The 484,581-nt window shown below is 40.1% G+C and overlaps 10 protein-coding genes across 15 annotated transcripts; 4 read left to right on the top strand and 6 right to left on the bottom strand.

Moving 5' to 3' along the window:
* Positions 1 to 38,710: 38,710 nt before the first annotated feature.
* LOC124142326 (programmed cell death protein 6-like) lies at positions 38,711 to 49,815 on the bottom strand. The gene is made up of 7 exons (XM_046510743.2): positions 49,684 to 49,815; positions 47,306 to 47,629; positions 46,412 to 46,539; positions 44,960 to 45,034; positions 43,789 to 43,863; positions 42,333 to 42,501; positions 38,711 to 39,935 (listed from the first exon to the last, which is right to left on the bottom strand). Exons 1-7 carry the CDS (start codon positions 49,714 to 49,716, stop codon positions 39,891 to 39,893), a joined length of 849 nt encoding a protein of 282 aa, XP_046366699.1. The 5' UTR covers positions 49,717 to 49,815; the 3' UTR covers positions 38,711 to 39,890.
* Positions 49,816 to 70,526: 20,711 nt separating this feature from the next.
* On the bottom strand, positions 70,527 to 80,021 carry LOC124142327 (H/ACA ribonucleoprotein complex non-core subunit NAF1-like). Its single transcript, XM_046510744.2, has 10 exons — positions 79,892 to 80,021; positions 78,904 to 79,598; positions 77,792 to 77,870; positions 77,549 to 77,642; positions 76,902 to 76,984; positions 74,565 to 74,725; positions 74,254 to 74,305; positions 73,828 to 73,964; positions 73,022 to 73,050; positions 70,527 to 72,539 (listed from the first exon to the last, which is right to left on the bottom strand). Exons 2-10 carry the CDS (start codon positions 79,557 to 79,559, stop codon positions 71,890 to 71,892), a joined length of 1,941 nt encoding a protein of 646 aa, XP_046366700.2. The 5' UTR covers positions 79,560 to 79,598; positions 79,892 to 80,021; the 3' UTR covers positions 70,527 to 71,889.
* Positions 80,022 to 80,236: 215 nt separating this feature from the next.
* On the top strand, positions 80,237 to 90,943 carry LOC124142328 (mitochondrial import inner membrane translocase subunit Tim23-like). Its single transcript, XM_046510745.2, has 7 exons — positions 80,237 to 80,407; positions 83,764 to 83,831; positions 84,997 to 85,093; positions 85,558 to 85,645; positions 87,490 to 87,548; positions 87,791 to 87,901; positions 88,462 to 90,943. The coding sequence occupies exons 1-7, from the start codon at positions 80,335 to 80,337 to the stop codon at positions 88,569 to 88,571; spliced, it is 606 nt and encodes a 201-aa protein (XP_046366701.1). The 5' UTR covers positions 80,237 to 80,334; the 3' UTR covers positions 88,572 to 90,943.
* Positions 90,944 to 101,638: 10,695 nt separating this feature from the next.
* On the bottom strand, positions 101,639 to 252,211 carry LOC124142332 (caspase-3-like). 2 transcript variants are annotated; one of them, XM_046510749.2, is made up of 6 exons: positions 252,089 to 252,211; positions 240,356 to 240,404; positions 131,713 to 131,960; positions 111,947 to 112,122; positions 104,365 to 104,518; positions 101,639 to 102,893 (listed from the first exon to the last, which is right to left on the bottom strand). In XM_046510749.2, exons 1-6 carry the CDS (start codon positions 252,138 to 252,140, stop codon positions 102,646 to 102,648), a joined length of 927 nt encoding a protein of 308 aa, XP_046366705.2. In that variant the 5' UTR covers positions 252,141 to 252,211; the 3' UTR covers positions 101,639 to 102,645. The 2 variants fall into 2 exon arrangements, with proteins under 2 accessions (XP_046366705.2, XP_046366704.2); XM_046510748.2 differs by lacking the exon at positions 252,089 to 252,211 and adding an exon at positions 240,501 to 241,763.
* Positions 252,212 to 255,621: 3,410 nt separating this feature from the next.
* LOC124142333 (E3 ubiquitin-protein ligase RBBP6-like) lies at positions 255,622 to 282,386 on the bottom strand. The gene is made up of 18 exons (XM_046510751.2): positions 281,705 to 282,386; positions 279,096 to 279,198; positions 277,991 to 278,021; positions 270,133 to 270,183; positions 268,569 to 268,657; positions 268,119 to 268,221; positions 266,648 to 266,790; positions 266,246 to 266,421; positions 265,303 to 265,861; positions 264,865 to 264,943; positions 264,669 to 264,723; positions 264,036 to 264,150; positions 263,014 to 263,216; positions 261,889 to 262,048; positions 261,358 to 261,468; positions 260,108 to 260,821; positions 258,276 to 259,529; positions 255,622 to 257,597 (listed from the first exon to the last, which is right to left on the bottom strand). The coding sequence occupies exons 1-18, from the start codon at positions 281,868 to 281,870 to the stop codon at positions 256,700 to 256,702; spliced, it is 5,010 nt and encodes a 1,669-aa protein (XP_046366707.2). The 5' UTR covers positions 281,871 to 282,386; the 3' UTR covers positions 255,622 to 256,699.
* A 569-nt stretch (positions 282,387 to 282,955) lies between these two features.
* Positions 282,956 to 358,872, top strand: LOC124142337 (probable helicase with zinc finger domain). 3 transcript variants are annotated; one of them, XM_046510755.2, is made up of 24 exons: positions 282,956 to 283,095; positions 295,584 to 295,766; positions 301,769 to 301,805; positions 315,003 to 315,124; positions 321,867 to 321,929; positions 327,568 to 327,751; positions 329,445 to 329,619; positions 330,658 to 330,856; positions 332,112 to 332,219; positions 334,074 to 334,253; positions 335,610 to 335,809; positions 336,004 to 336,180; positions 336,597 to 336,825; positions 337,477 to 337,587; positions 338,843 to 338,964; positions 339,645 to 339,851; positions 344,116 to 344,369; positions 346,840 to 346,958; positions 347,571 to 347,864; positions 348,012 to 348,119; positions 348,484 to 348,559; positions 349,056 to 349,251; positions 349,999 to 350,284; positions 354,890 to 358,872. In XM_046510755.2, the coding sequence occupies exons 2-24, from the start codon at positions 295,638 to 295,640 to the stop codon at positions 356,261 to 356,263; spliced, it is 4,950 nt and encodes a 1,649-aa protein (XP_046366711.2). In that variant the 5' UTR covers positions 282,956 to 283,095; positions 295,584 to 295,637; the 3' UTR covers positions 356,264 to 358,872. The 3 variants fall into 3 exon arrangements, with proteins under 3 accessions (XP_046366711.2, XP_046366712.2, XP_046366713.2); XM_046510756.2 differs by having other exon boundaries at positions 282,956 to 283,099; XM_046510757.2 differs by lacking the exons at positions 282,956 to 283,095; positions 295,584 to 295,766; positions 301,769 to 301,805 and adding an exon at positions 307,865 to 308,005.
* An 11,140-nt stretch (positions 358,873 to 370,012) lies between these two features.
* Positions 370,013 to 372,461, bottom strand: LOC124142340. The gene is made up of 2 exons (XM_046510759.2): positions 372,287 to 372,461; positions 370,013 to 371,771 (listed from the first exon to the last, which is right to left on the bottom strand). Exons 1-2 carry the CDS (start codon positions 372,454 to 372,456, stop codon positions 371,462 to 371,464), a joined length of 480 nt encoding a protein of 159 aa, XP_046366715.2. The 5' UTR covers positions 372,457 to 372,461; the 3' UTR covers positions 370,013 to 371,461.
* Positions 372,462 to 374,157: 1,696 nt separating this feature from the next.
* Positions 374,158 to 411,710, top strand: LOC124142341 (tetraspanin-5-like). The gene is made up of 8 exons (XM_046510760.2): positions 374,158 to 374,428; positions 392,270 to 392,464; positions 395,657 to 395,731; positions 396,533 to 396,631; positions 397,481 to 397,597; positions 398,543 to 398,593; positions 399,116 to 399,232; positions 404,019 to 411,710. The coding sequence occupies exons 1-8, from the start codon at positions 374,330 to 374,332 to the stop codon at positions 404,085 to 404,087; spliced, it is 822 nt and encodes a 273-aa protein (XP_046366716.1). The 5' UTR covers positions 374,158 to 374,329; the 3' UTR covers positions 404,088 to 411,710.
* An 18,004-nt stretch (positions 411,711 to 429,714) lies between these two features.
* LOC124142342 (glutamate dehydrogenase, mitochondrial-like) lies at positions 429,715 to 456,987 on the top strand. 2 transcript variants are annotated; one of them, XM_046510763.2, is made up of 12 exons: positions 429,715 to 430,229; positions 430,697 to 430,897; positions 431,525 to 431,611; positions 436,085 to 436,173; positions 436,445 to 436,543; positions 437,466 to 437,603; positions 437,950 to 438,087; positions 448,948 to 449,028; positions 449,658 to 449,781; positions 450,354 to 450,451; positions 450,772 to 450,834; positions 456,502 to 456,987. In XM_046510763.2, the coding sequence occupies exons 1-12, from the start codon at positions 429,836 to 429,838 to the stop codon at positions 456,619 to 456,621; spliced, it is 1,632 nt and encodes a 543-aa protein (XP_046366719.1). In that variant the 5' UTR covers positions 429,715 to 429,835; the 3' UTR covers positions 456,622 to 456,987. The 2 variants fall into 2 exon arrangements, with proteins under 2 accessions (XP_046366719.1, XP_046366717.1); XM_046510761.2 differs by lacking the exon at positions 431,525 to 431,611 and adding an exon at positions 431,370 to 431,456.
* A 661-nt stretch (positions 456,988 to 457,648) lies between these two features.
* On the bottom strand, positions 457,649 to 481,687 carry LOC124142344 (50S ribosomal protein L1-like). Of its 2 annotated transcripts, none has more exons than XM_048392725.1 (9): positions 481,552 to 481,687; positions 478,628 to 478,793; positions 476,476 to 476,692; positions 475,844 to 475,933; positions 464,787 to 464,858; positions 463,729 to 463,849; positions 463,246 to 463,358; positions 461,596 to 461,677; positions 457,649 to 460,773 (listed from the first exon to the last, which is right to left on the bottom strand). In XM_048392725.1, exons 1-9 carry the CDS (start codon positions 481,592 to 481,594, stop codon positions 460,616 to 460,618), a joined length of 1,062 nt encoding a protein of 353 aa, XP_048248682.1. In that variant the 5' UTR covers positions 481,595 to 481,687; the 3' UTR covers positions 457,649 to 460,615. The 2 variants fall into 2 exon arrangements, with proteins under 2 accessions (XP_048248682.1, XP_048248683.1); XM_048392726.1 differs by lacking the exon at positions 481,552 to 481,687 and adding an exon at positions 481,037 to 481,067.
* Positions 481,688 to 484,581: the final 2,894 nt, after the last annotated feature.

Here is a 484,581-nt window from a genome sequence, read left to right as displayed (position 1 = left end):
TCTATCACGTTGCGGAATTTTTTTTTTATTCGAATAAGGATGAAAATTGCCATTAGTGACGTTACACAACCCCGAGATTTGAGATACAGCCGACACACACTCAAGTGGATGTAACACATATATCTGTTAGTGTATATAGGGAGTTTTCATACGTGGGCTTGGTTCTGAGTGAATGAATGTTATTTAAACCCCCAAAGCATAAAGAAGCAATATTCCAGCTATATATCACGGCGACCTGTAAATAATCGAGGTTGGTACAGACAAACCAGTGATTGATAACATGAGCTACGCCGAAGGCCGTCGGGTTACAATGCCAGGCAACCAACCACGTCACCGAGCCTGACGACCCGAGCTACTTCAGTCGCCTCTTACACTTCCGTGGGTTGGGTATTATTAATAAATACAAAAGATAATGGCACCCTGGATTTTTCGTGCGATTTTGTACAAACTATTCAAGAAGAGCTGATACACGTTTGGTCATCTGGAAAATCCCCACCCACATACATATCATTTAGTGAGCATGGGACGATGCACTCGCCGTCTTTGAGCCGAAGCCCTATTACGTGATGTACCCAGGCAATATTACGCTCAGCCCACTCTGTCGCGATGTACTCAGGTAATATTATGCTCACACTCTCTCCACTGTGATGACCAATCTATTTCAGCCATATCTACCGCCTGTATCAACACAGACAGTCGACAAATGACGTCACACTGGCACTGACGTTACCATGACTTAACAGATCAGATCAACTTTCCTTGATCAACAAATGAACTGTTTAATATGATTGTGTAGGCGGCTGATGCCTGGGTATTTGCCATACGTACACCTGCATGTGACCATGATCTCTCCCGGAGTAAGCTTGTAAACCAACCGTCCGTCCGTCGCACCTGCTAATGATTATCTTCCTACGCTGTATATTTATGTAGACAATAACAACAAAAGCATATTTACAGTTCGTTTGTAAATGTTTGTCGATCTAGATGCCATGGTTAGGATGGCGTGGCTCATCTAACACGACAACGCTGTTTTGTATTTGTTGTTTCCTGGTTTCGAATTGATTAATGGCGGCAATAACAAGAAATGATGGATATATACAGTTCAAATAACTGTTAGAGATCAGGCGGGCTACTACTACTACTACTACTACTACTACTACTACTACTTACCCGTGAGGGGACACGGGTGGCCCAGTCGTCTAAGGCGCCGCGATTCGCTGTGCAGAGTTGCGTCTCTGGGGCACGCCAGAAACCTATGATTGTGGGTTCGAAGTGGTAAACGCCTGAGACCTGCATCACCTCGGGCTTTCCTCCCACATTAAGCTGACACGCCGCGATATAACTGGAATATTTTTAAAAGCGTCGTTAATCCCAACTCACTCACTCACTCACTTACCCGTGAGGATCCGGGTTATTATTGGTTTTCAGCAACCCATGCTTGAAAGAGGCGACTAACGGGCTCGTTGTCAGGCTCGCTGATTTGGTTGAGGCATGTCATCGTATCCCAGCTGCGTAGATCGATGCTCATGATGTCAATCACTGGATTGTCTGGTCAAGACTCGATAGTTATAGACCGCCGTCGTGTAACCGGAATATTGCTAAGTGCGACATCAAAAACAAACAAATAACACCAAACTACTACTACTACTACTACTACTACTACTACTACTACTACTAGAATCAATTAAGAAAAAAAGAAAAAAGTTACCGGAAAAAAATGTTACACACAAAATAATTACGGAAAGAACGTCACAGAAAAAATGTTACAGAATATAAAAAATGATCTCACATTTAATACAACACTTTGTGTACCACTTTCACACATTTTAAATGGCATTGTGAATGTACAGGGGTTTTGTTTATAAGTTGTTGAGAGAAATATCTTTCAATTTGTAATACATTTGTAATCATAAGGTATAATATTTCGGTATATTAGAATGACATGATTAGAAATCAAATCAGGGAATATTTGATGTTATGTGTGAACAATGAACTTTGAATATTGTGACTTGGACGAACTGTGAAATATGTTAATGTACGGTGATATATATACTGTTTATATATAACACATTCTCTCTCTCTCTCTCTCTCTCTCTCTCTCTCTCTCTCTCTCTCTCTCTCTCTCTCTACATATATATATATATATATACACACACACTGTTTATGGCATATATATATATATATATATATATATATATATATATATATATATATATATATATATATATATATATATAGCACCGTACATTGACCAAACTTGTATAACAGCATATTTCACAGTCCAAGTCACAATATTCAAAGTTCATTGTTCACACATAAAATCTAATATTCCCTGATACATATATAACACATTCTATATCCAATAAAATGCTATAAACAGTGTGAGTTTGTAACCTTTTTCCTGCAACTCTTTTTCCTACACAAATCTGAAACATTTATTCCGTAACTTTTTTTCCTGCAGCCTTTTTTCGGTCACCTATAGGACCAGCGTCATTTGTCTAAACTGTTCACCATCATGCTGATTTCGTGAATGATCATGATGATCATCATCATCGTCGTTGTCGTCATCTTGAAACCATATATCTATATACATCTATGCGTAATTCAGCCCGGTATACGCTATGCATGCTTCATTAAAACACTGCGTAATACGACCTAATCAAACCATACTGTAACATGACACACTCTTTTTCTACCATTTCTAAAGCGACATTGCGTTAACCAAAGACACAACATCATTATTCAATAACATGTTTACTTTCTACCCTGGGTGTACCAATGTACCAAGGCCAAGCAGTTGTACATATGTCTTCAAGTATAACTATTCACTCCCGTCACTCAGGTGGAAGGTTAGATGACTAACCGACGTTCGGCGACAACAAAGCAGTTGTGTCATTAGATATGTTGGTACCTGTTGTGCGAACGGCATTAGATAAGACGCGCTCTCTTTGATGTGTCCTTTAGGCACATTAGCATTTATTGTTACAATTATGACTTTACATCAGGGTTTACCGTGTGTAGTTGATGGATCTACATCGTTAAGATAAGTATAATGCTAGCAGCGGCCATGTCCCCCAGTGCTGTAGTCGACTGATAACGCCTCGCAGCCACAGGATCATCACGTCATGCACGAATCTGTTTCATCTCGCTCGTATGTTCTCTGTGATCTCATTGAAATGGGAGAACTGTTTCAAAAAAGGGTTTAGTCCGGAACAACCATTGAATGGACGCGTATCTCTTTTGGCGTGCACTGCCCGACCTCAGTTAATGATGTTGTGTCACATTAGTTTGTCTTACTCTTCTCAACTATATATACCTGCATGCTCACGTTGAATGATAAAGTCGCAGATCGGAGAATATACGGATATCTATGCTTTAAGAATTCATTTTTATTTTTATTCCATTGAATTAATTTTATTAATTATTTTATTCATTTCTGAAAGGTTTATGACACTTAACTGAATATGGGATTTATGGTAATTGAATAGCAAGCACCTGTATTTCTATGTTTTTAAACCAGTGTAAATAACATGTCATATTTGTACACTTTTTACTGAAAAACAACCTTTGTTATTGCCAATTTCTACCACCTGCCTCGGAGATCGGCCGCGACTGGGCACCTCGTGTTTTCTGTCATGATGCCTAGACTGGCCACCGCTTGTCTTCCGTCATGTTACTTCAGATGTATGTTTTATTCATGAACATGCAACACTGACACATTAATGAATAATGTTTTCCTTTCTGATATAAAATTCTTCTACTTAATAATGTACCAACGACCCTATTAAGATTTTACTGAGTAACAATTTCATGCGATATTTATTCTTCTAGCTTTAAGCCATGTCGATAAATGCACAAACATCAAAGATTAAGATTTTATTGAATAACCATTTTATGCCATATTCTTCTTCAACCCTAAATCCACGTGGATATAATCTTCACAAACATTTGAGATTAAGATTTTATTGAAAAACCATTTGCATGTCGAATTCCTTTTCTAAGAAACCTTAGCCACGTCGACATGATCTACACGTTTTGAGACATTTTTTTATATTAGGGCCCGACTATTCTGAGAAACTGATATTTGGCAATTAGAATATTCATTAACTGACTAATTTATCGTATATATAAGATTACCTAAACTGTGAACATAGTGGGTTTTGAACATTGAATCACAGTGCAAGGGCTGCCAATTGACCCGAAACAAGTGACCTACTAAAAACGAGGCCACTTGAATAGTGCAATGATATACTCTGCAAAATAAGAAACGCAAAAGCCATTTCAGATGTATATTTTATATATCATATAAATAATCAACAGATGGTAACTTATTGTTCAAAACTGGCACGCATCATTCTCACTGAGCCAGATTCCATATGATACACATGTAACAGTAGATTTTCAAGGTGAAGGTCATCTGTTTTCACTATCTTGTATGGCACGCGCGCGCGTGCGTGCGTGCGTTCGTGCATATGTGTGGGTGGGTGAAATGTTTCCACATACAAACGCAACCTGCATGGGCGTGTTAGTTATGTTCGGTGTAAATTTAGAAGTATTTTTGGCATTTTGTGTGATTCGGTCGAATTACTCGACTGCAGTTTTACAGATAAACGCTAACTCGTCAACGTGGAGAGCGAATGGGTAAATATCACGGTCAACAGTATTCCAGCTATATCAAGGCGGCCAGTCAGTATAGCCTCCAGTACTATTCGCAGAAAATGTCACTTTTTCTAGAAGGATCTTGTGATCTTTGTGATAAAACTTTCAGCAGGGCAGTCACGTGCGGTCAGCAGACATTCCAGAGATCCTCCCCATTGCGATGCTGCAAAAGGTAACGTACTATAAACAAACAAACAAACCTGTCCAGCCCGTAAAAGAGGAACTAATATAAGTGTGCACAACAAACATATTGTATTCCCTCAAACAATCTACAATGTGTTAAATGTACCTGGTGTCTAATGGACTGTTACAGGCACCGTCTGTGAGCAGAACAGAGATGTGCGTTCTGAGAGAAGACAGTCTTATTTACCAAATAATTTATATATACAAAATAACAAATAAGATCCAAACGGATCCCAGAACAATCCTGGAGCTGAGGCAATCTAGACTTGCCCCATCATTGGATTTGAGATGGCTCCAACTTTAATTTATCCTCTAGGGGCCGGGAGACAAACTATAAAGAGCTGAGGAAGGGGTAAGAGATTCTTGATTTTCACATACTTCCTTTGATTTTCATAGAGGAGTATTATCATGTCAGTTCGGGAAATGTGTTGGCAAGGGGGGAGATAACGCGCATCGTGACAAGCGTCACCCCTCAAAACCCATATGACACTGCACATGAAAGATGGTCGCCCCACTGTAACTAAAATATGTTGACATTTTCCTGTATGAGACGCGTACGAAAATGAACCCTGTACGCTAAGTGCATTTTATATCATTTAAATATTGTAATGCAGTAGAAGGGCTGGGGCAACGAAATAAGATTACTTAATATTCACATTCTTTCTACGGTGAACCCTAGGAGTATTATCATGTTTGCACGTGGTTGTTTGAATGAGCCTCTATCCATGCTTTCGGCCATGGTAATAAACTCCGTATACATATCGTTGTTTTAAGCCTTCAGCTACTGACACTGAAGTCCGTGTAACGACGGATGGGTTTCAGCGTGACACTATCAGTAAACTCCGCAGCGGTACTTTGCCTGTAGAAACAGAAATAGGGAGTTCCTCCCGTCCTGTAGTTCCACTAGAGAACATATTGGTAACTCTGTACAAGCAATACCATCGAGAAGTTCTGTCAGCAGTGTATTCCTATTAGTTTAGTGTACATATCTTATATCTCGGAACATGCCTGAAAACACAGCTGTACCGTCTTCAATCGATTATCATACATTATACACTTCTTTCAAGAGTAATCAAGTAATGTCAATACCGATTAATCATTTTAATGGATTTTGTGTACAAATATATTTGTCTTGCGGCTCAGTTTAATGTTTTGTTTATAATCTCAGACAATGATCGTTAACAGCTGTTGTTTCCAATCGATTAAGACACACGATATACATGCTATTTGCAAGAGTAATCAATGAGTCAATACCAATTAATCATTCTGATTTAGTATCAGATATGTTTCCCTGCGAATCAAAAATATATTTCATGGTTTGTTCCTAAAACTATATTTGCCGCAGATCAGGGGAAGCGTTAATGCTAACTTTATTTACACTACACTTGTCCATTCAACACAGATGACGCCCGTGAAGATCCGGGGTAGAATAGATCTTCAGCAACCCATGCTTGTCGTAAAAGGCGACTATCATTTGTGACCAACTCGTGTTATTCCGGGACAAGCCGAATAGCGACTCGTGCCCCTCTCATGACCATTTTTGCGACCGGGTTCCGTCTTAGCGCAAACGGGCATACCTAAAACAATTGTCAACTCGCCGCGTAATGGTTCACATATATTTCCCCCATAGATTATATATATTTCAAATGTAATTTAAAGCACATCGGGACATGCGAAGTTATACAGTATGATTGAACACCTTTAACTGTGCAAGACATGTAAAATCAAAAATTATTTCTGAGGGATTCTTTGACGAAGAACTTGAAGTCATACGCGCATTCTGATTGGTTTGTCGTATTTACGCACATAACATTCATCGATAGGGGGACGAGTCTTCTTGCAGGTTACGGAAAGGGGCGAGTGGTGACGAATGAGGCGACTATGTTTAGCGTAAGAAGCGACTAACGGGATCAGGTGGTCAGGCTCGCTGACTTGGTTGATGCAAGTCAACGTATCCCAATTGCGTGGACCTATGCTCATGATATCAATCACTGGATTGTCTGGTCTAGACTGGATTATTAACAGACAGCCGTCATATAATAGGAATATTGTCTTATTGCTGAGAGTGGCGTTAAACAACAAACAAACAACGCAATGGGATGATCAGTCGTAAAGGGTTAGGCATACCCCGTTCACATGCACAACATTTACTCACGTAAGTAATTTTACACGTGTGTAACTATACATACGTGTGTACATGTAATTTTACTATGCGTCCACATGAAAATCAACTTAGGTGTGTAAATAAAGCATGTAAATTGTGTAAGGCACACATATTCGCCAGTCTGTTCACGACTTTCAACACAAAACAGGTGGTCTTCCAATCAAAGTTGAATGAGAAGAGAATTACAACACCGAAAATTTTCGCGTAAAGCAACATGTGTTAGATTTAATTTGTACACAAAGTTTTGACTCCTTGAAACCAAAAGAAAACACCGTCCGCTCAACTTTGTATATACGCATACAAGTTGGCAACTGTTTGCAATTTGTTTGGTGTTGGCAAAAGAACAGATATTAATTAGATCATCCTCTTACGTTGACATGAACGTCCACAACATATACACGTACGCAAATTTACATTTACATTTGCACCTGCTCCAGACATGATGCAAATTTCCAAATACATGCACACACATGAGTAAACGCGTTCACGTGACAAGTATACTCACGTATGTATTTCTACACACGTATGCACATATACACATATATGTATAGAGGCGCATGTGAACTCAGTATGTACTCAAAAATGGGGAAAGAAGTAGCTTCAAAACGTCGTTATGCACCTGCAAAAAAAGAAGTTGTTCTCCAACAGGTTGAGGATAAATGTTACGACTTTTTAACATATTTCCAGTTTCAGGAAATGAGTTGGGAATGAGGGAGATAACGCGCATCGTGACAAGCGTCACCCTTAAACAACCCATATGACACTGTACATGAAAGATGGGTGCCCCACTGTAACTAAACTGTGTTGACATTTACCTGTATGGAAATGAACCCTTTATTTTTAGTGCATGTTAATTAAATATTATACAAAAATTCAGCGGCGGATCCGGGGTTGTGGTGTGCGTGCGTGTGCGTGTGTGTTTGTGAGGTAGTCATGTGTGTACGTGTGTGTTTGTGAGGTAGTCATGTGTGTACGTGTGTGTTTGTGAGGTAGTCATGTGTGTACGTGTGTGTTTGTGAGGTAGTCATGTGTGTACGTGTGTGTTTGTGAGGTAGTCATGTGTGTGCGTGTGTATTTGTGAGGTAGTCATGTGTGTACGTGTGTGTTTGTGAGGTAGTCATGTGTGTACGTGTGTGTTTGTGAGGTAGTCATGTGTGTACGTGTGTGTTTGTGAGGTAGTCATGTGTGTGCGTGTGTATTTGTGAGGTAGTCATGTGTGTACGTGTGTGTTTGTGAGGTAGTCATGTGTGTACGTGTGTGTTTGTGAGGTAGTCATGTGTGTGCGTGTGTATTTGTGAGGTAGTCATGTGTGTGCGTGTGTATTTGTGAGGTAATCATGTGTGTACGTGTGTGTTTGTGCGTATGTGTGTTAGGCGTGCGTGCGTGTGTACGTTTTTGTTAGATGTGTGTGTGTGTGTGTGTGTGTGTGTGTGTGTGGGGGGGGGGGGGGGGGGGGGGGGGGGGGGGGGGCGCGTCTGGACCCACCTGGATCCGCCACTCTATTAGAAATTAATAATATATTCCCTACCCTACGAGGCCTATTTTAACAGCAAAGTGATAGGTGTGTTTGGTCGTTCGCCTTCATCTGTCTGTTTGTGAGACAGAAATACCCAACCTCACAGTACTTCTTAATCTAAATGTTTGTGGAGTATCGATGATTAGCTGTGACATTCCCCCGACCAGAGCAAGCCGATTCGTGTCAATAAACTGTCCCCTTCAGTACAGGGAAGTCTCGGTGATTCCTTTAATCTGTTTGAAGTGAAGGTACAAGAGCCGACCGCCAGTGGCGGACACGCACAGCTATCGCCTGCCGCACGATAACGCACACGTGGGGACGGCAACCTATGTCTTTCATGTTCGACCCCGTTACCCTCCCCTGTATCCCCCTGAAACCAGGTCCCGATTAAACTCCCCGTCCCACCCCTGTGATCTCCGCTTCTCGCCCTCCCCCCGGCCACCATTGTCAAGTTGCTAAGGGTCGGGTAACAATATCAAGGTTTAAATGAATACATATCATATTTGTCAAAAGATAAACGTCTTTGAGGAGGCAGAAATCAAATAAGACAGCGCGGTGTCAATTTCAAAAGTAAACACAGACGATGAAGCTAGACAATAGCGCTAGCTGTGGCTTTCCCTTGGGGTGCTGATATATACATGCGAAGGAGCAAACAGTTCGCAGGGTTGCAGCGCGGGCTGGATTTCAATAACAAATAGTTTAGATTAAATATGGATAGGTTAGAATTCAGATAGAATGATTTCTTAAAGTGTTTATTTTTCTAGATAAAGGTAATTGTATAGCAAGACGGTTGAATTTCAGGACTCGGCCATGCTCCCCCATTAAGGGATATACGGTGGGCGAAAGAATGAGTTAAACTAACATATAGCGTATGGATTCCTTTAGTACAAACTACATTTCTCTCCTCTAATATAAACTTAAAACAAATAATTTACCTGATGCTGATGTGACCCATATATCAATGTTGTTCCATGCCATACTTTATATCTAAATATCGTTAAGAAATGCATCAAAATCTGTCGTGGTTAGAAATATATGCGTAGGGATCGGTCGGAATGCGGTTTACAGTGAAATAAAGGAATGACATTACTACATTCGTGTTTGCAGCCGGGGGTACTATTTAACGGAAAACAAACCGAGTGATAACATAATTTTCCCTATGGTAACGGAATAAACCGAGTAATATCGGAATAAAAAACGGAATAAACCGAGTGGCAACGGAAAAAACGGAGTGGTAACATATTAAACCGAATGATAACGGAATAAACCGAGTGGATACGGAATAAACCGAGTGGACCATAATGTCCCTAATGCAGCATGTAAAGGTTATCTTCAGGTATGTTCCATCCAACCCTGCTTACAGAAACAGTAAGCCACTATGAATACATCAGTACGTTCAACATCGGAGTCTCTATCGATTGGCCCTTTAACATATTCAAATCATATCACTTACTTCTGTAAGTGTGACACTCTTCTTTGGCTATTTCTCGAAGGTGACATATCAAAGACACCACCTTACATGATATTAACCATCAGCCTCTGGTGTTGCTTTTGTTTTGTGCGTGGAAATGGAGCTTCTCTGATATCAGAAGCTTTCTTTCCTTAATAACAAACGCCGTATTCTGATCCAACGCTTTGTACCTGTCGCTCAGTGTGCTTGAGGGTCGCGGCATTCTATGTGATGAAGTTCGAGAACTTAAGGTTGTGGGGGATCTTCTTTATCAGTGCCTGTGTCTGTGGGTACTTATAATCCTACATCAACGCCTCTGTATCACTGTGGTCATCCGTGTTTACTAATCAATACAAATGTATGTGCGTCATAACCGGACTCCATGCTGAGTGAATAGATGGTTGTTAAAAAGTGGCGACTGTGGCGTATGTTCATTATTTACAGGTTGCAGCGTTAAACAACAAACAACAAATAACAAACAAACATTGTGTCATTGTCAATATGGGAGTCCTTCGTCCAGGCCATTGTCCTGCCGCCTCCTTGTCAGAGACAAGAGGAGGTAACCCCTGTGTTACTTGTAATACTCACCATTGATCATCACACATTGAACTAAAGACATGTGAATATCCTATTAACCGGTGTACCCCTTAGGGATTCCTGGTTTAGAATAGGGCCCCAGTTGGTCGTGAGAGGCGAGCTAATGGGTGTCTGCCTCGGTGACTTGGTGGGTTCACTGTGAGTCATCGTCCCCGAACAGGGTGGATTGTTACAATATCAATCACTGGATTGTCTGCTCCAGACTCAGATATTAACAGCCCGTGGTCATATAGCTAGAATATTACGGCGTTAAACAAACCAACAATTTATACGTTGTAAGTGTTACCAACAATTTATACGTTGTAAGTGTGGAGACTCCTCGTATACGTTTGTTTGTTGTTTAACGCCCCACTCAGCAATATTCCAGCTATATGACGGCGGTCTGTAAATAATCGAGTCTGGACCAGATAATCGAGTGATTTACATCATGAGCATAGATACACTAACGGGATCGGGTGGTCAGGATAGCTGACTTGATCGATGCATGTCATCGTATTCCCGAATGTGTGGATCCATGCTCATGATGTCAATCACTGGATTGTCTGGCCCAGACTCGAATATTTAAAGACCGCCGTCATATAGCCGGAATGCTGAGTGCGGCGTTAAACAACAAACAAAACAAACAAATCATAGAGGATACACGCTCAATTGCTTTCTTCGGCGGACATTCAGTGACATACGGCGATATGGTCCAGTGGACTTTAATCAGTGTATTCCCACCACACTTCACCAGTGATCTTACTCATTGTCTGGTGATCCTTGCTGCGGGACAGCGCCATTGACAAGCCTCTGGTCCCATCTGCCCAGTTTAGGATTGGTATTATTTCACTGCCATGACTGTCACGCTCTGGAAAATGTTGATCTCGAAGTGAACGGCCTTTCTCTGCTAATCTTTGAGGTGGACAATAACCAGTTCTGGCAGGTTTGGTTCAAGTAATTCGAAAGAAAAGTAACAAAACACGTTCCTTAAATACGATATCTCTGTTAAGAACAGAGTCCATTGTACGATTCCGACATGTATTTATGAATCACTATCAAATAGTGCGTTTGCGGAAAGATGAGCGTATCCTGCCGGTGGCACCTGTCACAAACACATGCAAAGGCAAGTCAATTGTTCACCAGAAAGAATACGGGAAATATGGTACAGGTCAAAACAGGGACATCCTGCACGGATCCCTTTTACAAAGCAATACGAGTGGTAGGACAATAGCATATCCACAATGAAGCGTAAATCTTTAAGGACCCCCTTCTGCTAAACTTCTCTTCTCGACACGACCGACGGACCTCCCGTACCCGTCCTCAAATACAGACTTACGACAATCGCAACGTTAAGATGACTTTCTGGAACTAGGCCGAGCTGATCTACGTCTTTGGACGTCCTGCTGACCTCGACCTTTGCTCGCGACAGGTGCTACCGGTGTGGCAGGACAGATACGCCCGTTTCGCGAAGACCTGGTGTCATCATTGTCAGTGAACAAAGATTCTCAAGTATTATCTCTGAATTTGTCGCTCCCATTTATCAGGGATTGTGTTTCTTTCTTGATACATTGTGTAAGTGCAGTAAAAAGAAAAGACGCAACTTGTTCATTCAATGGATGCGTGACACCAATCATTTAAATGTCACATATCAGAGATTTAACGTGTATTATGCTCGAAAAGGATCGCTTAATACATTAATTATAATTAATATATGATATTTATGATACGGAAATTACTTGGCTAATAATCTCTATACCCTCTATACCGGACGTCAGTTGGAAGGTAAGGTCATGTTCTTCAATACAACAAAAACGTTATCGCTATGCATGTATACGCTCAAGACGTCATAGCGTGACGACCACCGGAAGTGACCTCAATTAGTTCTTCCTTTTGTCTGTGTGTCGCCTTCTGTGTATTATGTCTCCTTCAAAAGAATACGGGTAGGATACACAAACGTCACGTTTGATTGTATCAGAGAACATTGTCCATCTACCCTTTTAATCATCAAATGACATTATTTCCATAAACGTTCCATACTCACATCACACAAACAAGTTCAAAGATGAAAAAGACGTCGGTTAAGCCCAGCGCCACTGAGGCTACAAACCACTTATCCAGCTCTGAATTGAAACTGTCTGTTTTCAACAAAACATGCGTCACACATCAAAAGCACATTATTTTCCTCTCTGAGTATGTTGTCCCAAATGACAGAATATTCACACTTCGTTAGAATACATACAACGCTTTATCACACTAAGTGTACATCTACTGTGCGGGCTTGACACCCAATCACCTACATCAAAGCTTGCCACAAATGAAACAGAATAGTTAAATGGAGCTTAATAGTAAAATATTTTTTTCAATTCCATCCTACATCAAAAAGTATTTGAAAATCATAAAAATACATATCAAAGGGCGAAAAAAATGAGATACTGCTTTTATTTATTTAGAATAAAACGGGATAAATATGTTTCCCACATCCACATGTATCCTCATTGTATACCTACACCGACTGCCACCTTGAAGAAATCGCATGATTTTCTTCAAAGAATTCTCGTTCCAAGCCTTTTGATAGTATATTAATGGTGTGAAAACGGCGTTATCAAAGTTTTGTCATTAAGCGGAACGTAAAATTACCGCGGATTGTTCTTTGAAGTTAATACAGGGCGTCAGCTTGCACGGAGTATTCCCTTTGTGTCGGACGAAGCATGCTGGGATATGGTGATCAACCCTGAATCAAACGATCCATCAGACAGACAGTTGCTTTGATGTACCGACAGATCAATTTGACGGGAACGTGTCCCACAGGAGCCCCATTCGATACCAGTAGCGTGTATATTGAATACTGCAGACATGACATCGGTGATTCAAATCATGGTTTGCCGGAGTAGCGTTGTGTTGGCAAACAAATGGGCTGTGAAGTTGATACAAACAGGTATATCAATGAGGGACAATACTGTTATGATGTGATAAGCACATCATATTTGTTTGTTTATTTGTTAGTAAAGCCGCAATATCCCAGCTATACGATGGTTGGCATAATCGAGGTTAGAGTGACAATCCAGTGACTGACATCATGAACATTCACGCAATTGGGATGAGATGACATGCAATCAACGACGTGCATGAGCCTGACCCCCCCCCCCCCCCCCCCCCCCCCCCCCAATGCGTGAAGACCAGTTCTGGTTTTCCCCACCGTGATATTGCTACAATACTGCAAAAGACGTGTAAAAAAAATAACTCACGCACATAAAATGGTACATACATAAAAATGATGTAGAGCCACCAATATACAATTATGAAACGTGATAACAGACTAAATGAATATACAATAAAACATATTTATACATATGGTAAATGATTTCTATGTTGGTATAAGAAAGATATAGTTTCAGATGTTGCCTGTATCACACCTCGTACATGACTTGCCCATGTAGGGGCGAACGGGTAGCCTAGTGGTTAAAGCGTTTGCCGAAAACACGGGTTCGATTCCCGACATGGGTACAATGTGTGAAGCCCATTTCTGGTGTCCCCCCGCCGTGATATTGCTGGAATATTGCTAAAAGCGGCATACAGCCATACTCACTCACTCACTCACTTGCCCATGTAACATTGACCGACAATGTTACACCAAGGTGTTTTGAATATTTTCTTTCACTAAGGTTTGACGTTGAAAAGATTACGTTCCGGGGACACAATATCACGAACTTTACCAGCCATTTCTTTATGTATATTTCTACATGTGGAGCAGCATCGCCGATAGACGTCTCCTCAGAAAAACAACAACCCATCTAATCATGTTTGACAGGGTATTAGCTAAATAATGTATATACACCAGAAATAGAAATGGTCCCAAGACAGAACCATGACATATATAGTTAGATGATTTTGTTTCTTTAAGAGAGACACCACATCTTAGTATCTGACATGCGACGTTGATAGATTGACGAATGTAAACAGAAATATACGTTATTCTCGTGTGAGTGAGATAATATTTAGAAATGGACAGTACAATAGGTAGACTTCTGGATAAACGAAGCTCTTCTGTCAATAGCCCATAAACTGGTGACTGGAAAAAAAACAGGTACAAACTTACATATTTGGGTAGAAAACAAGTTAATATTCCTTGAGTTGATTTACCAAGTAAGCAACTTTCTAATCATGTTGGTTGATTTGTTGTTTAAACGCCGCACTCAGCAATATTCCAGCTATATGACGGCGGTCTGTAAATAATCGAGTCTGGGCCAGACAATCCAGTGATTGATATCATGACCATCGATCCACGCAATGGGGATACGACGACATGCATGAACCAAGTCGGTAAGCCTGACCACCCGATTCCGTTAAATCGCCTCTTACGACAAGCATAGTCGCTTCTAATCATATATCCTTATGTACACAAATACATTAACTTAACGATTACTTACAAATCGAAAGGCTACTCTCAGCAATATATAAACAGAACACCTGTGCATGCAAAGTCCCATTTAAACTGAGTGAGTCTTACACAAACTGTTATATTGAAATAGGAGACAAATTATGTTTTTATGAAAAAATAAATCTTTTGACTTTTATTTCCGTAACGTTTTGTGTGGGGTTTTATCTTTCTAAAATCCGTGAACAATGACACCGTAAACATTCCAACAACTTAACCGTCAAATCAAGAACCACAGAGCTTGTTGGGTCTACTTGGGATTACGTGCTGGCCGGATTCGTAAATATGTATTTGTCATGTGTCATGCATGCAGTTATGATGTGTCTACACATGATGCATGAATCCTTCCCAGCATTCCTCGCGTATTCAGGAAGGATTAATGTGCCCACCTAGCCGCAGGTGGGGCGCCGAAGTGAAAACAGCACAGGATATTCGGTTTTGCATTAGGAGTGCTGTAAGTCAGCGTTTGAAGTTAATACTATTACATACTGTATAATTCATGTTTGTGTACAGTGGCACAAGTAGAGCCGGATTGACCAGCATAATCCCCGGGGATGTACTCAGAACTAGTACAACCCTATAGCTTTCTATTACTTTTATCTTTACAAGTATATGTGTATTTCTACCTTCAGGACATGTCGAATGTTCTAAGACTCTGCGCTCGAAATTAATCTAACTTTATTACCGTAATGAGCGTTTGTCAAAGTGAAATTCTCCAGACAAACGCAGATTAAGGCAATGTTCGTGATCACTCTTGTCATTCCGTGACAAACCGAAGGGCTTACGGAAAGATGCGAGTGGTGACGAATGGCTATTCTGGCCATCACTTGAAACTGGTATTCGCAATTACAGTGAGAGCGCATGACGTCTTGAACTTTTCAACTTTCGGCTCTGATTCCAAAGTTCATTGTCTCCATTTATTTAATTATAATCATTGATTGTGTTTTTCACGACAGATTAAATAAATGTACCGCATTAGAAGTTGTCACATTGAGTTAATAAAACAAGACTATGGAAAGATCGCATCCCAAAAAGATATAAATTGAGCCGAATGTGCATTCTGTGGTGATACAATCATTGTCATTATCAGCGCGCACCGGCCAGAAAAAAAAAGATGTTTGACAATTGAACGTACTCCGATTTTTTTGAGCAGTGTTCGGTTGAATGAATACATCTTGAAACAGTTTAATTTCGAGAATGACATAATGATCTTGAAATTGTCCGCTATTGTGCTTGTTTGGTTTTGGTTTTCCTCTGAAGTCAGATGTTTTCAAATTATGTAACGGCGCTGTGTGGGTTTTAACGTCGTGTGTGTGGTGCGTGCGTGCGTGCGTGCGTGCGTGCGTGCGAATCGTCCCATAAAGAATCGAGTCTGGGCCTGATAAACCAGTGGTTGACGTAATGAACAACGTGGCACCCCTTCGGATTAAGACACGCAGTCATATATAGTCACCGAGTCTGACCACCCGATCCAGTCTAGTCACCTCTTAGGAAAAGGATCTATAGCTGAGTGGGCATATTGTAACAAGGACCCCACGGGGTTTTAATGTCATTGTTAAAAAGGTTTTCAAAAATATTTTGACCATTTGTTTCGGGAATTGTATTTGACCAGAAAAACTAAGGACCGCTAAACAATAAATATAATTGATCTGGTCTTGATCAAAACATCAAGGCAATAGGTATTTCCAAAATATATATACGTATATACATCCCTAATATATTTCAAGTACTGTGCATTACACACTTATACATACTTACCTTCCAAAAACATTAAAATGGGCGGCGATAATTAATAACTATTTCTACGCCAAACAATACGACCAACCGCAGCACCCGTTTCTGTCACGTTACGATTTTCATTGGTCCGTTTGAACTTTGTCGAAGACCGTTCCCGGCAGCTGTTGGTGATTTTCCAGCGTGGCCAGGTAGCGAAGGGAGATGGGGGGGAGGGGTGTTCGGAAGTGTTAACGAACCTTCCCTTGTTTGCAGGGCAGGGGGAAAGGAAAAGGGGGCACGCGCAACGTTCTGTAGTTTAACACGTAAGTGTCATTCATGCAGAAGTAAGACTCAGCTTTTTCCTTTCATATATCGAGACTAAATTCAAATGGCCACAGGATTGCCATGGAATACATTAATCATATATTCATGAAATAAAATATTAATTGATTGGTTCACATTTTAGTCGTATCAAAGAGTTGGGGAATTAATTACCCGTATCTGATGACCTGCAGGGGTGATGGTGATAAAGATAGTTTTAATTTAGCGGTTTTAATTACATGTTTGGGTCGGGAGATCATTAATATGATTTTGTATATTTTGATGTATAAAATCACGTATGTTTTATTCTACACATGTAAACGAGAATTTAATATATTGATAGGAATTAGAACATCTTGAAAAAATCACGCTTGTTTTTTTCTGGACAAGGAAACACGAGTGAGTGAGTGAGTGAGTATGATTTTACGCCGCTTTTAGCAATATTCCAGCAATATCACGGCGGGGGACACCAGAAATGGGCTTCACACATTGTACCCATGTCGGGATTCGAACACGGGTCTTCGGCGTGACGAGCGAACGCTTTAACCACTAGGCTACCCGACCGCCCCCAAGGAAACACGAAATTTAATATAATTAATATGATTTGTGTACACAACTGCTTTGTTTATAAACGTAAACAGCAATATCACGGCGGGGGACACCAGAAATAGGCTTCACACATTGTACCCATGTCGGGATTCGAACACGGGTCTTCGGCGTGACGAGCGAACGCTTTAACCACTAGGCTACCCGACCGCCCCCAAGGAAACACGAAATTTAATATAATTAATATGATTTGTGTACACAACTGCTTTGTTTATAAACGTAAACAAGACTTTAAATAGTAATCATTGAATTGACCCGTAAATTGTACAGAATGTAGTATTTCGCTGTTGTACTACAAACCGATACAAAGCCACGCCGTATTATCACAACGTTTAGTCCTAAATTGAAGGGGATGAATTCACATTGACGGTAAATTTAAAAGTCGGTTGATGTGGGTAACGGGGAGTGGGGAAACACGTCCTCTTGATATCAGTATTTAAAAAGCGTGCAGGACCGAGATACCGGCTCACGGGGTACAAAGTGGGATTAAGAACCCTGACATTCTGGCGAGTTCTTTAACAAATCTTAATCTGATAAGATCCCACACAAACAACCAAACACATATTTGTGAGGCTGTAAGTGTTGATGTTCATTTCCCATACAGACCTAGCAACCGTACACGTACGACAAATATTTCCACACGGCCGTGTCGAGTGTGCCGTCGGCTGGGGGGCTGGATACCGTGGGATAACGCGCTGTAGTACCAACATTGCACCGCAAGGCAAACACACCACACGTTCACACCAGGCAGTTAAATCATGAGGTCAAATCCAGGGGTGGACAGTGTAATTGATAGTTTATATATAAGTGATCTTTAGATATAATTTTTTTATAAATTCAGTATAAAAATTCATACATGTGATCTTTAGATAGTTTTTTTTTTTTTTATAAATTCAGTAATAAAATCATCAGAGTGAGTGTGTATGTTTTACGCCGATTTGTGCTATATTCAGCAATATCACGGCGGGGGACAACAGAAAAGAATCGAACCCAGCCCTTCGATGGTTAACCCCGGGCTGTGCCACCGCCCCACCCTCAGTGTAGATATTCTTGCTATTTTACGCTATTCCCTTCTCATCCGCGACAAGCCTCAGCGTTTTAAACTTTTATTGACTCGCATTGGTATATTTGACATCACAAGACACTCAGGCGTGATTCTCTACATGTCGCTTAGATTCTTAACAGATTCAAAAACAGCGATGGACAGCTTGGAAGGAACATCTGTTGTTCGGTGTTTATCAAAGGAATGTCGAGATTCGGTTTCTCACCAGCGTTTAATGTCGAAATAAATAGATTCTGTCTAATAGCGATACAGTGTCGACATTCTATAAAGTAATGAAAGCAGTTTTCTGTTTGTGATCCACGTGGACAGGAAAAATGATGACAGGTTTATGAAATAAATAAGAAGTCAAGCTGCCGCATGAACATGATAGTCAACTGCCAGAGTTGTAAACCAACCTGGTACCGAGACGACAGGCTGTTAATAGCCTACCTATAGGTAAACCATTTCCGGTCTGATTCAGAGGCGCATTGGACGAATGCGTTCAAGCGTGACTGAGGAGATATTTAGTTATGATCATTAAGTGAATTTTTTTTTTCTTTACTGGTTAGTTTCTGTCAGATAAAACGTTGCATATTTTTGGAAGGAATTTTATACTTCCGGGTTTGTCCTGTTTTGTGTTTGTTTGTTATTTAACGCCTCACTCAGCAATATTCCAGCTATATGACGGCGGTCTGTAAATAATCGAGTCTGGACCACACAATCCAGTGATTGATATCATGAGCATCGATCCACGCAATTGCAGGGATCGATGACATGCATCAACCAAGTCAGCGAGCCTGACCACCCGATCCCGTTAGTCACCTCTTACGACAAGCACAGTCGCCTTTTACGGCAAGCATGGGTTGCTGAAGACCTACTCTACCCCGGCTCTTCACGGGCCTTGTCTTTCTGTACTTGTGTAGGTTTGCCTCAAACATAGGGATAGTGGTCCTTGTCATGCGTTGTTCTGTTCGTATTTTTACTGTTTACTTAAGTGTCAATAATTCAGGGTTCGAATCCCAGATTTATCCTGATTATGACTTGGTTCGTCAACAACTTGCCTGGGGTTTAACTGAAGCAGCAGACGTCAAAAACCTACATCGTCCCAGGTGTTCCGCCCGCTCCTAGGTGATATAACTAAAGGGACGTTACACTCACTCACTCACTCACTCACCACCTACTTGATGCCACTTTGAGTAAAAGCTCAGTAATATCACGGTGAGCCAGTTTTAAGCTCACAAAATGTAACATTACTTAAAGTACTATTAACCGGAAATAAAGTAAACCCCTGTGACGTGTTCGATTCTAAAAGATTTGGTACCTCTCATCGGGATACAACGTTCACCCATCACTGACTGGATACCCGGTAGTAGGAGATGATATTGTGTATGCATTCTGTAACATTAAACAGTCGGCTTTGGAAACATCGGACAAAAATAATCCCTGACAATTCAAAATAAATACGCGTTAATCCTCCGACCGTGGCACTAGTTGTCATGCGCTTTGAGATTGCTTCTGTGTGGACCGCTGTGATGTTTCTACCCTAGAGACTCCGGGGTGAATTAGTTCTCACAGTATACGTGTTGAGTGAGTGAGTGAGTGAGTGAGTGAGTGAGAGAGTTTGGATTCAAATATACTTGACAATCAATAGGATTGGCAAAAAAGTCCCACGAGCTTACTCGACTCTTTTCTTTTCAAAAGTACGAAATAATCAATATATTAAACCATGCAGTCAATAATATTACTTACAAAAAACATCACAGGAGACAAAAGGATGAACAAGTTAAATCATTTTTCTGACAGAATAGTATTATGTACAGCTTTAAAATGAATGCATTGTGTGTAGATGTGTGTTCGGGTGAGTGAGGTTTAACGTCTGTTATGTTTGTAACACAGTTTATCCCTGCCAATGAGTGTTGGCCAATTTATTTAGATATCACATCTCACTGAAGACACCCACACACACAAATCCTCGGGTATTATGAGTGCGTCGTCAACGACAACAGAAGGCTACATTCCGTCATCTACAAAGACAACACAACGGTAGAAATAAGCCTGCTATTTCTTTTGAAGGAATTTTAGGAACGAGGGTTTATCAAGATGCTATCAAGACACGCGTCGTTGCTTTAAACACATTAACTTTCTCTCATTTCATAAGTTTTAAGGGCCGTTTAATACAGTGGAAAAATCCTGTAATGAAAGCTAAAACATATTTCCTCCACATCTAAAAACATCAATAGCCTTCATGTAAAAAATCAAACACTCGTCAAAGTATTATGGCTTTTCTTGCCTTTTTTGATTGATGCTTTGATATAATCTTAATTGATTTGATGTACTTGTTTTTGCTTCATCTCAAACGGTCTTGAGTCCTAGGGCTTCTAAGTATGTATTCACGGCACTTTGACCAGAAAGTTAGAGTCCACTGTTTCCGTTCTGATAACCTACAAGGGCATGTAAGCAGCATGTACCCAAAATACCATACAAATCCTCAGATCCCGTATCAAAAGGACTTCAAAGGTCTTAATACTTTGTGGCAATAGTCGGCAGAAATCCGCAATATACACAAAGACACTTATCCAATTAAGAGCTTGATTTTTCACGCTCGTTTTCTGTGACTTAGGCCTCGGGAGGAATGAGCGACGAGTTGAGAACAGCTTTTGAAGTGACTCTTTACGAAAATGGCGGGGATCTTTGCTTCCGGCGAATTTCTGTATTTGTGATCCGCCATGTTGTCCCGTTCGACCAGACCCAATCATATCTTATGCTCTGGTTATCAAAGCAAGCACTCCACTTTAATCTTATTCACTTTGACTCTGAGGCCCATCTTAAAACGGCCATAAAACTGCTTTTGGTTGAAACACGTAGCAAGGAACGTTTTGTACAGCCAGCACGACCCAAACGTTGCGTTCAGCAGATGTCATCTTGCTTGAAGCTGGGGTGTAATTTGTTTTTATTCACGTAAAAGAATAACTTCAAATGAATTTATTTAAAACTCCTCTACAGAACCCGTCTTTGAACGTAAGAGACTCAGAAACAAAGAGAGTGATTCACCGTTTTCATCATTGTCCTCGGACGGGGTCGACTTCATTAGACGCTTGATAATCAGCCGATGTTTGTGTCTTTAATAAATCAGTCTTTGACAACAAAATTAAATTTGATCAAAGGCAATCAGACGTTTATCTTTCGATTATCAGAGAAAATTGTGTTACCATCCATGATGACAGTTTTCTACGATGATAATACAAAGCCCAATTTTCTTTCTTCTCCAAAACCTACCAGGGGGTCATCGATTTCATGGGCTCCCCACAGCGTCTACCAGTACACGGGCTCTGAGGCAGGGTTGTAATCTATTCATTATCGGCGGTTGGGCCAGTATTATTCAAAATTAAGATTTAATATTTAATGACGCATAGCGCTGCGAGTTTTATTATTGTGTATGAAAACATTGTCAAATAAAATATTTGACAAAGTTATTGTGAGATACTAATAGGGGGTAATACATAGGGGTTAGAGTCAGACAATCGGGAAATAACGACAGCTTAATACAGACTGTACGTGCCTTTTGATCTCCGGCCAGAACAAACCGCAGCTTTATTGGTATAATTATGTAGCAGGCAGGCCGGCAACCAGAGGCAATGTCCGGATGAATAAGGGTGCTTATTTGGTTTATTTCTGGCATAACTATTATTACACAAATAGATGGATGTGTGTAGAGTGGGGTTGAGGAGTATATAAATTTAGCTTAGCGTTACACAACTCACAAAATATTGATAAGGAGAACCCGATGTAACACAGATGTGATTTTCCAGGGGATGTATGAAAACTATGGCTACTTCAGTGCTGTTTGTTTATAAAGCAACGAACATTTACAAGAAATTTCGTAATTTGTTGGTACATTAATAAATAGTATGTTTTACGTTGTTGTTTTATTTCCGAATTATATAAAAATGATATATATAATCATAAATATTGACATAGATATAGGGCTAATTAATAAAACCCAGATGAATTGATGGCATATGAATGACAGAGTGCGCCTTCTCGCCGAGTTTCCTTCTCGTGACGTCACCTCACAGCTGTCAAAATATTTCGTAACTGACACAAGTAGCTTGTCTCATCTTACATCCGGTCGTAATGATAAACACAAGAAACATGATGTTACGGTGTCTCAGCTTTGAAGTTGATAAACAATAACAACATCAAGGTGAAGGTCAGGAACTTGTAGTTTCAGAGCGAGGATAATGGGTATCGTTAGCCCCAGACCGGAAGTCCCTACATAACGTGGAATAAAGAAGGGGGCGAAACCTGCAAAATGATTATTATTCCACAGACGAGATTTGTTTTTTAAGAAATTAGTCGCGGGGAAATTAGGACGAGCCTGGACAGCGATGTCTTACTAATCTAAAACAGGAACTTCCGTTATTATTAACTACATTATCGTCATATGCCGGAGATATGTCCGATACGACGTTAAATCTCACCATGGACGTGTATTATACAAGTCCGTGATCTCACTAACTGTATTAATCATACCGACGATGAGGGTGGCGAAGAAGATGACCATGTAGACGACGGTGACGCTGAAAATGACGGTGGCGATGGCGATAAAGATGACGATGACGACGATGAAGAAAAAGACGGTGACGCTGAAGACGACGACGATTTAGATGACTGCGGCGATGAAGATTACGGTTACGCTGAAGATGACCATGAAGATGACGGTGATGAGGTATATAAAAATTATAACACATCCTGTAAACGAAATAACTATCGGTGACAGGGTGTGTTATAATCTGTATGATAGTCATCGTACTGTCATCGTCGAAATAACGAGTTTGGTTTAAATATAACCATAAAAATTACAAGAATGCAAAAATCGAATGAATTCATTAGCGTTAGCGAGGGTGTTTGGTGTAGATTATACACCTAGGAAACAGTTAAGCACTACGTCTACATTTTCAATGCATTATGAATTGTTGCGTGTCTTTGGAAATATCCACATATCCCATTGATGCCAAATATCCAAGAACCCACCGGCATGACGTACAGGAACACTGTGAGTTCCTTGTGATGGTCGCAAGGCCGGGGTCCTATATGATGCTATGAAGCAGGAAGCAACGACTGGAAGGGTCGTCATAAAAACTATTGCCGTGGACCAGTTACAAAACTTGTAATTTGATAACCGATACCGGAATCTAAATTTCAATACGAGTAAACAAAAACAAATGTGATTCGTCAAAATACAAATACGATACGATTTATTTTTAAGTTAGTATTTTAAATGGAATATATGATTAGTGTTGCTAAAATAATTTCAGGTGTATTTTTGACGCTTGGGCCTGCGATTGGTTCATCTGGTTCCAGCTAGGCAAAGTTAAACTAACACTTAGTCACTGTAAATCAATAATTTTATGGAAATAAAAAAACAACCGATTTAAATTCAAAAGGAGTCTGGGAAAATCTTTTATTCAGGAAATAGCAACGTCAGAATATTAAATTACTAATTTACTTGCTAAATGAAACGTTGTACAAGTATTATTTTATACTTATCTTTAATACTTATCAATGTTATATTCTATTTTTACTTTTATCATGTCCATACATGCCTTTTTCATTTTATTGTAGAACACTTTGTGTCTGTCTGTCTGTGTCTGAACGCAAGTCTGTGATAGATGGTCGGGTGTCTGAAAGCAAGTCTGTGATAGATGGTCGGGTGTCTGAAGGCAGGTCTGTGATAGATGGTCGGGTGTATGAACGCAGGTCTGTGATAGATGGTCGGGTGTCTGAAAGCAAGTCTGTAATAGATGGCCGGGTGTCTGAAGGCAGGTCTGTGATAGATGGTCGGGTGTCTGAACGCAGGTCTGTGATAGATGGTCGGGTGTCTGAAGGCAGATCTGTGATAGATGGTCGGGTGTATGAACGCACGTCTGTGATAGATGGTCGGGTGTCTGAAAGCAAGTCTGTGATAGATGGCCGGGTGTCTGAAGGCAGGTCTGTGATAGATGGTCGGGTGTCTGAACGCAGGTCTGTGATAGATGGTCGGGTGTCTGAAGGCAGGTCTGTGATAGATGGTCGGGTGTCTGAACGCACGTCTATGATAGATGGTCAGGTGTCTGAACGCAGATCTGTGATAGATGGTCGGGTGTCTGAACGCAGGTCTGTGATAGATGATCGGGTGTCTGAAAGCAGGTCTGTGATAGATGGCGATGTGTCTGAACGCAGGTCTGTGATAGATGGTCGGGTGTCTGAAGGCAGGTCTGTGATAGATGGTCGGGTGTCTGAACGCAGACCTATGATAGATGGTCGGGTGTCTGAACGCAGACCTATGATAGATGGTCGGGTGTCCGAACGCAGGTCTGTGATAGATGGCGATGTGTCTGAACGCAGGTCTGTGATTGATAGGCTTAGTGTCTGAAAACGTGTGTGTATGGAAGCGAGTCTGAATACAAGATATATGCAGGTGTGTATGACAGAATGTCTTAATACGAGCTATATGCTGATCTCATTAAAATCCGATCGTAGTTCTCGTTACCGCTGAACAAAGATCTGAGGACATCCTAGTACAGGTCACCTCAGAACGGTATATATGCAGGTGTGCATGACAGGCCCCGATGAAGTATCACGTCGCACGTGTGCATGTAATCCCCGTGACTGTCCCAGGCTGACAGCTTTACCATAGTTTCAATATTCACCCAACCCTGCTGTATATAGCCCGTATCAGTTCATACCGTGTCCATCACCGATACGTCCAACCTGCTTATACAAGCCGATATATCGACCGGTCCTTGGCTGCAGCTGCTGTGAGGGCAGTAATTAGAGGTAATACGACCTAGCCTCTCTGCGTGGTGAAAACAAACAAACGCTTTCCTTTGTTGGTTGAACAGTGTACATCCAATACACCACAATGGCGAATACCTTCAATCTGATATGTATTATAAGGGTAAGGACTTTCATACCTGGCATGACGAAAGCGGTGGAATATATCAACAGAATATAAACGAAAAAAATTATGAAGGTAATTTATTGGACCGACTGAAGTCATGGACGGGATAAATCATCTGTCAGGATATTGTTTGAAGACATTTCTACAGAGAGTTTCTAATTATCAAGTAAAGCAATGATCAAAACAAGCAACAAACGTATCGATTACACAGCCCACCTAATGACGCCAGTCACGGTATGACCACACGGGCAGCGCAGCACACGTCCATCAACACAGTGCACATCAATAGTACATACAGATGTATTGACTGTCCATGGAGTACAGTACACAGATGTATTGACTGTCCATGGAGTACAGTACACACAGATGTTTTGACTGTCCATGGAGTACAGTACACAGATGTATTGACTGTCCATGGAGTACAGTACACACAGATGTATTGACTGTCAATGGAGTACAGTACACAGATGTATTGACTGTCGATGGAGTACAGTACACACAACTGTATTGACTGTCCATGGAGTACAGTACACAGATGTATTGACTGTCCATGGAGTACAGTACACACAGATGTATTCACTGTCCATGGAGTACAGTACACACAGATGTATTCACTGTCCATGGAGTACAGTACACAAATGTATTGACTGTCCATGGAGTACATTACACACAGATGTATTGACTGTCCATGGAGTACAGTACACACAGATGTATTCACTGTCCATGGGGTACAGTACACACAGATGTATTGACTGTCCATGGAGTACAGTACACACATATGTATTGACTGTCCATGGAGTACAGTACACACAGATGTATTCACTGTCCATGGAGTACAGTACACACAGATGTATTCACTGTCCATGGAGTACAGTACATACAGATGTATTCACTGTCCATGGAGTACAGTACACAAATGTATTGACTGTCCATGGAGTACATTACACACAGATGTATTGACTGTCCATGGAGTACAGTTCACACAGATGTATTCACTGTCCATGGAGTACAGTACATACAGATGTATTGACTGTCCATGGTGTACAGTACACAGATGTATTGACAGTCCATGGGGTACAGTACACAGATGTATTGACTGTCCATGGAGTACAGTACACATAGATGTATTGACTGTCCATGGAGTACAGTACACAGATGTATTGACTATCCATGGAGTACAGTACACATAGATGTATTGACTGTCCATGGGGTACAGTACACAGATGTATTCACTGTCCATGGAGTACAGTACACACAGATGTATTGACTGTCCATGGAGTACAGAAACCATAGATGTATTGACTGTTCATGGAGTACAGTACACATAGATGTATTCACTGTCCATGGAGTACAGTACACACAGATGTAATGACTGTTCATGGAATACAGTACACACAGGTGTATTCACTGTCCCTGGAGTACAGTACACAGATGTATTCACTGTCCATGGAGTACAGTACACACAGATGTATTGACTGTTCATTGAGTACAGTACACACAGATGTATAGACTGTCCATGGGGTACAGTACACAGATGTATTCACTGTCCATGGAGTACAGTACACACAGATGTATTTACTGTCCATGTACAGTACACACAGATGTATTGACTGTCCATAGAGTACAGTACACACAGATATATTGACTGTCCATGGGGTACAGTACACACAGATGTATTGACTGTCCATAGAGTACAGTACACACAGATATATTGACTGTCCATGGAGTACAGTACACACAGATGTATTCACTGTCCATGGGGTACAGTACACAGATGTATTGACTGTCCATGGAGTACAGTACACACAGATGTATTGACTGTCCATGGAGTACAGTACACACAGATGTATTCGCTGTCCATGGAGTACAGTACACACAGATGTATTGACTGCCCATGGAGTACATTACACAGAGTTATTCACTGTTCATGGAGTACATTACACAGAGTTATTCACTGTTCATGGAGTACAGTACACAGATATATTGACTGTCCATGGAGTACAGTACACACAGATGTATTCACTGTCCATGGAGTACAGTACACACAGATGTATTCACTGTCCATGGGGTACAGTACACAGATGTATTGACTGTCCATGGAGTACAGTACACACAGATGTATTGACTGTCCATGGAGTACAGTACACACAGATGTATTCGCTGTCCATGGAGTACAGTACACACAGATGTATTGACTGCCCATGGAGTACATGACACAGAGTTATTCACTGTTCATGGAGTACAGTACACAGATATATTGACTGTCCATGGAGTACAGTACACACAGATGTATTCACTGTCCATGGAGTACAGTACACACAGATGTATTCACTGTCAATGGAGTACGGTAGACATAGATGTATTGACTGTTCATGGAGTACAGTACACATAGATGTATTCACTGTCCATGGAGTACAGTACACACAGATGTAATGACTGTTCATGGAATACAGTACACACAGATGTATTCACTGTCCCTGGAGTACAGTACACAGATGTATTCACTGTCCATGGAGTACAGTACACACAGATGTATTGACTGTTCATTGAGTACAGTACACACAGATGTATAGACTGTCCATGGGGTACAGTACACAGATGTATTCACTGTCCATGGAGTACAGTACACACAGATGTATTTACTGTCCATGTACAGTACACACAGATGTATTGACTGTCCATAGAGTACAGTACACACAGATATATTGACTGTCCATGGGGTACAGTACACACAGATGTATTCACTGTCCATGGAGTACAGTACACACAGATGTATTCACTGTCCATGGGGTACAGTACACAGATGTATTGACTGTCCATGGAGTACAGTACACACAGATGTATTGACTGTCCATGGAGTACAGTACACACAGATGTATTCGCTGTCCATGGAGTACAGTACACACAGATGTATTGACTGCCCATGGAGTACATTACACAGAGTTATTCACTGTTCATGGAGTACAGTACACAGATATATTGACTGTCCATGGAGTACAGTACACACAGATGTATTCACTGTCCATGGAGTACAGTACACACAGATGTATTCACTGTCAATGGAGTACGGTAGACATAGATGTATTGACTGTCCATGGAGTACAGTACACACAGATGTATTCACTGTCCATAGAGTACAGTACACACAGATGTATTGACTGTCCATGTGGTACAGTACACAGATGTATTCACTGTCCATGGAGTACAGTACACACAGATGTATTCACTGTCCATGGAGTACAGTACACACATATGTATTCACTGTCCATGGGGTACAGTACACAGATGTATTGACTGTCCATGGGGTACAGGACACAGATGTATTCACTGTCCATGGAGTACAGTACATATAGATGTATTGACTGTCCATGGAGTACAGTACACAGATGTATTCACTGTCCATGGAGTACAGTACACATAGATGTATTGACTGTCCATGGGGTACAGTACACAGATGTATTCACTGTCCATGGAGTACAGTACACACAGATGTATTGACTGTCCATGGTGTACAGTACACACAGATGTATTCACTGTCCATGGAGTACAGTACACACAGATGTATTGACTGTCCATGGAGTACAGTACACAGATGTATTGACTGTCCATGGAGTACAGTACACACAGATGTATTGACTGTCCATGGAGTACAGTACACACAGATGTATTCACTGTCCATGGAGTACAGTACACACAGATGTATTGACTGTCCATGGAGTACAGTACACAGATGTATTGACTGTCCATGGAGAACAGTACACAGATGTATTGACTGTCCATGGAGTACAGTACACACAGATGTATTGACTGTCCATGGAGTATAGTACACAGATGTATTCACTGTCCATGGAGTACAGCACACAGACCCAGCTCACTCCCACACCACGCATGTCACTACCTATTAATATTGTCTTCCAAAGGGTAGGGTGGCACAGTTTCTGAAACGCCGAAATTCGCTGTGCAAAGTTACGTCCCTTGGGCACGCCAGAAATCAGTGATCATGGGTTCGAATCCCGGTTCGCCCCGATTATGTTTCTAGGTTGTCAGCACCATACCCGTGCTGGTGGGTCTCACCGAAGTGGTAAACGTCCTGCAAAGACCTGCACCACTTCGGGCTTCCCTCCCACATTAAGCTGACACGCCGTGAAATATTGAAATATTGTTCAAAGCGACGTTAAATCCTACTAGCTCATTCCTAGGAGAAACGCCATTCAAGCATGTCAGTTTACCATATATTCTACTCAAAAGATTCATCCGTTTCTTTCATATTACAATAGTTAATCTGTTACATGGCCTGTTTTCAAAAAAAGACAATTTCAAAACAGATGATTAATTTGTTGTGGCCTTGCGATCACAAACACCATCATTAAATTCACCTGCACTGTCAGCATGTCGCTGGGTATATCAGGCCCTTCTTTCAATGAGTAATACTCACGCATGCCTATTCCACCCTAAACGCACTAGCTGACCCGTGACGTACAAACAATAGCCTCATCAAGCCGTGTAAATCACCGATGTCAGGGTACTGGCTTGAACGCTGAGGCGGTGTAGGAAAAGCAGTTATCATTAACTTTCTTGGTGTCGTACTAACACAACTCTCTTATCTACAGATCATAAACGTGGTTAACATTATTTCACGAAATGTGAAGTGTTTGTTTGTTACAAGAAGTCGTTTACACATTGTAGGAATGCTAATAAATGAAAGTGTGACCTAACCAATCACTTTAAGCGAGAACTACGTCATCAATTAAAATAATGATTGAGTATATAGATGACCCACACGCACGAACACACCATCACATACACACGTACACACACATGCACCGCTTAAGCAAAGCCGTATCATTGTGGATTCCCGTGTTGTACTCACGCGGGGGTCGAACCCAACTGACCATCGTGCCGAGCGAGTACACCAACCATTTGGCTAGCCGATCTATCAAGGACCCTGTAGCAAAGAATGTGTTGACGACAAGGAGATGCATTAATCAATTAACACCGGTATTTGTTTTCCTCAGGTGTGTTTGAGTGTTTCTGTGTGGCCCAGGTGAATAGAATGGCAACCTTGAAAGTTGTCACCCGAGCTAATGATCACAAGACCGCTTCAGTCAGAGCCCTGCGATCGCTTTGTGAAAAAGGGCCTAGTCTTCGCTTGCCCCATAATCGAAGACGTGACATCGTATATGGTGCATGAATCCTTCTGGTACAGGTGTACACATTTCTCCTTGCGCAAAATATTACTTTCAACAATAAGCATAGTTTTAGTAGTCATTCACATAGAAAAAATTAAGGAGCAACACCTCATTTACAAACACATATTACTGAAAAGAAGTAGAGGACCACCCGATTCTTTCATATTACTATAGTTAATGGGTCATGCCAAAGCAGATTAGTTATAGTTATATGAGGTGAGGTGAAATTGGGTTTAACGTCGCGTCCAAGATTATTGCACTTATATAGCGACGTGCATGCACGTGTGTGTGTGTGTGTGGCTGCTTGTACTAGTCCGGACTGATGCCGATTTATAGTGCTCGCTCACTGAGATACCATGCCGCAGTTTAACATGAATACCCCACTCAGACACAGTATACTGACTCCGAGCCGACCAGTCCTTGTTTTAGCCCCTTAATGCCGAGCGCCAGGCAGGGTAACAACAAGTACAATCTTTTAACGTCTTTTTGTATGACGCGGCCCGGGATCGAACCCTGGACCTTCCGCTCTCCGGGCGGACGCTCTACCACAAGACCACGGAGGCGGTCCTATAGTAATATGAAAGAATCGGGTGGCCCTTAACTTCCTTTTAGCTGTATATAGTGACATAGTACAGTTCACGAGACATATATTATATAGGTTTGGGAGATGAGTGAGTGGGTGTTTCTACCTCGCTATCAGCATTGTCCAAGTCATACCACGAGGAATTGGTGAGTATTGTTTTGCGCCGGTTTGAGTAAAATTCTAGCAACGACGGGGGACACTAGAAATGGACCTCACACATGGTACCCATGTGGGGAATCGAACCTCGATCTTCGGTGTGACGAGCGAACACTTTAACCACTAGGCTACCCCATCGCCCCATGGGGAATGACACCAACAATCACCATCACACGTGATTCATGTTGGGAATCGAACCTCGATCTTTGGTGTGACGAGCGAACACTTTAACCACTAGGCTACCCGACCGCCCCATGGGGAATGACACCAACAATTACCATCACACATCATTCATGTTGGGAATCGAACCCAGGCCTTCAGTGTAATGAGCCGACGTTACCGGAAGCATTGATGGTGGTTAAAATGAAATACGTTGAAAATACCAGAACATTTGAAACATGGTCTGACATCGTCTCCTTTAAGCTCATTGACGTGTTAGTTTGCTTTTCAGACAACTCACCATGCAAGAAATCAAAGCTTCTTTGCGGGTTTATTGACAGTCGTTTATCAGCGTCATGAACGCATTTAGGCCCCTCGTGTTATTTTAGGTCTCACTCCTCGTATATTTCCGTAAAATATGTTTAATTCACATGCTGCTTAGGCCTATACAAACTACCGTCAGTGAGGGCGAGGTTTCTCGTCTAGATTCTAGTGTTTCACACGTTTGTGTACAATATGTATTAAACTGACTCGCGGGGAGATCTGTTGTCTTGTTTCAGTGTAAATGTCACTGTGTCTGTGCTTAAACTAAACGTTTGAGCAAGGATCGATTAAATGTGTCCTTCGCGCCGTTTGTTAATAGCGTCATAGAAACTTCGCCTTTTTTTAAAAAACGACATACTTTCCTTGCTTATTGTGAATCTTACTCAAACATCTTTAAGGGTCAAGGTCTTAAACTTCATTAACCGTCATCTAGAACAATGTCATAATAGTCCCTGGGTCCTGTCGAAAGGTGAAGTTAAATGGGGTTTAACGTCGCGTTCAAGGTTATTACACTTATTTAGGGACGTGCTTGCTCGTGTGTGTGTGTGCGCGTGCATGCGTGCGTGTGTGTGCGTGCGCGCGGCTTGTACTAGTGGGGACTGATGCCGATTTTATAGTGCCAGCCCACTGAGATACAATGCCGCAGTTTAACATGAATACCCCACTTAAACACAGTATACTGACTCCGAGCCGACCAGTCCTTGTTTTAGCCCCTAACGCCGAGCGTCAGGCAGGGTAACAAGTACCATCTTTTAACGTCTTTTGTATGACGCGGCCGGGGATCGAAACCTCGACCTTCCGCTCTCGGGACAGACGCTCTACCACTTGACCACGAACGCGGTAGTCCTGCCGAAAAACAACAACCCCGTTCTAATAGTACAGTTCTATGGGTAATCCTATCTTAAGGTATAAAAGTCGTATCCCTTTTTTTCGCTTTGTGTAAAAGAACCTTGTCGTAATTGGTTACTTCAAGAATCTGAATATTAAACCTGAAAATTTGACTTAAGTTACTCAATTAATGGAAGACATACCTAAACATTTTAACGGCCGTTTCGAGTGAACCTTCAGTACAGTGGGGTGGGAGCAGGGAGCCGACAATCTGATGACTGACAGTGTGAGTACCGACCGCGTCCTCCTCCTTCCGAGTAAACTGTTGTAGGAGTGAGTGAGTATGGTTTTAAGCCGCTTTTAGCAATATTCCAGCAATATCACGGCGGGAGATACCAGAACTGGGCTTCACACATTGTACCCATGTGAGGAATCGAACCCGGGTCTTCGGCGTGACGAGCGAACGCTTTAACCACTAGGCTACCCGACCGCCCCTGTTGTAGGAACTTGACAACCAGCATATACAGAAGGGCGCTACATTCCAAGTGTTCTGCATTAAAGCTTAACAGCTAACAAATAATAAGACCTAAATTGTAGATTTTACGTGCGCATTAGTCACTACGCCAGTGTATGCATGTTTTTGTGCAATATTATATTACCAACGCATGGTCCTGGTATGATTAGGGAACACCACTCTGCATAGTACCATGCAGACAACTCTGTTGTAAGACCTTGTGTCATAAAATTAGAGCAACAAAACTATCAATAAATTGCATATATCGACAAACGTGATAGGAAATTATCTGTTTAATCTCAATATAATGAGAACATGGTGAGCATTTATTTATACATGATCACAAATCAATTTGTAAAAAAACCCAAACGAAAACAAGAACATTTCCATGTATGTGATATAGATAAAGATGTAATGATGTAATTAACAACAAACATACCTGTGAGATGCCCCAACAGAGGACTGGTCTCCAAGCAAGTCTACCTATCTACTGGACTAGTAGCAGTCTCCTTTCAAAAATCCTTCAAAAAATCTTAGTCATATTTCATTTTTCAACAATGATGTGTTTTTCTGACTGCATCTAAAACCTAGGGAAATATTTAGAACTTTTTGAAACAATATTTCAAAAGTTGTTAGCAGTTTGTTTCATTGTCTTAATTACCACCAAACCTCCTTTCAATTTTGTTAAATACAATAGAGACTGCTCCAGTCTACCTGGCTACCCTCCCTTGGCTACTATCCCACTTCTACCAACTACCACTGATTATAAAATAGTTTTTCTGTACAAAACAAACTGGCATCCTTGTAGCTTTATTAGATCAGACCTCTGACTGTTTGCTGAAACAGGTGTGTTAACAGGGTACTCTGTACTGTAGGTTATTAAGAGTGAGTGAGTGAGTGAGTTGGGTTTAACGCCGCTTTTAACAGTATTCCAGTTATATCACGGCATGTCAGCTTAATGTGGGAGGAAAGCCCGAAGTGATGCGAGTATCAGACGTTTGCCACTTCGGTGAAACCCCTGAGCACGGGTATGGTGCTGACAAACACAATCGGGGCGAACCGGGATTCGAACCCACAATCATAGGTTTCTGGCGTGCCCAAGGGACGCAACTCTGCACAGCGAATCACGGCGCCTTAGACGACTGGGCCCCCGTAGGTTATTACGAAATAATAATTCAAACAATATATCTCATCTAGAACACTGTCACACTTGCTAGTAAAACACAAATAAGAAAACATAGCTAGTACTATGCTGTATGTCTGGGTTAAAACGACATGGGAGGGTAGTGACTGAAGATTATCAAGCTCTCTGGGCAGTGTAACAAGCAGGATGAGACTTGCTTGTCTGAACATGATGACTTGGAAGATCGGAAAAAGAACACAATCCAGCGAGTAGAGAACATGACAACACTGGTTAGGATAAAGGTGGACAACAACATTACTGTGTATCACATATACTTCAGAGGGAAACTCTACGGCTACAAAGTGGGATAACATGCTGCTATACTTATGATGTAAAGAAAACATGTTTAGGAATGATTTTAGAGTACAAATATCTAGTAACCTCATCTACTGTACAGTTCATAAACTGCAACTGTTGCAAAAAGACCTTAGGGCTGTGACTAGTATAAGCCTATGTTAAAGTCTGGGAGTTACGACCATCTTAGCACTAAGATCACTTTATGGAATGAGGCCCTGGGTCTTGCTCCATAAAGAGGTCCCAGTGCTAGGATGGACGTAACTCACATAATTTGATACTGACTTATGATGTTCATAGCATTAGGATCGCTTTGTGGAACAAGGCTTCAACTCTTCAACCAACTAGTTTAACCATCCCCATTATTATTAACCTGTTTTCACACTTCACCAACAGACAGGCAAACCCTAGCATGAGTTAAGTAGAGCCATGCCCTGTAACAGGAGTTTCCTACTTGTCGTAACCCCAGGGGACCGTTCCACAAAGCTATCGTAGTGCTAAGGTGATCATAACCACCATACTTTAACATATACTTACGACTGTCATTGTGCTACGATCACTTTCCAGAATGGGGCCCTGGTCGATTCTGGCATTCAAAACCCACAATCATCTGATCATGGCAAACCTAGGGGATGCAACTCTCCACAGCAAATTGCATGGAGGTACATGACTGGCTCAGTCAATAACCTTACCTGTAACTGAAACTAGTTTAGTTTTCTAAGGAAATCAAACGACGAAGGCAAAGACACAAAAATTAAGTAACAGTATTGGTTTGTTGATTTTTGTAACCTGTAAGAACAAGTGAATGAGTCATAGAGTTCAGTTTCACAATTCTCCTGGATGAATGGATGAGTAGATTAGAGCAGACAATCAAATCTAAATTACCATATTCGACGTAATAGGCGCCCGGGCGCTCTCAAAGTTAGAAATAGGGGGCTCTTATTAAAATATAATTTTGGTGTGAAAAAAAACAGAGTGGAAAGATCGTAAGTTGAAATGAAACAAAAGAAAAGTCTGTGCGTATTATACAGGACAAAAAAATTAATTGCCCATAATTACGGGTGCATTAACACACGAGTGCGCATTATACATGAATAAATAAGTCTTGTGTACATTGATCAATCGGAAGGGGTACTAATTGGGATTGTTCACTTCTAATATATCAGCAAATATCGCCGTGGGCGTTTATTAGAGCGGGATGCTAATTACGTCGAATACTGCAATGTGACTGTGACTGTGACTGAAAGAAGTGATTACTCTGAGGGAAAAAAACCATGATGACATGATTTAATCACACAAAAATAATAACTATCGTATTTGCCATAAAATGCACCCTGGTTGCAGGGAAAATTGAATGGAAATTGAAAATTGTGCATATTACAACTATACACAACAAGTTAATTTGTTTTCAGGGATCAAGCCGTACTGAAGAAATGTATTTCAAACGGGGATGTATTTGATAATACCTACAAGGCAGTTATATACCCTTTCTGTGATGCTGTTGCAGATAAAGAAAATATACTGTACACAAAATAACAAGGACTGTCAGTTAAATTTTTGGCTTAAGTAGGGGGACTTAAAAAGAATACAGACACATTGGTCCAGCAGTTGGTCAGAGGTGCTTGCTGGAGCAGGATGCTCAATACTGCGAAGTAGGTTCAATTCCTTTATTTACAAGCCCAAATTGACTCAACTCAACACATCAACTTGGTGATAAAGTTAACAACAATATTTCTTGAACAATTGTTGACAATGTCTTTGTCAACTTGACTCACTTATTAAAACACATGTTCTCATTTCTTGTGGAATAATGGCAAACTGGAAATGAAGAAAATCCTTTCATACATTTGTGTTACACAATTTTTCTTGCATCATAAACAATCAAAACACAACCAATGCATAAAATAGTCCCGTAATGTCATCCTTAGACAAGCATACTGCAGACTGATCAGGAACAATTTCTACAAAGTATATATAAAGGTTACTGACACCTTAGCGGGCACTTGTCTGTTACAAATACAAAGTAGCCAAACCAACAGCAGACAGAAGTAACAGAACTTTAACATAGGTTTAAGCAAACAACACAAAAACAAGCACAACACATATATTTGGAGTGTAGATATTTCATTAAAATACAATTAATGTACAACAAGCAAGATGAAAGTAAAGCCCACAGGTGAACTACAAGATTAGCTGAGAACCTTAAGTGTCTTTGGTACAACAGAGTGTGTGATAAATTCAATATACCATCCCTGATGAATTCACCAAATACAAGTGACCCAAACTGTTGATTTAACACAATACAGTATTTACAGTCACACTGCATACACAGACAATATGAAAAAGTTATAGTAAAAAAAATCACAAGATTAAATCACGTTATTACAACCATTCTAACATTTCCAGACAAAGATCTCTCACAAGTAGAATACCTCATTACAGATGAGTGAGTAATTTGGTTGAAAGCTGCTTCCAACAGTAGTTAAGTCAAGATGCAGCATGTTGACTTGTTGTCAGGGGAAAGACTGAAGTGATGTAGGTCTCAGATGTTAACTACTTTGGCGACGCCCCCATGCATGGGTATAATGCTGGCAAACCTAAACATATTTGGGCAATTCTGTGATTCGGACCGGTGATCATAGGTTTTTGGCAGGCCTAAGGGAAGTAACTCTGTACATCAATATTCTGCACCCAAACTAATGGGACTCCAATGCCCCTACCATGTTTGTTTGTTTGTTTGTTTTTGTTTAATGCCGAAATATTCCAGCTAAATGATGGTGGTCTGTAAATAATCGAGTCTGGAGCAGACAATCCAGTGATTGACACCATGAGCAACTGGGATGCAAAGACATGCATCAACCAAGTCAGCGAGCCTTACCAGCCAATCTCATTTAGTCACCTCTTACAAGCATAGTTGCCTTTTACGGCAAGCATGGGTTGGTGCAGATCTATTCCACCTCAGATCTTCACGGGGCATGATAGATGAAATATCATTTACATTGTAATGGTAGAATGGCCACAAATTGTCACAGTGTGACACACTAGCTGCTTTAGTGTTGAGCCTTGCAAGACTCTGTGCAGGGATTATAAACATATGACTGCCAATATCCTCTGTTGGATATTGACAAAGTTCCTTTTAATTATTACTTTGTTTACTGATCCGCAATCGCCAAATTACACAAATGTGGAATGAATGAATTTTTTACGACATGCATTTTAACTCATCTGTTCACAAATTTCAGTGGTAACATAAGATTGTTAAAAGGGAAGTAACTCCTTTACTTGTCTTTCCAATAAACACTCATAACAGCACGACTCTTTAATTTCATTTATTCAAAATTCAAATCGATGGACATTACCTATATAAGATCTCTTCCTAAAGATATTTTAAAATTTATTTATATTTGTACTGATACCAAACTGAGTATAAACAAAAGAAGCCAAATTGTTATGTCAATAACATTATTTTGCATGCATTGTACCTGTTTTTACTGCTATATAAACAAGATGAAATATCTTCTTTTTTTTTAAATTAAAAGAAATTATGGTTTTACAGTTTTAGTACATATTGGTACAAAAAATATACAGTTATCTGTTTTACGAGGAACAGACATCTTGATGTATTTCTCAACACTCACATGTAACAAGACTTGAAGAGGGTATCTGCAAACACTAAGGCTGGAGATCACACACCTCTTAACCATGTGTCAATGTTAACATCTTTCAACAATTAGCCAAATCTTCAATTGTTCCTGTCCTGAGGTCGTCACAAATGTTGTATTGTAAATCACTGATACCTGTGTTTATAATCAGAAACATTATATACTTCTCAGAAGAAGTCAGAGGATGACAGATTAACGACAGTAATATGAAAGAATAGGGTATGTTTAATTTCTTTTGAGTAGTTTACCATAGGTCGTATGTGAAAGGTTATTTGAGGCAGGTCCGTGACACTCGTTAGTCCAGTTCAGAGTGTAAGGTACCCTCATTTACAAAAGACATGTACCAGAACCCGCTTCCACACAGGGTATTAACAAATCTGTGTAACCCACCAATCATAAGGAAGATGAGCCAACAGCTAATCACGTGTTGCCCAAACGAATCTAGAACAATTTTCTCCCGAACCCATTTTCTCCATTGGTACACCAAACAAAATCTTCATTTACAGCATGTAGTGTAGGAATTCATTCACAGGCTCTAGCGCAGCTAACTGAACTGCATGTAGTGTGTAGGAATTCATTCACAGGCTTTAGCGCAGCTAACTGAACTGCATGTAGTGTAGGGATTCATACACAGGCTCTAGCGCAGCTAACTGAACTGCATGTAGTGTAGGAATTCATTCACAGGCTCTAGCGCAGCTAACTGAACTGCATGTAGTGTGTAGGAATTCATTCACAGGCTCTAGCGCAGCTAACTGAACTGCATGTAGTGTAGGAATTCATTCACAGGCTCTAGCGCAGCTAACTGAACTGCATGTAGTGTAGGGATTCATTCACAGGCTCTAGCGCAGCTAACTGAACTGCATGTAGTGTAGGAATTCATTCACAGGCTCTAGCGCAGCTAACTGAACTGCATGTAGTGTGTAGGAATTCATTCACAGGCTCTAGCGCAGCTAACTGAACTGCATGTAGTGTAGGAATTCATTCACAGGCTCTAGCGCAGCTAACTGAACTGCATGTAGTGTGTAGGAATTCATTCACAGGCTCTAGCGCAGCTAACTGAACTGCATGTAGTGTAGGGATTCATTCACAGGCTCTAGCACAGCTAACTGAACTGTTCCAAAAGCACTACATTTAAAACAGCATGTCGTGATGGAATTCTTACAAAAATATGCAGCACGTTGCTGGATCTTGAAAAAGATTCGGACAACATGGCTGCTGATATGTGTCCTGTTGAGCTTTGTTGCAAATAGGACTTGTCTACTTCATTGAGGATGAGCAGTGGTGGCCAGGGTGAGAACATTTGTCCATCTTTGACGCGGATGGAGGAGGACTTCTTGTTGGACAGGGACATCTTGTGCAGGTTGAGCAATTCACAGACTTGTTTGGATTAATTCAGTCTTAACAGTGTGTTGTCCAGCACCATTTCCAAGAACTGAAAATAAGTAAGAATTTTCAACATGAGTGAATGAGTTGGATTATCAACGTGAGTGAATGAGTCAGATTATCAACATGAGTGAATGAGTTGGATTATCAACGTGAGTGAATGAGTCTGATTATCAACGTGAGTGAATGAGTCGGATTATCAACGTGAGTGAATGAGTCGGATTATCAACGTGAGTGAATGAGTCAGATTATCAACGTGAGTAAATGAGTCGGATTATCAACATGAGTGAATGAGTTGGATTATCAACATGAGTGAATGAGTCGGATTATCAACATGAGTGAATGACTCGGATTATCAACGTGAGTGAATGAGTCGGATTATCAACATGAGTGAATGAATCGGGTTATCAACATGAGTGAATGAGTCAGATTATCAACATGAGTGAATGAGTTGGATAATCAACGTGAGTGAATGAGTCGGATTATCAACATGAGTGAATGAGTCGGATTATCAACATGAGTGAATGAGTCGGATTATCAACGTGAGTGAATGAGTCGGATTATCAACATGAGTGAATGAGTCGGATTATCAACATGAGTGAATAAGTTGGATAATCAACGTGAGTGAATGAGTCGGTGACAGAGAAGGAAGTTGGGTTCTACGTGCGCAGTGGTCAAGTCAAAATGTCACGTCGCTTCAACAATACCTCAACAAGAACAAGCTACATAGTTATATAAACTACATATAGTAGAACTGTAAGGCAAATTCCACAGATTGAATATAAACAGTGGAACACACCAAACAGTACATCCAGTACATGACTGTGTGACAGCTTAGACAGGGATAGGACCAAGCACCAAGCAGGGATAGCAGGCTAGCACACACAAACTTTGTTAATGTTAAGGTAAACTAAGGGCTCGTAGAATTTCACACATTTTAGGGAGGTACGGCTATGTGATGTCACTCTGGGGAGAACTCAGGGTTGCAACTCCACACAGGGAACTGAGGTGGCTTAGACAACTGCGTCACCTGTGCCCCATTAGTTTGTTTGTTTGTTTGTTTATTTGTTGTTTAATGCCGCACTCAGCAATATTCCATGATGGCAGTCTATAAATAATCAAGTCTGGACTAGACAATCCAGTGATTGACATCATGAGCATCGATCTACGCAATTGGGATATGATGACATGCATCAACCAAGTCAGCGAGCCTGAACACCCGATGGAATATTGCTGAGTGTGTTAAACAACAAACAACACACCCAGGCAGCGTTACTGTCACAAAGTGCCCAGTGTTTGAAATAGCATTCTGTCTGTACTACAGTAGCCACAAACAACAGACAGACCAGAATAATTCATTTTATTATTATTTTGTGATATTTTCTTCATTTAAATGTCTCAATCTCCATCTGAATTTGATATGTTAGTTGTAAATTAAATTGTATTGAATATTACTTTGATAAGAGATTGTGGTATATCACCATATAACCTGAACGTGGGCTGAAAGGCCTCTATCCCAGCTGTGTGTACACTACTTGGACTACACATTACCTAAGCCTTGTCCCCCTCTGACATATGGCCTCATAACATGTGTCAGGCTATGATTGGTGAATGGGGAAACTTAAAATTCCAGTCATTCCTGCAAATATTTCCATGCTCACCAACACAACCCCTTCAAACATTCTTACAGTACATCAGGCTTCAGCTAATTATCTGTATGCCACTTGCCACTCTACCACCTGTTGTTGTCAATGTTAATCTGCTGTTTATCACAACCTATCATCATACTAGGTTGTAGTCAGTCCAGCTTGATAAGGGTGTACAAGTCTATATCGAAATGTGGTACACGCCATAAACCAGAAGTGGTAATGCATGAAGTTATACATTAACTAATAGACCCTCAAACATGCAGCCCTGCCCAAATATGTCAGACAGAATCAAGGCATGTAAGTCTGTGGCTTAATCTAACACCTAAACTGCACTATAATTAGGGCTGGCTATCAATATAGATAATAGAGATCGACAATAGCCAACGAAATATCGGTCAATTATCAATAAATACCGGAGAAGTAACTTTAAGCAATATGCAAGAAAGTCCCGAAAGAAATCAACATGTTTCACGCCACTAGTGAGCAGTGACTCATTTATGCATCGATAACTTTGTGGACATTTGAGATATTACAAAAACAGTTGCAACTCGACAATTGACATTATTGACAATAACAAGTCTGTTTCGGTAAATCTAATCTATATTTCATCACAATATCATATCAATTTCATATCGATAATCGTTAATATTTCTTTCCATTAACGATAATACTGATTATCGATCTTTTTAGCCAGCCCTAATAATAATCCGTCAAGTGCATAACTGTAAGACCAGCATAGAGCTGTGGCGCCATCTTTATGATGACTATGACCCTGACAGCAACAAGGAGGTACTTACTTCTTCGTAATTGATGTTGATAATTCCTTGCTGTTGTGTATCCTTCACTCTGAACTTATCTGTCAATGTTTTCAACATCACACACGTTTGAATGAAATCATCAAAGTTTATGCTCCGAATTCCCTTTCTGTCAAACACACGAATAACCATATCACAGAAACTTGGGGACCTGAAACAGCAAAAAAAATACATCAATAAATACTAGAAGTGTTCAACATATCTGGAATCACCTTGGGAATCAATACAATCCGACATGAAGCCGATAAACAGGCGACCATCAGCATAAGCATCGTTTGCCTCTCACTGTGATGAAGCTCATCAGTTAAACTAAACAAAAGCTCATCGCTTTTAAACCCTATTTCGACAACTAAAGACAAGTTAAAGAACACCCGATTTTTTCATCCCCCACATCTCCAGGGCTTGCATTTCGGAAAACCTACACTAAAATTACTGCCCTTGATTTTCAGTTTGGTTAAGCTACAGGAAGTTACAACAATGTCTCCAGGCTTCAAACATGTGTAAGCAGGCCTGACACATCTTCCCGAAGCAAGGGAGATAACTGACCATAAAAGTCTAGTTTCCACTCTCGCCGAACTAGGCTGGAATTCCGGAGTTACAGTTTGGCTGGACTAACGAGTCTATGCATAGTGCAATCAAAATCGCGTAACAAACTAGACATCCGGTTCGTAAACAACATGTACTTTAGCATGCGGACGTCTGTCGACTGCAGGATTTGTAAAGCATGTGTACCGTCAACTGGGCATCGACAGATATTTTGCAAATCATTCATGTTTTTGATAAAGGTGCGCAAGTGATTTGATGCACTTCACAGGGTAAGACCTGCTTTAGATAGATGTTGCTTATCAATCAGATCGTCTTCACTGGGCGCCGCCAATTTGTTTGAAGCAAATGCAAGCGACATGAGCATTGGAATCTTATTGGTCAATAGAAGGGACATAGAAGGGACACAACTCGTAATAGCCACTGGTGGTGCTACAATAGAGCCTGGAAACTCCAGCCTAGTTTGGCAAGGGTGGAAACTTGACTTTTATAATCAGTTAACGCCCTTGCCTAGGGAGATGGCCTGACAGAGAGAACTGAAGATATGCAGTAGCCACCCTTAAAGTTGACAGGGTCATGGTCACACAGGGCACTACAGCTATGTACCCCAAGTACCTCAACCATGAGGCATCCAGGTAGAGTATAGGTCCCCTGCAATCTATGCCTGAGACTAAATGGATCAGGTCATCAGGCTCATTGGCTTGGTTAGGGCGAGGATTGATGTTCATAATATCACTGCATTGTCTGGTCAGACAGACCACCATCATATCTGGACTATTGCTGAGTGCAGTGTTAAACCCCCCCAAACTTGGTCCCTTTCTGTACACTGAAAATGTGATCCTAACCAGAATTGGGATACATAAATGTACTCATGATGACATAAGGAAATACTCACAAATTATAACCAAATGTGCGGAATGCATTGCTCAACTCCTGGGCATCGATGTTTCCAGAACGGTCAGTGTCAAAGCTGAAAAGAAAGTGTTTCACAATTAGTGTAAAGAGGTCACCAGCTACTGTAGTTAGAGCAACCCTGTCACAATGGCAGTTACACGCTTCTAGGGCTGGAACCCTTCACCAGGGTATCCATGCATAGCAATGCTTTGTGTCTCAACAAGACTTTTGTCAAATGTAGTTATCTCAATCTGTGCCAAAAACTTCTAAGTCTTGTAGTCTCTTGGCATCATTTTCGTTAGATTATAAACTAACCAGATCTGTTTTTTTCGAAACTTGTGTTTGGGACAATTGGCTTTTTTTATGGTATGTGGAAGAGTTACGTCTTTCATGGTAAATATAATTGAGTCTAATTTGTCATGATTATTAGGCTTAAATATAAAAGAATTGGTTCTCAGGCAATGGCTTTTGAAAATATTTTTGTTGTTGTTGTTCAAACTAGTCAAACATTGTCAACTATCACAATGTTTATCTATCACAACATTACTGTCGAAATGTGAGATGAGACATTGTAATTTTACAGCTCTACAAACCTTCAGAATCAAAAGCCACAAAAGAGATCAGTAGTGGATACACGATGCTCATAACTCCATTGGTCGATTACATACACAACATATCATTGGTCGATCACATACACAACATGTCATTGGTCGATCACATAGACAACATATCATTGGTCGATCACATACACAACATGTCATTGGTCGATCACATAGACAACATATCATTGGTCGATCACATACACAACATATCATTGGTCGATCACATAGACAACATGTCATTGGTCGATCACATACACAACATGTCATTGGTCGATCACATACACAACATATCATTGGTCGATCACATACACAACATATCATTGGTCGATCACATACACAACATGTCATTGGTCGATCACATACACAACATATCATTGGTCGATCACATACACAACATATTATTGGTCGATCACATACACAACATGTCATTGGTCGATCACATACACAACATATCATTGGTCGATCACAGCAGTGAATTTGGGGATCACAGGTAATAACAGGAATGTACTAGATCATTATCATTCATGACAAGTTTTTTCAGAACTCAACACAACAACAAAGAATATATACCCATCAAAACAGTTCTTCCAATCTTGAATATATTTCCACAAGGCTGAAAATTCCCCCACATCGATTGTGCCACTCCTGAAACAGAAGTGAACATGTGTGTGAGTGTGGGTGTCATCCTACACGGCACATTTTGAGAGAGTTCCGCCATAGAGACATTTCAGCTGTATTTATGAAGGAGAGACGCCTGGGTGACCTGACACAGGTTGTAGGTGTGTTAAAGTCGGGACTATTCTCCACAATTCTTATCATGTTCAGTCACAGCCTAGACTTTGAAGTTGGTTCCATGACTAGAATTGTGTGATGAGGGTACATCAGGGATTCATCTAGGATTCAAAATTAAGTGCCCCTTCAAACAAATGTCATAATAATAATAAAAATTGGAATTTTTTTAAAATTCTTATATTCTTACATTCAGAGGTATTTTAACATTGTATTATGAGATGCATTCAATGTAATATTATAAAACTATGCATGTTATACCTCTTTATTGGTCCTGCTATCAGTGAAATACAGGTTTCCTCTACAAAGCCATACAATTAGTCGTTGGTTATTTCAGAAGTGGGACATTAATACACCAATTTGGGTCAGGTGAGCTAATCCAAAGTAAATCATTTCTTGTATCACTGATTCATAGACTATTGACTGCACTTCCAAGTGTAAAGTGAGGGGCTCGAGTCAGTGACCGCTCAAAACAGTATTTCAGTTCCATCCCCAAATGATCATGGCAAGACCAAAGTAATGCAAGACAAAGACGTTTATGTTATTCGTGAAACAAATGAGCACATGTATACAAACATTATCCTAATTAGGGCTAAGTCAGGATTTGAACCAACTGTTGAATGATAAAACTTATTTGTTAATACATATAACGAGACCTCGCGAGAGAAAGACTCCATTTCAAGATCTCAATGCCCAGCAAGTGCAAGAGTTCGATGTAGCTTGCTTGGGTAACTTGAGACAGGTAAGTAATGTTCAGTGTGTTGGTATATGTGACGCAACGGGGGCAGGTTGCTGGGGAATGACTGTAAGATGTAAGTCTGGTTCAGAGTGCTGCTGTGTGTGCATATTTGTTTGTCTGTTGCTTAACGCTGGACGAAGCAATAATCCAGATATATGACGGCGGTCTGTAAATAATCGAGTCTGGACCAGACAGTCCAGTGACTGACATCATGAGCATCGATGACAAGCATCAACCAATTCAGCGAACCTGACCACCCGATCCTGTTAGTCGCCTCTTACAACAAGCATAGTTGCCTTTTACGGCAAGTAAGGGGTGCTGAAGGTGTGTGCATGTACATGTCCATTATCGAATATAACCAAATAAACAACATTGACTGAAGACATCCTTGTGTCATCTCTGGGCATTATTCCAATCTAACACAAATATTAGCAGATCCTGGCATAACTCAGGGTCAGGCATGCAGTCGTGTGTGCCCCCATGCCCTGTAGTACCTGTCTTTGTCAAACATCCCTATCATGAGTCTACAGGTCTCGCTGTTGAAGGGGGACCAGTTTCCATTCATCAGTGCCTGTTGAAGTTCCTTTGAGTTGATGGTGCCCGATCGGTCCTGGTCCACTGCCTGGTGAAACAAAGTCATGTGGAATGCAGTCTACAGGGATTGTAACAAGTGCTGAAATCATCTGACATCTATCACTGGTTAGATTACAGTCTACAGGGATTGTAACAAGTGCTCAAATAATCTTACATCCATCACTGGTTAGATTACAGTCTACAGACAGGGTAACAAGTGCTGAAATCATCTTACATCCATCACTGGTTAGATTACAGGTGTCCGCCGCCATGATATTGCTGGAATATTGCTAAAAGCGGTTAAACAATCCAACTGACTGACTGACTCATTGGTTATTACATCAACATGGATAAGTGGACATATCTTTTGTTGTTGTTGTAATACCACAGCCAGCAAAAATTCCAGCAATAGCAAAGACGCTTGAAAGAAATCGAGTCCTGGTTACACAAACAAGTGATTAATATTATGAGCAACATTGCACTGTCAGGTATGGTGACCCAAATCCTGAGTACGCTGCCTAAATCAGTTTGATGCACTGCAAAGAGTGAGTGAGTATGGTTTTACGCCACTTTTAGCAATATTCCGGGGGACACCAGATATGGGCTCCACACATTGTACCCATGTGAGGAGTATGTATGTTATATTATTTCTTACATGTTTCCAGACAGGTTACACAGAACATGGGTAACACATTAAAGTTACTAATAATTACCCGATTGAATGATAAGAACAAACTTTTATTGTGGAATAATCACCTCATAAAGCTTGATACAGAACAACGTAACCTCAAATTGATTTTTAAACAACAACCTACCTGAAACCAGCTCCACATTTCCTGACTTATTCCTGGGGGTGGGGCAGGTGCCCCATATCCCCGACCATAGCCTGCTGTCTGAGGGGCTCCATAACCTTGTGGGGCCCCATACGATGGGGGAGCACCACCAGGTCTTTGTTGGTAACCTCCTCCATACTGCTGATCAAACTGCTGTTGTTGCTGTCCATATTGTTGCTGAGGGGGTTGGCCATATTGTTGCTGAGGGGGTTGACCATAAGCCTGATTGTACTGTCCAGGCTGGCTATACTGGGGACTCTGTTGAGGTTGCTGCTGGTAATATCCAGCCCCAGTGCCATAGCCTCCCTTAAAGTATATATACAGATAATGCAATATTCAATCTTCAAACAAAAATTCAACTGTTTGAAAGACATATATGCAAAAGACACTGCTCTATACTTAAAACTCATTACATAATGTCATACTGTATAATATTTGTCAGTCTGACCAAGCAAAAACAGCCTTCTATGTATCATTTGTCCTCCTGGCCATGAACATGATGAGATCTAATTTTATAAATTGACCTGACCCGTGAAATTCTGGGTAAAGAATAGGACTTCAGCAACCCATGCTTGCCATTCAGGCAACTATGCTTGTGGTAAGAGCTGACAAACGGGATGGGGTGGTTAGGCTCGTAACTTGATTGATGCATGTCATCGTATACCTATTGCTTAAATTGCATCTTCCCGAGGCAAGGGAGTTAACTGACTATAGTCCAGTTTCCACCTTTGCCGTACTCGGCTGGAATTATGGAGTTATATTTGGGCTGGACTAACGTGTCTATGCATAGTCCAATCAAAATCGTGTGATTTGATCGATTATCAAGATTTATATTGTAATAAAACGGGTCACCCCTTTTCAATCATTAGGGTTAGGTACCCGTTTAGTGGCTATTAGATTACCCGAATTCTGTCCTAAACCCTTGGATCCCCTTTACGATCAATCATCCCTTCACTATCATTAGGGTTCGGTAAATCTACCCGTTTAGTTTCTATTATAGATTCTATAGCGGCTCCTAATATTCTTCACACAAAAACATCGAGTAAAAAAAATGAAATGGTTTTGTGTCAAATACTTTGGCTACTGGAAACTGTCTTGGAACATTCACACAAGCCACTTTCACCGGCTACATTTTTTCAGTACTGATTCAAAAGCGAACTCACCGTTGTGTCGTCACTAGCCATGCACATGCCTCCCTCGTTCCTTACTATTATCCACATCATCCTTACAGTGTTCCCTACCACACTTTTCTGTCTCAAAATCCACCTGACAAATTATTAAATAACACGTCATTCATGTGTACTCGCGAGTTCGACGTCTGACGCCTGGAGCCATTTTCAGTTCGCGCCATATCGGATCATTCCTCGCCACTCGGTATCTTGTAGATTACGGAATGGGAAGAGTGTGTCAAATGGCATCGGGATCATTTGTGGTGTCGATAGACTAAAGTCACGAGACACCATGCCTACCCGTAACCTTCGTAAGGGTTCGTCACCTATTCGACCCTTTTCGTTCAGTTCTGTAACGTCGTAGACATGACTAGGTAAATTTGCAATTTGTTTCACAGTGTGGACGTAGCTCAGTCAGTTAGCTGTCGGGCTAATAATCCGAAGGTCGCGAGTTCGCGTCCGACGGATTCTCACAAAAACTGTGTGCTTGTCTTTGAGACATGTGACCTACGGCAGAGACCGTCCTCACGAGAAGTTGTGGTACTGTATTCTAAAGGTGCTCTGAACATAGCTTTTGGTCCTGGCCATTTGATGTATATATGCTGTATATAAGCTTGTATTGTTATAACGAACTATGGCTATATTGAACTAAAATCAGTGGTGCCTTTGAGTTCGTTATGACTGTAGTTAGTTTAAGAAGTCAATCTGTTGCTGTTACTGGGCTACAAATGAAGGATAACTTCTGATACATGTACTAATTACTAGGTTCTGACCAACACTGACATAACATGTGATCTGGCAAGACGTCACATGTTTAATTTGTTTTGAAATGCAGTCTTACTCAATAATCATTATACTCCACTATCTGGTTTCACATCATCAGGTCCTAATCATAGGCTATACGCCAAGTCATTTTCGTTATAAATGTCATCAGCCTATCTGACAATGACATGTCACCATGATTACGTTTAAAATAGGTCTTACGTAAAAATAAAAGTAAAAATATTATTATCCGTTAACGAGGCAGATAATTACACCTTAGTATACACCTTACTGAGTAAAGCAATAAGAAGAAAACAAACAGTAATAATTCCTGGGAAATAAACAAGGTCCACTTCCAAGACAGGTTCAGAGGATATCGGACAGTTAGAAACTTCCCAACGAGAACATCAGCTATATTACGTCACTCACATATCCCTGCTGCGGTGGACCTCCCCAAGACATACTTGTTATCCGTCCAAACAAAGTTACACTGGCTAGATAATGACTAACACGTTCGCTTTAGTTGCAACACATAGGTCACTTGACTCTGACAAGCGCCATTACAAGGGGAACTAACTCGTTTGAAGTTGAATTTCTATACCACTAAACATGCTACATCATTCCACATAAAATTGACATATAAGAGTCAAATGGATAAAATCAATGAAACCACTAACAGTAACTCCATACACATAATATATTCAAAATACTACCTACAGAAATACGCTAATTTGAAGGATATGGACGAAAAGGGAATCTTGGATGAGTTCTCATGAAACAGAATCCAAAATGGAAAGTTTCAATAGGGATGTTAAACAGATTCTACAAAATATTCGGATAACAAAAATACAACAATATGAACTTCTCACCATTGACATTGATCATACATCACACTTGCAGAAGACGCTTTTTTTAAAATAAAAGAATAATTTAATTTTTTTGTAGAAAAGACACATGGATTACAAATGAAACATAAATAGACAAACAATAATATGAATCAAATTAAATCAGGGAGAAATCTTAAGTAAAACAGACTTTGTGCAACTTAATCAGTCTGAACTAAACTATAATAGAGAGAATGGAAAAACTAAGATCGAGGGATAGGGATGCGCGTTCGGCACAGGGAAACTAGTACCTTTTTTCTTTCTTTCACAAAACGGGCACGGGCTGGAGACGGTTATCAACGTAGAGCTTATCTACAACGATGTGAGCTCTCTTTTTGTCAGCTCTTGTAACTTTCATCAGGGGCATAAGACATTTCTCCTATAATCTGTGACTTCCCCCGGGAACTGTTCTGAGATTACATATGGTGTACCGGCCAGCATTTTACCGCATCTCTTCACTGCCGTCTCGTTCCTTTGTTAACAAGAGTTTGGCGATAATCCGCCGAGGTTTGACTTCACCCGTGTATTCATGGGTACGTCTCCTATCTATTCTAAGAACTCGCTTAAAATGTAAGTTCTCACTGTCAAATTTAAGCTGTTTTTCAATAAAGTCTCTCAGAACCTTCTCTGTGTCCTCAATTTCAAAGCGTTGATCATTTTGCCCTCGTACCGGGGATGGACTTTCAGGGATATTGGAAAAGATCAGGTTATCGCGCATCAATCGGCACTGTTGATCGATAAGGGATTCTTTCAAAGAAAGATTATGTAATTTCAGATCATCTAGAGCACTGGTCTTTTCTTAGACTAACATATAGTCTCTGAAATGGACATATCGTACAGAAAAAAACAGTTGTTCAGTTATCTTAATAAAAATCTAATAAAAAGGGAGCCCAGTGATTCTCTTCATTTTCAGCCTGATACTGCAGTAATCTAGACTTGCCAAACATTATAGACTTGCATGGGCTGTAGTTGATATAAATGTATCAGGGTCTGTAAGACAGACTAGTCTTTTCTTTAAATACAGAAATGTCATGTTTTCAATGTCAACATTCCACTCGTCGAATGTATCGCTTCTGTACTTTGTACTAGCTTCTAGACCCCTCACGTCATCTAGCAAGTTATCCAAAGCTTGAACTTTAAGTTCGACTGCATGTACATGTAGCCCACCTGTGGGTAGCCTCCGCTCACTCGTGTGGAGTTATTCACGTGTGTGTGGAGGACACCTTGCGTTGGCGTGGAGGTCATATTTGCTTGCGCAATATTTTGTTGCATGTTGCACTACTTGTATATTGGCGGAGGTTTGTGCCCCGATCCACCCCCTTTACACTGGCGTCACGCTCAGTAAGGTACAGCACTTTCCCCTCTCATCCTCTGTAACTAGCATGTGGTATCCCGAACACATTTGAGTCTTACTTGTGCTTGGAAAAGGCTACAAGTAGACACACGTGTAGGTTCAAGATGATGCTTCGTTTGTGTTATCAGTAAGTATTTACGAAGTGACAGTTAGTGGGGCTATTTCTAGGTACTGTCGCTACATCTACCAGATGGAACTACTCAGTCCAAGTGGGGTTTCCAAAGGGATTGAGTTGGAAACGTAATTTCGCTATTCTTAGACGCCAAATTCAACTAAAGATGCATCTAAATAATACATAAATACGGATTAAGTTGGGCTTTTGTTGCCGTTGCTAGGGATTGATCTGTGTTGTTGAGTGTAGTTTCAACATCTAAAGCAGTCTAAACTAAACCACAACAGACAGAATAGAAATGGGTCTAAACTAAGATCGCAACTCGATCCCTGACCGGAATAATGAAGAGCAACTTCAAAAAATGAAAAGCAGGAGTTCCTAAACGGCCTGGAACAGAATGATGCGGTTGCCATACAGGTGTATCAGTGACGTCGACAATGGAACAACGTCACTGCTCTTTGTGTTCCATACTCTGGTGACATCACAGACAAATTACGTCAACAATGAGCTGACGTCAGAGACATCAGTCAATCTGCAGTGTAGGCGACAGGCGGACTTATGGGCCGACGTGTTGCTTTAGGGAGCAACTACACGAGCAGGTAATGACGGGATAGGGGTGAGCGTTCGGCACAGGGAAACTAGTACTCTTTTCTTTCTTTCACAAAACATTACAATGATATGTTCATAATTTTCAACAAGGCCGACATGTTTATAAAGTTCCAGGTGCACACACGACAGATGCCTGTGTATAATGTTGAATGATATGCCCCCGTTGTTTTGTAAATGAAACATGTCTTGGGTAAGTTTCTGATCATGAGAAACCCATGTTCTGTTGAGAGTCGCGTTTTGGAAATGTGTTAGGTTGTGAATGTATTAACTGTACTTAGTCTGGTGTTTGTATCGTGTTGATATTTCTAGACATTCTGAATTGGCAGGGGGCGGCCGTTGAACACAGGCTAATGTGTTTTATAAGCACTGACTACCGTCCCACCTGATTGGATGGTGTATCCAAGGATGTGGTTGTGTACTGTATTCAACAGGAATTACTACTTGTATATTGGCGGAGGTTTGTGCCCCGATCCACCCCCTTTACACTGGCGTCACGCTCAGTAAGGTACAACACTTTCCCCTCTCATCCTCTGTAACTAGCATGTGGTATCCCGAACACATTTGAGTCTTACTTGTGCTTGGAAAAGGCTACAAGTAGACACACGTGTAGGTTCAAGATGATGCTTCGTTTGTGTTATCAGTAAGTATTTACGAAGTGACAGTTAGTGGGGCTATTTCTAGGTACTGTCGCTACATCTACCAGATGGAACTACTCAGTCCAAGTGGGTTTTCAAAGGGATTGAGTTGGAAACGTAATTTCGCTATTCTTAGACGCCAAATTCAACTAAAGATGCATCTAAATAATACATAAATACGGATTAAGTTGGGCTTTTGTTGCCGTTGCTAGGGATTGATCTGTGTTGTTGAGTGTAGTTTCAACATCTAAAGCAGTCTAAACTAAACCACAACAGACAGAATAGAAATGGGTCTAAACTAAGATCGCAACTCGATCCCTGACCGGAATAATGAAGAGCAACTTCAAAAAATGAAAAGCAGGAGTTCCTAAACGGCCTGGAACAGAATGATGCGGTTGCCATACAGGTGTATCAGTGACGTCGACAATGGAACAACGTCACTGCTCTTTGTGTTCCATACTCTGGTGACATCACAGACAAATTACGTCAACAATGAGCTGACGTCAGAGACAATCAGTCAATCTGCAGTGTAGGCGACCGGCGGACTTGTGGGCCGACGTATTGCTTTAGGGAGCAACTAAACGAGCAGGTAATGACGGGATAGGGGTGAGCGTTCGGCACAGGGAAACTAGTACTCTTTTCTTTCTTTCACAAAACATTACAATGATATTTTCATAATTTTCAACAAGGCCGACAATGTTTTAAAGTTCCACGTGCACACACGACAGATGCCTGTGTATAATGTTGAATGATATCCCCCCGTTGTTTTGTAAATGAAACATGTCTTGGGTAAGTTTCTGATCATGAGAAACCTATGTTCTGTTGAGAGTCGCGTTTTGGAAATATGTTAGCTTGTGAATGTATTAACTGTACTTAGTCTGGTGTTTGTATCGTGTTGATATTTCTAGACATTCTGAATTGGCAGGGGGCGGCCGTTGAACACAGGCTTATGTGTTTTATAAGCACTGACTACCGTCCCACCTGATTGGATGGTGTATCCAAGGATGTGGTTGTGTACTGTATTCAACAGGAATTACTACTTGTATGTTGGCGGAGGTTTGTGCCCCGATCCACCCCCTTTACACTGGCGTCACGCTCAGTAAGGTACAGCGCTTTGCCCTCTCATCCTTTGTAACTAGCATGTGGTATCCCGAACACATTTGAGTCTCACTTGTGCTTGGAAAAGGCTACAAGTAGACACACGTGTAGGTTCAAGATGATGCTTCGTTTGTGTTATCAGTAAGTATTTACGAAGTGACAGTTAGTGGGGCTATTTCTAGGTACTGTCGCTACATTTACCAGATGGAACTACTCAGTCCAAGTGGGGTTTCCAAAGGGATTGAGTTGGAAACGTAATTTCGCTATTCTTAGACGCCAAATTCAACTAAAGATGCATCTAAATAATACATAAATACGGATTAAGTTGGGCTTTCGTTGCCGTTGCTAGGGATTGATCTGTGTTGTTGAGTGTAGTTTCAACATCTAAAGCAGTCTAAACTAAACCACAACACACAGAATAGAAATGGGTCTAAACTAAGATCGCAACTCGATCCCTGACCGGAATAATGAAGAGCAACTTCAAAAAATGAAAAGCAGGAGTTCCTAAACGGCCTGGAACAGAATGATGCGGTTGCCATACAGGTGTATCAGTGACGTCGACAATGGAACAACGTCACTGCTCTTTGTGTTTCATACTCTGGTGACATCACAGACAAATTACGTCAACAATGAGCTGACGTCAGAGACAATCAGTCAATCTGCAGTGTAGGCGACCGGCGGACTTGTGGGCCGACGTGTTGCTTTAGGGAGCAACTAAACGAGCAGGTAATGACGGGATAGGGGTGAGCGTTCGGCACAGGGAAACTAGTACTCTTTTCTTTCTTTCACAAAACATTACAATGATATTTTCATAATTTTCAACAAGGCCGACATGTTATAAAGTTCCACGTGCACACACGACAGATGCCTGTGTATAATGTTGAATGATATCCCCCCCGTTGTTTTGTAAATGAAACATGTCTTGGGTAAGTTTCTGATCATGAGAAACCTATGTTCTGTTGAGAGTCGCGTTTTGGAAATTTGTTAGCTTGTGAATGTATTAACTGTACTTAGTCTGGTGTTTGTATCGTGTTGATATTTCTAGACATTCTGAATTGGCAGGGGGCGGCCGTTGAACACAGGCTAATGTGTTTTATAAGCACTGACTACCGTCCCACCTGATTGGATGGTGTATCCAAGGATGTGGTTGTGTACTGTATTCAACAGGAATTACTACTTGTATATTGGCGGAGGTTTGTGCCCCGATCCACCCCCTTTACACTGGCGTCACGCTCAGTAAGGTACAGCACTTCCCCCTCTCATCCTCTGTAACTAGCATGTGGTATCCCGAACACATTTGAGTCTCACTTGTGCTTGGAAAAGGCTACAAGTAGACACACGTGTAGGTTCAAGATGATGCTTCGTTTGTGTTATCGGTAAGTATTTACGAAGTGACAGTTAGTGGGGCTATTTCTAGGTACTGTTGCTACATTTACCAGATGGAACTACTCAGTCCAAGTGGGGTTTCAAAGGGATTGAGTTGGAAACGTACTTTCGCTATTCTTAGACGCCAAATTCAACTAAAGATGCATCTAAATAATAGATAAATACGGATTAAGTTGGGCTTTCGTTGCCGTTGCTAGGGATTGATCTGTGTTGTTGAGTGTAGTTTCAACATCTAAAGCAGTCTAAACTAAACCACAACACACAGAATAGAAATGGGTCTAAACTAAGATCGCAACTCGATCCCTGACCGGAATAATGAAGAGCAACTTCAAAAAATGAAAAGCAGGAGTTCCTAAACGGCCTGGAACAGAATGATGCGGTTGCCATACAGGTGTATCAGTGACGTCGACAATGGAACAACGTCACTGCTCTTTGTGTTTCATACTCTGGTGACATCACAGACAAATTACGTCAACAATGAGCTGACGTCAGAGACAATCAGTCAATCTGCAGTGTAGGCGACCGGCGGACTTGTGGGCCGACGTGTTGCTTTAGGGAGCAACTAAACGAGCAGGTAATGACGGGATAGGGGTGAGCGTTCGGCACAGGGAAACTAGTACTCTTTTCTTTCTTTCACAAAACATTACAATGATATTTTCATAATTTTCAACAAGGCCGACATGTTATAAAGTTCCACGTGCACACGACAGATGCCTGTGTATAATGTTGAATGATATCCCCCCGTTGTTTTGTAAATGAAACATGTCTTGGGTAAGTTTCTGATCATGAGAAACCTATGTTCTGTTGAGAGTCGCGTTTTGGAAATGTGTTAGCTTGTGAATGTATTAACTGTACTTAGTCTGGTGTTTGTATCGTGTTGATATTTCTAGACATTCTGAATTGGCAGGGGGCGGCCGTTGAACACAGGCTAATGTGTTTTATAAGCACTGACTACCGTCCCACCTGATTGGATGGTGTATCCAAGGATGTGGTTGTGTACTGTATTCAACAGGAATTACTACTTGTATATTGGCGGAGGTTTGTGCCCCGATCCACCCCCTTTACACTGGCGTCACGCTCAGTAAGGTACAGCACTTTCCCCTCTCATCCTCTGTAACTAGCATGTGGTATCCCGAACACATTTGAGTCTCACTTGTGCTTGGAAAAGGCTACAAGTAGACACACGTGTAGGTTCAAGATGATGCTTCGTTTGTGTTATCAGTAAGTATTTAGGAAGTGACAGTGAGTGGGGCTATTTCAAGGTACTGTCGCCACATCTACCAGATGGAACTACTCAGTCCAAGTGGGCTTTTCAAAGGGATTGAGTTGGAAACGTACTTTCGCTATTCTTAGACGCCAAATTCAACTAAAGATGCATCTAAATAATACATAAATACGGATTAAGCTGGGCTTTCGTTGCCGTTGCTAGGGATTGATCTGTGTTGTTGAGTGTAGTTTCAACATCTAAAGCAGTCTAAACTAAACCACAACACACAGAATAGAAATGGGTCTAAACTAAGATCGCAACGCGATCCCTGACCGGAATAATGAAGAGCAACTTCAAAAAATGAAAAGCAGGAGTTCCTAAACGGCCTGGAACAGAATGATGCGGTTGCCATACAGGTGTATCAGTGACGTCGACAATGGAACAACGTCACTGCTCTTTGTGTTTCATACTCTGGTGACATCACAGACAAATTACGTCAACAATGAGCTGACGTCAGAGACAATCAGTCAATCTGCAGTGTAGGCGACCGGCGGACTTGTGGGCCGACGTGTTGCTTTAGGGAGCAACTAAACGAGCAGGTAATGACGGGATAGGGGTGAGCGTTCGGCACAGGGAAACTAGTACTCTTTTCTTTCTTTCACAAAACATTACAATGATATTTTCATAATTTTCAACAAGGCCGACATGTTATAAAGTTCCACGTGCACACGACAGATGCCTGTGTATAATGTTGAATGATATCCCCCCGTTGTTTTGTAAATGAAACATGTCTTGGGTAAGTTTCTGATCATGAGAAACCTATGTTCTGTTGAGAGTCGCGTTTTGGAAATGTGTTAGCTTGTGAATGTATTAACTGTACTTAGTCTGGTGTTTGTATCGTGTTGATATTTCTAGACATTCTGAATTGGCAGGGGGCGGCCGTTGAACACAGGCTAATGTGTTTTATAAGCACTGACTACCGTCCCACCTGATTGGATGGTGTATCCAAGGATGTGGTTGTGTACTGTATTCAACAGGAATTACTACTTGTATATTGGCGGAGGTTTGTGCCCCGATCCACCCCCTTTACACTGGCGTCACGCTCAGTAAGGTACAGCACTTTCCCCTCTCATCCTCTGTAACTAGCATGTGGTATCCCGAACACATTTGAGTCTCACTTGTGCTTGGAAAAGGCTACAAGTAGACACACGTGTAGGTTCAAGATGATGCTTCGTTTGTGTTATCAGTAAGTATTTAGGAAGTGACAGTGAGTGGGGCTATTTCAAGGTACTGTCGCCACATCTACCAGATGGAACTACTCAGTCCAAGTGGGCTTTTCAAAGGGATTGAGTTGGAAACGTACTTTCGCTATTCTTAGACGCCAAATTCAACTCAAGATGCATCTAAATAATACATAAATACGGATTAAGCTGGGCTTTCGTTGCCGTTGCTAGGGATTGATCTGTGTTGTTGAGTGTAGTTTCAACATCTAAAGCAGTCTAAACTAAACCACAACACACAGAATAGAAATGGGTCTAAACTAAGATCGCAACTCGATCCCTGACCGGAATAATGAAGAGCAACTTCAAAAAATGAAAAGCAGGAGTTCCTAAACGGCCTGGAACAGAATGATGCGGTTGCCATACAGGTGTATCAGTGACGTCGACAATGGAACAACGTCACTGCTCTTTGTGTTTCATACTCTGGTGACATCACAGACAAATTACGTCAACAATGAGCTGACGTCAGAGACAATCAGTCAATCTGCAGTGTAGGCGACCGGCGGACTTGTGGGCCGACGTGTTGCTTTAGGGAGCAACTAAACGAGCAGGTAATGACGGGATAGGGGTGAGCGTTCGGCACAGGGAAACTAGTACTCTTTTCTTTCTTTCACAAAACATAACAATGATATTTTCATAATTTTCAACAAGGCCGACATGTTATAAAGTTCCACGTGCACACACGACAGATGCCTGTGTATAATGTTGAATGATATCCCCCCGTTGTTTTGTAAATGAAACATGTCTTGGGTAAGTTTCTGATCATGAGAAACCTATGTTCTGTTGAGAGTCGCGTTTTGGAAATGTGTTAGCTTGTGAATGTATTAACTGTACTTAGTCTGGTGTTTGTATCGTGTTGATATTTCTAGACATTCTGAATTGGCAGGGGGCGGCCGTTGAACACAGGCTAATGTGTTTTATAAGCACTGACTACCGTCCCACCTGATTGGATGGTGTATCCAAGGATGTGGTTGTGTACTGTATTCAACAGGAATTACTACTTGTATATTGGCGGAGGTTTGTGCCCCGATCCACCCCCTTTACACTGGCGTCACGCTCAGTAAGGTACAGCGCTTTGCCCTCTCATCCTTTGTAACTAGCATGTGGTATCCCGAACACATTTGAGTCTTACTTGTGCTTGGAAAAGGCTACAAGTAGACACACGTGTAGGTTCAAGATGATGCTTCGTTTGTGTTATCAGTAAGTATTTACGAAGTGACAGTTAGTGGGGCTATTTCTAGGTACTGTCGCTACATTTACCAGATGGAACTACTCAGTCCAAGTGGGGTTTCCAAAGGGATTGAGTTGGAAACGTACTTTCGCCATTCTTAGACGCCAAATTCAACTAAAGATGCATCTAAATAATAGATAAATACGGATTAAGTTGGGCTTTCGTTGCCGTTGCTAGGGATTGATCTGTGTTGTTGAGTGTAGTTTCAACATCTAAAGCAGTCTAAACTAAACCACAACACACAGAATAGAAATGGGTCTAAACTAAGATCGCAACTCGATCCCTGACCGGAATAATGAAGAGCAACTTCAAAAAATGAAAAGCAGGAGTTCCTAAACGGCCTGGAACAGAATGATGCGGTTGCCATACAGGTGTATCAGTGACGTCGACAATGGAACAACGTCACTGCTCTTTGTGTTTCATACTCTGGTGACATCACAGACAAATTACGTCAACAATGAGCTGACGTCAGAGACAATCAGTCAATCTGCAGTGTAGGCGACAGGCGGACTTGTGGGCCGACGTGTTGCTTTAGGGAGCAACTAAACGAGCAGGTAATGACGGGATAGGGGTGAGCGTTCGGCACAGGGAAACTAGTACTCTTTTCTTTCTTTCACAAAACATTACAATGATATTTTCATAATTTTCAACAAGGCCGACATGTTATAAAGTTCCACGTGCACACACGACAGATGCCTGTGTATAATGTTGAATGATATCCCCCCGTTGTTTTGTAAATGAAACATGTCTTGGGTAAGTTTCTGATCATGAGAAACCTATGTTCTGTTGAGAGTCGCGTTTTGGAAATTTGTTAGCTTGTGAATGTATTAACTGTACTTAGTCTGGTGTTTGTATCGTGTTGATATTTCTAGACATTCTGAATTGGCAGGGGGCGGCCGTTGAACACAGGCTAATGTGTTTTATAAGCACTGACTACCGTCCCACCTGATTGGATGGTGTATCCAAGGATGTGGTTGTGTACTGTATTCAACAGGAATTACTACTTGTATATTGGCGGAGGTTTGTGCCCCGATCCACCCCCTTTACACTGGCGTCACGCTCAGTAAGGTACAGCACTTTCCCCTCTCATCCTCTGTAACTAGCATGTGGTATCCCGAACACATTTGAGTCTCACTTGTGCTTGGAAAAGGCTACAAGTAGACACACGTGTAGGTTCAAGATGATGCTTCGTTTGTGTTATCAGTAAGTATTTAGGAAGTGACAGTGAGTGGGGCTATTTCAAGGTACTGTCGCCACATCTACCAGATGGAACTACTCAGTCCAAGTGGGCTTTTCAAAGGGATTGAGTTGGAAACGTACTTTCGCTATTCTTAGACGCCAAATTCAACTAAAGATGCATCTAAATAATACATAAATACGGATTAAGCTGGGCTTTCGTTGCCGTTGCTAGGGATTGATCTGTGTTGTTGAGTGTAGTTTCAACATCTAAAGCAGTCTAAACTAAACCACAACACACAGAATAGAAATGGGTCTAAACTAAGATCGCAACTCGATCCCTGACCGGAATAATGAAGAGCAACTTCAAAAAATGAAAAGCAGGAGTTCCTAAACGGCCTGGAACAGAATGATGCGGTTGCCATACAGGTGTATCAGTGACGTCGACAATGGAACAACGTCACTGCTCTTTGTGTTTCATACTCTGGTGACATCACAGACAAATTACGTCAACAATGAGCTGACGTCAGAGACAATCAGTTAATCTGCAGTGTAGGCGACCGGCGGACTTGTGGGCCGACGTGTTGCTTTAGGGAGCAACTAAACGAGCAGGTAATGACGGGATAGGGGTGAGCGTTCGGCACAGGGAAACTAGTACTCTTTTCTTTCTTTCACAAAACATTACAATGATATTTTCATAATTTTCAACAAGGCCGACATGTTATAAAGTTCCACGTGCACACACGACAGATGCCTGTGTATAATGTTGAATGATATCCCCCCGTTGTTTTGTAAATGAAACATGTCTTGGGTAAGTTTCTGATCATGAGAAACCTATGTTCTGTTGAGAGTCGCGTTTTGGAAATTTGTTAGCTTGTGAATGTATTAACTGTACTTAGTCTGGTGTTTGTATCGTGTTGATATTTCTAGACATTCTGAATTGGCAGGGGGCGGCCGTTGAACACAGGCTAATGTGTTTTATAAGCACTGACTACCGTCCCACCTGATTGGATGGTGTATCCAAGGATGTGGTTGTGTACTGTATTCAACAGGAATTACTACTTGTATATTGGCGGAGGTTTGTGCCCCGATCCACCCCCTTTACACTGGCGTCACGCTCAGTAAGGTACAGCACTTTCCCCTCTCATCCTCTGTAACTAGCATGTGGTATCCCGAACACATTTGAGTCTCACTTGTGCTTGGAAAAGGCTACAAGTAGACACACGTGTAGGTTCAAGATGATGCTTCGTTTGTGTTATCAGTAAGTATTTAGGAAGTGACAGTGAGTGGGGCTATTTCAAGGTACTGTCGCCACATCTACCAGATGGAACTACTCAGTCCAAGTGGGCTTTTCAAAGGGATTGAGTTGGAAACGTACTTTCGCTATTCTTAGACGCCAAATTCAACTAAAGATGCATCTAAATAATAGATAAATACGGATTAAGTTGGGCTTTCGTTGCCGTTGCTAGGGATTGATCTGTGTTGTTGAGTGTAGTTTCAACATCTAAAGCAGTCTAAACTAAACCACAACAGACAGAATGGAAATGGGTCTAAACTAAGATCGCAACTCGATCACTGACCGGAATAATGAAGAGCAACTTCAAAAAATGAAAAGCAGGAGTTCCTAAACGGCCTGGAACAGAATGATGCGGTTGCCATACAGGTGTATCAGTGACGTCGACAATGGAACAACGTCACTGCTCTTTGTGTTCCATACTCTGGTGACATCACAGACAAATTACGTCAACAATGAGCTGACGTCAGAGACAATCAGTCAATCTGCAGTGTAGGCGACCGGCGGACTTGTGGGCCGACGTGTTGCTTTAGGGAGCAACTAAACGAGCAGGTAATGACGGGATAGGGGTGAGCGTTCGGCACAGGGAAACTAGTACTCTTTTCTTTCTTTCACAAAACATTACAATGATAATTTCATAATTTTCAACAAGGCCGACATGTTATAAAGTTCCACGTGCACACACGACAGATGCCTGTGTATAATGTTGAATGATATGCCCCCGTTGTTTTGTAAATGAAACATGTCTTGGGTAAGTTTCTGATCATGAGAAACCTATGTTCTGTTGAGAGTCGCGTTTTGGAAATGTGTTAGCTTGTAATGTATTAACTGTACTTAGTCTGGTGTTTGTATCGTGTTGATATTTCTAGACATTCTGAATTGGCAGGGGGCGGCCGTTGAACACAGGCTTATGTGTTTTATAAGCACTGACTACCGTCCCACCTGATTGGATGGTGTATCCAAGGATGTGGTTGTGTACTGTATTCAACAGGAATTACTACTTGTATATTGGCGGAGGTTTGTGCCCCGATCCACCCCCTTTACACTGGCGTCACGCTCAGTAAGGTACAGCACTTTCCCCTCTCATCCTCTGTAACTAGCATGTGGTATCCCGAACACATTTGAGTCTCACTTGTGCTTGGAAAAGGCTACAAGTAGACACACGTGTAGGTTCAAGATGATGCTTCGTTTGTGTTATCAGTAAGTATTTACGAAGTGACAGTTAGTGGGGGTATTTCTAGGTACTGTTGCTACATTTACCAGATGGAACTACTCAGTCCAAGTGGGGTTTCAAAGGGATTGAGTTGGAAACGTACTTTCGCTATTCTTAGACGCCAAATTCAACTAAAGATGCATCTAAATAATAGATAAATACGGATTAAGTTGGGCTTTCGTTGCCGTTGCTAGGGATTGATCTGTGTTGTTGAGTGTAGTTTCAACATCTAAAGCAGTCTAAACTAAACCACAACACACAGAATAGAAATGGGTCTAAACTAAGATCGCAACTCGATCCCTGACCGGAATAATGAAGAGCAACTTTAAAAAATGAAAAGCAGGAGTTCCTAAACGGCCTGGAACAGAATGATGCAGGGGCCATACAGGTGTATCAGTGACGTCGACAATGGAACAACGTCACTGCTCTTTGTGTTTCATACTCTGGTGACATCACAGACAAATTACGTCAACAATGAGCTGACGTCAGAGACAATCAGTCAATCTGCAGTGTAGGCGACCGGCGGACTTGTGGGCCGACGTGTTGCTTTAGGGAGCAACTAAACGAGCAGGTAATGACGGGATAGGGGTGAGCGTTCGGCACAGGGAAACTAGTACTCTTTTCTTTCTTTCACAAAACATTACAATGATAATTTCATAATTTTCAACAAGGCCGACATGTTATAAAGTTCCACGTGCACACACGACAGATGCCTGTGTATAATGTTGAATGATATCCCCCCCGTTGTTTTGTAAATGAAACATGTCTTGGGTAAGTTTCTGATCATGAGAAACCTATGTTCTGTTGAGAGTCGCGTTTTGGAAATGTGTTAGCTTGTGAATGTATTAACTGTACTTAGTCTGGTGTTTGTATCGTGTTGATATTTCTAGACATTCTGAATTGGCAGGGGGCGGCCGTTGAACACAGGCTAATGTGTTTTATAAGCACTGACTACCGTCCCACCTGATTGGATGGTGTATCCAAGGATGTGGTTATGTACTGTATTCAACAGGAATTACTACTTGTATATTGGCGGAGGTTTGTGCCCCGATCCACCCCCTTTACAATGGCTTCACGCTCAGTAAGGTACAGCACTTTCCCCTCTCATCCTCTGTAACTAGCATGTGGTATCCCGAACACATTTGAGTCTCACTTGTGCTTGGAAAAGGCTACAAGTAGACACACGTGTAGGTTCAAGATGATGCTTCGTTTGTGTTATCAGTAAGTATTTAGGAAGTGACAGTTAGTGGGGCTATTTCAAGGTACTGTCGCCACATCTACCAGATGGAACTACTCAGTCCAAGTGGGCTTTTCAAAGGGATTGAGTTGGAAACGTACTTTCGCTATACTTAGACGCCAAATTCAACTAAAGATGCATCTAAATAATAGATAAATACGGATTAAGTTGGGCTTTCGTTGCCGTTGCTAGGGATTGATCTGTGTTGTTGAGTGTAGTTTCAACATCTAAAGCAGTCTAAACTAAACCACAACACACAGAATAGAAATGGGTCTAAACTAAGATCGCAACTCGATCCCTGACCGGAATAATGAAGAGCAACTTCAAAAAATGAAGAGCAGGAGTTCCTAAACGGCCTGGAACAGAATGATGCGGTTGCCATACAGGTGTATCAGTGACGTCGACAATGGAACAACGTCACTGCTCTTTGTGTTTCATACTCTGGTGACATCACAGACAAATTACGTCAACAATGAGCTGACGTCAGAGACAATCAGTCAATCTGCAGTGTAGGCGACCGGCGGACTTGTGGGCCGACGTGTTGCTTTAGGGAGCAACTAAACGAGCAGGTAATGACGGGATAGGGGTGAGCGTTCGGCACAGGGAAACTAGTACTCTTTTCTTTCTTTCACAAAACATTACAATGATATGTTCATAATTTTCAACAAGGCCGACATGTTATAAAGTTCCACGTGCACACGACAGATGCCTGTGTATAATGTTGAATGATATGCCCCCGTTGTTTTGTAAATGAAACATGTCTTGGGTAAGTTTCTGATCATGAGAAACCTATGTTCTGTTGAGAGTCGCGTTTTGGAAATGTGTTAGCTTGTAATGTATTAACTGTACTTAGTCTGGTGTTTGTATCGTGTTGATACTTCTAGACATTCTGAATTGGCAGGGGGCGGCCGTTGAACACAGGCTAATGTGTTTTATAAGCACTGACTACCGTCCCACCTGATTGGATGGTGTATCCAAGGATGTGGTTGTGTACTGTATTCAACAGGAATTACTACTTGTATATTGGCGGAGGTTTGTGCCCCGATCCACCCCCTTTACACTGGCGTCACGCTCAGTAAGGTACAGCACTTTCCCCTCTCATCCTCTGTAACTAGCATGTGGTATCCCGAACACATTTGAATCTCACTTGTGCTTGGAAAAGGCTACAAGTAGACACACGTGTAGGTTCAAGATGATGCTTCGTTTGTGTTATCAGTAAGTATTTACGAAGTGACAGTTAGTGGGGCTATTTCTAGGTACTGTTGCTACATTTACCAGATGGAACTACTCAGTCCAAGTGGGGTTTCAAAGGGATTGAGTTGGAAACGTACTTTCGCTATTCTTAGACGCCAAATTCAACTAAAGATGCATCTAAATAATAGATAAATACGGATTAAGTTGGGCTTTCGTTGCCGTTGCTAGGGATTGATCTGTGTTGTTGAGTGTAGTTTCAACATCTAAAGCAGTCTAAACTAAACCACAACACACAGAATGGAAATGGGTCTAAACTAAGATCGCAACTCGATCCCTGACCCGAATAATGAAGAGCAACTTCAAAAAATGAAAAGCAGGAGTTCCTAAACGGCCTGGAACAGAATGATGCGGTTGCCATACAGGTGTATCAGTGACGTCGACAATGGAACAACGTCACTGCTCTTTGTGTTTCATACTCTGGTGACATCACAGACAAATTACGTCAACAATGAGCTGACGTCAGAGACAATCAGTCAATCTGCAGTGTAGGCGACCGGCGGACTTGTGGGCCGACGTGTTGCTTTAGGGAGCAACTAAACGAGCAGGTAATGACGGGATAGGGGTGAGCGTTCGGCACAGGGAAACTAGTACTCTTTTCTTTCTTTCACAAAACATTACAATGATATGTTCATAATTTTCAACAAGGCCGACATGTTATAAAGTTCCACGTGCACACGACAGATGCCTGTGTATAATGTTGAATGATATGCCCCCGTTGTTTTGTAAATGAAACATGTCTTGGGTAAGTTTCTGATCATGAGAAACCTATGTTCTGTTGAGAGTCGCGTTTTGGAAATGTGTTAGCTTGTAATGTATTAACTGTACTTAGTCTGGTGTTTGTATCGTGTTGATATTTCTAGACATTCTGAATTGGCAGGGGGCGGCCGTTGAACACAGGCTTATGTGTTTTATAAGCACTGACTACCGTCCCACCTGATTGGATGGTGTATCCAAGGATGTGGTTGTGTACTGTATTCAACAGGAATTACTACTTGTATATTGGCGGAGGTTTGTGCCCCGATCCACCCCCTTTACACTGGCGTCACGCTCAGTAAGGTACAGCACTTTCCCCTCTCATCCTCTGTAACTAGCATGTGGTATCCCGAACACATTTGAGTCTCACTTGTGCTTGGAAAAGGCTACAAGTAGACACACGTGTAGGTTCAAGATGATGCTTCGTTTGTGTTATCAGTAAGTATTTAGGAAGTGACAGTTAGTGGGGCTATTTCAAGGTACTGTCGCTACATCTACCAGATGGAACTACTCAGTCCAAGTGGGCTTTTCAAAGGGATTGAGTTGGAAACGTACTTTCGCTATTCTTAGACGCCAAATTCAACTAAAGATGCATCTAAATAATAGATAAATACGGATTAAGTTGGGCTTTCGTTGCCGTTGCTAGGGATTGATCTGTGTTGTTGAGTGTAGTTTCAGCATCTAAAGCAGTCTCAACTAAACCACAACAGACAGAATGGAAATGGGTCTAAACTAAGATCGCAACTCGATCACTGACCCGAATAATGAAGAGCAACTTCAAAAGATGAAAAGCAGGAGTTCCTAAACGGCCTGGATCAGAATGATGCGGTTGCCATACAGGTGTATCAGTGACGTCGACAATGGAACAACGTCACTGCTCTTTGTGTTCCATACTCTGGTGACATCACAGACAAATTACGTCAAGAATGAGCGAAAATGCTACACTGTGTAAAATATGTATTTTGCTTTGTTTACATTTCAAACAAGTGCAGTTTTTCGAGCACAGCGTTCGTTTTCACACCTAACATATTTTGCTTGATTTCATCCATCCACTTTGTATTGGTGACAAAGACCATTGGTCATTTGATTCTAAAATGTATGAGGAATTCAAGGATGTGTGTATGGCAGCTAAGTTTGAAATATACACGACGTTACAGGCGCCTCATAACCGGTGTACCTGAAACGTGATTTTGTAAACACTAGCCAATATGGCGGAAAGTTCACAAAGATCTGTGTTGTTGAGTGTAGTTTCAACATCTAAAGCAGTATCAACTAAACCACAACAGACAGAATGGAAATGGGTCTAAACTAAGATCGCAACTCGATCACTGACCCGAATAAGGAAGAGCAACTTCAAAAGATGAAAAGCAGGAGTTCCTAAACGGCCTGGAACAGAATGATGCGGTTGCCATACAGGTGTATCAGTGACGTCGACAATGGAACAACGTCACTGCTCTTTGTGTTCCATACTCTGGGGACATCACGGACAAATTACGTCAACAATGAGCTGACGTCAGAGACAATCAGTCAATCTGCAGTGTAGGCGACCGGCGGACTTGTGGGCCGACGTGTTGCTTTAGGGAGCAACTACACGAGCAGGTAATGACGGGATAGGGGTGAGCGTTCGGCACAGGGAAACTAGTACTCTTTTCTTTCTATCACAAAACATTACAATGATATGTTCATAATTTTCAACATGGCCGACATGTTCTGTTGAGAGTCGCGTTTTGGAAATGTGTTAGCTTGTGAATATATTAACTGTACTTAGTCTGGTGTTTGTATCGTGTTGATATTTCTAGTCATTCTGGATTGACAGGGGCGGCCGTTGAACACAGGCTAATGTGTTTTATAAGCACTGACTACCGTCCCACCTGATTGGATGGTGTATCCAAGGATGTGGTTGTGTACTGTATTCAACAGGAATTACTACTTGTATATTGGTGGAGGTTTGTGCCCCGATCCACCCCCTTTACACTGGCGTCACGCTCAGTAAGGTACAGCACCTTCCCCTCTCATCCTCTGTAACTAGCATGTGGTATCCCGAACACATTTGAGTCTTACTTGTGCTTGGAAAAGGCTACAAGTAGACACACGTGTAGGTTCAAGATGATGCTTCGTTTGTGTTATCAGTAAGTATTTACGAAGTGACAGTTAGTGGGGGCTATTTCTAGGTACTGTCGCTACATCTACCAGATGGAACTACTCAGTCCAAGTGGGGTTTTCAAAGGGATTGAGTTGGAAACGTAATTTCGCTATTCTTAGACGCCAAATTCAACTAAAGATGCATCTAAATAATACATAAATGCGGATTAAGTTGGGCTTTCGTTGCCGTTGCTAGGGATTGATCTGTGTTGTTGGGTGAAGTTTGAACATCTAAAGCAGTCTCAACTAAACCACAACACACAGAATGGAAATGGGTCTAAACTAAGATCGCAACTCGATCCCTGACCGGAATAATGAAGAGCAACTTGAAAAGATGAAAAGCAGGAGTTCCTAAACGGCCTGGAACAGAATGATGCGGTTGCCATACAGGTGTATCAGTGACGTCGACAATGGAACAAGGTCACTGCTCTTTGTGTTCCATACTCTGGTGACATCACAGACAAATTACGTCAACAATGAGCTGACGTCAGAGACAATCAGTCAATCTGCAGTGTAGGCGACCGGCGGACTTGTGGGCCGACGTATTGCTTTAGGGAGCAACTACACGAGCAGGTAATGACGGGATAGGGGTGAGCGTTCGACACAGGGAAACTAGTACTCTATTCTTTCCTTCACAAAACATTACAATGATATTTTCATAATTTTCAACAAGGCCGACATGTTATAAAGTTCCACGTGCACACACGAGAGATGCCTGTGTATAATGTTGAATGATATCCCCCCGTTGTTTTGTAAATGAAACATGTCTTGGGTAAGTTTCTGATCATGAGAAACCTATGTTCTGTTGAGAGTCGCGTTTTGGAAATGTGTTAGCTTGTAATGTATTAACTGTACTTAGTCTGGTGTTTGTATCGTGTTGATACTTCTAGACATTCTGAATTGGCAGGGGGCGGCCGTTGAACACAGGCTTATGTGTTTTATAAGCACTGACTACCGTCCCACCTGATTGGATGGTGTATCCAAGGATGTGGTTGTGTACTGTATTCAACAGGAATTACTACTTGTATATTGGCGGAGGTTTGTGCCCCGATCCACCCCCTTTACACTGGCGTCACGCTCAGTAAGGTACAGCACTTTCCCCTCTCATCCTCTGTAACTAGCATGTGCTATCCCGAACACATCTGAGTCTCACTTGTGCTTGGAAAAGTAGACACACGTGTAGGTTCAAGATGATGCTTCGTTTGTGTCATCAGTATATTATTTACGAAGTGACAGTCAGTGGGGGCTATTTCTAGGTACTGACGCTACATCTGCCAGATGGAACTACTCAGTCCAAGTGGGGTTTTCAAAGGGATTGAGTTGGAAACGTACTTTCGCTATTCTTAGACGCCCATTATCATGCCAATTCAACTAAAGATGCATCTAAATAATACATAAATACGGATTAAGTTGGGCTTTCATTGCCGTTGCTAGGGATTGATCTGTGTTGTTGAGTGTAGTTTCAACATCTAAAACAGTCTAAACTAAACCACAACAGACAGAATGGAAATGGGTCTAAACTAAGATCGCAACTCAATCCCTGACCCGAATAATGAAGAGCAACTTCAAAAGATGAAAAAAAGGAGTTCCTAAACAGCCTGGAACAGAATGATGCAGTTGCCATACATCGACAATGGAACAACGTCACTGCTCTTTGTGTTCCATACTCTGGTGACATCACAGACAAATTACGTCAACAATGAGCTGACGTCAGAGACAATCAGTCAATCTGCAGTGTAGGCGGCCGGCGGACTTGTCTGTTTCATATTCCAGAAACAGAAAAGCAACAATTCATTTATGACATATATCTGTATTTCATATTCTTTACATGACACATAAAACAATAAAATTCATTTTGAAAAGCACATACACATATGATACACAATAAAACACAAAAGAATTGGTTTCGAGGTATTTTCTTTGGGAGTTGACCTCATTACAAGTCACTGAACCACAACATGTCCCAGAAGCCCTGTATTCCTGCTTTTGGACTATTTTCAAATGGAAAAGAAGAATTAGTTTTTGCCATATTGCTCGAACTTGACATAATGTTGATGTTCATGAACAAGTTGGTAACACAGTTGTAAATCCTACTCATCTAACATAACTGAAGTTCAGTATGTACACAACGCTTCAATACAATAAAATAATGGAGAATAACGAAATAATGCATTTCACTGTTACACTGTTCCAGGTAACACAGCCTATGAAATCATTGACATCTCTCTCTAGGACATCGGCAGTATTTATGAACAGCAAATAGTTCCTAAAGGAAATAGAATATTTGTTTTACATTTGAAGTATCAACTTCTTCCTAGTGAGTGAGTGAGTGAGTGAGTGAGTGAGTGGGTGAGTGGGTGGGTGGGTGGGTGGTTGGTTGGTTTTACGCCGCTTTTAGCAATATTCCAGCAATATCACGGCGGGGGACACCAGAAATGGGCTTCACACATTGTACCCATGTCGGGAATCGAACCCGGGTCTTCTGCGTGACGAGCGAACGCTTTAACCACTAGGCTACCTGACCGCACCCCCTGATGTGGAGAACAAACAGGGCCCGGAAGTCAGTCACACCAGCTAGAAGAAGCTTTATAATAAGTTTCGTGTTAAGCGTTTATTCACTAGTGCCACATTTTATGTTTATTTCATATCTTAATCAAGATATTAAAGTGTTATCTCCGGTCGCTAGGCAGCGCAACCAGCTGAAGTCAAAGTCTCGTGAGACTCAACGAAATCTCACCATTCTCCATTACCAGCTTGGTACAGATACAGTGTGTTACTTTGCACAGAGATTTTTTCGTGGTATTTATATAGTGTTTCATTCAACGACGAGTTATCTGGCTCCTGTTTATTTGTATGTGTGTTTATCAAACTGAGACCATGTGCTGATGTAACAAAAATTTACTTCGGGATAATAAAGTTATCTTTATCTTAGGTTTTGTCGGCACACAGTACTGAGTAAGCGAGTTTGGTTTGAACACATATTTCAGTTACATCTTTGCTTGATGGCCTGGTGATGGAGATGTTGGACCTTTACCACTTTGGTGAAACCCACTGGCAATGGAATGTTGCAGACAATCCCAAAACATAAATAGGGCGATTTGGGATTTGAACCTATTATCATAGGTTTCTGGCTTGCCCAAGGGCACTCTGCATAGAGATCTTCCCGCACCTAGGACGACATCATTGCAACAAAGGAAGAAAGAAGTGGTGCCTTAAACCACCCTACCAAAATATGATCCACAACGTTTTCAGTGAACCATGACAGTCCTAAATAATACAATATCATCAGTCAACAATGCCATTAATATCTTGTTGGAATCAAGAAATGCTTAACTTTTCAATGCCTGTAAGTCCAATAATAACCAAACTTAGACAAATCACAAGAGCAGGTAACTAAAACTAAACAAACTACACTATTAAATTGGTCTCTTTTCTGAGATATTTGTGAATTGACCCAAAGGATACAAAAAACACATTTTCAATATTCAAAAGTCATATGTGATAACTGTGATATACACTAATATACAAGACACCTGTGTCCAATGACACCTAACACTGAAACAATGTCCTGTGTCCTGATGGGCCACCAATGCTGGCCACGATTGTTTCAGGGTTGAAAATCCAGCAATACACCCTGCTGAACACAATGGCCCCTGAGAGTGCTGCCTTATTGGACCAGCACTACCACCCCCCTGGGCTACCTGCTGAACCTTGCTGTCTCCGACCCTGGTGGCCTCTGCAGTCACCTGCTGCAGCTCATCGGATCAGCACTACCACCTCCCGGGGGGCCCCCCGCTGAACCTTGCGGCCCCAGGCCCTGATGGCCTCTGGGGGTACCCACCACCCATTGGACCAGCAGAAAACTGTGGCTGTCCTCCAAATGTTGACCTTGAGTTTGGTGGTCTGATCATTGTGTATGGACCACCATTGTGATCTGAGTTCTGCATGAGTCTTGTATCAACAATAGGACTATTAAATCCAGTATGTCCTTGTGAAAAACCATCTGAATGACCTTGAAATGGACCACCTCTAAAGTTGTGGCTTTGGAAGCCACGATTTGACAGATGACCTTGGTGGTCCATGTGTTGATTTTGACCTTGAAGACCCCCAAAATGAGGTCCCCGCGGCTGACTCTGGAACTGAGGCGGGAAGTGAGGTCCACCAGACTGTCTGTTACCTCCCCTGCCTCCCCGGAAATTGGGTGGCGAGATGAAAGGTCGGGAAGAATGACCCCTTGGCCCAAACGGTCTCATCTGAGGTTGCCATTCATCATTTTGAGAAGACATCCATGTTTCCTGGGGCTTTTGAGGCCAGTTACTGCCGTCACTGGGAGGCCAGCTGTCCATCTGCTTCGGAGGCCAGCTATGTCCCCCTCGCCCTCCTCTCTGATTAGTCGTCTTCGAATGTCCTCGAGTTGAATCTGGCCAAACAACAAACACATGGTGTGTAATTCATGTTAAGTTTAAACTTTCATAACGGTGTCTTCCACTGCCATATTACCATACATCTAGACCAACAGCACTAGGGGAACTGATTTCTTTTACTTCTTTTTAGAACCGTGAAGATCTGGGGTAGAAAAGGTCTTCAGCAACCCATCCTTGCCGTAAAAAGCGACCATGCTTGTCGCAAGAGGCGACTAATGGGATCAGGGAGTCAGACTCGCTGACTTGCTTGATGCATATCATCGTATCCCAATTGCATGGATTGATGCTCATGATGTCAATCACTGGAATGTTTGGTCCAGACTTGATTATTTACAGACCACCGTCATATAGCTTGAATATTGCTGACTGAGGCATTAAACAACAATCAAAACAAAACAAAATATATCTTTAAATCCTAATTTCTGTGAACTTTTGTAACATAAGAGTATGACAGAGATATAATTGTTAATAGCCTTACCTTGATTGATTCCATTTCCACCTTCACCCCTGAAACAAAAAACAAACAAGAATGGTTTTACCACACAGGAAAGGTTAAAAAAACAAATTTCCAAATTTCCAGTCATCATTATTTGATAGCGACCTGTATATAGTATCATCATTACTTAATGAATCTGGCCTGTCTGATTGGCCATTCACTGTCCTGTAAAAACCCATACAAACTGGCAGGTAGAGACATCACGATGTCATCTATGTCATGTGACATCTCCGCCATCACAGTTGTTCAATGTCACACTTAAAGTTACCACGCTGAAACTCTGATGGGGGGGGGGGGGGGGGGGGGGGGGGACTCGAGATTGATATTATGTCACATGAAATTAATTCACTTAAAACATGTCTTGCAACTAATGAACTCATAATGATTGATTCATTGCTTGAATCACTTGGTTTAGTCTTGTGGTGAACACACCCATTGAGCCTGTACCCCCAATAGTGACACATGCAACTAATAATCCAGCTGTAACTGAGGAAGTGAGTTGGGTTTAACACTGCTTTGAACAGTATTCTAGTCATATCACGACGTGTCAGTTCAGTGTAGGAGGAAAGACCGAAGGATGCAGGTCTCAGACGTTTGTGAAAGCCACGAGAACGGGTATGGTGCTGACATAGGAACATAATCGGGGCGAACTGGGAATTCGAACCCACGATCACAGGCTTCTGGCTTGCCCAAGGGACACAACTCTGCTGACTTGGCCACCTGTGCCCCCTCCAGCTTGAAACAGACATTTGTATACTTCATCATCTAGCTACATCCTTCACCATTACCTCATCTTCTTCTTCCTGTTGTTGCGAGGCTTCTTATTGGCAGACTGGTCATCAGCATTGCTCTCTTCAGGAACCGTTTTGTTGCGATTCTTGGACTTCACCCTCTTCTCATCTTCATCATCGGAGAATTCCATACACTACGGAGTAGAATAGACGAACACATACCATCAGTAGACTGACACGCAGACCACAACATGCACATTTCTAGAAACAATCACAGAACATACAACTTGTTTTGTCCTTCTAAGACAAGTTGTCATAGCGACACAAGGTTTGAAACCTTTGTAAGTGATAGTAACTAACTGATCAAATCCCCAGTTAGAATTTTCCAAGGTAACCTTGTGCCTTGCTACACATAATTTGTGTTGCTATCATATCAACAAACATATCAGCAAATGTCACCATGGCAACTAAATAAGTACTTACCCAAGATGGTGGCTCATTGTTGTTTTCCCATGATGCATCAGATCCTTTGATTCTGAGAAACAAAAGAACAGAGGTCAATGATTTGAATTGAACTTTAAACACTATTATATCACATCTTCTCAGTTTAAAGTAGTAGAAACATTGACAGACCAAAGTTCACAATAAACAAACAGATTCTGGTATGTCTAATGTATCCAGACAATCCTAACTGGTCCAATCTACCGACAACCTGGTAAACACACAATCTTGAGTTCAATTTCCGCAGGGATACTGATGGCGGACAATCTGCGGGTCCTTGTCCTAAAACTCACTTCTTCAGCTGCTCCACAAACACAAACTGGGTGTACTCCTGTTCTTTGGGGGCGCAGTAGATGCCCATCCCTGCGACAATGTTCCTGTCGGTGATGTCCTCTGTGGTGTTGAATCTTACTGAGTAAAATGGAGAGGCCACTGCACCAAATACTTCAAATATCTGAAACACAAACAGAAAATCGCATCAAATAACTGAAAAAAATACTGAGTCAAACACTCAAAAGTTAAAAGTCAACACAGTTGTATCAGGGCAATCCTCATGTTAAAGTCTGGGAATTGCTTGGAGAAGCATGATTATTTCTGTTACATCACGACATGTGGAAGGAGTATTTCTGTTATATCACAGTGTCAGCTTGATGGGGCCTCTTTACAACTTTGGTGGGTATGGTGCTGACAAATCTATTATCATTAGCAGGGCAAATCTTGGATCCTAACTAGTCACAGAACCATGAACACCTAAGGGTCATGGGATCATGCACACCCAAGGATCACAGGATCATGAACACCTAAGGATCACAGGATCATGAATACCTAAGTGTCATACACACCCAAGGATCACAGAATCATGCACACCCAAGGATCACAGGATCATGAAGACCTAAGGATCACAGGATCATGAATACCTAAGTGTCATACACACCCAAGGATCACAGAATCATGCACACCCAAGGATCACAGGATCATGAAGACATAGGGTCATGAACATCTAAGGGTCATAGGGTCATGAACACCTAAGGGTCACAGAATCATGCACACCCAAGGATCACAGGATCATGAACACCTAAGGATCACAGGATCATGAATACCTAAGTGTCATACACACCCAAGGATCACAGAATCATGCACACCCAAGGATCACAGGATCATGAACACCTAAGGATCACAGGATCATGAATACCTAAGGGTCATAGGGCCATGCACACCCAAGGATCACAGGATCATTAATGCCTAAGGATCACAGGATCAGGAATACCTAAGTGTCATACACACCCAAGGATCACAGAGTCATGCACACCCAAGGATCACAGGATCATGAATACCTAAGGATCACAGGATCATGAAAACCTCAGGGTCATAGGGCCATGCACACCAAAGGATCACAGGATCATTAATACCTAAGGATCACAGGATCATGAATACCTAAGGATCACAGGATCATGAATACTTAAGGATCACAGGATCATGAATACCTAAGGGTCATAGGGCCATGCACACCTAAGGATCACAGGATCATTAATACCTAAGGATCACAGGATCATGAATACCTAAGGATCACAGGATCATGAATACCTAAGGGTCACAGGATCATGAATACTTAAGGATCACAGGATCATGAATACCTATGGATCACAGGATCATGAATACCTAAGGGTCATAGGGCCATGCACACCTAAGGATCACAGGATCATTAATACCTAAGGATCACTGGATCATGAATACCTAAGGATCACAGGATCATGAATACCTAAGGGTCACAGGATCATGATTACTTAAGGATCACAGGATCATGAATACCTAAGGATCACAGGATCATGAATACCTAAGGGTCATAGGGTCATGAATACCCAAGGATCACAGGATCATGAATACCTAAGGATCACAGGATCATGAATACCTAAGGGTCATAGGGCCATGCACACCTAAGGGTCATAGGGCCATGCACACCCAAGGATCACAGGATCATGAATACTTAAGGATCACAGGATCATGAATACCTATGGATCACAGGATCATGAATACCTAAGGGTCATAGGGCCATGCACACCTAAGGATCACAGGATCATGATTACTTAAGGATCACAGGATCATGAATACCTAAGGGTCACAGGATCATGATTACTTAAGGATCACAGGATCATGAATACCTAAGGGTCACAGGGTCATGAATACCTAAGGATCACAGGATCATGAATACCTAAGGGTCACAGGATCATGATTACTTAAGTATCAAAGGATCATGAATACCTAAGGATCACTGGATCATGAATACCTAGGGATCACAGGATCATGAATACCTAAGGGTCACAGGATCATGATTACTTAAGGATCACAGGATCATGCTTACCTAAGGATCACAGGATCATGAATACCTAAGGATCACAGGATCATGAATACCTAAGGATCACAGGATCATGAATACCTAAGGGTCATAGGGTAAAACACATCTCAGGGTCATAGGGTCATGGACACCTAAGGGTTGCAGGTCTGCACAGGGAATTGCGCTAGGGTATGTGTTCTCAACTGCTCAATTAGAAGAACACAGTTTATGTCATTACAAAATTCAGATTAAAAAATGCAACTCATAAATAGCATCTGTAGATTTATCCTATTCTCACCTTCCCAAATGCCTCCCTCTTTTCATTGAACAGCACTGTTTCCTCATTCAGAGCAGGGACGTCCTTGCTGGCTTGAATGATGGCTGATACCAACATGACATAAGAATCGGAGTTATGGCACAATAGTTGATTACCATGATTGCTAGTAGTGGTACGATACACCAATCGTGATTTTTCACTTCTCGATACAAGTATCGATCACAATTGCCCACTAAGTTAAAAGTATCGATTCTTAGCTTAAATGTATTCTTTAATAAATGTTACACTAAAAACTAATTACAAGTGAAAATGAGTAGTGAAAACGTCAATATTTTCATCCATTGCACCATACTTGACAATGCCAATAGTAAATTGTTAGTGTGCCAGGTATTTGGCAAGCCTGTCTATGAAAAAGATGGCTTACGCATCAACGATATGAGTATGTACAAGTAATGATAAGTGTTGGATCGTGAGCAAGATATCGTGATATGTATCGGACCACACAGTTGGTGTATCGTCCCAGCCCTAAAGATTGCAGTGATCAGGTACAATACAATAATTACCGATACATAAACTGTTTCATTACACAGGTGTTATCATTGTTACCTGAACTCTTTACAAATGTACATAGAAAAAATTACAAAATCTGTATTGTCGAATTCACTAACCTAGAACGCCAACTATTCCAGAGACCTTTCCAATTTCCTGCATCTCCACAGTCTCATCCACAGAAATCTTCAGTTCCTCCAAGGGGGGTAACTCCTGCAACAAAACAGCACCTGGCAAATTGATTTGACGGCAGCATAGTCATGGTGATAGCAATCCACACACATGCAATACCAATTACAGTGTCATAATTTTAGAAGTGATTCAAACAAACATGAGCAAGAACTGGACTTATGAAAGCTCACCTCTGGGTAGAGTTCCCCTCGTGTTCGGATGCCATCAAAAGCTTTCTTCTTCTTTCCTGGTTTTTCTTCTTCTTCTTCCCTGTTGATAAAGGCCGAAATTGAAACACAGTAAAACACATAGCTTGCGTAGTGAACACATCTAGTGTGTCTAGAGAGACAATATAAGTTGTAGCAGTGACACGAGGGGTACACATGGTACATGTGGTTTTATGCATCCCACCTTTAGGTTTTATACCACAAGCTGTTTTCAAGACATTTCCGCTCTCAAATTTTCAGTTCTGACAATAAATGATTCTTTCCTTAATCAAGCAGTGTTTTCAATATTTTTGGGGACAGATTTCAACCAAAACATTTCAAAAAAATTACTCATTGCTAATTTTGCACCTTTGGCAATTTATTTGATCCGGCTTGTAGCGCATCTGAATTATGAAGCTACAAGAAAACAAGAGTTATTACTATCCCATGATCCCCCGCCATGGGGCGCTTCAGAATTTGAGGTATTTTCCCCAAAGCTGATTTTCTAAATTCATGCACTGCAAACAGGATGCACAAAATCTAAAGCATGGAGAAAGGGAGGGTAAGAGGGAAAAACAGGGAAAAACACAAAAGTTGGGTATTTTTTACAGAAATACCAAAACATCAAAACACCAGTTCAGCAGTGTTATATAAATATGTAAGTTTTGTATTAAAATTAAATATGAAGTATTACATGGTTTCATGAGTTCTGTTTCGGAAACGAAATGTGGCGGAAGAACTGCATCCATTTCTATATCCCCCTCTCGCTTTGTAGCTTGTGATAATAGTTGTGGCCATGCATTAATTCGGATTTGATACACCAAAGGTGGGACCATTGATACAAAGTTTCAGCTCTATAGGCCTTTCAGTTTCGAGGGAGGTGTTGAAAATGAGAAAGTTAACAGCGAACGGTCAAGGTGCCATGACATAAAGCTCACTTGACTTTCATACAGGTGAGCTAGAAATTTAGGACAAAACACCTGTGTAGACATGGTACAAGTAAAAAAATGTAGTCATTTATCAGCACATATCCAAAACATACATCAGCCTTTGTTCCTACTGATGCCTGCACCTTCAACTTTTAAAATAGTTCCTACCTGTCGGACACAGATTCATGTTTTGGCTCCTCCAGATCTGAGCCTGACGTTGTGGAAGTGCTGCTGTCGCTGTCGTTGCTGGAGTCCGCCTCATCTCCACTGGAGTCCTCGTCAACACGGTAGGCCATGGGCACCTTTACCTGCTTTGTCTTACGTGACCTGTCCTCTCTTATGATTATCTCTGTTTGTGTTATTGCTTCTATCTCCATTTTCCCATTTTCTTTCTTTTCCTCTTTATTTGTCTCTTCTTCGTCTTTCAGGCTGGTTTTCCCAGTGTCACATATCACATCAGGTTTACTATCTAAGCTGAAGTCATTCTGCTGTGTAACTACTTTATCCAGATTGACATCAGTAGGATGTGTATCATCTGCCTTATCATTTTCTGAAACTGCGCTGATCTTATCATCCTTAGGAATATCTCTACTCTCGCCATTCCCATCAACACCATTATAACTGTTTTTTATCAGTACGTTCTTTTCAATACTATCTGTTGATTCAGAAACTGTCATGTCCTCTGCTGGAGTGTCATCTTCAATCTTGTTATGGGTGGCTTCCTGTTCTGTGTTCTCACCAGCAGACACTGTCATCTCGGTCTTCACTACAGGATCAGCTGAAGCAACCTCCATGGCAACTGGACTTTCCTTTTCCTCAGACATTTCTGAAGTGAATATTCATTAACCCTCTTCTATCTGAAACTGTCGAATTAGTAAATATGGTAAACGAATTGAAAAACTGCCCGAAAACTAACCCCCATTTAATATAGGCAGTGTTATGGTCGTAATATATTGACTAAATGATCAAAACATATTGTTTTGCTGATTGAGAGAACCAACGGTGTCGTATATCACCATCTAAAAGTGGCGTCCACATTTACTCAACCTGGACTAGCTCACCACCGATCAATTCCTTGTATCATCATCTAACGAAACCAAAGTTTTTCAATTGACAGTTATGCAACGACGCTCGGCGGAAGGAACAGAGCACAAACCTTTGTATGTTAACAACCAGGGATTAGATTATTAGATCGTATGGGTTTCTTTTCTGGTTCTTCTCTGGTTCTGCTCTTTCGTTATTTTGATCAACCATGTGCTCCGAAGTGACCCGGGGTCAACCGGAAGTTATCGTATTGTTCGCTCATTAACTCTGAATGTGTATATTTATTCTTGTGATAGATCAACTCAATTTTCTTACTATATGATATATGAAAATATGTATAAAATAACCATTTTGCTTTTATTTCGTGTAATAAACAAATACTAGGTGTGTGTCTATAGATGATTCCTAAAAGCGCTAAGCTTGGTGCGCGAACCAACTGCGGGACCAGTTTACTCAAGGTCGTCACGCAGACGCATTTCTCAAACTTCCGGCGTGTTACATGTGCCTGTGAATGTCATCAGGAGAACAAGGTCTTAATACCCTCACCCTTTCAGAATGGATCCGCAAAAAGGACGATCGAGTATATTTTCTCCCTACTCTTCTAATGACCCGAGCATGAATGTACCAGGTATATACGTCTTTTGTTAATCTATCAGATTATTACCTCTCAACCTTCATGATGTTGCATGATGAAAGTCAATTCATGAGTAAAGTTGATTGCCATGGCATTTGTTGAGCAGTGTAGGACAGGGCTGGGACGAGTAACTCGGGAACTCGGGTCGGGTGGGTCACAAGTAGGACCCGGATACCCACTGGACTACTGGGACCCGTGGTTAGATACAATGACATTAAAAGTCGCTTATGTTTGGGTAGGGTTTGGGGATTGAGTACCCGGGTCGTAAATATGGACTCATCCAGCCCTAGGAGGACAACACAAAACTTTCGGGGATTTGATTATATCGGGTCGGAGATAACGTTAGATCGTTGTAATCTAGATGTTACTATGACATAACCAGCTGAATACTTGTTATGATCGCATAGAGTAATTGTAAATTGTGACAGCAGTGTGCAAAAAGAGGAACACTGAGGAGTATAAGGAGTCTGAGTGGGGTATTCATGTTAAACTGCAGCATAGTGTCTTGGTGGGCTAGCACTACAAAATCGGCATTAGTCCAGACTACCAGTAGTACAATCAGCCACATGCACTAGTGCATGCACGTCGCTATATAAGGGCAATTTTTAATGTGACGTTCCGTGTGCGAAATACGCTACAGTCGGAAAGCGCACGTTAAATCTTCTATATCAGTCAGTCAGAATGTGACGTGTAATCCCATTTCACCTCACCTCACTTAAAGGGGCACTGATCTAACGCAATTGCCCGGGACTGGTTGTTGCCTTTGTTATTGTTTTTTCCCAGTGAGTACCCGGATGTATAGCAGACATCTAGACTAGTTCGCGACCTCTGCTGCGCCATTCGTAAGCGCATTAGTCACTTTTATGGGTAGTAATAAGGGCGTATGGTCACATTGATCAACAAAATGAAATACAGTTTTCGAGATAATAAAGAAATGTAGGTATCTTTGTGAGTAGCATCGGTAATGGTGACGAAGTTTTGATAAGTCACTTGCTTGGTAATTTTGCGATTTTTGTTTACACTATTTTGACTTGCAACACAAAGTATATATTTCACCTGAGCATATGCTTTTTTATAGTGTGTATATTTTTTTACTGTCAAATGTGTAACACATTTATTAAACGTCTAAATATTCAGTTATTTTATAAAGTGACTGAAAAACATTTCCATCTGTATTATTATGACAACGAATTCCAAACATTTTGATGTTTAATGTCATCACCAAGAGACTGAAAATGTAACGTTGAAAAGTACATTTCTAAGTTGTTTGGCTTTTAATCCTACATAATAATCTGTTGTGATGTGTGTAGGCCCTTTTGATCGTCTTGATCAATCTGGACAGATTTTTTAGTCAAAATGACTGAAATATTTACACATTTTATAAATTGCCTGAGAGAATCAAAGGAAAAGACCTGTGACAACGACTATCGCGCATTGAAGAATTTCCCAACCAAGACGTAGAGAAACAAGAACGAATCGGTTCAAATGAAGGTCTGGAAAACAAAATGCAGATATCATAATTACAACCTACCAAATTTATGTGTATAAGTTTTAGGCAGCTTCCTTGTTCGAGGAATGTATCCGTGAATATCCACACAAAGGAACAATATCCCACTCGTCTGCAGCTGTACAAAGAAACTTATTCGATGTCACGTGTCTCAGTAACAATCAAATATTTTAAAAGATATATATCGTTTCGGGATATTATAACCCGTGTTCATTTCTCAACTGATCGCTTGGATTGTTTCAGGTGTTTTACATAGGTGTCAAGTCTCAATGGTCGGCTGAGAAAGCCCACGTGACAACTATTTTCATAGCGTCCACGGTTCCTAAAAATTCCATTGAGTGATAGATAACAATGATCAATCAATCAACGTATTATCAGTTAACCCTTTGAACAAAGTATGTTGTTTTTACATCGGCACTTCGCGTCATGATATGAGTGTATTCCCTTTGTTTTAGTAAACCTAGACATGTAAACACTCACTCTTGACATATCCACTGTGCAAGATAACAGTGATTAATCAATCAACGTATTTTCTGTTAATCCTTTGATGACTAGGAACGATCCGTTGATTTACAAAAAAAAGTAAATCAACTGATCATTCATCTCTTGCTGGATTGCCACGTGCATATTACATAACACACATTTCACCTCACTTCAAACCTGGATTTAGATTGAATAATTACCCCAGACACAATAAATGCCAAATGGGAACCTTTGTCAGGTAATATAAGTGGTGCTACCACTAATTGTACCTGTAATAAATTCATTAACTGAGCATCAAGTGAATGACGACAAATACACAAGTGTAGGGTTATACGAGAAAACGTGGATGACAACAAGGGAGTAGTAATCGTAATATCGACGCAAGCCGAAATCCGAAAATGCATTCACTGCATGGATACTGTTTTTAGTATTAAACTATAACCATCTGGGGTATTTCCAAATGACGACATCCGATGAGCTCCCTTGTTCTTTTTGTCTGTTTGTTTAGGCTGAAGAAATGAATTAACATGCGCCCTTTGTCGAAATCTTTATAGATCACAGTTAACCAATCAGTGTTCAAAAATGCGTAAAACAAATATTGCCTCCAGCCTTCAAGTTTATTTAGCTGTCCTTGCAGACGGTACCCCAGTCTCTGGTCACGCTCAGTTGCGTTGCGTATCATCCGGGTACTCACGGGGGAAAAACAATAACAAAGGCAACAACCAGTCCGTTAGATCAGTGCCCCTTTAATGTTCATATTGGGAACTGTCTAAATCAATGGGAACCCCAAAACAAATTGGACCCCCATTTATGTAAGTCAAGGCTAAACCCTAATGTATGTTTGAAATGTATAATGAATGACTCTATGGGGTTTATATTCAATGAAAAGTGTTCAGTAGGGTTTTGCGCGATGCACAGATCTTGAGATTTGACGCAGAAAAGAATATACTGCAACCCGAGAGGTGCACAATAATATTCATTGTTCCAACATCCAGAGCAGTTATGGGTGTCAAAATGTACAATAAACTACACCATTTCATTACTTTACAGGACCCTCATATTGTCTGCAAGGACCCTTAAAATTAGTATTAATTTATTATTAGCTGTTGGCAAAATACATTTTCAATCAAAATATTGTACTGTCAGTATCTCACTGTCAATCACATAATATTTATTAGAAGCAGAGACAATGAAATTAGTTCATGGTTCATTTGGACAAATGTTTGAAGAACTGTTTATGTAACTTTTGTAACATAACTAGTCTCAAGATTGGAGGACTGATGACCATGTCTATGTATAACCCTGTATTTGCCTTGTTCTATCTTGTGTAATCACTTGTTCACCATGTTCACATCCACAGTGACTGCTGGTGCTGCAGGATCCATCATGTCACCGTATCTCAACATTGACCCCTCATATATTGGCTCGGTGAGTGGCTGACCTCCATGTATTGACAGACCTCATCTTGTACATGTTGTATGAAGCCCATTATTTATTATGTTCATGTATGTGTAATATATGTGTGATATATGTGTGATATATGTGTAATATATGTGTGATATATGTGTGATATATGTGTGATATATGTGTGATATATGTGTAATATATGTGTTATTATATATGTAATATATGTGTGAGTTTTTCCTAATGTTCAGTCATATTAGATGATGTTTCAAATATGAGAACATAACTGGTAACCTTGGTTACTGATAAAGTTGACCAACTTTTAACAGTAAAAATTGTTATTGAACTATACTAGTTTATCTTTACTTTGTCAAGTGTCCAGCCTTAGAAATTCTTTATTTTCAAGACTAGTTCAAATGACTTGATAGATTGTCTTTATTTCCGGTATTGAAGATACATTATATAAGATAGATACATGAATATAGATTAAAACTAAACAAAGTAGTTACATGTCAACCCGTGAAGATTCTGGGGTAGAATAGGTCTTCAGCAACCCATGCTTGCCGTAAGAGGTGACTATGCTTGTCGTAAAAGGCGACTAACGGGATCGGGTGGTCAAGGTCACTGACTTGGTTGATGCATGTCATCGGTCCCAAATGCGTGGATTGATACTCATGATATCAATCACTGGATTGTCTTGTACAAACTCCATTATTTACAGACTGCCGTCATATAGCTGGAATATTGCTGAGTGCGGTGTTAAACAACAAACCAACCAACCAAGTTACATGTCATAGTGAAGGGGGTATGAACAAATGCTGCCACGTATTATTGAACAAGACAAAGATGATTACTATGTTTAATTTTTTTGTATGTTTCCTCAGTTTGATTATAAAATTGAAACATTGAGATCCGATTCAGAATTATGGAGCCCTTAAGTGCTTCTAATCATTGCGGACTTCCTTCATTTGGTTTTTACTTGTCCTCAGCACAATTTAGTAGTTTCAGGCTAGTGGACCAGCATGAATTTCAATGGCTGGTGTCCATGACACAGGTGTAATCCACTTGTTTGTTAACACCATATGGATTAATGTGCCTTGATGTCAGCAAGGGAACTTTTGTTCATGTCGTCAGTGTGTCAGTAACAGCATATATTGGCATGTAATAGTTGAATCTGTTCAAACTTTAGGGAGGCGATGGAGACTTCATATTCCCAGAAGGGGCCAACAGACAGCGAGGCCGACTGGAGCTGTCATTTTCTCAGATTGGCGGTTCTGTCTTCGCAGGTACTGCATAAACATGTTTCAGAAAATATTTGTCCCTTTTACAAATGTTTCCTATCAAAGTCTTTTCAAAATGATATTTCAGTTTTATTGCTTGAATTCACTATGTACTTTCTGGTTTCCTTTTTTCGTCATTCCATGATATGTGGTGCCTTGGCACAGGATCGACAGTTGAATAAATAATTCAGTAATTAAATATCATTTGAGAAACTGTATGGTCTTCATTTTCAATTTGTGAAATATTTGCAAAATAATATTTTTCAGAACTCTGGTGTAGCAAATTAAGGGGAGACCACTCATTTCCATATCAGTGTTCAGTTCTATATCATTACATATACTCCCCGTATTCCTGCAAATCTGCTTACATTAATGTTTTGTATTACATGAGTTTGCCCTTGATCAACATGATTCAGCAGGAAAATTCCATGATTGCCAAATAGTTTGACACGCTGTTTCTTTCTTGTCAGGTGCAGCCGTCGGTGGTATGAATGGGGTTCTGACAGGGTATCGGGAAACCCGTGCCGCACAGTTGACAGGAGCAGTGAGGAGAACACAGTCAGTACATCTTTCCTCATACATTTTCATGAACCAGTGGAGGGGCACATGTGACAAGTAGTGGTATATGGTGTTTCTTTCCATGCCAGAATCTACTAATGTTTGTTTGAGTTCTAGATGACCCATCTCCTGGTCTAGTGGTAGAGCATCCACCCAGAGAGCGGAAGGTCCAGGGTTCAATTCCCGGCCGCCTCATACCAAAAGATGTTAAAAGATGGTACTTGTTACTCTGTCTGGGTCTCGGCATTGAGGGGCTATAACAAGGACTGGTCGGCTCAGAGTCAGTATACTGTGTCTGAGTAGGGAAGTCATGTGGTATCTCAGTGGGCTAGCACTATAAATCGGCATCAGTCCGCACTAGTACAAGCAGCCACACACACATACGCACATGCAGGCACATCGCTATGTATAAGTACAATAATCTTGGACAAGACGTTAAACCCCATTTCAGCTTGAGTCCTAGATGCGGCTCTCATACTGATCTTTATCTGACAGCACCATATCCCTGGTTATTTGATCTGAGGGTGCCTGACAGGTAAATGCAGTGATCCCCATGGGGATACTGGGTTAGAATTGGTCCCAACTAACCTATGCTTGTTATAATAGATGACCAATAGGGTGGTCAGGCTGATTGACTTGGTGGATTGCATGTCATCGTACCCCAACAGCACTGATTGTTGCTCACAATATCAATCATTGGATTTTCTGGGCCAGACTCAATTATTTACAGGATGACAGCATATAGCTGACAGAGTGCTGATTGTGGTGTTAAACAACAAACACGCAAATACGTGTAGCGATTTGACTGAAATAGTACTTTTCAACATGTAATAGTACTTTTCAACATGTTACTTTTCAACATGTTCAAGGTTGAGGGCATTGGTTGCCCAGTCCTCGAAGGGGCAGGGCGATGGGGTAGCCTAGTGGTTAAAACATTCACTCGTCACGCTGAAGACCCAACCGGGTTAGATTCCCCACATGGGTACAATGTGTGAAGCCCATTTCTGGTGGCCCCTGCAGCGACATTGCTGGGATACTGCTAAAAGTAGTGTAAAACCATATTCACTCTCTTACCCCCTCAAAGGCGCAACTGTTCAGGGTTGCATCCCTTAGGTATGCCAGGATCATATAACCATGGTTTCAAATCCCAGAGTTGCCCTGATCATGATCCTTGGTTTGTCACCATCATGACACCAGTGCTTGAAACCCATGATGATCTGGGGTAGCATAGGTCTTCAGCAACCCATGCTTGCAGTAAAAGGCAACTATGCTTGTCGTAAGAGGCGACTAACAGGTTGGGGTGGTCAGGCTCGCTGACTTGGTTAATGCATGTCATCGTATCCCAGTAGTGTAGATTGATGCTAATGATATCAATCACTGGATTGTCTGGTCCAGACTCGATTATTTACATATGGCCATCATGTAGCAGGAACATTGCTGAGTGTGTTATTGGAGTTGGCGTTAAACAGACAATCAAACAAACAGCAAATCTGTGCTTGTAAATTTCTCCAAAGTGAAATCACTTTGTAGTTTCCTCATACATGTAGTTAAAATGCCAAAACGTAACTGAAATGCTGTTCAAAGAAAATTAAACCCAAATCACAATGAACAAAAGATTAGATTCAATTTGTGGTGCCGTCCGATGGAAGAGCTCTTAAAATCATCAGTTTGGTAGTTGCAAATCTTGGAAGACTATGTTGAGTGAAACTGTACATGTCTCTGCTGGTATATCAAGTTGTAATGTTATTTTGTAATCTGCAAGTGTAGAGATCTCAATTTTTGTTCTATATTATCAAATGAATTATGGCCAGTGCTGTAATCGTGATGTACACTGTCTTTTACAGAATGCTGAACTTCATCACCAAACAAGGAGCTTCATCTGCCCAAACTCTGGGGGTTGTAGGTAAATAACTAAAATAATATGTTATGTCGTAGTTGTTTTTTAAACAGTATGAATTGATCAGTAATGATAATGCTACCCGAAAATAAATTATTGGGTACCCTGACGTTAATGGGTAAATAAATTGTTCCATTTTCCCATATAATATTCAGGTGTTCTATTATTAACTGTAAGCATTTCCCTCCTATGTCTGACCTTAACATCTATCTACACTGACCTTGACCTCTATCTCTCTGTGTCACCAGCTCTGATGTACAGTATATTTGGCGTGGTGTTGTCCACAAGTCGGGGTGTAGATGATGAACTCAACACAGTAGTAGCAGGCACTGCCACTGGCTTCCTGTACAAAAGCTCAGGTAGGGAATGTTGGGTAAACTGAGTCATGTTCCAATGCAACTTGCGACCCGTGAAGATCCGGGAGAGAATAGGTCTTCAGCAACATATGCTTGCCATAAAAGGTGACTATGCTTGTCGTAAAAGGTGACCAACAGAATCGTATTCCATTGCGTGGATCAATGCTCATGTTTTCAATCACTGGATTGTGTGGTCCAGACATGATTACAGACCACCTTCATATAGCTGGAATATTGCTGAGTGCGGCATTAAACAACAAACAAACAATGCATCTTTCAGAATCATATCATATAGTGTCTTACAGACTTAGTGGTTAGAATGTGAGGTATATAACTAACCAGATAATATGTCTTCAAAGGATGGCTTAGGAGATAAGTATTATGAATGTGTAGAGTTGTTCTGTTGTTATGGTGTATTTGATGCCTGGAGATTTCATTTGGTAAACTTTTGGAGCCTCAATGCTCAATAACAGCTGTGATATTGCTAGCAGTGGCATACATCATACACTTGCAGAATGGATTGCTTTGATCCGGAGTTGACTTAGTGACTGACTGTGTTTCAGCGGGCTGGAAGAAGTGTGTACGTGGAGGAGCAATAGGCCTGACCCTGTCTGTGGCTTACGTCTTGTTCACCAGCAGAGATCGACTCAAGTCTGTCATGGGCAGAGATTAATTTATGACTTGTCAGTGTGACTGATTAAGAGAGTGAGTGTGGGGTCATGCATTGCACATACTAGGGCTGTAATCATGTAATGATAACGACATGATGCGTCCCAGGATAGTATGTTGGTGACATTGGTACACACTGTTAAAGTAAAGAACTTGCCAGTTGGTGCTGAGCCTTGTAAATGTGTAACACAAGCTGAAAGCCAGGAACAAGACATAAAAGAGAGTGCCAACAAGGGAGGCCCCCCGAGGATCAAACAGCCAGAAATGAAATAGTCATTGCATCTAGGCAGCTGGACCCTGTTCCACATTGTTGCGCTAAGGTGATCGTAACTCCCATACTTAAACATAGACTTACGACTGTCGTAGCGCTACAATCGTTTTGTGGAACAGGCTCCTGGTTTGTAGCTGCTAAACTGGATGTCAACACCAAGAGACTTATCTGGAAGCATTTCAGAGAAGTCAAATAATTGGAAATGTTTTGACAATACTCTACCCAAAGAGAAGGCATTTATGATTCCTCTTCACACCATGGAGCATTTACTTGCAGTGTTCAGAATTAAGCATGAACGTGAAGGGGTCCTTGTCTTAGTGTTAAAAATGTAGTTGGATCCTAAGTTCCAGTACTAAAGCAGCAGACGTCAAGGATCCCAGGACCCCTCTTCGTTGTGGAACACTGACTTGCATAGGAGGAAATGTTAAGTTTTGTCAATTCATGGCATACCGGGGCCCAGAGTATGCTGATTGCAGCCCTATGATGAGTCTGTGTGTGTGAGTGTGTGAGAGACCGAGCTTGTGTGTGTGACTGTGTGAGAGACGGAGCTTGTGTGTGTGACTGTGTGAGAGACGGAGCTTGTGTGTGAGAGACAGAGCTTGTGTGTGTGACTGTGTGAGAGACGGAGCTTGTGTGTGTGAGTGTGTGAGAGACAGAGCTTGTGTGTGAGGCTGTGTAAGAGACAGAGTTTGTGTGTGCATGTTTATATAGAAATTGTGTAAGGATCGTGAATCCTAAGTGGTTGATGCCAGTGATGTTTGTGGAGGAATGCAGATGTGTGTATGACAGGATATGAAGGTGTAAAAGTGTTTTAGTATACCAGGATCATTGCCAGTAATGCATTCATCAAGATCATACGTGTGGGAGACATGGCTGATGGTGTGTAGCATGGGGAAGACACGCTGAGAACTCTACTGAGCAGCACCAAACTCTACTGAAGGAGAGTCTGATTACATTTCTAGTGTAAATAAAATATATAAGAAAAACATCAGTCTGCAACTTCAGTCATGTGGTAATATTTGTTTGGTCAAGTACGCACGTCAAGTATAATGATAGTCCATACCGGTATGTGGAACAGTTAAATCTACTGAAGAATGAAGCCAGGAGACAAATCCAGGCCAGTTAGACTCAAAGTGTTTGGCACAGACTTAAACATTCTGATCATGCTTACCATCATGTGTCACTTTTGTGTTGTTCCAATTGTAAATCTTCGTAGCCATGGTAACATGACAACATCCTTTTCTGGATGTTGGGGTAATTTCCAAAGTTTGAATTTGAAGGAAACCAAAAACTTTTCATTTCCAGGTAAATTTGAATAGTGAATATTCCAGTTGGAACTTCCTTGATATTTTGAATATACATCCTTGGAATTCACTATGTTTCTTATTTTGCCATGTGTATTGTAGTATATTTGGACATATACTTGCAGTTACTGTGAGTGATGTTGGTTAGAGGAGACAGTTTGTTAATGTCATTGAGTGTTTGTTTGTTTGTTTGTTGTGTGTTTTAGATAATATGAACATACCAAGATCAATAAACCTATATAAGAATCAACTGTTAGCTTTCTGCAAGTTTTTCCATGCTTGGTGACTTTTATTATCAGTGTAATGTGATTAATCGTGTTGATGAGAACGTTCTCCAAGTAATTCTCAGTGAAGCTGTTTCCAAAACCAGAGCCCACATGCACAACACGATCTCAACACAAGGAGTTTCTTAACTACCACAGCACTAAGATCTATTTGTAGAACAAGGCACTGGAGTCTCATGACTAATTAATAAAGTAAACATGTTATTCTAAAAATTCTATGTGAGCTGTCAATTACATTTCAAACATCCAAGTCTATTCTTTTAGAAAATTTATGAAAGTACTGATTACTGAAATTTGTTTTGCAAAATGAAAGACTGCCTACTTGTTTGGTTGTATGTTCAAGTAAACATAGTCTTCATAAGCTGATGTCCATTATATGATCTAAGGGTACTAAGTCAGTTTCTTAGACCATGGTTTGAACAGGAACCCATGGCTAATATGGACGTTTTACGAAGATGACCCATGTGTGTGATGAAACTGTACATAGTTATATAAAATAAACGATGTCAAATATGAAGAAAGAGTTGTCTTATTCTTCTGTAGTTGTGTATCCCTACTTTTTGTCACATGACAAACCGGAACATGCAGCGCCCGTTTCCAGCCCACCTTGACATCCTTAATGAGAAGTTATATGTTGTGTGGGGGTGGTTGGGTAGCCAAGTGGTTAAAGTGTTCACTCCTCAAGCCAAAGACCTGGGTTTGATTCCCAAAAAGGGTTCAATGTGTGAAGCCCATTTCTGGTGTCCCCACTGTGTTAGTGCTGAAATATTGCTAAAGGCAGTGTAAAACAATACTCACTCACTATATGTTGTGACTTCATCTAACATGACACCCCAAAGCTGTCAATTTTTGGCATTAATTCTTATAACATCTTGTCCAAGTCTTCTGAACATGTCAATATCATTTTCACATGACATGTTCTACATATAGCTAGCTCCAATTAAGGAAACTTTCATTTTGAAAAATTACCCAGATTCTCGCGTCAGACAGCTCTTTACCTGCATGGGTGGCACCGGTGGCCCAATCGTTAAAGGTGCTGCAACTAGCTGTGCAGAGTTGGGCATGCCAGAAACCTATGATTGTGGGTTTGAATCTCGGTTCACCTTAATGTATGTTTCTAGGTTTGCCAGCACCATGTCCATGCTCGTGGATTTAACCAAAGTGGTAAACATGACCTGCATCACTTGGGACTTTCCTCTGAGGACATGTGGGAGGTAAAGGGTGAGTGAGTTGGGTTTAACACCGCTTTTAACATTATTCCAGTTACATCACAGCGTGTCAGCTTAATGTGAGAGACAAGCCAGAAGGGATGCAGGTCTCAGACGTTTACCACTTCGGTGAAATCCACGAGCATAGGTAAGGTGCTGACAAACCTAGAAACATAATCGGGGCGGGATTCGAACCAACAATCATAGGTTTCTGGCATGTCCAAGGGACACAACTCTGCACAGCAAATTGCGGTGTCTAAGATGACTGGGACATCAATGCCCCCTATATACAGTAATAGGCTAAAGACAACATGTTGAACAACATGTCAAAAGTGATAGAGAGGACTTTTGTCCATCCCTCATGAGCATGATTCATACCCAGAAAGCATTTTATTATTAGACTTCTTCTATATATTCTATATTCTATATTTCTTTTTTCTCCCCAGACTGCACTTTATTTTTTCAAAATGAAACACAAAACATGATGCCTCTGAAGCAAGTAGTCAGGACCGAAGAACCAATTTGTTTTTGTTTCTTAGCCTAATGTCAATGAAGCCATGCCATCATGTCTGACGACCTATGCCCCAAGCTTAGCATGGCGTCTTCTATGTTGGCAGTCCATTTAACATTATCTTCGGTTGACTGCAAACTCAAATCCCTGTTGCCTATACATCCATCACTCGTCTCTGTTCACCTGCACAGACCATGCAGGGAGCATCCATTGTTTCAAACTACCCTCCCAAATCGGGTGACATTAACTCGGCTGACTGAAACCAGCTGACAGCTGACTGATGGGGGGGCTGTTTACAGACGGACTCGTCTCGCGGTCTGATGCTCATGTCCACTCCAGATTAAAAGGGAGATTAGGATGCCGTCTCGTCTCATTTACACTAAGGGTCAATCATTTGATATTCTGTTTGAAACTGTTCCCGAAAATGCTAGGAAAAAATCATTTGTCCTCCAGAGACCTGTGAAGATCTGGGGTAGAATAGGTCATTAGCAACCCATGCTTGCCGTAAAAAGCGACTGCTTGTCGTAAGAGGCGACGAATGTGATCGGGTGGTCAGACCTGCTGACTGGGTTGATGGATGTCATCGTATCCCAATTGCATGAATAGATGCTCATCATGTCAATCACTGGATTATCTGGTCCAGACTTTATTATTTACAGACCACTGTCATATAGCTAGAATATTGCTGAGTGTGGCGTTAAACAAATAAACAAACAAACAGGACAGTGAATGGCCAAAGTGGTCAAATGTAACTGTCATATTCGGGATAAAACATTCCAAGTAAAGTAGTTCCTAGATTATGTAAATAATAAGAAAAAGTTGTCCCTTTCAAAGGCTGGCCTGCTTGTAGTGTCCGCTTATCTAGACTTGACTAGTATGAGGATAGAATTACTACACATCCATGGACACTCCAGTCAGACCAGACCACCTTGGTGGGTGGCCCATCCATCTTTGCAACAAACATTAGTTTTTGTATACTTTATTTACCATTTGCATGGGTAAAAACAAATGAATCAAGAATACAATGGTGTATAAATGGTGTATAGAAACTACACGACTAAACACTGATGACACATATGTGTATAATATATCTGGATGTCTAGAGCAACCAAACAAACTGTCCAGCTGGGATAAATGTACATATCAGGAAATAATGTGTGACTCAAATATAACTATATAAAAAAAGTTAAGAACCAAACATTTCTTTCATATAACAGATTAAGTATCATTATATGAAAGAATCAGGTTGTCCTTAACTTCTTATGAACAGTATAGAACACAAGTGAAGCCAGTTTTCACTAATTTTAGAAATAGAACCACTAGACACTGTAGCTCACTAGCACATGGTTGTAACTTCAGTATAATAAATATTGAAAGACTGAATTCTACAAAACAATAAATTAAGGCTAATTTAACTAAGCGAGTAAGAACCTATATACAACACAATGAAGGGTATGACTTCAGAAATACAAATTATATACACAGTCGTACATTGACAGAAATATGACCAAGATGTCAAAAAATATAGGACAACACCCCATTGCATAAGCTTAGTGTTGTCTTGGTCCTGGTGTGCTGACATGTACATAGCTACACAGTTACACACATCTGCGTTGACCTAATAAACTAAAGTAAAACAAGGCTCATTGTATGAATAAGGAAAGGATAAAGAGAACAGACTAAGGGTTTTTATATACCAGGAATGTACAAGGAAGCTAAAACAATTTGATTCCCTTGTTGAATTGTGTCCTGTCAAATAGCCATGGACACCCCCAACATTCTCACAACAAACAGTTGCAGGGCCAAGGGTTGGCTTGTTTGGATAAGGGAAACCAACAGTCTGACATGGCTACAAATCAAACAAAGGCCATTTCAATAGTTTTATTTGTTGGATCACATATCATGCTGCCCGTAGAAAATCATCCCCAATGCTGATATCCTGTCTAACCTGATAGTATGACCACCTCCATGGGCCAGTGGATAGAGCGTCTGCCTGGAGAGCAGACTGGTGGTTCGATCCATGCCATACCGGGGTCTTCAACAACCCATGCTTGCCTTAAAAGGCGACTATGCTTGTCATAAGAGGCGACTAACGGGATCAGGTGGTCAGGCTCACTGACTTGGTTGATGCATGTCATCGTTTCCCAATTGTGTTGATCGATGCTCATGATATCAATCACTGGATTGTCTGATCCGACTTGATTATTTAAAGACTACCGTCATATAGCTGGAATACAGCTGAGTGCGGCATTAAAACAAACATACCAAAACCCCTTAAAATATGGTACTTGTTGTTACCCTGGCAGATGGGGATAAAACAGGACTAGACTGGTGAGTAGGGTGAGTGGGGTATCCATGTTAAACTGTGACACTGTATCTCAGTGTGATAGCTGTGTTAAACCGGCTTTAGCTCAGACTAGTACAAGCTGCCACACACACACACACACACATACAAGCACATCACAATTTAAGTGTAATAATCTTGAACGCAACAGTAAACCTCATTTCACATCACCCAGTTTTATAAAAAATTTTAGCCAAAGTGATCACCAGTAGTTGCAGAATAATAAATTAAGTCATTTCCATTTCCCTGATGAACATACTTTGCTCAAATTAACTAACACATTTAAAAGAGATTGAAAATCAAAGTTCCTATAGTTTTTTCAACATCTCTGACTTTGGCAGCAAAAAATATGTGATCCAACAAACATATAAATAATGAAAAATGATGGGACAACACAAACAAATGTTATGGCAAATAATATTTCAACAGCCAATCAGGTCTTACATCTGCTTCTTCACATGAGAAAAAGGCCCCTGTTTAGGTCAGAGAAACTTGGTATACTGTACATGTATTCAGTTTCTCAAACATCATGTTGTGCATCCTTCAATCACAGGCACTTAAAAAGTGTTAAAATCCACCAAAAGCCTCTCAAAATCTCAACCGCATCAAATACCACTGAACAGGCAAGCATCCTTGTGGAGATATCTTCAACCATGTCTTTATAAATCTCACATTTTCTGCCTACAATTCCAAATACTGAACCAATTACTTTCAACTTAATGTTGATCAATATAAATGTTAATCCTATCAAAACCCATGAAGATGCGGGTTAAAAAAGGTCTTCAGCAACCCATGCTTGCTGTAACAGGTGACTGTGCTTGTCGTAAGAGGTGACTTACGGGATCAGGTGGTCAGTCTCGTAAGAGGTGACTAACAGGATATGTCATCTTATCCCAATTGCGAAGATCAATTCTTATGATATCAATCACTTGATTGTCTGGTCCACTCATTATTTACAGCCGTCATATAGCTGGAATATTTCTGAGTGCGGCATTATACAACAAACAAACAAACATAATCCTATCAATATCCCAAGACCTACGGGCTTTCCTTCCAGAAATGCAGTGATAGTGTTTCCTTCATGGCCTCTTTCTGAGCATATTACAGAACTTCAGTTATCATTTGGACCATAAAAGGATAAACTGAGTAATTGTGGGTGTTTACATGAGCTTTGATCTGTTTGCTAAGTTAAGTGTTGGGTTCCTTTTGCCCATTGCTAATCTCCTATCAGCGCCAATAATCAGTTGTTAAGTTTCCACCTTTGTCATATTTTCTTGTTCTTACAGATACATATAAATGTTCTCTGCATCATAGCATTTATTCACCTGATGAAGGAGTTAATATCCACTCCTAAACGTTGTGTTCCTCATAATGAAGAGGTTGACATCCATAAATTCTCTTCTGTAAGTGTATCTTATTGTTTCACAATGATTGTAACTGTTTGATATTGTTTCAGTTGAGAATCGGTAGACGCTCATTGCATTGTGTTTGGACAGTGATCATTCTTCAAGAGATGCTAGTGTGGTGTGTAAATTTCCGGTCTGGCATACTGCAGACGGTGATAGTATGTTATAGAAACTTCTGAAATGTTCTAGTGCCACTAGACTTTTGAGGGCACTGTGTAGAACTTTCCATTAGCTAGTTGGGTTATAGCATGTTTAACTATCTCTCATGGATTTCATCACATCTGAACCAGCTTTCATGTGAGGATGGCGTACATCCCTGATTCCCTGCCTAGGCCATCTCGGAAGCTTGACCACTGTTGCTGCTGGGTGAATATACAATCAAGTCTCGTTAATCCAACTCTCAGGAACCTGACAATCGGCTTTATCCGACACTACTGAGGGGAACCTATTAAATCAGTGCTATTTAGACCCGTTAGTCCGACAGTCTCGCACTCCGACTCCAACACACCTAATTTGCAACGAATTACTGAAATCACTCATTAATCAGTCTCGTTAATCCGACACAGTGATCAGCGTACTGCGTGGTCATCTGCCCGTGAGTACACAGCCTGTGTTTTGATGCGAGACGAGTCGACTGGTAGCTGCATATTACAACGGCAGCAAAGATAAACTTGCTTAACAATAAACAATTAATGTTTTAAATAAAGAAAACAGGATTAATCACATGCTTTGAATACCTCAATCTCATTAAAATCAGAAACAAGTTCTTGCTATCGCCGAGGACATCCCATTACAGATCACGTCAGAACAACCTTTCGCGAACTATGCCCGACCAATGAAATGACACAGGAAGTCAACGTTAGCCACTTAGAAAGCAGCTTTCTTAAGCTTTGCGGTACCAGTTTTAAACTTGTGACTTCCATTCCAGACTATTTTTTAAAAGTATTTTGAATAAGTCTTCCAGTCCGTAACAGTTGTTTTGTGTTAAGCTTTAGAAGTTGCATGATTAGAAAACATTCCGCTAACAATGTCACATAACAATATGTTATTTTTATATTACGTGTTTACGTAGTTGTCCGATTTTCGATCACGAACGTTGATACTACTTAATTACACGTTAATCCGACATAAACATATGCAACCAACAATGTCAGATTAACGGGACTTGCCTGTATATATATTATCACTGACTCTTGCGATCATCACTGTATTTGTGTATTTAATACTGACCACTGTCATCATATTATAAATTGCCATTGAATATTGTGCTGCACTCCATTATTTACTGCCATTGTAATTGCTGTGCAGTAATTTGTATTGATTTGTAAACTTAGTGAATTATGTATGTACATTTGTTGATTGTATACCACTTGTTGGTTGTTTGTTGGTTTCACACTAAGTTCATACAGATTTCTGGGTTAACATATTGTTTTAGTTTGGGAATTGACACGTAACACTAGATATATGAAATATTCATTGCCCTTATCATAAAGTACGAGTGTAGATATATGAAATATTCATTGCCCTTATAAAAGTGGGAGTGGAGATATATGAAATAGTCATTGCCCTTATCAGGATAGTGGGAGTGAAGATATATGAAATAGTCATTGCCTTATCATATTAGTGGGAGTGTAGATATATGAAATAGTCATTGGCCTTATCATGATAGTGGGAGTGAAGATATATGAAATAGTCATTGGCCTTATCATGATAGTGGGAGTGTAGATATATGATATAGTCATTGCCCTTATCAGGATAGTGGGAGTGTAGATATATGAAATAGTCATTGGCCTTATCATGATAGTGGGAGTGAAGATATATGAAATATTCATTGGCCTTATCATGATAGTGGGAGTGTAGATATATGAAATAGTCCTTGCCCTTATCAGGATAGTGGGAGTGTAGATATATGAAATAGTCATTGGCCTTATCATGATAGTGGGAGTGAAGATATATGAAATATTCATTGGCCTTATCATGATAGTGGGAGTGTAGATATATGAAATATTCCTTTTGATTCTGCTATTACTCCTGCACAGAGCGTCAGTGGTTTCACCATATACTCAATAGGAAACATTTGGCAACGCAGGTGAGGAGAGAGTGGGTTTAATACAGTATTTCAGTCATATCACAGCATGTCTCCTTCATGTGAGAGTTAAGCCTGAAGTGATGCAGGTCACCACTTTGGTGCTGACAAACCTAGAAACTAGGGCTGGGACGAGTCCAAATTTACTACCCGGGTACCCACCACACTATTACCCGACCCTACCCGGGTACCCACTATAGACTTGGGTGTAAAATGTCTGACTGGGAGTTGTTTGGCCGTATCCCTGGTAAAATGTATTGAGATACACGTATAAAACGATCTGGTCATGCGTACACTGAAGTTGACCGAAGGTTTATCTTTATTCAAACCTATAAAGGTCAGAAGGAAAGGGTGCATAGTCAGAAAGAAATGCGAACTTTAGTGACTTGTAGTGTAACCATAGAGTTGTAGATATTTTTGTCATAAAACAATATATCGGGTGACTAACCACGGGTCCGGGTCATAAAACAATATATCGGGTGACTAACCATGGGTCCGGGTCATAAAACAATATATCGGGTGACTAACCACGGGTCCGGGTCATAAAACAATATATTGGGTGACTAACCACGGTTCCGGGTCATAAAACAATATATCGGGTGACTAACCACGGGTCCGGGTGCCCATGTCCTACTCAGTACCCACCCGACCCGAGTACCAGAGTTACCCAACCCAATCCTACTTAGAAACACAATCTGGGATTCAAACCCACTACCACAGGTTTCAACAAGGTGGCTGTGTTTTATGGTCACTGCATCATATCAGCTGATGGACAAACAACGTCCCAAATGAATTCAGACACTTAAACAATGTGTCAGACGCCCAAATCATACTAATTCCTCATCAATACACTATCTTCCTCCATGACGATACATATGACACTGACATTGATCCTTAAACTTACAATAAAACATGGCCCGATATGGCCATCTTAACATGTGGGGCAACTTGGACCATATATAGATGGATATAAACAATAGCAAAGTGATGAAAGTGATAATCAATCTGTTTCATGAGATAATATATTATTCAAAACTGCAAGAAAACACTATTTCATTTCTGAAAAGTGAGTACTAAAATCCATAATACAGAAGACCAGACAAAAAAGTGTTTTTTTTTAAATGGTTAAAGTATGGGTATAGTATAACTGGTCTTTCTTTATTATATATTTGCCCAAGTCAGACACCCAATATATTTTTGTCCACTGAATTGAACCGTGGGCCAAAGGGCCCAAAAGTGCAACTTTGTTCTGGGGTGTTAACAAGAGTTACCTCCCTTCTCCTTTACCATCATGTATTTTGTGTGACAGACCTGGGAACTATTGTGTCCAGAACAGTTTGGTCATGTTTTGTGCCTCAATAGTCCTCTTGGTTGTAGTGAACAAATGGTTAGGTGACATTTCCAACAATACCATAGAATCCAAGTCATGAATCTCTTGACAAACAAATTGAAGAAAAACAATGATCTGGTCATGAATATCACAAGAAGAGATGCATCCATTTAATAATAATTTGTTCACTTTTCATCCATCATGTACATGTTTCTCCCCAAGCTCCCACCATGGGAATAGTGTTTGTGTGTTTGAGGGTCGGTGCTGCACATTTACTGGAGTGGGGAACAGCTGGAGATTGTGCTGCATGGCTTTTACTGAAAAACATCCTCTGCATGAACATCACTTTTTCTCTGATCATTCCAAGCTATATATACATATACACACTACTCAAAAGAAGTGAAAGAATACCCAATTGTTTCATGACTATAGTTAATCTGACATGACAGAATGACTATAGTCATATGAAAAATTGGGTGCTCTTTAACTTCTTTTGAGTAGTATAGGTGAATGTCTTAAATATCAAAAAGTAAATTAAGACGCTACTTTACCATGACCTTTAATCCTCAGGGATGTGAAATCTCTGCAGAAACGCGGAAAATCGCGTTTTTTAAAACAGTAGTCCTCGGAAAAAATCATCTTCCGCGTAATTTTTTTTAAAAAAACACTCCGAAAAATATGATCTAAAACCGGACAATTGCCACGGATTGTCCTGTTTTCGATCAGAGCTTTCACCAGCATAGGTTTTCGGACATCATACGTTTTCTGTCACGAATACTTGCACTATAACGTGGGGTGTGGCGTCACACAGAAATTGTAAATACTCAGAGTCAGCTGATGGCTTGTTTTTAAGATAAAGTTGTCTTTTAGCCTGTAAGTGAATGAGATGTTTTACAGTTGTTCATGTGATAAGCGAGAAAACTATGAATGTTTCTTCAGCATCCAAAACCCCATGTCATGGGGATATATGTTGTATTAATGTCTTATGTTTGCAATGGAGTTTTGTTTTCTTCACCAAAAGGTAAGTAAGTACAAGGTAAGTTTTTTTCAATATGCTTCAACATGGGGAAAGGGTCAGACATTGCACGCTTGTGACAGTTGTCCTTGTGTCTGGGGGATGGGGGTTGAAGTTTATGGCAGTATTGCTCCCAGACCTGGCGGGTAGCCAGGTGCGCGAAAGCTATGCCCAATTTTTTAAAAGTACTGATTTAACTTCGAAATTTTACTGCATCTGCCATCTTGTTTATTTGACTTATTGACTTTAGCCATTGACTTATTACATTTCTTGGTGTAAATGTTGTCCAAACTGCACGAAATTGCTTAAAATGCAAACAAATGTTTTAAAAATTTCTGGGGGGGCATGCCCCCAAACCCCCTAGACTTTTCCTCTTTTTTCGGGAAAACCTGCTCACATCCCTGAATCCTAAATGTGACATTTTTCAAACAACTTGTTCTGCATCCAACCTTCCCCAAAGATAAAGTAACCAATTAAATATACCTACAGATAATAATAATAATAATAATAATAATAATAATAATAATAGGTTATATATTTTGCACATATTTCCAAACCACTCAGCATGCTCAGGGGTATATGCTCAAATCACAAGTAATTCTTAAGTTGATCAGTAGCTGCTGGAGTTACACACCATCGTCCACACTAGGGAAATACGGTGCCGGATGCAGTGTTATCACTGTATAATCAACCTTAATATCCCTATGTGAAAGGCATGCTGTAGATAAGGCTGATTTACCAGTGCACAGCGATACCAACCTCTATGATGAGATACACGATATGTTCCCCTCTGTACTTAGTTTAGCATATATATTGGTATATTATATATATTACCTTGTATCATGACCATTTATCAAAATGGAAATTTTGATACAAAGACAGGGTTTGCAGATTTTTGTTATATCAAAATTATGCAATATTTCCAAAAATAGTGTATCTAGATACATAATGTATTCTGCTGACAGTGAGATTTTGTGCTGCAGGTGCTCCTCAACCCAAACACATTTACTGTTTCACTGATAGCCAACATCAGAGAAAGAAAGGCTTACAAACTGAAAGACATCACAATTTCTCCATTGAGTCCCTTCTAACCCTGCCTCAAGAATATCGGTAGCGAGGGAGTTACGCTTAACACCCCTTTGAACAGTATTCCACTTCGACAACTCAAAAGAAGTTGAGGACCACATGATTCTTTCATATTCCTATAATTAATTTTGTCATGCCATGACAGATTAACTATAGAAATATGAGTGAGTGAGTTAAGATTTAACGTCACATCGGCAGTATTTCAGCCATATCGTGACAATATAGAAATATGAAAGAATCAAGTGGTCCTTTACTTCTTTTGAGTAGTATATAGTGTCAGCTTGATAGTGAAGAGGTGATGCAGGTCTTCAACGTTTAATACTTTGGTGAAACCAACGAGTAGGGTATGGTCCATAAGTAAACCATGATCGTAAGTTTCACCAAAGAAAGGCAACTCTATACAGAAAACAGTGGCGCTGTGGATGACCTGGCCACCCATGTCCCCATGTCTGAAGTTGATGCAAATCAAACATAATCCCTATCATCCTTCAGCTAAAACCCACAAGGCTTGTAATTATTCTTTGGCATTGATCACCCAGATACCCAGATGTACTTCATGTGACCTCTGGTGACCTTGACCTCCAACGGAAGTCAGCCACAATCAGACCCGTCCCCACATACCATCGATGCCCGGTGATGTAACAATCCAATCAGAAAATATCATGTTGCATCACAACTTGCTTGGTCACTATCTTTATTTGATGCCTAATTGATAAAGACCTCAAATGTCAACTTGTCATATGCCAGACACATTACTAGGTGCATATTTCTATTTATACTACTTAACAGAAGAACAACACCTGAATTGTTTGTGTGTCTGTCATTATTCTGTCATGACCATGGCAGATTAACTGTAGTCATGTGAAAAAATCAGGTGTTGTTTAACTTCTTTTGAGTAGTATATATAAGTGCTTTAAGTTTAACCTCTCTGAACATGTAGTGAGCATGTGGTACACCAAACAAAGTGATCGTGGTGGTGTTTTACATAGAGCTAATACCTATTACCAATAAATCAATCATGTGGTATTACAGTGTTAAAATCATTCTTTGCTGTTGAATTAATAAAATTCAACATGAATATAAAACAATCAGCTCTTCAAAAATTGATTTGTTTAAAATAAGTCATCTGTAACTCTTGCAGCCAGATAAGGCTAATACAGGGTCACCATTTCCATGGCAACATTGTGCTGAATATTCAACTGTAAAAGCAGAGCACCATCAATGGAGATGTCTTCATCTGATGTCCTGTTTCTTGTGTCGAAAAAAAACGTATCGAGTCAGCATGGAAACAACACAGGGCATTTGTTTCATCTTGTCCGTAAATTCACGGTCCGTGCAGGACGCAAACTCGTACGCAACAATCCTGTTGACATGTGTGAGCATGTGGAGTAGCTCCATCTTCAGGCCATAGTTCTCCAGCACGATGCACAGGGCCTGTATGAACCACGAGCCGTCCTGGTTGTTCCTCCACGAATAGTACCCTGAAACATTCGGAGAGGGGACTTTTTATAAGTCTAACACAAATAAAATATATTGGCATTATTAAGTACAAACATTGACTCCTTAATTTCTTTTTTTTTTTGTCTATACAAATATTTTGTAAATGTGGGTTCAAATGAAACTAACAACTTTTGTTTCTGTGAAATAATTACAGTAATACAAAAAATTAAGAAAAAACCTTGCAGTACAAAGAAACATTACACATTCTATTATACATTGGCTTGTTTTCTCTTTCACCCTACCAACCAGAATTAAGAATAACCTGTGCTCATCATAAATAAGAAAAAGGCATTAAAATGGTAAGGCCTTTTTTCCCAAATTTTTTATTTATTTATTTTTAATCTGACAATCAAGTGTATAAAAAACAGATTTTTTTTATCTCAGCTTGGGAGTAACTGATTATCAAGCACACCACTGGGCTACTGGTTCATTATTTAAAGCTATCATGTGTGGCTAGATGAACACTGTGTATCCCTGGAGTTATTTCCAACACCTTTCATCTCTAAATGCAATAATTAATTCAGATATCTCATTCTTTGCTATAGCAATGTGGGCCAGCCCAAATGTAAAATTAAAGCATTTGAAATCATGACATGCACGGGTGGCCCAGTCATTTCAGGCGTCGCAATTTGCTGTGCAGAGTTGCATCCCTTGGGCTTGCCAGATACATACGATTGTGGTTTCAAATAGAAGTTCGCCCTGATTATGTTTGATCAGCACCTTACCGATGCTCGTGGGTCTCACCAAAGTCCTAAACATCAGCTCGGGCTTTAAATTCCGCTCACATGAAAGTGACACTGTTCAAAGCAGTGTTAAACCCAACTCACTTTCTCATACCAAAGATGTGAAGAGATGGTATTTGTTGTTACCCAGCCTGACGCGCAGCATTAAGGTACTAAAACAAGGACTGACCGTCTTAGAGTCTGCATTGTAAAACTGCGGCATGGTGTTTGCCTGTCTCACGGAAGGCCAGGGTTCAGTACCCGACTCACACACTCACAGTCCCTTCTGACCAAGGCAAGACCAAATCAAAGGGAAGATAAACTGATCAAAAACAATGCCACCATAGCAATAAAGCCTATTAAACCAAACCTGCTTCCAAACACCTTGCACAAGTGCAGACACAGCCTTGTGGGAAAGGGGATGCACTTAACATACAAACTGCTAGCACATAATTTTAGGAAACAATTTGCATTTGTTAGCCAAAAATTAGTCAATTAACCGTTACATTTGTTCAAAACATGTATCCAACATGTCTCCAAATGATTTAGTTTTTCGTCAACATGATTAGTATGGTTCAAAGTAGGGGGTGGAAGAAGCACCCAGCTCTCGATCTGCTTGCTACTTATAGTCAATCCTTGTAATCTCGCACTAAGTTATCTGAAAAAGTGCATGTTGGGAAGTTAAACTTTTCATCTTCCAATGGCTCCATCTATCTCCAACATTTTGTACCTGGTACTGTTGAATATGCGAACAAGAAGTCAGCTTCAATGGGAATCTTGCGTATGCTGACACTGTTCGCGGCATCCATTTCATCCTCGTCTTTAGATGACAGGCTTGAGTCGGACACGTCCACTCCATAATCCATCTTCGTACCTCGGCAAGCCTGGAGGAGACAACATTCTATACCCTTGTGCCAAACTGGTTTTAATCATGTAAAAAATGGAATATGTCATCTTTCTTCTGTACAAAGACATATCGTGTGTGTTATGAATACCGTTAGCATGGTTAGTCTTGTATCTACAGGACCTAATTAGAGCTTTTGATGTTCCAAAAGGAAAAAAAACAATATATGTTTGGTTTAAAAGTTTGCCAATGTATCAATCAATTTGAAAAACAAGTTTGATTTTTTAATTTTTTTATATAAAAGTAAAAGTATTTGTGAAGCAATATATTTCCAAACATCATGCTTTTTTTACTTTTCTGTTTACTTTTAGAGAAACAACATTTTAGGTTATTGAAAGACAATAAATAATTAACAGTGAGTAAGTATGGTTTTACACCACTTTTAGCAATATTCCAGTAATTTGATGACAGGGGACACCAGTAATGAGCTTCACACATTGTACCCTTCTTGAGGAATTGAATCCCGGTGTTCAGCGTGACGAGTGAACACTTTAACCCCTCATCTGCCCCACCACCCTTCACACATTTACATCTACTGGACACTGTATTCTCATCAGTTTCTGCAAGAAATCCAAGAAAGTGACTTTTGTCTTTTGTTTTCCACAATAGTTTTCACATATTGTAAAACAGCTCCACAGTCCTAATAAATGTAACAGTAAAAGTAATGATGTTTCCAGCCTACAGTAGCTCTCAGTAGTTGTACAAAGATCACCCTAAGTTCAGTCTTTTGTTTGGAATTTGTTATCAAAATAAAACAGATGGACATATTTTTCAGTCAATTTGTAAAATAACTGAATATTCCGGCGTTTAATATATTTACTAAGTGAAAATTTTGCACATTTTGACTTTAAAGATATAAACATGATAAAATAAGCAATGCTCAGGAGAAATATTTACTTTGTGTTGCAAGTCAAAATAGTGTCAATAAAAAATCGTACAATTACCAAGCAAGTGACTTATCAAAACTTCGTCACCAATGCCACCCACAAAGATACCTACATTTCCTTATTATTTCCAAAACTGTATTTCATTTTGTTGAACAATGTGACCATATGCCCTTATACTTAAATAAAAGTGACAAATGCGCTTACAAATTGCGCAGCACAGGTCGCGAACTAGTCTAGGTTTCTGCTATATCATCCGGGTACTCACGGAAAAAACAATAACAAAGGCAACAACCAGTCCCAGGGAATTGCTTTAGATCAGTGCCCCTTTAATTGATTTACCCAGAAAAAATGGCAATTTTGCATTTTAATTGTCCTTGGAAAATAAAAACATTCACCAGAAGTAAAATGTTCACTCCCCATTGTATTGTGACGGACTTCACAGTGTTGGCTTGTATTGACATCAATGATTAGTCAACCAGCAGAGAGAGTAAGGCAATCGTGTGCACTTAGTGCCAAATCTTGGTCATTGATGAACTCTGTTAAACCCAATTGATTTGGTTCAAAAAGGACAAATTAGTGATTAGGAAATTATTGGTAAATCTATCATGAAATTACGTCCAGCAGCTGATGTCTCCCAAAAAGCTGAGACAAGTCAAGGTCATCTGGTCGGAAAGTAACATGAGAGTTCTTCTGAGAGTGTGACATGGTGTGGGGTGGGTTGGCATGGTGTGGGGTGGGGTGGCATGATGTTGGGTGGGTCGGCATGGTGTGGGGTGTGGTGGCATGGTGTGGGGTGTGGTGGCATGGTGTGGGGTGGGTTGGCATGGTGTGGGGTGTGGTGGCATGGTGTGGGGTGGGTTGGCATGGTGTGGGGTGTGGTGGCATGGTGTGGGGTGTGGTGACATGGTGTGGGGTGGGTTGGCATGGTGTGGGGTGTGGTGACATGGTGTGGGGTGTGGTGGCATGGTGTGGGGTGGGTCAGCATGGTGTGGGGTGTGGTGGCACGGTGTGGGGTGGGTTGGCATGGTGGGGGGGGGTGGTGGCATGGTGTGGGATGGGTCAGCATGGTGTGGGGTGGGTTGGCATGGTGTGGGGTGGGGTGGCATGGTGTGGGGTGGGGTGGCATGGTGTGGGGTAGCTTTGGGCATGTGACATTTGACAGAAACTTTTTCTTTATTCAAACATATGAGAGTCAGAAGGAATGTGAACATTAGTGACTTGTAGTGTAGCCATGAAGTTCTAGACTGACTGCGTGACTGTATGGGTATATGTATGTCATATGTTTGCATGTGCATGTATGCATGCGTGACTGTATGGGTATATGTATGTCACGTGCTTGCGTGTGCATGTATGTGTGACGGTATGGGTATATGTATGTCACGTGCTTGCGTGTGCATGTATGCGTGACTGTATGGGTATACGTATGTCATGTGCTTGTTTGTGCATGCATGCATACTTGTGACTGTATGGGTATATGTATGTCATGTGCTTGCGTGTGCATGCATGCATACTTGTGACTGTATGGGTATACGTATGTCATGTGCTTGCGTGTGCATGCATGCATGCATGACTGTATGGGTATACGTATGTCATGTGCTTGCGTGTGCATGCATACATGCGTGACTGTATGGGTATACGTATGTCATGTGCTTGCGTGTGCATGCATGCGTGACTGTATGGGTATATGTATGTCATGTGCTTGCGTGTGCATGTATGCGTGACTGTATGGGTATACGTATGTCATGTGCTTGTTTGTGCATGCATGCATACTTGTGACTGTATGGGTATATGTATGTCATGTGCTTGCGTGTGCATGCTTGCATGCGTGACTGTATGGGTATACGTATGTCATGTGCTTGCGTGTGCATGCATGCATGCATGCGTGACTGTATGGGTATATGTATGTCATGTGCTTGCGTGTGCATGCATGCATGACTGTATGGGTATACGTATGTCATGTGCTTGCGTGTGCATGCTTGTGTGACTGTATGGGTATATGTATGTCATGTGCTTGCGTGTGCATGCATGCGTGACTGTATGGGTATACGTATGTCATGTGCTTGTGTGTGCATGTATGCGTGACTGTATGGGTATACGTATGTCATGTGCTTGCGTGTGCATGCATGCATGACTGTATGGGTATACGTATGTCATGTGCTTGCGTGTGCATGCTTGTGTGACTGTATGGGTATATGTATGTCATGTGCTTGCGTGTGCATGCATGCGTGACTGTATGGGTATACGTATGTCATGTGCTTGCGTGTGCATGTATGCGTGACTGTATGGGTATACGTATGTCATGTGCTTGCGTGTGCATGCATGCATACTTGTGACTGTGTGTTAGAGTGTTGGATGCTTGCACTGTATGGGAAAGTACTTGAACACCATGTGTGTCAGCATGTATTTAGTGGTATCTGTCTGAAATGATTACATTGTTAACCTGTGTATGCTGTCATGTTTTTTTGCATCTGTCTCTCCTAACCTGGTGGGTGGCATGTGTACAACTTGTTTGCTCTTGGATTATGTACTGACAAATGGTGAGACATTAATTAACTATTTTGTGCTTGTACTTCTAGTGCTTCCATCCCCTGATGAATTAGTTTTGTACAACATTTCCAGGTGTTTATGACCGAAACCAGACACAAGCTATCAGCAAATCAATCATCTAAGACGTGCCGAATCTTTTCATGTGAATACAATATGTCAAAACTAACATCCATCATCTGAGACCATTGCAAGATTCAGTTACCTGATGGCCCCACACCAACTTCTTGTCTTATTTTACAGAAAATCTACAGTAAATTTTGATTAAAGTCTTGGATGACCAGTGTTTAACTGAAAAATTGTGTTATTGTTTTGGATATTTAGTTCACTTCAGTTAACTATTGTCATAGCAAACAAGGGACCGCTAATTTTAAGTAGTTATAACCATAGTTCGTTATAAGCATATGTACAACATACACGTATATACAGAAAATGGACGGGGCCAAGAAACAGTTCGTTATACCCCGGTATCCATCAGTTCATTATAAGCGTGGTCTTTATAAACGTAGTTTACTGTATTAGGTAAAGAAATTACCTTCTTAATAATATTATTAATTTATTTTATGACTTTATTTCTTTTTGAGGGTACCTTAATGATATTATTCATAGTTGCTGATCTTGTTGGTGTGTGACTTTCTCAGTCCGTCGCCTATCAACATGATCAACACTGTGTTGTTCCTATCGTTGTTTGCCCATACCCAATATGCCTCGTGCTGAGCATGTGAATACTGTGGCTGTTCTAAATCCAGATATCTAATTAACACTTCCCAGACCATGAGACTAGGGCTTTGTTTTCATTTGGTATTGGTTTACTAGAGCAAAGTCAATTGTACAAACAATCATTTAGAGTAATGAGGTTATCAACACACCTCCACAAGACATGACATAACCAATGAACCAAGTCACTGAGGACCACCTCCCTGGTCCAGTGGAGACAGCACCTGCCCAGAGAGTGAGGTCGGGGTTCCATCCCTGGTTGTTTCAAACCAAATGACGTTAAAAGATGGTACTTGTTGTTACCCTGCCTGGCGCTCGGAGTTAAGGGGATAAAACAGGACTGGTCAGCTTGAGGTCACCTCTCACCTCACCAAGGCACCGAGAGATTTTGTGTCTAACAGTGCTTTTAACAGTTTTTCATCTATATAATGACAGTCATTGTTTTAACATGCCAAACAGCCTAAAGATGCAAATCCCGAATGAGACTCAACCCAGAAAAATATGAGAATCTGTACTTTACTAAGAAAGTGTTATCCCAAATATAACATTTGTTATGTTAAACCTAAAGATACAGTTGATGAATGCTCTAGTAAGACTTCAGAAACAATATTGACTTACAAAAACATTATGCCCAACATTACATAAATAAAGTCTTTGATAGGCATTTAGAAGTTGGGAGAACATGAATACATGACACTTTTTTATAGATAGCAACTTCTTTTATTCTTTATACAACATTTCAAAGCTACGTCTTGAAACGTCATATGTAGAATAAAAGAAGTTGATATCCATAACAAAGTGTCATGTATTCATGACGTAAATACATGAAACATTTATTGATAATAATTTTTTTATCATTTTCATTGTTTGTAATGACATTTCAAGGAAAAAAAGTGTGCACTATACTCAACAAAATATGGTTCTTCTTGCCCATTCATTGGGTGAATCATTATAAGCTACCTTTTTAATGATACAATACATTGGGAATCTAAATCTAAAAGGTTTCAAACTGACATATTCTATTCAGTCAGTTGTGGATTATTTCTGATAGTCACCAAAAATTCAAACCACAACAATGGGACACAATTCTGCGTAGCAAGTTGCAGTGATACACACACGTTCCCCCTTTCTCAAACTGACAATATTTAACACTTGCAAAGTCGTGAATAGATTCCAAGGTCAAATTCCGAATATGCTTGTTGCAAGTTGATGACCCTGCTTGAAGTATTAGCCTGAATATAGCTGGTAATTGTATTAAGATGCTGCAAACAGCACACGTCCACAGTTGCGGTAATGGATGGCCAACATTCAGACACACACGGGACTTCATTATGCAGACCCACGTACAGAAGATAACTTTTGTGGCCCAGAACAGTGGGACATCGAAGACAAAGTGTCTGGTGTGCAGACAATTGGCATGACCAAAGGGAGACATATCTTACGTGTTATTCAGTATTTCATACAAGTGATAGGGCTATTAATACCAGAATGTGCCATACAACCGAGAAATATGCTGAGCAAGTTTTCACCTGGGTCACTTCATGAATATGGAGACTGAGGAAGAATTATATTCTCTGTATAATGTCTGTCAAAAAAACAGGTTTGCTTAAGGAAACATGTCAGACATGGTTACTATCTTTGAGTTGTTATCGTCAGTGCTAAAGAGTGAGTGAGTGAGTGAGTGAGTGAGTATGGTTTTACGCCGCTTTTAGCAATATTCCAGCAATATCACGGCGGGGGACACCAGAAATGGGCTTCACACATTGTACCCATGTCGGGAATCGAACCCGGGTCTTCGGCATGACGAGCGAACGCTTTAACCACTAGGCTACCCGACCGCCCCCACTGCTAAAGAGTAGAATGTGTATCATGGAACCACAAGCCATTGTCCATAGCTTTGATGTGTATTATTCCAGGGCTCTCCAACCAAATGTTTAACACATCAAATAAGTCCAAATCAATTTTATTTTTGTGTTCTACAAATGAATTAGGTCAATACATAATGATTGCGACAGGTTTGAAATTTATTCAACAAAAATAATCAATGTAAAATTAATAACATGAGAATTCTGGTAATTGTTTTTAAAATTTTACTTGTGTGCGTGTGTGTGTGCATGTGTTTGTTAGTATGCATATTACAGGTCACTGGACATTATAAATACATGGAAATATACCACAGTGCTGTTATGAGTTACCTAGTCCTATCCTTGTCTTTTCACTAAATATGAACCAGAAACAGATGTAAGTAGGCAGGAACCAGAATTGTTTATTCATAAGTTTCACGTACCAACATGCACCTGGTCTGTAAAGTTGATTGATCAAGGTGACAAGTTGAATAATCTCACAAATCTACTTGGGGAGACATTAGCATCCTGAAGTCTGCACAGCCAAGACAAATGGTGTTTAAGGCAGCATCTCCTCATCCACCAAAGTGAAGGATATACAGTCTGCTGCACAATGTGGCTGCGCAAGCAGTTTAGTTTACACAGTCTGTCATACACTGACAAAGTCCTCACAATATTACCTCCGGGAGAAAGACAGGAAGCCATCAGTGGATGCCGTTTATTGGTTTTGTTTTATTGAAAGGCGCTTACTTCATGTGGGACCATACACAAGCATGCTCGGCAAACACACCACAGAGCAAAGACCATTTGCATTCACTGATGAGACTTGTGTTAAGTAGGCTCAGGCCAATTTTTTTCTTGTTTTATTGACGAGTCTGCCTTTATTTGCAAAAATATAATTATGATAATAAAATGCCATCTATGGTTGAAAATATGCTTGACACCTCCACTTACTCATTTTCTTAAGACTTTTTGTGAGAAAATTAAATTATTTTATCAACTTATTTGCCATAAACTATTAAATCATATAAGGAAAGAGGTTGTATTTTTTCGTAGGGTTGGGTAGCTATCTCTGTGGTAACACAGACCCTTATGACCATATATCCAAATACCCATTATGATCATGTGGGGCACCTGTTTTCTTAGCAGCCTCTTAATATCTTAAGTAAGAACTGGGCTTCTCAATGAAGCGGAGCACTTGAGTCTACCAAATCTATATATCGACCTCAGCAAAAAGATTAAGATTTCTTCTCTGACTGGGTGCCTGTCCCCCTTGACCTAATATGGTATTACCAACTTGCAGGAAGTAGTTTAGGTTTATCCACATCGATGAGTGGGGGGGGCATGGCATCCTCTAGATCCACCTATCCTAAAACGGGCCAATGGGATCTCTTGACCTGATATGATAATACCAACCTGCAGAAAGAAAAGCTTGGGTTTTCCAACAAGAGATGGGCACCTGTCTCCCTTGAACGGCATAACTAGGAGCTCAAGGGAAATGTAACCGTCAGTGGCGTACACTCGGCCTTCCAGTCCATGACTCAATATGGCGCACCCAAAACAGTCTGCGTTCGAGTGATCATAGGCTGCAGCTGAAAACAGAATCAGTCCGATGGTTAAGCAAGAATGAAATCATGTACTGGATAGAGCAAGGACTCAGGGCAAGTGTTATTGACCTTTCACTTGCCCACAAACAAAATTCACTTGCAAATTGATTATCCTAAACTTTCCTTGGCCCCATGAGGTACAAAGTCATCAACTGGGGTCTATGTAGTCTTGCTGTTGCTTGAGGGACGTTAAAAGCTCATATCATGTACATAACTGAAAGGGGCATGCAATTATATGGTCACATAAAAATACGTAAATTGTAAGTGAGGGGCGAACAACCAATCTTTTTTGCAGTTTTTCCATAAACTGAACAAATTTAGGCTACATCTAACAACAGACTACTGTTTTCTGATCAGCTGAAAAAGAACTGGTGGGTCTTATTTACAACCTATGACAATGTCACTGATTTCTTACTGTTGTCTCCATTTTCCCGTTAAATAAGGAGTCTGTCAACATACAAAATGTATATATTTATAAGAATTGACTTCAATATGTTTTTGCATTTATGGAGTTATATTGAAGTCAGTTCTAAAATGAATGTTCTGAATGAAGCACTCAATCTCTCCAAAACCATGGATTTGTTCTCTCTATTTGTTTATCCCACCCACCCACCCTGTTGTCCTTAATTACTGGTTGTTCAAGCTTCGCAGTTGTCAATTTGGTGGAACGATACTGGAGCATTATGTTTGTACATAATGATGTCATCATGAATAAAATGTTGAGGATGGGCAGGGTGCTGGTGGACTGCATTACAAGTTACATTTGGCGTTTTTGAATACATCCCAAATTATAAATTATATATGTTAGGGTTGCCCGCTTTACAGCAGGAACCTATTTATCAATTCTGCTTTACAGCAGATGGCTTAGTGTCCGCTTTTCAGGGGTTGGTCAGCTTGGCAACAATAGTTGCCCTCGCTCATTATTTGGCAATGGTACTTGCCTGGCATAGCAACATGGGTTGCTTGGCAACAGTAGTTGCAGGGCAGCAGATGCTGTATTGGTAAGCAACATGGGTTGCTTGGCAACGATAGTTGCAGGGCAGCAGAGGCTGCATTGGTAAGCAACATTGGTTGCTTGGCAATGGTAGTTGCAGGGCAGCAGATGCTGCATTGGTAAGCAACATGGGTTGCTTGGCAACGGTAGTTGCAGGGCAGCAGATGCTGCATTGGTAAGCAACAGCGGGTGCTGCATTAGGGTTCCCTTAACAGGCGTTAAGCTCATTTTCTGCAGTCCACCGGTACCTCCACATCTGCGACCATTTCATCCAAATAAATTCTCTTGTCTTAATTTCAAGTTCCATTATCATGCACTGAATATGGGCAAGTATGAATGAACTTGTCCAACCTGTAAATACTACAGAACACTGACAGAGGGTACTCAGACATCTTCCTGAGGCAAAGGAGTTAACTGACTATAAAAGCCCAATTTCCACCCTTGATGAACTAGGCAGGAATTTCGTGGCTTGATCATAGTGCCACCAGTGGCTATTACGAGTTATGTACCTTCTATTGTATGTACCCTCCTATTGACCAATCAGATTCAATCTCTCATGTCACTTGCATTTCCTTCAAACAAAATGGCGGCGCCCAGTCAAGACAATCTAATCAATAATAAAGATCTATATTGTAACATTACGTTCCATACCCTGTGAAGTGAATCAAATCACTTGAGCACCTTTATTAAAAACATGAAAAAATTGCAAAATATCTGTCGACGCCCAGTTGGTGGTACACATGCTTTGCAAATCCTGCAGTCAACTGAAATCAGCAAGTTGAAATCCATGTCATTCGTTATGCAATTTTGATTGGACTATGCATAGACTTGTTAGTCCAAACAAAATGTAACTCCCGAATTCCAGCCTTGTTGCGCAAAGGTGGACACTGGACTTTTACAGTCAGTTATCTCCCTTGCCTCGGAAGATGAGGGTGACTGAGTTGGGTTTAACACCGCTTTTAACAGTATTCCAGTTATATCGCGGCGTGTCAGCTTAATGTGGGAGGAAAGCCCGAAGTGATGCAGGTCTCAGACGTTTACCACTTCGGTGAAACCCACGAGCACGGGTATGGTGCTGACAAACCTAAAAACATAATCGGGGCGAACCGGGATTCGAACCCACAATCATAGGTTTCTGGCATGCCCAAGGGATGCAACTCTGCACAGCGAATCGCGGCGCCTTAGACGACTAGGCCATAAGTGCCCCCTGGAAGATGAGGGTAACGGTAATATCCGAAACCCTGCATTCCAGTAGAAATATATCAGCCTTGTGGGTCTTGGTGGTGTAACAACAGGGCAGATGGGAATCCAGATGTGTAGCTGACAGCACACTAAAGTACTCACGGAAATGAAAAAAACCTGTTTTTTCGATCTCAGATTTTAAATAAATGCAGTTAATATACAAAATATAAAAATATTCAAACAACTCAATTAGTACTAATTGGGCCTTGGCACAAATACAGCGTAGCAAAGGTTTTTATGTCTTTTTACATGTAAAAGTGTGTAAAAATATGAACAAAACAGACTATTGTGAAACTGAGCATAACTAGGTGTTAGTAGATCAAGGTGAATGTCCATGACATATGACACCTTGACGACAGGTGAAAACAGGTGCTTGAAACCCACGTGCATGTGATTTGTCAGTGGTTAGTGACTTGTGAGTGGCATTGTGGGATTGTGAATCATCGTCAAAATATCAGAACGTAAAAGTAACATATTCCCTTCTCATTATTATTATGTACATAAACATAGCTGTTATTTTTATTGTTGTTTTGATAACTTTTTTTCCAAGCTAATTTGCATATGTTCACAAACAAGTGTTGACTGCTGTGATGCTGAATACTCTTACCCCTGCTAAATCATTTTCTTTGTGTGTCAATCTGAATTTCTGTTTCATTAGAACTATCATTTATTTGAAATAGTAGTTCAAAGTTTGCTATGATTGAATAGCCAAAGACATAAACCAAAAGTATAAACATTACTACATTTGGGGTTAGACGGCAAATTTCAAGATTCTTGTCACTGGTGGTAGTGATGTTACCTAGTGTGGAACGAAAGTGGGAAGGAGCTTGACTAGCAGGCTGTGATGGGTGGAAGCAATGAACACATGTACCCAATTTCATCAATGATATGCCACACAATCATCTATAAGTTAATCGCACCCAAGACACTACCTTTTCTCTTCCATGTCTACCACCTATGTCAGAACAATGACAACATGAGTTATCTCCCCTGGCAAGGTACTCGAGCACATCACAGAGGACTCAAGCTATCATGGGCTTCCCCAAAGAGGATAGCGTCCAGGCCCTGCATCAGTGCTGGCTCTCCTCCCACATCATCAGCTGACATGCTGTGATATAACTACAGAAACCCTACCTGTGCTCGAGAACCTGTTGGAGGCTCAATAATGCAGTGTTAAATAAGAGTCAAGCAATTATTCACTCATCTTCACAAGGTCATTGTCATATTTCCAAGAATCGGACATTATCAAATCTGAATTTCGCAGTATCGACCGACACCATTGATACATTGTTGCAATAGGTCAGTGACTTATTAGCAATCTGCAATATTGACAACTGTCTTATGACTGGCCTGTCAAACTAGCAGAAGATTCATCTGGTATTCCTCATAAAGTGCATTTGTTGGGTACTATCTTCCATACAATTTGTTTGTTTGTTGTTTAACGTCGCACTCAGCAATATTCCAGCTATATGACGGTGGTCTGTAAATAATCGAGTGATCGGACAATCCAGTGATTGACATCATGAGCACTGATCCACGCATTTGAGATACGATGACATGCATGAACTAAGTCAGCGAGCCTGACCACCCGATCCCGTTAGTCGCCTTTTATGGCAAGCATAGGTTGCTGAAGACCTATTCTAACCCATATGTGGCTATGATAAACATGATAAAATCAGGAGTAGTATTTGTGCTTCGATTTGAACACAAAATGGGGAAGGTGAGTAGCTGAGTTCAACTGAGAGAGAGTTTCACCCCGAAGGACTGTAGCATATGAAAGATCTTTGTCCAGAGGTCTTGAAATTGCCACTTGGAACAGAGGGTTTATCCATGGATCACCGATTCCTGACTCGGTTGTGCTTCCCCACCAACTCCAGTGAACAGGCTGGGCACATGGGCATTCCAAGGAATAAGACCACCAGTGAGTGAGTGAGTGAGTGAGTGAGTGAGTGAGTGAGTGAGTGAGTGAGTGAGTGAGTGAGTGAGTGAGTGAGTGAGTGAGTGAGTGAGTGAGTGAGTGAGTGAGTGAGTGAGTGAGTGAGTGAGTGAGTGAGTGAGTGAGTGAGTGAGTGAGTGAGTGAGTGAGTGAGTGAGTGAGTGAGTGAGTGAGTGAGTGAGTGAGTGAGTGAGTGAGTGAGTGAGTGAGTGAGTGAGTGAGTGAGTGAGTGAGTGAGTGAGTGAGTGAGTGAGTGAGTGAGTGAGTGAGTGAGTGAGTGAGTGAGTGAGTGAGTGAGTGAGTGAGTGAGTGAGTGAGTGAGTGAGTGAGTGAGTGAGTGAGTGAGTGAGTGAGTGAGTGAGTGAGTGAGTGAGTGAGTGAGTGAGTGAGTGAGTGAGTGAGTGAGTGAGTGAGTGAGTGAGTGAGTGAGTGAGTGAGTGAGTGAGTGAGTGAGTGAGTGAGTGAGTGAGTGAGTGAGTGAGTGAGTGAGTGAGTGAGTGAGTGAGTGAGTGAGTGAGTGAGTGAGTGAGTGAGTGAGTGAGTGAGTGAGTGAGTGAGTGAGTGAGTGAGTGAGTGAGTGAGTGAGTTTAACGCTGCTTTGAACAGTGAGTTTAACGCTGCTTTGAACAGTATTTCTGTGTGTCAGCTTGATTTGGGAGGAAGGCCCAAAGTGATACAGGTCTCAAACAAAAAAATGTAATACCATGTTGATAAAACCCACGGGCACGGGTATTGTGCTGACAAACCTAAAAATAGAATTTTGGCCAACCAGGATTCAAATACACAATTACAGGTTACTGCGCGCCTAAAGGACGACACTCTGCACAGGGATTGCTGCAGGGTAGACTGGGCCACCCCTGCCCCCTACAAGAACAAATAACCAACATTTATATATGACTGAGGTGATATTATTATTCAATATGTACTCTGATAGAACAGTCATAATTCACCATGACAAATGCTGTTCTTTAGCATAACAGACCAATTAAGATAATTTCACTGACAAATTCAAAAGGAAATAGGTTCTGTCAGAATGCAGATTCACCCTTCCTGTGGTTAAACAAGTGCCTATGACATGCAACAAGAACAAAAAGAAACTTTTAACATAAATTTTTCAGTCTGAATGACATCAGTTTTTATAGGACAATTTTGCAATCTGGTTCTGAATCAAAATGAACAAAACAATTCAAGAGAAAGAGGTAGTTAATTCAAGATTGAAATAGGAACAAGCCATTGTTTTTCTAGATTATTTCGACATTTTGTGATAGATTGCAACTGAATGCCAAGACACCCAAGCAGAAGATATAATGTCCATTCATTATGTTTCAAGAGCAAATGAAAGAAAGCAAGTGAGATTACGTCTCTGATACTTTATTCCCTAAATTTATTTAATGAAATAGAATAATCACATTTGACAGTCGTAAGTCATTAAATATCAAGGTACCATATTTCCTCCATAAGATGCTGAACCTCCAATACACACCAGGTCCCTAATTGATGCGGGTCAGACACTCTGTCCAATAAACAGAAGACAGGCATCCAATACACACCAGGTCTCTAATTGATGCGGGTCAGACACTCTGTCCAATAAACAGAAGACAGGCATCTGTTAGACACCAGGTCTCTAATACTGGGACATGCTGGCAATTAATAATGGCCGTTTCCTGCAAATGTAAACTTTGTACGACTGTAGAATATGGGATTCGGTACGGTAGTGAGTTGCCACTGTGCCAGCATTCAACAGAATTTAAGCGGGGCCTTTAATACATGCCGGCCTTTAATAGACACCAGGTCAACGGTTTGTGCAAAATTAATAGATGCCCGGGCATCCAATAGAGGAAATATAGTAACATTATTTCCATTCTACCATGAGTGAATAACAGAGGTCACTCCATCAATTTTAGCAATAACCCATCCCATCAATATCAAGGCGAGTCTCACGGAGAACATACACAGTATCAACGTCAGGAACAGCACGGAGGTTGGATTGTGACAAGCAAGTTTGAGCCGCCTGACGATACCCTGACAAAATGTTTGACATGGGTGACTCAGTCGTCCAAGGCACCTCAATTAGCTCTACAGATTAGCCTCCCCTGATCCAGTGAATTGTGAACCCAGGTTCACCTTATGTTTTTGAGTTTGTTTGCTCGTGGGTTTCATCAAAGTCGTAAACGTCTGGAACCAGCATCCCTTTAGCCTGTCTTCCCCCATACTGTGATAATACTGTTCAAAGCAAAATTCATTCACTTGACCAACGGAACTGTTTGGTTGGTTGGTTGGTTGGTTGGTTCGTTGTTTAACGCCGCACTCAGCAATATTCCTGCTATATGACAGCGGTCTGTAAATAATCGAGTCTGGAGCAGACAATCCAGTGATTAATATCATGAGCATCGATCCACGCAATATGGGATAGATGACATGCATCAACCAAGTCAGCAGGCCTGACCACGCAATCACCTTTTAGTCGCATAGTCGCCTTTTACAGCAAGCATGGGTTGCTGACGACCTATTCTAACCCGGATCTTCACGGGTCGATCTGTTTGGTGGTATCACTTACAAATATATGGAATATATGTGATTACTCGACATCAATATAGCACATATAAATAAATAAAAAAATAAAAAAATAAATAAATAAATAAATAAATAATATAATGACAAAAAAAGGCAAAAAAGTGAGTAGGCTGACTAATACCCATGACTTCCACTTATTGAAATCAAGCATTGCACTGCACCTCGCCTATTAGTATAAAAAGTGTTCCTTAAATTTAAAAAGAATCCATGTAGTAGTTCTAGACTTATAGGCCATACGAATGATGAAGTAATAAAAAAAGTTCCAAGTTCAAAACATGTAAAAAATTCATATTTTCTCAAAAGATCAACATATCTAAAGCACACTTTGCACTGTACATCTTCTACTAGTATGGAAATTGTTCTCTAAATGTGAAAAGAATCCATGCAGTAGTTTTTAAGTTATAGGTCACACACAAAAATGCCCTTGGAAGGACGGACAGATGGACGGATGGAATTCCTTGGTTTGTAGAACTATAGGTCAGGGTATAATAAATCAGGCTCCTAAAAAGAAAAGAAGCAAACTGTGTAGTGTTTAGTTCTGAAGTCGACATCACAATGTCTTACAGAGGTTTTTCTAGCTATATCACAGTGTCATGTCAATAATCCAGTCTTGACAAGGCAAACCTGTGGTGGACATTTAGAACAACGTCCATACTGTAAGTGTAACTGACCAATCATATACGCAATAAACCAAGACACACAGCCTGACCTCTCAAACCAATGTAGCCCCTGCATCTTACAAAAAGCAAATACAGGCCTGATAACCCAGGTACCCTTTATGTAGCAATGGCTGCAGTAATTCTGACATCCCATTATCATTGCGATTAAGTAAATGTGATCCTCCCCTAATTTCAGCCGTTCTACCTTTGTAGCTTCATATATGGTGTCAGCAGCTAGTCTTCATCAACGCAGTCAGCTGATAGGTACCCCCACAATGGCATCAGGCCTCATCACCATCAGCCAGCACTAAAGAGACTACTGGTAGCATCAGAATCGCCAAGCATCACTGCTTTGATGGTTTCAGATAACATGCTGTGATGAGCTTGCATTCACTAATTCGTACATGGAGTTTTAATGGTCATAAAGGGCTAAACACTCATATCATACCATATACCAAATGAAAGATACCACATTCATAATTATACACCCAGGGTACATAAAATGTTTTCAAAGGGAGTGAATCAGTGATTGTTACTTAATGCTGCACACATCAAAATTCAAGCTAAATCACAGCAAGCTGTAATTAATTGAGTCTGCACCCAAAAATATCACCTCATCATATAGGGTCATGGGTGGCCCAGTCGTCTAAGGTGCCGCGATTCGCTGTGCAGAGTTGCGTCCCTTGGGCACGCCAGAAACCTATGATTGTGGGTTCAAATCCCAGTTTGCCCCGATAATGTTTCCAGGTTTGTCAGCACCATACCCATGCTCGTGGGTTACACCGAGGTATAAACGTCTGAGACCTGCATCACTTTGGACTTTCCTCCCACATTAAGCTGACACGCCGTGATATAACTGGAATACTGTTAGAAGCAGTGTTAAACCCAACTCACTCACTTAGCTCATCATGCTTGGAACGATTCCACTAGGGCCTTGGTCCTGGTGAGCTACAATCTATAATAAACGCTTTGTAATCACTCGAGGTGATGCTGCCAATGTTCTATTCTCAGACAATATGATTACTGTTTCTACTTCTCTCCTTTCAATCAGCTTTAGCAGGGAGGATTTTTTGTTTTTTCAAAACTTGCAGACTTTCAACGAAGCAACCTTTGACAATATGTCCTGTGACATTAATAATTGCACTTTAACTTCCATCAGTGTCAACGGAAACATGCGAAGAACTGACTTCTATGAAGAATGTTCCTGATTGATAGGTCATCTATAATTGTCCCAAGTGTGCAAGAAAACAGCTTGAGAATGATGAAAATATCAAAAGCGTGCAGAAATTCTTCAGAGGTGATTTACACACCTGCTGTGGCTGTTGTATGGGCTGTCATGTCGGCTATGGCTTGCGATGTATCCATTTTGATCCCACACAATCTCATTACAAGCCTAACTCATCCTGAATAGCTCTGAAGGTCATATCTAATCCAATACAACTGCAGCTCTTTGCTCAAGGAGCTCAATGGGCTCCGAACAAACCAAATTACGATCATCCCCTACTTGGTATTCTCAGACCAGATTTTTCCCAAACCAAATAAGGGTGTCTTCAATTATTATGTCTGATGCATTCAGCACCTACATTCTATAATAATATCTGGCTAATTGCGATGTAAGCAGGATCAGAATGGCACTGAAGTCATGAAAATAGGAACGTGACACAGAACATGCCACGAGGAGAAGAAGTGTTCAGAAATTAAGGGGATAATGTCCTGGGTCCCTCAAAGTCTTCTCCTAAGGTATCTGAATTTAGGACCCCAAATCGTTTACTTTTAACATTAGGGTTATGACATATACCCTTTGACTTTCATGCTGAATTTTGAAAACTGAGACTGAAAATTAAGAGCTTAAGGTTTAGGTCCTGGGTCCCTAAGGTCTTCTAAGGTATCGGAATCTTGTTCAATGAAATCTGAAACTTTTAGCATTATGGTTATGACAAGGACCCCTTCTCTTTCATGATAACATTGAACACTGAGACTGATATACATTTCTGGCTTTCTACATAGCTAGTTGAGGCATAAAGAATAAAAGATTTCTTAGCTGTAGGTGAGAGATGCTTGACACAATATTCAGTAATGATACAGCTTCACAAAGTGTTACATTTCGGAAATATAATCTTTGTCTTGTGAGTGACATGTAAATGCACTTGTCACAGTGCAACACCAACACCTGATTTGTCTTGTTGCACTCTCAGAGTATTCCTGACACTTCATACCAAATCTTTTATTCCCCCTTTGAACTGATTTTCGGATTTACGGCCAGCACGACATCATGGTTTTCCTGGATGTTTTCTCTGCACCACACAGACATATATATCAGCCAAGTTGGAACGTGATACAGCTGTCCAGACATACTCAGTGACAATACAACTAATTTCACCCATTCAGATAATGTGTTTTTACAAAGTCTCGCTTTGAGCCTGCCACAACAAATGTCAGTCTCTGCTTTGTCCCTGCTAATCACATAACAATGCCATTTCTCAAAGACAATAGACAAAACATGACACAATGTGACCATTGTTATCCACTGAAGACAAGCACCCTGGATTGAACCACCATTACAGTCAGACAAAAGGTAATGGCAGCTTTGTTGGTAATCCATTGTCTCTAAGTCCCTCCATGTTGCCCAAATCTTTGGAGAAAGTTGGCAGCTCATGAATGATTCAACGGGTAGCAGACGGTCTATTTTAATGGTACAACATAAATCTGACATCCCAGGTCCAGCCTGGGACAAGACAGAAATGAAAAGGGTTTCCTGCGTGTTGCAAGATGTCTTCTGAATCCTAACAGTGAGTGAATGAATTGTGTTTTATGCCCTACCGGGTTTCTCATCAGTTCATTTTCTGGGACCGATTTTCTACCAAAATGTCCTAAAGATCTTTTTTAACATGTGGTAATGATTTGAAGTCCCATCAAAATTTGACCCAAATCATGAAATTTTCACCCAAATTACTGCCTACACATTATGACCTGGACAATGTCTCAGCAGTCTCACAGGCAGATCCTGCGTGGATGCAGCGTGTTTGCAGCCCCTTTTTTCACAATAAGTAAAAGGTCAACCAATGATGTGGTTTATGTTGTCTTGTGACTAGGGTATAGTGGGCATCCTCCTTTTTCAAAACGCTGCAGGCGACTATGCTTGTCATAAGAGGCGACTAACGGGATCGGGTGGTCAGGCCCACTGACTTGGTTGATGCATGTCATCATATCCAAATTGCGTCTATCGATGCTCATGATGTCAATCACTAGATTGTCTGGTCCAGACTCTATTATTTACAGACGTTAAACAACAAACAAAACAAAATAACAATGCTGGAACCACCCTTGCAGCTGCCTCTATTCTGAAGATGAAGATATTCCCTGGCAAATCGATGTAGCTGGAATAATGCTCAATGCGGCGTTAAACAACAAACAAACGAACAAGCAAAGTTCAAAATGGTGGATCTGCTATTGAATCTGCAAAGTCACTAATGTCTAGGGCTGAAAGATCCACTGGGACAAGATGGTTATCTCCTCTCAATATGATGAACGGTTGATATCATGCATGGGGGCGGTAGGGTAGCCTCATGGTTAAAGCATTTGCTTGTCACGCTGAATGTCCAGGTTCATTTCTCTATATGGGTACAACGTTTGAAGTTCATTTCTGGTGGCCCCTGTCATGATATTGCTAAGATATTGCTAAAAGCAGTGTAGAAAAAAAAACTCATTCACTCACAATGCCTGGTGTGAAACTGGTCAATCTGAATCTGACACTCGCCTTGAATGATTAAACAACAGACAACTACGTTCAGTAAACGATTTGATCACATAATGATTCGTTCAAATCAACTCCTGTGTCAAGAGTCGCTACATGGCTGAAATAATGCCAATGCGACGTTAAATTGTTAACTCACTCACTGTGTCAAAATGGTTCTTTTTATGCTGGGAACTAGTACAATATTAAAGAAAATTATTATGTCATGAAGACAGTGTTAGAAATTAAGGGCGGTTCTTAAAGTACTCTAATGTAGCATTTGAACGCTCTTATTTTCTTGTTTTTAACAATACAATTATGACAAGGATCCCTGAAATATATTTTTTTACTTTGATCACTGGGAATTTTATGCTAAAAAAATTGACAAATAACTATATATTTAGTAATCTGCTTATGAATTCCACTATCTATTCATATGTAACGCCTTTGTAAAATGGGAGATCTAAATATATCCCATCTCATTATTATGAATGTCCCAACCAGTATAAATACAAGAAACTTGTGAACTAGAAATGTTTCCATGATAAAACAACCTGTGTACATTTATTGCAATTGTACATTATGCTATTAGACCTAAATGTACAACACCATCACCATTCTCAACATATGCTCGTGTACCACCACTGGTGGTAATTGGAGAACAAGGAATTCAACTGAATTGTTAATCAGAACTTGAAAGCTCTTGCATTAACCACCAGAAAATAAGATTGATTTTCATGACAAATTACATGTACTCCAACATTCATCATTGTATACAAATATTTGACGAAGTATCACAGTACACCAAACCTTTGCCTGCAACACACTGACCAACAGGTTTGATAAATTAATGCAAGCACACTGGCAAAATACACGAACAAGGGCACTTTTCTTTCCTACTGGACTGTATTTGCCTTAATGACACAACAGTGATAACACAGACTTGCCATAGTGATATGCAGTCATTTTGCTAGAGACACATTATCAAACGTTATCAACCTTTTCCAATCATTATCATTATCAAATTTGAAAATTATCATCAGGACAGTTTGGATGTCCTAGAAACTGAACTGACCTGAGACCCTGGATATGACATGGACTTGCCCACATGTGGCGCATGTCTGGACAATAAGACCTCAAGTTCCTAAACAGAGAATCTTGAATCTTATACAGACTTGCCGTTGTGACATGACAGGCAGGACAAAATAGCTGAATATTACCCATAGGAACACAGATATTGGGGAAATTAGTTTGAGCAAATCTCTTTGAGCATAATATTATTTTCTTCCCACTGATTAGCTAGTTCATGGCAATTGTCCCATCGTTAGTTTTATGTAACAATGTTCAAACAACAGACTGACAGCTGATGTCTCCACATGTGATCTGGAAACACACTTTTTCTAGATTTTCTCAGAAAAAGTCCAACACACAGCTCAGAATTATGGATTACAAGTCCTCAGGAAATAATGCAGAAATAATCCACTTGGGACATATAATCTGTAGCGCCTCACAGCAATTGTTTATTCTCCAACTATACTCCCCCCAAATGCTTCTTTACATGAAAATTCAATGGATATGTTGAGACCAAGGTCTGAACAACTCTATCATTGTCACATGAATAGAACATTAAATACATAGTGTCAACGCCAGAGTACAACCAGTCATCAATTATCTGCCTAAACAGATTCCAGTAGGTGTAAAAGGCAAAACAGCCAGTAAAATTAAATGAAAGGATCTTAACACAATATGAATAAAATATATAATATGGATATTAAAACCACATTCAATATACAAGAGGGACCTTGTGGAAGCTAGGATCTTTTTCTACTGTGACATCATAAAGAAAGTGTTTGATGCCAATTTACTTCCGTAAAAAATGCCATTTATGTTGACTGTACAAATACATCGTCTTCTTTGCTCCTGTTAGTTCATAATGTAATAAAAACATTACTTTAAATTCAATTTAGCATACATGTTTACTTTCGGTTGATCAGACATTATTTCTAAAACCTGCGGCAATTATTACCTAACAATTTATTTAGATTAGATCTAAATGTAAAATAATCCCTACAACTGCTGTCAGTGGCAACAAAACAACTAGGCTATCATTCCGATTTCCTGTCGCACAGACAGTCACGTTTGAAGCAATGAATCTCTGGAATAAATATGAATTGAAGCTTGCCGATTGTATTTTTGTGTTCCTAAGATAATGTAGTTATAAAAAATAACAAGAAGTCAAAATGTGTTTTTTCACCCATGAGGACCCTTATCTCATGGTGGGTCATGTATTTTAGATTTCTCTACCAAAGGCCATAGAGAGTAGCAACACATTACCCTTTTCTTTAGATCATCACTGACACAATATTCACTTGACATCTTTAGCATTCATAAACTTGATGCATCCTGACTATATTACTACACCTATGAGATGGCTATGTGAATGTGATCAAGTCTACAAGCATGAGAGATTGTAAACTGAACCATCCTGCACCAATCAATACAGTATTCAAGCAATGCAATATTCTGCCTGTGTAATACGGCCAATATTCTGCCCCTGTTATATATGACCAATATTCATGTATTCAATGGATCTTGAGGAACAATCTTTCCACATATACTGCAACACTGTTGTTATGCGTCTCACAGAGTGTATAATGAGCAAAGAATAAAGAAAGGAAAAAGGTTTCGACTGATACTGTAGCTCACCTTTCAAAAACAGATTGTCAAATTGTCCAAGATATGCATTTCAATTTCCACAGTAAATACACAGGGAATTTGTTGCTTCCATTTTGTTTTGACTGTGTCTTTCCAAGCTGATCTGATCAAAATATGTTAGGCATTTATTATTTCCATGACAGAATTATTATACCAAATTAATTACATCAGCCTTTTGGTATTATTTGAACTTTGTTTTGTATGATTCATGGCAGGTTTAGAAGCGATACCAGTACATAAATGGAAAGGAGCATAATTTACAAACTGTATATAAAATTGATTATGTTTTACAATGTAGATATGCAAAACCATGCACATCACAACCTTCATGATTGAAGATGATACTCGACTAGTTATTACCTAGTTGATATTTGTTTATATCGCTCCACACCTACAGAAATATGGTCCAAGGAGACCATCAGTTTTCTAAGAAATCTGGAGAAAAGAGAACATGTTTTCAGTACTATGTTGATATAGACATTCTGAAGCCTTTAAGGTTTTCATACTCGTATCTGATTTCTGTTGTAAATATTGGTTCCACATTGTAAATATTGGGACACCTTCAACATGAGACATATCACAGACACTCAATAATCGACACATGAATACACCTTGAACCCCAGATATATAACAGGTGCTCAATAGGATAAAAAGATGGGTATTGCTGGCCAACTATGTTGCTGTGTTACACCTTACTCTTAACAAATGGCCGTGTTAGGTTGTCTTGGAAATAAATATGTCTTCCTTCAGTCATTGTAATGAAAGTTTGCAAAATAATTCTCACTAGGATAACGCCCTAAGTCAGTGGAGCCAACTAGAACTGTTGTGCATGTGTAACAATAGCAAAGCATTAGATTAACAGGGATGATCCTTAAATCTGGCCTGCCGCCATGCTTGATCCCACCCTACAGCATAAGGCTTCACTACATTGGTCATGTCCAGACAAGCCCATTATTTCCTGTCAATTGTACATTTCCATTTTTTCATATCACAAAGGCCAACATAATGCTATTAGGTCAACAGACAGAATGTCTTAGGGGTATACAATCAGTAGAAGCACCAAGTGTAAAAGACGATCAGGAACTACTGGATGATACAAGGTCGTACAAGGTCGTCATAATATTCCCAGAAAGTGTTCGTGTATGCTTGTTTGTTTCTTTGTTTGTCATTTAACGCAGCACTCTGCAATATGCCAGCTATATGAGGGTGGTCTGTACATAATCGAGTCAGGACCAAACAATATAGTGATTGACATCATGAGCATCAATCTACACAACTGGGATAAGATGACATGCATCAATAAAGTCAGCAAGCCTGACCACCCGATTCCGTTAGTTGCCTGTTACGGCAAGAATGGGTTGCTGAAGACTTATTCTTCCAGGTCGCAAGTGTTTGTAACAGGGGAGACTGCATCATTCAGAAAACTGTCGTCTAAAGCGCTGCACTTCAATTTGCAGTGTTGCATCCCTTGGGCATGCCAGAAACCTATGATTGTGGGATCGAATCCTGGTTTGCCCCGATTATGTTTCTAGGTTTGTCAGCACCATACCTGTGCTGGTGGGTTTCACCAAAGTGGTAAACGTTTGGGACCTGCATCACTTCTTGCTTTCCTCCCTCATCAAGCTGTCTGATATAACTGGAATACTGTTGAAAGCAGCGTTAAACCCAACCCACTCACTCACTCATTCACTCACTCAGAACATTCAGTTTGCATCTGTGAAAATGGGAGCCATACAACTTATACAAATTCACAACAGATTTTTTTCAGGACATCCAGCTTTCCCCACGAACAATACAATTTGGGGGGGCTAAACACCTGAGGACAAACCACTTTTTTCTATTTGTTTCTGGAACAAATTATTAAAAAAATATAAAAGCATGCCTCATCCCAAAAAACATTTTTAATTTGAAGTTTACACGATATACGGCTTTTCCATTGGATGAGAGGTCAGTCACATGACCTCGAAATTGACGTTCATAAGTGTGGACACACCAGAAACCTATGATTGTGGGTTCGAATCCCGGTTCGCCCCGATTATGTTTCTAGGTTTGTCAACCGAAGTGGTAAACGTCTAAGACCTGCATCACTTTGGGCTTTCCTCCCACATTAAGCTGACACGCCGCGATATAACTGGAGTAATGTTAAAAGCGGCGTTAAACCCAACTCACTCACTCACTCACTCACTCACTGATCATTTAGAACCTTTATTCTTGGTCTCTGCGTTTCAGTATACATTGAGAAATGTCAGAGAGGGTGACTGCATGATTGTTCACGAATATCCTTGCTACGGCCCATCCTAATGAACAAACGAAGAAATGCACATCTAAACTATCGTAGTATTGACTCGATCCGTGCCTAGGCTGACATTGACCGTCTCCAGCAATCTATGAATTTACCTTTGTGTCTGTTTGACACATCTTTATTCACCTTTCAATGATTGGCCAGTTGATCAATGATGACTAACACATGTAACCGCCACAGGTTCATTAACAACTTCGTAAATCTCTCCCGTCACGTTTATCGTGTCGGCCATTTTGACGTCTTGTACTTAATGTAAATGTATTACGACGCGCCGTCATTGTGACTGACGTACTGAGGTAGTTCTTTACAGACCTTTCTCATCTAATGAGGATATGATTTGAACACATGTGCTGCCTAAGATGTTTCTGAAGAGCAAGTTGTGCATCCATGTGCCCATGTCACCTCTCTTTTTGAGGAAGTATTTTACTCCGCGACATAGTTGGTTGTTGTATGGCTGTCAATGTAAACATGAAGTCACACATACTAAATAAAATTGTGTTTAGATCTTGGCCTACACCCTTTGATGTAAGAAATTGTGATAAAAAATTAGAAGAATTGACTTTCACTATGTGTGAGTTCATTGGAGTATGAACCTTCATAGAGTGAGGGCCAAACATTGTATGAACGTCGTCGCAAGCTCTGACGTTCATACAGTTTGGCCCTCACTCTATGAAGGTTCATACTCCAATGAACTCACACAAAGTGAAGGTCAATTCTTAAGTACATTAAATGGTCACCCCTTATCTATACCAACATTAATATTATAGTTGAAACAGTCCACATCCTTCATAACCAAACAAAGAGAGTGTTGGCATATTGCTCCAGTCAGCAATACCCTTCAGATTTCCTGATGACATTACTCCTGCCTCCCTTGTTTCCCCCCATCTGAAACACCTCCGAGGAACTAATGAATAGCCGGGCCTACAAGTCCTCACCATGTTTTTACGTAAATGCAAAAGCCCTTCACACATTAACGCCACTATCTTAAAACACTCTGCTTGTGTGGCATTAGTTCAGCTCCTCTGCACGTAGAAGTGGGCTATTTGTGTAATTATGGACTGTCACATCCAGTCAGGATAATTACCACAAATATATGATACTATAACAGCTGCCTACTGGAAATAATATCTTCAGTTAACGTTTGCTACTCTTTGAAGTGAGCAAACAGTACAAACAACGTCAGGACAAATTCTCATAACAATTCTTAGTTGACTGACAATGCAATTTTGGCCTGATGAAGGATCAATGTCATTGCTTTGAAGCTAATGCTGTAACAGCCTGAGCAAAATGCAATCATGTCAGACAAATAGTCCCGCATTGAGCTGGGTTTTCAGAAATATTTATATAACCATAAGGTCTCTTTATACTCAATTTACGTTTTCATCAAAACCATTGAAACGTAAATCAGAAAAAAATAATAACTAGATATTACTTTAGGTGTTTATACCTAAACCATATACATAGTTTGTTTTATTGTAAGGATACTTCACAGGACATAAATATTTCTTTAAGATCATTATTGTTCCCTTCCACACACAAACAAGTCTGATTGAACAAGAAAGTAATGATTATTAAGTACTCTGTTGTGGTAACCACTTATTCTATCAGATTTAAATAGAATCTTGTGCCAGCAAGCACCTGCTTCTGGTCCTGTGCCAAATAAAAAACACAAAGTTGAAGTGCTTTTTACAAATAAAGCCACATACATACTTTTCTGAATGGTTTGAAAGTAGGTCCTGAGAGAAAGTGTAAGTTCAAATTGAATTGTTTGATATGCATTACTTAGAAGTTGACGGATGACAAAGTAGATACAATTTATGGATAACAACTTCTTTGGTATTACTGTAAAGGTGACATTTCGCTATAGATCCTTATACCATTGTCAAGCAAAACAGTCTTGCTTAACAACAATTTAAGGATCTATACCGAAACGTCGCTTATACAATAATTAAAGAAGTTTTAATCCATAAATTGTATCTACTAAGTTCAAATTGCATTACAAAACACTAGAACAGCATGACAACCACTGATTATTAACACAATTACCCCACTCAGACATAGTGTGATGACTCTGAGCTCACAGGTCCTTGTTTTATCCCCTTAATGCTCAATGCTAGGCAGGGTAACAACAAGTACCATCTTTAAACATCTTCCGACATGAAGTGGCAGAGGATCGAGGGGTTTAACATGGAAACCCCACTCAGACATAGTGTGATGAACCATCGACCTCTATTCCAGTCAGACACTCTATCCACGAGACCACAAAGGTGGTCCACATCTGAAATGTCCTGAACAGTGCACTATTGAATGTGACACTGCAAGGTAGTCAAGTTTGGCAAGTTAAGATCATGGCGTTGTCAGTAAAACTTCATGATATATAATCATGGGATAAGGTATATTTTTGTTTCTGAGTCTGTTAAAATTCTTCACATATCACAAAAATCACAAACATACGAAGCGTATAAACGTGTTTCATTGTGAATCATGTCTTCGACAACTACTCTAGAAAGTGTCACTGTTTAGTAACACAGATTTACCAGAACACATAACCCTATGGAGTGATCTCATGCTGTAGGCCTGAAGGAAGAACACTACTCTGTGCAGAATCCTGAGATAGACTCAGGCATCACCATCAATAAATGAACCCAATCATGGCAGGAAAATGCAAAGTCTCAATTAGGTCAGGATGGACAAAGATTTATCTCCCTTCTCACTGAGACATGGCTTATACATGGCTGGGTGAATGGTAGTTGTATGGTAAATGGTACCTGTTATTTGTATTAAGAAGCAGTAAAACGCAAGAGCTGCATAGATAAATGAAGTCAGTGAAAATTGGTCTTTTTAATGAGGGATTTGCCTGATATTTAAGATTTAAAGTTGAATAAATGTTCTTGGTTGTTCATTTGTTTCAGTTTTTTTGTGGAAATGGTAATGCAAATGCTCATGGCATTCACTGCTCCAGCCACTTTTTGTCTTAAGGAAATTCCAAAGTGACACAATTGATAGTTTCTGATACGATTTTCAATGCAAAGTATCAATAAACAAGGATCTTGTCAATAAATTGTCTCAAACAGAAAAATCTTCAGGTTCCAACACCTAAACAAAGACATGTATTCTGAAATAAGACTGACTTAAACAATGAATCTTAAATCAAAATAACTCTGATTTCGAAGTTTAAATGGACAAATCAGAAGATATTTCATTAAAGTGTACCTTCCACTTTTTTTTAATCCTCTGTGTAATGTAATTTGTTTTCTGATCCTATTATCTGGCATTACATTAAGCCGATTGACACGCTCCTGCCATCCGGTAAATTAGGATATATTGCAGTAAAAGCCCAAACAATGATTCATGTCCATCAGTCATCTGATTAATCAACAAGAATATGCTTAACACAAGATTCAAAGATTCAACACTCACCATCATACATTAGAGTCGAAATTCTTGATCTGTTGACGTCATCATACCTCTTGACCTCAAAACCTAAATCTTGGAAGCGTTCCTCTAGTCTCTCGGCATCCACATCAGTTCCCTCCCTTGTCTGCTGGCCAGTGTTGGGGTGGAAGTTCTTGTTGTTGATAATTAGGAACAGGCCTCGACGTTTGTAGTTGAAGTTGTATTCATTTGGCTCTGATGGAGCACCTGGACGAACATTTTTCTTTTCTCCACTGAAAAGAACAAAGATTATTCCATACAACTGACAGAAAAAGAATATGCAATGATGACTAAATGGGCTTACATGGAATGCACACCATCATGAGTAGTTGAAGAAGAAATTAGGCATTGATACATCTAAATCCAGAAAAATGCTCAGAGGCACTTAGTCATATACGCTTTTGAAGAGGAATGCCTCCATTCGTTCACCTTTCGCTGCTTGTTATCCATAAAATTGTGTCTACCTTGTAACTCTGTTTCGATTGCTCTTTGGTATAACAGATGATATCTTCAAATAGGATTTTAATGATTTGTTTTTCTTATATGAAACATTATCCTGCTGGAACCTTGTTTTCAAATCTGGAAACCTCATCCATTTGTATTTCTGTCTGTGGTTAGATTTAATGACTTAGTAATCTAGTTTTAGCTGACAACTGTTGGCATTGTTCTTTGGAGTAATATATGATATCTTCAAACAGGATCATGTGTTAGATTTGTTTTTCGATATGAAACATTACTTATTTAAAACCCTGTTTCCAAATCTGGAAACGTCATCCATTTGTATTTCTATACGTGTGGTTGGATCAAAAGACAATGACACCGATTCAGCATTGGATACTGGCAGGCCACTTAGTTGCAGCTCACAAATCCCATCAAAAGCCATAAATGTCTCCTTAACCCAAATGTGCAAAAAGTGACTTCTTCCTCACAAATTCCCTAAATTCACTTACACATCATTCAACAAAATCCATTGACAAGATGTCGCAACCCAAACTTTATCTAATGTTCCCTATTTGTGTAGCCTTAGCCAAAATATGCGTAAATCAATGGTCCACAGGTCATGCCAAATAAATCCCAAATTGACTTTGACACAAACTTTATCAAATGCTCCCTATTTGCGTAGCCTTAAGGGAACGACCATTTGATATTCTGTGGTGGGGGAAAACTGGGATTTTTTGCTTAAAAGTATTTGTCCTTATGTTTTACCCTCACAAATAAATCATACACTGGACATGTTGTGAAATCTAATGCAATGTCACTCAAAACAAAATAATTGTATGATTTGAAGCACTGACTGAAAAGTCTCAATCCCCCAAGAATATTAAATGTCCTTAACCCAAATATGAACATGTAACTCGGTGGTCCATAGGTGTGGATGGCAATTAAAATGGATCTATGTACATGAATATGGCTTATTACATCCCAGATCAATACATGACTGTAGCTAGGGGCTTGTGGCAGTAGTCGGATATCTAATCACCTGCCAGGACAGGGGCTGCGTGAGGGTATCATCGTTAACACATTAGCTGCCACAACGTGAACGCCTTCATGTATGCATTGATCTATTTACATTCTGGCATGGGAGGCAGCACCCAGGCCCTCCACCAACAAGTTGTCAGGAATAGTCCTTCTGCTGTATTGGCTTCAAATATTGCATAGATCTTATGTATCAAACCTTGTATACCATAGCAATATATCATATAGATCTTATGTATTAAACCTTGTATACCATAGCAATATATTATATAGATCTTATGTATTAAACCTTATATACCATAGCAATATATTATATAGATCTTATGTATCAAACCTTGTATACCATAGCAATATATCATATAGATCTTATGTATTAAACCTTATATACCATAGCAATATATTATATAGATCTTATGTATCAAACCTTGTATACCATAGCAATATATCATATAGATCTTATGTATTAAACCTTGTATACCATAGCAATATATTATATAGTTTTTATGTATTAAACCTTGTATACCATAGCAATACATTATATAGATCTTATGTATTAAACCTTGTATACCATAGCAATATATTATATAGATCTTATGTATTAAACCTTGTATGACATAGCAATATATTATATAGATCTTATGTATTAAACCTTGTATGCGATAGCAATATATTATATAGATCTTATGTATTAAACCTTGTATGCCATAGCAATATATTATATAGATCTTATGTATTAAACCTTGTATACCATAGCAATATATTATATAGATCTTATGTGTTAAACCTTGTTTACCATAGCAATATATTACATAGATCTCATGTATTAAACCTTGTATGCCATAGCAATATATTACATAGATCTTATGTATTAAACCTTGTATACCATAGCAATAATTGAACATGGCCCACCGAATTCCATCCATGGATAGACACTTCTGAATGCATCTGCAAGTGTTTGAACACAACAGATTTGTAATGAATAGGCTATTGAGCAGAGAGCGAGAATTTAGGCTCCTTTGTCGCAGTATCATGGCAGGGTCATCGAGAATTAGCTTCCCATAGTGTACCCACAAGGGAATCAGAATCATTTGTGGCAAATGGATCCATTCAAGCATATACATGGACAGTGCTGATAAACAGCCCGGCGTGCAGGGATCCCAACAACCCAAACTAGGACTTCTTCTTGCTTGTCTCAGCTAAGAATATTCACCAACCAGCATATGTGTTTGATAAAAGATACACTGCTGGTCAGGAAGGGATAGATTCTCGTAAGGAAGGGGTAGGTATTGTTCAGAAAGGGGTAGATTCTCGTCTGGAAATGGTAGAAACTGGTCAGATACGGATAGATTCTCGTCAGGAAGGGGAAGAAACTGGTCAGGTAGGGATAGATTCTCATCAGGAAGTGGCAGAAACTGGTCCGGTAGGGATAGATTCTCGTCAGGAATGAGTAGAAACTGGTCAGGTAGGGATACTTTCTCATCTGGAAGAGACAGATACTGGTCAGGAAGGGGCAGATACTGGTCAGGAAGGGCAGGAAGGGGCAGATACTGGTCAGGAAGGGGCAGATACTGGTCAGGAAGGGGCAGATACAGGTCAGGAAGGGCAGGAAGGGGCAGATACTGGTCAGGAAGGGGCAGATACTGGTCAGGAAGGGGCAGATACTGGTCAGGAAGGGGCAGATACTGGTCAGGAAGGGCAGGAAGGGGCAGATACTGGTCAAGAAGGGCAGGAAGGGGCAGATACTGGTCAGGAAGGGGCAGATACTGGTCAGGAAGGGCAGGAAGGGGCAGATACTAGTCAGGAAGGGGCAGATACTGGTCAGGAAGGGGCAGATACTGGTCAGGAAGGGGCAGATACTGGTCAGGAAGGGGCAGATACTGGTCAGGAAGGGGCAGATACAGGTCAGGAAGGGCAGGAAGGGGCAGATACTGGTCAGGAAGGGGCAGATACTGGTCAGGAAGGGGCAGATACTGGTCAGGAAGGGGCAGATACTGGTCAGGAAGGGCAGGAAGGGGCAGATCCTGGTCAAGAAGGGCAGGAAGGGGCAGATACTGGTCAGGAAGGGGCAGATACTGGTCAGGAAGGGGCAGATACAGGTCAGGAAGGGCAGGAAGGGGCAGATACTGGTCAAGAAGGGCAGGAAGGGGCAGATACTGGTCAGGAAGGGGCAGACACTGGTCAGGAAGGGCAGGAAGGGGCAGATACTAGTCAGGAAGGGGCAGATACTGGTCTGGAAGGGGCAGATACTGGTCAGGAAGGGGCAGATACTGGTCAGGAAGTGGCAGATACTGGTCAGGATGGGGCAGATACTGGTCAGGAAGGGGTAGATCAGGATTCGAAATGGGTAGATTGTCATGATTTCCAAGATGATAACCCTGAGATAGATGGTCCCAGGCAAGGGAGGATTAAATTCTACTGGCCACTTGCAAAATATCCCCATGGGCAGATATATTTTCATGAGGAAGAAGTAGATTCTTAAAATCTCCCACTTAATGTCATTTGAAATGTGAGCGATTATTTTATTTGTTTCTACAATACCAGAGAAAAATAGACTACCAAAGCCCTTCATCACAAACATCACAGCACTGCCTGACCCATGGGGAATCTTCAAAGGATCACACTTTCAGAATCAAATTAAAAAAAAAGGTCGACGAGCTAAAAAAGAATTGGCAACTTGTAAGGAACTTTTATTTGAGTCTACTCTTTGTTCATCTCTCCAGGGAAAAGCTATCAGACAAGGGCTTCACTGAGGGAAATAGAACAGCACTTCACATGACAATGTTATTTACCATGTGACAGATTCTGCTTAAACTGTTGAAATAAGCTTCCTCATAACAATCAGTGAGTGAGTGAGTGAGTGAGTGAGTGGGTGAGTGGGTGGGAGCGTGTGTAAGTAAGGGAATGAGTGAGTGGGTGGTTGGGTTGGGTGGTTGGTTGGGTTGGAGCATGTATGAGTAAGGGAATGAGTGAGTGAGTGGGCAAGTGAGTGAGTGGGTGAGTGTGTAAGTAAAGGAATGAGTGAGTGAGGGGGTTGGTGGGTGGTTGGGTTGTTGGGTGAGTGAGTGGGTTTGGGTGAGTGAGAGAGTGAGTGGGTAGATTCTGGTCAAGAAGAGATAGAATATAGTCAGAAAGGGGTAGATTCAGTAGGTAGGTGAGTGAGTGAGTTTGGGTGAGTGAGAGAGTGAGTGGGTAGATTCTGGTCAAGAAGAGATAGAATATAGTTAGAAAGGGGTGGATTCAGTAGGTAGGTGAGTGAGTGAGTTTGGGTGAGTGAGAGAGTGAGTGGGTAGATTCTGGTCAAGAAGAGATAGAATATAGTCAGAAAGAGGTAGATTCAGTAGGTAGGTGAGTGAGTGAGTTTGGGTGAGTGAGAGAGTGAGTGGGTAGATTCTGGTCAAGAAGAGATAGAATATAGTTAGAAAGGGGTGGATTCAGTAGGTAGGTGAGTGAGTTTGGGTGAGTGAGAGTGAATACATGAATGAGTAAGTGGGTGAGACAGCGAGTAAGGGAGTGAGGGAGGGAATGATTTTTGTGTACGTGAGTGAGTGAGCAAGGGAGTGAGGGAATGATTGTTTACGTGAGGGAGACAATCAGTGGATGGATAGAATTACTAACAGTCTTATTTATTTTGCAATCAACAAAAACAAACTTGTACACAAGTTTGGAATCAATCCTGGACTCAGCCCACCCATGAACACGCACATGAACCACTGGACTATCTCTCCCTTTCCATTAACATCTTCACAGTACAGACAAGTCAGACAGCTCCTCTAAACATTCTTGAACATATGATCGTGAAGATTGATAGCATTTTCCTATCACTATTCTTCCGGACATTTCAAGTGCAATGCAATCCTTAGAAACATGGCTGAAAAAGCAAACTGAAGGAAACAACCACTAATGGCTGTCTGTAATATAACTCAAATGAAAAACATAAGCTAAGAGCTTAATCTAATAACTCAGTCAGCTGCAATGATCAATTATTTTCAGATAATATCAATTTAGAAATCACTTTTCTTGAAGGCTGATTTGAAAATAACATGCAATTTTTTTCACGGACATGTATCAGGCTAATGAATATTTGTGAAATGTTGAAAAAACAAAACAAAAATATTGTTACCAGAGGCAACAAATTCTATGGAGTCAATTTTGCACAAATGGGAAATATAACTTTTATCACACGTTAAGAAATGCCCTCACAATAGTGTGTCCAGGGTTTGACAGTCCAGATATTACATGCTTTATTTCTTTAACAACACAATTCTGTCACACAAATGGATTGTCTGTGAGTACCAAGAGATGAAAACGGTGAGTTCATCTCCGATGAATCCATCTCAAGGTCAGGCAGTGTTTATCCCCAACCATCAATACTTGAGAGGAGGACGAGGGAAATGATTCATAGCGGATTTCTGACAGCCAGTCAGTCACTGCACTGAATACTTGATTAAAAAGTTTTGAAGGAAACATACGTTTCATAAACAACAAATAGGCCAAACAGATTAGATGGTGATTTATTGATGAAATTCTTCCTTGTTTAGTGACAGTGATTCAGTCTAATGTTTGAACTCATCAAATTTTTGATTGAATTCATATTGATAATTGTACTGCATTCTTCTATGAAACACCTTGCAAAGTCGAATCCTATGCAGTAGCACAGCAGAGATGGCAAATCAAGAACTCAAACCTATTTGTATCACATGCATTAAAAACGTTTAACCTTTGAATTTTTTTTTAAAATTTTGCTTTGATGTCCAAGCCCAAGAAATGCTAACTGACAGAAGTTTTAACGTGGATTACATGGTGGGTTTACACAAAGTCTTTAATGTAATTGACCAATCAAATTTAAAAGTCACTGCAAATACATGCTTTCACGACTTTGAAAATCAATAATCCTGGGTCACATAAGTATTACAATTCATTGGAAACATTTTCAAAGTCCTATGGCTATTCTTGGTTATACTCTCCATATTCGTCAAATATTCCAGGAGATACTGGGTCATGTGACTCATTACAATCATAACTGGCAATTTCGGAATGGAAATTGGATGGACAAGATGACAGCGGAGTATGGATACTGTGATAAACTGCCAGGCAAAAGAAAGTATACGCTCGTGTTTGTTTGATGGTGGCTATCAGTGAAACAAGAATTGGTAATTTGATGGTGGTGTATTTCATATGGGTATCATAGGCGATATTACATGGGTCATGTCACTGAGTATCTCACAAAAGGGGACTGTTTTCAGACAAGTAGCCTTTGTAATGTTATCTATCATATCCAATTTTCAAGTGTATACTTTTTTTTGCCCGGCAGTTTATCTTTGTTTGTTGTTTTTTATGCCACAGCCACACCAATATTCTAGTTAAATCATGGTGACCTATAAAATAACAGATTTGACAAACTAGTGATTGATATCATGAGCAATCAACTAATCCATAAGCAAACCGGTATGTTACTGGGTAGTACATTGACTATATCCTATAGCACACTAGGGTTCCAACAAATAAATGTCAAGAAATCTCTGCCAAAACCAGTCGATTTTTACGATTCCGACTACATCATGAGTATGTGTTTATGAATCACCATCAAATAGTGACTACACCAGGCATTTGTGAAAAGGCTTGCATACCCCATCCCATCGATGGAACCTGCCACATACACACGCAAAGGCAAGCCAACTATTCACTCAAAAGAACACGAGACTACATGGCACAAGCCAAAACGGGGAACAGCATCTGACACCAACTCAGTCACCGCTGTGCCAAACCCGGAAATGTCCCCAACACGACTCCACGAAACCCCTCGTAAGAATAGGTCATAATTACTAGGGCTGACATGATACATCAGTGCACCTGTTCATCATGAGTTTTCATGCAACGATATGATACACGATGCATTTTTCTGTATCGATACAAGACAATACACTTGCTAAAACAAATTACTTACTCGTTTAATGACATATGTTGTAATTAGCGTTTCAATTTCACTACAGAAAATAGTCGCTACGAACATGTCTCTGCAGCTACTTTTTCCTTTTCATCCTGCTCTGAAATATTTATAGTCAAGAAGTTTCAATGCGATGTGATGTAAATATGTGTATCACGATACTCATGTACCGTGACCATGCTGTATCATTTCACCCCTCATAAATACCTCATTTATTATTGTTGGACAGAACCATAGAACAGGAATCTGATGGACAACATGGCTGTACACATGCGTAATATATAAACGGGTGATCACCAAGGAAAATCAACTCTTTACATGTGCAGTTAATTGTTGTTCGCTGCTCACCCCATCAGTCACTGGTTTGCCCGGTCTAAGCCAACTACAAACAGTTGTATTTATGACCTTGTAACTGTTGAGGTGTTAACTGGACAATAGTATCTACAATGTGCATCGAAATACCTCATGCACTTCTTAACAGACTGTATGTGGAATATAATGTTCACCAATGAGAATTCTCCTGTGTCAAGGTCATATAATTATATCCCCAGGTGCTACCAAGGTCACAAACCAGCTCGGTTTCTCATACAGGGCAACTTAATGTTTTGTTTGTTTTTTGTTTGTTGTTTAACGCCGCACTTAGCAATATTTCAGTTATATGATGGCAGTCTGTAAATAATCGAGTCTGGACCAGACAATCCAGTGATTGACACCATGAGCATCGATCCACGCAATTGGGATACGATGACATGCATCAACCAAGTGAGCGATCCTGACCACCCGATCCCGTTAGTCGCCTCTTACGACAAGCATAGTCGCCTTTTATGGCAAGCATGGGTTGCTGAAGACCTATTCTACCCTGGGTCTTCACGGGGGAGACAAGCATGGGTTGCTGAAGACCTATTCTACCCTGGGTCTTCACAGGTTGCAACTTAATGGATCAGGTGGTCAGTCTTGGTAGCTTAGTCAATTGCATGTCATCGTACCCTAATTGTTTGGATCGTTGCTCATAATATCAATCACTGTCTGGTGTCTGTCATCAAATAACAGAAATGTTGCTGAGTGTGACATTTAACAACACACTGTTAACACGTAACAATTACGATATAACTTGAGAACACGATCAGCTGAACAACAATCTATTGATGAACAAGTCTCTCTGTTGTTACACTCATGCAGCAAGTCCATTCACTGAAAGACTGTTTGGGACTAAAGTGTCCATCAGTTTGTTGGACCTGAGCAATCTCAATTACCATTTATTTATACCCGATCTGTGAGCAAGGGTCAGGAAACCTGCCAGCAGCATGATAAGGGTCGAACTTGTCGTAATTGCTCACAATTAAAGCCATGAAATATTGATGTTATTGACTGCCGGTAATCACAGCCCAACCTGGCTTTTTGTGTGTCCTTTACATAAACCCGATCTTATGGTGAATATTGACCCTAGCGCACCGAGTGGGATCTCGACAAGGTCATCAGATAGGCCCACACTAAAGGGGGAGCCCCCTGTCTCAGTTTACATAGGGAGTGTTCCTTGACACATCCTGCAGTACATCTGACGCAGGCATGAAGCTCCTCATACTGCAGCTGAGGAATGTATTGTTGTTCAGATGAATCGGTAAACTTAAAATCTAACGGTTGATGGTGCAGGGAGGTTGATCAGACTGCAGATCACACTGAAGGACACACCATATGCCGCAGTTACATGTGTTGAAGATTGATAATGGCAACATGGCTTGCTGTGAGGACGTTCATGAATGTCTTGATTATTACTGTAAATCTTGAAATGAACCAAGTGTGAATTAAATGCAAAAACTGAGTGGTCTTTGTTCGTATTGATGAAACTTTGCATTTATGTCCCCAAAATGACTATAAACAATAAGATGGCACACACGGCGAGGGGTCAGCAGTCATATGAATTTGGAGATGCATTAATTTCAAGATTTACAGTATTTAAATATTTCTTTTAACAGTTTAAGTTTCATGCTGAGTAATTAATGAAAGTGGCTGTGAGAAAATCAATTACTTTTCAGCATATAACATGTCTGTTTCTGAAAAATTTCAGTCCTCTCCATGAGTGAGTAATGCTACTTGGAACAGTATTTCAGTTATATCACAGCATGCCAACTTGCTGTGGTCCAAAAGCTCGAAATAAAGCAGGTGTTAGGCTTCTACCACTTGGTGAAACTCATGAGCACGGGTATGGTGCTGATAAAACCTCTACATGAAGATAGTACGGGTTTTAAAAAAACAAGCATTTCTAAATTTGAAGTCAGTGGAAATGTGACACAAATTTTCCTTCCGGTCAAATCATCACAAAAATTAACATCTGAGTCCTCAAAAGCCTCGTTCAGATTTATTTGTTCCTACGAATACCTAAAGATCAACTCATCAAACGGCAGTACAATTAGACTTCCTCATTGTCCCCTGCTGACCAGATAAGAATGGTCACCATTAAACTAAACCTATGACACTTAAACTCTGGCGCTTCAGATCCCAGGGGTCTCATCCAGTGGCTGCGTCTCTCACAGATACGAGGAAACTCTACTGGAATGGTTGTTGATGACGTTAACCTTCGATGCATATCAGTTTTCTCAATATTGGTTTACTGAGCACGAAATATTGCATCTTTATTGCAAATAATATATGCGATTCCCATTGGATGTAGAAGGGTATGGATGCTGGGATGATTGAAACAAATACAATTTTGAAACATGTATGTAGGGTTTATTTGACATTTCTGTTCTGATACAAAATTCACTCAATGTTCGGAATGTTCGGAATGTCCATGTCAGAACTGTCTTCACTTCATCACTAAGTTCTGTTTCAAAAACAGAAATTCCCATCAATAACAAGCACAATGCATCATCCATATTTTGTACTACAATTATACTTGTTGTCCCGAAAGTGGTCACCATGGTACCTCCATGTCTAGGACAGCCAAAATCTGTAATGGAGATCTACATCCAGAATCAACAGCTTCAAGTGATTTCTCTGACTGAAACCATGTCATGGTTGAAGTATAATTTCTCCATACCTTTGCATAATCACATATAGTTACGTTAGTTTTACTTGTTTAAAATCCTCGTGCAGAGTGGCCAGTGTATACCAGGCTAAGAATCAACTGCAAGAACAATAGCATGACGTCATAGAGGCTAAAATTACCGAGAAGACTTACAAAACATAGACCAAGATAAATCTTCGACGAGCTCATCCTACTTCATAGCTGTTGTCGGATTGATGTGTTAGTCACAAATACTATGTTCGGATGTTCGGCAAAGTTCAGATCTAAAGCACAAGTTGATTTCATGTTTTTTTAGTTCCGATGTATGAACATAATAGAAATGCATTGTAGCTCATGGTGTGTGTGTGTGTGTGTGGGGGGGGGAGCAGGTAGCCTTGTTTGCTTGTTGTTTAACGACGCACTCAGCAATATTCCAGCTATTGGACAGCGGTCTGTAAATAATCAAGTCAGGACCAGACAATGCGGTGATTGACTTCTAACTACACAAATGAGATACAATAACATGCATAAACCAAGTCAGTGAGCCTGACCATCCCATCCAATTAGTCGCCTCTCACGACAAACATGGGATACTGAAGACCAATTCTAAATCTTCATGGTAGCCTTGTGATTAAATCAGTTGCCTGTCTGCCTTTCAGTCCCCCGAGGATATATGGACCTCTGTGACCCTTGTTCAAGGTGACAGAAACTACTCACTAACTCAAAGCGATATGCCAACTAAGCTACAATTCGTATGTCATTGACTACGGCCCTGGCAGAAATGGATAGCCAACTGCTCGACACACTTACCCTATCGTTGAAAACTGTTCCTCAACAGTTTTGTCGGTTAAGAATGGCTTTTATACATGTCTTTGTTCGACTGGTTGAAGTTATTTTTGCTACCTCTGAAGAAAGGGTTCACTTTGAAGACACTGATACAGTACTAAAGGTGCTCTTTCTTTCACAGTGCCTATCATTGTCTGTGGCTGTTGTAGAGACTTGTCAGTGGTCAAAGGCATTGAGTTTTGTAAGTGTATAGTTCTTGTCTAGAAGTACTGGTTACCGTTCTTTGAATAGTGAGATGGGGGAATAGTATTTTGACTGACCGATACTCGTGTTTCAACACTATTTGTTTGTTTGTTGTTTAATGCCGCACTCAGCACTATTCCAGCTATTTGACGGCAGTGTGTAAATAATTGAGTCAGGACCAGACAATCCAGTGATTGACGTCATGAGCATTGTTTCATTACTAATACAACTATTTATGTTTATAGTATTCTTTCATGATTTCTGTATATCACAATAACATGATTTACTGAAACATCTTTAGACATGTTTGTTTGTTGTTCAAAATTGTGGATTTGAACCCACACTGCCAGAGTGAGACACCTAATTGTTTGTTCATAGCTATCGGCCATGTTTGCTGTGCCAAAATACACTGGTAAGATGGGTATGTGATCCAGACAACCAGTTGTCAGACTTTCATTTTTGTGGAAGCCTCGGTGGCTGAGTGGGTTAGATTGCTGACTTTGTGTGCTGGCTATTAGGTGCCTCACTCTGGCAGTGTGGGTTCGAATCCCGGACGGGACTCAACCCGCAAAAAGTACTACAATCTGTACTTTAATAAGAAAGTGTTATCCCTACCATAACATTTGTTACATTTGACCACTTTCTAAATGGCATTGTGTGTTCATCGCAAGTACACATAATCAGGAGTAGCTTTGAAAGAGCCAAGGGTCATATCCTTTGAACTCATTGTGTTACGACCATATCATTGACACAGATCAGCATTTAAGAACATAAACTGAAGATATATTAAAAATGAATTATCAAGGTCTGCAGGGGGTCTGGGCAGAGATCACCAGGAAGCAACATCAATCAGTGACAGTCAATCAAGGGGAAACTGACAGCGCTGGGCTCCCCAAGTCTTCTACTGCAGGGCCATGGCTGGAATATTGGATCTTTAAAGAAATGTTCCCCAAATCCCTATTGGCAAAATGGTCCTCATTTACCCAGTGGTTAACTTGTTGAATCAATACAACTGTTTACTGGAGCACTGTGCTGTAAATGCCACCATTAAATATCATATATCATTCTGTGGTCTCAATAGTCTTGTTGATCTTCTAGAATTCCCCATATGAAAATGATGTCACTATTCACTTGCATCCCAATTCCCATACAAATCCCAATGTCAATATAGCCATTATTACCCTTCTAACCTCACAAAACCATGTAGACAACTATATCAGTAACAACGCACAATCTGTTCTCATTAGCCAATGGCAATGGTTTTTAAAACTGATAATAAAATTGTTACGAGCCCCTCAAAATATCATCTTTGTAATATCAGTGTTAATATACAATTCTCCAGACTACAATGATGACATTCATCAACCTGAAAAGAACCATTAACTACAAAACATTTTGACTAATTGTATAACCCAATTAAAAGTCATGTCAAGTTTGTTACCAATTGTTCTGACAACCAAAATGAGTCATTTTGAAAGTCCTTGTCAAACAAAATGAAGAGGTAGATGAGCAAGAACCCTCTCAATAAAGCTGCCATTACGTTGAGGGGCCTGATGTCGGCTGACAACAGCCTAGTGACTGAGCAAATGAAGTAAACTGAGTCAGTGGTGGTGCACAACAATTGCCCCTCCTGTCACTGTGGCAACAGCCTGTCACCAGAAGCCATCAAATGCATGGTCAGGCTCCTTCAGTTGGTTGGGAAAAGAACTGTTGTTACGACAAGGACCTAGTGGAGAGTTGTTTTAACACAAGCACCTGTTCCACAAACTGAAGCAGTAACTATTGGGCTTGAGTGAGTGTGTAGATGTATGGCACATTTAGCAATTCTGCAGTGATATCACAACTAGAGGCACCAAGAATTGGTAGAGTTGGTCCTGTGTGTGATGTGCTAACACACCTCCCGCTGGGCTACCTCTATCTTTCCCTACAGATTGCGTGGTTCATGCTCCAACAAATTCCACCACTGGTCAAGCTTGAGCATCACTAGGCACATTAAACCTAAAACAATGGTTCTTGAATACACTTTAATTTTATTCCTGTGTACAAAACAAAAGTCAAACTTGACACGACATGAGTTTGGTGAATTATCCAAAATTCAGCATATTGAAAAAATGACTAGGGATCACTTAATCATTTAAAGGTCAATGGATTTAAGGGGTTTGAATATTTATAACCTACCTTGAATTATGCATTATTGTTTCCAATAATATAAAACATGGTAAAATAACCCTTGGCTACCATTAGCTCTGAAGTTCATTTGACAGCCATAACCTTTTCTTACTGGGCAGAATATTGCTCTTTGCTATTTAAAGACCTATTTGCATAGTCATAATGCAACTTCCATGATGCTCTGAAGAACACCTCTATTAACTTTGATGATAAGAGAAGACCAACTCTGATAAGAGAAGAACTTCAATGATAAGAGAAGAACTTCAATGATAAGGGAATACCTACAAACTTTGATAAGAGAAGACCAACTCTGATAAGAGAAGAACTTCAATGATAAGAGAATACCAACTTTGATAAGAGAAGAACTTCAATGATAAGAGAATACCAACTTTGATAAGAGAAGAACTTCAATGATAAGACAATACCTACCAACTTTGATAAGAGAAGACCAACTCTGATAAGAGAAAAACTTCAATGATAAGAGAATACCAACTTTGATGATAAGAAAAGACCAATTCTGATGATAAGAGAAGACCAACTTTGGTAAGAGAAGAACTTCAATGATAAGAGAATACCAACTTTGATGATAAGAAAATACCAACTTTGATAAGAGAAGAACTTCAATGATAAGAGAAAACCAACTTTGATGATAAGAGAATACCAACTTTGATGATAAGAGAATACCAACTTCAATGATAAGAGAATACCAACTTTGATGATAAGAAAATACCAACTTTGATAAGAGAAGAACTTCAATGATAAGAGAATACCAACTTTGATAAGAGAAGAACTTCAATGATAAGAGAATACCAACTTTGATGATAAGAGAAGACCAACTTTGATGATAAGAGAAGACCAACTTCAATGATAAGAGAAGACCAACTTTGATGATAAGAGAATATCAACTTTGATAAGAGAAGAACTTCTATGATAAGAGAATACCAACTTTGATAAGAGAAGAACTTCAATGATAAGAGAATACCAACTTTGATAAGAGAAGAACTTCAATGATAAGAGAATACCAACTTTGATGATAAGAGAAGACCAACTTTGATAAGAGAAGACCAGCTTCAATGATAAGAGAAGACCAACTTTGATGATAAGAGAAGACCAACTTTGATAAGAGAAGAACTTCTATGATAAGAGAATACCAACTTTGATGATAAGAGAAGACGAATTTTGATAATAAGAGAAGACCAACTTCATTGATAAGAGAATACCAACTTTGATGATAAGAGAATACCAACTTTGATGATAAGAGAAGACCAGCTGTGATGATTAGAGAAGAACTTCAATGATAAGAGAAGACCAACTTTGATGTTAAGAGATGAACTTCAATGATAAGAGAATACCAACTTTGATGATATAAGAGAAGACGAACTTTGATAATAAGAGAAGACCAACTTCATTGATAAGAGAATACCAACTTTGATGATAAGAGAATACCAACTTTGATGATAAGAGAAGACCAGCTGTGATGATTAGAGAAGAACTTCAATGATAAGAGAAGACCAACTTTGATGTTAAGAGATGAACTTCAATGATAAGAGAATACCAACTTTGATGATATAAGAGAAGACGAACTTTGATAATAAGAGAAGACCAACTTCATTGATAAGAGAATACCAACTTTGATGATAAGAGAATACCAACTTTGATGATAAGAGAAGACCAGCTGTGATGATTAGAGAAGAACTTCAATGATAAGAGAAGACCAACTTTGATGTTAAGAGAAGAACTTCAATGATAAGAGAAGACCAACTTTGATGTTAAGAGAAGAACTTCAATGATAAGAGAAGACCAGCTGTGATGATTAGAGAAGAACTTCAATGATAAGAGAAGACCAACTTTGATGTTAAGAGAAGAACTTCAATGATAAAAGAATACCAACTTTGATAAGAGAAGAGCTTCTGATGGTTCTTCCCCCAGCATAAAGACATTACTGTGAGCATGTAACACCGGAAACACCATGTCAACAAATCCCTACTGAAGTTCGCAAATTAATCATGTAATTACACTGTCTGGTTATAAAAAGTGTTCATTGAATATCTGGACTTATTATCTCAAATTTCAAATTTGTATCAACAGAGTTTAATTGTTATGATGTGTTCGTTTCCCTGAATTCGTTGAAGAGATACGATGTAACTTTGTTCTGCAGAGGACAAACACGTTTTTATTGCAAATGTAGGGATTGTGTATGCACTGGTGACGTGCTTCATTCAGATTAGCATTATAGATGGGGTATATAAATTAGCATAGATTTTAAGGGCTTGTACAGGGGGGTTGCCTTATAGGTGGGGTTGCTTTATAGAGGGTGATATATGGTATCACACAAATATCCCCCTAAATATTCATGATCTCTAATTTTTTTGCTCCGTGTATAATAGATAGTGCTACCATTGTGATAAAACAATCTGATCTGATAAATATGCAAGAACTACTTTTAATAAGCTTCAATGATGCCTACTTGATCAATAAACTTGACAAATGTTCCCAGCCAGTCTACATAACAAACACACACACACACACACACACACACACACACACACACACACACACACACACAGGGATGTCTGAAATGACTTGGTGCTATAAAGAAAGGATTATCCGCTCTATCTTTGTGTTTATATTTTACTAAAGTGTCCATGACTCAGTTTATATTATACGCATATAATGATAAGTTTATTATTTTAAGAATTGTCAAAGTCAAAGCTTGCACAGTAAAAATATGGTTTTGATTCCTAGTATATCATATTTATGATGCAGAAAACAAACTCGGCTAATAATCAGAAAGTGACCGTCAGATTGTGTTTTCTAAGCATGCGACCTTGAAAAGGTCAACTTGTGGTTTCCAAATGACAGTTACAGGCTGTACTGCTGATTCCGTCAAAATCATTGTCTGTCTCTCGCTTCATTTTGACAAACATTTTAAACGGAAGAGACCTTCCACATCCTATGGGAAGTACTGCCATACAATCTCGGACATCTACTTGACATTCCAGAAATTTCTTTTGCTCGGTTTTTAACTTTTGAATAGAGATCTTTGTCAAAACAAATTCCAAGCATTACTGTATGAGCCGGGAGTGGTAGTCGCCATTTTGAAACAAATGCTGTAAGGCTTGAGAAAGCTGCTTTCTGTTTGGCTGAAGTCCACTTCTTGTTAATCATTTCATTGTTGGTCAATGTTCGCGAAAAGTCGTTCTGATGTGACCGAACTGGGATGTCCTCAGATCTTTGTTTAGCAGTAGGACTGATTATAGGTGTATTTCATCAAAGATGTATATTGATATATATATATACATACGTCTTTGATTTCATCAACAAAAGAAACACGGTAACACACATAATAATCTTACTTTGGGACAAGGAAATGTTATGGGTGTTTGGTAGTGAGGCTACAAGCCATGAAAATATAATGATAAATTGATCATGGCCTAATAAATTATTAATCCGAATAGCTGATCTAGTGCAGGTGAACAAATACTTGTTTGTTGTTAAACGTGACATTCAGTAATATTCTCGCTATATGATGGTGGTCTGTCAATAATAGGGTTTGGACCAGACAATCTCGTTATTGAAATCATGAGCATCGATCCATGCATTAGGGCCACATTGGTCATAATAGGTCAATTCAGGGCAAAGGTCAATCAATGAAATCAGTTCGCTTCCTCTGCAGATGTTCATGAGAGTTTTTTCCCGCAATAGTATTTTGTTAGCATTATGATTGTTATAAGGGATGGGTATTGGGGGGTTAAAGTGTATATCCATATTTGATGATGCACAAGGCCCTACTGTGGCCTAAAGTTCTAAAGTTTGAATGCAGAAGCAAATTGAAACACCATTGTATGAATAGAAGTGATGCTGGTACAACATAATGTTTACTCATTTAATAAATACGAACAGATGCGTGCTGACTGTATGCACGCTCCGGGTATTTGGCAAGTGTATGACATTAAACACAGATAAAAATCACTATTTGAAATCATCCAATATACCAAGCTTTTAAAAATGATATTGTGATACGTATCATGGAAAGAATGAACATCAGTTTACCAATATACCAATAATGCTGTGCACCCTTAATCGTTACATACAGTTACAAAAAGAAACATTTGTATGTAAATGAGTTGAACTTGAATAACTTTGATAACAAGAGAGTTAGCGTTTACAATGCTTGAAACAGTATCACCATTATTTCATGGCATTTCAGCTTAATGTGGGAGGAGTGCTCAGATGCAGCTCATAAACTTTTATCACTTGATGAAACACATGACCACAGGTATGGTGGTTACAAACCAATTATCATGAAACACAATCAGCAGATCATGGCATGATAAAGGGACATAACTCTGCACTGCAAATCACAGTAAATCATTTATTGGCCAAAAACAAAGTATTTCAATATTACATTAACACCCTGAAGACCGGTCTGCATAACAATAATGACACAAGAGTAGGGTAACTAGTCAATCTGTTTGCATGATTGAGTAAAAATAGTATTAGTGTCAAGAATTGACCTCAGCCTCCTCACAATGTCAACGTTTTTCTCATGAGGAATACATAATAAAGAAGTTGACATCCATAAATTCTCTTGCTTATGCGTATCACTTCTAAATGCCATTCAAGGACAAAATTGCTCCATACCAAATTGCACAGATGAATGCAAATAGATCTGTGCTTGATATCTGGTTCAAGTAGTCAACTAAACTGTTCCCATATTGGATTAGAAAGCTGTCACAGTCACACATTGACTACATAGAAGGCTGAGAAGCAACTGAAGTGAGCTACCTCAACAATAGCTCAGAGCATCAACCTCCGAGTACGTGCAAAACCAAAGAAAGACAGTCAGACCCAATCAGGAACATTCAAATGTAATGGCTGAAGTAACCATTGTTGAAAGGTAGAATGTGCTTGGTAAGCCACAAAACAGCGTTCCCATTTTGGTCAAATCCTCCTTAATTCTGGCTGCTACTGATCTGGACTGGGCCATTCATTAGCAGCTTTATCGCCATTATTTCAGCTGCCTATTTACAACACGATACACCAACCATCTGGTAATTGAATTTTGATTCCTCCAATTCTGCTTATGTCTGATGTTGGTGTTTGAGCGATCAATCAGAGAGTAACTTGAGGTTGGCAATACCGAGGCACAAATTGTCCAGTCCTTGCTGGATGGGACACTCACCAATGTAAGTATTACTGTATAATGATGCCAGCCTTCGTAGATGGATTGGACATTGACCACATGCAAAACTTTAACGACTGTCCCTGTTAAACATTATGTCCCTGAAGGGTACTAAGCCTTATCACGACTTGGCCTACATTAAAACAGATGAATTGTCTGTCATGGTTTCTGCTGTGTTGGTCTGCCTCTTAATGTTTGTTGGTTGGGTACGGCCGCACTTGGCAATAGTCCAGCTATATGATAGCAGCGTGGAAATAATCAAACCTGACCAAACCAGTGTTTGATATTATGCACAACAATTCACCACCCTACCCATTATCACATGTATAGATTGCTGGGAAGCAATTCTAACCCGAAAATCTAACTAATAGGTCACTTAGTCTTCATGTACAAACATACTGGTATATCAACTATACTAGTATCAACCTAATGAACACATGTTTAACAGAGCCGTGAAGATCTGGGGTAGAATAGGTCTTCAGCAACCAGGCCACAAGCATATCAGGCCACTATGCTTGTAGTAACTGGCAACTAATGGGATCGGGTGGTCAGGTTTGCTGACTTGGTTGATGCATGTCCTCGTATCCCAATCTCGTGGATCGATGCTTATGAAATCAATCACTTGATTATCTGGTCCAGACTTTATTATTTACAGACCACTGTCATATAGCTGAAATATTGCTGAGAGCGGCGTGAAACAACAAACAAACATGTTTAACAAAGTGATCGATGGTTGAATGAGTTACATGTTCCTCCAGTCATACCCGGTGATGGTTGTCACGGGCAAGCAACTGCTACACATGGCACTTCCAATACACATTGGTGAACTTAGTAAAAGACTTTTAGATAGTTGGATTCACATGAAACCCAATTTGAATCAAAGGAACTCATTGATTAATACTACAATTCATAAACTAGGTACATCTGGCATATAATTGGTTCTCCCTTTAAACTATATTTCACCAAGATTATGATCAAACGATCTTGACCTACACACAACACAGGAGCCACGTTGGCCTTGAGGCAGGCACACTTCCATCTCACATTCGGCTAGATCTGAAGACTTAGTTGCTCACGTATTATGCACAATATTTTCCCAACCAGGATATATTTGTGTGAGTATTAAATATAAAGTTTCTCTTAATGCTAGATAAAAGAATTATAAGAACCCTGTTTTGAGAATTCAATTTTCATTGTTATAGTTAGAGAAGCAGGTCGAGGGGGCCATTGTGGGAGTAGTCTGGAAAGAATTTTGCGCATGTGTGTAAAGAAGTGTAGGCAGACGTTGCGATCGCCAGACAAGTGCCCTTGGTGGCAAGTGGGGACACTCTCTGTATAAAGGGGAGATAACTCAACTTGGTAGGTTAGACAGGAGAGACAGGCGAGGCACAGGGCAAAGCCAAGAGGTTAATGTGCTCACCAGTCATGATGAAAACTCATGGGTTTTATCCCCTCATGGGCAAAATTTGTTGGTACTTCTTGGCCTCCCTGCTGTGATATTGCTGCCATGATGCTATTTATAACATAAAGAGCTGCATAACAATCCATTCATTCCCATTGTGATATTAGACATGACTCCCCTGCTGGAAACATCACAAATACATTGCACAGTACTTTGTAACAGAATGAGTAAGACCTCCTTTTGGACTGTTTCCAACATACGGTTTCATGTTGTATCAAGTCGGCAATAAAATGACCCAGCCGTTGCACTCCCATTGCTGTAAGCTTTAAAAGATCCCTTTATTGTATGGGAGAAACATCATCTTTTGTCCTATGACATTAGTTGTGGAAATAAACATCACAGGTCATGGTTTCAATTTGCATGTCAAGTGCTTAGAAACTCCTAGAGGATTATTTTCATTTACAGATAATTGCACCAGTGTCCCTGATCGTGCAGCCTTCATCTTATTCCAAGCTCCCAGAGCATTATGTAAAGGGATTGCGAGACTAGGTGTGCAGTCTGTCTGCATGTAGCATGACGTCATTCAGCTTTTATCATGTTTTTACTTTTTTGTCCAAAAAAATATCGTGAAAATAAGTGATTAATCATTTGTCTAGAACATGCTATTTTAACCCTGCCATGATGGATGGTTCTCTTTCTGAATCCATCACACAATAAGAATTTCATTTTTCATCTTGAAAAAAACAAAATTTTATGATTTTCCAAAACAGTTTGTCACAGCAGGGATCATTCATAAAATATTTCACTTCTAGTTTCAGAAGAAATGTGGAAATTGCAAAAGTTAACAATTGAAGACCGGACTGACAGACAGACAACCAGATGACTGACAGCACACAACAAAAGCTCACTTGACTATCAGTCATGTGATCTAGAAAGTCCATGCGCCCTCTCCCAGAACACAAAGGTGTGTGACTGAGATGGGTTTAACCGTTATTTTGTTACATGATGATTTGTCTGTTTTAAGTGTGGACAGAAAGGCCAAATGAACCAGGTGTCTCACCACTTTGGCAATTTTGCAAGAATACTTTTCTAATTCATTTCAATTCATATTCTAAAGACACCGTGAGAACCTCCCCTGTTGTAGGGCAGTCTGCAACAAATACAGCAATTGCAGAAACATTTGCAGAAAATGTACTTTACCACTGAATTGCAGAAAAATTGTGGAATTTGTGTTATTTATTGATCAATATATCAATTATGGTTATTTTCCAGCTTTTCTATCAAATTTTGCACTCAAACACTTAACAAGCAATTCAAACATACAAAACATAAATCCTACAACAAAACCAAATTTGAAATAAATAATCACATTTAAACGTTCTTGTGGTATTATGAGTACATAAGCTTTGTTTATAGCTAATACCAGTGACACTATGCATATTCATAATAACTGTATATAATGACAGTTTGTAGAATTATTTTATTTTGGATTTGGAATCAGGTTTTCGAAAAGTGAGTTGGTATTAAAAGGAAACCAACCTCCATGTTTGAAAGTATTGAAATATTGTAATTACAACCACCAAAAGTTTTACGGATTATATCAGGCAGTAGTTGTCTTGTACAAGGAATGTATCCGTCAATATCCACATAAAGGAACAATATCCCATTCATCTGAATCTTGTTCCATGTCATGAGTCTTTGTAACGATCTAATATTTTAAAATATATACTGGTATGGCGTTTCAGGATATTACAACAGTTCGTCCCTTAACTGATCACAAAAGTTTGTTTCACATCTTTCAGGCGTTCATGATGTCCCCGGCTCTTTAGAAAAAATCCATTGAGTTAAATAACAATGAGCAATCAACCAACATTTACCAACTAATCCTTTGAACAAAGTATGTCTTTGCATTGGCACTTCATACCCAGATATGGGTGTATTCCGTCTGCTTTAGTAAACCTACATATATAACCACTTACTTTTGACAAATAACAAGCGATTAATCAATCAACATATCTGTAAATCCTTTGATCAATGTTTTCTGCAACTCAACTGACCATTCCTCTCTTGGTGCATATAACATAAAATGTACAGACTTGGATCAATAACCCAATCTTGGATTAAATAATTACCCCAGACACGAGAAATGCCAAGTGCAAACCACAGATTGCTTCATATCCTTGACACCATCAGAGGCAGGGGTGAATGTTGTTGAGATATTTTGCAGTCTTTGTCAGGTAATCTGAGCAGTTCTACCACTAATTCTACCTGTAGTAAAGTCATTCACTGAGCACCAAGTGAATGACGACAAATACACAGGTGTAGATTTTACCATGAAACATGGATGACAAGAAGGGAGTAGTAATTGTTGTATTAGTACTATTATTATCAATTTGTTTGAAACATAAGGGTCATGTCTGTTTTGAGTATTTGAGCTGAATTTTATTTTTGCAAAAATAATACATAGACATATTTGCCATAAACTAAACTCATAATTGTACATACACATCTCCACTCGCAGGTGAAAGGTTATATAAGCATCATCCCATCAAATGCGAGGATTCAGAGGGATTCCCCCTCAATGTCAACGAGGTCCTCCAATTGCTCCCCTCGCTGGTCCGAAGCCCAGTTTGTTGGGTCGCTGACGCTAATTGGCATCCGGTGATTATGGGGGCTAATCAAAACAGTGCCGGCTAGCCGACTAAGAGTTGGAGCATTGTATCCCTTTAATGTATGCAGGGGAAATGGCTATGCTTTGACCCCCAGAATTCACCGCAGAATTTTGTAATTTTAGCCGCAGAGTTTTAATAATTTGAGCACAGAATTAGTCTGGCACTGGTAGGGCAACTCTTCTACTCCAACAAGTATCAACACAATGACATATTCAGAAATAGCACACCAACCAAACTGCCCCACATATATCCATTCATGTTTTTCTATAAATGTAAATGTGATATCTCTCAGTACTTGACCAAAGAGTCTTCAGTAGTCAGCACTCGATACAGTTGTAAACTGGATGCAACCACAACCACCACAATCAAGGACCATGGCTACTGGTACCAGTCAGCAACCACCTCATGACAATGTGCTACTTTTACACAGACCATTGGCCTTTCCAGTCTGTCTTGTCAGATGAAACTTTTCTCAAGCTTGTAAGCATTGTGATGAACTATCTACTAGGAAGGATAGGTTTCTTTTGAAGCTTTAGTGCCAATTTCTTGCTACGAGGCTAATTGTGAAATACAGCTGTTCCATACAATTGTGTATAGGTTGATGCATGTGGTCGTGGTCTTTTTTTGGCATCGGTATAGTAAACCCTGGATAGCCTACACATTTAAAATCTTTTACTGCAGTGCGGTCTAAGCTGAAACAGTAAAGTATGTGTTGCCGATAGGGTCACTCTCGATCCATCTACCATCGCAATGTACACTGGGGGCACAACGAAATATCGAGCTGTACCCAGATTCCATTGCCGTATCGTTTTGTTCCATATCAGACCATATCACAATGTACCCTGATGTCTGTTCCCGTTTAGCAGCACAAGGTCAACCTGCTTTATGGCATTAGGAGAGATAACTCTTGACTCAAGGTCAAAGTTGGACTTATCGCAAGTCCCTTCCTAACGTATTCTGTTGGAAAAGACATTGGTATAGTATTTAAATACACAGTTCTTCTTGGGGAATATGTGGAGGAGTGGGAGCGTCCATGTTGTTGAATGCCATAAACCATACTTATGACATAGACGACCACAAGATGTCCAAAATTGGGGCACACTTTGATATTCGGTGATCCCTCGCTACAACGCTACCTTCGGGGTCTACCTTCGGGGTCCAAATAAATGATGAGCGTTATAGATGATCAGCGGTTTAGTTTAACAAAGGTTGAGTCGTAGGTGGTAGATGACCAACAGAACAGTATACATGCTCTGCCTACCTAACATGATCTAACACGATCTATGTTGCACATTTGAGAGTGTCAAAAAAGATTAGAATAGAACCGTAGTCCTGGTACAAAATGACATGGTGACGAAAAGCTGGGTGCAACTCAATATATCGCTTTGTACATTTGGATGGAAAACCAATGAAGGGTGACCTGATCTCGTGGCCCACCAGTTCAGTGCCTGGTCCTCTGCAACACATCACGATTCAACAGAGGTCAATATTTAGCCAGTTTCCACTTGCATACAGTTTGGGTAAAAACAGAAGAGGGTATGACAAAGAAACGTGAAACATGCCTTGGAAGTGAACAAGGTTTTCAGAGCAGAAACTAACACCCCTGCAATCTAAACATGTAACACAGCCTTGAAGAGTGAGTTAGTGTGTGATTCAACATGAACATAGGCCTAGGGTATGACAAAGAATATGAAACACTACCATGGAGAGTGAGTTAGTGTGTGATTCAACATGAACATAGTCCTAGGGTATGACAAAGAATATGAAACACTACCATGGAGAGTGAGTTAGTGTGTGATTCAACATGAACATAGTCCTAGTGTGTGACAAAGAATATGAAACACTACCATGGAGAGTGAGTTAGTGTGTGATTCAACATGAACATAGTCCTAGGGTATGACAAAGAATATGAAACACTACCATGGAGAGTGAGTTACCGTGTAATTCAACATGAACATAGGCCTAGGGTTTGACAAAGAATATGAAACACTACCATGGAGAGTGAGTTAGTGTGTGATTCAACATGAACATAGTCCGAGGGTATGACAAAGAATATGAAACACTACCATGGAGAGTGAGTTAGTGTATGATTCAACATGAACAAAGGCCTAGGGTATGACAAAGAATATGAAACACTACCATGGAGAGTGAGTTAGTGTGTGATTCAACATGAACAAAGGCCTAGGGTATGACAAAGAATATGAAACACTACCATGGAGAGTGAGTTAGTGTGTGATTCAACATGAACATAGGCCTAGGGTATGACAAAGAATATGAAACACTACCATGGAGAGTGAGTTAGTGTGTGATTCAACATGAACATAGTCCTAGGGTATGACAAAGAATATGAAACACTACCATGGAGAGTGAGTTAGTGTGTGATTCAACATGAACAAAGGCCTAGGGTATGACAAAGAATATGAAACACTACCATGGAGAGTGAGTTAGTGTGTGATTCAACATGAACATAGTCCTAGGGTATGACAAAGAATATGAAACACTACCATGGAGAGTGAGTTAGTGTGTAATTCAACATGAACATAGGCCTAGGGTATGACAAAGAATATGAAACACTACCATGGAGAGTGAGTTAGTGTGTGATTCAACATGAACAAAGGCCTAGGGTATGACAAAGAATATGAAACACTACCATGGAGAGTGAGTTAGTGTGTGATTCAACATGAACATAGGCCTAGGGTATGACAAAGAATATGAAACACTACCATGGAGAGAGAGTTAGTGTATGATTCAACATGAACATAGTCCTAGGGTATGACAAAGAATATGAAACACTACCATGGAGAGCGAGTTAGTGTGTGATTCAACATGAACATAGTCCCAGGGTATGACAAAGAATATGAAACACTACCATGGAGAGTGAGTTAGTGTGTGATTCAACATGAACATAGGCCTAGGGTATGACAAAGAATATGAAACACTACCATGGAGAGTGAGTTAGTGTGTGATTCAACATGAACATAGTCCGAGGGTATGACAAAGAATATGAAACACTACCATGGAGAGCGAGTTAGTGTGTGATTCAACATGAACATAGGCCTAGGGTTTGACAAAGAATATGAAACACTACCATGGAGAGTGAGTTAGTGTGTGATTCAACATGAACATAGTCCGAGGGTATGACAAAGAATATGAAACACTACCATGGAGAGTGAGTTAGTGTATGATTCAACATGAACAAAGGCCTAGGGTATGACAAAGAATATGAAACACTACCATGGAGAGTGAGTTAGTGTGTGATTCAACATGAACAAAGACCTAGGGTATGCCAAAGAATATGAAACACTACCATGGAGAGTGAGTTAGTGTGTGATTCAACATGAACATAGGCCTAGGGTATGACAAAGAATATGAAACACTACCATGGAGAGTGAGTTAGTGTGTGATTCAACATGAACAAAGGCCTAGGGTATGACAAAGAATATGAAACACTACCATGGAGAGTGAGTTAGTGTGTGATTCAACATGAACATAGGCCTAGGGTATGACAAAGAATATGAAACACTACCATGGAGAGTGAGTTAGTGTGTGATTCAACATGAACAAAGGCCTAGGGTATGACAAAGAATATGAAACACTACCATGGAGAGTGAGTTAGTGTGTGATTCAACATGAACATAGTCCTAGGGTATGACAAAGAATATGAAACACTACCATGGAGAGTGAGTTAGTGTGTAATTCAACATGAACATAGGCCTAGGGTATGACAAAGAATATGAAACACTACCATGGAGAGTGAGTTCGTGTGTGATTCAACATGAACAAAGGCCTAGGGTATGACAAAGAATATGAAACACTACCATGGAGAGTGAGTGAGTAAATGTGTGAATTTACTTGACTACAGAAGCTAGCAGTACAGCAATACATTTATATATGTAACTTTGCTTGCAGAGCGAAATACTGGGCCACTGGTGCATAATACATATACACCGACTGGGTTGAAAAATACTTGGTTTTACTTTAGAGAGTTTCATGAAACATATTTCAGTTTATTACCTATTGGGTTTGAAATAACCGAGTTCATAAATATTGTATGTGAACAAGTGTAAATATCCCTTCACGCACACAAGTGTATTGTTGACGTCATTTGAATCTTATCGTGACAAGAGGTCGGAATGATTGAAGTTTGTTGACGTCATTAGGCCATTGTGGTTTTCTGAGACAGCAGTTGTGATCAATGCATTTTTCTAATGGTAAACCCATAAATACAAGTAAATTAGTAAAGAAACTATTACACTCTCATGTGTGACATAGTCATTTTATGAAACTTGCGTAAGAATTCAATGTTACCCTCGATATCACTCATGAAAAGCAAGAATTCTGACATTTGTTTCGTAAAATCAGTATGACACACGTTTGCTTAATAATTTCTATATATGTATGTTACCTTAAGGTCAGTGTGGTGTTGAGTTAAATCCGCGATGGCCCCTAAACATGATGCTGTGATGCCCGCTGCCCATGCTGCCTGACATTACGACGATCCATATGTCAGTGTGGTAATTCCCACGCAGGGCATCTCAACAAAACACTTTAGTCTACATATATCTACCTATAAATAATAATCCAATACAGAAATAACCTCAGAGTCAGATACGTGATATTATATACTGATGAGTATAGACACTGCAGCATACGTAAGTTAGGCATTATGTATACATGACGTTAAGGAATATTTTGGATAAAATCTTTTTGCATTAATAGCAAATTTAATACATAAAATGCAAACCACTACAATTAAATCTTCACATTCTGAGCAAACTTGAAGGTTCTTTTTTTTTCTTCTCAATAGACCACCTCCGTGGTCTTGTGGTAGAGCGTCCGCCCGGAGAGCGGAAGGTCCAGGGTTCGATCCCCGGCCGTGTCATACCAAAAGACGTTAAAAGATGGTACTTGTTGTTACCCTGTCTGGCGCTCGGCATTAAGGGGCTAAAACAAGGACTGGTCGGCTCGGAGTCAGTATACAGTGTCTGAGTGGGGTATTCATGTTAAACTGGTGCATGGTATCTCAGTGAGCTAGCACTATAAATCAGCATCAGTCCGGACTAGTACAAGCAGCCACACAAACACACACACGTACATGCACGTCGCTATATAAGTGCAAAAATCTTGGACGCGACGTTAAACCCAATTTCACCTCACCTTCTTCTCAATATGTTTTGGTTCAGACGGACAAAAGAAAAGTTTTAGAAGTCAATAGTCTATTTCAGATATCAGGTTACTTGTGTGTGTGTGTGCTCCTAAATTCAAATTTTATTACACATTTAAGTGTGAAAGACTGAGTTTTCTGAAGTAGAGAAGTGAACATAACATTTGATATTTCACTGCAGTGAACATAGCACTTTAGTGGAACTATTGTCATACAAGAGTTACCTCTCCACAAATTGTCTCCCTGTATCATAGGGTCTAGCCTGTACACAAACTGTTGACTTCATGTCGCTTCTTGCTGTTTATTATTCTCTTGTAAAAGTTTGGGTACGAACTGTAAAGTTCTCATTCAACTTGTCAAAAACTTGTAAAGCGCCATTTTTGTTACTAGACCTGCGTGTATTCTTTCGCTTACAACAACTGTCTCATAGATTTCAAAATTTCTTCTTTTGAAGTTGATTTTGTTTTCATGTACATTATCATATGGAAATGTATGATTAAGAATGTTATTGACTTCAAATATTTTCATAACTAGACCATGTGATATAACTAGACCGCAGTGGCAATACGGAACTACTATATACGCATGTGTGATAACTAGACCATGTGAGATAACGAGACCGCAGTGGCAATACGGAAATACCATATACGCATGTGTGATAACTAGACCATGTGATACAACTAGACCGCAGTGGCAATACGGAAATACCATATACGCATGTGTGATAACTAGACCACTGCAGTAATACAGAGCTACTAAAGGGACTCATCCGTATTGATTGCTAGATAGCTCCACTGGAACTACTCCAAAACACACAGGAACTTGTACAAGGGTAAAATCAACATTATCCACAGTCGACTACTATTGGGGCTGCAAGTCAAAGAACTGCTTGTCAAAGGCCACAGCAGACAGTGTAAGTCTGCCAATATCCTGAAGGGAAACTCATTGAAAGTCACATGGTGCAAAACTCAATATATAGACTTAGCCACTTGTAGGCTTTCAGTCCGATATGAGAGTGGTTAACATTTTCACAGGACGTCTTTCTCCTTTCATGTCAAATAAAGGAGATTTGCTCCAATGAGAGAAACTAAATGACTTGTATTGAACCATATTTGAATCCATCATTTCAAAGGATTAGCAACTACTTTTTTCCTTGAATAACCTCAAAAAGACAGCATTAAAATAAAGTCTGCTATATCTCTACTTTGCTGCTACTATTGAGGAATACTTAATCAAGTCCATTCATTCTTAAAACACCATGGTAGGCCAAGTGGTCTAAGGTGCCACAAATTGATATGCAGAGTTGTGTCCCTTGATAGTGCCAGGGTCTGTTCCCGATTCTTTCCATTAGTTTCTTAGTACCATCAATATAATCATTCGTTCCATTCAAGTGGTGTTGCTTTGAGCTTTGCTTACATATAAAGTGTACTCTCAGGCATTGGCTCAAATATATATATGTGTACCATCTCTGAAATATATTGCTCCAAGGTGTTGACAATAGACTGTCATCTAAGTTATAGAAATCAAGTCAACTTCTGGAGAGAGGGTTTTCCATGATGAATGTGAGTGCCATGTATAGATGAGGAGTAACCAATGACACCTCTCTATGCCATCTGTGGTGTCAGCTCTTTTGACTGCACAGTTTTGAGGAATAAATATTCTCAAAACATTTGTTAGAACTGAAAATCATTTTCAGCTGTAAACTAAATTTCCACCATTAAATAATTGTGAAATAAAAAACCCTAACTTTTTAGAATGAATACAGTTGAAAATGTAAAAAATAGTTCCACAGCTCTTTAGCTCACATGGATGTGGAGTCAATGGATAAAAATGTCAACAAAGAGCCACTCAAAGTTGTTGTCAGCACTGACATTCAAATCGTGGCACCCATATTGAAAATTGGATTCAAACCTCTTGGATACCTTGGGGTGTCATCATGACATGTACCAAGCACAGGAAGTTTCAGCTTCATGGTCCAGTGATTTCTGAGAAGAAACTGTCTACAACCTGCGAGGCACAACAAACAATAGATAAACGGGCTGTGACATAACATCACTTGACTTTCAGTCAGGCGAGCTGGAAAACTAACATTCCGTAGACAACATTGCATGTGCTCACTTTCAAACACAACAGATTCAGATCAGATGAAAATAGCTCCAGAAGACCAAACCGATTTGTGGGATCAAGGGAGTAATATTTCTCAAAGGATAAAAAGACATTCAGGAACTAAGACATGCAGTAATACTGCAGGTCAACAGCAATAACTGGCTATGGAATTACAATTTTCTGTCAAAGGGAATTATTTGCCTAAAATCCAGACACTTCATTGTGCATTGATGGCCTTCTCCGAGGCCGATATCCCCACCAGTTTGTGTTCTACTAGTGTTATTCTAAAATTATTCCACATAATTTGCAATTTCCTTTCACTGGCTGCGTGAGTAGCAAATTGCCCAATAAGTTCCTCATAATGACGCATTGTGCAAATTTGATACTTAATCAATCAGTGAACATGCTATTTTGAATATGTTTCATCAGATGTCAAAATGGGAGAATTAGTGTAGTAATTCTATAACACATAGCGGGTCTTTTTGTGTCGTATTATAGATTGTGACCATTACGGTTATGCTCTGGCTCTCTGTATCCATGGAACATGTAAGCATAATAGTTACTCTTGGGAAAAGCTACAGCGTTTATCAATCTCAGGAGACAGAGAGGAAAAAGACTATAATTTTGCTGAAAGAGGTTTATTTCAAAGTGATTTTATGGATTTCCATCTTAATGTCTGTAGCAATTAATGTTCGGTCATGTACAAAACACAACATTATGACAAAAGAGGCCCAAGTTGCTGAGGACAACTCTGCCTGTTTGGGGAACATATTTGATGAGCTAGCTGTGCACGATAGCATTTTATACCATGCCCTGATAACAGAAACTGTAGAGGGGGTGGGTGATGGTGATGGTGATGGTGTGATAAATGTTCCCCCCACATTTGGGGAACTACGTCTCACTGCAGCAGCCAGCCAAAGTACTGCTGCCTTTAGTAAAACTGTTTTATCAGCAATGTTTTAGTCAAACAGTGACGGTTATTTACACCAAATTTAAACTTTTTTTACCTTGTTTTTCTTGAGAATATCTTGTTTTCTTCAATCATAATATTCACAACCACAGACAGTCTAGACACTTCACAACCACAGACAGTCTAGACACTTCACAACCACAGACATTCTAGGCACTTCACAACCACGGACATTCTAGACACTTCACAACCACGGACATTCTAGACACTTCACAACCACGGACAGTTTAGACACTTCACAACCACGGACATTCTAGACACTTCACAACCACGGACATTCTAGACACTTCACAACCACGGACATTCTAGACACTTCACAACCACGGACATTCTAGACACTTCACAACCACGGACATTCTAGACACTTCACAACCATGGACATTCTAGACACTTCACAACCACAGACATTCTAGACACTTCACAACCATGGACATTCTAGACACTTCACAACCACAGACATTCTAGACACTTCACAACCATGGACATTCTAGACACTTCACAACCACAGATATTCTAGACACTTCACAACCATGGACATTCTAGACACTTCACAACCACGGACATTCTAGACACTTCACAACCACGGACATTCTAGACACTTCACAACCACGGACATTCTAGACACTTCACAACCACGGACATTCTAGACACTTCACAACCACAGACAGTCTAGACACTTCACAACCACAGACATTCTAGACACTTCACAACCACGGACATTCTAGACACTTCACAACCACCGACAGTCTAGACACTTCACAACAACGGACATTCTAGACACTTCACAACCACGGACATTCTAGACACTTCACAACCATGGACATTCTAGACACTTCACAACCACGGACATTCTAGACACTTCACAACCACGGACATTCTAGACACTTCACAACCACGGACATTCTAGACACTTCACAACCACGGACATTCTAGACACTTCACAACCACTGACATTCTAGACACTTCACAACCACGGACATTCTAGACACTTCACAACCACAGACATTCTAGACACTTCACAACCACGGACATTCTAGACACTTCACAACCACGGACATTCTAGACACTTCACAACCATGGACATTCTAGACACTTCACAACCACGGACATTCTAGACACTTCACAACCACGGACATTCTAGACACTTCACAACCACGGACAGTCTAGACACTTCACAACCAAGGACAGTCCAGACACTTTACAACCACCGACATTCTAGACACTTCACAACCACAGACAGTCTAGACACTTCACAACCACGGACAGTCTAGACACTTCACAACCAAGGACATTCTAGACACTTCACAACCACAGACAGTCTAGACACTTCACAACCACGGACAGTCTAGACACTTCACAACCAAGGACAGACTAGACACTTCACAACCACGGACATTCTAGACACTTCAGATCCATATTGGTGGAAGGTACTGTGCACATGCATTAAAAGATATGACTAAACAAAAACAAAAATTTCTATTCTTAAAGGGGCATCTGCGGTATCGACTACCGCACTCTAGTAGGTGGAGCTTATACGACTGATCTGACAGGTCAATATGCCGTCATGATAACACACAAATTTCATTCGTAATTGTGTAAAAGGGGGACATCATGTAGACACCCACCTACAGTCAAGTCCCGTTAATCCGACATGGTTGGTTGCATATGATTATGTTGGATTAACAAGTATGTCGGATAAACAAAATAAGGTAGTATAAACGTTGGTGATCGAAAATTGGACAACTACAGGATAGATAACAATACGAACACGTAGGAAAATGAAAAATGAAATATTCATATTGTTCTGTTACATTGTCAGCTGAATATGTTTTCTAATCATGCAACCACTAAAGTTGAACACAAAACTACTGTTACGGACCGTATGACTGATTCAAAATTGACTGATTTTTAAACCATAGTCTGGAATGGAAGTTGCTAATTTGAAACTAGTGCCGCAATGCTCAAGAAAGCTGCTTTCTTAGTGGCTAATGTCGACTTCCTGTAAGTAATTTCATTGGTCGGTCAAAGTTCGCAAAAGGTCGTTCTGATGTGACCTGTAATGGGAGGTCCTCAGTGGTAGCGAGAACTTGTATCCGAGTTAAATGAGATTGAGGTAATCTAGGCATGTGATTAATCCTGTTGTTGTTTTTAAAGCAGTAATTGTTTATTGTTAAGCAAGTTTATCTTTGCAGCTGTTGTAATATGCAGCTACCAGCCGATTCGTCTCGCATCAAAACACGGGGCTGTGTACTCGCAGGCAGATGATCACGGAGTACGCTGATCACTGTGTCGGATTAAGAGACTGATTAATAAGTGATTTCAGCAATTCGTTGCAAATTAGATGTGTCGGAGTCGGAGTGCGAGACTGTCGGATTAACGGGTCTAAACAGCACTGATTAAATCGGTTCCCATCATTTGTGTCTGATAAAGCCGATTGTCGGATAACGAGTGTCGGATTAACGAGACTTGACTGTATGTGGGCCGTTTGACAAGGATGTAAGTTTTAATGGTAATAATTATTCATCAAACGATAACAAAACTTTTCAACAAACGCGTAGGTCCTTGGTTTCAAAGCCTACCTGCAATGTCGTCTTCACATCTTCATAAAATGAAACTGCGGAATGATGATTCATTAGACACAGTCCAACACAAAAAATATAGTTATGCGCTATTCTCTGGACGAGAACGAAATACATTTGTCATGATGAATAAGAGCAGTGTAATTGAACAAAACACCATAATATTTATCACTGCACCAATCGTAATCCTGTGGTGTACGGTATATCTGCATTTCTCACAATATATACAGCAATCAGTGATTTCAACAATGTTTTTTTTCTTTTTTCGTCTTGCCTTCATTACTTTGACTCTTGGATGACAACAATCGTGTAAAAAAACTTGGTAATTGTCAAAAATATTCAAGCGATGAGAGCAGTATTTTGTCATTTCCATCACTGCCCAGGAGCAATGTGTTTGAGTAAAGTCACACTTGTCTGAAAGCTCCTCATGCTGAAGTCACTCGATCGGTGAAACTTGGCGAAAGTCCCAGTGACCAAGATTCCCTGCTGATTGGCATGCCAAGTGTCATTTGCATAAGGCCATTCATATTTTTTGCATGAGTTTCTCCCCTCAAGCATCAACTAACTAGAGAGCCGGCGGACGAAATAAAATATATTACTTATTAAAAAATGTCTTTCAATAATTGTGTAAGTTATTTTATGACATTTTAAAAAACATTTAAAACACTTCGTACTAGAATCTAGTCTATGAGTAAAATTTATGATTTAGAACGTGTCACTTTGCTTCGGAAACACATTTTTAATAAACAACTGAAGAAACATAAAGTTGACCTGGTTCTTTTATGCCAGTGCAATGATAGATCAAGTAGTATTTCTTTTATTAGATCGGTGCACAATTTTCCACAGTGGCAGGAAAAATTGAGACACGAAAACTTGATATTATTTCACGTCGGAATGGAGATAAAACGCGGACAGCCTCACACACTTCGAAACAATGTTCAGATAAATATTTGTTCACATTAATTCTGCCATGTGCATGAACACGGATTTCAACATTTTTTACATCAAGATTATTCAGGTCGCTGGCTACACAGATCATCCTCTCTTGTAAACTACTTCGGCATGAACTTATGTTTGGTCTGAAGCTCAAAACAACAATGTTTCTCTCAGATGCATTTTTTTCTCCATCCATGATGAGCATCTGTCATAATGTCAATGCATTGACAATCTTCCTGGTCAGTTTATTTCAACAATGTAATACACACAGCCTCATTCACGGTGTCATCATGAGATTCAAATTCCTTCCAAATACCCATCCACGTGATCAGGGTTACAACCTTGGGATGAATTAATGAATTGATTCACATTTTTAGAAAAGAAATGTTTTCATGAATACCATTATTAAAAAACATCCTGTACATGGTACTGTTTTACTGCACTGCGGATTTATTTTATTACTTTCTAAAAAAAATTGTTTCCCCCCTTCTGACAACGTGATCTCCTAGCAACCACGCCCTATGAGCGCAACCGAGTTGGGTGCTCTCAAGAACTTTGCAAGTTCGCTTGTCTTCAATATGAGCAACAAAAAGTTTTTGTGTGACGCTTAAATTGACAGAGTAGTTCGAAATGATCAGGGGAGCCTGTCATTTTAATTTTGACATTGATGGCTTTATCATGGAGAAAGTTCCAATTCAAGATTACATCATTCCGACTGACAACTCAAATCAAGTGCAACAGAAACTTTGACAAATTCAACGCTGATTCTTAGGTTTAGTGAATCAGTGTCACAGCGGGATTTCATTGTGGAAGCAGATGTCTGTTCACATTTCTTTTGTCAAACATGCGTGACACAGCATAGGGAATGGTGCAGCCACCATGTTGCAGAAATTTAAAAAAGAGTGCTACAATTACTTCTGGGCTAGCTAAATAGACGAAGTGTTTGGAGTGATCGTAGATACTCGGACTTGAAGAAACGGATATTAAACGTTGCAGCAGATGAAGGCTTGGTGTGGACTAAACGGGAAAGGGATCCCAGATCGTATTTTAAAACTTGTTCGCAAAGTGTATCCAAATCCCCCGAACAAAAAATACATTGGACAAATGTGCATCTAATGATCAAACTCAGTTTTGTGTGTGAAAATTCTGTGAAAGAAAAGGAAATCAGTTATCAGTTGCTTATGTGCATTGTTATGTTGATATACGTGACATATTCATATATTGTAGTCAAGCTAAGAAATATTGGCGCAACTTCTGGTGCTTCAAATTAGGCCCCTTCCTAAACACTAGTTGAAAAATCTGTGTAATAATGTAAGCTTTATAAATATAATCTGATTATTGTGTGGTATAGATCTAACTGTTGAATGCAAATGGCCAGAACTATACAAATATCTGTATTTTTCGGATTGAACTGAAAGAATCTTGTCGTAAATTTCGTATTTATGTATCGTTACTGTTACATTAGCCGAAACTGTTGTTCTGCTTCTGTTCTGCCGTAAAAATAAACAACACAATACACTTTGAAAACAAATGCATTGAATGTGTCACATGTACACATGAATATGTGCTTTGCTATTTATAGCACAATCGTAAATAAGTTCCGCCCATGGGGATTGATGCAGACACGATCCATTCGATTTTTTATAATAAAACTACAGAAAATATATTGACTTATTTCTAGATATGGAGCCATTTGTGGTATCCAGGGTTTGCCATTCAAGTTGATACGAAGTCTGACGGTCAATGGTTTTCAAAAACTTTCTCCCAACACCCGGTTGTGTTTACTAGTTGGTCACTGTTCGAAACTGAAACACCGCCACCTTGCGGGCTATTTATAGTCAGGGTGGGGCTTTAAACAAATCCATCTTTATCATTTCTAAGCTTACGTTGTGATACAGTGATGTTTCTGACAATGATGAAAAGATTTAACCTTAATTATACAAAAACATCCTCATAATGAGATACTGCCATGAGCTATGCTATGTGTTACTTGTTTCTCTACAGTCAGTATTACCTTAACTTAGAAAAACCAGACATGCTTGTTACTGACACAGGTTGCAATCTCCATATTAAGTAATTTCGCCCATGATCAAAACCAGACAATCTCACAGCTGCCATGTTAAGTCAACCCATCAGTTTCAGATGGGAATATCTACACCCAGATAAACGCAAGAAGAGTCGATATATGTAAACTTTAGGCAGATAAACAAGTTGTTTCTGAACAGCACATTCCAACTCTATTAGTTTGCAGACGATATAAAGTACAGATAGTTACAGGAAGTAGTTATACAGCAGTTGTGATGCTGTATTCATGGACGTCATGACAGACATCATACAACAGGGCATTCCAAGGTAGAAGGGTTCCCCCCTACCATACTTACCTTGGAGATAAGGATCAACCACTGGTTTAACTTGAACCCGAATTATTAACAGGCCACCACCCACCATCGCACCCACACATCCCGTCCCACCAACCCAACCCATCCAACCCAAATACCCACCCACCCAACCCAACCCAACCCACTCACTCACTCACTCACCCACTCACTCACTCACCCACTCACTCACTCACTCACTCACTCACTCACTCAACATGCAACACTTTTCTATTACTAACGTAGTATAAAGTAGCATAAAATGTAATGTGTCACTAAAAAACAGATTCCAAATGATAAATGTAACCTCTCAACAACTCCCTAAATAATAGCACATACCACGTCAAAATGAGAATTTATTCTCAGATATAAATGAAGAGCTTGAAACAGTAACTACAGAAAATGTCACAAGTTGGAAGGAGGCGGAATTGTAAATCACGTTAAGAGGAGACTGTAAAACTACCTCTCTGACAACAATATTCCACAAACCCTTCCCATACACAAAATTGAGCCATTTACTGTCCAGTTTATCAATCACTGATCAATATTGCACGGAATGTCCAAGATGGCTGCCACAAGGCCACGTTATCAATGGTTGTACTAAGGCTTGCCATCGATGTAAACCACACAAAACAATAATGAATAGGACTCTGACCTGACTAGCAAATGATTTTTACTTCATAAATCACCTTCAGAAAAACCCCTGACAAGGTTCTGCATAAACGATGGATTAGAACACATGTCCCAAAATATCTTCTTTTTGATGCTGTTAAAAGGGCAACAAATTGATTATGTTTGTAAGAAGCCTGACATTCTTTACTTCCCATGTACTTTTAAACTTTCATTGCAAGATCACCTCTCTTGCTTTCAAATGTGTTCAGAAGTTTCTTAGATATTTTAAAAACAGAAACTGCGGTCAATGCAGCATAGTTGAATATGGGGCAACTAAATGAGAATTTTTATCTTGATTTCCAAAAATTGAATTTATTCAAGCATTCTCCATAAAAGGAGAAAAAAAATGCAAAGGGCTTCAATAACACAACAAGCACTTTGGCATCAAGAGTACAGCAATATTCAAAACACCATATGAATAGAAAAAAGTGCTGTATGAGGTTGGGAGAGGAATATCTGACACCCGGACACAAGAGGCATACTTGAATTAATTCTTGTTTCATATTCTTATTTCAATTTCTATTTTCAAAACCTTGAATTAAATATTTTAAAATACCAAAACAGAAATTTAAAATCGATTTCAAAACTATTGGCTACAAACATGAACCAAAGTTAACATAAAGTTCTATAAAAATGAATAAATAGTTGCATCAGAAAAATAACAGTAGTTATTATTTAGAAGATACACGTCAGTTTTGCAGATGTTTTTTAGTATTTGATGCCAAGAATTTCAGTATTTGCCTGTGGTGCAAAATGTCATTATTGAATTTGACTTTTTTAAACTGATAATCTGCCATCAAATATAAGATTCAAGCTGCAGATTAACAAATCTGAGTTTCAAGGTGGCGATTATATCCTAAAAAGTGTCCTCTCCCAAGGCCTTCTGAGTTTTGAAGATTTGTAAATGTTTTGTTTCCAAATGAAATAACTGGAGCAACAACACAGTGACAACGTCACAGATTTTCATTTGCCCATCTGCTCTGACAGCATGATATGGATTCTTGGGCACTTGGAAAATGTATTTTTTTTGTGGGGGGAAGAGTTGGAGCTTATTAAAAAAGTGTCAAATATGGCAGTGACATGCACTTAACTCTGCTGAGTTTACTGTCATATACACAAGGACATATGGGCTGTCATGTAGATTTTCAGGCTTTATTCCAGGGGCTTAGACAGATTACTTACAGATTGGTCTTGAAGTTGATCAAGGGCACTGATTGGAGCTGGCTAACAAAAGGGTGAGAATGGGGTGGCACCATGGTTTAGAAAAAGACAGAGAATGCTGTTCCATAATGAAGACCTTACATACTTTAGACTTTACACGAAATCAATGGAAAATGCAATGTTCAGGTATACTGCAGTATTTGGGTCCCCAAACTGGAACGAGTGTTTTTATGTTTTTCCGGAATTGTCGAATAAAACACATTCAACGCATGCAAACTTTGTTGTTTACAGTTGAAGCAAGAGGATTTACAGGCGACCATTTTTTTTACCAAATACTAACGAGATTTTAAGTAAAAAACGAAGGATAAAGGGGGTGGATTTGCTCAAATACATCGCACTACGTAAGTTCATTCATGTATGCAGTTGAATGTTCATAGAATATTTCCTTAAGCACTCAAATAAAAAGATCCCTTGGGGCGTTGAATTCCTGTTCGGGTTCTTCAGGTTCTGATTCTAAGAGATCTGCTGACCCATCCAAATAATTTTCTTGTTGATTTTCTTTTTCAGATATTATTTTGACAGTACACATGGCTGATGAACTTAAGAAACTGAATAAAAGGATCAATTAAACAACTGAAATATTCAACAAGACAACTATCGTACATGGAGGTTATCATGGTTGTGTGTTTGGGGGATGGTTAAAATCCTGTATTAGGAATAAACAAGGCTTGTTAAATACATTTACCATCCCCCAAACACAAGCATGATAACCTCCTGGAATGTGCGCATTATATATATATTACGTCAGAAGGTAAATGATGTATCATTCGGACAGTGAGAGTGGCCAATATAGTTCCAACTGAAACCTGTTTCTTATACAGTGGCCTGACTACATACATGCAAAACAACAATTGCCAACATAATTGTTCCTACTTGCCTTTCGCAGCAATCCATCGGTCTGTCTGAAAGGGCTACTACCCTTTATGAAAGGGAAGCTACTCTAACCATAGTCTATGAAATGTCATAGTCACAGTCAGACATTGTTGACAGTTGGTCTGTCCTGTCATAACATTACGAAGTGCAGTCAGATGTACACACAGTGACAAAACAAAACAAGGTATAACAATTCGAACATATTTCAGCAAAATCCAACTGTTTTAATTTGTGGAAAGGCTCCAAGCCTCAGAGGTCTACAGGCACAGATATGGAAACTGATCCCTCATAAAATTGTTTCACAATTTATATCTCCAAAGTTGCCAAAACTTGTAAAATGCCTTCGCTACGTCACAGAAGGCATTGATTTTCAGTATATTAGGCTATACGTTTGATAATGATAGTAATTATCCAAGTAGTTTCTATGGATACCTGATGGTTAATTCTGACTCGATCGACGAATGACAAGGGTGACGCCATAATTGTTTATAAACACCGAAAGTAGTCCCTACTTGACCTTTCATATTTGCATCTCTATCCGCATATGACCCCAATAGATATCTTTTTTATCCGTTGGCTCTATCCTGCCGAGAAATCTACCTAATATATGATTAATTCCTATATTCGTGCCATACCTAGGCAAAGATGCCTAAACTGTTCTCCAAGTTGATTCTATTTTACTTGTACAAGACCCTGTTTCTCAATTTATAAATTCTACACTACACAGTCATAAGCCTTCCAACAGTCCGAATGAATTATTGATTCCGGTTTAATCCAACTTTTGATAATTGGGACCATCTACTCTCCTCCCCATGTGAAACTTCCTTTTCCCAAATTTGGACTCATATATTTCTACTTCTACCCCTGGTCCCCCCCACCCAAGCTTCATTTTCTTGTTCCACAATTTCCAAACAAACCTCCCTGCAAACATTATACCAATCAACCAAAGTGTGATCAGAACCAAGTTTCAACTAAACTTTAACAAAATCTTCTCTAGAATTGTAAACCAGGATGAACGCTTCACTGACTTTACTGTTGTCCCTCCTGCTAATCACACCATTCTCACACTTACAGCAAGGCCCTCTGTCCTATCACACCTACATCCTCTAACCAGTCCCAAAATCTCACCTTATCCCTGCACATTTCATACAAATCATCATTCATAATCCTACTGTCAGACATTCTTGAAAAGTTATCAAAATTACTGAGAAAATCGACAAATAATGAAAGACTAACCAGCATGGAAGTACTATGAGCGTAGTGGCGTCCACATAAGGAATGTCACATGATCAGACATGTGGTGTATTATGTCATTTATGTCCCGCCCACAAACAACACGAATACGACACCCCGAGAATACAGATTCACTTTCTATCATAAAACGGCCCTCATAGGGGCGCAGTCTTAGACCATACCTTTTACATCCACTCAATTTTACAGTCGTTTTGGCTAAAAAATGCCTCCTAACGGATTTCAGCGTTTATATATAAGGGAAGCTGCCCTTAAGGAAACCGCCAAAGTGGGGACCCAAATACTGCAGCAGACCCCAATTTTCAAATGAACATTTGCTATTGGTGGAAGTTGGACCAGTTAAAATTGAGCATGTTTGACATTTAAGTTTATTTAACAATATGACAACAGTTCCACTCCAGCATCATTAACAGTGAAGCAAGAAAAACACCCTGTGAAGATCCGCGTTAGAAATGGTCCTTAGAAACCCATGCCTGTTGAAAGGTGCGACCATGCATGTCGTAAGAGGCAACTAACGGGATCAGGTGGTCAGGCTCACTGACTTGGTTGATGCATGTCATTGTATCGCAGTTGTGTAGATCGATGCTCATGATGTCAGTCATTGAATTGCCTTGTCCAAACTCGATTATTTACAGACCGCTGTCATATAGCTGGAATATTGCTGAGTGCTGCGTTAAACAACAAACAAACAATAAACACACCTGATTTGCTTTCCTGCCTCATCCAATGCACCATCATGATCATGCACATCCTTTGACAAATGGCAAAACTCAAATTACTTCTGTCTGCCTTCCTGAGACAGTTTATAATAGATAGACCGGTTTTCAGCTAGCCAATATTACAGCAAGAATGACACTTGCTACAGGATCAAAGGGCAAAGATCAACTATGGACCGACTAGTTTGAAATAATGTTGATACAACGTACTCAGGAGACAGATTTCTCTCCAGTAAATGCCAATGGGAGGCTATTAGCATAGAGACACCATTATAGTGGAAGTTAAATGAATTGTTCAGGCTGTAATGGTGTTAGTTTGGTCAGATGAAGTGTGCATCAATGACTGAATTCACTCAATGGCATCCACTGACACAGCACTTCTGTGAGCTTCTTACGGACAATGTCTGATTATTGTATGGTTCTCCCAAGTGGACAGCATGTCTTGTTGGGTATTTTGGCAATGAGAAATAAATTGGCTTATTGAGACAAAATATCTTCCATGCAAAATAAACTGGTTTGTTCATATAATTTTGGCAGACACATAAACTTTTATCAGAAAACAAAAACAAAACCTATTTCCAATGTGAAAGAAGAGCTGTGTTCTAATATCTAGTTCAATTTAATCAGAAAAGGGTTTTCTTCAGCTTGTTTTCAGTGTACATATATACATTTATGCCTTACCAAACTCTTTTAAGAAACTTTCCATTTGCAAGGCAAAGTTTGGTTTGCAAATTATGTACGCTTGAGGAGGAACTACGGTGCTGCTGGGGTTGTGGTACTGATGTTTTATTGAAAGATTTGATTAGATTACGGCACACTTGCCATATAAGGAACGGGGTGATAGCAGAATCTATGCATTAAAAATAACCTGAATCTTTACACTGACACCACTCTGATGTTCACTTCCAGCACCTTAAAAAACACAGATCTAATGTAATTACTCTACCTGATAGGAACAAAGAAACCAAGGGTGCTGGAGCTCACCTGCTCCAAACTGTATTCGTTTTACTTCGAAGGAAGATGCAATATTGTACAGACACAAACTCTTTGATTCTATATGCATTGAAATACTTACCAAGCTGGCACTTAGACTCTGTAGTATCAGTGAAGACAACATTGACAAAGATTTTAACTTTAGTATTCTATTCAAAAAGTTGAAATCCTGTCTTCATTCAAACACTGCTTCATTTGACACAGTTCCTTCATATTTAAAGGAGCTTTGATGACAGAAATGTAGCAAGTAGCAAAATCTTCTACTTTTGCCAAAGTTGAGTATCAATCAAGTTGCCTATCAACTTGAAAGTACATATCGTCATGGTATTTGGGGACGTGGGCGGCCCAGTCGCCTAAGGGGATGCAGTTGCAGTGTATTGACCAGGATTACATCTTTCATCAAGCTTAATTGCTGAAATGTAACTGAAATAGGGTTCAAAGGGACACAAAACCAAATTTACTCACTTACTCAAAATTCAAATCATAATTTTCTATTTCAACAATTAAATATTCAATTTTATTCCATTGGAGTCTCCTCATTGTCAGGAACAGTAACAATTTCAACTCAATCCAACTGGCAGTTCTGGAGAAGGCCAACACTAAAAGATAGCATAGGTTATTTTTCTGATCAAAACAATTGTTGTACATATTTCCAGAAGAGCATTAACAACTAATTTTCATTTCATTTATTATTTCCAAATAAGTAACTACTGCATATCTGAAGCACATACATGTTATCTCAGGGCTGGCTGGTTCCCTGGTGAATAAAACATTACATACTTAATTACCTGAGTATCTGACAGCACATCAACCCTACCTGTGAAAGACAGGTGCTTCTTTTTCTTTTAATTTAACTCCTTTTTCTTCAATGAATACTAAATGAGAAAAGAAAGATTCAATCGCATGTTTCAATTTTAACTGCTGGCTTAGAACCCAAGTGTGGTATCCACTGTCTGTACTTTTAGCCACACCTGTATTACCTGTTTACATTGTGGAGGGATGCATCTTAAAGAGGTATTACTTTATTTGTCAATAGTGACTGACTGACTTACTCATAATGTCTATTTGAAAAGTATTTTAGTTATATATCTTTTTAATGCTTGAGGAGAGTAATACACAGTGCAATCGATCTTAGAACACAATTTCATTTCAAGTTTCATTTCTACAAACAAAAGTTGCCAAGTTAATTAACCAGTAAATCAGGCAGTACCCTTATTGCATCACATGTCAGCTTCATTATTATGGAAATCCAGAAGTGACACCAAATACTAGACAAGAAGCATTGCCTTACCAAATCAAAATTGGTCCCCAGCAACTCATGCTGAGGTGACTGACTTACTGGATTGGTGGTCAGATTCGGGGACTTGATAGTTGCATGTCATTGTGACCCAATGGCATGAACTGTTGCTCATAATATCAATCAGTGGACTTTCTGGGCCAGACTAATATCTTCAGGCCACCACCCTATAACTGGCATATTGCTGCATGTGGCATTAAAAAACAAACACTGCATACACGCACATATACACACACACGTGCACACACTATCTAACTTGGCCCACACTGGGGGGTCCTCCTTGCCATGACCCACTTTCAACTACGCATGGACTAACACCTACAGATTGGAATTAATTTTTGTCTCTCAGCTCATTTCCTGAAGAGCTTCAGCCAGATCACTATCTACACAATCCAATTTCCCAGAATGCAAGTGCTGCAGATTGCGATCAGCTTCACATAAAGGCAATCACAATAAACACAAATGCAAAATAGAAGTGTTTGCAAGGAAGGTTTTCAACACGTTATGACGGGGAGATTGACACATAATCTCTTCAGTCATGATAGAAAGAGGACACAAAATAATGTGATCTCATTATCAACTATGTGGTATAAACATCAATACTGTGGTATATAAGTCACACATCAAATTAAATCCGACAAATGTTCAAAAAACACAATTTGATATGTCCACTGAAAATTATCAGGAGTCCATATCATCAGAGTTTGCATGAAATCTGCAGCAGTTGTAACCTTTAAAGCTCCAATGTAGAAATGTTTATTTTCACATCAGATTGGATTTTTTTTCTGGGTAATTGTTCTACATTTTCTTACAAGCATTAATTTCAAGTTTGTCCAATATGGGCATGTGAAATATCACGCCATTGTCATACTCACAGATTGGGATTGCAGAATATTTTTATTTTATTTTAATTTTTTAGAAGGAAAAGCTCAATTTTTCATTTCGCATGACAGATCTATCGAACAAACTATTTCTTAATCATGTTCAGTTTTTTTTGTATCAAATTTGTAGCACTATGATGAAGTGTCTGTTTCAATATCCTGGCATTAAAGCTGAGAAAGACGAGACTCTGGCTACACGATAATAATATCTTAATGATCATGTACAGCAAACCATCATACTTTTTGGAAGTTGTTAAAGAGAAATTGATTACAATTTGGAAAAGTAATATGCTTTCCTCCACGGTGCACCTATCGCTGCGGAATCTGTTCCCACTCCAACAATGTCACGTGCTGTATTGATCCCTGACAAACACTAAACATAAACTGCCACACAGGAGATAAACCAGCGTACAACCTCCACGGACATTCTGTCAACATAATAGCAAATGGATGAGCTCCACATGTCACACATTAAAGTTTTATTGAGCTTCATCACGGTTTATTTCTTGATGAATCTGACACAATTCAACAGTATTGTAGAATTTACGAGTTTCAGATTCTGGCAAAAACTTTCAATGAAATGATCTGAATGATTCAATGAAAAGGGATGTATGTAAAAAATGCTCTGGTTAGTCTAGTCATAGATACATGGCATATTTCGAATCGGTGGTAGATCTTGGCAAAGCATGTCTTCCAATGTTTGGGTAAGATGAAGGGAAATGGGCTTGAACATCGCGTGCAAGATTATTGCACTTATATAGCGACGTGCATGCCCATGTGTGTGTGTGGCTGCTTGTACTAGTCCTGACTAATGCCGATTTTTAGTGCTAGCCCATCGAGATACCATGTCGCAGTTTAACATGAATACCCCATTCAGACACAGTATACACCGAGCCGACCAGTCCTTATTTTAGCCTCTTAATGCCGAGTGCCAGACATGCAGGGTAACAACAAGTACCATTTTTTAATGTCTTTTGGTATGACACGGCTGGGGATCCTTATTTGTATTCTGTAGACCTTATTTGTAACTGGGCAAATACTGTAGGTTTGGATCGGCAAAAATGGTTTTAACCACAATTGTACAAAATGAATTTTGACCCTGTCCTAATGTAAAAGAAATTTTAATCTGAAACAACAGCCACTACCCCAAGATAGATAATTTATCAAAAAAGTAATTCAACTTGTTAGCAGCTTGGTCACACAACAAAATGAAAACTTGTTCAGCTTCGATAAATTTCCATCCCATCTGTAGTTTTTATGTGCCGACACATCTGGATCTTCGGAAAGAAGTCATCCTTATTTGATTTCCAACCATCTTCCACAAGTCACATCAGATGCATGATGCCCACATTTTCAGCAAAATTAATTGATGCTCAAGTGATACTATAAGAAACATGGCCAATTGTATAATGAATACACTTAAGTGTTTACAGTCACAGAATTCAGGTCAAGTTCCAATATTGATTACAGCGTCATTGACAGCACACCTGCTCCACCGGCCTTCAAGAAACATTGACAGTCAAAAGACGCCGAAAATTTGAAAAGTGCTTTATCTCAATGGCCAAAAAACCAACTTTGCATGAATGCTTGCTCTCACAAACCTTCCCCTCAGGGCCAGTAAATGTCACAGATATAAAACACAAAAACATCTTTTACATTTTGGGGTTTGGGTTGGAGTGGGGGAAAGTTCAGAAGTGGTAAGACTTTAGTAGAACAGTTCATTAATGTGAAAACATTCTCAGAGGTGAACGCCCGAAAATCTGAATTTCACTTCGCAAATATGATATAGGCATCTTCATCTAGAAGACCCAGAACTAAATCAGTAAGATGCCATCTTGCTATTGTTCTTGCAGTTGACTTAGAGCAGGGAATTCACTGGCCAAACAAGTAAAACTAAAACAACTATAGTTCATTATGCAAAATTATAGCAAAATGGTTGAGAAATTATGTATCAACCAAAACACTAAAGTCGGAGAAATCACTCAAAACTGTTGATTCCAAAAATAGAACTAACTTGGATTATCTGGATAATGAATGCCAAGTATGGCTATCTGGATAATGAATGCCAAGTATGGCTATCTGGATAATGAATGCCAAGTATGGCTATCTGGATAATGAATGCCAAGTATGGCTATCTGGATAATGAATGCCAAGTATGGCTATCTGGATAATGAATGCCAAGTATGGCTATCTGAATAATGAATGCCAAGTATGGCTATCTGGATAATAAATGCCAAGTATGGCTATCTGGATAATGAATGCCAAGTATGGCTATCTGGATAATGAATGCCAAGTATGGCTATCTGGATAATGAATGCCAAGTATGGCTATCTGGATAATGAATGCCAAGTATGGCTATCTGGATAATGAATGCCAAGTATGGCTATCTGGATAATGAATGCCAAGTATGGCTATCTGGATAATGAATGCCAAGTATGGCCATCTGGATAATGAATGCCAAGTATGGCTATCTGGATAATGAATGCCAAGTATGGCTATCTGGATAATGAATGCCAAGTATGGCTATCTGGATAATGAATGCCAAGTATGGCTATCTGGATAATGGATGCCAAGTATGGCTATCTGGATAATGAATGCCAAGTATGGCAGTCTGCAGATGACAAAGGAAGGGAGGCAGATCAGAGAAATGTGCCATAGAGGCACAGACATCGGGAAATAAGGCTGGCAAAAAAGAGCAATAATCAGAATTATCATCGATGGGAAGAAATATTAACGATTATTGATATGAAAATTGTGTCATTGAGAATATCTTACATAAACTATTGTGATGAAATAAAATTTAGAATAACAGAAACAGACTTGTAATTGTCAATAATGGCAATTGCTGAAATATGTTGATTTCTTTCGGAACTTTTCCTGAGTACTTGTTCAAAGTTACTTCTTCGTTATTTATCGATAATTGATCGATATTTAGTTAACGATTATCAATCTCGATGATCTGTATCGATAGCCAGCCCTATCTGGAAATGCAACAAGGTCAAACGTTTTCACAAACTGTAACAGTGTTGGGATGAAGAGAAGCAGATGCCGAAATGCAACACCAAAGTCAATATTTGTGTTTTCCGTGGCTTACAGTTTACATGAAGGCAGCATTAAAACATAACAAAGTACAATTGCATTCATTTTGAAGGATCAAAAAGAAAAGAAAATGTTTGGTTGGAAGTAAAAGAGGAGGGCAGGAAACAAAAGTCCAAACTTTCAATCCACAATACTGCTTTGAGTGAATAGAGTTATACCAACACTGAATACTTCCCCCTTTGCAAATATAGTCATTCCTATTCCCGAACATTTGATATTCTGAGGGGGTGCCTCACCAGGGCGTCTTCGCTTTATTAAAAAAATCTGTTCTTGATATTCCTGGAAGATAGTCATTTGTCATTTCACAAAAACTGAAAAATAATGTGTTGCAGTTCCCCAAAGCTTGTTTAGCAAAGAGCAATCTTAAACAAATATTCCAGGTCCCCCCAGAATATAGAATGATGGGGCCCTTAACCTAAAACATCTATCTTAGTCAATGAAAGATATCTATTAACAATGCCGTGGACATGAGCCATATATTCTCACAGAGTGGGAGCGGTTCTCTAGAGTAAACACTAGTTCCACCAGAGACGACAAGAGCCATTAAGAGTGCATATCCCTTAATTATCTGTCAGGAACAACACCGGAGACATTTTGTTCAAGTCTAAAACACTACGTTATCCACTTGTCTTGAGGTTTGAGAAACTAGGGCAAGAAATGGTGAGGTTGCTATGTCATCCAATCCAATAATTCCCGACCCGTGAAGATCCAGGTTAGAAATGGTCTTCAGCAACCCATGCCTGTCATATGAATCGACTACGAGATCGGGTGGTAAGGGTCACTGACTTGGTTGATGCATGTCATCGTATCCCAATTGCGTGTCTGGTCCAGACTCAATTATATACAAACTGCCGTCATATAGCTTGAATATTGCTGAGTGCGGTGTTAAACAACAAACTAACATTTGTTATTAAGATATGATTATTAAGATGAGTGTTTAGGTAAAACATTACATAACACTCATTCAGAATCCACCCTTAACAGTTCATGCTGTTTGTTTATTGTTTAGCGACACACTCACTAATATAGCAGCTATGAGACGGCGGTCTGTAAATGATCAAGTCTGGACTAGACAATGCAGTGATTGACATCATGAGCATTGATCTATGCATGATACGATGCATCAATCAAGACAGCAAGCCTGACCACCCAATCCAATTAGTTGCCTCTTACGACAAGCATGGGTTGCTGAAGACCAACTCTAAACCAGGTATGCACTAGTCTCCCAACAGTACATGCATTAAAGTCAACTATAACGTCACTGATCTCAGCCCTTTTGAAATAATATGTAATGTAGTCAGATTAATCTGTAGATCTTAGGAAACAACTAGCATCAAATTTACATTATTCTTAACGAGAAAATTCCAATTTGAAGACTACTTTACTACTACAAGATCCAAGCAAAAAGAAGCTGACAAAGGATAACAGACAACGAGTGACGATATGACCTTCCGTGTGCAAACAGTATCAGTTACTTGTCCTATCTTCCCCTCCGTAATGACTCCCACAAGCTTAATCCTCATGTGGTTAAAGTAATCCTCTCCTATAATGCTATTTGTCATTACTGTCACTAGTGCAATGCTACTTGTCATACGACTGTGGCTAGTAAGCCTTGGTTCAAACACAGATTGGCATACACAGTGCAATTATAACATTGTTGCTACCGTTACGGCATGTTAGGCTTACCCTTTCTGTGAACACCTGGTGTCATCAACTGATTTTCAGTGATCAATTCATATAATTTTCACCACTATTTCGCCTTTTAAGCCAAATGGATAACAGCAGATAATCGAGACTGACTATTCTCTCTCTTTGCTGTTTTATATTTCAGTATAACATAATCCTTGTCAACTGACCTTGTTCAAGGGTGACCAGAATTTTTTTTACAGATTTGGGTAGGAAAAAAAGTTACTTTGAAAAAAGGAAAACACATTAATAGGGTAAAAGTAAATTAATGATTCTGTAAATGTTTTGACAGCCAGCGAAGTCATTGCAGAAATCAACTGGTGAACATCAACTAAATAAGCATCTTTCTAATCAGTGAATCCTTATCAACAAATATAAATTAACCTTAAGATTAATTACAAATTGAAACATAAACAAAACACCAGTGCATTCAAAATATGTGAAAGTGTCACACAAATTGTAATACAATGGTCCCTCGACTTAACGCTCCTCGATGTACCGCTACTCCGGATGCACCGCGGGGTAAACCATGGCTCCCAAAAATGCATGAAGAATTTTCCCCTAAAAGCGTGTTAAAGCGCGTTAATGGTATATCGAGGGTTCACTGTATTAACATTTGAGACAAATTATTATTTTCCATAACTTTAATTTATATCTGTAACCTTTTTTCTGCAACTTTTGTTTCCTCTAACTTTTCTTCTTAAAATCACTTCAAACACGTCCAGGATAGCTGCAAAGCATGGCTAGATATTGCGAGTTATTGCACAAACATTTCCATTCCCACTAAATTCCTTGTTTTGAAAGGTATGTTTTACTTTGAACAACATGTGTTTTCAAATGATTATTGTGAGAAAGTTTATTCTTTAGCTGTACATTCACAAATGTAGCCATCTCCAACGCCCATTTATATTATTCTGTGTAACAAGTGTTCCTCATATACACACACTGTCTGTATCAGTTAATGGGCAGATCCAGAGAGGGATTTTTTTATATTTTTGACCCCTCCCTCTTAAAAATGCTGGAGGGGCAGTTGGGTAGCCAAGTGGTTAAAGCGTTCGCTCGTCACGCCGAAGACTCGTGTTTGATTCCCGACATGGGTACAATGTGTGTAGCCCATTTCTGGTGTCCCTCGCCGTGATATTGCTGGTATATTGCTAAAAGCGGTGAAAACATCACTCACTCACTCACTCACTCACTCACTAAAAATGCTGGATCCGCCCTTGACACTGCCTCTATTCTGAAGATGAAGGCATTCCCTGGAAGATCAATTTTCTAAGTGTGTCTCTTCTAAATGTTTATTCAGAACCAAAAACCTTATTTCAGACAGTTTATGAGCCAACTTTTAGAATTAATAAAGTAATCTGTTACAGAAATGAGGTAGCAACATGTTTCGCTTACTATTCTTGGAGTATGAGTAAATAACGAGAATGAACAAAAACAAAAGCAGTGCTGCGAATAAAAATAGGGCACCCAATGAAAACGTGGGATTCACCACATGTTGATAATATGACTGTACACATGAAACCAGCCTGAACTTGACTTGATCTAACATCATCCAAATGGCCACACCTAAGGAGACATGTTCCACAAACACCAGTTTTGCACAGGTTTTTGTGTAAATTTGTGATATAAAGTTATCAGGCATCATCTGAATCCGCCAAACACCCCACATGACAGTGTGAAAACGGAAACTTCCTTTCCAAAGTGATTACATGAGAACTCATTATTCGTATCTGATCCACAGCCCCGGACACTAATTTTGTGTTTGCACTGGAAGAAAACGAGGTCTGCATCATAAAACTGAACTGAGAGATTAATCTTCAGTCAAAGAATAATACAAGTAACAGATTTCAGAAGCCAATGGTAAGGAATAATTGAAAGTGCATTATTTCCCTTCAATACGTGTGAAATAAATCATGATAATCAGTAACATTACCTCTGATGAATAAAAACTCTCGTAAATCCTTGCAATGATTAATCTTAATATCAAATACTTCATCAGGAAATATTTACAGCACAATCCCCCAAACGAAGAAAGAAAAACCCATTACTATTCCCACATATTTCTAATTAGATCTGATCGAGTTTCCGACAGATGAGGTGACATATTATCCCAAGCTGTTCCGTCAATGACATAAAACCCTCTCTACAAACATCCATTATTAGAAAGTGTTTCGGATTTTTGCAACTTCAAAGGGAAAACAATATTCAGTTGGATCTTAAACATACACATGTCATTTTGCCTATCTGAGTCTGTCATGCCTGTAATAAGAGCCTTGGCAGAGGACGTGATTCAGTCTCTGGCACTGACAAGTCCCATCTCCATTTGGTGGTATGGCCATTTATCTGGCCATTCTTCTGTTAGCTATGGGTGCCATTACCATATAATAACCCTCTAACATGGTCCTGATTAGAGATGTGGCCAGACTTAGCGAGAAAAGGGAGCATGATGAAACATATTGGGTATGCGTCATCCAGAGGGGTATTATAAAACTATCAGATGACAGTCTCGGACTGTGTTTGGGGGACACAAACGTAATGCTTCGACTGTTGTAGGTCTGGCATTATGAAACTATCAGATGACAGTCTCGGACTGTGTTCGTGGGAAACAAACGTTATGCTTCGACTGTTGTAGGTCTGGCATTATGAAACTATCAGATGACAGTCTCGGACTGTGTTTGGGGAAAACAAACGTAATGCTTCGACTGTTGTAGGTCTGGCATTATGAAACTATCAGATGACAGTCTCGGACTGTGTTTGGGGAAAACAAAAGTAATGCTTCGACTGTTGTAGGTCTGGCATTATGAAACTATCAGATGACAGTCTCGGACTGTGTTTGGGGGAAACAAACGTAATGCTTCGACTGTTGTAGGTCTGGTATTATGAAACTATCAGATGACAGTCTCGGACTGTGTTTGGGGGACACAAACGTAATGCTTCGACTGTTGTAGGTCTGGTATTATGAAACTATCAGATGACAGTCTCGGACTGTGTTTGGGGGAAACAAACGTAATGCTTCGACTGTTGTAGGTCTGGTATTATGAAACTATCAGATGACAGTCTCGGACTGTGTTTGGGGGAAACAAACGTAATGCTTCGACTGTTGTAGGTCTGGCATTATGAAACTATCAGATGACAGTCTCGGACTGTGTTTGGGGGAAACAAACGTAATGCTTCGACTGTTGTAGGTCTGGTATTATGAAACTATCAGATGACAGTCTCGGACTGTGTTTGGGGGAAACAAACGTAATGCTTCGACTGTTGTAGGTCTGGTATTATGAAACTATCAGATGACAGTCTCGGACTGTGTTTGAGGGACACAAACGTAATGCTTCGACTGTTGTAGGTCTGGCATTATGAAACTATCAGATGACAGTCTCGGACTGTGTTTGGGGGAAACAAACGTAATGCTTCGACTGTTGTAGGTCTGGCATTATGAAACTATCAGATGACAGTCTCGGACTGTGTTTGGGGGAAACAAACGTAATGCTTCGACTGTTGTAGGTCTAAGTGAAATCGAGGGCTGACACTTGCAGTGAAACAGGGACCAATGGGTTAGTTATTGCTGAGTCACTTACAGGGATGATTGCATTTGTAATAGAGTTGTCTCCCTTACTTACAGCCTGAGGCCCTGATTGCGGCTGAGGAATTGACAGATAATGATTGAACCACACTATAACAGGAACACCCAAAGCTAGTCTTAGATAATAAATAGATCAAGAATGATGAAATCAAATTCAAGATTGATATGAAAGCTAGGTTACAATCAGGTAAATAAATATAATGTGGCTAGAATACAGAATACCAGACACCTTCCGCCATATTGGAGAGGAATGTGCAAGAGCTCCTTCTTTTGTAACAGTTTCTGAGGTTTTTTTAGATGCTTTGCTAAAATAACAGGGGGTTTGCTCCCATCACAACAACTTGAAACAAATGCCATCAAAGGAAATGTCAATTTAGTTTCCAAAATTACTGGAAAATGTGAGTTTGTTGAAATGTTTCCTCAATGAATGTCACTGATGACATTGCACGACATTTTGGAACTTCTATGATCGAGTAATATTTCTATGCTGATAGACAGTTTACAATGTTCATAAATTTCTTTGATTTTTCAATTTTGAGGTTAAATCATATCAACCAATACAAGCGCAAACGGAGCAACTATTTCTGCTCTTTTTCCTATTTTGTAAAAATTTATAGCCACGCTATCACACGCTGCAATATAAGCATCATCAAACAGTCAGGGTAGATAAACATCCGGTATTCTGTAGGTGTACCTGTAATTGGAGACCCGCGAAGATCCGGGTACAACAAGCACAGTCACCTTTTACGGCAAGCATGGGTTGCTGAAGACCAATCCTAACCCCGGATGTTCATGGGTATGACCTGCACGAAACCTGGCATTGGATTACCTTGTTTGTGGAGATATTTGTTATCTACCTCATTGTTTCTACCCACGTACAGTGAACCTGACAGGAAAATAAACCCTATGTGCTCAGGTGAAGGTCACTTTATTAATGTAAACAAGCGAAATTCAGAAGATTAACAAGAAACTTATTAATAAGATAATCAAGGCACTTTGGAAAAGATAAAACCTTTCCCACTCACTCATCTGTAGATCTTTTTGGGGAGGTTGGCTGTGAATTAGAAAAAAATTGATTTGGGACCAGGAATGGTTCACTGATTCATGTCTTAGATATCCTATAAGGGACAACCGGGAGGAAGGGTCGGGAAAGGGGGTTGGGATTTTTTTAAATGGTTTCACACAAAAATTAATTAAACTGATCGCTGGAAAAGGCGGTTGTCTTGAATTTGTTTTACAAAAGTGCTGTGAAAATAAGTGCTGAGAACCTTCTTTCAGAGGAAATAATTGTATGTTCGGAAGTAGTGACAGAAAAATGATTGGAAACTCCCAGGCCCCCTCCAGGATATGATGGTTACTCCCATATACAGTCAATCACAGGACTATGTAACAAATATTCTACACCAATTAACTCGCAGACAAGGCCTCGTCTGCGAGTTTCTTGCCACAGAATATCAGTTACATGGACCTGTGATTCAAAGTATGCCCAAGGTGGTCGTGTTGCCTTCTGTTTAAAATGTTCGCTCGTCACCCCGAAGACCCAGGTTCGATTCCCGACATGGGTGCAATGTGTAAAGCACATTTCTGGTGTTTCCCGTCATGATATTATTGGAATATTGCTCAAAATGGCATAAAACCGTACTCACTCACTCACTCACTCAAAATATGTCGAAATTCGGATGGTACATCTATGTTTTCATACAAATACTCACGTGAGGCCTCATTTCAACTTGCCATATTCAGCATGCATTTCTTCATACAAAAAAACCCAGGTAGAAAAGGCATTTTCGGTTCAAGAGAAATACACAATTTGACCGAAAAAGGATCACCAATTACTTACAAACATATAATGAATCCATATTACATACATCAATCAGTAATGGGCCAATCACTGATTACTCCAGAAAGGGATCAAAGGATCGTTTCTTTGATAAGAAATGGACATTTGGATGCTCATTGTTGGACAGACGGGGGCTCACATGCCACAACATGATCATCTCACAGTACTCTCACCATGAATGCATTAAATCACCATGTTGCTCTGGCTATCAGTATTACAGTGATGGTTGGTGTGGAAGGTCTCAGCATGGGTACTGGAGCTCACCTGAGCTGAACAGACATTTAGCACTGACAATGCTTAACTGTGACAACTATCATACCGCCTCCGTCATCAGTCCTCTGGAGAGAGGACAGGGAATAATAAGGGCCATTAGCGGCCCACTTCAAATATAAAAGCATGCAAACCCTGTGGGCAACATAAGACAAGTGTCACCCCTTGTCCTTTGTAATCATTTAAAAAACATTGCTACTGTAAAATTGAATGTGGTGACTTGAACACAAGATTGATAATTCCCCACACCTTTGCAAATGGGACTTGAAAGAAGTTAATTAAAATATCCAATAGAATTTTTTTTTCCATTTCAGGAGGACCTTCAAAAGACATTAAAAAATAGTAGTATGAAAGAACTGAGGTGCTTAACTTTTTTGGAATAGTATAAAAAGGGAACGAATCAGGTGGTCCTAAGTGTTTCTGAGTAGTGAATATGACAGCATGTCAGCTCTACAAGGGAGGACAGTCCTCAGTGACAAACGTGGTAGACCTTCATGACACTGAGTACAAACTCAGACATGGTGCAGAGAGACCAAGATTCCTCACCAGGGGGAATCAGGGGTTTGACTTGTGAATCCTGACATAGCAAATAACAGCATCCGTTCATTTCAGTCTCAGAAGTGAAGTTCAGTTCAAGGGGCATCCTCTTTCAATGAAGATATATTTCAGACAATAAAATGAAATGAACATATCGATGAAAACACTTTATCCATGATATTGCTATTTTCCCAAGCATAACCACTTCACTTTGAAGTTACACCCAACATCATATGCAGAATGGAGTGATTCCCATCACAGCATCACGACAGCATTAGAGATCAAAACAGATACACAATTCATTGACGTTCTCAGCTAACACTAAGCACTAAGGAGCATAATATACGTACTGATGATTTCAGCCGTTTCATCAAGTTAGACGGTCATTATCCTGGACAACCAATCATGTGACAGCCACAGGATCGATAATAGTGATATGTCCGGGACTGATAGGATTATGATTTACCTAATCTGCTCTCAATGCCCAGCTACAGGTCAGAGCTTACAACACATGGACTGGAAAACATGCAGGCTCTTTGTCAAGCACCTTCAGATCTTCCTCTACTGAATGTAATCAGATAGGATGATTTTGTAGGTAATCTGCTATCAATGCCTGGCTACAAGCTAGCTGATGCTAAAATAGATCCCAAAACAAACTGTATCATCTTTAGATCTCGGACTCTGCGAACTCCCTCCAAACGTTTTGTTAGAGAATGAAGGGGAAGAAAACACCTGGGTTCCTTGTCAGTGTCCTTCAGATCTTCCTCCAGGGACATTTTTCTCAGAATGGGTCATATTACATTATTCAAGGATAGAAAAACATCAGTTTCTTTGTCAGTCGCCTTCAGATCTTCCTCCAAGTGACCTCGCTTAGAGTTGATTGTGTTCTGCCCTGACAACACATGAATACTTCAGTAACCATGATCAGGGTGTCTAGGGGCCGTGGGGTTGTCCAGTGGTTGAAGCGTTCGCTCGTCATGCTGAAAAACGTCACGATCCCCACATGGGCACAATGTGTGAAGCTCATTTCTGGTGTCCACAACCATGATATTGCTGGAATATTGCTAAAAGCAGCGAACCCAACTCACTCACTCACTCACTCACTGTATACACCAGGAGTCCGTTAACAGCGTAGTTTAAGTCAGGTTATTGCCTAATCACCAAATTAACTGCATAATGTACAAAAAGTGAAAAAAGTGTAAAAAACAGCGTAAAACCAAACTCACTCACTCACTCACTCATGGTGTCTTGTTGATGAATCTGACTGATAAGATCTTCATTTGGCTAACCCCGGATCCATATATACAGTGATGGTAGTGCCACGGTTATCTAAACTCCCATGCACTATGTTCTTATAGCCATAGCACTACAATTACTTTATGCAAGGGGGGCACTGGTGGTTGCAGTGAGCCATGCTGAGCTGCGTCCCTAAGGCATGCCGAAATCTATAATTGTGGGTTCAAATCCTCGTTTGCCCTGATTATTTTTCTAGGTTAGTCAGCACCATCCAATGTGGTGGGTTTCACCAAATTAGTAAATGTCTCACACCTGATTCACATCAGGCTTTCATCCCACATCAAGCTGACATGCCATGATATAACTGGAATACTGTTCAAAGCAGCACTAAAACCAACTCACTCACTCACTCAATAATATGTGAAACAATCTGTATATTGCACTGAAAGGCTTTCACTAGGCTGAACTGCAATGATTTCAGAATAGTCGCCTACAAAGAAGAGATATGCATTTGGCAGGGGAGAGTAATGGAAGGTCAGGTGAGGTGAGGTGAAATTGGGTTTAACGTCGCGTCCAAGATTATTGCACTTACATAGCGACGTGCATGCATGCACGTGTGTGTGTGTGTGTGTGTGTGTGTGTGCGTGTGCGTGCGCGTGTGTGTGTGTCTGTGTGTGTGGCGGCTTGTACTAGTCCGGACTGATGCCGATTTATAGTGCTAGCACACTGAGATACCATGCCGCAGTTTAACATGAATACCTCACTCAGACACAGTATACTGACTCCGAGCCAACCAGTCTTTGTTTGAGCCCCTTAATGCCGAGCGCCAGGCAGGGTAACAACAAGCACCATCTTTTAACGTCTTTTGGTATGACGCGGCCGGGATCGAACCCCGGACCTTCCGCTCTCCGGGCGGACGCTCTACCACTAGACCACGGAGGCGGTCTCTCATCACTTCACTGAAGTATGGGAGGTGTCATGCTAATTCATCGTTGCACTAGGCCATGAGTGATGTAATTCTAATTAAAACACATCTGTGACATCATTTTATTGTTTGAGCACCCAGGAGAGGACAGCTGGTTGTGTTCTCTGCAGCTGATGCACATGTGCTAAGCTCTGTCACAAACTGATCTTTTCAATGCAAGGTACATGCCTCTTTAGGATATTATGTCCAAGTGTAAGAGTAGGCATGTGTATCAAGTAGGGGAATATCCTCTTAACTCACCATTCCTTAAAAATAATGCAACCACCTCACAGTAAACTTGCCAGACAGTTGGCATCATTTGAATGTTAACCAGTATTCAATTAACCTTTAACAGCTTGAATGCACCACAGTATTTGATTACCCCAGACCATGCAGACATGTATTTAGAATCTGTCAGTTTTATTGTACTGATAAGTTTGACCTCTGATGCTGACACAACAGAGCTGATAGTTACAAAGGCCAGATGAAGCAGAGATCTGAAGCCAGACCCAAGAAAGCAACTGTGCAGTATCATTTAGTTAGGAGAGACAACACTACAACTACAAGATACAATACATTTAAATAAATTGATTTGTTTTTAATACTGGTATACTGACTGTGGTCTATCGTGGTCAACCCTGGTCGATTTCTTGCCTTGGTAAACAGTGGTGTCATTTGTCAATGGTAAACTGCTATTTACCTGACATGGCTGTCTGTTGTGCTAAACCAGATACACTACACCATGTATAAAAATTGATGACTTTGAACAAATAAAGTAAATTAAACCAACAAACCGATAACCACAATCATAAAAAATTTCTTTTAAAAGCAGAGTTCATTGTACAATTTCCACTAAATCATACGTTTGTGTTCCTGAATCACTACTCCTCGTTGCGAATAGCTGCAAAATTGCTGATTTAGCAATTTTCACTCACTCACTTATGAATCACTATCAAATACTGAGATAACTGTGTGTATGAACACATGCAAAGTCAAGTCAATTGTTAAATGTCCTCCACATGTCTGACATATAACTTTTTGAAAGCTTTACTGAGGCCATTAAGTTGTAACTCTGATCAAACAACCCATGAGCAAGAGTCGAATGATGCCCTTTGAAATCTTTGTGGAAAGTGCCGGCTTGATTGTACTTCAAATGTTGTGAAATGTTGACACCAAAGGCTGGAGCTGATGGAATATTGCTCTACAAAAAGGGAAAATTAGACGATTGGAAAGCTGACATCATCCTTCTTGTCATACAGCCTTGTGGAGAGTTTCTTACCACTCACATTCTGTATGCATAGATCTCAGCAGGAAACAGCTGAGGCAGTTTCACTGGTCCCTTTTATTTCTAGTTCATGTTGGTAAATCAGTTGTAAGGAATTGGCTGTTTGACTATTATTGAACGATATCAGATCATTGATATTACTGAAGTTAAGTTTTTTGAGTTACGCTCCAGAAACGAACGCTCCAGAAACGAACACCACCCTTATAGAACCTAAGTCCAACTTGTTGCCATGGAAACGTAAAAAATAAAAATTTCAAAAATTCCTAAATAGCAAAAGGCACAACTTCACCACTTTAGTAATATAAATGCAAAGTTTGATGAAGAAATATTTAACGATTTTCGAGTTTTGCTCCGGAAATGATTCAGACAGACAGACGGACGGACGGACGGACGGACATGCCCATAGCTATATCCCCCCGCATTATATGCCAGGGGGATAAAAAGGCGACTGTACTTATCGTAAGAGGCAACTAAAGGGATCAGATGGTCAGGCTTGGTTGATGCATGTCATTGTATCCCTATTGCATGGTTCGATGTTCATGATATCTATCATTGGATTGTCTGGTCCAGACTTGATTAATTACAGACCGCCATCACATAGCTGGAATAATGCTGAGAGAGGCGTTAAACAACAAACAAACAATCCAACCTGTTTCCCTCCCCTCTTCCCCCATAACAGTACCTCCAACATGTGTAATACATACCATTAAAACAACCACCTGAGACCATACCTCACCAATTCTGAATTGTTTTTGCAAGACAACATGTACCAATCAACAATTGCTAAGGACCACACATTTGACTAAAGATGGCTGTTTTGGTCCTAAGCAAATTTTGAGTAGTATACATTCAAGCCAAAACAACAGATAAATCAGTGATGACTTGAGCACCAATTAGTATACTGTAGCCATTACTGTAGCTTCATACTAGGAGTACTGTAGCTTAAGGCTACAATAGCTGTTGGATTGTCTTCCCGAAGATAAACAGGCCCCTGTATGGCGGTGCAGTTGAGTGAGTCCAGCCTTTGCTATGTGACAGACAGGACTTCCAGTCCAAGAACCCAAGAACTCGTTCAACCACACGCTCAGATTCACAGACATTATGGTATCAATAATTAAACAATGACAGAAAATGGAAAATAGAAACGGAAAATTGCTAGGTCCATAGCAACATGTTCAGTCAGTCAGAATGTGGAGATAGCAGCCTGTAGGGCCTTCTTTCACATAACAAGCACCTGCTGCTGTGAGCGACCCAAAACTCATTTCAATCATGGATCCTGCTTCTTAAAAGTTTTCCTTTTTTTATTTTGCTGACTGTATAAACAGTTGGGTTCGAAACTGCACTGTAAGGTTTATTTGCAACTCACTTAAACAGATTGCCAAAAGAAGTAAGAAAATGTGTTTGATGTCTGTGGCTGAATGTTGTTTTCATGCTGCAATTATACAACAATATGACAGCTGGGCCAGGAAGAACCAGTGAATGATAGCATGAGCAACTATCCACACTTTGTACATACAATACCACATAAACAAAACAGTCAATTTAATTCAGGCCAAATCGTACAGTTTGCACATACATCCAAAGCAGCTCTCATGGATGATGAGTCAAGAGCAATGAGGCCTGGCTTGGGAGTGAGGTCTGTCCACGTGTGCCTGTGTGTGTATAAAATACCGTACATCACTGTCTATAAAGCGACCCCTCATATAAGACGACCTCCCTGTACAAGCCTTCAAAATCCATCCTAATTTATATACCCCGTCTATAAAGCTAATCCGAATGAAGCACGTCACCACACATACACAATCCCACATTTGCAATAAAAACATGTTTGTTTTCTGCAAAAAGTTTTTACACCGTTTCCCTTTAGCGATCAGGGAAACGAACAGTTCATAACAATTAAACTTTCTTCACTACAAATTTACAATTTGAGTTTTAAAAATCCCACTAGACATGATCATTTACTAATTAAATTGTATTTCCTGTTCTGATAGACATTGTTTTATAGGCAGATATTAAGATTACCGTGTGTATTTTGTCGTAAACGAAGCCGGATGTAGCAATCAGCTGTACACACATTTCTCGGAATCTACCAGTGATTTGGTTCATAATTACCCAATAATATAACTAATAAGAATTTTGCTACAATAATCAAAAGAATTGAATCTGAAACTATTATTTTATTCAGAACAATTTAATCAAATATTATGTTATTTTAGATGTATTTTACTGTATATATTTGAAATAAATGAATAACCATAAGCGTAGCACTTTGGTACAGCTGATCGCTATTGCTGGATATTTTTTTCATATGGAACAATTTGACCAAACACTGTGCGATGCTTCCGTGCTTTACTTTGACAAATAATAGTCAAACTACAACAAATATGACTTTCAGTGAGTCAAAGTATGGCATTTATGACATATATATCCATTCTCTATCCACTAAAGTTTGTTTCAAGGCGTCAATAGCGGTAATATGACCGTGGTTGCTGTAAATAACGGCGAGTTGTGCGATCTTCTGATCACTTCACATACCATTTTTCCGAAATGAAAATAAACAATATTAAAAGAAATTTTGAATAAAATTAATAAGATAGATTACAAAGGTAAGTCCAGATATATAATTAACTGTTTTTATAACCAGATGTTACGGATTTGTTGACATGGTATTTCCGGTGTTACGTGCTCACAGTTATGTCTGTGTTGGGGGAAAAAACATCAAAACTCTTCAACCCTGTGTTTAAGATGACCCCCCTTGAAAGCCCCCTCATTCGAGGTATGAAAAACTTGCCTTATACACAGTGATATACGGTAATGTTGTATAAACCACAATCTCTACTCTTGCCCTTATCACTCCCAAGAGCTCTACACCTACCTCCTGCATATATAAGAATTTGCATAAACAATGCATCTTGTTCCTTTGTCCTTTGTCATGTAGAGGGGTGAAAAACAAGATCTTTCAGTCACACTATCGTCTTTTGTATTGAAAGTTTTAACTGAACCGAATTGGAATACCATGAGGACAATACTGCTGGAAAAAACATTTGACATTTTACAGTAATTCCCCATCCATTCCCCATCCACATTTCAACAGCGTACACAAGTGTGGTACCCTGTCAGAGAATTGTACTCTTACACATCGGTAGTCGATGCTGTTTTTTTTAAAATAAAAATAAATATCCCAATGCACCTTGTAACTTAACGCTGTTATAGTGTGATTTTGCGATAGAGCAATGTAAGCATTGATCAGGGAGGGAAGGTATACAGGAACCTTCATCTGACCAGTATGTACTCCAGGAAATGATAAGTCTTTCCCCAAAGATGCTGAGAACATTTGATAGAATGTTGCATACTCGGCTGTCCCTCATACCATCCACAGAGAGCTAACAGAAGGCTGCCGATGGTTGCCTTTAGTATCACGCACCATCTATTTGTGTGCACGGTTCAGTCATCTGCACCACACAAAAAGAGATTGATAGTTAACTCCTTTCAAGCGGTTTCTCAAAAATTGATCTACTTATTAATCATGCCATCTGCTCCATGGCATGGCCAGGGTGTGTGGACACTGCCAGGAGCTTCATCTTTAACACTTTCAGCACATAACGTAAGTCCATGACAATGTGAAAAACCGGGGAATTACATTTTTATATTGATTTTCACTGGGGATAAAAGAGAGAAAATATATATTTGGTTCTGTATAAGAACATCATTACAAAAACAGTTTTGAACTTAACAGTTCCAAAGCATGACACATGATAGGATCACTTTGTCAATATAAACTACATTTAGGTCGTCTTAGAGAGCTATGTGCTCCAGGGAAGCGTAAGTCAGAATGTGGGTTTTGTTCTCTGTGACAACTGGTAATTTCCTGCTCATAAGTCAACGTGAAAACTATTTGTATAGGAACCACCAAAATCGTTATAAACTGGAAAGCAGGTTTGTGCCCCCCAAATATATATGTAACAGCCTTGCATTAGATAAGTAAAGGACTTAAGTTACTTTATTTGTCATTATACTCAAGCTTTGTCAGCAAGGGCATTTTCTATGCTCTGGTTATATGACAGATCTTGAGGTCTTGAGGTAAGGCTTGACATCTCCCTATCACATATATCAGTCTTACATTTCTTTTCCAGAAGAAGTCTTTATCTCTGTATTTGTGTGTTTCAGAAAAGTCCCTGGAGGCTGGAAATGCCCCTCACAGCCAATTCCATGAAGTGATGTTCGAGCTTCAACAGACAATGTTAAAGTATGGGAATTACGATCGTCTGAGCCTGCATTGTGGAACAGGGACTAGTACAGTGAGATCATAAGGTGCCAATACTCACATAACTATGGAGGAAACAATTCACTGATGTCTTCACGCATCACAATATTAAGTCAGTGAAACCCTGTTAGTTCAGAACCATGCACTGCTAGTTTGGAGCCATGCACAGTTAGTTAGGAACCATGAACCATGCTTTGAGTCCTGACCATATTAGTTTGGAACCATGCACTGTTAGTTCGGAGCCATGCACAGTTAGTTCGGAGCCATGCACAGTTAGTTAGGAACCATGTACTTAGTCCTGACCGTGTTAGTTCGGAACCATGCACTGTTATATCGGAATCATGCACTTAGTCCTGACCGTGTTAGTTCGGAACCATGCACTGTTAGTTCGGAGCCATGTACAGTTAGTTAGGAACCATGCACTTAGTCCTGACCGTGTTAGTTCGGAACCATGCACTGTTACTTCGGAATCATGCACTTAGTCCTGACAGTGTTAGTTAGGAACCATGCACTTAGTCCTGATCATGTTAGTTTGGAGCCATGCACTGTTAGTTTGGGGCCATGATCTGTTAGTTAGGAGCAATGCACTGTTAGTTTGGGGCCATGATCTGTTAGTTTGGAGCAATGCACTGTTAGTTTGGAGCCATGCACTTAGTCCTCAGCGTGTTAGTTTGGAGCAATGCACTGTTAGTTTGGAGCAATGCACTGTTTGGAGCAATGCACTGTTAGTTTGGAGCAATGCACTGTTAGTTTGGAGCCATGCACTTAGTCCTGAGCATGTTAGTTTGGAGCCATGCACTGTTAGTTTGGAGCCATGTACTGAGTCCTGAGCATGTTAGTTCGCAAATTCGATGAAATGATCTAATTTGTATTCCGGGGATCATAAATGGTTCAAATTTATTGTGATTTTGTCAGATCAAAATTGAGTCATTTGGCTGTATTCTTTAACACAGTCAGTAACATACACAGGTGAAAAATTAATAATACATGATTACATATTCCCACATGATAGGGAATAAATGATGATATCAAATATTGATAATATTACTTTTACTGAATATACAAAATTAGCAAACTTATAAAGAGGCTGACTTTATCTTCCAGATGTGGGAGAAACAGACGATTGTATTGTTATACATATTACATGAATATTTCCAGTCAGCATGAAACTTGTCATCAGTCTCTATCACATGATAGTACACAATACTTTTCCAATCAATCATGATAGTATTTGCAAGTAGTTATCACAGCTGGGTGAATTTAATTGATTAATTCATATGCTGAGAAGAATTTCCAGGGCCTCAGTGAGACATTGACACATATTGGATACTCTGTATCTCCTCAGTCGTCTTGTTATGTGATGATACCTCTCATATTGTCTTGTACATAATTCATATGGATGTTATACAATGTATCTTTAATGACAAGAGTGAGTGAGGGATCTGGTTTTAACACTACTTTGTACAGGAAAGAGAAAATAAAAATAAATATTCATTTTCATTTTTTTGGCAAAAGATCTGTCACCCCCCCAAGAAATGCATAATGTTAAAACAATACAACAATTCATAAACTTCCATGATAAGAATATAAATTATTATTCACCAATAACCTGTTAATGAAATAAAAAAATTATAACATTCAATGTACATGTACACGGTGGGTGGGTGTGGGGAGGGGGAGGGATGAGATCAGGGGTGGATCACCAAAAAATATGATATGACAGTTTCTTGTGAGGCTTTTAATAACTACATGTACTACATTTATTTAAAAAAGGGTCATGTAAAATATGCATATTTTATACTTTGTCATTAGACTAGATAAATCCGTATCTTATAAATTGCAGCCTTCCAGTGTTTGGGCCGAAACGTATGTTGCAGGATGTCTGTACAGTCCATTATGCCACGATAGGGAAATCATTACAAGAAAAACAAACCGGCGAAAAACATAGTGAATTTTCTTTACGTTTTATCCCAGATTGGTTGCTCTCTCAAAAAAAAGTACCCGTGTTCTGAAAACTAAATTTTCATTCTTTTAATGATCTAGTTGTCCTCTCAACAAAGCATGCTGACAAGGATACAGATAAAAAAATCTTAGTTGGTAGAAAACCAAGTGGTGTTTGAAAACTTAAATCAAATCTGCTGGCACTACTAATTTGTCAGGCCTAGTCCACCTTTAATTAAAGACACAAAAGAGTATCGGTGCTGTAACAGGATCAGAATCATGATTGCACTTATTCAACTCGAAGGCTTCAAATCAATGGATCATATCCATAATTACCATGATTACAAATAAGTATTATTCATGTGCAAGTAAATAGCTGTCCTAATGCCAAGAGTGTTATCACAGCCTTTGTCATGAATGTGATCACATGTCATCACGGTAGTGGTTGTATGGACTTCAGTTGCCACACATCTGAACGCATCAGTGAAGAAACCACACAAGGACTTTCATAATAGGCTGCCAATCAATAGGCAACATGATCAACTTAATTAGGAGTTGCTATGGGTGTATAATTACTGCCTATGTTCTCTAATTCATGTAGATTACCATGCTTAGCCAAATACTTATTAATTAAAACCCATTCGGAGATTGTCAATGAACTTCTTAGTCACCAATATGGACCTCTTTAGGTCTTACAATAGTGCATGCACACACTACAACAATATACAGTCATGATACACGTGTATTGAACAAACATGCAATACAAACTCATATCAAATATGGTAAGCACACAAAATATACACATTTTGAATAAACACACAATAAAATCTCATATTGAATATAGTAAAGACACAAAATATAAGCATATTGAAAAACACATAACACACTAACACAACATTTCTGCATCTAACACATACTATGTTTAACTAAATATTCACACTAATGTTACGTTTAACTAAGTATTCACACTAATGTTACATTTAACTATGTATTCACACTAATGTTAAGTTGAACTAAGTATTCACACTAATGTTAAGTTTAACTAAGTATTCACACTAATGTTACATTTAACTATGTATTCACACTAATGTTAAGTTTAACTAAGTATTCACACTAATGTTAAGTTTAACTAAGTATTCACACTAATGTTAAGTTTAACTAAGTATTCACACTAATGTTAAGTTTAACTATGTATTCACACTAATGTTACATTTAACTAAGTATTCACACTAATGTTAAGTTTAACTAAGTATTCACACTAATGTTACATTTAACTAAGTATTCACACTAATGTTAAGTTTAACTAAGTATTCACACTAATGTTACATTTAACTAAGTATTCACACTAATGTTAAGTTTAACTAAGTATTCACACTAATGTTAAGTTTAACTAAGTATTCACACTAATGTTCCATTTAACTAAGTATTCACACTAATGTTCCATTTAACTAAGTATTCACACTAATGTTAAGTTTAACTAAGTATTCACACTAATGTTAAGTTGAACTAAGTATTCACACTAATGTTAAGTTGAACTAAGTATTCACACTAATGTTAAGTTGAACTAAGTATTCACACTAATGTTCCATTTAACTAAGTATTCACACTAATGTTAAGTTTAACTAAGTATTCACACTAATGTTAAGTTTAACTAAGTATTCACACTAATGTTACATTTAACTATGTATTCACACTAATGTTAAGTTTAACTAAGTATTCACACTAATGTTAAGTTTAACTATGTATTCACACTAATGTTACATTTAACTAAGTATTCACACTAATGTTAAGTTTAACTAAGTATTCACACTAATGTTACATTTAACTAAATATTCACACTAATGTTAAGTTTAACTAAGTATTCACACTAATGTTACATTTAACTAAGTATTCACACTAATGTTAAGTTTAACTAAGTATTCACACTAATGTTAAGTTTAACTAAGTATTCACACTAATGTTAAGTTTAACTAAGTATTCACACTAATGTTCCATTTAACTAAGTATTCACACTAATGTTAAGTTTAACTAAGTATTCACACTAATGTTAAGTTTAACTAAGTATTCACACTAATGTTAAGTTTAACTAAGTATTCACACTAATGTTACATTTAACTAAGTATTCACACTAATGTTAAGTTTAACTAAGTATTCACACTAATGTTCCATTTAACTAAGTATTCACACTAATGTTAAGTTTAACTAAGTATTCACACTAATGTTACATTTAACTAAGTATTCACACTAATGTTAAGTTTAACTAAGTATTCACACTAATGTTAAGTTTAACTAAGTATTCACACTAATGTTAAGTTTAACTAAGTATTCACACTAATGTTAAGTTTAACTAAGTATTCACACTAATGTTCCATTTAACTAAGTATTCACACTAATGTTCCATTTAACTAAGTATTCACACTAATGTTAAGTTGAACTAAGTATTCACACTAATGTTAAGTTGAACTAAGTATTCACACTAATGTTAAGTTGAACTAAGTATTCACACTAATGTTCCATTTAACTAAGTATTCACACTAATGTTCCATTTAACTATGTATTCACACTAATGTTCCATTTAACTAAGTATTCACACTAATGTTAAGTTGAACTAAGTATTCACACTAATGTTAAGTTGAACTAAGTATTCACACTAATGTTCCATTTAACTAAGTATTCACACTAATGTTAAGTTTAACTAAGTATTCACACTAATGTTAAGTTTAACTAAGTATTCACACTAATGTTCCATTTAACTAAGTATTCACACTTATGTTCCATTTAACTAAGTATTCACACTAATGTTCCATTTAACTAAGTATTCACACTAATGTTAAGTTTAACTAAGTATTCACACTAATGTTAAGTTTAACTAAGTATTCACACTAATGTTAAGTTTAACTAAGTATTCACACTAATGTTAAGTTTAACTAAGTATTCACACTAATGTTAAGTTTAACTAAGTATTCACACTAATGTTCCATTTAACTAAGTATTCACACTAATGTTCCATTTAACTAAGTATTCACACTAATGTTAAGTTTAACTAAGTATTCACACTAATGTTAAGTTTAACTAAGTATTCACACTAATGTTAAGTTTAACTAAGTATTCACACTAATGTTAAGTTTAACTAAGTATTCACACTAATGTTAAGTTTAACTAAGTATTCACACTAATGTTCCATTTAACTAAGTATTCACACTAATGTTAAGTTTAACTATGTATTCACACTAATGTTACATTTAACTAAGTATTCACACTAATGTTAAGTTTAACTAAGTATTCACACTAATGTTAAGTTTAACTAAGTATTCACACTAATGTTAAGTTTAACTAAGTATTCACACTAATGTTCCATTTAACTAAGTATTCACACTAATGTTAAGTTTAACTAAGTATTCACACTAATGTTAAGTTTAACTAAGTATTCACACTAATGTTAAGTTGAACTAAGTATTCACACTAATGTTAAGTTTAACTAAGTATTCACACTAATGTTACATTTAACTATGTATTCACACTAATGTTAAGTTTAACTAAGTATTCACACTAATGTTAAGTTTAACTAAGTATTCACACTAATGTTAAGTTTCACTAAGTATTCACAGTAATGTTAAGTTTAACTAAATATTCACACTAATGTTAAGTTTACTAAGTATTCACACTAATAATAAGTTGAACTAAGTATTCACACTAACGTTAAGTTAAAAAATGTCAAGATACCAAATAATAATCAAACCCCTAGGTAAAACACATAACCAAAAGCTTACCGACAGCTCTGTTACTGAAATACAGTTATCACAGTATTGCGATAGTTTGATGTGTACCTTTACCATCCTTACAGTATAAATAATTGTAATATTCTACAATGTGACATGGTTACTTGGGACGTTGTTTAGCATAAGGAAGGTACCCCTGATTATTGTTGGGCATAAATTTATGAAACATTTGCCAATAGGATCCCAAAACATATCAAGAACAATGTATTGTGGATCAAGACTAATGGAATATTTAATGATTAACAATATCACTTATATTTTTCACATCTACACTATCGATAGTGTCGTGTGACATAAATGTCAACTATAGTAAATATGACTTGGCTGCAAATCGATGTCATGGACAATTGCGATGCATTCCTAATTCAATTAATCCTTACACCCATGCTCACATATATAGAAACTAACTCCCCATGTACTACATCATGGCCGAACTTACTGCTCATCATGCATTATGGTGGCCATCTTGAATATCTGGGTGGCACATTTTTTTCCTTAGTTACCAAAGGCGACTGACTGTGCAAATTTCTTTGCTTGCAAAACCATTTCAACAAGAGTTACAAATATGAATACCCTTACGGCATAGATTTTTAAGTTCACATATTGCCAGTGAAACGTCCTAGAATGAGTTGTTAGATCACAGAAATGATGAAATGGTTTGCCATTTGCTTCAATGTAAAATTGTTTCATCTTGAACATTTCATTTGATTGAAGTTTTAATTATTCATCTTCTCATATTTGCTGAAATTAGCAATGAATATAAATGAGAAAAGACAGCAATTGCGGTAAACCCCTACAGGCTGCAATAATGAGTGCAATCTTCATGTTGGCATAAAACTTTATCTCAACAACTTTTTACAAGCTAATAAGTATTATTCATACCAAAGAGATTCTGACAAATCTATTTCTTGAAGATTCAGATATGTCTATGACAAAGTATTATAGAATGGCACAAAATGGTGAGAACTGTTATTATTTCAGCCTTTTATTTGTATACTCTGACTCTGTAGGAATCAGCAGGAATAGGAATGTTCTTTTAAAAGAACACTGCAAGCTGGCCGGGGATCTTGGGAACTATATCATCTATGAGTATATGGTAATACCATCAATCACAAGTGACCCATGATGTAAAAAAAATATACAGAATTTCACGGATCTGGGGAAAATTCTCATAAAAGAATCAGGATACACCCTTGATATATGGTCATGTGTCATAACAAATATGTACTGCTTGCTCAGCACGACTGATAGTAGTCATGGAGTGAGTGAGTGAGTTGGGTTTAACGCCGCTTTTAACAGTATTCCAGTTATATCACGGTGTGTCAGCTTAAAGGGCAAGTTCACACGGAAATTAACCTATTTTTCTTGTTCTTTTTCCACATTAAAAGTGTTAACCTAGAAGTGTCATAGACAAAAATATAAAAATATCACAATTAATTAACATATTTTTCGCATTAAAACGATTTATATTTTTCACATTTACCAAGTGTTCTATTTCCACAACAAAAACACCATGGCTTATGCCCCTTGCAATATGACGTCATTGGTGCCAATTGATAAACATTATGACGTCATCATGCTTTGTTAGAGCCGCTTCACGTGGTGTAGGTCTAGGTGTGTGATTCTAGCGTCTCAGATGCCAGCCAGCATAGTGTTAAGCTGAGTCACCACTGCGCCGGAGTGTGTCGTAGGCCATGTTGTTTTACCGCAAACTGGTACTTGATATCTTTTGCGTTGAGAATAGACAGGGACCCAGTTGAATTGGCACCAATTACGTCATAATCTAAGGGGGATAACTCAGGCCTGTTTAGCTCGAAAAACGAAGGCCTCATAACGGCATATCATTTTCACACTATTGTGAGCTTCCTACTTTCACTGTGAAAAAAATGAGTGTATATTTTCAAACACAGATACTAATTAATTCTAAAATTGCGTTTTGTTTAGAAAAAGAAAGAAAGTGATTTTTGCGTGTACACTTCCCCTTTAATGTGGGAGGAAAGCCCGAAGTGATGCAGGTCGCAGACGTTTACCACTTTGGTGAATGGGTATGGTGCACGGGTATGGTGCTGACAAACCTAGAAACATAATCGGGACGAACCAGGATTCGAACCCACAATCATAGGTTTCTGGCGTGCCCATGGGACGCAACTCTGCACAGCGAATCGCGGCGCCTTAGACAACTGGGCCATCCGTGCCCCCAGTAGTCATGGAAGGGTGAAGGTAATGTTATAACAGCAACATTCAAGCCATATCACGGAGGCCTGTAAATAATCACATCCTGGCCAGACAAGCTAGTGGGTGATACCATGATCAACAATCCATTCTGTCTGGACACAATGACACACAATCAGCCAGATGACACATTGCAACCAACAAAGCCTCATTTCACAACAAGCAACATTCAAGCCATATAACAATAATAATAATAATTAAAAAATTAAAAAACAACAACAAATAAACTTTCATGCCATATCACAGAATAATCACATCCTGTGGTTCTATCTGTCCAGATCACACATTGCAACCAACGAACCCTTGTTTCCTAACAAGCATGGGGTCCCAGGGGCTTAAGTTGCTAACAAACTCCACACAAGAACTGTACCAAACGTGTAAAGTAAATTATACCAGAGATCTATGTACACTCCTGAGGAACACATCCCAACACATACCCTCCCCCTTCTCGCATACCCCAACTCCCCCACCCCACCCCCCATCACAATGTAAACCCAACCCCTAAAGATGTAGTTTCAGCATCAAACCAGATTAAAACTGTACTTGACAGATGTACAGATGTGTGAACAGACAACACATCACGACGTAAGCTCAATTTACCGGAAACCTTATATTTTATTCAGATGATCCAATACTATTGCATTAAGAATGTCAACACATTCTCACTTCTACTGTTTAAACACCATTAGTCAAAAGCCTTAGTGAGGAAACAAATTAATATATTTGGTATTGCTCTGTTTGCTGCACACTTCATAATGAAGTTTATTACTACTCCACAGCATGGAATACTCCAGATAATTCAAACTATGAGGCTACTAATTGAGAAATAGATGGAACTGAAAATCACTTGCAGGGATCGATTTCCCGATATCCAAGCTGCACCAGTGCAGGTAAAACATTGCTAGTGCAGGTAACTTTATTGCCAGGTTGCAACATTCCAGGTAACATTGCTCACCACAGCAGTTGTACTTGATAAAAGTGGAAAACTGAATTCTTTTATAACTTGCTGCAAATCTTTGCAAACCCAGGAAACAAAAGTTCATGAAATTAGTGAAATGCACAGGAGTTCTGAATGCAGTGAACTTGCAGAACTAATTCTTCACAATTACCACTAGAACAGTCACTCATGAGGTTACAATCACATCAAACATATACTTTGAAGCTTCTTTTTAAGGTTGTGTACTGTACAGCATGATGTGAAAAGCCATATACAGATTTACCCAAAATAAAATACAGCAGCACATTCTCAAGTTTATGTTCTCTTTCAATTTATTTAATATTCAAAATACAGTGTTAGACTGGTGCAGCCAACATTTTGGTGGTGCAACCTTATTAGTTCACTTGGTTGCACCTGGTGCAGGTGGTAAGACAGAATGAAATCATACCATGACTTAATAACCCTGACAGTGGTACAGGAGACCACCTTTTGCATTGAGAAGAAGCATAAATCCTGGTATTTGCATCTTTTTTATTTTTCAAAACTCAAATGCAATTGAAAAACATTATCGGCTGATTTCTAACTTTTGACAGATGCATCTGACAAACCAAGTACCACACTGGTGTTGGTTTGCATTAGCTATTACACCTACTTTGCATGTAAACAGTAATCAACAAACAGCTGCATAGCTAATAGATTGTAATTTAATGAATGACAAAACAATATACAAAAGTACTTTTTTTTTCAGGACCCCCATACCTCTACAGCTGTCACTCCTTCCAGCTGAGAAACATCTAAAGCTTGAACACATGAAACCTAGAGTGTATTCTACATCCAATCATCCATACAATCATAATCTATATCTCAAAATACAGACTCATTTCATATCTTAATCATAAGACAGGTAAACAATTTCAAATTCAGAAAACTGACTATTTCTCAAAACAATCACAAACTTCTTGTTATGCCCCTTTTGAACTGGGGTAACAGGTGCCTGTTTTAAATAATATAGACATTTTAGTATAAAAGAATTACACCATTATTCTCACCTTGAATGGCGAAGGATATAAGGAAGGTCAGAATTCATCTAGAGCAGTGGCTATATCCTGTTGCACGAAAATATCAACACTGTCACCTGTTGCACAGCAAGCACCTGTCAGCCATATATGCAAACATCCAGTCCCACAATACAAAGCTTCACAGAAACACAGAACTACATGGCCTTTCTTTATGCATATCTGAAGCCAATATATTCTGTCAACGATGTGTCCTCTGACAGGTTTCCCCACCTTCAGATCCTCAGAGATTCCTCTCAACAGGACGAACACTGGTCATGTGACAACTCCCGTATACAACAATCACAGCATTGGACTTTAAGTCATACTGCATTCAGTCATGGTCAGAGAGTGTCCTGTAGGAGTGGGGCTGTTAGAACATCATGGGGTATTGAGGAGGCATGGAGTGTTGTGTGATGAATCTGCAGCTGATATGATCATGTTTATATACAGTTACATCCCACAGGGAGGACATGATGAAGAACCTGATCATCTGCTTCCTTCCTTCGACAGATTTTAGCGGCACATCTCAGCGAGAGACTCCCACTGACTATCACTTATTGACCAGTTAAAAGGGGTGTGGCTTGCTTACTACAGCACTGTACAGGAACATTAGCGAGGCGACTGTCAGAGAATCAACAATACCCACGTGGTCTCGAGGACTCGGCAATTTTAGTCAAGCCAGACTTGTACACTCTTGGTACCACAGTACAGAGCCTGTGTGCCAGCTTTCTGCTGAACTTGTTGACGAGAGGGTTGGTGTATGATTGAATGCTAGCGCCATGATTTAATTAGCTTTCTGATGGCCACCCACCGGAGACGATGCTGGTCGATGGGAAGACTGTCACACACCACAGATCAATCAAATCATAAACAGGCTGCCCTGACTAAATTGATATTCAATACTTTCGACTCTTTTTAGAGAAAACATTAATATTTGTACTTCATTATGTCCATAAATAAATTGTGAAACTGATGTTTGAAGAAACCTCTCACCTTTGAGTAAGGCCCTAAGGTATCAATTCTGCTTCATTTCATTGCTGACAGACTGCAGATGTCTTTCTGCGTGAAACTGGTAATCAAACACTATTATTTTTCTAAACAATGCCTCATTGGTTGGATATTTTATGCCATTGGCAGTGTTAATGATTTCATTAGAGAGAGATAAAACAACTTTCATATGAAGCATTCCTGTCAAGGTATCGTGCCCAATCAATATTGAAAACATTCTCAACTCATCAGCAGCAACATGGACAATATTATGCCAATTGTGATGAGAAGGGGATTTTATTGTGTGAAACTATCACAGCCATTAATCCTCCAGCTATTTTCAGTCAGTTTATAGTAAAAAAGTTATAAATACTTCCAGGCGACACCTTGTGGACAATAAACAATACCATAATTTCACTTAAGTTCTTGACATCATTCCTGGTGTCGGGTGATTTTGTCTGACTGTATTTGGAGCGTTGGGGTAGCCTCATAAAAGGTAACCTCAAAGCCTTTAGATTAAAGCCTTCACTTTAAAGGCCCGGGTTCGATTCCCCACATGGGTACAATGTGTGAATCCCTTTTCTGGTGTCCCCCGACGTGATATTGCTGGAATATTGCTTATATCCTTATTGATATTCTTAGTACAGTACATGCTAAATATCAGCCAATCATTGACAGTTTGTCAGTCCTGTTATAACACTGAGCTTTATAATTGAGAACATTTAAAATACTGACACTAAAACAAACCTGAAATTCACATAATAGACCATTAGTTATCAGCTTGCCTTTGGTCATACTCTCTGATGTTAAATTACTAATTACTGCTGCTTCACGCAATTCCGATTCCGACACATGTAATCAATACAATAGCACATCTCTCGGTTCACCAGCACACAGAGGCCCTCTGTGGAGATTGGCTGACATAATACACATTAAAAGCCTTCTACCCCATTAACTCTGAAAGCAAAAACCTCAATCCCAGAAATTATACCGTTTAAATATCTGTGATGGCAGACCAAAGCCATATCAGTAAGTGCTCAAGATGGTGCCATTTATGAGATGCAAAGAAATCATTTTCCCTGTACTCTCCCCGTACATAATGATGCTGTGGGAGTGGCATGTTTGTTTTGTTGTGTGTTGTTAAACACCACACGAAGCAATAAGCAAAAGGGTAGCTTGTATAGACCAGTCAGGAACAGACAATCCAGTGATTGATAGTAACGGTATGCTGTATTAACGGTATATCGGTAAATTGAAGTTTGTTCTTTCCATGATACATATCACAATATCATTTTTTCATGCTCGAGATATCGGGTGATGTCAAATAGCGATTTGGTAACGTTAATTTCTTACCAAATGCCTTCGCTGCCTGGCAGCATGCATCCGGGGCCCCAAGACGGCTGCGTATTTATTAACTGAGGAAACATTATGTTGTACCAGCATCTTGTTTTGTTCCATTTATGAACTTCAATTCATACCTTAATGTTTCAAATTGCTGCTGAATTTCTTTTTATAATTATACAATAAATGGTGATACATATCGCAATACAGCCTTGTGCATCGCAAAATATTGTGATACACTTTAAACCTCCAATACCCATCCCTAATTGAAAGATATAATGAGCAACGAGCCATGCTGTTGGGGCATAGGGACATGGCATCAGGGGTGGTCGGGTAGCCTAGTGGTTAAAGCGTCAGCTCTTCACGCCGAAGACCAGGGTTCGATTCCCTACATGGATACCATGTGTCCCCCGATGTGATATTGCTGGAATATTGCTTAAAGGGGAGTAAAACCATACTCACTCACCCACTGACATGGCATCATCCAAGTCAGTGAGCCTGATCACAGATCCAATTGGTTGCCTCTTAGACCTGCAGGTTATCCTAACCTGGGTTCCACACAGGTTATCGAGTGAGTGAGAGTAGCATTTTACTGCATTAGTAATATATCACCTGGATATAAATGCAGCCTGGACCAGACAAACCAGTAACTGGAGGCACGAGCAGTGATCCATGCCATCAGGTATGGTGAACATAATCAGCCAAGTGATCCCGCCCACTCCTATCTGAGTTGGCATGACATACTTCCACTCATATTAGCAAACTATTCTTCCCAGCTGGGTCATTGACTGGAAAGTATAGTATCGATAAATCAACTCAAAAGTATCACGATACATCAATATCAGTCAATAACAAAATTAGCTATTCTGTATATATATAGATAAAAACACTTTCTAGACCTTCAAATTAAATGCTAAATATGAACTCGGCTCATTAAATGTGGATTATCGGCCTACTTATTGTCCAACATCAACCGTGGTAATTTTAACAAATATAAATGATTTTGTGGCATTCATTTATCAATTTAGTATCAATATCAATAAATTTGTTTCGATACACTATTGACATTAAAAATATAATGATATATTGATATTGCGATATAAGAAGACATTCCTAAGTATTCCCCAGAATATATTATTCATGATATTACTGGGCTTGTGTGTTTGGGGGAATCGGTGGAGGCATGGTCACCCATGGGTGTATAAACTGTTTCCTGACCCTCACAACACTTTTTATTCACCCCAAAGAATAACAGATTTTTCCATCATTTCTTATTACAACTCTCTCTTCTTCATTTTACATAAAGAATGAAGAAAATATTTTCTTGAAAATAGTCCTTAATATAATGGATTATGGAACTTCAAACAAAAGCCCATCACTACTGAGTGATATAAATATCCCTTCCCTAGAACATACACACTGCAATATTTGGGTCAGAACGAAAGTACACCTGAACATTTACACATTAATAATGGAAAACAAGAGCCAAGAATATCACTATCACTTCTTCAATGAAGTCATGTAGATAAAGGTCAAAAGTGAAGTAGGTAAGTATTTCCTCATGACTTCCCAAATTTCCTCTCCATTATTTGGACAAAAATCATATTAATGTATGTATAGAACCTGTTATCTCAAAACATTCCAACAAATACTGATATTCAAATTTAAATATTGAAATCTGAACCACTACAAAAAATGTGTCCTGCGCACACAGATGAAAAAGAGATTTAACAAAGGCCTATTATTTTATTTAAATGTCGGCCAGGGAATAATTGGAGATATTTGAAGGTTAACATACTTTATTTATCACACTAGCCCATGTTATAAATGTTCTTTTCAACTGCTACAGGGTACATACATTATGGTAAAAACCCACTAAGTATTACAGTGTGTTGAAATATGGGGAATATATAATATTTATTGGTTCTATAATCAACTAATCTCATGAATCCACTAAAAAAGAGACTGGTCAGCATTATACATATATATCTCCCTTGTACTCCCCAAATGTGTTTAAAAAACATCCAAATAAGGAGGCTCTCTTTGGTGTATTGACTCTTAAGAAGGAAAACAGAACTGCACCAATAAAGAGCTCCATTAATTGTAGCTGATTTCCATATCTCTGCATCAAACTGACAAACTGGAAGTTTGACACACTTCTGACACATAGTGTTACAGCCATTATGCCGGAACGGCGCTTCGGGGTGTTATTATTCTATGAGGTCAAAATGAATTTCCTAGGTGAAGCCTTCATGAATGATAGCCTGACTTCCAGCGGAGAATCATCAGACGAACACTGACCATGTTTACTGACACAGTAGGAAACAAGACAACCAATTTATCAGGGTAAATCATGAGTAATATACTAGGCCAAAATGAAAACTGATTTATATGCAGCCGAATCTCCAAGAAAGTGCAAATTTAGGCTATGATAATATATCTTATTTCTTCACAGTGATTTTCTCAGTGTGAAGCTTGAATAATGTCAACCAATCTCTGATACTGAGAAAAAGCTGCTGATTTCCGGAATATCATGGCGATGAAAGGAGGACACTTTGATAGGTGTTCTAAAGTCTTTATTGTGACGGTTATGTCAATAACATATATTTGTCTTTCATGTTGTCTCAGACAACATTTCAAAGATATTGAATTCATCAACTGTGGCATCAAAGGATAAACTGTTCATTTCAAAAGAAAGTATTTAGCTTGAAGTTGATAAAGGATGTTCAGCATGAAGGCAAATTATGTGTGATCAAGTAATGATGTTTAACACTGCAGTCTCGAACTGGTATGGTGTATTTGTGTCGAGTGATGTCTACGTGAAGATCCGGGATAGAATAGATCTTCAGCAACCCATGCTTGCCGTAAAAGGCAACTATGCTTGTTGTAAAAGGCGACTAACCGGATCGGGTGGTCAGGCTCGCTGACTTGGTTGATGCATGTCATTGATCCCAATTGCGTGGATCGATGCTCATGATATTAATCACTGGATTGTCTGCCCCAGACTCGATTATTTACAGACCGCCGTCATATAGCTGGAATATTGCTGAGTGCGGCGTTAAACAACAAACCAACCAATCTCAAGAATGCTGTCACCGGCGAGATCAGAAACTGGTAGAGATACATGATCAGTTATATCATATATTGGCACACTGAGAGATTACATAAGAAACTGACACTATGTAGAGTCAATGTTTTACATTACATGCCTGTGTTATGCAGAGTGATAACATCCCAGTGCCAGCACTCTGCAGGGTGATGATAATGGTTACATCCCATATCAGCACTCTGCAGAGTGGTGCGAATGATTACATCCCATATCAGCACTCAATCTGCAGAGTGATGCGAATGGTTACATCCCATATCAGCACTCGGCAGGGTGATGTGAATGGTTACATCCCATATCAGCACTCTGCAGAGTGGTGCGAATGGTTACAACCCATATCAGCACTCTGCAGAGTGGTGTGAATGGTTACATCCCATATCAGCACTCTGCAGAGTGGCACGAATGGTTACATCCCATATCAGCACTCTGCAGAGTGGTGCGAATGGGGTGCGAATGGTTACATCCCATATCAGCACTCTGCAGAGTGGTGTGAATGGTTACATCCCATATCAGCACTCTGCAGAGTGGTGCGAATGGTTACATCCCATATCAGCCCTCAGCAGAGTGGTGTGAATGGGGTGCGAATGGGGTGCGAATGGTTACATCCCATATCAGCACTCTGCAGAGTGGTGTGAATGGTTACATCCCATATCAGCACTCTGCAGAGTGGTGCGAATGGTTACAACCCATATCAGCACTCTGCAGAGTGGTGTGAATGGTTACATCCCATATCAGCCCTCAGCAGAGTGGTGTGAATGGTTACAACCCATATCAGCACTCTGCAGAGTGGTGTGAATGGTTACATCCCATATCAGCACTCTGCAGAGTGGTGCGAATGGTTACATTCCATATCAGCACTCTGCATCAATGACATTAATGGAATTGTTGATTTAGACATTTACTTTTAACCAACATGTGGCACAACCAAATCACAAATAAAATGAAACAGGCAGATGATCTGGTAATTATTTATTCATACTGGCCTAATGAAGTAGATAGTTATCTTATGATTTCCAAGATAACCAGGGTTTGGCAAAACAAATAAGGTATTATGTTTCTGGTCCCTGTTCGCCTCATTTTTAACCACCCATGTCAAACTTTGTATTTTCCGATATTTAACCAAGGGCAGATAACCCTAACCTGCTTTATTAAAAATGGCGCACAATGCATGTGCAGGTTTGTGTGTTTGTTAAGAGGAGTGGTAGATCATAAGACCTTTTGGATTTGTCAAGTTCACTCAAATGAACATATATTTTATTCGAAGTGAATAGGGCATTCTAGAGAATACGACGATGGTAAAATTTACATCAGTTAGTGAATCATTCAAGTGAAATAGAAAAAAAAGAAGCCATGTTGCCATGTCATTTTCAGCCAAACCAACAGACAAGAAACATATACTTTTTGTCTGGCCTAAGCAGCAAGACAATATTCCTGCTGCACTCTGTGTATTGATACAGCCCATGTTGTAAGGCAAGTAGCATCCACCAAGAGTCGCCTCATGTCCATTTCTCCCATTAATACCTACTGTTACCACTAATTATACAAGAAATTGAACCATCAGATACTTTGGGCCAATTTCGTTCCACTTTATTCCAAGCCTTACACTAGAATCAATAAGGAAGACAATAGTTAAAGTCAGTATCAATAATTCTAAGCCCGGCCAACTTTATAACGTTATTATGTGTACTTGAATACAACCTTAAAGGGGATTTACCTACACTGTCTGTGCCCAGTTAATGCTCGAGTCGTCTGGTGGGTTAATGACAGAGAAAACCATGTCAGCTGTCAGTGGTGATGAAGCTATCGTTGCCTCCTGATCCAGACAGTTCCATCCTTAAATAAAATTGGGGCAGTGGGGCATCCCAGTGGTTTAAGCATTTGCTTATCATGATGAAGGTCTGGGTTCTATTTTCAACATGGGTAAAATGTACTAGGACCATTTCTGGTGACTCCCACGGTGATATTATTTTGTTTGTTTGTTGTTTAATGCCACAATATTCTACCTATATGACTATGGTCTGTAAATAACAAAGTCTGGACCAGGCAATCCAGTGATTGACATCATGAGCATCCACCCACGCAACTGGGATGCGATGACAGGCATCAACCTAGTAAGCGAGCCTGACCACCCCATCCTGTTTATCGCCTCTTACAACAAGCATAATCACCTTTTACAGCAAGCATGGGTTGCTGAAGATCTATTTTACCCTGGATCTTCATTGATATTATTAAAAGTAGAGTAAAACCAGACTCACTCACTCACTCACTAAAATAAACGTGGACACTACTAGGATATGCTGTCTGAAATCTCAGTTTAATCTAGAGTTGTTCAAATAAAGTAGATGACATTATTTGTCTTCAGTCATACATGAACATTTTCAGATTTGTGGCATTATGTGGAGGAGTTGACATCTGGGAATTTCATTGAAACTGACCAGGATTCCCATTGTTTGATGATATTGATAAATTCAAATGATATATCCACTTACTTGCACACAGAAATTCGAAACCACATGTTTATTGGCATATGTAATTGATAAAAACATTTTCAGCAATTTAGCATTCTTCAAAATTCACTTTGTAATGCAGTTACATCAGTGAATAACGGCTGACAGCGCCTGCTTTCATGGAAACTGAACCAATGAAGAAAAAAGAGAGGCTGCAGTGAATGGTTTCTTGTCACGTTTGAATGCAACAATGTATATAATGAGAACATTCATGCTGTTTTGCCCAAAATCATACATATCTCATCCCGTGGATCAGAAAAATAATATCTAACAAAAGAGTAGAAAATGATGGGTGCGGCTTGTGGGCGAAGATCCCTCAAAACAAAATGGCCAAATGACATGACTATAAAATTGATGACAATTGTATGTAGGAAAATTAGAACGAATTGTCTACTTGAGACGAGGCTAACATGGTATCTGGCAATAAAAAGCATTAACATTTGATATAACCTATACTGTATATTGATAAACAATCTTTTTCTCTAAAGTCTCTGAAATGTTGTGGTTGTCGTGGCAGCAGGTGATGTTATGTTTCAGTCTCAAATCTATACTTGCATTTGTCAATAATGGATGCAGTGTGAAGCCTCATCTACTCCAGCTTGTGAATGCGTGAGTGAGCGAGTAGGACACTTTTTTGCTACATTTGTTGTTTAATGCCTCACTCAAAAATATTCCAGCTATATGACAATGGTCTGTGAATAACAAAGTCTCGACCAGACAATCCAGTAATTGATATCATGAGAATCAATCCACACAACTGGAATACAATGACATGCACCAACCAAGTCAGCGAGCCTGACCACCCGATCTCATTAGTCGCCTCATACGACAAAGATAGTTGCCTCTTACGACAAGCATGGGTTGCTGAATACCTATTCCACCCCCAATGTTCATGGGCCTGGGTCAGACAATCCAGTGATTGATATCATGAGAATCAATCCACGCAATTGGGATAGGATGACATGCACCAACCAAGTCAGTGAGCCTGACCACCCGATCCCGTCAGTCGCCTCTTACGGCAAGGATAGTTGCCTCTTACGACAAGCATGGGTTGCTGAATAGCTATTCTACCCCTGATGTTCATGGGTGTGAATATGGAGTGAGTGAGTGGGTATGGAGTGAGAGATTATCAAATGAAATGAAAAAGAAATCTTTGAAAACAATCACTGAAGCAAACAAGTAATCACTGAAGCAATCTGAAGGAGGACTATGACCAGCTGCCCATTCAGTGTAGGTCTAGACGTTGTAATCAGAGCAATATTTAACCTCAAAGCAAAGCAAAATTTTATTTCCTTGCACAAAAAATAGACAACAGGAAACTCTGATGGTAACAGACAAGCTGACTTTGTTCGAAAAAATATACTGAATATCATCAATGTTTTGTTCAACAACAAAGATGTATACGGTACTTTATTTGCCGGTCCACAGGGACTGGCAGTCACATGAATTACTGGTCTAAGCCAAATTTTACCGGTAAAAAACTGGTAATTACCGGTAAACGGGAACACTGCTACTATGAACTCACTTAGCAATAATCCCCACACCTATGCAAACTTTCCCTGTTTATATTTGGCTTCATGTCCCATTGGCTTCCACCTATGTGTTCTCTGTCCATGTTGTGGCAGTATTATCCTTCTGTTGTCATTACTTACTCATGTTATCCCACTCATGTATGCAATTGTTGTAACTGTTATTCCTCTTCTGTTAATCCCCCCAGGCCGCAAAGTTGCAACTAAAACGGTTGCCAATTCAGCCTAAATTTCAATTTGTCTACTGTCTAAAATTCAGAGGTAGCAAAATAACTGTGACATGTTTTACAGCGTTAGTTTGTCGTAAGAAGACTTAATTAACCAACAACACATCAGCTGATCCAGAGTAGCATTTACTTCTCAAAGCACATGGTAGGAACAGAGTTACTTCCCTTGTCACCGTACATAACAATTATGCACGCTTATCATAAATACGCCACAATTACTACCTTGAAAAATATCTTGTGGCAACTAAATTCTATTGCTTCACATTTGAAGACACAAAAATAAATAATAGCTGATTGTGGAAAACATGTCTGCTAATAATTGGACTTGCGTATAATACCTCCTAAAGTTGACTAAGAACAGAAATGCATAAATATTAATGTAATTAGTATTTTATTTCAGTTTACAATGTTCAATGGATAAGTAATGGAGAAACCATGACACCGAAGGAATGGTTTGTCTAACTTATAAACCGCTATCCATTAATCTATGTCATTTTTGGAGCTTATATTTACGTGGTATAGGGGTCGCAAATAAGCGCTGTATAACGAGACACGCTTTATAACAGTTGTTATCGCGGGCCGCTGCGCAGACTGCACGTGCAGAAGAGGGCTGTACGTGCAGAAACAACCGCGTGCGTCGTACCACATGGCATTGTGTCGTTGACTGTTCACAAGAGAGGAGGTCTGACGATGACGATATTTTCCTTACTCAAAGTAAGTTAATTGATGAAAATTCTGCAGAAAAGGATGAGGATGACTTTTGTTTCCGTGCAATTGTAAAACCTGGGGAGCAATTGTAAAACCTGAGGAGCATTTGTAAAACCTGCTGAGTGGTCTTACTACAAAAGAAAGGTCGTCTGGGAGATGGTTACAACACCATGATAGGTTTATAAGCAAGGATATACCTAATCAATCAAGTCACATAAATTGCATCATTGTTTGAGTCACAAATAACAAACATCAAGTACAGTATCCACTAATATACAATTTCAAGACTAGTGCAAGACTTATACACATTATATTTAGTTAATTGATAAATGATAATTTCAAATGCTTTTGGCTACCTACAATATTGGCTTGACTTCTTGATTTTTCCACTGACAGCCCAGTGATTGACATCATAAGAATCGATTCACGCAATTGGGATACGATGACATGCACCAACCAAGTCAGCGAGCCTATTCTAACCCATTACCAATGGGGTGACAAGCAATAGAGTGCTGGGGACCTATTCTAACCCAGGACCCACTGTGTGACAAGCAATAGAGTGCTGGGGACCTATTCTAACCCAGGACCCACTGTGTGACAAGCAATAGAGTGCTGGGGACCTATTCTAACCCAGGACCCACTGTGTGACAAGCAATAGAGTGCTGGGGACCTATTCTAACCCAGGACCCACTGTGTGACAAGCAATAGAGTGCTGGGGACCTATTTTAACCCAGGACCCACTGTGTGACAAGCAATAGAGTGCTGGGGACCTATTCTAACCCAGGACCCACTGTGTGACAAGCAATAGAGTGCTGGGGACCTATTCTAACCCAGGACCCACTGTGTGACAAGCAATAGAGTGCTGGGGACCTATTCTAACCCAGGACCCACTGTGTGACAAGCAATAGAGTGCTGGGGACCTATTCTAACCCTGGTCCCACAGTGTGACAAGCAATAGAGTGCTGGGGACCTATTCTAACCCAGGACCCACTGTGTGACAAGCAATAGAGTGCTGGGGACCTATTCTAACCCAGGACCCACAGTGTGACAAGCAATAGAGTGCTGGGGACCTATTCTAACCCAGGACCCACTGTGTGACAAGCAATAGAGTGCTGGGGACCTATTCTAACCCAGGACCCATGGGGTGACAAGCAATAGAGTGCTGGGGACCTATTCTAACCCTGGTCCCACAGTGTGACAAGCAATAGAGTGCTGGGGACCTATTCTAACCCAGGACCCACTGTGTGACAAGCAATAGAGTGCTGGGGACCTATTCTAACCTGGATCCCCACAGGTGATTAACAGCACAATGATTAAGGGTATTTCTTGAACTCGTATTGCTGCAACAACAACATGAATTGTTTGAAGCCAACCCAGCTTGAGCCCCAGCACTGACACAGAACTCTCCACGTCCTCTGTCAGCAAACACTGAGACTCTGACCAGTCACGTTCTCACAACAATCTATTGATTGATTCTTCAATTGCATAGTGATTTAACTAAAGAGATTTCTCCAAGGGAAAAAAAATCAAGTCAATTTGGAGAGGTGAAATTGAAAAATGATCCATTGGAGGCAAGTGTATCTAAGTTGTCTAAAGGAAACTGTCATAAAATAAGCCAATCACTGGCTTTAGCGCCCTGCTCATGTGTTTGTCGGTCATACTGGACGTGACTGCCAGAACGGTGGAAGTCATCAACCTGTCTGGACCAGATAAATGGGTCCAGTGAAACCTCGAAACAAGATTATGTTGCAGATTTACAAGTCCACAATCGCAAAATCATGAGCTTGTCATTGCTGGGACAGCAGCAATCTCACAAATAGTTAAATTGATGTGTCAGGCAGTCGAATTTACCCTCAAAACGTTAAAAAATCATTGAGTCAGCAAGTATCGAGGGAATTTGGTGACAGATCAGAAAGACAGGGAGAACGTCCAATCACTCTCTTATCATCAACACCAGATCAGTCAAGTGTCACATTAACACAGCTGGGATGAATATTAGCAAAATCAAGCAGCCAAGGCATTGTGCCTCCCTCGTTAATGTACATTTAAAGCAATACATACAGGCTACGTCGTATGAAGCGATGTTGTACGTAGTGGACCTGGCTCACTCGTTAATGTACATTTAAAGCAATACATACAGGCCATGTTGTATGAAGCGATGTTGTACGTAGTTGACCTGGCTCACTCGTTAATGTACATTTAAAGCAATACATACAGGCTACGTCGTATGAAGTGATGTTGTACGTAGTGGACCTGGCTCACTCGTTAATGTACATTTATAGCAATACATACAGGCCATGTTGTATGAAGCGATGTTGTACGTAGTTGACCTGGCTCACTCGTTAATGTACATTTAAAGCAATACATACAGGCTACGTCGTATGAAGCGATGTTGTACGTAGTGGACCTGGCTCACTCGTTAATGTACATTTAAAGCAATACATACCGGCCATGGTTGTATGAAGCGATGTTGTACGGAGTGGACCTGGCTCACTCGTTAATGTACATTAAAAGCAATACATACCGGCCATGTTGTATGAAGCGATGTTGTACGTAGTGGACCTCTTGATTTAGTTTCAAAAATTGTATATGTGATATTTTCACTATAGATAAAGATGCCTTGAAATGCATTCATAGACATAATATAGAAATTAATGTTAGAGAAATGTGGTCAATTTAATGTGAGAGGACCATATTGCAACAGTGTTAACATTACATTTTGTGACAGCAATAAAAGTGTGTTGGGCAACATCTATTAGGATAAACTATTGATACAAAATGTCCTGACTTTACACACAAACAAGAATCAGACAATCGAGTTCTAGCCATGTCATGTTCTAAATTTCAAATGACAAATTTTTAATAATTCTTTGAGTAAGTCACTAATGACCATGTATGTTGCAACAATGTAACGTAATGTACAATGTAGGTTTATAATTGTGGGACAGTGTTGCCACAAGCTCAGTCTAGACAACTACAAGCTGCTGGACACAGCTAACTAAACATCTGAAGGGGCTTCAAAGGAAATGTCAATACCACAATATGAGAGGGCTTACCCCCAGCTAGGGCAAAGGCAAGAGCCAATAAAGGTCACAACTTAAAAAAATCTGACAGACTCAGCAGGGTCTAACTCTGGTAATGACCTGTGAAGATCCGGGGTAGAATAGGTCTTCAGCAACCCATGTTTGCCATAAAAGGCGATTAGGCTTGCCATAAGAAGCGACTGACATGCTGATTTGGTTGATGCATGTCATAGTATCCAAAGTATGTGGATTGATGCTCATGATGTCAATCACAGGATTGTCTGGTCCAGACTCAATTATTTACAGACCACTGTCATATAGCTGGAATATTGCTGAGTGCGGCATTAAATATCAAACAAACAAACAAACAATGAGAAGAAAATATAGATATAAATACAAGACGTCAATCCCTGACAACAAACCAGTCCTGATTATCCGCTTAAGCAGATTCCACAGGGTGCAAAAGGCAAAACAGTGGTGAAAATTATATGAATGGATCACTGAAATCATTGATGACACCAGAGGTTCGTGAAAATGGAAGCGGAAATTTGAAAAGAAAGCTTAGAAAAACACAATTACAGTTTTAAGCAAAAAAAAAACCACATAGGTGGTAACAAGATTTTCAAAAGTAAATTTCCTGCACTGCTACATGAACATAAAGTCTACATGATAAAGCGTCACAAAATGGTTTCTTTCCACGGCGGCATGGCCGCCATGGTATATTTGAAATAGTTCTGTAAAAAGTCTGGGGGCACATGGTGGTTTATGGGTAATTGTACAGGAAATTTGTGCATTTCAAACTTTGTCTTTGACAGTTCAGTTTTGGTGCATGTGTTTTACACATTACCATGACGTTGTTCAGTTTTGTTTTTTAATGAAACCCTAAATTCATAAAACGTGATAGAAAATTCTTGCCACAATAATGACCCTGAATAGTCCACCACACTTATTCCACGGGGTTCCAACAACGTAAATGAACTCAGTAGGGGAGGTAACCGCATATGAAGCAAAAACAATAGTGAAACTGTAACATATAAAAGTGTAACTAGTTAACGAATATTACATTCAAACGAGTATTATTTTTTGTTCTAAATGTATCTGTGTTGATATGACATTCTGACTTCTTTTTCTATTTGTAATAGTTTTCTCAAACATCTATGGAACTTATTGGTAATTGAAATATGGCCTTATGGGTAACTGAATATAAATATAAATTGTCAATGCAAGAGAAAAAGTACATAACACGTCAGAGTTGGTCTCGTAGATCTAGTTCTCAAAATAATCCATATGTTAGTTGTTCAGTTTTAGTTTCATTTAAACTCAGAAATGCATGACATATGTCAGGAAGATTACCACAATACTGAGAGGGAGGCAGTGAGTGAGGCTGCCAACCCCATCTTGGTACGCGGGTATATTTAGAGGGTATTCGGGACTCAGCAGACTGGTATGTGGTATGTGGTATGCATATAAAATAACAAAAACAATACGTAAAACATCCCTTTTTATATTTTATATTTTCAGTATTCTTTTTAGTAACTCAACTAGGAATATGTTCTATAGGTTTTCGTCTGTTTCCGGCATGCACTTTACTTATTCGTGGCCGACTTGTGTCATTCCAGGTACAAGACATGCCCTTCTCAAGGTTTGCATCTCAGCATATGAACATGACATCTACTTCAAACAAGAAGGATAATTCATATTCTTCCCCCGTCTTACAGAAATATGTCGGGGTTATAGCAGCACGTGCTTATTCCTGTTGCCAAAGTATTGAACCTCACTGACATAATTATAGATTCTATAATTTTGAAACAGCATAATATCTGGCAAGCAATAACACTCATTCATTCTTTGCTGTCATGACTCACATCAAGATATTACTAATTTTTTTTCAATAATTCCTTTACTCAGAATAACAACAGGTCCACTAGCCATTGGCACACACCCATGACATTCACTCCTTAAGACTTAACATACTGAAACCAATTGATTTGCCTTCAATCTAAACCAGACACCAATACTTCACCGACCTTTCTTTCCATCTGAAAAAAAATATTACTTTCCTAACAACTGATAATACTAAAAAGCTAAACAACTTAACAATTCTTCCACTTGAACAACAAGAGGTCAGAATGTCTCACATACTGTATTCAACGTAATAAGCACCCAGGGCGCTCTCAAAATTAGAAATAGGGGGTTCTTATTAGAGTATTATTTTGGTGAGAAAAAAAAACAGAGTTGAAAGATCGTAAATTTTGTGGGTTATGCTGACAGCCTGAAATGTTTATATATGACAGATATTTTTTTCCAGAATTTAATTGCCCATAATTAAGGGTGCATAAAATACATGAGTGGGTATTATACATGAATAAATAAGTCTTGTGTACATTGATCAATCAGAAGGGGTGCTATTTGGGATTGTTCACTAGCCAATATATTAGCAAATATCACCGTGGGCGCTTATTAGAGCGGGGCGCTTATTACGTCAAATGCGGTACTTCCTGGACCAGCAACTCAAGAAACACAGCATGAATTACAACCAGAAAAGTGAGCATCATATTACTGACAAATATGACTGTGATTAACAGTGATGGATTATTCTGCCCCCTGGTCCCAGAAGACGGCTCAACACGCATACTGCGATTAAATAAATGGGTGCTTCAGTTGGGTGAGTGTCAGTTGTGAGCGACATATTTAGGGTAAGTTGACAATCTGATGAATGATCAAACAGAAAGTCAACTGCAATCAAGCAGAAAATATGATTTAACTATAAACCATAGTTCAAGCTTAGATGAAGGTGAAGGGTAGTCTTCCGGAGTTGGGATCTAACTGTGACATGATGGTTTGAGAAATGACTTTCACTTTGTGCGATTTAATAGGGGTATTAACCTTCATAGAGTAAGGGTCAAATTTAATGAACATCGGAGCTTGCAACGGCATTCATACAATGTCTGGCCCCTAAGGCAAATTTGTCGATCGTACGCTTTTGAAAATCAGTTTTGTAGTCTTGTGACCATCCTCCCAATATAAAAGCTGTATATTGTGCAAACTTCACATTAACAAATTAAATATGTTTATTTAAATCAATCGACAACTTATGAAAAAGAACTGGTATGAAAATTGGCCACTGATATTGAAAACTAACAATAGCAAACTACAATGTAAGGAAGAGATAATGCTGTATCACTGGCAATATTCATTCTGTTTGTTGTACTGGTGTTTAGTATGCAAATCTTAACCTGATTCTTAATTGATTAAATTGATAACGACTAACTAAGATTTTCTGTCTAAAAAAAGTCATAAATATCATCAAATGTGAAGGATTATGAGCAGAAATGGGATATGTTGTCGAGTGACGACTTGTAACTAATACCATGGATACATCTTAGCACCAGGTTTACACATAGGATAAGGGCCAGTCATGTCAGTGCAACTAATTAAGGCATTTTGTAAATCAATACCAATACTGACAAGCTGTGGAGTGCGAAAAAAAAGGTTGTTGAAGCTGCTGTAAAATCCCAGATCCTAGTTTCTCATCAGTGTTAACATTTAAGTAAGAGTGCCAGAGTTATCTATCTTGGTGTCACCATAAACTCCTCAACACCACAGGTGTGTGTGTGTGTGTGTTGTTAAACACTCCACTCACCAATATTCCAGCAATATCACAGCGGCCAGTAAATAACTGAGTCTGGACCTGACAATCCAGTGATTAATATTATGAGTAACGGTCCACGTCATCAGGGTATGTTGACAGGCCATCATCCAAGTCACCTGACTCCCCAATTCATTTAGTCGCCTCTTACAACCAGCATAGCTTGCTAGAGACCAATTCTAACCCAAAATCCCCACAGGGTCCCAAGTTAGTCACCTTTTACAACTAGCAGTGGGTTGCTGGGTAGAAGTTGCACAAAATATCAATTATGTATTCATCAAATATACAAAAACTCTTCGGTTGTTGTCAAGTTAGAGTTGACCACCTATTATTTGAATGAAATAACTTCTCAGTGTATCTTGTGATTGTGATCGGGGTGGGAGATGGTGGATGAGAGGGAGGGCACGTCTAGTGTCTTATTTAACTACATACTACAAAGGTGCATCATGCAGATACAGTATTTGGTTTTGTTTTGTTTGTTTGTTGTTTAACGCTGTAACACAGCAATATTCCAGCTATATGACGGCGGTCTGTAAATAATAAATAAATAAATCCAGTGATTGACAGCATGAGCATCGATCCACACAAATGGGATGCAATGACATGTATCAACCAAGTCAGCAAGACAGACCACCCAATCCCGTGAGTCACCTCTTACGGCAAGCATAGTGCTAATACCTTACCAGTGCTCCAAAATGGAATCTTCACAGCGTTGCATGGCTGGTATAGAGTGTGATAAATAGAGGCTATTGGCTTTTATTGTCCAATAATACAATGTTTTTTCGCATTGAGTAACCTGACAACAGTGATATTTTCATGAGTGGCACAGCAACTGTCCTCACATTTTCAGGTCACAGTATTTATGGTGCATTTCTAACACATCTTAGTCACTGAGGCAGTTTTTCTGGGTGTTTTTATTTCACTTGAACAAAAAGTCAATATCAGATTTTGAGACAAATGTAGTATTTCATCCCTAAATACACAACAAAATATGTTATTCTTGTACAAAGACATTTTGCAGATCATTTTGAAGTGAATGAATATTGTTTTACTTCACCTGTAAATAATCCTGAGCCATGCAATATCAGTTGTGTCATGGCAGCCATTAAATTATCCTGGGCCATGCAATATCAGCTGTATCAATGGCAGCCATTAAAAAATCCTGAGCCATGCAATATCAGCTGAATCATGGCAGCCATTAAATAATCCTGAGCCATGCATTATCAGCTATGTCATGGCAGTCATGAAATAATCCTGAGCCATGCAATATCAGCTATATCACGGCAGCCATTAAGTAATCCTGGGCCATGCAATATCAGCTGTATCATGGCAGCCATTAAATAATCCTGAGCCATGCAATATCAACTGAATCACGGCAGCCACTAAATAATCCTGAGCCATGCAATATCAGCTGAATCACGGCAGCCATTAAATAATCCTGGGCCATGCAATATCAGCTGTATCAATGGCAGCCATTAAAAAATCCTGAGCCATGCAATATCAGCTGAATCACGGCAGCCATTAAATAATCCTGAGCCATGCAATATTGACTGAATTAGGGCAGCCATTAAATAATCCTGAGCCTTGCATTATCAGCTGTATCATGGCAGTCATGAAATAATCCTGAAACATGCAATATCAGCTGAATCACGGCAGCCATTAAATAATCCTGGGCCATGCAATATCTGCTGTATCAATGGCATCCATTAAATAATCCTGAGCCATGCAATATCGACTGAATCAGGGCAGCCATTAAATAATCCTAAGCCATGCATTATCAGCTGTATCATGGCTGTCATGAAATAATCCTGAGCCATGCAATATCAGCTATATCACGGCTGCCATTAAATAATCCTGGGCCATGCAATATCAGCTGTATCAATGGCAGCCATTAAATAATCCTGAGCCATGCAATATGAACTGAATCACGGCAGCCACTCAATAATCCTGAGCCATGCAATATCAGCTGAATCATGGCAGCCATTAAAAAATCCTGAGCCATGCAATATCAGCTGAATCACGGCAGCCATTAAATAATCCTGAGCCATGCAATATTGACTGAATTAGGGCAGCCATTAAATAATCCTGAGCCTTGCATTATCAGCTGTATCATGGCAGTCATGAAATAATCCTGAGCCATGCAATATCAGCTGAATCACGGCAGCCATTAAATAATCCTGGGCCATGCAATATCAGCTGTATCAATGGCATCCATTAAATAATCCTGAGCCATGCAATATCGACTGAATCAGGGCAGCCATTAAATAATCCTAAGCCATGCATTATCAGCTGTATCATGGCTGTCATGAAATAATCCTGAGCCATGCAATATCAGCTATATCACGGCTGCCATTAAATAATCCTGGGCCATGCAATATCAGCTGTATCAATGGCAGCCATTAAATAATCCTGGGCCATGCAATATGAACTGAATCACGGCAGCCACTAAATAATCCTGAGCCATGCAATATCAGCTGAATCATGGCAGCCATTAGATAATCCTGGGCCATGCAATATCAGCTGAATCACGGCAGCCATTAGATAATCCTGGGCCATGCAATATCAGCTGAATCATGGCAGCCATTAAATAATCCTAAGCCATGCAATATCAGCTACCGTATTTTCTTGAGTATAGTGCGCACCAATGTATAATGCGCACCCCCCTCTAGCGGATTCAATATTTTGGGGAAAAAAAAAATTCAAATACCAAGCGCAGAAAAAAATTACACTGTACCCCTTTAGCGAAGTCCGGCAAACGAAAGGGTGATGAGAAACTTGGTCAGTACAAATTCGAAATTTGAGATAAAAAATCCCCAGACATGTTGATTTACCGTTTAAATTGTATTTTTTGTTCTGCTAGGCATTGTTTTATATCCAGGGATTAAGATTACCTTGTGTATTTTCTCGTAAACTAAGCCGGACACAGCAATCAGCTGTACTCACATTTTCTTGGAATCTACCGGTGATTTGGTCAAGACACACCCAATGATATAACTTTACAGGATTTTAATGCAAGGATCGGCAAAAATTGTATCTGAAACTATCTTTTTTATCAGGAATAATATATTCCAATATCTTGTTAATTTAGATGCAGCTTTTACTAAACATATTTTAAATAATGATAACCCTAAGCAAAGCAGCTGATCGCTATTGCCGGGTAATATTTTTTACATGGAACCAGTCTGACCAGTCACCGTCAAGGCTCCCGTGCACGTGATCGCGCGATCGCGAGAATTACATGTTGACATAGAATTGTCCAACAAAAACAAATATGACTTTTAACGAGTCACAGTATGGCATTTATTATATATGTATCCATTCTCTGTCAACTAAAGTTCGTTTCAAAGCGTCAATAGCGGTAATCTGACTGTGGTTGCTGTTAATAACGGTGAGTTGTGCTATCTTCCGATCGCTTCACACACAATTTCGCCAAAATTAATTAAAACAATGTTAAAAGGAATTTTGAATAAAATTAATAAAAAAAGGTACAAACATAAGTCCAGATATACAAAGAACACTTTTTATAGCCAGACAGTGTAATTACATGACTAATTTGCGTACTTCAGTATGGATTTGTTGACATGGTATTTCCGGTGTTATGTCCTCGTGGTAATGTCTTTCCATGGGGGACAAAAACATCAAAACTCATTATCAGCTGTATCATGGCAGCCATTAAATTATCCTGGGCCATGCAATATCAGCTGTATCAATGGCAGCCATTAAATAATCCTGAGCCATGCAATATCAGCTGAATCACGGCAGCCATTAAATAATCCTGAGCCATGCAATATTGACTGAATTAGGGCAGCCATTAAATAATCCTGAGCCTTGCATTTTCAGCTGTATCATGGCAGTCATGAAATAATCCTGAAACATGCAATATCAGCTGAATCACGGCAGCCATTAAATAATCCTGGGCCATGCAATATCTGCTGTATCAATGGCATCCATTAAATAATCCTGAGCCATGCAATATCGACTGAATCAGGGCAGCCATTAAATAATCCTAAGCCATGCATTATCAGCTGTATCATGGCTGTCATGAAATAATCCTGAGCCATGCAATATCAGCTATATCACGGCTGCCATTAAATAATCCTGGGCCATGCAATATCAGCTGTATCAATGGCAGCCATTAAATAATCCTGAGCCATGCAATATGAACTGAATCACGGCAGCCACTCAATAATCCTGAGCCATGCAATATCAGCTGAATCACGGCAGCCATTAAATAATCCTGAGCCATGCAATATTGACTGAATTAGGGCAGCCATTAAATAATCCTGAGCCTTGCATTATCAGCTGTATCATGGCAGTCATGAAATAATCCTGAGCCATGCAATATCAGCTGAATCACGGCAGCCATTAAATAATCCTGGGCCATGCAATATCAGCTGTATCAATGGCATCCATTAAATAATCCTGAGCCATGCAATATCGACTGAATCAGGGCAGCCATTAAATAATCCTAAGCCATGCATTATCAGCTGTATCATGGCTGTCATGAAATAATCCTGAGCCATGCAATATCAGCTATATCACGGCTGCCATTAAATAATCCTGGGCCATGCAATATCAGCTGTATCAATGGCAGCCATTAAATAATCCTGAGCCATGCAATATGAACTGAATCACGGCAGCCACTAAATAATCCTGAGCCATGCAATATCAGCTGAATCATGGCAGCCATTAGATAATCCTGGGCCATGCAATATCAGCTGAATCACGGCAGCCATTAGATAATCCTGGGCCATGCAATATCAGCTGAATCATGGCAGCCATTAAATAATCCTAAGCCATGCAATATCAGCTACCGTATTTTCTTGAGTATAGTGCGCACCAATGTATAATGCGCACCCCCCTCTAGCGGATTCAATATTTTGGGAAAAAAAAAAATTCAAATACCAAGCGCAGAAAAAAATTACACTGTACCCCTTTAGCGAAGTCCGGCAAACGAAAGGGTGATGAGAAACTTGGTCAGTACAAATTCGAAATTTGAGATAAAAAATCCCCAGACATGTTGATTTACCGTTTAAATTGTATTTTTTGTTCTGCTAGGCATTGTTTTATATCCAGGGATTAAGATTACCTTGTGTATTTTCTCGTAAACTAAGCCGGACACAGCAATCAGCTGTACTCACATTTTCTTGGAATCTACCGGTGATTTGGTCAAGACACACCCAATGATATAACTTTACAGGATTTTAATGCAAGGATCGGCAAAAATTGTATCTGAAACTATCTTTTTTATCAGGAATAATATATTCCAATATCTTGTTAATTTAGATGCAGCTTTTACTAAACATATTTAAAATAATAATAACCCTAAGCAAAGCAGCTGATCGCTATTGCCGGGTAATATTTTTTACATGGAACCAGTCTGACCAGTCACCGTCAAGGCTCCCGTGCACGTGATCGCGCGATCGCGAGAATTACATGTTGACATAGAATTGTCCAACAAAAACAAATATGACTTTTAACGAGTCACAGTATGGCATTTATTATATATGTATCCATTCTCTGTCAACTAAAGTTCGTTTCAAAGCGTCAATAGCGGTAATCTGACTGTGGTTGCTGTTAATAACGGTGAGTTGTGCTATCTTCCGATCACTTCACACACAATTTCGCCAAAATTAATTAAAACAATGTTAAAAGGAATTTTGAATAAAATTAATAAAAAAAGGTACAAACATAAGTCCAGATATACAAAGAACACTTTTTATAGCCAGACAGTGTAATTACATGACTAATTTGCGTACTTCAGTATGGATTTGTTGACATGGTATTTCCGGTGTTATGTCCTCGTGGTAATGTCTTTCCATGGGGGACAAAAACATCAAAACTCATTAATTAGTGTTTAATGCGTATAAATAATCATGGGTCATGCAATATCAGCTGTATCATGGCAGCCATTAAATTATCCTGGGCCATGCAATATCAGCTGTATCATGGCAGCCATTAAATTATCCTGGGCCATGCAATATCAGCTGAATCATGGCAGCCATTAAATAATCCTGGGCCATGCAATATCAGCTGAATCATGGCAGCCATTAAATAATCCTGGGCCATGCAATATCAGCTGAATCATGGCAGCCATTAAATTATCCTGGGCCATGCAATATCAGCTGTATCATGGGAGCCATTAAATAATCCTGGGCCATGCAATATCAGCTGAATCATGGCAGCCATTAAATAATCCTGGGCCATGCAATATCAGCTGTATCATGGCAGCCATTAAATTATCCTGGGCCATGCAATATCAGCTGAATCATGGCAGCCATTAAATAATCCTGGGCCATGCAATATCAGCTGTATCATGGCAACCATTAAATTATCCTGGGCCATGCAATATCAGCTGTATCATGGGAGCCATTAAATAATCATTGGTCATAGAATATCAGCTATATCGCGGCAGCCTGTAAATAAACTGAGCCATGCAGACCAGTGATTGATACCATGAGCAACAATTCAGACTGACACATATCCAGGTCACACCGTGTGACCACCAAATCCTTGTGGCCGTCATGACTGACAGCAGCAAAGCAGACACAGGTGAAAGTGATAAACTCCTTGTGACTCAAGGTCACTGACAAACATCCACAGAAATTCTGCAACAGAACTAAACAAGATTCCAACCATAACTTGTAGCAATTTGGAATATCTGAGATAATTTGTGTCTAGAAATCTTATCATTATCAGCATGGCTGATTGTATCATCTTAAATAATAAGGGTTTTTCATTTAACTAAAATATTTATCCATGACATAAGCTTATGACATAAAAACATATATGTCATACCAAAATGACTTAAGTATGCAAAATATATAATGGGAAACAACTTTCCCCCCTGTTGCACAGGAAGTGGTGTTTATACAAACAACAGAACAACATGTAATCCTTCCCTCATGTTCTAGCTGGAAACAATGTTTTAATAGATAAAGGGGGGTAATACAGTGTTAACAGTGTTGCCAAATTGCTACTATTACCAGATGATTAAAGAACCATAGTATCAAAGTATATCATCTTATTACTTCATTGCATCTGTAACAATGCCTGTAGCAGTGTCAGTATCTAGGTTTAATTACTGTGAATTTGAAAAATGTCACAATAAGTTTTGCTTCATCATATAGGCAGAATTTGGTAAAAATATTGAATTGACTATAATAATACACCTAGTCATGAATACGTCCAAGGTCAGGTTGTGTTATGTGTCATGATGCAACATATTAAACATACTCACAGCTAAAAGTTATTTTGACAAACAAAAAACTAAGATAATCGGTCAAAAACTGTTACTGCCGTGGATGAAATCATATCATCTGGAAAGAAAATTTCTAAAGGCACGGTCCATTCCGTACGGTCCATATGAAGAACGCTCCTGTCGCATGAAAGTACCTGGTCATGCCATGTAAGGCAGTTCAGAGGAAAGTTTACACCGTCTGTAGTGACTGTGTCCAATGTTGGAGGATTTGGCAGACACTGCAAACATCACTCCTTTCATCCCAGACATGTTTGATTGGTGATAGAATCTTACAGACTAGGGTACCATATTGTTACGTTGTTCTGAGTCAGATACTGCTGCACAAATATAGCAACATGTAGTCCCCTGCTCCACGTCTGATGTCAAGACTGGACATCTGGTCAGGTGTCTCGCACTGATGCTGTGGTCTAGTGGTAGAGCATCAGCCCACAGAGCGGACGGTCTGGGGTTTGATTCCCTGCCACGTCAGACCAAAAGATGTTCCAAGATGGTACTTGTTGGCATTATGGGGCTAAAACAAGGACTGGTCAGCTCGGAGTCAGTATACTGTGTCTGAGTGAGGTATTCATGTTAAACTGCGACATGGTATCTCAGTGGACTAGCACTATAAAATAATCATCAGTCCAGACAAGTACAAGCAGCCACACACACACACGTGCGACTCGTGAAGATCCGGGGTAGAATAGGTCTTCAGCAACCCATGCTTGCTGTAAAAGACGACTATGCTTGTCGTAAGAGGCGACTTATGGGATCGGGTGGTCAGGCTCGCTGACTTGGTTGATGCATGTCAATAACCCAATTGCGGGGATTAATGTGCATGATGTCTATCACTGGATCGCCTGGTCCAGACTCGATTATATACAGACCGCCGTCATATGGCTAGAATATTGCTAAGTGCGGCATTAAACATCAAACAAACAAACACACACATGCATGCACTTCCCTATATAAGTGCAATAATCTTAAACTCGACGTAAAACCCCATTTCATGGCACATGTAGATTCATTGATGTCACTGGACTGTCGTCTCAAATACAGCTCTGTACAGTATGAGTTGTGAGACCTGCTGTCTTGAACCTGTGTCAAAGATGCGTGGTTGGATTCCATATGGATGTTGACTTGAAGTGCAATGTCCCACTGCAAAGTGCCAGATTCAAGCATTACTATGGCTCGCCATCTCTCATTTTCATTTAGGTGCGAAATTTCATCAAAACAATCCAAAGTGGTGTCTTTCTGAACTTTGCAGTTCCAAGGGAAAAATATGAAGCTGTTTCAACCAAAAGCAACATCTGTGTTTCTTCAAGCTTTTTCATAAACATTTTTTGGGCACGCGTGACCCAGTCGTCTAAGGCACCGCGATTCACTGTGCAGAGTTATGCCCCTTGGGCACGCCAGTAGCCTATGATTGTGGGTTCGAATACCGGTTCTCCCCAGTTATGTTTCTAGGTTTGTCAGCACCATACCCGTGCTCGTGGGTTTCACTGAAGTTGTAAACATCTGAGAACTGCATCACTTCGGGCTTTCCTCCCTCATTAAGCTGACACGCCGTGATATACCTGGAATACTGTTAAAAGCGGCCTTAAACCCAACTCCCTCACTCAGAAATGTTTTCCCTGTTTCAACCCACAAAATTCATATGAAGCAACAGAAACTGTTAAAGTACTCAAGGAAATGAAAAAAAAACTGTTTTGCTGGATTTAATAATCGACACAAAGCATTACGTAGATGTAAATACGAAATAACAAAACAACTGGAAAAGTATTAGTCTGGATTTGCTAGTTTTATCTCAGTGCTCAATACAAAATGTACTTTACAGGAGGTAATTTGTAGGCACTTTCAACATTCAAAAATAAAACTAAGTCCAAATTGACATGGCAGAAACATGCTATAGGCATTATGCAAATTAGCCTGGAAAAAAGTTATCAAAACAACAATAAAAATAACAGCTATGTTTATGTACATAATAATAATGACATGTAAGTTGTTGTTTGAGAAGGGAATATGTTACTTTAACATTCTGATATTTTGAGGATGATTCACTATCCCACAATGCCACTCACAAATCACTAACCACTGACAAATCACATGCACGTGGGTTTCAATCACCTGTTTTCACCTGTCGTCAAGGTGTCATAGGTCATGGACATTCACCTTGATCTACTAACACCTGGTTATGCTCAGTTTCACAATAGTCTGTTTTGTTCATATTTTTACACACTTTTACTTGTAAAAAGACATAAAAAACCTTTGATACGCTGTATTTGTGCCAAGGCCCAATTAGAACTAATTGAGTTGTTTGAATATTTATATATTTTGTATATTAACTGCATATATTTAAAATCTGAGATCGAAAAAACTTTTTTTTTCATTTCCGTGAGTACTTTAGTATGAGAACATGTTACTGTATAACAAATGGAAAAAAAATTGGAAAATGGATACAACTTTAGCAATTCTCTCTGTTAACAAATGTTCTCTCTGTAAGTTACCCTCTGTATATGTTGAAGCAGATGGCCTGTGTACAAAGGTTGTTGTCAGGACTGTCTCATAAAACTCATCCTAAAACGTCTTTGATCTCTGATTGACAACAAATCAATACTTGACACATGTACACACTGGAAACTAACTCCTACAGCTTTATGTATCAAATATTAGCTTGCTTGCCTTGCTTCCACAAGGAGGTCAATTGGTGCTCTAACCTGGAATGACCATGGGGTACAATCCATCCATCCATCCATCCTTCCATCCATCTTTCCATCCATCCATCCATCCATCTATCCATTTAGTCTTTCCCTTTAAAGCAACTGACACAAGAAACTCCATACCACACAAAATCAATAATACAGATCTACAAAAACATACTTACAAATATTTTTACTTTTATTTCAACCAACCCATAAGAATTAGTTACCAGAAATCCATAAAACATACAATGAGAAAGTATTGCCCAAGCATCAAGCAAGTCATTCATCAAGCAAGTCATTCATCAAGCAACTCATTCATCAAGCAAGTCATTCATCAAGCATCACTCATACTTGAAACACATCCACTTTCTATTGAGCATCAGACAAAGATTGTTTTCAATTCTGGAGGATTATTTTTGTTGGTCGCACAGTGAGTGAGTGAGTGAGTATGTTTTACGCCGCTTTTAGCAATATTCCAGCAATAAAACGGCGGGGAGTTGGTCGCACAGAGTTACATAACCTTGTCTTGCATTAGATATGTGTTTCCCATGTAACTGTCTACTAGTTGTGTTGCGATTCACTAGTACGCCGGTGTATCGTCGACAAACTTTGCACGCTACGATACCCGAGACACTTAATTTGGCATCAGTTCACATTTAACCCCACATTGATTGTCCTTGTTGATCTCGCATCGATTTCAATTTGCAAGTACAAACTTTTTTTTCATTCCTAATAACTTCCTTGGTTATCTTTTGATTATAAACCGGCCTGATAACAAGACTGACAAGCTTTTCCTTGCTGCCTGTCATAATACAATACATAAACTTATTTGTTTTGGTATTTTATTTTTATAAAGAATCGTTGACTTGACTCAGTGTCATGTTGATGGGTCAATTGTCCTCCTTTACCTTCATAAATTAGTCTATAGACTCTATTCTCCGTTTAATGACCAGGTTTTCTGCACAAAATGTTGTATATGAAGTATCAAGATATGTATCGTATTGTGGCTCCTGTATCACGATATGTATCATATCGTGCGACACCTGATTCATGACATCCCTACTTATTAGTGTAACTGTCTCAATAATGTAGCTAGAGGCATGGGAGTGTCTGTGTTAAAGTTGTAATTCCCTGGGCCATAAATATAATATCAATGAGTCACCCAAACATTTCAACCAATGCATCGAAAAAGTTTGATAGGCTATTCAGATTGAATCTTAAAGTATCCCCAATTAAATGGGTCTGCCTAATAATCACCTCCAAAAGCATTTGTTGATGATGATGATGATGATGATGACGATGATGATGAAAATGATGATGATTATGATGAGCAATTTCACTATATCATAATTAAAGCCTAAGTAGTTTAGCTATAAATAATCAAGTCTGAACCAAACAATCCCGTGATTGCTATAATCACCTGCATTCCACACCATCAAGGTATGATGACGTGTAATTGACTACACCTGATCCATTTAGTTACACAACATGTAAGTAACGTGTCAATTATCCCAGCTGTCTGTAGATCTTATTTCATATTCTGCCATTCCAGCGGTTTGATTCCAGTTCCAGTGGCAGTTCTTAATTATGATAAGCATATGGTACTGGGACCTACTTTATTCCCTACAAGACAAACCCTTGGACAAAATGAATATACAAAAGTCATTACATATACATTAACTTTAATTTGTGATAGGATAAGGTATGATAAATTTCTCATGCATTAACATTTACATAACATAAAACACATCCCAGCTAACTGCATAACAATATATTACACCTTCCTATAGGTTCCGGTGTTAAACGTGTTAACTGTTACACTAAACTTACCACAGCAAACTGCATAGCAACTGCTTATACATCCCTGCACATTGCCCGTGTCAAATAACTAACATCCTAAGTTCCAACATAACCACGGCCTATTATCTACCCTTGGATATAACTCCCATCATACAAAAATCTACCTTCTGCCATGCCACAGGTTATCACATTTATCATCCTAGGGTGTTATTGGGTATAAAGCCTTCTAAATCTTCTACATCCAGCCTGGTTTGCAATATTGGTTAAGTGCCATAGCTATGTTTGGACATAAACTTGTGGACCACCACAGTGATCTGGCCACCAATCACACTGCATTTTTATCCACAGTAACCAATGGGAATTGGCAAGGTTTCACAGATGGAGGGGTATATGATCCACATGTAATTGAAACAATGTTGCACTATTCAGACTGTGTTACACAGGTTACACTTCATCACCATTGTTCATAAATTCATGATAAGCACTGAAAGATTTTATCTCATACAGCTCTCATGTCTAGGAAAAGAGTGCAAATAAACCAAGAAATTCTATTTTGCATGTCATGGGCTATAATTATTTACTGAGCTCTTCAACAACGACAAAAATGGCAGGCATACTGACACAAGAATTACTCATGTACACAAAGCCTAAACATCTTATCACAAACATAGTGAGGAACCCAAAGGCATATTTCCATTCTTAGAGAGCAACCATATTGTTTAACATTTAGGAGCTCAATTATTCTTAAAACTACAATCAGGTGTAACATCAGGTGTTCAATTATGTTTTATAAAAAAAAAAATCCTCCTGAAAATCAAATGTCATCATTTCTTCTTTAGGAAACACATTTCCAAATTTTAAAGTCCTGTTCACCAGTATAATCAATGAGTATATGGGTAAGACAATGTAAAAATATCGACAGAAAATTGCATTTTAGCGAAAATGGCAAATAAACTTTATGCATGACCTTCACTGTGACTTTGAACTTATACATAGGACACTCCTTTTCCAGATAAGCTGACCAGCAGCAGCCACGACAACTTTGTAACGATTAACTGAACATTCGGTGCAATGTGATATTCCCCACCCGTGCTCCTCCTTACAACTGAGAATTGTATTGTGTCACAACCTGACTATTGAGAATTGTATTGCATCACAACCTGACTATTGAGAATTGTATTGCATCACAACCTGACTATTGAGAATTGTATTGCATCACAACCTGACTATTGAGAATTGTATTGCATCACAACCTGACTATTGAGAATTGTATTGCATCACAACCTGACTATTGAGAATTGTATTGCATCACAACCTTACAGTTGAGAATTGTATTGCATCACAACCTGACTATTGAGAATTGTATTGCATCACAACCTCGACTAGACAAAAGTCTGTAAACATTTGGAGCGGCAAGGAAACGTTTAGACATACAGAACACTGATCAGTCATCAGTTGATCTTCTAACAAGTCCAGGGGAAATAACATCAATTTGCAAAACCCAGAACGCAACAAGGCTGCGGGGATGGACAACATATTTTATGAACATCTTCGATATGGTGGAAAATACCTTACAAAGTGTTTGTCAGAACTCTTTAACCTCGTTATTACATCTGGATACATTCCTGCCCAATGGAAAAGGGGCACTATCATTCCGATATTCAAGGGAGGCAACAAGTCTCGCGTGTTACCGGATTCCTATCAAGGTGTAACCCTATTGCCGTTATATACAAGGTATTTGAAGTCATTGTAAGCAGAAGAATCCCACAGCTCACCAACAGTAAATCCTTTCCATGTATACAACAATGTGGTTTCCAGAAAGGCGTTTCCTCCAGTGACACCTACTTTATTGTACAAGAATCAATACTTCATTATAAAGAGCGATCGGACGTCATCAACGTAGCCTTCCTAGACAGTTCAAAAGCGTTTATACAAGCTGTATCATCTTGGAATCCCAGATGCACTGTGGAGGATATTTGACAATAGCTACAAGTTCCTCGAGAGCAGCGTCCTTGTTAATAACACAAGATCATACTGGTTTCCGTTATCAAGAGGTGTTCGGCAAGGAAGCGTCCTGTCGGCAAAACTCTACCTGCTATACATAGATGAACTGTTACAGAAACTGTCCACCAGCAAACTTGGTGTAGTGATCTTGGATATCCATGTAATGGCACCCACTCAAGCGGACGATATAGCAATTGTTAGTCCAGTATCAGCAAATCTGCAGAAGATGGTGACCATCTGTGAAAGATATAGTTCAGACTGGCGGTTTACTTTCTCTCCCTCCAAGAGCCAGATTGTCAGATATAGTGACAGAAAAGCAGCTGCTTCTAGTGTTGTACTCTATGGACGCGATATCCCAGTGACAAATGAGCTTAAGCCCGTTGGTATTATATTGAACTCTGAATTTAACTCATGGGAGAGAACTCTGGAGAGCTGCTCGAAGATGAAAGCATCAGCCATGGCACTCGTCAAATCGGGACTGCATGAACGCGCTCTAAACCCCATGACAAGTTTAAAACTTATTAAGGCAGTTTGTATTCCAAAGGCTATGTTTGGGTGTGAACTCTGGTCGATGATTTCTAAGGCAGAAATTCTGGCTTTAGAAAGAGCACAGAGGTCCAAAATGGCACAGGGACTTCCACGTCATACTAGGTCTGACATAGTTAATGCTCTTCTCGGCTGGCTCCCCATAGAATCATTTATCAACATCAGGAAGCTATTCTTTCTTGGCCACCTCTGTAATTGTTCTAATCATCTGCTTTCTAAGAAGGTTTTTATGACTCGTATCTCCATGTATATACATAAGTGTTCATCCACAAGTATGGGCTTTGTCCCAGACATATGTCGCATCCTCCACCAGTATTCATTGTACTGTCATCTGGAGGCATTTCTTAGTTCCGGTACATTCCTGGAACGGAATATATGGAAAAGAACAGTCAAAGAAGCCGTGAATACTTTTGAAGTACGAGCATGGCGGGAAAGACTTTCATCAGACCCTGACACTGTGCACTTTAAGAGTATTCATCCGGATGTGACCCAACACGTGGCGTGGAGGATAGCTAGAGACTATCCTGAGCTAAAGGCAGCTGCCTGTTTTGTTGTCCACATGTGTGCGATGTGGAGACCGGGGAAATTACATGGTACCTGTACACATTGTGGTATTAACTACCATGACTTAATGAGTCACGTACTGTGCCACTGTGTGAGTAAGGAAACAATAAGAGAGAACTTATGGTGTGACATTGTGTGTAAAGGTCCGTTGACATCAGCGTTGAACTCCACAGCAAATCAGACTATGATCTTGTAGCTTGTTTGCTGTCCTGTAAGCCACCTTTGGATACTGATCCAGATACCAGTCGCTCTTACTCACGAAGTGTAATTCGAGGACTCTACCGTTTTCAATATATGGACGGAATTTACTAAGAAAATCCGTTACCACAGTGGTATATGGTGGTATTCTCTGACAATGTAATTATTGTCATGTAATTATCTTTAATATTATACCTTGTAACTCTCCTATGGAGGATTAAAAGTATATATATATATATATATATATATATATATAATGAAACAATTTATGAATAATTAACAAGTTATGCTGAAACAAACTGGTTCCTAACTTAGTTGTGAAATCAGTAAATGACCACACAAGACCAATGAATAATTGACAAGTTATACTGAAACAAATCAATGGATAATTAACAAGTTATACTGAAACAAACTGGTTCCTACAGAACTAAGTTGTGAAATCAGTAAATGACCACACAAGACCAATGAATAATTGACAAGTTATACTGAAACAAATCAATGGATAATTAACAAGTTATACTGACACAAACTGGTTCCTACAGAACTAAGTTGTGACATCAGTAAATGACCACACAAGATCAATGAATAATTAACAAGTTATACTGAAACAAATCAATGGATAATTAACAAGTTATACTGAAACAAACTGGTTCCTACAGAACTAAGTTGTGACATCAGTAAATGACCACACAAGATCAATGAATAATTAACAAGTCATACTACAACACAGTTTTAGGTTTACAGTTACAAAGGCAATACAAGGGGTCGTGTAAGTGGCAGCAGTCCTCTAGATGAGCCAGATTTAAGTCACTGTCAAATGTTACAGGCAGTCTCTGTTCTTGAATCCGGAATAGTGTTGTAAGCTGGCAAGAATTTGGTGTTTTCAGATATGTATCCATTCACACTAACCAAGTAGACAAGATGCAAGACAAGTTGTAAAAGGGTTCGAATCGCCCTTGTGTCGCGAGGTTCTGTCATTTTTTCTAGAAACGGTCCCATCACAAAACTTCTCAAATGATAAGTCTGTCATGCTCAAGTTTACTCATGGCAGATCACTCACTGCCAAATACTGCTAAAATCTTGCTTCAACAGCACTCAACATTTTACAAACGCTTCAATCTCTACTGCCAGATAACACAGTCCTTTGAGTTTGTTTCAGTGTGCCAGTCCTCTAAGTTGACTATTTGCAATCTAATGGTACAGCACACGTTTTTGAAGAACATGTTTGATAATTGAAAAGATCACATTTAATAATGTGTGTACAATTTGGAATTGTTTACCAAAACACACACTAGCAGACAAAAACATCAAACTTCTGAACCACACAGCTACAATTTTCTCTCCCTACATGCTGATATGTGGCACTCCATAAGCCTGCAGGTGACACATTAATAACAAAGTGGTTCTCATTACTGTTCTAACTGCGGTCCTTGCACACGTGTGGCAGTGACTAATCCCGAAGCCTTTTTCAGCAGAAATGCAGGGCTCAGTTTGTCTCCTTTCAAACTATTGTTTGAATGAACATAACAAGACTTAAAGAGAAAACAAGACATTCTTTTATAATCTTAGTGTTGATGTTATTGTGCTGGTGTGTTCGTGTGCGCTAGTGTTCATGTGTGCTAGTGTTAGTGTGTGCGTGTTAGTGTGTCCCTCGTCATTACAGTGCTGGAACATTGCTAAAAGCAGCGTAAAACAATACTCACTCATTCATTAGGTCAATAAAGTGAACATTTCCTGGAAAAACATCATTCACACCATCTCCGTTGTCACTCAATAACATGCCTTTACCTGTCATTGATATTCTTCATGTAATAATCAATCAGGGGCATGCATACATGGGCTTCACAATGAAACATAGTTGTCATGTCTCATCAGACACATGACATGTACCGTATTCGACGTAATAAGCGCCCCGCTCTAATAAGCTACCACGGCAATATTTGCCAATATATTGGCTAGTGAACAATCCCAATTAGCACCCTTCCGACTGATCAATGTACACAATTCGTGTTCATTTATTCGTGTATAATACGCACCCGTGTGTTATATGCACCCTTAATTACGGGCAATTAAATTCTGGAAAAATATATCTGTCATGTATAATACGCACAGACTTTTCTTTTGTATCATTTCAGGCTGTCAGCAGAAACCATAAAATTTACGATCTTTCGACTCTTTCACTGAAACTATATTCTAATAACAGCCCCCAATTTCTAATTTTAAGAGCGCCCTGGGCGCTTATTACGTCGAATACGATAATTGTTTAGCTAAATGCAAGCAGCTGTTCCTCTGTTTTCAGCAGACATTTTAGTCAGATAGGAATCAGAGAGAATTTCTTTTACTGCAAACTTTCAATCTGTAGGCCATGTTGGCAAGTTGGGTTTAACATGGCTTTAAACTGTGTTTCTGTTCTGTCATGACGTATCAGCTTCAACAATACAGATCCAAACAAAGCACTACAACTCTAATAGATCAAAGGGTTAACCAGCCAGACTACTGATCACCTTACAAAATACGTATTTGCCGTATTAAGTGCCCTGCTCCAATAAGCACCCACAGACCTACTTCTATTCCAGTCTGTAAGTACTCTTTGTAAGTGCCCCAGTATAAGGCTGAAACTTTACATGACAGTCCATATTTCTTGTGCATATTGCAGATGTTTACAGAAACATCAGCGTAGAAGTGTCATATAACTCTCTGTCTAGAAACTATTATCTAAAAAGTCTTAGTTTGAACTGATATTGTTCATTCCCACTCAATCTCTGAAAATAAATTTAACTTATTGTGTATGGTTTTAATACGCACCACGATTTGTCAATTTTCTAATCGCCTGGGGCAAATACATTACATGAACAAGCAGACAAATCTTACCTGACTGTGGACAAGGTAGTATGAGACCCATATTTGTCGGATTGTAAATCTGAAACACAACAGAGGATAACGTTAATGTTAAATGAGTTACTATTAAAAATATAAATGTTTTGAAAGACAAAATCAATAAAAGACAAACACTTACAATAATCCCAACGAGGAGCACTATGATCCCGAGGCTCTGGCAGAATCTCTTGTGACCGAGATATTTTTGGCTTAACACGTTTAGGATCTTTTTTTCGACCTAAACGACTTTTAGAGCTGGCTTTGCTATCCTTACTTGGACCCACATCATTTTGAGTTTTACTTGACTTGACTTGAGACTTTGTGGGGTTATCCTTTATTCGATCTACCTCCTTCCTCGTTTTATTTGACCGTTCTTGAGGATGTGCTTGATTAGCCCTTGTTCGATCCACACTATCTCGACTCCTGTTTGGCAGTTCTTGAGAATGTGATGCACTATCTGATTTTTTATGGAATTCCCCTCGGCTGTGACTTGACCTGTCTTTAGATTTGATCGTGCTGTTCCCAACTCGATGCAAATCATCTCGGCTTTGAGTTTCACGGTCGTGTATATATGGCATGGAAACCCTGATCACATCATCGCGACTTCGACTTAAGTAAGCATGATCTCTGAGATTTCCATCTCTGTTTCTTCCAACGCGATCTCTGGAGCCAGATCTACGATGTTGTACTGCATCCTCTCCTTTCCACCGTTCTGGAGTGGAATCATTGTAACGCAGAGGCACACGGTCGTACATCTGTGGCGTACGATCTCGAGGTCTGGATCCTCTGTGTTCTGATCTCCGTAACCTCTCACCGGATGTATAATCATCACTACTACTTGTATAAGACTGCAGAGCTATAATCTCAGGTCTTCGCAATTTTAAATGGTTCATGCTTGGAATCTGATCTGATGTTTGAGACGAGGTGTAATCGTCACTGCTACTGTATGTCTGTGGTAATATCCGATGTGTCCGCCGGGACTTATCATTGTACGAAGTTGGTATCCGATCTTTTGCACGAGATGATGTGTAATCATCACTGCTACTGTAGGCTGACGGTAACCTGTCAATAGTCTCATATGAGTGATCTCGGGATCTACTACCCTTTCGAGAATGTACATCCTGGTCTCGAGGTTGTGAGTCTTTGTCCCGAGACTTTGATCTGTGTTCACGAAACCTTGGGCTATGGTCTCTATTCCTTGAACCATGGTCTCGTGATCTGTCTTCCTGGTATCGCCCTCCACTAGCTCTGTTACTCATTATTGAGTACCTCTTGTTTAACAATCCCTTACATTCCAACCTGTTTCACTCCCTTGTCTTGAACAAACACTTGTCTGTGTAATACGGCAGATATCAACCTGCATGATGTGCTGTAAGCATTATGCTTGCAGTGTAAGAATATAGGTATCTCATAGAGCTGGTAACACATGGCACACACCAAATATCATTTCTATTCAAATTGTCAAGGCCATATTGGATAGTTTTATGTTTCATGACCGTATGCAAGCATACATGAAAATCGTGTATCTGAGATATTGATATTTTATGTAGGTCAAAAATGAATTCCATTAGGAAAGAATTAAACACTAACAGCTTGTTCTCATAATCATAAAAAAATATTTAAAAATAAAAACTATATTTTCACACTTTATCTGGAAAGATTATATCTATTATAACAAATTTGTATGTTTGTTTTAGTGCTAAAAATTCAAACATCTTAAATTCCATATTAACCTCAAAGAATAAAAAATTACAATTTTCAATCTTTTATTCAAAACTAAAATACAAATTTGTATTTTTGTTCTAATGCTAAAGTTTCAAACATCTTAAAACACATAAAACAGCTTCTGTAAAAGGAAGTGATTATTGACATTAAATATTAATATAATATGGTTTTCTCATATGTCAGCGAATGTGAACGCACGTATTCCACAAAATTCATTTTGTATTGACACACTGTTAATGAATAAGGGTTGTACCTTCTAAGTCACCATACACTTGCACTATAAATTGAAATGCTGCAGAGAGACTTAATGACACTCCCTGACTGAGCCACAAAGGCCAGCAACATTTCAGGAAAATGTCAATGTCGCACAATCATAATTCCGCTATTTATCATGGTTGGTGTTTAAGTATTGTATCCACATCTGTCAATACTGTGTATAATATCCTGAATAGCCGAGGAGATCAATTTGTCAATATGGCCATCAAACATTTGATTGACACTTCAAAGATGGCAAATCATGCTATTGATAAATTAATAGATAAAAAACAAAACATGCGTACACTTTAGCATTACAGGTCCATTGGATTTTTAATAAATGTTCACTGCCTCAAAAGACTATACTGACATGATGTTCGACATGCAGCTCACCTGGACTTGTCAATTGTCTCATATCATTGTATCACAGATGTTTACAAAATGGTTCAGTCGTTAAAGATACTTGACCGAAAAGGGATTTTCAATACAGCTATCATGGCAGTTCATACAAAACTTTTGTATAACATTGGATAGTTCCCAAATGCACAATGCCATCAACTATTACAAAGAATAATTCTGAATTTTATGAATAACACATGAGCGTATTCAATCTTATTTTCAAGGCTTGTTAATTTCCATTAACATAATTATCATAATGATCCGCCACACACAGTGCTGATTCTCACTCCACAGTTATGAACATTAGGCCAAACCAACTTAATTACTTGTTTTACAATTTGTCATCCAAAAAACACAAAGGAAGGAGAAAATATTTAACTAAAAATCACTTTTTGACAACAACAAAAACACAGGAAAAATCTTATACTACAAAGTATTTTCTTGTGTAAAATATGAAGTAGGATTCATTGGTTTGGTTGAAAAATTCTTTTTTGTGTAAACTGCACCCAAAAAAATTGTTTTAGTGAATCTTTGCTCAGCAAGTGGGAGAGAAAATTGTATGTGTGATTTCCTGATAGAATATTGTTGGAACAGCACTAAGCCCCCCACACATGTGATGATGCAGTTATCATGATATAACATTTATACCACCGGTAAGTTTTCCTATAATAATTAGATCCACATCAAGTGCTTTTAAGAGTTATCATGGTGTAATATTTATACATCATTTCATATAATTATAGTTTAGCAAGTAATACTTATCATCAGGTAAAATGTACCTATAAAATATCAGTAGTTTCAGTTATAGCTTTTTAGATAGATGCTAGCCTAAGGTAACGGGAGCGCATCTCCTAGACATACTATTCAATAAGACAAGAGTTATGTCTACATAGTTTAATAGATTTGAAGTTTTTAGATAAATGCTAGCCTAAGGTATGAAGATCCACTCTCCCAGACAACAGATAGGGAGTATGGCAAGCCGTTTTCACATTTATTACGGAATTACAGATATCTTCAATTGTTTTAAAGATATCTTGAATTGAATTGAAGATATCTTGAATGGAATTGAAGATATCTTAAATGCAGATAATTGTAGATATCAAAAAATAATTAAAGATATCTTAAAGGCATTTCTGATATCCATATTACAATTACTGATATCTTACAATGTTACGATGTTATCAACAAATTAGTTTGTGATATCTCTAAATGTATTTAAGATATCATTAAACAATTACCATTCTAGTGTACATAAATATATTAGAAATAAATTCAAGATATCTTAAATTCAATTCAAGATATCTTGAAATAAGTTATACATATCCACAAATGCATTACAGATATCTTAAATTCAATTAGAGATATCTTTAATTCAATTAGGCAGCTGTGTTATACACAGTTAGATGTCCAAGTAGCACCAAGATAGAAGGCAGGCAGCTGTGTTATACAGAGTGAGATGTCCAAGGAGCACCAAAATAGCAGGCAGGCAGCTGTGTTATACAGAGTTGGATGTCCAAGTAGCACCAAGATAGCAGGCAGGCAGCTGTGTTATACACAGTTAGATGTCCAAGTAGCACCAAGATAGCAGGCAGGCAGCTGTGTTATACAGAGTGAGATGTCCACATAGCACCAAAATAGCAGACAGGCAGCTGTGTTATACACAGTTGGATGTCCAAGTAGCACCAAGATAGCAGGCAGCCAGCTGTGTTATACACAGTTAGATGTCCAAGTAGCACCAAGATAGCAGGCAGGCAGCTGTGTTATACACAGTTAGATGTCCAAGGAGCACCAAGATAGCAGGCATGCAGCTGTGTTATACAGAGTTAGATGTCCACATAGCACCAAGATAGCAGGCAGGCAGCTGTGTTATACAGAGTTAGATGTCCACATAGCACCAAGATAGCAGGCAGGCAGCTGTGTTATACAGAGTTAGATGTCCAAGGAGCACCAAGATAGCAGGCAGGCAGCTGTGTTATACACAGTTAGATGTCCAAGTAGCACCAAGATAGCAGGCAGGCAGCTGTGTTATACACAGTTAGATGTCCAAGTAGCACCAAGGCAGCAGGCAGGCAGCTGTGTTATACACAGTTAGATGTCCAAGTAGCACCAAGACAGCAGGCAGGCAGCTGTGTTATACACAGTTAGATGTCCAAGGAGCACCAAGATAGCAGGCAGGCAGCTGTGTTATACAGAGTTAGATGTCCAAGTAGCACCAAGATAGCAGGCAGGCAGCTGTGTTATACACAGTTAGATGTCCAAGTAGCACCAAGACAGCAGGCAGGCAGCTGTGTTATACACAGTTAGATGTCCAAGGAGCACCAAGATAGCAGGCAGGCAGCTGTGTTATACAGAGTTAGTTGTCCAAGGAGCACCAAGATAGCAGGCAGGCAGCTGTTTTATACACAGTTAGATGTCCAAGTAGCACCAAGACAGCAGGCAGGCAGCTGTGTTATACACAGTTAGATGTCCAAGGAGCACCAAGATAGCAGGCAGGCAGCTGTGTTATACACAGTTAGATGTCCAAGTAGCACCAAGATAGCAGGCAGGCAGCTGTGTTATACAGAGTTAGATGTCAGAGTAGCACCAAGACAGCAGGCAGGCAGCTGTGTTATACACAGTTAGATGTCCAAGGAGCACCAAGATAGCAGGCAGGCAGCTGTTTTATACACAGTTAGATGTCCAAGTAGCACCAAGATAGCAGGCAGGCAGCTGTGTTATACACAGTTAGATGTCCAAGGAGCACCAAGATAGCAGGCAGGCAGCTGTGTTATACAGAGTAAGATGTCCAAGTAGCACCAAGATAGCAGGCAGGCAGCTGTGTTATACACAGTTAGATGTCCAAGTAGCACCAAGACAGCAGGCGGGCAGCTGTGTTATACAGAGTTAGATGTCCAAGGAGCACCAAGACAGCAGGCAGGCAGCTGTGTTATACACAGTTAGATGTCCAAGGAGCACCAAGATAGCAGGCAGGCAGCTGTGTTATACAGAGTGAGATGTCCAAGTAGCACCAAGATAGCAGGCAGGCAGCTGTTTTATACACAGTTAGATGTCCACATAGCACCAAGATAGCAGGCAGGCAGCTGTTTTATACACAGTTAGTTGTGGGAAAAGCACCAAGACAGCAGGCAGGCAGCTGTGTTATACACAGTTAGATGTCCAAGTAGCACCAAGATAGCAGGCAGGCAGCTGTGTTATACAGAGTTAGATGTCTAAGGAGCACCAAGACAGCAGGCAGGCAGCTGTGTTATACACAGTTAGATGTCCAAGTAGCACCAAGACAGCAGGCAGGCAGCTGTTTTATACACAGTTAGATGTCCAAGTAGCACCAAGACAGCAGGCAGGCAGCCGTTTTATACACAGTTAGATGTCCAAGTAGCACCAAGATAGCAGGCAGGCAGCTGTGTTATACACAGTTAGATGTCCAAGTAGCACCAAGACAGCAGGCAGGCAGCTGTGTTATACAGAGTTAGATGTCCAAGGAGCACCAGGATAGCAGGCAGGCAGCTGTGTTATACACAGTTAGATGTCCAAGTAGCACCAAGATAGCAGGCAGGCAGCTGTGTTATACACAGTTAGATGTCCAAGTAGCACCAAGATAGCAGGCAGGCAGCTGTTTTATACACAGTTAGTTGTGGGAAAAGCACCAAGACAGCAGGCAGGCAGCTGTGTTATACACAGTTAGATGTCCAAGTAGCACCAAGATAGCAGGCAGGCAGCTGTGTTATACAGAGTTAGATGTCTAAGGAGCACCAAGATAGCAGGCAGGCAGCTGTGTTATACACAGTTAGATGTCCAAGTAGCACCAAGATAGCAGGCAGGCAGCTGTTTTATACACAGTTAGATGTCCAAGTAGCACCAAGATAGCAGGCAGGCAGCTGTTTTATACACAGTTAGATGTCCAAGTAGCACCAAGATAGCAGGCAGGCAGCTGTGTTATACACAGTTAGATGTCCAAGTAGCACCAAGACAGCAGGCAGGCAGCTGTGTTATACAGAGTTAGATGTCCAAGGAGCACCAGGATAGCAGGCAGGCAGCTGTGTTATACACAGTTAGATGTCCAAGGAGCACCAAGACAGCAGGCAGGCAGCTGTTTTATACACAGTTAGATGTCCAAGTAGCACCAAGATAGCAGGCAGGCAGCTGTTTTATACACAGTTAGATGTCCAAGTAGCACCAAGATAGCAGGCAGGCAGCTGTGTTATACACAGTTAGATGTCCAAGTAGCACCAAGATAGCAGGCAGGCAGCTGTGTTATACACAGTTAGATGTCCAAGTAGCACCTGGATAGCAGGCAGGCAGCTGTTTTATACAGAGTTACTTGTGGGAAAAGCACCAAGATAGCAGGCAGGCAGCTGTGTTATACAGAGTTGGATGTCCAAGTAGCACCAAGATAGCAGGCAGGCAGCTGTTTTATACACAGTTAGATGTCCAAGGAGCACCAAGACAGCAGGCAGGCAGCTGTTTTATACACAGTTAGATGTCCAAGTAGCACCAAAATAGCAGGCAGGCAGCTGTGTTATACACAGTTAGATGTCCAAGTAGCACCAAGACAGCAGGCAGGCAGCTGTGTTATACACAGTTAGATGTCCAAGTAGCACCAAGATAGCAGGCAGGCAGCTGTGTTATACAGAGTTAGTTGTGGGAAAAGCACCAAGATAGCAGGCAGGCAGCTGTGTTATACACAGTTAGATGTCCAAGGAGCACCAAGACAGCAGGCAGGCAGCTGTTTTATACACAGTTAGATGTCCAAGTAGCACCAAAATAGCAGGCAGGCAGCTGTGTTATACCCAGTTAGATGTCCAAGTAGCACCAAGACAGCAGGCAGGCAGCTGTGTTATACACAGTTAGATGTCCAAGTAGCACCAAGATAGCAGGCAGGCAGCTGTGTTATACACAGTTAGATGTCCAAGTAGCACCAAGATAGCAGGCAGGCAGCTGTGTTATACACAGTTAGATGTCCAAGTAGCACCAAGATAGCAGGCAGGCAGCTGTGTTATACACAGTTAGATGTCCAAGTAGCACCAAGATAGCAGGCAGGCAGCTGTTTTATACACAGTTAGATGTCCAAGTAGCACCAAGATAGCAGGCAGGCAGCTGTGTTATACACAGTTAGATGTCCAAGTAGCACCAAGATAGCAGACAGGCAGCTGTGTTATACACAGTTAGATGTCCAAGTAGCACCAAGATAGCAGGCAGGCAGCTGTGTTATACACAGTTAGATGTCCAAGTAGCACCAGGATAGCAGGCAGGCAGCTGTTTTATACAGAGTTACTTGTGGGAAAAGCACCAAGATAGCAGGCAGGCAGCTGTGTTATACACAGTTAGATGTCCAAGTAGCACCAAGATAGCAGACAGGCAGCTGTGTTATACACAGTTAGATGTCCAAGTAGCACCAAGATAGCAGGCAGGCAGCTGTGTTATACACAGTTAGATGTCCAAGTAGCACCAGGATAGCAGGCAGGCAGCTGTTTTATACAGAGTTACTTGTGGGAAAAGCACCAAGATAGCAGGCAGGCAGCTGTGTTATACACAGTTAGATGTCCAAGTAGCACCAAGATAGCAGGCAGGCAGCTGTGTTATACACAGTTAGATGTCCAAGTAGCACCAAGATAGCAGGCAGGCAGCTGTGTTATACACAGTTAGATGTCCAAGGAGCACCAAGATAGCAGGCACACAGCTGTGTTATACAGAGTGTTTTAGTGATTCTGTGATCAAAAACACTGCAATGGATTGCAGTCAAGTTTTTAAATGCTTTCTTTGTTGTCTCCAACTGCCATGACAGCTGTCTGCACATCTACCGCAGTCTGTACAATGTCATACATTGCTCATGCACATGTCATTGATTGGGAAGTATTAATAAATACACTTACAATGATCACAATTTAATAAAAACATCAACCTTTCATAGCAGACAGCTCCACTGACATTACTTCAAGACAGACTACAAGGGCGAATCCAGCATTTTGTAATGGGAGGGGTCCAAAACATCAAAATCCTCTCAGTCAATTTTACTGCCTACAACATACCACATTCTGGTTTTCAAAACTGTGGAGTCTGGACCCCCTGGACCCACCTCTGGATCCACCGATGGACTACATGACTATGCTTTAAAAATCAGTCAATTTTGAATCAGTCATACAGTCCGTAACAGTAGTTTTATGGCTCCATGGAGGATCCAGGTGAGAATAGATCCCCAGTCACCTATACTTGTTGTTAGACCTGGTGGTCAGGCTTTGGGACTTGAATGATTGCCTGTCATTGTACCCGACAGTGTGGATTATATCAATCACTGCTTCAGTGACTTGATTATTTACATCATGTAGCTGGAATATTGCTGGATGCAATGTTAAACAAAAAACAAATGGTAGGCAACATTTTTTTTATGTGTTGGTTTACAGATTTTCAAACTCATTTCAAAAGTGAGGAAGGCAAATTAAAAAAACAACCCCAAAAACTCACATTTTTTCAAGAATTTTGTCCTAAAAGGGTAGTCATGGTGAAGTGCATGAAAGAAGCTGCCATTTTGGCAGCATGGGCGATGATTAAACTGGTGACCTTTGCACTTTGCGTTGACACGCTTTGATGGTATTAGAGAAGGATCACAGCGAGAAATATCAGAGTAAACCGTAAACCAAGAAATAAAAAAAATGTTGCCTTATCATTCATATGTTTTAACTCTCATGTCTTTACAAAGACTTCCTATTGGTACAAAATAATTCCATGCAAAGTTTGGAAATATTTTCAAGAGATAATAATTATATTTGTACCCTTACTAGCAATGTGTGCTTACGTGTTTCAGCCAATGTGTAACATGAGGTAAATTCAGGCAATCTATAAATTGATGCTTCAAGTCAGATTTTACAGGTGCTTCCAGAAACTGACAGATGTCGAGGTTTCATATTCCTCGTCGGAACACACAATGAGGTGGCGGTCCAACACAGACACTTTTTGCAATGGGAGTAGATGAACTCATGATCAAAACTACATCATACTCAGGATAATTAAACCTGAAATTAAAAAAAAATCTTGGATTTTTTATATTTATAAGAAATATAATGCAAATACAAGCTTAGACACATATACAGCTACCTTATTAAAGCAGTGTTCCCACTGCCTTTGCCAACTGGTGGACTGCCAACTCTAAAAATTACCAGTCCCCCCTAATTTCTGTCAGTCCCAACTTCAACAAACGTATGAAAATGACCTTGTTATATTTTTTCAAGATCATGTTCAATACAATGATGTCATTTCTGAAGTAACTTAGTTAGATCTCCAGGTCATTCACACAAAGTTCAGACAAACTTCTCTCTTTGTTTTAATATTTATAGATGAAGTCACTACAAAAACATCTTAAACCTTGAAGAAAAGGGAAATGTTATATTTTTGCACTAACAATAGACAGGGGGAAAACCCTGATGGTAACAGATAAGCTGACTTCTTTCGAACAATATACTTATATGAATATTTCCGACGTTCCTTTCAACAACAAAGATTTATAAGTTACTTTATTTGTCAGTCCACAGGGACTGACAGTCACATGAATTAATAGTCCAAGCCTAATTTACCTGTAGGGGCATGGGTGGCTCAGTCATCTAAAGCGCCGCGATTCGCTGTGCAGGGTTGCATCCCTTGGACACGCCAGGAACCTATGATTGTGGGTTCGAATCCTGGTTCGCCCCAATTATGTTTCTAGGTTTGTCAGCACCATACCCATGCTCGTGGGTTTCATCGAAGTGGTAAAAGTCTGAGACCAGCATCACTTCGGGCTTTCCTCCCACATTAAGCTGACACGCCATAACATAACTGGAATAATGTTAAAAGCAGCGTTAAACCCAAATCACTCACTCACTCACTCACTAATATACCCGTAAAAAAAGATTTAATTATCGGTAAACAGAAACACTGTAAAGTACATTCAGTAACAAATCACTTAGCAACAGAAACAAATATCCAGTTTATTGTTGCGTCTGGTATACCACTTAATTTGTCTTGGCATCCAAAAAAACAACTCTTGAGACATATCAGAGGACACTGCTGGTACAAGCACATTCATCGGGGATGTTCACATGCATTGCATGACTAGGCATGCTCATAAGCTTAGGGCTAAATTTTTAATTAATTTGCAAGAAGAATAGACGAAAAATATATTTCAACATTGAATTGTTGGAATCCACGTAGCAGATAAACATTCATGGCATCCAGCGTGGCATCCAGCGTGGCATCCAGCGTACTGCATAACAGGGATCGGCATCCAGCGTACTGCACTGCATCATCCAGAATACTGCTGGATCGGCATCTAGCGTACTGCATCATCCAGAATACTGCATAACAGGGATCGGCATCCAGTGTACTGCACTGCATCATCCAGAATACTGCTGGATCGGCATCTAGCGTACTGCATCATCCAGAATACTGCATAACAGGGATCGGCATCTAGCGTACTGCATCATCCAGAATACTGCATAACAGGGATCGGCATCTAGCGTACTGCATCATCCAGAATACTGCATAACAGGGATCGGCATCCAGCGTACTGCACTGCATCATCCAGAATACTGCTGGATCGGCATCTAGCGTACTGCATCATCCAGAATACTGCATAACAGGGATCGGCATCCAGCGTACTGCACTGCATCATCCAGAATACTGCATAACAGGGATCGGCATCCAGCGTACTGCACTGCATCATCCAGAATACTGCATAACAGGGATCGGCATCCAGCGTACTGCACTGCATCATCCAGAATACTGCTGGATCGGCATCTAGCGTACTGCATCATCCAGAATACTGCATAACAGGGATCGGCATCCAGCGTACTGCACTGCATCATCCAGAATACTGCATAACAGGGATCGGCATCCAGCGTACTGCACTGCATCATCCAGAATACTGCTGGATCGGCATCTAGCGTACTGCATCATCCAGAATACTGCATAACAGGAATCGGCATCTAAATCATCATCCAGAATACCGCTGGATCGGAATCCAGCGTACTATAAGGGGGTTGGCACCCTGTATTTTTAAACTTGTATCTTAATTATGGCACCAGTGGAAAACATTAATATGAAAATAACATTGTGTTAACATGTTCACATAAATGTCATAACATACGGATTACCAACGGACTACTACCTGATTAATCACTCAATATCTCATTGTGCACACAGCTGGTAACAAATAGATTGCAACTCGGACATCATCAAGCGTCGATAAGAAATGTGCTCATGCGTAACCAAACAGATTCCACACTGACCGGCACAATATGAGGCTTATAGCACAGGAGACGCATTCCCGTCGGTCGATACATGGTATTAACGCCCTCTGCTTCGATATTTGTCATATCTCACCTTCCACATCTTCTGGGGGGTCGACTGTCGAACTGGCAGCTCTATCCTCCATGTGTTTTTTTGGGATATAGTTGCAATTGTATTACAACTCTGTTTAATGACAGGCAACTAAGGAAGTAGTCGTCTGCTATTTTCGCCGAGGATGATGGGTGTCATAATATACAGCTTACGTAACGACTTCTTACAGGTCAACAAGCGTGTGTGTTTTTGTTGTTGTTTTTTGAGTAGTCGTTTAGCATTAGTGAATTCGGTTATTTTTTAAATATTTCTTTCGATAACTTTTAGAAATCTCACATAGCTATGAGACAGGAGAAACTTACAATGTAAAGTTACTAAAGCTAAAATAAATATAAAGTATTATATACTTATAAGGAAAATACTATAAATTTCATTAATGAGATATTGTCTGTGATGTACCGCAATATTTGAAATATGTCCTCATTGTGTACATTCAGCCTTGTTGTGTGACAGCCTGCACTGGGTCAGCGGCTTATGGAGGCGACCACACCATGTCCGTGTCGGAGCGTACTTGTTGTTACCCTGCCTGGCGCTCGGCATTGCGAGGCTAAAACAAGGACTGGTCGGCTCGGAGGCAGTATACTGTGTCTTAGTGGGGTATTCATGTTAAACTGCGGCATGGTATCTGAGTGGGCTCTCACTATATTTCGGCATCAGTCCGGACTAGTACAAGCACACACGCACACACATGCACACGCATGCACACACAGACACACACACACACGAACGAATAACGAACCCACTGGAAATACGGTATCTTATTTTTGTTACACCAAGTCTGAATAACGAAACCGGTGCTGGTTTGTTTTTCGTTATTCAAAAGTACTGAATAACTAAACAGCTTTTGGATGATGATGTAAGACGAACCTGCTGTCATATATTAAAGGAGTTTCAATGTATTTGATCACATTACTGCAGTTGTTTAATATACAGCCTTTGAATAACGAACCCGGTGCTGGCTTGTTTTTCGTTATTCGAAAAACGAATAACGAACCGGCTGCTAATTTCAGGCCCCTCAGCTTTGGCCCCTCAGCTTTCAACGAGTTTTGTTTGCTGTATAAGTATCAGTCAGGCAGATCACTCCGTTCTACAATGTCAATTATCCATTGTGGGTAATACAAGTATATATACATATATGAAATGTAAAGTATGTACAACATGTTGTAACTTAGTGTTGTGACACAAAGGCATTAAGTGGTGTAGGTGCACATACGCATCGCCCGTGAAGATCCGGTGTTATCGGCTTTTTGGTTAGAGCTTGAAGAAGAAGGTGATGACACAATCAATCTCATTAAAATCAGACCTTAGTTCTCGCTACCGCTAAACAAAGCTTTGCTTAGCGGTAGCGAGAACTAAGGTCTGATTTTAATGAGATTGTGACACAATGTGTGTGACTTGTACTCAAAGCGAAGGCACCAGTGAAGATCCGGGGCAGAACAGGTCTGCGGCAACCCATGCTTCCTATAAAAGGCGACAGTGCTTGTGAGAGGCGACTAACGGGATCGGGTGGTCAGACACGCTGACTTGGTTAATGCATGTCATCGTATCCAAATTACGAAGTTCGATGCCTATGATGTCAATACCTGAATTGTCTGGTCTAGACTCGATTATTTACAGACCGCAGTCATATAGCTGGAATAGTGTTAAATGCGGCGTTAAACAACAAACAACATGGGCATCTGCATGGGAGTTGTCCTTTCATGATGTGTTTGTTTGTTTGTTTGTTAAACGGCGCACTCAGTAATATTCCATCAGTAAGGAAATCAGTAAGGAAACTGAATTTCTTAAAATATATTTGTCGGATTCTAAGTAAAATATCCATTGTGTTTTGTTTATATTGCCATACCGATGATACGGTATTCATAAATGTTGTGAGATTGCTTTAACGCTGCTTGGTATTTGAGATGCATGGTGCTAGCGCTTGGGACTACCCACGAACACTTCACCGCATAACAGGGTGTTTTCTAGCATAGGAAAAACGAACAATTGTTTATTTTACAAAATATATCACAACCGAGTTTCTGCATATTCACGAAATGTGTTTTACAAAGTATATACTTCTACGTACTCCACATACGTTAGTGCCACGTGGGGATGCCGGGGTTCGATTTAACCATATTAAACACGCACCGGCAAGTGCAACCTGATACTGAAAAATGCAACCTATTATTTTTCTCTATAACACCCTGTGCATGTCTAAATTTAAAAAGATTCTGACTGACTTGTCAAGAAGGTTTTATTTCTATAGTTAACAGGTTCCGTTATGAGTGCAAACTGGTTTCGTCTGGTGCAGCAAGGCTGTGGTGAATATGGTTCACACGCCGCCCGGGTGCAGTATGGCACGCCATTAAACCAAGTCGCCGCGCCTGATGACCATCCTATCTGTCTATTCGCCTCTTACGACCACATTTTCGTCAAATAAACACGTTGACTAAACATGGACAGAGTTCCGAATGAACGCGCATTTTGCAGGGATACACGTCTACATGGCACGCGATATAATGCTCAGTCATGCAAACATGTATCGGACGCGCCATACGAATGTTTACAACTGCGTCCTTGAAATGTAGCATTCAAAACTGCGATGCCTCGTCGTAATTCCGGGGTAGAATTGGTCCCCAGTACCATACGCTTGTCGCTGGAGTCAACTAGATGGTCTGACTATTATTGTTGGTTGTGGTGCCGGACGTTAAACATGCTTTTTAGATTCAATATTAAAATGACGCCGTGACTATTGATGACATCAGCGTAAAAGATTTACCTCACATACAGCAATGTTCCAGCTTTATGACGACCGCCCGTAAATAATCCAGTCTGGACCAGACAATCCAGTGATTGAGATTGTGAACAACCCACAAGCAGTCTGGGAATGAAACAGTGACACTTAAGCCACAGTCACAGAGTCTGAGAAATACAATGGACATACTGCCCACATACAAATGTTCCCATCAACATCTGATGGAGTGAGCAAGTAGGTATTGTTTGAAAGAATCAGTCTCAAGTAGAGAGTCCCACTAATCTAGACAAAGTTACATTCATAATATTCCATGTCTGTGTTTGCAGAAACAGGGAGAACTTTAGGTACAACACACTTTGAAGCTGCCAGGATGCATTGGTTTGGGGGTTCGAATCCCAGATTGGCCTCCAACGATCCTTGGTGTGCAGGCACCATGTCCATGGGGTTCATTAAAGTAAGAACTTGTTTTTTCAAATGTCGCATATTTTCTTTTAAATAAGGACTGGATCATCCAATCCAAATTCAGAATGATCATAAATATTGACAGAGCGACTCATTTTCACCTACAAACCTTTTTTTTCAATTCCATGATGTTCAAGTGCACATTATTGTCAGACTAAAGCATGAACTGCTTAAGTATTGGTTTATGCAGAATCACCAATACAGCACATATCCAGTTATTTTCAAGATACACCTGATGAAAATAATGAATCCTGTATGTTGAGCAACTCTCAGTAGAACTCATGACTATATACACAAAATAGCACAAAAAACATTCTTAAAAGATCATCTCTTTTATTATCCTCTCTGGAGTTCCATACAATCCAAGCATATCTCACACTCAGATATTTACACATCTTTCTGAACACGATTTGCCTCTCAAATATTTACAAAATATACATGTTCTATTTGAAAGTAATACTCTCTGTACAAAACATAAGCAAACAAACTTCTCAATACAAATAAATATATGCTTCAATGAGAAAATGCACCAAAATTAATACTAGAAAGAAGCATTTCAAATCATTCTCTGACCATGAACTGCTCATTAGAATTAGGTGTGAACCTGTCATATTAAATGAAATAAATTGACTTTTTTTGTTGACAAAACATTTCAGTCTTCTAAATAAGAACTGGCCAAATAAACCTAGCCTTAATAGGACACAGGTAACAATGTCACAGTATGCCAATCATTGAATGCAAAATAGAAGACAAAACCCAAAACATTTAACTTCTTCACAGATATGTAAACAAATTCATTTGGTTTCTTTTGCCCAAATAGAATCATTCATCTTAGTAGTGTTTAGAAGAATGTATATCCCTGGATAAGTATGTGAATAATGAAACTAATTAACTGTGTATGTTATAGTAAAATATGTGATTCTACATGTGAAGCCTTCACATACTTTTAACACACCAATCCATTTTTTTTAAATTTCTGCAGAATCATTGATTGGTTTCAAATTTCAAGAATGAAACAAAGCACTTAAGTGTACAAAAATTCAGTATTTGAAATTTCACACTTCAAAACTTTCACATGTGATTGAAATACTTTAAATTGATGCAGTTTATAAAATCAATGCATACACCAGATTTGAACAAAAAAAATAATAATCTACCTGAAAATGCCCCATTTGTAAACAAATATTTTACTAACGCTTCAATGAATTGCACATATCAAACAGAAAGTTGTACTCAATTCATCCCATCATCCAATAAAACTCCTCACTATTTATCACAACTTCACCCACGTTTTTAAAGAACTTTTTTTTGGTCAATACTACGGTGACACCCACTATCAACTTCATATTATGTCAACAATTCAAGATTTTCAGATCACCTAGATATTGTAATGTTTATTTTTCCTTCTCTTTCCCTTCCTTATGTTTCTTGTGTTTCCTTTTCTTATGCTTATGCTTATGTTTGTGCTTGTGTTTCTTATGTTTGCTTTTCTTATGCTTTTTATCTTCTCCATCCTTATTCTTCTTCTTTGTTGGGCTGCTGTCATCGTCCTCGTCATCGGAGGAGTCATTCCCACTGTCATCTGCATTCTTCCTCTGATCATCTGCTGAGGATGCATTATCAGAATCAGTGTCGGCTTCGTCGTAATCTGGTTCAAATGTTGCTTCGTCAATCATAGATTCTTTACGATCAACAAGTTTGCCGCCCTTCTCAGATTTTCCATCTTTCTGAGAATCTTGTCCACCATCTTTTGTCCTATACTCCGACCTCTCCTGACTAGCACCATGCCCCCTGGAGTCCCGACTGTCTCTGCGTATCACCTCCCTGGTTCCCTTCCCTCCCCTCCCCACATCTTCCTCTCTACTCTCGGTCCTCTCCAACTGACGACGATCTCTATCCCCACTTCCCTTATCATAATGAGTACCTTCCCGCTTCCCAAGCCTGTCCTTAATACTGCCAGTTGAACTATTTCTAGAACCCTTCCTCTCATCATCTGCTCGCAGTTTGCTAACACTAGACTTCCTATCCACCCTGCGTTCCTCCCGATCCCTTCGGTCAGACTTGGTTCTCCCATCTCCCTTCTCACCCCTCTCTGCCTGAGAAATTGTGATTTCTATTGATTTTTGTTTATTCATGACTCTACGGTCATCATCGTCAGCTGCCTTTGGTTCATCCTCCAGATACACACGCCGATGGGGTTTCGTAGCAACTGGTGCTGACACAGCCGAGGCAACAGAAGTTGGTCGCATCGGTTTCTGGGACAGAACTTTCTCAGCACTCTCGATGATTGATCTGGAGAAACAAGAACACAATTTTGCTAGTCATATCATCAGTGAGTAAATTGGTCAGCTTGATGTGGAAGGAAAGCCAAAGTGTTGAAGGTGTTTCACGTTTACGACTTTTGATGACAAGCCTAAACAAAATCAGGGCCAACCCAGATTCAAACCCACTATCATTTTTCTGGTATGCAAATGGGATGCAACTCTGCACTGGCATTTGCTACACCTTAGGAGACAGGGCCTCCTGTGCCCATTTATCTTATGAAACTACAGTAATTTGTGTCTGAAAACCTAGAGCATTACTAGAATAGTTACTTAATCCTACTGTCTTTTACCTTCGCAAAGTCTATGATGCATCAAAATAGTGAATGCTACAATTTTTAATTGGCACTTAGTATCAACTAAGCATCATTATTACAACTTTTAACTTTGCCAACACCTCTTCCATATAGTGAGTGAGTGAGTGAGTATGGTTTAACGCCGCTTTTAGCAATATTCCAGCGATATCACGGCGGGGGACACCTTAAATGGGCTTCACACATTGTACCCATGTCGGGAATCGAACCCAGGTCTTCGGCATGACGAGCGAACGCTTTAACCACTAGGCTACCCGACCGCCCCTCTTCCATACAGAACTGTATTCACTATTGAATGTGTGTTGGCAAAGTAAAAAGTGCAGAAAAATACATACTTTGGTAGCGGTTTCTTTTCATTGCCTCGCTTGACTTTCCTGGCTGGACTAGCCGAGTCCTCCTCATAGTCATCCCGCTCCCACTTGGACAGCTCCACAACAGGCACCGTCTCCTCATCCCGGCCTGACTTCCCTTGGGTCAAGACCTGCTGATCACTCCAAGAATCCTTCACATCTGCTTCCAATTTCACCCGTTTAGCCGGACTGTCAATGTCCTCCTCTGGTATGTCCTCCGGGATGTCTGGCGTCATTCTTTTCTTCTTCATTGTTTTTTCTGTTGATCCATCAGATTTGCCATTTCCTTCTGACTCGGGCCCCGATGATGGCTTTGGCACTTTCTTTTTCTTGGTTTTAACCCTTAATTTACCTGGCATATTGTCTGACTGATTTCCATTGTCAGTTCCAGCCTTCTCTGTTTTCATTTTCCTTGGTTTCTCAGGTTCAGATTTCTCTTTTACTGAGCCTGGTCTCTCTACCTTTTTCACCACCTTGGTCTTTGAACTATCTACTTTCTTACCCACTGATTTCTCATTGTCAGACTTGACGTTCTTCTCCGATTTCTTGGGTACTGCGTCTTTCCGACTCTTACTACTCTCTCTACTGCTTGATTTTTTAGGCTCCTCAGGAATAGAGGCTTCAATTTTGATTTCAATAAGATTACTTTTTTTGGTACTATTTTGCCCAGCTACTGTCGAATCACTGTCGGATCCATCTTTTCCAGATTTTTTTTTCATCTTCTTAATTCTATCATCAGCTGGTTTCTGACCAGACTCCTTCTCTCTCCTGACACTATCTCTCTTCGCCTTACCATCTGCATTCTCCTTATTATCTTTATTAGTATCTCTTCCATCCTTCTTGTCCTTCTTCTCATCCCTCTTTCCTTTGTCTTTCAGTTTTCGGTTTGCATCTCGACGCTTATCAGTCGACTTACCCTCCTGAGAATTTTCATCTCGTTTATTAAATTCATGGGAACGACTACCTTTCCTGAAATCGAGTTGATCCTGATTTTCAAACTCTTGATTTCCAAAGTCTGGATTCCTGTCTCTCCTGAAATCAGGGTTTCTGGGGTTGCGTCTGCCCCTACCCCCCCTGGCTGGACTTCTACCCCTCCTGCGTGGAGACTTGGCCCGTGGGTCACGAGTCATGTTACCCATGAAGCCGACGCCCTCGTAATTTGGCACACCTCCTGGAGGTGGACCCATCCCAAACCTGAAGAATTCATTATATTGGTCATCGTATGGTCGTGGTTCAAAGCTGTAAAAACAAAGAATCACATTTTGAGTGAGTTATATTTTCAAATGTTTAGGGCTGGTTCTCATGTGCTGCCTGGGGCGATGGGGTAGCCTAGTGGTTAAAGAATTCGCTCGTCATGCTGAAGGCCCAGGTTCAATTCCCCACACGGGCTCATTGTGTGAAGCCCATTTCTGGTGTACCCGACGTGAAATTGCTAGAATAGTGCTTAAAGCGGCGAAAAATCCAACTCACTAAAATGGCAAGGTATCATGGTGTATTACAGCAGGGTTTTATCTAGGATTTCAAACTAAGTGCCCTTGGCAGGCAATTTTGGGGAAAATAGCGATTTTGCTCATATTGGTCAGTGAAATACAAGTCACTCGTACAAAGCCATAACATAAGTTATGACTATATAACAAGAATTTGGGAAATTTGTAATATAAATTTGGGAATATTTACTGACATATTTACGGAATATCATCCTCTGACAGGCATAGATAGAGTTGCAGATGCAGTCTGACCTCTCTGCCACACTGTACACTGAATGCCCAGTAGAATGTGTACTATTTTAATCATGAACATATTATCCATATACTTACTTATTAAAATATGGATCCGGTGGCATTCCTCGATCAGGATAAGGGTTGTATCCATATCTGTCTGGTGGTGGGGAGAATCGCCTCATAGGAAGTCCCATCAGTGGCGGAGGTCCAGTCTCTCCTGGAGGTGGAGGGGGAGCCTCAGGCTGTCTGTAGTTGCGGAATGGAGGCGGGGACCAGCGATCACGTCCCGGGGGCAGTCTTCTTGGTGAAGTCCTCACGGGTGATCTTGGACGTGATGTTGATCGAGATCTGCGATAATATGGAGAGCGACGTCTATACGGACTCCTTGAACGAGATCTTGAATACCTAGGAGAGCGTGAGTATGATCGAGATCTGGACCTTGAATATGATCTGTACCTTGGGCGAGAACGGGACCTTGACCTTGATCTTGTATATCTTGGACTCCTGGTTCTCGATCTAGTCCTTGGTCGAGGCGATCTTGATCGAGATCGCAAGCGTGGAGACCGAGATCGAGACCGAGACCTCCGAGGACTTCTGGTCCGAGACCTAGTCCTTGATCTAAGTCTAGATCTTGATCGTCTTGGCGATCTTGATCTTGACCGGGACAATTTTCTATTTCTGGACCTCGATCGTGACCTGGATCTAGTCCGGGACCGAACCCAAGACTTTGACCGGGACCTTGAGTGAGATCTTCTGACGTTTCTTGGAATACTTCTAGATCTGGAACGTGACCTTGATTTGGATTTTGTTCTGAAATAAGGCAAAACCAATCTTTAAACCTAAGAAAATCATTAACATATTTTTAGAGAAAGGTTTTGTTTGTTTGTTGTATAATACTGCCCTCAAGCAGTATTCCAGCCATATGACAGCTGCCTGTAAACAGTCAAGTCTGACCAGACAATCCAGTCACTGATATTATGAGCAAGGACCCACACTGTCAGGGAACATGATACACTATCAACTAAGTCACTGAGCCTGACCATCTGATCCATTTTTCTCCCAATTTGACCAGCCTAGGTTGCTGGGAACCCATTTTAACCTAGACTCCCCACGGGGGTTACAGAAAAGTAATATACTTTATTATGTTGTTAGAAGTAATGCAGCCATGTTAAAAGAAGGAATTTCAACAAAGAAAGAGTCATTTAAAGAATTTGAATCAGACTCAGTATATTCAGCTGACAACTGTATACACAGGGTAGCACATTTTGATGGCCATATTCAATAACAAATGAGACTCAGGTGCCTGACCTTACACCCCATCACTGTTGAACATGGTCTCTATTTACCTGGACTTTGACCGGCTAACTTTCCTTCTCCTCTGATCTTTGCTGTAAGCTAGCAGCTCCTGGGTAAAGTCATCCATCATGTCACGGCGAGGTCTGGGGGCAGGCACAGGCCTAAAACAAAACATTCAGGTGTTGAAGCTGCACACAGAGACACAGGACTTATCCATCCTAAGAACACTTAGTTTAACATAGGCATGTTCCTGACAGTCTTCAACTGGCCTGAAAACTTGAAGCTTTTTGTCTGATTGACCAGAATAAATAGACAAGTAGACATGTCTGGGAAAGTAAAGAGTCTACTTTGCCACAGGCTGAAGCACCTTGTTCCAATTGGTGTATCAGTTTACCTCCTTGTAATGAAATCTATTTTTGCGACATGACGGTATATTTCTCAATTCAAAATGTGGTTACTGAAGGTAACATTTTAGGACTTTTGTTTTGAGTTCAGTTCAAAATGAGAAGTGTGTAATAATGTGTCAAATTGAGCTAGTGTTATCAGACAGAGAAACTTAACCTCCAGCATAGAATACTCACAGACTCTGCTGCAGTAGTCTGGCCTTCTCCTTGTAGAACTCCGCCTCAGACAGGGGCTTGAATGGAGGGGGGAAGCTTGGGGGCATACCCGAGGGGTAAACACTAGGGGGGAACCCCCCCGATGAGGGGCCCAGGACTGGGATGGGGGCTGGTGGGGGTCCTGCAGAAACATGCAAAACATTAATTCACATTCATGTCATTAACTACAGTTATCACAGTTTGATTTAGCTGTATAAAACATGCATCAGTGCAATCCGATACTGATAAATGCATCCCTTTATTCTTGCACCCAACATGCCCCATGCATGTCAACGTTTACAACATGTGTCTGACAGACTGCCAGCAGTTACACATCTATCAAAGATACTTCATGGAGCAGTGAGGACGGGTCATAAGTCAGTATGGTTCATCAAGTGGTCATTAACTTGACTGAATATTAAACAAAATGATCTGATATGAGATGAGTTTTTTATCCGTCTTGTTGAGAAGGTTATGGGTGCAGCCTGTTTTAATCTACTGGAACAAGCTTGCATCTGAACATGCACTTGATGCAAGTTATCTTTGGTTTCTTTAATCAAGGGATGGTTTGTTTGCTGTTTAGAAATATTTCAGCTATACAATGGCAGTCTGTAAATAATAAAGTCTAGGCAAGACCATCCAGTCAATGCCATCATAAGCAGATGGATCCAGGCACCTGGTTTTTGATGACAGGCAATCAACCAAGTCAACATGCATGACCACCCAATCTATTTAGTCACCCCTTAAAACAGATTGCTGGGGACCTATATTCTTACAAAGAATTACCACAGGTATATAAATATCAAGTAGTTGTGGCCAATATCTAAACTTCATGGGTTTTTAACTGGCTATTGTTGCTATGCTTGTCATTCAAAGTGTAATAGGTTCTGCTGCTATTATTGTTTAAAGCTTCAGGCACTGTGATGGTCATGATGTGTTTTGTTGGTACACTAGAAGCATGAAACAACATAACCCTATATACTTCTCTAAAGTACATGTTCTTTGTTCTTAAAGCGCTTGTATACAGACCTTACTTACCGGACACTAGAGAACAGCAAACATGGTGTGGCACATTATTTTTGTAACAATGAAAATATTGAGACAAACCTGTTGGAGGAATCCTTGGTGGCAGCCCAAATCCTGGTGGAGGGACAGCCATAGAGGGAGGGGGGCCAGGGAAAGGTGGGTAGGGAGTGGGTTCATTCTTCACTTGTGGGATGTGGGGAGGGGGACCTGGAGGGCCAGCTGTTGGATCCCTGGGAGGGGGGTGATCAAAGTTGCCTCTTTGGAAGTTGTCCTTTCTTGAATAGCTGTGACAAATAGGGTTGGTTGAGTGATTCTTCAATGTAAGCTCTTATTTAATATAAAGGTCTAAAAGTAACAAGAGTCATCGGATGATGACAAACCCCCTCCGTCCCCCACAAATTTGAAAGAACTAATCATCTGACTGTTACTTTAAGTCCAACTTGATGAGAGAATTTCAATCTAATCTGTCGGTCCGTATACAAGAGTAGTTTTGGGGCTATCAAAACAATACCATGGAATTGGATTTGGAACCTTGTATTTCTATGTCAGGTACACACCTCTACCAAAGAGGGTAAAAGTCAAACTTGTTGCCATGGAAAGAGGGAAAAATATAAATTTAAAAAAACCCTGTACAGCAAAAGGCACCAGCTGACAACCTGACCTTTGTGTAGGCAGTGTTTCAAGAAAGAGTGCCTATATGTATTAGAGATAGAGTCTGGACAAATACACCACTATGAACAGAGTCAAAGTCAAACTTGTTGCCATGGAAACAGAAAAATCACATGTTGAAAAATTCCTAAATAGCAAAAGGCACCACTTCAGCCCTTGGATAATACATATACTAGATTTGGATAAAAAGTCTTTCACAGTTTTCAAGTTGTGCCTGGGAAACGACACCTATCCCACCTTTGAGACTATGTCCAAATTGTTTCCATGAAAATCAAGAAAAATATGGAGGGGGAGTAAAAAAACATTCTATCCTGAATGTTTTTCATTCTTCCTGTGTTTCAGTCCTTGTGTTTAATTTCTACAACCAGAAGGGCATATTATAGAAGGGAAAAAAGGAACAATTTAGCTTTCTAGTGTCCTTGAATCTGACTTACTGGTCTGGTCTGTCATGATGTCGGCTGTATTTCCTGTCCCTGTCGTCTCTTCCATCAAAGTGCCTGCCTCTCCTGTGATTGGGACCATGATCAAATTCATTGCTGGTATCTGGTCCTGTGAAACATTTAAGAAATGTTGCAAACTATTCAACTTAACATATGACGAAATTTACAACAAGCAGTTGTTACAAGCATTCACTGCATGGAAGTTACTGAGGCTTATAAAACCTTTAAAGAGGGGGTTGACAATCTGTGTTTGAGTGAGTGAGGGAGCTGGTTTTAATGCCACTTTGAGCCCTAGGACTATTCAGCTAAAATTCATGCACACCCATGGACCAAACCATCCTTTCAGCCCAAAGACTGGTTTTGTCCATGAATAAGCATGAATGTTGCTTAATAGACCTGTGTTGGACCAGTATTCAAGTAATACTATAGCATGTCAGCTTGGAAGGAAAGCAAGACGTGATGCAGGTGTTGGACATTTACCACTGAACACAATCAGGGCAAACCAAGATTCAGACTCATGACCTGTTTCTGAAGTACTAAATCAATTCAAATAAAACTTAGAAACAACACTATTGGATTCTAAATCCAGGTCACCCAAAATAATTGTTAAGATCATTTATATCTTACCTGTAAGTTGTATGGAGTTGCCAATTCTGGTTCCAACCACCTGCACAGCCATACCCTGCAACACAGAGACAGTTCAATATAGTGTACAGTGATCAATCCACTTCAATTCAAAACTTTATCTATTAACGGATGGTGACAGTATTACTATACAAGGTTACATAATGTCTCTTTTCTGAGGGTTTCAATTTTGGCTTACCCGGGGCTCTTCATCAGAAGCAGCAGACTGGGAATTCTCATCTCTGGTAGGAGTAGATGGATGCTCACCAGGTGACAGACTGGAAAAGAAATATTACAATATTATAGTATCTGAGTGAAAGTGTGAAAAGGGCCCATTGAGAAATGCAGATTGGAAATACTTTTTTCACTTTGAGTGTACTAACGTAACCCCATTTTCCATGTGTGCTCAGAGTGGGATCAAGTCACTTCTTGTTTCATAGCATCATGTCCTACCTAAGGGATTGATTGATATTCCTCAATGTATGGAAAGTTAAAATATCATATGTCATAAAGGATGCTATGTGTCAATGTGTTGCTTGTAATGCAACAGCAGAAGAGATATCTATGGCATGAGATGAACAACAGACCTCGACCATCATAAGGGTCTGAAAATAATTACAATCCCTATTTTACTAACCTCCCACTTGCAGTGCTGTCAGGTGGCTCTGACTTGACAATTGACACCTGTGGTGGTGGGCGTGGCTCCACTGGCACCATGGCAGGCGGCGGTTGTGTTGGTGGAGGCACTGTGGTCTGGGGTGGTGGCACTTGTGGTACTGGGGCAACATTCGATGCAGGGGTTGCAGTCCTGGATACAGGCATTAGTGGGGTATGAATGTTGCGTATTGGTGGAGGCCCAGTCTGTATGTGTGGTGGACCTATTGGTGGTGGAGGCCCAGTCTGTATGTGCGGCGGTCCTATTGGTCGAGGAGGTCCAGTTTTTATGCGAGGTGGTCCAATCGGTGGTGGCCCTGTCATTATATGAGGTGGACCAATCGGTGGATGTCTCGGAGCCTGGACATGATGTGAAGGGGGATGCCTTTCGGGCTTCACTTGGTTGTGGCTGCTGTCATTGACAAACCTGCTGACGGCATCACGATGGAATTTGTTTGGAATGAGTTGACTTGGCGACACATCCGTTTCGTGGCACACAGGGCATTCATGATCATCTGTCTCAAGCAGTCCATTTCTTATACCTGAAAAAATAAGATCAGTACTGATGAGTCAAACATTCTTGGCACATTGGACGTGAAATAATCTTCCTGTATCCCTTGGTTGGATGAGCTCAACTACCTTTACACCCTGACAATATTTCACACAGATAGATCTTATGTACGAATACAGTAACATCAGAACCAGAATGTCAAAAAGACAATGTTCTACAAGCAAAGTTGCAGTTTTCAAATACATAACGGACAGGGTTAGAATTAAACTCAAAAGCTTTTACTAGCCATGGTAAAGATGAAATGCCCTTGTAATGTTAAAACAATGGAGAAATTTTGAACAGGAAATTGTACTAGCATTGACCTTGCAAGCTTGTTAAGTTCTAACGAACTGGAAAATGCAACAACACAACTTACATTCGTCACAGAAACTGTTTCCGCAGCATGGGGTGACTACAGCATCTCTCAGCAGCTCCTTACAGAGTGGACACTGCAGGGCTGGGGGTATCCGAGGCTGCTGGGGCTCCACAATCTCCTTCTTCGGCTCAGGCAGGAACGGGGGTCGCTCCTTCTTCCCAATCTTGTACGCCGTTCTGCATGTACAAACAGGAAGAGACTTGTAATGGGACCAAATTAACAGTAAGAATTACCCATATGCCAAGGATACTTAAACTTCAGGATGTGGGGCATACATCAATAAATTAATATATTTAGGCCTGCAGCATGGCTTATCATGCCCATGTGGGCAATTCAAGCATTGCACCAAGTGTCAAAGAGTTGCACATTGAACATTATCTCATGTAACCAAGAATGACATACGCATCAAGTGTAGGGACAGCAAAGTGGCCTGTGTGGGTTAGCAGCGCTCCTGGCTGTGTGGGGTCGTCCGTCAGGGTCAGGAAGCTGTTGGGAATGCCTGTACTTCTCTTAAACCGGGGTTCTATCACGCCAGGTGTTTCAGACTGCCAGCAGAAAGCAGGAACACACGTGAGACAAAAGTAGAAACAGAACAGATTCCCAACAGGCAATTACAAAAACTTTTACTTCAAAGCTAGAATCAACAGCAGTGTATTGATCAGCGTTGAGAGTTCATGAGATAATTAATACCTAGTTACCGAAGAGTTTCTTTCCAATATTTACCATGAACTCAACAGCTTAAAATAATGACTAACTTTCAAATAGTTTCTCAACTATTATCTCACTTTGAGCTCAAAATCCTAATATCAAATCGCCATGAATTGTCTTGTAACATCTGTTACAAAGCATAGTCACATTCAGAAAATATAATCCCAGCATCTATTGAAAAGGAATTTCACTTGAAACTAACTCAATTAGGCTTGAAAAAAAGAAGAATTTCTTCTCAGGCAATGGCTTTTGAAAATACAGCGCGGGCAGTCAGTTTTTTCTTTCAATTGTTATGTACTAATATGTAACCAAATAAACAGTTGTGTACACTCAACCTTGAAAAGGGCCTCCTTACATATATGCATTTCGTGATGAGTAAAATACTGGAGTAAAGTACTAGAATACAGTATTGGACTACCATTGGACTAACAATGTGTGCATAATACATACATACAATGAGCTTTGATTTTATTTCACAATGTGAAAATGTTATCGTGAGCACACAACACTGAAAGCAGCATGTCGACAAATCTGTACTGAACTACACAAGTTAGTCCTGTTATTACACTATCTGGCTATAAAAGAGTTCATTGTGTATTTGGGCTTACGTTTATAATCCATGATATTACTTTTCTCCAAGATTTCTTTTAATTTTGTTTACATTAATTTCAGCGAAATCGTGTATGATCAGAAGGGCAAATCACATCAACTCACCACGAACTCGCCTTGAAACGAACATTAGAGATACAGTCTTTGCTCTTCCTATCAATTCCTATGAAATGTCTTCAGTTATGATATTGGCCATGACATATAAGTATTTTTTTTAACTAAATCACCCATAGATTTGGGAGAAAAAGTGTAAACAGCCGACTGCTAGGTCCAGCTTATTTTCGAGACAAATACACGTCATTTTAATCTCTGCATACAAAACATTGTCTGGCATACAGTACCCAAACACCACTGAATTTGTAAATCATCATGTGTATATACTTTTTATTGTAAACTTCATGTTTTCATTGACCAAATTTGCAAATGGCAAACCAAGCACACAAACTCCTCTTTCCATACGCCGCGACCATAACACGAGATGTGCAGTAAATTTGCTTTATCCAATTTATCCTAACTGCAGTTGAATGTATCAAAGTGTGTCAGTTTGTTCACTTACATCTTTGAGAGGACATGCATGGATGAAGTGGCCTGGTTTGCCACACTTGTAACAGGTGTAAGTGTTGGGTGGGGTGCCAGTCGGCAGCTTCGACTTGGCATAGCTGGAAACAAAGTTGCAATCATCAAGAGATTTCAGGGATAAACCATAAACACCAGCCTCTTGTAAGTACATTTCGAATGTCTGAGTCAACATTATGCCCGTTCACGTGGTACAGATCATACCGGGTTCTACTTTGCATACAGGAACAAAGACTTGCTGAATGTTGGAGGCTTCATCAATTCATATATTACTGTAAAATAGGTAAAAGACATTTTGTAATGTGTCCTTCAAATCATACTTCTAATTATGATCTCAAGGAATTAGGAAAACTTTCATGAATATTTCACTGGACACTTTCATCCAATAAAATGATATTTCTATTTGTAAGAATGGAATTGAACAACTTACTTGGATGGATCAAAATCTCTGGTAGACTGATTTATAGCTGCTTTTATTTTGTCCATTTCCGTGGCTCGAGCATTGACAAGATCTGCTGTCTGTAAGAGGTACAATTATGTTCATTTCATACCTGCTGTACTTAGAAGAGAACTTGCCGAAGATGATCAATCAATTAGTGATTACTGATTACATTTTGGTCACTCACAAGAGAAAATTGTGGATAAAACGAAGCTTGGCCAAGTAGGTGAGGGAGGTTTTTATATCCGTTTTAGCAGCGTTTAAGCAAGATTGTTATGGGCTAAGACTGGACTCTGCAAGTTGTACCAATGTTTAGTTTAGAATTGAGCCTTGGTGTCAGTACTAATGTTTAGGGGAAACAAGATCACTATGTTGCTCCAACTGGTCAGTGACACCCAAGTCACCTGTACAAAGTATAACATTAGCTATTACGGTAAAACATTAGCTATTACGGTAAAACATTAGCTATTACGGTAAAACATTAGCTGGGAAAGGTGGTTTCACAATTTTTACTATCATTTGCTTTGGACTTGGGGCCGAATACCAGTCTTTGAGCAGGCCCAGCTAGATCAGTACCTGATCATCAAAAGTACATGTTTGGGAAACTGTATTAATATAAACAATCAATGAAAAATGTTTTGATCCTTTGAATTGAATCTTATTTCTATAGTTCTGTACTTTGTGTGAAATGAAACTAGACATAAGGACACAATGAGTAGGTAAAAGGCCAAATACTCAAGGGGGGTTATATTGTCAGGTACTGCATACATTCTGTACTTTCTCGACATGACTACACCTTGAGGTGCAAAGTGCAACATCAGATTTGCATATTTCTCTTCCAAATACGAGTTAAGAATTTTGATTTTAATTGTCCTTTCTTAAATACTTCACATACATATTTTAATTTTAAAGTTCAATTTAACCTGAACATACACACCCTCATTTAAAATTTCTCAAACAAACTCAAACCTAGGCAAAACTTACGATTTGTTTTTATGAACAGATTTTTGGCCTAAACATTTGTTTTGAAGTATAACATAATTTTCTTTAAATATTTATCACAATAAATGAGTTGGTTTTTTTCACGTTCTTTGTTTCCTCTCTTTAGAACTAAAAAACAAATCACTGCAGTCAGACCTAATCAAGTCAATTATCGGTGAACCATAATTTAAAAGTGTCCTTGTTCTGTTAGTACATCAATTGCATCCTGTTTGTAGAGAAATTCCTGTGGATCTACTCATATTTTACTATTTGAGACGAATGGGATCACCTGTTCTGCACACGTCTTGGCACAGGTCAGAGTTAAAAATAATACCACAGAGTTATCAAATGCCATATGTATTAAGTTTGTCTCCCTTAACAAAATGAACTGGGATAAAAACTAGAAATCTGATATCAGGGCCCTGTTCCACAAAACGACCTAAGTGCCACATTGATCGTAAGCCCATGATGAATACGCGAGTTGCGATCACCTTAGCGCTAAGATCAATTTGGGGGAATGGGGCCCAGAGACTTATCTGTGTATTCATTTCAGCTCAGGTGTGCTCAAACTTACATTTCTGAGCTGATCTAATGACATCATCTCTTTCGCCTTCTCCTTCTGGATCTGAAAAACAACATGGTTGAGCAGGTGAACAAGTGTCTACCGTAACCACTACCGACTCCCTGCCACCACTTCACTCCAAACTGGACACTTCCAAGCCTACATACCCTAGAAGACCACAGCCTCACTGCATGAATGTTAGTTTTAACGAGGTCACCTAGTGATTAGTGTTGGTGTGATGTAACTGAAGCAGATTATTGCAGTTTCAGCAAGATGAAGCTGTCAAGCATCCTACTCTATACCTATATACTGTTCTTGGTGAGAGAAGTGCTGCTGCCATTCCACTGTGACACAGGACTAGTGTTTCTTGGTGCTTGTTCAGGCTTTGGAACAAGTCTGCAACAGCCTCTTCCATCTCCAGGATATTGAAGTGTTTCTTTCAACAATTTCTCTCAGCTTCCATTTGATGGTTTCAAAAACATACATTGACATACTCTAATCCTACTTTCTGAAGAAAAGAGCTTATGAAGAATTCTTTTAGGTACTCATGTATTCCCAGCTTTTTCACAATGATTCTATTTTCTGAAAGATCAAATAAATCCCCAATTCTGTAACATGAGAATGTAATCTACAGTTACATAAGTGTGTGCATGTATGTTATTTTCTGTTTGTCTTTTGTTTTAATGAGAACTTGTAGAAAGCTGGTTCCTAATGTCACCAAATGAAATATCACCTGCACACACTAGGAAGAAATGCTTTTTCTTAAAACTGCTTCATGAAGTTGTAAACAGAGTATCCTGCTCATACCCTATATGATAACACTTTTGTTTTCATAAAGAGATAAACCAAACAGCATGTTTTTTTATTCAAATCCTAAGTTGATTTGTTTTTGAAAAACTTGATCCATGGTATGTCTGGTTGGCCACCATCAGTTGAAGTGTTTCCTCAAATCTCAGCACCCATCTTCTATCAGCCAATCACTGTGAAAGATCTGTCAAATCTTGCTCCATCTTCCTGGACACTGCATTTAACACATCTCTAGCTGTGTAAGTGAGCATTTCAGATCAACATTCTTAAAACAATTTCAATTAAAATAAAATTGAAGTGTCTTAAACTTATAGTAGAAATTTTATTCATGTAACTGCATATGTGCTGTATCCCATTTTATTTCTGAACAATCCTACATACAACAAGAAGTAAGGAACTGGAATGAGCGAGTGAGTGAAGTGGTGGTATGGAGTGGCTACTAGTGTCACTATCAGAACAGCAGCAGCATCTGCCATCACCTCCTGTCTGCATCTCTGTAACAGCAAACCAAGGAGTTCAGCCTCAGCCAACACCTGAACTTGTCACTGACATCTCTTATTACCCAATGAGAATGTTATCTACATTCATCCTTCATATAATCCCTAGACTAACATCCTTTCCTGCAAACTACATCCAACTTCACTGCTGTCAGCACGAGCAACTAGAGCAGGTCCCAATATCTGCAGCAATCTTAGACCTGTAATTTGGAAGGTCATCTCATATAGATTGTCATAAGGACACATGAGATTATTCGAACTGCTGTAATCTCATCTATGTATGAATACTTTCACTATGGTAACATGTTAATCAGAAAGTCAATAAATCACCCAGCCACGCAAACATTTTCTGTTATTTAGTTTACCACTTTTTCAACAGCAGCATTGCCCTTGCAGCGTTAAAGATACATAAGTACTGTCCTAACCATAAAATTATGGCAATTCAGTTCAAAACATTTATTTTTTACTGAGTAAATTTTGATCATTCATAGATTAAAGTGATGGATTGATTAACACAGGGCAATCAACATATTCACAACAAACTAATGATACAACTAAACATCTAACTTTCACTTGCACACTCATTCATTCCAATTTCAATTCAGGCACATGTATTCAAAGAATACAAAGTCATCATGGACTTCACGATTTATTTTCAATACATGAAAACAAACCATTAGAAGTTTCATCACTTTGGTCCAAGAAAATATTGAACAAACTTTCAAGGAACATGCTGTGTTTGTCTCAGCATGAACAAAGCTATCGGTTGTCTTGAACGCGAAAGTATCCTGTAGTGATACAGGAAGCAAGATCTCTTCCTGCTGTTACGGCTTTCAGCACATCAGGGTGAGAAACTGGATCTTATCAGGGTCATATTTGGATCACATGCCTTCATTTCAGGATAATCTGCATCAGGATCTGCCTCAGCAACACATGGCATCATTCAAAGCTGCCATCTGAACAAGTGCATACACACTTGTACCAATACATACCAAATAAATCAAGTCATACAGAAAATAAGAACATAACTACTGGCGTGTTTGTTGTTTAACGCCACTCAGCAATATTCCAGCTACACGACGATGGCCTGTAAATAATCAAGTCAAATAAGACCAGACAATCCAGTGCTTGATATTGCAACGATCATTGCAAGTTGACAACCATCAACCAAGACACCGAGTCTGACCACCTGATCCATTTACTGCCTCTTTAGGGACAAATTTTGACGAAGAATCCCTGTGTATAACTTTTGGTACATCTCATGAGATATCCATAAAGTGACTGCCCACACACAAAATGTAAATACAAATACAAAACATATGACAATGTAAAGAAACCATTAAGTTGAATGTCAGAAACACAGTAAATGAACAGGACTAGTTAAAAATAAAAATGATGGATCTGTTGAACGAAACTTTTCAAACAAACCTTTCATGTAAATCACGTTATTGTTTCACATAATGAATGATAATGAACACTGAACGCATGACAAACAGACATATGCTAATGTTATATGATGGATACAATACACAACTGACATGATTTTGATTGTGATTGTGGTGAGTAAATGAAGCAAGCATCCCAAGTATTACACTAAGAGTCTGTTCATACACTTCTTTCTCTTACAGAATCTTTTAATTATTCTGTACAAATAATGCACCGCTTGGGTCATTGTATTTAAAGTATCACAGTAGCACCTGCCAGGTGTTAAAACAAGATTCTGTACATGTTAATTGCTTGTTTTTAAATGCCACTCTCAGCAATATTCCAGCTATATTAGGGCAGGCTGCAAATAATCAAATCTGGACCAGACAATCCAGTGATTGACATCATGAGCATAGATCTACGCAATTGGGATATGATGACATGCATCAATCAAGTCAGCGAGTCTGACCACCCAATCCTGTTGGTTGTCTCTTACAACATTCAAAGACCAATTCTGACCCAAAGCTTTGCTGAGTAATATACAAGTAACAAACCATGATGCAAGTAGGTGAACTTTACACTATATACTGAAAATGTAGAACATTCGCTTTGACATGTTTGTTAATATTTCTAGTGGTTTAGAAACGTGTATTAGTTTATACCACAGAGGAAAACAATAATTCAGATAACATGGCACCACATATGAATATTCACAACGAGGTCCATTATTGGTGTGTATATGCATGGTTGGATTACATTCACAATTCTATGTGACCAGATATTGAAAGAAAAACAATTACAAAATGACTGAAATAATGAATCAAAAACATGTTTGACATGCTGTCTAAAAGTACATGAACTACAAATATAAGGCAAATATCACCCCAAAAATAAGCTGTAAATGATATTCTGTAATTTTATGATTATTGTAGGTCCCCTAAAGATCAGTTTTCTTAAGTGTTTAGTCATGTGAATGCCAGACAGACAATCCGCAACAGAAAGAGGCATAGAAGGAGAGCTAAAACTGTTTAATAAACCCCAGATCTAATGAAATAATGTATATAGATAATGATAACAAAAATCATCCAGACCCCTGGCACAATATGACATGATGAACTACATTCTATCAGCTTGAATTTCTAACCATAAACTATTTACAAGGGACAAGCACTGAGCTCCAGAATCATACTTCCTTATCAAATAATTAGATTTACAATCATATCAATACCCTAAATAATAGACACAAAGGAATGTGTTTCTGACAAAGCATTATATTCTTGTAAAACAGCTTTGAACAAAACAATGATGTGTAGGTTACCTTCTCTTGTTAATAATCTCATATTCCAGATCACAATAGAAAATGAGACATTACACAGAAATCTAGTGAACAATGAATGGCAGCATGTATTTCTATTTATGTAGATTAATTTCTATGAAATTATAGACATCACAAAATTCAATGTTGGTCCTGGCATGCCAAGGTCATATAGGCGAGTATTACACATTCTCATTACTATCAGTGATGATTCATAACCTGAGTCAGAGTCTGTGCTCAACTGCCTGTCAGAACAAACATTAACCTCATGACATCAACAAAGGGATATTTGGCCAAATTCAATACAATGGCAGGACAATCTACTTCGAGTCAACACTTACGTTCATTGAATGTGAGACCATGTTATACCTGGTACATCTGACATATCAGTACTTCAATCCTGAAGATGTTTTAGTTCAAACAATGCAAATTAAAAAGCACCAAACAGTTCAAACCGTTTGATAAACAAATCTTCAAAATCTAATGCCAAGACTATGTTTTACAGATGGGCCATATATCCCATATTTGCTGCATTCAGTGCTCAGCTCCAAAATACAACTCACAGCGAACTTCTTTTAATTTACATAAGCGTCCTACTAAGACCAAAAAATTACAGGACAGTGTACAGGAAAACCTATTTTACCGGTAAATTACTGGCAACAGAAACACTGAAATAGTCTTTACAACTGATGTTTGGCAAATAGTTATGTTGAGTTCAAGTGTTTATTTCAAGTATAACACAATATTTCACACCATTCTTCAAGAGAACACTATGATCCAACGATTGCACAGGACATGCATTCATGTGTTCAGGCTTGGAAGAAAACCTAAAAAAAATATGCATGTGCATAGTATTGAAGGGATAATATGATTTCTTAAACAATGCCATGATTACACAATGTAGGCATACAAGATCGAAAAAGGAACCACTGAATTTGAAAAATTTGGCCAGTAATATAAAAGTGAGTTACAAATCAGATCTTAACTTATGTTAATGATTCAACAGATGTAAGAAGGCAAATATTCCATGATAAAGTACATTAACTGTCAACTTAACATCTGTACATATATTAAATAATTTACATTTTTTAAATTCTCATCTTGTGCATAAATGTACTCCACAGATCTTCAATTATATTCACAATGGCATATTTAATAAATCCATATAAAAAAATGCAAGACAAAACAGGCATTAAGGCTGAAATGATTTTGATGTGAGGTCAATGAACTTGGATTTGGTAGTTAAAACATTAAGTAGTTGATACGGTTCACAAACTGGTTCGATATTCCCAAAAGAACACATTCTAAATAGATTGTTTGCCAACTATTCCCACTAAAGCAATCTCAGAGTGCTTACCACTAACACTACACATCTTCACACACGCTACATATCACAGAGATAAGAGCGAGTGAGTGAGTGAGTGAGTGAAAGGGGCTTAATACAAGTTTGAACATTATTTCAGAAACACTAGGATGTGTTAGCCTTACGTGCGAGGGAAGCTTGAAGTTTCGCATATGGTAATATTGCCATGGACACAGGGGAGGTGCTGACAAATCGAGGTTCAAATTCAGGGTGATCATAGAAGATCTATGCACTGATGTTCCATTCACTCCTGAACTTACTATTCAAAACAAGACACAATTCAGTCATATTGTGCTACACCAAGCATTATAAAATGGGTTGGTATGTCGAATGTCTTTGCTGGTGGTAGTAGTAGTAGGTGTGTAGTAATAATGATGTACACAATCTTCAGTGCAGCAACTACACTAGACAGGACATCATTTATTGTGCAGCTGAATTGACTTAATATGACTGCTAAATTAATTATTTAAATTGGAAATAAAAACAGTAAAATGATGCCCATCCTACTCAAAGGATGGAGGGTTGGTTGTTATGATCCTTAAAATGGCTTGGTGAGCTAAAACTGACACCGCAACATTTCAAAAACAAACAAATTCTGTTCTACAGCTTAATTCTCATTTCTTCTCATTCTTAATTTATTTCTGTTAAACATCTCATACTAACTCGTCGTAACTCAAACCCTTTCTACAATTATCATGCATTGATTTACAAGGACATGGGGGTTAAAAATAAATGACATTCCCTAAGTGATTGAGGTTTGTTCCTATTATACCGGGTATTTGAATCTGAGGAGTGAGAACCTCTAAATCTTTAATTTTTTAACATTAGGGTTATGACAAGCACCGTTTGATTTTCATGCTGTACTGTATCGTAGCAATCTTATAAATAGCGGATCTCTTACTTCTATGCTATACCATTCTGCATGAAGAAATAAGAACACCTCCATAGGAGGTTGTATCAAGTGAATATCCTGATGAGTCCATCAGTCAATGTATCTAAATTCTCAGTGCAAGTGAGAAAAGCGTTCAGACCAGCATATCTGATTTGCGTACCTCGAAAACGAGACAAAGACTTTCTTGGATGTATCTAATGAAGGCTGCGACATTACTTAGTTAATATTTGATACACACCATGCTTTCTAAGCTCTGTGGCATCAACACCATTGATTTGTTTGTTGTTACTCAGCAATATTCCAGCTATAAGACGCCGTCTGTATATAATCAACCTGGGACTAGACAATCCAGTGATTGACATGAGCATCGATCTACGCAATTGGGATACAATGAAGTAATATTTGTGTACAGGGTGGGTTTCTATTTGTTAAAACAGAAATTGATGAATTGAAGAGGTTAAGAAAGGAAGTCAAATTATTCTAGAAAGCTGGCCATCAAGACTGTGAGGCCAAAGGTCGCTCAGGATTAACCTCACACAATCATCTCAGAGGTATCACAGAGTAAAAGACCTTATTTTAATGAGATTGGTGTCATGATAGAAATACTTGATAGAACATATGGACTATTGTTATAATGTTAGATACCTCAACATATCGACTTATTGTCAGATAACTTAGCTGACTGAAGTACGCTTGAGTTGGACTGTGGACTCATGGCTGAAGTTGCAACCTGGTAGAAAGATGACAGAACCAGTCTGAAACTTAAGTCACAACTGCAAAGCTTGAGAATAACGAAACTGCTTTTAGTTTAATAACATCAAATAATACTTGTATCAGTACTCTGGAAGTTAGTATGGTGTCTGAAGGAAACAGAATATATATCTCAGATATGACAATGACTCCTCAAATATTGTTATTTGATTATTTGCCAAGCCTCCATATCTCTATCTAATCACACTTATGACTTGGAATTAAATTCTGTATATCAATTAAGAGGATTCTGCCTTAGGTTCACCAAAATAAAGAAATTAGGATATTACTTTAAAGGGTCCCATGTGAAGTATCTGCTTGCTTATCCTTGACACACAGCAATAATAAAAACAAAATTAGCATAAAAGCAATTTATTTCTGAATATATTCACAACTTCATTAACACAATCAATGTCAAAATGACATACACAACAATTCATAAACATGGCTCTAAAAGGAGCACTTCAACAATTGGAAATAAGATAAAAAATACATTATCAAAAGAAGGCGTAAAGTTTGAATATCACAGGTGCAGTGTAAATTCACTGCAAAGGTAAATGCAACAGATATATTTATCATGAAGGAAAACCAACAATGTTTGGGAGACATATTCTTGGATATGACACATACAAATCTATGCATGTCAAACAAGACAGACATAAATATGTTCAGTTATATGTCAAACAATTATAAAGTCCTATTTTGAAATCATAACCATGATAACCAGTGTTTTTTATTATTTAAATGTTTTTGATGATTAATTATTTTTTTAAAATATTCTATGATTAGTGTTAACCATACAAAATTGTAAAGACACATACTGCTTTGGCACAATCCTGCTTGAACTGCTCCCTGAAATAGAAATAGCATCTCTTAAGAAACAATATAGGGACAGAGAACTTCCAGGGACTTAAATTAAAGAACAGTAATATTTACACATCTGACATCCAAGTGAATCACCAATCTCATTAAAATCAGATCTTAGTTCTGGCTACCGCTAAAGAAATCAGATCTTAGTTCTCGCTACCGCTAAACAAAGATCTGAGGACATCTCATTACGTGCCACGTCAGACCAACATTGCGCGATCTTTGACCGACAAATGGAATTACCAATCAGAAGAGAGCTTTCGCGTGCTTTACGGCACTATTTTCAAATTGGCGACAACGCTTCGAAACATATTTTGACAAATTCTCGATCAAAAATTTGAAACCAGAACAAAAGAACATTCTGGAATCGCTAATAGATGGTCTAGATTGTATGGATTCAGTCATTAAACCCGCATCGTTCGGAATACCCTGTGTTAAAAGTTTTTGAGGATGCATGATTAGAAATCACATTCCGACTGTCACTTTCATGATCTGGTAAGCGACCCTCTGATTGGTCGGATGAAAGGTCGTTCTGACGTGACCTCTAGTGGGATGTCCCCAGATCTTTGTATAGCGGTAGCGAGAATTAAGGTCTGATTTTAATGACATTGAGTTAATCACTGGTAACTGACCATGGTCCAGTGGCATACATTGAAAGAAAATAAAAAAGAACAGAACAGAAACTTTTACTTTTGTTGAGATTTGATAAAACAAGGGTCGGCTAAGAATAACACTTTCAAATAACTAAATGTTTGGGGTCACTCTGTTCAGTTTTATTTTGTTAATGTTTATGATTGTTATGTTATAGGTGGTTACATGAGAGTTTATAAATAGATAAGCAAATAAGCGCACATGACAAATATATAAAGCATTGAACTTACGGCTTATGCTTCAAAAGTGACCCACCCTATTTCAGCTGACAGCAAATTATTAACATGAACAGACATGAACATCTCTGTTCTTACGTGTGCCACTCAACACCTATCACGACGCCCCCACCCTAAAATTTTGATCCTGCAGAACATTTAACAGAAATATCAAACATGGCAGTAAACTCACCATGCTTTACTGGTACTGTTAGTGGTTGTAGTTGCAGCAACAGGAATCCTGGACACTATCACTGATGAGTTCTTTGGTATGAGTTCATCATCATTCTTGTAAACTGGAGAGAGAGAAACATCTTTGCAAATAAGATTTCAGGCCATGTAAACATAATTAAACATTAGTTCAAGTTTAAGTTTCTGAAAAAGTACCATAAAATACCACAAATTTAATTGCTTCAATATTATCATCTTCTCGTTATTACCAAAGACAACCAGTGTTCAAAATATTTAAAGATACCAGGCTGCCATCAGGACCCACAGACATTAGAAGCTGTAGGCTTTGGCTTAACTTATCAGACGGAGACTACCCTACAAATTTGAAACTACGGGCACTGACACAAAATCTACCCATAACGGGCCTACTTTCTAACACTGGTCCTAACAACGCAGAGTTTCAGATGGCCATCGGTCACCGGTCATAGATCAATAAGATTCCGATTTGACAGATAGTTTGTTTAAATAGTCAGACTTTAGACTGACAGAAATGCTAAGCAAGGCTTCACACGTTTAACAATTTCTAAATTAAACCGTTGTAAGGATTAGTCCTGTATCCAGTACCAATTAAATAAAACAATGCAAAGCCATCAAAATTTGTAATTGAAATTCTTCACAGCACATGTCATTGAATCATACTTTCTGTATCAAAGGGAAATGCTGTCAGGAGCTAAAGTGACTAAGTCAAGCGCTTTTCTTTTCTCAAAGTTTTATTGGCCAGATGGCAAATATTCATCCAATAACGAATGATAAAGCATTGATTTGTTCACCATTTTTGTTGGTTTGACTTGTTGACTTTTGCCTTTGACTTATTACAATTCTGAGTCCCAAGTCATCAAATGGTCATTGACCAATATAGTTTTCTTGTGCCAAAATCACTGCTACATCTGACATAATTGCAGATAAGGATATACTATATTCTTTGCATCAATGTATCTTACAGAGAATACATGTGTATCTCAATTGTCATGGAGTGTGACCTCTTATTTGTCTTGTTTCTGATAGCAAATGTTTCCACAGTTAAATTGTTTAATCATCCTTTTCACCACTATACTCATGGATATAATCTTTACTTTTAATTTGAAATTATTAATATTTGAACCAAGCATTATTCTGAGAAACATGCCTACTATCATGCACTGTTTGAATTAATCATTATCATGATTATTGCGACCATTTCCATATCTTACAAATGAGTACCACAGAAGACATAAAAATACATATTGATTATACAGTACGTAGAATGGTTTAAGAGATGAATAGGTTGTTATGATACGCCTAACTCATATTCTGATATGTATATCAATATTTGGAACAGTTCTTAATCATTGATGTTCTTAGCGAAATTATAAATACCTGCAGTACATTTGAGTCCATACTGGCCATTGTCCATGTTATTTCAGAATCATTCACAAATTTAAGTTTACTGTACTACAAACTTAAATTTTTGTGAAATAATAAGAAAATGCGCTTATTTTATTATATGGACAAGAGTCGATTAGTTAAATATACCCAAATGAGAGAAACACTAGAGGCGTAATGATCCCTTGGGGATTGTGATACGATATATATCCCAATACCAGGGGAAAATATGACTCATATCGTGATTCTGCACTCTTACTGGTTGTTGAACAGTTTCGTTTGGCATTTTAAATCTGTTTTTATTCACATGTTTTTAGAACAACTTGTAGTGGAATGTATCGTGTATTGAGATACAAGGGTTGTAAATCAATGTATTGTATCATGGGCCTTGTATCGGGATACAATAATGTATTGTTAAACCACTAGTGGAAACCTCTTTCCTGTTAACAGTGCCAGTGTATTGCCATAATCTAAACAGCTTGTGCGATGTCATTTGAAACACTTCAGTTCTACAAATTATGTTTTTAATAATATTGTATGACCTTCATACATTTCATTTATCACAATAAGGAAATGTGTTCATCATTAGTCCTTCAAGGGTCGCAAACCATTATTATCCAAACCGTTCTTCAACACATGCATACCCACAGAATCTTTTTAATAGGCTTTTGTGGTATACTGAGGTTATGCATACCATGCTTGACAAAAATTTGTCAAATTTGTTTAACTTTGTAGTTCCTTCCCCCCCCCCAAATATTTCTTTATTATTATAAAACTGTTGAGTATTAGTAATATAATGGGAAAAAACAGCGGGGGTGACAAAAGAACTTGTACCACAAATTGTCCACATTACAATATATGGACATATGTGATGCTTGTTATGCCACCATTCAGCAATATTCCAGCTATATGACGCAGTCTGTAAATAATGGAGTCGGGGACCAGGCAACCCAGTGATTGACATAATGAGCATCGAAATATGTGATTGGGATACGGTGATATGCATCAACCAACTCAGCGAGCCTCGTGACCGATCCCTTTAGTCACCTTTTACGTCAGCATGGGTTGCTGAAGACCTACTCTACCCCGGATCATACATATGGACATATGATCCCATCTGGTGTTACCTGGAGGAGTTAACATATGGACCATTCGTTTTGGTCTCTAGGCTTTTATCAACGAAAAATGATTATCACAATTTGGATTTACCTTCTCTCGTCTGGGCATTGGTGATCACCAAGTTGTACTCTCCAGGTTTCAATCTCTTCTGATGACTGATCCCCCTTTTCAGGTCACCAAGTGATATATGGATGCCATCAAAGGTTACAGACTGGTACTCAAGACTGCTCTTGAACTTGTAGTGCACAGTTGACATCTTTGCACAACCTCACTAATTCAAACAAACTTGAAGAAACCAAACTCGTCCAATTTCACGACCATGAGTTCATTGTTCAACACATGTGCGCCATTTTGTCTGTGTCCTGTTTACAAGCTCTTGCTCTGCTTTAGGATTTTGTCTCAAAAATTAGCATCAAACACACACACATGATGTACTCAATCATGACATAAGCAACTTAATACGTTAAGTACAAAATACAATCTGCTTTGTAAATGTTTTTCAGTCCTTTTCACCACAGAACAAAATCAGGATGGACGCGCCCGACAAGACAAGTTACGTTTCCAATTTCACGACATGGTTGTACTTGAATAATTTCAAAAGTAACTTATCACACTTCTTGGTTATCTATAGAAGTTATAACAATGTTTTACACAATTCAAATAAGTGAAAATGTCCTACAATTACCAAGAAGACAAATAATGCAAAATGACACAATACACTGTTTCACCAATGGCCTCCTTCTTGTCTCGTGCGTTCACGTTACTCAAGCGAGTTTTCGTTTTACAAGTGCTACTATCAACGCAACTTATAACATGTATATGTGGTGGCTGGTGCCCGTCCTCATTTAATCAAGTTTCCCTAGTTCAATTTCAACACTCTTCTTTGAATATTATTTATACCTCCTTAGAAAATTCGACAAGGGAAATATTTTGGGAATTACTTTATTCATATACTTTTGACATTTTGAGTCGGTCTGTATGAAGTCCCTTGCGTGGAGGACTTGTGTGGGTTTAACCATTCTTACTATCTCCCAAAAGTACGTACCGTAAATCCAAAAGGAACGGGTTTTTTCTATAACTACATATATTTATCCAAGCAAAGCGTTTCACGTCACGTATAACTATAAACCATGGACGTATCAATACATACAATTGATAATCTAGATTCTTTTTGCATATCGACAGAATTTACTCTAATAGACAATGCGAACACAATATGTAAAAATCAGACAGGCACGACAAGACAAACATAAACATCAAAGAGCATAGGCGGATGCACAGTAATACTATTCAGCTGACAACGTATTCTACTGTAAGTAGTCTTGAGGAAAATATGCCGGAACCAACATGACATCATTGTGACATCGCAGGAAGTCTAAACAGGTGATTGTAACATCAAATTTAGACCAGGATACCTCATTCCGGGAAACGTAATCAAGAACTGACTGCAACCATAAACAATGACAAAAGCATAACAACAAGTAGGTACGCAACAGAACGGCTCGCAGATTACTTTGCAGCTTGCTGGGAACTCTGAAGTTCTCCAATTATGTTGTTAACCCTGCTTGTTTATGTTTACAAGATCAAATACCCTTCCTCCCTTTCTTAGAAATTACAATGAGGATGTTCCTCCAACGTGTCTAATTCCAAATATTATTTCAATATAAGACTTGCATGACAGTCAAAAGGTCTTTGTTAGCAGCTGTCAATTTAGTTTTTCCTTGATATTCTCATGTGTAGAAAGTATTTGAGAACACATGTCAGAGATTTGTTTTTTCCTCCCAAAGCGGTAATATGTTATTTTTACTGCTTATGGCATCATATTTACCAAAGAGCAATAATAAGTTCCTAATTGTGTTATTTTCATAAATTAATTATCAATAGATCATATAATAACAGCATGCCCTTTTTTAGTTTAGAGAATTTTATTCTTCAAATATTTAAGCATAGTCTATTACATTCCTGCTTCTGCTACATGTCATTACAACTAACACATAAAGAATTGGATTAAGATTATCTTTTTTTTCTCTTTTGATGTTTACTCATGTTGAACAAACCCCAGATCTTGCCTACAGAGAAAATATTTGTCAGAAGATATCTTGGTGTGTTCAGTGATGTCATTAATTTTAGATGAGGTATTCTGGAATGTTAGTTCATCATATATGTGCATCTTGCAATGATTTACAATTTGTTTTCACAATTCAATACCTGTATACTGAATATGAAGATGTCGTCTACTCAGATTGGAGTGCTCTTGTTTGTTCCTGGTTTCTTATTGTTATTAATGCCTCTAAACTGATAGCTGTGTGTAAATCTTATTGGCACTTGACCTGGGCAGTTTTGCTTTGGAAACGTTTGGAAAGTTTCAAGGTGTGCCTCTTCCCAAGGCAAGGGAGTTACCTGACTGTGAATTCCAGTTTCCATCCTTGCCGCAATAGGCTTGAATTATGATTATGGTGTTATATTTTGACTGGACTAACGAGTTTATACACAGTCCAAGGAAAACCGTGCAACCTGACCGACATCTGGTTTCATAAGCTGCAATACAGATTTGGGTCAATGGATTTGCAAAGCATGTGTACCGCTAACTCGGCGTCAACAGATATTTTTCAAATCTTTTCACGTTTTTAATCAAGGTGCTCACATGATTTGTTGCACTTGCAAATGCAAGTAATATGAGGTGGGGAATCTGATTGGTCAATAAGAGTGAGATAGAAGGGTCATAACTAGTCATACTACTAATTGCCGCTGGTTGCGCTACAATTGAGCCCAGAAATTCCAGCCAAGTTCGGCTAGTTTGGAAACTGGACTTTTATAGTCCGTTAACGAGCTTGCCTCGGGAAGTTGAAGCTGTGATATATGTCAATAACTTCAATTTATATCCAAACTATAATTCTTAAGGGATATTAGAATTTCAATAATAGAGTGGAGGTGAGTATTACCAATGGTGTGGCTTTGACCAATGGATTTATAAATCACAATCACATTTAAACAAACACATTTTACCATCATAACTGCACATGTCAATTGTTAGTATACATCCTCTTCCAGAATGATACATCAATTGCTCAAAAGTATGTATTATCAATCCATAACAACCAGTGTGTGACACAGCCTCCCTGAACCATAACTCACAAAGTGACATCAATATTCATGACCTACATTGCCGATGGTCCTAGTTGTATATACAAATATTCAGTGACTTGAAACAACTGAGATTTGAGCTTACTTTACTGAAACTGAACATACCTGAGATGTATTTACACATAACATACATCTGTAATATATGCAAAATTTGCACTAAATAAAAGAAAATGGGCTAAACCCATTTTGTATGAAGTCTTCATACAGACCGCCTCAAAATGTCAAAAGTATATGAATTTCCAAAATATTTCCATTGTCGAATTAGATAAACTTACAAAGTAGACACAATTTATGGATAACAACTTCTTTAATACTGTAAAGGCGACGTTTTGGTATAGATCCTTATAACAATCATCAAACAATAGATGAAATTATTTTCACATACATAAAGCTAATATGAATAGATTGAAATAACAAAATACAATATACACTATAGTTTACCTACATATGTTAAAAATAGAACGTATTCACCAAAATTACGATGAAACATAAGTATGTCACATTGATAAAAATTAATGAATAATGTTATAATTTTAGCATCTTGTGTGCTGACAGATGAAGAGATTCAAGTGCTGCCATTTGAATGTGCCTTCTGCTAAAATGTTACTTTGGCATGTATTCTTTGTGGCATTTTGCAAACAGTTACATGTTGATTTCACACGTGAAAATTAATTACATCTTTTCACTGGACTTGATGCGCTTTCTTTCATAAATGAGTATATTTAAATATATATTTCTGCTAAACATTCTGTGGTGTTTAGGTTACTGCAGCTGCACTGTCCCTTGTGCAATATATATTGTGTGAGATTTAACGCCATTGTCAACAGTATACTTTATTTTTACATAAACAGACAGTTTTCAGGTTGCTTGAGAATTTGGGAATAATCGCATTATACCTCATTGTTCATCACTGCTTAAATACAAGTATGCCTATGTGTGTTATTAAATAAATGTAAGTTAAAACAAAGTATGTGTCGAATGCATATATCAGCAGTTTTGTTGTAATTTTAGGAATTTTGAAGCAAGCTATATTCTGCTGACGTCTTCCATTATTTTGGGTCTTGCACAGTTATGATTTCATAAATATATTTAGTACTACACGAAGGTACTAATTACTCTAAAAAAGTATGAGTTCAATTCATATTATCTGTAATTGCTGACCAAAGTCGTCGGCAGATTGGTAAATGCCAAACATCCGTCTTTAAGTTCGCGTGCCGTATTACGAACCCACAACACAAAATACACGGCCATACTGTACATTGTGGTAATAGAGTTGACTGAAACCACATTTGAGAGAACATGTCGCCCGAGGGCACTATCCTCTTATTTGCCTAGGGTTTCCACCATACCATATTGATAATACCTATTATATATATTTTGAGTTATAGAATAAAAAAAGAAAAAGATCAGATAACAATTTTGTTTCCACTGTTTAATATTTATAAATTTTCAGAGCTCCATATAAGCTACATTTTTACGTGAAATGCCCCAAATCAACCACACTTGCCCAATGTTTTGTTTGTTTGTTGTTTAACGCCGCACTCAGCAAAATTCCAACTATAAGACGACGGTCTGTAAATAATCGAGTCTGGACCAGACAATCCAGTGATTGATATCATGAGCACCAATCTACGCAATTGGGATACGATGACATGCATCAAGCCAAGTCAGCAAGCCTGACCACACAATCCTATTAGTCGTCTCTTACAACAAGCATAGTAGCCTTTTGCGGCAAGCATGGGTTGCTGAAGACCTATTCTACCCCGGATCTTCACTGGTCCATTGCCCAATGAGATCGATAACATGCGTTCATACTCAATGGCTCCAAAATGTGTCAGGAGCCCAAAATTTCATGATTTACCCACTTGCTTGATGATAGGCTCATATTGGCATTGACGCGAAGTGCATGTCTATGCCATAACTTGATGAAAACTGGAGGTCAAATGCACTAAAGATGTCTGCTGGTATGGTTTCAGTCCACTGCGGAGCTCAGAACTGTAATGTATCGGGAGTGTTTTTGCAACATGTTAAGTTAGTTTTATCACTAATATGAACATGATAAAGCAAAAATTGGGTGGGGGTGGTAATTTTGGGAGTTGCCAGTCCACTGGGACAGACGGTTTCAAAAGCCAGCGGGAACACTGAACAAACAAGGAAATTATGGTGTTTTTTATGGAATGTTTTATTCAAATGTCAAAATATTCAAAAGATAATATTATTCATTATACGTTTTGGCAAAACTGTTAAGATGGTGAGTGAGATCCCTACAGAAAAGTTTGAGCTGTGTATAAGTGCACATTTTGCACAATAAAATCCGCACTAACCCATGTGTTTGTTGATGAGAACAGTGATAAATAACATAGATTAGACTGCTCACACCCTTAACACGCTGTTGGATGTGCTGCCATTCATGCTGAAGTGCATCAAGAAGCACCAGAAGTGTTTGGGGCGGTGGATTCCTTCTGCGAAACGTCGATCCAACTCGTCCCACAGATGCTCAATCAGGGACAAATCTGGTGACCAGGCTGGCCAAGGTAATGTCTGGATGTTGTTGTGCTGTAAGAAGTCCTGACAAACACGTGCAATATGCGGTCGAGCTTTGTCCTGCTAGAACTGTCCGCCATGAACGTTGACGTGAGGAAGAACGTAAGGCTGTAGGATCAAGTCTCTGTAACGCACACTTGTCAATGCACCTGCCACATGCACGAGAGGCGTCCTACCACCGTGATGAATTCCGGCCCATACCATGACACTCCCGCTGCCAAATTGGACAACCTGCTGCACACAGTTGGGGGCGTAACGTTCAACCCGACGTCTGTAGACACGTGCGCGCCCATCAGCACGTGTGAGTAGGAAACGGGACTCGTCAGTAAACAGTACATTTCTCCACCTTGCACGTGCCCATCTAACCCTCTGATGGCACCAAAGCAGACGGTCCGCCAGATGACATGGGGTCAATACATGACATCGAACAGGTCTTCGTGCAAACAGTCCAGCCTCCCTCAGTCTGTTGCGTACCGTTTGAGCTGATATTCTGTGTACCCCAGGGATCTGTGTGGTTGTAGACGTGGCTGTGGTAGTGCGGTCTCGGAGGTGTCGCAGCCAGGTGTATCGATCTTGTGCTTGGGTTGTCACCCTTGGTCTTCCTGACTTTGGTCTGTCGTCAACTCTGTTGGTGTTGTTGTATCGGGTCCACAGTGCGGAGATTGTCTGTCTTGATACGCCAAAGTGCCTGGCCACTTCTTGCTGAGTTGCTCCAGCTTGTAATCTCCCAATGGCATTGTTCCGTTGAGCTGCATTCATTATAGACACATCATCTTTCTGTTTGACTTATTTTGTTCTCATTTAATGTAATTATTTTAGATATTTGGCAAAAAGTGGTTTTACATCTATGTCAAGTTTCTTTTTTTGAAGAGTATATTTAATCAAAATCGTTGCAACGTTTTCATTGGCAGCAAATCAATACAACAAACCTATTTGGGCACCATGTCATACAAGCATCGATACAAACGGCGACCGCTTATTTACTTTTCAGGTTTTGATTAATGTTTAAACTTAACTTGTAACAAGCTTGAAATGTGATATTATTGGACAATTTTAAACTTAAATTTGAAAGCTATTGAAGTGGACGAGGAGTAGGCTATATTTGATACAAGGAAACGGTAGGTTAACCTTTGCAGGTGAAAGGAGGAAATATTATTGTATTTACAGTACAATAACAAGTAATATCTGGATTAAGTGAAAGGAGGAAATAATATTGTATTTACAGTACAATAACAAGTAATACAGTCAAGTCCCGTTAATCCGACACTGTTGGTTACATATGATTATGTCGGATTAACGAGTATGTCGGATAAACGAAATTAGTATCAACGTTCGTGATCGAAAATCGGACAACAACACGATAGACAACGATTCAAATACGTTATAATAAATAAAGAGGGAAAAGGCAATATTCATATTGTTTTGTTACATTGTTAGCGGTATATGTTTTCTTATCATATGTTTCTAATGTATGACTGATTCAACATACTTTTTAAAGCATATGGAATGGAAGTCGTCAATTTGAAACTAGTGCCGCAATGCTTAAGAAAGCTGCTTTCTTAGTGGCTAATGTTGCCTTCCTGCTTGTAATTTCATTGGTCGGTCAAAGTTTGCGAAAGGTTGATCTGACGTGATCTGTAATGGGATGTCCTCAGTAGTAGCAAGAACTTGTATCCGATTTAATGAGATTGAGGGAATCAAGGCATGTGATTAATCCTGTTTTGTTTAATTAAAGCAGTAAGTGTTTATTGTTAAGCAAATTTTTCTCTGCAGCCATTGAAATATGCAGCTACTCGCCAACTCGTCTCACATCAAAACATGGGGCTGTGTACTCTCGGGCAGATGACCACCGAGTACGTTGATCACTGTGTCGGATTAACAAGACTGATTAATGAGTGATTTCGGTAATTCATTGCAAATTATGTGTGTCGGAGTCGGAGTGCGAGACTGTCGGATTAACGGGACTAAATAGCACTGATTTAATCGGTTCCTTTCATAAGTGTCGGATAAAGCCGATTGTCGGATTAACGAGTGTCGGATAAACGAGACTTGACTGTATCTAGATTAAGTGAAAGGGGGAAATAATATTGTATTTACAGTACAATAACAAGTATTATCTAGATTAAGTGAAAGAGAAAATTCCAAAAATTTGAATCACCTGGTTTAAATTATTGTTAAAATACACATTTTCTTTCATATTCTTTTTTGTAAATGCGACTTTAGAATTGTATTTACACCTTGACATGTACATGTACATTTAAAGACATATGTATCATTCCAGTAAGGTTTCCTATTTCATTCCATTCTACAAAAGGAAAAGTTTGAAACAGATAATGATCATAGATCAATGAAAAAAATGGAATTATATGTCATTAAAGGGAAAGCAGAATATGAAATTGAAGTATGAAAACAAAACTCACAAAATATGATATGACTGGTTTTCAGTAATTATATCTTGACTTTTTTTTCTTTTGGCCTAGCTACAGCATGGAGGGAACATATATGATTGTATGATTGTGAAAAAAACTTAATCTAAATAAACACAAGAAATGCATGCATCTTGCTCCTAGACAAGATTTTCTTTTTACAAATTTCGTTTTTTTATTATGGGTACAATAAATATAAATCCCAGTCTTATAAAGCCTTTAGAAGAGACAGGCACTGGGGATAGACATGCACACTTTCATTCATGTATGCAATCAGTTTAAAAGCATGGAGCAAGGGCAATTAGTCTGTGAAAAATTAATTTACAACACCAATTTTCGAACTCATTTGAGATCGTGACCATAACATAATTTCATTTCTCTCACTCAAATAGTTTTAGAGAAAGTTTGTCCCCATTGTCGGAGATCATCTCCTTCACCTGTCGGTCGCTGTGGAAAAATCTTCCCTATTGTGATGTAGGTTACTACATATACGTTCTAGTTAAGATCAGTTCTGTCAAAGAGAATATTATTATTTGGAAACTGAAACCACGTTTATACATAACATTAGATCAGCCACATCACAAAATGCAAGGACATATCACTCACACCTGTCCAGATGACAAATTCACAGCGGCGGGAAATCACCGACCATCTGTTAGCCTACACAAATAAAACAGCAGATAGTAACATAATTGAACAGAGAAAACCCAAAGCTTTTACTCACAGCTGACACTACAGATAACATAGCAAATAAAAGGACTTACGATAATCGAGAATACCCTTGACATCAATGATTTGTAAATCTAAAAGTATATTTGATCTCATGTCCAATGCAGAATGTTGGAAATACGAAACACATCGTGTTATGATTTATATTGATATTTGATATTATATTTACATACACAATTAGTTGTACAATTTTCTTGCACAGCATGGTACATGTACATTAGACACACGGAAAAATTCGGAAAATACTATTTCAGCAAACACATAGCACAATTATCTCAGTATCAATGAAAAGAAAAACAAGTAGAAATCGTACAGCACATCGTATCCACATGTGGTTAACCCACCAAGAAGGTATTGCTGTCATCAGTTTAGAAGTTATGCAGATGTTTTCAGTATTTGTTTTACGTTGGTATCGTGTGTACCAGAAACTGGGGCCAAGGTACCACATGTGAACAATTTGTTTACAATAAGGTGTCAACTCAAGTTTAGATGTGGCGACACTTCTTTTGAAATCTCCTCTTAAGCAAAATGTGAAACGGTCAGGGTAATTCATTCGCAGGGTGAGGGGCGGTCGGGTAGCCTAGTGGTTAAATCGTTCGCACATCACGCCGAAGACCCGGGTTCGAATCCTTACATGGGTTCAATGTGTGAAGCCAATTTCTGGTGTCCCCCGCTGTGATATTGCTGAAATATTGCTAAAAGCAGCGTAAAACCAAACTCACTCACTCATTTGCACGGTCAGGTAGTTGGAGCAATCACACATGACTCTTAGTCATTTCATATGGAAAAAGCAGCATCAAAATGAGCTAGCATGTAGGACTACTGGTAGACAAGAAATCAGGGCACAGCTATGATGTGAATGTGCCCTGTTGATCACTGCGGGCTTGGCCATTCAGTGTTTACGTGTTGATCATGAAGTTTCTGCCTATAAATATACACTATACCACTTAAAATTAACAATCATAGCTATCTTGACATATCTTAGATTTCAATATTTTCTGTAAATCAGCTTCATAAACAGAACGACGATCTGCACTGTTGTTTTGTCTCTATAACCATGCTAAATCGCCATGACACACAGTGGATAAAAATATGCAATATTTGAACAATAAACGTCCGTTGCAGACTAAACATCTGTAGTCTTACCCCAATAACTGTATAGTGGGGAAAAGTAAATCTTTCTGACCAGTCTGATCAGATTTCTGAACAGTAACGTGTATGTGACATGGGTGCATAATCAAAATTTGCTGTCATTCGTTCAAAGTTCAAACATTGCAGAAAAAGGTCGAGAAACGCGGTAACCACTTTACTAATCTCACCATATTTCGCAATCCGTAGCGCTGTATAAAATATTAGTAACACAATGTTAAACCTGACAAGATTGGCGTGATGATGGTTATGATTTTGATTTTGCACACTCCCTGTTTGACATCTTAATTCACAGTTGAAAAGGACATTTTCACGGGACCACATATGGTCCCATGGCACTAAGGAAGTGTTAAAAAGTCAGGGACCATATATGGTCCCGTTGCCCCAAGAGGGTTAAATGCAAATCTATGATACTAGTTATTTTGCTGCCCATTGATGACAGTTTGTAGAATGTATATGTATATTACTTTGCCTTGGCACAATGTGGCTGAAATATTGCTGACATGACTATAAATGTTAATTCACACACTAGGACAAGGTTGAATGTTTAGTAAATCTGTATCTCTTTCTGAGAAAATCCAGGATGAACACAAATGGAATACTGCTTGAAAATGTTCAAGTGGTGTAGAACCACGCTTGTTTCAGCACTCATGTCACTCAGTACTGTAAATTTCTAGGTCACCAGAAACATTTCGACTTCTGTTTGAAGAGCATCAAGTATATAAGTATTAAATATCAATCCATTGTGTATTGGAATAGGATACTGGCATGAAATTAGAATGCTATATGCATGATGCGTGTTGAAATATATTATTGACTTGACGGAATGAGACATGTATGCCATACAAACGTGTATGATTGACAGCTGGTGACTGCCAGCATGGGTCGGTATACTCAAGCTCTTGTCCTAAGTGTGCATGTGATCAATGCTATGGAGTGAAGAGTACAAACTTATCTTGGCTTCAAACCCATTTACCACAACTTCAAACTGATGTGGATTCCAGGTCGGAGTTGTCCCCGGCAACTTAAGCAGGTCATAAGAGGCAATTTAATGGATCAGCGGTCAGACGAGGTGGATTTGGTTGATTGTATGGCAATGATGGTATATTGCTGAGTGCAGCATTAAACAAAAAACAACTTCTGTGATGGTATAACTCCTGCTGCACAGTTAAAGCAACGTTGTACACATTCATTCACCGGCTACACAACTTTTGATAAGGATGTTGGTGTTCTAATTAAGTATGTTATGAGCTTCATCAGTTAGATCCCGTGAAGATATGGGTTAGAATAGGTCTTCAGCAACCCATGTTTGCCGTAAAAGGTGACTTTTCGTAAGAGGCGACTAACGGGATCAGGTGGTCAGGCTCGCTGATTTGGTTGATGAATGTCATCGTATCCCAATTGCTTGGATCCATGCTCAATATGTTAATCACTGGATTGTCTGGTCCAGATTCGATTATTTACAGACCGCCGTCATATCGCTGGAATATTGCCAATTGTGGCGTTAAGCAACAAACAAACATCAGTTCGATGTGGGATGGACTGGTGAGAGTTTCCTTGTTGAGAGGTTGAGTGGTGTTGCTTGTGGTGGAAACAGAGATGCTTCTGATGGAAGTTACATGCTATTCTATATTTAAATCCATGGAAAATATTGATTTGAAATAATAGCTTGTGATGTTCTTAATCTTAATTAATAGGCTGGTCCCATTCGACAAAATGATTATAGTGCTGTGACTGTTTTAACTTTTACATAGCAATAGTGTCACCAAAGCTTGCTAGGGCCACGTTGCACAAAGTGATCTTATAGTGCTAATTGAATCTTATAAACCTACTGTCACTATTGCCTATTGTATTGGAGGTGTCGTCCTATCTCATCGATAACCTTGTTAGAGGTACTACTTTCAAGTGTGACCTCCTTTGAGGTTTAACACTTGAATTGTAAGACCTAGGTTTTGCAATTGAATTTTTATAAGCAGGCCTTTGATGTGAATCTATTATTGATTTTTGATTAGTTAAGTCACCAAAAACAATTTCACATAAAAATTCTGTGATATGAATGAAACATACAACCTCACATAGGTTTTAAGTATTGTAACCTACTGTATTCTCACTGAGCCACTGGGGCAGGTCATGACAGGTTGTTCAATCTTACGTGACAGGACTTCAGTTGTGTGCATGTTGCACATGGTCTTTCATGATGCTTTCATTCAAAGTTCAATTTTAATTGACAGTTTGTTTTAGCAGACTGTCATATCAGACTATTTGCTGTATTAGACATGTTAGACATCATCAAACTTTGAAATATCTTACTCAGTGTTTGTGGTGGATTTATGTCTGCCAGTCATGGAGACTGGCACCGCAAGAAATACTGGACATTACTATATTTTTCAAATAAGAATAATTTCCATAGAATCCAACTCGGATACAATGAGGCCACTTTATTCGTGTAACAGTTGGTATTGAACCTGTTTTGGATGGCCCCCAGCTGACCGCTCCATGCACCATATGTCCTTCAGACTCACCACATTGAATACTACTATCAGGCCTGTGAGTCGTTCTGACAAGGTAACAAAGATTGATACATCTACCAGTGTTAAAATACCCATCTGCCTGACAGTCCGAGATGGTCTATTTGGCTGACAGACGATCAATGTTGCACGCCTGATGATCGGGCTATTATTGTATTCACTAAGGGTATCTAAGCATTCTAGTTTTAATTCAGTGTAAGTGGTAAATGAACAGTAAACGTTAAACATATTATTGATGAATAAAATATCAAAGAGTTAAAGTTACTTAGGAGACAATCCACCAATTTATTGCTATTTTCTGAGGAATTACATTAAACAGTATTTTTTTTATGTTTATCCCTTTGTTATTTTTGTTTGTTCGTCAAGAAAATTCTGTACTGGCAACATTATGTCCAGTCTGGTAACTTTGCATAGTTGCCAGTCCATTTGTCAATTCTATACACTGCAGCTGCCCCAATAAACACAAAACGACCATAGTCTTTACTTTATCTGCAGTTCCCGTGTATTTTTAGAACGGAAATTCCTGTGTGTTATTTTAATATCATTCAGTATCCTGTATTTAATACAATTATTAACATGTCACACTGTTGTTGCAGTTGATTCTGAGTCAGGAATTCAATGGCCATTCTGAACAAAAAATATACAAGTAAAACTTAACACACTATTGATCATAATGCAAAACTATAGAGAAATTGTATACTATTCCACTTGCTGTGGGGTTGTTATCAGTTTATTCAGATTTAGAGATGGAGAAATGAAGAAATGGCCCTGAAACAATTACAACAAAATAGCAACGGCCATAAATTATATCAATTATACATAAATATCACAAGAAGCTTACATAAAAAATATATTGGATATTTATATCTTTCCATTATACACAGGGGGCACTAGTGGCCCAGTCGTCTAAGGCGCCGCGATTCGCTGTGCAGAGTTGCGGCCCTTGGGCACACCAGAAACCTATGATTGTGGGTTCGAATCCCGGTTCACCCCAATTATGTTTCTAGGTTTGTCAGCACCATACCCGTGCTCGTGGGTTTCACCGAAGTGGTAAACGTCTGAGACCTGCATCACTTCGGGCTTTCCTCCCACATTAAGCTGACACGCCGTGATATAACTGGAATACTGTTAAAAGCGGCGTTAAACCCACTCACTCACTCACTCCATGATACACAAAACTGATTCTCATCACATGTCAAGTATATTTAAATATAATGACATGTCTGATTATCCCTATGAACGGTTGTGAAGTATATATCATCTATTACATGATTTAAGTCAGAGAAACCACTAGAATCTGTTGATTACCGATGATATGATGTCTCCTGTACATGTACCGTCCGACTGAAACACTGTTGCTATTTGTTATGGTTTGCTATTGGCTGTAAGACTTTGCTGTATGTTCCCGACATGTCACTGTGATGTCACTGATCTGATGTTTGTTTGCAGGTAAATGCCCACACTAGTACCTCCCCATGGTTTGTCCAAGTCATGTGACAGGGGATGGCTGACAGCACGTCTGAGGCCGACAGAAAACCAACCAATCATGATACGGCAAACTCTAACGATACCTGTGAACATAACGAAGAACTAGGGGACGTCATCAACAATGTTAATGCATTTATAAAGCAGGTGAGTCGCCTTTGTCTCAGTGTTTTCGATGATTTTGTATGAAGAAGCTGTCAGACATAATTACTTCATACTGACAGTTTCATTTTTATGTTTCCCATGATTATCTGTTGGGGTATTGTTTTTACGTATCCCATGATCATCTGTTGGGGTATTGTTTTTACGTTTCACATGATCATCTGTTTTGTAAAACCTTACTCACTCACTCACTCACTCACTCACTACTCTAGATTTATATTTTTGAATGGAAATCCCTGCTTGGAATTTAACGTTCATAAAAATCCTATTTCAGTTTCAACATTACCTGAATTAACTATGTACTACTATGCTTACAGGTCAATTCGTTTACTACTAGTTTCAGATATGATTACATGGCAAAATGTATACTGTTAGGGTCGGATAATGCTTGCAGATCAGTATGTATATTACTGGGGTCAGATAATGCTTGCAGGTCAGAATAAATATTACTGAGGTCAGATAATGCTTACAGGTCAGTATGTATATTACTGAGGTCAGATAATGCTTACAGGTCAGTATGTATATTACTGGGGTCGGATAATGTTTACAGGTCAGAATGTATATTACTGAGGTCAGATAATGCTTGCAGGTCAGAATGTATATTACTGGGGTCAGATAATGCTTACAGGTCAGTATGTATATTACTGGGGTCAGATAATGCTTACAGGTCAGTATGTATATTACTGGGGACAGACAATGCTTGCAGGTCAATATGTATATTACTGGGGACAGACAATGCTCACAGGTAAGTATGTATATTACTGGGGTCGGATAGTTCTTACAGGTCAGTACGTATATTACTGGGGACAGATAATGCTTGCAGGTCAATATGTTTGCTATATTTCTACTGTCCACTAGGACTGAGTGTCCTTTTCCAGTCAATAATCTAAATACAAATGTTTTATGAATTCATGTAACTATTCGGGCTTCAAGATGTCTTTAGAAATAGAGAAAATAGAAAAAAGTATATACTTTTCTGTTTTCAAATACAGTATATATTGAAATATGTGCAGCAGGTAATTATGAACAAGTCTTTCTATCTGAAGTGACCTTGCCATTATCTCAGTTCACATCTCACCTGATAGTGATAGTCTTCGTCAAGATTGTGTAATTAACAATAAACACTATCTGAAACTCCGGACTGCCTCTGGTTTCTTGTGGTAGAGCGTCCGCCCGGAGAGTAGAAGGTCCGGGGTTCGATCCCCAACCATGTCATACCAAAAGACGTCCAAAGATGATGATACTTGTTGTTACCCTGTCTGGTGCTTGGCATTAAGGGGCTAAAACAAGGACTGGTCGGCTCGGAGTCAGTTTACTGTGTCTGAGTGGGGTATTCATGTTAAACTGCAGCATGGTATCTCAGTGAGTTAGCACTATAAATCGGCATCAGTCCTTACTAGTACAAGCAGCCACACACGTACATGCACGTCGCTATATAAGTGCAATAATCTTGGACGCGACATTAAACCCCATTTCACCTCACCTCTGAAACTCTGTTGAGGGAGCTATACATCTCACCTGTCTGCTTTTACATGAACACTCACATAATTAGCAGCCCTTATGGTTCTTTTCTGTCAAGAAGCTTGCCTCAGTCATGGAACTATATACATGCATATATCCTTACAAGTCCTACCACAAGTTGAAATGTTGACTTAATGTTAACAGTCCTTGAAATCATTTATTAAACAATATAGTTCTCTACTTTAAAGAAAGAATTCTTTTGATGATGCTGATTTATTTGGAACAGAGCTGGCTAGACTAGCTTTTGTGCAACCTAGATAAGTGTGGTTTCATAAAATACAGTCATGGACTAGTTGAAATGTTGGTGGTTAGTCTTTCAAAGGTCAAGGCCAAACAGGAGGGTATTGTGAAACATGAATGTTATTCCATGGCAGTCAGTGAGTTACTGTGGTTCCTTTACTTGAGGGGGGCACGGGTGGCCCAGTCGTCTAAGGCGCCACAATTCGCTGGTCAGAGTTGAGTCCCTTGGGCCAACAGAAACCTATGATTGTGGGTTCGAATCCCATTTCGCCCTGATTATGTTTCTAGGTTTGTCAGCACGAAACCCGTGGTCATGGGTTTCCCCGAAGTGGTAAACGTCTAAGATCTGCATCACTTTGGGCTTTCCTTCCACATTAAGCTGACATGACGTGATATAACTGGAATACTGTTAAAACACAACTCAGTAGAGTACAGTACATATTTGAGTGAGTGAGTTAAAATGTAACGTCACATCGTCATTATTGCAACCATTTAACAACTACAATCCTGAGACTTGGGAAATATTTTCTTGTCATAGAAGTGAGGTGAGGTGAGGTGAAATTGGGTTTAACGTCGCGTCCAAGATTATTGCACTTATATAGCGACGTGCATGCACGTGTATGTGTGTGTGTGGCTGCTTGTACTAGTCCGGACTGATGCCGATTTATAGTGCTAGCTCACTGAGATACCATGCCGCAGTTTAACATGAATACCCCACTCAGACACAGTATACTGACTCCGAGCCGACCAGTCCTTGTTTTAGCCCCTTAATGCCGAGCGCCAGACAGGGTAACAACAAGTACAATCTTTTAACGTCTTTTTGTATGACGCGGCCCGGGATCGAACCCTGGACCTTCCGCTCTCCGGGCGGACGCTCTAGGACAAGACCACGGAGGCGGTTGTCATAGAAGTGAACTTGATAAGGGCAAGATATGGAAGTCATGTCTCGGACAGGAGGTGCATGGTATGCTAGAGAGTTTGCCAACCCACCTTCTAAGCAGCATGCATACGACTTAATTTGACTTGGAATCCAATTTAAGACTGCTAGAGTCTCATCAGTGTAGACAGCTGGTACAAGTAAATTAGACTAGGAGTTTCACACAGCATGCAGGACCATGTGTGTGTAGAAGCTCAAGGTTAATGCTTTATTGATTTGACACTATTTGCAAGAAACAAAGATTAAAATGTAGATGGTGGCGAGCCTTTAGTTATTTTAGCACATATCGTTGAGTCACACATATCATTAACTCGCATATATCGTTAACTCACACATATCGTTAACTCACACATATCATTAGGTCACACATATCATTGAGTCACACATGTAATTAAGTCACACATATCGTTGAGTCACACATATCGTTAAGTCACACATATTGTAAAGTCACAAGTATCGTTCAAGTCACACATATCGTTAAGTCACACATATTGTCGAGTCACACATCTCGATGAGTCACACATACACATATCGACTTAGACTGAAAATTGTGGTAGGTCTCCTTTCCGGAGCAGATCTTTAAAACCGTACAATATTTCTTCAACAAACTTGGCACATAGATAGGTCTAGTTGTAAACTGGTGCCTTTTGAAAGTTGGGGATTTTTAGAAAAACAAATTATTTTTTTTAGTTTCTACAGCAACAACTTTGACTTAATCTGAAAATGGTGGTAGTGCTCCTTTCCGGAGCAGATCAGATCTTTAAAACTGTTCAATATTTCTTGCCTTGCATACAACTAGACATGTCATATTAGCAGGGGATATGAGTATTTCATGCTTGATTTATTCAACTCCGACATGACTTCTAGGTAAGGAAACTAGGACCCGCAAAGGTAAGCTCAGCGTGGTTTGGTACAGATGGTCTAGCCACCTGTTGCTCAGTTCAACCATGGAGCTCTACTGTCAACTGACCTGTCATGTTCTCGGAACACATCAAGTCAATAGAAAGACAACTGGAGCTCAAGAAAAGACTGACTGACCATATGATACAAACAAGGTCAAACCAATTATTCCTTGGTGGCCATTTGGTCGTGGTCAATTTGTAATTGTTCTGTTAAAACTCGATGGGGGGTTAGGATATTCATGCATTTCTAATTTTGTCTACAATTGGATGTCACAATTAATCTTTGGTATATGTGTTTTACACTTTCATATTATGTTGTTAGTTGTTCTGTTTTATTTTTAACATAACCCTTAAATTAATATAATCTGTTAGAAACTATGTCACAATAATGAAAAGAAGACCCGAATAGTCTACTGCTTCTATTCCACGTGGTTCAAACGGTGTAAATGAACTCAGTAGGGGAGGTAACCACATATGAAACAAAAACAATAGTGAAACTGTAACATATAAAAGTGGAACTAGTTAACGAATATTACATTCGAACGAGTATTTTTTTCTTTTAAATGTGTCTGTATTGATGTGAAATTCTGAATAACTTTTTTTCTATTTGCAATTGTTTTCTGAAAAGTCTTTGGGACTTATGGGTAATTGAAATATGTGAAACATTGCCACATGGGTACAATAAACAAATCTTTTTAAAATGTCACATTTTGTCGTAAAATTGTGAACATTTTGTTAGTTGTTCAGTTGTAGTTTATGTAAACCCTGAAATGCATGAGACGTATTGGAAAGTTTACCGCAATAATGGTTCCTGACAAGCGGAATGAGGCAACTGCGCTCATTTACTGTGGGAAGACATTGTTTTTCAAATTCAGTATTTAAGGGAGGTAACTGCTTAGCCGTCAAAAACATGGTAGATATAAAACAAGAAAAGCATTGAAACCAATATGGTTCATATTGTTTAAACATGTCTGTGTTGATTAAATATTTTGGGGAATTGTTTTATAGTAAATATGATTTGATGAACAAAGAGTTTGCCGGCATGTTGATGCATTGCATCAAAAGTTTTCTTGTGCTCTTTGTTTTACAAATTGTCTAAATTTATATGTACTACCAAACTTTTGCTAGGGATAATCAGACATGTCATTCTATTTAAATATACACTTGGCATATAGCAATTTATTTTGGGTATGATGGAAAGACATAAATATCCCTACTGAAAGTGGAGTAGCATATATAGCCTTTTGAGGCTGGGCCCTTAGGTGAATGGAAACATTAGAATCCCTCGTGTTTTTCCACACTCGATCCTGGAATATCTGCATGTAATTTGATAAAAATCAGTCAAGATGTTAAAAATAGGCAACTTAGCAAGCTATAAATTAGCATCAGAAACCATATTTGAAAAGAGGAAAATTTGTTGTGTAATTAAAGATTTCTGTTTCACCGATTTTCAAGACTTGGGGACTATTCACCAAAGTTTTACTTTATGGTTACGGATGTTTGACAAAACTTACTGTTATTAGAAAGAAGAAAAAATCCAACATTCCAATTAAAACTTCAACTTATGTTATGTAGGTCCATCATTATGTATGATTGGTCATAGGTGAGAAAGAATTACCTCCCCTAGAATGTAATTGTGATGGGGAAGACTGAGTGTCAAGGAACCGCACCTGTATCTGTATGCTTCATGTACAGCATCACAAGTCTTATCTGTTTTTCATCAGCACTGAATTGACCAAGAACAGTTAGTATTCCGGGTTTCTTCCAGTGATCAGACTTTGGTTTGAATTCCTGTTTTTTTCCAGTTTCTAGTGGCTTTTATATCTGCCAGTCATTGGGGGCGTATCAAGGAAAATACTGAGCTTTTCTATATGTTGCTGGTCAGTTTCATCATTACCTTTCACATCTGTGTTTTTGGTTGTGTACTATTTTCCCCTTAATATATTTTGAGAGCAGTGTCTGATGTTTTCTTGTAGCAATGCTCCCGACTAGTGTCACACATGACACAGTTGTGTTGTCATGTTTTATAAGGAGCTTGTCGGGTCATCAGGCAAAGAGACCTACATTCATCAGAAATATACATATACATACGACATATACATCAACTTATAATCCTCTAGAATATAGGTTGTCACTAGAATACAAAGAACATGTTTAAAAATGGTATTTTCAACCAAACACACCATTAAACAAAAATTTGAATTTTTTTAAATATTTAGGCTGGGTTCTTCTTTCACACAATAAATATGATTGGTCTGGCCTGTTTGTGAAGAGTTTGTGGGAGTCATGCAACGTAAACCATTTGAGATTTAAATTAAAGCAATGTTCCCGTTTCTCAAGTATTTTCCCCATGACATGTTAACTTATGTCTGCTTGTTTGTTTGCAGAGAAAAAATACAGAGGCACTAGAAGCATGTAATAAGGGTAAGTATCCAAGTCAAGATCCGGGGAAGAATAGGTCTTCAGCAACCCATGCTTGCCGTAAAAGGCAACTAACAGGATCGGGTGGTCAGACTCACTGACTTGGTTGATGCATGTCATCGTATCCCAATGTCGTGGATCCATGCTAATGATGTCAATCACTGGATTGTCTGGTCCAGACTCGATTATTTACAGACTGCTGTCATATGGCTGAAAAATAGCTGAGTGCGGTGTTAAATAACAAACAAATCAGCATGGATTGTTGCTGACAATATGAAATTGGCTGGTCCAGGATCTTTTATTTACAAGCCTCTGTCATATAGCTGGAATATTGCTGAGTGTGGCGTTAAACAGCAAACAAACAACAATACAAGGTGTAGAGAGTGGGTTGGGAGTGCCATTCTCAGATGTGGATCTCATCTCAAAATTCCCCCTGACTATGACCCTTGATGTCTCAGCGAAGTGAAGCGGCATGTAGACTGATACCACCTTCTTAATGTCAGTCACATGGGCACCACTCACTGGTTTCACAGAACCGTATTTTCGAGTATAGTGCACACTTTTTAAAAAAAAAACACAGCTGTGTAGAAGGAGGTGGGCATAAAACATGCCATAATGAGTTTTGATGTTTTCCCCCAACACAAAGACATTACCGTGAGCACGTAACACCAGAAATACCATGTCAACAAATCCATACTGAAGTACGCAAATTAATCATGTAATTACACTGTCAGGCTATAAAAAGTGTTCATTGTTTATCTGGACTTATGTTTGTAACTTATTTCATTAATTTTATTTTCGGGGCGAAATCCTGTTTGAAGCGATCGGAAGATTGCACAACTCACCGTTGAACATGCCATGACCTTCGGACGCACTCATGCATGCTCATCGCTATAGACGCACACACGCATGTGCGTCGGTATAGAAGAGCAATAACCTTGCATAAACCCCATTTCACCTAACCTCATCACTGGTCAAAGCAGCCTGTTATTCACTCACTCACTCACTCACTCACTCACTCACTCACTCACTCACTCACTCACTCACTCACTCACTCACTCACTCACATACTCACATCACCCACTCACCCAGTTTATATGGTATGAAGTGTTAAACCACTGAGAGTGTCCATCTGGCCAATTGTAACTGTGGCGTGACAGCTGGAATTGTTGAAGATGCATTGCGATGGTGTGCTTCTGACCTGCCATGCTATGTCATCAGCAACTGACATTGGTCCTGGGAGAGCCAGCCATAGTCAGATAGTTTTGATAGAATTAATTAAATATCATGAATATTTATGGAAACTTAATTAAGTGAATATTTTGACAATGTCATTCAGTGCTATAAACTTTCAGTCTGCTTTCCGAATAAGTCCTGTGGAATTGTTAAAAATAGATTTTATCTGAATATATGGACATTTATTAATTAAGCTTTCTTGATCGGAATGTTTTGGACTTGTAACTTATGTTCAAGAGTGCCATGTTGGGGAAAAGGTCCAGAATCACATTCTTCCCAAAGAACTTCATAGTATTGATTGAAATGTTCAAATTGTTTGCAAAATTGATGACCTTTCACACAAAAGTGTATATTTCTTTCTTTTGGTAAATATGTTTTATATGGGGGATAAATTAATTAACAACATTCTGAACAACACAATTTCTAACTGTTTTATTGATCATTGCTCCAAACTGCTTTGTTACTTATGTTGTAAGCACTTGTTTGCCGTCCCAGTGTTGGAAGTGTACAGGCGGCTGTGATGTGGCTGAAGCAGCGTGAACTATGATGTAAACATGCTCCACTTACTGGCTTTGTTCAGTGCATGTCACGGCCTAATAGCTGGCAATATGTTAATTATCATAACTAAACTACTCGGTGCGCTTGTGGAAGAACTGCAGTCTAGTGGAGAGAGCATCTGAGCAGAAGTTTGGTGGTTCGATCCCGTCTGCGGCATACCCAATGACATGAAAAGATGGTACTTGTTGTTTCCTTGCCTGGTGCTGGGCACGCAGGTGGCCCAGTCATCCAAGGCGCCGCGATTTGCTGTGCAGAGTTGCGTCATTGGGCACGCCAGAAACCTATGATTGTTGGTTCGAATCCCGGTTCACCCCGATTATGTTTCGAGGTTTGTCAGCACCATACCCGTGCTCGTGGGTATCACCGAAGTGATAAACATCTCAGACCTGCATCACTTCGGACTTTCCTCCCACATTGAGCTGACACGCGCCATATAACTGGAACACTGTTAAAAGCGGCGTTAAACCCAACTCACTTTCTCACTTGCCTGGTGGTCAGCGTTAAGGAGCTAAAACAAGGACTGGTCGGCTCAGAGTCAGTATACTGTGCATAAGTGGGGTTTCCATGTTAAACTGTGGCATGGTGTCTCAAGGGGCTAGCACAAAAGAACCAGCATTAGTTCAGACTAGTACAAGCAGCCACGCACGCACGTACTACCAGAGTATCGTATATCCTTCCTGGTACTAAGATATGTGTCACAATAACTTTTTTCCAATGACATGTATTATGATGTACAGTTGTTAAAACTGTGTTTACTGAAGTCTGTTCTAGAATCAATTTTTGGAACTTATGGAATAGAGATTCAACTTTTATTTGAACTGTATTTAAATTATGTCATGGCAATAATTTGCATGCAACAAGACATTTTCATTTAAGGAAAAGGATTTTGATTTTTTTTAATCCATGACAGTATCAGGAACCTTGTGACTTTATATCTGGGAATTACAAGGTAAAAGTAACAGTTATTCATCATTGTAACATATAAGTAGGTATTTTCTCTGTTCTGATTGGTTAAAAAGAGTTCTCGAATGAGCATAACATCACTGAATTTTTTAGCTCTTATCACCATGTATGAAAACATTAAGTGATGTAACTATTTTTGAAATCGTCAACAGAGTTGTGTTCAAATGAAATTTCCGTACATCTGTCCAGCATAACATGACGTAAATCTTACCAAACGAAATATTTATCTCTCAATTGATTCTTTAGCTGAACATTCATCACAAAGAATGATGAAACGCCAGCTGACATGTGAGCTTGTGTTTTGTAGTATTGGACACAGTGAAGTCTTTTGATTTAGCTCGTAGACATTAAACAAATCTTGACCAGGGCTCCGGTCCACAAAGTGATCGATGCAGTCATAGAGGGGATCGTAACTCCCATACTTTTACATGGGTTCACGAGCATTGTAGTTCTAAGATTGCTTTGTGGAAGCAGGTCGGGTTCTGTTAGTTTATCATTACTGAACAGGGTGACCCGTGAAGATCCGGGGTAGAATAGGTCTTCAGCAACCCATTCTTGTCGTAAGGGCAACTAACGGGATCGGGTGGTCAGGCTCGCTGACTTGGTTGATGCATGTCATCGTATCCCAATTGCGTAGATCGATGCTCATGATATCAGTCATTGGATTGTCTGGTCCAGACTTGATTATTTACAGACCGCCGTCATATAGCTGGAATATTGCTGAGTGCGGCGTTAAACAACAAACAAACAGTACAGTAGGCTCAGTAGCCAATGCTTGCCAGAAAGGAGGTTACATTGTGCAACATGGCCGATTGTGTGTCAGTTTACCCCAATGGCATGGATTGCTACTCATTCTATACTCTTCAAAAAAAGAAACTTGACATAGATGTAAAACCACCTTTTGCCAAATATTTAAAATAATTACATTAAATGAGAACCAAATAATTCAAACAGAAAGATGATGTGTCTATAATTTCGCGAAAACACATGCAAAGAACATAAACGTAGCGTTTTGGGATCAATTTTACAGCTTCATCCAAACACAACCGCCTGTAAAAAACGTGCAGCACAGGATCCTGCATTTAGGCATGCAGGCCCCCCTGCTGAATGGGTATAAAAATCCACATCAACGGCTGTTCATACAGTCCTTATAGCAGTAGAGGCGGTGACAGAATGCCAAGACTGAATGCAGCTCAACGGAACAACGCCATTGGGAGATTACAAGCTGGAGCAACTCAGCAAGAAGTGGCCAGGCACTTTGGCATATCCAGACAGACAATCTCCGCACTGTGGACCCGATACAACAACACCAACAGAGTTGACGACAGACCAAGGTCAGGAAGACCAAGGGTGACAACCCAAGCACAAGATCGATACATCCGGCTGCGACACCTCCGAGACCTCACTACCACAGCCACGTCTACAACCACACAGATCCCTGGGGTACGCAGAATATCAGATCAAACGGTACGCAACAGACTGAGGGAGGCTGGACTTTTTGCACGAAGACCTGTTCGACGTCATGTATTGACCCCACGTCATCTGGCGGACCGTCTGCTTTGGTGCCAACAGAGGGTTAGATGGGCACGTACAAGGTGGAGAAATGTACTGTTTACTGACGAGTCCCGTTTCCTACTCACACGTGCTGATGGGCGCACGTGTCTACAGACATCGGGGTGAACGTTACGCCCCCAACTGTGTGCAGCAGGTTGTCCAATTTGGCAGCGGGAGTGTCATGGTATGGGCCGGAATTCATCACGGTGGTAGGACGCCTCTCGTGCATGTTGCAGGTGCATTGACAGGTGTGCGTTACAGAGACTTGATCCTACAGCCTAACGTTCTTCCTCATGTCAACGTTCATGGCGGACAGTTCCAGCAGGACAACGCTCGACCGCATATTGCATGTGTTTGTCAGGACTTCTTACAGCACAACAACATCCAGATATTACCTTGGCCAGCCCGGTCACCAGATTTGTCCCCAATTGAGCATCAGAGGGACGAGTTGGATCGATGCGTTCGCAGAAGGAATCCACCGCCCCAAACACTTCTGGCGCTACTTGATGCACTTCAGCATGAATGGCAGCACATCCAACAGCTTGTTATTGACAACTTGATCATCGGTGTCAAGCGGTGATTGATGCACGTGGTGGGCACGACCGATACTGACATTTTCTGTACCCCTGTGACATTAACTGTATTGTGTACATGTGTCTGTCTAGGTGACACCATGAATGTTTTGAACATTTTGTACATTGATCTTCAAACAGTGTTTCAATTATGGTTTCTGAGTCCTATTTTGAAACAATCGCATTATATTACATTTTGAAAATCAGTGACAAGTTGTTTTTTTTTAAGAGTATATTAACGTGACCCAGACTTTATTCTAGCTGCCATGACCGAATATTGCTGATGTCAATGTTGACAAACGATCCGTATTTTAACATCAGTGATACAGAGGGCACCATGTCACAGCAGAAACAGTAAACCTGACACTTCAAATCAATGTTAGAAGTGTTATGTTTTAAAAAATGAGTTGTCCATAGCAACACCAATTCAGTAGATTTCAAGGCCAGCATTTCTATTGATGTTTTGCCTGTACATGCCCGGTACCTCATCTCCTCTGCCTGCATTGAACATCAGCCTTGACAAGCCACCCTGCATCTCAAGACATGAACACAGGCAGCATGTGTACATATTGTATGGACATAAATCTGTATGCAAGCACTTTCAAATATGTAGCTATGGTGGTGACTTCACAATGAAAGTTTTGGTTGAGGGATCATAATATTTGGTGTCACTATTTTTATGTCTTGATTCTTTACTTGTTAAAAGCTATCAATACATGATCGTAGTTGAAACCATTGTTGTTAAAAAAAAATCCCTGTATCACATTTATCTATTTGCAAACTTTACAGCAAATATTTGATGCATACCAGAATAATAACTTCTCTGTGTTTCTTCAGATGAAACTAGGGTGTATGCATATTTCATGATTATGGATTTGTCGTGCAGTAAATTTCAGAAATTTTGATTGTAACCATGGTAAGGATTACATTTTGAAAAACACACATGCCATTGATTATTTTGACGATAAACCTTATTTTGAAGCATAATAGTCAGTCATTAAGTATTTAGTATATATTTCCAGTTGTCAGGTACGTAGGAAGACCTCATTGGCTGCAGCTTTGTACATTATTCATAACTCTACCTGTTAATCATTCCTAGTAATTATTGATATGATTGATTTTTGACTGGTGACACTGGTATTTACAAAGTCCCATCGTCACTGGAGCTGTGAGGGATGGGCGATATCGTGGTGGGTTAGGAAGATGGTGATGTATTTCAGGGGGTTAAGGGGTGGCTGACGCACAGGACCATGAACCAGTTCTGGCCATTATATCAACCCAACCTACGACCCGGATTTGTGGTCGTGTCCTACCCCGTAGGTAAGCTTGGCATCACTGTGTCGTGTTAATACAGCCATCACGGACCGAGCTGAAGCTAATAGAGATGTCCAAATAGCCTTGTCTTGCTTCTTGCTTATCTATTTCTGTTTTACAAATTTCAGAAACTGCGTCTCAAAATTACAATGTATTGATTTACTTGTTTCTTTCAATGTGTCCTTGAACTTTTTGTCACATGAGGGTAAGAACGCTGCATTGTAAAACATTTGTTTTGCACAGTGTTTCTGTTCAATTATGGAAGAAAGCCTGTGGGAAATGGTGTTTGGACAGTGGATGGTTTCTGTAGATGGGTAGGTGGGAACATACTGCAGCCAGTGAGAGCCGTGGAGAGTCCGCTGATGGAGCACTGGCCTTTAGTGGTGGTATGGGTTGATAGCGTGGAGGAGAGCCGTGGGGAGTCCGCTGATGAAGGACTGGCCTTTAGTGGTGGTATGGGTTGATAGTATGGAGGAGAGCCGTGGGGAGTCCGCTGATGGAGCACTGGTCTTTAGTGGTGGTATGGGTTGATAGTATGGAGGAGAGCCGTGGGGAGTCCGCTGATGGAGCACTGGTCTTTAGTGGTGGTATGGGTTGATGACATGGAGGAGAGCCGTGGGGAGTCCGCTGATGGAGCACTGGTCTTTAGTGGTGGTATGGGTTGATGACATGGAGGAGAGCCGTGGGGAGTCCGCTGATGGAGCACTGGCCTTTAGTGGTGGTATGGGTTGATGACATGAAGGAGGGCCGTGGGGAGTCCGCTGATGGAGCACTGGTCTTTAGTGGTGGTATGGGTTGATGACATGGAGGAGAGCCGTGGGGAGTCCGCTGATGGAGCACTGGTCTTTAGTGGTGGTATGGGTTGATGACATGGAGGAGAGCCGTGGGGAGTCCGCTGATGAAGGACTGGCCTTTAGTGGTGGTATGGGTTGATAGCATGGAGGAGAGCCGTGGGGAGTCCGCTGATGAAGGACTGGCCTTTAGTGGTGGTATGGGTTGATAGCATGGAGGAGAGCCGTGGGGAGTCCGCTGATGGAGCACTGGTCTTTAGTGGTGGTATGGGTTGATGACATGGAGGAGAGCCGTGGGGAGTCCGCTGATGGAGCACTGGTCTTTAGTGGTGGTATGGGTTGATGACATGAAGGAGAGCCGTGGGGAGTCCGCTGATGGAGCACTGGTCTTTAGTGGTGATATGGGTTGATGACATGGAGGAGAGCCGTGGGGAGTCCGCTGATGAAGGACTGGTCTTTAGTGGTGGTATGGGTTGATAGCATGGAGGAGAGCCGTGGGGAGTCCACTGATGGAGCACTGGTCTTTAGTGGTGGTATGGGTTGATAGTATGGAGGAGAGCCGTGGGGAGTCCGCTGATGAAGGACTGGCCTTTAGTGGTGGTATGGGTTGATGACATGGAGGAGAGCCGTGGGGAGTCAGCTGATGAAGGACTGGTCTTTAGTGGTGGTATGGGTTGATGACATGGAGGAGAGCCGTGGGGAGTCCGCTGATGAAGGACTGGTCTTTAGTGGTGGTATGGGTTGATGACATGGAGGAGAGCCGTAGGGTGTCAGCTGATGAAGGACTGGCCTTTAGTGGTGGTATGGGTTGATCGTATGGAGGCGAGCCGTGGGGAGTCCGCTGATGGAGCACTGGTCTTTAGTGGTGGTATGGGTTGATGACATGGAGGAGAGCCGTGGGGAGTCCGCTGATGGAGCACTGGTCTTTAGTGGTGGTATGGGTTGATGACATGAAGGAGAGCCGTGGGGAGTCCGCTGATGGAGCACTGGTCTTTAGTGGTGATATGGGTTGATGACATGGAGGAGAGCCGTGGGGAGTCCGCTGATGAAGGACTGGTCTTTAGTGGTGGTATGGGTTGATAGCATGGAGGAGAGCCGTGGGGAGTCCGCTGATGGAGCACTGGTCTTTAGTGGTGGTATGGGTTGATAGTATGGAGGAGAGCCGTGGGGAGTCCGCTGATGAAGGACTGGCCTTTAGTGGTGGTATGGGTTGATGACATGGAGGAGAGCCGTGGGGAGTCAGCTGATGAAGGACTGGTCTTTAGTGGTGGTATGGGTTGATGACATGGAGGCGAGCCGTGGGGAGTCCGCTGATGAAGGACTGGTCTTTAGTGGTGGTATGGGTTGATGACATGGAGGAGAGCCGTAGGGTGTCAGCTGATGAAGGACTGGCCTTTAGTGGTGGTATGGGTTGATAGTATGGAGGCGAGCCGTGGGGAGTCCGCTGATGGAGCACTGGTCTTTAGTGGTGGTATGGGTTGATGACATGAAGGAGGGCCGTGGGGAGTCCGCTGATGAAGGACTGGCCTTTAGTGGTGGTATGGGTTGATAGTATGGAGGAGAGCCGTGGGGAGTCCGCTGATGGAGCACTGGTCTTTAGTGGTGATATGGGTTGATGACATGGAGGAGAGCCGTGGGGAGTCCGCTGATGAAGGACTGGTCTTTAGTGGTGGTATGGGTTGATGACATGAAGGAGGGCTGTGGGGAGTCCGCTGATGAAGGACTGGCCTTTAGTGGTGGTATGGGTTGATAGTATGGAGGAGAGCCGTGGGGAGTCCGCTGATGGAGCACTGGTCTTTAGTGGTGATATGGGTTGATGACATGGAGGAGAGCCGTGGGGAGTCCGCTGATGAAGGACTGGCCTTTAGTGGTGGTATGGGTTGATGTCATGGAGGTGTGATGACTTGAAACTCAGTCTTTGAAAGGCATTTAGAAGTGATACACATAAGGAAGAGAATTAATAAATGGCAACTTCTTTATTATACTAGGAACACAACATTTCGGAGTATATGCTTACTCCTCCATCAGGTGACGTGAAACTGGATAGAAATGTTTCTTTGATATCTAAAATACCAATGTTTTGGGATATATGTTTCATATTTTCCTAAGCATAGTAAATTTTGACAATGTTTACAACACATCAAATTTTATGCACCAAAATGATAAGAATGGATTCAACTTGGAAATCTCTTGCAAGTACAATAAGCGAGATGCTCAGTGGGAAATAGAAAGCGGAATATGTAGCATGTCCTAACAATAATCATCTTTGGGGCAAGCGTGTCCACTCGCCTCTATGAAAGCCTAGTTTCTACCACATCAAGGCCACTTTTCTTGGCTCGACCCTGGCGCCACCTTGCGTAAATCACGAGTTGCGCCCCTTGTAATGAAAAGGCAATATCCAATCAGATCACTGTTCTTATCTATAGCTTCCATAGACAACCATAGGTGACGACCTAGTCCATCAGATAACAAAAACATTCGCGATTTCACCCCTTACACAAAAACATAGGCAATTGTTGTGGTGTTTAAAAGATGTCAACAAAGACAGGCAGCGGTAAATCACCTTCATACGAGGTGTACCAGTCATGGATGTTGATTTTGTGAAAAGTTCTCTGATTGGACTATCGATATGTGGGATACTCCAATCATATTTAGCACAGGAAAGTGGGCTTGATGTGGCAAGGGTGGAAACAAGACTTTGATAAGAAGGCTAGCGGACGCTCTTGCCTCAATCTTGTGATGATGGAAAGATATGCTGCTTGGTTTGTGCCCTGTTGAGCACAGCCGTCATCAGGTTGACAGCTGTGTGGCAAGATGTCAGTTTATAAGCTATCCCAAAAGCAGTTACTTTACAAGAAAGCAAATGTCATCCAAACTTTAAAAAACTATGTATTTAAATATCTGGTATGTTTTGGGTTGACAATCCTGTTGCACCAGCCCACGGCCATCTTGGATTTACCAGTGTTACGTCTGTTGTATCTCGCTGTCATCAACCCAAACTGGCTCAAACGCCAAGAGTCTTTATTTCCCGCTATGTGACTACAAGTGATGTAATAACATGTCATGATAGAACATGATGTCACAACCTGACCTCCGGGTCACAGTCAGCTCATCAATTGACCTTGACCTTACAATGTGGCTCAATAAAGAAGGACACAACAACCATTTTGTAGGGGGGCGATAGGGCACCTTGTGGTTAAAGCTTTCGCTCGTCAATCCAATGTTAAGACCATCTCTTTGAATTCCTTTGAATGCTCATCCCTATTACAACATCCAGCCACCATACCAGGGTTAGAACTAAAATCAAAAGCTCTACTTGCCCTGGAAAAGGTAAAATGCCGTTGTAATGTTAAAACAATAGGGAAAATGGAAAGATTGTACTAGCTCGTAGGAATTTGTACTATCGCCGGGCTCTGGGGCTAGTGTTGAGTTCTCATCCTGCATACTGTTTGATTATAAATACCTGCACCAACTTGCTTCCAAAGGTTCATACCCTGTCCAGTTTGAGTGACACAATGCTGAAAATAACTATCCAATCAAATCACATGCACGAGAAATTCTGTGGGAAGTTGCTGACAAGAGAGGTATTGAATGGTAACCTCACTTTTAAATATAATTGGTAAAAGTTGCACAAAAAAATACAATATTGGATTTTATTATTTCTGATAAAATTATAAAGAAAATGTGTGTACACGTGATTGCTATTTCCGGCTTAGTTTACAAGAAAATACACATGGAAATTTGTATTTCTTCTTTTAACACAATCCCTACAGAACAGGAAATACAATTTAAATGGTAAATCATCTTATCATACCTCCATGTCTGAATGATGTGATCTGATTGGTCCATGTGATCTTGAAATTTTCTACTTGAGTTACATCATATTTCCATTTTAATTTCAATAACACCAATATAGAATAGTACGGAGAAACAAATACAGAAAACTCACACCAAGAATATCACTTGCAGCTTAATAGCTTAGCACTTCTCAGTCATCAGTTACACCTGTGAAGATCTGAAGTAGAATAGGTCTTCAGCAACCCATGCTTGTCCTAAATGGTGACTATGCTTGTCGTAAGAGGCATCTAACAGGATCGGGTGGTCAGGCTCGATGACTTGGTTGATGCATGTCATTGTATCCCAATTGTGTGTATCAATACTCATGATATCAATCACTGGATTGTCTGGTCCAGACTCGATTATTTACAGCCCGATTTCACGCTGCGTGCATACAGAGACCATCAATACTTCATATTAATATTTTGAAATACAATGTTGTCAGTGACATTATTTCATAAAAATATTAAGTAAGTTTGCATGTTTATTGTTTTACTTATGAACTCATAACAATAGATGTGAGCTCTGGCAAAACAAATGTAATGATTATTAATCTATTTGTTGTCAGCCGATAAGCACCACAAAGAGCTATCAATTGATTGTCAATTAGTGAAGATGATATTTTCCGTTGTTTCTGTTGACACATTAAAAAATGTGTATGAACAGAGTATAACTGTTTCTAAGATAGATATTTTCAAAATCTAGATGATTCAATCTAACTTCCCAATTGAAAAAATAAAGGATGCTGTGTGGTGCTGGGTGCACTACCACGCCAAATTCACACTTTACTGTAGCAGTATGTGGGGAAATCAGTCACTGTGACGACAGTTTCACATAACAGGATAATTAGTAGTGTTTAACACTTTAAAATATATTTTTTTCAATATTATTGACCACAAATGGATTAAACTTTTATCTGTAGCCATTAAAATTCCTACAGGTTCATTATCTCCCGTCACAAAGTGGAAGGGGGATATAGGAATGGGTGCCGTCCATCTGTCTTTCCGTCCTTCTGTCCTGTCCTGTCCTGCCGTCCGTCCGTCTGTCCGGAGCAGAACACAAAAACCATGAGAGATATCTTAACCAAACGTGGCACATAGATAGGTCTAGTGGTGAACTGGTACCTTTTGATAGTTTGGGATTTAAAATAAAATTATTTTTCCATTTCCATGGCAACCTCTTTGACTTAGACTGAAAATGGCGATAGTCCTCGTTTCCGGAGCAGATCTTGAAAACCGTACCATATTTCTCCATCAAACGTGGCACATAATGTCATCTCACAGTATTGAACACATTTCCTTTCTTGTTGGCAAGCTCTGCATTGCTTGTGTGTATGTTCCTCCAAAGTGTCATGGACACGGTTGATGCATTTACTGACTAACTTCATGCAGAAACTTGAGGATCTCTCAGATGTTTGGTGCTGTACTTCTCACTACACCTCATGGCGACCCCTGCTCTCATTGATCTCTAAGTAAAGTAAGAACTCCCTTACTTCTCTCATTATTGTTTAAGTAATAACACAACTCATTACAAATACAACAGTGTAACTGATCTTAAACCTACTCAACTGTATAAACACTGCCTCCTATCCTGTATATATTCTTGTCAACCACACTCTGTACTTCACATGCTTGATAACTGTGTTAGAACCTACCCCGAAACGTTGCGCCTAATTGTAATAAAGAAGTTGTTCGTCCATATGTCTCATCCTTACTCATTACAAATTCAGTTACATATTCTATCATAAACTGCAGATGGCAAAACAACACCAGTAATAACTTTTTTTAGTGCTGCAATTAGACCATTCACACCAGGAGCTAATGCATGCATTGCACACAATCGGACACGTCATATTGACGGGGATATGAGTATTTCATGCTTGGTTTTGTGTGCAATTTTATAAATAATGCATGTGTTTCTCTGAATTTCTAAAGTGAAGTGACATTCCATTGATGCAAAGAGGTAACAATGTACCAGCATAATAGTTTATGGAATGTTGCCGTGCTGCTCTCATAACACACACCTGTGGTAAAAATGGAATTAGTTATTTTTTGTATGGTATATGGAGCTGTATCTTTGATTTCACTGTCAGTCTATGATTTTCGGCTGCATCGTTTCATTTAGGAGTGGAAATGGGTAATACTATGTGCAGTGTTGCGTCCCTTGAGCTGGCCAGAAACCAAATATTGTGGGTTCACTTTGCGTTTTGCCCTGATGATGTTGCTAGGTTTATCAGCTACATACATACCCATGCTTGTGGATTTTACCACATCGATAAATGTCTGCATCACATCAAGGTGACATGCTGTGATGTAAATGACATGCTGTGATGTAAATGACATGCTGTGATTTGTTCAAACTATTGTTTGTTCCAGGTTTGCACAACAATGTGAACAATGACAAGCTGCTGGAGAAGAAGATCAAGGTGCTGTGTCATCTCGGCCAGTTCCAGGAAGCATATGACCTCGCCTGCGACTGGAAGGTCCGAGATCCACAGGTAGGTGATATCTTGTTTAATCCCTGGTTTGTAAGACATATCACACACTTCACAGCATTTGTCAGTTAACTTGAAAATCTAAGATCCAGAGGTAGGCAACAGACCATGTGTCTCCTCTGTGGGAAATAGATCTCCAGCAACCCATGATTGTCGTAGGAGGCAACAGAAGGAATCTGGTGATCAGGATCAGTGACTTGGTCCTAAGATCACTGGTTTGTCTGGTCCTGATTTGATTATTGACATGTCGCTGTGAAATAGCTGCATTATATCTGAGTGTGGCAGTAAACAACACACAAAAAAAACAAACAAATCATTCCTTCTAATACGGCCTGGGGCGGTCGGGTAGCCTAGTGGTTAAAGCGTTCGCTCGTCACGCCGAAGACCCGGGTTTGATTCCCGACATGGGTACAATGTGAAGCCCATTTCTGGTGTCCCCCGCCGTGATATTGCTGGAATATTGCTAAAAGCGGCGTAAAACCATATTTACTCACTCACTCACTAATACGGCCTAATGGAACTACATTACAGAACAGTATGTCACCACTTGCGTCCAAGTGATGGCCATGGCTGTAGCCACAAGACCTGTTTACATCTGCCAGTCATAGTTTGAGTTCGCAAGTCTCTGCCTTTTGGAGTTCACCAGGTGCATACAGGTCATTAAGTAAGCAGGTGATGTAAGCAGTTCTGACTGCAGAGCAGGTGGGTTGGCAACTGTACTCCACAACCAGAACCACTCAGTGTATCTAGGACTTCAGTTCTGCAATACCAGGGCTGGGACGGGTAACTTGGGTACAGGTGGGCCCTGAGTAGGACACTGGTACCCACAGTACTACCTGGATACGTGGTTAGCCACGTGATATATTGTTAATGTCAAAAACTCACTGTAGCTCAGTGGTTACACTACAATTCGCTGATGTTCGCATTTCTTTCTGACCATGCACACATTCCTTTGACTTATATATGTTTGAGTGAAGATAAAGCTTCAGTCAACTTTAGTGTACGCATGATCTGATCGTTTGATACATGTATCTAAATAGTTTTTATCAGGGCTGACAATTGCGAATCAGACATTTTGTTCCCAACTCTTGAGACCTACAGCAGGTAGGGTTCGGTAATAGGGGGATGGGTACCCGGGTAGTAAAGTTGGACTTGTCCCGGCCCTATGCTATACACTGCAGTGTCTCTCCTCAGGCAAATGACTTTACTTGAGGTCACTCTCTGTTCACCCAGCAGCGATATGGGTACCAGGTAGGAACATCGGTGATATTAACTGGGTTGTATGCACACTGATCATTTGACCAGGGTAATAATGTCCTGCACTTTGAACATGAAACGTTCTCTCGTCACCCTGAAGACCCAAGTTCATTTCCCCTACCATGATGTTATAGGAATATCGCTAAAATCAGCTTAAGATCCAACTTCCTTGATCTTAGTTGTATGGCAGGTTGCCTGCCCACAGTGACCTGAATCACCTACAGCCCAAACCGGTGCATAATTCAATGACATTGTTTTGCCTTCTGATATGACCCTCTGTACACTCTCCTACCCAGAATTCCTTGTGGTCAGCCTGATACCTCTACCACAGGCAAGCAAGCACGCTGTGATGACTTATCACATCTTCCACAGCCCATTCAACAGGTTACACACATTTATCATCCAAAACTGGCTCCCACAGGAGATATCGCTTGGGTAAGATCAAGCGATATCTACACTGTAGATATCGCTGCAATGAAATTGCAATGAAATTTGCACTCGTTGATAAAAGTGGAAAAAAATCCTCGGCAAGCCTCGGAGTTTTCCCACTTTTATCAACTCGTGTTGATATATTTGATATCAAAAGACACTCGGGTGAGATTCTCTATTTTATCATCCATTTCATTAGGGGAATGTCTTCACATTTTGTCTCCTAACAAGTAACAAATCTGGTCACCTGATATGTGAATGCGCTTGTGGCAACAGTGTAATGCTAAGTCATCGCTACACCAGTTTGTGCACTCCTTACAGACTGGCATACCACAAGTTAGCATTCCACACTTTATCTACTTCAACTATACATAGCTGTCTTTATCAGCAGACACTAATTAGGTTAAGAACTTCAAGTTAAACAATCTGTTTGTCCTAATTGCCACAAGCCAACACACATCAATGTTAACATCAAGTTCAGTGGAGCATGTCCATAGAGAACTCATTGCAGAAGTAAACGTTGAATACAGGCAGCCACCTGTGAACTTGGAAGCTTCACTGTTAATGGTTCCTTCCACTCTGTGACCTCCACCTCCTCCAAGACTCTGGCACTGATAAGGTGCCTTGGATCAGTGTTCGTTGTACTTCCCAGTACACTGGAAGTCTCCACTGTCATGGAGAAAGTAGTGCAGTGCACATGCTTAGTCAAAGACCTGCTGGAGTATGGCACTGAAGGTATATACCCTGGTTTGGGGTTGTTAAATATGCACAGAGAGTATATGTACACATGATTAGTCAAAGACCTGCTGGAGTATGGCACTGAAGGTATATACCCTGGTTTGGGGTTGTTAAATATGCACAGAGATTATATGTACACATGATTAGTCAAAGACCTGCTGGAGTATGGCACTGAAGTTATACACCCTGGTTTGGGGTTGTTAAATCATGCACAGAGAATATATGTACACATGCTTAGTCAAAGACCTGCTTGAATATGTCACTGAAGGTATAGTGCACAGAGAATATATGTACACATGATTAGTCAAAGACCTGCTGGAGTATGGCACTGAAGTTATACACCCTTGTTTGGGGTTGTTAAATCATGCACAGAGAATATATGTACACATGCTTAGTTGAAGACCTGCTTGAATATGTCACTGAAGGTATAGTGCACAGAGAATATATGTACACATGATTAGTCAAAGACCTGCTGGAGTATGGCACTGAAGGTATACACCCTGGGATGGGGTTGTTAAGTATTGGAGAAAACACGCTCACGAGGTTTTGGTAGACAGAGCATGCCCTGGGGAGAGGGAAAAACCAAGGGGGGTGAAACCCCCGCTGTTTTTCCCGACCCCCAGGGCATGCTCTGTCTACCAAAACCGAGGGAAAGTGTTTTTCCATGCTTATAAACCGAAAAAAGAAACTTAAAACAACATTTATCAACATTTTTATGTTTCGAACATACTTTCCATGAACCTTAGGAAACGCGTGTAAAATATATGTTGCTGGCGTAGGGATCTTGAAAAGGACATTCTAAAAACCAGTGAGGCTTATCAACACCTCTGTAGCCTCGTGGTACACTCACTGGGCTACAGATATGAAGGTTGCGAGTTTGATCCTCAGGAATATAAAGAAAACATTTGTCATTTGATTTTACATTTCATTACATGTTACAATCTGAACGGAAGTTATATTAATAAAATACCCAGGACATTATATAAAATCCCTGGGATATTATATAAAATCCCAGGGACATTACAACGTCCCTGTTAAGGAGATTTAACCCGACTGGAAAGTAAAACCTCACAATAGGTCTTAATGCCTATAGAAAGAAGTCTCTTACTTAATAGCGATCCCAATGAATAGGTTTATAAATATGCACAGAGAATATATGTACACATGCTTAGTTAAAGACCTGCTGGAGTATGGCACTTGAGGTATACACCCTGGTTTGGGGTTGTTAAATATGCACAGAGAATATATGTCCACATGTTTAGTCAAAGACCTGCTGGAGTATGGCACTGAAGTTATACACCCTGGTTTGGGGTTGTTAAATCATGCACAGAGAATATATGTCCACGTGATTAGTCAAAGACCTGCTGGAGTATGGCACTGAAGATATATACCCTGGGATGGGGTTGTTAAATATGCACAGAGAATATATGTACACATGCTTAGTCAAAGACCTGCTGGAGTATGGCACTGAAGATATATACCCTGGTTTGGGGTTGTTAAATATGCACAGAGAATATATACTGAACACCAAAAGAAACTATTTAATATGGGAAAATGGTTGTGAAAGCGGTTGGCTGCTATGGTTCCATTGTAATGGGCTTTAATTTGTTTCAAAATGACCCTAACCAGAGTTAAGGGCAGTGAACTCTTAATCCACAGCGCTCAAACGCACCGACGTTGAAGTCAGTGTGGGATGGATATGTGCGAAATGCACGTGCTGCTTGTGCCGCAAAAACTGTCCATGAAGATGTTGTCTTTAAAAGCCCTGAAAGTGTCACTGTGAATCATTCACTCATCAACATAAGTCACAATGCCACGACTGTCACAGATCGATCGAGAGAGAGCTATTGGGCAACTTCAAGCTGGTGAGAGTGTTCAGAGAGATGCAAACACCTTTAACGTCCACGTTTCCACCATCTACCGTCTGCAGGAAAGATTCCAGACAACCAACAGCACCAGAGACAGGCATCGTACCTGCAGACCACGTGTGACAACACAACGTCAGGACCGTCACATTCACAGGTCACATTTGAAAGGACGTTTCCTGTCGGCCAGTGAAACTGCTAGGAACGTCGTTGGACACCACGGGAGGGCTGTAAGTTCCAACACAGTAAGACGGCGACTTCGTGACAGAGGGCTTCAGTGTAGGCGACCATCACAAGGTCCTGTTCTCACTCAATGTCACCGTCTCCTGAGACTACAGTGGGCCCAAGCACACTTGAATTGGCGTCATCAGCAGTGGAGAAGAGTTCTGTTCTCTGATGAAAGTCAGTATTCTGTTGATCGTGCCGATGGACGTGTTAGAGTATGGCGACGTCGCGTTGAGCGCTATCATGACCAGTGTGTCCTCGAACGGAACTCGTGGGGTGGTCCTAGTGTCATGGTTTGGGGTGGAATAGGGTTAAATCAGAGAACTGACCTTGTAATCTTTCAGAACATGGAGCTGGTAGCGGCAATGGTGTCACTGCTCAGCGTTACATCGATCAGGTGTTGAGGCCCCAGGTTGTACCGTTTTTGGCAAGACATGGCAACTTCTAATTTCAACAGGATAAGGCTCGTCCCCACACCGCCAGGATTACTCAAGCCTGCTTGCAACAGCACAATATCAACACCATGCCCTGGCCGGCTCTTAGTCCTGATCTCAACCCTATTGAACACTTGTTGGATGAAGTGCAGAGACGTTTGAACATGGCGCGTCCGAGGCCAAGGACAGCTGCACAGCTTGAGGTTACCATCCTGCAGGTGTGGCATCACATCCCCATGAACACTATCAACCGTCTTATTCACTCCATGCACAGACGGTGTGTGGCGCTTGTGAATGCAAATGGGGGCCATACCAGGTATTGAGGTGTATCCATACTTCAGTTGACTTCAGCATGGTCACGTGGTGTTGTGTTGATGGATACAGAAGATGTCCAGAGAACTGACTCTTTCTTATTGCGAATGAATTGTGTTGTATCCATCATTATTATGTTTATACCAGCTGAAACAAAATACATCATGTTTCCTATACCTTCTTGATTCGCGTTTCTTTTGGTGTTCAGTATATGTCCACATGATTAGTCAAAGACCTGCTGGAGTATGGCACTGAAGGTATATACCCTGGTTAGGGGTTGTTAAATATGCACAGAGAATATATGTCCACATGTTTAATCAAAGACCTGCTGGAGTATGGCACTGAAGGTATATACCCTGGTTTGGGGTTGTTAAATATGCACAGAGAATATATGTACACATGCTTAATCAAAGACCTGCTGGAGTATGGCACTGAAGGTATATACCTGGGGTTGTTAAATATGCACAGGGAATACAAAGTCGTAATGCCCATGAATGTGAATTTATTATTTGTTTAGGTAATTATCTTGATTGTTTAAATGCTTTGATGTTATTTGGTTTCTTGACATCTGATCATCTTTCACATCCCCATAGTAGTCATGTGATCCGATATTTGGAGTTCACACATCCAAGTCAGAACAGGGTATCCAAGTCAGAACAGGGTATCCAAGTCAGAACAGGGTATCCAAGTCAGAACAGGGTATCCAAGTCAGAGCAGGGTAACCAAGTCAGAGCAGGGTATCCAAGTAAGAACAGGGTATCCAAGTCAGAGCAGGGATCAAAGTCTGAACAGGGTAGCGAAGTCAAAACAGGGTAGCGAAGTCAGAGCAGGGTATCCAAGTCAGATCAGGGTATCCAAGTAAGAACAGGGTATCCAAGTCAGAACAGGGTGTCCAAGTCAGATCAGGGTATCCAAGTAAGAACAGGGTAGCGTAGTCAGAACAGGGTATCCAAGTCAGAATAGGGTAGCCAAGTCTCAACAGGGTAGCCAAGTCAGAACAGGGTATCCAAGTCAGAATAGGGTAGCCAAGTCTGAACAGGGTATCCAAGTCTGAACAGGGTAGCCAAGTCGGAACAGGGTAGCCAAGTCTGAACAGGGTAGCCAAGTCAGAACAGGGTATCCAAGTCTGAACAGGGTAGCCAAGTCAGAACAGGGTAGCGAAATCGGAATAGGGTATCCAAGTCTGAACAGGGTAGTGAAGTCAGAACAGGGTATCCAAGTCTGAACAGGGTAGCCAAGTCAGAACAGGGTATCCAAGTCTGAACAGGGTAGTGAAGTCAGAACAGGGTATCTAAGTAAGAGCAAGTTTTGGCACAGACTGAAAGTGTTGTTTAGTTTTCAACAATTGGAGGGATTTGTGTCAGTTCTGCCTTAAAGGTCTCTCAATTCTGCTCGATGTGCAATCCTGTATTGCAGGGGCTATTGTTTACCATATCTTCCATATTCCAAACTGAAAGCTCAATTGATACATTGATATGTTTTCAGCATCCCGTGGCACAGAAAGAAGTGAACCGACTGAAGATTGTTTTGAATGCGTTACGTGATCAGGTACGTCTGAACATGCTGCGGCACTTGCACTGTGATGTGTGTTAAGTTTGTTACTCACTCGATGCGTATATCACTGTTTAATAAACATCCTCCTGTTCACCTCACCTCACCTCACCTCACCTCACATCACATCACATCACATCACATCACATCACATCACATCACATCACATCACATCACATCACATCACATCACATCACATCACATCACATCACATCACCTCACCTCACCTCACCTCACCTCACCACTGAAGGTATCCAATGACAATGAACCAAAAGTGGGTTATAAGTAGCAATACATTTCTGAATTGCACCAGATCGGGGGGATATGTCATCTCCTGATGACTCTTGTTTGAATCGGGCATCGATAGCAACTGTACACTACTCTACTTCTGATAAAATCTTCTAATTTTCAGAAGACATGCATGGATCCAAAATGTGTACATCTTAAAACTTGTTGAATTGACATATATTAAATTGAATTTGCAGTCGCCTTTGATTTTACACAGGAACAGATATTTGAAATCGAAAGAGTATAACTCTCAACCTTGTATTGTAGTAATGCAAGCATTGTGGAATAATAATGGCTCAGGCCATCAATGAAAAAGGAAACATTACGTTACATCACTACAATTAGCTTTCATCACCACAGTGCAAATGACCTTGAGTTTCCTGTTGCCAATGAGAGTAGCCTCCCATGGGTTAGGTGCAGAGGGGTTAAGAATGTCAACCGATGCAATTCTTTACTATGTATTGTTGGTAATCCATAATTTGTGTTTCTTAGAATTACAACAAATTTCATAACTTTCAGGCCACCTCCCTGCTTGTATGACATAAAATAGACAACAAGACTTGATATAGTGACTGTCGATTGTCTCTATGACCCCTCTGAGGTGAGGTGAAATTGGGTTTAACGTCGCGTCCAAGATTATTGCACTTATATAGCGACGTGCATGCACGTGTGTGTGTGTGTGTGGCTGCTTGTACTAGACCAGACTGATGCCGATTTATAGTGCTAGCCCACTGAGATACCATGCCGCAGTTTAACATGAATACCCCACTCAGACACAGTATACTGACTCCGAGCCGACCAGTCCTTGTTTTAGCCCCTTAATGCTGAGCACCAGACAGGGTAACAACAAGTACCATCTTTTAACGTCTTTTGGTATGACGCGGCCGGGGATCCAACCCCGGACCTTTTACTCTCCAGGCAGACGCTCTACCCATAGACCACGGAGGCGGTCATGACCCCTCTGATGTACATTGAACTGAGTTTATTTTATGAAGCTAGAAGTTTCAGTTGAATGCAGATATGGCTAACTTGAAGATATGTGTAATTAGAATAGCATCTTAGAATCTGCATCGTTTTGATTGATCTTCAAGAAAGTTACACAGCTTTTTAGCGAGATCGTACATTGAGAGAACAGTCTATGGTTGAGTCAACCTCTAACTTATTTATACGCCATCCTGACACCAATGACATCTTTTCTATAAGATATATTAAGATAATTTGTTTAGTTTATGTGAGTAATAAATTAATAACCACACTCGTACCTGTTCGATACCATTTTTATTTGCCCTTTAAGATACATTTAGAAATACACTCGTAATAAAAACAGTATTTAGCAGGGACTCTTTAGCATGTTTAGATAATTTTATTTTCATATCGACTGAAGGTTGTGTTGAATGTTCTACATGATCAGAAAAGTCAGAGAGTGTTGCGACATCACACATTAGCGTGTGTTAATTATTCATGCCAACACAATAAGGCCTGTCTCTTGTCTACCAATGTATTGATCCCCTACACCAGGTATGGAGATTGATATTATGTAGGACTATTCCCTGTTGTGCATCGATTGACATTTCCCTTGAGCACTTTCACTCACCTGGCAGAAGATGTGCTGAATTAATCTTGTTAGTGTCAATATGATTACATACAATTTCAATAATTACTGCAGAAACAATACAGCGCAGTTGTAGTTCAAGAGCTTTCTGGGGTAGAGCGAGATATCATTCTCCATGTTGACTGAGAAATGTTGCCTGTTTCAGTGAAGAATAAAAAAACAATTTGGTTCAAAGCTAAAAGGAAGAACGCCACTAAGTCTACCTGAGAGCCATGTATCAGTATGTTTAGCTCACCTGACTGAAAGTTAAGTGAGCTTATGTCATTCACCTGTTTGTCCAGCGTCCGGCTTCAGTCATGCATTGTGAACATCTCATCCTCAGCATCTCAGGACCAATGAAGCTGAAACTTCTCATGCTTGTTCCCATCAATGGCACACCAATATTGTTCAAGGGGTCTCCACGGTAACCATATATTGAAAAACACATTCATGGCCATTACTCAGTCAGTTTTGTACAAAACGTAATGAAATTTGGTATGTGTTTTGTTAATTGTAGGCTTAAAACATTGCTTCCGTTTTTTTCAATATTTTTAAGTTGATGTTTTTATGTCCATGTTCTATTATTCTATCAAAATACATATGTGGTTTTGTAAACTTTGAAATTGCCAGACACTGGGAGCAGAACTGCGGCATGGTAGTTTTTATTGTTTGATAGGCAATACTTGAAGAAGTTGACGGATGACAAGGTAGACACAATTCATGGATAACAACTTCTTTAATAATGTAAAGGCGACGGTTCGGTATAGATCCTTATACCGTTGTCAAGCAAGGGAGGACAATTGCATAAGGATTTTGACAACGGTATAAGGATCTATACCAAAATGTCGACTTTACAGTTTTAAAGAAGTTGTTATCCATAAATTGTATCTACTTTGTCATTAGTTTTTAGTTTCAGTTTTAGTCTTAAATGTGAACTTTCGTGAAGGAGCACTCTTTGTTGATATTTTATACAGTTGACTAAATATGCAGGTGAGCTACAGTGATGTGGTACTGTTTTAAATGTTATGGTGACTCTCTAGACTCTGTTAGGTTTCAAAGTTCCCAATATTTTGTGAGTGTCAATGGCACAATTAAACTAGTTTCTTCCAGTTTCACTTGCCCGCTTAGAAATAAACTGTTTTATACAAATATATATTGACACAATGAAAACGCTTTATTTCAAAATCCACTTCAATACAAACACATGCCTAAATACCCAGAATAACTTATTTCTTTAAATTGAGAAATTAGATCTACTATGTTTGAAGAGATATTTATATTCCAAGTTTATTCCAAATTCCCTGTTGTGCCCTACAAACTGGGGGCATTCACTCGTCACGCCGAAGGCTGATATGAGGCCACTTTATTACTCTAAATTCACTGAAATGATGCAATAATGCAATTTTGGGCAAGTATCCTCTGAACTTTATGGCACAGATGTCAATTTCTCACGAATGACTTAAATGATATTTTCCGTTCAACCGTTTTGTGTTTCATGTTTCATGTTTCATAATTTATTGAGAGTATTGATCTGTTTGCCAGGTAATTTTACTGTGGTACTGAGCTTAAATATTTAATTGCATTTTGGAAGTAATGTAGATTAGTTTCCATTTGACATTTTAACACACCCATGCCTTTCATTGGAAACAGAATCCTTATTAAAGTTAAATGATTTCAATGTTGATCTGAGCCAGCTTTGCATAGCCAAAGTCCTTGTTGATCAGTGTGAAGTGTTCGGTTCCTGTATGTAATATGTTGTCTGGGGAATGTTATCCTCACTAGTATGATGAAGTGGAACTAATCACCTGTTCCACATATTGCTGGCACAATCGTGGGGATATTAATAGTTTGGGCGTTGTTGCTAATCAGGCTGGACACTGCTGTCAACTCAAATTCATCAGAGAAGTATCAGTGTCCTGTTTGTCAACCCAGGTGTGACTGGAACAGACTGGCAGAGATGCTAACCTTGACATTAGTGGAATCATTGCAATATTTTGAAACAAATCCTGCCCTTATGATTTAGTCAGAAACCCTACACTGAGGGAAGGGCCTCGGGGCTAGTTCCCCGCTCACTGCCCCTCGAGGCCAAGCAACACGTTCATGTGAGACTGTGTGAGATTCCAAGATTTACATGCGAGGGTTCCATGAACTGACCTAACCAGTTTTCAGCCCCTTATATATGTACAAACACTGAGTTTTTTTAAAGGACATTTGTTACATATGAGTAACTATTTTGCCGTTAACATTTTTGTGAATTAATGAACGATTGTTCCATTGTACACATTGAAAATTCACAAGTTATCCATTTTCTGGTACAAATTACCCCATTAAGTATGAAACAAAGTCCTCAGTTAGTAGAAACAATCAAAAGATTCATAACATTTCTTTGTCATGGTATAATTTGTTTCACATGTAAATTATTTCGGCACTATACCAAAGTGCTACGCTTGTGTATTATCATTATTTTGAATATGTGTAGCAAAAGCTGCAACTAGGGTAACACGATATTGGAATATATTCTTCCTGGAATAATAATAGTTTCAGGTTCAATTTCTTCTGACCATTGCATCAGATATCTTTATTTTTTAACCGATTCACCAGTAGATCTATTTCCAGCTTAGTTTACGATACAAATACACATGTAAGCGCAATTTTTGCATAGAAAACAATGGTTGGCAGAACAGAAAATACAATTGAATTGGTAAATCATCATGTCTAGTGATTTTTTAACGCAAATGTAACATTTTCAATGACCAAGTTTGTTATGGATCTTCTGTTCATTCCTCTGAAGCAATACAATGTTGTTTTTGACTGCGCTTGAAATATCAGTATAATGTATGCTTGAGGGGACACAAAGGGAATTTTGACGTTCAAGCATTGTGTAAGTTTGTTGACTAAAGTACTCATGGAAATGAAAAAAAACTGTTTTTTCGACCTCAGATCTTAAATTATTGCAGTTAATATACAAAATATGTAAATATTCAAACAACTAAACTGGTACTAATTGGGCCGTGGCACAAATACAGCGTATCAAATGTTTTTAAAAGTGTGTAAAAATGTGAATAAAACAGACTATTGTGAAACAGGACATAACCAGGGGTAAGTAGATCAAGGTGACCTATGACACCTTGATAACAGGTGAGAACATGTGCATAATGCCTATAGTCTGTTTCTGCTATGTCAATTTGGACTTTGAATGTTGAAAGTGCTGACAAATTACCTCCTGTAAAGTACATTTTGTATTGTTCACTGAGATCAAACTAACAAATCCAGACTAGTACTTTTCGAGTTGTTTTGTTATTTCGTATTTACAGCTACGTAACACTTTGTGTCGATTTTTAAATTGAGAAAAACAGTTTTTTTTCATTTCCGTGAGTACTTTAGACTGCTGAAGTCCTCAGATAAGAGCATCTGTGCATGTGTCGTGTACCTTGACTGCTGCCAGGGGCGAAGCAGCAGGGCGTCCCAATGTATCAGTTACTCATGGACGCGGCAGTGATTGTTTCTATGTGGCCTCGGGATTTAGTGAAATATATTTTAAGAAGGTACAAAAAGAACATCCACTGTAACCTTGCTACCATTCTCATATATAAAATGAATAATCACAATTTGGATTATAGTAGACTTTTTCCCAAAGCAGTTTTGTGTCCAGACAAATCAACATCCAGACAAAGTTGATTTGTCAAGTGTTGTGGAGTTTTTGTGCAGCAATATCATCTGTTCATTAATCATTGACCATTAACCATTCTTCTACAGGACTCCGAAGATGATTCCGCGTCTCCGACTGTGCAAGGGCCAGCCCAACCAGACGTCAGGAGTTCTCCTGATGGGAGGGAGGAGGGGACGGAGGCGGTATCCCCCCAGACCAGGCCGGCCACCAACATCGTCCTTACTCTCCCTCCCATGCCTACAAAAAACCCAAAGTCAGAAGTTAAAGCTGGTACGTAGAGCTCTCAGTGAAAAAGAGCAATAAGTTATTGCTTGATTTTCCCCTTGAGTTAGGATGGCCTGCCTAATGGTAATGTTGTGATAATATGTCCACCACTTAAACACAGGCAATATGTCCACCACTTACACACAGACAATATGTCCACCACTTACACAGGGACATCTGATTGGCTTAGGTTTGGGGAATATCCCTTCTGGGTAATTCCCATTCTATTTTTAGCAACTCCAGTCATTCCTGTGGATGATCAGATCTCACTTGGAGTCAGTGTGTGTTTCTGTTGAATGACATGTGATCGCTTCTTGGCCAATTAATATGGTGGAAATATATTATATATATTATGATCACTGTAACCATATCATGAATGATGTTATCAATACGATGAACTTTAGTAAGCTCCATACATCAATACACTGTCTGTCTGTTCAGTAAACTATTTACAAACATTGCCAAATAGTTTATATGTGAGAGTGATTCCGCAGAGAACCATACCTCCAAATTATAAGGCACTTTATCATAATTGGGGCAGTTGGCTCAAAATATTGTATTCATACGCGGTTTCTAAAGTTTCTAAAATTTCTTCATTGAGTGAGATTACATCTATTATATGACCTTATGTGATAAAGAAATTATTACAAAGATACATTATGTCGGTTTGACACACTAATTACATCGTGACCAAGGCAGGAAGTAGGCACACCATGATGGGAAAAGCCCTTCAGATAAGCTCCTTCAGTGCTAGTATCATAACTCACTATGAGTAGTTTGTTATCATCATGGCTATTTCTGTACCCCAAATCAGCAATGCTCTTCTCTTCTCACAAAACATTTCATCTTTGTATTGTAAACATTTGACCAAATTTGTGTTTATTTACGGCATGATGTTAATATTTACTGTCTATATTTTGGGGGAGGAGGGTACAGCATACACCATGCATAAAAAATTCCTATCTTATCTATTCACAGAATTCTCAGCGGATTAAATCGGCATGATAATGCCCAAGAAAGATTTCATTTTCTTTTTTAGTCTTAGTCCTGAAGGGGCGGTCGGGTAGCCTAGTGGTTAAAGTGTGCGCTCGTCACGCCGAAGACCCGGGTTCGATTCCCGACATGGGTACAATGTGTGAAGCCCATTTCTGGTGTCCCCCGCCGTGATATTGCTGGAATATTGCTAAAAGCGGCGTAAAACCAAACTCACTCACTCACTCACTTAGTCCTGAATGATTTGAAGACGTTTGGTTTGTACCCCATGTCATATATATTCCAGATGTTATTTAAAACACACCGTGACTTATGGTACTTATACATTATGATTGAAGACATTTAACTGTATCTGGGGTATATTTATGATGCAAATGTAAAATAAGAAATTATTCCTTAGGGATTCTTTGATGGGAGTACTTTACGTCATATGCACATTCTGATTGGTTTGTCGTGTTTTCATACATAATATTGAGTTGGTGACGAATGACGCATTGTGATTGGTTTGTCGTATTTTCATACATAATATTGAGTTGGTGACGAATGACACATTGTGATTGGTTTGTCGTATTTTCATACATAATATTGAGTTGGTGACGAATGACACATTGTTATTGGTTTGTCGTATTTTCATACATAACACAGCGAGTGGTGACGAATGTTCATCCCTCCATTCCCTCAATTCTTCTTTCCATTCGCTTCACAGTCTCCGAGTTTGTGTGTACATTCTGCGACATCAAGTTCACGCGGCAAGATGAGTTGGACACACATTGTCGTAGTGACCTTCACAAGAAAAGATTGACCTCTGATGAAGGTCATGGGTGGAAGTTCCGAGCTCCGCCCCGTGGCCTCAGCAGTGAAGAATATGTCCTCTGCCTCAGGTAAAGTAGAAACATAACTGGTAGAATCAGTTTACTAGTAGTGTTTCCAAATGAGGTGGATCACTTTGTAAATGGAACGTCTTGTACATGTCTGTGTTTTGAAAGTTTTCAGGATTTTGTTGGTCTGTGTTAGTACCTCATTTCACAATCCCTCTTTGTGCTATTTGTGTTCTAAGTAGGATGGTACGCTGGTAATGGCACACACTTACTAACTTATTAAATATGTCATACGCCAAATGTTTCGTTTTCTTTGTTCAACTTTTATGACACATCAATTAGGATTGATTGAAGCTGATTTTCTTTTACCAAGTTCAGTAAGCAAAGTACAGGTCATTAATGACTCAAGGGCAGGCAACTCTATATTATCGCGGTATGGCGATTCTGTGGTGTGATACGTGTGGATTATGTGGTTTACATTACTTCCTGTTTTGGATTATGCATACCAAGTATGCATATAACCTAGGTTGGGTCAAGGGACTTCGTCTAAACAAATGGGTTCTTTTCTAATCAATTTCGAATGGAGGTAGGGTAATTCCACTTCAAAACCATCATAACCAGAAACTATCACAAAAAAAGTTAACGTGTAAACTTAAGAGAAGCCTTGACATGCCACAACGAGTCCTGTATTCGATCAAGAGATGAAATATCGTGCTTAGATTTGCATAAGTAAACGGTCGACAGGGTGTGTGGATTACGAGATTTAATGATACTGCTATAACACAGAGCCCGCGATAATATAGTCATACTATTTATGTATATATATGTTGGGGTAGCTAAATGGTAAAGGATGTTCGCCTGTCACAATCTCTGAGTTTGATATGGGTAGATTGGATGAAAACCATTTTCACTCATCCCTGCTGTGATGTCGCTGAAATTTTGTTTCTAGTTATTTTATGTATTAAGGTACAAGAGTTCTTATAATCATAGTGATAAGAACACTTCTGGGCCGGGCCATATGAGAAATAAAACTCTATGTCTGCTTCAAATCTTTTCAAGGATCTGATGTTTCAATGCTGTTTACATCTTCTTTCTGTGCAGGTTTTCTGAGATTGGGCGGTGTCCCTTTGGGGACAAGTGCACCCAGGCCCACTCAGAAGATGAGCTGAACGAGTGGAAGGAGAGGTTCAAGTTCCGGAAACAGCAGCTGCAGAAGGCACGGGACAGTCAGCTTCATGGCAACACCTACACAGAGCAACTGATGGAGAGGCTGACAAACGCAGAGAGTCCTAAAGCTGTGGTTGGTATTGTTTCATATTATTTCATGTTGATGCCAGATAGATGATCAAGGTTACAAAACAGGGCCCACTTGTACAAAGCAGAGTTTTCAGACTGTTGTAACTCTATGTTAAGTTTTGGTATTACAAAAGTCGTGCAAGGATGGTTTTCGTCCAATGGACCAAGGGTTATGGCCCGGGAATGCCAAATTAGAATACCAGAAAGCCGAACACTGATTCTGCTGTTGGTACCACGAGTGCCAAATCAATGGATTTACCATGAAATTGGTGAATGCATGCCGATTTATGATGTAAATGAAGCATACCCAAATACATTAGGAGAAACACACTTTGTCATATTACCAAGTTAATCAGAAAGAGTACAAACACATAAAATGCATAAAACAAAAATACAATAAAATTTCCATAGATAACGAAATCATCAGCTTACAGGCAGTAGATCTACTCTCAATGCGGAGGTATTTACAGATAAAGTGCTGAAGAAGATCAAAACTATTAAAGACTATTCACACAGGGCCAAGGGACCAGTTTCTTATACTGCTCCTACAATGTATGCTCATACCTGACAATCTTAAGTGTAATGAGAAATTCATAATGTTCATAAGTACTTTTACATAAGGCTACAGACCCGTGAAGATTCCGGGTTAGAATAGGTCTTCAGCAACCCATACTTGCCATAAAAGGCGACTATGCTTATCGTAAATGGCGACTAACGGGATCGGGTGGTCAGGCTCGCTGACTTGGTTGATACATGTCATCGATCCCAATTGCGTGGATCGATGCTCATGATGTCAATCACTCGATTATTTTACAGACCGCCGTCATATAGCTGGAATATTGCTGAGTGCGGCGTTGAACAACAAACAAACAAACATAAGGCTACAGATAAATATTAGCAATACATGATGAGTGCTTCCATAGTTATAAACCATGCTGAATTAGTAAGACATTGATTCTGTGATGACTGTTTGATGTAATGTATGATGACTGTCCTGGCAACAACTGCTTAGATCGTTATTTTTATGGGAGGTAACGTTTCTTTGCTTGCTCAAATAAACAAAGCTTTGCTGATTACCTCCATTATCTTCCTTTGACGTCCATTAATTATTTCAAGGTGTTTGTGTCAGCTGAGATTCATCAGTGTTATATTCAGACTGGGTATTTATCTGAAGTATTGTCTGTTAATGCCGTGTGCTGTGGGTGCCATGACGACCTCCGTAAGATGCACCTCTCATAGCTCACCTTGTTCTGTTGCAGCTGGTTCACAACTTGGACTTTGTAAAAGTGCATGTCAACTCCGACCTCAAGGTCAACATGACAAACAAGAAGTGTACCAACGCCTGGACCTTCACCATCACCTCGAAGGTAAGGGATGGCAAACACATGGACTGACACAACAGACATGAGGACAGACACAACAGACACCAGGACTGACACAACAGACACGAGGACTTACACAACAGACACGAGGACTTACACAACAGACATGAGGACTGACACAACAGACAGGAGGACTTACACAACAGATGCAAGGACTTACACAACAGACATGAGGACTGACACAACAGACACGAGGACTTACACAACAGACACGAGGACTGACACAACAGACATGAGGACTTACACAACAGACATGAGGACTGACACAACAGACACGAGGACTTACACAACAGACACCAGGACTGACACAACCGACACCAGGACTGACACAACCAACATGAAGACAGACACACAGTCATGAGGACAGACACGAGGACTGACACAACAGACACCAGGACTGACACAACAGACACCAGGACTGACACATCAGACACCAGGACAGACACACAATCATGAGGACAGACACAACAGACACCAGGACTGACACATCAGACACCAGGACAGACACAACAGACACCAGGACTGACACAACAAACACCAGGACTGACACAACAGACACCAGGACTGACACATCAGACACAAGGACTGACACAACAGACACAAGGACTGACACAACAGACATGATGACAGACACGAGGACTGACACAACAGACACAAGGACTGACACAACAGACACAATGACTGACACAATGACTGACACATGGACAGACACGAGGTCTGACACAACAGACACCAGGACAGGCACAAGGACTGACACAACAGACATGAGGACTGACACACAACAGACACGAGGGGTGACACAACAGACACGAGGGGTGACACAACAGACACTTGGACAAACAGACATTCACCTACAATAGACACGGCAAATATACTATCTCATGGATGAATGATAAGTATGTTTTTATTCTCAATGATGATTAGAGAAAATTCATTAACTTGGAACAAACTTCCACTTGAAAGCTCGGAAATAGGTTTTTGAGACAGTCAGCATTGATCTGAGAAGGGAGCCTTCTAGTAATATTGCTGCATCAGTTGTCTATGTAGCTGTAGTGTGAAAATAATAGCACCCTATTCACACACTCACTCACCCTCCTACAGAACAACTGATATCACTGAAATCTTTCTGGCTGTATAGAATAGAAGAAACTCACTCACTTACTCACTCTCCACTCACTCCCCACTCACCATCCTACAGAACAACTGAAATCACTGAAATCTTTCTGGCTGCATAGAATAGAAACCCACTCACTCACTCACTCACCATCCTACAGAACAACTGGTATCACTGAAATCTTTCTAGCTGTATAGAATAGAAACCCACCCACTCACTCTCTCACTCACTCACTCACTCTCACTCTCCACACACTCCTACAGAACAACTGGTATCACTTAAATCTTTCTAGCTGTATAGAATAGAAACCCACCCACTCACTCACTCTCACTCACTCTCACTCTCTCACTCACTCACTCACTCACTCACTCACTCTCCACTCACCATCCTACAGAACAACTGGTATCACTTAAATCTTTCTAGCTGTATAGAATAGAAACCCACTCACTCACTCACTCACTCACTCACTCACTCACTCACTCACTCACTCACCCTCACTCACTCACTCACTCACTCACTCACTCACTCACTCACTCACTCACTCAATCTCACTCACCCTCACTCACTCACTCACCATCCTACAGAACAACTGGTATCACTTAAATCTTTCTGGCTGTATAGAATAGAAACCCACTCACTCACTCACTTTCCACTCACTCCTACAGGACAGCTGTACTGGTGTAATATTGGTAGCTCTCTCATGCCTCCTCCTCATCCTCCCACAGATCTGCCTGCACAGCGTAGCCCTCCTGGACGACGTGAACCGCAGCTACTTCTACATCTCGTCCATCTCCGTGGGCCCCAAGAAGACCCAGAAGTACCAGAACCTGGAGCACCAGTGCCAGGAGTGGATCAACCAGGACACAGCCAACAAGGGCCATGGGGAATACGTCTACAGGGTCAAGGTCAGCCACTCGCACAAAATAAGAAGTTTTTTTATCAATTGGTGGTCAGTAGTGTTAATTGAATTGTATCCTTGCAAGTAGAAATTACTGCATAGTAAAAGTAAAATACTGTATTAAACCCCTGGTGACACCACCTAATGTAACCAGGGACAAGGATCTTCCGCAAATCCGTGAATTTTGGTGACCACAAATTTGTGAAAATCTGATGGCTTCCCCCAAGCCCCAAATTATGGACCACACTCCATTGCAAAGAGGTTTCAACTGAAAATATCCATTCTCATCCCTATGTAACACCTAAATTGACATTCATATAAATATTGTAAGAAATTGTAAAACGTACAGAAGAAAACAGCATTTATGAACTTATTTCCAAACTCACCAATTTGTGAAAGTGATAATGAAGTAACATGGTCACAAAATTATTAGACCCGTGAAGATCCGGTTAGAAAAGGTCTTCAGCTACCTATGCTTGCCATAAGTGGCGACTATGCTTTTCGTAAGAAGCGACTAACGGGATCGGGTGGTAAGGCCAACTTGGTTGATGCATGTCATCATATCCCAATTGCGTGGACTGATGCTCATGATTTCAATCACTGGATTGTTTGGTCCAGACTCAATTATTTGCTGTCATATAGCTGGAATATTGCTGAGTGCGGTGTTAAACAACAAACAAACAAACAAATACTGATGCTTGATTGTTGCATGTCATGAAGGATGCTTCCCACTCAGCCTGCTCAGATTGGATGTGCACCAGTATGTTATGTTCTGACCCACGTCACTGCTGGGATGCTGTGTCAAGTATTGGTTGTGGAGATTTCCCATGATGACCACTAGACTTACAGTCTGACATTGTGCACACTAATTCTTTCCTTCCTGGGGCAGAAGTACTGTTCAAATAAGCGTTAAATAGAGAATCTCACCCGAGTGTCTTTTGATATCAAATATATCAACACAAGTTGATAAAAGTGGAAAAATTCCGAGGCTTGCCGAGGATTTTTGCCACTTTTATCACCGAGTGTTGATATATTTGATATCAAAAGACACGAGGGTGAGATTTTATTTATCATCCAACATCTTTCATCCAACTTTTTCAATTTGTAGACAATAATTAGCAGTGTCTTCAGTGTAAAAAGTACTGCTAACAGCTTCAGTAGCAGAGCCATTAGTGATGTCATTTGATTGTGACGTCATGGTAACCAGTGATGTCACAATGGTCTGCAAAGCATTGTGATGTAATTTCATTGCAGCGATATCTACAGTGTAGATATCGCTTGATCTCATCCAAGCGATATCTCCTGTGGGAGCGAGTTTTGGATGATAAACCCAACTCACTCACTCACTCCCCTTCTTTGCCAGGTTGTATTCAAGACTGACCTGTATGGCACGTTCCGGCAGTCCATCGTGTTTGACTTTGGCCTGGAGGCGGTGATGGCGCGGGAGATGCAGGTGGAGTCTGCGCCGGTGATGGACACGGAGAAGCTGACCAAGGACCTCATCCTGACCGACTCCAGCAGGTGGACGGACGAGAAGGTGGAAATTACACCCTTTGAACCTGTGTAAGTTGGACTGGAAGTGTAAGATATGATGGTGATGGCAATGTTGTCATGTGTAGGCCTACAGACTGCCCCATGTGTTATGGGAAGGTTTTGTGATAATGGCGATAATGGAGATAAAGTCTCCTGTCTGGTGTTAAGATGAAAGTCATTCTCTCATTTGCACTTCTAAATGGTTGAAACATTGTCTGTTTTAGCTCCAACCCGTATTCTGGCACTGAGAAGAGCCTACTGTCGAAGTACACGTTACCACGGCCAGAGAAGCTCTCCATGTCAGAGACCATCGTCCAGACCCTCAGCAAGGAGAACTACCGCCTGTGGATGCATGAGATGCTCTACCTGGAGGAGATGGCCCAGCTCAGCTTTGTGTCCAGGTCAGCAAGGACAGATACTTCCCCATATTCCTCTATTGTGCTGCTGTGTCAAATCAAACAAAATATAAGTCATATCACGCAGATTTGAGTGTCTTGGTCAGAGCAGCCAAGGACAGACACCTCACAATATACCTCAACTGTACTGCTGTAACAAACTGAACAAGAATATAATCACATTCACAAAGTTGGGCCTCGATGTCATGCACTCGGACTGTCACTCCTGAACTGAGGTTATGGATTTCACTTGAGGGATAAATGTTGATGATCTGTATGAGTCCTTTCCATCCACAATAAACAAACATGAGGGTATATGTATACTCTTCAAGGAGAACATCACTACTCACTGAGATCATACTGAAGCGTTACTAATGCAGACTATGGCATACATTGTGCTACAATAACATTCTTCCTCACAGATTCAATGTAAAGACCTCGCTCCAGCTGGTGAATCGCTTTCTTCTGATGCCCGGCGCCCTGTCGACAGCGAAGTACGCCCACGATGGCCAGCTGTTTGCCCGGATGCTGCTGGAGGATGACCTGTCCGAGGACTCCATGGGCGGGCGGCTCATCCTGATGAACTCCCAGATGGCACTCATTGCACCTGCTGTCACTGATGCGGAGGGAAAGCTGATGAAGACAGACCAGGTCTCATTCCACATTATCTTGTCTGTTTGAGAAAGAAAAGGCCAATCTGATGTTTAAGCCAAAAATGAAACTGTTTGTGTAAGGGATTTGTGTCCTGAAAGCATTTATCTTGTTGGAAGAATTAGTATCCAGCGTCTCTCCATATCTATTGTAATCAAAAGCATTCTTGCAGTGTTTTAAAAGGGGGGTGGAGTAGCCTAGTGGTTAAAGTGCTTGCTCGTCATGCTGAAGACACGAGTTTGATTCTCCACATGGGCACAATGTGTGAAGCCCATTTCTGGTGTTCCCCGCCGTGATATTGCTGGAATATTGCTAAAAGCAGAGTAAAACCAAACTCACTCACTTCAGTGTTTTACAGGGGCCGCATGTCCCAGAGATGATACAATTCACTGTGCAGAGTTGCTTCTGGTTATTATGGTTCAAATCCCAGATTTTCCTTCATTATGAGCCGCAGTTTGTCATCACCATACCCCTACTTTGGGTTCCCCCAGTACAAGGAACATCTCGTCATATTTTGTCAAACACACTGAAACTGTTTGAATCAGGGGCAAACTCACTCACAAGATGCAAAGCCTGTCAGGTCTGTAAGCCATGATATTATTAGATGTATTGAGTGTGTATTTTATCCAGACTGTATGGTTTCTTCTGTAGGTGTATGAAGCGTTGATAGAGGGCAAGGGAAAGAACTTCATCTTTCTACGACTCTCGGCTCGCTGCATCAGAGAACTCAACTTGTCATGTGACCAGGAATTTGAAGCTCAGGTAGAGTTAGTCAGGGAAGGCAGAAAAGGGTGAACAACAGTGATTGGTCCACAACTGTCAGATGACTGGAGGTCAAGTTGATGAAATAGTTAACTGGAATGCCATCACAAGCTTAGATGGAAGCGTATTGTGTAGAGAAAGATGGAGAAACATCGCAATAAGTTTTTATTCATACACATTCTTCAAAATTCCTGATAGTCTGTTCGCCCAAGACTACTAAATTGTGTTGATGACAAGTAAAAATCCAGTGATGGTAATCCCCATTGACTAGCAGCATTTGAGGGCTATGATTCTGAACCGTTTCTGAATGATTCATTTTTTATATAAAATGGAACTGAATAAAACTGTAAACATGGTAAATATTTTTGCTTCATTGAAGCAGGACTAGCTACAAAATCTTGACGACTGGTGAAATGTGTTTTCCACTCGTCGTCTGGAGTAGTCTTTAAAAAGACTGTATGGGCTTAAGGTCTCAGGGTGCCATTGTACAAAACAACCTTAGCACTACGACTGTCGTAAGTCTATGTTATAAGTCTATGTTAAAGTATGGGAGTTACGATCACCTTAGCGCTAAGATCGCTCTGTACCACAGCACCCAGGCCTATAGTACAGTTGAGTGTAATGGAGAAATGTGTATTGACTGTATGCGTTTCAGGCAGACTCTGCTCCATTATCACATCTCATTTTTGGTCAAGGTCGAGAAAGTATCATTATTTATATAACATCATACATATCATCCCTCATCACCTGTCCATTTCTGGGACTGCCAACTGCCCCAAGGCTCCCTATAGTATCTGTGTCAGTCTGGGGTCTGGGACTGCCAACTGCCCCAAGGCTCCCTATAGTATCTGTGTCAGTCTGGGGTCTGGGACTGCCAACTGACCCAAGGCTCCTTATGGTATCTGTGTCAGTCTGGGGTCTGGGACTGCCAACTGACCCAAGGCTCCCTATAGTATCTGTGTCAGTCTGGGGTCTGGGACTGCCAACTGACCCAAGGCTCCCTATAGTATCTGTGTCAGTCTGGGGTCTGGGACAGCCAACTGACCCAAGGCTCCCTATAGTATCTGTGTCAGTCTGGGGTCTGGGACTGCCAACTGACCCAAGGCTCCCTATAGTATCTGTGTCAGTCTGGGGTCTGGGACTGCCAACTGACCCAAGGCTCCCTATAGTATCTGTGTCAGTCTGGGGTCTGGGACTGCCAACTGACCCAAGGTTCCCTATAGTATCTGTGTCAGTCTGGGGTCTGTTGTTCCAGGTCCAGTTCCAGCTGAATCGCCTGTCCAAGTGTGAGATGCACTCAGCTGTGGATAAGCTGCCCACGCTGGACATCGTGTTTCCCCCCAAGAGCGAACCAGCCATTCCTTGGACTCCAAACAGGTACAGGACTGATTGTTTACTGGCAAGAGGGTGAAACTGTGGATGTTGATTTGTGACAGATGTAGCACACCTGTCTCAGGCAAAGGCCTGCTTGTCCAACTTCAGCATCAGTCATCTTTCCTCTGGAACTAGAGTTGAGACTGGGCATGCTGCCTTCACCTGCACTTATCTTGAATAATACCAGTAATTAAAAATAGCAGTGATGGCCCTTACTTGGATGGTATTTGTGAACATGGTATGTTGGGAATCTGTATTATTTTGTAGCCTGGCTAAATATTTGACCTTCTTCGTTAACCTGTTGTGAAACAGGGTAATATGGCCACCACAATGGCAGTAATTAAAATAAAAACTGTGGCTTGATATTTTTTAAGATGTTTTTTGTTTGGAATTTGGATGGTTTAAAGTTCAGTCTAGATGGGCTCAACCTTTGTCTTTCTATTTTATCCTATTGTGAGTACTGAACTTGGGTTGACCTATGCACTGTGGTGATGACCTCTCTGTGCATTTTGACCTCTCTGAACATTAATGAAGCTGAAATGAAACATGCCCACTCCTCTGGATGGGACACAGGTACAGCCCCAAACATAACACATCACCCAATATAAACTTATTGTAATTCCTTAAACTTCTGCTTGAGAGGGTCTTGTTGTGCATTCACTAACACAGTGTCTCTCTTCCAGGCAGTGGAACAGAGACATGGACAACAAGCTGAATGTGAAGCAGAAGGAGGCCATAGTGGGTGTGGTCACCGATCTCAACGTCAAGCTGCCCCCACTCCTCATCGTGGGGCCATTTGGGACCGGGAAGACATTCACCATGGCACAAGCAGCCAAGCAGGTCCTCCAGCAGGATGACACCAGGATCCTTATCTGTACCCACTCCAACAGGTAAACTGGCCCTCTCAGATGGCTAGACAGGGGCCACAATATGTTTCCTCCTGTACCCACACCAACAGGTGAACCGCCCCTCTCAGATGGCTAGACAGGGGCCACAATATGTTTCCTCCTGTACTCACACCAACAGGTGAACTGCCCCTCTCAGATGGCTAGACAGGGGCCACAATATGTTTCCTCCTGTACCCACACCAACAGGTGAACCGCCCCTCTCAGATGGCTAGACAGTGGCCACAATATGTTTCCTCCTGTACCCACACCAACAGGTGATCCGCCCCTCTCAGATGGGTGGAGCAGGGTTACTGGGGCCACAATATGTTTCCTCCTGTACCCACACCAACAGGTGATCCGCACCCTCTAAGATGGGTGGAGCAGGGTTACTGGGGCCACAATATGTTTCCTCCTGTACCCACACCAACAGCTGATCCGCCCCCTCACAGATGGCTCGACAGGGGCCACAATATGTTTCCTCCTGTACCCACACCAACAGGTAAACTGGCCCTCTCAGATGGCTAGACAGGGGCCACAATATGTTTCCTCCTGTACCCACACCAACAGGTGAACTGGCCCTCTCAGATGGCTAGACAGGGGCCACAATATGTTTCCTCCTGTACCCACACCAACAGGTGAACTGCCCCTCTCAGATGGGTGGAGCAGGGTTACTGGAGCCACAATATGTTTCCTCCTGTACCCACACCAACAGGTGATCCGCCCCCTCTCAGATGGCTCGACAGGGGCCACAATATGTTTCCTCCTGTACCCACACCAACAGGTGAACTGGCCCTGTACCCACTCCAACAGGTGAACTGGCCCTCTCAGATGGCTAGACAGGGGCCACAATATGTTTCCTCCTGTACCCACACCAACAGGTGATTCGCCCCCTCTAAGATGGCTAGACAGGGGCCACAATATGTTTCCTCCTGTACCCACACCAACAGGTGAACTGGCCCTGTACCCACTCCAACAGGTGAACTGGCCCTCTCAGATGGCTAGACAGGGGCCACAATATGTTTCCTCCTGTACCCACACCAACAGGTGATCCGCCCCTCTCAGATGGGTGGAGCAGGGTTACTGGGGCCACAATATGTTTCCTCCTGTACCCACACCAACAGGTGATCCGCCCCCTCTAAGATGGGTGGAGCAGGGTTACTGGGGCCACAATATGTTTCCTCCTGTACCCACACCAACAGGTGAACCGCCCCCTCTCAGATGGCTAGACAGGGGCCACAATATGTTTCCTCCTGTACCCACACCAACAGGTGAACCACCCCCTCTCAGATAGCTAGACAGGGGCCACAATATGTTTCCTCCTGTACCCACACCAACAGGTGAACTGGCCCTCTCAGATGGCTAGACAGGGGCCACAATATGTTTCCTCCTGTACCCACACCAACAGGTGAACCGCCCCTCTCAGATGGCTAGACAGGGGCCACAATATGTTTCCTCCTGTACCCACTCCAACAGGTGAACCGCCCCTCTCAGATGGCTAGAGCAGGGTTACTGGGGCTCACAGTGGCCACAATATGTTTCCTCCTGTACCCACACCAACAGGTGAACCGCCCCTTTTCAGATAGCTAGACAGGGGCCACAATATGTTTCCTCCTGTACCCACACCAACAGATGAACCACCCCTCTCAGATGGCTAGAGCAGAGTTACTGGGGCCACAATATGTTTCCTCCTGTACCCACACCAACAGGTGAACTGCCCCTCTCAGATGGCTAGAGCAGAGTTACTGGGGCTCACAGTGGCCACAATATGTTTCCTCCTGTACCTCCTGTACCCTCTCCAACAGGTGAACCGACCCTCTCAGATGGCTAGAGCAGAGTTACTGGGGCTCACAGTGGCCACAATATGTTTCCTCCTGTACCTCCTGTACCCACTCCAACAGGTGAACCGCCCCTCTCAGATGGCTAGACAGTGGCCACAATATGTTTCCTCCTGTACCTCCTGTACCCACACCAACAGGTGAACCGCCCCTCTCAGATGGCTAGACAGTGGCCACAATATGTTTCCTCCTGTACCTCCTGTACCCACACCAACAGGTGAACCGACCCTCTCAGATGGCTAGAGCAGAGTTACTGGGGCTCACAGTGGCCACAATATGTTTCCTCCTGTACCTCCTGTACCCACTCAACAGGTGAACCGCCCCTCTCAGATGGCTAGACAGTGGCCACAATATGTTTCCTCCTGTACCTCCTGTACCCACACTAACAGGTGAACCGCCCCTCTCAGATGGCTAGACAGGGGCCACAATATGTTTCCTCCTGTACCCACACCAACAGGTGAACCGCCCCTCTCAGATGGCTAGATAGGGGCCACAATATGTTTCCTCCTGTACCCACTCCAACAGGTGAACCGACCCTCTCAGATGGCTAGAGCAGAGTTACTGGGGCTCACAGTGGCCACAATATGTTTCCTCCTGTACCTTCTGTACCCACTCCAACAGGTGAACCGCCCCTCTCAGATTGCTAGACAGGGGCCACAATATGTTTCCTCCTGTACCCACACCAACAGGTGAACCGCCCCTCTCAGATGGCTAGACAGTGGCCACAATATGTTTCCTCCTGTACCTCCTGTACCCACTCCAACAGGTGAACTGCCCCTCTCAGATTGCTAGACAGGGGCCACAATATGTTTCCTCCTGTACCCACACCAACAGGTGAACCGCCCCTCTCAGATGGCTAGACAGGGGCCACAATATGTTTCCTCCTGTACCCACACCAACAGGTGAACCGCCCCCTCTCAGATGGCTAGAGCAGAGTTACTGGGGCCACAATATGTTTCCTCCTGTACCCACACCAACAGGTGATCCACCCCCTCTCAGATGGCTAGAGCAGAGTTACTGGGGCCACAATATGTTTCCTCCTGTACCCACACCAACAGGGGAACTGCCCCTCTCAGATGGCTAGACAGGGGCCACAATATGTTTCCTCCTGTACCCACACCAACAGGTGATCCGCCCCTCTCAGATGGCTAGACAGGGGCCACAATATGTTTCCTCCTGTACCCACACCAACAGGTGAAGCGCCCCCTCTCAGATGGCTAGACAGGGGCCACAATATGTTTCCGCCTGTACCCACTCCAACAGGTGAACTGGCCCTCTCAGATGGCTAGAGCAGGGTTACTGGGGCCACAATTTGTTTCCGCCTGTACCCACACCAACAGGTGATCCGCCCCTCTCAGATGGCTAGATAGGGGCCACAATATGTTTCCTCCTGTACCCACTCCAACAGGTGAACCGACCCTCTCAGATGGCTAGACAGGGGCCACAATATGTTTCCTCCTGTACCCACACCAACAGGTGATCCGCCCCTCTCAGATGGCTAGACAGGGGCCACAATATGTTTCCTCCTGTACCCACACCAACAGGTGAACCGCCCCTCTCAGATGGCTAGACAGTGGCCACAATATGTTTCCTCCTGTACCCACACCAACAGGTGATCCACCCCTCTCAGATGGCTAGACAGGGGCCACAATATGTTTCCTCCTGTACCCACACCAACAGGTGAACCGCCCCTCTCAGATGGCTAGAGCAGGGTTACTGGGGCCACAATATGTTTCCGCCTGTACCCACACCAACAGGTGATCCGCCCCCTCTCAGATGGCTAGAGCAGGGTTACTGGGGCCACAATATGTTTCCGCCTGTACCCACACCAACAGGTGATCCGCCCCCTCTCAGATGGCTAGAGCAGGGTTACTGGGGCCACAATATGTTTCCTCCTGTACCCACACCAACAGGTGAACCCTCCCCCCCCCCCCTCTCAGATGGGTCGAGCAGGGTTACTGGGGCTCACAGGGGCCCCAAATGTTTCATTCAGTATCAGTACATATAGATTTGTACATAATTTCTTTTGTCATTTGCACATCAATCACACTGAACTGTCTTCCTTGCCAACGGTATATGGATCTATACCTAAATGTCGCCTTTACAGTAAAAAAAGAAGTTATCCAATTGTGTCTACTTTGTTTACCTCAGGGTAGGGTTTCAGGTCAGGGGATTTCACTAATCAATTGATAATATTAATAATTTATATCTTTTCATTTATATCTATTAATATGCAAGAAACCTTAGCCCAACATATTGATTGATAATTTACAGACTGCCGTCATATAGCTGGAATATGGCTCAGTGCGGTGTTAAACAACAAACAAACATCATTGTTAATATGCAAGAAAACTTGACTGCACATATCAATTGATTTTGACATAGTACTGGAGTGAGACTGATCCAGGGTTCTTCGATTGCTTTGCTTGTAGTGCGGCAGATCTGTACATCCGAGAGTTCTTCCACCCGTATGTGGAAGACAACCACCCAGAAGCACGGCCACTGCGTGTGTTGTATCGGCAGCGCTGGGTGCAGACAGTGTCCGACATTGTCCTGGACTATTGCCTGTGGGACAAGTCCGTGGGGCTGTTCCGGTATCCTGGGCTGGAAGACCTTGAAAAACACAGGATCGTCATCACCACACTCAGCACGTCACGATACATCAGTGACCTTGACCTACCATCAGGTGAGAAGGAGCATGTCAGCACTTGCCCATTTACCCCAAACAGTTTGGCACAGTTAAAGCGATGTGCGTGAGAAATTCTTGTTTTGTTTTTCTCTAGTAATATACTCTTCATAAAAAGTAGGGGATCATGCCATATAAATGTTAAGAACAAGTATGTCATGTTAACTCCCGTAATATGAAACAATCGGGTGGGCCCTTAACATATTTTTTGAGTGGTACAGGAACAGCCCTGCAGTTCTTGTTCATTCAAAGAGCTGACTAAAATGGTGATTCGGTGTGAGTGAGTGAGTTAACATTTATAGTCACATCGGTAGTGTTTCAGCCATATAGTGACCAGAATTAGTTAAATACTACTCAACAGACCCGTGATCTGGGGTAGAATTGGCCTTCAGTATCCCATGCTTGTTGTAAGAGACGATTTTGCTTGTTGTAAGAGGTGACTAACGGGATTGGGTTGTCAGGCTCACTGAGTTGGATCGATGCTCACTGGATTTCTGGGCCAGACTCGATTATTTACAGACGGACGTCATGTACCTGGAATATTGCTGAGTGTGGCTTTAAACAACAAACAAACAAATATAGTGATGATTTAGTTTGCATATTTTTCGCAAACATGCAGCTGTGTCCTATAGAGTAGTAACAAAGACTACTCAACATGTTCATGGGAACAAAACAGTTATCTTTAGTCAAGTAATCCTTACCAATAATAAAGTAGTGTACAATAATACTGATCATGTGATGACAATGCTAGCAGGAGACAAATAGTATGTATGGATGACCACTGGGGACGTGTCTGCTCTGCTGTTGCCTGTCTTAGTGCGTACTAGTTCCATGACAGCATGTTACAATGTGTTTGTAATTTAACACTACAAGCCCGCTATATGATGCAGCCTTTATCCAGACAGCCCAGTTATTATCCCCCGCCACGAAGTGGAAGGGGGATATAGGAATGGGTGCCGTCCGTCCGTTCTTCCGTCCGGCCGTCACATTTCGTTTCCGGAGCAGATCTTGAAAACCGTACCATATTTCTTCACCAAACTTGGCACATAGATAGATATAGTGGTGAACTGGTGCCTTTTGATAGTTGGGGATTTTAAAAAAAATTATTTTTCGAGGTTTCCATGGCAACGACTTTGATTTAGACTGAAAATGGCGGTAGTCCTCGTTTCCGGAGCAGATCTTGAAAACTGTACTATATTTCTTCACCAAACTTGGCACATAGATAGATCTAGTGGTGAACTGGTGCCTTTTGATAGTTTGGGATTTTAAAAAAAAAAAAATTTGAGTTTCCATGGCAACAACTTTGATTTAGACTGAAAATGCCGGTAGTCCTCGTTTCCGGAGCAGATCTTGAAAACTGTACCATATTTCTTCACCAAACTTGGCACATAGATAGATCTAGTGGTGAACTGGTGCCTTTTGATACTTTGGGATTTTTTAAAAAGTTATTTTTCGAGTTTCCATGGCAACAACTTTGATTTAGACTGAAAATTGTGGTAGTCCTCGTTTCCGGAGCAGATCTTGAAAACTGTACCATATTTCTTCACCAAACTTGGCACATAGATAGATCTAGTGGTGAACTGGTGCCTTTTGATAGTTTGGGATTTTAAAAAAAATTATTTTTCGAGTTTCCATGGCAACGACTTTGATTTAGACTGAAAATGGCGGTAGTCCTCGTTTCCGGAGCAGATCTTCAAAACCGTACCATATTTCTTCACCAAACTTGGCACATAGATAGATCTAGTGGTGAACTGGTGCCTTTTGATAGTTTGGGATTTTAAAAAAAAAAAAATCGAGTTTCCATGGCAATGACTTTGATTTAGACTGAAAATGGCGGTAGTCCTCGTTTCCGGAGCAGATCTTGAAAACCGTACAATTTTTCTTAACCATATTTTGCACATTGATTGGTCTAGTGGTGAACTGGTGCCTTTTGATAGTTTGGGATTTTTTTTAAAAGTTATTTTTCAAGTTTCCATGGCAACGACTTTGATTTAGACTGAAAATGGTGGTAGTCCTCGTTTCCGGAGCAGATCTTGAAAAACGTACTATATTTCTTTACAAAAAGGCCCAGTGAACATAGTTCACATGGGGCTAATGCATTGCACACACCCGACATGTCATATTGGCGTTGGATGTGATTATTTCATGCTTGTTGATATTGATACACCTTCAGTATGATAAAACCAACGAAGTCAGTTAACCTGATCACAGATCTTAGTTGCCTGTCATGACAAGGACAAATTGTTTTGACCTTCTCCAACGTGGAATCAGCAGGGGAGACAACAATGTAACAACAGTATTACTCGCCACAGACTTGTTGCCTTGTCTTGACTCAGTGACTGTGTTGTTGCTGGCTAGGATGTGAGTCATTATCTCAGCGTTCATTTCTGCTTGTTCATATCTCTGCATAATGTATTTATGACGGGTGAGTACTAGTGAGTGATGGTGGTGTTGTTCTCTGTCCCCCCAGGTTTCTTCACCCACATCTTCATAGACGAGGCAGCACAGGCTCTGGAGAGCGAGACTCTCATCCCTCTCGCCATGGCAGGAGAATCCACAAGGATCGTACTGGCAGGGGATCACATGCAGGTTTGTCACTACATCTTTCACTAAGTCAGTCACTCGCTACATCTTTCACTAAGTCAGTCACTCGCTACATCTTTCACTAAGTCAGTCACTCACTCAGTGGACCGTCTTCATGGTCTAGTGGTAGAGCGTCCACCGAGAGAGAGAGCGGAAGGTCCGGGGTTCGATCCCCGGCTGCGTCATACATAAAGACATTAAAAGATGGTACTTGTTGTTACCCTGTCTGGTTCCCTGCATTAAGGGGCTACAACATGGACTGGTAGGCTGAGTGAGGTATTCATGTTAAACTGCAGCATGGTATCTCAGTGGGCTAGCACTATCAATGGGCATCAGTCCGGACTAGTACAAGCAGACACACACTGACACACACACACTGACACACACACACTGACACACACACACACACACACACACACACACACACACACTGACACACACACTGACACACACACACACACACACACTGACACACACACACTGACACTGACACTGACACACACACACTGACACACACACACACACTTGCGATAGCTTCACCTGCTAAATCACTCACTAAGTCAGTTAGAGAATTGCTAAAAGTGCCCTGAAACTCTACTGACTGTATGAATGTTCCAGCTAAGTCCTGAGGTGTACTCGGACTACACCCGGCAGCAGGGTTTCCACTCCTCCCTCCTGGAGCGTCTGTACGAGCTGTACCCAGCCGACTCCGCCTGCAAGATCATGCTGTGTGAGAACTACAGGTCACACTCCGCCATCGTGGACTTCACGTCCGAGCTGTTCTACGACAACAAGCTGATCGCCAGCGGGAAGCTGACTGCCCACAACAGCCACCACCCACTGACCTTCTACGCAGCCAAGGGGGAGGAGATCCAGCACGCCAACAGCACAGGCTTCTACAACAACTCTGAGGTGAGACAAGGGAGATAACTAGTGGGGGACGTGGATCACTGTGATATTACCAGCTGAAATATATATGAAAAAACAAACAAACATTTGTAATGAGATACACAGACAGTTGACAGATAAGATGTAATGCTGGGTTTTTGCGTCCACCAGGTGTACGAAATTGTTGAAAGAGTTGATGAACTGGTGAAGAAATGGCCAGAGGACTGGGGACCCATTGAGGAGAGTGGGATTGGCGTTGTAGCTCCCTACTCTGACCAGGTGAGCCCAACAAACTTTAGAAATTGAATTGCAATCAGGAATTGTAATCAATGGAACATTAAGTTCTTTTATGCTGACTGAAAACAATTGTGCAAAGTATTTTAGCTTGTGCATGTCAAGACAGTAACCTACTTGCTTGAACATAACAATACAGCTATGTTAAACATAGTTTAGTTACTTTATAACCCTGCCTTTAATCATAGAATTACAGATTTGACCTGGCCACATGCCAACATGATAATGATTGCTCTCATAGTTTTGAGAAAAGTTGCTAAATGCTGAGCCATTGAATTATCAGCAGGCCTTAACAAGTCAATTTTGTAAGAGCTGCCATTCCAGAATACTTATCCCATTTTAATTTTAGGTGATCCGTATTCGAGCTGAGATGAGGAAGAAGAAGATGTTCAACATCTCTGTGGAGCGAGTGCTCAACGTGCAGGGTAAGCTGCAGCTTCCTCTCACCTTGACCTTCCTCTCACCTTGACCTTCCTCTCACCTTGACCTTCCTCTCACCTTGACCTTCCTCTCACCTTGACCTTCCTCACCCTGACCTTCCCCTCATCTTGACCTTCACTGATGTTGTGATGGAGGAGGAAGTTACGACATCATGAGAAGTTGACAAAAAGACGTCTGCTGTCTAATCTTCGATAAACACCCTCTCATGTAGCTCATTCCTCAATGTGTAAAAAACATTTTGTATGGTGATATATGAAAAAAAAATCCAAACATGAAAAACTTGTACTCATCCTCTGAATGTGGTTGTTGACAATTTTGAACCGTTGGAATAGTGCCAGTTTCCAACACTAAATCTTGTTTCTAATATCCTTGTTCCTTTGCTTCACTGGATAATGGTTAACTAAATGTTGCAATGTTAACATTGCTTTGCAGCTTTTGTTATGATCTGCTTTATTCTGTTTTCATGTAATTCTTTTCCAGGCAAACAGTATCGTGTGATCATCTTAAGCACAGTGCGGACACGCCACACTTGCCGTTCAGACACGAGTGTTGAGGACCTGATGGACTATGGCTTCCTGTCGAATGTGAAGCTCCTCAATACAGCCATCACACGTGCTCAGTCTCTCGTCATCGTTGTCGGCGACCCAGTTTCCCTCTGCCTTGTTGGCAAGTGCAGGTATATAAATAAATAAATTGGGTGATTAATAGTGATTCAGTGGCATTTGATTGGCGAAACAAAAAAATAAATGGCATACATGTTTCCATAAACCAGAAAAACATTAGGTCATGTCTGATTGGCCGATAGTAGAATAGGCAGGGTTTGTGAGGTATTATTCTGTTAAACGATGTCACTGATTGAGTACTGTTGTCTACAGTTTTTTGCACGTGTGTGTCTGTGTGGCTGCTTGTACTAGTCTGGACTGATAACAATTCATGGTGCTAAGCCACTGAGATACCATGCCGCAGATTGACATGAATACCCCTCATTACATTCACAGTCCCATGAAGAATCAGGGTTAGAATTGAATACCCCACTCAGACACAGTATACTGACTCCAATCCGACCAGTCCTTGTTTTAGCCCCTTAATGCCGAGCGCCAGACAGGGTAACAACATGTACCATCTTTTAACGTCTTTTGGTATGACATTGTCAGGGATCAAACCCCGGACCTTCTGCTCTCCGGGCAGATGCTCTACCACTAGACCACGGAGGCAGTCCACCAAAGTAGTAACTGACTTGGACCTGCATCACTTAGGGCTCTCCTATTTTAGCTATGTTGCCATATAACTGTTCAAGGCAGAGTTAAACACTACTCATTCACTCACTGAATGCATGTTAAACATCAACCTTCTGATGAACTGATATCCAGGTGTTTTAGTTGGAGAGTGAGCCATGGTGACCACCTTCTGATTCTCTCCCCAGGAAAGTGTGGGAGTACTATCTGGAGATCTGCAACAAGAGCAGCAGTTTCCACGGCATGACCTGGACGAGTCTCCGTTCACAGCTGGACGGCGCGGAAATGACCAAGACGTACGTCCTGAATCCCCTGGCACCGGAATTTGTCCCGAATCGTTTGTTCCACAACACCCAGTCGGCAGCAGACGCAGCGGGCCAGTTCCTCCAGGGGATGCCCCACAACATGCCCTGGCAGCACCTTAGTCCGTACCATCCCATGACAACATCGTATGGACACTCCGTCATTCAGCCGGTAGGTGCACATGGATGCAGTAGGGCTTTACTTTGTTTCAGATATCTCAGTGAATGTAATCACTTTAACATGTTGATGAAAAAGACTGCAATATTTGCCTCACTCTGTCACATTGTTGATAAAAGGTTGCAGCCAGAAAAGTTGAAATCTGTTCTCAATAAGATTTCATCAGTTCCAGCTTTTAAGGTCTTTTCGCATAAAAATATTTTGTTTGGGACAAAAAGGATGAATGACTGTCGATTCTAAATTAATTGCATTATCTTGCTTTCAACTCTCTTTTGAGGGAGTTAAAATTTAACGTTGCCTCAGCATTATTTTTAGAAACAAATTTGTCAAACATTTGGCATAACAATATTTGCCTCTTATGGGACTGATAAGACTATGAAGTAGAACCATTTCACTCACTCATTCATTAGCTCACAGACTACAATCGCAGTCACCTGCTGTTTTACTCACCCACTTTCTCACACTATCATCTCACATTCATTATTTCACACCCTCAGACTCTTGGTCTTACACTCACTATCTCACCCTCTATCTGACACTCATTATCACACCCTCTATCTGACACACACTATCTCACCCACTATATGACACTCACTATCTCACCCACTATCTCACATTCACTATTTCACCCAATGTCTGACACTATCTCACCCACTTTGTGACACTCACTATCTGCCATTCACTATTTCACCCACTATCTCACCCACTATCTGACATTCACTATTTCACCCACTATCTGACACTCACTATCTCACCCTCTATCTGACACTCACTATCTCACTCACTATCTGACATTCACTATTTCACCCATTATCTGACAATCACTATCTCACCCACTATCGGACACTCTCTCACCCACTATCTGACACTCTCCCACCCACTATGTGACACTCTCTCACCCACCATTTGACGCTCTCTCACCCACTATGTGACACTCACCCTCTCACCCATTATCTGACACTCTCTCACCCACTATGTGACACTCACCCTCTCACCCACTATCTGACGCTCTCATCCACTATGTGACACTCTCTCACTCACTATCTGACCCACTACCTGACACTCTCTCAACCATTATCTGACACTCTCTCATCCACTATGTGACACTCACTCTCTCATCCATTATGTGACACTCACCCTCTCACCCACTATCTGACCCTCTCACCCACTATGTGACACTCTCTCACTCACTATCAGACCCGCTATCTGACACTCTCTCACCCACTATGTGACACTCACCCTCTCACCCACTATCTGACGCTCTCACCCACTATGTGACACTCTCTCACTCACTATCTGACCCACTACCTGACACTCTCTCAACCATTATCTGACACTCTCTCATCCACTATGTGACACTCACTCTCTCATCCACTATGTGACACTCACCCTCTCACCCACTATCTGACCCTCTCACCCACTATGTGACACTCTCTCACTCACTATCTGACCCGCTATCTGACACTCTCTCACCCACTATGTGACACTCACCCTCTCACCCACTATCTGACGCTCTCACCCACTATGTGACACTCTCTCACTCACTATCTGACCCACTACCTGACACTCTCTCAACCATTATCTGACACTCTCTCACCCACTATGTGACACTCACTCTCTCATCCACTATGTGACACTCACCCTCTCACCCACTATCTGACGCTCTCACCCACTATGTGACACTCTCTCACTCACTATCTGACCCACTACCTGACACTCTCTCAACCATTATCTGACACTCTCTCACTCACTATCTGACACGCTATCTGACACTCTCTCACCCACTGTGTGACACCCTCTCACCCACTATCTGACCCGCTATCTGACACTCTCTCAACCATTATCTGACACTCTCTCACTCACTATCTGACCCGCTATCTGACACTCTCTCACCCACTATCTGACCCGCTATCTGACGCTCTCTCACCCACTGTGTGACACCCTCTCACCCACTATCTGACCCTCTCTCACTCACTATCTGACCCGCTATCTGACACTCTCTCAACCATTATCTGACACTCTCTCACTCACTATCTGACCCGCTATCTGACACTCTCTCACTCACTATCTGACCCGCTATCTGACACTCTCTCACCCACTGTGTGACACCCTCTCACCCACTATCTGACCCACTACCTGACACTCTCTCAACCATTATCTGACACTCTCTCACTCACTATCTGACCCGCTATCTGACACTCTCTCACCCACTATCTGACCCGCTATCTGACGCTCTCTCACCCACTGTGTGACACCCTCTCACCCACTATCTGACCCTCTCTCACTCACTATCTGACCCGCTATCTGACACTCTCTCAACCATTATCTGACACTCTCTCACTCACTATCTGACCCGCTATCTGACACTCTCTCACTCACTATCTGACCCGCTATCTGACACTCTCTCACCCACTGTGTGACACCCTCTCACCCACTATCTGACCCACTACCTGACACTCTCTCAACCATTATCTGACACCCTCTCACCCACTATCTGACCCACTACCTGACACTCTCTCACCCACTATCTGACCCTCTCTCACTCACTATCTGACCCGCTATCTGACACTCTCTCACCCACTATGTGACACTCTCTCACCCACTATCTGACCCGCTACCTGACACTCTCTCAACCATTATCTGACACTCTCTCACTCACTATCTGACCCACTATCTGACACTCTCTCACTCACTATCTGACCCACTATCTGACACTCTCTCACTCACTATCTGACCCACTATCTGACACTCTCTCAACCATTATCTGACACTCTCTCACTCACTATCTGACCCGCTATCTGACACTCTCTCACCCACTGTGTGACACCCTCTCACCCACTATCTGACCCACTACCTGACACTCTCTCAACCATTATCTGACACTCTCTCACTCACTATCTGACCCGCTATCTGACACTCTCTCACCCACTATCTGACCCGCTATCTGACGCTCTCTCACCCACTGTGTGACACCCTTTCACCCACTATCTGACCCTCTCTCACTCACTATCTGACCCGCTATCTGACACTCTCTCAACCATTATCTGACACTCTCTCACTCACTATCTGACCCGCTATCTGACACTCTCTCACTCACTATCTGACCCGCTATCTGACACTCTCTCAACCATTATCTGACACTCTCTCACTCACTATCTGACCCGCTATCTGACACTCTCTCACCCACTGTGTGACACTCTCTCACTCACTATCTGACCCGCTATCTGACACTCTCTCACCCACTATGTGAGACTCACCATCTCACCCACTATCTGACCCACTACCTGACACTCTCTCACTCACTATCTGACCCGCTATCTGACACTCTCTCACCCACTGTGTGACACCCTCTCACCCACTATCTGACCCGCTATCTGACACTCTCTCAACCATTATCTGACACTCTCTCACTCACTATCTGACCCGCTATCTGACACTCTCTCACCCACTATCTGACCCGCTATCTGACGCTCTCTCACCCACTGTGTGACACCCTCTCACCCACTATCTGACCCTCTCTCACTCACTATCTGACCCGCTATCTGACACTCTCTCAACCATTATCTGACACTCTCTCACTCACTATCTGACCCGCTATCTGACACTCTCTCACTCACTATCTGACCCGCTATCTGACACTCTCTCACCCACTGTGTGACACCCTCTCACCCACTATCTGACCCACTACCTGACACTCTCTCAACCATTATCTGACACTCTCTCACTCACTATCTGACCCGCTATCTGACACTCTCTCACCCACTGTGTGACACTCTCTCACTCACTATCTGACCCGCTATCTGACACTCTCTCACCCACTATGTGAGACTCACCATCTCACCCACTATCTGACCCGCTATCTGACGCTCTCTCACCCACTGTGTGACACCCTCTCACCCACTATCTGACCCTCTCTCACTCACTATCTGACCCGCTATCTGACACTCTCTCAACCATTATCTGACACTCTCTCACTCACTATCTGACCCGCTATCTGACACTCTCTCACTCACTATCTGACCCGCTATCTGACACTCTCTCACCCACTGTGTGACACCCTCTCACCCACTATCTGACCCACTACCTGACACTCTCTCAACCATTATCTGACACTCTCTCACTCACTATCTGACCCGCTATCTGACACTCTCTCACCCACTGTGTGACACTCTCTCACTCACTATCTGACCCGCTATCTGACACTCTCTCACCCACTATGTGAGACTCACCATCTCACCCACTATCTGACCCACTACCTGACACTCTCTCACTCACTATCTGACCCGCTATCTGACACTCTCTCAACCATTATCTGACACTCTCTCACTCACTATCTGACCCGCTATCTGACACTCTCTCACTCACTATCTGACCCGCTATCTGACACTCTCTCACCCACTGTGTGACACCCTCTCACCCACTATCTGACCCACTACCTGACACTCTCTCAACCATTATCTGACACTCTCTCACTCACTATCTGACCCGCTATCTGACACTCTCTCACTCACTCTCTCACCCACTATCTGACCCTCTCACCCACTATGTGACCCTCTCACCCACTATGTGAGACTCACCATCTCCCTGTCCCCGTTACAGATGTACCAGCCTCCAGTGATGCCGTACTACCCGATGCCCATGTACCACCCCGGCTTCTTCAGCCCGATGGTGTACCGGCCGTACATCCCACACCGTCAGGGCAGCCCGGTCAGTGGAAGGTCCAGCTCACCCAAGACAGTCACAACCAGAGCTACACCCATGCCCCCAGCCAATCACAGCATGCGTGGTCGACCCGAACACGGCAAGGCTTCACCAGAGGGAGCAAAACAAGGGGATCATCCTCCATCCCACATGAAGACATTCTACAAGCAACCCAAAAGTCGCATGATGGTGTATCTGCCGCCTCGGATGCCGATGTCTTACCCACCCTATTACCACCATCCCATGTTCCCACATCATCCCTACTTCTACATTGGGGATGAACACCACCCTCACAGAATGTCTCTCCATCAGCCTCCATTCATGCCTCAAGGCCCCCGCTTCGCTCCCTATGGTCCAATGTTACCCTATGGCCACCCCTCCGGGCCTCAGGCAGTGGAGCGAGGTCAGAGCTCAGGGCCGTCGTCTGGGTCCAACTCTAATGTGTCCACTCCAACACCAATGGAAGATGCTGAAATGAGGAGCAGATCGGAGGATCGGTCGTCGCCATCTGTGTCGGGGCAGAAGATTCAGCTGATGCCAGGAGTTAAACATGTTCCAGCTCACCTTCTGAACACAGAAGGGAAAGAAGTGGGGTCAAAGAGTAGCACATCCGCTAGTCCACCCCCTGAGGACCGGCGGGAAGAGAGGAGGTCGACCCCTCTGTCAGAGAGACCCTACAGTCCAGCAAACTATGGGAAAATGGCAGACAATAACAAGGTGGAGAAGATTAACAACAGAGACAACTTTACTGTCGTTTCAAATAAGAAACAAGCTAGAAAGCAGCTAAAACTGAAAACAGGGTTCAGTCGTCAGTTCAGCGACGACCTGCCAACTCCTACCGAGATCACGGACTTGGTGAGGATGATTGAAGAAAGCATTGAGGAAAAGAAAGAAGACGAGGAACCACTGCCGAAAAACAAACCCGGGGAACTCAATGGACAGAGTCGACTGTCCTCACTCACAAAACTCCAGCTCAACCTGAACAACGGGCAGGACCAGTCCGACAAAGGTGCAGAACCTTCATCTGCTGGGAGTCAGAACGGAGAAAAGCTGTCCTACGCAGGAGTTCTCAGGAAGCCACCATTGCCTCCTGCACCAGTGTCCAAAAATGGGTCTAGTATGGACACCTCTCCCTTGATCGAACCTCAGACCCCTCGGACCCCGTCTGGCTTCATCACCCCAGGCACCGAGATGGAGATGGACCCGTTCGGCATCCTCAAGAGTCTTAACATTGAGTCCTCCCCACAGCATCATCGCTATCCTCACTACTAAACCTCGGCTCCTGTGTTCTGTGACCAGGAACTCATCAGTCCACCATTTTACATTTGCATATAGAAACTGACTTAGGAGATCTTTAACAAGTATGGCAGTTGATCACCGACGTGTATGATCATGACTCTGTTCAGTCCACAATGTTTCCACTCAATCACCAACACATGTGGATAGTTTTATTTGTTGACTGTCGGAGACAGGACCATGGGAGACGTGTAGATTTTGCTTTGTAGGTACTGCCCTATGTTCTCTGTTCTCTGTGTTCGTGTTAGAGCAAGGGTACGTCCAAGTGCTTGGTAGATTAGTTTCCTAGCTTCTCACTGTCTTGCCTCAGAGATGTAGTGCAGTCTATATATTTTCTCTAGTTATTTTCCTGGTAGGTATGTCAGTGTGTTGTCACCTAGATGTTGGTTCTCTGAAACTAATCATCCAAATAGGAGTTGAGTTGGATACAAGTTAGATGATCGTTAGATACAATTGACTGTTATGTTTAGTGTGGAACATGTTCTTTATCTATGAAGAATTACACCAAGCAGGTTTTACACCAATGGTTTCAAACTAAGTTAGGAAATGATATTTTGACTCATGACTTCTATTTAGGTTTCTATTTATTAACAATTACGTTCTCTATGAAAACGGTGAATAAGAATAAAAAGTACCATGAATTACTGGTAAAAGTAATTCTTGATACATATACTGATGGGAATTAATAAGGGAACACTCAGTTTTAGACAGTAAAATGATGTGCTGTCATGGCTTCCCAGCCTTGTCTACCAAAATGCTTTGGAAACAATGCACACAAACAGGTCTTAACATTTGATTCAGACGTGTGTTATAATTTGTGCGTGCTATTTCAAATGTATAGAAAAGCTGATTTAACTATATTGTTCCCTTAATTGTTTCGATCAGTATATTATGGTGTTTATATGAACAGCCACTACGAGTTTATCGGTCACTGTTTTCTCACGAGCATGGTGCAATTGTTATATTATCTGTCCATGAGTCTAAAAACAAGTGATTTTAGTATTGCGATATTGTGTACCCCGGTATCTGCTATTTGGATGTGTAGGTTACCTGGATGGGACATTCATGTTTATCACAAATACTGATGTTGTTAAGCAATGGCTGTGAATATCTTAGTGACATTTTCCATTGTCAGAAATGAATTGAGTGTGATCAAAGATTAGATTTATTTACTGTTGTTATGGAAACCGCAAGATTGAAACATTAAGTTTCATTTTATGTTGGGCACTTAGCAACGCACAGAAAACTCCCCAACTAGCTTTGTGTTAGAAGTACAGTTAAACATGTGATAACTGTTTCTGTTTTTGTGAATCGAACTGTGTGTTAAGTAGCCATCATCTTGACCCGAGAGTATCTGTTGGAAACTACCCAACTTGGCGCAGTGTAAGTAATAATATTTCATTGCTCCTCATCGTGCAATGATAGGATTGGGTGTAGCTTCATTTGTCAATTTCTTCTTTCACCAGTCGCACATGTAGTTAAGTATCCTGCGAGAGAGGAAGAGGAACACCATTCGTTGGGTTGCTCATTGTTAGAAGTAGTTGTGACAAACTGCCTGATACTGAACGAGTACATGGGAGACAATATGATGTATGGGAAGACAAGTATTTTGATACCTAAAACAAGAGCAAGTTCATCTTGATTATCAATTTCAGTGTGACTTTATCAAAAGGCAGCTACACAAATCAACATGGTATCAAATCAGTTTTGCATCAATAAGAGTTGTTTGGTCTAATTGTACATCATGAGACTAAAGAAATGGCGTTATTTACGTCCAGTCATGTTGGAGATTTTTTCATCTTCAGATATATTCTCGCAGTCACGTTCAGCTTTCAGTGTCGTCAAGTAAAACCGTGGATTGTGTAGGTTTGTGAATGATGCAGCGAAAGAAGAATCATGGCGTTCAGGACATAATAGCATAATAACATGTAACTCCTTTAGCTTGTAGAGGGTTAACTGGGCTCTTGGAAGGAGAGGAGTTACTCTGAACATTTCCTGTGTGTGGGCAAGATGGCGCGACACCCCTGAAGAACATTTATGACTTGTGAGTGAGTCAGTCAGATTTCACAGCCAGGGAATACCAGAAATGGGCTTCAAATTGTACCCATGTGGGAAATTGTGGAGTGAACGCTTTAACCACTAGGCTAGCCCACTGACCCTGACCTTGTGAGAGGTATGAGAATATTTCCCTAGCAACTAGTTTAGTGTATTTTGGTTATATGTCAAATTGAGAACATTGTGGACAAGCAGTCAGGAGTTTGTCTTGACTCTGAATAGGCAGAATCAATGGCCTATATGCAAACTTATTCTTCCAGTCAAAGCCCACAAAAAAATCATGGCTCTATGATTACTGTAAGTCTGTGTTCAAGTATTGGAATTAGCAAAGTCTCTTTGTTCATGGTAAGGGAGATATCTTTCTAACAAACACAGACCACCGAGAGCTTGTGATATAACGTAGATAGTAACATAGCTACACAGTTGTTCCAAGGTGCAGTTTTATTCACTCACACTAGGCCATTTGTATATCCATTGAACGCCACACTTAGGAATATGCGAGCTGAATGACGGCAATAATCCACTCTGGGACAGACAATCCAGTGATTGATATTGTGAGCAATGATCACGTTGTCAGGGTACGATGATGGCCCAAGTGATGGAGTCAGACCACCCGATCCATTTGGTCGCCTCTTACAACCAGAATAGGTTCCTAGGGATCTCTCAGGGGCGGTCGGGAAGCCTAGTGGTTAAAGCGTTCGCTCGTCACGCCGAAGACCCGGGTTCGATTCCCGACATGGGTACAATGTGTGAAGCCCATTTCTGGTGTCCCCCGCCGTGATATTGCTGGAATATTGCTAAAAGCGGCGTAAAACCAAACTCACTCACTCCTAGGGATCTCTATAACCGACACTGGGCTCACCGGTAGTCTGATCTTGCGATGTTGTAAACCCTGTGTAAAGGCCCTTCAGAGCAGTTCCAGTGTGTGACACTGCAATGGCTGATGGGGTGTTCAGCAAGAAATCACTCTCATCTTGTGGAGAGTTGTACAGTGACCTGCCAAGACAAACAGGGGATGTTCAGAGGGCCCTCTCCATCAGGGAATATTCAGGGGATATTGTCAAAGTCACTGCAAAGCTTATCTGTATAAACCAAGAGCTTATCTGATCCTTGTCTCACTGCTTTGATTTTCAAATACTATTGTATATTTCTTGCCTCGTATACCACTTGGCCTATACTAAAGATCCTGGCTTCAGAATGTACAGTCAATAAACATGTTTACTGCCTATTTGGTAAAACCTATCTGCATGTACATTAGGTCCTTTATAGCTCTACTGTATGAAGCATTTCAATACATCTGCAGTAAGATTGTTTATGATGTTTTTCTCATCTGAATATATATTGATATTGATCCTGGTACATATTTTGATCTTGTCAGTTTTAGAATTGACTGTTTTATTATAATTCTCCTATCATGACAAAATATTCTTTAAAAAAACTTTTTCTGTTGCATTTGGAAATGCAAACACATGATTCAAGGGAGATAACTCCATATATTTGGCATATGGATAAGGTCCCTCGGATCGACTTCGGTACAGCGAGACACAATGGATTAATTTTACTGTACTGAATAATACTGTGCTGGACTACGACCAGGCAGAAAGAATTTACAGTGAACTACAATATTTAAACCAGTTAAATTATGTTATAGTCAGTACTTCCTATGTTAAATAGGACTTTCAGTTTTGGCATCAGTGTCAGTTTATGAAGTGACATATTTAGTTGTAAGAACATCTCGGATATTTAACCAATGCTGTACACATTATTAAGTGTACTGTTTAATCTGTGTTGAAAATCTTCTACTTGTGATAGCATGAATATATTTAATGACTATTTCAAAAGTATTTTTGATACATTTGTCCAGTTAGGGTGAAGAGTTTTAAGTGTAATGAGTTGAGCTGTCACTAAGGACTGCAATTTTAGTTACTGAAGGTACCGCAGACTGTTTGCATGCATTACAGTGAGATGACTGTTTGAAAAGTACCAATATTGAATTCTGCGTCTCATATTGGCCTGCCCTCTTAATTTAACTAGTTGCATTTTTAGTAAAAGAAATTTTAGATTTAAGAAGGCCCTTTTGTGGATGAAATTACACAGGCAGAATTTATGTTAACTTATTTTATACAGTCATCTCATGTCTGTCTTGCAGACTCAGATGTAATGAATTCAATTTAGCAATAAGAAAAGGTTGAGAGATTAGTTGGAGACAAAGGCCATGCCTCTCATCATCCATATTCAAATCACAAATAACATCACCACCTTATGTAACCCCTGGCAACTGATGCTGGTCACCATGGAAACTGGAGGCTGTCACCATAGAAGTGAGAGGTTGAACTGGATAAGCCCTTATAAGGGTCCATCATTTGAATATGAAGACAGGCACATTATAAATGCTCAAGATATGGCCTATCAGTGTGTGAACTGTTAAAATCATGGCAGTCAGCAGTTAGTATGGAATCTTGAGTGTCATTTTTTGAATGTATTATAAGAGTAATATTAATGACAGTCACATTTTCCCCTGCTGTTGATTGGCTAGATTCTGTCACGTACATGTTTGATTGGCTGAGAGGCTTACAGGAATCATTCCGGAGTGGTGTGTGTATTTTACTGTTGGGTTTAATAAGAGTGTTGAACCTGTGGCAAACCAGATCCGATGGTATTAACCGTCCGTGGTCTTGACCTACGTTACAAAGAGAACACTAATGGTTTGGGTTTGTTTTAACCTTATCTATACATATAACCTTTCAGATTTGCTTTTAGGTGTGGCGGCCATTTTCCTGGCTCCTCTGTTGGGTACAAGTCCCAAGATACTGGTCAATATGTAAGGAGATAGACAGCATTTGCAACCATCTGGTTACGGTAGTGAAAAGAAGTTAAAGACGTCATAATCATCTTTGTCTCGGTTTTATGGCCATGGTATGGAATTAATCAAATATTCATTCCAAATCAGAAAACACTTGAAAATTCAACATATTGTTTTTGAAAAGACATTCAAGTCGAGTAAGTCTAACTTTTGTTGATGAAAATTTCATGTTGTATGGCAATAATTATTGAGGCAGGATAGCACCACATAGACCAAGTTTATCTGTAGAGCTTAGAGAGTAGTCCCTTCATACGGCCAGTGGGAAGTGGATTCAGCAGAGAGTGCTTGGGAAAATGTTAGGATTGCTGCACCATCTTAGCTTGTAGTTGCTAATGTTAACATTACTGTATATTCCTACCTATGCTATTATATGGAGTGGTATTAAAGTGTTAAACTCTGCAATATTAAACATGTGTTTTGTTGTTGCGTTACATCAGATTTGTTCATTCACTCGTCTTGGAGGGGGCCAGGTAGCCAAGTCTTCTATGGTGCCACGACCTGCAGAGTTTTGGCCCTTGGGTATGCCAGGAACCTATGATCGCGTGTTCGAATCCTGGCGCACCCAGATTATGTTACTAGGTTTGTCAGCACTATTCCCATGCTCGTGGGTTTCACGACAGCGATAAACGTCTGCATCACGTGCATCACTTTGGGGTTTCCTCCCACATTAAGATGACATTCCATGACATAACTGGAATACTGTTCAAAGGGACAATATACCCAACTCACAAATACTCCATTATGTGAATTATAATAAAGCATCCCCATGTAGAAGAGGCAGCTTCAAAGTACTGTCAAAATCTTAATGACAACGCTGTTGCTGTTAAACCATTCAGTGCAGTGGTATATTATGAGTTGTACCAGGATCATGAGGGTTACATGGGGATTTATGTGTTAGGTTATATACCACTCCCCTCCAACATATTTCAACATGACATTGTAAAAGAAATAAAACAAATTCAAAATTGATTGAAAACAGCTGTTCGATTGAGCTGGGGTCAACTTGTGCTGTCACGTGACTTCCATTGACTCGGAAAAAGCTCATGGCTTTTTGCTTCAAAGCAGGGTATAAGGCATTTATTCTGCCTTTCAGAAATCCATGTGCCGCCTGACTTGCTCGTGGCAGGGTATAAGAGATTTATTCCCCCACTGGGAAATTTATTTTCCTCTAAGGCGTGCACCAATCAGATCTTATCATCTGACATTGAGGTATGACATGTGTAACATTATAGACCTAGGAACATTTTTCTTATTGACCAGTCATGTCAAGGTTATTCTCAAGGTTTGAAGAAATGTTTGTTTAAACAGTAACTCGAGAAGCACTGACTGTGTCAATATGACTTGGTACATGTCATTCTTGGAGAGGAGTAGTGATAAGAAAAGGTTGAAGCAGGACGGTATAATTAAACACAATCTCATTAAAACCAGACCCTAGTTCTCGCTACTGCTAAACAAAGATCTGATGACATCCCATTAGGGGTCACGTCAGAAAGACTTTTCATCCGACCAATCAGCATCGCTTACCAGATTGTGAAAGTGACAGTCGGAATGTGATTTCTACTCATGCATCCTCGAAAACTTTAACACAGGGTATTCCGAACGATAGTTTCTGGTTTAACGACTGAATCCATCCAATCTAGACCATCTATTAGCCATTCCAGAATGTTCTTTTGTTCAGGTTTCAAATTTGTAATCGAGAATTTGTCAAAATATGTTTCAAAGCGTAGTCGCCAATTTGAAATTAGTGCCGTAACGCACGAGAAAGCTGCCTTCTGATTGGTCATTCCATTGGTCGGTCAAAGTTCGTGCAAGATCGGTCTGATGTGACCTGTAATGGGATGTCCTCAGATCTTTGTTTAGCGGTAGCGAGAACTAAGATCTGATTTTAATGAGATTGAATAAAACACCAAGACAGTTGAGGATCTGTAAAATATGTAATACTGGTTGTGTGGAAAAGGAATATCACTTTTTGTTTATTTGTAAAGAATACGTTAATATAAGGCAACAATATATCCATGAATAGTATTATGTCCATCCAACACTAAATAAATTTAATACTCGAATGTGTGACTATGACCAAACTACAATTAGAAATATTGCCATGTATTTGTATAACACCTTTAATCATTGTGAATCTGTATTATATGCTGTGGACCATTAAATGTACCATGGGCGGTTGGCCTACACATGTACGAATAAATAAAGATATAGAGTGTTTATACATGGGTCAAGGTCACAGTGAAGGTTATTCAACAAGTACGTATGATCAATCTTTTGCAATATGAATTTCTACCTTGATTCAATCAAGAAACCATATAATCTATTTTATGGTCTCTGTTCAACCTAAATAACAAAATAGTTGGTGTCAAAAGTGAAAATGAGTTCAAGGGCAATAAAAATCAAAGTAGATGCAAAATTGAAAAAATACATATTCTTGACCCCACTGCACACTAGCCTGCTAACATTTCTCAATTTATTATATGTAAACATTGGGGAGCAATGGCACAATGAAGGTGTTTGTATATGGCTGTCATGGAAACTAAACTTGACTTCAGGAAGAAATGATTTGAGTGACTTGGGGAGAGGAAAAGTCCAGGAAAAGTTTCACCATCCTACACCTTTTGATATAGGTGACAGTAGGCCAGTGTTTTTGCCAATATCATAAGTGTGTCTGTCACCCCTGGGCTTTTCAAACCCAAAACAGTCATTGCTAAGGCTGTTAAGGAAAGGGATAGGGACAGCACTTTGAAGGGGGTCCCTTTCTTGTGACGGACTACTTAAAAAGGTACATCACCCTGTGACCCCCTGACATTAGCTGTTAAAAGACCCTTGCACTTTACCATGCTTTTAAATGTCCTCTGATACTGCTTGGCGGATTAAGCTGAACTTTGGCATGCAGATTCCTTTTGAAGACATCTTTATCTTATCAAACTCAATGTGATTTTGTGGTAAGTTTATGAAAATAATCTAATTTTACAAAAACTTTAAAAGTCATATATATGACCGCCTCTGTGGTCTAGTGGTAGAGCCCAGAGAGCGAAGGTCCGGGGTTCGATCTCCCAGCCGCGTCATTCCAAAAGTCATTAAAAGATGGTACTTCTTGTTACCCTGTCTGGCGCTCAGCATTGTGGGGCTAAAACAAGGACTGGTTGGCTCGGAGTCAGTATACTGTGTCTGAGTGGGGTATTCAGTTCTAACCCTGATTCTTCATGGGACCATTGTGAATGTAATGACCATATGATCCAAGTTTTTTGGGTTTCCTCCAGCAATTTTTGCACCAATTTTACTTTACTTCAATATATATTCATGCACATGTATTTGTACCAAAATAAGGATGAAATGTCATAATATTATTACTTCATTAGCCAGGTGACCTACAGAGCCATGTAGCTTCTATTTTGTAAACCATATGGTGCTTGGATATCTCAGGGATATCATATCATGTATATCTCCTTTATGACCCAGGGAAATCATTTTGGCACATAGATACGTCACGTCAGTGGTCAAAGTCATCCTCCAAGTCATATCCTGAATAAATCTGTGTTGCCACCTAACTCAAGAATTTACTGTAGGTCATTGAAACTTGGTAGGTCATCCTTAGGGTGGGGCCCTGACCAGAAAAAGTGAGTTACCTACCTATGTGTAATGTCAAGGTCATAGTAAAGGTCATTCATAAAGTATGTTCGCCCTTTTCAATTAAAAGTCTTGTTTATGTAGTGGTTAGATCATTGGAATATTTATGTATGACAAGTGATGACAATCTCATGTCAGAGGTAGGTCACTGTGACCCACTTTTAATGAGTAGCATATGCTATATGTTTGTTGTTACGTTGAGTTCCAAGGAACACCTTATTTGATTTATATGCTGATGGCCTTTTAGAATGTCCTTGAAATACTTGGGTCATCGTGCTCATGACCGGTGGTGTCTGTAGGAACAAAATGTCTGGTTGGACTTTGCGAGTCAAAAGGAAATGTCAAGAATATATTTGTTTGTTTGTTGTTTAATACCGCACTCAGCAATATTCCAGCTATATGACGGTGGTCCCTAAATAATCGAGTCTGGACCAGACAATCGGGATATGATGACATGCTTCAACCAAGTCAGGGAGTCAGACCACCCAATCATGTTAATCGCCTCTTACAACACCAACTGTAACCTGGATCTTCACAGGTGTCAAGAATATAGCATGAATGAAAGCAAAATGCAGAGTAAATGTATTTATTCTCTCAATGAAATAACACGTATTCAAACCATCTATAGTGTATAACACTGTATATATACTTTAGCTAAATCTCAATAAAATCAACACAATGACATAGACTGACATTGTCAAAATATAGTGGATACAAGCAAGGAAATAGGTAAACAAGTGGTTTTCATAGTAAATCTGCATACAGAATGTGTTAACATGAACAGCCAATATCTGCTGTAAAAGTAACATACAATATTATGCTGTGATCAGTTACATGGATGAATATATTCAATACTGTAGTCTCATTACTGATATCGGTAACTCAATATATCATGAAATATATCATGATATGTGTACCTATCAATCAATAAACACCAACAACTGACCGTAACTGACATCTGTTGTGATCTTGTGATGTTTTCAAGTCTGTTCCATGAATTCGAGATTGACTATATAGTTGGGGGTCTGGTCAATTACTATATGGGGTAGGCTATGGAGAATTGAAGCATCACACGGCAAACATGTTCGGGGGGGGGAGGATTAGGAATACAATGGATGGCTCATACAGGTAAAATACTGATAATATTGGTGTCATTTTACTGATAAGAAGTAACTTACTGGGACATAATGGTTTGATTGCATTTGGGGATGGTCTCAAAGACTAATATTTTCAATAAACATGGATTAAACAAATTACCAGCCATAAACCCTGATAAAAAAGAGCCAATCCCTTTTTTAATATTTTGATGTGTTACATGGAATGCCACTGATTCTGCTGTTTGATAGAATTACCCCTTGACCATGGCTCAATAAAAAATCAAGAAAATGTTACAAATACAGATTTTCTGGCCCATTTTGTTACTCTGACTGAGGAAATGGCAGTGATCAGTTCAAATGAGCTTCAATCTTTATAAATATCAAAATCCTCTAAATATTCTGGGTTATACAAACTAATTAATCTTCTACAATCCAGGCTGTTGATAGAAATGTGCAATTCCTAGTTGCTGAATTAACTTCATTCCCCCTGTACTGACCTTTTGGCACTGTGGACTTTGGAATATGTCACTACATGTATACACTCACAATGCAAATACCCATATCTTTATACCACGCACAAAATGTATATAAATGTACAAATGTCAAGTTTCATCACACATCTTTGTTCGTCCGTATTACCAGATTATTTCCATGTGGAAACAAATGCTATCTGTGCACCAGATCATATCCAGTCGCCACTGTGTGGAGCCATGGCGTATCTAGACACTAATTACTACTCTATAGGACACAGCTCCAGATAAGCTGCATGTTTGCGAAAAATATGCAAACTAAATCACTTTATTTGTTTGTTTGTTGTTTAATGCCACACTCAGCAATATTTCAGCTATATGACGGCAGTCTGTAAATAATCGAGTCTGGACCAGACAATCCAGTGATTTATATCATGAGCATCGATCCATGCAATTGGGATCAACCAAGTCAGTGAGCCTGACCACCCAATCCTGAAGTCGCCCTTTTACGACAAGCATGGGTGTTGAAGACCTATTCTTTCCCGAATCTTCTTGGGTCCAAATCATTATAACCCAAATAATGTAAATCATTATAACCTAAATAATGTTAATCATTATAACCCAAATAATGTTAATCATTATAACCTAAATAATGTAAATCATTATAACCCAAATAATGTAAATCATTATAACCTAAATAATGTTAATCATTATAACCCAAATAATGTAAATCATTATAACCCAAATAATGTAAATCATTATAACCTAAATAATGTTAATCATTATAACCCAAATAATGTAAATCATTATAACCTAAAATAATGTAAATCATTATAACCTAAATAATGTTAATCATTATAACCTAAATAATGTAAATCATTATAACCTAAATAATGTTAATCATTATAACCCAAATAATGTTAATCATTATAACCCAAATAACGTAAATCATTATAACCCAAATGATGATAATCATTATAACCCAAATGATGTTAATCATTATAACCCAAATAATGTAAATCATTATAACCTAAATAATGTAAATCATTATAACCCAAATAATGTTAATCATTATAACCTAAATAATGTAAATCATTATAACCTAAATAATGTTAATCATTATAACCCAAATAATGTAAATCATTATAACCTAAATAATGTAAATCATTATAACCTAAATAAGGTAAATCATTATAACCTAAATAATGTTAATCATTATAACCCAAATAATGTAAATCATTATAACCTAAATAATGTAAATCATTTTTACCTAAATAATGTAAATCATTATAACCTAAATAATGTAAATCATTATAACCTAAATAATGTTAATCATTATAACCTAAATAATGTTAATCATTATAACCTAAATAATGTAAATCATTATAACCTAAATAATGTTAATCATTATAACCCAAATAATGTTAATCATTATAACCCAAATAACGTAAATCATTATAACCCAAATAACGTAAATCATTATAACCCAAATGATGATAATCATTATAACCCAAATGATGTTAATCATTATAACCCAAATAATGTAAATCATTATAACCTAAATAATGTAAATCATTATAACCCAAATGATGTAAATCATTATAACCTAAATAATGTTAATCATTATAACCAAAATAATGTAAATCATTATAACCTAAATAATGTAAATCATTATAACCCAAATAATGTAAATCATTATAACCTAAATAATGTTAATCATTATAACCCAAATTATGTAAATCATTATAACCTAAATAATGTTAATCATTACAACCTAAATAATGTAAATCATTATAACCCAAATAATGTTAATCATTATAACCCAAATAATGTTAATCATTATAACCTAAATAATGTAAATCATTATAACCTAAATAAAGTTAATCATTATAACCTAAATAATGTTAAGCAACTTGTATACAAATATGCATGAAGAAATTTGATAACCCATTAGCCAGTGTAGCTTTATCAACCTGCATACACATTGGCCATTACAGATTTGTTCTCCCTGACTGAATGCAGACATCACATAAATGACCTGAACTCTACCGCAGTGCATGATGCACAGATGTGCAACATGTTCATTGTGAATGAGACAGTCGTCAATGTTGTGGGGTAATGGGACATGGGACTCACTTTGGCAGCCCACAACATATGCTAATCAGGAGGCACCTGTACAGCAGACAAGTTGAATTATTTCCACAAGGTCAACTCCTCATTTCAGAAAAGTCACCAGACTGGACCCAAGAGAGTCAAAATATATTGAATACCCAAAGTTGTTGGTTGTTTAACACTGCACTCAGCAATATTCCAGCTATACGACAGCGGTTTGTAAATAATCGAGTCTGGACCAGACAATCCAATGATTGATATCATGAGCATCGTACCACGCACTTGGGATACGATGACATGCATCAACCAAGTCAACGAGCCTGACCACCCGATCTTGTTTGTCGCCTCTTACGACAAGCATGGTTGCCTTTTATGGCAAGCAGAATACCCAAAGAAAAGTATCAATTACTGATGTGAACACTGACATGTGAGTAAATTCAACTGCTCAAAAGATTATCTGGAAGTGGAGACATTATCCTGTCCTAATTAGTGTAATTATTCATCAGCAGACGAGCTAAGTACTGTTCTCCTGAGGTGGTTCCAATGAGCCGACCACCTCTCCAGTGATGGTACATTTGCTTGAAGCTTCTATTCCAGCACTCCTCAAACACAATGGCTGTGGAGGCAGGACAGACACGGGAATGATAACCAGACTAAGCTGTTGGTAAGGTGCATATCGTGGTTGTCAATGCCAGTGTAGTGTTCTCACCAGTGAAGTATTTGAATATGGATGGGCAATATTGACAAGATCGTGATGAATGTCTTGACTATAAACCATCCCTTCTTCCTGCCACAAGGTCGTGGTAGGAAAATACCTCCACAATAGGGATTGATCGATCATAAACAGTGCATAATCAACAAATGTATACATTCAAACTTAATGAGGTAAATCTTTAAAGCATTATTGTTCCAAGCTACATATCATGCAGAGGTAAACAGCATCTGAAACTAACACAATAGTTCTGCTAGACTCAAGGACTCAAATTCCTAGTTCATCCTAAAGTGTCTCTCCATTCTGTTATGATAAAAACCCGGGACTCAATCACCACCAGACCATTGTTTTGAAACTGAAATGCTACACATTGTATTTTATTTGAAACGTGAATAAAGATTTTTTTTTTTTTTTTAAATTGTTTTGAATCCTGTTTATATGACACTGCACTAAAAATAGACATCCAATCAAATTACACTGATCTTTCATGACGGGAACAAGCTGTGATTTCTCCAGCACTTGACTCGAAATTTGCATGCTGTCTCAAATACAGTCTGAACATCTTGAAACAAAATGGCTTCCTTCCCCTGTCTTGGTACTCAGGAAGTCACATTTTCCAGCTTTAACATTGTCTTCTGATTCATTTAAGTATTTTGATGGGTTGCTCAAATGAAGTCAAGAGCTTAAATGCAGATTTACGCTGAACTCTTCTTCAGACATTGTCAGAAGAGACATTTTGATTAGTCGTTTATTTCAAGCACATGAGCAAGAAAGATTCTGTCAAAAGTTTGTGAAAGAGACATAGATCTGGTGACATCACTTCTTAATTGTACACATGGTAACCAATAGTTCTTGAGTATATATACCATAATATAATATCAGATATCATATACTGGATAACCGAAAGTGTTACCCGTAATGAATTTGAACTAACACTTATTTTATGTTTTGACAGAAGAAACAGGAAGACATGGAAAAGTGCATCTGGGTATTCTCTCATTTTCTGCATATGATCACTTCAAACTGTATGGAACGAACCACACATAATAATTGAAGAAATTCAGTCCAAAAATTCTTATCCCAGAGAACATAAACTTCTGTGGGACTGGTCTAGCCATCAGGACTTGTGCCCTTAATATCATTACAACTACAAACAATTTCTCTGAACCAGGACTCAGTAACTAATGTCAATTTCTGATGCTGTCATTTCTCATTCCTATGAGACGTGATGAACATGTCAAATTCATATAATCTACAACAATTACAACCTGGAAAAAGGTAAAGCAAAATTCCTTTTTTAGTTTAATATTTTCTGAATTTCCATGTATCTCTTGCAAATATCCACATATGACATTGACCTCATTCTGATAATGATTAATGTCGGCACGTTGGTTTGAGAACACAGCGGTGAGTTCCTCCTGATGGTCACGAGTACAGCCGGGTCGTATCACATGCATAAAACAGAGGAAACAGTACAAGAGTAGTCAAATATCTATTGCCATGGAAAAAAACATGTCCTTACATACGAGTCATCAGTTTCAGTTTTTGTATTTGCATATGAAGATGTCACTTGTAAACAGTGTGTTCCATCAGAAAATAAATACAGGATACATTTTTTTTAAATTGTTACTTTCTGGAAATGAATACATGATACGGTTAGCAGTGCATAATTATTTCCTGGGTGAATTGTTCTGAAGGCAACATAACAAGCATGTAACAAAAACATGTTTCACAGTCCATATATAAATAGTGTGGTTACTTGCAAATTTGTACATACACTCTAAGTTACATTATACATAGAGACACTTGATGGAAACAAATGCCTCTGATCTATCACATGCATCAAGCTCAGTGCATTTCTTAAATAGAATATGAAGGCACATTCAGAGGGTTCTGTCAAGAAACTAAACAATAACCTAAGAAATAAATAAGTGAGTTGGCAGTCTAAAACATAAGTACAGCACATTTCAACCAAACAATACCCCTTCAGCATACCCTTGTAAATAATGGGTTCTATGTTAAAATGAAAAACAATTGAAACACTAGCAATATGGTTATTGCAAATTGCAAATATCAAAAGTTGCTGTTGTAAAACATATAACATGTGACATGTAAGACATGCAATCCACACAATCCCTCCTCCTCAATCAGCAATCACGTCTAACTATCAACACAACACTCAACTGGCACTCATTACTCTGACTAGAGCACAGAGGTATTTCAAGAACTGAGTCAAGAAGATTTGGCTAATCTGGAATCAATGTATTCAACATATTCTCTGCCAATAAATAACAGAACAAATCCAGACCCAAGGCCGAATACTGTCCTTACGACAGGTTGTGGGAACAGCAGACTTTTACATGTTGCCCAAAACAAAACAGATCCGAAGTTGAAGAGGAATGAACCAAACACACTGTAGAGTATTCTTCTTTGGACAGACACCTGTTGTAGGTGCTTGCTTCCAAACATGTACAAACCCACGCCAATGTGGGCTTGGAACCACAAGCTGTTGGCTATAACAATATGGCGATCCTCAAAGAGACTGAAAACAAAATGTACAATCTATTAATCATAACCCCTTTTGCATCCTTTTAGATGCTTGGACTACAAATACAAGTGCATATGTGTCATTGGTGCGGTTCATTTTCATGTAGATTCTTATACGATATTAACTTGCTTGACAAAGCTGTACGAGGACATGAAAGCTTGACTGAAAATCAAGACATCAATTCAATTATCATTTGGAATTACAGATAATTGTTACTTGTATTCACGCAAGATCTGCACACGGCTGACAAACAGTGAGATTAATGGTAGGTTTATTATAAGCTGCAAATTGTGACAACCTTGCCCTTTCCAATAAATTACATCGTGACATGCAATGATTACATAGAAAAACTAATGGTAAAGAGCATATGTGATATTTTCCATATGAATGGAAGCTTATCGTGTATTGTTTTCCTAATGACAATAACGGCAAGAGACAGAAGGTCATAAAAAGGGGAAGTTGTCTCCCCTGAATAGTAGCAGGTGCCCCAATGTCACAGAAACACTTACTCCCGGAAACAGTTAGGATTCATGATGTGCGCTGAAAATAGTTGGTAGCTGACGCCTCCGAGTGCTGGCAATATTTTAAAACATACATCATCCTTTGACACGCTACGTAGTCTGTCGAGAGGTCCAGTTGCGGTCGTGCCACTTGTTGATGTTTTCTCGGAGGCTGCCATTTTGTTTTGTGACGTCATCTATGTAGACAAATATATTTGTGGGTGTAAAAGTATAGATTATATTTTCAGATGCCTCAGATCTGTGATTAAAATGCATGGAAATTTAATTTCACTATCTATTTCTCTTTAAAATAATTTGTTATTCTGAGGGTACAACAATTTCAATGAAATACTATTTTCCTAAATCGTATTTATTACTTCAAATCATACACGGTGAATATACATATGCCTTGAGTACTGGACATTTAAGGCTGCATGCGAGAGGTTTTTAACAACTGAATAAAAATAACAGTGCTTTCAGTCATATTAAACAGTATCAGGTTTGTTACAAATAAAACAGATTTATATACTTTCAAAAGTACCAATTAAGTCATTATCGACTATGCCATGTATGCGGGTGTACATACATTCAAAAGTTTTGTCATAGATTTGACCCTTTCCACGTTTTGTATTCTTAACTTCAGTGCGTGTAGAAAACCAGACAAGGATATTCTATGGCCCCATCATTTGTAATGGCAACTTTTCTAAGACCGTTTATTCCCTACTCAGAAACTGCTGGAATAAATCAGACGTTGATTTCAGCATTTAGGTTTAGTTTCTATGAATAAAAGTAGCACGACTTTGGGAGGAAAGTTTTATTTATCTACGATTTTATTTAGTGATGAAGATCATCCGGAAAAAAATATAACATATTGATATTCAATTGTGTACATAATTTTATAACCAGTACAAAGAGATTTCAAGTCAAATAATATGATGCTAACTTGAACGTATCACAATATGGTTCATATTTGCACATGTATTCTGTTTAATATATTCATTTTTTACATGTTTAGTAAATGTGTCACTTCTTTAAAATATGTATATACGGAGGTCTTGTAAGTTGTAAACGTGTGTTTAATCATTTTGTTTATTTGCAATTAAATATGTTTTAATCAACTTAACAAGCAATCGACGGTAAGAAAAAATGTAATAAGACTCTCTCTATATATATACGCTGAACGGCATGGGCTAACACTTCAATAAATAAAAGTGAGAAATACCCTTTCCACGTTCATAAGAAATTTCTGCCCAAAACAAAGTCGATATTGTACAATTCCGACAATATCATTTCAAGTAATGCCTACGGGGGAGATAAAGGCTTGCGCCTTGATTACCTTGCAAGTTAGACAGTAAAAAGGAACTACGTGTAGTCATTCATTCTTAAATGGTTCATCATTGGTTCAAGGGATATCAGCCTGAAAGCCAACGTGCAATTTGCAACGATGACGCAACAGCCGATCCGCACAAAAGAAAATTGATCATCGGTGAGCAAGATATTAATTGGGTATGGACACTTTGGTCTACAGATGTTTATTGGCGTGAGCTCATGTGATGAGTCTGTCGATCCTACCTTTAGTAATTGCTATAGATTGCAATGCACAAGAATGTTCATATTGTTCGGAAACACAATATAATAAAGTACTCAAATAATTTAACGTGCAACAATGAAAACAAAAAAAATAGATACCTCAACACAAATTACTAGTAAAGAAATAAGTTATTTTTATAATTACCATATATGAATACTGAAAGTTATACACATATATTTCCATCACGCTTGCCTCCATTCATGTGTATATTGGTCGACAGAAGCCCTTTCTCCATTAACAGTTAACTAACATTAGTTGTCAGGTAAATAGACTGATGATTAAAAGACAACAAAAAGCAGGGAGGTGAAAGGTTGGTGACAGGACTTGTCGTTTCATATAAGGCCAGTATATATGAAAATGTGACAGATCATGCCACACCAGCGTGTTGGTTTGAGTGTAGGATGTATATAGTATAACATGGATGTATTCTGAGCGTGGTCTCCAGTAGGAAAAGGTGCAAAATGCCACGAAAAACATCAGGACGGAGCAGGCGGAGAGACAAAACTGAAGTCAGCAGATGCATCAAGTATTTGATGTTTACTTTCAATGTCGTATTTTGGGTAAGATTGTTTATTTGATTATGTTTGTCACTCTTTGTTTTTTATCCTTCAAAGGGCCGCACTTCAAGATGCATGCACTACTCGTAAGGTCCATGTGGTAAAGACGTTATATTGAGTCATAGACATTTTTAGACCAAATTGTCTCTGAACTATGACAAATTTCACCTCCTGCATTTACTCTTACTCAACATGTCCGGTGATTAATTACATTTTTTTCGTTTTTTTAAAAACTTAAATCCAGATGATGATATAAAAATTGTAGTGTTTAAATAAGCATAAGGAAACAGTTTTTGATGGCTGACGTGATATTGAATTATTACATTTCTTACTGTCTGGTCACTCTGGTGGCAAGTTAATTTCTTACCCGTTCACTCATAACATTTACCCTCAGGGTGCCTGGCCATCACTGGCTTTGCAAAGGCGACTACACTTGTCGTAAGAGGCGACCAACAGGATTGGGTGGTCAGTTTCGCTGACTTGGTTGATGCATGTCATCGATCCCAATTGCGTGGATCGATGCTCATGATGTCAATCACTGGATTATCTGGTCAAGACTCAATTATTTACAGACCGCCATCATATAGCTGGAATATTACTGTGTGTGGCGTTAAACAATAAACAAACAAAACAAACAAACAAAACCTGGCTTTGCATACTGCACAGTGCTGCACTGTGATGACCTTGTGGTTTAAAAAACGTTTGTATACATTGTATAAAAAGTGTCACAACATTCTAATTTCTTCACACAGTGTAACCAAATCGTATAACATTCACTCGAGTTGATATGTCTTTCCAACAGTATCTGAAGTCAACAAATCCCCAAAATCTATGCACTGCCATGTCATCAATAAAAGTGCTGTAAGTTTACTACTTTCTTCATTAATTGTAATGTTGAAATTCCCGAATGTGGCAAGTACAGACAAGTAAGCGCCCTTGTTAGAAGTCTAAATGTCCAATAATTCATGTCATTGAAAAGTGCATATTCTAACAGTGATAGATATATACGACATTCATGTCGAAGTACACATTCATTGATAGTTTTCTGTGATTTATGTTTACCGATAAAGAATCACGATGAAATTATCTGTTTTGGGCATGAAAACAAAAATGAAGGAAATAATCTTGATTAGTTCATACGCAGACTGTTTCAAAGATTATGTTACAATACGAATGACTATATCTTGATGAAAGCCTGGTTATGTCCATATAGGTTTCAGTGTCAGTGCTCTTACATTAGTGATAAATACAACTTCGGGGTAATTGACATCGGATATTTTCAAAGGACAATATATGAATGATTGCTAAACAGCCCTAACAATACTCAAATTGACATTGCTCAATATCGGACATCATTATTATTTCTTAATAATTTAGAAGGTTATACTAACATACTACCAACCAAGAGTAAGTACACATAGATTCAATCAATGTCGTTGAAACATTTCATTAGCAGCAAATCTAATCAACAAACCTATTTTCGATCACTTGTAACTCGGGTGACATATGTCATACAAGAATTGCTTCATTGTGCAATCTCACAGACCACTTATTTATACTTCGGGTGTTATGCTGTGTTGTTAATGGTTTAAATATAACTTATAAAAAGCTTGAAATAAGATGTAATTGGACAAATTTAATACCTGAATTTGGAAGTTCAAAAAGAGTAGAGTAGGCTATATTTAATTAAGGAAACGATAACTTGCACAGGTGAAAGAAGGAAATATTATTGTTTTTACGGTACAATTATGAGTAATATCTAAATTAAATAAAAGAGAACATTATGAAAATATGAATTACTTTGATTAAAGTATTGTCCAATGTATGTACTGTTCATTTGCTCAAAACTTTGAACACATTTGTTTCACTATGAACACTAGAAAACATACATCCTCATCTCAAGTTATATTTTGCACTTGGCTGGTATTGAACTTCAAAAATATGATGAGCAAAATCTTTAATATAAATGGTTTCCAGTTATTATGTCTTTCCTTTTCTCTGTTGGCCTAGCTTGGAGGGAACAAACAAGTTATGATTGTGAAAAAAGAACCACAAGAATGCATTCATTTGGCTCTAAGACAAGAATTCTTTTTCAAATTCGATTTCTTACTTAGGATACAAAACAAAGTAATTATTTCTAAATACGTCTGTAAATCACATGTCACTGATCAAAGTATGTGATAATGCAGAGGAAAAAAACATAATGAAAACTATCAAAAACATCAACATGATCAAAACAAAATCACATTTACACTGAAAACATTTTGTCATTCAGAAGTCAGTTATCTATATATTGTGTGTAGATCTAATTACTTTTACGATTTATGTTATTAATTGAACCATTCAAGGGGCTAATATATTGAAAAGCTGTTTAATATTGGATCCATTTTTCTCACTGTAAAACATTCCATTCCCTTACTCAACTACATATGCATTACTGTCTTGGCATATCAAGTCTTCAAACAGATATGAAAAGCACATGTCAACATCCAAAAATTAGAAAACTGCGCCAACTGTTTCAACGGTGTTAGTCAAGTGATAAATGGTCTCCTCTACTTGTTAGTCGCTGTGGAAGTCTTCTCAATATTGATGTACTAGATCTACTTTCAAGTTCAGTAAAAGAGAATATTATTATTTGGAAACTGAAACCATGTGTATCCATTATACGACCACAACATTAGATCAGCTGTTTGACCTGACGTCATCCACATCACAATACGTGAGGTCAATCAACACGCACCTGCCCAGACAACAAATTCACAGACCTCTATTAGCCTAAACAAATAAAATTGCAGATTGTACCATCATTGAAAGAAAAAATAAGGCATTTACCCATTGCTGACATTTCAGATAACAAATCAAATAAGAGTTGTAAACTTGCAATAGATTATCATGCAATAGTCGAGAGTACAGTCTACATCAATAAATTGTAAATCTAATTTAAATCAGATCTGATCTCCATGGCAGAATGCTGGAAATTCGAACTGTGTGTATTCCATTTTCCGAGGAGATTTATAATGTGTATTTGATGATATATATACATACAAAGTTAATTATCAACTATCTTGTACAATCACAGCATGTGCCATGTAACTAGGTACATTAAACTCATGGAGACTACTATTTCAGCAAACAATACAAAGGATCACATAAGGAAGTTTCAATGAAAGGAAAAACAAATCACAATCTAACTTCACAGCACATCATATCCATATGCGGTTTGCCCAAATGCAAAAGGGCATTGCTGTCATCAGTTTAGAAGTTGTGTTGATGTTTTCAGTAGTTGTATTATGTTCGTTTCGACAGAGAACCGACCTTGACACAATTTGTTTACAATATGGCGTTGACTCACGTTAGATGTTGTGGTCACACTTTTGAAATCTCCTTTTGCGTCAAAATATGAAACAGTTTACATGGTCAGGTAGTTTGATCAATCACTTGTGACTCTTAATCATTTCCTTTGAAGAAATCAGCAGATATTTGTCAAAACGGGCAAGCATGCAGGACAACTGGTAGGCAAGAAATCGCGGCACAGCTATAATACAAATATACCCTGTCGATCACTTTGATCATGAACTTCCTGCCTATTCACTATACCACCTTAAAATTAACAATCATAGCTATCTTTCCATACCTTAGTTTTCAATATTTTCTGTAAATCAACATCATAACCAGAATGACAATCTGCACTGTCATTTCGATTCTAGCACCATGCTAAATCGCCATGACACACAGTGGATACAAATATGCAATACTTGAGCAAAAATCTTCTGTTGCGGACTAAATGTCAGTAGTCTTACACCAATAACTATATAGTGGGGAAAAGTAAATCTTTCTGACCAGTCTGAGAAAGTTCTTTTTCAAATTGGTTGTCTGATATTATAAAAGTTATGTGCATGTGACATGGGTGCATAATCAAAATTCACAGTCATTTGCTTTAAGTTCAAACATGGCAGAAAAAGGTCGAGAAGCGCAGTAACCACTTTACTAATCTCACCATATTTTGCAATCACATATAAACTATGTAATGAGTTACACAAAGTTAAAGCAGAGAAGTTTGGGATGAAGATGTTATAAGTATGATTTTGCACACTAAGTTTTGACGTCTTAATGAACTGTTGAAAAAGGACATTTTCTCAGGACCATATATGGTCCTGTGGCACCAAGAGGGTTAATGAACTCAGAACAGGTATGTTCCAATCTGAGATGAGTCTAGATCTAGAGTTTTCAGTTGAGCTTTTCTCAATGCAAAGATACATGCCAGTTGCCAAGATGTTATGTGTAGATTAGTTGTCATCCTAAATGAAGCCACTGTCGTGATACCTTGATGCATTGGCCTACTTTCTTACCGTTTACCTTTATATCTCTAAGACATTTATGTTAATCACCTGGTTACCACAGCAGGATGAAACAGATATGGAACATATTCAGCGGTAGAGGCTAACAGTTTTAGTCCACTAGTCCTTATAATGATAACATATAGTAAAACCCATAAAAATGGCAAATTTCTACTAGTCCTTAAGATACCTTCACTATTAGGCAATTTGGCAAGGACTAGTGCCAATTTCTAACGCTGATATTGTATAGCTACAGCTAGGAACGTTAACCCTTCTTTGGAAGTCCAGCCCTGCACAGTATGTCATCAGATGTAACTCCCATTCTTCAACATAGGCTTATGACAGTCATAGTGCTAAGATCCCTTTGTGGAACAGGACCCACCAGATGGTACCCTTGTCACTGAAAGGGTTGTTGTCATTAAGCCTTTCTGTGTACTGAAAAGAGGAGAGTTGAAATTCAAGGGATCCTTATTAACTCCAATGTTAAAAGTTAAAGATTTAGTGGGTACCGATATTCAAATACTATGGCAACAACTCGCAAGGCCTCCCCTAATTCTGAAGACGGATAAAATGTATCCTAACCAAATTCCGACAAATCAAATGTACCCTGTGCAATACATGGCAATGTATGGATGACCCAAGTGATGAATCCATTCCACATGTTCTCACAATATGGAATAGATTCATCCTGACTTCAGTGCCATGGTATCATTCTTTGGGTTGAAAATTATTAATGAATCATAGTTAATTATATATCCAAAATATAAAATGTTGAATTTCCTTCCAAAACTGGCCACAAAAGCAGAGTATCCCGACTAGTGTGGTCCTAACCAAAAGTTTTATCATCCCGGGCAGAACCTGATGTGGGTGGACAGAGCCTGATGTGGGTGGGCAGAGCCTGATGTGGGTGGACAGAGCTTGATGTGGGTGGGCAGAGCCTGATGTGGGTGGGCAGAGCCTGATGTAGGTGGGCAGAGCCTGATGTGGGTGGACAGAGCCTGATGTGGGTGGACAGAGCCTGATGTGGGTGGGCAGAGCCTGATGTGGGTGGACAGAGCTTGATGTGGGTGGGCAGAGCCTGATGTGGGTGGGCAGAGCCTGATGTAGGTGGGCAGAGCCTGATGTGGGTGGACAGAGCCTGACGTGGGTGGGCAGAGCCTGATGTGGGTGGACAGAGCCTGATGTGGGTGGACAGAGCTTGATGTGGGTGGGCAGAGCCTGATGTGGGTGGACAGAGCCTGATGTAGGTGGGCAGAGCCTGATGTGGGTGGACAGAGCCTGATGTGGGTGGGCAGAGCCTGATGTGGGTGGGCAGAGCCTGATGTGGGTGGACAGAACTTGATGTGGGTGGGCAGAGCCTGACGTGGGTGGACAGAACCTGATGTGGGTGGACAGAGCCTGATGTGGGTGGACAGAGCCCGATGTGGGTGGGCAGAGCCCGATGTGGGTGGGCAGAGCCTGATGTGGGTGGGCAGATGTGGGTGGGCAGAGCCTGATGTGGGTGGACAGAGCCCGATGTGGGTGGGCAGAGCCTGATGTGGGTGGGCAGAGCCTAATGTGGGTGGGCACATCTTTTGTTTCCTGCATCTGTTATAATTTATTCCTGGAGAATGACACAAAATCAAACCTACATTTTGTTCTTCTCCCTATTGAATTTTTCTTATCACTCAGTATTACGCAAATCAATATTTCCATCAATCATGCATGATATTAGTTTCCATGGTCTAAAATTCATTTTAGGCAATATGTTAAGATTGTGTAAGGAAAAACGTATCCATGAAAATAAATAAGAAATCTATTAAGAAAACTTAGAAATATTCTGAATTAAATAATAGGGCTTCACTGAAAGTGTAACATGGCATGCAGGCTAATCATGTTCATCAAGTGTGATGCCTTTCACTGTTTATAGATTTTTGAAATTAATGATTTGTGATTTTTGAACTGATAGTGAGGTTTGCTGCCAAAGCAGAACTAAAAAGTCATTGTCATGAAATAGGACTTTAAATCAATAGAAGGCTGAATCTTTTTGAGGGGTATTTTTCTCAAAATCATTCAATATTATCTTCACAAAACTTTGAATGGAGGTTGTACTGCATCGTGGTGAATCTCGTTACAGAAGACGCTGATGTTGGGAGTTGACAGAATGTAATGAGTGATAATCGTGATAACTGGTTTTAAAATGTTATATGATAAAGTAGGAATAGGACTACAATTCTCCTGATATCTTTCATCATGTAAGAAACAAATTAACATTGAAATCATAAGAAATGATGTGATGTATAGGTACCTGCTGTCTTATCGTTGAAATGGGTCCAAGTGGGACCTCGTTCCTATAATGTTAAAAAAACAACTTTGTTTTGATAACCATATTATATAAGATGTTCAAGAACCCTTTTCTTAACTGTGAGAACACTTGTGTGAGTCGCCCCGCGTGATGAACGTGAATTTTGTTCCCTGAGCAGTTGTTGTCAGTTGTTAATTTCATAAAAATTCTTCCATGTTGTCGTGGCAGAAGACGACATTCGTTAGCCTTCGGTGCAGACTTTGTGGGTTCGAATCCTGGTGACGACACATTTTTTCGTGAAAGGGAAAAAAAAAATTTCCCATCATTACCAAGTGGTGTTTAACTAGCAAGTTAGTTAAATAAATCAGCCATTGTTTAAAATTTATTCAAAGTCATGTTAGCAAGGAAAATATGCAGTCTGTGAATAATTGGGCACTGGGTCTTGAGACACTGTGATGTCATCAAACTTACCCCCTTTTACGCAATGATTAAGTCATGCATCATCATTGCGGAATATATGTATTTTAGGAAAACGAAACCAATCTAAATGATTAAAATGCAAATAAAGTCTGCTCTATTCCACATCAAAATATTTCATAGACTATAGCATGAGGAGAACCTACACACTTCTGTCTGAAAACTTGGCATGGCCAGGTAGGACAAAGTCTGTGTGTAATGACTGTATGATCTATGGAACATCAATAGGACTTAGCATGTTCCAGGAAAATCAGACTTTAGTTTGCAAAGTAATGAGATAAAGACCTCATATATCAATGGGCCACGTTCATCTTTAATGTGTGTTATAGATGCTGGACATGACAGTTGTGGATTGCTGTGGAATAATAAGTCACCAAGAGTGTGTTATTAATAAATCATATGCCTATAATGAGATGTGAATTACCTTTATTAATCTACGGATGGGAGTGGCTTTGTTGGTCAAATTGCAGTAAAACATAACATAAATTACACCTTCCCAAAATGTTGAAATATTGAAGATTTCCTCCATTTTTCAAAGTTTCTATAGAAATGAATACTCCACTCTGTTATGTGTTTTTATTATATGTATTGACACAACTAAGATATGTCATCTGTTTTATTGTGTTTTTGGCTTATATTCTGAAACAGACGGTGTCAAATACGGTATGTTAAATTGCAAGTTGGTTTGTCTTGCTGAATAAAAATTAGAGGTCACCTTTCTCTCCTGTCTCGTGTTTAAGATCCTGGAGCTTGACACAAGCCCTACCCAGGAAGATTCCAAAGGGGATTCCATGAAAACGAAGGACTGTATTTCTTGTCCTGATTATTTTTGTGCTTGTAAAAGTAGACTGTTTGAAGTGTTTGTCATGTGTCAATTTGGTCAGCTGACAAACATAATTTGTATGCCGATGTATTCAGTGTGTTTCAGAATAGCATGAAGAGTTGCATGGAAAGCATGAAAATGGAGGAATATACACTGCACAAATATGTTTCTGAAATAAAAATGTTACGGTTGTTTTGAATCACTAACACTTACAGGGGCAAGCTCTTTTGAAAAGTTATTTAGATATTATGAATATTGTGATCCGCCATCAATATGAAGCTTGAATAAAAAAAATTTGCCTATAAGTAGTATGGTCAGTTAATTTTGTCAAAATATAATCACCGGCAAAAGAAATGTGAATACCATACATGTTGGTTAATATGTGAATAATTACTCATTTTCAGGAGATATTAGATTGGTTGGATGCACAAATTACCACATTACATGTGATGTCATAGATCCATGACTCGAGATGCACCATTTGTCTCGTGCAGAATTAATGTGTAAAGTTTGGAAATCACATGCAGCATATTTTGATAATAATAAAGACACTCTGTAGTAACACTTGACTGATTGTTAGTTTTTATTATTAAGACTTGGTACACATTGGAAAGTTATCTTCTTAACGTTCATACTTCTCTATATGTTTCTATGGTTCTCTTTCTTTTGGTGGTGAGTATATTAAGACTAAAATATAATGAAGATAATGACAAAATACAGGATTGACTGCCATTGATCTTGTTTTTGATGTATTTGATACAAAACTCAATTTGTTTGTTTTATAAAAAAGACTTAAGATTTTTGTCTTGAGAACAAAAGGACTGAGATTGATTATTGCACTTAGTTTTAGGGTAGTGGTAGTAGATAGTAGATAGTTGATAGACAGTTAAATGTATTGAACTTGAATAGTGGTGTAACAATGTGACTATAATCTGCCATCTTAGGCCCAGATACAGCACATTGTTGTTCAAGGGTCAGCGTATTACACAAACTATGGAAAGATACACTTTCTTTGAAGTAAGATAGACAAATGTGAAATAAGGGTGTGTTTGCAATCTGCAAAACAAATCCTCAATAATTTACTGCATTCAAAACATGGACATTTAATAGCTGTATTGTTTTGATTGAAGTTGTTAGAAAGAGACCCGTGAAAATCTGGGGTAGAATAGGTCTTCAGCAACCCATGCTTACCGTAAGGGCGACTATGCTTGTCGTAAGAGGCGACTAATGGGATCGGGTGGTCAGGTTCGCTGACTTGGTTGATGCATGTCATCATATCTCAATTGCGTGGATCGATGCTCATGATGGGTTGTCAGGTCCACACTTGATTATTTACAGGCCACCATCATATAGCTGGAATATTGCTGAGTGCAGCATTAAACAACAAACAAAACAAAAAAAACACTTAGAAAGAAAAAAGGATATCACTTGTTCGTTTACGTTAGAATAGGTCCTCAGTACCCCATTTCTTCTGCTAAGAAGCGGGGCTCCCAGATACTTGTTTGTAGCCATTTTGTATTTACTCACCTGTCGTCATTCACACTGGATATTGATTGTTTTCTTTCAGTATTGAATATATTTTTACTCCTTTGGGTCCAGCCTATTGGGCATTTTACACCAATGAAGAAGAATTCTGCTTGAAATATCGCATAATCTCACAACGTGTTCATGTCAAATTAACAATAAGCGAGATGTACTTCTTTTTTTCATGCATTTCACTGCAGCAGAGCTCATGGACATGTGACGCCTGCACTATATCAGTAAATAAAGGTCTGAAAAGAAATTCATGTATACAAATAGGAAATGATACATTGGGTAATTACGCACAGTGTTGTTTTACTATTGACATGATTGAGATTTTGAATATTTTCATGCATATTTGTTCAAAAGCAACGCAGTATTAATTGGGGGAATCGCACTTTATTTTGCATAATTTACACAAAATACTCAGCCTAGATGGAGCTCTGTGAGAGGCACTATGATGGATTGTGGTCAGACTTGGTAACTTGGTTGAGTGCATGGCATCCTGACAGCATTAGGGCTGAAAAGATACATCAGTACGCCGGTGCATTGTAAGTTTTCATGCATCGAACGATACATGATATGTTTTCTTCTGTATCGATACATGAGTGAGTGAGCTTTGTTTAACGCCGCTTTTAACAGTATTCCAGTTATATCACGGCGTGTCAGGTTAATAAGAGAGGAAAGCCCGAAGTGATGCAGGTCTCGGACGTTTACCACTTTGGTGAAACCCTTGAGCACGGGTATGGTGCTGACAAACCTAGAAACATAATCGGGTCGAACCGGGATTCGAACCCATTGATACATGACCATACACTTGCTAAAATATATTACTTACTAGTCATTTAATGACCCCCAGCAATTTTGTCGGTCAAATTTTTCAAAATGTGTTGCACTAAAAATAGCAGTTACGAACACGTGTCTACAGCTAGCTTTTCCTTTAGAACATGCTATGAAATATTTATGGTCAAGAAGTTTCCACACAATTTGACATAAATATTAAATATGTGCATCGCGATATGTATCGTATCATTACCTATGTATTTTTTGATACGTATCGTATCATGACCTTGCTGTATCGTATCATAACCGTGTATTTTATTGTCACAGGTTTCAAAGTATGAGGAAAGCCTATTATGACACAAAAACATTTGTCACTGGTGAGTGAGTGAGTGAGTTGGGTTTAACGCCGCTTTTAACAGTATTCCAGTAAAATCACAGCGTGTCAGTTTGATGTGGGAGGAAACCTGAATTGATGCAGGTCTCAAATGTTTACCGCTTTGCTGAAACCCATGAGCACGGGTATGATGCTGACAAACCTAGAAACATATCTGGGAGAACCAGGATACGAACCAACAATCGTACGTGTCTTGTCACAACAAATTGTGTTGCCTCAGATGACTGCGCACCTGTTTTCACTTCTCTCAGGATGTACTTGTTTGGCTAAATAATGACATTTTAATTTCAAAAACTCCATAATATACTAAATTAGAAATAAGTAGGCGATTGTAAAGAACCAAGAATCAATTTATTGAGACCTGTGTGATTATGGTTTCCTGTTTTATTTACAAGGAAGGAAATCAACTAACAGTCACGAAATAGTCCGCACTGGGTAAACAGCTATAGATCACGATAATATTCTGATGTCCTTGCTGAGACAATCAGCCCATGTTACTGAGTTGGACCATCGCCAAACATAAAAGTACCTGGCATGTTTGTTGTACATAACTTTATCCTCCATTGAACATCAACCAGGATTGTTTACTACGACCAGTCTTGATTATATTATGCTCCGTCAGGAAGGGAAATTACACTAATCTTGTTTATATGGTTGTATGTATAATGTTTGTCTGTTGTTAAGGATGTATTTTACTCAGTACACCTAAATAGCCCTGAGCTAAAAGGGCGGGGGTATATAGTAATACCAAGGAAATCTGTCTGTCCTTCTGAGGAATTTTCTTTGTGTGATCTATAACTTGAAAACTACTTCATAGATTCTTTTCAAACTTGGTGAACCCTTTTTTTTACCTATAGGATAAGTACAGTGCGAAGTTTGATTTGAAATTGGATTTTCTGAAAAAATACAGCTTTTTATAAATATTTTTACTCAGAATGTTTTTAATTAAATTTGTCTGTGACCTATGACTTGAAAACTACTTCATAGATTCTTTTCCAATTGGGGGTACAATTTTTATACCAATAGGAGAGGTGCAGTGGAAAGTTTTATTACGATAAGGGGGTTTTCTGAGAAAATATTGCTTTTTTCATGTTTTGAGTCAAAGTCATGGGTTTTAGTGAGCCCTGCTCACTTTTTGTCTTGTTATTGTTTCTTGATAAGACATATCAAGTTTGGGGGGCCAACAGTGTTGGAATACAGGGGATTAAGGTGCGATATCTAGGGGGTGGTAGATTACTGTAGATACACAAAGACTGTCCATCTACTTGAGTTATGCCCTTGAGGGTCCCAGGATCTTAATGTTGGACACTGATTGTCTGTTTCTATGGCGTGCAATTACACCACACTATGGGTGATATCCTGGATTCAGTTTGGAAGACGGATAATCTGGGTAATGTGATAAAGTTCCTGTTGACAAGTGAAGGAAGCTGATTACATACACAGTAGCTCATGGATCCTCTTGAAAACTAGGAAGAGAATCCCATTGTCTCTTGACTTTTTAAAACTTGCTAAAACTTACCCCAAAATTGAAATGTGAAAATACATTATAAAATGAAAAGCAGTGGGTTTTTTTAAATTCCTTCGATCATAAATAATTAGAATGTTAATAAAACACCTCATTTTCTGTCACTATCACTATAAATAATTTTTTTAAAATACTGTACTTAAAACCTGTTTAATATGTATCATAGAAACTTTGTAAGAAAAAATAAACAAATATTTATTTGAATTTGGATTAAAAAAACAAACATTCAACCTACCGACTTGACTTTTGGGGCCAAAAATCTGTAAACTATGGTACCACCACAACCCTGCAAAATAGGTATAGCCCCAGCCTCTCTGATGTCTCCCCACTGGGACAAGGCTACCTGTACATGTGCTGATGCAGGGCTCATGATGAGGATTATAACTGTTAAGACATGGATGAAGAAAACAAAGACTCGCAGAACTGTCTTGAAAATATCTGGTGTGATGTAATCAATCCTGTCTTGTTTTATATGTTCAATAGGCCAAGTTTTATTTGAATTGACGTCAGATTAAAGTGCTAATAATACACTTGTTTTTACTTTTCAAGGAATCATGTAATCATGTGATCTCTTTATGAGAGTGATGTATGTGAAACTTGATCAGTGGCTGAGAGCTCATTTTGTTTTCTTCATAATATGATCAATATTGGTAAAATTACAGTCTGTCTTGCTTATCCATGTACAATTTGAAAATGTCATGTGTCAGATTATGTAGTAGATGACTAACAATGTGATTATAGACCTTACTGATTGTTACCATAGAAACATTTTCATGTTGAACCCTCAGACGTTACATCCACATTAGATGATCAGATTTGTGTTTGTAACTACCACTTGAACTATTGGGTTGTGTTGCACAAAAAATTTGACACATATACGTTTGTGAGCTGAGGAATGTGTATGTCAAAATACTATATCGGCCAAACTATTTTGGAGCATCTTAAAGGAGGACTATGCTTGGGGAAATTGGCAGTCAGTTTGATTTTTGTCCTTCACCACTTTTGCCTTCTAGTTCACACGCCTATGATGTATATAAATTCAGCAGTTAATTAATTCCCCATGAAGATCCGGGTAGAGAATAGGTCTTCAGCAACACATGCTTGCCGTAAGAGACAACGATGGTTGTCGTTAGAGGCAACTAATGGGATCGGGTGGCCAGGCTCGCTGACTTGGTTGATGCATGTCGTCTTATCACAATTGCGTGGATCGATGCTCATGATGTCAATCACTGGATTGTCTGGTCCAGACTCTATTATTTATAGACAACCGTCATATAACTGGAATATTCCTGACTGCGGTGTTAAACAACAAACAAACAAACAAAGTTAATTAATATCCTAACTGCACAGAGATGATGACTCCCATAACATGAATTATACTATCCGGAACTATACAAAAAATGGGCATCTAGATGTGGAACATGACCCTTTAGCTGACATCCTGCTGTGGTATAATCCCATTGATGTCCATCAGGGTGCCGTTGTATGAAGCGATCTTAGCGCTAAGGTTGTTTTTCATAACTCCCATACCTCAACAGAGACTTACGTAGTGCTAAGATTGTGTACATCGGTACCCAGGCAGTTAGTTCATCAGGAATCACTTTGGAGTGCAATTCCACGATATTGCATTATCCTCATGTTATGGGTTTTTTCGAGCCCCAAAGAGGTATTCCTGATTATGTGTCTTATAACAGTCCCAGTACACTAAAATAAGGTCTTACGTTTGAGAACACTTATTTCTGTTAGCACTTAGATGGTCAAAGAACCATTTCTTGTTATTTTTATAGTGATAATGCCACACCAAGTGAGACAAGTCATGTGTTAAGGTCCCATGACTTGAAACCCCTCCAATACTGTCCAGTTGAAAATAGATGCACAGCAGTCGATACGTTATTAGTGCATACGATTGTTCTGAAGCAAATTTATCATTTGATAAAGTTTCATTAGAATGTGAATGAGTGAAAAAGTAAGTTTTGAGGTATGTTTTCATAACTTATTGAATATCTTAGCTCATGTAGCTTAGTTCGTGACATGACTTCAGCAGCATGTCTTCAGTGGGCTTTGAACCGTCTACCGTGATGACTTCATTAAGAACGTGGTTACATATTGTTTAAGGGCTTGAAAATAGGTGAGTTTTGAGAGCATGTGGTGTGGGGATATATTTGCTGATCTCGCTGATAAAGGGGCACGGGTGGCCCAGTCGCCTAAGGCGCCGCGATTCGCTGTGCAGTGTTGCGTCCCTTGGGCACGCCAGAAACCTATGGTTGTGGGTTCGAATCCCGGTTCGCCCCGATTATGTTTCTTGGTTTGTTATCACCATACCCGTGCCCGTGGGTTTCAGCAAAGTGGTAAACGTCTGAGACTTGCATCACTTCGGGCTTTCCTCTCACATTAAGCTGACATGCCGTGATATAACTGGAATACTGTTAAAAGCGGCGTTAAACCCAACTCACTCACTCACTCTCGCTGATAATGATCTTTTTCAGTTAATTTCTGATGCCCCTGGTAAGAGTAAGAATGAACTTTTTAGCAGCTCATAGCAATGAGAATGTCAGCACAACAAAAAGCATGTCGGGGCTCCTGGGCTACATACAAAGTCGGTTATTCTGTGCTTTGTATACTTTGAAAGTTATGAATCAACACACAACCTTTAAGTATCAGAGATAGTTTCAATTGCTTCTTATGCTTATAGTGAGCTCTCTTTCAGTATAACTAAGACTTCATGGTCTTGTGGTGTCAATCACGCACATATCGAAGCACTGTTAATCTTTCTTACAGCTACCAGACACTTATAGTATTATATTTGAGTTTGTGATTCTAATTGATTTACCAGCTTCAAAACATTGTACATGATGGTTATCATGGTTATTATTTCAAGGGCTGACTTTTGATACTCATCATAGAGATCGATAATCGGTAACTAAATATCGATCAATTATCGATAAATATCGGAGAAGTAACTTTGAGGAAATATACAAACAAGTCCGAAAGAAATCATGCCACTGGTAAGTGGTGACACATTTATGCATGAATTACTTTGTGAACATTTAATTTATAATAAAAACAGTTGCTGTCCGTCTTGGGCAATTGCCATGATTGACAATAACAAGTCTGTTTGGGTAAATTAAAACTTTATTTCATCACATTTGTTTGTGTAAGATGTTTATCGATGACAAGATTTTCATATTGATAATTGTTAATGTTTCTTCTCATTGACGATAATTCCGATTATCGATCTTTTGTTCAGCCCTAATTATTTTCATACAAATCTTCCACACCCTGATCACTGATATTCATAGATGAATGATGATGGTGGTTTGTCTGTAAAGTTGTATCTCACAAAGCAAAAAATAAATATAATCTTCTAACTGTTTATAGAAATCACCTTGCCCTGATCAGAACCCCATGTATACTGGCACAAAGACGATTTAGGCTCACAGACTATTGTCCAAGATGGACCCTGGTCCTTGTATTGTCCTATCACACTCCAATGAAGATATTGGTCTTCACATAATACACAAAGTTTAGAAGTTCTTGATTATGGTTGTTCATTCTGTTCCTTTTTTCACCTTTCTTCAAATGTCACAGTTGTTTATGAATTTGGTTGACATGTAAGCAGAAAATGATAGTCGTGGGATTTGCACTTTGAGAACATTTGAGGATGAGCCAAACACAGGCATTTGCTAAACAAATTGACCTTGAGGGTGTGAAATATTTCATCTTGAAGCAAACTTTATGTAACAGCGAGTCTTGTTGTTCGTATTACATAGCCCTTAGGGAACATAGGATTTATATAAACAGAGAACCACATTCAAGTTGTTTTGGATTATTTCGTGTACTTGGAAATGGTTAGATATGCTAGATGCAAAATTATAGCACATGGTCTTATTTTCAGGCAGATTTTGCAAATAATATAAACATGGTTGGAAATTTTGTTTTAATCCTTTTGGAATAAATAAGAAAAGTTATTTTGACCTCTTTTTCCTACTGGGTTGTAAGTTCCTCTGGTTAATATGTGAACCAGCAACACAATTTAAAGAATAGGATCTCAGTTTGTGAAACAGTGATAAAAGCTGGTACAGATTATGACTGGTTAATTCACACCATGCAAGTAAAAAGTTTTAATTAACAATTGTTCAAATGAAATAAAACCATTAATGCCAATTCATTCATTGATCAACTGATTCCCAAACTTATTGTATTCAACATTTCATTCGGCTCAAGGAAATATGTTGTTGTGATATGTGATAGTTAGCACCCGCCGTCACCAAGGTTTGTCAAGATGGTCAGCTGACAGTATTTCTGTATCTGGTCAATGGTCGCTTATTAAAACCATACACAAGAAGATACATTTGTTTTCAGAGACTGAGAGGGAGAGAACAGTTATTGCCACAGCGATTCCCAACATTGTTATGGACACTTGTACCTATGACAGATGGATGTTCCTGTGTCATGTTGGATTGATTGGTCCAGAGAATAGTAATGGGTTGTTGATGTGATCAGTGAAGGAAGTCAGTACTGACTAGGTCACTGGTTACCATGGCAGGGACAACAATAGTCAGCTTATTGAAGCAATAACACAGCATTGTTAAGCTTCTGGTCTTGTCGTGATATGTCATGATCCTGTCTGTGAGGGCAGATTGACACAGATAGTAACACAGTGATGCAAAATTCAATGTGAAATGTGTAGAACTCAGAACAATGGAAAATACTCATTTCGTATTGTCAATCTCAGGTTTCAAATCTCAGTAACCACCTCTGACTGAAACAGCTGATTTGACATCTGTGTCACTGCAGGAGTTATAGTTGTAGAATAGAACTAGTAGTTTCTAGTACTTAAGCGTCAGTAGGCTTTTTGAGAAATAATGGTAAAATCTAGGTTATAAAATATAATATAAGGAACTATTCTGAAATGTCGTCTTTACAGTAATTAATGAAATTTTTATCCGTAAATTGTGTCAACTTACTTATTCGTCAACTTCTAAGTAATGCCTATCAAACAATTCGTTGTCCATGACAATGTCATGTGGATATGCCAGGTCAGTGTCATGTACATATACCATGCCCAGTTCAATGTCGTGTAGATATGCCATGCCCAGGTCAATGTTGCAGATATGCCATACCCAGGTCAGTGTTACAGATATACCATGCCCAGGTCAATGCCATGTAGATATGCCATGCCCAGGTCAATGTTGCAGATATGCCATGCCCAGGTCAATGTCATGTAGAATTGTCATGTCCAAGACAATGACATGTAGATATGCCATGCCCAGGACAATGTCATGTTGATATGCCATGCCCAAGACAATGTCACGTAGATATGCCATGCCCAGGACAATGTCATGTAGATATGCCATGCCCAGGACAATGTCATGTTGATATGCCATAGCCATGACAGTGTCATATAGGGAGATATGCAATCAAGTACTGTGGAATCATGACTACCTGAATGATCTGAGGATGTAGTGCTGAGCACAAGGGAGGCACAATATTATTCATTGTAACTTATTCTTGACAATTTATATAAAGGTCCGGTAATTAAAAAAAATGATTAAATCTTACAGTACAGTACACAACAATATTTCATTACTTTTACAGGAGCCTCATATTCGCTGTATGAAACCCCTGTAATTAATTATTGAGGGCCAAGGTAAAACTGTATAAGTCAACTCTATGTACTGACAACTTCCTCCATTGCAGCTTATCGGTGGTGCAGTTTGTGGAATTGGAATATGGGCATGGGCCGAGAAGGACATGTTCCAGAACATCGGGAAGCTGACGAACCTGACCGTGGAGCCAGCGTTGATCTTCATCATCGTGGGCCTCATCATGACCTCCATCAGTTTCTGCGGTTGTATCGGCGCTCTCAGGGAGAATACCTGCCTACTCTGCACTGTGAGTACACCAGGGAGTGAGTGAATTGGGTTTAATGCTGCTTTTAACAGTATTACAGTTATATCACGGCATGTCGGCGTAATGTGGGAGCAAAGCTTCAAGTGATGTAGGTCTCAGGCGTATACCACTTGGTGAAACCAACAAGCATGGGTATAGTGCTGACAAACCCAGAAAAATAATCGGGGCCAACCGGGATTCGAACCCACAATCATCAGTTCCTGGTGTGCATAAGGAGCCAACTCTGCACAGCAAATTGCAGCGCCTTCGACGACTTGGCCACCCATGCATCCAGTGCACCAGGGAGATAGAGATACTGGTCAAGCTGGAATTGTGTGCTTCATTGAAATCAAGGCTGGAATTGAGTTCTTGACCAAATTTGCCCAAATATTGACGATTTTGTGGAATGTGTCAATATTTGTGCAATTCTCACATTTTGTCTGATAGCTGATACCACTACACCTTAATGAGCTTGCTCAATTTCAGAAAATAAATTAAGATGTTTAACTTCAGTATCTTTGGTTCTAAATCAGATATTGATTAAGTTTTCAAAGTAATATGTATCGTTTCATGATAGTATTGTGTACACAGTAAAATATTGGGCTGTACTTGAGGGCACGGATCTCTACCAGCTTTAACACTGTGGTTGTGTTTTTCCTTGTACATATTTAACATTTGAACCTGTTTAACATGCCAACTCCACATGGCTCATAAATCACATCAGCTCTGTGCCAGCAAGTTTTCATTCAACAATCTGATCGTGCAACATACTTCGTCATCATCAATAGCTGTTATAGTTTAATTGGTAAACTAGGACAGCAGAAAATATACTGAGGTAGACGACAACCTCATAGTTCAAGACCCAAGAGGTTCCTTTATTGAGAACATGTTATGTTCCCAAACAGAATTTTGCTTCCTATTGGCGTTTTCATCAAGCAGAGTATCAAGGCATAAGGTGTTATTTACAAGACAAACAAGCATGGATGTGCCTGTGGTGAATGTTAGCACTTCCTGAGATTGTAGGCAGTTGTAAGCACCTCACGTCTCCCGCTCGTGTGCTTTGCCTCATATGACCTTTGGCTTACACTCCATGCTTTACTTTGTCAAACCCCCACTGCTATACCGGACACAAACAGCAAGGGAGAATCTACTGTCCAAAATGGCTCAAGCAGGCTTACTATGTTTGATGGGCAAATCTGCGCGAACTCTGTACAGCTGAGGGAGATGTTTGCTCCTTGTCCATTTGTGTTATAGCCAATGTCCAAGGAGACATCTGGACTATGTGGAGCTTATTTGAGAAGTTGTTTAACATGTTTAAAGGTCATAGATTTCTGATTGATAGCTACATCCCCGGGAGATGTTAGATAATTCCTTTTAACACTGGTTATTGTGTTTTCACACAATTGGATTTGTCTTGATCAGGAAAAAGCTTTTTGTGTGAATGATTGTTTTCAAGAATACAAATCTGTAGATCAATTTGTACAATTATTATTGTTGTATCTTTTGTTAAGAATAAACGCATTCTGTAGATCAGTATGTCGGGGGTATATAGTTATACCAAGGTTCTGTCCGTCCATCCGCCTGTCCATCTGTCCGTCCGTCCATCCGAAAACTTTGTCTGCGCGATTTCTCTTAAGCTATTCAATGGATTCATCTCAAACTTAGTACATATAATCTGTGTCATATGGAGGGGTGCAGTCAAAAGAAAAAAAATTGTTTTTATTAATTTTCCATTTTTTAATGAATTTTTCAAACCCTAACCCTATCCTAGCTATTTAATTTGAAACTACTGACACACTAGGCGGGTCGGGGTATTAGTGAGCCACGCTCACTTTTGCCCTTGTTATCCCCCGCCGCGCGAAAGCGCGAAGCGGGGGATATAGTATTCACGACCGTCCGTACGTCCGTCCGTACGTCCCACCTGTTTGTTGCCGCGATATCTCAAGAACTAAACACTGGATTGTCTTCATATTTGGAACTATGGTGTATATACAGACTCCGCAGACACCAGTCGGTTTTGGTGACCTTGATCCCATTTTCAAGGTCACAGCAGACAAATCTGCTTTTAGAGTTGGAAAACGGTGTTGCCGCGATATCTCAAGAACTAAACACTGGATTGTCTTCATATTTGGAACTATGGTGTATATACACACCCCGCAGACACCAGTCGGTTTTGGTGACCTTGATCCCATTTTCAAGGTCACAGCAGACAAATCTGCTTTTAGAGTTGGAAAACGGTGTTGCCGCGATATCTCAAGAACTAAACACTGGATTGTCTTCATATTTGGAACTATGGTGTATATACAGACACCGCAGACACCAGTCGGTTTTGGTGACCTTGACCCCATTTTCAAGGTCACAGCAGGCAAATCTGCTTTTAGAGTTGGAAAACGGTGTTGCCGCGATATCTCAAGAACTAAACACTGGATTGTCTTCATATTTGGAACTATAATGTATATACAGACTCCGCAGACACCAGTCGGTTTTGGTGACCTTGATCCCATTTTCAAGGTCACAGCAGGCAAATCTGCTTTTAGAGTTGGAAAACGGTGTTGCCGCGATATCTCAAGAACTAAACCTCTCGATTGTCTTCATATTTGGAACTATGGTGTATATACAGACACCGCAGACACCAGTCGGTTTTGGTGACCTTGACCCCATTTTCAAGGTCACAGCAGGCAAATCTGCTTTTGGAGTTAGAAAACGGTGTTGCCGCGATATCTCAAGAACTAATCGCTGGATTGTCTTCATATTTGGAACTATAGTGTATATACAGACACCGCATACACCTGTCAGATTTGGTGACCTTGACCCCATTTTCAAGGTCACAGCAGGCAGATCTGTTTTTGGAGTTAGAAAACGGTGTTGCCACAATATCTCAAGAACTAATCGCTGGATTGTCTTCATATTTGGTACTATGGTGTATATGGCGGGGGATATTTCGTCACTCTGTGACAAATACTTGTTATGATTGTGTTATATGTTAAGAATATAAACGCATTCGGTAGATCAGTATGTACAATTATTATGATTGGGTTATATGTTAAGAATAAACACATTCGGTAGATCAGTATGTACAATTATTATGATTGTGTTATATATTTAAAATAAACAATGTGTACTTTAGTAGGCAGTGGTAAGTACAATCATTAGGATTGTGTCTTGTGTTCTCACTGTGTGTCATCTTGTTTCCAGTTCATGGTGTGCTTGGGCTTTATATTTGTGTGTGAAATCACGGTCGGGATCCTTGCCTTCGTCTATAAACCGTGGGTAAGTACACACCTCCACATTCCAGTACAGCAGACTGATTCCTGGGGAGCAGTTCACTGATCATTCTTACTACCGGTGTAGTGGGATTATATGCTTCTATTATCACCTGAACTAACATTTCTGAAACGAATATGAGGGATTGTTTCACAACTCACCAGACACAAATATAAATAATTGTCAGCTTCATTGAAATTATTTCTGGATTTCATGAACTCCTGTTATTGTGGGTTTTACTTTTTTTTTTTAGAAATCTTTTTGTGTACATTAAGATGATGGTATGTGAAAAAAAATATGGGTTGCAATTCCCACTTAGATAAAAAAGTGCTTTCAGTGAATACTTTGAATGGAGAAGGTCCATGACGATTTTGGTGTGTTTTCAATTTTGAATAGGTTTGATAGTACTATTTGAATTTATAATTTAGTATGAAAAACACTAAGTATGCTTTTCTGTCATAAATATATAGTCACTGATATATTTTCAATTATAATCACCTGTTTAAGCTTGTTATGGGAAGGTTCAGAAGAGATTTGGAAGACTTTTGGTGATAAAATGCAATGCGTAAGATGATTTTTTTCATGAACACCACACAGTCAATCATGCTAATTACTGTTTTAAAAGTATTATATTTAGACCCAAGTTGTGCAAGAAATACCTTACTGCTTTAACTTACGTTTGGCATCTCTTCTGCTATCCCTTAAAATTGTTGTGTACTCTGGACTTTGTGTAAGACTTCCCTGTGATAAATGGCTACTGATATATGAGAGATGTATGTGACTTAAACTGGTGCCGTGTGTTTACAGGTGAGGGAGCAGATAGAGACACAGGTGAAGAACATGATTGTCAACTACCGTGAGGACGTTGACCTCCAGAACCTGGTGGACTGGGTGCAGCATGACTGGGTAACTTCATGACAGTCACTTGGGAGACCATGGCTTCTCACTTTCTCATTATATTATGTTTCTTCATGTTAATCAAAATAACGTCTTTCCAATAAATTTTAATAGCTCAAATATTAACACTAAAATCTACTGAAAATGATGCCAAAAGACAAGTATGTTCTTGTAGACTGAAAAGTTTCGTCTCAAACTGGGAAATTATACTTGTTAGTCTTTATATAAGTCTGTAGGACACATTAGCTTTTGGCATCACTTTCAGCATAGATACACAGCTAATGAAGATAACGTGTGTTACATGCACATTTCCCAGCACAAACCTACTGGTCCACTTTACCTATGATAACAGCATCCTGATTTATGTAGAAGTATAATGCTGTTTCCACTATTAGTAGTACAACATGTCTCACTTGTTTGCCAGTGATTTCATGTTCTTGATATTATCTTTAGTTACCTGTCCAACTTCTAAATGCTGCTCAGAGATCTCAGCATGTAACCATCAATGCAGATCTATATAATTCCTACAAATAAATGCCTATATTACACCAGTGCCAGAAATCCTGTGTTTCGGCTGTGATAAAACTATAAAAAAATCTTCAGATTTTCAACAGAAGTACCCTTCGCTGTCAACTATATATAACTAGTTGTGCAAGAAATAGTACCTTGCTTCTCAAGCCTCATGCAACTCAACGATCTTATCATGTAACCATGAACACAGATCTATATCTCAACTCACATTTTCATCTTGGGTTTTGGATTGAAATTTACTTAATTTGTGTTCTGGGAATAAAGAATGTCTCTTAAAAACAAAATAATATTTCCCTTACAACTAACAGTATGTGATTTGTGTTTCAGTTGTTCTGCTGTGGCGTGCACACCTTCCAGGACTGGGGCAACAACATGTACTTCAACTGTTCTTCCCCTGGTGTGGAGGCCTGCGGGGTGCCTTTCTCATGTTGTAAACCAACGGATGTATGTCACTCTCATTTTAATCACATTCAGTATTTTGTAAGACTGAAAAATTTTGATAGTTTCTTCTCTCGTGAACTGGATTTCAATGATAAGATATGATTAGTTTTTATGTTTGGGGGTATTCAGAATTGTAACCTTTGTCTGATCAGAGTGAGTGAGTAAGAATGGTTTTACGCCACTTTTAGCAATATTCCAGCAATATCATGGCGAGAGACACCAGAAATGGACTTCACACATTGTACCCAATGTGGGGGAATCCAACTCAGGTCTTCGGCGGGATGAGCGAACACATTAAGAACTAGGCTACCCCCATCGCCCCTTTGTCTCATCAGAAAATTACTATCAAAAGTAATGCAACCAGAAATGTTTTGAAAAAGAAAAATGAGGACATTTTGAATAACAAAGATTTATATGTTGTGGCCTAGATTATGAATTTGAATTCTTGGTAGTAAGGATATGAAACAGCTGACATTAAATGATTGTTTCTCTGTTTCTGTCAAAAACATACTGTGAAATTGTGATGATAAACCGTTGTCTCGGTGTAGTGGGCTAGCCTTGTGGTTAAAGTGTTCACTCATCATGCCCAAGTCATGTGTTCGATTCCCCATATTAGTAATATATGTGAAGTCCATTTCTGGTGTCCCCTGCTGTGATATTGCTGGAATATTGCTGAAAGTGGTGTAAGGTCTTACTCACTTAATCTTTGTAAGTGGACCCAATGGGTATTCCAATATTGAACAGATTCACAGTACCCCATGCTTGGAGAAAGAACTGGAAATTGGGGATCAGATGTTAGTAATGGTTGTACCGATACTAGGCTGGAGACAGCGCAGAAGACCAACTCCCAGCCTTGACACGGCTGAATGAGTAGGGGCAGTTGGGTAGCCCACATGTGATAATGTATCATGTTGTATTATTATTGATGTGCATTTCATGATTTTACAGGATATTATACAAAACAGACATTGTGGCTATGGAATGAGGTCAACATCACATGTAAGAATTACAGGTTTTATTTTGATCCATTGATTTATGTAAAGGATTCAGTATTTTTGGTCACAAGGTTGTGCTTGGTATTTAATTAACCATGGCATAGGAAGTGCTCAATAAGGTATGACAACATTGGATAATAGTTACCGATGTTTAATTAATGTTGGAAGCAGTCAGTGGCGTTTTCCCCTTGTCCTTAAATCTAGTTAAGTTTGTTTTGTTCTTTTAAGCATGTCAAAGGTACCTAAAAGATATTTCAAGAATTTATTTCCTTTGAAAATATATCAGTCACTGGTTTGAATTGATTATTGATATACTTGCTGTTGTAACAGTTGCACAGTAGTCAGGGGTAGACACCAATGGTCATATCCAACTGGTCCTCAGCTCATTTCTGACTTGGGAGAAAACAACTAGCCTGCCTAGATGTTCACTATTCTCTGACTTACAGACTAGTAATGGTGTTTATCCCTGGTAGTAAATCTTGACGCAACCATGTTCTGATTACTAACACTGGACCTGTCTGTACAGGATATTGACCGCAGCACCAAGATCTACACCACAGGGTGTCTTCCTTCAGGGGAGAAGTGGCTGGAGGCAAACCTCATCCCAGTAGCAGCAGTCGCTGTCAGCGTCGCCCTCCTTCAGGTAACGTGATGTAGATTGTCTCACAGACACACAGACATACACGCACACACAATCAAACGGTGTCAGCGTCGCCCTCCTTCAGGTAACGTGATGTAGATTGTCTCACAGACACACAGACATACACGCACACACAATCAAACGGTGTCACCGTAGCCCTCCTTCAGGTAACCCCATGTAGATTGTCTCACACACAGACACACACAATCAGTCGCTGTCAGCGTAGCCCTCCTTCAGGTAACCCCATGTAGATTGTCTCACAGACACACAGACACACACAATCAGTCGCTGTCAGCGTAGCCCTCCTTCAGGTAACCAGATGTAGATTGTCTCACACACAGACACACACAGACACACACAATCAGTAGCCGTCAGCGTAGCCCTCCTTCAGGTAACCAGATGTAGATTGTCTCACACACAGACACACACAGACACACACAATCAGTAGCTGTCAGCGTAGCCCTCCTTCAGGTAACCCCATGTAGATTGTCTCACACACAGACACACACAATCAGTCGCTGTCAGCGTAGCCCTCCTTCAGGTAACCAGATGTAGATTGTCTCACAGACACACAGACACACACAATCAGTAGCTGTCAGCGTAGCCCTCCTTCAGGTAACCCCATGTAGATTGTCTCACACACAGACACACACAATCAGTAGCTGTCAGCGTCGCCCTCCTTCAGGTAACCAGATGTAGATTGTCTCACAGACACACAGACACACACAATCAGTAGCTGTCAGCGTAGCCCTCCTTCAGGTAACCCCATGTAGATTGTCTCACACACAGACACACACAATCAGTAGCTGTCAGCGTAGCCCTCCTTCAGGTAACCCCATGTAGATTGTCTCACAGACACACAGACACACACAATCAGTCGCTGTCAGCGTAGCCCTCCTTCAGGTAACCCCATGTAGATTGTCTCACACACAGACACACACAATCAGTCGCTGTCAGCGTAGCCCTCCTTCAGGTTACCACATGTAGATTGTCTCACAGACAGACGCACACAATCAGTTGCTGTCAGCGTCGCCCTCCTTCAGGTAACCACATGTAGATTGTCTCACAGACACACACAATCAGTAAATGTCAGCGTCGCCCTCCTTCAGGTAACCACATGTAGATTGTCTCACCTGCAGACACACACAATGAGTCGCTGTCAGCGTAGCTCTCCTTCAGGTAACCAGATGTAGATTGTCTCACAGACACACACAATCAGTCACTGTCAGCGTCGCCCTCCTTCAGGTAACTCGATGTAGATTGTCTCACAGACAGACACAACAATCAGTTGCTGTCAGCGTCGCCCTCCTTCAGGTAACCACATGTAGATTGTCTCACAGACAGACACACACAATCAGTCACTGTCTGTGTAGCCTCCTTCAGGTAACCCGATGTAAATTGTCTCACAGATCGACACACGGTTGCTGTAACATAGCTCTCTTATTGGTTACCAAAGGTAGATACATAGTGTAATAGACTGATAAATGTATACAAAGATGTTAAAAAAACTTCATACTTTGTGTGGAGACAAGATATTTCAGTTTGAGAACTTGCCACAATATCATAGGCCACAGAAAACAACTGGGATCTGTTTTCAAAATAGACTAACTGAGAGATAGGAAAAGCTAGGCTGCAGGACTTCAGTTAATACACATTGATGTGCACAGTAGTGTTGTTTTTTTATTGTCTGGTGAATTGGCCATAGCATTGCAGCGTTTGGGTAATATGTTAAGAATGTGAACGTATTTACCATAATGTCAATCAGCAAATGCAAATAGCATCCAAACACATCTTGTCGAGATTGATAATAATAAACATGTCTTTGAAAGGCATTTAGAAGTGATGTACACATAAGGAAGAGAATATATGGATGTCAACTTCTGAAAGAATGGACATAGCAAGGGGCAAATTGAATAAAGCCAGCTAGGCAATTAGCCCCGACAAAGATTAAAGCAATAAGTCCCAAGCACTAGGCAGACAGGTTCCCTGGTCACGGTTCATGGCTGGCTGGTGTCTCCTGATGTCAATGGCTTCATGTAGACAGGACTTTGGTGGCTTCCCACATGATGTAATGGTTATTGTCCCCCGCCGCGCGAAAGCGCGAAGCGGGGGATATAGTATTCACGACTGTCCGTACGTCCGTCCGTACGTCCCACCTGTTTGTTGCCGCGATATCTCAAGAACTAAACACTGGATTGTCTTCATATTTGGAACTATGGTGTATATACAGACTCCGCAGACACCAGTCGGTTTTGGTGACCTTGACCCCATTTTCAAGGTCACAGCAGGCAAATCTGCTTTTGGAGTTGGAAAACGGTGTTGCCGCGATATCTCAAGAACTAATGTCTGGATTGTCTTCCTATTTGGTACTAGGGTGTATATACGGACTCCGCAGACACCAGTCGGTTTTGGTGACCTTGAGCCCATTTTCAAGGTCACAGCAGGCAAATCTGCTTTTGGAGTTTGAAAACGGTGTTGCCGCGATATCTCAAGAACTAATCGCAGGATTGTCTTCATGTTTGGAACTATGGTGTATATACAGACTTCGCAGACACCAGTCGGTTTTGGTGACCTTGACCCCATTTTCAAGGTCACAGCAGGTAAATCTGCTTTTGGAGTTGGAAAACGGTGTTGCCGCGATATCTCAAGAACTAATCGCAGGATTGTCTTCATGTTTGGAACTATGGTGTATATACAGACACCGCAGACACCAGTCGGTTTTGGTGACCTTGACCCCATTTTCAAGGTCACAGCAGGCAAATCTGCTTTTGGAGTTGGAAAACGGTGTTGCCGCGATATCTCAAGAACTAATCGCAGGATTGTCTTCATGTTTGGAACTATGGTGTATATACAGACACCGCATACACCAGTCGGTTTTGGTGACCTTGACCCCATTTTCAAGGTCACAGCAGGCAAATCTGCTTTTGGAGTTGGAAAACAGAGTTGCCGCGATATCTCAAGAACTAAACACTGGATTGTTTTCATATTTGGAACTATGGTGTATATACAGACTTCGCAGACACCAGTCGGTTTTGGTGACCTTGACCCCATTTTCAAGGTCACAGCAGGTAAATCTGCTTTTGGAGTTGGAAAACGGTGTTGCCGCGATATCTCAAGAACTAATCGCAGGATTGTCTTAATATTTGGAACTATGGTGTATATACAGACACCGCAGACACCAGTTGGTTTTGGTGACCTTGACCCTATTTTCAAGGTCACAGCAGGCAAATCTGCTTTTGGAGTTTGAAAACGGTGTTGCCGCGATATCTCAAGAACTAATCGCAGGATTGTCTTCATATTTGGTATTTTGGTGTATATACAGGCGGGGGACATTTCGTCACTTCTGTGACAAATACTTGTTCTTCTTCAGGATGTGTTCGGAAATAGCGGATTTCAGGTCGTGTTTGTTAGCAGAGGTCCGATGTTCTTTGAGTCTTGTGTTGAGCCTAGCTGGCTTCAATTTGCCCCCTTGCTATGTCCATTCTTTCACCTATCAGTGCTAATTACCCCGCCCAGTGTCCTTTACCAATTACTTAGCTAGGAGAACTAAAGTGTTGGCTTCCATTGTCTATTGCTAATCACCTATCAGCGCCAATCATCTGTTGGCCTCCTTTGTTAGCTTGTACTCTTTGTTATTTTCCACCTTTTGTTATCTTATTATCCCCCGCCACGAAGTGGAAGGGGGATATAGGAATGGGTGCCGTCAGGCCGTCCTTCCGTCCGTCCATCCTTCCATCCGTCACATTTCGTTTCCGGAGCAGATCTTGAAAACTGTACCATATTTCTTCACCAAACTTGGCACATAGATAGATCTAGTGGTGAACTGGTGCCTTTTGATAGTATGGGATTTTTAAAAAAAATTATTTTTCGAGTTTCCATGGCAATGACTTTGTTTTATACTGAAAATGGCAGTAGTCCTCGTTTCCGGAGCAGATCTTGAAAACCGTACCATATTTCTTCACCAAACTTGGCACATAGATAGATCTAGTGGTAACTGGTGCCTTTTGATAGTTTGGGATTTTTAAAAACAATAATTTTTGAGTTTTCATGGCAATGGCTTTGATTTAGACTGAAAATGGCAGTAGTCCTTTTTCACCCTATTTTGCACATAGATAGGTCTAGTGGTGAACTGGTGCCTTTGGATAGTTTGGGATTTTTTTTAAAAGTTATTTTTCGAGTTTCCATGGCAACGACTTTGATTTAGACTGAAAATGGCGGTAGTCCTCGTTTCCGGAGCAGATCTTGAAAACCGTACCATATTTCTTCACCAAACTTGGCACATAGATAGATCTAGTGGTGAACTGGTGCCTTTGGATAGTTTTGGATTTTTTTTTAAAGTTCTTTTTCGAGTTTCCATGGCAACGACTTTGATTTAGACTGAAAATGGTGGTAGTCCTCGTTTCTGGAGCAGATCTTGAAAAACGTAGTATATTTCTTTACAAAAAGGCCCAGTGAACATAGTTCACAGGAGCTAATGCATTGCACACATCCGACATGTCATATTGGCGGGGGATGTGAGTATTTCATGCTTGTTAATTTTGTTGTTCTTACCTGTACATATATATGCTCTCTGCCTCATGGTATTCATTCACCTGATGAAGGAGTAAGCATATACTCCGAAACGTTGTGTTCATCATAATAAAGAAGTTGACATCCATATATTCTCTTCCTTAATAACAAACATCATAGAATAAATGTTAAAAGGAAACAAAAGGTTAGTTTTGTGATTAAGGTACATGTTCTCGTTAATAAGGCACTCTTCATTCACTTGGTCCTTTTTCTGTTTCAGATATTTGCAATTTGTTTTGCTCAAAACTTACGCAACGACATCCAGGCCCAGAGGGCGAAATGGGGATGACATGAAGCCGGGGGACATGAACTACTACCCAGACACAGAGCTCAGAACTCACGCGATTCACGCCATCACCGTGGCAACCAAACGCTACTCGCTTAATGAGTACAGATAATTTTTCTGCAGTGCTACTGCCATAGGTTCTTCTTATCCAGGTTAGCTGTGAGAGAAGATTTGATATTTTTACATTTTAGATATTTTTAATATTTTTAATCAAATCTTAATCCGAGCATTTTTAATCATGATGCTAATTTTGTGTGTTTTGCTCTATTCTCAATCATTTAGTCATCCTCTGTTTTCTGCAGTTGGTATATTTTTTTAAGATATCAGACTAAAAAGTATTTAATATTGCATAGAGAAAATGTTTTTCTCTCAAAGAATAAGTTTTAATTTAGTAAATTTATCAATCAAAGTTTTATACATAGGATTGTTGTGTTAATAAACCAATTTTAATCATCAATTGAAACAAAGTTTTATACATAGGATTATCGTCAGCTGAGAATGTCGGCCATGTTTGGGTATCCTGTCCCCCACCCCCAACACGTTTCATCCTTCCATTGTGTACATCTGTATACATACATCTATATATACACGATATACATATTATTTTATTTATTTAGTTCAAATATGCATATGTCAGACACTTCTGTGTCTTGAGTTAAGGAAGAAAACAAAACCATTACTTGTGTCTTAGCACATATCCTGATTGTGTCTTTTTACCAAGTCATTTGGGAAAATATTTAAGTACTCATTTCTTAAGATCACCCCACATTTCTACTTGTATAAAAGAAATCATCATTGATTTATGAGTTTTGTACATTTGTGGAATGTTTGGCTAAAAAAATTCAACCATTGGTTCTCAGGAAATGAAAGCTTGATGCAGAAGAAAGACTGTTTTTTGAAGTGTGAACAAGGTATCTACCCATGCAGTTGTCACGCATTGTCAGATTAGAATGCTTTTTTACAAGAGCAATTTTACAGATGTGGATTTGCCTGGGAACCAAACCTATTTTTTCAGCCTTATTGATGGCTATGATTGAAAGCTCAAGTCACTTGTGATTTCAAGACAAAGGGATGTGATTTTTCATTGATATTACTTCATTTAAATTGTAAAAATTGTCATTACCCTGTTAGAAATATATATACATTTTGTTGGATTTATAAAAACTGTCTTTAAACATGTTGTAATTCTGTTGAATGTCATGATGAAGATATTTGGAAGCTCTTACAGTGGTGCTTTCGACAGAGCCAAGGGATGCAGTTTAATGTTTATGATTCATGATTGCTCCAGTCTGAAACCAATGACAGAGATTTATTTTCCTACTGAAATCCGTGTTCAATTGGATCAGTGTAGACCAGTACTGATGTTATATTTTAGATGATTAGTGGTCCAACAAATCATTGTTTCAACCTCATGTCTCATCACTTTATATTCTTTTATACTGATTTTGTTTTTTCATGGCTCAAATGATGCTTGCTGCTTTTTGTGGAGAAATGTCACTTCACTGTTTGCTTCGAGGGAGGAGGAATCTGCATTTTGTGTGTTCACTGTTTTGTCATTTTCTTGTTAATTTAAACAAAGTGATATACACATTACATAACCTAATGCCCAATATTTATACTCTCTGTAGTCCAAGGTAATTATTTGCTTTTTCAGTGATTTAGATATGGTTATAGTCAAGTTCAACTATTTATTCTTTCAAGTCTGAAAGCCATTTAGAAGTGATACACTTTATTATAAGGAACACAACGTTTATTCACGTATTCACGTATTCACCCGATGAAGGAGTAAGCATGTACTCCGAAATGTGTGTTCCTCATAATAAAGAAGTTGTCATCCATAAATTCTCTTCCATATTTATTCTTTGTATTGATTTTGTGTATGTTGAACATGCATCAATCTAATAGCATATCTGTGGTAACCTGATCTCTGTGCTGCGCTTTATAAATGATTTTCATATTGACTTGTCATTGACAGAAGTAGGGTTACCACAGCTAAGTGAAGGTGAAGATAAGTTAACATGTATCAGGTAAATTTCTACACAGTCTGCAGGATGTGTTTGATCGATGGCGCCTGGTTGTTTTATGATGACGTACATGTAGTTGCGTATAAGCATTCCTTACCACCCCGTTGTTGATCCATGTTGATCTCTGATATACTCCGATGTAACGTAGTCAGCTGTATAGTCATCAGTACTTTGTGATTATGTATCCAAATGTTGTTTATATTGAATATTTCCTGATAGAGATATTCTTCACCTGAACCACCTGTAATCGTAGTCCACCTGGGTTTGTTGTTCGCACATTGACCAGAGGATGATGTCATGTCCTGTCACATGGCCAACTGTCTTCAAGAGGACATGAGACAGGGGCGTAGCGTAGTGGTTTATACGTTTGCTTGTGAAGGCCTGGGTTCTATTCCCCACTTGGATACAATGTGTGAAGCTCGTTTCTGGTTCCCCTGCCATGATATTGCCTGGAACATTGCTAACAACATTCTAAAACAGTGCTCACCGACTGATACGAAATAACTTTACTCTGAAGTTGCAAGATTAGTAATGAACTCCTTATTTTGATTTCCAATCATTAATCCAATGTATGCCAATAAGATGGTAATGAGTTATGTAATATGGGTACACTTTGATATGAGTATTTAATACTTCAGGATTTACCTAAATATTGTGTACAAGGAAGACCCGTCAATGCGCTCTAGTCTCGGGAGGTTGTGACTTCAGTTGTTGGGAAAGTTTCAAAACCTCTTCGTCACTTGGTCCGAAGACTGTACCACAAACTTTCTAAACTATGTGTCAGTCCATGACAGCATCTCTGGTCTATCTTGCAAACACACACCCTGATATACAAGACTGATGTTCATATTGTTCATAAGGGAAAATATTGTACATTGTTGTCATAGAGTTACCCCCCTTTAGCACTCATGTTTTGAAAAGTAACATTGCCATAAACGATAGAAATCATCACAAATATGTCAACTTAACACAGTGATAATCTGTCATTAAATTAAGCTGTGATTATCTCATTCAATGACAACCATGTCAAGGTAGTAATGACGTTATTTAAATAGAGTTGTAGGTAAAGGGCAGTAACTCCAATCATTGTTTAATTGAAAGAAACTCTCAACTCCAACCACTTACCTCAGTACGCAGTTGTGAGCAGGCACAACCAGTCCACTTGTCAATAATGTCAGGAAAGTTCAGTGGTTGGTGATGTGTCCTGACCTTTTTAGCTGTCCTGACCCAAAGGGTATGGTTAAAGTGATGTAATGTCATGTCTGTTATCTGTCACCCCACGTCCATTTTAACCTACCCTGAAGCTTCTTATGATTAAGCTCAGGATTAGGTTCGGGCTAGAGTATGCTGTACATGAAGAAAAAATCAATGTATTATTTAGCTATTCTAATAATCATCAAACACTGAATCAAACATGTTTCTGCTTTTGATTCTCTTTTAGTCATCTTTTGGTTCAGTTACTTAGAACTTGTTCGCTGTTTTTTATAAGCCATGTATCTATGAGGAAGTGGTAAGGCTGGTCTCCAACCATGAAAGATCCAGGTGAGCTACAGTTATTTGGCTCAGTATTTTGAACTGACGATGTCGCAGTGTGGTGGAGATGGTTTATGACTACTTCAATGTCTGTGATAGGGTTCAGGAGTGGTTTCCCCTGTGTCAACACCAATTCATCCTGACATGTGTCTTAAGGGGACCTTTATATAGTGCTACATCTGTTTATTATGCAGTTATTTGTGTTACTGTTTACTAGCTTGGAATGACTCAGTGATGTATCATGATACCTGACTCAGCTGACGATGCAAGGTTGTGCTTATGGTGAAATGTAATGATAAATATTTGTGAAACAGCTAGCTAGCAACCTTTTCACACACCTTTGTATTGTCTGCATTTTTAAGATAGCTACGGGATAAATCCAAGAACAATGAAAAACGAACAATGGGAGAGATATGACAATCGGTATAAGGAAAAAAGGTACAGACGATCGACGTGAGAATATGCAGGAAAGGAAATACCAAACTTAACCCCTCTGTTAGTAAAATGGATATCTCATAAATAAATTAATGACGAGTGGAAGTTGTTTATTGTACAATAAAACACTGCAGGGAGAATAAACCATGAGGGGCGCTAGCAAAATCCATAATGAATAAAAATGGTTAGACTTTCACCCCAGTCCGCATCACTTCCAAAACTCCCCAAGTTCCTACAGACAAAGAAATAACGGTTCTCATCTTCGTTGACTTTACCATATTTGGTCTTACCAACAATCATGTGAATAAATCCATCCACAATTAGTGTACGGATGATCTAAACAATTGGTTTAAAAAAAAATATATCTAATCAAAAAATATTTATTGTGGCCTACTGTTATTCTTTCGAAATATAGACCATCTGATAACCTAAATTCTATTTTAGTTGACACACAGTTTGATGGATTATGCCATTGTTTGCAAGGTACTTGTTCAGGGTGTAGGGCTTGTAGTTTCCAGGTACAAAGCAGCTTGTGGTCAGGTATCATGATACGTCCTGTATCATTGCATAACGATTAACAATCATTGATCTATACTAGGCATGGGTAGTGGTAACAAAATCTTTCCAGCTAATTACCCTTGTATTTCTATGTTGCCCTATGACCTGATGTAGTGTAACTTACTTGTCCAGCATCCACTTAAAAGATGAGGAGTTTTTATGTGGATGAACATGTAGATCATATTTTCTTTTGTATAGAACGTGCATACAATGATTTTGAATGCTGTATTTGAACATTACCTACTGTTTATGGAAACACAAGCTGTAAGTAAGTGTCTTGTAACCTTAATCAAACATTCAGTTTCATGTCTTGTCCTCTACCTGCTCCAACCAAGACTTCACAAGAAGTGAACCACGTTTTTGACAGCTCATTACGAGGGGTGCAGTGTTCCTCATTATTATGCAAAGGCTCTTGTCATACACATAGAATGCAGTTTGCAAACATCCACTTTTTGTGGAAATCTATCATGATATTACTTAATGTTTTTAACAATTTTTGTTCTCATTTTTTTTGGTAACTGCAAACAAAAAAAGATAGAACCGAATTCAAGAGATAGAGAATTTTGTGTTTTTTTACATTTTTAAGAAAACCTATGTCCCCAGCATGACATGCTGACTGCAAGTGTCTGGTTGGACACAGCTCAAGGCATCAGATTTTAGCAAGCACTAGGATTTGATGTTTATGAAATTGCAGCCTCAGGCCAGTTGAAGCATGGAGTGACAGTGTAGAACACGGCTGTACTGGAGGAAGCGTGTGTCAACATCGTTACCACCACCACTCTTACAATAATGTCACAACTGTTTCTAAAGATATCATTGTGTTACCATGAGTTCCTACTTTCTAGTTAATGTTATGTTTGGTGACAAGCTTAGGGCACAAGAGAGACAATTGTTTACTGTTGGTTGATAGTCTATGACTTCCTGTTACTGTTGTTTAGGGCAGACTTTTGTTGCTATGGTCACAACTGATTACTGGAGTCTTGTTTGTTACAACTCAGATGAGAGAATCAAAAGTCACTGCTACATATGGCGGAATTGTAAGTTGTAGTTTTCTAGAACAACTTACGATGGTTTCAGAAGGATTTGCTCAATGAAAGCCTTGGTTTGAATGTTGGCATGTTTAACTATGTATGTACAGACCATGTGTTATGTCGTGCATGTGTCACTTGTGGGTGTACAGGACTTTACGAGCTGACTCGGCTTGCACGCCACAAAACCATAGGTTGAGGGCTGTACACGATTGTTTGGCTTGTAAAACTCCTGTCCTTCACGCTAGTGATTGTGACATATAACATTTATCATTTTGAATTCATGAGTTACAAGACTTTCTTTCGGTAAAATCTTTGTGTGTGATAATTAAATCTATCTTAGCCTCAGACTTTCGGCATGGTGACTCGAAGCACAAACAGGGTCAACTGTCACAAGCAAGGGACGTAACATTATGTCATTGGGATATCTGTACAGACCGGCCAGCCATGGTATATTGTTCTGAACAAGACGGTGACTGACCAATCAGATAGCTAGATTTTTTAAGGAGTAATGGTTGTCATTTATTTCTACATTATCCACAAAAGATACCAAGTTGTTTGTCAACTTTCTGACATTGACAAATGAAAAGGTCAGCTTATGTATTTTCCTGAAGCTATAACAGTGGCAAAATAAGTTTTCAAAGAACATTCAGTTTATGTTGATAAGGCAATGATAGATTTTTACAAAAGACAATAAGAACTGTTATCAGAGGTCAGTTTTAACCATTTGATGTACCCTATATCTTACACCAAGGTGAAATATTAGTCCCTTATTAGTCAGTGTTTAGATCCCAGAATATTGTCACTACAATTATCAGTGTGTATGATAGAAATCATATGCAGGTTATATAACCCTTTAAACTTGCATCAAATCAATTTAATTTCCTTTTTTATATATTTTACGTTCACAATACAACCCACATACAAATATCTAAAGTATTATGATGATAGAGAATGAAGTGTACATAGCTGCATGTTAATGTGTCTCGATGTTTTGTTTTCTTTCCATACAGAGCTGTGTAACCATGTGTTGTGTTGGTAGTCCTTGCATCAGGAAGGTGACACAGCCACACATGGGCAGTCGTTGCCATACAGCCACACAAGCAATGGTGACTGCAATTTGTTTGTGGATTAACATGTTTATTTACAGAAGAAACATTTTCTTAATTACACCAACTCTCTGGAACACAAAAAAAACTAAATTATTGGACACATAGGGAAATGATTTAATAAAAAAAAAAGAATGATTTCTCATGGGCTTAAGTGAAACTCAAACCACTTGGCTTCTTATGGCTTGACAAAGGTGAACAGCGCTCGTTGAGTGCAATTTGGTGCTGATATTTTGTGTTAAGGGACTGACCACTTTGGGAGCTGGGATATTATTGAACAAAATAAATATTTGCAGAAAATCTTGAATGATTGGTCGCTAAGCTTCATGCTGCTTCTATTAATTAAAGTATTCAAACTATAAATTTACTCACATATAAAATATAGTAGTATCGGTGGAATGGATTTGATATTATTATCTTTTTCTCTCAAAGAGAACAAAACGCACAATTAGTTTTAGCTTCCCAAACAGAGATATAATTTGCTTGAAAACTTGCAATATGATTTGAGGAATTGTTTGTGATGCCCTTATATTATGTTTTGAACAGTTCATCCTTTGTTTACCTGAAGCTTTAGTCCACTGATACATTGGCATGAAAGAGCTGGATTAAAACTCCAAAATATGATTCAGTGATAATAATCCTTTACCTTGCTAAGGTGTTTGAAAGGACAATCCTAGGGTCACCATTCATCCGATGATGTAGCTAGGCTACTGATGCCTGTGTCATGTATTCTGTTTTGTGCAGATGGCAGCCCAATGTAGAGTTGAATCTCTGGAGAAATAGATTCAGTTCTTTCCCAACCTGGTTTGCAATTGGTTGTTACTTGTATTTGGTTGTGTCAACTACTGCAATATTTTTTTCCACTTCAATTTATCACACATTGTTTGTTAGATGTTCATTACTAGAGAGGATCTGCTGAATAAACTTTCTTCTACATTTTCTTGCTCTTCTTCATTGATAGAAACTATATATGGAATTTTGAAAGGGTGGTGATTTTTGTGAAGATTCATACGTTCTAAATCATAACGTGGTTTGTGTGAAAATATGACATGAAGTAACATAACTTCTTATTGATGGAGGGGCGGTCGGGTAGCCTATTGGTTAAAGCGTTCGCTCGTCATGCTGAAGACCCGGGTTCGATTCCTGACATGGGTACAATGTGTGAAGCCCATTTCTGGTGTCCCCCGCCGTGATATTGCTGGAATATTGCTAAAAGCGGCGTAAAACCATACTCACTCACTCACTCACACACTCACTCACTCACTCTTATTGATGGAAGTGTGCAACAATTCCGGTGGAGGGTCCTTTAGGGCTCAAAATCCAAGACTACCCCTGATAATGATACTTGGTTTGCTGGCACCATACCCATGTTTGGATTTAGCCAAAGTTACTTTCTTCCTCCTTTAGGGTGTTCCAGTCGTCTGAGGCGCCGCAATTTGCCGTGTAGAGTTGCGTCCCTTGGGCAAACAAAGCACTTAAATTGATTGAGTATATGTCTTTCCCAACCCCATGCATGTGCTAGACCCATGAAGATCTTGGTTAGAATTGGTCTTCAGCAACCTATGCTTGCTTTAATGAGCGACTTTGCTAGTTGTAAGAGAAGACAAATGGGATCGGGTGGTCAGGCTCGCTGACTTGGTTGATGCATGTTATCGTATCCCACTTGCATAGATCGATGCTCATGTCAATCACTGGATTTTTCTGGTCCAGACTCGATTATTTACAGTCGCTGTCATATGCCTGGAATATTGCTGAGTGCGACCTTAAACAACAAACAAACAAACAAAAGCATGTGTTATTAGATTGATGTAAACTTAATAACAGACCTAATAAGAGCTAGTAGTAATATACTGAACAACAAAAGTTCCTGTGACATTGAATAAGATTTAATGCAAAGTTATGTTTTTTTTACAAAATCTGAAACAATTTCAGTTTGAACAGATGAAAGACTCCTGTAAGTGTCCGAATGGTTTAATTTGCCATACTGACTTCACAAAATGCGTGATTTCATAAAAAACATGAACATGCCAAAATGTCAGTTTACAAATCAAGAACGTGTGAGTCCACCTCTGGTTGTGATGCAACACATCTTCGTCTCATGGAATGGAACAGGCGTCGCACAGAGTCCGGTGGGATATCTGTCCATATCTGCTGGAGCATGTTTCGAAGTTCCTGGAGCCGGCTAGGGGATGACAGTCATGTTGTTTTGTTGAAGAGAATCCTGAACAAGTCGAGCAATATTAGGCCAGGCATTGTCATGTTGAAAGGTAATGCCTGGGCCATGACGACGCAAAAACGGTAGAACAGGGCCGATCTTGTCGCGGTAGCGCTGTCCATTGAGATTTCCCTCTACCACTATCAAACGGGTCCTCTGTCTTGCAGTAATCCCACCCCATACCATAACGCTGCCGCCCCAGAACCGATCGTCTTCCATGAAACGATTGACGTAACGTTCACTTCGACGTCGGTACACTCGAATCCGTCCATCGCTGTGGCTGAGGTGAAAACGAGACTCGTCAGTGAATAGAACTTGTCCCCACTGCGTAGACACTGTCTGCACCACTGTAGACGTGCTTCACGGTGGTTTCCTGTCAAAATGGGACGTCTGGCGGGTCTTCTGGCGACAATCCCTGCACATCTGAGGTGACGACGTACGGTTTGTGAAGATATTCGTCGAAGGCCAGGGATTTTTCTTGTAGTTTTGTAATCTTGTCGATTATTATCCCCGCCACGAAGTGGAAGGGGGATATAGGAATGGGTGCCGTCCGGCCGTCCGTCCCATTTCGTTTCCGGAGCAGATCTTGAAAACCGTACCATATGTCTTCACCAAACTTGGCACATAGATAGGTCTAGTGGTGAACTGGTGCCTTTTGATAGTTTCGGATTAAAAAAAATAAAATTTTGAGTTTCCATGGCAACGACTTTGATTTAGACTGAAAATGGCGGTAGTCCACGTTTCCGGAGCAGATCTTGAAAACTTTACCATATCTCTTCACCAAACTTGGCACATAGATAGATCTAGTGGTGAACGTATAGTTCACAGGAGCTAATGCATTGCACACAACCGGACATGTCATATTGGCGGGGGATGTGAGTATTTCATGCTTGTTGGTTGCGCGTTGCCTGCCACTCCGAGGACGGTCTCTGACTGCATTCGTCTGTTGCCAACGTTGCCATAAATACCGATTGGTGTTTCTGTGGACGTTAAATTGTCTTGCAACATCACGTTGACTCGATCCTGCTTCAAGCATACCAATGGCTCGCAGATGCTCATTTTCGGACAGGCCTGGCATTTCGTAATGTTGAATAATTGCGTAATTTTGTTGTTTTTCTGAGTGGTTGTTGTCAGCACGAAGCTAAACAATGCATATGGAATCCCGTTAACGCACATGTTTTTATACCCATTCTTGGGTAGTGAAATACATTGGGCTTGCATAAAAATCACCTTTTGCATACATGCTTTTCTGTTGCAGTTGCGTTTTTGTGACTTGATTCCATACATGTACTACAATATTGAAAACCAAACTTTACTTGTTTGAAATATACACTAAAATATTGTTGTCACAGGAACTTTTGTTGTTGAGTATATATGTATGTTTGTTTTTTATTTAATGCTACGCCGCAATATTCCAGCTGTATGGCGACGGTCTGTAAATAATGGAGTGAACAACATCATGAGCATCGATCCAATCCCATGCATTCAACCAAGTAACCGAGCCTGACCACCCGATCCCGTTAGTCTTCTCTTACAACAAACATAGGTTGCTGGGCACCAATTCTCACTCGAATCTCCATGGGTATGGTGATATGCAGGTATAGTAATGTAATGTGTAATATATATGTAAGTCGAATTATCTTTATTTCATGTTATGCATTAATATTTAGTAATAATGTTTATGACCCACACAGCCAGGTCGGCTGTCCAGTGGTGTCAACTGGGGCAGTATTAGCACCAGATGTGGAGCCAGGCGTTCGATTGTTTGTGAAACGATTGGTTTGAAATGATTTTCATAAGGACCTTCATCAAACGCGCGTTCAACAGCAGTTCCAGGAAGGAGTAGGTCAAGGTAAATTTCAGGTCATAACGGTCCCTGTTTAAGTCATCCGGTGACCGAAACGTATTCCTGCTGATTTGGTCAAAACGACCCATTTTCTGGCCAAACTGACCATATTTTTAATCATCCACAGTGATCAAAACGTGCCATATGTACACAGTTATTCATATAGTGGTATGGTATACAACGTCAACGCCAGGGAATAATCCACAGTGATCAAAACGTGCCATATGTACACAGTTATTCATATAGTGCTATGGTATACTAGAAATCGACTAACGGGATCGCGTGGTAACATTCTGTCACACCTCTCAATGAATAATGGAAGTAAAGAGAAGCCTCTACCATCTGATTAATAAAACGGCCCTCCCATAATGTCACTTTTGAAAACATCTCCACGATAAAGGAAGCTAGGGGCCAGTTGGAAGTCTCGCCTGCAGGAAAAAATACCTGGAAAAAAACAAGCATGCCTATAGTTTTGCAAGTCAAGATGTTTTCTGTTTCAGGAGAAGATGAAGAGATTCTACGGGCCTCTTTCTATAATAAAGTTTTTACATGTCAGAGACTGATTGGGGTCAAAACGTGATCAGCATGATCTTTCAACAGATTTTTATTAGAAGTGAACTTATTGAGACAAGAGTGCGGGGCTGGAACACTTACAATATCTTACAATTAATCAATAGACATGGTTAGGTGCAATTATGTATACACCTGGACACTGTCAGCCATAGCTTACTATATATTTCCTCATAAGATAGACATGCAATTATTCGTTTTCTGTCTCATGTTTTGTCGAAACAAAGTTTACAAAGTGACATTCTCACTTACTGGAATACAGAAACCGAAGACAATTATAATGACACGTGTTGTCTTCGACTTGTGTCTCGTCATACTGCTTCCCCCCCCCCCCCCCCCCCCCCCCCCCCCCCGTAACTCATATAATAACAGGTGGCTTCGCTATATTGTTGACAATAACAACCTTTGACAGTTATTCAGATGTTGACCAAAATATCGCGAGCAGCCTCCGACCAATTGGAATCACAACTTCAAAATCATTATAGAAACTGTCGAAGAAATGGGAATAAACCTATTCTGTTCCAGCCAGCTGTTATCCAACGTCTTGCTGCCTACATGAAACATGTTGTTGTTCCTACAGACAAGGACTCAAATAACATAACCATGTAGGCATGATCGCATTATTTGTTTGATCAAAGAACTTGGTATTACTAACACATGAAATGACACATTTAAGGCCTGGAAAAAGTCTTTTTTAAGGAAAATATCTGCCAACCACGCATCAGTACAATCAACTTTTGACTTGACTCTAAAACCTGAAGACATGTCCATTCCTCTTTTGTACTGGATTCCAAAGGTCTATAAAGTTAGTTCAAAGAGGGACACCGCAGGGTCCAGCAAATGTACAACCAAATCCCTATCTCACGGATTATTCTTGATATTATCAAGGAAAGGCTTTCTATATATAACATAGAACACATTTGAGTCAAGTGAAATTACATCTTCGCGAGGCAAGGACGTCAACAGACTATAAAAGTCCCAACTGGTCAATTACCGCCGTTGGCGCGGGAAGATGGTGAAATTAATGTAGATTCTCAAAATATAAAAGGATATGCTTGGTGATTTATTTTAGCAATCTCAGAAGAACAAAACGAAATTCAATTTTGTCAAAACATTTGATTTTTTTCTACATTGTTGGCAATAACAACCTTTGAAGACCACTAACTCACACGACAATTTATCCCTTGATCCACGGGGCATTGGTCACTACACGGTGTGAACCCAGATAACTTTACATCCCAATCTTCAAAGGTTCAGGACAGTGTATCAAAACTGGAAGCAATACAGGTTTAAGGAGATAACAATATATCGACTTCTCATGGACACATCTATGAGAAATTAGGGGATAGGACATTTGGGGACCCCATGCTGATCCGGTTCTTTGTGAATCAGAATTTCTACTGGGATTGGCAAAGTCAAAGAAAGGTCATTTGGCCAAGATGTTTAACTTAAGCTTCAGGTATCAAATACCATGTTGTAGATACATGCCCTTTTGCGGTGTTAGATCGCCTCCCATGTTTATTATCTATGTCACTGAGAGCCTTTGGTGGAACTAATCTCAATATTAACTCCCCTATTCCAAAATGGAACAAAGCAAGTCAAGATGATATTCTCATGTACCAATGTGAACGTCTTAACTCTTTCACGACTGTAATCTGTCTTGTCAGCCTGACAATGTTGACACATACAGCGACCATATAAGTAAATGCCTTTTACTTGCAAGTTCCAAATGTATCCCTAAAGGAGATAGATGTTAGCCATTATATATCACAGCACAGTAGGTACAGACGACAGGCGGTGTTGGTGGATGTTGGAGGTGGATGTTAATCATTATATATCACAGCACAGTAGGTACAGACGACAGGCGGTGTTGGTGGATGTTGGGGGTGGATGTTAATCATTATATATCACAGCACACTAGGTACAGACGACAGGCGGTGTTGGTGGATGTTGGAGGTGGATGTTAATCATTATATATCACAGCACACTAGGTACAGACGACAGGCGGTGTTGGTGGGTGTTGGAGGTAAATATTAACAATTATATATCACAGCACACTAGGTACAGACGACAGGCGGTGTTGGTGGGTGTTGGGGGTGGATGTTAATCATTATATATCACAGCACAATAGATACAGACGACAGGCGGTGTTGGTGGATGTTGGAGGTGGATGTTAATCATTATATATCACAGCACAGTAGGTACAGACGACAGGCGGTGTTGGTGGATGTTGGGGGTTGATGTTAATCATTATATATCACAGCACAGTAGGTACAGACGACAGGCGGTGTTGGTGGATGTTGGAGGTGGATGTTAATCATTATATATCACAGCACAATAGGTACAGACGACAGGCGGTGTTGGTGGATGTTGGAGGTGGATGTTAATCATTATATATCACAGCACAATAGGTACAGACGACAGGCGGTGTTGGTGGATGTTGGAGGTGGATGTTAGCCATTATATATCTCAGTACAGTAGATACAGACGACAGGCGGTGTTGGTGGGTGTTGGAGCCAGATGTTAATCATTATATATCACAGTACAGTAAATACAGACGACAGGCGGTGTTGGTGGATGTTGGAGGTGGATGTTAATCATTATATATCACAGTACAGTAGATACAGACGACAGGCGGTGTTGGTGGATGTAGGAGCCAGATGTTAACCATTATATATCACAGTACAGTAGATACAGACGACAGGCGGGGTTGGTGGGTGTTGGAGGTGATGTTAATCATTATATATCACAGTACAGTAGGCACAGACGACAGGCGGGGTTGGTGGGTGTTGGGGGTGGATGTTAATCATTATATATCACAGTACAGTAAATACAGACGACAGGCGGTGTTTGTGGATGTTGGAGGTGGATGTTAATCATTATATATCACAGTACAGTAGGCACAGACGACAGGCGGTGTTGGTGGATGTTGGAGGTGGATGTTAATCATTATATATCACAGTACAGTAGATACAGACGACAGGCGGTGTTGGTGGATGTTGGAGGTGGATGTTAATCATTATATATCACAGCACAATAGGTACAGACGACAGGCGGTGTTGGTGGATGTTGGAGCGACCACATAAGTAAATGCCTTTTACTTGCAAGTTCCAAATGTATCCCTAAACGTGAATATAAACCCTTTCTTAAACCTTTTTGGAAACCTGATGGACTAAATGATACACATTACCGTATGAGGGTTGCTCGACCTGCATGGCTAAAAAACGGTAAACCAAGGGACGAAAACTCAGATTTGCGCATCTCTTATAAAACTGAAAAGAGACACTTCAGGCACCTCTATCGAAAATGGAAAAGGTCCAGCAAAAAGAATACCCTAAGGGAAAATGAGAGGTCACTTGCCGTGTTTCTTGGGAGACACAGGGCTAACAGGATGTGAAGGAGCAGGATGTTTGTGTACACCCGCACTTGCCGTGTTTCTGGGGAGACACAGGGCTAACAGGATGTGAAGGAGCAGGATGTTTGTGTACACCCGCACTTGCCGTGTGTCTGGGTATTCAGGATCTAGGTCAGGATCGGGAAAACCAAATGAAAGAGCCATTGTATTGTGAATACCAAAATAGCATTATAAACAATGGCAAAGATAATATAATGTCACAGCTCTGCAGGTCGGAATTCCGTCACACAGTCCCTCATTTCTGTCAGAGTTCTGTCACCCAGTCCCCAATCTCTGTTATACTGCTGTCACACAGTCCCCAATCTCTGTCAGAGTTCTGTCACCCAGTCCCCAATCTCTGTTATACTGCTGTCACACAGTCCCCAATCTCTGTCAGAGTTCTGTCACCCAGTCCCCAATCTCTGTTATACTGCTGTCACCCAGTCCCCAATCTCTGTTATACTGCTGTCACACAGTCCCCAATCTCTGTTATACTGCTGTCACCCAGTCCCCAATCTCTGTCAGAGTTCTGTCACCCAGTCTCCAATCTCTGTTATACTGCTGTCACACAGTCTCCAATCTCTGTCAGAGTTCTGTCACCCAGTCCCCAATCTCTGTCAGAGTTCTGTCACCCAGTCTCCAATCTCTGTTATACTGCTGTCACCCAGTCCCCAATCTCTGTCAGAGTTCTGTCACCCAGTCCCCAATCTCTGTTATACTGCTGTCACACAGTCCCCAATCTCTGTCAGAGTTCTGTCACCCAGTCCCCAATCTCTGTTATACTGCTGTCACACAGTCCCCAATCTCTGTTATACTGCTGTCACCCAGTCCCCAATCTCTGTTATACTGCTGTCACCCAGTCCCCAATCTCTGTTATACTGCTGTCACCCAGTCCCCAATCTCTGTCAGAGTTCTGTCACCCAGTCCCCAATCTCTGTTATACTGCTGTCACACAGTCCCCAATCTCTGTCAGAGTTCTGTCACCCAGTCCCCAATCTCTGTTATACTGCTGTCACACAGTCCCCAATCTCTGTCAGAGTTCTGTCACCCAGTCCCCAATCTCTGTTATACTGCTGTCACCCAGTCCCCAATCTCTGTCAGAGTTCTGTCACCCAGTCCCCAATCTCTGTTATACTGCTGTCACACAGTCCCTCATTTCTGTCAGAGTTCTGTCACCCAGTCCCCAATCTCTGTTATACTGCTGTCACACAGTCCCCAATCTCTGTTATACTGCTGTCACCCAGTCCCCAATCTCTGTTATACTGCTGTCACACAGTCTCCAATCTCTGTCAGAGTTCTGTCACCCAGTCCCCAATCTCTGTTATACTGCTGTCACACAGTCCCCAATCTCTGTCAGAGTTCTGTCACCCAGTCCCCAATCTCTGTTATACTGCTGTCACACAGTCTCCAATCTGTGTCAGAATTGTGTCACCCAGTCCCCAATCTCTGTTATACTGCTGTCACACAGTCCCCAATCTCTGTTATACTGCTGTCACACAGTCCCCAATCTCTGTTATACTGCTGTCACACAGTCTCCAATCTCTGTCAGAGTTCTGTCACCCAGTCCCCAATCTCTGTTATACTGCTGTCACACAGTCTCCAATCTCTGTCAGAGTTCTGTCACCCAGTCCCCAATCTCTGTTATACTGCTGTCACACAGTCCCCAATCTCTGTTATACTGCTGTCACACAGTCCCCAATCTCTGTTATACTGCTGTCACCCAGTCCCCAATCTCTGTCAGAGTTCTGTCACCCAGTCTCCAATCTCTGTCAGAGTTCTGTCACCCAGTCCCCAATCTCTGTTATACTGCTGTCACACAGTCTCCAATCTCTGTCAGAGTTCTGTCACCCAGTCCCCAATCTCTGTTATACTGCTGTCACACAGTCCCCAATCTCTGTCAGAGTTCTGTCACCCAGTCCCGAATCTGTTATACTGCTGTCACACAGTCTCCAATCTCTGTCAGAGTTCTGTCACCCAGTCCCCAATCTCTGTTATACTGCTGTCACACAGTCCCCAATCTCTGTTATACTGCTGTCACACAGTCCCCAATCTCTGTTATACTGCTGTCACCCAGTCTACAATCTCTGTCAGAGTTCTGTCACCCAGTCTCCAATCTCTGTCAGAGTTCTGTCACCCAGTCCCCAATCTCTGTTATACTGCTGTCACACAGTCCCCAATCTCTGTTATACTGCTGTCACACAGTCCCCAATCTCTGTTATACTGCTGTCACCCAGTCCCCAATCTCTGTCAGAGTTCTGTCACCCAGTCCCCAATCTCTGTCAGAGTTCTGTCACCCAGTCCCCAATCTCTGTTATACTGCTGTCACACAGTCTCCAATCTGTGTCAGAATTGTGTCACCCAGTCCCCAATCTCTGTTATACTGCTGTCACCCAGTCCCCAATCTCTGTTATACTGCTGTCACACAGTCCCCAATCTCTGTCAGAGTTCTGTCACCCAGTCCCCAATCTCTGTTATACTGCTGTCACACAGTCCCCAATCTCTGTCAGAGTTCTGTCACCCAGTCCCCAATCTCTGTTATACTGCTGTCACCCAGTCCCCAATCTCTGTCAGAGTTCTGTCACCCAGTCCCCAATCTCTGTTATACTGCTGTCACCCAGTCTCCAATCTCTGTCAGAGTTCTGTCACCCAGTCCCCAATCTCTGTTATACTGCTGTCACACAGTCTCCAATCTCTGTCAGAGTTCTGTCACCCAGTCCCCAATCTCTGTTATACTGCTGTCACACAGTCCCCAATCTCTGTCAGAGTTCTGTCACCCAGTCCCCAATCTCTGTTATACTGCTGTCACCCAGTCCCCAATCTCTGTCAGAGTTCTGTCACCCAGTCCCCAATCTCTGTTATACTGCTGTCACCCAGTCCCCAATCTCTGTTATACTGCTGTCACACAGTCTCCAATCTCTGTCGGAGTTCTGTCACACAGTGAGAATTCCCCCAACTGGGTCGGGCGGTGAAACCATTCAGACACTGTTTAGTTGAGTGTCTAGGTGTCTACACATCCACAGAAGACAAAGCGTTGATGAGTACTCTTGGTCGTGAGACCGACCCTAGATGAGAAAACTGTTTAAAACGAGGCAGACACATCTGGTCTAATTATATTTATCTATTTTATGATGATTAGTTTTCCACACGGCTGCGTTATTCGTTACAGCACGTGGAAATGGTTACGTTCCGATGTGTAAAATATCATTGAGAGCGAGGACGAATTTCAAGGCTTTGGGTGGCTCATTTTATATTCTCAGAGTCAAGCAAAGAGTTATTAAGATGATTTCGTTATATAACCTTGGGGCTTACATTCTACGAATATATATCATGGATGTTGGGGGTGGTTGTTAACCATTATATATCACAGTACAGTAGATACAGACGACAGGCGGTGTTGGTGGGCGTTGGAGGAGGATGGTAATCATTATATATCACAGTACAGTAGATACAGACGACAGGCGGTGTTGGTGTATGTTGGAGGTGGATGGTAATCATTATATATCACAGTACAGTAGATACAGACGACAGGCGGTGTTGGTGGATGTTGGAGGTGGATGCCATGTCTGCCATGTGATATTTCTCACGCAAAGTCAAGCCAAACAGAAACTGACCGCCTCTTTATATACATGTACCAGAGCTCCAAAGCCGATTTCGAGGTATGCTTCGTGGTTTAGTCCGACCTATGTAGGTGAGCTCACAGCTTACACTTCACACAGGTGGTTGTACGTACAGAATGAGGGCGGACTCAACTTAGTTTGCATATTAATTTAATAATGTATGCATCTAAACAAAGCCGCAACAGTGAGTTACTGCTTGTGGGTGATGCTCGTATGTGCAACAGGGCGTTCAACAGTAACCCCAGCGCGCGTGCGGCATGTGTGGAATCAGTTATCATTCCGACTGGGGCCTTGGCCTTGTACCTCAACAGAATAAATAGCTTCACTCCCGACTTGTGCCAACGCACGAAGCTTATACACAAAACCGGCTTCTCGTTCATCAATAAAGAGAGAATACGTCCGTTATTCCTGTGGTCGATTTCACCCTTTATTCCCGGGTCGTGTGGCATGAGTATCAGTATGTAGAAAGTGGTATGTTTATGACCTATATAGCGCCTATTTTTATGATGTTAGAACCATATAATTCCAACATTTATTTCGAAAGATTACATTGTTGTTAATGGACATTTTATCATAATCCTATTGTGTATTGTAGTGTACCTTAATTCGTGCTGTCAACCCGTGAAGATATGGGAAAGAATAGGTCTTCAGCAACCCAGGCCTCGCTGACTTGGTTGATGCATGGCATCGTATCCCAATTGCATGGATCAATACTCATGATATCAATCCTTGGACTGTCTGGTCCAGACTCGATTATTTACAGACCGCCGTCATAAAGCTGGAATATTGCTGAGTGCGGCGTTAAACAACAAACAATCAACAATCAATAATTCGTTTTATCATTTTGTATTGTTGTATGTACTCGTGAAGATCCGGGTTAGAATTGATCTTCAGCAACCCATGCTTGTCGTAAGGGGCGACTAATGAGATCGGGTGGTCAGTCTCGCTAACTTGGTCGATGCATGTCATCGAATCCCAATTGCGTAGATCGATGCTCATCGACTCCTATAATTTAACATAGGCTTACCATAGTTGTAGCCAAGAATGCTTTGTGGAACGGGACCCAGGTCTTATATCCCTGGGGTGAGTGAGTGAGTGAGTGAGTGAGTGAGTGGGTGAGTGAGTAAGTGAGTGAGTGGGTGGGTGGGTGGGTGTGTGAGTGAGTGAGTGAGTGAGTGAGTGAATGAGTGAGTGGGTGGGCGGGTGGGTGAGTGAGTGAGTGAGTGAGTGAGTGTGATTTCATGCCGCTATTAGCCATACTACTATAACATCACGGTGGGGAATACAAGAAATACGTTCACTCTTTGTTCCCTTGAGGGGAATAGAACCCGGGCCTTCGGCTTGACGTGGAACACTTTAACCACTAGGCCACCCCACCGCCCCATTTAGAACTGAGCTGGCTAACAAACAACTTGTGTCGATGAGTTAGCGAATATTGTTCACCGTCGCAGTCAGCAATATAACAGCTATACCACAAAGGCTGGGAAATAATAAAAAATCCTGACCAATCAAACCATTTGTCCAGTGGTTGATAGCATGAGCAGTCGTCCGATAGTCGGGACGTGCAGGATGACTCAGTTGGTCTCACAATGTTACCATGTTACACCAAACAGCCGAAACCTATCATCACTAACGGATAATCCATGCGTGATTGAAGCTTTGATGCTAGCATCGTAGTCTGTTTTACAGTCCTTCAACCATATTATTTTCTTTTCTGCAATTTCTATAACGCGAAAGCTAAAATGAAGCAAGTCTAGATTTTCCTCAGGTTCACTGAGGCTCCTTTTCAATTTAAATGGCGTTATTTTTTTGTGTAAATATAATGTCTGATTCCACATTTACCATAAAAAATTTCAGGGACACAGGCAGTGGAAATTGCACAAATGTATAATGTTTTACAGTTTTGTATCCTGAAGAAAATGTGTTTGTGATATACGTGATAGAATCACGTATCTTGTGCTTATATGGTTTCTCAACTTCCCAAACTGCAGAGTATATAAGTTCCCTAATTTTTTTGTCGGCAGTATATCTGAACACATGACCGTAAGAGGCTGAGAAGACTTATGGCGTGAGAACACTCACGAGAAAACAGCATACTTAGTGGGTAAGTCTTTGTAGGTGTGACCTTTGTGGGTGAGCTCACAGCTTATACCTCAAACAGGTGGTTGACCTATATAGGCGTACGAGGGTGAAGGCGGTCTCAACTGGATATTGCTGGAGAGCGATTTAGGAAGCAGGGAGGACACAGGCGAGAGCAAGAGCTGTTACCGGTCATCATTTGCAACCTTTGTCTGTGTGCTCTATACGCATGCTCGGCCGAGGGGGAGTGTTTCTCTGCTAGTACTGTACCAGTCTGATAACAATACATGTATATATATATGAAAGTTGTCGGAACTTTTGTATTTGGCTCGATGTCATGTCTGCACCACAGGAACTTGTTATTGGCAGAGACCATATAATATATTATATGGTCTCTGTTATTGGTCAGTAAATAAAAAATATATACCCCCTATATGTAAGTAGCGAATTTACACATAGGGGGGTATATATATTTTTTTACTGACCAATAACAAGTTCCTGTGGTCTGCACGTACCTTTACACTACTGCTCAAAACAACTTCTCTTCAAGCCTGTGCTGTGCTAAAAGCTTTTGTACACTTTTGTAGCGAAAACAACTGTGCTCAATAAAGTGGGACATTAGTACAGTCTCTGATATACAATCTCATTTCATTTCTGCTGACTGGGCTATGTGGCAGGCTCATCCAAACGTATATTACAAGCTTGAAATAATATATAATAATATATGTATGCTGTCATTAGCCGACTGTTATTAATTCAATAATCACTTTTTGACGTAGATAGAAAGATAGATAGATAGATATTAGATAATCAATAATTATAAGTTAATGATCTGTTATTAATTCAATAATCACGTTTTGCAATCTATAGTAATTACAACGTTATGGTTGAGTAAATAATTTCCACAGGTGTAACGGAATGTATTTTGCACTACATTAACAGTCCTATTAATTACACACACGTAATGATGCACGGTTAAGAGTGCGTTGATGCTGTTTTATGTTTTACAGCTGTTAGCTATATGCCAGCTAGATCACGTAACGGTAGATAATCGCACATATTTGCAAGAGAAAACATTGGTGCATGACAGCATGAGCACCAATCAGCGACGTGGAGGTACGGTGACACTAAGCATCCCTGTCCACATTGTGTCCCTCCGATCCTCATTAATCCATGGTCAATAAGCCGTCAAGTTGAAGTACGGGATCAGTGGTAACCAACGTGTGTCGCGTGTGTCGCGTTGACAGGTGTCCCGCCAACACTGTCTTTGGTCTCATCGCACCGTGTGATGCATAGACAGGTGTCCCGCCAACACTGTCCTTGGTCTCATCGCACCGTGTGTCGCGTTGACAGGTGTCACACCAACACTGTCCTTGGTCTCATCGCACCGTGTGTCGCGTTGACAGTTGTCACACCAACACTGTCCTTGGTCTCATCGCACCGTGTGTCGCGTGTGTCGCGTTGACAGGTGTCACACCAACACTGTCCTTGGTCTCATCGCACCGTGTGTCGCGTGTGTCGCGTTGACAGGTGTCACACCAACACTGTCCTTGGTCTCATCGCACCGCGTGTCGCGTTGACAGTTGTCACACCAACACTGTCCTTGGTCTCATCGCACCGTGTGTCGCGTGTGTCGCGTTGACAGGTGTCCCACCAACACTGTTCTTGGTCTCATCGCACCGTGTGTCGCGTGTGTCGCGTTGACAGGTGTCACACCAACACTGTCCTTGGTCTCATCGCACCGTGTGTCGCGTGTGTCGCGTTGACAGGTGTCCCGCCAACACTGTCCTTGGTCTCATCGCACCGTGTGTCGCGTGTGTCGCGTTGACAGGTGTCCCGCCAACACTGTCCTTGGTCTCATCACACCGTGTGATGCACAGACAGGTGTCCCACCAACACTGTCCTTGGTTTCATCACACCGTGGGATGCGTAGACAGGTGTCCCGCCAACACTGTCCCTGGTCTCATCACACCGTGGGATGCGTAGACAGGTGTCCCGCCAACACTGTCCTTGGTCTCATCACACCGTGGGATGCGTAGACAGGTGTCCCGCCAACACTGTCCCTGGTCTCATCACACCGTGGGATGCGTAGACAGGTGTCCCGCCAACACTGTCCTTGGTCTCATCACACCGTGGGATGCGTAGACAGGTGTCCCGCCAACACTGTCCCTGGTCTCATCACACCGTGGGATGCGTAGACAGGTGTCCCGCCAACACTGTCCTCGGTTTCATCACACCGTGGGATGCATAGACAGGTGTCCCGCCAACACTGTCCTTGGTCTCATCACACCGTGGGATGCATAGACAGGTGTCCCACCAACACTGTCCCTGGTCTCATCACACCGTGGGATCCATAGAGAGGTGTCCCGCCAACACTGTCCTTGGTCTCATCACACCGTGGGATGCATAGACAGGTGTCCCGCCAACACTGTCCCTGGTCTCATCACACCGTGGGATGCATAGACGGGTGTGCCACCAACACTGTCCATTGTGTACTTGTGTGACAACGCCGTGTGATACGTAGACAGGTGTGCCACCAACACTGTCCTTGGTCTCGTAGCACTGTGTGATGCGGAGACAGTGTCCCACCAACACTGTCCTTGGTGTACTTGTGTGCCAACACCGTGTGATACGTAGACAGGTGTCCCACCAACACTGTCCTTGGTGTACTTGTGTGCCAACACCGTGTGATACGTAGACAGGTGTCCCACCAACACTGTCCTTGGTGTACTTGTGTGCCAACATCGTGTGATACGGAGACAGGTGTCCCACCAACACTGTCCTTGGTGTACTTGTGTGACAACACCGTGTGATACATAGACAGGTGTCCCACCAACACCGTCCTTGGTGTACTTGTGTGACAACACCGTGTGATACGTAGACATGTGTCCCACCAACACTGTCCTTGGTGTACTTGTGTGCCAACACCGTGTGATACGTAGACATGTGTCCCACCAACACTGTCCTTGGTGTACTTGTGTGACAACACCGTGTGATACGTAGACAGGTGTCCCACCAACACTGTCCTTGGTGTACTTGTGTGCCAACACCGTGTGATACGTAGACATGTGTCCCACCAACACTGTCCTTGGTGTACTTGTGTGACAACACCGTGTGATACGTAGACAGGTGTCCCACCAACACTGTCCTTGGTGTACTTGTGTGACAACACCGTGTGATGCCCCAGATATGCATGTGCTGCTTCATGACTCATGACTTCCGACACCCAGCGTCTGTTTGTTTGTTGTTTAACGCTGCACTCAGCAATATTCCAGCTATATGACGACGGTCTGTAAATAATCGTGTCTGGGCCAGACAATCAAGTGATTGACTTCATGAACATCGATCCACGCAATTGGGATACGATGACATGCATCAACCAAGTCAGCGAGCCTGACCACCCGATCCCGTTAGTCGCCTCTGACGACAAGCATAGTCGCCTTTTACGGCAAGCATGGGTTGCTGAAAACCTATTCTATTCTATTCTTTACGGTGCACCCATCGCAGGTGTAATTGGCTCAGTATTATGAATACCCTTATGTCCTGTAAATTAACTCCCTGGTTTAATTCCCACACGAGAGGTAAAAACAGTATCCCCCATCCACCCCCACACACACCACACACCCCGCCATAAACCTACATCGAGGTACACACACAAGCTGACCTAAGACAGCTGACAACATGCATTATCTGCAGGTTTCAAGTTTACATGAACAGCTGGTGGTTATTCTACTGAATCATTGCTTTACTCACGGGCACGTCGTTGATAGAGTTACACTAATGGTGCACTGGGGTCAGTCAGTCAGTCAGTCAATTGATGGAACTATTCAGTCAGTCAGTCTCAGTCACTCACTAAGTCAGTCAGTCAGTCAGTCAGGAGATGGAACTATTCAGTCAGTCAGTCAGTCAGTCAGGAGATGGAACTATTCAGTCAGTCAGTCAGTCTCAGTCAGTCAGTCAGTCAGGAGATGGAACTATTCAGCCAGTCAGTCAGTCAGTCAGGAGATGGAACTATTCAGTCAGTCTCAGCCAGTCAGTCAGTCAGTCAGTCAGGAGATGGAACTATTCAGTCAGTCTCAGTCAGTCAGTCAGTCAGTCAGTCAGCCAGTCAGTCTCAGTCAGCCAGTCAGTCAGTCAGGAGATGGAACTATTCAGTCAGTCAGTCAGTCAGTCAGGAGATGGAACTATTCAGTCAGTCAGTCAGTCAGGAGATGGAACTATTCAGTCAGTCAGTCAGTCAGTCAGTCAGGAGATGGAACTATTCAGTCAGTCAGTCAGTCAGTCAGGAGATGGAACTATTAAGTCAGTCAGTCAGTCAGTCAGTTAGTTAGTGAATGAAGGATCATGACCTGGAATATTATTATGGATAACAACTTATTATACATGTACAACTTTTGGAGGCTACTTCTTGTCCCTTTATCGGATGAATGAGTGAGGCTATGTTTTCGCTGCAATATCACAACGAAGGACTGAAAGACGGACTCACCTAGTCAAACAGTTCACACACTGTAGCCCATATTTTAGTCGGCTCTCACGCAACAAGCATGGGGTCAACTTTTGACAAAGCGAGTTACATGTTGATTTCTGTTGAAAATGAATTTGTTTTTGAATAAGCATATTCTTTGAACCAAAACGATGTAAACAAGATAGGAATTCTTCTTTGTTGACAAAACTTTTCTCCTCAACTTCAAAAATGGTATCGATTTGTTTTCCCCCAGAATTCTTCAAACGTCACAAACGTCCTCATGTATCCACGTAGAGAATCTACAGTGTTTGACATCAGTTCTTGTGACCGGTTGCATCAGCGCTTAAATCACGTGGGCGCTGAGTTGACATGGGGTTTCTGTGACTTTTGACATTGTCGTATGTTTTTGTGTGTGTTTTTTGTAACCGGTTGCATCAGCGCTTAATCTCATAAAGATCTTGAACCGTTTGTGAAATGCTTCCGCTGCATAGTTCGCCGTGGGTGTATTTCAATATGGGACATGGTTCGATCACAACTTATCTGAGGAATATATTTTACATCAAGAATCCTTATGAACTTTGGAATTACGACACAACTCTGATATACACTCCACATGGTATTCTGTTTACGTTCTTGTTGGTTGTACTGTGGTGACATTTCACTTTTGACCTCATTGTAAAACACGATTGGTTAAAATCAGTCATGTGCTAGACACACCTCCAACCGGAAGGTCACCTCAAGGACGTCTGTTGGCCAATCAAATGAAAGTGTTTCTCTACCATATCAATCGTGGTGTGCGTTGCAGATAGACGTAGAAGGGAATAATTCATCAAACTTTACGATTCTTTCGTGTGTAGCGGGGTCACACAGATAGCAAGATGTTGCGTCGTGTTTCAAGCGACCTGTTCCATCTTTCTCAGAAAGTTGGGGTTCAAAAGGTGTTGGGAAATGCAGTCAGGGCGACGACCGTTTCTCGGCCCTACTCATCTTCGGCAGAGAAAAGTGACGATGAACTGAGTTTTAACGAAACGGTCGACAAATTCTTCGACAAGGCTTCTGCTTTGATCGAAGAACGACTTGTCGATGAGGTTAAAGGCAGGAATTTGACACATGAAGACAAAGTGAAACGGGTACGCGGGATTTTGAAGATAATTAAACCATGCAACCACATTTGTTCGATGTCATTTCCAATCAAGCGTGACAATGGTGAATACGAAGTTATAGAGGCATACAGGGCTCAGCACAGTCAACACAGGACACCATGCAAAGGAGGTAACACATTGGTCAAAATGATGAATAGCTATGTTAAGCTTGTCCTTTGAATGTTTGCATATATCACATGCTTTTATGTCGGCCTTGAATGATACTAGGGTAGCTAGAAGCATTGTCATATTATGCTGGTCATTGGCCAATGCGTTTTCTGCTATGATTTACGACAATTGGAACATTGTAAATATAAAGGAAGGTATCGATTTAAAGGTCACGGATTTTCCTGAACCGAACGAGTTCAAGCGCTCATAAAATCCATCCATGAAGGACAATAAGGACGTTAGCTGCTGAGAACTTTGCCGGTCCTAATTTCGGTGGCCTGGAGCTTTCTACGAATCCTAGGTTATTGAGAAGTATGTTTTATCTGAATTATCATCTCATTAAAATGATCATGATGACACAGATGTATTTTGTGGAGATTTTAAACATAAAACAGGTGATCTTTTAAAATGTAATATTATTTTTCAAAGGTATCCGATACAGTCCTCTTGTCAATGTTGATGAAGTGAAGGCTCTTGCTGCTTTGATGACCTACAAGTGTGCTGTTGTTGACGTTCCCTTTGGTGGTGCTAAAGCTGGTGTAAAGATTGATCCCTCGAAATACTCAGAAAATGAGTTGGAAAAGATAACCAGAAGACTGGCAGTTGAACTAGCAAAGAAAGGCTTCATTGGTAAATCATGATAAAGTACCAATTGTTTACCTGTTTACCATTGTAAGACAATGCCAACTATAAAATAAGGTTGATCAAAATAATTTGTATGGCACAACTGAATATGAAATGTCATTAAAACCTTATGGGATTAAGCCCTTGATAAAATTTCATGCATTTGACAAAACTGGTTTACCATTGTTCAACTTTTCGGCATGAGTGAGATGTTAAATTCAATTTCTATCAGATATCACTGAACATGGTTGATTTCATTTACATATTTTAAAGTTAAATGTAGTCTCTGGGTAATTTTGTTTTGGACTTTATTCACAAATCAAGTGCTAAATAGTTATAAATGTAAAAGAGTTGCTTCATTTGTAAACATACATATGATTTTATTGTTCTTGAAAGGAAAAAACAAAACCATCAAATCAGTGGAAACTAGCACATTTCTTCCAGCTGTTTACATGTTGCTGCTGCATACATTATGTAGGTCCAGGCATCGATGTGCCAGCCCCGGATATGGGCACTGGTGAGAGAGAAATGGCCTGGATTGCAGACTCATTTGCCAATACTCTGGGTATGTAGAACATACGTCAACGTGTAATATGCATAATCTAACCTTGTCATATCTTTCATAATCATAAGGTGCGGGCATTGATGTCCCTGCCCCAGACATGGGCACGGGAGAGCGCGAGATGAGTTGGATTTGTGACACATATTCACAGACTCTTGGTAAGATACAATGAAGATATAGCACACACTTGTTTCAAGCCAAATGCTATTGAATACTCATACAGCTTCACGATGGTTTAACATGTTTAGTGAACAGGATAGATGGATTTATTTCATTTCTAAACTCGATCTTGTTTCATTTTGTCGGAAATGTTTGCCAAGATATTGTACATTTAAAATTACATCAAGAAACTTTGAAGTTGATTGTCCAGTACTCAGTCATTGCCCTTTTGACTCTGGATAGAATCTGGGTTTGAATTGTTTCCATGCCTACTATATACGTATTTGGCCTTCATTCGTTGTTAAGGGTTTTATGATAATAAGAACATTATGATTGTTGCCTGGGATACTGATCATATGTACATCAATTTTATGCTTGGTATCACATTTCATAACATTTTTCATAATTATCATGATCTAAGTGAACTAACATTGTTGCTACTGTCACTGTTACTACAGGTTCAAACTGTTTTAAAAGTAATTCATAACAAAACCAGATCATGATATGACATGTTCCAAAAGCTTCGTTACCCTATATTCGTGATATGAATCATATTCGTCTCACAGTGTATCGTTGCAGCAATTAGAACAATTAGACTTTGAATACTAGCCATCGTCCAATATTTTGTGGTTATTGAGTATAGGTACTATATTTTGGCTTGAAATCAGTGAGTGTCGGGGCCCTGGGTGTAACAGACTTGCTTGCTTCTCTTGGTCTGTTGTGGGTGCAGGATCTCTTTGTTGTCCTTTTCTGTCTATAATACGACTAGAACCGCTTTCTTCTAACATGTCATTAGGGACTGTGTTCTTTTCTGAACAGTTAGTCTCTAGGTTATTTTGTAACATTTTCTACAGGTGTAAGTGCATTTGTTATGGTTTTATATCTTCTAGTTCAACATCAAACCATGGCTGACAGTAATGATTGTGTACAGGAACCAGTCATGTGGTGAACAGCGTCTGTGTAGCAGATGTGTTTTGTTAGTGGAAGAATTCACATCAACCTTGTTATAAAAGTACTGGTACTTTTTCTCAGTCTCACATGATTTCCCAAGACAGGGCAACAATCCTAAAAAAGGATGCATATTTGCTCTATGGCTATATATACTACAGGTTAACTATAGTGATATGAAAGAAGTGTTCTTTAACTTTTGTGTCGTATATATGGCCTTTAGGACATCACATTTTGAACTGTGTGCTCAGTCATTTATATTAACTTTGATTCATTTATCTGCCTATTCAATTCAAAGTTTATTCTTTTTGGTGTAAGTTGTAACAAATTTTAACTGGTTGTTTCTTTGACCATGTTGATTAGGTTATAATGTTAGGATGGGATTCATCCTAATTCTTCTCATCCAAACTAAATGACGTTGGTATTTACAAGTGGTGTCCCATGTTTAAGTGTTTATTTGCAGACCTATTCCATGTTGGTGATGAGATGTAGGTTGTAGTGTTTGGTATGTGGTACCCTCCATATTTACCCAAGCTTATTTTGTTCCTTGCTGATGTACACATGTAAATAATCATGTTTCACTGTTAGTCCCTTGGAACGTCCTTCACTTATAGATGTTGATAATGAATATTCATGGCAGAAGCTGTTTACTTATTATTTGATCTTGTTTCTGTTGAAGTGGAATGAATTTGATCAAATGATTAAGATTTTGTCTTCAGTGAATTATCTACCCTACTTGAGGCCGATATCTTTGTTCCAAGTCATCAGCAAATGTCAGTAAAGCTTCCGAATTAGAATTAAACATTTCATAAGCCATGCTATTATAGTTATAGTTATGTTGTGGCTTTGTAGTGATGACCTGTATTTCTCTGATTACACGGCCGATAGAGAAGAAAAGGCTTTAATGCTTTGTTTAACATTATTACATTGAATGCAGTGTTAAAATACAATGTTAAGATACCTCTGAATTTAGAAATAATACAAACTTTAAAAGAAATCCAATTTTGAACAAAATAACAATTTACCCGAGTTTGCCTACCAAGAGCACTTAGTTTGGAATCATAGATAAATCCCTGGTGTTCCTGGTCCCATGGATGACGATGCAGTGTAACGTTCATCACAGTGCCACAGTGCCCAGAGTCATTCCTGTTGTAGGCGACTTGACTGACTGAATACATGCTAGCCTCTAATGTACAGAGTAGGAGCTTATGCCAGGTAGCACTAATCAAATACAGATAATCCTTCTTTGTAGTTCGTTGTTAAATAAATATATGCTAATTGGCTGACGTGTCTTCAATTCTGTAAATCCACACGAGTCAAGGTTTCATGATGTTTACTGTGTATGGTTGAATATAACAACAACGTCTGATCATGTTTCCTGTATCAATGATTTGTCTGAAAATATTTGTCAGATTTTCTATGTACATGATGTATGTACTAAAAACAACTAAAATTAATTATTCTAACTCTAACTATTGATATCACTTTACATATGAATGTCACAAATTAATTTGGTATAAGTTTAAACATTAACACAATCTGTGCTCAAGAATGCCTTGAAAAGATATGCTTGTTGTAGTTGTAGGATAATCTCTGAGTTTTGTCTCTTCCTTGGATACCTAGTGGATGGATTTGAAATTTCCTGGGCAATTCAGACACTAAATGTATAATGAATACTCAATGCCATTTAGAAAGTAGTCAAATGTTAAATTTAAACACTTTCTCAATAAAGTACAAATTCTAGTACTTTTAGGGGTTGAGTCCCATCTGGGATTCAAACACACTCTCAGAGTGAGGCACCTAATCACCAGCACAGTGGATTTATGGAAAATGTGCACACTTGTTTTTACATTTATATATATCCATGAATACAAACCATATTGAAGTCAATTCTTATAAATATAGTCAACAATAATTACTGCACAGCCTGCTTATTTAAAGATTAACACTCAAAACTGCAGACATCAGTACGAAATCAGTGATGTTCAGCACAATTATGCAACAAGCCCTGCCCATACTGTCATCAGCCAATCAGGAAACAGTAGTTTCTAAGTAGGCGTGGCCTAAATTGTTTTTAGTTTATGGAAATGTAAATGCAAAAATATTGCTTGGTTAGCCAATCAAATGCCACGGAAGCGCTTGCAAGTTAGGTATTCTGGATTAGCCTACCCTGGCTTTTGTAAACAGAAGAATGAAAAGAAGCAACCTACAGAATGATTTGTGTGCTTTCTGTACTTTTATATCATTCATTCAGATACCTTTTTCCATGAAGAATTAGACAGTTATATTGTGTGTTCTCATGTTGTTATGAGGGCTGCAGGGTAGCCTATTGGTTATAGCATTCCCTCATCACGCCGAAGGCCTGTGCTTGATTCTCCACAAGGTATGATGACCATTTCAGGTGTCCAGTCATGATATTGCTGGAATATTGCAAAAAGTGGTGTAAAACCACACTCACTCACTATATTCTCAAGAAAAGCTTAATAATATTTCTTTGTAGGTGACCTAGTTAATTATGACCAATGAAAAGAAATATCGATGCTCATGATGTCATTCACTGGATTGTCTGGTCCAGACTCAATTATTTACAGACCACCGTTTTATAGGTAGAATATTGCTAAGTGCGGCGTTCAACAACAAACGAACAAATTGTCACATGTACACTGATCAAGGAGGTGTAGTTAGTCGGGGATTAAGATACAGTACCGGTAATCAAGAGGGAAGAACAGTTACCAACAATGATATTTCAGACAGAATATGGCTTGTGCCAATGTGAGCAGACTTGACATGGTATAGTATTACTAGCAGGAAGACCTAAAGGGGAATCACTGTGGGAAGTCCACTAATAGACAGGCTGCCTGTCTGCCTGCCCTGTTTACCTTCACCTCATTTCTCAATGTATTTGAGTTGTTTCATGACATGTTAAAGAACCTGTTAAGCCTTCACAGACCTATTGCCCAGTTCACATTTCCCATTGACCGTCACCTTCACCTCATCCTTGCATCATGGCATTCTAATCAATGCATCAACATTATGCTTCATGTTTACTAATCTTGAAACTTCAATCACCTCTCTATTCTTCTTAACATTTGTTAACAATAAACTGCATTACTAATTATTTTATAAGCATGTTTATAAACTTTATTGAACTCTGCTGATAGTAATCTGATGCTAAATTATTGCTTTAAAAAATGGACTTCCCGTTTTAGGTAATACATGTAGTTTGAATGACTGCCAGAGTCAATGTTAATTCAGCTGACATCCAATAGCTCTGTCAAATGGAAATGTAGCCAATAAGGAATCCTGTTACAGCAAGAGCTAATGTCTATACTGAATAAGAACCAACCTCATTGACGGAACTAAATCACTGTTCAAACATCTTACAAACTCTTCTTTGCTAAAATGTTATCCAACTTGTATTGGGATTCAAAATAATTGTATTAACAATCATCATTTCTGTGTCTCCATCATCCCAATCAATATGATTGTGGACATTGTCATCAGGATGACATTTGTGACTGCAGGACACTATGATATCAACGCTAGAGCATGTGTGACCGGCAAGCCCATCCCACAGGGAGGAATCCATGGCCGTATCTCTGCCACAGGGAGAGTGAGTACATACATGCATGCATGCATGCATACATACACACACATACATACCTACATTACTGAATTTTTAAGGTGGATTACTGAATGTTTTGGGGTGGATTACTGAATGTTTTGGGGTGGATTACCAAATGTTTTGGGGTGGATTACCAAATGTTTTGGGGTGGATTACTGAATGTTTTGGGGGTGTATTGTTAAAAAAAATCATGGTGTATTACTGAATGTTTCAGGGGTGTATTGTTAAAAAAATCATGGCGTATTACTGAATGTTTCAGGGTGTATTTCACGGAGTGGAGAACTTTATCAACGAGGCCAGCTATATGAGCATGGTTGGACTGACGCCAGGATTTGGAGACAAAACTTTCATTGTGCAGGTGTGTCCTGGTAAACATGTCAAACAGTATAGTATGTCAGTTACATGAAGACAGACTGATCTATCTGTGGCCCTACTGTATTGTTCCATTACTGATACTACACTACTTAGCAATTGCTGGGGACCACACCTTTGACTAAAGATGACTCTTTTGGTCTTTTGCAAATGGTGAGGACTATTAATAACTTTTATTAAAGTGTTAATGTGGCACTTCATCCAATTTTCATTGACGCTTCAGCTTTTAAATGAAATGTCAGTTGCTAGTGCATAATGCTATATTTATACTGAATGCTAAGAAAGGGAACTGACTCCATATGGAAGCATTACCATGCCTGTTTACACGTTGGTGCTGCAACTTTAGCCTTGAGTAAAGTTTGGGTCAAGTAAAATAATTTGCTCTAGAAGCTTCAGCTAATATGTTCCGCATGTTCAGATTGAAAACCATTCTCCAGGGTAATATTCAATAATAATATGTGTATATTCATAACGTGCCAAATCCACTGGCACACCCTAAAGCGTGTTACTTTATGACCCTGGTGAATGGATTCACAATTTGCAGCAAAACTTGGCGCATGCTTGCTCATCAGCTTACCTGGTGCTTTTTCATAATTTAGAACTTTTCTAATCCAATATGTTCCGTTTCCATGGAAACAATTTCGACTTAGTCTCAAGCAACTCTTGACTTCTTTTCCGCGCCATAACATTCCAAGTAATGAATTGCATGAAACTATACATATGGAATGACCACATGCTCTACTATTGTCTTCTAATTTTAGCTTTTTTTAATTTCTTGTGTTTCCATGGAAACAATTTGGAAATATTTAAGAGTCTTTCAACTAAGCATAAACTAATGGGTACGTCTACTTGCACAATTCTGTTTCAAACATGTACTTAGATATATTGTGTAATCTGTGGTGTTGCAGGGTTTCGGCAACGTCGGCATGCACAGTATGAGGTACCTGCACAGAGCGGGGGCCAAGTGTGTCGGTATCGTGGAGTACGATGGAAGCATCTACAACCCAGAAGGAATCGACCCTCGGGAACTTGAGCTGTACAAGATTGTACGTCTATGTTCATCGTTGTGGAGATGCAAGGACTGAATAACAATATCCAATGCTTGTATTAAAATAAATATCAGAAATTAGGATCTGGTTGATTTGCTGTCATCTAACACTGGTTTTTCAGCCCCAGATTCAATTATTTAGAGCAGCTGAAATAATTTCTAGCCATGCTAGCTTCCGATTGATAAGCATTTGGTCATTTTATTTGATTGCATTCTATCATTGTAAAGTAGGGGCTCAGTCGTAGACATCTGGATGCAGCTAAGACTCTGGCATTTGAAACATATTAAATATGTTGATTATTTTGTTAAAACTGAGAACCAGTTTCATATCTGTTTGTTTGCAGGAACACGGAACTGTTGTTGGCTTCCCTGGAGCACGTGCTTACGAGGGAGACCTGCTGTGTGAGAAGTGTGACATCCTGGTGCCGGCAGCCAGTGAGAAACAACTCACTTTAGAGAATGCTCACAAGATTCAAGCCAAGGTACACCGTTTGTGGCAATGCAGGATGGGTATCATCCAGATTACTGCGCAATCTTACATGGTTTTAAAGGATATTGACATGTTAATTAATTGCAAATGATTTCCATGGCATTTAAGCGGCTAACCAAGCACATGTTTCCATTAACCTTAAATTGGTCACACCCACTGCTTCCTGATTGGGTGATGATAGTGTGGGTGGGGCTTGTGTTGCATTAATCCGCTGAACAGTGACCCTGATTTCATGTCGTCTACAATGCTTTATGATAAAATATGCAATTCTTTACTTATCCTGCAGTACTCCTTTATGCATCTACTGCTTACCTTTGACAAAGATATGAAGAAAAAAGCTAGTTTTCACTTTCAGTCTACTTTTGTGAGGACCCACTGGGAAAATCCTAGGGCAGGAGCAGGGATAAGAGGGAGAAGCATTGAAGCTTTGAACTATCACGACTGGGAACCCCACCCATAGTCGTCCCAATGGTCAAGGGAGGCTGGGCGTTTTCTGGCAGAACTAGACGGTCTGGTAGATGCATTCGTACTAAATGTACTGTGCATAGACATAGCGGTAAACCCATCGTTGACCACGTCTTCTCCACCTTATAGACTATTAGGCTTACCCAAGCAACATCAACTACAGAAATCCACCATAGACATCTTGCAGAAGAGAGCTATAAAGATTGTACACGCCCCAGTGCTAAAATTCTCACATCTTCCTGGTACCCAAGACGGACTCAGACAAGATGCAGATGATCCACAATCTCTCAGTGTTCAACGAGTGCTGAGCGCTCCTTTGAGACAGATCAGGACCAGTCTCCATGCCTTCGACTCCCTCATCAGTCTCGACGATCAGGATGTGTACCTGCATGTACCTAACCATCCCACAGACCGCAGGTTTCTCCGGTTCCAGTTCTATGTGGTCCTCTACTAATGGGCGGTCCCGCCCTTTGGCATTTCAGTGGCCCCGTGGCTATTTACATGCTATCTGTCACCTGCCCTGCGACAATCTCGACCCTTCGCCAGTAGCAAGTGTTGATGGAATTGCTCACATCAGCAAGGACATCACTCTACCGTCTCACCTAAGGACACATCTCAACTGGTGGACGATAGTCTTAGGAGGCGCCTCCTTATCCAGGCTAGCCCCAAAACCACACCCTTCAGGGGTGGGGTGAACTTCTACAGGGCGAGACAGCCTCAGGGCTGTGTTCAGGCTTACAAACGTAATTGGCACATAAACAACCTCAAGTTGGAGGCGTTCATTCTGCCAATTTCTCATGGGTTCATTCTGGCAATTTACATGGGCAGGAGCAGCTACGATACACCCAACTCGCAATCTCCACTGACAACAGCACGGTGGTGCGGTGCCTTCACAGTCTTGGTACTATGCACTCTCACTCCCTGCTTCAACAGACGTTCCGGTTCATTCATCTTGTGGATCACATAGGACTACAATTTCTAGTCCAGCAAATCCCCGGAACCAGACATGGTGGCTCCCATGGAGTGGAAGGCCCACCTAGAGGCATCAATGCTGTGGTCAAACTGACATCAACCTTTTCGCAACACATCAGAACCACCAACTAATGATGTACATCCGATCCCAGATCCACAGACTTGGGCGGTAGACGCATTTACCATCCCCTGGGAAGGGTTAAAAGCAGGGGTCCGGAAACCGTCATATGCGCCGGACATGTCCGATTGGGAATCTCAAATGTCCGTTTTAAAATATTGCTTACCGGACATTTTAAAAAGTATTGTCCGGACATTCTTAAATTTTGACCGGACATGATCAACAGTTAGGACTGAGCAGTTTCTGTCTGCAGTTGGAACACAATGAAGATTAACTACACTGACAAGCTTTGTTTGTCTGATTGCTGTAAATACATCGTACCTACATGATAGTCCAATCGGTCAATCACTTTAATAGGCAATAAACTGAGTTGACACTGATTAATCGAGGATTAATTACTGAGAACATCTTGTTAATTTGAGTGAAAGGTGTTTACAACTGTACATTAATACCTTGCATCATCGATGTACCTCATTATCCTCACAATGCTACGATACGAAACCTCAGACAAGAAGCGAAAGCGTGACGACAGCCGAACCTAGCAATATTCCAGCTATAGGACAGCGGTCTGTAAATAATCGAGTCTTGGCCAAGCGAGCAACACTTCCCAAGCCAGCACAGAGCATTGCCTGATAGCCAGCCAAGGAAACTCCATCATCGGTAATTATCACGTTATCCTTTCATCCTTATTCACATACATCACTCTCACCGAATTAATCACAAAACCCCTAAATCCTTAAAACCAACAACAACACTCAACTCTTATAAATAACCAACACCTTATCCTCCCCCATCTCCCTAACACAGCTCGCACTCATTTCTACTCGCTACCCACGCCCACCACTCAAACACACCCTTTGACCCAACTCCTAAAAACAAAAAAACACCTAATCCCCCCTTCTCCTTAACACAACGCACGCTCTTTCCTACTCACCACCCACGCCCACCACTCACATACCTCCACTCCTTCGACTAAATATCTCCTAATCCCCGCTTTCCACTTGTCTCACCTAATCCCAGCCTTCCAGCAACAAAATAAATCTTTAATAATTAATCCATTTCACAAACCCTCCTACTAAAACCAACAACAAATAACCACCGCAACCTCCTCCGCCTCCTAAACACAACTCACCAAGTAAAAACAACAAACCAACTCACCTCCCCAAAACACCACTCCCACTCCACCACCACTCACCACAACACACGCTCTCCAACTCTCCAAACAACATGACTGACACCCCCAACGCCACACTCGCAGACATGCCAGCTCCTAACTCACCCACGCCTGCGGAAGCGCACAACACTTCCGGGAGGTCACTCGAAAACATCGTCCCGACCGAGTATGGCGAAAACACGACACACACCACCCCCACCAAACCAGCTAACTCGCCACCTCAAAACACCAAAAAACGCAAACTCGACACATCCACTCCACCTCCATCGCCCACACCCTCCCCGGCCGCCTTCCTCACGACCTTCGCCCTCTACTTCTTCTCAGCAGGCTCAGGCACCACTCTCTCACTAGAACTTTCGGCAGATAAAATAGGACTTTGGTTTAAAAGAGAAAAAATAAATTACAACAATATTAAAAAAGCCAACAAAGGATACCAGATAATCTTCCCTAACCGAGAATCTTACAACGCAGCAAATAAAATAACTCAAATATTCCACGTCACAGTAATCAAACAAACACCTAATTGGCAACAATATACACGAGGCGTAATTAGGGTTAACCCAAGGGAAACAACTGAGGACTTACAATTATACTCTCTAGAAGCTAACATAAACCAAGACCAAAACCCTCAACCCCTAATCACCAGCACGCGTAGAATAACCTCAACTAGAAACGGAAAAACGGTCCCAACCTCCATTGTCATAATCAACTTCAAAAAGACCGCTAAATTCCCTGAAGCCCCCAAACACATATCCTTCGGAGCCCACACCAACTTAGAAGTCAAACCCTATATAAAGCAGGTTAAGCAATGTACAAAGTGCCTCAAATACAACCACACTGCCTCCCAATGCACATACCGTAAAACTAAATGTAAAAAATGCGCACAAACAGACTGCCCAGGCACATGCACACCCTGGTGCATCCACTGCAAATCCACCCAACACACTTCACTCTCAAACCAATGCCCATACAGACACACACTCACCCAGCAGGCCAACAAACACATAAACATAGACACGGCTAAAATCCAAACACGAAAATTTGCTACACCTGCATCTAAACCACTCCTCCCTACACCACACCCAAACACCATCCCACAAACAAACACCACACCCATAACCGACAGCTCTGTCTGGGGCCCCTACCGAGAAACCGCACCCACCTCACACATACAAGCAGCCACTCAACCAACCACGAACCCTCCCACATCTCACATAGCCAAAACATCAACCCCCGCATGCAAAACAAACCTCAAAATGACCACCACAACACGACCCTCATCCAAGCACCCTACAGCCAATATGGTAACAACGCTCTCCCACAAGCAAGCACAACAACAAAACACAAACACTATGAAATCATCAGCTACACCCATCCCACAAACACCTTCACAATCCTCCACATCACATGCCTCCCCCATGGAAACTCAATCAGCTAAACCTAATCTAACCGATGACGAAGATTTCTCCACTACTGAGGAAACAATAGACACTACTCCAACTAAAACAAACCAAACTCCCCAACCAGCCAACACCCAAAACCTAAACAACCTCACCTTACTCCTAGCATACATGCATAGTCAAAACTCACCAAAAGCTAGCATGAAATCCTTCTACAAAGTAGCTTTCAATCTAAAATTAACCGATCTTCCCTTCTTCCTCTTTAACCTCCATCTAAAAGAACTCACCGAATAAAATAAAAAATAAAAAATAAATCACCAATCACCCGAACCCAATATTCGAAGGACTAAATATTTTTCAGTGGAACGCCAACGGACTCACCTCCCACGGCCATGAACTAAAAACTAAATTTAAACTAAATAAAGGCCCTCACATTGCTTGTATACAGGAAACCAAATTCTCAAAAAAATCCAAATTCACACTACCTAACTACAACTCAGTTAGAACTGACAGAGCTAAACCGAAAACAAGAAGAGCCGCAGGAGGACTAATCATATTTATCAGGGAAGATATAAATTACGAAGAAATAAAAATAGACACGCCAAACCTAGAAGCCAACGGCATTAAAATCACATTAAATAACCGAAACATAAACATCATAAATATTAACCACTGGGCGGAACAAAAAGTCCAACCTGAGGATCTAAACAAACTACTCCAAATAAGCGATAAATCTACTATATTCCTAGGAGACTTTAACGCTCACCATCCTACATGGAGCATAGATGATAAAATAGATAATCATGGCAAATTAATCTCCGAATGGATAGAAACAAACGACCTAGTACTCCTTAATAGCAACCAACCCACGAGGTACGATAAGATAAACCAAAAAATGTCGGCTATCGACCTAACCATATGCACCGCAGATCTAGCCCAAAGTACTCAATGGGAAGTGCACGACGTCCCGCTAGGTAGTGACCACTTCCCCATAAACATAACCATAGGAAATACAAACGTACCAATCCAAACAGAAAACCAAGAACCAAAATTCCATTACAATAAAGCTAACTGGGACCAATTCCAAGATATCTGCAACGAAGCTAACCTAAACGAAATAGAAAATAATGATCCAGAAACCTATTGTAAAAACCTAACAGACTATATAATAAACGCAGCCAAAACCTCCATCCCCTTCAAAACATCTAAGACAGGCAAACCGACGGTACCATGGTGGAATGAGGAAATAGAACAGACTAGACGAAAACGTAAATCAGCCTTCAATAAAGCAAAACGCGACTACAAATATTTAAACATAGCCCACGAACTAAACCACCAGGTTCAAAAACTAGTCCAAATAGCCAAAAGTAGAGACTGGAAAAAATTCTGCGAAGGTATAAATAACCGTACAGATGCCAGAACGGTCTGGCGCAAAATCCACGCCATCAGAGGCTTAAAACGACATAAAAAAACCCCTAACATTGACAACTCAACCAACCCCGCCCAAAAAGCAAATAATCTCGCCAACCACTTTTCGGCCGTTAGCAGTAACACCAACTTCAGTAAAAAATTCCAAGATAAACTTAAAACAGAAAACAAACCTACAAAAGAACCAAACAATAACAATCTAGAAATAAATCAACCCTACACAATGGAGGAGCTCCTCTACGTAATCCAAAACAGGAAAAAGGGCACAGCCCCAGGATTAGACCTAACTTCTTACCAAATAATTAAAAAACTCCCCCTAAAACTACTCCAGGCACTACTCAAACTATACAATCTCATCTACCTAAACGGACAGGTTCCTACTCCCTGGAAACAGGCCCTAGTCATACCAATCCCTAAACCTAATAAACCAGCTAATCAAGCTAACTCATATAGACCAATATCCCTAACTTCAAACTTATGTAAAGTAATGGAATCAATGGCTAAAAATAGATTACAACATTACTTAACCCAAAATAACATCATAAACCCAGATCAAAGCGGTTTCACTCCTGGCCGCTCAACCCTAGATAACCTCACCCGACTAGAACAAGATATTAAGACAGGACAGCTAAATAAACAATATACCACAGGCATCTTCTTAGACTTCTCTAAAGCTTTCGACATGGTATGGCACGATGGGCTAATACAAAAACTTAAAAAAATAGGTCTCAAAGGTCAGATAATAAACTACATCCAGGACTTCCTAAACAATCGTAAAATAACCGTGGGTATAGACCAAACTCTATCGGACCAATGTCCCCTAGAAAATGGTACTCCACAGGGCAGTATCCTCAGCCCCACCCTCTTCAATATAATGATAAACGATCTATTCGAGGGCCTATCCCCTAAAGTAAACACATCAAAATTCGCGGATGATGGAGCCATCTGGATCCGCACTAAAAGCATGAACATGGTCCAAAATTTACTCCAAAAATCTCTTAATAAAATACAACAGTGGGCTGACAAATGGGGCTTCTCCCTTAACTCAGAAAAAACAACAGGAATAGTATTCAAACATAAAAACATGAAACCCGCCTCCCCAATCCTCCAGCTAAACAATCAAACAATCAAATTTCAAAAACAAACCAAATTCTTAGGACTTATTTTCGATGAACATCTCACCTGGGATGCTCACATCCAAAACCTAACAACTAAATGCAGTAAAGACCTAAACACCCTAAGATGCCTAACTGGTTCTAACTGGGGAGCATCCAAAGATACCCTCCTCTCTCTCTACATATCACTAATTAGATCAAAACTAGACTACGGCTGCGCCATATACAACACCCTAAACAACTCTCTATCTAAAAAACTTGACTCAATACAATATCAGGCTCTCAAACTAATTACACGCACCCAACATGGCACCTCCTACACCTCACTTCAGGCCTTAACAGGAGAAATGCCACTAAGTCTACGCAGGGAACAGCTAAGCTTAAATTTCTGGGCCGCGTCCCAATCAAACCCTCTCATCCAAAACTTAATAAACCAAAACATCAGCCCCAAAAACCAAGCTCTAGCTCGTAAACACCCCTTACTTACCCCAATATCCCAAAGAATAACAAACTACCTAAATGAACACCAAATTAAAAATCTTAAACAAAACTGCAAACAATCAAATATCTTCACCCCTAAACTTAAAATACCCAAAATAGACACAACACTAGCTAGCCAAATAAATAAACAAACCGACCCAAACATAGCTAAAACTACCACACTAGCATACATACACGAAAATTGGCCAAATTGGTGTCACATTTACACGGACGGATCCTCAGATCCGACCTCCAAACACACAGGTTTCGGAGTCCATACCACACAACCAACTAAAACCACACAATCCTTCCGACTCCCAAACAACCAATCAATATTCACGGCAGAACTAATGGGCATGGCCTCAGCCCTCCATAATCAAGAATCCAAAAACCACAAAAAAATCCTAATACTTACCGACTCCCTAAGTGGACTGCAAGCCCTCCAAAACAAAAATACCAAAAACGGACCTAAATTAATAAATCAAATACTTAAAAGCTCCAACGACCTAACTAAGGCAGGCAAACAAATAACCTTCTTGTGGATACCCGCCCACGTAGGAATATACGGTAATGAAAACGCAGATAAAGCAGCTAAACTATCCCTCAAAATCCCAGAAATAAGCTTAAACTTACCCATCTCAAAATCAGAAATTAAAAGTGTAAACAAGCAAAAAATCACCAAAAAATGGCATAACCTATATCTAAACTCAAATAGCCAAATCAAAAAAGTGCTCAGCAAACCACTAACCAAACCAAAAATTCTCCATCCATCCAAAAAAATCGACAGAGTAATCACTAAACTCCAAACAGGACACACCAACCTAAATAACCACCTAAAAAAATTTAAAAAACACACTACAGGTAACTGCCCGCACTGCAAACAACCAGAAACCCCAGAACACGCACTCATCCACTGCACACACTACCTAACACATCGAACCGCATTACAAACCACCCTCAATCTAAACAAGGCTCTAACTCTAGAAGCAATACTAAACCCACAAAATAAACTAGAAAACTTCAAGGCCTTAGGCGTATTCTTAATCAAAACGGAACTAATAAAACGCATCTAAAAACACAATAACTCACCAAATCAAAATCACATAAACAAACAAACATCCACCATACCCAGCTCCCTTAGTTCTCCTCCCCAATCCCATCGGCATCTATTCCAAATCTCAAAATTCCCAAATTCTATATAAGCAACCCCTAAAACCCCCCTCTTGGGTTGCACAGACCACCTTCGCCCCTTCGGAAACACATTAAATGGCCTGGCCGGGCCCGTGTGCGAAATACGCATCAGTCGGAAAGCGCACGTTAAATCTCCAAAGTAAGTAAGTAAGTAAGTAAGACAGCCAGTCGACCGGATCTGCCAAACCCTCAAAGTCTGGACGATCATTTTGTAAGTCGTGGCTAACGACTTTCACTTGGTTGACATGCAATGAGGACTTGCAGATTTTATTGTTTTCAGTAGCTAGTCGTATATTGAATCTTGATTGACCGCCATTTTGCTTTCTCGGACGATCGATATCCAATTTTTTTATGGTCAATAATTAAGTACAGATGAAAAAAGTATTCAAATAACTATTGCTATCAACGATATTTTAGTATTTGTGATTAAATTATCTGTCTTGTTTTTAAAAAAATCTTTAGTTTAAAAAAAAACTTTTCCCATGAGGTCACGTGATAACCAAATATGGGATAATAGTCTCGATCCAAATGTTACAACGCGTACACTTGAGCAGACTCATGAATATAACTCATGAATATTAATTAGACCGTTCACTACGTTAACAGATCGTTATTATAACAGAAACAAACGGATGTTTTCCATGTAAATCTAAAATAATATTATTTGTTATTAATTGTCCGGTGAATTAAACAATTTAAATTGAAACAATTCATAATTCATCATATTATGAATACGTAAACTTGTAATGTGTGTGAAAAGTTGTACTAAAATACGCTATTTGAAGGGGGCGTGGCCTAAATGTAAATGTCCGATTGGGATTTTAAATTTTCCGGACCCCTGGTTAAAAGCATACGCTTTTCTGCCTCTTGTACTACTTCCCAGGGCGATTACAAAATAAAAGCAACCAAGAGCATCACTCTGATTTTGGTCGCACCCTGGGGGCCAGTGAGGGGTGGTATGTAGACCTCAGAAGCCTCGCAGAGGACAATCCACTACCAGAGTGGCCAAACATACTCATCCACCCTCAAAGCAAACTACCTCTCCCAACGCCAGGCAGATATCATTGACACGCTTGGCTTGTCTTTAAAGAGCTAAAGGCTATTTGGCACAGGCAACTAAGGCCATTGCTATATACCTTGGGGTTATGGTGATCGTTTGAAACCTTTTGTAAAACAAAAATCCAGATCCCATCAAGATCCCACAACAGCATCACCTCATTATTTAGCCGAGTACCTCCTACACTTGCGTACCAAACGACACTTGAAAGACAGCACCATTACTACATACTTGGTAGCGCTTCATTCAGTGTCACAATCACAAATGATCAAAGTTCCAGAACTACAGGCCCTTTAATGCTCCTTCAGACTTGAGGATCAGAAGGCCAAATTCCGTCCCCTCACTTGGGATTTGAATGTGGTACTTTAAAGGATTGCGTAGATCTCCGAACGCTTCATCCCTTTTCTACCTCACCAAGAAGGTGACCATGGCACAGGTTAGCAAGTTCCATTACTCTGGTAGTAGCCTAGTAGGTGACCAGCCCCTGACGCAAATAATGAACTCTTCCTGTTCGGAGCCAGTCTTACATGACCTGCGCAGTGTTTTGACACACCCTTTAAGCCTTGGTCGGCTATTTTCTTCTTACTGTTGTTTACCGGGACTTACCGGTATCCTCTTTTCTCGTTTCTCTCTGATGGATGAGATTGAACAAGCAAAACTGATCGGCGCTTGACATGTTTGGCGCATCAAGGGCTTATATATATTGAGGATATATATCTGAAGGTATGCCTCACAACTCTACGGTCTGATACAGATGCATAAGGAGTAATGTAGGATAAGTAAAACATTTAGTAAAATCCAAGATATTTTTTATATTTGTAAACTTATCCTGCATTACATTACCATCGCATACCTGCCTCCCCACTATAGCGCGGGTCACAAGCAGTAATATGACCAGATGTGATGTCATGACAGACCGTCTCATGACAGCTGTGATGGGTCCTTACAAAAGTAGACAGAAAGTGAAAAAAAAAATGTTTTCTTCATTAAGGACAATCACTAGGCACTGTCTCTTTGTCAAAGGTAAGCAGTAAATGCAATAAGGAGTAATGCAGGATAAGTTTACAAATGTGAAAAATAATTACATTTTACTATACATGTATCTGTGAAGTTATTATTGTTGACTAATTTATCTATATGAATTGACTTCGCATGTCCGCTATGCATATTTACACAACATGCACACCAGATTTCATGTTGATGGCTCCATAAACACAAGTTACGTGGAAGTCAGTTCTTAGATATTTTATCCTTTGATACATTGAGACATGGTAGTATTTTAGTTGAGGCATATTCCTTCACAATGTTAAAGTGAGACCTTTTTCAAAGAACTGAGTTTTAGACATTTTAAAGTAAAGAGTGTGGTAATTACTACACTGTACAATGTGTTTGTGAGCAACACATTTAGATTGTGAAAGAAAAGACTGTATCGGCATATCCTGTCCTGTGCAGATTGTAGCTGAGGGAGCCAATGGACCGACAACGATGGGAGCTGACAAGGTGTTCTTGGAGAGAAATATACTTGTGATCCCTGTGAGTTTATTGTAAAGCTTAGTTGATATTTGAATTGTATGGATTGCAGAAATTGGACAGTAACAAAGAATCGATGTAAACATTGGAATTTCATACAAATACAACCCTGATTACAACCATAACAACATAATGCAAAGACATTTGAGCTGATTTCATCTCCTGAACTTCATTTCACATATTATTTCTTTGAAACCAGTTTAACTGATCATGTAGATATGGAATTAAATGTAACCTTAATCATAAGCATGTGACCGCCTCCAAGGTAGAGTGTCCAACCGGAGATCCGTTTGGGGCTCGATCCCAGGCTGCGTCGTACCAAGATGTTAAAAGATGGTACTTGTTGTTTCCCTGCCTGGCACTTTGCATTGAGGCACTAAAACAAGGACTGGTCGGCTCGAGTCAGTATACTGTGGCTGAGTGGGGCGTTAATGTTAAACCGTGGCATGCTATGTCAGTGGTCTAGCACTATAAAATCCTCATTAGTCCAGACTAGTACAAGCAGCCAAACACAAGTGCATGCACGTCGCTATATAAGTGCAATAATCTTGAACGTGACGTTAAACCCCATTTCACCTCACCTCAGAGGCATGTTCTTCATATAATGGAACCTGGTTTGTGGGTTTGTTCAGGACTTGTACATTAACGCTGGTGGTGTGACGGTGTCGTACTTCGAGTGGCTGAAGAACCTCAACCATGTCAGTTATGGCAGACTCACTTTCAAGTATGAAAGGGAATCCAACTATTATCTTCTTGGTAAGTAGTTTAACCAAGCTATGTTAGTCATGCCTATTGTTAGTCCAGCTAAGGCCATACTTTTTTATTGTTTGTAGATGGATATTTTTGGTAAAAGTCCTCTGGTTGGTATTGTGGGCAAACATATTTTAAAAAATTCAGATTTCTCTTTTGAATTTGTTGACTTTTGGTTGCTATTCTTATGGGACAGTGAGACCAGGACTTATCTAAGGACAAATTATTGCCTAATTTTTGTGTATATACCGTATTCGAACCAATAAGCACCCAGGGCGCTTAAAATAACGACAGAAGGGGTGGGCGCTTATTGGACCCAATTCAGAGTCAAATTGGCGTGAGTAAATCTTACTTGGGCATCCGGGAAAAGGGAGGCACTTATTGGGACATTAGCGCTTATTGGGTCGAATACGGTAATTAAATGAAGTTGAGAATTTGTGAAGAGAATTTTCCAATTATCTACTCAAATGCTCTTTATACAGAGTAAGTAGTATAAATTCCCCCTTTTGTTGGACTGGCATATGCTATCAGTCAGAATCCAAAGGCATTTCTTAGAATGAATGATTCTTTTTCTCCAGAGAGTGTTCAGAAATCTCTTGAACGCAAGTTTGGAAAGAATGTAGGCCAAGGCAGCATTCCCATTCTGCCAAGTGAAGAGTTTGAAGCTCGCATTGCTGTAAGTAGAAGTCTTGAAGGACTGGGAACTCCCAACTGAGGTCAAAATGGTGTAATATTAATATAGCAAATGTCACATAAGGAAAGTATTTTTATGTGTCATAATTGTTCTGTGATTAACAGTGTGAAACAAGTTTCAACTACAATTGCTAAAATTAATCTTATTTCAAGATGAAGACATAAAACTTGTATTGATGACATTTCATGGCTACCTCTTGCGCCTTCATCAGATGTATGCTGATTAACTATTAACGTTTATTTTTTATGCTTGTCCAACTACGGAATGCCAACTAAAGACTTACTTTTCAATATCCACAACAGGGTGCTTCCGAGAAGGACATTGTACACTCAGGACTGGACTACACCATGGAGAGATCTGCAAGGGTGAGTACTTGTGTAGCACCAGTAGGTGCTGTGTACGACACAACTACCACACCCAACATGGGCACCTTGTGTAGACTTGACTGGGCTCGGGTTACTGCCACCTATGGGTAGAGACATGTGTTGACACCAGAGAACCTGCCTCCTTTCCACTTTATTCCATGATCAAGCCCATTAAATTTTAATTTAAGAACAAGAAGTTGTAACATACATATTAATGAAATACTTTCTTTGCAATGATAACGCAGCACGTGGTCCTGTGCACAGATCACAAATCAGGTGAAGTTAAGCAACTTCGGTCTCGGAGAGTAGTTGAATGGGTGACCACGTTAAACAGCTTGACTCCTGAGAGTTTCTAGGGCTTCGGTCCTGCCCCACACTGAAGCACATGTACCTCATGTGGTGTCTCCTTAGGCAAGTGACTTTGTTCAAAATGTGCCTCTGTTCCCCCAGCAGTGAGTGGGTACCTGGTAGGATGAAATTTTAATGTGGCGACCTTCTAGCTACTCACAGGCAGTTTGGGTTGTATACATCCCAGGGAGCTGAGAATGAAAAATCGAGTGCTCACTGCTCCATTGACCGGGGTAATAATGGTGTAGCGCCATGAGCATCCACTTGGTGAATGGAATCTGGCGCATTATAAATGCACATGTTATTATTAGGGCTCCAAGCCGAAAGGCTGTAGAGCCCTATTGTAATCGTTCGATTTATTATTTATTATTATTATTATTATTTATTATTCCGCCGTTTTTTGTTCCAGAGATAGCAGTTTAACCACTGACTCGATTTTGTTCAATTTTTTTGTGTGTGTGCAGGTTGTTAGGTACCAGATACCACAAAAATTCCAAGGCCGTAGGCCCTATGGCCAAGGGCAGATAACTGAAAAACAAGTATTTTTTGAAGATATATTTCGCCTTATTGCTCCGCAACCGCTCGTCCGATTACTTTCAAACTTTACACATGTCTGCTGCTTCGGGTGCTTACCATTTTCTGTTCTTTGATCTGGGTCATTGGTCACGTGGTTTGGCAGCCATATTGGATTCAAAGTTTTTACAGGGTTTTGGGGGTACCTGTCTTCAAATCCTATCTCCTCTGAATCCAATGCATGAAATGCATCCAAACTTTCTGAGTACTGTCTCCGTACATATCACATCAAACTCTGTTAGCCGATTTTGGATATCTTTTTTAGTTGCTGCCATATTGGATTGAAGGTTTTCACAGGGTTTTTTGGGTACCTGTCTTCAAATACTATCTCCTCTGAATCCACTGCATGAAATGCTTTCAAACTTTCTGAGAATTGTCTCCACACATAACACACCAAACTCTGTTAGCCGTTTTTGGATATCTGTCTTAGTGACGGCTCTGTTTGATTTTGATTTTGGTGATTTCTTTCACCGAATTTTTCCTTTATATAAGGATCACATCTTGTAAGGTTCTCCACAGAAACTATTGAAAGTTTACATGAAGTTAGTCGGACACATGTAGCTCATCTTTTGTTCTTGGCTGCATGCTAAAAGTAACACCGCTTGGTGGTAATATGGACAAAATACCGAATACATCGCTCAGAAAACCTAGGGTTATTTCCCTTTGACCGTCAAGTGTCTTTTGCAGTATGTATGCTGCCCTTGAAGATGAGGGTTAGAATTGGTCTTCAGCAACCCATGCTTGTCTTAAGAGGCGATTATCGGGATTCGAACATTGTCTGGGTGGTAAATGGGTTTAGAACATTCTGGTTGACTCAGGCACACGCCAAGTTTGTAGCGGTGATGTCCTGCAAACAGTGACCATCTTTTGCATGAGTTGGGACAAGCAAAACCCTTTCAGGATTCGAACATGAGGATTCGAGGTCGGAAATGGGTTAAGAACTCACTGGGACACATGCGGTAATGTCTCGCAAACGGTTCCTTACGTTTGACCGCGTTGGTACAGGCAAACCTTATGCGGATTCGAACATGACCGACGTCTGAAATGGGCGTAGAACATCACGGGACGTTCCGGGACACGTCAGTTTCGTAGCGGCGATGTCTCGCAAGCGTTTCCTTGCTTTTGACGGCGTCGGTACAACCAAACCATCTGGGGATTCGAACACGGACGAGGTCGGAAACAGGTTCGGGTTCGGCACTTTATCCGAGCAGTGCGACAGAAAGCCGGGCTGCTGGCGAGCTCGGAACGCTGATCCGTTTGCCTGTAGCTCAATGGACAAAGGAGCCACGCTCATTCTTCTCCCGGACTATTTGACCCCCTGTCACAAAGTGCCACCCGGCCTGTCGGCCTGTCACCCTGCCACCCACCCACCCTGCCTGTCACCCTGCCACAAGCTGCCGTACAGCAGACCTCTGAATGGCAGACCTTTGAACACTTGTAACTCGGAAACTACTGGTCCGATTTCGACCAAATTTCCTGTGTAGATTGGGATTGTCCAGTTTATTATTGTAATCCTGTTGTCCTGTTGATATCTTTCGATTTATTAGGGCTCCAAGCCGAAAGGCTGTAGAGCCCTATTGTAATCGTTCGATTTATTAGGGCTCCAAGCCGAAAGGCTGTAGAGCCCTATTGTAATCGTTCGATTTATTATTTATTAGGGCTCCAAGCCGAAAGGCTGTAGAGCCCTATTGTAATCGTTCGATTTATTATTATTATTATTATTTATTATTATTTATTATTCCGCCGATTTTTGTACCTGCCCTAGCAAAATAACCACTGACTCGATTTTGTTCAAATTTTGTGTGGGTTTGTAGACCGTTGGGTACTAGTGCCCGCCAAAAACCCAAGGCCGTAGGACCAAAGGCCAAGGGCAGATAACTGAAAAACAAGTATTTTTTTACGATATATTTTGCCCTGCTGCTCCACAACCGCTTGTCTGTTTACTTTCAAACCTTGCATATATCTACTGCTTCAGTTGCTTGATAATTTTTGTTCTTTGACTTTGGTCATTGGTCACGTGGTTTGGCAGCCATATTGGATTCAAGGTTTTGACAGGGTTTTTTGGGCGCCTGTCTTCAAATACTATCTCCTCTGAATCCACTGCATGAAATGATTTCAAACTTTCTGAGAATTGTCTCCATACAGAACACAACAAATTAGCATAGCCGTTTTTTTATATCTTTTGTAGTTGCGGCCATATTGGATTTGGATTTGGATCATTTATTTCACCGAAATTTTACTTTTAAGATCATAACTTGTAAGGTTCTTAACAGAAACTATTGAAAGTTTGCATGAAGCTTTGAGACTATATGCAGCTCATTTTGTCCTGGGTTGCATACTGAAAGCACCACTGCTTGGTGTGGTATGATTTGATTTATGTAAAAAAATCAGACTTGAGTACAAATACTGAAGGAAGCGTCTCATAAATCTACCATACACCCCAATTCACTGGCTTTACAGATATCCAAGCGTTCTCCACAGTCTTGTTCTGTATTATGTGTACAACCCTTGACGACCAGGATTAGAATTGGCCTTTTTCAACCGATGCTTGTCTCAAGAGGCAACTTTGCTTGTCACAGCAGGCGACTAATCAGATTGGGTGGTCAGACTCGCTGGCTTGATTCATTTCTCAATTGCCAATTGCTACGGTACCTTATTTTTGACGGAGTTGTTTAAAGCAAACCATTTGCGGATTAGAATATGGTCGAGGTCGGAAATTGGTTTAGTAGACTCTGGGAAACTGTGTCACACGCAAATTTGGTAGCGGTAATGTCCTGCAAACGGTGACTATCTTTTGACGGAGTTGGTACAAGCAAACTATATGCGGATTCGAACATGGTCGAAGTCAAACATGGGTTAAGAACACACTGGGACACGTGTGGTGATGTCTCACAAGCGGTTCATTACATTTGATGGCGTTGGTACAACCAAACCATTTGGGGATTCGAACATCGTCGAAGTCAAACATGGGTTAAGAACACACTGGGACACATGTGGTGATGTCTCACAAGCGGTTCATTACATTTGACGACGTTGGTACAACCAAACCATTTGGGGATTCAAACATGGTCGAAGTCAAACATGGGTTAAGAACACACTGGGACACATGTGGTGATGTCTCACAAGCGGTTCATTACATTTGATGGCGTTGGTACAACCAAACCATTTGGGGATTCGAACATCGTCGAAGTCAAACATGGGTTAAGAACACACTGGGACACATGTGGTGATGTCTCACAAGCGGTTCATTACATTTGACGACGTTGGTACAACCAAACCATTTGGGGATTCGAACATCGTCGAAGTCAAACATGGGTTAAGAACACACTGGGACACATGTGGTGATGTCTCACAAGCGGTTCATTACATTTGATGGCGTTGGTACAAACAAACCATTTGAGGATTCGAACATTGTCGAAGTTGGAAATTGGTCAAAACATCCTTGGACACCCAGGTCAATTTAGTAGTGGGGATGTCTCACAAGAGGTTCTTAACATTTGACGGCGTTGGTACAGGCAAACCCTTTGAGGATTCGAATATATGAACGAGGTGGGAAACAGGTTTAGCACTTTATTTCAGCAATGCGACAGGAACCTGGGGCCCCGACGAACGCAGAACGCTAATCCGTTTGTCTGGAGCCCAACTGACAAAAAGTTACGGCCTGTTAAAGAGTAACCAAGCCGAAAGGCTGAAGAGTCCCAGTGTTAGCGATTGATTTAATATTATTATTATTCCGCTGATTTTTGTACCAGAGCTAGAAAAAAAACCACTGGCTCGATTTTGTTCACATTTTGTGTGTGTATGTGGACCGTCGGGTACTAGTGCCCGCCAAAAACCGTAGATCTAAAAGCCAAGGGCAGATAACTAAAAGAACAGAATATTTTGAAGATGTATTTCGCCCTATTGCTCCGCAACCGCTTATCCGATTACTTTGAAACCTTGCATGTATCTGCTGCTTGAGCTGCTTGACATGTTTTGTTCTTTGACTTTGGTCATTGGTCACATGGTTTGGCAGCCATATTGGATTCAAGGTTTTCATAGTGTTTTGGGGGTACCTGTCTTCAAATGCAAACAACTTTGAATCCACTGCATGAAATGCTTTCAAACTTTCTGATAATTGTCTCCATACACAACACATCAAACTTTAATAGCCGATTTTGGAATTCTTTTTTAGTTGCGGCCATATTGGATTTTGATTTTGATAATTTTTTTCAACGAAATTTTGCTTTAAAGATCATATCTTGTAAGGTTCTCCACAGAAACTATTGCAAGTTTACATGAAGTTAGTGTGCCATATGCATCTCATTTATTGTTATTGGTTGTATGCTAAAAGTAACACCGCTTGGTGGTAATATTTGATTTATATTTGGGACACCCCTGGAACACGCCAATTTCGTAGCTGCGATTTCCGGTGACTTTTGACTTTTGACAGAGTTGGCACAAGCAAACCTTTTATGGATTCGAACATGTTCGAGGTCGGAAATGGTTTTAGAACAGACCTGGACCCCCTGGCACACGCCAATTTCCTAGCGACGATACCCTGCAAGTGGTGCCTTCATTTGACGGATTTGGTTCAAGGAAACCCTTTGAGGATTCGAACATGGACGTTTGGGCACAGTGTTACTTGGAGCCCGCCATTGCTGCTTGCAGCTTTAATTATCATTATTTTTATTATTAATATTAATATTATTATTGTTATTATTATTATCTGAAATGATTATTGACTCATATGGTACCAAATTGCAGAACATCATGAAGACTGCAATGAAGTACAACCTGGGTTTGGACATGAGAACTGCAGCCTTCATCACGTCTATAGAGAAGATCTTCGGTGTGTACCAGGAGGCTGGTCTCACCTTCACATAACCTGCACGTGCCTTGTCAGCTGCATCACCTTGGCCATCTCCTGCCTGCACTGGGAGGGAGGAGATGTGTAGGAAGTGTTGTGTTGGGTAACACCATATGAATACATGTAGTGCTGGTTAGGTTAAACTCTCCACATCAATACTGTTGCTTATACATGGGAAGGGGGGGCATCATATAGTGCTGTTGGCTGTCTTGCCACTTGTGTAATATTAAGTGAACGTTCATACAGACAGGGGTTAAAAAATGTGTTTGGCCATAAACCATGAGCCATGACAACCATTATGCTGAAATAGTTTATACAAGTCTCAACACATTAAAGTACTCATGGAAAAGAAAAAAACCTGTTTAGCTGGATTTAGTAATCGACACAAAGCATTACGTAGATGTAAATACGAAATAACAAAACAACTGGAAAAGAACTAGTCTGGATTTGCTAGTTTTATCTCAGTGCTCATTACAAAATGTACTTTACAGGAGGTAATTTGTAGGCACTTTCAACATTCAAAAATACAACTAAGTCCAAATTGACATGGCAGAAACATGCTTTAGGCATTATGCAAATTAGCCTGAAAAAAAGTTATCAAAACAACAATAAAAATAACAGCTATGTTTATGTACATAATAATAATGACATGTAAGTTGTTTGAGAAGGGAATATGTTACTTTTACGTTCTGATATTTTGACGATGATTCACTCTCCCACAATGCCACTCACAAATCAATAACCACTGACAAATCACATGCACGTGGGTTTCAAGCACCTGTTTTCACCTGTCGTCAAGGTGTCATATGTCATGGACATTCACCTTGATCTACTAACCTGGTTATGCTCAGTTTCACAATAGTCTGTTTTGTTCATATTTTTACGCACTTTTACGTGTAAAAAGACTTAAAAACCTTTGATATGCTGTATTTGTGCCATGGCCCAATTAGTACTAATTGAGTTGTTTGAATATTTATATATTTTGTATATTAACTGCATTTATTTAAAATCTGAGATCGAAAAAACAGTTTTTTTCCATTTCCGTGTGTACTTTAGTGACATGGTTATGAAAGCAACTGAATATCAGTATCTGTTATGTTGGATATTTACATTAGCTGTTAATTCATGACTAATGTATTTTTTAACCCCTGAGACAGCATCCAACTAGTGCCACTGATGAGAAAAGATGTTTTTGAAGGCAGTTTGTGGTATCTATATTATTGGAAGTAATATAAACTCGTTTAGTTACCAGGTATTCCGGTAGTTTTACTATGATTTGTAGTACTTTGGGTTGTAATTGAGCATGAGGGTGGAGGCTGTCTGTGCTGTATGATGTTCACGCGGAAGTTGATATTGAAATACTCCTTGGATATTATCATTATGATATGAAACCGGGCTGTAACACTTCACGTTGCTGCAATAAGATTCATCAGACACACGTGCCAACTGATACTAACACAAAAACACCAGGTTAGGTTAGTGAGTTGTAATTCTCCAACATTGGCAGACCAGAGATGTTTACAAAATATTTAAGTAAATTGATAACTATGACATTATAAACGCTTGACATTCTTGAGTATAGTCTCAGTAAGTGGCATTACCATGGAAACACCTTTCATAAACAAGTACCAGTATCAGTTTGTTTTGATGATTAAGATACATGTGTTCATCTTGCAAGACGTATGGCACAGCCCTGATGCTGAAGGTGAATAGTTATAGCCCTGGTGTGCAGCCCCTCCTGATCTTCCTTTCTAGACGTAGCATCTTCATCAGCACAAATGTGTCATTATTGACATCAGTCCACTGATTTCAGAGTCGTATAGTTTACTTACAATTATATTTTATTACTTGCTGACATGATAGATGGTCTGTATGTTTGATGATGAAGATCACCATGATATCATTGTATCCATGTACTTATTGTGACCAAAAATAATTACATTAGATTCTTCTGCTTTTATCCTATTTTCCTAGTTATGATAGTCTGTCAGTTACCGTTATATTGTTAGATATATTTATTCAATGTTATGTTTGGATAGTAATACAAGTGCTAAGAATTTATTCCTGTGAATTTATACTGACATGAAAAGGAATACTCTTCTCTCACCCAATAATGGTAGAGGAATCTCATGTTTTTGAGTGCTTCTTACTTGTGCAGTCCACACCCCTGTGATCTTGAAACCTTCTGTTGCATATGTTTGAGAAATTAGAATGTAAACATAAAGGAAATATCTGCCATAATCTGTTTATTATTTATTTGATGAACATATATATTGGATATAGAAGTTAGAACTGCCAACTGATTGATGTCTTCTACTCAAAACAAGATGAAGCCTTCTGTTTTTCATTTAACTATTGTTAATCTGTCATGGTATGACTGGGTTCATGATACAGCAAGGTCACGATACGATATGTATCGCGATACGCATCCATACATCTTATCACGTGGAAACCTCTTGTTAATAAATATTTCAGAGCCGGTTCAAATATGTTTTTGAGTGAACTTGAAAGGCAATACAATTTGCGATATTTGACTGACAAAAATGCTGGGAGTCATTAAAAGTGTATTGGGTAGGTTATTTTAGCAAATGTATCTTTTTGTATCAATACAGGGAAGAACGTATCGTGTATGGTATCGTCGCATTGTTTCACCCCTAGTATGACATATGAAAAAAAATCGTTGTTCTTTAACTTCTTCTGATTGGTAAGTAAAACATATATACTAATCTGTAACATCTAACTTACCATTGCTGTCACTGTAACCATGGTAACAGTTATTTGAGTGTCTATATGAATGACAACCCCTCAACATTCTGCAGGGAAGACACAGACCTCAATTTAATCTTCTGGATTAAATACAAAATATTCATTCCAAGAGATTCCATAAGATGCGACAATCGTGACCTCAAAATTAGCTTTAATATAGTAAATCCATCACTATATTTTTAGTTTTTGTTCCTGAAAACAAACTATATATTTGATGCACAAAACTGACAGTATAGTTCACCTTGCAGTGGGTTTCATTATGCGGATGTTTGTAGCCATCTCCTGAATCCTGTGTGAAAACATTGTAATAGTTGCCATCTTTGATTTTTACATCTGAATAAATATTTGTATACATGTGTTAATATGTGTTTCCTTTTTACAATATTATTGGCTTGTGTTCAAGTCCGCACACGACTGAGGTGGAGTGGTGGAATATGCACATTTCAGAATTGAGAGATTTTCAACTGTGTGGGCAGCCCTCCATCAGCCACTTGTTTTCATGATTATAAGGCAGGGTTTTACCTTGTCTTGCAAAGAGGGGGTTCAGGCCTGACCAACCAATCAATTTGGTCACCTCTTGTGACCGGCATTGGTTGCTTGATTGTCTGGTCCAGACTCGATTATTTACAGACTGCCGTCATATAGCTGGCATATTACTGAGTGCGACGTTAAACAACCAACTAACCAATGGTTGTTGGGGATCTATTCCAACCTGGAATTCCACAGGGAATTCTCATGTCTACCCACAGTCCTGGAATAGTGAAGCATATTGGGACACACTGGGACACATTACATACACTGAAGCAGAACCAAGTCAGCCTTGTTATTCCTCCTCAAGGTTTCTGATGGTAAGGTACATGTTAACATGCTGTAGACAGTAACAAATACCCGCTGCCAATTTTGGCTGAGATTCTGGCAACAAGTTTGTGCCCAGTGATATAACACTGAAACTGGGCGAGGAGATGCAAGTTTTATTGATTTATGGGTCGTACATGACAGCTGGACTATAATATCACATGCTGTAGTCTCATATGAACATACGATTGAGGTGTATTGTATCTGTCATCGTTGCCTGTCTTTATGTCCACCACCACGGTCCTTCCAGTTCACCTTGCCATTGGTGAACAATCGGAATACATTGAATACCATTCACAGCTCCGTGTGTTTCTCCTTGCCTCTCTCACACTATCACACACCTATACAAGAGAAGTCTGTTCCAGTTCACTAAGCACACTGACTAGATACTCAGTTCCTTGCTTCACTCTCCTCCTCCTCCTCCTCCTCATCTTCATCAGCCATGGCTGACTTCTGTTTGCTGGTGTCGGCCATGTACTTCTCCAGCTCCACATGAAAGCGCTCCGGTGATGGCGGGGCTATCAACACAGCCTGGCTCACAAACTGACCTGAAATGACGCTCCAACATGTTAATATTGCCTCATACATCGACAGGATTCAGCCTACTGTCCACACACTGATATCTGATGTGCCAGTTTCATTTAAAATTCACACATTTCTACCTTTTTCAGCAAAAGTAAGGATTTTAACTAATCATTTGGATTTTAATGCCATGTCATGATCTAGGCAGTAGTACAACAATCAATGTTATCTCACTTGTCTACCAAATAGCAATGCAAAATTTTGTAAAACATTTTCAACTATTTTGTCGTCATGGTCTGGGAATGAAAGATTACAGAAAAAAGAAAAAATTTCTTTTTTTCAAAATGACCCCATGAATTAAAGCTATAGTGATACAAAGTAAGGACAGTTAATTGCTAAAAAGCTTTTTGGATAATTTCAACAAGACATGGGACATCATTTACATCTGAACTATGGTTATAACAAACTCAAAGGGACCACTAATTGTAGTTTAATAACAGTAGTTCATTATAAGCATATATATAGCAAATGGTCTGGGGAAAAAACAACTGTTTGTTATATCTATAAGTTTGTTATAAGCATGTTTGTTATAAACATAGTTTACTGTATATATTTTGGAAAGCAAACCTTGTCCTTTGAAAACATGATGAATGCACTTCTCACTTGCATAACTCCAAAATATTTTGTTTAGAGTATTTCAAATATTTGAAAGAAGTGTAAATGTCTACAGTCTGCTCTCCTCTCACATTCAACGACATGCCATGATAACAGAATTACTCTTCTGGGTGGTTTCATAGACAACTCACTTCAATATAGAAACTCTAGAGGCTAAGAGATACATAACTCACCTAGTTTGGGTGCCTTCTGTTTCTTGATTGACTCCATATATGCTGAAAAGTTCTCCTCCAACTGTTCAGTGGTCATGTTCAGCTGGAACACATCACACGAGGAATGAAGCAAACCATCATTCAACCGAGTATCAACTACACCGTTTGAATTAAATAAATTAATCCCAATATACCTTCAGAAACAAAAAAAGAATAAGATTTTTTCTGGAATATTATATTGGATCAGAAACAGATTTTGTTTGTTGTTTAACGCGTCATTCATCAATAATCAAGCTATATGACTTCTTAATAATCAAATCTGGACCAGACAATCCAGTGATTGACATCATGACTGTCATCATGCATCAACCAGATTCCGTGAGTCTGACCACCTGTGCCCGTCCAGGGAATGAAAAGCTGAAAATCATGCTGAAATCACTATTCACCAGTGTACCAATTACACTGATAGATTAACTTTTGTATGTAATAAAAGAAACCAAAATGCATTTCAGAATGCAAACGATAAGAAAATAGAGCAGCAAAGGTCTGAAGCTGAATTTTTCTGGAATATTATATTGGCTCTGAAAAAGGACTTACAAAGAAAGGAAAGAAAAGTATAAGCAAAAGAATAACCTAGGTGTCCACATAACACCCATTCTTACAGTATGATAACTAAATTGCACATAGAGGGACAGTCTTACATGTTCAATATGACAGATCGCCGCGAATAGCTGCAAAATTGCTGATGCGGCGTTAAGCAATATTCACTCACTCAATATGACAGACATGGAACCAAAGGCAGGCACAGCTGTACATGAAGGTCAAAGGTTGAAGCTGTGTCAAATACACAGTCCAACATAAAATGTGTTCTTGGGACATACATGTAGCACACACACTGCATAACAAATGTCAATGATTGCCGACAGGAATGACATTTTAAAAATGGCTGCTGTGGTTGTAAATTGGATGGGAATTCTGTCCACATGTTCAAGAGACCTTCAGGCATTGCTGCTTCAGTGGAGATTGCGAAAATGTAAGAACCAGGCTTCACAACAAACGTTCAACAGTATTGCACTTGTATAGTGATGTGCAGGCACGTGTGTGTGCGTGGCTGATTTTACTAGTCCGGACTAATGCCGGCTTTACAGTGCTAGCCCACTAAGATACCATGGCATAGATTACCATGAATACCCTACTCAGACACAGTATACTGACTCCAAGCCAACCGGTCCTTGTTTTATCTGTTAATGCCGAGTGCCAGGCAGGGTAACAACAAGTAGCATCTTGTAACATTTTTTGGTATGACACGGCTAGGGATTGTATCGATTTTCTGCCTTCGAGGCAAACACTCCATCCACTACACCACAGACGCGGTCCTATCAGGCTGCAATGCCACAGGGACAACTACTAGTCACTCTTTATGACACACAGGGATACAGAGGATATACTCCTTAACGCTGAAAACCTGGGTTCGATTCCCCACATGGGTCTGGTGTCCCCTGACGTGATATTGCTGGAATATTGCTAAAAGTGGCGTAAAAACATACTCACTCACTCACTCATTCACTCAATCACTCCCACTTTCAGCTTCATAAACAGGACATGGTGAGTTTACATAGCATTAACAACATGTCGGCCAATGGCCAATGAATGAGCAGAGAAACTACTCACAGTTCCCAGGGGTACTTGCAACTTCCCCACAGCATCGGAGTGTTTGGAGGACGTGTAGGTGACGCCTTGTTGGAACAGAGTCATCATCTCCTCCACGCTGGAACTCATGTTGCCTGTGGACGGAAAACACACAACCTATATTACCCAGGGACAAGAAATAGGGAAAGACACTGAGATATTGTGAGAACCAAGGCAATAATACGATGGTTAACATTTATCTTCAAATATCTGCCAACACGACTATGGGTAATATATAGAGGATATTATATAAGTGTTCATGTCATACTATGTTTACGACACAAGTGTCTAAATCTGGTATTTCCTGAGTGAGAGCATGACAACCCCACTCAGACACATTATACTGACTGAGCCGACCAGTCCTTGTTTTAGCCCCTTAATGCTGAGAGTCTGAGGATCTGGATGGAAGCTCTTCCACTACACCACAGAGCTGTTTCATCTGAAGATCAAAAGTAGGATACAAACCTCTGCTTTTGCGTGGAAACATGTCCTTCAGTATTCCTCGTAGGGCCAGCATTTCCACCATTATGTCCGGCGTAGCAAGGGCGAAGTCAAACTCACTTTTGTCAATTATCCCATCAACAATCTAAGGGGAGATAACTCAGAATGATCAACAGCAGACACTGATAAGTCAAGACATATTACTGAAGTGAAAGTAACTTGTATTGCATGAATGTAATTGGATTGGGAAAATATAAAAATGGTACCACGACACTTTAGTTCACCTTGAAATGAAGTCAACAGGAAACAAAAGTTGCTTTCAAAAGATATACTAAAAATATGATTCGAACCTCACAAATTCAGGTCTCATCACTGGTGAGAACAAGCATGTGAAATTTCAGCTTCAGTGGTCAAGTGGTTTTGTGCAGAGAATATTTACAGTGCAACAAAAATGCATATTGACAGAATTTAGGAGCCTGGTAAAAGTGGAAATGTCAAATCAAGGTCAAAATTCAAAACATTGCACACAAAAATCGGAAACATGTGTTGAACTACAAACCACACACACACCAAATTTCATCATATTTTGAACATTTTGTGTCATGGTGATAAGACGTTTCAGCTTTCAGAATGGTTGATGTTCAAAGGTAAAATCAAAGTCAAAATCTAAAATATTGCCAAAATAAAAGAACATATATGTTGAGCCCAAATAATTACTACACATGTACCAAATTACATTTTGAACAATAATAGTGTTCAGCCATAAAAAGCTTTTTCAATATGGTTGCCGTTGCAGCCATGTTGAAATACAGATTTGAACCTCTTAGGATATGTGAAGTTTCAGCTTCATTAGTCCCCGAGTAGAAACAAAGTGATCATAGCGCTACAGCAGTGGAGAATTACAACAGTCACAGCTACAATCACATTGTTGATGGTATCCAGTGTCCAGATTGCTGCTCTCAAAGTTTTAAACATCCTTACAACTGTGTGAAAGCTCTGTGGGATGGGACCCAGATCGCCACTGCTATGAGTGCCATGACTCCCATTGTTTTTTATCACTGCGGTGTAGGACTAAGTCTCACCTGCTTGATGAGATCTGCATCTCCGACATAGAGAGCACCAAGGTCCCGTGCCTTCTGTTGGTCTTCACTCGTCTGTGGACAAACACCATATGCTAACACATAGGAGCATAGAGTCAGGTCACTCTTGTCGTCATTAGAAACAAACACTATTCACATAAACTATCTTCCTATCAACACATAAAATGGACTTAAACTGTTTATCATGAGTATCATAATAGCAATACTCCAGTCATATTACACAAGGAGACACCAAGATTTGTTTGTTTATTTGTTGTTTAATGCTGCACTCAGCAATATTCCAGCTATATGACGGCGGTCTGTAAATCATCGAGTCTGGGCCAGAAAATCCAGTGGTGGATATCATGAGCATCGATCTACGCAATTGGGATACAATGACATGAATCAACCAAGTCAGCGAGCCTGACCATCCAATCCTGTTAGTCGCCTCTTACGACAAGCAAGACAGCAACCTCTAAATTATCAAATCTGGACCACTGGTTAGAATAAGTCTCCAGCAACCTAGGCTGGTTCAAAGAGGTGAGTTAATAGATCATGTGGTCAGACTTGGTGACTTGGCTGAATGTCATCATACCTCGATAGCGTGGATTGTTCATCCTAATATCAATTACAGGAATGCCTGTCTCTAACTCTATTATTCATGAAACTGCAATACTCGCAATCTACATGAGAATGCACACCCTTCTGCTCCTTCTTAGATACAAGTTGATGCACAGTCTTTACATATTGTCAGTCTGGGATTTATTTAAGACAGGTTCAAAAAATCTTTTCTCAGAGGAGGAGCCAACTCAATATATTTTTTGTTTTCAGAACATACAGGATATGCAGCGAACAATTTCTCTTTTTGTAAAACATAAAGCAAATATATTTTCTGTAACAAATTACCCTCCCCAACCCCCTTCCAGAACATCAGGTGGTTGGTCCCTAATGCCTTATGTATAGCTGAGGACTACAGTAACAAACCTTCCAGAACATCAGGTGGTTGGTCCCTAATGCCTTATGTATAGCTGAGGACTACAGTAACAAACCTTCCAGAACATTGGGTGGTTGGTCCCTAATGCCTTATGTATAGCTGAGGACTACAGTAACAAACCTTGCAGAACATCAGGTGGTTGGTCCCTAATGCCTTATGTATAGCTGAGGACTACAGTAACAAACCTTGCAGAACATCAGGTGGTTGGTCCCTAATGCCTTATGTATAGCTGAGGACTACAGTAACAAACCTTGCAGAACATCAGGTGGTTGGTCCCTAATGTCTTATGTATAGCTGAGGACTACAGTAACAAACCTTGCAGAACATCGGGTGGTTGGTCCCTAATGCCTTATGTATAGCTGAGGACCACAGTAACAAACCTTGCAGAACATCAGGTGGTTGGTCCCTAATGTCTTATGTATAGCTGAGGACTACAGTAACAAACCTTCCAGAACATCGGGTGGTTGGTCCCTAATGCCTTATGTATAGCTGAGGACTACAGTAACAAGCCTTGCAGAACATCAGGTGGTTGGTCCCTAATGTCTTATGTATAGCTGAGGACTACAGTAACAAGCCTTGCAGAACATCAGGTGGTTGGTCCCTAATGCCTTATGTATAGCTGAGGACCACAGTAACAAACCTTGCAGAACATTGGGTGGTTGGTCCCTAATGTCTTATGTATAGCTGAGGACCACAGTAACAAAGCTTGCAGAACATCAGGTGGTTGGTCCCTAATGCCTTATGTATAGCTGAGGACCACAGTAACAAACCTTGCAGAACATCGGGTGGTTGGTCCCTAATGTCTTATGTATAGCTGAGGACTACAGTAACAAACCTTGCAGAACATCGGGTGGTTGGTCCCTAATGCCTTATGTATAGCTGAGGACTACAGTAACAAGCCTTGCAGAACATCAGGTGGTTGGTCCCTAATGCCTTATGTATAGCTGAGGACTACAGTAACAAGCCTTGCAGAACATCAGGTGGTTGGTCCCTAATGCCTTATGTATAGCTGAGGACTACAGTAACAAGCCTTGCAGAACATCGGGTGGTTGGTCCCTAATGTCTTATGTATAGCTGAGGACCACAGTAACAAACCTTGCAGAACATTGGGTGGTTGGTCCCTAATGCCTTATGTATAGCTGAGGACTACAGTAACAAACCTTGCAGAACATCAGGTGGTTGGTCCCTAATGCCTTATGTATAGCTGAGGACTACAGTAACAAACCTTGCAGAACATCAGGTGGTTGGTCCCTAATGTCTTATGTATAGCTGAGGACCACAGTAACAAACCTTGCAGAACATCAGGTGGTTGGTCCCTAATGTCTTATGTATAGCTGAGGACTACAGTAACAACCCTTGCAGAACATCGGGTGGTTGGTCCCTAATGTCTTATGTATAGCTGAGGACTACAGTAACAAACCTTGCAGAACATCAGGTGGTTGGTCCCTAATGCCTTATGTATAGCTGAGGACTACAGTAACAAACCTTGCAGAACATCAGGTGGTTGGTCCCTAATGCCTTATGTATAGCTGAGGACTACAGTAACAAACCTTGCAGAACATCAGGTGGTTGGTCCCTAATGCCTTATGTATAGCTGAGGACTACAGTAACAAACCTTGCAGAACATCGGGTGGTTGGTCCCTAATGCCTTATGTATAGCTGAGGACTACAGTAACAAGCCTTGCAGAACATCGGGTGGTTGGTCCCTAATGCCTTATGTATAGCTGAGGACTACAGTAACAAGCCTTGCAGAACATCGGGTGGTTGGTCCCTAATGCCTTATGTATAGCTGAGGACTACAGTAACAAACCTTGCAGAACATCGGGTGGTTGGTCCCTAATGTCTTATGTATAGCTGAGGACTACAGTAACAAACCTTGCAGAACATCGGGTGGTTGGTCCCTAATGCCTTATGTATAGCTGAGGACTACAGTAACAAACCTTGCAGAACATTAGGTGGTTGGTCCCTAATGCCTTATGTATAGCTGAGGACTACAGTAACAAGCCTTGCAGAACATTGGGTGGTTGGTCCCTAATGCCTTATGTATAGCTGAGGACTACAGTAACAAACCTTGCAGAACATCGGTAGGTTGGTCCCTAATGTCTTATGTATAGCTGAGGACTACAGTAACAAACCTTGCAGAACATCAGGTGGTTGGTCCCTAATGTCTTATGTATAGCTGAGGACTACAGTAACAAGCCTTGCAGAACATCAGGTGGTTGGTCCCTAATGCCTTATGTATAGCTGAGGACTACAGTAACAAACCTTGCAGAACATCGGTAGGTTGGTCCCTAATGTCTTATGTATAGCTGAGGACTACAGTAACAAACCTTGCAGAACATCGGGTGGTTGGTCCCTAATGCCTTATGTATAGCTGAGGACTACAGTAACAAGCCTTGCAGAACATTAGGTGGTTGGTCCCTAATGTCTTATGTATAGCTGAGGACTACAGTAACAAACCTTCCAGAACATCGGGTGGTTGGTCCCTAATGTCTTATGTATAGCTGAGGACTACAGTAACAAGCCTTGCAGAACATCGGGTGGTTGGTCCCTAATGTCTTATGTATAGCTGAGGACTACAGTAACAAGCCTTGCAGAACATCGGGTGGTTGGTCCCTAATGCCTTATGTATAGCTGAGGACTACAGTAACAAACCTTCCAGAACATCGGGTGGTTGGTCCCTAATGCCTTATGTATAGCTGAGGACTACAGTAACAAACCTTCCAGAACATCGGGTGGTTGGTCCCTAATGTCTTATGTATAGCTGAGGACCACAGTAACAAACCTTCCAGAACATCGGGTGGTTGGTCCCTAATGCCTTATGTATAGCTGAGGACTACAGTAACAAACCTTGCAGAACATCAGGTGGTTGGTCCCTAATGTCTTATGTATAGCTGAGGACTACAGTAACAAACCTTGCAGAACATCGGGTGGTTGGTCCCTAATGCCTTATGTATAGCTGAGGACCACAGTAACAAACCTTGCAGAACATCAGGTGGTTGGTCCCTAATGCCTTATGTATAGCTGAGGACCACAGTAACAAACCTTGCAGAACATCGGGTGGTTGGTCCCTAATGTCTTATGTATAGCTGAGGACCACAGTAACAAACCTTGCAGAACATCGGGTGGTTGGTCCCTAATGTCTTATGTATAGCTGAGGACTACAGTAACAAACCTTGCAGAACATCAGGTGGTTGGTCCCTAATGTCTTATGTATAGCTGAGGACTACAGTAACAAACCTTGCAGAACATCAGGTGGTTGGTCCCTAATGCCTTATGTATAGCTGAGGACTACAGTAACAAACCTTGCAGAACATCAGGTGGTTGGTCCCTAATGCCTTATGTATAGCTGAGGACTACAGTAACAAACCTTGCAGAACATCAGGTGGTTGGTCCCTAATGCCTTATTTATAGCTGAGGACTACAGTAACAAACCTTGCAGAACATCGGGTGGTTGGTCCCTAATGCCTTATTTATAGCTGAGGACTACAGTAACAAACCTTGCAGAACATTGGGTGGTTGGTCCCTAATGCCTTATGTATAGCTGAGGACTACAGTAACAAGCCTTGCAGAACATCGGGTGGTTGGTCCCTAATGTCTTATGTATAGCTGAGGACCACAGTAACAAACCTTCCAGAACATCGGGTGGTTGGTCCCTAATGTCTTATGTATAGCTGAGGACTACAGTAACAAACCTTGCAGAACATCGGGTGGTTGGTCCCTAATGCCTTATGTATAGCTGAGGACCACAGTAACAAACCTTCCAGAACATCAGGTGGTTGGTCCCTAATGTCTTATGTATAGCTGAGGACTACAGTAACAAACCTTGCAGAACATCGGGTGGTTGGTCCCTAATGCCTTATTTATAGCTGAGGACTACAGTAACAAACCTTGCAGAACATTGGGTGGTTGGTCCCTAATGCCTTATGTATAGCTGAGGACTACAGTAACAAGCCTTGCAGAACATCGGGTGGTTGGTCCCTAATGTCTTATGTATAGCTGAGGACCACAGTAACAAACCTTCCAGAACATCGGGTGGTTGGTCCCTAATGTCTTATGTATAGCTGAGGACTACAGTAACAAACCTTGCAGAACATCGGGTGGTTGGTCCCTAATGCCTTATGTATAGCTGAGGACCACAGTAACAAACCTTCCAGAACATCAGGTGGTTGGTCCCTAATGTCTTATGTATAGCTGAGGACTACAGTAACAAACCTTGCAGAACATTGGGTGGTTGGTCCCTAATGCCTTATGTATAGCTGAGGACCACAGTAACAAACCTTGCAGAACATCAGGTGGTTGGTCCCTAATGTCTTATGTATAGCTGAGGACTACAGTAACAAGCCTTGCAGAACATCAGGTGGTTGGTCCCTAATGCCTTATGTATAGCTGAGGACTACAGTAACAAACCTTGCAGAACATCGGGTGGTTGGTCCCTAATGCCTTATGTATAGCTGAGGACTACAGTAACAAACCTTGCAGAACATCGGGTGGTTGGTCCCTAATGTCTTATGTATAGCTGAGGACTACAGTAACAAGCCTTGCAGAACATCGGGTGGTTGGTCCCTAATGCCTTATGTATAGCTGAGGACCACAGTAACAAAGCTTGCAGAACATCGGGTGGTTGGTCCCTAATGTCTTATGTATAGCTGAGGACTACAGTAACAAACCTTGCAGAACATCGGGTGGTTGGTCCCTAATGCCTTATGTATAGCTGAGGACTACAGTAACAAACCTTGCAGAACATCAGGTGGTTGGTCCCTAATGCCTTATGTATAGCTGAGGACTACAGTAACAAGCCTTGCAGAACATCGGGTGGTTGGTCCCTAATGCCTTATGTATAGCTGAGGACTACAGTAACAAACCTTCCAGAACATCGGGTGGTTGGTCCCTAATGTCTTATGTATAGCTGAGGACCACAGTAACAAAGCTTGCAGAACATCAGGTGGTTGGTCCCTAATGTCTTATGTATAGCTGAGGACTACAGTAACAAACCTTGCAGAACATCGGGTGGTTGGTCCCTAATGTCTTATGTATAGCTGAGGACTACAGTAACAAACCTTCCAGAACATCAGGTGGTTGGTCCCTAATGCCTTATGTATAGCTGAGGACTACAGTAACAAACCTTGCAGAACATCGGGTGGTTGGTCCCTAATGTCTTATGTATAGCTGAGGACTACAGTAACAAACCTTGCAGAACATCGGGTGGTTGGTCCCTAATGTCTTATGTATAGCTGAGGACTACAGTAACAAACCTTGCAGAACATCAGGTGGTTGGTCCCTAATGTCTTATGTATAGCTGAGGACTACAGTAACAAACCTTGCAGAACATTAGGTGGTTGGTCCCTAATGCCTTATGTATAGCTGAGGACTACAGTAACAAACCTTGCAGAACATCAGGTGGTTGGTCCCTAATGCCTTATGTATAGCTGAGGACTACAGTAACAAACCTTGCAGAACATCGGGTGGTTGGTCCCTAATGCCTTATGTATAGCTGAGGACTACAGTAACAAACCTTGCAGAACATCAGGTGGTTGGTCCCTAATGCCTTATGTATAGCTGAGGACTACAGTAACAAACCTTGCAGAACATCAGGTGGTTGGTCCCTAATGCCTTATGTATAGCTGAGGACTACAGTAACAAACCTTGCAGAACATCGGGTGGTTGGTCCCTAATGCCTTATGTATAGCTGAGGACTACAGTAACAAACCTTGCAGAACATCGGGTGGTTGGTCCCTAATGCCTTATGTATAGCTGAGGACTACAGTAACAAACCTTGCAGAACATCGGGTGGTTGGTCCCTAATGTCTTATGTATAGCTGAGGACTACAGTAACAAACCTTGCAGAACATCGGGTGGTTGGTCCCTAATGTCTTATGTATAGCTGAGGACTACAGTAACAAGCCTTGCAGAACATCGGGTGGTTGGTCCCTAATGCCTTATGTATAGCTGAGGACCACAGTAACAAACCTTGCAGAACATCGGGTGGTTGGTCCCTAATGTCTTATGTATAGCTGAGGACTACAGTAACAAACCTTGCAGAACATCAGGTGGTTGGTCCCTAATGTCTTATGTATAGCTGAGGACTACAGTAACAAGCCTTGCAGAACATTAGGTGGTTGGTCCCTAATGCCTTATGTATAGCTGAGGACTACAGTAACAAGCCTTGCAGAACATTGGGTGGTTGGTCCCTAATGCCTTATGTATAGCTGAGGACAACAGTAACAAACCTTGCAGAACATTGGGTGGTTGGTCCCTAATGCCTTATGTATAGCTGAGGACAACAGTAACAAACCTTGCAGAACATTAGGTGGTTGGTCCCTAATGCCTTATGTATAGCTGAGGACAACAGTAACAAACCTTGCAGAACATTAGGTGGTTGGTCCCTAATGCCTTATGTATAGCTGAGGACTACAGTAACAAACCTTGCAGAACATCGGGTGGTTGGTCCCTAATGCCTTATGTATAGCTGAGGACTACAGTAACAAGCCTTGCAGAACATTGGGTGGTTGGTCCCTAATGCCTTATGTATAGCTGAGGACAACAGTAACAAACCTTGCAGAACATCGGGTGGTTGGTCCCTAATGCCTTATGTATAGCTGAGGACTACAGTAACAAACCTTGCAGAACATCGGGTGGTTGGTCCCTAATGCCTTATGTATAGCTGAGGACTACAGTAACAAGCCTTGCAGAACATCGGGTGGTTGGTCCCTAATGCCTTATGTATAGCTGAGGACTACAGTAACAAACCTTGCAGAACATCGGGTGGTTGGTCCCTAATGTCTTATGTATAGCTGAGGACTACAGTAACAAGCCTTGCAGAACATCGGGTGGTTGGTCCCTAATGCCTTATGTATAGCTGAGGACCACAGTAACAAACCTTGCAGAACATCGGGTGGTTGGTCCCTAATGTCTTATGTATAGCTGAGGACTACAGTAACAAACCTTGCAGAACATCAGGTGGTTGGTCCCTAATGTCTTATGTATAGCTGAGGACTACAGTAACAAGCCTTGCAGAACATTAGGTGGTTGGTCCCTAATGCCTTATGTATAGCTGAGGACTACAGTAACAAGCCTTGCAGAACATTGGGTGGTTGGTCCCTAATGCCTTATGTATAGCTGAGGACAACAGTAACAAACCTTGCAGAACATTGGGTGGTTGGTCCCTAATGCCTTATGTATAGCTGAGGACAACAGTAACAAACCTTGCAGAACATTAGGTGGTTGGTCCCTAATGCCTTATGTATAGCTGAGGACAACAGTAACAAACCTTGCAGAACATTAGGTGGTTGGTCCCTAATGCCTTATGTATAGCTGAGGACTACAGTAACAAACCTTGCAGAACATCGGGTGGTTGGTCCCTAATGCCTTATGTATAGCTGAGGACTACAGTAACAAGCCTTGCAGAACATTGGGTGGTTGGTCCCTAATGCCTTATGTATAGCTGAGGACAACAGTAACAAACCTTGCAGAACATCGGGTGGTTGGTCCCTAATGCCTTATGTATAGCTGAGGACAACAGTAACAAACCTTGCAGAACATTGGGTGGTTGGTCCCTAATGCCTTATGTATAGCTGAGGACTACAGTAACAAGCCTTGCAGAACATCGGGTGGTTGGTCCCTAATGCCTTATGTATAGCTGAGGACTACAGTAACAAACCTTGCAGAACATTGGGTGGTTGGTCCCTAATGCCTTATGTATAGCTGAGGACTACAGTAACAAACCTTGCAGAACATCGGGTGGTTGGTCCCTAATGTCTTATGTATAGCTGAGGACTACAGTAACAAACCTTGCAGAACATCGGGTGGTTGGTCCCTAATGTCTTATGTATAGCTGAGGACAACAGTAACAAACCTTGCAGAACATCGGGTGGTTGGTCCCTAATGCCTTATGTATAGCTGAGGACTACAGTAAACAAACCTTGCAGAACATCAGGTGGTTGGTCCCTAATGCCTTATGTATAGCTGAGGACCACAGTAACAAACCTTGCAGAACATCAGGTGGTTGGTCCCTAATGTCTTATGTATAGCTGAGGACAACAGTAACAAACCTTGCAGAACATCAGGTGGTTGGTCCCTAATGTCTTATGTATAGCTGAGGACAACAGTAACAAACCTTGCAGAACATCAGGTGGTTGGTCCCTAATGTCTTATGTATAGCTGAGGACCACAGTAACAAACCTTGCAGAACATCAGGTGGTTGGTCCCTAATGCCTTTTGTATAGCTGAGGACTACAGTAACAAACCTTGCAGAACATCAGGTGGTTGGTCCCTAATGCCTTATGTATAGCTGAGGACTACAGTAACAAACCTTGCAGAACATCAGGTGGTTGGTCCCTAATGTCTTATGTATAGCTGAGGACTACAGTAACAAACCTTGCAGAACATCGGGTGGTTGGTCCCTAATGCCTTATGTATAGCTGAGGACTACAGTAACAAACCTTGCAGAACATCAGGTGGTTGGTCCCTAATGCCTTATGTATAGCTGAGGACCACAGTAACAAACCTTGCAGAACATCGGGTGGTTGGTCCCTAATGCCTTATGTATAGCTGAGGACTACAGTAACAAACCTTGCAGAACATCGGGTGGTTGGTCCCTAATGTCTTATGTATAGCTGAGGACTACAGTAACAAACCTTGCAGAACATCAGGTGGTTGGTCCCTAATGTCTTATGTATAGCTGAGGACTACAGTAACAAACCTTGCAGAACATCAGGTGGTTGGTCCCTAATGTCTTATGTATAGCTGAGGACTACAGTAACAAACCTTGCAGAACATCAGGTGGTTGGTCCCTAATGCCTTATGTATAGCTGAGGACCACAGTAACAAACCTTGCAGAACATCAGGTGGTTGGTCCCTAATGTCTTATGTATAGCTGAGGACTACAGTAACAAACCTTGCAGAACATTGGGTGGTTGGTCCCTAATGCCTTATGTATAGCTGAGGACCACAGTAACAAACCTTGCAGAACATCGGGTGGTTGGTCCCTAATGCCTTATGTATAGCTGAGGACTACAGTAACAAACCTTGCAGAACATCAGGTGGTTGGTCCCTAATGCCTTATGTATAGCTGAGGACTACAGTAACAAGCCTTGCAGAACATTGGGTGGTTGGTCCCTAATGCCTTATGTATAGCTGAGGACTACAGTAACAAACCTTGCAGAACATCGGGTGGTTGGTCCCTAATGCCTTATGTATAGCTGAGGACTACAGTAACAAACCTTGCAGAACATCGGGTGGTTGGTCCCTAATGTCTTATGTATAGCTGAGGACTACAGTAACAAACCTTGCAGAACATCGGGTGGTTGGTCCCTAATGCCTTATGTATAGCTGAGGACTACAGTAACAAACCTTGCAGAACATCAGGTGGTTGGTCCCTAATGCCTTATGTATAGCTGAGGACTACAGTAACAAACCTTCCAGAACATCGGGTGGTTGGTCCCTAATGCCTTATGTATAGCTGAGGACTACAGTAACAAGCCTTGCAGAACATCGGGTGGTTGGTCCCTAATGCCTTATGTATAGCTGAGGACTACAGTAACAAACCTTGCAGAACATCAGGTGGTTGGTCCCTAATGCCTTATGTATAGCTGAGGACTACAGTAACAAACCTTGCAGAACATTGGGTGGTTGGTCCCTAATGCCTTATGTATAGCTGAGGACTACAGTAACAAGCCTTGCAGAACATTGGGTGGTTGGTCCCTAATGCCTTATGTATAGCTGAGGACCACAGTAACAAACCTTGCAGAACATCGGGTGGTTGGTCCCTAATGTCTTATGTATAGCTGAGGACAACAGTAACAAACCTTGCAGAACATCGGGTGGTTGGTCCCTAATGCCTTATGTATAGCTGAGGACCACAGTAACAAACCTTGCAGAACATCGGGTGGTTGGTCCCTAATGCCTTATGTATAGCTGAGGACTACAGTAACAAGCCTTGCAGAACATTGGGTGGTTGGTCCCTAATGCCTTATGTATAGCTGAGGACCACAGTAACAAACCTTGCAGAACATCGGGTGGTTGGTCCCTAATGCCTTATTTATAGCTGAGGACTACAGTAACAAACCTTGCAGAACACTGCACATTTCTTTACAACATTTTCTTCAAAAGTATGGGGCAACATCAGTGTTGAGCTGATATTCCGCATGAACTTGGTCTGAAATGGAATAGGACCATATTAAAAAGGTACAATGAGATGTGCAAGCTTACTGGTCTCACAGAAGATGTGCTGGACAACTTTAAAACAACTGTAACTTTTCTTATTGATGTGAAAGTTCCAAACACATAACTAATCTTTCTTCATACTGGAATTTGTTTTCCAAACATAGTGAATTTTTTCAACTCATAAATAACAATGATGTATATCACTCTGTGACATATACAGAAATATTATGTAAATTTAAATCTACAACGATCACAATAGACAATTAATTGTTTCTTTAATTGTTCAGTTTATGTTCTGACTGTGCTGAAACAAGGTAGCAATGTGAAATGGAAACTGTCAATACATATCGTACACCCATGCTACAAAGACAGTGAGTTGGTTTTACGCTGGTTTTAGCAATATTCCACAATATCACAGAGAGACTAAAAGAGGGCTTCACACACTGCACCCATGTGGGGAACTGAACCCAGGCCTCTGCCATGATGAGTGAACCACTTGGCCACCCCACCACTCCTCAAAGACAGGGAACAAACCTTCTTTTTTGTGGACATATTCAGCTCCAGGTCTGCATACAGCAGTCCATCCATATTATCAAACATGCTGGGATGTGCGTATTCTTTATGTCGCTGCACACATTCCTCTAGGGCGTGGCACTGAGGAGGGTAACGCCCCCTGATCCACACATCATCAACTGGCTTCCTGTTCATCCAGTTGGGATGCTCCTTAGACTTGTCTTTTTCCTTCTCCAGCCTGTAATCAATTGTTCATCCAAGTCATGATCACTTATTGTTTTTCAAAACAATTACCTTAGGCTAAAAAAAAAAATAGTCTTGGTTCTCTGGCACTGCCTGCATCATCATAAAGTTTGACGCATGTTTTACTTATATTTCCAATTTTTTTAAATATAAAAAAATCCATAAATAAGTCCAACGGTAATCACATACTGTTTTCCAGTATTTTACTTATCAAGGAATACATTTATGTGAGGAGGCCCATTCCCAGGTTGATTGTACACAAATGTTTATCTGGTTACACAACTGTTTATTTGGTTACATACTTGTTTGAACACCCCCCCACCAAAAAACACACACAAAAAAACACCGCCTCCCACACTATATTTAAAAAAAATATTGCCGGAGAACCAATTCTTTTATTTTTTTAAGCCTTAGTTTTGATAATGAAAAAAAAAAAATCAAGTATCAGTGATCAACGTTGTAAACTGACTGAGATTAAATCTTTTTTGCATTTCGTATTAGTTTGTGAGAGGAACATCAAGGCCAACCAATCAGGCATTGAAGTAAAGTACAACAGTTCAGAGTTCAGAAGTTATTTGTTAGTGAGTTTTCAATCTAGATGATCCTGTCAACGTTAAGGTTATCCAAATGTAGTTTTGTGCAACGGGCATAACTTTTTGTCGAGGTTACCTTGAGCTTAACCTAAGTCACTAAGGTCCACCTGAGTAAAGGTTGTTTTCTACAACGGCATCCAGTTGTTTCTGCCAGCTTACAACACTATTCCAGTCTCAAGAACAGTTTCCAGACATTTGATAGTGCACTGATATATAATGCAGGGCCTGCTACTTGCTGCTGCTGGCACTTATTTTACCCAGTGTATTGTCTTTTGTGATTGTGTGTTTCAACATAAGGCTTGAAAAAATATTAAAAAATTGGTTCCCAGGCAATGACTTTTGAAAACATAGTACGGGTTGGCGTTTTTTTGTGTGTTTTTTTTTGGCTTGTCCAAACAACTATTTAACCAAATAAACAGTTGTGTGCCAACAATATGGTAAAGGGCCTCCCTACTACACACACAAGCATAAGAACTCCTATGACCATAACACGAGATGCATACCATGTAAAAGGAAGTAACTGTGTGCTATATTGGATCGCATTGTTTTTAAATATCAGGATTTAAAAAAAAATTAAAATGGAAATAAAAACGAAATGTGCGGCAGACTTTATAATGATGTGGGCGGAGCCTGAGAACCAAGACTATTATTTTTTTAGCCTTATGTGTTGATTATTTATTGATTTTTTGTGGACATTTACAGACTTGACACGTTAGTTCGGTAAGTACTGATTTCCGAGTTAACCACTGCGTTAGTTCTGTAAGTACTGATTTCCGGGTTAACCACTGCGTTAATTCTGTAAGTACTGATTTCCGAGTTAACCACTGCGTTAGTTCGGTAAGTACTGATTTCCGAGTTAACCACTGCGTTAGTTCGGTAAGTACTGATTTCCGAGTTAACCACTGCGTTAATTCTGTAAGTACTGATTTCCGAGTTAACCACTGCGTTAGTTCTGTAAGTACTGATTTTCAAGTTAACCACTGCGTTAGTTCTGTAAGTACTGATTTTCAAGTTAACCACTGCGTTAGTTTGGTAAGTACTGATTTCCGAGTTAACCACTGCGTTAGTTCTGTAAGTACTGATTTCCGAGTTAACCACTGCGTTATTTCTGTAAGTACTGATTTCCGAGTTAACCACTGCGTTTCAATCAGGAAAGCGCCTCGTAACACTTTGTGTAGATGATTGTTAGGTATTCTACAGTTATAACATATGGGTAATCAAGGAGAACTTCACAGCAGCACAGACATACAATGATCAATATCGACACACGTCATGATTTGTCTGTGATACCAGTAAGCCACCACCGGCAGCAAGCCTCTCATCTGACCTCAACTGACCTCACTGCTTTTGCTTTCACCCATTTCTCCTTCTCCTTGGCTACATGAGGCGTGCGCAACTTCTGACTCTTCGTCACCTTCCATCTGACCGGTGTCACGGCGAGTGAGGGAGTGGCTCGCTGCAACAATGCTGATCGTAGTTGAACCAGAAGCACGGGTCTTAGTGCTAGGAATGGAAATTGAAGAGAACACTTTTATATATATATAACTAGACGTTAAGGTGTTTAGGGATATGACAAACACTTTTATGAAACTAACAAGCTCAGGTATGGTGTTGACAGACCAGAATCATAATCAGCCTGAATCTGGAACTACCCCAATATACAGTAACAAGTAGTTACTTTGACTATTTACAGTAACAACAAATAGTTACTACCCTGATATACAGAAACAACAAATAGTTACTACCTTGATATACAGAAACACACAAATAGTTACTACACTTATATACAGAAACAAGATAATTACTACCCCTATATACAAAAACAACAAATAGTTACTACCCTGATATACAGAAACAACAAATAGTTACTATGTTGATATACAGAAACACACAAATAGTTACTACCCTGATATACAGAAACAAGATAGTTACTACCCCTATATACAAAAACAACAAATAGTTACTACCCTGATATACAGAAACAACAAATAGTTACTACCTTGATATACAGAAACACACAAACAGTTACTACCCTGAAATACAGAAACAAGATAGTTACTACCCCTATATACAGAAACAACAAATAGTTACTACCCTGATATACAGAAACAACAAATAGTTACTACCCTGATATACAGAAACAACAAATAGTTACTACCCTGATATACAGAAACACACAAATAGTTACTACCCTGATGTACAGAAACAACACTGCAGTGCCCTCATTTGAGTGAGTGAGTATTGTTTTATGCTGCTTTTAGAAATATTCCCGGGGGACACCAGTGAATGAGCTTCACACATTGTACCCATGTCGGGCATAGAACCCGGGCCTTCCCCCCCCCCCCCCCCCCCCCCACCGCACCTCCTCATTTGGGGGAACAAGCATGTCCATATAGTCATGAGAGTCTGGAAGGTAATTTGGTGTTTGTAGAATTTAGTCAAATAATATTTATACCACACCCTTCAAACTTTTTTTCTTCTTTTTTTTAGTTATTTTGTAACTCAAAGCTTGATGAAAGGGCAAAAAATATTATTTCTTCCATTTGAGAGACAAATTATTAAGTATTATTATGTAAGTGAGTGAGTGAGTTGGGTTTAATGCCGCTTTTAACATTATTCCAGTTTTATCACAGCGTGTCAGCTTAATGTGGGAGGAAAGCCCGATGTGATGCAGGTCTCAGAAGTTTATCACTTCAGTGAAACCCACGAGCACAGGTATGGTGCTGACAAACCTAGAAACATAATCGGGGTGAACCGGGATTTGAACCAACAATCATTGGTTTCAGGCGAGCCCAAGGGATGCAACTCTGCACGACGAATGGGCCACCCGAGCCCCCAGTATATATAAGTAAAGGGGTGAAGTATGACTTCATTCTCAGTGCCAGTGCACTCAGGCTTACTCTTGAAGCATGTGATATTTATATGTATATATATGTATGGTTTAACCGTATATGGACATACAATGTCTTAATGTGAAGTTTACACGATATACAGCTTTTCCATTGGATGATAGGTCGGTCATGACCTCGAAACTGTCGTTAATAAGTATATGCACAACACAATTTGATGTTCATATGTTTTTCATGAGACTGTATTCTTGAAATTATGTCAACACTGACGAGTACTTCCACATTCCTGGGAAAAACCCTGGGATCTCCCTAGCATGAATACATATAGAAGCATTGCTTCTGATCGTTTAGATCCTGTAATCTTGGACTCTGCATTTTAGCATACATTGAAAAAAGCCAGAGACTTTGAGTGCAAACATGAAGTCACTTGTACCACTTTAAATATATTTTGAAGGATCTCGTGCTACCTACCCTGAGGTGAAAAATAGTGACATAAAAATTTATAAGAACTTAAACGTTCATACAGCATGGTGCTCCCTCTATAAATTTCATCCTCCAATGAATTCTAACAAAGTAAAAGTCAATTCTTAAATAAATATTAGGGAAGCAGAATGAGCTTTCATTATTAATGTGATTCCTTGAAGTATATTATGATACTTTTCAGTGCACCACATTGTTTCTTCCACTTTCTGTAGATGTCATGTTTTAACATTGTTTCCAACAATGTGCAGTTATTATCCATAAAAAGGTTCCTGTCTTATAGAATGTTACAAAAAGAACAGTAAAAACACACACTGCATGATGTTCTATGCCAACTTCTGAAGCCCCATCAAAGACTTCTATAATTTTTAAAATATGTTAATAATCAACATCTTTCATACAACACTAGCTAAGTACCATTTGTGAATTGCATTGCCTCCACTAACTACACAATCGGTACAAAAATGAATTCAGACAGAGGAACAACACCATTTGTTTACGGTATGGGTCACGTGACCTCTACCGCATGTGTCTTTTTCATGTTGAGTGGGAAGGGTGTCCGTATTATAGATCTCCCACCTTACACAAATACGGACCTGCTGTGGCGTAATGAAAACACATGGAGGTAAATTAACAAGCAGTAGTTCACGCGCTATTAAAGAGGAACTGGTGATAGACCCAACCAGCTATTCTTCTCAGCGACTATTTCAATGAGTTGGTCATTTTCAATTTCAGTTGAGAAATGTTGTTGCACGGATGTTTCAATTTGAATGGTTTTCGACATTGTAGCAAGGGCTTATGTTGACAGTGTTGGATAATTATGGCTAGTTAGCCATATACTAAACACTAAATATACGAACAAAATCCATCAATTCAAAACGCCACTTAATCATTTTAATTTACACTGGATAAACATTGTTGACAGCACGCACCTGTTATGGAGGTCGCCATATTTGATAAGGGAGGTAATTTCATTCGGTTAATATATTCTAAAAGTTATATTTCGCATTTCAATTTGTACGTTTTGAGCAGATATTTGACCAAAGGGATGTTTATCCCGATTTTGTACATATATTTTTCCTCCGACCGTTTTTTCTTGAGAGGTAGCCAATAGAATCGCTTCTAACATAAACGGTAAAGGACCCGAAGATCAAAGTCGGCCATTTTCTTCTTCAGACAGAATATCGATGCTACGAGAAAATTGAAACAGCTGATTGAGTGATCTCGTTGAATTATTTATTCCTTTTAGGATTATCGATGAAGGTATTATTCTTTGATCGCCAATGGTTGTTGCCATTAAACCTATTGTCATCAATTCTCCGCCAGACGAAGGTGTTTCTTGTCATAAAGTTGGAATTGTCATGTGTCAAAATCGTTTTTGTTAAAATGAAATAAGGTCAAATGATAAACGACTTTTATTTGATTTTGTAACTTTACCATACCCCTTGGTGAGGCATCTGATTATTTGATTAATTGATATTAGTTTCAGGTTGCCAAACCTTATTATGAAACGCTACTTCTTTCTAAGTTTACACTCAAATTAAGTCTTATATCTTCATAAATATGAGATAATAATGGCATGCCCATGAACAATATAAAGGTGCTATTTTGCATATATTCTATATTAGTATTAGTCAGATCATGACAATTGAACTACAAGTATAACTGTTAGAAGAGTTAGTACTTGACAGTAATGTGAGAGTGTTTAGGAGTGTTGAAGTTTAGCATTGTTGAATAGGCCTGATATATTCTGACATCTGGAAATGTGTTTCTTTTGATTAACATCATGTAACATATAAAACCCCAATTCGATGTTTCAATTGTGAAATCTGAATATGGGTACTTTCACACAATAGGTATTTGCTAAGGAAACTGCCTTTTGTTTATCATTATATGCCAGTGTTTTGGCTCTACTTAAGTACTGTGTAGACTGCATTGATAGCTAAGGACACAAACCAAGTCAGTGTTTCCAGGAGTGAAGCAAATCTTGTTGAACATGTTGAGTATTATGCTGCGCTCATGTTGTGGGTTATGGGCCATACAAATGTCATACAGCTAAACATTTAAAACATTAACATGATTAAAGGGGGTGTTTGGTTGGCAAATTATAATATATATTTTTACTTATTTTTTTTAGAAAATTAGAATTAAATCAAATTATGTTTAGAAATTCAAAATGTGGTTGGTAGATCATGTATGTATTGGACTCAATGAAAATCGAAATAATGATCATGTTGCAACAGTATTAATTTATTGATGTCCGTTATCTCAATATCTGTCTGACTGGATGTCATTGTTCCAGCTGTTGACATTTGTCTTCTGCAATCCAGCTGAAGGGATGAACGTGAACATATTGGATAATGTTTTGCATCATCATGGGTCTGAGATATGTTCATGTGATTGAAAGCAATATTTTGATTTTTGAAAGAATTTGGAATTGATGAAATAATGTGAAGAATTGGACCATACGGTCTTGGAATCTGTAACATCGATATGTGTAGAAACAAATGGGATTCATTTTTGTTCATACAAGTATAATTTAAAACAAAAATTAAAAGATTAAATTAAAAATATGGTAAAATTTCAAATTTTGAAAGTCCTTAAATATAACAATGCATAGACAGCTGAAATTATGTAAAGATGTATAGGACCATAGTATGACTTGGATTTGTTCATAGGGTGATTTTCAAGAAAAAGTTATTTTTAGAAATTAAAAACTTATATTTTATTTGGGGAAAAGATGTTGAGCCCCATCTTCTAGGAAACAAGAAGACTCAGATAGATGATGTTTATCATGATATGTGTCATGGTATGATTCACAAGAAATCATGGTATTTATCATATATTAAAGTTAAAAGAATATGACATTGAAATTATGCTGTACTCTCACATGAAACAAACTGAAGGACCTTCACACTTTCCTTTCTTGAAAGCACAAGATTCCACATCATGTACATGATGTAATAATGGTAACAATCTGCTAACAAGTCATGAGCAACAATCCTTTGTGGTTTTGTTGTCTTGATTTGAACATGTCACCTTGTCTATATGAGAAGAAGTAAACAATTGGGAGTACAACCTGTTGGCACCATACCCAGTAATCCATTCTTGTGCATTCTATGATATAACTTAGGTACTGTTCAAAGAGGCTTAAATAATGAAATAATAAAATTGAGGGTCTATCGATTCATCTTGAAATTAAGATATATGATTTAATTCTCAATACGCCTAACCATATTTTGATTTATATGTTATTTCCTAATCGATTTAAAAAAGAAGAAGATATTTTCAAAGTTTTGCAATAACAGTCTGTTTACTACCTGGTCTAATGTAACCCACCTCCTATCACAATCACAATCACAAAAGGACTGCCTCCATGGTCTAGTGGATAGAGCTTCTGCCTGGAGAGTAGGACATCAGGGGTTCGTTCCCCTGTTGGGAAGATAGAAGGTGGTACGTTTTGTTACCCTGCTTTCTGCGCAACATTTAGGGGATAAAACAAAGGCTGTTTGTCTTGTACTCAGTATACCATGTATACAGTGTACAGGCAGGTGGCCCAACCTAAGTCCTTTGGTCACGCCAGAAACCTATGATTGTGGGTTTGAATCCCGGTTCAACCCAATTATGTTTCTAGGTCTGTCAGTGTCATTCCTGTGCTCGTGGGTTCCATCAAAGTTGTAAACGTGTGATACCTGCATCACTTCAGGCTTTTCTCCCATATTAAGCTGACACTTTGTGTGATATAACTGTTCAAACAGTGTTAACCCCAACTCGACCACTCAAACAACATTCATGCATAAATGCTGTCATTTGAAACCAGGATATTTTGCTTATTATCAGAAATAATTTCATGCTTATTGTGTTCATGAAATAAATATTAACATGGGCATACAAGTTACCAGTAAATGCTCTTGATTTCAGTACTATTTCCAAGAATGCCAAAGGAAAAGTATGAGTCACCT

This window comes from Haliotis rufescens, unplaced genomic scaffold (assembly GCF_023055435.1).
Source record: "Haliotis rufescens isolate VD_foot unplaced genomic scaffold, xgHalRufe1.0.p SCAF_11, whole genome shotgun sequence".
NCBI classification, from domain to species: domain Eukaryota; kingdom Metazoa; phylum Mollusca; class Gastropoda; order Lepetellida; family Haliotidae; genus Haliotis; species Haliotis rufescens.
Note: the sequence above shows the minus strand (reverse complement) of the source record. Positions and strands in the feature narration are given on the sequence as shown.

Bases quoted from the DNA above. Each gene is read 5' to 3' on its own strand.
- LOC124142326 (XM_046510743.2), bottom strand. From the start codon at position 49,716: ATGTCTTGGGGAGGTCCACCGCAGCAGGGATAT. The intron at 46,540-47,305 runs GTAGGTTGTTGT...TTGTTTCACCAG, and splicing joins AAATGTGGAGCTGGTTTCAG to GCAGTGGACCAGGACCGATC. The intron at 43,864-44,959 runs GTATATATTCTT...CTTTCTTTTCAG, and splicing joins TGGAAGAACTGTTTTGATGG to CTTTGACACTGACCGTTCTG.
- LOC124142327 (XM_046510744.2), bottom strand. From the start codon at position 79,559: ATGTCTGAGGAAAAGGAAAGTCCAGTTGCCATGGAGGTTGCTTCAGCT. The intron at 76,985-77,548 runs GTTAGTGAATTC...TGTTGGTATCAG, and splicing joins TGGAATAGTTGGCGTTCTAG to CCATCATTCAAGCCAGCAAG. The intron at 74,726-76,901 runs GTGAGAATAGGA...TTTGTGTTTCAG, and splicing joins AGAGGGAGGCATTTGGGAAG to ATATTTGAAGTATTTGGTGC.
- LOC124142333 (XM_046510751.2), bottom strand. From the start codon at position 281,870: ATGTCAACTGTGCACTACAAGTTCAAGAGCAGTCTTGAGTACCAGTCT. The intron at 278,022-279,095 runs GTGAGTTTACTG...TTTCTATTTCAG, and splicing joins AACAGTACCAGTAAAGCATG to GGAGCAGTTCAAGCAGGATT. The intron at 270,184-277,990 runs GTATGTGTCTTT...GTTGTTTTTCAG, and splicing joins AGCAGGATTGTGCCAAAGCA to ATCCAGAAGGAGAAGGCGAA.
- LOC124142332 (XM_046510748.2), bottom strand. From the start codon at position 241,620: ATGAGTAACAGAGCTAGTGGAGGGCGATACCAGGAAGACAGATCACGA. The intron at 240,405-240,500 runs GTAAGTGTTTGT...GTTGTGTTTCAG, and splicing joins TGCTCCTCGTTGGGATTATT to ATTTACAATCCGACAAATAT. The intron at 102,894-104,364 runs GTACAAAATGTT...CGAATGTTTCAG, and splicing joins CGCATATTCAACAGTACCAG to GGTACTATTCGTGGAGGAAC.
- LOC124142342 (XM_046510763.2), top strand. From the start codon at position 429,836: ATGTTGCGTCGTGTTTCAAGCGACCTGTTCCATCTTTCTCAGAAAGTT. The intron at 437,604-437,949 runs GTACGTCTATGT...GTTTGTTTGCAG, and splicing joins AACTTGAGCTGTACAAGATT to GAACACGGAACTGTTGTTGG. The intron at 438,088-448,947 runs GTACACCGTTTG...TGTCCTGTGCAG, and splicing joins CTCACAAGATTCAAGCCAAG to ATTGTAGCTGAGGGAGCCAA.
- LOC124142341 (XM_046510760.2), top strand. From the start codon at position 374,330: ATGCCACGAAAAACATCAGGACGGAGCAGGCGGAGAGACAAAACTGAA. The intron at 395,732-396,532 runs GTAAGTACACAC...GTGTGTTTACAG, and splicing joins CCTTCGTCTATAAACCGTGG to GTGAGGGAGCAGATAGAGAC. The intron at 398,594-399,115 runs GTAAGAATTACA...CTGTCTGTACAG, and splicing joins GAATGAGGTCAACATCACAT to GATATTGACCGCAGCACCAA.
- LOC124142344 (XM_048392725.1), bottom strand. From the start codon at position 481,594: ATGAAATTACCTCCCTTATCAAATATGGCGACCTCCATAACAG. The intron at 461,678-463,245 runs GTGAGTAGTTTC...GATGTGTTCCAG, and splicing joins TGCAAGTACCCCTGGGAACT to CTGAACATGACCACTGAACA. The intron at 460,774-461,595 runs GTGAGTTATGTA...GCGTCATTTCAG, and splicing joins ACAGAAGGCACCCAAACTAG to GTCAGTTTGTGAGCCAGGCT.
- LOC124142328 (XM_046510745.2), top strand. From the start codon at position 80,335: ATGGATCCGCAAAAAGGACGATCGAGTATATTTTCTCCCTACTCTTCT. The intron at 85,094-85,557 runs GTACTGCATAAA...CTTTCTTGTCAG, and splicing joins TGGCGGTTCTGTCTTCGCAG to GTGCAGCCGTCGGTGGTATG. The intron at 87,902-88,461 runs GTAGGGAATGTT...ACTGTGTTTCAG, and splicing joins CTTCCTGTACAAAAGCTCAG to CGGGCTGGAAGAAGTGTGTA.
- LOC124142337 (XM_046510755.2), top strand. From the start codon at position 295,638: ATGGCTGACAGCACGTCTGAGGCCGACAGAAAACCAACCAATCATGAT. The intron at 336,181-336,596 runs GTCAGCAAGGAC...TCTTCCTCACAG, and splicing joins CAGCTCAGCTTTGTGTCCAG to ATTCAATGTAAAGACCTCGC. The intron at 348,560-349,055 runs GTAAGCTGCAGC...ATTCTTTTCCAG, and splicing joins GCGAGTGCTCAACGTGCAGG to GCAAACAGTATCGTGTGATC.
- LOC124142340 (XM_046510759.2), bottom strand. From the start codon at position 372,456: ATGGCAGCCTCCGAGAAAACATCAACAAGTGGCACGACCGCAACTGGA. The intron at 371,772-372,286 runs GTAAGTGTTTCT...TTTTGTTTTCAG, and splicing joins AATCCTAACTGTTTCCGGGA to TCTCTTTGAGGATCGCCATA.